This window comes from Malania oleifera, chromosome 6 (genome assembly GCF_029873635.1).
Source record: "Malania oleifera isolate guangnan ecotype guangnan chromosome 6, ASM2987363v1, whole genome shotgun sequence".
Lineage (NCBI taxonomy): Eukaryota > Viridiplantae > Streptophyta > Magnoliopsida > Santalales > Ximeniaceae > Malania > Malania oleifera.
In genome coordinates, this window is record NC_080422.1 from 64708884 (window position 1) to 65285599 (window position 576716).

The 576716-nt window shown below is 34.9% G+C and overlaps 2 non-coding genes across 2 annotated transcripts; both read left to right on the forward strand.

Annotated features, from left to right (window-relative positions):
• Positions 1–13424: 13424 nt before the first annotated feature.
• Positions 13425–13531, forward strand: LOC131158969 (small nucleolar RNA R71). Its single transcript, XR_009137585.1, has one exon. It is a non-coding gene; the product is annotated as a small nucleolar RNA R71 (small nucleolar RNA).
• A 35628-nt stretch (positions 13532–49159) lies between these two features.
• Positions 49160–49265, forward strand: LOC131158986 (small nucleolar RNA R71). The gene has a single exon (XR_009137601.1). It is a non-coding gene; the product is annotated as a small nucleolar RNA R71 (small nucleolar RNA).
• The last annotated feature ends 527451 nt before the right edge of the window (positions 49266–576716 follow it).

Consider the following 576716-nt stretch of genomic DNA (forward strand, 5'->3'; position numbering starts at 1 on the left):
GCTTTCCTAAGTTTCTATTTTCAAAATCATTCACATGCAACCCAAGTTTACTAGAGAAGTTTCCTAGAATAGAGAAAATTACCCGCCTATACAAGTAGCTTCCTTCTGCTCTAATATGTTATGTTGCTAGGTATGGCTACATCAGATACCTATCAGGGCACTAACTTTACTCAGTAAGCTCTAAAGCAAAGAGTTTTACATTGTTTCAATTATTTGTGTTATTAACTCACACATATCCATTTTTCAACTTCACTATCAAGCACATGAGTATCCTTGGTATTCAGTACCAACATCGCATCTGTAACTCATGGCTACCATGAGGATCTCTTTTCTACATCATGCTTCCCCCCATGAATAGTGTTGTGCGGCCCGAAGGCTGAATCTAACTGCAGTTAGCCTACCCGGTTAGATCGAAATGGAAATCCATCCATCTGTCTGTAGTGTGATTAGTAGGCCTATAGCTCTGATCCGGACTTAGGGGGAATAACAACTCTACTAAACGACTCAGTCGACTACCCACATCACACTTTCCACGAGACCATGTGGTTGCACTTGATAACTTTAGAGGTAAAAGTATAATTGGATTCTTCATTATCCATATCAGCTGATGTCCTAGCCCCAACTAATAAAACTTTCTTTACTACATAGGACCCTTGTAGTTTAGAGCAAATTAGCCTCTGGGATCATTTCTATTACTTTGAATCTTCTTCGATATCAAATCACCCTCCATGAAGTTTTGAGGTTAGACTTTCTCATTGTAAGCTTTGGTAATCCTCAATGGCTTTCAACCTTTCGTCATTAATAATATTTATCTAATTTAGTATGTTTTACACCAATTCAACTTCTAACAATTTAGATTCCATAATAACTCTAGGATATGGTACTATCAACAGGTCCTAAACGAGATTTTGAGACTGAGATATGGCGAACCTAAAAAATGAAAAATAATAATGGAGAATATTGAGGAAATGTTAAATCAATGCATTAGGGTAAAAGTGTATGGGATTATGGTGACGACAAGAAAATGGGGTTACTAGAGTTTAGGCATTGCCACTAACCATTTATTTAACTAAGAGTGGTTAGATACGCTATATACTATTGATTAGTTAGTCTCTATGTCAATCCTATGCCAAAAAAAAAAAAATAGTGGCAAATCGGTTTAGATGGAATATGCTTATAGTTAGAGAAGGGAGGTGATATGGTATGGGTGAGAGTATGTGCATTTGGGTGTGATCCTAAAGGAAACTTGGGGTGTGTGCATATGCATTTTAGTGCATGTATGCGTGATTAATTAGTGAAAAGGGAATATTAAGAAAGTGTGATTAATCAGTGATATGATTTTTGTTTCATATGGGTCAGATCGCCTTACAAATTCTTGGTTCCTAGATTCGGTGTAATCTTATTACATAATACCAAATAAAGAATGGTTCAGTACCTACGGTTCAGTTAATTTTGGTTTTTTTATAATGGGAAATGTTGTTTCGCACGAAATAGTTGGAACAGGAAATGTCAAAATTAAAATGCATGATGGTGTTTTAGGAACATTATGTAATGTAAGGCACATACCAGATCTATAGAAGAATTTAATTTCATTAGACACTTTGGATTCTAACAGGTTTAGTTACAAGTCTGAAAGGGGGGTTGTGAAGGTGTGTAAAGGTGTTCTAATGGTGATGAAGGGGTACAAGTTAGCACAAAATATCTATGAACTACTAGGTATTGCACTAATAGGTGGAGCTGCAACCGTATATTATGAGTTAGATAATACTATTTTGTGGCATACGCAGTTACGACATATGGGTGAGCATGGGATGAAGGAACTTTATAAGAGAAATCTTTTGAATGGTATTAAAACATGCAAGCTAAAATTCTATAAATATTTTGTTTTTGGGAAATAGAACAAGGTGCAGTTTAAAACAGTCACTCACAAGACGGAGGGTATTCTTGACTATATTGATTCAGATGTTTGGGGGTTGGAGAGAGTAGTGTTAATTTAGATGTAATCCCAAGAGGGGGGTGAATTGGGTATTTTTAAAATCTTTCAGATTATTTACTACTTAATCCCTATTTCTATATTTAACAAATCAATTGCACAGGTTTGAAGCTGATCCAAATAATTATCTCAATCAATTCTATTTTACGCAAATAATTATCAGGTGTGTGTGGGGTTATTCAAGCATACACACATGCAATATAAGTAATGAAATACGATGTTGAAAATAAAAAGAGTAAAGGAAGAGGGAAGGCAAAAAAATTTTTTATGAGGTTCAGCCGACCGGGCCTATGTCCTCGCCTTGAGCAACCCACTTAAGGACTCAACTAAATCCCTGCTCCTTTAACCGGGACGGAGCTTCCCTTACATCTGCTACTTACAAAAGACACAAATTCTTCCTCACCTAGTTCACAACCTGAATTGTGATTTACAATGTAGAATTTTAAGTATGCAAAACAACTCAAGATTTGTTTTTAAGAAAGTTAGTGAGTACAATTGAAACCTAACACATATCCATATGATGAAACTTGATGCTCAGTATGTATGTAACGATATAATCATTATATGAATGATATGCTTCAGCACACCATTTCCATTTTTATCAAATCTCCCAAAATAATGATATAAGTAAAACTTTGGAGAAATTATAATTGTAGTTCAACTTATTTGATACACGAATACCAAATGTGATCTTATCAAAGGATTTTTCTTTAATATTATAACGATCAAAATCAATAAGTTTTCTTTCAAATATTCTACCACAATATAATCTTTGTAATATGGAAATCTATATATATATATATATATGATATGTGCTCCAAAGATCAAAAACCTAATATAATAGTTTTCAGAAAATATCCTTCAAGTATATATATAGTTACGCACTCTATGGATATTTAATCAAGTGGTTTTGTAATATTGAAAATATTAAGTCTTTAACTGAATACACACTTGAATCAAAACCATTTAACCAATGGCGAAAACTTTTCTTAAGTAGTGATCTTGTCAAAAACAATCTATATATGTACATAAACACTCAAGATCAATCTCTCAAATAATATTCAATAATATATGTAGAGATGAAAAACTCTTTCAGGATAAGTAATAACAAACAAACCAATTTACCAAACCTTAATACCAAGATGAGTGCACAACAATCGCTAGAACGACTTTTGAAGATCAAGATAGCCTTAGTTCAAAGTTGACGTATAAACTTTGAAATCCCAAGCAAAAGTTTCAGCAGTGTGTTTCCCAAAGTTATGCTAATCTTGCAATATGCTTAATCGCATGCCAAAGGTTTGTTCTCTTTTCACTTATTGGGAGCACAAGGGTTTATATGTTGTTTATATAGCTAACCTTGCCATTAGAATGATTTATAACCGTTGGATCAACTTGATGAACAAATAACTTGTGTGTTCTCTCATTAAAAAATCAAATATTTAATCTTCTCATAAGTTCAGACGACTGAGGGTTAGAGCTCTAACGGCTGAAGTTCCTTAGAACTTCGAAAAATAGAACTGGACACTGAGGTTGGGGTTCAATCTTCTGAAGTTGCGGGTTCAGATGACTGAAGTTAGGATTCAGTCTTCTGATGCCCTTCTGCCTGTTTCTGTGTTTCTCTAATAATTTTTCAGGCAACTAAGCTTAATCTTTGGTCTTCTGAATAAATTCTTCGAACAACTGAGCTTAACTTCGGTCTTCTAAAGTTGACACTTCATACGATTGAACATGGAGTTCGGTCTTCTTAAAAGCGCATTTTCTTGATTTTCTGTTTTATTTTCAAAAATATGTTTTTGCTCCTTTTCTTTGCTCTTTTATAAAATATTTTCCTTGGTTCAAAAAATAATCTCTATGTCCATAAATATGCCCTAAAGATGTTCATGAGATGCAGGAGTCCTAAGGTCAGTCTAGGGTATATTTTGAGCCTCAAATTAAATCATATGAACTATGTGAATATATTCAGTTCTAAATACCCATTCCCATGACGATCTTGAACTTGCCGCTTGCATCTTCATTCTTCAACTCTTTTAGTTCCATGGATTTTTCCAAGTCGTATATACTTTAGTCTTCATGACTTTCATGACTTTTTATTCTTCCGTGCATGCTACATATTATTCTCATTCACAATCTCAATGCACAGATCAAATACCAAGTGATTTGTCATTATCAAAACTGGATTGGACTCATAGAGTTAATAATCTCCCCCTTTTTGATGATGACGAATACACAAGCAAAAATATAGAATGAGTTATTCCTAACAAGGTCCCCCCTCAAATAATGCACAAATATAGCAAATGAAATATGCTCATATACACATTTAGTTTGCCAACCATTTTTGCCCATTTTTGTTTGCATGATTCTTCTCCTACACATTTAGTTTTGCCAACATTTTTTTTCCCATTTTTGCTAGCCTAATTCTTCTCCTACACATTTAGTTTTGCCAACAATTTTCGCCAAATTTTGCTAGCTTGATTCTTCTCCCCATTTTGACATCAACAAAACGGTGTAGAATAATACATGAGTGGACATAACCTTAGAGTCTTTTCGCCTTTTAAATCTTAAAGTTTTAAACTCATTCAACCATCAGATTTTAAAGATTGTATTGTGAAATGTGTCTCTCTATGTTAAATCAATTTACTCCTCCCCCTTGCTAATGCAAAACATTGTGTTGTTGAATGTAAATTGCAATGCGAACATACACAGTGTGACAAATTTCATAGGCATGGATAAGTAAACACAATTACTAATGTTCAATGATTATATGAGGATTACCATGTGTAAGTTAATATGCTCTTATCATGATACCAAATGTTAAATGTGAACAAAAGTTATACCAAATGAGAACAAATGAGCTGAATATGAAATTTTTAGCCAATTGTGAATATTAAGTGACGTTGTTCCCCCTAATTTATGTCATCTAATATAATTTTAGGCAACCTCTCAACTATGCATCAGACTTAATTCAAGCCTAATTTGGATAAACCTATCCTCCACAAGTGGTTTCATGAATTCGTCTACCCATTGTTCATCAGTGCATACAAACTCAAGTGTCACATATCCTTGTTGCACTTGATCATGAAGAAAATGATGTCTTATTTCTACATGTTTAGTTCGTGAAGGTAATATGTGATTCTTTGAGATGTTTATTGCACTCGTATTGTCGCATCTTATAGGAATTGTGTCATAGCTTAATCCAAAATCCGTCAGTTGTTGCTTCATGTAAAGTATTTGAGCACAACAACTTCCTACAACTATGTATTCAGCCTCAGCTGTGGAAAAAGCTACTGAATTCTCTTTCTTGGAAAACCAAGAGACTAACGAATGTCCTAAGAAATGACATGTACCACTCGTGCTCTTCCTATCCACTTTGTTACTAGCAAAATCAACATCTGAATAGCTGATAATCTCAAAATATGTATACTTAGGATACCATAACCGAAGTTCCATGGTACCTATCACGTATCTAAGTATTCGTTTGATAGCTAACAAATGTGACTCTTTTGGTGCAGCTTGAAATCTTGCTCACAAACATACGCTAAACATTATGTCAGGTCTGCTAGCAGTCAGATAAAGTAAGTTACTAATCATTCCATGATAGAGATTGACATCTACTAGTATACCTTGTTCACATTTGTCTAATTTCAAAGAAGAGCTCATAGGTGTCCCTAGTATTTTTCCATCTTTCATATTAAACTTTTTGAGCAGATCTCTAATGTACTTCGATTGATTTATAAAAATTCCATTTTTTTCTTATTTGATCTGAAGTCCTAGGAAGAAATTTAGTTCACCCATCATGCTCATCTCAAATTCAATTTGCATAGTGCTAGCAAACTCATTGCACAAGTATTTATTTCTAGCTCCAAATATGATATCATCTACATATACTTGAACTAGAAGCATGTCATCTTTCTTAGACTTTATGAAAATTGTTGTGTCTATCCTCCCTCTGATAAATCCATTGTCTCATAGAAAGCCACTGAGTCTCTTATACCAAGCTGTAGGAGCTTGCTTCAAGTCGTACGAAGATTTGGTTAGTCTATGAACGTGATTTGGATTCTTATGGTTTTCAAAGCCTTGGGGTTGTTCTACATATACCTCTTCGCTTATGAAGTCATTTAAAAATTCGCTTTTGACATCCATTTGATATAGCTTGACGTCCTTAAAAGTAATATAGGCTAAAAGCATTCGAATGGCTTCAATTCTAGCTATAGGTTCAAAGGTTTCTTCAAAATCTATTCCTTCTTCCTGATTATATCCTTGTGCTACTAGTCTTGCCTTATTTCTAACAACTATCCCATGTTCATCTTTCTTGTTCTTATATATCCATTTTGTTCCAATAATTTTCTTATCCTTAGGTCTAGGAACAAATGTCCATAGTTTCTTTCTCTCAAACTGGTTCAACTCTTCTTGCATAAACATCACCCATGATTCATCCTCAATTGCTTCACTCACATTCTTAGAATCTTCTTGAGATAGAAAGGAAAAATGACTAATCATATTCCTAAGTGAGGATCGAGTGGCTACTCCACGTAATGGTTCACCTATTATTTGATCAATGGGATGATTCTTTAAGTACTTCCATTCTCTAGGTAGTTCATTAACCTCATTTTCATTTTGCTTAGTTTCAGCGGATGGTTCCTTAATTTCATTTTTTGTTTGAGAATCATCTTTAATGGATAGTTTTTCAAAATGCTTATTTATCTCAATTTCATCTTCATCAGTCCTTTTAGAGAAGGGATTTGACTCATCAAATACTACATGAATAGATTCTATAACGGTTAATGTTCGTTTATTGTATATTTTATAGGCTTTACTATCTAAGGCATACCCTAGGAAGATACCTTCATCTGATTTCACATCAAACTTTCCTAAATGTTCATTATTTCTAAGCACAAAACATTTACAACCAAAGACATGAAAATATGATATGTTTGGTATATGGCCATTCCATAATTCGTACGGAGTCTTACTATAAGAGATGGTCTAATCAAAACTCTATTTAGAATATAGTAGACAATATTTACTACTTCAGGCTAGAAGTACTTAGGTAGCTTATGTTCGTTTAGCATAATTCAGGTCATTTCTTGTATAGACTTATTCTTCCTTTCAGCTACACCATTCTGCTGTGGTGTTCTAGGAGCCAAAAAATTATAAGCTATTCCTAATGAATTGTAGTAGTCTTCTATGCTTTGATTTTTAAATTCTCTACCCCTATCACTTCGGATTTTAGTGACAGTATAAACCTTTTCATTTTGAATTTTCTTACACAGATTTATGAATTGTTCACATGCTTCATCTTTATGACCTAAAAATAGAACCTATGTATATCTTGAACAATCATCAACTATAATGAATGCGTATGATTTTCCTCCTAAACTTTGAATTGGGTTTGGACCAAATAAATCTAAGTGTAGCATCTGAAGTGGCCTAATAGTAGAGATTACTTCCTTCTTCTTAAAGCTCGTTTTTGCTTGTTTTCCTAGTTGGCATGCATCACAAATTTTATCTTTCACGAATTTAGTCTTAGGCAGTCCCTTAACTAATTCTTTCTTAACAAGTTTAGATATTAAATTCATGTTCGTGTGTCCTAGTCTCCTATGCCAAATCCAACTAATCTAATTTATAGCAGAAAAACAAGTAACATGTTGAGAATCAATGTTATCAAAGCTAGTGGTGTACACATTTTCATGACGATTAGTAGTAAACAATATTTTGTTTTTAGATTTGTTCTTTACAATGCATTTGTCACCTTCAAATGAGACTTTATAACATTTATCACATAGTTGAATTATACTCAATATATTATGTTTTAATCCATCAACTAACAACACATTATCAATGACAATGAAGGTTCTTTACCACAACTCCAATGATTTTACCTTTAGACCGGTGCAAACTGCAAGTGCACAGTATCGTAGTTTTATAATATAATGATGTGTAGAGTATCGTCCTCAGGGATTGATGTCTTAATTTTACCAAGTACCAAAATTTTACTAACCTTGATTTTATTTAGAAAAATTAATAATTTTAGACTGCAAAATTTAAACAAAGCTACTTTAAATAAACTATTCAGGAGAATTTAAAACTGGATACCATGTGTCAAATTGATGATGGTGAAAACTTCTAGGAAATCGATTTCACCTAATTTCTCACTATACTTTACTCATTTAGCTAATTCAACTTCGTTTTCTTTGTTTGTTAGCAAATCACCAATTTTTCCAAAAGCCTCTTTCGATAGTCAATTAGAACCTATTCTCATTTATTATTTAACATAAGAGTATGCAAATTATAACGCAAGAACGCAGTAAGACCCTCGATTTTTAATGCTACGTAGGTTCATACAAGTCTTTCGATCTCTATATTTACCTACGCTGAATTATCCAAGATCTATCATATAATCCCCCCTTTCGGTAGCAAATCACAAGAATAAAATTATTTAATTAATGGCCAGTTAATTAAAAGCATTAGGCACAGAATAACTCAAACAAACATTAATGAAAACTACTTCAGATTAGCATCAAAGAGCAAGCATAGTTTGAAACTGGCTACATCATTTTCCTAGAATTCAAAATTTTAGTTCATTCCGAAAATTAAATCAAACATAACAGATTTCACCATATTTTCTTCAATTTGGAGCGTACGGGAAAGATCAACACTCGCCGCACCGCCGTCGCGCGTCATGAACACCCTGAACACCGCCGTTGTTCATCGCCTTTCAATTATGAAAAGATATTATTTTTGCGTACTTCCAACTCTCCTTTGTTGGCTGTGTGTGTATCTTCGCAGCACCCTCAAAAGATAACCACAAGAAAGCTCCCAAAAAATAATTTTTCCAAGAAATTTTTTATGGTTTTGCCTCCCTTGTGTGTCTCACCAAGAAAAATCTTTTTTTTTTCCCCTACGGTGCCGCCTCTCCCTCCAACACAGCACATGCTGCCCCCTTTTCTTCTCTTCTTACGTACCTTACTCTCCCAAGGAAACCCTCCTCTTTCCTTTTCCATTCCTTCCTTTCCTTTTGTCTTTTCTTTCTTTGCTTTTCTTTCCTTTCTTTTTTCTTTCCATTCTTTTGTCTTTCCTTTCTATGTACCCAGCACCTCACCCATCTGAGATGACCCGGCTGCATGGCCAGCTCACATCTCATTTTTTATTTTTTTTATTTTTTTATTTTATTTTTTCTTTTTTTCAAAGATACACGAACTGCCCTCCTCATTCAAGCCCACTTTCGACCCTTGTACAGCTTTTAAATCTCAAAGCTTAAAACATAAAAGATGTAGAGCTCTTTTTCATATTTTCCCAGAATTTTGAATCATCTCGATCGGAGCTTGGATGAGGAAGTTACGCCAAGATTACAAGGAATTGTCGAAATAATCCATAAAACGGCGTATGCTAACTTCACGTCTGATTTCGATCTTGATGCGTCCATTATTTCACAAAATGCAAAACATAAAAATTGTAGAAAATTTTCTTATCTTTATATGCAATCCTGAATCATCTGAATTGAAGGTTGGATGAGAGAGTTACGCATAGATTAAAAAGTGTTGTCGGTTATTGGCTTCCGATAGTTGCCCTATAATAAAAAAAAATACCAAAATTTCATAAATTATTTAATAAAACTCAAATATTATAAATAGAACACAATGTTAAAATATTAAGAGTAATTAGGCATTTAAACAAAAAATATTATTCGCAATGCATGAATTAAAGCACCTAATTACGCAATTTAAGCGCGTAATCACACCCCCCCAACTAAAGTTTTGCTAGTCCCTAGCAAATAACATGAATGCAATTCAAGGTGGTGTTATACCAATTTTAATGAATGAATACATAGGCAACATAACCATACCCTTTCACATACAAGAATATCACCAAATTACACACAAACTCATTCATACCCAATTCATGCAACTACGAAGTAAGTCATTCATGCAAATCTCATCATTATATAGCCATTAAGAACAGTAAACTCACGTAAAATTAACCATCGTGCACAATTCAGAGTTAATGTAGCCATATAAATTCAAGTATAAATAGGCGAAATCTTGAAGCATGTGTAATGTGTGTGACTCGTTACACCCAGGATATCCGTGGACACCTAAAAAACTGTCGCTTTGACTCGGCCTAACTACTATACCCTCAAAAACACTAAAAAAGGATGGATTCACTCATCGTATGTGAGGAGGAATGTCATGATCAAACATCCCACATACTGTAAGGAACAAACTCTAAATGTATGGAGTGGACTAGTCTGAAAAGGATCAAGCCTATTTAGGAGGTGTCGGGTCGTTCACCCTAACATCTTCTCACCTACTCGCCATGTCCAACCGAGACCACCCTAGATCAACTTATTCACAAACTAGGCGTGAATACATCTGAGGCATTAGGCGGGTGAAGAGTCTTCATATGTGGATAACATGTGTCTTGTCCCTGACTTTTGTTGTAGTTGTGTGGAGCAGGTATTAATCTTTCACCTCTTATAGGGTATTTCTATTTCTCTTTTTCTTTCTTCTCCTCATTTTTCAATTTCTTTCTTTTCATCGTCAATTAGGATAATCATAACACTTCTTTTATTGTTTTCATACCACCCATGTGCATTAAGCTCGAACAAGAGTCCATGAAATAAGTCTATTTCTAGGGGTGGTTCAGCCTTCACATCTTGAGTAGGCTACAAGACCTAAGTTTTTATCTCCCCACTAGATGTCACCTCTAGGCTAGAAATTCAAAAACCAAGACTAGTGTACAAAGAGTATCCAGAAAAAATAGGAAAAGTTGAGTTTCATGAACTCTGAGTTGATGTCAAAACTCAAAAGAGCGATAAATGGCTCAACAGTACCTCACAAGGTGTCAAAGTCTCCACGGGCTCTCTCTTAGTGTTCACAAGGAACCCTAAGTGTTACAAGTCACGTGAACGTGTATTTTTTAGCCTCAAGAGATACCATGTATATACAAGAGTTAATATGGCCATATTAACACAATTGCACTACCAATCAACTTTCAATGAGTCCTAGTTTAGCCATATAAATAGAAACCACACATAAATGACCCAAGTATGTACTCCTAGGTTATATGCAAGTATATGAAGGGCATGAGTAGTGTCACGCATGGCCTAATCATCCATATTCACACATTTTTTTTTTCAATGTTATTCAAAAATGAGAAGGATTGAAGAAAAGAAAGAAACTTCCCTAACTTATTGGTGAATCCATCGAGGAGTTTAATTTTTAGCTCTGTACTCATGCCAAATAAACCTGCATCGAAAATCTAAATTATTCAAAAGTGCATAGATAAATAAATAAATGATAAAGATAAAGGAAATAAACAAAAGAAAAACTCTTTGGGTTGCCTCCCATAAGCGCTTGTTTTAACATCTCCAGCCAGACGTTTCAATCTTCATCAACCAGGATCACCAAGACGAATAAATGCGCAGTTCCTTTCCATTTGTTCTCCATAATAGTGCTTCAATCTCTGACCATTAACTCTGAATATATTCCCTAGGAAGAGTTTTAATCGTGGGTTGAAGAGTAGAACCTGTTGTCCTGGAGCAAAGTCACGCCTAAGAATATGTTTTTCAAGCCACTTCTTCGTCTGCTCTTTGTAGATTTTTGCATTTTCATACGCATCACCCGAGAATGCATAGTGAAGATGCTCAGGGAATTGTTTCAACTCTGGAGATATAAGTTGCTGCATCTTTTCTTTACAGATTACAGAATCCGTCTTTGATACCATAGGTTCTAGCCTCCTCACACGTTGCTGTGTTGTAATTTGCTGCAAGGATCGTTCTAGGTGATCAGCTTGTACGTCTTTTTGAAAGACTTTTTCTACACCTTGCTGAATGACATCTACTCGAAAACAAGTGCTTGGATCTTCTGAGAATCTCATGTCTTGGTAGATGCTGAACATAACCTCTTCCTTATCCACTCTCAATGTTAACTCACCCTTTTGAACATCAATTAAAGCCCTTCCAGTGGCCAAGAATGGTCGACCAAGAATTAGCGGGACTTCTTGGTCTTCCTCCATATCTAACACCACAAAATCAGCAGGAAAAATAAATTTATCCACTTTTACCAATACATCTTCTATGATTCCACGTGGATACTTGATGGATCGGTCTGCTAGTTGCAACGAAATGGTTGTTTGTTTCATCTCTCCAAGTCCCAATTTCCTGGAAACAGAAAGTGGCATAAGATTAATACTAGCACCAAGATCGCATAAAACTTTGTCAAAAAATAAATTTCCAATAGTGCAAGGCAAAGTAAAACTCCCTGGATCTTTTAATTTTTGAGGCAATTTCTTTTGAAGAATAGCACTACACTCCTCGGTAAGTTTCACTATTTCGAACTCCTCCAACCTTCTTTTCTTTGAAATGATCTCCTTCAGGAATTTGACATAGTTTGGCGTTTGTTCCAAGGCATCTGCAAAAGGAATATTTATGTGAATTTTCTTAAAAATATCCAAAAATTTAGAAAATTTCTTATCTAATTTTTGCTTTTGAAAGCGTTGAGGATAAGGAAGTGGAGTAGAGAGAATAGGAGGATTGTCAAGAAATGAAATTGCTGGAAGCATGTCCATCTCTCTTGGTGTGTCATCCACAATCTCCTCTTCTTCCCCTTTATTCTTGCTTCGGCCATTCTTTTCAGGTGTAGGTGTGGACATGGTTTCCTTTGCTGGTGATTTCTCAATTTCTCTTCCACTCCTAAGTGTGATGACATTGCATTGTTCCTTAGGATTCACTTCTATGTTGCTAGGAAAAGTTCCTCTCTATTGGGTATTTATAGTCGTGGCCAGTTGCCCAATTTGCATTTCAAGGTTCTTCATAGTGGCTCCCATATTGTTGCAATGAGTCTCAATGTTGTCTAGTCGTGCATCTGTATTTTTAAACCTTGCTTTTGTCTCCTCAACAAAAGATATCATGGCATCCTCAAGTGACATCTTCTTCTCACCTTGATGACTCTTAAATCCTGCAGGAGGTTGCAGCACATTCCTTGTATTTTCATAAGACAAATTCTCATGATTTCGAAGCCCTGAATGGTAATATTGTGGCAAAGGATCACCACGATAATTGTAGTTCTGATTATTGATGTATTGAACCTATTCTTGACTCTCTCCAATGATCGGATCTGTCCTACTTGTAGCTGCCACATAGTCTGCACCTTGTGGTATCCTCTAGGTTGTTAAAGCTGAAATTTAATGGGATAGAGAAGTGACTTGAGCTGAAAGTGCAGCAAACGGCTCCAAATCATGAATTCCAGCAACTTTCTTAGCCATAGTTCTTTCAGTTGGCCATTGATAGTTATTTGAGGCCATTTCTTCCAAAAGAGCAGTAGCAGCCTCAGGTGTCTTTGACATCAAAGTTCCTCCAGATGCAACATCAACTAAAGTCCGAGTTTGCCCATTTAATCCATTATAGAACATTTGAATTTGCAACCAATCAGGCAATCCATGTTGTGGGCAGCGTCGAATCAAATCTTTATACCTTTCCCATGCTTCATAAAGTGATTCAAAATCATGTTGCTTGAATTGACCAATCTCACTCTTGAGTTGAGCTGTTTTTGCAGGTGGAAAGAATTTAGTTAGAAATTTTTCTGCCATGTCCTGCCAACTAGTAATACTCCTAGGTTGTAGCGACTGTAGCCAACCTCTTGCTTTGTCCCTCAAAGAGAAAGGGAATAATCTCAGTCTAATGGTGTCTTCAGTAACACCATTGATCTTCACAGTGTCACAAATCTCCAAAAACATCGCCAGATGGATATTGGGATCATCAAGTGGCGATCCACTGAATTGGGCCTGTTGCACCATGCTGATTAATGCAGGCTTGAGCTTAAAATTGTTGGCATTAATGAGCTGGCGTTTGATACCCGAATAATTGTCATTCACAACTGGTCGCACATAATCCTTCAAGGCGTGTGGCTGCACATTATCTTGTCCATTCTCCATGGCTAATACCCTCTTTTTCCTTAGTGCTCTGAGTGTTCTTTCAATCTCCATATCAAAAGGAATAATGTCACGTGTTCTAGCCCTGCGCATCCAACATAAAAGAAAACACACCAGAAATACAAAAAAAATAATAATAAAATAAAATAAAGAAAATAAATAAATAAAAATATAAAAAGATAATTCTAAATTAAAACCAAGATTACTTTGTATCGATATTGGCAAAAATAAGATAAACTCAATCCCCAGCAACGGCGCCAAAAACTTGACCGGTACAAACTGCAAGTGCACAGTATTGTAGTTTTATAATATAATGATGTGTAGAGTATCGTCCTCAGCGATTGATGTCTTAATTTTACCAAGTACTGAAATTTTACTAACCTTGATTTTATTTAGAAAATTTAATAATTTTAGACTGCAAAATTTAAACAAAGCTACTTTAAATAAACTATTCAGAAGAATTTAAAACTGGATACCGTGTGTCAAATTGATGATGGTGAAAACTTCTAGGAAACCAATTTCACCTAGTTTCTCACTATACTTTACTCATTTAGCTAATTCAACTTCGTTTTCTCTGTTTATTAGCAAATCACCAATTTTTCCAAAAGCCTCTTTCGATAGTCAATCAGAACCTATTCTTGTTTATTATTTAACATAAGAGTATGCAAATTAATAACTCAAGAACGCAATAAGACCCTCGATTACCCTCAAAAGATAACCACAAGAAAGCTCCCAGAAAATAAATTTTCCAAGAAATTTTTTATGGTTTTGCCTCCCTTGTGTCTCACCAAGAAAAATATTTTTTTTTTCTCCTACGGTGCCGCCTCTTCCTCCAGCACAGTGCACACTGCCCCCCTTTCTTCTCTTCTTACATACCCTACTCTCCCAAGGAAACCCTCCTCTTTCCTTTTTCATTCCTTCCTTTCCTTTTGTCTTTTCTTTCTTTGCTTTTCTTTCCTTTCTTTTTTCTTTCCATTCTTTTGTCTTTCCTTTCTATGTACCCAGCACCTCACCCATCTGAGATGACCTGGCTGCATGGCTAGCTCACATCTCATTTTTTATATTTTTTATTTTTTTATTTTCTTTTTTTCAAAGATACACGAACTGCCCTCCTCATTCAAGCCCACTTTTGACCCTTGTAAAGCTCATAAATCTCAAATCTTAAAACACGAAAGATGTAGAGCTCTTTTTCATATTTTTCCCAAATTTTGAATCGTCGCGATCGGAGCTCGGATGAGAAAGTTACGCCAAGATTACAAAGAATTGTTGAAATAATCCAGAAAAAGGCGTATGCTAACTTCATGTCTAATTTCGATCTTGATGCGTCCATTATTTCGCAAAATGTAAAACATGAAAATTATAGAACATTTTCTTATCTTTCTATGCTATCCTAAATCATCTAAATCGGAGGTTAGATGAGAGAGTTACACATAGATTAAAAAGTGTTGTCGGTTATTGGCTTCCGATAGTTGCCATACAATAAAAAAAAATACCAAAATTTCATAAATTACTTAATAAAACTAAAATATTATAAATAGAACACAATGTTAAAATATTGAGAGTAATTAGGCATTTAGATACAAAATATTATTCGCAATGCATGAATTAAAGCACCTAATTACGCAATTTAAGCGCGTAATCAGTTATCCCCAAATTTAACGAATCCTTCATCTTTTGATATGATAGATGCGAATTTTGATTTATCTCCTGTCATGTGTTATGAGCATCCACTATCCATATACCACTTGTCCTTTGAGGAGGACGATCTCAAGCACATCTGCAGGATATGATCAGATAACTACTTTTGGTACCCAAATTTTCTTGGGTCCAAGGGGGTTAGTACTAGATTCTCCTTTGACTTTCAAGACTTTCTTAAGTTTGACATCTTTATTTTTTAAAGGACAATCAAATTTTATGTGACCCAACCTCTTACATTGAAAACATGTAATATTGCTCCGATAGTCTTTAGTTGGAACATATGATTTTGACTCTCTTACAAAATATTCCTGTTTTAGATTCTCCTTCCCATTAAAACCAAGAATTTCATTCTCTAGGGAATTTCTTTGTACTCTTAGGAGTTTTTCAAAGTTATTTTTACCTTCAGTAAACTTACATATAATCTTAATTTTACCTTTCAAATTCTTTTCTAGCTTTTCAATTTTCAAATCCTCGTCTTTCATAAGAGATGCATGAGATTCATTTTGATGTTCAACTATCTTTGAAAATTCTTTCAATTTTAATTTCAAACCAATTCATTTTCTTAAGCATTTTAAGGGTGTACAAATATTGCTGATGCAATTCATTATACGAAAGCATGCTATTTTCATTTTCAGAATCACTAGAATAGTAAGATGAAGCAGAACAAAATGATTGTATCTTGTGGTCATTGTAAGCCATCAGATATAGATTCGCCATCTCGTCGTCACTGGATTCAGATTCCAAACTACTGGTATTTTGTGTGTCCCAGCCCACTTTTAGAGCCTTCTTCTTCTTTTTCTTAGATACTTTCTTCAGCTGGGGACAATCCGGCTTGACAAGTCCAAATTCCCTACAATTACAACACATTGGAGGATCATCTTTTTGCTTCCTTCTGCTTTTGAGCCTTTGAATTTTTTGGTGTATTTCTTGTTCTTTCATATAAACTCTCCAAATCTTTTGGTGATGAGTGCCATGTTGTCATTTGATTTCGAATCACTTCCTTCATTGGAGCAGTGAGATAATGCCTTAAGTGTTGTGGCTTTCTTTGCTTTACTTTGCTCATTCTTCCTCTCGTTTATTGCAAGCTCATGGGTGACGAGCAATCCAATTAGTTCGTCAACCGACATCTCCTTGAGATTTCTTCCTTCTGTTATTGTCGTAGCTTTCATTTCCCAAACTAGAAGTAGTCCCCTGAGTATTTTCCTGATCAACTTATAAGTAGGGCAAGAGTTACCAAGAGCATTTAAAGAATTTGTGATGTGTGTGAATCTAGTGTACATGGATTGAATAGATTCATCAGAAGTCATTTTAAATACTTCATACTCACTAGTGAGCATGTCCATCCTATTATCTTTTACTTCTTTAGTACTTGCATATGTAACTTCTAATTTTTCCTAAATCTCTTTAGTAGAGTCGCATGCTATTCCTCTATTAAACTCATTTACTTCTAGTGCACAGAATAATAGATTCATTGCAGTAGCATTTATTTGCATTGATTTTCCGTCCTCTTCAGTGTACTGATCTTTAGTTTTGGGTTCATTACCCTTATCAACTACTTTCGTAGGGACATGGTTTCCTTTGGAAGCCATTTTCCACACTTTCCAATCTACATTTAACAAATATATACTTATCATTCTTTCCCTGTAGGTGTAATTTACACCACAGAAAATAGGTGGTCTAGTGGACGAGTGTCCCTTACCAAATGGAGTTACACCAATGTGTGTCATGTAATATTTTTACAAATGAACAATTAAGTCTATGTAAACCTCGCTCTAATGCCAAATGTTAATTTTTGTGTAATCCCAAGAGGGGGGGTGAATTGGGTATTTTAAAAATCTTTCAGATTATTTACCACTTAATCCCTATTTCTATATTTAACAAATAAATTGCACAAGATTGAAGCTGATCCAAATAATTATCTCAATGAATTCTATTTTGCCCAAATAATTATCAAGTGTGTGTGGGGTTATTCAAACATACACATATGCAATATAGGTAATGAAATGCGGTGCAGAAAATAAAAATAGTAGAGGAAGATAGAAGGCAAACACAGATTTTACGAGGTTCAGCCAACTCGGCCTACGTCCTCGCCTCGAGCAACCCACCCAAGGATTCCACTAAATCCCTGCTCCTTTAACCAGGACAGAGTTTCCCTTACATCCACTGCTTATAAGAGGCACAACTTCCTCCTCACCCGGTTCACAACTCAAATCGTGATTTACAATATAGAAATTCAATTATGCAAAACAACTCAAGATTTGCTTCTAACAAAGCTAGTAAGTACAATTGAAACCTAACACATATCCATATAATGAAACTTGAAGCTTAGTATGTATGTAACAATATAATCATTATATGAATGATATGCTTTAACACACAATTTCCCTTTTTATCAAGTCTCCCAAAATAATGATATAAGTAAAACTTTGGAGAAATTATGATTCCAGTTCAACTTATTTGATACACAAATACCAAATGTGATCTCATCAAAATATTTGTCTTGAATATTATAACAATCAAAATCAATAAGTTTTCTTCAAAATATTCTACCACAATATGATCTTTGTAATATGCAAATCTATATATATATATATGATATGTGTTCCAAAGATCAAAAACCTAATATAATAGTTTTCAAAAAATATCCTTCTAATATATATATAGTTATGCACTTTGTGGATATTTAATCAAGTGGTTTTGTAATATCCAAAATATCGAGTCTTTAAATAAATACACACTTGAATCAAAACCGGTTAACCAATGGTGAAAACTTTTCTCAAGTAGTGATATCTTGTCAAAAACAATCTATACATGTATATGAACACTTAAGATCAATCTCTCTAATACTATTCAATAATAGATTTAGAGATGAAAAACTCTTTAAGAATAAGTATTAACAAACAAACCGATTTACCAAACCTCAATACCGAGATGAATGCACCACAATCGCTTGAATGACTTTTGAAGATGAAGATAGCCTTAGTTCAAATTTGACGTATAAATTTTGAAATCCCAAGAAAAAGTTTCAGCAGTGTGTTTCCCAAAGTTGTGCTAATCTTGCAATATGCTCAATCATATGCCAAAGTTCGTTCTCTTTTCACTTCTTGGTGGCACAAGGGTTTATATGTTGATTGTAGAGCTTAGATGAATGAAGTTCCTTAGAGCTTCAAAAAATAGAACTTGGACACAGGGTCAGACGACTGAAGTTGGGGTTTAGTCTTATAAAGTCGCGAGTTCAGACAACTAAAGTTAGGGTTCAATGTTCTAATATGCTTCCGCCTGTTTCTGTGTTTCTTCAATAATTCTTCAGGCGACTGAACTTAATCTTCGGTCTTCTGAAGAAATTCTTCAGATGACTGAGCTTAACTTCGGTCTTCTGAAGTTGACACTTCAGACCACTGAACATGGAGTTCGGTCTTCTGAATAGTGCATTTTTTGGATTTTCCTTTTTATTTTCATAAACATGTTTTTTCTCCTTTTATTTGATCTTTTATAAAATATTTTCCTAGGTTCAAAAAACAGTTTCTAAGTCCATAAATATCCCCTAAAGAGGTTCATGAGATGCATGAGTCTTAAGGTCAGTCTAGGGTATATTTTGAGCCTCAAATTAAATCATATGAACTATGTATATACATTTAGTTTTAAATACCCATTCCTATGATGATCTTGAACTTGCCTCTTGCATCTTCATTCTTCAACTCTTTTAGTTCCATTGATTTTGCCAAGATGTTTATACTTTAGTCTTTATGGCTTCCATGACTTTGTATCCTTCTGTGCATACTACATATTATTCATGTTCACAATCTCAGTGCACAGATCAAATACCAAGTGATTTGTCATTGTCAAAATAGGATTGGACTCATATAGTCAACAAGTAGCATCACGGGGTGGACATATGTACTTCGTGCATTTTTTTTTATGATTACTCATGGAAGGTCTAGGTGTACTCTATACGGCCTAAGTTAGGGATGTTTTCCAAGTTTAAATTGTCGAATGTTTAGTTGAAAAACTAGACAAGGAGGAGAATTAAATGCCTCAGGATAGATAATGGAATCGAGTACATTGATTTGAGGTCCATGGAGTTTTGTGAGTTGCATGACATAAGGATAATTTCATAGTTCACTAGATACCACAACAAAATGGTGTCGAAGAAAGGATGAACCAAACTAGGGCCGAGAGACCTTGGTGCCTCAGGTTGAATGCAGGGCCAGTAAAGAATTAATTCTAGGCCAAGACAGTGAGTATGACTTGTTTCTTGGTTAACCGTTCATGAAAGGCATCACTCGAGGGTAAAGTTGCAGAGGAAGTGTGGACAGGTAATGTGGTAGATTACTCCAAATTGAGAGTATTAGGTTATCTAGCCTAATTCCAAATTTCTAGTACGGAGAAATCAAAACTTGATGTAAAGTCTAGACGTTGCACATTTTTCTGGGGTATCAAAAAGGTGTAAAAAGGTTCAAGCTATGGGATCTAATGGTTGACAAGGTGGTGATTAGTGGAGACATGGTTTTTGATAAGAAAGCCATGGTAAAGCGTGCTTAATATGAAGATGAAGAGAAACAAGTGCCAAAAAACAACAACAAAGATGAGCATGTGGTGTAGGTGGAGTTAGAAACTCAAGGCAGTGAGGATAGTGTTTATAATGCAAGGAGTTATAGCTCGGGAAATCAGAAGGATCACATTATTTCTATACACAGACCTAGACACACTCTCAGGCTATCGCCTAAGTATGGATGTGATGATCTGGTGTCGTATGCTCTCATTAGTAGTTGCGAGGATCTAATCACTTTTCAATAGGTGGTGCACATCCATGAGAAAAGTAGGTGGATAGGTGCCGTGGTGGAAGAAATTAAGTCATTGCATAAGAACCATACGTGGGATTTGGTGGATCTTTTAGAAGGGAAGAGGGCGATAGGTTGTAAGTGGGTGTATAGGAAGAAGGAAGCGATATCAAAAAAGGAATGAAATAAGTTCAATACTCAGTTAGTAGCAAAGGGATGCTCACAAAATAAAGGAGTTGATTATGATGAAATATTCTCCCCTATAGTTAGGCACACTTCCATCAGGGTAGTGTTGGGATTGGTGGTGCATTATGATATGCAATTAGAGCAAATGGAAGTAAAAGGAGTGTTTCTCCATGGTTATTCTAATGAGCATATTTACATGGTACAACCATAAGGGTTTAGTTAACCTAGACATGAGCATTTACTTTGTAAATTGAATAAGTCACTTTATGGGCAGAAATAGACTCTGAGGCAATGGTACAAATGTTTTGATTACTATATGATCTGAATAGGCTACAAGAGTTATGGGTATGATTGTTGCATGTGTGTGAAGAGTCTTAAGGATGGTTCTCTCATTTTTATATTGTTTTATATTGATGACATTCTAATTGCTGCGAAGGATATAAGTGAGGTAAATCAACTACATACTGTTGAATAAAGAGTTTGGCATGAAAGATTTAGGTGCAACTAAGAAGATTCATAGGATGAATATTCACAGGGAAAAAACTGCAAGGAGATTGGTGCTATCTCAAGGGGGCTATGTGGAGAAGGTGTTGGAGAGGTTTAGCATGACTAATGCAAAATTGGTACGTACACCGTTAGCCAATCATTTTAAAATGCCTAGCGCTCAGTGCCGACGAACGAATGATGATATCTATGACGTGTCAAAGGTCCCTTATGCTAGTGCAGTGGTGTGTTAATTTATACTAGGTATGTACAAGACTGGACCCGGCAAAAGATGTCAATGTGGTGAGTGAGTTTCTTTCAAATCTAGGTAGACAACATTGGGATGCTGACAAGTGGATTTTCGTATACTTACGGGGCACTTCTCACTATGGCATCATGTTTGACAAGCAACAGAGTGATTTTTCATTTGTGGGATATGATGATGCAGATTATGTAGGGGATATGGATGACAAGAGGTCTACAACAGGATATGTGTTCATCCTTGTGGGAGGGCCTATTTGTTGGAGGTCTATGATACGTACAATCTTTAGTTGCATTATCAGCATTGAGTCGGAGTAAATGGCAGTCACCGAAATCGCCAATGAAGCGTTGTGGCTTATAAGTTTAGTCAAGGAGTTTGGTATACACCAAGGTGAGTTTAGCCGTGTTGTGACAGTTAGAGCGACATCTATTTGGCAAAGAACCAAGTGTATCATACAAGAACGAAACATATAGATGTGAGGTTCCACAAGATTCAGAAGTTGGTTTCTTCAGGTGAACTTGTGCTTGAGATTGTTCACACTTTTGATAACACATTAGATATCTTGACAAAGCTTGTTACCACAGATAAGTTCAAGCCTTGCTTAGACTTGCCGAATGTCTCTAGTTGCTAGGTAGGAAGCAGTCCCAACCTATTTCCTTAGGTAGAGCGGCAAGTTTATGTTTTCGGTTTTCTCTTAAGGGGCATATATTCGCCAAGGTAGAGATTGTTGTAATGTGTGACTCATATGTTGAGTGGAATACATGCACAAAGAGAAAACATTTTAGAAGATAAGAATGCTAACATGCAGAAGGAAACAGTCAATGGTTTTGACAGATGCAGAGAAACAGTCGACTGTTTGGTTTCGACTTCAAATCGTTGACGGTATATCTTAAACCATTGATAGTTTGGCTCCATTACTCAGTGTTGGTTTTCAATTTTTAATTGGAAAGTTGGATAGGTTGGGTTTTGGAAGGAAAAGCACCAAGAAAGTTATATATACAGGTAGTATGATGTAACTCAGACTCTTTGGATACCAAATAGTAAAAAATTACTATTGTTTGTTCCCGTGGATGTAGGCTGTCAAACCACGTAACTCATTGTGTCATTGTTTTATTGCTTTCATCAAAATTTGTGTGACTGTATTTTCTATACATTTCATTGTTAAGTGCTGCATTTTGAGAATGTTTGTTTCCATTGTGCATTGATTTGCACAACACTAGTATAGTGTCAAATTAAGTTTGAAATGAAAATTCGGTTATGAAAAGGAAGGTGTACTCCCAAGAGGGGACGAATTGGGATTATAAAAATTCTTTATATCCTCATTTATTAATTATTTCTTAATTTTTTTTTTATTTCAGCAATACTTTCAAGATTCAACTTTTGAATATGAGAACCCACTCAACCATATAAGATGAATTTTAATATGAAAAGAAATAAAGATTTGAATCAAACATCCAAAACTCAGAAATTAAATAAACGACTTTCAAGATTAATGAGTCTTGGATGTTAATCATTCAATGCATTCCTTTACGGTTTCCGCAATATGTATTGATCAACCAACGTACTCCCTATTGGTTTCTACAATTCCTAAAAACAAATTGATTTTTAGCAATTTGATATCCAATCAACGCAGTTGATATATGTGCAGAAAATTCAATAGAATAAGGAAGAGAGTGACACAAAGAGTTTACGAGATTCGTCTATCCCCACCTACATCCTCGCCTTAGGCGACATACCTAAGGATTCCACTATACCACTCCTTTATGGGTGGAACAAACCTTTACAACACTCCTTCAATAGGAGATACCCCACGCTCAGTACAATGATTCAGCAATCTTTTGAATCGTCAACAAAAACACAAGAGAATTTGGTGTACAAAGATACTCTCAAGAAGAGCTAATTAGTACAGGTTTAAAACACAGCTATATACTTCAAATCAAAATATCAAATATATGGAATTTGAAGCTCTAGATATTTATCATTGTGATCTTCTTTCTTTGGTTGAAAGATTCAGAATTTGTGTTCAAAGATGAGTGAGAAAATCTCACCAAGACTTAGTAGAAACTTGAGCAAGTATGTGAGCAAGAGAGCCTTTGATGATTGTAAGCAATAAGGCTTGATGGCTGATTATAATTCTTGGTGTATGAAATCCTTTGTTTTGGTGGGTATTTATAGAGTTTAGAAAGTATATTTTGTGTTCCCCAAGGGACTTGGAGTGTTTCCAAAGTTTTCATAACGTTTAGAATTCAAAAACTCAATCTTGGAAACTTTCCGTTATTTTAAAAATTTAAATTTCGAAGGGTCAGTCGACTGGAATCAAGAGGTCAGTCCCCTGAACCTTTAAAAAAGCAGTGAAATTTCAAAGCCAGTGTAGGTTCAATCGACTGGGCTCGCTAGGGTTAGTCGACTGGGCCTTTACTGTCTGCCTAATTTTGTTTTGTATAAAGTTTAGTCGACTGGGCCAACGAGGGTCAATTGCCTGGTCAATTCAAAAATATGTTTCTCATTTTGTTTCCAAAATCTTTTGTGTTCTTTTATACTTTTCAAAATACTTTGGGACACTTGAAAATATTTTTTGGGGTTTTTCAAAATATGGTCTCTAAGTCAATGATTTATCCTAATAAGCTTTAAACAGTCCATACTGACTTTTGAATAAAGTACTTACACAAGACTTTCTTAAGACTTAAAAAACGTTCTGAGCTCAGAGTATTTATGTTTTCATTTGTTGATTCCATCTTCACATTGAGCTTAAATTCTCTTTTAAGCTTTCATCAAGTCATCTTTGAATCCATGCTTTCATACTCTTTAAGCTTTCATCTTTCAACTTGTCCTTGGAATGTAATCTTTCAATAAGACTTGTGATCACTTAATTTTGGACTCATATATTTGATTCCTGAAACATCATCACTCTAACCAAAACATGTTAAATACCCTTGATTTGTTATCATCAAAATGAGATTCGTAAGCCATGTTAAGCCAACAATCTCCTTCTTTTTTTATGATGACAAATAAGGAGCAAAAAATTAAGTGAACCTTAATAAGGCTCCTCCCTTATAATAAGAATACTTTTAACAATATTTGGAAAGTAAGATAATCATGCTTATGATGGTATATCAGGCAATATCAAATTCAGTTTCAGACTTTATGTAAGTCCATGTTTCAAGGTCAAAAAACAATATGTGTCTTAGTTGTGCCATATAGGTTTGTCTCAGTTTTGTTCAATAATTCTCCCCCTTTTGACTTCAATAAAAAAGAGATAAAACAACATGCATATGCATACTAAGACAAATATGAGAATTAAGCACGAAAAAACAAATAACACCACGTGCCATGTCAGAATTTATAAGACCTAAACATAGTAACATGATATATCAAGAACATGTTTTCAAAGAGATAAGCAATACGAGCGATAAGCAACAAAATAAGACACAAAGTTGTTTTTAATACAAATTCAGAATAATCAAATAAAGCTAAGTGTTCTGAGCATCATCATCGGACTCGTCAGCTTCTCCTTCTTCTTCATCTCCTTCTTCCCTTTCATCAAAAGTAGCTTTTATTGGAGCCTTTCCACATGAAGTGGAAGTGCCGGTCATATGCTGCTCAATCTAGCCAAGTCTCTGGTCTAGATAAGCATAGTTTTCCTGAAAAGTGCTATAGTTAGCATGCATTTCTATACTAAAGTCTGTGAACTACTGATGATAAGACATAAACCATGAAGCTTCATCAAGCAAAGGAGCTGGTTATTGAACAGGAGGTGAAGTTGGTTCAACAACTTGTCTCGGTGGTCTGCTTCCTCTTAGAAACCAACATTGCTTGTGCTTCTTATATCCCATTTGTTTTAGAGTTGTGGAGCCAAAAATATCATATCTAGCCCATTTGATAAATAACTCAGTGGGAGTGGTGACCTCAAAATAAGCAAAGAGCTAGGTAAGAATACCACTATATGGAAGAGTAACTTGTCGAGAGTCCAATCTCATCCACATCCATTTCAGAATCAAAATAGTCAAGTCGAGTTTCTTTTCTTTCAGTAAGCACCACATAACGAAGTAGATGACATAAGACATATAATAATGTGATCTAGCTTGGGGTAAAATGTTGCATGTAATAATTTTATGAAGAATTTGCACTTGGAGGGTCAACCAGAATACCAAGGAGGAGTCCTTAATTGTTCTAGCTCTTCAACCATAATTAATGGCACGAATTCTTTGGGGGTAAAACCTTGTTCCATGATCTAATTTTGTGCAAACGTAAAACACTCGAAGTCACCTTAACCATACGGAGAATGAGGGCAAATTTTGTGGACTTAAGATTGTAGAGACCCAAAGAATTATAGTAATTAAATAATAAATGAAAATAGAGAAAAAGGAAGCTTAAAAAAGGGACTCATAGGGTCTCATCGACGAAAACAGGGCACTCATTGACGAGCATACTTCTTGGGCTCGTCGACGTGGACATGTGTCTTGTCAATGAGGGCTTACCGAGAGGTGGTTTAGCAGAGCCTGAAGTTGATTGATCAAGGATTCAAGTTCTTCGACGAACTCCCTTTATGGACTCATTGACGAGGTGATGTGTCTCATCGACGAATCCGCATTTTATAAATAGGCCTAACTTGGTTTTACAACAAAAATTTCATACAAATTTCCACTCTAACTCTCCAGAATTCATCTTCTCCTCCTTCTCGCTATGATTGTGGCTTCTTTCTTCGCTAGTTCGATGATTGGAAGCCGCCATGCTACTCCTGGGAAGATTCTTTTCAAGTCTGCTAGAGTAGATTGTTGGTTAGGCCAACTTGGGTACCATCCCAAAACCAGGGTAAGTTGATTATTTGGGCATTTCCAGTATTACCAAGTTTATCTGAGTTTAGATTCTGTGTTGTATAGGAATATACTAGTATTTGGTGGAGTAAAATAGGGGTATTTTATTTTCAGGATTAGTGTGTTTTTGGGACCCTACAGATATGGATTGAGGACCCTAGTAGGTATATTTGCAGGAACTCGGGTAAATTATAGTTTAGAAATATTGAATATGTGGAGTTGGGGAAAATATGAATGTAATAATTATTATGGTAAATTCAGTTGTGTGACAGAGAATTATATGGGTGTTATTTCAGGGAATTGAAAATTATGAATGTCGCATGCGTAAGATGGTTAAATAGTAGCTAGAGCTAGATATCCAGGTAAAGGGATTACATGTTATGCCAGCCTTATTAGACATTTTATCAATATAATAAGGTATTTGATCAGAGCATAGAAATTATACAGTTTTATAGAACATGTTTATAGAGTTTTATTGAGATGTGTGCCATGAGAAATATTGGAATATTATAGAATATGTTATACAATTTTACAAAAAACATGATTATATAGCTTACAGAGTTATGAAACATAGCCTATACAATTTTATATACAGAGCTAAAGTTATACACAATTATACAAAAATATAGTTTATATGATACGTAGTATCTTACAGGAATCATGCTTATACAGTATTTTACAAAATTATGATTACATAGTATATTTCAAAACAAGATTGTACAGTATTTTACAGACTTGATGATACAGTGTTTTATTACCATGATATATAGAATATAAAAGCATGATTATACAGAATTTTATAGAATCATGATTTACAAAATATAGAATCATGATATATAGAAATACAGATTATACAGAATATAGAGCCATGCTATACATAATACAGAATCACAATTACAGCATTATAGAATATACAGAATATACAGGATATACAGATATACAATTATTAGTGTCATGGATATACAGTTGATATGGAATCATGGTAAAATAGCTAGATTTATATAGAAATATTACTATACATTATCAAATCCCAATGGAATACAGCAATTTATAGAGCGAGGTACCATTGTGATACAGTATAGACAGTGAAACCATACGTCTAAAATAGAGTATGGTACAGCCGATTGTACCCTCAGTAGAGTTGTAACCTCCTTATGGTCTAGACCAGGTGGAGCGAGCCTTTCATACCATAAGCATCTAGATATCCAAACAGTTAGGCTAGCATTGGAGGGCCAACTAGTGTTTAGCCCTACCAATGGGCCGCAAAACCCAGCCATAAGGGGGTAAGTCAAGACATATAGCCATCTAGGGGAAAGTTTACAGATATATAGTTATGTATAGTACACATAGAAAGCAGAGATTACTTATTATAGATATAAGTACTTTTGAATAGATAATTCAGAAATTTTCATAATCTATATTATAGAAGCATGTGTTATTATACAAATGTTTTCTTGATATATATCGTATACAATATTAATTAAATGATATGTTTCCAACTAACTCATATGCCACACACTAGTGATAACATGTTTCTCCTTGTTGAGAGGTGTCTCACCCCAAAATTATTAAATATTTCAGGTAATCTAGATAGACGAGCAGGGTTGGTTCAGAGGTAGAGTTGGTGTAGAGTCGGCGTAGTTTTAAGGTGAATTTTGGGCTAGTCTATGGAGCCCACAATTTTTTGGGACATTTTAGGAAATGTTATGTATATGTGTGTATGTGTACAACTAGGTATATGGTACTCTGGTATTGTATTTTTGTATATGTTGGATATGTATGTACTTTTGCTGCTTAGGTGTTATATGAAATGCAAAGGATACCATGGTCCCACTTCGGGCTGTGATGACGTTAGTTATGCTAATGCAAGGTTTCAGAGCTCATTTATTAATATAGAAAAGGAAAAAAAATGGATGGAAATTTAAATTTCAAGTCATTACAAAGACAATTTTCTTTCCACTAACTTCGATAGTGAGTATTGATTGTCCTTGAACCATGTTCGCATAAAAAATCTTAACAAGATTGGGATATAGTCATTTCAATTGATATACCACAAAATTCTTCCAACCTATCTCCCTAAACATAGGTAGGATAATTGGCAAATCCAAATGAAAAAATTTGTATCAATGACTTTACCAAGTATTGGTTCGATGGCGCAAAGATGATTTCGATATCGTTGTTTGGCTTGAGGAGCAACGAACCATTGATCAATATTCTCATCTTTTGTTCTTAAAGTAGCACCACAGTTCGTAGTATTCTTTGTTTGTGGCATTTTGATGGATGAATGATGGAGAAAACCCTAGAAATCTATAGGTAGGAGACGTGGGAAGATGATTTCCATACTTTGATTGGAGGTTTCTTGGTTTTGAATCAAGAGAGATCAAAGATAAAAGAGTTGGAGTGAGTTGATGGGGTAGGGTCAATTGACTAGAATGTAGAAATTTAGGGTTTTGCTCTAGGAATATTTAAAGTCTCATAAGTCCAGTCGACTGAGGTCCCTAAGTTCAGTCGCTTGACCTTTAGAGAAAAATAATTTCTATAAGTCAATGGCTTGTCAGTCGACTAGGGTCCTGAACTTAGTTTCCTGACCTCACCTAAATTTTTAATTTTCCTATTTCACTCATCTTGTATCCTTCCTAAACCACTTCCTACTTTGTAATAGGCCAAGTTCTCTTCTTAATGATATAAACCTATCTTGTGGAAGAGGTTTGGTAAAAATATCTGCCCATTTGTTACTTGTATTCACGAACTCAAGTAAGATATCTTCTTTCTACACGTGATCTCTTAGAAAATGATGTCTTATGTCTATATGCTTGGTTCTTGGGTGTGATATCAGATTTTTGGAAATGTTTATAGCACTAAAATTATCACACTTTATAGGTATAGCAGAGTATTCTAAATTAAAGTCTTTTAATTGTTGCTTCATATAGAGTGTTTGTGCACAACAACTACCTACTACCACATACTTAGCTTCAGCAGTAGATAAAGCTACAGAGTTTTGTTTTATAGAGAACCAACATACAAGAGATCATCCTAGAAAATGACATGTACCACTTGTACTTTTCCTATCAATCTTACATCCAGCATAATCAGCATCTAAATAACTAGTCATCTCAAACCTGGTGTCCTTAGGATGCCAAAGCCCTAAGTCAATAGTACCTATTAAGTATCTTAATATCCTTTTTATGGCTATTTGATAAGACCCCTTAGGAGCTGACTCAAATCATGAGCACATGCATGCTAAACATTATATCTAGTCTGCTATCTGTCAAGTATAACAAACATCCTATCATAGCTCGGTAATATTTCATATCAACTCGTTTTCCTTTTTCATCATTATCAAGACTTATGGAAGTACTCATTGGAGTTACTATAGGCTTGCTACTTTCCATGTCAAATTTTTTAAGCATGTCCTTTATATAGTTTGATTGATTTATGAAGGTTCCATTCATGGCTTGCCTAATTTGTAGTCATAGGAAGTAGGTCAATTATCCCATCATGCTCGTTTCAAATTCCACTTACATACATTTTGAAAATTCCTTACATAAATCGTCACTTGTAGCACCAAATATGATATCATCTACATAGATTTGGATAATGAGCATATCTTTCTTATTAGCTTTTTTGAATAAATTGTTGTCAACCTTTCCTCCAAAAAATCTTTTTTCTTGTAGGAATCCACTCAACCTCTCATACCAAGCTCTAAGAGCTTGTTTCAACCCATATAGAGCTTTTGTTAACCTAAACACATAATCAGGGTTATGAATATCGTCAAAACTTGGAGGTTCTTCCAGATAGACTTCTTCATTTATAAAACCATTAAGGAATGCACTCTTCATATATATATATTTAATAAAGTTTGAATTCCTTGTGAGATGCATAGACTAATAGCATTCTTATGGCTTCCATTCTAACTATAAGAGCAAATGTTTCATCGTAGTCTATTCCTTCTTCTTAGTTATATCCTTGAGTCGCAAGTCTAACTTTATTTCTTACCACAATACCATTTTCATCCTTTTTATTCCTAAATACCCACTTTGTTCCATTATTGAATGGTCATCCGGTCTAGGAACTAATTTCCATACTTTATTTCTCTCAAATTGATTTAACTTTTCTTGCATAGCAACTATCCATGAATCATCACTTAATGATTCCTCAATGATCCTAGGTTCATCTTGAGATAAGAATGCATAATGATTACATAGATTCTTCAAGGAAGATCTAGTAGATACACCTTATGAGGATTCTCCTATGATTTGATCTTTTGAATAGTCTCTTACAAATTTCAAATCTTTAGGTAATTTATAATTTTCTGTAGGATCGTAATTTGAAGTTAATTCAGTTTTCTCTTCCTTTACTTCTATGATCTATAAGTTTTCTGGTTTTTTGTATAGCATCAGCTTTAACTTCAACATTTATTGTTTTAATGAATGGATTTTCCTCATCAAAGGCTACATGTATATATTCTACAATTGTAAGCGTTCTTTTATTATATATTCTAAATGCTTTACTCTTTAATGCATATCCTTAGAATATTCCTTCATCAGATTTAGCATCAAATTTTCCCAAATCATCTTTGTCATTTAGTACAAAACTGTTGGAATTGGTGTATTCCCAATAGGAGGTGAATTGGGAATTTAAAAATTTTCTCCTAAGTCAACTCAAGTTCCACAAACAATATTACGCAAACCTAGGGTCTATCTATGTAATCATAAACATAATCAAATAATCAAACAATTAAACACATGTACACCATATAATGAATCAAACATAAGACATACATGTTCTGAAATTTAAAGTTTGGAAATAAAATAAAGGGCCAACACAAAATATGTTATCAAGGTTCGGCCAATATTGCCTATGTCCCCGCCTCAACCTCACAAGCAAGAGGATTCCATTAAGGCTCACTTAACAAGTGGAGTGGCACCCAATACAACACCTTACTAGGATGGTGCACCTAGTTTTCCTAACTTTGTCTAAAACTGTCTGGTTCTCTCCTAACCGGGTCTGAGCAAGTTCGAAATTATTCAAAGGGCTAGTCTCTCTCTTACAACCATTCATCAGGAATAGAACAGATATTCAAATATTTTTTTTGTTCAAGGAAATGCTTATACTACAAGCAAATGTGTACAATAATAAGCGCAAATACACTCACGTATGATATGCAAATAAGCTCAATGTGAGAATATGATTTTCACAAAAGTAATCATTGAATAAATTTGTGTATAATGAGTGCTCAAATATTATATGCCCAAACAAGAAATTTCTCCAAAAATATTTCTCTAAATAAAGTGTTGGAGAATCTAGGGTTTATGGCTCAAAAAATATTTTCGGAAACACAAGCCAATGAGCCTTTGAATCATGCAATGGATGTGCAAGATTCACAAGAAAAAAATATTAACTCTCAAGAATATTTAACAAATGAAATGTGTGGGAGATACTAAAATAATACTCTCAAAATAAAATATAAAAAATATATGCAAGATGAGAGTAAGAACAGTGTGATTTAAAAGCAAATGCCGAATATATATAAAAACATTCTATTTAGAAATTGATTTTTAAAAGTGATAGTAAATAGGGGATGAAAAATAGGCTTAAGAAGATGAAAATATAATATGGAAATTTGAGAGGATTTTCTAACTAATCATCTTGCAAATTTTGAGTTATGAGAGGTTATATATAGACTTGGGTGAAAATATGAATGTTGGGAATACAAGGGTAATTTTTGAAAAAGTTCAACTGTGTTTAATAAAAATTAATCATGTTTAACTGTAGTAAAAATTTTACCTACCTGAGAGGTTCAGTCGACCATATTCAAGATTCGGTCGACCATATTGCTAAGTTCGGTCGACCATGGCAATTTTGAACTGAGGATTTGGTTGACCGTCTCAAAGCAATTATGAACCCTTCATGAGTTCGGTCGACCAAGACAAGGTTGGTTGACCATTTCTATATATTCGATTGACCAAGGCAAGGTTCGGTCAGCTACTCAAAAAGTGTCAGTTAACCGTGGCCAAAATGAACTATATATGTGGTCGACCGAGTAGCGAGGGTGTCACACACGTGTTGATTCAGTCGACTGTAGACGACACATTCATTTCAAAATGGTCGACCGTGCGAAGTCAAAATGTCGATGCCCAAACTGTCTGGTCGACCATGGCAATTATAACACCATATGTTCAGCCGACTGAAGCTTTGATGTTTGGTCAACTTCTCATTTCGGTCGACCAAGGTCAAATGATCTTGCGATTGTTAGTTGACTGAGGCAAGTGAAATTCTTATTTTGCCCTTGATTTTGACCTTAGCAAAATTTTCCCTTAAATGTATGAGTATGGTTTTTAAGTGAGCAATTTTTCTATGAAATATTTGTGTACAAAGGCTAGTCTATGGCATAGGTTTTTTAATAATCCCAAAAAATCCGACGTCGGTGAACCGAAGTTTTTTTAAACTTCATTTTAGCCATAATCTTTAACCCTAACTACTTAGTTTTTTAAGAAATGAGTTTCTATGTAAAGTGTTGGTCCCTAGGATTAGTCTATGATATTTATGAGCTTATTATCCACATCATGCATGCCATACATTATATTACAGACCAAATTAAAAACTAAAATGCATTCACAATCAGAATAAATATCTTTTTCTTTGCTCTTCTGTCCTTCGTGGAAAATGTCAGTTGATGTTAGCTTTAAGGTCTTCTAGCTTTCACTATCTTTTCCCTTATGTGTGTGCTAACATATTAAGCATACTAAAACACTGGATACACACATAAGAAACTTGCGGTTTGTTATTATCAAAACCAGAGATCGGACTCAAAAAGTTAATAGAAACACTTGCATCCAAATACATGAAAGTAAGATATAGTAGGGCATCTACCTTTCCATAATTAATAGGGAGTTTTGTTTAGGTTAGATCTTATGGATACTATATTTATTACATAGCATGCGGTATTTACCGCTTCAGGCCAAAAATACTTAGGTAGCTTATGCTTATTCAACATTGTACTAGCCATCTCTTGAAGGGGCCTGTTCTTTCCTTCAACAAGTCCATTTTGTTATGGAGTTCTAGGTGCTAAAAAATTATGATTGATTCCATCTTCATTAAAAAACTCTTCAACTTCTTTGTTATTGAATTCTCTTCCTCGATCAATCCTAACGTTTGAAATACCATATCCTTTTTCATTTTGAAGTATTTTGCACAAGTTTATTAGCATCTTGCATGCTTCACCTTTGAAGGTATCTAGTTGATTCTTTAGCTTTTCAATTTGTTATTTTAAGGCTATGTTTCTTTTTGTTACTTTTATGAACCTATTGTGTAAGGTAAATAATTCAGCTTGGATTTCTTTGTATGAAGGCATACTATCACATGAATTACTACATGACTCATCAATTGATTGTTCAGATGAACTAGAGTTCGCATTTACCTCAGTATTGTGAGCCATGAAGCATATGTTTTCCCACTTCTTGTTCACTTGATTCATTCTTCGATTCACTTGAGCTTGTATCATCACATTTAGCTTTCATTTCCTTCTTTTTCTTCTTCTTCTATTTCTTCTACTATAGATAATTAGGTTTAATATATCTAACCTTTTTGTAGTTATAACATGTAGGAGGTTCATTCTTAGTTTCCTTTTTACTTGTTTCTCCTTTATTAGTTTTTGATCCTTTAAACTTCTGAGGGAACTTCTTATTCTTTTGCAAAAATTTTCCAAGTCTTCAAGTAATGAAGGCTAGTTCATCATCATCTAATTAATTATCTTCATCTTCGCCACTAGAGTTTTATTTGGCAGACTTAAGGGTAATTGTTTTCTTATTCTTGTTATCTATAGAATTTCTTTCATTTATTGTCATCTCATATGTGAGAAGGGATCAAATCAATTCATCAAGAGAAGTATTTTTCAAGTTTCTTCCTTTTGTGATTGTTGTGGCCTTAGGTTCGCATATTAGAGGAAGTCCTCCAAGGATTTTCCGAATCATTTCATAAGTTGAGTAATTTTTCCCCAAAGCATTTAAGAAGTTTATTATATGAGTAAACCTAGTATACATGCTAGTGATATTTTCATCTGAGTTCATCCTAAATGCCACATACTTGCTTGTGAGCATGTCGATTCTACTCTCTCTGACCTAAATGGGTCCTTCATAGGTTACCTCTAGTTTGTCCAATATTTATTTGGATGATTTACATGACATGACCCTATTAAACTCACTTATGTCAAAAACACAATATACTGCATTCATTGCATTTGAGTTTACTTATAGCATTTTATGGTCATTGTCGATCATTTCTTTTTCCTCTTTGGGTATTTCTTTATTATCTATGATTTTAGTGGGAATACGGTCACCTTGTGTGACAACTTTCCATGCTTTCCAATCCATAGTTTGTAAATAGATTCTAATTCTTTGTTTTCAAAAGGTGTAGTTTATACCGCAGAAAATAAAAGGTCTAGTTGAGGATTCACCCTCAGCAAAAGGAGATGCACCTAGGTGTACCATTGAGCTTTTTATAAATATTCTAATTTATGATTTGCTACTACATACCTCTGATACCAATTGAAAAGGAAGGTGTACTCCCAATAGTGGGGGTGAATTGGGATTATAAAAATTTCTTTATATCGTCTTTTATTAATTCTTTCTCATTTTTTTTTATTTATTTCCGCAATACTTTTGAAAGTGAAATAGTGATCCCAAGAGGGGGGTGAATTGGGTTATTAAAAATTTTAAGTTCCTTTTTCTATTTTTACTTACTTGTTTAATATACTTAGCAAAGCTTAAACCAACCAATCAATTCACAACTAAAAAAAACCGCAAATTAACTAAAAATTTAAACAACCAACCAATTTAAGAATAACCAACCACAAACACCAAACCAATCACAATTTGAAGACCTTTATGGAATTTCACCTTTTGCTTTTATAAGCAGTCATGTAAGCAATTTGTAAGCCTTGTTTTTGGATTAATATTATTGCACTCCGTTAATTAAGATCTCTGTAAATTAACTAACATACTCCCTTGTGGGTTTCCGCAAATGGTTAATTAAAACATAATTTCGTTAAATCAAGAGTCTTCTTTTTAATTCAGCGTTTTAGCCTTGCAACCTGCACTTAGCACATACACACACAATATATGAAGTATTGAAATTTAAAAGAGTAGGGGAAGAAGAACACAACATTTTTACGAGGTTCAGGTTATCCCCAGCCTACGTCCTCGCCTTTGGCCAATACCGCCAAAGGATTCCACTATGAACGCTCCTTTCTGGATGGACAAATCTTTTCCACAAAACCCTCTTTTTAAGGAAGAGAAAACTCTCCAAGCGATTAGCCCACGCTTGGATGAACGACCCAAATTAGCTTTGAATCGTCAAAGTATAACAAGAAAGATTCAAGAATTTGTGCGCAAGATAACTCTCAAAACATAGCAAATTTGAACAAGTTAGAGCACTTAAATGTACTTCAATCAAATATACAAATAGAAAGTGTAAAGTTCAAGTTTATAGATCACCAAACGTTCTTTAATGATTGAGAATACTCAGTTTTATAACCGTAGGTTTACAAATCAGCAACAATTTAGATGAGTTCTCCCAGATGAAGTGTGAGTAAGAAAAAACTTTGTGAGAGATTGATAGTTGAATGCTTGAATGCAATGTGATTGCTTGCATATTTGATTTCTTGGGTTTAAAGGAGTATTTATAGAATTTTTAGGATGAGTTTCCTTGTTTCTCAAGTTATTTGGAGTGTCCACCAAGTTTTTGTAACGTTCATATTTGAAAAACTAATTTTTAGAATTTTCCCATTAAAGTTCAAAATCTAAAAATCTCGCAGAGTTAGTTGGCTGGACAGGCGACTGGGTACGTAATTTTATAGGGTCAGTCAGTTGGACCGGCAGCTGAGACCCTTCTATCTACCTGAAATAATTTCCAGGAAATTGTCAGTCAGCTAACTGAACACAATTAAAAAAGAGTCAGTCAGCTGGGCTTGTTCGTCAGTTGACTGATCTCCATTTAAAATGGTAAGTCAGCTAGGCAGTTTTTTAATAGTAATGTTTGTGAGTCCGCTGGGGAAAATCAGTGTATTCTGGTAAGTCAGCTGACTAGTTTAATGTTTTGAAAAAATTTCATTTTTTATTTTTAAACCCTTGTAATTTAAAAAACTCAAATGTAATTTTTCAAAATCATTCTCCAGGTTTTTAAAAAACAAGTCTCTAAGTCTATAATGCATCCTAATGAGCTTCATAATTCTAAATTATATTTGAACTGAAATACTTACAAATGACTTTCTAAACATAAATTCTTTAAGCACTAACTCTTTAATCTTTTTGTCCATCTCTTGAGGTTCAGCTTGATGTCAAGTCTCAATTGCCTTTAAGCTTTAAGTTTGACATGCATTGTTTCTATACTGTGATAAGCTTTCATATGATTGGCTCTAATCGCTAAGCTTCCTTCCATGATAACTTTGTTCGATCGTTAAACATTATCACTTAACATTACATGTTAATATATCCTTCATTTGTTTTCATAAAAACAAGATTGAAAAGCCTAGTTAGACAAAAAATTTCCTTCTTTTTTGATGATGACAAATGAGGAGCAAAAATGAGGGTTCCTTTGAAAAGGCTTCCCCTTACTATAAGCATTCTTTCAATATTTTAAGTATGTGAAATCAAATGTATATATCAAGCATACGAACACATATGAACACAAAGCATATGAACACATATGAACACAAATAATTCATTGCAATTCACCATTCTCCATTATAGTTCAATATAGCACGTGGATACTGAAACCTAAGGTGTAGTCCCAAGAGGAGGGTTGAATTGGGTTATTTAAATTTCTTTGATTCTATTTCAGAACTCTTGTCCCTTTTCACAATCTCTTAAGGATTACTTGTATTTTTGTTAATGAGGCAATCCACACAAATTCCTATTTTCTAATTAATCCAAAATCAACTAATACAATCAATTAACTTACTATTCAAACACAACGACCACCCAACAAAAATCAATTTGAATCTTTAGAGTCCTTGTATATGAATATACAACTTCTGTTGTTGTCTTTTGAATTTGAATATTAAAACGACATTCAAACACTTTTTCAATATCATAACTTAATTAAACCTTCGGCTAATAAGTTTTTGGATGTTAACCAATCAACGTACTTCCTTTCGGTTTCCACAAAAGATCGATTAACCAACGTACTCCCTTTTGGTTTCCGCAAGCCCAAGAACAAATTAGTTTTGGGGTTTACTTAATTTCTAATATGTGTTTGCTTTATAATTAAAAGTATTAAACATCCACACGAGGTATATCGTTGCTGAAATTAAAAGAGAGTAAGGATAAGAGAGTGACACGACCACTTTTATGAGGTTCGGCTTATACCCAGCCTACGTCCTTGCCTTAGGTCAACCACCCAAGGAATTTACTATATCTTGTTCGTTCCAGGTGGAACAAAAACCTTGCACAATTTACCCTCTTTTTCAGTAAGAGAAACCTCTCCAAGCACCGACCTGTGCTTGGTCCAACGATCCAACAAACCTTTGAGTCGTTCAAAGTACAAGAATATAGAAGTAGATATGTGTACAAAAAATATCCTCAAAATTCAGAGTAGGTTGTACAAATTGAGTTCTCAATTATAATTCAAAACACCAAAGCTAAATAGAACATGAGAAGCTTTAAAGTTTTAGAAGTCACCGATGGTTCTTTAAAAAGAATTAAGTGCAACTCAGAACCAAGTTTTTGATTTTTCAATCCACCAAAAATGTAGAGTTTTTCCCTAGAAAAATGACGTGAGCAAAGGAACTTAAGGAGAATTTCAATGCAGGAAGTATTTCAGCGTATTGACTGCTTGATCTCTTAGGCTTATCTTGCTTGTCTTTTTTTTTTTTTTCATTTGCCCAAAGGAGGTATTTATAGATTTTTCCAAAGAACAATTTCCTCATTTAATTAGGTAGCATTAAATTATTGAATTAATTTTGAAATTCAAAATTTTTCAAAAAATAATTTTTTCATTTAACTAGGTAGCATTAAATTATTGAATTAATTTTGAAATTCAAAATTTTTCCAAAGAACAATTTGAAAACCTTGAAGGTTGGCAGTCCCTGCCTAAACTTGGCAGTCGTCTAATTTGACCACCCAGGCCCCTGTCGGTGCTCAGGTAGTCGCCTAGAACCCTACTGCTTCCTAAATTATTTCTTTTAAGTTGTGACAGTCGCTTGCCTATATAGGGCAGTCGCCTGGCTCTCAGTATTTTCCCTTTTTTACTTTGAAAACTCTCTTCCTTTGAGACCTTTTAATCAAAGACATATTTTAAGGTCTTTTAAAAAAGTGTTTCTCAGTTTGTTTTGATTTATAAGAGCTTCACATGTATCTAGATAGTATGTGGCTTTGAAGTACTTACAACAATCCTTCTAATCATGATTTTCCTAAAACACTAAGTTCTTCAACCTCCTTCAACCTCTCAAGATTCACTTTTGACTTTAAGAATTGTTTGGTCTTTAACCTCTTCATTTGTTCTTCAATGACCTTAATTTTCTGAGGAGCTTCCACTAGATTGATATTGAACTTCAGCTTATCAACCGTGAGTGCCTTTTTACCTAAATCAAATCACTCAACACAACATGTTAAAACATCCTTAATTTCGTTATTATCAAAACAATATTGAAAAGTCCAGTTAGGCCAACAATCTCCCCCTTTTTTATGATGACAAATGAGGAGCAAATAATATGAATAAGCGTAAAAAAAATATCCCCCTTACAACTAGCATTATTCTACTCCCCCTTACAATAAGCATTATTTTAATAATTTGTAGATTCAAGACCAATCATGCTCATTGCTAGATTTTTCATTCTTATCATGCTCAACATGCTCAAATATGATTTTTCACTATTATGCTGTCATGTTTAACATGCTAAAATATTATCATGTTCAACATGCTCAGCATTCAATATCATGCTCTCAATCAAGCCAAAATTTTTGCTTCAAATACTACTCCCCCTTTTGACTTCAATCAAAAAGGGTAAACATTTAAATGAACATATGATACACACTTCTTAATCATGCCAAAATTCAATATCATATTTCATATTGGGCATTCTTATTTCATGTGTTGTGACATCATGGAATTTTTAGTCATGCATATGGTGCTCAACATTCATATTTGTAAAAAAACTTAAAAAAAAAACATATGTCATGCATAATGCATCATTCAAATACCAAGATCATGACAATATTACCAACGCTCATAATTATGTTGTATTGTTTAAAAATCAAGTGATATATTCATGGATACCAATATACATCTTAGATATTCATGTTGAATTTTTATCATGCACTTCTCATAGATGCTGATTTTTCATTTATTCATGTGATCATAAGCCTACATGGTCAAGATTTTAAAAAAAAGCATGTTTCAACTTAATAACTTAGATTTTCAAAATATCAATTTCATAATGCCAATTTTTCAAACATCCACATGTAGCATGCTGCAAATCACATATCATGAGCCTTTTTTTCTTTTTTTAGGTAGGCAAGGAAAGCAATCTAAGCTAAGTGTTGTATTATACAGCACATCAAAGTACATGCCCAAAACAAACTTAGATCAAGCCTTGTCCTTTTAGTTTACTTCTCTATAATGTAGTAGACCAAGCTCTTGTCTAATGGTTATAAATCTATTTTCTGAGAGTGGCTTAGTAAAGATATCAGCCCATTGGTCATTTGTATTGATGAATTCCAGAATGATGTCTTCTTTTTTAACATGATCTCTTAGGAAGTGGTGTCTTATGTCAATGTGTTTTGTTCTTGAGTGTGAAAGAAGATTTTTAGATATGTTAATCGCACTCGTAGTATCACACTTAATTGGTATAGTTGTGTATTTTAAATAGAAATCTCTTAATTGTTGTTTCATGTAAAGAGTTTGTGCACAACAACTGCCAGCTGCCACATATTCGGCCTCAGTAGTTGACAAAGCCGAGAAATTTGGTTTCCTAGAAAACCAAGAAACTAAAGATCTTCCTAATAAGTGACATGTGCCACTTGTGCTTTTTCTATCTATCTTACAACTGCCATAGTCCGCATCTGAATAGTTGATCATTGCAAAACCGGTGTCTTTAGGGTACCACAGTCCTAAGTCCATTGTATATATTAAGTATCTTAGGATTCTTTTAATAGCTAGTGGGTGTAATTCCTTAGGTGCTGATTGAAAACGTGCACACATACATACACTAAACATTATATCGGCTCTACTGGTTGTTAGATATAGTAAACTTCCAATCATGCCTTTATAGTGCTTTGTGTCTATGGATTTTCCCTTTTCATCTCTGTCTGGGCTGACGGTGGTACTCATAGGTGTGCCTATGGGTTTACTATTTTCCATACCATTTTTTAGTATCATATCTTTTATGTATTTGAATTGACTTATAAAAGTGTCATTCTTTGCTTGTTTAATTTGCAGTCCAAGGAAATAGTTTAAGTCTTCCATCATGCTCATTTCAAATTCTTATTGCATACATTTTGCAAACTCTTTATATAGATGTTCATTTGTAGTGCCAAATATTATATCATCTACATAGATTTGAACTAAAAATATGTCATCTTCCTTATTTTTAATAAACAAGGTATTATCAATTTTTCCTCTTAAAAATCCTTTCTCAAATAGAAATCCACTAAGCCTTTCATACCAAACCCTAGGGACCTGTTTTAGTCCATATAAAGCCTTAGTTAGTCTAAATACATGGTTAGGATTTTCAATATCCTTAAAACTAGGGGTTTGTTCAACATATACCTCTTCATTAATATACCTATTCAAGAATGCACTTTTGACATCCATTTGGTAGAACAAAAATTCTTTGTACGAAGTATGAGCTAACAACATTCAAATAGCTTCCATTCTAGCTATTGGGGCAAAGGTTTCATCATAGTCTATTCCTTCTTCTAGATTGTACTCATTTTCTACAAGTCTAGCTTTGTTTCAAGTGATTGTACCATTTTCATCATTTTTATTTCTAAATACCCATTTAGTTCCTATGATCGAATGATTTTCCGGTTTGGGTACTAATTTCCATACTTGGCCTCTTTCACATTGGTTTAATTCTTCTTGCATTGTAACTATCCAAGACTCATCCTTAAAGTCTTCTTCAACATCTTTAGGTTCATTTTGGGATAGGAATGCATAATGATTACAAAGGTTCTTTAGTGAAGATCTAGTAGTCACACCTCTAGATGGTTCACCTATAATTTGTTCTTGAGGGTGATCCTTCTTATACTTCCATTCTCTTGGTAATTCCATATTTTCTATTCATCCTTTTATTTTTCTTCGATTATTTCATTTTCTTCCTTGATTCTATCTCATCCTCCTTTTTGAGTATATCATCTTTTTCTTCATTTTTGACTTCTGTTGAAAAAGGATTAGATTCATCAAAGTCTACGTGAATTGATTCAACTATGGTGAGTGTTCTTTTGTTGTAGACTCTATCGGCTTTACTATTTGTAGAGTATCATAGGAAAATGCCTTCATCCAATTTAACATCAAATTTTCCTAAGTTGTCTTCGTTATTTAGAATGAAACACTTACATCCAACGACATGAAAGTAATTTATGTTAGGCCTTCTTCCTTTCAACAATTCATAGGGTGTCTTGTTTAGGTTTGATCTAATGGAAATCCTATTAATTATATAACTAGCTGTATTTATAGCTTCGGCCCAAAAATATTTGGGTAGGTCAATTTCTTTAAGCATAGTCCTTGCCATTTCTTGGAGGGTTCTATTTTTCCTTTCCACAACTCCATTTTGTTTGGGGGTTCTAGGTACTGAAAAATTGTGATTTATACCATGTTCATTAAAAAAAATTTCAACACTTTGATTCTTAAATTCTCTTCCTTGGTCACTTCTAATATTTGAGGCATTATACCCTTTCTCATTTTTAAGCTTCTTACATAAAGTGATTAATGAGTTGCAAGCTTCTTCTTTGTTAGTTAGGAACAACACCCATGTGTATCTTGAATAATCATCAATGATTATGAAGGCGTATTGTTTTCCTCCTAAACTTTGGGTTATAGTAGGACCAAACAAGTCTAACTGTATGAGTTCTAGGGGTCTACTAGTTGATATATGATTCTTCTTAATGAAGCTTTTCTTGATTTGTTTTCCTAATTGACAAGCATCACATACTTTATCTTTAACAAATTTGGTGTTAGGCAAGCCTTTAAACAAATTCTTTTTAGAGAGTTTGGATATGTCTTGAGAGATTAAGCTATCAAGGTTTATGCAATATACATTGTTCATTGTAAGTGTAGTGAATAGTGTCTTTTGATCCTTAGAATCTTGAATTACACATTTTCCTTTCTTATATATTATTTCAAATCCTTTGTCGCTAAGTTGACTAATGCTTAGTAAATTATGCTTTAGACCATCTACCAACAAGACATCATCTATAGTAAGTGAAGAGTCTTTACTGATTTTACCTATTCCGATGATCTTGCCTTTTGCATTGTCACCGAAGGTAATAAATCCTCCATCCTTTTGTGTAAGAGAGGTGAACTTAGATTTATCTCCTATCATATGCCTTGAACATTTATCTCCCATCATAGGTCCTAAAGCAAACCTATAAGAAATGATTTAAGTTGTTACTTTTGGAGCCCAAACCTTCTTAGATTTCTTTAAATCTTGTCTAGTTTAGGCATTTATCTTCCACTTATCTTTTACTCTAATGTACTTTTTCCTGAGTGGACAATTAAACATTATGTGTCCTTTATTTTGCACATGTAGCAAGTGGTGTGCTCATGAATATTTGTTGATGAAGTGCTTGCATAATGTCTAGATTGATTTACAAAATATCCCATAAACAAGTTTTTCTTTCTTTTGTTTGGTGCTCCATTATAACCAATTCCTTCTTTGTTGTTTGCCATTCTTTGTTGTCCTACAATCTTTTCGAAGTTATCCTAACCTTTGGTAAAGTTGTAGATGATTTTTTCTTTTTCTTGAATTTGATTTATAAGATCATTTATTTCTTGCACTTTCTTACGATTTTCATTTACTTGAGACTTAGCTAATTCTTGAGATAAGTTTTCTACTTTCTTCTCAAGTTCTTCAATCTTTAAGTCTTTTTCTTCTTCAACGAGTTTTGAAGATTCAGTTGATATCTAAGTGATTCGTTTTGTTGTTTCAACTTTGTGTTCCTTTTTGAGATTTTAATAAACTTGTTATATAAAAAGACTAATTCAACTTGAAGTTCTTTGTAAGAAGGCATACTTTCACACGAATTACTACAAGATTCATTACATGAATCTTCAGAGAGAGAGTAATAAGAGTTTACCTCTTCGTTATGTGCCATGAAGCACATGTTTGCTACTTCTCGATCACTTGGCTCACTTTCCGATTCACTCGAACTAGCGCCATCCCAAGTTGCCTTCATTGTAGACTTCTTTTTCTTCTTTCCCTTCTTGAGTTGTGGGCATTCCGGTTTGATGTGCTTGACCTTTTTACAATGATAGCAAGTGGGAGGATCATTTTTGTTTTTGTGTTCTTTTTTATTGCTTTCTCCTTTTTCATCTTTTAATCCATTAAATTTTCTAGCGAATGTTTTGTTTCTTCTTAAGAATTTTCCAAGTCTTTTAGTTATGAGAGCTAAGTCCTCATATTCTTATTCACTAGATTCATTATCTTCCTCACTTAAATATTCTTTCAAAACTTTTAGAGCTATGGACTTCTTTTTTTTTTTCAATGCTTCTTTCTTTTAACATCATTTCATAGGTTAGAAGAGATCCTATGAGTTCATCTAAGGAAGTTGTTTTAAGATTTCTTCCTTCTATAATGGTTGTGGCTTTTGGTTCCCAAATAGATTGAAGTGCTCTTAGAATTTTATGGATCAACTCATGGGTGGAATAAGTTTTTCCTAAGGCACTTAGGGAGTTTATGATAAGGGTGAACCTAGTGTACATGCTTGTTATACTTTCTTCGGGGTTCATCCTAAAAGCTTCATATTCACTGGTTAACATATTGATTTTACTTTCCCTAACATCTACCATGCCTTCATAGGTTACTTCCAATTTTTCCCAATTCTCTTTGGTTGTTTTACACGCCATTACTCCATTAAATTCATTTGCATCAAATGCACAGTATAAGGCATTTATTGCACTTGAGTTAATTTGCAACATTTTTTAATCTGAGTCATTTAGTTCTTTATCTTCTTCAGGTACTTTTTTTCCATCAACAAGCTTAGTGGGGATTAAATTTTCATTTTTGACAACATTCCATGCCTTCTAGTCCATTGTTTGAAGGTAGATTCTCATTCGTTGTTTCCAAAAGGTGTAATTTAATCCACAAAATATGGGTGGCCTAGTTGAGGATTGACCCTCACCAAAGGGAGCTACTCCTATTTGTAAATTTTGATCTTTGTATAGCTACTTGTTAGGTTTTTCTATAACTGGGCTTTGATACCAACTGAAACCTAAGGTGTAGTCCCAAGAGGGGGGGGGGGGTGTGATTTGGGTTATTTAAAATTTCTCTGATTCTTTTTGAGAACTCTTGTCCCTTTTCACAATCTCTTAAGGATTACTTGTATTTTTGTTAATGGGGCAATCCACACAAATTCCTATTTTCTAATTAATCCACAATCAACTAATATAAACAATTAACTTACTATTCAAACACAACAACCACCCAACAAAAATCAATTTGAATCTTTAGAGTCCTTGTATATGAATATACGACTCGTGTTGTTGTCTTTTGAATTTGAATATTACAACAACATTCAAATTTTTTTCAATATTAGAACTTAATTAAACCTTCAGCTAATAAGTTTTTGGATGTTAACCAATCAACATACTTCCTTTCGGTTTCCGCAAAAGATCGATTAACCAATGTACTCCCTTTTGGTTTCCGCAAGCCCAAGAATAAATTAGTTTTTGGGTTTACTTAATTTCTAATATTTGGTTGCTTTATAATTAAAAGTATTAAACATCCACGTAAGGTATATCGTTGCTAAAATTAAAATAGAGTAAGGATAAGAGAGTGACACCATCAGTTTTACGAGGTTCGGCTTATACCCAGTCTACGTCCTCGCCTTAGGTCAACCACCCAATGAATTTACTATATCTTATTCCTTCCAGGTGGAACAAAAACCTTATACAATTTGCCCTCTTTTTTAGGAAGAGAACGACTTGCGCTTGGTCCAACGATCCAACAAACCTTTGAATCGTTCAAAGTACAAGAAGATAGAAGTAGATTTGCATACAAAAAATACTCCAAAAATTCAGAGCGGGTTGTATAAATTGAGTTCTCAATTATACTTCAAAACAAGAAAGCTGCATAGAACATGAGAAGCTCTAAAGTTTTAGAAGTCACCGATGGTTCTTTAAAAGGAATTGAGTGCAACTCGGAATCAAGCTTTTGATTTTTCAATCCACAAAAAAAAAAAAAAAAAAAAAAACAAACGTAGAGTTTTTCTTTAGCAAAATGATGTGAGCAAAGGAACTTAAGGAGAATTTCAGTGCAGGAAAAATTTCAGTGTATTAATTGTTTGATCACTTAGGCTTATCTTGCTTGTTTATTTTTTATTTTTCATTGCCCAAAGGATGTATTTATAGATTTTTCCAAAAAACAATTTCCTCATTTAATTTGGTAGCATTAAATTATTGAATTAATTTTAAAAATCAAAATTTTTCAAAAAAATAATTTTCTCATTTAATTAGGTATCATTAAATTGTTGAATTAATTTTTAAATTCAAATTTTTTCCAAAGAACAATTTCCTCATTTAATTAGATAGCGTTTAATTATTGAATTAATTTTAAAATTCAAAATTTTTCCAAGGAACAATTTCCTCATTCAATTAGGTAGCATTAAATCATTGAATTAATTTTGAAACTCAAAATTTTTCTAAACAATAATTTTGAAAACCCAGAAGGTTGGCAGTCATCCGACTTGACCACCCAAGTGCTTGTCAGTGCTCAGGCAGTCGCTTGGAACCCTACTGGCTCCTAAATTATTTCTTTTAAATTGTGGCAATCGCCTGCCTCTATAGGGCAGTCGATTGGCTATGAGTATTTTCCTTTTTTTACTTTGAAAACTCTCTTCTTTTGAGACATTTTAATCAAACACATATTCTAAGGTTTTTCAAAAAAGTGTTTCTTAGTTTGTTTTGATTTATAAGCGCTTCACATGTATGTTGATAGTATGTGGCTTTGAAGTACTTGCAACAATCCTTCTATTCATGGTTTTCCCAAAAACACTAAGTTCTTCAGCCTCCTTTAGCCTCTCGAGATTAACTTTTGACTTTAAGTATTGTTTGGCCTTTAACCTCTTCATTTCTTTTTCATTTACCTCAATATTTTGAGGAGCTTCCACTAGATCGACATTGAACTTTAGCTTATCAACCGTGAGTGCTCTTTTACGTAAATCAAATCACTCGACACAACATGTTAAAGCATCTTTCATTTTGTTATAATCAAAACAAGATTGAAAAGCCTAGTCAGGTCAATAGTCATTGAGGGTCATAGTTTGGGTTCGACTTCCTTACTATCTCTTCTCTGATTCTAACTGGGCCACTCAACAACTCACTATTTTTGAAACGAGTGGCGTGTCTTTGGATCTTGATGATGAAGGACCATCTAGTTGAAGGGGAGCACATCGTCATGTGGTGACATGGAATGACTGAGTTTTCTTGGAAACATCCCTAGATATTGGTTGACGAGGCATTTTTAAAACACCACAAAATGAATGGATGAAAGTATAATTCACTAGAAAACCCTAGAGGCAATGCGGAGCGCAAGGCCACATACAAGGATACCACACCCAGGAAGAGAATCCCTAAAGAAGTTTCCAACGTTTCATCAAGGTCATGTGGGGTGGATAGAGCATGAGTGACGTGGGTCGAGTGATTGCGACGTGGAATAACTGTGAGAAGGAGAGGCTTAGAAATAAAGGATCGCAAGAGAAAAAAGGTTTTTTTAACTATCTCTTTCTTCAGCAAGGTTGCCCTAGTGCCAATGTTGGTCGGTGTTAAGGTTTGTCCTCTTAGTATTTTGAAAACTCAAGGGTTTTTATTTTATTTTATTTTATTATTTTACTACAATGTACACCATTAATGTGTATTGTGAAAATAACAAACCCATAGGTTGCCTCCTGTTAGCGCTAAGTTTTCCATCATCAACAAGATGCATCAAAAGCATAAACTGCCATTATCCTAGTTCAATGACAACATGTCGTCCCCCATTTCTTCTTTGAATATAATTTACCCAAATGTTTCCTTCGAATCTTGAGACTGTGTCATGAATTAATAAAATCATGAACATCTTCAGATGGATGCTGAGATGCATGGAATACATTCAGCTAGAGTTTCATGTTACCAAAGGACACATCCATAATCCCTATCCTACATCGAATACATGCATTTGCGGTGGACAAAAAGGGTTGCCCTAACAGGACAAGGATCTGGTCTTTAGTTGGGTCAGAAGGTTCCATATCCAAGACTATAAAGTCAATAAGGTAGTAAATCTTGTCCACTCTAAGTAAAACGTATTCTAATACACCCCTAGGTTTTTTCACTAAACGATAAGCAAAGCTTAGTGTTACTAGGGTGCGCTTCAGCTCTCCTAGAGTAAATTTCTTGAAAACTGAGTATGGTAGAAGGTTCACGGTTGCTCCTAAGTCCAAGAGGGCCCTATCAATTGTGTAATTATCGATTACAATGAAATGGTCGGAGCAACGGGGTCTTTTAACTTAGGAGGCAGGTGATCTAAAAGGATTGAGCTTGCATGCTCAGTCAACTTGACTTGCTTGTTCATATGCACCCTTGATTTGCGCTTTTCCGTACATAGGTCCTTGAGGAATTTTGCGTATGAAGGTATTTTCTTGATGGCATGTAAGAGAGGGATGTTGACCTTAACTTGCTTAAATTTGGTCTCTTTCTTAGTTTTAAAGGGTGCATGGAGAGCTACAGGGTAAGGGGCTACGAGAATATGAAAGAGAAGTGTTTCATGTTGTGGCATAGTATATGTTTCAGTCTCTATCTCTGACTCATGAGAAAGAGGGGCCCCTACTTCTATAGGTTTAGCCCTCTTCTTTTCTTTACCCTTTTCTTGACTTATTGTCTTTTCGACCCCATTGTTGATCTCCCTACCACTCTTAAGTGTTGTTATCGCTCGGGCATGTACTTTACATGATAAAGGTTCTACTATGGTCTCATAGTCTACTCCATACTGACTTTTAGGTATTGTTTGAGGCCAGCTTGGCAACGCACCTTCATTTCTCTTGACCTGGTGAGTTGTCCCATAGTGGCCTCCAATTTAGCTATGGATTGCAAGTGAGAATGGAGTAATTTTTGCTTCACTTGGAGATATGCTTCAATGTTTTGTAAGGTTTTAAACCCCGTCTCATGAAAGGAATCATGGTTAGTTTGTTGAAGTGATGGTGGTCGAAACAATGATTACCTCTGCACCACAATATGAGGACCTTAGAAATTTGGATATGGTTGAGGGAGTGAAACACCAGGGTTTAGTTGAGGTCTTCGGGTTTGAAAGCCTGGAGCTTGTGGCCTCTAGGAGAAGTTGGGATATTGTTTCCACCCGAGACTAAAGATATTTGAGTCAGAGTCGTTTGATGGTCGATCATAGCAATGGTGGGTGGCCTTCACTTCTTCCTCCATAAGCTCAAGTTGGGAAGGCGCGTGAAGGAAATTGTAGTTTGTATGCACAGGGTCGGAACAAATCGCACAAAATTCTACACACACCATCAATTGCAGTTGTTGTCGTAGGGACAATAACTGATCAAGTTTCTAGGATACGGTGTGTAGAGTAGGGCATAGGCCATGGTTTGCAGCCAACTCGTAAACTCCCTTAGGTTTAGATGTGTATGGGTTGAGTGGTCTACGAGTAGCAACCATGTACTGCTGAGAATTTTTAGCCAAGTTTTCAAAGAGAACCCAAGCCTCATTCTCATGCTTTTTGAGGAAAGTACCTCCACATGATGCATCTACCATGGACCTATCTCTCTCATCTAACCCTTGATAAAAAGTTTGAGCAAATTGCCACTTGGGAATCTGATGATGTGGCCATTTATGAAGCAGGTCCCTAAAACACTCACAGGTCTCAAAGAAAAGTTCCCCATCCATCTATGTGAAACTTGTGATTTCCCTCTGTAGCTGCTTAGTCTTCCCTATCCGGAAGTACTTTTTTAGATATTCATGCTACATGGTGCCTCAGTTGGTCACCGAGCTCGGCTCTAAGGATGTCAACCAATATTTAGCCTTATCGTTCAGAGAGAATGGAAAGAGCCTAAGACAAAGAGCATCATCACTAAAATTAGTCATGCGGATGGTGGAGCAAATCTCCAAGAATTCATCTAGATGTTGGTAAGGATTTTCATTGGAATTCCCATAAAAGTTGGGAAACATTGAGATAATTGAAGTCTTAATCTCAAATTGTGCTACCTGAACATTTGGGAACCGGATGCAGGATTGCCACTTGTATGCATTAGGTACAAAGTAGTCCCTAAGAGGCCGAAGGGGTTGTTCTCCTACCACATGTAGACAGGGAGCTTGGGGTTTTGGGATTTGTTATGCGGGAATCGGTGGGTTATTTTCGACCATGGCTTTCAGTTTAGACGACTCAGCCTTCTCTAGATTATAGATAGGTTTCCTAAGGGACATATGGGATTTTTTTTTCAATCTTAGAACCTATGGGAATTATCTCAAGTTCCAAAGAACGCAAACCAAACATACACACATTTAAGCAAATAGAATCATACTTCAAAAATAACAAACAAGAAAAATAAAAATAACAAAGAAAGTGAGAATAAAAGGAGAGCAAATTAAAAGAACAAGGCAGCAATACCCTAATTTAGAAGTTGGTTCATAACCATAGCCAAGTCCCCAACAACGGAGCCAAAATTTGGTAGGCTCGCCAAGGCAGGGGTACTCAACTACCAAAAATAAAATTTATACTACCTAACTATCCCAAGTTCTACAAAAAATGTGTAAGTCGGGTGTCGATCCATGGTGACTTAAAGCGCAGTTATGAGACTTCTTCCAAATTAGTTTACTAAAGTCTTGTTATGAAAAGAAATAAAAAGATGATATTTTTGGGGTTGTTTTCTTTCCCACTACTAGAAAGCATTTAAATGAAAGCATATAAATCTATATTAATCCTACTCCTACAAAGCAATGTTTAGACATGAGTATAATTTAGGATGTTGTTCTTCTTAGTCTACATTTAGTGAGTTTACCATTTCAGACCAACCGGAACCTAAAGAAACAATCCAAGGAGCCATTCGATGGCATAAAGTAGCAAGGGTGCACAAGTCATCCAGAGCACAGTTGGAAATCGGAGTATACTTGGTCACAAACGAGCACAAGAACCTCTATGGGAGAATGTAGCTTAATACGTGTACCTGCCTGAAGTAATAGAGGTGCTAATATTGGAACTAAACATCCTCACAATCTAAACCATAAATGAAAGCAATAAATGAAAGTTGTAAAGAAAAGCAAGGAAAGAGAGAGCATGTAAAAGATCATCCATTTGTATTCATCACATCTTTCACTAACGCCAAGAAGAAAAAATGAACGATCATGTAATATACATTGGAGAACACACGAATGCCGTTGGTTGTCATAGGCCGTTGGACACTTCATGCTCAAACTAGAAATTTGCACTACTCCTATTCTAACATGGCTTTAAATGAAATCCTAGGTATCTCACTAACCTAAGAGTGGCTAGTGAGGAACCCAAAGCTTGTGTTCATAGCGAATACTTATAGGCTCTATGGTTTATAGGGTTTTTTTAACAAGTCAGGAAAGTTTGCAGCAAATCTCGCACAGAAGATCGTCGCTGTCGACCAAGTCACCCCTTTGTCATTCTTGTGCATGCCCTACTCGAGACTCACAGGAAATTAGGCATTTGAATCTTTTATATCTTCGACTACGTCATTCCTAAAAGTCTTATTGGTCAAGTTGATAGTCGAGACTTGTAGGATCTCGATCTTTAAGAAATCTCAAGAACTTGACATGGTCGCCCTTTAACGTCTCTTGGTTGAACACTTTGTCGAGACTCTTGGTAATTCTGCTCTCAGTTTCGTCTCAGTATCTCGCAGTGGTCACCTTGAAGAGTCGCTTGGTCGATGACTTGGTCGAACCTTGTAGCATTATGATCGCAGTCTAAACCTTGGAGCCTGCGAAAGAAGTCTAAGTCGCCTTTGTGTGTTGCTGGTCGCACCACATTGTTGAGCATCATCTTCTTGTCCTCTGATGATTTGAAGCTTCTAGAGCTTGGCTGAGCATCTGATTTTGAACTTTGATTCTTCCAAATCCCCCTTGGATTCTCATAATGCCTAACTCCATGGTTTTAACTTGTTTTTTCCTAAAATTACAAACAAACCTTGCATAGCTCTTAACAATGATAACTCTGAAAAATACATAGAAAAATGAGGATAAACAAAGATAAATGAAAGTATAAAATCATGTATTTTAGGGACTCATCACCTTAGACACATGTATTTACCTATATATTATGAATCTTTCAGCTCTTTTATCAGCATCAACCTCATCATCACAGACAAGGTCAGGAAGCGGTGTTGTGAAGAACACCACACTCCTTAGGCACCTATAGATGATGCAGTAGCGTATTCAAATAGAAGTTCCTGCAAGCTACACGACAGTGATGGATGATTAATTCCAGTCGTGGGTGTGGGAGGTCAAAATTATATGCTGAAAATTTGCTTCAATCACCTGTCTTGACCTTATAGGTCATACTCGGTTTTGATTATGACAAATACTCTTGTATTTAATGCCTATCATGTTAGTGTGCAGGTTCATATTTGCAAGATCACTTGATGGCATGTGAAGGCTTAAAGACTAAAGACCTAAAAGATTCATTTTTATTGTAATTTATATTATGCTTTATTCAAATCTGTAATAGTAATTTAGGAAAAGGTCTGTAATAATCACTACATATCATGCATGTAGATGCAATAGGCTCAAAATACCTTAAAAAGACCTAAGGTCCTTGCACATAGACATAACATGTCCCCAAAAAACACATATATTATCAAGGGAATTAATTGAAGTAAAACTAGACTCATAGGGTAAAATTAGTGAGGTTTTGGGCGACTGAACTGTTGTGTTCAAAGCACTTCGGGTGATCGAACCATTGACCAGTCAGAGTGTTGACTTGGTTTCAAGTGACCGAACCAAAAGGATTGTAGCATCCTCGGTCAACCGAACCACAATTATGACTTTTCCCACTAACTCGGTGACCTGAACTTCACGTTCAAAAGTGCGTCGGGCTACTGAACACATGAGTTCGATAACTGAACTCTGAACTAAGCAATCGAACCTCGGTTAAAATAGAAATCACCTTTGGTTAGAAAATCGAATCATGATTCAGGCACCCGAACTTCAAAAATCAACTTTTTTTATTGTGTCTATTTGGGCGACCAAACCATTGGTTAGGCGCTCAAAACTCTCGGGTTGTTTTAATTTTAGCGAGGTTAATTGGGGTTAAAACAAACTTTATTTTCTTAAACTCTTTCGAAACAATTTTAATAATTCCCCTAGTGTCCCCAACGGTCATAATTCTTCCCATGTCTATGTATATGAGTTCATTTGCTCAATTAAGATAAGATTAGGGATTTAATAAGGAAAAAAATTATGTGATATTTCCTAAGCCCTATTTCTTCATACAAACCCTACACACTCATATACTACCATTCTTTTGAGAAATCAAGCTTTGTGAGTGTTTATACATTGTTCTATTTTGCTAGGATACTCTCATTTCATTCATTGTTGTTGATTTTCATATTGAGTGTAAAGCAAAGGTTTTTTCCCGGATTTTATTTAATAAATCTTTGTGTGGGAAAAGCTTTATAGCTAAGTGAGTCTTTACATTGTTATTGCAAGACTCTTTGTGCTTTGATATTAAGAAAATATTTTTGAGATATTCCAATCACTATTGGTACAAATCTTTGAAACCCTAAACTTGATTGAGATTTTTATCTATACATAGTTTCAAAGATTAGCCTGTTAATATGCTCTTGTGCTTAAATTGAGACAGTCATTACTTTGAGTGTTGATTGCTCACATACACCATTGAGCTTATAGTTTTTACATTATTGGTGTGCATTGATTATTACACTATGTTGTATTGGTACAAATCTGCTTGTGTTTAGAAGCATTAAAATTGTACACAAATTTAAATTCTCTGTTGTATTCTGAGGGGGTTTGATCTAGCCTTTAAGGATCAAGTTAAGGTTAGTCCTATGATTTTGATGTAGGGCCTTCTCCGCCCCGCAAGGAGAGTTGGTAAAGGTTGAGGTCAACCTTGGTGTAATTTGACCTGGTTGTAACCAGTGCTGCTTCACCCATTAAGTGAGCATTAGTGGAATCCCCAGGTTTGCAAGCTGAGGCGGGGACGTAGGTAGTATTAGTCAAACCTCGATAATATATCATGTGTCTACTTTAATTTCCAGCACTTTACATTCCTGCAAATATATGTTATATTTAATATATTGTGAATGTTGCACATGACTAAATTTCCGCACTTTATATTTATTACGCATTTGGGATTGCATAAAAACACCCTAGGTTGTGAAAGACTGCTAACATCTGGTTTAACCTAGGAATAAGTTTAAAATTCCAATTCACCTCTCCCCCTTATTGGGAATACACCAATTCGAACAACCTGCTATAGTTGGCAACAAGTGACCGAGGAGCAGTGCTTGCTTCTCTATGAGTACATATTGGTAAGTTTTCTAACAAGTTCTATTACCTTTAATATATTTTATTATTTACTTTCTAACATTCTATATGTATTGCTTATACAAGCAGAGTTTCATATTGACATCTTCATCGACCCTTATATAAAAAAGGCATTGAACAAGAACTTGTGTGCTCAGTTTAAGACTTATTGCCACAACATGGACAAACATTTTAAGGCAATGGGAGATGAAGCAGAACGACACTCATACGATAAAATATCCTATGAAGATTGGGAACTAACATGTTGACATTTCTGTAACCCTCATTACCTGGTGATGTGTTAAGATTAGAACTATTTTTTGGTATTATGTGGATTATTATCTCATTAAATCTTTTATGTACGAAATGTGCTGAATAAATGTCGAGAACCAAAGCATATTAGATACGATGCAGTGTGGTGGTTTGAGGTTATTTGTGCATCATCGAGAGGTAATTTCTAAAAAAAATTAGCTTACTATTACATTACCAGTGTTATATATTTTTTAACATACAATATTGTTAATATAAGGTTTGATATGATAATGTAGCGTGCTCCCATCATTAGATAACCATAGAGCAAGTCTTTCCTTTTTCAGAGAACACATCAAAGGAAATCGGTGGAGTGGTGCCATAGTGCTAAAAGAAAACATGTTCATATGTTATAGTATTTAGTTAATTATTTAATTCAACAAGCCATAATTGCATCATTATTTAACCAGTTTCTAAATTTTTATGACTAAAATAGGAGAGGATTTTCCAGATGAGGGACATAGACATTCTTAAGGGTAATTAGCCACCCATGGATGATGAGATCTACGATCAGGTTTTTAGGCATCGATCAGGGGGTTACATGAAAGGCCTTAGGGGTTGATAGATAGCCCCAGCAGCAACATCGAGTCATAATGCTCCATCTCGTGCTGAGATTAAGCAAGCGCATCGAGGTGCGGAGCTTCGGGTGTCCTCTATGTTTGAAGAGCTACATACACATAATAAAGGGAATGAGTTAGTAGCTTGAAGAAATGATGCACTAGAATGTGCAGATGGAAGAAATGCTCTGCCAACTATAAGGAGATGTTGCGGGTGGCTCCTCCCCTCATTAGTATTCATCTAAGTGTGTGCGTGTGTATGAATATATGTAACTGTGTAAGTGAGTGTGTTGTTTGTCTATTAATGGGCATGCATGCCTTGCTAGCATGCGCGGGGACTTATACATGGTTAGCATGCATGCATGTGTGAGAAAGCATGTGCATGAATGTGTATTCATGCATGTGTGAATATATATATATATATATATATTTGTGAGTGAGTATGCATGTATATGCATATTGTGATTTTTGGTATACACCAAAGAGGGGGTGGATTGGATATTTTAAAGTTCCTAGGTCAAATTAAAATCGTAACAAGTATTACACAACCTAGGGTCTATCTAATCAAACACAAATCAAGCAGATATATGAACTTTCAAATAATTTAAACAAGTATGACAGTTCCAATATTTCCAATCAACCAAAAATTAGTATTTAAATGTAACTATAATAATCTCAACATATAAAGATAAATAAGTAAATACACAAATGTAAAGAGTATAGGGAAAGAGTGACACTCGATTTTTATAAGGTTTGGCAAACCGAGCCTACGTCCTCACCTTAAGACAGCCCACTTGAGGATTCACTATATGCTTACTTAACCGAGCAGCACGTCACCATTTACAATTTCTCCTTACAGGGTGGAGTCCCCCTAGCTCACTTACTAGGTGGAGCCAAACCGTTACACCTTATAGGATGGTGCCCTCCTAGCACACTTAATTGGGCAGGGCGAAATCAATACACACCTTAGGAAATGGTGCCTTCCTCTTCTAGTGATACCCTATGTCGGGAATACAATGATATTAAAATAAAATATTTGTGTACAAATGAAGTGCTTCTTCAATACGAAAATGTGTACAATAATAAAATCAATGCACTCTTATATGATGGATGTTTATGCTTAGCAGAGTATATGTAGTTTATTTCTTAAAAATATATTTATGAAATAGTGTGAGAGATGATAATGAAAATGATCTTTGATTCAAATATGAAATATTCACTAAGTGTATATCAAAGATCTAAAGATAAATAAAATGAGTTAGGGTCCATCATGCTATCCAATTTCCATGAATTTAATGACCGCATCAATGATATGGACAATAATAATGATAATAAAGATGGAGAGGATCAAATGGACATATATGGAGGGAGGCCAGATCACTTGGAGTAGCAGGTGATGGAGATGTGTAGGTGACACTTCTTTGGGAGGGGGGGGGGGCAACATCCAAAAAGGAGCAGGACATTAAAATTTCTAGCCCACATACATTTTTATTCTTTCTCTGGTTTGTAATCATATACATCATACTCTTTACTTATATTTTGACTGCATTGCACTACACTACACTGCATGACACCCACTATCCATTTATGCTTGTTACTTTTATCTAGTGGATGGTTTAAATTATGGACTGTATGCTTGATTGGAATGCCACCTGCATGGTTGATGTAGTGATGTGTACTACATGCTGGTAGATACTTTTAGGGTATTGCATGTTTAATTTAAATGGCATCTATATGATGCAAAAATCTTGAGAATTGCATGTTGTAGTATCAACTAGATAATCTGGTTCATGCTTTTGTGACTTGCAGAATTGGGAAAACGTTTCATTTACATATGGCATATTGCAATATTTTATTAAATTTCCCATATATGATTCAAAGATATAATAAATCATTTTTAAAGGATAAGGGAACTAAAAATGAATTTTTTTTTTAAACATCATCCTTAAATTTATTTTTGCATATGTTTTGTAGAGACTCTCTTAATCATGGCCTCACTTGAATTATGTGATTATTGTTTTTTTCTTTTTCTTTTTTCTGAGTCTTAAGCTTACCTTGTGCTCCATGAACTTCATATCTTGTTTGAAGGGATCTATATTTTGATATTGAATGGTTGTGGGATGTATAAACACACTGCATGATTAATTGTTTATTATCTGAAGCTTGTGTGTTCTATAGAAATCATTGTTGGTTGAAAATGCTTGATTTAATGGCATCTGCATGATGCTGATTATTATGAACTTTCTATTGTTAAAAAATAGGTTTTGAAGCATGTCCTTATGGACATGTCCTATTTACAGGGGAAATGCTACCCAAATTTTTCTTAAAAAAAAAAAAAAAAACATCTAGACTATGCACATTCTATGTTTTTAGAAAAATTAAGACCTATAGACTTGCATGCACATCATTGTTTTTCTTTTCGAGTCCTAAAGGTGTGTTGAGCACCTTGAACATCATATCTTATCATCCTGGAATTTGATGTGGATTGTTCTTAGGGAAGATCAACACCATGCATGACCTAACATTAGACTTTTAACGCATGAATGTTCTATGAGAATAATTGCATTGGCTGGATAATCGAAATTGCTTAATCTAAATCCAGCATAATTGCCTTCATTGATCTAAGTTGATTGCTTACATTCTGGTATATTTAATTAAATTAATTTTTTTAATGAGTGTAAGCGTCCAATTGCATCTAAGAACGTTTTCAAATTGATAGGGGGCACTTCAAAATTTTCTTCTTGCTCACCCACCTCAAATTAGTTCATTTAATCACTATGTCTTGTTGTATTTAAAGCATTTTTTTTTTTTTTGTAACCTACGTGGCTATATGCTCTTGCATTAATTTTTTTTTTTTAAATTTTAAAGATCATGATTGTTGTCATTTTTTATTATATATCTTTATATCATGTGCTTAAATTGTTAACCAAAGAAATGTTTGCTTGCTTAAATTGTTCTTCTAAAGTTTTCTTTTCAGCAAAGTCCTAGCATCAATCACTGATACTTCATGATATCATTAAAGATGGGACATTTTTTCTTTAAATTCATGACTTATGCTATTATCTATTTTTTTTGCCATGAAACTGAAACCATTACGGGCTTTGATTATTTTGAATGATCCTTTTATTTAAAAGGAGATTCTTGTTGCCCTTTTGTTGATGACAAAAGGGGGAGATGTTTTTGAGAAAAATTATTTTCCTTCTCATCTCGCATCCTCCCTGGCTTTTTGTTTGTTAGAAAATGGAAATGGAAAATGATACATGTGCTTTAGCTAAATATCTTTTTAAAGCTTCAGTACATACTGCACATTGAACCAAATTGCACTTCAATGAACAAGTTGAAATTTCATAAGTCTTCCTATATAAATATGTATTGCCTTATATTGAATATGTTTTTGAAATTATACATATTGTGAGGGGAAGCATTTTCAGGCCAACCCAAATTTTGCTCAGATGTTTATCATCATCAAAAAGGGGGAGATTGTTGACTTTTTGAGTCCTATCCCTATTTTTATTATGAGAAACAACAACATTTCATATTTGTGCTTAGGGTTGAACAGGTTAAATCCTCGAAAAGAACAGATGCTGCTAAAATATGGAAGCCTTAAAAAGCTCCTACATGATTGTATTCCAAGGCATATTCCACATACACCAGAGAGCATAAACTGAAAACTTATGTAATTTTGTGTTGTAATAGTAATTAGGGTTTGAATGTGCATGCATTTCTCTCTGATTTATACTGAAGCTCATCAAGACCTAAATTGACCAAAGGAACCTCAAAACCTAACAAAAACTTTTCACACTCAAAGATAAATATTTTCACAAAAGGTTTAAAGTATCTTTGAACATAAGACAAGGGCGAAAACTCATTTTTATGAAGGCCCGATCGACTAGTCTCCTAGAGTATAAATTGGCCTAGTCAACCGACATGTGTCAAATTGCTGATATTGTGAAGGTCCGGCAGGCCAACAGTCAAACAAAGACTTTTGCCTAGCAAAGCGGAGGGCAAAATGGTCACTCGATCATATCCAGTTGACCAGCCATACTTATGCTGAAGTTGCCAAGTTGATCGATCTTAAATATAGGAATTTTATAAACTACGCACTCGGTCGGCCTCTTAAAGTCTTTAAAGGAATGGTTAACCAACACTGTTCATACGGCAGATCATTCTTAAACCAGACAGGCCGTTTTTCTGTGATTTGGAAATTTGCGTTAGGGATAGTCGACCGGACCTCTCGAGAATTTAAAATTCAGGGCATAAAATGGTCAAAAATTTCAAATTATAATATTAAAATAATGTCCAAAGGTCGCCTAACGGCCATATTTGAAAAATGTCTACAAATACAAGCCCATAACACTTTGCAAATATTAGAGACCAATATTAAAAATTCACTTGATTATTTTTCTATTATCTCTACTATTTTATACTCCACTTTCAAAGATCAAACTCATTTTCCTATACTTCTTCTTTGAAAATTTCTTTTGGGAAAACTTTGGGGTTCAAACAAGAAGGTTTTGAGCATTTATTCAAACTATATATCTTGTTTGGTAGGCCTCTTGTTCCCAAAATTTCAAAGATCAAATAATTTCTCCAAACTCTCTTTATTTTGAAAAATACTTTCTTGGTGAAAGTCTTTAAGGGTACTTAATGAATGCTTGAGTTTGTGTCTAAAGCTCATATACTTAGCTTGAAAGCCTTTTTAGTGCATTTTGTGTTAGTCTCAAAGATAAAATTCTCCTATATGATTCATCAATTGAAAATTGTTCGTGGAGAATCTTTTTGAGTACGTCAAGAGTGCTTTGAGCAATATATTAATTTACATAATCTTTGCTTGAAAAGCCTTTTGTAAGTTGATTTTACATAAGGTAAATCTTGAAGGAAAAATATTTTCCAAACTCTCAGTTTTATATGAAAATATTTTTGAGAGGAAAACTTTTACTCTACCAAGCTTCAATTTGCAAATCATTTAGAGTGAATTTAAAATTCAACTTGTACATCTCTACTTATCCAAGAAGCATTTTATTTATACAAAAATAAGTTGTCATCTTTTTATTCCAGATGCGGTCGGAAGAGGAATACACCATCCTTGAAGGTGTACCGGTTTTGCTCTAGCTTGGTTAGGTGAGCTGAGGAGACTCCCCCTTGTAAGGAGAATTGGTTGTGGCTCTACCCTGTAATTGAGCTGAGGAGACTCCACTTGGTAAGGAGTATTGTAAATGGCATCGCTCTACTGGATTAAATGTGTATTTAGTGAAATCCTCAAGTGGGTTGGCTTGAGGCGGGGATGTAGGCAGTATTGGCCAAAGCTCGATAAAAGCACTGTGGCACTCTCTCCCTATGTTCTTTACATTCCGGTATCTGCATGCTTATACTCATTTGTTGATATAACTACTTGAGTAATTAAATAATTAAATATTACATTGAGAATGATTGGAAAATACTAGAACAGTGATACTTGCATAATTTGGTTAGATATTCATATATCAGGTGGATTAATTTTTGGATTAGAATGATTCTAGGTTAGGGAATATTGATCTTAATGTTAGTTTGACCTAAAATTTTTAAAATCTCCAATTCACCCCCCCCCCCTCTCGGGATTAAACCTAAAATCAAAAAACTCTTACTCGGTTGAAAATTATGCACTTAGAGGTGAACTTGGTAAAGTTACTTAATTTTAAGCACTTTGGTGCCCAAGTCAGGCATACGAGGTGCAAAGTAAGTGTGGTTAGTCCTGACATGTCTTTGACATTGAGCTCGTTGACTTATTGAGTCAAATTATCATTTTCATAATAACAAAGCACAAGTATCTAATGTCTGTGCCTAGTACTTGAATAGGTTCGTATATTAGATTGCAAGTGTGGAAAAGGAAAAATGGAAGCCATGAGAGTCTCGAAGTGTGTATACACTTGGCTTATTCTATGAAGAAGTGAAGAGCAAAAGAAAAAAAAGACATATGTTTTAATTGTAATGCATTTAGTTTAGGCTTAATTGTAATACGTATGTCCTGCATAATGGGATTGAGTGCTTAACACAGGACCATAGATTGACCGTAGGGAACCAAAATTTTATGGGAAAACCTTTCATAAAATGTCACACTCATACCCAATCAACCAAGCTTCTTGGGATTTTGAAAAGGCACCTAAAGCTAGTTGACCGGCGCCTTAACGAGTCGACCAAACCTCTCCAATTGGGCAAATTTTCAATGCAAAAACGTAATTAATTTTTAATTAAACAATTCTAATAATGCCCACCGTGTCCCTTAAGGGTTAAATTTTTAAGAAGTCTATATATTGCCCACTCAAAACTCGATTAATAACTTTTGATTCTATTGAAATTCCTGTCAAATATTTTGTGCTTTATTTCTATATACAAGCTAGGATTACTCTATATTATTCTTTTGAAAAATCATTGTGAAAGAGAGCTTTTATTAACTTTCTTCATTTGAAAATATTATTGCCCTTGAAGATTGTTGAAGATTCATTTTGTGGGCATTTATCATATCATCATAAAGCATTTACTCTCACTCAATCTTTATTTTTGAAAATCATTTTTGAGAGTAAACTTAAAGTTTCTCCCATATTATTTTGTTGATAAATATTTTTGGGGAAACTTTTGTTCTTGTGAATCTTTAAGCATCTCATTGCAAGATTCAAAAGCTCATCTTGTTTTTATTGAAAAAATCTATTTGTGAGCTAAACTCCATCATCTCCTATACTTTATTTTGAAAAACATTCTTGGAGATTTCATTTAGGGATTTTAAGATCTTTGAAAGTTTTTATTGGATATATCACCTTAAACATCAAAGATCATTTTCATCATCTTCTCTCATATTATTTCATACACATACCTTTGAGAGAGAAATACTATAAACTCTACTCAGCATAAATTCCCATCATATAAGAGTACATTGGTTTTATATTTGTTAGACCAAGTGGTTAAGGGTCATTCATTCAAGCTATATTTTGATGACAACAACCCATTAGCAGTTCTTTAACGCTACTAACCTTTCTTTCTAGTTCAGCCTAGTTGCACGGAATGGGTCCAAAGCAAGCAAGTTTCAAACCAGCCAAAAGCAACACATGACATGACCAGAGCTTAGCCACTCAAACCAAAGCACTCATGAACTCTACATAGCATGCACATGTTCTAAAGTTGAGTGTGAGAGTTAGAGATATTGTTTCTGTAATCCTTTGTATATGGAGTGACTTAACCGAACAAGCATGAAATGGGCATATCACATACACATCACTAGAACACAAACACAGTCCCACACACATAAAACAAGACAAGTAAAATTGCATAAGATGTCTAAAAACCATCAAACATGTTTTATTAAATCTAAGACATCTTAAAATAGATCAGGGATCACTTCTCAAAAAGGATAAGGACCTTTTTCACTTTGAACTTAAAGCAATTTTTTTTTTTTTAAGTAGTGAAAGGTGCCTCATTGACGAACACAGGGCTTCGTCGACAAGAACAACACAGACCCTCGTCGACAAACACAGGGTACTCATCGATGAGAATATACTGAGAGTACCTAAAAGTTCATAGCACCCTCATCGACGAATACAGGTGATTCGATGATGAGGTCTGTGCACATTTCGTTGACGAACATAGAGTACTTGTTGATGAAAAGAAACCGAGACCTGTTTGAATTCAGAACCAGCAACTCGTCGACGAACACAAGGCTTCGTCGACGAAATTACTAAAGAGCTCTTCAACGAAGGCGAGACCTCGTCGACAAATGTTAGGCTGCAAACCTCATTTAATGCGCCAGAATGGCTAGTTCTCACCTTATCTCATATCAATAAATGCCCAACGGCTCTCCAGCACCCAACTCGCCTCTTTAGTGTTTAAAATAGGTCGTTTGCATTTACTTCAAAGTAGTGAAGCTCATTAGTTGTTGAAATCATTCATTGTGCATTTACTCTAGGGTTTCATTGTGCAACCACTTGCCCTTTTGCTCTTGATCTTGTTTACTGACTCACTCGAAAAATGAACAGCTCAGAAGCTATCCCAAGTATAGGAGTTACGTCATGTAATATTAAGCCTAAGGGCTAGATTGTCTCCTCAGGGAATGCATTTTAATCTCAATTTCACGTCCTCCAAATCGAAAATGAAAATATACTGAACTCAGTTCGGATTCGGGATTTTTTAGAATTTTGGAGACTTAAACAAAAACTTAAATTAAAGTCCTAAAACTAGCATGCTTCAATTTAAAGAGTACGAATGGAAACTCTAATCTATCTAAGGAGACATCAAAACACGCGCTAATTAAAAATGGTAACATTGATCATGGAATTAAAGCACGTAGTGGAAACACAAACAAAATTCAAACATAGATTAAAAGACTAAAGCTTTAATACAAACCAAGAACTTGAACCAAAGTTTAACTATCAATTGACTTAAATGAGAATAAAACACAATAGAAACATAAATAAAAGGAACTAAGGGAGTGATAAATAAATAAAAGGAGTTAAATTAAATCCGTCCAATCCAATAATAACATTAATTAAAAGAAACATAAATAAATAAATATTAAACTTCACTAAAACAAATTAAAATAACTTAACACCCATTCAAACAATCTTCAAAATTCTAATAAACAACTAAAGAAGAGAAAAGAAATATTTTGTTGCAATTGAAAACAAAAGAAAGAAAATAAAAGAATACGGAAGAGAGAGAGAGAAACAGAGAGTGGCTCGGTTGTTTTTGAAAAGCCTGGGAAGATGATGGCCTCTACTGCTGTGTGTAGCTTAGGAGGCAGGTATGAAGCTGTGGAGACTGGAGCAGGATGCAGGAAGCAGGGCTGGTGCTCAGCAAGCTGTTGTTGGTGAAGCTGCTGCAAACAGGAACTGCTAGAGTTGGCTGGCCGAGAGTGTTGCAGAGCTGGAGTGGCTTCGGTTGCAGAGAGCTGTAGCTGGTATAACTGCCGGAGCAGGAGAGGCTTTTTGGCTCGGGCCTGTGCTGGTAATGCTCTGCTTCGGAGAAGGCTTTAGTATTGGGAAGATGAAAGGCAGAGAGACAACAGAGAGTAGGAAAGAAGAAAAACAAACAGAAACAGAGAGAGAGAGAGAGGATGGGAATAAACCAAGGTAAGGAGACGGAGAAGAAGAGAGCCAAGAGAAAACAGGAAAAGAAAATAGAAAAGAGAAAAGAAAAGGGAAGAAGGAAGGAAGGAGGCTCCCCGGGTGTCCTCTGCGCATGGGATTTTATAAGGAAGAAATGGGGAAGCCCTAGGATCCACGACCTGGATGGCTCAACTTGGCCCAATGGGAGCTGACCCGGCAACTTGACCCAACCCGAATTGTTATATTTTTTTTCATTCTCTATTCATCGCAAATCTGACTCTTCTGGAGCCCATTTCTCACAAAACTCAAAACACAAAAGTTGTAGATAATCCTTTTCTCTTTCTCTAAAAATTTGAATCGTCTTAATCGAAGCTCAAACGGAAAAGTTATTCATGAAATACAAACAGGTATCGGTTTTGATTCTCAAAAATTTTCGTGCGATAAAAAATTATCAAAAATTCATAAATTGTGCAATAAAACTCAAGAATGATAATTTTTGGCACTTTGTTAAAATATTGAACAAATTCAGACACTTAATTAAAAATATAAGCCGTAAAGACCAGATTAAAGTGCCCAATTACGCATGTTTGACGTGTAATCATTTACACTCCATTGAAAAAGTGGAAACATTGTAAGGATTATATTGTGATATACAGCTCAAGAGAAGCATTTAAGTTTGTATCTACCTCTCTTCATCTACTTGTATTGAAAGGTTCTTTGTGAGCCATTGTAAGGAATCTCTAGGTGAGTACCATTGTAAGATTTCTTTGTGAGCAGCTGTTTGTATAGGCTTCTCCGCTGGAAGGAGGATCATATAGTGGATTTGTGGAATCCTTGAGTTGGTCTCAAGGCATGGACATAAGTAGGGTGCCGAACCATGTTAATATCATTGTGTTAAGCTTCTCCTCTCTCTTCTCTCTTGTGTTGCTAATTCATTGCCATTTGATTTACTTTTATATTGTGATATAATATACTTGTTCTTGGCAATATTTTTGTGTTTGTATAAAATTTTTATATCCACGAAAAACGTCTATTCACCCCCCCTCTAGACACTTATTCGGGAAAACAAGTGGTATCAGAGTGCCAGTCATTGACATTTAGAGTAACTCCCAGGTGCAAAGATCAATATGGCGGACATGTTTGCCCAAGGCCAATCCGTAGACCGTCCACCCAAATTTTGTGGAACTAACTATCCAACATGGAAAGATCTGATGTCAATCTTCATCCAAGCCTATGACTACCGAATGTGGATCGTCATCACCAAAGGAGACTACACTTTCAAAATAAGGAAGGCGATGACATACCAATTGGAAAACTTCTTGAGGCTGATGCAAAGTTAGCAAAACTAAACTTCAAGACCAAGAACTTCCTTTATTGTGCTGTGAATGATGAAGAGTACAACGAAATCTGTGGATGAAACATGGCTAAGGAGATGTGGGAAAAGCTTTAGGTAACAAATGAAGGAACAACCCAGGTAAAGAAATTGAAAATTTATATGTTGGTTAAAGAATATGAAATGTTTAAAATGGAAGAAGGTGAAACAATTACTGCTATGTTTACTCATTTTACACATATCACAAATGGACTAAAAGCTCTTGGTAGAGAATACTCTCAGGAAGATAATATGTAGAAAGTCCTTCACTCTCTACCGGCATCCTGGCATGCCAAGTCCACAACAATTGAAGAAGCAAAGGACCTATCAAAGGTCACTCTTAATGAGCTGATTGGGTCTCTCATGACCTATGAAATCAAGAAGAAAAATGCTACTATAGAAGCTGAAGCACCCAAGAAGGATACCTGAATTGCCCTTAAAGCTGGAAAGCCAAAAGAACTTGTAGAAGAGGAAGAAAATGACGACGATGATGAAGTCGCTCTCCTTACAAAAAGATTTAGAAACTTTCTGATGAAAAAATGAGGTGACAAACAAAAGGAGAAAGGAGAATCAAGCATAAGGTGCTATAATTGCAAAAACATCGGGCACTGCATGGCCGACTGTCCTCTACTCAAAAACAAAGGCAACAATCAACAAGGAGATAAAAAGAAGTTCAAAGCCATGAACGCAACCAAATGGGATGAACTAGATAGATCCCAACCGATGAAGAAATCGAAGAAGAAGTTGCCAACTTCTGCCTTATGGCGGATGAACAGAGTGAGGTAAATTCTGATGATGAATTTCTTCCATCTTATGAAGAATTAGAAGAAAATTGTAGGAAACTCTACATTGAATTGATAGCTGCTAAAAAGAAAAACAAACTTTTAGAAGAAACTCATGCAAGATGCAAGTAAAAACAAATATGCTCATGTGATACTTTGAAAGAAGAAAATGCATCCCTTAATTTAGAAATTGAAAAGCTTACTAGGGAATGTAAACATCACAAGGAGTATTTTCTAAATGAAGTTGGAAGCTTAAAAAAGCAAATTATCGAAATTCTTCAAGAAAATTCAAAATTGAGAAAGAAAGTGGAAGATCAAAATAATACAATTTACAAATTTACAAATGGTAAAGAAAACTTTGATAAGCTAGTTGGAATCCAAAGATTTGGAATTTTCAAAGAATGATTGGGATACGACTTATCATCATCCGACTCAATAGCTTTTACAAATCTATGTGCTAAAAGAAGCTTTGCGTCAAAGAAAACTCCTGCACCTAAGCCAAATCCCTCACATGCTAATAAGATTTTCTTATATTGTGAAAGAAAAGGTCATGTACGCTTTACTTGCCCCTTCAAGGGAAATAGAAGAATGAACATGAAATACAAATGGGTGATCAAGAACGCTAACCCCATAGGACCCAAGACAATGTGGGTACCAAAACAAATCACTTGATGTTGTGTGTAGGTATGCTTAAAGACCAACTCCATAGAAAATAAATGGTTTCTTAATAGTGGATTCTCAAGACACATGACGGGAGATGCAAGCAAATTCCTCTATTTCACCTACAAAAAGGAATGCTTGGTCACTTTTGGAAACAATGCCAAAGGAAGAATCATCAATAAAGGTAAAATAGGCAACTCATCCTTGGCTATTGAAAATGTTGCTCTTGTAGATACTCTCAAACATAACCTGTTAAGTGTTAGTCAGTTATGTGATAAAGGGTTAAACATTACATTTCAATCCACCCAATGTTTAATAAATGATTTAAATGGAAAAACCATACTTGTAGGAAAACATGAATCCAACATTTACACAATTGAATTTGATAACATTAAAACTTGTGACGTTAGATGTTTAGCAGCTACTAATGAAAATTTCTAGTTATGGCATAGAAGACTAGGTCATGTTAGCATGGATTTACTACATAGGCTATCATCTAAAGAACTAGTAAATGGCCTACCGAAAGATAATTATGTAAAAGACAAAGTTTGTGATGCATGTCAATATGGAAAACAAGTTAAATCCTCCTTCAAAACCAAGAAAATGATATCCACCTCAAGACCTTTAGAATTAATCAATCTTGATTTATTTGGTCCTAATGATATCGCTAGTATTAGTGGAAAACTGTATGCATTTGTTATAGTTAATGACTTCTCTAGATTTTCATGGGTAATTTTTCTTGGAAACAAAAGTGACACTTGTAATGCATTCATCATTTTTGTGGAAAAAATCAAAATGAAAAGGGAATGTCAATTTTCCACATTGGGAGTGATAGAGGGAGAGAATTTTAAAACAAACAACTAGAAGACTTTTGTAACGAAAATGGCTATTTACACAACTTCTCTACACCAAAAACTCCACAATAAAATGGAGTAGTTCAAAGAAAAAATCGAACACTCCAAGAAATGGCTACAACAATGGTCGACAAACATAATTTACCAAAATATTTTTGGGCAGAAGCCGTTAGCACAACTTGCTATGTTAGTAATTGTGTCATCATTAGATCCAAGTTAGGAAACACCCCATACGAGATATGGAAGGGTAGGAAACCTAACATTTCACATTTTAAGGTTTTTGGATGCAAATGTTTCATATTAAATGATAAACATCATTTGGCAAAATTTGATTCAAAATCCAATGAGGGAATATTTATAGGATATGCCATGAATAGCAAAGCGTATAGGGTGTTCAACAAAAGAACTCAAACTGTTCAAGCATCAACCCACGTTGTGTTTGATGAAATAGACCCTCACACATCCAAAACAACAGTTGAAATGGAAGAAGATAATCAAGTCACTACCTTTAGAATTGAAAAAGAACTTGTTCAACTTAAGATAAGTAATGATCAAGATAGAAACTGTTAAGACACAAAAATTGATTTTAAGAATCATCACCTCAAAAGTCTAGTGAACTAGAAGAAGAAAATTATGAACTACCTAGGGCTTGGAAATTTGTAAAGAATCAGCCAACTAACCTTATCATAGGTAGTCCATCCCAAGGAGTTAGCACTAGATCTCACCTAAGAAGTTGATGTAATCATATAGCTTTTGTATCCCATATAGAACCATAGAACTTTGAGGAAGTTGAAAATGATGAAAACTGGATAAATGCCATGCATGAAGAACTAGACCAATTTAAAAGAAACAAAGTTTGAGACTTAGTTCCTAAACCCGAAAATACCACAATTATAGGCACAAAATGGGTGTTTAGGCATAAGAAATATGAAGATGGGAATTTTTGTAGAAACAAAGCTAATTAGTGGCTCAAGGGTATAACCAACAAGAGGGTATTGACTATGATGAAACTTATGCCCGCGGCAAGACTTCAAGCCATTAGGATGCTACTTGCCTTTGCTTGCTACAAAAACTTCAAACCTTTTCAAATGGATATATAAATGAAGAAGTCTATGTCAAGCAACCTCCAGGATTTGAGAGCCACACGCATCCCAAATATGTATACGAGCTCTCAAAAGCCCTTTACGGACTTAAGCAAGCACCAAGAGCATCGTATGAACGATTAAGCAAATTTCTCCAAGATGATGGGTTTACAAGAGGTAAGTTTGACACTACATTATTCTTAAAACAAAAAGAAAAAGATATGCTAGTTATACAAATTTATGTAGATGATATCATCTTTGGTGCTACAAATGAGTCTTTGTGTCAAGAATTTGCCCAAACCACGCAAAAAACTTTTGAAATGAATATGATGGGTGAATAAAACTTCTTCCTAGGGTTACAAATAAAACAAATGAAACACATAATCTTTATAAATTAGGCCAAATACGTTAGAGACATGCTTAAGAAGTTCAAACTAGAAATGGGAAAATCTAAAGTAACCCCTATGAGCATCACAACAAAACTTGATGCTGATGAAAAAGGAAAGAATGTAAACCAAAACTTTACTGTGGAATGATTGGTAGCTTGTTGTATCCCACTTCTAGTAGGCCCAATATAATGTTTAGTGTTTGTCTATGCACTAGATTCCAATCATGTCCCAAAGAATCTCATCTTCATGCAGTCAAAAGAAAATTTAGGCACTTAGCAGGCACACATGACTTAGGACTCTTTTACCCTAAGAATGCTACCTTTAATCTCACCTACTACTCGGACGCTGACTATGGAGGTTGCAAACTGATAGAAAAAGTACTAATGGTACATGCCACTCCCTAGGACACTCACTTGTGTCCTGATTTTGCAAAAAGCAAACCTCCATAGCTCTCTCAACCAGCGAGGTTGAATACATTGCAGTCAATAGTTGTTGTGCTCATGCATTACACATGAAGCAACAACTTAAGAATTTTTGCATCTTAGTTAAGGGTACTCCAATTCATTGTGACAACACTAGTACCATCAACATTTCAAAAACTCTATGCCTACACTCTCGAACTAAACATATCGAGATTAGGCATGATTTTATCAGAGACCATGTCCAAAAGGGAGATGTTGAGTTGGATTACTTTCCTATTGAAAATCAACTAGCCAACTCCTGACTAAGCCTCTCAATGAAGAAAAATTCAATAAAATCCGGCATGTCCTAGGCATGTGTACACCCTCAAATCTATCTTAGGATCTTCTTGTTGTCTCCTCCTTCATTTTAAAGCTTAACCCAAATGCAACCTAGTTTAACTTCCCACCCTCATCGACGAACACAGGGGTCTCATCGCTAAGGCAACCATCATATTCATCGATGACCACAAGGGTCTCATCGCAGAATATGCCTCAATTTCGTTGATGAAAATAGGGGTCTCGTCGCCGAATTATCCTCAATTTTGTTGAAAAACATAGGGTTTCATCGACAAAATATGTCAGGACACCTTATATTCCCGCTCGTATATCTCACTCATTTTCAAACCCTAACCCTCACACCTCGACCCTTCTCCTTCCTCTCGACCCTCTGACATTCTCACACCTCCTTCCCTCAACCTACATTATCTTGTGCATCCCAACACCCTTCCCTCCTCTAAGTTTCCTTCCCCGTCTCATCCTTCTCTCCCTTACAACCACACGCCCTCTCTGAAGTCCCATCTCCTTGCCACTCCTCTGGTGGCTACGACTGCAACCGCCAACAACTTCATCTCCTTCCCAGTCACATGCTTGCCTCCCACCGTCCATGGCCCCTCGACCTTAGTGGCGGATCCTTCAAACTGAGGCCGGAGAGGGATCGTCTCATCATCCTCCTATCGCTCCACATTAGCCGACCCCCACCAACTCTGACCCCCACTTCGTCTCCACAGAAGTCGTCTATTATTATCAAAACGATATTGTAAAATGGCACATCGTTCACAGGAAGATTGTGCCATCCGACTTTCTCTAGCTCCATTTTCCCACTTTGCTCTCTAAGTTCAAGGTCGTCGGGTGGGATGCTCTCTTCGACCTAGGAGAGCTTGTCTATAAGGTCCTCGTTTGCAAATTCTACGCCAACTTTGTCCCATCGCATCGCAACATTGCGCTTACTCCACAGTCTGCGGCACCCTCATTTGGCTCTCCGAAGACACATTCTCTATCGTTCTCGGATGTAGCCTCTATTCGATCTAAGGCCTCTCCAAGGCCTCCTGGCCCACGTGCTTTCAGCGGTTCAACTCTCTCACAACGCTCAAGCTCATTGTTGACTTTTTGAGTCTGATCCCTGTTTTGATAATTACAAACCATAGTATTCCACTTGTGTAACTGAGTGTGAACAGGTTTATATTTCTGTAAGCACAAGTGATGAATACAAAATGGAAGTCGTAAAGAGCACTGAGAAGAACACCAATCGGTGTATTCCATGGAGCATTGAGGAGCAGACGGCACGAAAACTTTATCTATTTTCTGGGTTGTAATAGTAATTAAGGTTGAATGTGCATGCATCTTACATGATTTAAAATTGAAGCTCTACTGGACCTTAGATTGACCACAAGACATCCAAATAACATGAAAAACTCTTTTCATAAAATGTATAATTTATACAATGGTTTTTAAATGGTTTTAAAGTTAAAAGAAGGCAAAAACTAAATTTTTCAAAGGGGTCGGTGAACCGGCCAGTCAACTGAATGTTAGAAATGAGAAATTTTCTCACTCCATTAGATCTCATCTCAAACTATGTTCAACATGAAAAGTGTGGAATTTTCCCATAGCTTTCTTTTGATACCAAGAACGTCCAAAATGGAGTTACACAAAAAGAATTGTGGCTAAAACACTGAAACATGTCCGTAATAGAAAAACTCCCTTCATGTTTCTTCTGTATCATTGATGGGCATTTTGCTTAAATCAAAACTCATTTGCCTAAAATGTGTTCAACATGATTTTTTTTTATTTTTTATTACCTTTCTATTGATGTCAAGAACATCCAATTTGGAGTTATATAGAAAAAATTATGGTCAAAACATTAAATAGTGTCCACGTAGAAAAGTCGAGGCCAGTCGACCGAACCTTCAATAGGGTCGACCGAAACTCACGGATTTCAAGCCTCGGTCGACCATAGCTTGAGCTTGGTCGACCGACCTTCTCAGGAAAGCGTCCCAACAACCAAAAACTAGCTAGTTTTCAAAATAAAAATATATTTAAGTTCCCAACAGCTATATAACGGTCACAAGGGGTTTTTGCCTATAAATACAACCCCAAAACACTTGAAAATGGTTGGAGAATCCCTTTGTTAATTTAGTTTATCATTCTTTGATTCTCCCACACTTCTATACCCCACTTGTTCTTTAAATTCTCATTTTTCTCCTACTCTTCTTTTATTTGAAAATCATTTTGGGAGAAAATATTCCTGGGGGTTTTATGTGAAGAGGCTTGAGCATATATGATATACATATATATTGCTTGTTGGCCTTCTTCTTTCATTTGTAATATATTTTCAAACATTAAAATGTCTCCTATTTTCTTCTTTTGAAAACCATTTTTGGGGAAAATATTTTTGGGGTTATATTTGTAGAGGCTTTAGCATATAACATTCTCTATATGTATATTGCTTGAAGGCCTTTCTATTTTTCATGTTTTCATAGATTAATTTCTCCCATATTCTTTTATTTGGAAAAATATTTTTTGCAGAAATTTCTTATGATTAATTTCTTGAAGGCTTGGGCTAATATTCTTGCTCATATATTTTGCTTGAATGCCTTCTTGGGATTAATTTTATTAAGGTCAATCATTTTGAAGAAAACTCTAATATTCTCCTACTCTTATCTTGAAATACATTTATTGGAGAATTTCATTGGGTTATACAAGAGGGAGCCTTGAGCATATATCAATTTAATATATACTTTCTTGAGAGGCTTCTCCTTTTATTTTATAAAGGTCAATCATTTTGATAGCAAAATCCTAGTTTCTCCTACTTATCTTGAAGTATATTTTTGGAGAAACTCTTTCGGTTATTTAAGAGCTTTGAGCATATATTCATTAATATATATTGGCTTGAAAAGCTTCTTGAAAAAAAGGCTAAAGCATATATTCATTTTTTCTTGTAACCTTTATGATTTGAATTTGAAAAGGTCAATCATTTTAGAAAAGAAAATCATTTTCCAAACTCTCAAGTTTTACTTGAAAAATATTTTGAGACAAAACCCATACTCTACATGAGCTTCATTTCAAAATCATATAAGAGTGCATATTAGATTTTAATGTTGTACATCCCTGCTTAGTTTAGAAGCATTTGTTTGTACACAAATTCTATTAAATATATTTGTATTCCAGGTGTGGCTTGAAGAGGGAGACTCGCCCTGTGAAGAGTCCCGGATAGACTTAGACCCGGTTAAGAAAGTCCTAGACTGGCTTAGACCCGATTAGGAAAGCTAGGTGCGCCATCTAGTAAGGCGTGATGGTTGGGTTCAGCCCGGAATTGAACTGGGGAGTCTCAGCCCCGTAAGTGAGACCGGTTCGGTTTAGGCTGTAAATTGAACTGGGGTTTTGCTTGCCCCATAAGGAGAGGATGCAAAAGGCTTCCACTTCGCCCGGTTAAGTGAGCAGGTATAGTGGAATCCTTAGGGGGTATGCCCAAGGAGAGGACGTAGGCTAGTTTGGCCGAACCTTGATAACAAATATGGTGCCGCTCTCTCTATCTTATTTAGATTCCTGCACTTTAATTTCAATATGTGTATCAATGTTTATTTAATGTCAAAATTATTTGCATACACACATTTTGTTTAAGTAAGATACTGCACACGTGTATCTTTGTTTTCACTGTTAAATTTATTTTACATACACGCGTATACATTGAATAGGATATGATATGTGGTGAATTGGTGTAATTTTTTAAATTAGCAAAAAATATTTTAAAACCCAATTCACCCCCCTTCTTGGGATCACACCGATTCCAACAATTGGTATCAGAGGCTCGTTGCAAAAGGTTTAACAACTTATGCTAAAGATTACAACCACTCAACTTTTTAGTGTATCCCATTTTTAAGGGTCTGCACTTTGCAAATCCTCCATTATTTTCACTGTGTAGATTTTACTATGTATTTATTTAAAATATCATTGTAAAATTGATTGATTGGAGGTTTTGGAATGTGCTTCGTACAGGATATCATATCCCAAAGAAAATTGTTTTTAAAATTGCATGTTTCCTAAAATCTAAAAATGATTTGAAAATGCATGACTTTAACTTAATGCATATCAATTGAGTGTCATGCATACTTTTACTTTGCCTTAGCTACTAATGTTATTGAAAAGTTATTGTCTTGTTGTAGTGCTAAGGTTTTTGGGAATATCTGAAAAATGTAGAAAAATCAAAAAATAGGTGAAAGCCACTATAAGTTTCGTCGATTAAGAAGGAGTAAACTGGAAAGGTATATCTTCCTCCTTCTACATTATTTGTTGCTTGATTCACATGCTATATGTTTTATGTTTATTCTTACAATGTGAATCTTGTGATGATTGCATACCATCTTATGAGGTGTTTTTTAAAAGGATTTCTTTTCTTATAATATATAAAGGGAATATAATGCTTTAAATGTCTAAATAGTATTTTTGTGCTTAAAATTTCAAATTTTAGAATACACTATTGCTTTATTAAGATCCGTTGAATAGCATGCCTATATGAAAACTAAAGTAATATGTCTAATCTATGCTTAATATATCATCATCATTGGTCAATTTTATAAAATGCATGCTTGAGTAAATATCCTTTAAATGGACAAAATAGTTTTAATTGCTATAAGATTCATGATGCTATATATGCTTAAAGTTTAAAACTCTTGAATATAGCATGACTTGTCCACAACATAGGTTTTAAGTTTAGGGAATTAATATTATATATATCATATAACCCTAAATTAACAATGGAACTTAAAGCTCATCCCATATTTGAAAATTTTGTTTTGCCAAATACTGTTATTGAATATGAATTTCTTTGATTGCCTAACTGAGGGGGAGCAAAGAATTTTTGTTAAAATCTGCTATTTAAGCTAAATGCCACTATCCTGTGCTTGTTAAATTCTTGCATTATTTAATGGATAGTTTATATTTTATTTGATATATTGATTGAATTACCTGATTGCATGCTTAGTTTAGAATGCCTCCTGCATGGCTGATGCAGTTGATGAGAATTGCATGCTAGTAGTGGACAAAGGTTCTCGCGTGCCTTTAACTAAATGGTATTTGCATGATGCAGATTATTTTATATTGCTTGCTTGAATCTATCAGGTTTTAGGTACATGGAAAAATGGGAGAAAGTCTAATTTACAGATGAAATGCTGCCGAAATTTCGGTAGAATTTTTCCCAAAAATAAAACCATGTATAAAGATAATTAGTTATTGCATGCCCAAATGTTTTTGAAAGGATAAGTGAATGACAAAAGAATATTTATTTTCATTCCTAGTTAAAATCGCGTGCACAATAACATATAGGGAAGACTATACTGAATATGTGATAAAATGACTTAACAGATAACCAGAATAGTTGCATTAAAAGGACTGCTTATACTGTCTGGTATACTTAGTGAAATCAATTTTTGATTAGTATAAGCAACACATTTCCCTTCGTAGGATGCACAGTAATTGCATAGGTTAGTACATGTAAAATCCAAACCACTATATATTTTGATGACATGTACACATGTAGTTTGTGTCTTAGGATGAACTTAGTTCATGGATATCATTTGCTCAAATTCTTTGGATTATGTACTTCCACTCCGGACCAAAATGGTAGAGCAACATCCCTTTTAAATTGAACGTCCTATATTTTGATGATGGTCCATTGACTAAGGAATTTGCATGACTTAGGGGGAGTTTTTCATTTTGCTCACGCTCAGTGTGTTTTGAGTTGTGCCATCCTTTTTGAACTCCTATTGCATAATTTTTTAGCATAGCCTTGATTGGTTATCGTGCATTGAATAGAATTGCAATATGTTATGCTTGTGTGTTGAACGCCTAATATTTGCTACATGCTGAAATCCTTTGGAGGATGAATATATGATGATTGCACTTTAAATGAACATCATCCTTGTTTGAAAATGAACTCATGTATGCATGCAAATATACATGGGGAGCTTAAGCCCCGTCCTCAAGAAAAAGATTAAAATCACCTACCTCATTGACTCATATGCCTCATTGTTTTTGTTTTTGAGTTCTGAAGTTTTTCTTGGTACCTTGAGCATCATATCTAGTCCTTCATTGAATTATACTTCGATATGGATTATTCTTGGCATGTACAAACACTTTTCACGACTTTATTTCAATCTTTTGGTGCATGTGTATCCTATAGGATTGATTATACTGGTTGCTTGTTGAAAATTGCCTAATTACCATCTAGTATATTTGCTTAAATTGTTGCTTATACTGTTTAATGAATTTTCACAATCAGTATCAGTATAAGTAGTTAACAACATCTAAGCTCATATTCAAATTGATAGGGGGACCTTTTGAACTTAAATTTTCATCTTGTTGTGCTCACCCATTCTTTTGCTTAAATCAATATTAAATTTTCGGTGGCATGTAGATTAAAGTATGATGATTGTATTGAAAATCTTAAATGAAAATATGCTATTTAGCCACAAGTCAATTTAAATTTTTTCCATATGATCTTGCAATTAAATTGTATGATATTTTTTAATCAATAGGTTGCATTTATTTCTTGTTAATTTATGAAATATTCCATGCTTGAATGTATACCAAAAAAACATTGCTTGCTTCAGTTCTTATGTTAAGTTTCTTTTTCAGCAAGCATTGTCCCCAAAACTTATTAGTAATATCCAAAAGGAATTTTTTTTTGGCAAGAATGATCTTATAATTTCTAAATCTTATTTCTTTTTTATGATCTTAAAAGCAATCATGACAGGTACTACTTAGTTTCAAAAATTCAATTGTGTCATGATTTTTTTAAAAGTTTTTAAGGGCTTTGGACTTTAAATAATATTCTTTTCAAAGAAATTTTGTTTTAGCCCTTTTGCTGATGACAAAAGGGGGAGATGTTTCTTGAGCAAAATTGCAAACCCCTTTTATCTCTCCACCTTTTGTTATTCAGAATGGAAAATGACAAATGCACAAACTTGAATATTTTTTTAAAATAGCTTCAAACATAAACTGCACATTGAACCATTGAGCTTACCTGTCAACTTGAAAATTTGTGAAGTCTTCATGTTTATGATTGAGCATTTTTGAATATCATTTTGAATTTAAGCATATTGTAAGGGGGAGCCTTATTAGGCAATCCCAATTTTTCTCATGTGTTTGTCATCATCAAAAAAGGGGAGATTGTTGACTTTTTGAGTCTGATCCCTATTTTGATAATGACAAACCACAATATCCCACTTGTGTAACTGAGTTTGAACGGGCTTATATTTCCGTAAGCACAAGTGATGAATGCAAAATAGAAGCCGTAAAGAGCACTGAGAAGAACACCTATCGACATATTCCATGGAGCATTGAGGAGCAGAAGACATGAAGACTTTATCTATTTTCTAGGTCGTAATAGTAATTAGGGTTGAATGTGCATGCATCTTACATGATTTTAAATTGAAACTCTACCTGACCTTAGATTGACAATAAGACGTCTAAATAACATGAAAAACTCTTTTCATAAAATGTGTAACTTATACAAAGATTTTTAAATGGTTTTAAAGTTAAAAGAAGGCAAAAACTAAAATTTTCAAACGGGTCGGTCAACCAGCCAGTCAACTGAATGTTAGAAATGAGAATTTTTCTCACTCAATTTCGATCTCATCTCAAACTATGTTCAACATGAAAATTGTGGCATTTTCCCATAGCTTTCGTTTGATACCAAGAACGTCCAAAATGGAGTTACATAGAAAGAGTTATAGCTAAAACACTGAAACATGTCCGTAACAGAAAAACTCCCTTTATGTTTTTTTTGTCTCATTGATGGGAATTTTTATCAATCCAAAACTCATTAGCAAAAATGTGTTCAACATGTAAATTGTGTAATTTTCTCTTACTTTTCGATTGATATCAATAACATCCAATTTGGAGTTATATAGAAAAAGTTATGGTCAAAACACTGAATAGTGTCTGCGCAGAAAAGTCGAGGCCAGTCGACCAAACCTTCATTATAGTCCACCAAAACTCACGGATTTCAAGACTCGATCGACCGTAGCTTGAGCTTGGTCAACCGACCTTCTTGGGAAAGCGTTCCAACGGCCGAAAAATGGCCAGTTTTCAAAATAAAAATATATTTAAGGTCCCAACGGCTATATAACGATCACAAGGGGTTTTTGCCTATAAATACAACCCGAAAACACTTGAAGATGGTTGGAGAATCCCTTTGTTAATTTAGTTTATCATTCATTGATTCACTCACACTTCTATACCTCATTTGTTCTTTAAATTCTCATTTTTCTCCTACTCTTCTTTTATTTGAAAATCATTTTGGGAGAAAATATTCTTGGGGGATTTATGTGAAGAGGCTTGAGCATATATCATATACATATATATTGCTTGATGGCCTTCTTCTTTCATTTGTGATATATTTTCATAGATTTAAATGTCTCCTATTTTGTTCTTTTGAAAACCATTTTTGGGGAAAATATTTTTGGGGTTATATTTTAAGAGGCTTTAGCATATAACATTCTCCATATGCATATTGCTTGTAGGCCTTTCTATTTTTCATGTTTTCAAAGATTAATTTCTTCCATATTCTTTTATTTGGAAAAATATTTTTTGCAGAAATTTCTTTTGAATAATGTCTTGAAGACTTGGGCTAATATTCTTGCTCATATATTTTGCTTGATTGCCTTATTGGGATTAATTTTACTAAGGTCAATCATTTTGAAGAAAACTCTAATATTCTCCTACTCTTATCTTGAAATACATTTGTTGGAGAATTTCATTGGGTTATACAAAAGGGAGCCTTGAGCATGTATCAATTTAATATATACTTGCTTGAAAGGCTTCTCCTTTTATTTTATAAAGGTCAATCATTTTGATAGCGAAATCCTAGTTTCTCCTACTTATCTTGAAGTATATTTTTGGAGAAACTCTTTCGGTTATTTAAGAACTTTGAGTATATATTCATTAATATATATTGGCTTGAAAAGCTTCTTGAAAAAAAAGGCTAAAGCATATATTCATTTTTGCTTGGTAACCTTTAAGATTTGAATTTGAAAAGGTCAATCATTTTAGAAATGAAAATCATTTTCCAAACTCTCAAGTTTTTACTTGAAAAATATTTTGAGACAAAACCCATACTCTACATGAGCTTCAATTCAAAATCATATGAGAGTGCATATTAGATTTTAATGTTGTACATCCCTGCTTAGTTTTGAAGCATTTTTTTGTACGCAAATTCTATTAAATATATTTGTATTCCATGCGTGGCCTGAAAAGGGAGACTCGCCTTGTGAAGAGTCCCGGATAGACTTAGACCCGGTTAAGAAAGTCCCGGACTGGCTTAGACCCAGTTAGCAAAGCTAGGTGCGCCATTTTAGTAAGGCGTGATGGTTGGGTTCCGCCCAAAATTGAACTGGGGAGTCTCAGCCCCCTAAGTGAGACTGGTTCGGTTCAGCCCGAAAATTGAACTGGGGTTGTCCTTGCCCCGTAAGGAGAGGATGTAGAAGGCTTGTCCTCCGCCCGGTTAAGTGAGTGGGTATAGTGGAATCCTTGGGGGGTATGCCCAAGGCGGGGACGTAGGCTAGTTTGTCGAACCTTTATAACAAATCTGGTGTCGCTCTCTCTATCTTATTTAAATTCCTGCACTTTAATTTCAGCATGTGTATGAATGTTTATTTAATGTCAAAATTTTTTGCATACACACATTTGATTTAAATAAGATACTACACACGTGTATGTTTGTTTTCACTGGTAAATTTATTTTACATACATGCGTATACATTGAATGAGATATGATATGTGGTGAATCGGCATAATTGTTTAAATTAAAAAAAAAATGTTTTAAAACCCAATTCAACCCCCTTCTTGGGATCGCACCAATTCCAAAAATCATTATTGGTAATCCTCGTATTCCTTCCATCGTCCGCCATAAATCCAAGGACCTGACGGTTGAATTTAGGGTCCTCAACCATATGATTCGTATAATATCTTCCCTCGGACTGGTTGATGGGATTAGGTGACTTTGGGCAACATTTTTAGTATGTACTGCCTCTGGGTTGGCCGCAGTATCTACTTGCCCTTTATGATAGTTCAGAACATGGAAGAAAGCCTCAAACAACAGCAGGGTTTCCTTCCCTATGGTCATCTCCTTACGACCTTCTTTGATCATTTCAAGCTTATCCGCACAGGGATACCCTACATTCATCTTGCACCCGAGGATACATACACCGAGGCGACCCTTCGACGCATGCATTTTGAAAAGGACAATGCTACCAACACGTGGGTCAAAGCCCACAAGTAGGGTCAGGACCAAGTTGATGAAGTTGAGGCCGCCATGGAGGAAGATGAAGAGGATGAGGATGCCTCCTCTGACCATATCTTGGGGCACCTGGACGGCATCCAGCATGCTATGACGCAGTTAGATATGCATAATCGTGCTCGCTCTGTCTCCATTGATGCGGCACTTGCACTACAGGACAATAATAATCATGCTCGCTTCGATTCTCTTGACGCTTCCTTAGCTACTCTTTTCAACAGACTTGATCGCCCACGGGAGTGACCCCTAGTAGCTCTTTTCCCCCAATTTTGATAATGCAAAGGGGGAAAGATAGATGATATATATATATATATATATATATATATATATATAGGCCTTTCCCTTCGGATGTAATCTGTTTGGATATTTTTTTTGGATGTAGTAGTTTATCGATAAGATAGTAGTAATCCTAGTGATAACTCTGCATGTACTTGCGATTAATGTACTTGGCATGTATTAAGATTGATGAACATGACTGAGAAATATGAATGAACTAATATAGAAAGCAAAGCACTGATATGCTTTAATAATGAAATGTTGAAGTTTCATGCAGGATTAAAAAAACATGGAAAATGCCTTACTTATAGAATGGGATGCTGCCAAAAATCTAAATAAAATCTCCATTCAAATAATGCATACATTAAGGGGGAGGAATTGTTAAAATTCTATACATTTACATTTAGTAAGGGAGAGCATATTTTTCAAAAAGAACACTAATGGATTGCCATCGTCAAAAAGGGGGAGAATGTTAGACCAAGTGGTTAAGGGTCCTTCATTCCAACTATATTTCAATGACAACAACCCATTAGCAGTTCTTTAACGCTACTAACCTTTCTCTCAAGTTTAGCTTTATTGCATAGAACGACTCCAAATCAAGCAAGTTTCAAACAAGCCAAAAGCAACACGTGACATGACCAGAGCTCAGCCACTCAAACCAAAGCACTTATGGACTCTACATAGCATGCATATGTTCTAAAGTTGAGTGTGAGAGTTAGAGAAATTGTTTCTGTAATCCTTTATATATGGAATGAATCAAAAGAACAAGCAAGAAATGGGCATATCACATACACATCACTAGAACACAAGCACAGTCCCACACACATACAACAAGACAAGTAAAACTGCATAAGATGTCTAAAAACCCTCAAACATGTTTTATTAAACCTAATACATCTTAAAGTATATCAGGGATCACTTCTCAAAAAGGATAAGGACCTTTTTCACTTTGAACTTAAAGCATTTTTTTAAGTAGTGAAAGGCACCTCATCGACGAACACAAGGCTTCGTCGACGAGAACAAAACAGACCCTCATCGAAGAACATAGGGTACTCATTGACAAGAATATACCAAGAGTGCCTAAAAGTTTAGAGTACCCTCATCAACGAATACAGGGGATTCAGTGACGTGGTCTATGCACATTTCTTCGGCAAACACAGGGTACTCATCGATGAAAAGAAACTAAGACCTATCTGAATTCAGAACCAGCAACTCATCAACGAACACGGGGCTTCGTCAACGAAATTACTAAAGAGCTCGTCAATGAAGTTAAGATCTTGTCGACGAATTTCGAGCTACATACCTTATTTAATGGGCTAAGGGCTAATTATCACCTTGTCTCATATCAATAAATGCCCAACAGCTCTCCAGTGCCTAGCTCGCCCCTTTAGTGTTTAAAATAGGTTATTTGCATTTACTTCAAAGTAGTGAAGATCATTAGTTGTTGAAATAATTCATTGTGCATTTACTCTATGGTTTCATTGTGCAACCACTTGCCTTCTTTCTCTTGATCTTGTTTACACTCCATTGAAAAAGAGGGAACCTTGTGAGGATTATACCGTGATATTCAGCTCAAAAGGAGCATTTAAGTTTGTATCTACCTCTCTTGAGCTACTTGTATTGAAATGTTCTTTCTCCGCTGGAAGGATCGTATAGTGTGTTGGCCTTATAAGGCTTAATATCTCATTTTTATGCTAACAAACAAGTGAATATTAACATGCTATGTTAAGTGATGTATTTTCAGGACTAAATGAAGAATGCAAGGTTAAAAAGTTCATGAGAGCTTGTACCTCAGATAAGGATGATTATATCAAGCTTAAAGCATGGATTTAAAGTTTAAAGCTTGGAGATCATTAGAGCATTGATATTAAAAAAAAAAGCTTCAAGAATGAAATCCAAAGTGATCAACATGGAAAGCTCAAAGAAAGATGAAACAAGTATAAAGGCCTTAAGGAATTCAAGAATTGAAAAACTCTACAAAATTTCATGCAAGTACTTCAAAGAATTTCAATATGGATGCATGAAGCTCTTAGGTAAATTTATTGGACCTAGATACCTTTGAACATACTTGGAAAATATTTTTATGAGGTCGAAAATTGTTTCAAAAAGGATAAAATCAGTTTTGGAATGAAAAACACCAAAAAGAGGATTTCTCAAATGCTGTCAAATTTTCTACATCTGCATTGATGCACATTTGTATCCATCCAAAATATTTATTTTAAAATGTGTCCATCATGAAAGTTGTATGATTTTTTCTTAGCTTTCATTTGACACCAATATCATCAAATTTGGAGTTATACAAAAAACTTTATGACCAAAAGACCAAATAGTGCTCGAAGCTGACAACTTGATAGACGAATGTCAATAACTCGACAATCGACTGCTACTGCACTTTGAGACATCCGTGTTGGTTTGGATAGATGACTGCCACCTTTCTAACCCTTCATTTTAACTAGACAGATGACAGCCCAAATTGGACAATCATCAGTCATATGGTTGTTATGAATTTTTTCATAACGGTCAAATTTTTAAATGAAGTTGCATGGGGCTCAAATTTTATGGAAACATGGGATATACTTCAAACCACTTGGGGATCAAGCTATACACTTTTTCAAGTCTATAAATAAGCCTCAAATATCATTGAATCAAGGCACCGAGAATTCAAATTCTAAAAAAATTAAAAGTCTCTCAAATTGCTCTCGAATTCTCAAAGCTCTCTCTTGCTCTCAACTTGCACGAATTCAACTAAGATTCTGTTGATCTTCTTCCACTAGAATTGTGCTACAAATTCTAAATCTTTCAATCATTGAAATAATTAATTGATGATATACTTCCTTGAGGTTCAAGTTAATTTCCATATTGTGATTCACTAATTGTGCTGTAATTGTTGTACTAACTAGCTCTTTAAGGAGCAAATTCTTTGTACGCATCTATTTGATCTTTATCTTGTATATTGATGATTCCAAGGGTTTTTTGGACAAGGTTTAGTGAATCCTTTGGTGGTTTACCAAAGGGAAGGACGTAGGCTGGGTATAAGTCGAACCTCGTAAAAGTCTCTGTCTCACTCTCTCTTTCTCTACTCTTTATTTTCAGTACATATTTAAATTGCGTGGATAGTTTAAATTGAAAATCATATATACTACGTATATTTTGGAATCAAGTAAACTTAAAGTTTTATTTTGATTTGGGTTGCAGAAACCGAAAGGGAGTACGTTGGTTAAACCATATTTTGCGGAAATCATATGGGAGTACGTTACTTGGTTAAACATCCCAAAGAGAAATTAACTAAGAGTTTATCTGAATTCTAAATATGGATTTCATATTGCACATCATATTGAAGAAGCAAATTCATTTATACAAGGCTTGGTTCAAATTTGGCTAATATAAACAAATAACCATCTTGAGTTTTTATATTACATAAGTGTTGTGTATTGGCTTGGTTGTTTGCTTTCTAAGTATAGTTTATTGGTTTGGTTGAATGATTGGATGTTTATATGGTTAAGGATTAAATACAGAAACTAAGTTCTTGAGTGCTTAAAAAATTAAACAAACAAGTCACAAATTGGTTAAAAGAAATAAAATAAGTTTAAGAATTCTAAAAAGGAGTTAAAAGAAATGTTTTAAAAGTCCAATTCACCTCCCCTCTTGGGAAGTTATTCCTAATTTCAATTGGTATCAGAGTGGGGTTATAGCAACTCTTAACTAGAAGTTATAAAAAGATCTAAATGGCTAACTTAGGCGTAGCTCCCTTTGGAGAGGGACAATCTTCAATTAGGCCACCAATCTTTTGTGGACACAACTATACATTTTGGAAAAAGAGAATGCAAATATACCTTCAAACCATGGATTGGAAAGCTTGGGAGGTTGTCACGGATGGTGATCTAATTCTTACCACATTAGTATATTGAAAACAAATACCTAAGGAAAAGAAAGACATGACTGAAAGAGATTATAAAATGTTGCAAATAAACTTTAGTACTATGAATGCTCTATATTGTGCTTTAGATGCCAATGAATTTAATAGAGTAATGGCTTGCAAATCAGCTAAGGAAATATGGGAGAAGTTCGAAGTCACCTATGAAGGCACTATAGATGTTAGGGATAATAGGATCGATATGCTTACAAGTGAATATGAAGCTTTTAAGATGAACCCAGATGAATCCATAACTAATATGTTTACTAGGTTTGCTCACATAATAAATTCCCTAAATGCACTAGGAAAAACCTACATTACTTGTGAAATGATAAGGAAAATTCTTAGAGGGCTACCAATCGTATGGGAACCAAAAGCCACTACCATAAGCGAAGGAAGAAATTTGAAAAACACATCCTTAGATGAACTTATGGGTTCTCTCCTTACATATGAAATGGCAATGAATGAAAAGAATGGAAAAATCAAAGCCTAAGAATCAATAGCCTTTAAAGCCTTAAAAGAAAACTCAAGTAGTAAAATGGATGAAGATGAAGAAGCCTTCATATCTAAAAAGCTAGCGAGGATACTAAGAAGGAGAAACAAATTCAAGAGAAGAAATAAAAAATCTGAATAAGATGAATCAAAAGAAGAAGTTAGCAAGAAATCAAAGAATAAAACCCCTACGTGTTACAATTGCAACAAAGCTGGACATATAAAACTGGAATGTCCACTACTAAAGAAAGAGTCTAAGAAGAAAAAAGAAAAAGGACATGAAAGCCACTACTTGGGATATGATGAGTACAAGTAGTTCTAAAATTGAATCAAGTGACCAAGAGGTTGCTTATACGTGTTTTATGGCTTAGGACGATGAGGAAAGCTCTTCAACCAAATCCTTAGATAATTCTTATAGTCATTCTTCAAATGAATCCAATGATGAGGGTATGTCATCTTATAAAGAACTACAAAATGATCTATTCAAATTACATAAGATGCTGATCAAAGTAAATAAACAAAATGCTTCATTAAAGAATAAGAATGAAGGTATAATGAAAGAATTAGAATCCCTTAAAAATGTTGAAAGGGAAAAGGATTCAAGGATCAAGAAAATTGGAAATAAGTATGATGCTGCAGTGAAAGAATTAGAAGCTAAAACTCTTGCTGAAAAAGAAAACGACTTGAAAATTAAAGAATTAGAATGCAAGAATGAAAAAATGATAGAAGACCTTAGATCCCTATCCTCTACGGTATATGAGATAGACATATATATTTCTGAATTAAATGATAAAATAAGAAAATTATCTCTAGAGTTAGAGAAATCTCAAAAGAAGGTTGATAACAAAAAAGAGATAGAGTTAAATGATCTCAAAAATCAGATTAAAGATAAAGAAAAAATCATTTATAACTTTACAAAAGGAAAAACAAACTTTGACAAAATTCTAGGCTCCCAAAGAATGTCTCTAAACAAAGAAGGCATTCGATTTAATGGAATTGAAAATAAAAAGAAAAAGAATCTTTACTTGGGTTATTTCTCAAAAGCCTCCAATGATAATGCTACCACATCTAGTAATGCCTACACTAATACAATATGCTATTAATGTAAGAAAAAAGGGCATATAAAGTTTGAATGTCCATTTAAGAGAAAAGGAGTGAAAACTAAACAAATATGGAGAGTTAAAGAAACTTCCTTTATTAAACCAACCGGACGAAAGAAAGTATGGGTACCAAGATGAAAGACTAGTTCATAAATTAAAAACTTCATGGATTAAGTCATTCCCCTTTAAAAATTGAGAAAGTAACTTAATTCATGATCAACAAATGAACTAGTAGAAAAACTAAAAGATAAGTTTAGAAGCTTATTATAACAAATTCAAAATGACATAGTTGGCAAAATCATAGGTTGATTTTTTACAACGCTTAACTTAAGAAAATATTAAGAAAATATCAAACTGAGCTTATTACATAAGTATTTCAAGTTGATTTAAGTATGATTTTTCATTTTGAAGCTCACTAGGCAAAGAGACTTAGAGACCTTAGTATAAAACTTGGAACAAGTTTTTCAAAGTTAAACAAGTTCATATTCCAAGATTAATTGAGTAAAGAAGAGAGAACTCAAAAATATGTTGAAATGAGGAAAATTTGCTGACAGACGACTATTTGTTCAGAGACAAACGATTGGCATGTTTTTGAAGTCTTTTTAACACAAGTCAAAAGACTGACAAGTAATGGACGGACGACTGCTAGTGATCAGTGAGCCCTCTGTGAGTGTTTTGCCAGACGACTGTCAACCTTTTGTGTATATTGAAAAATTGATGTGTTCATGGACAGATGACTGTCATCATATGGATAGACGACTATCACCCTTCTGTTCATTTTTAAAAACATGGTTATTTAGTGACAGATGACTGCCCCCTATTGACAGGCGACTGCATAAATTTTTTTTAAAGATATTTGAAAATAAAATGCTATATGCTACATGTTTACATGCCTATATGATATGCTATATGCTTCATATGTATGACTTAACTTGACTTGACTTATATTGATATTTTGTGGCTCACTATGTTGAAAATTGGAGCATTAGATTTTTGCAACAACATGAATTTTGATATGAGATTAATTCTTGATCATGCATGCTATGATGAATTACATGGATAGACTTACTATTTTTTATATTGATATCCATGAGCTGTGAGAGATATAATGGTTATATTGGTATCCATGAGCTGTGTATAATGTGATAATGACTTCAGAATTTATAATGTATTTTGGTATCCATGAATATTTTTGGTATCACATTTTAAAAATTTTAATTGGTATCACAATTTAAAAGCTTACTTGATATCTCAATCGAAAATTAAATTTTTTTTTTAAGCATGACAAGTATGATTATATCTATTAGCATGATATGACATTAATGATTTTAGCATAATATTGACATTTGATGTTTTCAAACATAGGATGATGAAAGCATAATTAATAACAAAACTGAATGTATTAAATTCAGGGGGAGTATGACTTATTGCTTATATTATGATAGTTTCCCTATTAATCAATTCAGAGAATTTTCAATTGGTATCATGAATTAAATTTTCAATTGGTATCAATTCTCAATTGGTGTCATGAATTTTAAATAGATATCATGAATTCAATTTAAAATCGGTATCATAATATCAACAATTGAAATCTTGAGTAATGTCAAAGAAGGAAAAAGTTGTTAGTAAAGATATGATTGTTAAAACACACTTCACATGTTATATTGAAAAATTATAAATTGAGTGTGTTTATATGTTTGACACGCATGTTTGATGATATGCTCAACATGTGATTTTACTTGAACTTAATTATTTTTTTTTACCTTTTTGATGGATGTCAAAAAGGGGAGAAGTGTTAAGCAAAAATTGAGCATGATATTATAAAAATTGAGCATGAACATAATATATCAAAAGGAGGAGAAGTACTTGATGTTGATTGATAAACTTGAACTTGAATGAAGTGATGAGCATGATTGTAAAAGAGGTTTTGAAATTGATATTGATCTTGCAAATGTTGTTAAGATGATGCTTATTGAAAGGGGCAGTCTTTTTAAGGCTCACTCCAATTTTTGCTTCTTGTTTGTCATCACCAAAAAGGGGGAGATTGTTGGCCTTATAAGGCTTAATATCTTATTTTGATGCTAACAAACGAGTGTATCTTAACATGCTATGTTAAGTGATGTATTTTCAGGAATAAATGAAGAATGCAAGGTTAAAGAGTTCATGAGAGCTTTTACCTTAGATAAGGATGATTATATCAAGCTTGAAGCGTGGATTTAAAGTTTAAAGCCTGAAGATCATTAGAGCATTGATATTAAAGAAAAATCTTCAAGAATGAAAGCCAAAGTGATCAACATGGAAAGCTCAAAGAAAGATGAAACAAGTTTAAAGGCCTTAAGGAATTCAAGAATTGAAAAACTCTACAAAATTTCATGCAAGTACTTCAAAGAATTTCAATATGGATGCATGAAGCTCTTAGGTAAATTTATTGGACCTAGATACCTTTGAACATACTTGGAAAAATATTTTTATAAGGTGAAAAATTGTTTCAAAAAGGATAGAATCAGTTTTAGAATGAAAAGCACCAAAAAGAGGATTTCTCAAATGCTGACAAATTTTCTATATTTGCATTGATGCATATTTGTCTCCTTTAACAAATCTTTATTTTAAAATGTGTTCAACATGCAAGTTGTAGTATTTGTTCTTATAATTCATTTGACACCAATATCATCAAATTTGGAGTTATACATAAAATGTTATAACCAAAACACTGAAGAGTGTTTGAAGTTAACAGCTTGACAGACGACTGTCAAGAACTGCATAGTCGACTACTAGTGCACTTTGAGGCATCTGTGTGGGTTTGGACAGAAAAATGCCACCTTTCTAACCCTTTTCTTTAATTGGACAGATGACTGCCCAAAATGGACAGTCATCTGCCACGCGGCTGTTATGAATTTTTCCATAACGGTTGAATTTTTAAATGAAGTTGCTTGGGGCTCAAATTTTATGGAAACTTGGGGAATACTTCAAAACACTTGGGGATCAAGTTATATACTACTTAAAATCTATAAATAAGCCTCAAAGATCATTGAATCAAGGCACTAAGAATTCAAATTTTGAAAAAATTCAAAGTCTCTCTCAAATTGCTCTCGAATTCTCAAGGCTCTCTCTTGCTCTCAACTTGCACGAATTCAAATGAGATTTTGTTGATCTTCTTCTACCAAAATTGTGCTACAAATTCTAAATCTTTCAATTGTTGAAAGAATTAATTGGTGATATACTTCCTTGAGTTTCAAGTTAATTTCCATATTGTGATTCACTTTGAAGTATATTAGTTGTGTTGTAATTGTTGTACTAACATGCTATTTGAGGTGCAAGTTCTTTGTATGCATCTATTTGATCATTATCTTGTAGATTGACGATTCCAAGGGTTGTTTGGATCGTTGGCTAAGTAAGGGGATATTTCTTGGAGAGGCAGGCTCCAGCCTAGTTAAGGAGTGACCTAACGAGGGGATATCGTTTGGAGAAGGCAGGCTCTATCCTTAACCAAGGAGTGTTGTAAAGGTTTGTCCTGCCCATTAAAGGAACAGGTTTAGTGAATCCTTTGGTGGTTTACCAAAGGTAAGGACGTATGCTGGGTATAAGCCGAACCTCGTAAAAATCTCTGTCTCGCTCTCTCTTTCTCTACTGTTTATTTTTATTACATATTTAAATTGCGTGGACGGTTTAAATTGAAAATCATATATACTACATATACTTTGGAATCAAGTATACTTAAAGTTTTATTTTGATTTGGGTTGTAGAAACCGAAAGAGAGTATGTTGGTTAGACCATATTTTGCGAAAACCATTGATTTGGGTTGTAGAAATCGAAAAGGAGTATGTTGGTTAAACCATATTTTGGGGAAACCATACGGGAGTACGTTAGTTAAACATTCCAAAGAGAAATTAACTAAGAGTTTATTTGAATTCTAAATATTTGGAAAAAGTGATTGAATTTCATATTACACATCATATTGAAGAAGCAAATTCATTTAGACAAGGCTTGGTTCAAATTTGGCTAATATAAACAAACAACCATCTTGAGTATTTATATTACATAAGTGCTGTGTACTGGCTTGGTTGTTTGCTTTCTAATTATAGTTGATTGGTTTGGTTGAATGATTGAATGTTTGTATGGTTAAGGATTAAATAAATAAACTAAGTTCTTGAGTGCTTAACAAATTAAACAAACAAGTCACAAATTGGTTTAAAGAAATAAAATAAGTTTAAGAATTCTAAAAAGGAATTAAAAGAATTTTTTTGGAAGTCCAATTCACCCCCCCCCCCTCTTGGGAAGCTATTCCTATTTTCATAGTGGATTTTGGGAATCCTTGAGTTGGTCTCAAGGTGTGGACCTAGGCGGAGTGCCAAACCACATTAATATCACTGTGTTAAGCTTCTCTTCTCTTTTCTCTCTTGTGTTGCTCACTTATTGCCATTTGCTTTACTTTTAAATTGTGATATAATATACTTTTTCTTGGCAAGATTTTTGTGTTTGTAGAAAATTTGCATATCCGTGAAAAACGTCTATTCACCCCCCTCTAGACGCTTATCTGGGCAAATGATATTTCACACATTAGCTTATTTTGAGAAGCATCTTGTTGTACACAAAAAATATTTTAATATCCTATATCCTTGCGGTTCGTGCAATCAACCGTGCTCCAGGTGTGGGGTATCACCTAAGAAGAAGGACACCATCTTATAAGGTGTGCAATGGTTTGGCTTCACCTGGTCGAGGAAGCTAGGAGGTCACTATCATGTAAGATGTGTGATGGTTTGGCTTCACCCGGTTAAGTAGCTAGGAGGGTACCATCCTGTAAGGTGTGTAACGGTTTGGCTTCACCCAATTAAGGGAGCTTGAAGGGCACCATCCTATAAGATTTATAACGGTTTGGCTTTGCTCGATTAAGTGAGCTAGGAGGGCACCATCCTGCAAGGTCTGTAATGGTTTTGCTATACCTGGTTGAGGGAGATAGGGGGACTCCACCTTGTAAGGAGCTGTAAAGGGTTTCTATTCCACCTGGTTAAGTGAACAGGGTAGTGAAACCCTCTAGTGGGTTGCCTTGAGGTGAGGACGTAGGCAGACTTTGCCAAACCTCGTAAAAATATTGTGTCTATGCTTTCTCTTCCCTACTCTATTTAATTTCTGCATTTTAATTTCTATGCATGTATGTTTGATTATTTATTTTCTTGATTATTTTACATACATGCTATATTTGTGGTATTGTTGATAACTTAGAAAGACTTTAGGTTGCATAATACTGGTTGTGCATGAAATTAAAGATTAAGAGACCAAGACTTTTTAAATAATCATTTCACATGCCGTCTTAGGATTGCACCATAACTATCAATGGTATCTGAGCCTCGTTGCATAAAGCTTATCACATGTGTTAAAGATCGCAATGCCTTATTTTAGTGCATCCCCACTATGTGAGGGACAAACATGTATTGGGCCTCTAGTATTTTGTGGTGTTGATTACACCTTGTGGAAACAAACAATGAGTGCAATTAAAAAATCAATGGACTGGAGGGCCTAGCAAGTGATTGTTAATGGATTTCGTATTCCGTTGAATGAAAATGATATTCATTTAATGCATGCAAATTCAAATGTCATGTATGTTGGCCTAGCTAGGCTTACAACTCTTAATTTTAATGATAACAAAGTAAGGTTATCTAATATTGTTTCCATGTGATACTATTTCAGGCGAAGATAATTTCAGAAATAAAAAGGAAAATTCCAAAAGCTCAAACTTCACATAAATGGAAGTGATCCATAATGAAAGCTCAAAGAAGACTTAAAGATCAAAGATCTGCAATAAAAAAAAAATTCAAAGCAAAGAAAGTGTCAAATTTATTTTTAGAACAAGCTTTGTAAGTACTTCAAGTTGATTCATGTATGAATATTCATTTTGAAGCTCATTCGGCAAAGAGACTTAGAGACCTTATTTTTTAAGACTTGGAACTTATTTTTCAAAGAAAAACAAATTGAGATTCTATGTCTAAATAAACGAAAGAGAGAGAAATCAAAAATATCTTGAAATGAAAAAATCTAGTTGACAGACAATTGTCTATCTATGGACAGATGACTAACATTTTAAAGGATATTAAACAAAGAGATGGAAGCATAACAAACGACTGTCAGGCACTTGATAGACGACTATCAGTGCAAAATGAGACATCTGCATGGGTTTTGTCAGTCGACTGCCAGTCTTTTGTATGTTTCAAAAAATTCAATTGTTCAGAGACAGATGACTGCCACCCTGAGGAAAGCGATTGCCACCTTTCTATTTATGAAAATTGTATTTGAAATACATGGAGAGATGACTGCCAAAGAGCACACAGTCATTTGGCTCGCGGAAAAATGCAAAATACTCAACTGGCATATCTTTAAAATTTCAATTACTTGGGGCCCAAATTAATCTAAAACTTGGACCCTACTCCAAGTAAACATGGGGAACAAGTTAGAACTTTTCTACACCTATAAATACCCCCAACTCACATTGATTTGAACCTCAAGATTTTGAATCAGCAATCAAAGTCCTGCTGGTTTTCTCACTGATATTGAGCTACAATTGTTAATTCTTTCATCTATTGAAAGATTCCTAGGGTGATAAATCTCTAAAGCTTCAATCTGAATTTCGTATTGTGAATTTTACTAAAGTATATAGTTTTTAATCTGTACTAATCAGCTTTTTGAGGAGCAATTCTTGTACATCTTGCTTTAAATCTTTATAGCCGATTGATAGACGGTTCGGGTGTTGAATCATTGGACCAAACAAGGGAATATTGTTTGGAGAAGGTGGCTCTAGCCTTAACCAAGGAGTGTTGTAATCGGTATTGTTGTGCCTGGTAAAGGAACGGTGATAGTGAATCCTTTGGTGGTTTTTCCAAGTGTGAGGACATAGGCTGTGTTGAAGGCAAACCTCGTAAAACCATATGTTCTTCTCTCTTCCCTACTCTTTACTTTTCAACAAAATTTATAAATTGTATGGATGCTTTATCAAACTCTGAATTCTAAGTGTTTGGTTGCTGAATACACAGGAAGGTAATTTTTTTTGGTTTGATTAGCATTGTTTGCGGAAACCTAAAGGGACCACATTGGTTGATCATCCTTAACTTATTAAACTGAAAGTTTATTTAAAAGTTAAACATTGGGAAGAAGTGTGTTTGTGAATATTGACACTGGGCTTATACACATTCAACAAGTTTTACATATTGATATAGGGTTATTATTACAAGAATTAAGTGGTTTATTATTTTGTTTTAGTTGTGATTGCTCTGAAATAATTTTGTGATTGTGTTTGAGTACCATTTATTGTTATACCACAAAAGAATTAAAGAAAAAAGTGAATAAAATTTTTAAATCCCAATTCACCTCTCTCTTGGGAAAGCTATTCCAATTTCAATTGGTATCAGAGCCTAGATATAGTAATTCCTAACAAGAAACTATAAAAAGATCAAATGACAAATATAGGAGTAGCTCCCTTCGGTGAGGGCTAATCCTCAACCTGTCCACCAATCTTTTGTGGAGATAACTATACATTTTGGAAAAAGAGAATGAAAATATATCTCCAACACATGGATTGGAAAACTTGGGAAATAGTTATGGATGGAAACCTTATTCCCACTAAGATAGTAGATGGAAAATAAATTCCTAAGGAGAAAAAGGGTACGACCGATATAGACTATAATATGCTCCAAATAAATTCAAGTGTTATAAATGCCTTATATTGTGCTTTAGATGCAAATAAATTCAATAGGGTCATCGCTTGCAAAACAGGTAAAGAAATATGGGACAAATTAGAAGTAACATATGAAGGAACAATAGATGTTAGAGACAATAGGATAGATATGTTAACAAGTGAGTATGAAGCATTCAAAATGAATTCAGATGAAACAATCTCGAGTATGTATACCAGATTCACTCACATAATCAAATCTTTAAGTGCCTTAGGAAAAACTTACACTACATATGAAATGATAAGGAAAATTCTAAGAGGCCTTCCCTCCATATGGGAACCAAAGGCTACGGCTATCACAAAAGGTAGAAATCTTAAGAACACCTCACTAGATGAACTTATAGGTTCACTACTTACCTATGAAATGACTTTAAAAGAAAGAAATCCTGAACCCAAGCATAAAAGGTCCATTGCATTAAAAGCTTCTAGCAACAGCTCAAGTGAAGAGGAAAGTGAATAAAGCGACTTAGATCAAGATGAATCAACATTCATCACTAAAAGACTAGCCATATTCTATAGAAGGAACAAAAGGTTTCCTAAAAAGTTTAATAAAAAGAAGTTTGAAAATGGAGAGACAAGTAGAAAAGAAAATAAAAGTAAAAATGAAACTCCTATATATTATCATTGCAAGAAACCAGGGCACATCAAACCAGACTGCTCGTTACTCAAGAAATACCAGTAGAAAAAAGAAGGAAGCCATAAAGGCCACTTGAGATGATTCAAGCTCCAGCAAGATGGAAAACGAGTCAAGTGGACAAGAGATGGCGAATATATGCTTCATGGTGAAAAATGAAGAGGTAAATTCCTATTATTCTTCAACAAAATCTAACAATGAGTCTTTTGACAAATCATGCTATAGTATGCCTTCCTATAAAGAACTACAAGATGACCTATCTTCTTTACACAAAAGATTCATAAAAGTATCCAAGAGAAACATAACTTTGAAAGATCAAAATAAAGAATCAATGAAGCAACTTGAAACATCTAAAATCAATGAAAAGGAGAAAGATTCTTGTACTGAAAAGTTAAAAGAAGAAATAAAAGAAACTACTCAAGAGATAGAAAAAATTAAAGAAGACGATTTAAATAGAAAGGAGTTAGAGATAATCAAACATAAAAAATCAATAGAGGATAAAGAGAAAATTATATATAACTTTACCAAAGGAAAAGAAAATTTTAAAAAAAAATGATTGGACAACAAAAATTACATGGAAACAAAGAAGGGATAGGTTATAATGGAAAAATAAACAAAAGGATTAAAAAATTATACATGTGATATTTCGTCAAAGAAGCCAAGCACTATGCTAGTACTTCTTCAAACAACAAACATGAACACACTACTTGCTACATGTGCAAGACTAAAGGTCATGTAATGTTCAATTGCAAACTAAAAAGAAAATATGTTAAAGTTCAAGGTAAATGGAAAGTAAATAATGGAACTAAAAACAATTCAAAGAAAGTTAAGAGAATTTGGGTTCCAAAGACTAACACAATGAATCCCTCATTATAGGTGTGCTTTAGGACAACACCATCAACAGATAAATGGTACTTGGACAGTGGGTCTTCAAGGCACATGACCGGTGATAGGACCAAGTTCACCACATTAAAACAAAAGGATGGTGGATATGTCACCTTCGGCGACAATGCCAAAGGTCAAAGTGTTGGCGTTGGAAAAATAGGTAAAGAACCTTATCTTACTATTAATAATGTGCTATTCGTAGAAGGATTAAACCACAATCTTTTAAGCATTAGCCAACTAAGTGACAACGGGTTTGAAATAACTTTTAAGAAAGAAAAATGTATTATCCAAAATCCTAAGAACAATAAAACCTTGTTTATGGCTCATAGGAAAAATAATGTATATTGTATAAACCTTGAGAACTTAGTAAATCAAAATGTAACTTGTTTAGTTGCAATGAATTAAATGAGTTGGCTTTGGCATAGGAAACTAGGACATGCTAGTATGGATCTATTATCCAAACTATCTAAGAAAAATATTGTAAAAGGATTACCAAAAACAAAATTTATAAAAGAAAAAATTTGTGATGCATGCCAAAAAGGAAAACAAGTCAAAACAAGCTTCAAAATGAAGAAGTATATATCAACTAGTAGACCCCTAGAACTCTTTCACCTAGACTTATTTGGTCCAACTCGAACACTAAGCCTAGGAGGCAATTAGTATGCTTTTGTAATTGTAGATGACTATTCAAGATTTACTTAGGTATTATTCTTAGCAAATAAAGATGAAGTTTGTAACATGCTAATCACCTTATGCAAGAAATTACAAAATGAAAAAGGCTGTAATGTAACTAATTTTAGAAGTGATCGAGGTAAGGAGTTTAAAAAAAAAATGTTGATAAATTTTGTAATAAACATGGAATAAACCATAATTTTCAGCACTTAGGACTCCACAACAAAATGGAGTTGTAGAAAGAAAAAAGAGAACCCTCCAAGAAACGGCAAGAGCCATGATAAACGAAAATAATCTACCTAAATACTTTTGGGCAGAAACTGTGAATACAACTTGTTATATTATAAATAGGGTATCTATTAGATTAGGTATAGACAAAACACCGTATGAACTATGGAAAGGTAGAAAACCCAACATTTCCTACTTTCATATATTTTGGGGCAAATGCTTTATTCTTAATACTAAAGATGATTTAGGAAAGTTCGATGCAAAATCTGATGAAGGTATCTTCTTAGGTTATTCTACAAATAGCAAATCTTATAGGGTTTATAATAAAAGGACTCTTACTGTTATTGAATCAATACACTTAACGTTTGATGAATCAAATAATTATGACAATAAAGTTAAGAATGATGAAAAATAAGATATCTCACAAAAAGAAGATCTTGAAATAAAAGAAGAAAATAATAATGAAGTTTCAAATGAAAACATCATAGAAAATGTAGAACAACCTAAAGAATGGAGATATGCTAAAAGTTATCCAAAAGATCAAATTCTTGGTGAACCGTCAAAAGGAATAACCACTAGAGCCTCATTAAAAATTATTTGTAACCATTATGCTTTTTTGTCTCAAGATGAACCCAAGAATATTGAAGAAGCATTAAAAGACTGATCTTGGATTATAGCTACGTAGGAGGAACTAAATCAATTTGAAAGGAGTCAAGTATGGGAACTTATACCTAAACCCAAAGATAAATCTATCATAAGAACCAAATGGGTGTTTAGAAATAGAAAGGATGAAAATGGGGTAGTTGTAAGAAATAAAACTAAGCTCATAGCACAAGGCTATAATCAAGAAGAAGGTATCGATTACGAAGAAACCTTTGCTCCCGTAGCAAGAATTGAAGCTATAAGGATGCTTCTTGCCTATGTAGCACATAAAGATTTTAAATTAATATCAAATGGACATAAAAAGTGCATTTTTAAATGGTTATATAAATGAAGAAGTTTATGTTAAACAATCTATAGGATTTGAAGACTCTAAAAACCCAAATCATGTATTCAAGTTAACAAAAAGGTTATATGGATTGAAACAAGCTCCTAGAGTTTGGTATGAAAGACTAAGCAAGTTCCTTCTCCAAAACAGTTTTTCAAGAGGAAAGATCGATAGCACTTTATTTATAAAAATAAAAAATAATGATATGCTTATAGTAAAAATTTATGTTGGTGATATTATATTTGGAGCAATGCATGAAGATTTGAGTAACGAATTTGCTACATCTATACAAAAAGAATTTGAAATGAGCATGATAGGAGAGTTAAATTACTTCCTAGGGTTACAAATTAAACAAGATAAAAATGGAATATTCATAAATCAAACTAAATATATCGAGGACATGTTAAAAAAGTTTGATATGGAAGAAAGCAATCCCATAGGAACTCCCATGAGCACCTCAATGAGTCTTGACAAGGATGAAGAAGGTAAACAAGTAGATATCAAACATTAACGAGGAATGATAGGAAGCTTACTATATCTAATAGCAAGTAGACCGGATATCATGTTTAGTGTATGTATGTGTGCTAGGTTCCAATCTGCTCCTAAGGAATCACATCAAATCGTAGTTAAACGAATCCTTAGATATTTACTATGCACACTTGATTTAGGTTTATGGTATCCAAAGGGAACTCATTTCGAAATGATGAGTTATTCAGATGCAGATTATATAGGATGCAAAATAGATAGAAAGAGCACTAGTGGGACTTGTCACTTTCTAAGACACTCACTAGTTTCTTGGTTTTCAAAGAATCAAAATTTCGTAGCATTATCTACAGTCGAAGGAGAATACATAGCAGCTAAGAGCTGTTGTGCTCAAACGTTATATATGAAACAACAATTAAGGGACTTTAAAATTCAATATGAAACAATTTCTATAAAGTGTGACAATACAAGTGCTATAAATATTTCAAAAAATCTAGTATCACACTCAAGGGCCAAACATATTGATATACGTCATCACTTATTAAAAGATAATTTAGATAAGAAAGAAATAGTTCTTGCATTTGTTAACACACACTATCAATTAGTTGATATATTTACAAAACCAAGAGCAGAAGATCAATTTATACAATTGGGAATGTTACATATACAAGAAGCAAACTAAGAGAGAAAAGAATTTTCCTATAGGGCAGACAAATGCTAGATATCAGGCAAGCGCCTGACAGGCTACTGTCTATCTGGAAAGACAGTTGATAGACGACTGTCACCTTAATGACAGACGCCTGTCTCATGGCGGCTCAAGTTTACTTCACATGAAAAACACTCTTTTTAAAGCCTCATATGCCTGTCCATCCATCTACCCTTCACTAAACAAGCTCCTCTTTATTTCCCCTCTAAGGTTCTCCTCTCCAAACCTACCCAACTCAATTTCATCAAACCGTAAATCCTTCACACCGAGGTTTCTCAAATTTCTGCTACATCAATATGCCTAGAACCAAAATAGTTGGAAAAAAGGACAAGGAATCTTCTTCTTCAAGGCCTGCTAGCAACAATGAAATAGAAAAATGGTTGGTCTCATCTCACGCAAAAACCTTGTACCAAAGTCACATCTCCACTATCGATCCAATATTTGGTAAGGTACTCGATGTTTCTTTCTTTGAAGAAAATTTCCCTGAGATCCTTGAGTTATTCAAAAATATAGGTTGGGATAAGTTTGTTCTTTGCCAAGTTTAAGGATATTACCCTAATCAGATCAAACTTTTTTATTCAAACTTGGTAAAGAAAGATGTTGGATTTTGAGTGCAATCCAATAGAAAAAAAATGGATAATGGACCAAGGTTTTTCCCCACAAGAATTTTTGCCTCTTGTGATGGACGATCAACCTATCTATTTTGGAAATCCTCCACATTACAAATAGCTCAATTTGCAAGCACAAATTCTTCGCAAAATCATTGCTGATAATATAATTCCTAAATCATGATCATTTGATCATATCTCCTTCTTTGATTGCTTCGTCATGTGGTGCATACTAAAAGGAAATAAATTAGATTTAGCTAGCCTCATACTCAAATGGATGGTCATGAAGCTCGAATCTCCTAGAATTGGACTTCCATAGAGTGGCATTCTTTCCTTAGTTTTTGCTCACTTCCAAGTCTTCACTCCATCTCCCAAAATAGTGAAGCAAACCCATTATAACATATTCTCCTCCACTACTCTAAAAAGGATGGGTTACAAGAAATATACAGAGGGATGGATGTTTAAGGGAAATAGGCCTATTCGACCATAACAAGAAGAATGCATTCCAGCTCCTGATGAAGTTGATATGCCTACATAGTTTCTTCCTTTTTATCAGCATTATTCCAGCTTTAGTTCTTATATGAGGGATGGTTTTGCTTCTCTTCAAGACAAGATTGCAAATATTGATGATAAATACACTTTACTAGATAAACGTCTTGACAAAATAGAGCAATGTGTCACACAAAATGACACTGATTCAGATAAAGAAAGTAATGAAAATGATGATGAAGACTCTAAGGAAAAATTAGATGAAGACATTGCTGAAGAAGAAGAAGAAGAAGAAGAAGCAGAAGAAGGAGAAGAAGAAGAAGAAGGAGAATCACAACAATCTAAAGGAAAAGGAATTGCTGCAAGTAGTGACACAACTTCTAATACTTGACTAAAGACTTTTGATGATGTATGCTACACATGCTCAGTTTATGGATGTATTATGCCCTTTTATTGATTTCAAAAGGGAGAGTATGTGTGTGCGCAAAGTTTATGAGTCTATGTTTCTAGATTGATATGAATTATGAGTTCTATGTATTTGTTTCTATGTATATGCTTCAATATTAAATCTGAAATTATGTCTTAAGGACTATGCTTATTGACAGGGGGAGTTTTACTTTTTTTATATCTTTCCTATTTCATTGTCATCATCAAAAAGGGGGAGATTGTTGGCCCAGCTAGGCTTACAACTCTTGATTTTGATGATAACAAAGTAAGGTTATCTAATATTGTTTCCAAGTGATACTATTTCAAGCAAAGACGATTTCATAAATAAAAAGGAAAATTCAAAAAGCTTAAACTTCTAGTGACATATCTTAAAAGCTCATAGAGATCAAGGAACAAGGAAAGCCTCCCATAAATGCAAGTGATCCATAATGAAAGCTCAGAGAAAACTGAAAGATCAAATATCAGCAACAAAAAAAACTCAAAGCAAAGAAAGTGTCAAATTTATTTTTAGAACAAGTTTTGTAAGTACTTCAAGTTGATTCATGTATGAATTTTCATTTTGAAGCTCATTAGGCAAAGAGACTTAGAGACATTAGTTTTTAAGACTTAGAACTTATTTTTCAAAGAAAACCAAATTGAGATTCTAAGTCTAAAAGAGAGAGAAATCAAAAATATATTGAAATGAGAAAATTTGGTTGACAGACGGTTGTCTGTCTATGGACAAACGACTGAAATTTTAAAGGATATTAAACAAAAAGATAGAAGCATGACATACGAGTGTCAGGCACTTGACATATGGCTGTCGGTGCAAAATGAGACGTCTGCGTGAGTTTTGTCAGCCGACTGCCACTCTTCTGTGTGTTTCAAAAAATTGAGTTGTTCAGTGACAGACAACTATCACCCTAAGGAAAGGTGACTGCCAGCTTTCAATTTTTGAAAAATTTATTTGAAATACATGGACATATGAATGCCAGAGAGAACACAGTCGTCTGGCTCGCAGCAAAATTCAAAATACTCAACGGCCATATTTTTAAAATTTCAATTACTTAAAGCCCAAATTAATCTAAAACTTGGACCCTACTCCAAGTAAATTTGGGGTACAAGTAAGAAACCTTTCTAAATCTATAAGTACCCTCAAGTTACATTGATTTGAACAACAAGATTTCAAATCAGCAATCAAACTCTTTCTCAAGCAATATGAAATTCTGAAAGTTCTTTGTTGCTCACAATATCCACGAAGTTCTCTAAAGTCCTGTTGGTTTTCTTACTGATATTGAGCTACAATTGTTAATTCTTTCATTTATTGAAAGATTTATGTGGTGATAAATGTCTAGAGCTTCAATATGAATTTCATATTGTGAATTTTACTAAAGTACATAATTTTTAATATGTAGTAATTCAGCTCTTTGAGGAGCAATTCTTGTTCATCTTATTTTAAATCTTTGTAGCAGATTGATAGACGGTTCGAGTGTTGAATCGTTGGACCAAACAAGGGAATATTGTTTGGAGAAGGCGGGCTCTAACCTTAACCAAGAAGTGTTGTAATCGGTATTGTTCCACTTGGTAAAGGAACGGTGATAGTGAATACTTTGGTGGTTTGGCTAAGGGCGAGGATGTGGGCTATATTGAAGCCAAACCTCGTAAAATCTTGTGTTTTTCTCTCTTCCCTACTCTTTACTTTTCAGAAAAATTTATAAATTGTGTGGAAGCTTTATCAAACTTTGAATTCAAAGTGTTTGGTTGTTAAATATACCAGAAGGTAATTTGTTTTGGTTGGATCAGCATTGTTTGCGGAAATGGAAAGGGACTACATTGGTTGATCATCCTTAACTTATTAAACTGCAAGTTTATTTAAAAGTTGAACATTTAGAAGAAGTGTGTTTATGAATATTGACACAGGGCTTATACACATTCAACAAGTTTTACATATTGATACATGGCTATTATTACAAGAATTAAGTGGTTGATTATTTTGTTTTGGTTGTGATTGCTCTAAATTACTTTTTTGATTGTGTTTGAGTATTGATTATTGTTATCACACAAAAGAATTTAAAAAAAAAAAGGGAATAAAATTTTTAAATCCCAATCACCCCCCCCCCACTTTTGGGAAAGCTATTCCAATTTCAATGTATATTTTATATTGCACTTTAGACTCTTATATTTTTCATGAAATCGTGGCATGTAAATGTGAGAGAAAATTTTGGGAAGTGCTAGAAAAAAGGTATGGAGATATCGAAAAGAAGGAGACCACCCCTTGGGAAGCTTCATGCTCAAATGATAAAGAGGTGGAAAATTGTTAACCTACTGCACTAGTCAATGATGAGGTACTTGTATCTCAATTTTCTAAATTAAGTGATGCATGTGACGAGTCCTGTTCTAAATCTTATGTTATATTATGTAATGAATCATCTAAATTCTATTGTGATGCTAATGCATACAATGATTCCGATGATATATATTGTGATAGATCCTGTACTGAATTATATGCATCTAATATTGAAAGCATGACATCTTATGAGAAATCGCAGAAGAAATTCATTAATGCTTATATGTTTCTAGTTAAGATGTCTAAGAAGAAAACATTCTTGAAGAATGAAAATAAAAGGTTGTCAAATCAATTAGAAAGTCTAAAAGAATATCATGCCACCTTAGAAAAGAAAAAGATTAAGAAGATATTGAAACTTACCCGCTCAAAGGGAAAAATGGAAGATCGTTCTAGAATTATATCTAATAGTAAAATTGAAAAGGATAATTCATATAAACCCTTGGAAGTTAAAAGAAATAAGTTTTTCAAAAAAGGTTCATGTTTAGCATATCAATCCCATTGTCATTTTTATCCGTTATCAAGGAAACATGGGATTAATAAGCAAAATCTTTAACATGTACTTAATGTTTGCCTATATTGTGAAAGAAAAGGGCACGTTTTCTTTACTTGTCTATTTAGAAGTACCATAGGCATGGATAAGAAGATGATATGGGTAACGAGGAAGGCAAACCCCTTAGGACCAAAGGAAGAACGAGTTTCAATAAGAATTACATAATTGCATAGAACAGTTCTTCCTTAGATTTTAGGATGCATTATAAAAGGGGGTGTATGTGATGACTAAGAGGCTTAGGAAGTGGTTTGTGCCTAATATGTTAAAACATAATGTATGCATTCATTATACATTATTTTGTATACTAAGAACATCATAAAATTAAGCTAATGTGAAAAAATCGAGTATTTTATCCAATTTGAACCTAATGCATATACATCATAATGATTGGTTAAAATATGAAAATATTGGCCATAACATGCTAACTTTGAACTGAAAATGAATAAGCTTATCTCTTCTTGAATGGGACGTAGGTCGCCACATTTTTTGTATCATTCATTCGAAATGTTAAAAGTAAAGGTTGAGGGAATAATTAGTTATAATATCAAGAACCTTATATTTATAAGATAAATAACACAAATCATAATTTCTTCTATGATCTCTTAGAAGCATGCTCATGTAACATCCACTTCCAAATGGACAAAGACATTCATTTATAATGCTTAATTCATGCCTAAATATGAATATCTTAAGTTAAGCATCATTTGTTCATTGCACAGAATTAAGCTTTATGGATCAGTCTTTTACTTTATATCATTTTACGCTAAACTCATTTTTTAGCATAAAAGCCTTGATCAAATTCTAGTAACCACTCTAGTCATAAGCACTGGTTATCATAAAATTCCTATTCTACAAGTACTTATTAAAAAGACAATTTTCCATAATCAAAATTAGAGGCATCCACTAAGGGATTCAAGTTTTATTGTTGAATCAAAATATTCCCTTTCTATTTAAAATGCAAAAAGTTCTCTAACTTTGATTCATGCATAAGCTATCTCCTTTATAGGAAATCTTTACCAAACATTGATCAAATTAGGTAAAGGTTCATCCGTTCACAAGCTCGTATCCTTGCTAAAAATGATAATCGTATTTAAAGGATACCTTCTAGTAGTAGCAAACTAGAAATGACCAAAGAACAATATTCAAGAAAGTTCATATTCTCCTAATTGCTCTTTGTATAATCTGCTAGGACATATTCACTACCATGAAAATATTTTGAATATTGTCCCGCTTCTCCTAAATACTCTTCTGGACTCAATTGTGATTTAACTTTTAAGAGTATTAATCCATAAGCCCTCAAATTTAAATCAAATTAGTTAGAGCTTCATATCCTTTGAAAGGTGTTGAATGGCTAAGATTGTTGCTATAGGTTTTAATCTAGAGGGTGGTACAAAGTTCAAAGAAACCTATGCACATGCAGTTAAAATTCAAAACCATTCGAACTTGAGCCTCTCACATGTTCCGATTCATAAGAAAAGAGGAAAAACAAGCTTAGTACATCTAAAGAGGTATTCAGTGTGACTTTTTGGTCCTCTAAGCCTATGAATTCAAAGCCATGTTTAAATCATTGAAAATCTTAGGGCGCTTTGTTAAGAACTTGAAGAATAAAAAGAAGATAAAGGCATAAGGTTGTAATATATAGAGTGCATAACTGAGGGGGAGCATTTCTCTTTCATGGCTATATAAATTAAATACTCTCATGTTCTCACAATGCTTATATCCATATGCCTATATGAGAACAGCACTGCAGCTTATCCATAATGTATTAAATGATTAAATCTCTCTTATGGATTACAATTATCTCTTGATCATGAGTTGCCTTGGGGCCATACAGAGCTGTCGATTCCATTTTCTTTCATGATCAAGCACTTATTGGATGACACTCATGGTGAACATTGCAAGAAATTTTTTTTGAGAAGTAGCAGCACTAGGAAGAACCGGCCTGTAAAGATGAATGTCCTGCGTCCGGAAGATAGTTGGTTGGAGTTTTCCTGAGACCTAAACTTGCACGTGGATGATTTCTTGGTGTTTAGGAATGAAGGGAACTTGGTATTTCATATTATGGTCTTTGACCAAATTTCTTGTAAGAGGAAACACCCACAGCCTGCTCATCATCATGTGAAATTAGGAGATGATGATCAAAGCCCAATATAAGGATCAAAGTTCTAAACGAAGCCTTTAGTACATGCTTTGTGAGAACTGCATATCACTATCCATTTCTTGCTAAATGTTTAAATATAGTCTATGGATAATTAATATTGTTATCAACATGAACTATCATTGCGCTATACTGAATATCCTGAATTGATTGAATGTAAGGGTATGCATGTTTGAAATGGAATGCCAACTACATGGCTAATGTCGTAACTTGTGTATTGCATGCTAGTAGTGGATCTAGATGTTGCATGTTGACTAAACTGATTGCCACCTGCCTGAGTTATGCAATGATTTGTGAGTTGCATGCTGTAAAAACTATTATGCTATCAAGTGTATTCCTTTTATCTGCAGGAAGGAAAAATGTTCTATTTACAAATGACACGCTGCTGAAATTTTGTTAGAATTTATTCTTCCTAAAATGATCAAAATTCATAAATATTGCGCTAAAATGATTATGATTTGATGCATGCTTAAGTGAATTGCATAATTATTGCATGATCATTTGAGTATAGCCTTGTTGGCTATCGAGTGTTCAATATAATGTAATATGTACATATCTTGTGCTAGATATTTATAACATACTGCATGCTAAATTTCGCTGAAGAATGACTAAATAATAAAAGTTTAAAACAAATTATCTTCATCCTTAGGTGAAAATGCTTTTTAATGTGCCTTTAAGGGAGCTGAGCTCCATCCTCAGAAAAAGCATTAGTTTAAAGGACTCATATGCATCTTACATGTTCACCTTTTTGAATATTGAGACTTTTTTGAAAACCCCTGAACATCATATCCAGCTTTTATGGCTTTTTGAGTATATATGGATTGTTCTCGGTTATGTGCACTATATCATGTCTTAATATCTATTTTGTGATGCATTTGTGGCTTATAGGGATGATTATACTAGTTATATGTTTGAAACGAATTAGTCAATGTTCAGTATAGTTATTATAAATATTCTAAAATGATTGCCTATATTAATTTGCATGCTGAAGGAAATTAATCTTGGTTAGTATAAGCAGTTTATTTCATCTAGATTCGTATTCAAATATAAAGGGGAAGGTTTTATAAAATCCTATTTCTTATGCTCGCCCTACTTTTAGCTTAGTCTTACAGCTTACTATGGCATATGTCTTTCTAAGCATGATATCTTATTTCTTTCTCACAATAAATTGTAAATGAAAATTGGTTGCTCATGGCCATATGATCCATGTTTTAAATTTTTTTTATATCTTTGGAATCTATGTGGTTGACTTTTCTAATCATTATAATTTGAAACATTCTTAAATGCTTAACCAGAAAAATAAAGCCTTCTAGACTATTTGAGTTAAAGTTCCTTTTTTCAGCAAGCATAGTCCCCAGTACAAAGGGGGAAATATTTTTTTTTTGTAAATGTTTTATGGCAAGAAATTTTTGCCTTTATGATTAAATGTTTTCATGATACGTGCCATTTTCTAAAATTTTGCGTCATGAAGTTTAAAAGTATTAAAATTCGTAAAAAGGCCATTGCTTGGTTGAAGTACATGCTAACTAGTTAGACTAAAATCATGCTCAAATCTACACTTTGCTATCGTAAGTCATATGCTTTGAACTCCAATTTTTTATGGGTCATACGCAAGATTTAAACTTTAATGGTTTGTGGATATTTCTAGTCTGACCATGTCTATCATGTCCTTTTAATCTCCAATGGCTAGTTATACTATCTTTGTGCGTTAATTTCTTTGCCCAAGTTTTTTTTTTTTTCAAAAAAATATGGGGAGTTCTCTTTTTAGGCTAAGTTCTTTTTAATACTTAAATTATTTTACACTTAACCTTACTGATATTGAAATAGGGAGAGGATTGTTAAGCGAAATGTCAAATATTTTTATACTCCTTACGTTTTTAATTTTTAAATGGGATGTGTGTCTGTGCTTCATTACCAAAACTAAATGCATGATTTAAATGTATTCTTTCTTGATATGCTTGGGCAATATTGTTTAATTTTTAAGTTTTGCATACTATAAGGGGGAGCCTTTTCAAGCTGAACACATTTTGTTCGTGTGTGTTCGTCATCATCAAAAAGGGGGAGATTGTCACAAAAATTTTATCACACTTAGAAAAAATGACAAAAACATTTTCAAGGTCCAAGAAATCATTTTACCCCAAATGGGCCGAAAACCTCCCAAGGTTTCAAAAATGTCAATTTTCCTTAAAAAAAATCCTATAAATTTCAAAATAGTTGGGAGTTATTTTTTTGTAAAAACCCATTTTCTTGATTTTCCGATCCCGATGATTGCAAGGAAGGGCGTTGAGTTTTCGAAACATAATATGCCCTAGTTCTGAGGGGATACCTATATGTTATTTTTCTTCGGGTATTTGTTTTACAATTTTAAAAAGGGAGTAATTTTAAACGCTTGTTAAATTAATTTTGGGATAATTTTTTAATAATTTGGTACCATTCGTAAGAACGGGCGTGTAGGGGGTGCGAATACCTTCCCATCACGTAACCGTACTCCCGAGCCCATCTCTGATAACGCAGACCGATTCTACCCTTTATTGGGTATTAATAAAGTGTTCTAACCACACTAAAATATTAGTGGCTACTCCATTACTAAATTTTCCATGAAAATTAAACATAGGAGTTTTATTCGCCTCGTTCCTCTTGGGAACGTCGCGACAGCTTGGGAACATCGCGACAGCTTGGCAACTCTGTTGGCGACGATTGAGAGTCGAGCCAGTGATTAATCGTTAATTATCCCAATTTCAAATATAATGAACCATTTGAATACCCCCCTTTTCTTTTTGTGCAAATTGATAAAACTGATGGTGCATAGGTGAGTAATTATGCATATTAATAACCATAAGTTTTTGACCTACCTTTATGTTTGAATAAGAGGTAATTGATACTTGTGAATATTTGCCATGTTGAGCATATGATTGGTTGGTAAGCATGTCATTAGTTGAACAAATTTCTAACATGTGATGTGTTTCATGTATTCAATTGCGAATAACGAATGGATGAATGTGGGGTAGAGGGTGTAGGATAAAATGGACGAACTCACACACCTTCACAGCTCTGTACCTGAGATTTCCATTTTAGGATTAGGTAGGGGTGTAATAGAGTTTGTCCCTTCATAGCTTAAGATTGATGGGACTCATTAACCACTTTGCTCAGTGCAAGCTTTGTTCGAATCTCTGCGAGGGAGGAAGGAGTTTCAATCTGGGAACCTTTTGTCTATAGGGATAGAGTCTCGGAGAGCCTTGTATATATCCACCCTGGGTTTGGGATAGGAACCCCATCCTTCTCCAGGAGATCTTATGGCTATACATATTGCATGGTATTATTACTAACATATTGCATTCATATAGGCATCCCACCCGCTTTACCAAAGTTCCAAGAAAAATTAGGGCCATTCTAGAAGGTGCAATAATTTACCAAGAAATCGAGTATGTCATACAATTATATCGATGAGACAGCCTGAACAAAGAATTAGTGGTAAAGCTACTAGCCAAAGTTTGCATATATACCTGGTCAAAACCACTGGATGAACTAAAAACCATTTGGAAAGGGTGGACACTGCAACGCCGTTTGGAGTTCTCGTAGTTATACGGCCACATCGGTTTTCTGTTGCACATATCGGTGAACCTTCTAATGGTGAAGGCATTAGTCAATTTTTGGAATCCCCTGTACACATGCTTCATATTGAATGGGATAGACATGGTTCCTACAATCGAAGAGTACACATCACTCCTACATTTGATGAAGTAGCGGTCACCTTATCAGATTTATACGTCTAATTCTTAAGCTTCCCTCGCAAGACAAATTGCATAATGTTGCTGGAATCAAGATTCAGCGAGCCACGGGGGAAGACGAGAAAATCACTTGGAAGTGCCTGAAGACATTGTTGGAAGAAGAATAAGGTAAGGAGACTCAAATGCATCTGCTAGCCCTGGCCATATATGGTCTGTTTATATTTCGCAAAGAACTAGGGACCATTGATGGAGCCACTATTTCTTTTGTGGCACAAGTGAAGAATGGGGCTAATCTGGTTCCCGGTATTTTGGCAAAAGCTTTTCGATCTCTCAATAAATGCATAAGTAAGGGCTAGGAATGATTGAAGTGTTGTGTACCATTACTTTATGTTTGGTTTTCTAGTAACCTACCAGTAAACCAATGGGGGTACCATAACACCTTTTCAACTCTTCGAATCCCCTTAGTCGAGTTTGAAGAGGCTCAACAAAGTGTTCAAGGCAGACTGGAATGAAAAATCGCACAAATTGGGTGAGGTGGGATTAGTCTGGCGAGCACTATGGATGAACCATTCCAACATGATGCACCGGTGCGGAAACCTCCCATGGGTCACATTACTAGGTCCATGGGGAGGAGTGGCATATGCTCCTCTGATAGCCAGGAGGCAAATAGGGGCATCTTAATTTGTGTCAGTAGCCCACGGGTTGGCAAAATCAGACTTTGCTTATACAGCAACGAAAAACCAGAATCAGGTCAGGAAGTTCAGAGTGGCTTGGAACCACGTGCACTTGCTAGACCCATGTGAGGAAGAAATTGCAATTCAGCAGAGCCACGAGATATGGCGGGTCAACCAGGTGAATCCCCAATTCGAAGGAACGTTCGAAGCCTTGCTACTTATGGCCAGTCATCAAAGGATCCACAGTTACAGATGGAGTCATGCTCAAAGAAGGAAACGGTATCAGAAAGTTAACGAACGGAGTAAGGGAAAGAAGAGCTAGTGGCCTTTTACCGTAAGAAAGTCAAATGACAAAAAACTCAGCTCGCTCTGTCGAAAAAAGAAGTAGTGGCCTTGAGAAAAGAGATACAGACGCTTCGAGTTGTGCTCAATCAAAAATGCAAGACGTTGAAAGGCGCAGAGGCTGAAATTGAAAAAGGAACCCTCCGCATTCAAGAATTAGATGACCAATGGGATAAGTAGAGGAGAACCTTTAGCCAGGCACTAGATAAGGCTGAACCATTCATAGAACAAGACAGGTACTGGGAGGAAAAATACCAAGCACTAAACCGGAGAGTGAATAGATTGGCACCCAGAGGGTCAGAGCCAGCCCAAGAAGGATCGCACTATGTCAACAAAAGCAAATGGCACAATCAAAATCCTTCGTCCATGTAGTAAATTCAAAAGATCCATATATTTCATGAAAAGTTGTAATGAAATGATGATGATTTTTTCTAGCACCTTAGTCGAAGCACATAGGCTGCATAATTATATTTGCCCATTCATGCACCTAATACATATTTGCATAAACATTCACGACATATCATACATTTGTTCTGAAAATGTGGGTTTCATGTTCAGGGGGAAAAGAGGCATGACTGAGAATTGACAAATTGAGGCACCTACACACCTTTACAACACTCGTAGAAAAGCAAAAGCTATGGCAGAACAGTTGAAAAGTCGTGTCTTAGGCATCGAGCAAGGATAAGAGGAACTGAGCAACCAAATGAAAATAATACTAGACTTGCTACTGAGCAAGGGAAAGACGGTTGAAGAGTAGGACCATGAAGTAAACACGGATCCTATCAACCCTCTAGGCTTCACACAAATCCATGGGCAGTCATCTAGATCACCACCGTTTATCTTAGAGGGACCGCCACCGAGTGCAGCTACCTTCGTCATGGCAGCACCAATTCTGAGAATTGGGATGCCCCCGACAATGATGGCAGCTATAGGAACAGGCAAAACCACAACTGAATACAGCTGTGATGAGCTTAAAGAGTGATTAGGAGCCATCAAAGGGACTTGTGCGTCTAATTTTGTCAATCTTACGAATCTATGCTTGGTGCCCAAGGTGGTGCTCCCACCAAAGTTTAAGGTGCTTGAATTCGAGAAATTTGACGAAACTCAATGCCTTAAAACCCACCTACGGTTGTACTGCCAAGTGATGGCCGCAAACTCCAATAATGAAAAGTTGATGATACATTGTTTCCGGAGCAGTTTGACGGGGACATTGGCCAGGTGGTATATCCACTAAGACAAAACACGATTTCAAACGTGGGGAGAACTAGCTGTTGCCTTTGTAGCTTAGTGTCAACATGTGATGGAAATGGCCCCGAACTAGATGGCCTTGATTGAAATGGAGAAGAAACATGCTGAGACGTTCCAAGAATACATGACAGATGGCAAGACCTAGCTGTCCAAGTTGACCCCCTGGTGGGTGACCGAGAAGTAATTTCTTTTTTTGTCAACACCTTGAAGGAACCCTACGAAACACATTTGAGGGGGGCAACTCCCCACGACTTTATGGACATAGTGGCCATAGGGAGGAGGATCGAGGCCAACATTAAAGCAGGCCATGTAAAATAAAGTAGTGTAGAAAGTGGTCCAAGTAGGAAGTGGACCAGAAAAAAGAAGGATGAAGAGACTCGAGTGGTTCAAGGACCGTCTAATAGAAAAAATACAAAGGGTCATAGTCTATGGTCCAACTGAAACTTTGCAATCAAACCCGCAGTAAGGCAAACAACATATGTAGGCACTAGGCCCCAGTTTGTGGCCCCCATGTTTGTGCAAGCCTAGTAGAACATAGCAGCCCACCTGAGCTAGTAGACACACATGAGAAATACACCCAAAAATTTTCGGAGAGTAGACCCGATTCCTATGTTCTACGCAGATTTATTCCCTCAACTACTAGAACAAAGCATGATATCTACCATTCCCGGGATTCCTCTCACCAATCCTCCCTCGCACTGGTATAATCCCGAGGTCCGATGTGTGTACCATGCCAATTCTATAGGGCACACTATTGACCAGTGTTGGGCCTTCATACACAAGTTGCAAGATCCAAGGGACATTGGTTGGTTGTCATTTGACGGGAAGCTAGTTGGTATAGCAGAAAATCTCTATCGACCATGGAGGGACAATGTCGAGATGATCGAAGAAGAAACCGAGGAAAAATCAAAAAGCAAATGGGAACACATAACGCTAGACTAGGTGTATGGTGAACTAACAATGGTAGGCCTAGCAGGGCTAAAGGCTGTTTGGCCTGAAGGTACCCCATGTGCATGCCAAAATACTGTAAACGAATTAGTATAACAATGTGGGAATTTTTGGGTTTTTTTAAGTAGTTTGATTGATAGCAAATGAGTGGAAGTCAACCGCATTCAGAAAATGAATGAAGTTTTAGTTATAGGGGAATCTGACCATCCCCAATTCACCAACATGCCATTTATCCCCATAATGGGAAAAATCCCAAAAATTTTAGAGGCCCAAGTTTGGGTAGTGATCTCAGCCCCTCACCCTTCTGCATATCGCAGTGATGGGGTAGTATCGTGGAGGTACAATTGTGAAGTACGCCTTGAATGAGAAACTAGTCATGCTGCTGAAGCCAGAGGGATAACCAGAAGTGGAGGGGTTTATACGCCGGAGGTCTTAGAGAAAGTGTAGTCTGGCCAAGAACATAACAGGAACCTAAAGAACTTGGTTCAGCCTCAGGAAGTTGAGGAATTCTTGAAAATAATTAAACACAGTGAATACATCATCATTGACCAGCTAAAGAAGATGTCAGCCCATATCTCTATCTTGTCGCTGTTGTTGAGCTTGGAAGCCCACTGGGAAGCTCTATTAAAGGCCCTTAATCAGGCCTATATTCCCTAAGACATCAACATCAATAATTTTAACCACATGATTGGTGGTTTTATGACTACCAACTACATTATGTTCGCTGATGTGGAGATCCCAGTGGAAGGACAAGGGCATAATCAGGCGTTGCATGTTTCCGCTAAATGCCGGGATCACATGATTGCATGAGTGTTGATTGATAATAGGTCATCTTTGAATGTCATGCCCATGATGACCCCACAGAAGATGCCTGTCGACCCATCTTATATAAGGCAAAATAATCTAACTATGCGGGCTTTCGACGACACCCGCAGGGAATCGATGTGATCTATTGAAATTCCCATGCAAATTCGACCGGTCACCATCGAAATTACATTCCAAGCCATGGTTATAACCCCATCTTATAGCTGCTTATTGGGGAGGCTGTGGATACATAACACCGGGGCTGTTCCATCCTCTTTGTACCAAAGGGTCAAATTTGTAGTGGACGGGAAATTGGTTTGCATATACAGAGAAACAGAGTTGATGATAACCAAACGTACCTCCACCCCTTATGTGGAAGCTGCTGAAAGAAGCCTTGGGGAATTCATTTTGAGCCTTTGAAATAATCAATGTAGCAACTATGGTCGAAGGGTTCCCAATCCCATAACCACGAGTTTCCTCAACATCTCGCATAATTGCTAGAGAACTTATCAAACATGGGTATCATCCGGTTCAAGGGCTGGGAAGATGTTTATAGTGGATTTTGAGGCCATTGGTGATTCCTGAAATGAAATATAGATAGGGTCTGGGATATAGGCCTACATTTGCAGTCAAGAAAAAGAAGAAAACGGAAAAAGAAGCTCAGAGAAGGGAAAGACTTACTGATGATACCAGTGCTCGGTGGGGGTCAGGTGTCCCTCATATCAATCAAACATTCATAAAGAGTAGTCAGGATGATCTTGAATCTAAAATGAGACAGCTAAGCATATCTGTTTTGGATTAAGAGGCTTCATTAGCCACCTCGAACAAATGGGTCTGCCATCTTCAGCCAGGAGAGGAACTACACAATTGGAGTTCTTTTGATTGTCCCATTTTCTTCATGTAATGATTTCTTTTATTTCTGATTTTTCATTTTAAATTTTTTTTGTAAGCCCAAGGCACTATAGTCATGGACAGTTTCATTTCAATTAATGAAAAAAAAAATATGCACTTATTGACATTTGTTTGCATCCCTAGTTCAACTGTCCAAATTTGTTTGCTACAACTTCATGTAGAAATAGAATAGATAATGACATTAATACCCTTGATAAAGAAATTGATGTTAATTTTGAAAATATAATTCATGAAACCGAAATTGAAAAGCGTGAGGTGAATTTATCCCCTGAAATGGAGAGAATGTTGAAGTCAGATGAAAAGCCAACATTGACTAGCAGCGACCCCACCACTATAATCAACCTGGGAACTAAAGAGGAGCCTAAACAAGTAAAGATTGGAGCACTACTGAGGGGTGAGAAAAGGAGCAAAATAATTGAACTATAAAAAGAATATCGAGATGTATTTGCTTGGTCATATGAGGACATGCCGGGTCTAGACACTGATTTGGTAACCCACAAGATTCCCCTCTACCCAGGTTCGAAGCCAGTCAAGCAAAAGTTAAGGAGACTGCAGCCGGAGGTGTTGCTTAAGATTAAAAAAGAGGTGCAAAAGCAATTTGAGGCCGAGTTTGTAGAGGTAGCCCAATATCCTGAATGGATGGCCAATGTCATTCCAATAATGAAAAAGAATTGCAAAGTGCGAGTTTTTGTGAACTACCGGGACCTAAATAGAGCTAGCCCCAAATATAATTTCCTACTCCCGCACATTGATGTATTGGTGGACAACACTGCAGGGAACACTTTATTTTCATTCATGGATAGTTTTTTGGTGCATAATCAAATCAAGATGGCCCCAGATGATAAGGAAAAAACCACTTTTATCACATTATGGGTGACCTTTCGCTATAAGGTCATGCCACTTGGTCTAAAGAATGCTGGGGCTACCTACCAAAGAGTTGTGGTGGCTCTATTCCATGACTTAATGCACAAATAAATTGAGTTGTATATGGAAGATATTATCGTCAAGTCACGAAATGAAGGTGACCACGAGATGAACCTGGAGAAGTTATTCAAAAGGCTCCAGAAATGCCAATTAAAACTAAACCCGGAAAAGTGCACCTTTTGCGTTACTTCAGGAAAATTATTGGGGTTTATTGTAAAAGAGAAAGGAATCAAAGTGGACCTTGATAAAATCAGAGCCATTCATGAAATTCCTAGTCCCAAGACTAAAAAGAAGGTACAGAGTTTCTTGGGTAAGCTCAATTATATAGCTTGATTCATATCCCAACTAACTGCTACTTGTGAATCCATCTTTAAGTTGTTAATAACTCAAAGAGGTGGAATGAGGAATGCCAAGAAGCTTTTAAGAAAATAAAGGAATACCTCTTGAACCCCCCCCCCATGCTAGCACCCCTGATGCCCAGAAGGCCTTTGATTTTGTACTTGGCAGTATTGGAAAATTCCATGGGTTGTGTATTGGACCAGCACGATGAGCTGAGAAGAAAAGAAAGGGCCATTTATTACCTTAGCAAAGAGTTCATAGAATATGAATCTAAGTACTTGGACTTGCAGAAAACATGTTGCGCTCTGGTTTGGGTAGTCAATAGGTTGAGACAAAACACACTGTATTACTCGACCTCGCTGATTTCCAAAATGGACCCGATCAAGTATGTCTTCGAAAAGCCCGTAGGAACAGGATGGGTTGCATGGTGGCAGATGTTGTTGATTGAATATCATATCACCTATGTGACCCGAAAATCTATTAAGGGAAGTGTTATTGTGGAGTATCTGGCAGATAGAGCCGTGGAAGATTAACAGCCTATGGAGTTTGACTTCCCCAATAAGGATATTGTTTCTATAAACCAAGAAGATGAAGATTACGAAGGATGGACGATGTTATTTGATAGGGCTGTCAATGTGTGGGGACATGGAATAGGAGCCATACTCATATAACTAGAAAGGAGACATTATCCAGTCATAGCCAAGCTGACTTTTCCATGCACCAATAACATAGCATAATACGAAGCACGTATATTGGGTTTACATACTGCCATGGACCGAGATATCAAAGAATTAGTCATGAAGGGAGACTCAGCCTTGGTCGTTCATCAAGTGACAGGAGAATGGGAAACCCGGGATTCCAAATTGGTGCCGTATTAAGAGATGATCAAAGGATTTGATAGCATCAGTTTTTCACACTTGCCAAGGGAAAACAATTTAATTCTTGATGCCCTAACAACCCTAGCGGCTTTGATCAAAGTAGTACCTGGAGCAGAGATTGATCTGATTCAAATTAGAATATAGTCAGAGCCCACTCACTGTGTATTGGTTAAAGAAGCTGATAGAAAGCCTTAGTTCCATGACATTCGGACATACATCCAAAAAAATTAGTACCTTGAAGGAGCAACCAGCAATGAACAAAAGACGATCAGGAGGTTGCCCATGGGGTTCTTCTTGGACAATGAGGTGTTGTACAAAAGGAACAACAATAGGACCCTTCTATGTTGTGTAGAAGGCCAAGAAGTGCGACATATCATGCATGAGGTCCATGAGGGAGTTTGTGGTACTCATGTCGGGTCTCACTCATTGGAACGAAAAATCCTCAGGAGTGGATATTACTGGATAACAATGGAAAGCAATTGCATTGAATATGCCCAGAAGTGCCATAAATGCCAAATTTATGGAGACCAGATTCAAGTTCCACCAGCCCCACTCCACGCCCTATCTGCACCTTGGCCCTTCTCAACCTGAGGCATGGACGTGATTAGGCCAATTACTCTGAAAGCTAGTAGCGGGCTCTGTTTCATCTTTATGGCTATTAATTATTTCATAAAATGGGTAGAGGAGGCATCATACTCCAGTGTCATGCAGAATGTGGTCAATCGCTTCATAAAGAGGGAGTTAATTTTCCGGTATGGAGTTCCCGAAAGGATAATCTTGGATAACGCAAAGGAACTGAATAACGAAGTAATAACAAAGTTGTGTAAATAGTTCAAGGTTAGACACCATAATTCGGCTCCTTACAGACCACAGATGAACGGGGCAGTAGAAGCAACCAACAGGAACATCCAAAGTATCTGGAAAAGATGATAGAAACCTACAAAGATTGGCATCACAAGCTCCCTTTTGCCCTAGTGCCATACAGAACCATAGTCCGAACCTCCACACGTGCCACTTCTTTCTCACTAGTGTACGGGACAGAGGTTGTGGTCTCGATAGAGGTTGAAATCCCATCCCTACGGGTCCTAAAGGAAGTAAAGTTGACTGAAGCAGAATGGATACAATCTCGGTATGATCAGTTGAACTTGATTGAGGACAAAAGGATGGCTGCAATAGCTCATAGGCAGTTGTACTAGAAAAGGATGATGTGGGCATTCAATAAGAAGATGCGACCTCAGCAATTCCAGGAAGGGGATTTAGTATTGAGAAAGATTTTTCCAATCCATACAGATCCTTGTGATAAATGGATGCCTAACTACGAAGGTCCTTACATGGTAAAGAAGACATTCTCAGGAGGCACCTTGTTGCTGGCAAACATGGATGGAGCCGACCTCCTGCACCCTGTTATTTCTGATGCTGTAAAGAAATATTATTCTTAGAGGCCTTGTACACTCTAAAAAGAAAGCAATAAATTGATCATGTTGTTATTCCTTAAGGCCTCTATTTGTTCATGCTTTGATTAGATGATAGATCGCCATTTTTGGCCAATCAGTTCCCCCTTAAAAAACCCAAAAATTCGTCTATCACTTGGAAAACCCTTTCGAACTTAAAAAATTTAAGCCATTTTTTTTTTCAAAAGTCATTTCCCAAATTTAAAATGGGTTGGGATTTTCAAAAGTCAGGCAAATCATGCGAGGTAATAACACAGTGCCAAAATGACGGCAGGCCATTTTTCCACTACCCAAAAGTTAAAGAAAGAAAATACCCCTTGATACCCCCTATTGCACTTGAAAATGTCTAATCTTTTGTTTAAATCAACAAAATAATCACACTCCACATTGAGGCAGTCTTGGAAAGACTGGCCCTGAATGAAGCTTAAATGAATAAATGGAGGCATGATTCCCCGCAAAAAAGAGAAAATGCGGCAAAAGAACAAAGGGGAAAATCAAAGCAAATGAGAGACAAGGGACATGCATCATTTGTGATCTTTGGCTAATTCACCCTTTGGTAAAATTCATAAGTTTGAGCCTCATGCACCATTTCTTCTTTAACCAATACCCATAACCTACATTACAACCCAAATGAAAAGACCTGACCAGATTGGCATATGTTGTTGTCTCAAATGATTTGTCATACTCAATATTGAGTTTGAACTACGTAATGACCTGATCTTATAAAGGTAAGTGGGCAGCTTGTTAAAATTGGCAAGCTTGATCAATGCTTTGCAAAAACCCCAAAATGGGGGGGAACACGTTCATATGGGGGTAGGACTTTGAGCTTTAGTTTTACCATTCTTTTGAAAGCCCTCATCCTTAAAGCCAATGTTTTGTCCCAAGTCTTAAAGACCATCTAGAGATCGAAACATAAACAATGCCCAATCGGGTCATGGACAAACAAATAAATGAAGAGTATCATTCGGTCTTATTGTGTTTAAAGGAGGAATGAGTTCTTTTGGGTCAAAAAGGGCAGTTCTTGAAAAGGGAAGAGTTGTTTCGGCTTTATAAATTGACGTCGTCACCTTGACAAGAGGCACTAGTCTCAAGTTTACCCTCTTCCCAAAATAATTTTTGAACATAGAAAAATAATTATTTTGCATAGTATGATACACTAAGTTAGAAAATTAATGTCATAAATGCATAATCCAAAATCCTTTCGTTTTTCAAAACCCTAAAAAATGGACAGCCAAAAAAAACTAGGAGTTCTTGATACTGAGGCAGCTTTTGGGCGCCTGTCTAATTTGAAAGGGGGGTAGGACTAGCAACGATGGTAATTGGGGCAGATTTTGGGTTGATTTTTCTCTAAACTGATTCCAATGCCTTCATATCAAAACACAAGATGAAGACATAGCCAAGATCAGTGGTAGGTAAACACACGGGTAGATTTTGAGCACTTTTGGAATTTGAAAACATAGCCAAGAGTAGGCACAAACCAAGGTGTTGGCCTTACAAGGCTTAACATCTTGTTTTGATGCTAACAAACAAGTAGAACTTAACATGTTTTGTTTAAGTGATGTATTTTTTGGACTCAATGATGAATGCAAGGTTAAAGAATTCATGAAAGCTTATATTTCAAAGAATGATGATTTATATCAAGCTTGAAGCATGGATTCAAAAATGGATTTAAAGATAAAGCTTGAAGATAATAAGAGCATGAGGATTAAATAGAACTTGATTAAAGCTCAAAGAAAGATGAAGCAAGCATAAAGATTTCAAGGAATTCAAGAATTGGAAATTTGAAGGAGTTTACAAGAAATTTCATGTAAGTACTTCAATAATTTCAATATGGATACATGAAACTCTTAGGTTAATTTATTGGACCTAGATACCTTTCAACATACTTGGAAAATATTTTTATAAGGTCAAAAATTATTTCAAAAATGTTAGAATTATTTTTGGAATGAAAAGCACCAAAAAGAGGTTTTTCCAAATGTTGTTAATTTTTCTATATCTGCATTGAGGTGTATTTGTTTCTATCAAAAGCTCTTTATTTTAAAAAGTGTTCAACATGAAAATTGTAAGATATTCTATTAGATTTCATTTGACATCAATATCAACAAATTTAGAATTATAGAGAAAAATTTGTGACCTAAAAACAAAAGGATACTCGAAGCAAACAGCAACCAGTAGACTGCTTGAACCAGGACAGGCGCCTGGGTGGGAAGCCAAGCCAGGCAACTGGCTTTGTCCTGGCAAGTGACTGCCACCCTACTGCCCCAACTACTCCTTTAAAAATAACATGGTAGGCGACTAGTGAATTGGGGTAGGTGATTGCCACGAACAGATTTTTTAAAAAACCTCAATGGAAACATTTTTTAAATGGTTTGCTTGGGGCTCAAACTTTGTGAAAACTTAGGGGATACTCCAAGTCACTTGGGGTCCAAGTTACATACCTTTTAAAGTATATAAATAAGTCTCAAATATCATTGAATCAATACACCAAGAATTCAAATTCAGCAAAATTCAAAATCTCTCTCAATTGCTCTCAACACTCAAAGGCACTTTCACTCTCATCTTGTCTACGAAATTTGCTGAAGTCTTGCTGATTCTTCCACAAGAATTGTGCTACAAATTCTAAATCTTTCAATAATTGAAAGAATTAAATGGCAATATACTCCATTGAGCTTCAATTTAATTTTCATATCGTTATTTACTTTGAAGTATATTAGTTTCTTAATTTTCATATCGTTATTTACTCCATTGAGCTCTTTATGTGAGCAAGTTTTTGTACACATCTATTTGATGTTTATCTTGTAGATTGATGATTCTAAGGATTGTTTGGATCATTGGCTAAGCAAGGGGATATTGCTTAGAGAGGTGAGCTCTAGCCTATTTAAGGAGTGACCAAACGAGGGGACATCGTTTGGAGAGGCGAACTCTAGCCTAGTGAAGGAGTGTTTGAGCGTGGGGTATCGCTTGTAAAGGTTTTTTTCCACCCGTCAATGGAACAGGTTTAGTGAATCCTTTGGTGGTTTGCCAAAGGCGAGGACGTGGGCTAGGTATAAGCCGAACCTCGTAAAAATCTCCGTCTCACTCTCTCTTTCTCTATTCTTTATTTTCAGTACATATTTAAATTGCATGCATGGTTTAAAATTAAAATCATATAAACTACGTAAATTTGGAAATCAAGTAAACCTTAAAGTTTGATTTTTGATTTGGGTTGCGGAAACCGAAAGAGAGTATGTTGGTTGAACCATTCTTTATGGAAACCATACGGGAGTACGTTACTTGACTAAACATCCCAAAGATAAACAAACTTAAGAGTTTATTTGAATTATGGAGTTTGGAAAGAGTAATTGGATTTTATATTGAAGAAGAAATTTCATATATACAGGATTTTGTTCAAAACTCACATCACAACAAGGCTGAAAACATCAAAAGCTGAAAGTTACGTATATTATATTGATTATGATTGGATGGTATAAAGATTTGTTTTATATTCCAAAAGTCTTAAATCTTGAATGATTTCATCAATCTAATAGTGCTGCATTTGGTAAATAAATTGTGGTTGTGTTGGTTTGGAAATTGTGATTAATTGTTTGATTGTTTATAATTTCAAAGTGTGGTTGAAGATTGAATGTTTAATTGTGTTTAATTATGTTGTTGATTGGTTGTTCAAAAGAAATCAAGTTCTTGTTTGATTGACAAAATAAATAAACAAGTCAAAGAATTGGTTAAATATTAAAAGAAGTTAAGGACTTTAAAAGAACTAAAGAGAAAGTTTAAAAAAAATCCAATTCACGCCCCCTCTTAAGAAGCTATTCCTAATTTCACAAGGTAATTTGGGCAAATGACGAGATGAATTTTTAATTAATCAATTCAAGGACCCTCATATATGATTGGAATTTGAAAATGGCTAAGGATAAAGATAGGGTTGTCGATTACAGTCACCTTGGAGGAAGGAAGTTCATGCATCAACATGCATTCCATGCATCGCATAAGAAAGAAAATACAAAGGACATCTCATACAATATGCATACATCTTTGCATTCATACACATAGTAACATATCACTGCATTCAAGCATCTCAAATAGCAACATGCATACATATAGCAATAGAACACCATTCATTCATACTTGTCTGGTTGAATAAACTTTTGAATTATCCTTTTGCATCATTGAATGAGCCATTCTTGTCTTAACATATTTGAAAACTAGGGTAGATGACCCCATGCACAAATTGACATACTTTGAAATTGTGGCAGTTGACCCCAGGAATCAATTCATGCATTGGTTGTTGAGTCTCAAAGCAAGTAATCTAAAGATAGCCAAAGAACCTCAGGATTTTGTTCTTGATCGATAATCCCTGGTGGAGTAACTCTAATCACTACACCTGAGGACATTTTCCAGAACAATCTCGAGGTCTTCCACCCAATTGATCACCCTCAGTAATGTAACCATTTTCCAAAATACTAACCTTCCAAAAGATCTCAGGACTTGGCACTCGATTGATCATCCCCAGTAGAGCAATTTTTCAGGAATTAGAACCCTGCACATAAGCTTATTCTTCAAAATAAATAAATAATTTTTTGGGATTTGTTTCCTGATTGATAATCCTCAGCAGGACAAACTATTCTACAAACCTAAAGATTGCTTTTCCAAAAAAAATCTCAAAGTAGTGATTTTTCCAAAACACAATTTCTTACCAAAAAATTTTGGCTCGGGTCATCAAACCCGCCTTGGCTCGAATTATGACATCCATAGCAAGCCATTCAAGGAAAACCAAGGTTTGGGTCATCATACCCCCACGGCTCGGACTCCAATGTCCACGACAAATCGACACAAAGGTTTGGGTCATCGTACCCCCACGGCTCGGATTCCCACGTCTATAGCAAACTGACATAAAGGTTTGGGTAATCGTACCCCCACGGCTCAGATTCCTACATCCACAGCAAACTAACAAAAAGATTTGGGTCATCGTACCCTGACAGCTTGGATTCCTACATCCACAGCAAACCAACACAGAGGTTTGGGTCATCGTACCCCCATGCCTCAAATTCCTACATCCACAGCAAACCAACACAAAGGTTTGGGTCATCGTACCCGCACGGCTCAGATTCTTACATCCGCAGCAAACCGACACAGAGGTTTGGGTCATCGTACCCCCACGGCTCGGACTCCCATGTCCACAGCAAACTGACACTAAGGTTTGGGTCATCGTACCCCCACAGCTCGGATTCCTACATCTACAGTAAACCAACGCAATGTTTTGAGCCATCGTACCCCCAAGACATAGACTCCCACATCCATAGAAAACTGACACAAAGGTTTGGGTAATTGTAACCCCATGGCACAAATTTCTACATCCACAGCAAGTGATTCGAAGGAAATTATAGTCAATGTACCAGCAATACTCTTGTCCTCATTCAAAAGAAAACCACACAAATTTTATTAATCACCGTCACTTATGGTGGAGGAATACCATGGTTATATTCACGGTTTTGGGAGCTTACAATAACCAAACCAAAACACTCCCAAAACAAAACCAAAGCCTTTAAAAAAAATAAAAAAATAAAAAAGAAGAAGGGGGGTGTACATTTACACGCCTCGTATGGCAATATAAATACATAACATCATGGCTCTTCATGCCTCTCCACTTCCCTTTTTAGGTTAAGAAACGAGAAGTCTATCCTTTTCCATGCACTATGGTTTTGAGCCGTTTATGCTTCCGCTAGAAGTCCTCCTGACTTTCTCCAACCCGGCTACTCTAGACCCAAGGTCATTGGAGTAAGCTACCATCATTCTTCTCAAATCCTCGACCTCCCATTTCAGCATCTTATTTTGTTGCTTTATGTCCCTCATTTTCTAGTTGTTCTTCTCAGTATTTCTACCATAAGAGGTAAACTTCTTTTCCGAGGAGGGTCACGGTTTGGTTCTAGTTCTACAAGCGATTGACCAAGTGAAATGTCGAGGCCATTGCTTGGGCACTATGATAGAGTGCTTGGGTAGCTACACCGACATTGAACATCGTGGCCAATACTGTCTCATTCCTCAGCATTTTATTTTGGAACTGAAGAGAGAGTTGGAAGGAACCAAGGACACTAAGACAGGATCGCACCTTTGGTACCAAATTCAAATTAGGAAACTGTTTGGAAGATGAAGCCCCTGCCATGAGAAATGATTGAGAGTTTTAAGAAATTTGAAATGGTTAAGGCACGGTTGCAATAATAGAAGGTGGTCAACGATGAGTTGCGGTTACACGTGGAGCTTGCCTGTAGTGTTTAGGTGTGAGAGGAAGTGTGTTAAATAGAACGATATTAAAACTGCTTAGTGACTCACTCGAAAAATGAGCAGCTCGAAAGCTATCCCAAGTATAGGAGTTCTGTCGTGTAATATTAAGCCCAAGGGCTAGATCGTCTCCTCAGGGAATGCGTTTTAATCTCAATTTCACGTTCGTCCAATCAAAAACAAAAATGCACTGAACTCAGTTCAGATTCGGGTTTTCAAGATTGTGGAAACTTAAATGAAAACACAAATTAAAGTCCTAAAACTAGCACGCACAGAATTAAATAACCATAATAAAAACCCTAATCTACTTAAGGAAACGCTAGAGCATACTAACTAAAAATGGAAACCTTAAACATGGAATTAAAAATATGCAACCACTATCACAATTTAAACACGAAACAAACAAAACTCTAAACCTAGCATGCAATGAAATTGAGAGCAAAAACGGAAACTCTAATCTACTCAAGGAAACATTGGGACACACGTTAATTAAAAATGGCAACCTAGAACATGGAATTAAAAACACACAATGGAAACTAAATTAGACACACACTAAAAAAAAACCAAACCTGCTAAAAATCGAACCTTTAGCACAATTAAGAGATCAAATCAAGACTCACAATTTAAATGTAAACATGAACTCAACGGAAATTTAAAAGACATAAACAATAACGGAACACAATAAAAACACAACCTTTACTAATCATAGACCCTAATTAAATCGAATTTCGACAAAAAAAATATCTGAATTTAATTAAGAATGCTAAATTAAAATAACTATCAATTAGATAAACAAAGAGATTAATTTAACAATAATGAAATACTCAACATTACTCAACTTAAACAAAAAGAAAGAAAACTCCAATAACATTAAAAAAAACTAAAATTTCTTCAATATTCCAAGATTCAAAGAAAAGTAAATAAAAGAAATAAAGAAAGGAAAAGAGAGAGAGAGAAACAAATCCACGGAGCCGTGAAGTTGCTGTTGTGCTGGAGAAGTTGCTGCTGCGCTTTGGTGGTCCTGCTATGGAGTCGGCTAGTGTTCTGCTATGCTTGGGGACTGCTGAAGATGGTGGAGGAGGCTGGCCGTACTGCAAGAGGGCAGAGGAGGCCAAGAGAAACAGAGGAAAGGGGGAGAGTGAGGGAGGAAAGACAAAGGGAAGGAAGAGAGACAAGGGGAGAGAAGCAGAATTGAAAAGAACAAAAAAAAAACAAACTAAAGAAGAAGAAGAAGAAGAAGAAGAAGGAGAAGAGGATAATGAAGAGCCATGGGGGCTGCCTACGCAGGAAGAGAAAGAGAAGGGTTAAATAGGATAGGGGGGGAAAGCCCTAGACCCGAATAGGAAACCCGAATTGCTATATTTTTTCATTTTTTTCATTCTCTATTCATCGCAAATATGACTCTTTTGGAGCCTGTGTCTCATAAAACTCAAAACACAAAAGTTGTATAGAATCCTTTTCCCTTTCTCCAAAAATTTGAATCGTCTCGATCGGAGCTCGGACGGAAAAGTTATACATAAAATACCAACAAGTGTCGGTTTTGATTCCTAGGAATTTTCCTGCGACAAAAATTACCAAAACTTCATAAATAGTGCAATAAAGTTCAAGAATGATGATTTTGGCATTTTATTAAAATATTGGACAATTTTATATATTTAATTAAAAATATAAACCGTAAAGCTCGGGTTAAACGTCCAATTACGCAGTTTCGGTGCGTAATCACACCCCCCAACTAACGTTTTGCTAGTCTCTAGCAAATGACGTGAATGAATCTCAGGGTGGTGTCTACAACTACATACTCCGGTGATCATGAAATCAATGCACATGCGATATAACTATACCACTTCACATACAAGAACATAACTGAATTTCACACAAGCTCGTTCATATTCAATGCACACGACTCCAAAGCACGTCACTCATGCAAGTTTCATTGTTTATATGTGATTTGAGAGTAGGATACTCACATGAAGTTAATCAGTGGCACATTTAGAGTTAATGCAATCATATAAGTTCGAGTATAAACAGGTAAACTCTCGAGGTGTGTGTGATGTGTGTGACTCAGTACACTTAGGACGCTAGTGGACACCTACAGAACGGTCGCTTTGACTCGGCCTTACTTGTATACCCTCAAAAACACTCAAAGAAAATGGGTTCACTCGTCATATGTGAGGAGGAGTGTCGCGATCAAACATCCCACATATTAAAAGGAACAACGCTAAGTATATGGAGTGACTAGTCTGGAAAGGATCTAGCCTATCTATGAGGTGTCGGGTCCTTCACCCTAGCATCTTCTCACTAACTCGCCATATCCAACTGGGACCACCCTAGATCAACTTACTCACAAACTTGTTGTGAATACATCTGAGGCATTAACCGGTTGAAGCATCTTCATATATGGAAAATATGTGTCGTCCTTGACTTTTTGTGATATGTAATTGGGTCGGCATTGACATTTCATTTCATGCGCATGTGTATTGCTTATTCTTTTTTCTGCTCATTCTTTATTTTCTGTCTTTTCTTGAGCAATAAGGACAATATTACACTTCTTTTGTAATCTTCGTACCATCAATGGGAATTGAGCTCGAATAGAAGTTCATGAATTAAGTCTATCTCTATGGGTGGCTCAACCTTCACATTTTGAGTAGGCTACAAGACCTAGGTTTCTATCTCCCCACTAGGTGTCACCTCTAGGCTAGCAAATAAAAAAAAAATAGACTAGTGTACAAGGAATCATCCAGAAAAAGAGAATTGAGTTCCATGAACTCTGATTTGATATTAATGCTCAAAAGGACGATAAATTGCTCAAGGATATCTCACAAGGTGTCATAGTCTCCACGGGTGCTCTCTCAGTGCTCACAGGAAACCCTAAGTGCAATGAATCACGTGAGTGTGTATTCAACCTCATGAGATGCCGTGTAAATACAGGAAATTATATAGTCAAATTAACACGAATGTACTACCAATCGATTCTTTATGGAGTCATAAAGTCATATAAAGAGAAAACTTCACATGATTGACTCAAGTGTGTCATTCTTAAGTTATATGCAAGTATGTGAAAGGTATACAAAGTGTTAAACATGGCATAGTGCAGTGTAATTCCTCAGTGCTCCTCCTTTCTTTCTCTCTTTCTTTTTGATTTTTTGATTTTTTTGATTTTTTTTTATTTTTGTTTTTCTTTAAACCTAGTACGTGTACGTGCACAGTGTTACATCCGAATGCTCATCCCCCCCAACTAAAGTGGATCATTCTCCTCAATGTGAAAGCATAGGGGAAATAGAAAATACTGTGCATGGAAAAAGTAAGGCCTACCTGAGTGGCGAAATAATGGAAAACAAATATCGAACTACGAGAAAATAGACCTGAAAACTAACTAAAAATAAAATAAGATAAAATAAAAGGAAAATAAGGGAAAGAAAAACATCACAATTGTCTTGGCGGAGGCTCTGGAGGAATTTCGTCTGGTGGCCGCAGGTTTATAAATTGCATCGGCGGTTCTCCAAATTTAAGCCGCCATAGTGGATCAGTCTTCATACCTACACGAAAATCAACCTCAAATGAATTAATGCGTGTCAAAGTACCAAAAAATTTGTGTGCAGGTCGACCCTCATGTGTGGATAAGAAAGGGTCTTTATTCAACATTGTGTCCAGGAAATGTGCTTCTTTACGAACTAACGGTTGAGAGAAAGTGATCGGAATAATTACCTGCAGTTCTTCAGAAGCATTACTATTAAAGGTTTTACCTGGTTCTTTGAAAATTATATGCTCACTAGACTGGTCACCCTCTTTATCGGGTGTACATATCATCATACCACTGCAAGAGTCTACTTCTACATTAGGCTCCTTAACATTTGATTCAAGCAGGAGTGACGATTTCACGATTTCTGAGCTTGGAGTAGGAGGTACCACAGGTTGGTACTCCGTATGAGTATCAGTCTCATCATCAACTAAATGCTCCACTTGTGGCCCCGTTTCCTCTAATTTTTCTTTGAATTCATCTATTTCAGCCGTAACTTCCGGTGCTGGGACAACTATTTGTCCGACGATGAGCATTTCAGATTGGGGGTCGTCTTTCTCGCTACTGAAGGTGATGGTGGCCTCTGCTATCTCAAGAGAAACATCATGTATTTGTTGTTGCGGTTGCTGGTACTCTTGAGAACTAGGCTGAGGTTCTGCGAGTGTTTCCTCGTTTTCTAAGATGTCCAACTGTGTGCTTATCGCATTAATGGTGTCCCGCAATTCATTATTATGATCGACTTGAGTTTGCATGAACTGCTGGAGCATGCTCGCCATCTAAGTTATGCTATCCTCCAGAAATTCTGACGGCGTACAACTCAGAGAGATCTGTGGTGGCTGGTATTGAGGAGGAGGAATATCCGGGCAGTTTGGTGGTTCATATGCATCACCACCACTAATTGTGCTGATAGGATGTGCAGTCATGGGTGCCTGAGTGTATCGTGTGTTGCACTGTAGGACATTGTCAGCTAAGTAATCAAAGAATGATAATACCTGATCTGGATCCTCGCTGACGGGCTCTCCATTAGACATAGTCTGAACAAAACACTTGCAATCAGGGGTAAGAGCAGTATAAAAATAATCAGCTAACCTCCATGAGTCAAACCATTGATGTGGGCAAGTACTTAGCAGATCCTTGAATCGTTTCCAGCAAGCCCCAAATGTCTTATCATCCTGCTGCACAAAATTAAGAATCTGTTCCTGCAAAAATTGAGTTCTCTGTGAGGGACAAAACGCATGCAGGAATTCAAGCTCCATATTAGACCAATTAGTGATAGAATGACGTCTCATAGAATGAAACCAAATCAGTGCCCTATCCTGTAAAGTAGCAAGAAATAAATTTAGTCTAGTAGATTCGTCAGTTTTAGCATGAGAGAAAAACATGTTGCAGGTTAACTCAAACTCTGTTAGGTGCTGATAAGGGCACTCTGATTCCGTCCCGTAAAACTCGGGTAGCAATGATGTCCTCCCCCGCTGCATCATGAAATTAAGCTCGTCATAAGGCAAAACAGTGGAAGAGGATGCAGTGGCATATTCAAGCTGCAAAAAGTCCATTATCGTGCGCGGTGCATGTGCAGCCATTTTTCAAAACTCGATTTTTTTTTCTTTTTTTGTTTTCTGCTTTTTTTTCCTTTTTCTTAAAACTAATAAAAATGACGAGAAAAATGCGAAATTGAGACTAAGAACGACATTTCCCGGCAATGGCGCCAAAAACTTGACTCACTCGAAAAATGAGCAACTCGAAAGCTATCCCAAGTATAGGAGTTCCGTCGTGTAATATTAAGCCCAAGGGCTAGATCGTCTCCTCAGGGAATGCGTTTTAATCTCAATTTCACGTTCGTCCAATCGAAAACAAAAATGCACTAAACTCGGTTCAGATTCAAGTTTTCAAGATTGTGGAAACTTAAATGAAAACACAAATTAAAGTCCTAAAACTAGCACGCACGGAATTAAATAACCATAATAAAAACCCTAATCTACTTAAGGAAACGCTAGAGCATACTAACTAAAAATGGAAACCTTAAACATGGAATTAAAAATACGCAACCACAATCACAATTTAAACACGAAACAAACAAAACTCAAAACCTAACATGCAATGAAATTGAGAGCAAAAACGGAAACTCTAATCTACTCAAGGAAACATTGGGACACTTGTTAATTAAAAATGGCAACCTAGAACATGGAATTAAAAACACACAATGGAAACTAAATTAGACACACACTAAAAAAAACCAAACCTACTAAAAATCGAACCTTTAGCACAATTAAGAGATCAAATCAAGACTCACAATTTAAATTTAAACATGAACTCAACGGAAATTTAAAAGACATAAACAATAACGGAACACAATAAAAACACAACCTTTACTAATCATAGACCCTAACTAAATCGAATTTCGACAAAAAAAATATCTGAATTTAATTAAGAATGCTAAATTAAAATAACTATCAATTAGATAAACAAAGAGATTAATTTAACAATAATGAAATACTCAACATTACTCAACTTAAACAAAAAGAAAGAAAACTCCAATAACATTAAAAAAAAAACTAAAATTTCTTCAATATTCCAAGATTCAAAGAAAAGTAAATAAAAGAAAGAAAGAAAGGAAAAGAGAGAGAGAGAAACAAATCCACGGAGCCGTGAAGTTGCTGTTGTGCTGGAGAAGTTGCTGCTGCGCTTTGGTGGTCCTACTATGGAGTCGGCTAGTGTTCTGCTATGCTTGGGGACTACTGAAGATGGTGGAGGAGGCTGGCCGTACTGCAAGAGGGCAGAGGAGGCCAAGAGAAACAAAGGAAAGAGGGAGAGTGAGGGAGGAAAGACAAAGGGAAGGAAGAGAGACAAGGGGAGAGAAGCAGAATTGAAAAGAACAAAAAAAAAAACAAACTAAAGAAGAAGAAGATGAAGAAGAAGAGGAAGGAGAAGAGGATAATGGGGAGCCATGGGGGCTGCCTACGCAGGAAGAGAAAGAGAAGGGTTAAATAGGATAGGGGGGGAAAGCCCTAGACCCGAATAGGAAACCCGAATTGCTATATTTTTTCATTTTTTTCATTCTCTATTTATCACAAATCTGACTCTTTTGGAGCCCGTATCTCAAAAAACTCAAAACATAAACATTGTAGATAATCCTTTTTACTTTCTCTAGAAATTTGAATCGTCTCGATCGGAGCTCAAACGGAAAAGTTATACACAAAATACGAACAAGTGTCGGTTTTGATTCTCGGGAATTTTCCTGGGACAAAAAATTACCAAAACTTCATAAATAGTGCAATAAAGTTCAAGAATGATGATTTTGGCATTTTATTAAAATATTGGATAATTTTAGATATTTAATTAAAAATATAAACCGTAAAGCTCGGGTTAAACGTCCAATTACGCAGGTTTGGTGCGTAATCACCTAGATGTATATGTCTTAAAGTATGTGAATGATAGAAGGAAAAGAGAGTTTATGTGTGTTGAGAAGCCCCCAAGGACTGTGAGTAAGGATAAGTTGTGAGAGTCATGAAGTCCCCCATTTGTTAGTGGAGGATTATGTTCACAAGGCGGCGAAAAAATATGGGGGCAGATTTTGAAAGACAAGGAGCCATTGTAATATTTAAACCCAAGAAACCAAAAAAAAAATGCATTTATTCTCGGTGCCCGCTTTAAAAGAACTCAAAGCTGATTTTTTTGCACAAAGCCCAACAATCGTTTTTTCTAAAACCCAAGCCTGTTCATTTTTAAAACCAAGCCCCAAACTTATTTTTTAAAGGAACTTAGGCCAAAACCCTTAACCAAGTCCAACCATTTAAATAAACGCAGGCCATGTTTTTTTTTTAAAAGAAAAGGGAAAGTGGGCCGAGCCATTTTAAAACTCAATCCAAACCCATTTTTTGAAATCAAACTTTGGCTCAATTCCTTAAAGCCCATTCTTATAAGCCAAAAAGTCCATATGTGACTTAGATACGTGATAGAGCCCATATGGCTCGCTTGGGGTCCCCCCAATTCACTCAACTCACTCGAGTTGAAGACGAGTTGACTCTTCTTCAACCTCACCAACCAACCTAAGAACCTAATCCCTAAACGAGAGCCTAACATCAACACCCTTCAAATCATCACAAATATCACTCACAGCCCCATTCGAAGCACACACATACCAGATCTAAAAAAATTGACAAGAAAGAAAACAAAAAAAAAATTTATCAAATAAAGGAAGAACAAGGGGTACTTAGCTTTTTAGACTGTTTGGATCTTCTCGGGTGACTCCTTTAAATGCCTTTGGCCAACCGATTGTTCGTCATCATCCAAGCAAACCTTGTGCAGTTTTGAACACACTTATGTGTTCGGTAGCTCGTTGACAACCGAGGAATGAGAATGATGGGAGCTTTACTAATATGAGAAGGAAAAATAGGTGGTCTGAGAGTCGGGCTTTGAAGGGGATCCATTTGAGAGAGAAGATGGGGACAGAGAGACTAAAAGAGAAGAACATAAGAGACTAGGAGAAGAACAGAGAGGGTGAGAGAATAGAAACTGAGAAAGAAGAACAGAGAAGACCAGGAGAAGAATAGAAAGGGTGAGAGAAAAGAGAAAAGAGAGAGAAGGCATTCGAGAGAATGATACACGGAAAAAATGAACAAAACAAAAAAATTGGATTTAAGTATCTAAAGCCTCAAAGCCATGAGATTTGACCACGTGGCATTCCATCATCCATTTGATCGAAGAAGGCATGTGGCTCCCTTGCATTCATCCTTTTTTATTCCCCATCAATGGCCTAGATCTCACCATGTTAGTACTCTGGATAACCGTCTTATCCTCGCAGATCCGTAATGGTCAAGATCGCCTCTTTCAAGAAGAAGTGATCATTAGTGTCTGCACGCCAGATGACACATAGCAAGTGTGTGGCCCTCATCGTTAATGCACATAGAAGCCCGCGAGCCCTCTCAATAAGCCGTTGGATCGTCCCTCCATTAGACGGATCTGATCATGTCACAATAGGAGATCTGTGCGGGTCAAATCCCTACGGATCCCTACAGTGCACGAACGGTCTGGATCACTCCACATCAACACGTCAGCATCAGGAGTCTGCACCCCTTCCTTAACTGCACGATCTGTGTTTTCTTAAGACAACTTGGATTGTTCCACATTGGCAATTTGAGTACCACTTGCTGCTCACCGTCCGATGTGTGTTTTATTGGGACAGTGAGGATCTCTCCATGTTAGCAATTAGAGCATGCCTCACCTCCACCGTTGAATCTTGCTTTTCCAAGGATGGCTTGGATTGAGCCACATCATTGCTCCACTCGCATACACCCACCAATCAAGCCACTGAAACGTGGCTTGTTTTTCCTAACACATGAAAAGTCCTCCATGGCCCCCCTGACGACCGTTGGATCTGTGTTCTCCGGGGACGGTCAGGATTGTGCCACACCTAGGTCCGAGTCACATTTGACTAGCCACTCAACTACTGGCACGTGGCATGCCCTCATACACACTATCATATGCTACGTAGTCTCTTGTGATTTGTTTGTTCTATGTTTCTCCACGACAGACAAGATCAAGCCACGTCTTCGATCCGGGGCACCCTCTATCTCCCTTTTTGATGGTCAACACATAACCTTACTTAGAAGACAACACGTGGTCAGTTGTATGGCTTGGCTCAAATTGGTGTTTTTTATCTTTGTAGGCCTGTTGCTATAGATAACATAGGAGAGTTCATACTGTTACCCCAAAGCAACAAAGCCTATAAAGAGGGGCAGTTGTAGACACCCTAATTTTAACCAAGTCTTTACGAGGACACCTCATGTCAAACCCTCCCATGCTACTTGTGGACCCCACACATCTTTGTAGGTCCCACGATATGGCATGCTTGTGCATGCTAGCTCGGGTTGCTATAACCCTCATGCGGCTTGTTGGCCCCACATGGCTTTTGGGCCCTACATCTTTGGTACTCTAACTCGGATTCCAACATCCGGTGCACGTTATCTTCTTTAGTATGCTAGCTCGAATCCCTATATCTGGTGCATGCTAGTTCGGGTTCCTATTAACCTCACATGGCTTGTGGGCCCTATAGATCTTCATTGTGCCCCACATGGCGCGTGGACCACATATATCTCCGTTGGGTTCTGCACGGCTTCTAGGACCCCCGTATCATTATTTTATATTTATTATTATTATTATTATTATTGAAACCTAAGGTGTAGTTCCAAGAGGGGGGGTGAATTGGGTTTATTAAAAATTTCTTTGATCCTCTTTATGAGCACTTGTCTCTTTTTACAAGCTCTTAAGGTTTTCTCGTATTTTCATTAATTAGGCAATACACACTAACTCCTATTTCCTTGTAATCAATTCACAATCAATTAATTTACCATTCACACACAACAACCACAAGACAAGAAATCAATTCGGAATATTTAAAGGTCCTACAAATGAATGTTCAATTCTTGTTGTTGATTTATGAATTTGAATATTGCAATGACAACCAAACACCTTTTCAATACCAGAATTTAATTAAACCTTCGTTTAACAAGTTTTGGGTGTTAACCAATCAACGTACTTCCTTTCGGTTTCCGCAAGAAATCGATTAATCAACGTACTCTCTTTCGGTTTCCGCAAGCCCAATAACAAATTAGGCCTTTTTGGGTTTACTTAAATTCTAATAAGTATTAATTTATGATTTCAAGTATTAAAACATTCACGCAAGTTGTATTGTTGTTAAAATTAAAAGGAGAGTAAGGAGAAGAGAATAACACCACCACTTTTTACGAGGTTTGGCTTACCCCAGCCTACGTCCTCACCTTAGATCAACCACCTAGGGAGTTAACTAAATCTTGTTCCTTCTGGGTAGAACAAAAAACCTTACACAATTTACCCTCTTTTTCAGGAAGAGAAAAACCTCTCTAAGCACCAACCTATGCTTGGTCCAACGATCTAATCAATCCTTTGAACCGTTCAAAGTACAAGAAGATGGAAAATAAATCTACATACAAAAAATACTCTCAAAATTTAGAGTAGGTTGTACAAATTGAGATCTAAGTTGTACATCTAAAAACCAAAGCAAAATAGAATATAAGAAGCTCTAAAGTTTTAGAACTCGCCGATGGTTCTTTAAAAAAAAAATTGAATTGCAACCCGGAACCGAGCTTTGATATTTTCAATCTACCAAAATGGTAGAATTCCCCTCTTAAAACAGATGTGAGTAAATTGAACTCAAGGAGAATTTCTTTCTCTCCAACAAAATGATGTGGGCAGATGGAGCTCAAGGAGAATTTCAGTACAAGAAGAGTTTCAGCAAAAGACTTATTAATCTCTCTTCTTTTGTCTTCTATCTTATGTATGCTTTTCATTACCTAAGGTGGTATTTATAGGATTTTTCAAAGATCAATGTTCCCATAAAGTTAGGTAATATTTGAAAAAAAAAAATGTTGACTTAATTTTGAATTTCAAAATTTTTCATTACCCAATGAGGTATTTATATGCTTTTTCAAATATCAATGTCCTCATCCAGTTAGATAATATTTGAAAAAAAATTGTTGACTTAATTTTAAAATAGAACTTCATGTTTGAGATCTGAAATCTACTCCGCATGGCAGTCGTCTACCATGGTTAAATCTGAAACTCAAAATGCTGGCAGTCGTCTTCCAAAATATAGGCAGTCATCTGTCATGGTTAAATTTTAAACCTAGAACATTGTCTTTAGTTTAAAACACTCAAATTTTACCAATCATCTATCCATAAATAGACAATCATCTGTCAAGTGTCTGACTTCTTTTTATTTTTGAAAACTTTCCTTCCTTTAAGACCTTTGTTCATTTGATTTTAAAAATATATTTTAAGCTCTTTTAACAAGGTGTTTCTTAGTTTCTTTTGATTTATGAGAGCTTCACATATCTAAATGACATTTGGTTTAGAAGTATTTACAACAGTCCTTCTAATTATGATCTCCATTAATCAGTAGGTCCTTCAGCCTTCTTCAGCCTTTTGAGGTTCACTTTTGACTTTGGGTTTGCTTGCCCTTAACTTCTTCATTTGTCGTCCATTGCCTTTGATATTCTAAGGAGCTTCCACTAGATTAGCATTGAGCTTTTAGTTTATCAACCTTGAGAGTCCTTTTACCTAAAAACACATTACTCAACACCACATGTTAAAGCATCCTTCATTTTGTTATCATCAAAACAAGATTGAAAAGTCTAGTTAGGCCAACAATCTCCCCCTTTTCGATGATGACAAATGAGAAGCAAAAAAAAATATGAATACGCGTTAAAAAAAATTTCCCCTTACAACTAGCATCATTCTACTCCTCCTTACAATAAGCATTACTTTAACAATTGGTAGATCCAAGACCGATCATGCTTATTGCTCAATGATGCTCAACATGCTTAATAAGCATTACTTTAACAATTTGTAGATTCAAGACCGATCATGCTTATTGCTCAATGATGCTCAACATGCTCAAATAGTATTTTTTTTTTCTCAAATACAACTCCCCCTTTTGGCATCAATCAAAAAAGGTAAACATTAAAATATACATATGACCACATACTCCTCACTCATGCCAAGATTCAACATCATATCTCAAACATCCACATGTAGCATGCTGCATCTCATTTATCATGAGCCTATGTTTCAAGAAACAAGGAAAACAATTCAAGTTAAGTGTTGCATTACACAACACATCAAAGTACATGCCAAAAAGAATTTTGATCGCGCAAAAGAAACAAATCCTAGGTGACCCTAGAGACAATTTATTGACTGTGGATTTTTTTTTAAGCCTTGTTCTTTTAGTTTACTTCTCTACTTGTAGTAGACCAAGTTCTCTTCTTATGGTTATCAATTTATCTTTTGAGAGTGGTTTAGTAAAGATGTCAGCACATCTGTCATTTGTATTGATGAATTCTAGATTTATGTCTTCTTTTTGAACATGATCTCTTAGGAAGTGGTGTCTTATGTCAATGTGCTTTTTTCTTCAGTGTGAAATATGATTTTTAGATATGTAAATCGCACTCGTGTTATCACACTTAATTGGTACGGTTGTGTAGTTTAAATTGAAATCTCTTAATTGTTGTTTCATGTAAAGAGTTTGTACACAATAACTACCAGCTGCTATATATTCGGCCTCAATAGTGGACAAAGCCACAAAATTTTGTTTCTTAAAAGACCGAGAAACTAAAGATCTTCCTAAGAAGTGGCATGTAGCACTTGTGCTTTTTCTATCTATCTTACAACCGGCATAGTCCGCATTTGAATAACTGATCATTTCAAAACCGGTGTCTTTAGGATACCATAGTACTAAGTCCATTGTGCCTATTAAGTATCTTAGGATTCTTTTAACAGCAATTTGTTGTGATTCCTTAGGTGTTGATTGAAAATGTGCACACATATACAAACTAAACATTATATCGGGTCTACTGGCCGTTAGATATTACAGACTTCCAATAATGCCTCTATAGTGCTTTGTGTCTATAGATTTTCCCTTTCCATCTTTGTCTAAGCTGGTGGAGGTACTCATAGGTGTGCCTATGGGTTTACTATTTTTCATACAAAATTTTTGTATCATATCTTTCATGTATTTTGTTTGATTTATAAAAGTCTCATTTTTTGCTTGTTTAATTTGTAGTCCAAGAAAATAGTTTAATTCCCCCATCATGCTCATTTCAAATTCTTCTTGCATACATTTTGTAAATTCTTTACATAGATGTTCATTTGTAGCACCAAATATTATATCATCTACATATATTTGAACTAAAAGTATATTATTTTCCTTATTTTTAATGAACAATGTGCTATCAAATTTTCCTCTTAAAAATCCTTTCTCAATTAAAAATCTACTAACTCTTTCATACCAAGCCCTAGGGGCCTGTTTTAGTCCATACAAAGCCTTAATAAGTCTAAATACATGGTTAGGATTTTCAATATCTTAAAAACTACGGGGTTGTTCAACATATACCTATTCAAGAATGCACTTTTGACATCCATTTGATATAACTTAAATTCTTTGTAGGAAGCATAAGCTAACAACATTCTAATAGCTTCCATTCTAGCTACAGGAGCAAAGGTTTCATTATAATCTATTCCTTCTTCTTGATTGTACCCCTTTGCTACAAGTCTAGCTTTGTGTCTAGTGATTATACCATTTTCATCTTTTTTATTCCTAAATACCCATTTAGTTCCTATGATCAAATGATTTTCCAATTTGGGTACTAATTTCCATACTTGACTTCTTTCAAATTGGTTTAATTCTTCTTACATTGCAACTATCCAAGATTCATCCTTAAGGACTTCTTCAATATCTTGAGGTTCATTTTGGGATAGGAATGCATAATGATTGCAAAGATTCTTTAGTGAAGATCTAGTGGTCACACCTTTAGATGGTTCACCTATAATTTGTTCTTGAGGATGATCTTTCTTATATTTCCATTCTTTTGGTAATTCTATATTTTCTATGAGTTCATCTTTTGACTTTTCTTCGTTATTTCATTTTCCTCCTTGATTTCTATCCCATCCTCCTTTTTGAACATATCATTTTTTTCTTCATTTTTAACTTCTCTTGAAAAAGTTCTAGATTCATCAAATTCTACGTGAATTGATTTAACTATGGTGAGAGTTCTTTTGTTGTAGACTCTATACGCTTTACTATTTGTGGAGTATCCTAGGAAAATGCCTTCATCCGATTTGGCATCAATTTTTTTTAAGTTGTCTTTGTTATTTAGAACGAAACACTTACACCCTGAGACATGAAAGTAATTTATATTAGGCCTTCTTCCTTTCAACAATTCATAGGGTGTCTTGTTTAGGTTTGATCCAATGGAGACCCTATTAACTATATAGCTAGTTGTATTTACAGCTTTAGCCTAAAAATATTTGGGTAGGTTATTTTCATTAAGCATGGTTCTTGCCATTTCTTGGAGGGTTCAAGTTTTCCATTCCACAACTCCATTCTGTTGTGGGGTTCTAGGTGCTGAAAAGTTGTGATTTATGTCATGTTCATTACAAAAGTAATCAATGAGTTTTCAACATTTTGATTTTTAAATTCTCTTCCTTGGTCACTTCTAATATTTGAGACATTATACCCTTTCTCATTTTGAAGCTTCTTACATAAAGTGATCAATGAGTTGCAAGCTTCTTATTTGTTAGCTAGGAACAACACCCACGTGTATCTTGAGTAATCATCAATAATTACAAAGGGGTATTGTTTTCCTCCTAAACTTTGGGTTCTAGTAGGACCAAACAAGTCTAAGGGTATAAGTTCTATGGGTCTATTAGTTGATATATGTTTTTTTTTTTTTTTGAAACTTTTCTTAGTTTGTTTTCCTAATTGACAAGCATCACACACTTTATCTTTGACAAAGCCAACTATTTTCACTCATTGCTGCTAGGCAAGTTATGTATTGAGGGATTAAATTATTAAGATTTATGCAATAAACATTGTTCATTCTAAGTGCAGTGAATAATGTATTTTAATTCTTAGAATCTTGTATTATGCATTTGTCTCTCTTAAACATTATTTCACATCCTTTATCGCTAAGTTGACTAATACTTAATACATTATGCTTTAGACCATCTACTAACAAGACATCATCTATAGAAAGTAAGGAGTCTTTACCTATTTTACCTATTCCGATCATCTTTCCTTTTGCATTGTAACCGAAGGTTACAAATCCTCCATCCTTTGGAGTGAGAGAGATGAATTTAGATTTATCTGCCGTCATATGCCTTGAACATCCGCTATCCAAGTACCATTTATCCTTAGATGGAGTGGTCCTAAAGCAAACCTCTTCGTTATGCACCATGAAGCACATGTTCGCTACTTCTCGATCACTTGGCTCACTTTCCGATTAACTCGAATTAGTGTCATCCCAAGTTGCCTTCATTGCAGGCTTCTTTTTCTTCTTTTCCTTCTTGAGTTGTGGGCATTTCGATTTGATGTGCCTGACCTTTTTATAGTGATAGCAAGTGGGAGGATCATTTTTATTTTTGTATTCCTTTTTATTGCTTTCTCCTTTTTCAGCTTTTGATCCATTAAATTTTCTAGTGAATTTTTTGTTTCTTCTTAAGAACTTTCCAAGCCTTTTAGTTATTAGAGCTAGGTCCTCATCTTTTGATTCACTAGATTCATTATCTTCCTCACTTGAATATTCTTTGAAAGCTTTTAGAGCTATAGACTTCTTCTTCTTTTTTCTATGCTTCTTTCTTTCAACATCATTTCATAGGTTAGAAGAGATCCTATGAGTTCATCTAAAGAAGTTGTTTTAAGATTTCTTCATTCCGTAATGGCTGGGCTTTTAGTTCCCAAATAGATGGGAGTGCTCTTAGAATTTAACGGATCATCTTATAGGTGGAATAAGTTTTTCCTAAGGCACTAAGTGAATTTATGATATGGGTGAACCTAGTGTGCATGCTTGTTATACTTTCATCGGAGTTCATCCTAAAGGCTTCATATTCACTGGTTAACATATCGATTATACTTTCCCTAACATCTATTGTGCCTTAATAGGTTACTTCTAATATATCCCAAATCTCTTTGGATGTTTTACATGCCATTACTCTATTGAACTCATTTGCATCAAGTGCACAGTATAAAGCGTTTATTGCACTTGAGTTAATTTGCAACATTTTATAATATGAGCCATTTAGTTCTTTATCTTCTTTAGGTACTTCTTTTCCATCAACTACCTTAGTGGGGATTAAATTTCCATTTGTTATAATGTTCCATGCCTTCAAGTCCATAGTTTTAAGGTAGATTCTCATTCGTTGCTTCCGGAAGGTAGAATTTAATCCACAAAAAGTAGGTGGCCTAGTTGAGGATTAACCCTCACCAAAGGGAGCTACTCCTATTTGTGCCATTTAGATCTATATATAGCTACTTATTAGGTTTTTCTATAACCTTACTTCGATGCCAATTGAAACCTAAGGTGTAGTTCCAAGAGGGGGGGGGGGTGAATTGGGTTTATTAAAAATTTCTTTTATCCTCTTTATGACCTGTTGTCTCTTTTTACAATCTCTTAAGGTTTTCTCATATTTTCGTTAATTATGAAATACACACTAACTCCTATTTCCTTTTAATCAATTCACAATCAATAAACACAATCAATTAATTTACCATTCACACACAACAACCACAAGACAAGAAATCAATTCGGAATATTTAAAGGTCCTGGAAATGAATGTTCAATTCTTGTTGTTGATTTATGAATTTGAATATTGCAATGAAAACCAAACACCTATTCAATATCATAACTTAATTAAACATTCAACTAACAAGTTTTGGGTGTTAATCAATCAACGTACTTCCTTTTGGTTTCTACAAGAGATCAATTAACCAACGTACTCCCTTTCGGTTTTCACAAGCCCAAGAACAAATTAGGCCTTTTTGGATTTACTTAAATTCTAATAAGTATTACTTTATGATTTCAAGTATTAAAACATTCACGCAAGTTATATTGTTGTTGAAATTAAAAGGAGAGTAAGGAGAAGAAAATTACACCACCACTTTTTACGAGGTTCAGCTTACCCCAGCCTACGTCCTCGCCTTATGTCAACCTCCTAAGGAGTTAACTAAATCTTATTCATTCCGAGTGGAACAAAAACCTTACACAATTTACGCTCTTTTTCAGGAAGAGAAAAACCTCTCGAAGCACTAGCTTGTGCTTGGTCCAACGATCCAATCAATCCTTTGAATCGTTCAAAGTACAAGAAGATGGAAAATAAATCTGCATACAAAAAATACTCTCAAAATTTAGAGTAGGTTGTACAAATTGAGATCTAAATTGTACTTCTAAAAACCAAAGCAAAATATAATATATGAAGCTCTAAAATTTTAGAAGTCATTGATGGTTCTTAAAAGAAAAAAAAATTGAATTCCAACCAGAAACCGAGCTTTGATATTTTCAATCTATCAAAATGGTAGAATTCCTCTCCAGCAAAAGATGCGAGCAAATTGAACTCAAGGAGAATTTCTTTCCCTCCAACAAAATGATGTGGACAGATGGAGCTCAAGGAGAATTTTAGCACAAGAAGAGTTTCAGCAAAAGACTTATTAATCTCTCTTCTTTTGTCTTCTATCTTATGTATGTTTTTCATTACCTAAGGTGGTATTTATAGGCATTTTCAAAGATCAATGTCCACATAAAGTTAGGTAATATTTGAAAAAAAAAATGTTGACTTAATTTTGAATTTCAAAATTTTTCATTACCTAAGGAGGTATTTATATGCTTTTTCAAAAATCAATGTCCCCATCAAGTTAGGTAATATTTGAAAAAAATTGTTGACTTAATTTTAAAATTCAAAATTTTTCATTTCCCAATGAGGTATTTATATGTTTTTTCAAAGATCAATACCCTTATCAAGTTAGGTAATATTTGAAAAGGAATTGTTGACTTAATTTTAAAATTCACAATTTTAAAAGAGAACTACCCGTTTGAGATCTAAAATCTACTCTACATGGCGGCCATCTACCACGACATGGTAGCCATCTTCCATGGTTAAATCTGAAACTTAGAATGCAGGCAGTCGTTTGCCAAAATATAGGCAGTCGTCTATCATGGTTAAATTTTAAACCCAAAACATTGGCAGGGTTAAATTTTAAACCCAGAACACTGTCTTGATTTTAAAACACTTAAATTTTTTCAGTCGTCTGTCAATCGTGTGTCAAGTGCCTGGCTTCTTTTTATTTTTGAAAACTTTCCTTCCTTTAAGACCTTTGTTGCTTTGATTTTAAAAATATATTTTAAGCTCTTTTAACAAGATGTTTCTTAGTTTCTTTTTATTTATGAGAGCTTCACATATCTAAATGGCATTTGGTTTAGAAGTACTTACAACAGTCCTTCTAATTATGATCTCCATAAATCAGTAGGTCCTTCAGCCTTCTTCAGCCCCTTGAGGTTCACTTTTGACTTTGGGTTTGCTTGCCCTTAACTTCTTCATTTGTCATCCATTTCCTTTGATATTCTGAGGAGCTTCCACTAGATTAGCATTGAGTTTTTAGTTTATCAACCTTGAGAGTCCTTTTACCTAAAAACACATTACTTAACACCACATGTTAAAGCATACTTCATTTTGTTATCATGAAAACAAGACTGAAAAGCCTAGTTAGGCCAACAATCTCCCCTTTTTTGATGATGACAAATGAGGAGCAAAAAAACAAATAATATGAATATGCTTTAAAAAAAATTTCTCCTTACAACTAGCATCATTCTACTCCCCCTTACAATAAGCATTACTTTAACAATTCGTAGATTCAAGACCGATCATGCTTATTGCTCAATGACGCTCAACCTGCGCAATAAGCATTACTTTAACAATTTGTAGATTCAAGACTGATCATGCTTATTGCTCAATGATGCTCAACATGCTTAAATAGTATTTTTGCTCAAATACTACTCCCGCTTTTGGCATCAATCAAAAAGGGTAAACATTAATTCAATTCATAGAAAATTATAAAATGCCAAAAAAAAAAAACCTATAGAAAATCATAAATATGCCAAAAAAATCAAAAAAAATTTTTAGGAAAATTTCCAAAAATATTTTCAAACTTTGACTTCTATGAGTTTTGTTTTAATTTTATTTGTACTATTTTGAAGTTCACGGAAAATATTAAAAATCGTAAAAGTCACAAAAATGTTTTCGCACTTAGAAAAAATCACAAAAACATTTTCAAGGTCTAAGAAATCACTTTTACCCCGAATGAAACCAAAACCTCCCAAGGTTTCAAAAATGTCAATTTTCCTTCCTTAAAAGAAATCCTATAAATTTCAAAGTACCTGGGAGTTATTTTTTGTAAAATCCTATTTTCTCGATTTTCCTATCCTGATAATTGCAAAGAAGGGCATTGAGCTTTTCGAAGCATGATATGCCCTGGTTTTGAGGGAATACCTATATGTTATTTTTCTTCGTATTTGTTTTACAGTTTAAAAAAAAAAAAGGTAATTTTAAAAGCTTATTAAATTAATTTTGGGATAATTTTCAAATAATTTGGCACTGTTCGTAAAAACGGGCGCAGAGCGGGTATAAATATCTTCTCCTCACGTAACCGTACTCCCGAGCTCGTCTTTGATAACGCAAATCAATTCGACCCTTAATTGGGTAGTAATCTAGTGTTCTAACCACATTAAAAGGTTAGTGGTGACTCCATTATACCATTTTCTACGAAAGTTAAAGGAAATTAAGAATGAACCTCCTACATGTTATAATTGCACAAAAGGTTAGGCATACTAAACCTGATTATCCGTAGCTCAAGAAAGACAAGAAGAAGAAAAAGAAGGCAATGAAAGCCACTACGTGGGATGACACAAACTCAAGTGAATCGGAGGATGAATCAAGTGATCAAGAAGTAGCCAACATCTGCCTCATGTCTAAAGATGCTGAGGCAAATTACAATTCTAATTCATCTGAAGAATTTAGGGTTGAATTTTGTAGGGACTCGTGTAATAGCATGCCTTCATATAGAGAAATTCAGGTTGAAATATTTTCTCTGCATAAAGGGTTCATAAAAGTAACCAAAAGAAACTTAGCCTTGAAAGAACAAAATTAAATACTCAAAAATCAGTTAGAGACTTCAAAATCAATAAAAAATGTAAAGGACTCACACATTGATGATCTTACAAAAAAGAATAAGTAAGATGTTTCAAGATTTGGTAAAGCTACAAGTAAATGGTTAAAGCAAGAAATAGTTAGAAATAAGTAACCTTAAAAGTAAAAATGAGGATAAAGAAAAAATCATCCGCAATTTTACAAAAGGAAAAGGAAAACTTTAAAATGCTAATTGGAACTCAAAGAATGTCATTAAATAAAGAAGAAATTGGATACAATGGAATAGAAAACAAGAAAAAAAAAAAAAAAAAAAGGAATCCCCATATGGGATACTTTGTAATGGAATCCAAACATTATGCCAGTACAACTTCCACAAATGCCTATGAACATACTAGTTGCTTCTTGTGTAAGAAAAAGGGATATATAAAGTTTGAATGTCCATTTAAAAGAAGAAATGTAACGTCACTAAAGTATGGAAAGTCAAAATTGAAAATAAACCTGAAATAAAAAGACCTAAGAATGTTTGGGTAACAAAAGTAACACCTTGAACCCTTCTTGTAGGTATGCTTTAAGACTATCCCCATCAAAAAACACGTGGTACTTGGATAGCGGGTGTTCAAGACATATGACCAATGACAAATCAAAATTCACCACACTAATGCAAAAAGATGGTGGATATGTCACCTTTAGCAACAGTGCTAAAGGTAAAACTGTTGGGATTGGAAAAATAAGTAAAGAACCTTCCTTAACTATTGATGATGTCTTGTTAGTAGAAGGGTTAAAACATAACCTACTAAGTATAAGTCAATTAAGTGATAAAGAGTTTGATACAATCTTCAAACAAGATAAATGCATAGTGGAAAATAGAGAAAAACATGATGTTTTATTCACTGCTAATAGGGTTGACAATGTGTATTGTATAAACTATGAAAATCTAAAATCTCAAGAAATCACATGCGTAATGACCACAAATGAAGCTAGTTTGCTATGACATAGAAGACTAGGACATGCTAGTGAAAAGTTATGTGTACTACCAAGAGGGGGGGTGAATTGGGTTTTTTAAATTTTCTTTGAAATCCCTTTGTTTTACAAGTTTCTTTAGTTAAGAGTTGACCACTTTTTCAATTTGAGTTAGTTTTCAATCAACCTCTTCACACACAACAACTTCACAAGTACAATTGATATTCAATTCAATCAATAAAGTTAGCTCGATATAACAAAAGTAGAAAATTCAACAAAGCTTCCAAAATTCAAATATCGATATCAAATTATTAACTATCTTGATTTTAAGTATATAACCAACCAATATATTAATGAGCTTTGGTATTAATTAGTCAACCTACTCCTTTATGGTTTCCGCAATAATAATGATTAATCAACATACTCCCTTACGGTTTCTGCAATTCCCAAAAGCAAATTAATACCCTTTAATTCAAATAAGCACGCACGCAATTTATATGTGCTGTAATTTAAAGAGAATAGGGAAGAGAGTGACACCAATATTTTTACAAGGTTTGGCTATACCCGCCCACATCCTCACCATAGGAGCATCACCCAAGGATTCAATATACCGCTCCCTTAATCGGGGGGAGCAATCCTTTTGCACACTCCTTCAAATATGATAGAGCCCTCCTCTCCATGTGACACCCCACACTTGGTAAACCAATGATTAAATAACCTAAACTGAAAAAACAATAAGAAACAAGAACAAATATTTGCGCACAAAAGCACTCTCACAATAGAGCTGATTAGTACAAGTTAGAGCACTAATATACTTCAAATTAAGTATCAATAAAGAATGAATTTGAAGTTCAAGAAATTAATCACCGGGTTCTTCTTTTGATTGAATGAAACTTAGTAAGAGCGCAAGAACCGAGTGGTTGTATCAACAGGAATTTAGTAGAACTTCAGCAAAGATGTGTGAGCAAGAGAGGTTTGATAATTAGAGACTTTGATTGCTAGATTGTAAGTAGTTGTGTGTAAAAATCCTTTCGTTTTCCATGCATTTATAGAGTTCTAAAAGTAATTTCTTGTCGCCCAAGTTTACTTAGAGTATTGCCCAAGTTTACATAGAGTATTTCCCAAGTTCATACAAATTTTGCAGCCCAAGCAAACAATTTTGAAAATTTCCCACGCTACTTTATCTTAATTTTGGAAAGTCACTCACCTTTCAAAAAGAGGTGTTGTCAGCTTCGACCACCTTTTACTATTTTGGGTATAACTTTCACTATACAACTCTTATTTGAACATTTTTGCTATCAACAGAAAGCTAAGAGAAAATACCACAATTTTAATGTTCGAGACATTTTAGGATAAGGAGCTTTTGAAAGAGAAAATTGCTCATCAATGCAGATGTAAAAAAAAAATAACTGAATTTGGAAAAACCTGTTTTGGTGCTTTACATTTCAAAAATAGTTTCAACCTTTTTGAAATAACTTTTGACCTTATAAAAATATTTTCAAGTATTTTAAAAGGTATCTAGGTCCAAGTAATTAACCTAAGAGCTTCAAAGCGTCCGTATTGATTTTTAATTGAAGTACTTACATTAAACTTTTCTTAAGACTTAAACATTCGAAGTGTGAAGTCTTCATGTATGACTTCTTTTGAGTCAATCCTCACTTTGAGCTTCAACATTGTTTAAGCTTTCAAAAGATTTGTCAGACTTTAATATGTTGAGCTTTCTTTCGATCACTTGTTTAAAATGTACGATATCAATGCACTCTTAATTTTGAACTTTAATGCTTAATTCCTAAAACATCATCACTTTAACAAAAACATGTTAAAATCTCTTGATTTGTTATCATCAAAATAATATTCACAAGTCTTGTTAGCCCAACAACATCCCCCTTTTTGATGATGAAAAATAAGGAGCAAAAAAGAATTCACCTTGATAAGGCTTTCCTTACAATAGGCACACTTTTAACAATGTTTTGAAAAACAAATCATTCATATGATCAAATAACTCCAGGTTCAATTTTTTTTTATTCCATGTAAGTTAATTTTTATAACAATCAAGTATTCATAGTTAATATCATCATATCATCATACCATTAGTGCATCATAGTTCATATCTTCATACCATTATTAGCAATGTCTCATATTTTACATTGCTTAAGCTTTCTTATCTTTGCATTTTATCTCCTCAATTTTGTTCTCATTACTTTAGCTCTCATTTTTACTCAAACTTTCTCACCCCTTTGACATTAATCAAAAAGAGAAAAGTAACAGAACAAAAGCAAATGTACCACGCAAAATATTTCCTATTTTCTTCTTTAAACTACTTCTCTGATATGTAAAAATCCTAGTTCACATCTAATAGAGATAAATCGATCCTCTGAAACTAGTTTTGTTAAGATGTCAGTTGGAATTGGTGTATTCCCAAGAGGAGGGTGAATTGGGTATTAAAAATTTATCTCTTAGGTTTAACTAAATTAGGAGTATAACACAACCTAGTGTCTGTCTATGCAATCCCAAATGCGTATATAAATATAATATGTGGGAATTAAATCATGTGCAACATTCACAGTCTATTGAAAATAATCATACATGTGCAGTAAATAAATTGCGAAAATATAAAGTGCACACATGATATGTTATCAGGGTTTGGCTAATACTGCCTACGTCCCTACCTCATATCGCAAGCCCGAGGATTACCACTGTTGCTTACTTAACGGGTGGAGGGAAACCATTTAAAACACTGGGACTGGCCTCAATCTTTACAACCTAATCCTTATAGGGTAGATCAACACCCCTTCAAGCCATGCCTGGAATACAACAGATGATAAGAATTTTTGCGTACAATTCAAATGCTTCTGCACGAGCAGATAGGTTCTACAATTCAGCATAGTAAACAATGCACTCACTTATGATAGAGAATTAATGCTAAAGTGAGATTTGCTATAAACAATGTATCTACTCACAACAAGTTATGTATCAATGTATACTTGTAAGTGAGTAAGGTCTTTGATTCTAAAATATTTTTTCACAATGTAAGCAATCACAGAATATAAACAACCCTAAGCTAATACCTCAATAATATTTTTCAACAATAAAATTAGGAGGTAGTCAAGATTAGCTTCTCAAAATTATTTTGCAATAAGCACAAAAGCTAGCCTTTGAATCTTGTAACATATATGCAAAGATACTCACGTTGAAAAGAGTTATCCCAAGATAATATTTATCAATAAAATATTATAGGATCAACTCAAACTAACTCTCTAAAAATAATTTCAACAATAATGAATGAGAGAGTATACTAGTTTTAAGATAATGTATGAAGTACACAAATATATTCACTCTTCAAGTTGCAACAATAATGCAAATGAAGAGAATGCAATAAACACTCTCTTATCAAAGATGATTTTTGCAAAAAGAGTTTAAGAGAGTATGAACAATATTTGCTTGAAAATATGAAGTATATACAATGGGAGTTCAAAAAAAATTAGAGAGAATTTTTTTCTAATATATTTTCTAATCCATCTATAATCTTCCCAAATGAGGTAGTATATTTATACATTAATAAATATATAACCGTTGGGGGACATAGGTGAAATTTTAGAAAAGATTATTGAAGGTTAATTAAAATTAACCTAGTTTAAACGCGGTAAAAATCAAGCAACCCGAGAGGTTCGGTCGCCGGGTCCATAGGGCTAGTTGCCCGAACAGACACAATCTTGTTCCAGTCTTTAGGTGGCTAAGGTGAGTTCAATTGGCTCAATGTCATGGTGATTTACCAACCTTCATGGTTTTGGGCGCCTGGTCCATGGTTCGAGTTGACGAACATCACAATTCGGTCGCCCGGGCCTATTTTGAACTACAAGTTTGTTCACTCAGGGATAGTAAGAAAAGTAAACTTTCAAGTTTGGTCGACCGTGGACAAAATACAAAAAATTAGTTCGGTCACCCGAGCTATAGTCATCAGTTTGACTTTAGGCTGGTTCGATTGACCGAGACATTTGTAACGCCAAGGTTCTGTCACCCGAAGCCCTTTGAAAAATATTTCCTCTTCTTTTGACCTTATATGATTTTATCCATATTTGTATATGTTTGCAATTCGCTTCAAGGGACTTAGTCATGATGTGTCCTATGGTCAATCATGACCATGAGAGTTAACCCCAAAAATACGACGTATCCCTAAGGTCAATCTATGGTCTTGATCATATAATCCTATCGTGCATTATGCATTTGTTACAGACCATAATAAATTATTACTATTACAATATAACTTGAAAAAAAAAATTCATGCTTTGCTCCTTTGCAATATCATGGATTGCACCAAATGATGTGCTCGTTTAAGTGCTTCTCGGCTTCCATTTCTCATCTATCATCTATGATTAGAAAAGTCAACATGTTCATACACTTAGCATACAGATAAGATACTGTGGTTTGCCATAATCAAAATAGGGATCGGACTCAAAAAGTTAATAATGTCTCCCCATTGATTATTTGTATTCACAAATTCAAGAATTATATCCTTTTTTTGAACATGATCTCTTAAGAGAAAAACCGTAGGGAGGAGAGAGAGAGAGAGAGAGAGAGAGAGAGAGAGAGATTTCCTGCCAATTTTTTATGTAAAATTTGAGGTATGGACTATTTGTAATATGGGCTTCGTCGACGAGCCACGTCATCTCATCAACGAGATCAAAGGCAATTCGTCGATGAACTTTCACCTTCGTCGACAAAATTCAAAATCACCCAAAACATCTCGGTATTTTCTTTTTGACGAAATGCACCTTCGTTGACGAGCTCATAGTGCCACGTCGTCGACAAATGTTTGCTGCCTCTTTCTGTTTCTATTTCCCATTTCCCTTTCTCTTTATAATTTAAATACCATTATTCTTCGGATCATTACATTCTCCGTTCCATATAAAATTTTGTCCTTGAAATTTATTATTCATATACTCATCCCTAAAGGAAAATGGTCTACTTATTTTATTACTTACCCTCACTTATGGCGGAGGAATACCGTGGTTACATTCCAAGTCCTAGGAGATTACATAAGTAAAATAAAAATTCCCCAAAAACTAAAATACGACTTACTAACTAAAGTATTACATGTACCTGCAAAAGAAACATTATACAATTACTTACATTTCCTAATTACATATGAACTTTTTGGAATAATTACGGGTACTTTTGTCTAATATATTCCTCGAGCTCCTAAGAAGCCTCTTCCACTGCATGATTCCTCCATAGAACCTTAACCAGAGGAATCTTCTTATTACATAGTTCTTGTTCTCTTCTATCCAGAATCTGTACTGGTACCTTCTCAAAGACTAGTGAATCACTAAGCTCTAATTCACCATGACTGATAATGTGAGAGAGGTTTGGGACATATTTCCTCATTATGGAAACATGGAATACGTCGTGCATCCTGAATAACGTAGGTGGTAAAGCTAACCTGTAGGCAACCGGTCCCACATTATCTAAAATATCAAATGGTCCGATAAACCTAGGGCTAAGTTTACCCTTCTTTCCAAATCGCATAACCCCTTTCAATAGAGCTATTTTTGAAATACATGATCACCAATGTCAAACTCCGATTTCCTGTGGCGGGTATCACAGTAACTTTTCTGTTGGCTTTGAGCTGCATTGATTCTATCCCTGATGAGCCAAACCTTATCGTATGCCTGTTGCACAAGCTCTGGTCCCACAACTTGTCGCTCACCCATCTCATCCCAGTATAATGGAGAACGACATCTCTTACTGTATAGAGCCTCAAATGGTGTCATGCCAATGCTGGCCTGATAACTGTTATTATACGCGAACTCTATCAGTGGCATGAACTGAGTCCAACTACCCCCAAATCTAATACATTGGCCCGAAGCATATCTTCCAATATCTATCTCGTCCTCTCAGTCTGCCCATCTAACTGAGGATGGAATGTCATGCTAAATGATAACTGAGACCCTAAAGCTTCCTGCAAACTTCTCCAGAACCGTGACATGAAACGGTATAGACACGGACAGTCTGCCCATCAAACGCAGGTATCGATCTAACAGTATAGACACCGACACTCTATGAGAATGGACTATCTCCTAAATGTAAGTCTCCACCAGATGGTTAAGGGAATAGCTGACCTTGATATGGAGGAAATAGGCGGTTTTAGTCAACTGATCTACTATCACTCAAATAACATTCTTGCCATGTGATGCCAAAGGCAGCCCTGAGACAAAGTCCATAGATATATGATCTCACTTCCACTCTAATATAAATAGTGGTTGCAATTAACACACCAGCCTCTGGTGCTCAACTTTTACCTGCTGACACGTTAGACATTACGCTACATACTCCGCAGTTTCCTTCTTCATACCAGTCCACCAACAGTACTCTCGCAGATCCCTGTACATTTTCGTATTGCCGGGATGAACCATATACAAAGATCTGTGAGCCTCCTCCAAAATAGTCTTCCTGATGTCAGCATCAGCAGGAACACATAATCTAGAACGGAACCATAAAGCTCCGTCATCTGAAATACAGAATTCCTCTCCTTGACGAGTCTGCACTCTATCTATCACCCCTGCTAATTCTGGATCTTTTGTTTTGAGCAACTTTAATTATTTCCTACAAAGTAGGCTACACAACTAAAGTGGTGATACATACTGGAGGATCACTTTCTACCAACTCTATGCCGAGTCTCTCCAGATCTATCATAATCGGATACTAGATCTCCATAGCCGCTAACACTAGTTTCGACGACTTCCTACTCAACGCATCAGCTACCACATTTGCTTTTCCCGAGTGATAACTGATAGTACAATCAAAATCTTTAATTAACTATAATCACATTCTTTGCCTCACATTCAGTTCCTTATGAGTGAATAAACACTTTAAACTCTTGTGGTCAGAGAAAATCTCACACCGCTCGCCGTAAAGATAATGCCTCCAAGTCTTCAATGCGTGTACCACTACAGCTAATTCAAGATCATGGGCAGGGTAGTTCTTCTCCTATTATTTCAAATGTCTGGATGTATATGCCTCCACCGAACCATGCTGCATGAATACACAGCCAAGTCTCTTCAAGGATGCATCACTCTAAATGACGTAACCTTCATCCCCAGACTAGATGATCAGTACTGGCGCTGTGACTAGCCTTTGCTTCAATTCCTGAAAACTCTGCTCACAGCTGTTGTCCCATTCAAATATGGCATTCTTCCGAGTCAATCATGTTAGAGGCCCTAATAAAGCTGAGAATCCCTAGACAAAATGACGGTAATAACCTGCTAACCCCAAGAAACTCTTGATCTCCTAGACGTTCCCCAGTTTAGCCCAATTCACTACCACATCGATCTTACTGGGATCCATAGAAATTCAATCTCCAGAGATAACATGCCCCGAAAACACAACTTTCTCGAGCCAAAAATCAAATTTATTGAACTTTGGCATGCAACTTTTTCTCCCTGAGTGTCTGCAAAGCTTGTCTCAGATGCACCTCATGCTCCGCATAGCTCTTAGAATAGACCAGTACATCATCAATAAAAAACAACAACAAATTGGTCTAAATAGGGATGATATATCCTGTTAATAAAATCCATAAATACCGCAAGAGCATTCATCGGACCAAATGGTATAACAAGAAACTCGTAATGCCCATATCTGGTGTTGAAGGCCGTCTTAGATGCATCTTCTGCCCTTACCTTTACTTGATGGTAGCCTGAACTGAGGTCGATCTTATAATAAACCCATGTACGTTGGAGCTGCTCAAACAAATCATCAACACGGGGCTTTAGGACACTCGTTCTTAATTATCACTTTATATTAATTTCCCTATAATCTATGCACATCCTCATAGACCCATCCTTCTTCTTCACAAATAGTGCTAGAGCTCCCCACGGAGATACACTAGGTCATATAAAGCCCTTATCAAGTAAATCCTATAACTGATCTTTTAATTCTACAAACTTTACCGGCTCCATTCGATACGGGGCTTTAAAGATCAGGGCTGTACCTAGAAGTAGATCGATAGGAAAATCCACCTCACGATCAGGTGGCAAACTCGGCAATTCATCTGGAAACACATCTGTAAATTATTTCACTACTGGCGTGTTAATAAGCTTCAATTCATTTTTTGTCATTTCCTTCACAAAAGCCATGAATCCCTGACAACCACTTAGGAGCAGTCTCCTTGCCTGAACAGCTGAGACCATTTGAGATAGATATTGCACTCGTGACCCTGTAAATCTAAATTTAGGTATTCCTGGTGGTCTAAAAATCACTTCTCTTGAACGACAATCAATACAAGTAAAGTTGGGTGCTAGCCAATCCATGCCGAAGATGATATCAAACCTATGCATGTCTACCACTACCAAATTAACAAATAAAATCCTCCCCTAAATATCAACTAGACAGCCACGAAGTACCTTACTACACCTAACCGCTGACCCAGTCGGTGTAGCCACTAACAATTCAACATCTAGTGATTGTGTTTCAGCCCCACACAATTTAACACATTCCATAGATGCAAATGAGTGTGTGGCTTCTGAGTCAAAAAGTGCAATAACTTTAAATAAAAACATATTAACCGTACATATCACCACGTCACCGGCCGCCTCAGCATCACTCAGCGTCAGCGCAAAAACCCTACTTGGAGCCATATTCCTCCGCTGGCCACCACGCGATGCCTGGTAGCCTCCTCGAGCAAGTCTAGGAGTAGGAGCAGCACCAATATGAGTCTGTTCCTCATCATACGCTCTGACTCCCCACACCGATAGCATACACCTCACCCAGTATAACACTCCCCAAGTGTCTCTTCCCACAAGTCGGACAAGCTGGAGATGGTTGCACACCCTGAAAATTGAGATTCCCGGTCTCCTACCTTTGATCTTTGTAGTAGTCACCTCTCTTCCACGAACCACGGCAAACTCCCTGCTGTGAACCGGAAGGTGTAAATCTTCTTCTGCCTCTGCTCCTTAGCCTCCAACCGCACCCCAACTTCTGCTATAGTGGCCCAATCCACCAATTCAGTAAAATCTTGTAACTTCAATATCGACACCCACTTGTGTATTTCTCTCCTCAAACCTTTTTCAAACTGTCGTACCTTTTTCACCTCATCTAGTATGATGTACGGGGCAAAGCGAGATAGTTCAATGAACCTTGCCACGTACCGCTGCATGGTCTATTGTCCTTGTTTCAGATTCAGGAACCCCTCCATCTTAACTTCTATGGACAAGGCTGGGAAATACCCGTCGAAGAATGTCTATTTAAATCGCTTCCATGTCATCTCCACAAGTACTGTCCTCTGCTGCTCCAAGAGTTTCACCACCGACCACCATCTCTCGGCCTCTCCATTTAGTTTATATGTAGCAAATAGTACCCTCTGCTCCACTGAACACTACAGCACTGCAAATACATTCTCGATCTCCTACACCCAGTTTTCAGCGACTGTAGGGTCAGTTCTTCATGAGAAAGTTGGAGGATTCATCTTAATGAATTTATAGATCGATCTACTGTGAACTGCCGATGGACCACCCTGTTCCTTCGAGCTCCTAGCAATTTCAGTCATGACCTGTTGTGCCACACTGCATAAGACTGTATCGGAATCACCGGCCGTAGCGCCTGAGGGTCCAACATCCTCATTCCCACTAGAATAGGCACTACTGCCACCAGGTTCCATCATGAAAAACAAATAACTTAACTTAGAATCCCTTCAACAAACATATCGTCCAACTAATACAATATTCCCTTAATTAATTCAACACTCCTTATCATAATTCTAAGTTTAATCTTGCAACCTAGATACCCAACCCGACGATAGTTTACCATGACTTTCCTGAAATCGTTACTCTAGGAAAATCACACAAACCACCATGGAAGTCTTGCATTTAGACTACAAAACCAGACCTCAAATCCCCTTATCCTATACTCTGGTATTATTACTGTTGAATTCTAAAGTCTACAGATGCCAGTATCCTAGGCTCTATTACCAAACTGTAATGACCTTCTTATCTTATTCATATATCAAAACATGATAAATAACAATGTCAGCCCGAACCCGTGGGTAATGGGGACACACTTGACATTCACAACGGAAACCTAAGCAACAATAAATATAAATCACATTCTCAAACCATAAAATACATAATACCATAGTTAACTATATTCCAAAACACTATAATTATATACAATCTCCCAAAAATACAAAAAACTCTCTCTAGGATCCCATATCAAAATCTCCTGAACCTAGTTCAGACTTACCCCCTTAACAGTGTAGTACCACACTATATCAACAGCGGCCTCGATCAGCCATTATTTATGGGTTTCCTAAAATTATTTAAGTTCAGGGGGTGAGACACTTCTTAGTAGGGGAAAATAAACTAAATACAGCTGTGCGGCAACATTAATATTTGATGCAATTATATATATACATATATATATATACAGTACATTTCATACACCTGAAAACATTCATCATAACATATTGAATAACCATATACTTTCGTATTTTCTAATAAATCATACAGTTAATAAAATGTCTAATATAGCTGATAATACTGAAAATTTACCTAGGATGTATAGCTAGCTGATGTCATGTATTACCCCTCATGACAGGTTGTGCAGCCCGAAGGCAGGACCCAACAATGGCTGACCGACCACTGCCGAGTCAAAAATTTTTTGTAAGTACGATGGGCCTGCCACACCCTAGTTCGGACTTCCAGGTGGACGTCTACAACTCTACACTAAAAGCCACATCGACTATCCATCGCCCACCCCCTCGTGGGGTGGTTAGCACAAATCTGAACATAGTAATCTGATATGTATCGCTAGGGTACCGTGCTCCTATAATTGAGCTGAACTATCATCTGGGTTCGGATAATACATAATATGTGATAATATATAGTTTAACATAAATTGATTGATAGCATTTTCTGTAATAATATAAATGCATACGGCCTTGCGCCGTTTACTTTCATATCTATGGCCTCACGCCAAAATCATATATATATATATGTATATATATGGCCTCGCATCGGCTATCAATCACGGCCTTGCGCCGAACATTCCATACATATCATTCTGAATAAATAATCCATTTATCATGTATTTTGAAGCTATAATGTACTGCAATATTTCATAACTTCTAAAAATCATACTTCATTCGTCAAATTACCATAACATAATATTTATCATGTTAAATAATATTCATACAACATAAGGCTGAATAAAATCATACATTTCAATCTAAAATCGTATTTCCTGTATAACAGCAGTATTTTTCCAAACATGCATTTTCTCAATAATATAAAAGTATAATACATGTTTTCCATAAAATTAATTTGCTGATAAATAATGATAATTTGCATGGAAAATAGCTGCTTTAGTTTATTCCCTTACCTGACATTGAAAAGAAACCCGCCTAAAATGCGCTCGTCTTGCACCCGCAGGGTTCCTCACTCAACACCCTAAATTCAATAATTCTCAGAACTAAACTTCAGTGTTTTCCCCTGAATAACATTTCCTATAACTACGGTAAGGCCAAATTTCTCTTAAAAAACCTTACCTAAAACCAGGGATGAATTTCAATTCTGCCCCACCAACGATCTGCTCTGGTAGATTTGGAGAGAACTTTCAAAGAAGCGTCGTGGTGGCCTCAGATCATCGATCCGACAAATGACAGAGCCAAAATAAAAGAGAGGAGAGAGAGAAACCATAGGGAGGGGGGAGAGAGAGAGAGAGAGAGAGAGAGAGATTTTCTTCCAATTTTCTGCGTAAAATTCGATGTTTGGACTATTTATAATATGGGCTTCATTGACGAGTCACATCATCTCGTCGACGAGGTCAAGAGGCAATTCACCGGCAAACTTTCACCTTCGTCATTGAAATTCAGAATCGCCCAAAACATCTTGACTCACTCGAAAAATGAGTAGCTCGAAAGCTATCCCAAGTATAGGAGTTCTGTCGTGTAATATTAAGCCCAAGAGCTAGATCGTCTCCTCAGGGAATGCATTTTAATCTCAATTTCACATTCTCCTAATCGAAAATAAAAATGTACTGAATTCAGTTTAGATTCAGGGAATTCAAGATTGCTGAGATTTATTCTGACCAATTGAAATAATAGACAATTTAAAAACTTAAAACTAACAAGTACTAAATTAACGAACTAAGATGGAAACCCTAATCTACTCAAGAAACATTGGGACATGCGCTAATTAAAGATGGCAACTTTGAACACATAATTAAACATGCAGGAATGGAAACTCAATCAACACATAAGTGCGCAATAAAAATCGGATCTTTAACATGAATCAAGAATGCGAATTAAAATTAAGCTACCAATCGACGTAACCGATAACAAAACACAATAAAGACTCAAACTTCAATCAAATAAACCCTAACTAAAAAAAACACACCTTTTTTTCTTCTTTTTTTTATATTTTCCCTTTTTTATTTATTATATATATATTTTTTTACTTTAAAAAAAAAATAGAATTTAATTTAAGAGAATGATAAATAAAAAACAATCAATTTAAATTCTTCAAAGCTAATGAGAACGTTAATTAAAAGCAAGATAAGTAAATAATGATTAAACTTCAATTTCAGTAAAAAAAAATATTAAAATCACATAAGTCAATATTCAAATCCTAAACTACACAATGAACCTTAATAAAAAAATAATAAAACATTCAATTGCAATTTAAAAAGAAGAGGAAAGAAAAGAAAAGAAAAGAAAAAGGAAGAGAGAGAGAGAGAGAGAGAGAGAGAGAGAAAAAAAAAACAGAGCAGGAGGCTGGCTGTGGTGTTGCTGATGGTGGCTCGGGTGTGGCTCTATTCTGGAAGAGCTCTCGGCCTGCTGCTGGAAGGGTGGTTGTTGTTGTGGAGTCGCAGCTAGTTCTGCAACGCGGCGCTGCTACTTCGAATACAGCATAAAGGCTGGAAGTCACTCACTGGCTCGTGGTCCCAGGGCTTCAGCTGGCTGCTGGGAATGGTGGCACTCGGGTCTGCTGTGGAGTCGGCTAGCCATGGGAGAGCTTCAGCAGGCTCGGCAGAAAAAGAACCGCAGGTCTGCTGGTGTTGTTGCAGCTGCCGGAGTAGAAAGATGGCCGGGAGCAGAGGGTCTGATAGAGGACTAGAACAAAGGGCCAGGAAGAGGATAGGGAAAGGCAGAGCTAAGGAAGAACAGGGGAAGAAGGAAAGAGAAACAGAGAAGGAGCAAGGCAGAATTGAAAAGAACAAAAAAAACAAACTAAAGAAGAAGAAGAAGAAGAAGGAAAAGAGGAGAATGGAGAGAGAAGGGCGCCGGAGGCACGGTTATAAAGAGGGAAGAAAGATTGCCCTACCCAGATTAGCCAACCCGACCCGGCCATGCATAGCTGGGTCACATCAAATATCCATTCAAATATATATATATATATATATATTTTATTTTCTCACTTTATTTGTTCTATATTCATCACATATTTGACTCTTCTGGAGCCCGTATCTCACAAAACTCAAAACACGAAAGTTGTAGTTGATCCTTTCCTCTTTCTTTAAAAATTTGAATCGTCTCGATCAAAGCTCGGATAGAAAAGTTTTTGCATGAAATACGAATAGGTGTTTGTTTTGGTTCCCGGGAATTATCCTGCGATAAAAAATTACCAAAACTTCATAAATAGTGCAATAAAGTTCAAGAATGATGATTTTGGCACTTTATTAAAATATTAGACAATTTTGGATATTTAATTAAAAATATAAACTGTAAAACCCAGGTTAAGATGCCCAATTATGCAGTTTTGACGCGTAATCACATCTCTTCATATTTTTTTGCCGACAAAATGCACCTTCGTCGACGAGCTCATAGTGCCACGTCTTCGACGAACGCTTGCTGCCTCCTTCTGTTTCTATTTCCCATTTCCCTTTCTATTTATTATTTAAATACCATTATGCTTTGGGTTATTACATAACAGCTTCAAAGCATCCATATTGATTTTAAATTGAAGTACTTACATTATACTTTTATTAAGACTTAAACATTCAAAGTGTGAAGTCTTTATGTTTGTCTTCCTTTGAGTCTATCTTGACTTTGAGCTTCAACATTCTTTAAGATTTCATATGATTTGTCAAACTTTAGTCTATTGAGCTTTCTCTTGATCACTTGTCTGGAATATAGGCTATCAATGCACTCTTGATCTTGAACTCTAATGCTTAATTCCTGAAACATTATCACTTTAACCAAAACAAGTTAAATTCCCTTATTTTGTTATCATCAAAATAAGATTCGTAAGCCTTGTTAGGCCAATAGCTAGCATGGATTTGTTATCTAAATTAGCTAAATAGATCTTTGTTAAAGGATTACCCAGCACTAAGTTTGTAAAGGATAAAATATGTGATGCTTGTCAGCTAGGAAAGCAAACTAAAACTAGTTTCAAAAAGAAGAAACATATTTCCTCTAGTAGGCCCTTAGAGCTTATCCACTTAGATTTATTTCGTCCTACTAAAACACAAAGCTTAACAGGAAAGCAATATGCTTTCTTCATTGTTGATGACTACTCTAGGTTTACCTGGGTACTATTCTTAGCCTCCAAAAATTAAGCTTGCAAAATGTTAATAAACTTGTGCAAGAGACTCCAAAATGAAAAAAGGTATGGGGTTTTAAATATTATGAGTGACAAAGGAAGAGAATTAAAAAATAAAGAAGTTGATAAATTCTATTATGAACATGGAATAAAACATAATTTTTTAGCACCTTGAACTCCACAACAAAATGGAGTTGTTGAAAGGAAGAATAGATCTCTTCAAGAAATGGCTAGGACCATGCTTAATGAGCTAAAGTTACCTACAAATTTTTGGGTTGAAGCAGTAAATACCGCATGTTATGTGATGAATAGAGTTTGCATAAGCTCAAGCTTAGATAAGACCCCTTATGAACTATGAAAAGGAAGATGGCCTAACATATCTTATTTTCATGTATTTGGATGCAAGTGCTTTGTATTAAATGATAAAAAAAGACTTAAGAAAATTTGATGCAAAATCAGACGAACGAATTTTCCTAGGGTATTCATTAAATAGTAAAACATTCATAATTTACAATAAAAGAACTCTCAAAATCATACAATCCATGCATGTTTCCTTTGATGAAGTAAATACTTTCACTAAAACAATTGATAGTGAGGAAGTTGAAACGTTACAAAAACTAGAAAACTTAGAAATTAATGAAGTCAAAGATGAGAGTAATAAATCAATCTCAAATGATGAACCTATAGAACTACCTAAAGAATGGAAGTTTGTAAGAAATCACCTAAAATATCAAATCATAAGAGAACCTTCACATGGTGTATCTACTAGATCTTCATTGAAAACTTTATGTAATCATTATGCATTCCAATCTCAAGAAGAACCCAAGAATATTGAAGAAGCCTTAAGTGATGACTCTTGGATAGTAGCTATGCAAAAAGAATTAAATCAGCTTGAATGAAATAAAGAATGGAAATTAGTTCATAGACCCAATGATCATTCAATAATTGGAACCAAATAGGCATTTAAGAATAAAAAGGATGAAAATGGTATAGTAGCTCAAGGATATAATCAAGAAGAAGGAATAGACTATGATGAGACCTTTGCTCTCGTGGCTCGAATGGAAGCTATAAGAATGTTATTAACCTATGCATCTCACAAAGAATTTAAACTCTATCAAATGGATGTAAAGAGTTTATTGTTAAATATATTTATAAATGAAGAAGTCTATCTACCACAACATCTTGGTTTTGAGAATATTCATTACTCTGGTCATGTTTTTAGATTAACAAAAGCATTATATGGTCTAAAGCGAGCCCCTAGAACTTGGTATGAGAGATTAAGTGGATTTCTTTTGGAAAATGGATTTTCAAGAGAAAAGGTGGACATCACATTGTTCATTAAATCTAAAAATAAAGATATGCTTATCATTCAAATATATATAGATGACATCATATTTGGTACTACCAATGAAGATCTATGTAAGGACTTTGCAAAATGTATGCAAGAGGAATTTGAAATGAGTATGATGGGAGACTTGAACTACTTTTTCGGACTTCAAATTAAGCAAGCTTAAAATGGAACCTTCATAAATCAATCAAAATGTATAAAGGATATGCTTAAAAAGTTTGATATAGAAGGTAGCAAACCTATAGGAACCCCGATGAGCACATCCATAAGTCTTAATAAAGATGAGAAAGGAAAATTAGTTGATATGAAATATTACTGAGGCATGATAGGAAGTCTATTATATTTGACAGCAAGTAGACCAGATATTATATTTAGTGTATGCATGTGTACTTGGTTTCAGGCAGCCCCTAAAGAATCTTACCAAATAGTCATAAAAAGAATCTTAAGATACTTGATAGGTACTATTGACTTAGGTCTATGGTATCCTAAGGACACTGGCTTTGAGATGATCAGCTATTTAAACACTGAGTATGCTGGATGTAAAATAGATAGAAAAAGTACAAGTGGCACTTGTCATTTTCTAGGACGATCTCTTGTGTCTTGGTTCTCTAAAAAAAAAAAATTCCATAGCACTATCTACTGCTGAAGTCGAATAAGGGGCAGCAGGTAGCTGTTGTGCACAAACACTTTATATGAAGCAACAATTAAAAGACTTTAGTTTAGAGTATTCAATAATACCTATAAAGTGTGATAATACCGGCACTATAAATATCTCCAAAAATCCTATATCACACTCAAGAACTAAGCATATAGACATAAGACATCACTTCTTAAGAGATCATGTACAAAAAGAAGATATCTTACTTGAATTTGTGAATACAAGTGACCAATAGGTAGATATTTTTACCAAACCTCTTTCACATGATAGGTTTATATCTATAAGAAGAGAACTAGGATAGTTTAATAGCAGATAAGTTGTTTAGAAAGGCAATTGGATGAGTTGCTGAGCAAATATTCAAAGGTAAGTGAGGTCAGGCAACTAAATTATAAGTCTCAGTCAACTGAACCCTTTTTTGACTTTCTTAATTTCTTAGGGTAAGAAAAGTCAGGCAACTGACCTTTGAGCATCGGTCAACTAATATGCTATTGTCCGGGAAAAATTTTTCAATATGCTAAAAGGTCAAGTGAGTGATCTCGATTTCAGTCGACTGACTGACGGCAATTTAAATACTTCAAGTGTGCGAAACCTTAATTTTTCAAAACCCTAGGCACCTGACTCTCGTTTCTCTCATCTCTTCACTTATTTTCCTTTGAACCCAAGTGTTTCTGCATTTAAAATAATCCAATTACAACTTAAAGAAAATCATCCTACATCTCACCCTCACGATTTCTAAGGTTTTACAAGTTGTGTGTTTTTTTTTCTCTTGAACTCAAAATGGCAAGAACAAAAATGGTTGGACGTAAGGCATCATCCTCAAGGAAAAATGATAACTCTTCCATCGAGCAATGGCTTGTAACTTCTCATGCAAAGTGATTGTACAGAGTATATCTTTGTTCAACTGATCCTATTCTTGGTAAGGTTTTGGACATAACGTCCTTTCAAGAAGTATTTTCGGACATCCTACCTATGTTTAGGAACCTAGGCTGGAAAAATTTCATCACTTACCAAGACAAAGGACTCTATCCAAATCTGGTAAAAATTTTCTATGTGAATATAGCCAAGGGAGAGTTGGTAACACTACCGAAGTTATGGGAAAATCCTTTCCCCTAACTCCTCAGACTTGGCCACTATTTTCAATATCTGCCAAGGAGAATTTGAATGTCTTCCCTTTGGGAAATCATGGATCAAGGAACAAGGGTTCACTCCTAAAGAATTTTTACCTTTGATCATGGTTGAAGAGCATGTTTACTTTGGAAATCCCTTTTATAAACCATTGAACTTTTAGGCACAAATCCTACAAAAAATCATCACATACAACATTCTGCCTTAAGTTGGTTCTCATGACTACATATCATATTTGCACTGTTTCCTTATGTGGTGTTTGCTAAAAGAGAAGAAGCTTGATTTACTGAGCTTAATTCTAAAATGGATGTGTTGGAATTGGTGTATTCCCAAGATGGGGGTGAATTGGGTATTAAAAAATTTCCTCCTAGGTTTAACGTCCAGCAATAGTATAACACAACTTAGGGTCTATCTATGCAATTATAAACTTAATCATTCACAATAATAAATCACAAACATTCAAGTGCTAAAATATAAATTGCAAAAATTAGAAGCAATCACAAGAAATGTTATCGGGATTAGGCCAATACTACCAACGTCCCCGCCTTGGCTTGCAAGCCCGAGGATTATCACTATTGAACACTTAACGGGTGGAGTGGCACTGATTATAACCAAGTCAAATTACCAGGGCTTACCTCAACCTCTACACACTCTACTTACGGGGTGGATAAGGCCCTAACAACTTATCCTTACGGGCTAGATCAAACCCCCTCAGGCCATGCCTTGAATATAACAATGAAATGCAAATTTGTGTACAATTCAAAGTGCTTCTATCACAAGAAGATTATGTACCAATACACACATGCAATAATTAGTGCACTTCCAAATGATATATCTATAAGATTAGTGAAGATATATAAACCTACTCTCAAGATAATGTCAATATGCAATGAAAGTATGAGAGTGTGCTGCAACAATATCTTTGAAACAATGTATATCAATGTATCAATCATAAATAAATTTTCAAAGATTTTCAAGAGAAAGATCAAATATCTCAAAATGACTTTCAAAAACTTTAAGCACAAGAGATATTTTATATACCAAGCTTGTCAAAAAATATTTTCTTCACAGCACAAGACAAGATTGAGAATCTTATAATCAAAATGCAAAGACTCACAAGCTAGCAAGATTTTCTCCACACAATAAATTTATGAACTAGATCTATGGAGAAAATTTTTGGCTTAACTCTCTTTTAGAAAATCAACAATCAACACAATAATGATAGTTTAAGCAGTGTAGGATGATTTAAAATACTCTCACTCAAATAGGTTTTGCAAAAGAATGGTCAAAGGATGAGTATTTGGTTTTGAGTATGAAGAAGGAGCTTTCAAAAATTTAGAAGATATTTTCTTTATCAAAGTCCCTAGTCTTAGCTTAATCTTGCAAATGAAGCCATATATTGAGAAATGCCAAATATTTTGACCATTGCAAACATCAAGGGAATTTTTAAAATTGTTTTAAACATGTTTGCTCAAAATAACCCTATTTTACCCTTAATTACCCGCGGTAAAATTTTGCAAATCCAAGAGGTTCGGTCGACCAAATTTGAGGTTCAGTCGACCATATCACTAAGTTTGGTTGACCATGGCATTTTTAAACTAAGGTTTGTCCAAACAGATTAAGGCGATTTTGAACACTTTAAGGTTCAGTCGACCAGAGCATGTTCGGTTGACCAAATTCTGAGGTTCAGTTGACCAGGTCAAATTTGAACTAAGATTTCGGTTGACCAAGGCATTGGGAATTACCCATGTGTCAATTCGGTTGACTGTAGGTGCCTAGTTCATTTGAAAATGGTTGACTGACCAAAGTCAAAATGTTGACTTCAGTTTGGTCAACCAAAGCTTCAATGTAGGTTCGGGTTTGGTCGACCGAACATACTTAAAGTGTGCATTTAAGTCCTGATTTGAGTTTAGAGTAACGTGTAGGGACCTAGGGTCTATCTAAGGTCAAGGTTGTTGGCCTAACAAGGCTTTGAAATCTTGTTTTGATGATAACAAATGAAGGATGGATTAAGATATGTTGGTAAAGTGGTGATTTTGTAGGAATATTTAAGCACAAGGTTCGAAAGAAAGTATAAATGCAAGCTCAAGATCACTAAAGATCTAAAAAAATCTTATTTAGATTTAAAGTGATCCAACAAAAGCTTGAGTAATGCCAATATGATGAAAGCATGAAGATATCTAAAGCCAACTCAAGCTCAAGTCAAAAGGAACTCAAAGTCAAATATCTTAAAAGACTTCAAAGATTAGAGTACTAAGGCTTTAGGATATGTGATGTAAGTACTTCATTTCAAAATGTCATATGAAAATATTTTTAAAGCTCTTTAAGGGTTACGGACTTAGAGACTCAATCTTAAAAAACCATGGGAAAAAGTTTTCGGAATCAACCAAAGCAAGAGAGCAAAGAGGTTTTTGAAAACAAGTCTGAAAATTTGGTTTTCGTCCTCTCAAACGGTTGAAGATAAAACCTCAGACGTCAAAATAATTTGCTCAAATGACTGACGAATTAGTTCATTCTTCTGATGATTTTTCTGTTAAAATCCTGAAGGGGCAATAAAGGCCTAGACGACTGAAGTGTGAACCTCAGACGTCTTACCCTGTATCGAGTTAATTTTTTTAGAGTTTTAAAGTACCTTAGATGACTGAGCTTGACTCCTCAGACATCTGAACACTATTAAAGGCTAGAAATTTAAAAAAACATTAAATTCAAAATTAAGTTTGTTGCGCCCCAAATTATCTTAAACCTTGGGGGACACTCCAAGTAACCTTGAGCAACACGAAATTACTTTTCTAAGCCTATAAATACATGGTTTGTGAAATCAAACATTACCAAGCAATTGAAAATCTATTCTCAAGCTAAACCTCTCACATAGTCTCAAAACTCTCTCTTGCTCAACCTTGCAAAAAAGAATCACTGTGATAATTCTGAAGCAATTGGTGATTCTTTTTTGAATTCTGAACCACAGAATCTCATCTAAGAGAAGAAACTTGGTGATATCAAATCTTAAGCATGAATCTTATTTTCTTATTGATACTTTTGATTGAAGTATATAGTTTGAAATTGTATTAATTCGCGCTTTCTGAGGGTATTTCTTTGTACACAAAATCTTGATCTTGTTTTTGTAGATTGTGTTGACCTTATAGGTTACACCCGGTTTTGATAATGACAAATACTAAGGTATTGAATGTCTATCAAGCTTGTGTCCAGGTCCATATTAGTAGATCACTTGATGGCAGATGAAGAATCAAAGTCTAAAGAACGAGAAGATTTTTTTTTTATTTTAATTTATATTATTGCTCTATTTGGGTCTGTAATAGTAACATAGGAAAAGGCCTGTAATAATCACTGCATATCTGCATGTAGATGCAATAAGCTCAAAAGGCCTTAGACTGACCTTATGACCTTCATTTTTGTATAAAAATATGTCATATTGACTTAAAGTCAATCATCATTTGAATAGGGACGTTGCATAAGAGGTAAAGGACCGAAATGCCTAAAATTGGCATGTTCGGTCGACCAAACCCTAGCACTTAGGGACCTTCGACCGACTGAAGCTCCTTGGGGTCAATAGTTTGACCCTTCAGTTGACCAACCATAAATGTAATGCAAAGCCCTGGTCGATCGAACGAACGTGTGGGAAGTCCCAACGCCTTGGTTGACCGAACCACCAAGTTCAAAAGAACTTGGTCATCCGAAGATCATAAAGTTCAGTCAACCGAACTTAGTTTGGTCAACCAAACCTCGGAGGGTTCAGAATTGCCTTTGGACAGTCTACCGAACCTGTAGTCCAAAAATCCCCTGGTTGACCAAACTTGGTTACCCGATTGACCGAACCATGAAACTGGTCGACCGACCCTCTCAGGTTGCTCAGGTTTTACCAAGGTTAAAACACTGTTACTTTTCATTAACTTCATTTAAAATTTTCCATAAATGACTAATAGGTCCCAAACGGTAAAAAATTTAGGGGTGTCTATATATACCCCCTCATTTGCAAAGATTAGCATGTGATTAGAAAAAGTGATTAAGCCAACAATCTCTAAATTTTTCCAAGCCTATATTGTTCATACTACTTCCAAATACTATTCTACTCCACATTCCTTGATTATTCAAGCCTAGTAAGAGTATTTAAATTGTTTGTGGTTCATTATAAAAACCCCACAATGCTATTTTGAAGTTTGTGTTTCTTGATGTTTATCTTGAGAGTTAGGCTAGAGTTTTTCCCACTGATTTGAATAAATAAATCTTGTGTGGGAAAACTAATTGGCTTTGGGGTCTTTGCATTGATATTGCAAGATTCCTTAAGCATTCCTTGATTTTTTCATCTTTGAAACACTAATCTAACTTTGAGATTTGGTATACATGGTTTTCAAAGAAAAGTTTGTTTGAACACTATTGTGCATATTTGAGATTATACATTTTACTGAGTGTTGCTTGCATACATACACTATTGAGCTTATTGTTTCATACATTATTGGTGTGTTTTGATTATTACTGGTACAAATTTGCTTGTTATGAAGCATTATATTTGTACGCATCTTGTATTGAGATACTGTTGTATTCTAGGCATGGCCTAAGGGGGCGGTAATCCATTCCAAAAGGATTTTTTGTAAATATTGAGGTCAACCCTATGCTAATTGACATGATTCTATTAGGTGTTGTTCCACCCATTAAGTGAGCGCATAGTGTAATCCTTGTGCTTGTGATCCAAGGCGGGGACATAGGCAATTTTCTGAACCTGAATAACATTTCTGGTGTCGTCTTCATTTACTACTTTATTGTGCATGCTTGGTTAAATTACTTGTGCAGTTTAATTTCCACTATATATATATATATATATATATATATACACACACACATATATATAGTTTAATTTTATATGAACTAGATTGACCTTAGGTTTGTGTAATACTCTTGATTTACCTAGGGGATTAAATTTTAAGATACCAATTCACTCCCCTCTTGGGATTACAGTAAAGCTAACAATTGGTATCAAGGACTAATTGCTTAGACTTAATAGTTATTGTAAAAGATCTAGATGGCTCATAACACTGTATCCCCTTTCCTTGAGGAACCCTCTTCCACATGACCTCCTCTTTTAAATGATGTTAATTACACCATCCAGAAATAGAGGGTGCACGTATATCTTCAAAATATTCATTGGAAGGTGTGGAAAATTGTCTCTAAAGGAAACTATATTCCTATGAAAACTGAAGGTACAACTAGAGTTCCTAAAACTAAAGAGGAATGTAATGATGATGATATGAAAGTTGTTAGTTTAAATGTTACTGCCATGAATAATCTATATTATGGTCCTAATGTGAATGAATTTAATAGAGTTATGACATGTTCATTTGCTAAGGAGATATAAGATAAGTTAGAGGTCACATATGAGGGTACTGGAGATGTAAAAGATAGTAGGATCGATTGTTGACCAGTGAGTATGAAGTATTTAGGATGAACACTAGTGAGTCCATTCAAAGCATGTACACTAGATTCACACACATCATTAATCACTGCATGCATTAGGTAAGACCTATTCTACGTATGAGATGATTAGTAAAGTCCTTAGAGGTTTGCCTCCAGGTTGGGAAGCAAAGGCAACGGCCATATCTAAGGGTAGAGACCTTAAGGCTATGTCATTAGATGAATGGAAAGGTTCACTTAATGAGTACAATAGGATGAGAAAAGTAACTACATTAAAAACATCGACTAGTACATCTAGCGAGTGCAGTGAACCCGAATCTAAAAATGACATGGTTATGCCTACTAGAAAATTTAGCAGATTCTTTAGGAAGAATAGTAAGCCATTGAGAAAGTATAGAGAGTCTGCATCTGAGAAGGGAGAGTCTAGTAAAAGAAAGCAAAAATCGAACGCTCCCACGTGCTATAATTGCAACAAGGTCGGGCATTTCAAACCTAAGTACCCGTTGCTGAAAAAGGAGTCCACGAAACAAATGAAAGCCATGAAAGCAGGCACCTCATGGGATAAACTAATAGTAGTGATTCAGGTTCAGACCGCAGTGACTCAGAGGTTGCTAACCTGTGCTTGATGGCACATGATGATGAGGTATTGTCTTCCTACTCTTTATCTTCTTATTATTCTAATGATGATGATTTTGATTTTGATAGCTTGCCTACTTTTAGAGAATTGCAATTCAAATATATTCGCATTTCTAAATTGTTGAATAAAAAAGGAGAATGATACTTTGAAAAAGAAATGTGAAAATTGGTCAAAACTACTTGAAATTACAAAGAATTCTCATGCTTCGTTTCTTAAAGAAAATGATTTGAAAATTGCTAAGATTGAGAAGAAATTGGGGGATTGCTCCAATTTTTTTTTTTTAAATATACTGAGGGCCAATGAAATTTTGAAAAACTCCTTGGGGCCCAAAAAAACTTGCTTAGCAAAGAGGGGCTTGGTTTTAATGGTGTTGAAAATGTGAAATGACCTGATCTTTACTTGGGATATTTTACATGAGAATCAAAATCCCAAATCCCACCTAAAGATCCACGGTGTCGAATGAAACGTTTTAAATGTAAACGAAATTGGCATATTTAGTTTGATTGTACACCTAGAAATAAGCATATAAAAATCAGAAAGGTGTGGAGAGTCAAAGGTGATCCAGACACAAACCCTTGTGGACCAGCTTCAGTAAAATAAATGTTTTTGCAGGTGTGTTTGAGATCGTTGTCATCCAAGGACAAATGGTACTTGGATAGTGGGTGCTCACAGCATATGACAAGCGACAAAGCTAAGTTGACATCCATCACTCCCAAAGATGGAGGATACGTGACATTTGACGATAATGCAAAGAGGCGAATCATCGATGTCATTAAGTGTTGACTCTATGAGTCCAATCCAGTTTTGATAATGAAAAATCACTTGGAATTTGATCCGTGTATGGAGATTGTGAACAGGAACAATATTTAGCAAGAACGGAAAGATAACAAGTCATGGAAGCCATGAAGATTAAAGCATACACATTTTGGAAAAATTCATGTAACTAAAAGAGTTGAAGAATGAAGATGCAAGTGGCAAGTTCAAGAACATCATGGGAATGAGTATTTAGAACTGAATGTATTTACATATTTCATATGATTTAATTTGAGGCTCAACATATACCCTAGAATGACTTTAGTACTCATGCATCTCATGAACATCATTAGGGGATATCTATGGACTTATATATATTTTCAAAATCCTGGAAAATATTTTTATAAAAAAGGCAAAAGAAAGAAAGCAAAACAAATTTTTGAAATTAAAAAGAAAAATTCAGGAAAGGTTCAGTTCAGAAGATCGAACTTCAAGTTCAGTCCTCTAGAGATTGAACTTTAGAAGAACGAAGTTAAGCTCAGTCGTCTGAATAATTTCTTCAAAAGACCGAAGATTATGTTTAGTTATCTAAAGAATTAATGGTGAAACACAGAACCTGGCAGTAGCTCATCAGAAGACTGAACTCAGACTTCAATCGTCTGAACCCGACACTTTAGAAGATTGAACCCCAACTTTAGTATTCTGACCTTGTGTCAACGTTAATTTTTTCAAAACTCTAAAGAACTACAGTCATTTGGGCCCTAATGCTCAGTCGTCTAAACCTACGGGAAAGTTTAAAATTTTGATTTTTAATGAGAGAACACGTGATCTATGTTTTTATCCAACGGTTAAGATTGATTCTAAGGGTAAGGTACCTATATATTCAACATCTAAATCCTAGTGCCCCATCCTTTTGGAATAAAATTGAGAGACTTGAACATATTGCTATGCGATTGCCTGCACTCCAACTTATACTCATCAAGCTTGGGCAAATCAACTCAGAAAAACGAAGGGATTTCATATACACATCTTGATTTCTATTTGGTATTAAGGTTTGGTAAATCCATTTGTTATTTTCAAGAGTTTCTTATCTCATAATTCATTATTGAATATTATTAGAGAGATTGATCTTGAGTGTTCATATACATATAGAGATTGTTTTGACAAGATCATTACTTGAGAAAGGTTTTTCCATTATTTAAATAGTTCTTATTCAAGTGTGTATTTAGTTAAAGACTTGATATTTTTGAAGCTTCAAAACCATTTGATTAAATATCCTTATAAGTTCATAACTATATATATTTTTTAGGGATATTTTCTAAAAAATCTTATATTAGGGTTTGATCTTTGGTAATCACGTCATATATATATATTAATTTGCATATTACAAAGATCATATTGTGGTTGAAAATTTGGGAGAAAGCTTATTGATTTAGATCTTTATAATATTCAAGACAAACATTTTTACAATATCATATTTGATATTTGTGCATCTTGTCTTTAGAGCTATTACTCATACAAATATTTTGGGAGATTTGATAAAAGAGAAATTTGGTGAAACATATTCATTCATTAACGATTGTATCGTTACATACATATTGAGCTTCAAGTTTCATCGTATGGATATGTGTAAGGAATTTCGATTGTACTCACTACCTATGTTAAAAGCGAATCTTGAGTTGTTTTGTAGATTTGAAATTGTAATTGTAATCACGGTTCGGATTGTCAACCTGGTGAGAAGGAAGTTGTGCCTTTAGTAAGCAGTAGATGTAAGGGAAGCTTCATCCCAATTTAAGGAGCAAGGATTTTAGTGGAATCCTAGAGTGGGTTGCTCAAGGCGAGGACGTTGGTCGGGTAGGTTGAACTCGTAAATCATGTTTGCCTTCTCTCTTCCCTTATCTTCTTAAGTTGATTTATATTATATGCACTTCATAAGTAATTGGGTAAAATATACTTTATTGAGATAATAATTTGAATCAATTTCAAGTCCCTGCAATTAATTTTTTAAATATTGAAATAAGGATTAAGAGGTAAAATAAACTTAAAAGTTTTTAAAATACCCAATTCATCCCCCCTATTAGGATTACACCTGAATTAGCATTTGGTATCAGAGAGGGTTTACATAGACTTAATAGTTCATTTGTAAAAAGATCACATGGCACACATCGGTGTAACTACATTCGGTGAGGGACACTCATCCATTAGACCACCAGTTTTCTGTAGTATAAATTACACCTATTGGAAACGTAGGATGAGCATATACCTGTTAAATATAGATTGGAAGGTATGGAAAATAGTTACTAAGAGAAATCATGTTCATATGAAAGTAATTGATAAGGTAAATGCACTTAAAACTGAAGATGAGTATGCTGAAGTGGACTAGAAATCAGTGCAAATAAATGCTACTACGACGAACTTGCTTTTCTATGCATTAGATGTAAATGAATTTAATAGGGTAATGGCATGTAACTCTGCAAAAGAAATGTGGGAAAAGTTAGAAATTACATATCGAGGGACTAAGGAAGTAAAAGATAGTAGGATAGACATGCTCACCAGTGAATATAAAGCATTTAACATGACTGTTGATGAATCTATTCACTCCATGTATGCTAGATTCACACACATCAGAAATTCTTTAAATGCACTTGAAAAATATTACCCTACTTATGAGTTGATCAAGAAAATACTCAAGGGACTACCTTCAGTTTGAGAAGCTAAAGCTACCGCAATAGCAGAAGGGAGAAATCTCAAGAAGATATTTATTGAAGAACTCATTGGATCACTCATCTCCTATGAGCTTGGAATAAATAAGAGGAAGAATGAGCAAAGCAAAGTAAAGAAAGCCACAGTTCTTAAGGCATCGTCAAACAACTTTAGTGAAGAAAGTGATTCAGATACAGAAGACAACATGGCCTTGCTAACAACGAAGTTCGGGAAGTTCTTGAAGAAGAATAAGAAGTTCAATAGAAAATTTCGAAACATAAAATCAGAAAGAGGAGAGTCAAGCATGAAGAAAAAGAAGGAAGATCCACCAACATGCTACAACTGCAGAGAGGTTGGACACATCAAACCTGAGTGTCCCAAACTAATGAAAGCCACCAAGAAAAAGAAGAAGGCGCTAAAATTCGGTTGAGATATGCACAACACAAGTTGTTCAAAATCTGAATCCAATGATGACAAGAATGCAAATTTGTGTCTAATGGCACATGATGACCTTGAGGTATAGTCATCAGTCTAATCTTCTTCTCATTATTCCAATGATTCTGAAAATGAGAATGGCATGCTTTCATGTGATAAACTGAAAAAAAGAATATTTGTAAACTATTAAAATGCTTGAGAAGAAAACTAAGAAAATTTATGATTTGAAAAATAAATTCAAAGAACTTTCAAGTTTAGTTGAACGTCAGAGTGAAAGTCATGCATCTTTCATGAAAGACAAGGATTTGAAAATTGAGGAGTTAGAAAAGAATTTGAAAGACAAATCTAAGATGATTGGTAAGTTTACAGAAGGACAAACTAATTTTGAAAAAATCCTTGGAATTCAAAGAAACTCCCTAGAAAAGGAAGGTCTTGGTTATAATGGAAAGGATAACATAGAACGGAGACACTTTACATGGGATATTTTGTAAGAAAGTCAAAATCATATATTCCATCTAAAGACTATCATAAAAATATTACATGTTTTAAATGTAAAGAAATCACTTTTACCCCGAATGAAACCAAAAACTCCCAAGGTTTCAAAAATGTCAATTTTCCTTCCTTAAAAGAAATCCTATAAATTTCAAAATACCTCAGAGTTATTTTTTGTAAAAACCTATTTTCTCGATTTTCCTATCTCGATGATTGCAAAAAAGGGCGTTGAGCTTTTCCAAGCATGATATGCCCCGGTTTTGAGGGAATACCTATATGTCATTTTTCTTCGAGTATTTGTTATGCAATTTCAAAAAAAGGTAATTTTAAAGGCTTATTAAATTAATTTTGGGGTGATTTTCTAATAATTTGGCACCATTCGTAAAAACGGGCGCATAGGGGGTACGAATACCTTCCCCTTGCGTAACCATACTCCCGAACCCATCTCTGATAACACAAACTAATTCAACCCTTAATTAGGTAGTAATCAAGTGTTCTAACCACACTAAAAGGTTAGTGGTGACTCCATTATACCATTTTCAACGAAAATTAAACATAAAATTTTTATTCGCTTTGTTCCGCTTGGGAACGTCGCGACGAAGCTGATAAAGGAGAAACAAGCAAAAAGGACATTAAGAATGAACCTCCTACATGTTATAATTGCAAAAAGGTTGGGCATATTAAACCAGATTATCCACAGCTCAAGAAAGACAAGAAGAAGAAAAAGAAGGCAATGAAAGCCACTACGTGGGATGACACAAACTCAAGTGAATCAGAGGATGAATCAAGTGATCAAGAAGTAGCCAACATTTGCCTTATGTCTAAAGATGCTGAGGAAAATTACAATTCTAATTCATCTGAAGAATTTAGGGTTGAATTTTGTAGGGAATCGTGTAATAGCATGCCTTCATATAGAGAAATTCAGGCTAAAATATTTTCTTTGCATAAAGGGTTCATAAGAGTAACCAAAAGAAACTTAGCCTTGAAAGAACAAAATTAAATACTCAAAAATCAGTTAGAGACTTGAAAATCAATAAAAAATGTAAAAGACTCACACATTGATGATCTTACAAAAAAAAAAAAAAAAGTAAGATATCTCAAGATTTGGTAAAGCTGCAAGTAAATGGTTAAAATAAGAAATAGTTAGAAATAAGTAACCTTAAAAGTAAAATTGAGGATAAAGAAAAAATCATCCGCAATTTTACAAAAGGAAAAGGAAAACTTTAAAATGTTGATTGGAACTCAAAGAATGTCATTAAATAAAGAAGCAATTGGATACAATGGAATTGAAAACAAGAAAAAAAAAAAAAAAAGAATCCCCATATGGGATACTTTGTAAAGGAATCCAAACATTATGCCATACAACTTCCACAAATGCCTATGAACATACTACTTGCTTCTTGTGTAAGAAAAAGGGACATATAAAGTTTGAATGTCCATTTAAAAGAAGAAATGTAAACATCAATAAAGTATGGAAAGTCAAAATTGAAAATAAACCTGAAATAAAAAGACCTATGAATGTTTGGGTAACAAAAGTAACACCTTGAACCCTTCTTGTAGGTATGCTTTAGGACTACCCCCATCAAAAGACAAAGGGTACCTGGACACCGGGTGTTCAAGACATATGACCATGGAGAAATCAAAATTCACCACACTAATGCAAAAAGATGGTGGATATGTCACCTTCGGCGACAGTGCTAAAGGTAAAACTATTGGGATTGGAAAAATAAGTAAAGAACCTTCCTTAACTATTGATGATGTCTTGTTAGTAGACGAGTTAAAACATAATCTACTAAGAATAAGTCAATTAAGTGATAAAGAGTTTGATACAATCTTCAAACAAGATAAATGCATAGTTGAAAATAGAGAAAAATATGATGTTTTATTCACTGCTAAGAGGGTTGACAATGTGTATTGTATAAACTTTGAAAATCTAAAATTTCAAGAAATCACATACTTAATGACCACAAATGAAGCTAGTTGTCTATGACATAGAAGACTAGGACACACTAGTGAAAAGTTATGTGTACTCCCAAGAGGGAGGGGGGGGGGTGAATTGGGTTTTTAAAATTTTCTTTGAAATCCCTTTTTTTTTACAAATTTCTTTAGTTAAGAGTTGACCATTTTTTCAATTTGAGTTTATTTGCAATCAAACTCTTCAAACACAACAACTTCACACGTACAATTGATATTCAATTCAATCAATAAAGTTAGCTCGATATAAAAAAAGTAGAAAATTCAACAAAGCTTCCAAAATTCAAATATCGATATCAAATTATTAAGTATCTTGATTTTAAGTGTATAACCAACCAATATATTAATGAGCTTTGGAATTAATTAGTCAACGTATACCTTTATGGTTTCTGTTATAATAATTATTAATCAACATACTCCCTTACAGTTTCCACAATTCCCAAAAGCAAATTAATACCCTTTAATTCAAATAAGCATGCACACAGTTTATATGTGCTGTAATTTAAAGAGAATAGGGAAGAGAGTGACACCAAGATTTTTACAAGGTTTGGCTATACCCGCCCACATCCTCACCATAGGATCATCACCCAAGGATTCAATATACCGCTCCCTTAACCGGGCGGAGCAATCCTTTTACACACTCCTTCAAATATGATAGAGCCCTCTTCTCCATGTGATATCCCACACTTGGTAAACCAATGATTCAATAACCTAAACAGAAAAAACAATAAGAAACAAGAACAAATTTTTGCGTACAAAAACACTCTCACAATAGAGCTGATTAGTACAAGTTAGAGCACTAATATACTTCAAATTAAGTATCAATAAAGAATGAATTTGAAGTTCAAGAAATTAATCACCGGGTTCTTCTTTTGATTGAATGAAACTTAGTAAGAGCACAAGAACCGAGTGGTTGTATCAACAGGAATTTAGTAGAACTTCAGCAAAGATGTGTGAGCAAGAGAGGTTTGATAATTAGAGACTTTGATTGCTAGATTGTAAGTAGTTGTGCGTAAAAATCCTTTCGTTTTCCATGCATTTATAGAGTTCTAAAAGTAATTTCTTGTTGCCCAAGTTTACTTAGAGTATTTCCCAAGTTTACTTGGAGTATTTTCCAAGTTCATACAAATTTTGCAGCCCAAGCAAACAATTTTGAAAATTTCCCACGCTACTTTATCTTAATTTTGGAAACTCACTCGCCTTTCAAAAAGAGGTGTTGTCAACTTCGACCACCTTTTACTATTTTGGGTATAACTTTCACTATACAACTCTTATTTGAACGTTTTTGGTATCAATAGAAAGCTAAGAGACAATACCACAATTTTAATGTTCGACACATTTTAGGATAAGGAGCGTTTGAAAGAGAAAATTGCTCATCAATGCAGATGTAAAAAAAAAATTAACTGAATTTGGAAAAACTTGTTTCGGTGCTTTACATTTCAAAAATAGTTTCAACCTTTTTGAAATAACTTTTGACCTTATAAAAATATTTTTCAGGTATTTTAAAAGGTATCTAGGTCCAAGTAATTAACCTAAGAGCTTCAAAGTGTCCATATTGATTTTAAATTGAAGTACTTACATTAGACTTTTCTTAAGACTTAAACATTCGAAGTGTGAAGTCTTCATGTATGTCTTCTTTTGAGTCAATCTTCACTTTGAGCTTTAGCATTGTTTAAGCTTTCATAAGATTTGTCGGACTTTAATATGTTGAGCTCTCTTTCGATCTCTTGTTTAGAATGTGGGATATCAAGGCACTTTTAATTTTGAACTTTAATGCTTAATTCCTGAAACATCATCACTTTAACAAAAACATGCTAAATTCTCTTGATTTGTTATCATCAAAATAAGATTCACATATCTTGTTAGTCCAACAACCTCCTCCTTTTTGATGATGAAAAATAAGGAGCAAAAAATAGTTAATCTTGATAAGGCTTTCCTTACAATAAGCACACTTTTAACAATGTTTTGAAAAACAAATCATTCATATGATCAAATAACTCCAGGTTCAATTTTTTTTTATATTCCATGTAAGTTAATTTATATAACAATAAAGTATTCATAGTTAATATCATCATATCATCATACAATTAGTGCATCATAGTTCATATCATCATACCATTATTAGCAATATCTCATATTTTACATTGCTTAAGCTTTCTTATCTTTGCATTTTATCTCCTTCATTTTGTTCTCATTACTTTAGCTCTCCTTTTTACTCAAACTTTCTCACCCTTTTGACATCAATCAAAAAGAGAAAAATAACACAGCAAAAGCAAATGTACACACAAAATATTTCCTATTTTCTTCTTTAAACTACTTCTCTGATATGTAAAAATCCTAGTTCACGTCTAATAGAGATAAATCGATCCTCTGAAAGTGGTTTTGTTAAGATGTCAGTTGGAATTGGTGTATTCCCTAGGGGGGGGGGGGGTGAATTGGGTTTTAAAAATTTATCTCTTAGGTTTAACTAAATCAGTAGTGTAACACAACCTAAGGTCTGTCTATGCAATCCCAAATGCGTATATATATATATATATATATATATATATATATATAATATGTGGGAATTAAATCATGTGCAACATTCACAGCCTATTGAAAATAATCATACATATGCAGTAAATAAATTGCGAAAATATAAAGTGCACACATGATATGTTATCAGGGTTTGGCCAATACTGCCTACGTCCCTACCTCATATCGCAAGCCCGAGGATTACCACTATTGCTTACTTAACGAGTGGAGGGACACCATTTAAAACACCAGGACTGGCCTCAATCTTTACAACCTAATCCTTATAGGGTAGATCAACACCCCTTCAAGCCATGCCTGGAATACAACAGATGATAAGAATTTTTGGGTACAATTCAAATGCTTTTGCACGAGCAGATAGGTTCTACAATTCAGCATAGTAAACAATACACTCACTTATGATAGAGAATTAATGCTAAAGTGAGATTTGTTATAAACAATGTATCTACTCACAACAAGTTATGTATCAATGTATACTTGTAAGTGAGTAAGGTCTTTGATTCTAAAATTTGTTTACACAATGTAAGCAATCACAGAATCTAAACAACCTTAAGCTAATACCTAAATAATATTTTTCAACAATAAAATTAGGAGGTAGTCAAGATTAGCTTCTCAAAATTATTTTGCAATAAGCACAAAAGCTAGCCTTTGAATCTTGCAACATATATGCAAAGATACTCACGTTGAAAGGAGTTATCCCAAGATAACATTTATCAATAAAATATTATAGGATCAACTCAAGCTAAATCTCTAAAAATAATTTCAACAATAATGAATGAGAGAGTATACTAGTTTTAAGATAATGTATGAAGTACACATATATATTCACTCTTCAAGTTGCAACAATAATGCAAATGAAAAGAATGCAATAAACACTCTCTTATCAAAGATGATTTTTGAAAAAAGAGTTTAAGAGAGTATGAACAATATTTGCTTGAAAATATGAAGTAAATGCAATGGGAGTTCAAAAAAAAATTAGAGAGAATTTTTTTCTAATATATATTCTAATCCTTCTATAATCTTCCCAAATGAGGTAGTATATTTATACATTAATAAATATATAACCGTTGGGGGACATAGGTGAAATTTTAGAAAAGATTAATGAAGGTTAATTAAAATTAACCTAGTTTAAATGCGGTAAAAATCAAGCAACTCGAGAGGTTCGGTCGCCGGGTCCATAGGGCCAGTTGCCCGAACAGACACAATCTTGTTCCAGTCTTTGGGTGGCTAAGGTGAGTTCAGTTGGCTCAATGTCATGGTGATTTACCAACCTTCGTGGTTTTTGGCGCCTGGTCCATGGTTTGAGTTGACGAACATCACAATTCGGTCACCTGGGCCTATTTTGAACTACAAGTTTGTTCAGTCAGGGATAGTAAGAAAAGTAAACTTTCAAGTTCGGTCGACCGTGGACAATATGCAAAACATTAGTTCGGTCGCCCGAGCTATAGTAATCAGTTTGACTTTAGGCTGGTTCAATTGACCGAGACATTTATAACGCCAAGGTTTTGTCACCCGAAGCCCTTTGAAAAATATTTCCTTTTCTTTTGACCTTATATGATTTTATCCATATTTGTATATGTTTGCAATTGGGTTCAAGGGACTCGGTCATGATGTGTCCTATGGTCAATCATGACCATGAGAGTTAACCCCAAAAATACGACGTATCTCTAAGGTCAATCTATGGTCTTGATCATATAATCCTATCGTGCATTATGCGTTTGTTATAGACCATAATAAATTATTACTATTAGAATATAACTTGAAAAAAAAATTCATGCTTTGCTCCTTTGCAATATCATGGATTGCACCGAATGATGTGCTCGTTTAAGTGCTTCTCGGCTTCCATTTCTCATCTATCATCTATGATTAGAAAAGTCAACATGTTCATACACCTAGCATACAGATGAGATACTGTGGTTTGTCATAATCAAAATAGGGATCGGAGTCAAAAAGTTAATAATGTCTCCCCATTGATTATTTGTACTCACAAATTCAAGAATTATATCCTCTTTTTGAACATGTTCTCTTAAGAAATGGTGTCTAATATCTATATGTTTTGTTCTTGAATGTGATATTGGATTTTTGGAAATATTTATAGCACTTGTATTATCACATTTTATAGGTATAGCTGAATAGATAAGGCTACAAAATTTTGTTTCTTGGAGAACCAAGACACAAGAGATTGTCCAAGAAAATTACAAGTTTCACTTGTGCTTTTTTTATCAATTTCACATCTTGCATAATTTGCATCTGAATAACTAATCATATCAAATCTAGTGTCCTTAGGATACCATAGTCCTAAGTCAATAGTGTCTATCAAATATCTTAAGATTTTTTTTAACTATTATCTAGTGAGATTCCTTAGGGGCTGACTGAAACTGAGCACACAAGCATACATTAAACATTATATCTAGTATACTAGCTGTCAAGTATAGCAGACTACCTATCATACCTCAATAACATTTCATATCAACTGGTTTTCCTTTTTCATCCTTGTCAGGACTTATGAAAGTACTTATTGGTGTTCCTATAGGTTTGCTACCTTCCATGTCAAACTTTTTAACCACGTCCCTTATATATTATGATTGATTTATAAATGTACCATATTTTGCTTGCTTGATTTGTAATCCTAGGAAGTAATTTAACTCTCCCATCATATATTATGATTGATTTATAAATGTACCATATATAGCTTGCTTGATTCGTAATCCTAGGAAGTAATTTAACTCTCCCATCATACTCATTTCAAATTCGTTTTGCATACATTTTCAAATTCCCTACATAAATCATCGTTTCTAGCACCAAATTATCATCAACATAAATTTGTATAAGAAACATATTTTTATTCTTAGATTTTATGAATAAGGTGTTGACTGCCTTTCCTCCTGAAAAACCATTTTCTGGTAGGAATCCACTTAACATATCATACCAAGCTCTAGGAGCTTGTTTTAACTCATATAATGCTTTTGTTAATCTAAATATATAATCAAGGTTATTTATATCCTCAAAACCAAGAGGTTAAGCCACATAGACTTCTTCATTTATAAAACCATTTGAAAATGCACTCTTCATAAATATTTGATAAAGTTTAAATTCTTTGTGAGATGTATAGGCTAATAACATTCTTATGGCTTCCATTCTTGCTACGGGAGCAAAAGTCTCATCGTAGTCTATTCCTTCTTCTTGATTATAACCTTGAGCTACTAGTCTTGCCTTATTTTTTACTACAATACCAATTTCATCCTTTTTATTCCTAAATACCCATCTAGTTCAAATTATTGAATGATCATTGGGTCTAGGAACTAATTTCCATGCTCTATTTCTTTCAAACTGATTTAATTCTTCTTGCATTGCTATTATCCATGAATCATCACTTAATGCTTCTTCAATGTTCTTAGGTTCTTCTTGGGATAGAAATGCATAATGATTACATAGGTTTTTCAATGAAGATCTAGTTGATACTCCTCGTGATGGCTCTCCTATGATTTGATCGTTCGGATGATTTTTTACAAATTTCCATTCTTTAGGTAATTCAAAAGTTCAGTAGGATCATTATTTGGATTTACTTCATTTTTTAACACAAAACTGATAATAAGATATTATTCACTGCTAAGTGTCATGAAAACGTATATACCACCAGTTTTGATAACTTAACGTTATATAGTGTGACATGCTTCTCTATTATGAATGAAATTAGTTGGATTTAGCATAGGAGACTAGGACACGCAAACATGGACTTAATATCTAAACTAGTTAATGGAGACTTAGTTAAGGGATTGCCTAAGAGAAAATTCGCCAAAGATAAAATATGTGAGGCTTGTTAACACGGAAAACAAGCAAGAAGAAGCTTTAAAAAGAAGAAAGAAATTACCACTACTAGGCCACTTCATATGCTACACTTATATTTATTTGGTCCAAACCCAATTCAGAGTTTAGGAGTAAATCATACACATTCGTCACAGTTGATGACTTTTCAAGATATACATTGGTACTATTCTTAGGTCACGAAGCATGTGAATAATTCATAAACCTGTGCAAGAATATCCCAAATGAAAAGGAGTATACTGTCACTAAAATTCGAAGTGATAGGGGTGGAGAATTAAAAATAAAGGCATGGAAGACTACTGCAATTCATTAGGAATAGCTCATAATTTTTTTGCTTCTATAACACCGCATTAAAATGGTGTAGTTGAAAGGGAAAATAGGTCTATGCACGAAATGGCCAAAACTATGCTTAATGAACATAAACTACCTAAGTACTTCTAGGCTGAGGCAGTAAATACCGCCTACTATGTTCAAAATAGAGTTTTGATTAGACCATCTCTAAATAAGACTCCGTATGAATTATGAAATGGCCATAGACCAAACATATCATATTTTCATGTCTTTTGCTGTAAATGTTTTGTGCTTAGAAACAAGGAACATTTAGGAAAGTTTGATGTGAAATTAGATGAAAGTATCTTCCTAGGGTATGCCTTAGATAGTAAAGCCTATAGAGTATATAACATACGAACATTAACAGTTATAGAATCTATTCATGTAGTGTTTGATGAGTCAAATCCCTTCTACAAAAGAACTGATGAAGATGAAAATGAGATAAACAAGGAATTTCAGAAACTGTCTATTGAAAATGATTCTGAAAAGAGAAATGGACTTAAGGAACCATCTGTTGAATCTAATCACATTGAAAATGAGGATAATGCACTACCTATAGAATGGAAGTACATAAAGAATCATCCCATTGATCAAAGAATAGGTGAACCATCAAGTGGAGTAGCCACACAATGCTCACTTAGGAATATGATTAGTCATTTTTCCTTTCTATCTCAAGAAGAACCTAGGAATGTGAGTGAAGCAATTGAGGTAGAATCGTGGGTGTTTTCTAGGCAAGAAGAGTTAAACCAATTTGAGAGAAAAAAAGTATGGCCACTAGTTCCTATACCTAAGGATAAGATAGTTATTGGAACAAAATGGATATATAAGAACAAGAAAGATGAACATGGGATAGTTGTTAGAAATAAGGCTAGACTAGTAGCTCACGGGTATAAACAGGAAGAAAAAATAGATTTTAAAGAAACCTTTGCACCTGTAGCTAGAATGGAAGCCATTCGAATACTTTTAGCCTATGCAGCTTTTAAGGATTACAAGTTATATCAAATAGATGCCAAAAGCACATTTTTTAATGGCTACATAAGTGAAGAAGTATATGTAAAACAACCCCTAGGCTTTGAAAACCATAAGCATCCAGATCACGTGTATACAGTGAGAAAGCCCTATAAGGTTTAAAGTAAGCTCCTAGAGCTTGGTATGAAAGGCTAAGCAATTTTCTACTATAAAATGAATTATCAGAGGAAGGATAGACAACTCTTTTCATAAAGTCTAAGAAAGATGACATGCTCCTAGTTCAAGTATATGTAGATGATATCATATTTGGAACCATAGATAAAGACTTAGGCAATGAGTTTGCTAGTACAATGTAAAATGAATTTGAGAAGAGCATAATGAGTGAACTAAATTTCTTCCTAGGACTTCAGATCAAACAAGCAAAACGTGGAATATTTATAAATCAATCGAAGTATATTAGAGATCTACTCAAAAACTTTAATATGGAAGATGGAAAAATACTAGGAACACCTATGAGCTCTTCATTGAAATTAGACAAAGATGAACAAGGTATACCAGTAGATGCCAAGCTTTATCGTGGAATGATTGGTAGCTTACTATATCTGACTGCCAGTAGACCTGACATAATGTTTAGTGTATGTTTGTGTGCAAGATTTCAGGTGGCACCAAAAGAGTCACATTCGTTAGTTGTCAAATGAATACTTAGATACCTGATAGGAATTGTGGAACTCGGGTTATGGTATCCTAAGTATACATCTTTTGAGATTATTAGATATTCAGATGCTGATTTTTTTGGTAGCAAAGTGGATAGGAAGAGTACGAGTGGTACTTGTCATTTCTTAGGACATTCATTAGTCTCTTGGTTTTCCAAGAAGCAAAACTTAGTTGCTCTTTCCACACCTGGGGCAGAATACATAGTGGCAGGTAGTTATTCTGCTCAAACGCTATATATGAAGCAACAATTGATAGATTTTGGATTAAACTATGAAACAATCCCTATAAGATGTGACAATACGAGTGCAATAAACATCTAAAAGAATCCCATATTAAATTCATGAAATAAGCATATATAAATACGACATCACTTTCTTCATGATCATGTGCAAAAAGGGGATGTGACACTTGAGTTTTTATGCACGGATGAACAATGGGCAGAAATATTCATGAAAACACTTGCAGAGGATAGGTTTATCTAAATTAGGCATGAATTAGGCCTGATGCATAGTCGAGAGGTTGCCTAGAATTACATTAGATGACATAATTTAGAGGGAGCAATGTCACCTAATATTCAAAATTGATTAAAACTTTAAATTTTGGATCATTTGTTCTCATTTGGTGTCACATTAGTTAACATTTGGTATTACACTCCTATAATGATGAGAGCATATTAACTTCCACATGTTAATCCTCACATAATCATTGAAGTTTAATGACTATGTTTGCTTATACATTTATATGACATTTATCATACTGTGTATGTTCACATTGAATTTTAAATTCAGCAACACAGCCGTCTGCTCTAGTTAGGGGGAGAAGTAAATTAAAGTAACACAGGGAGACATGTTTCACAGTACAATCCTTTCACAGATGCTAGTTGAATAAGTTCAAAACTTTAAGAGTTAAATAGGGAGAAGAATATAAGACAATGTCCACTCATGTATTATGTTGGCCTTACAAGGTTTAAAATCTTATTATCTTGTTTTGATACTAACAAACAAGTGGAATTTAACGTATTTGTGTGAATAATGTTATTTCAGGGCTCATATATGAGAAAACAAGGTCGAAGTGCTCAAAAGGATCAAATGAAGCTTAAAAGAGTCAAAGCATGGATTTAAAGATGATATATTAAATCTTGAAGAATATGAGGACATGAATGAGTTGTTGAAAGCCAAGGAATATTAAAGTCAAAAGAGCCAAAGAAAGGCAAAGTGAGAAAGCTCAAAGAATATGAAAGCTTGAAGAAAAGATGGACTCAATCCAAGGACAAAATATGAAGACTCAAGAACCTAGAAGGAGAAAAGTCTTAGAAGTCTTTATGTATGTACTTTAATGTTTAAATATCATTTAAAATATTATGAAGCTCTTAGGTTAACTTCTTGGACCTAGATACCATTTAAAATACTTGGAAAATATTTTTATAAGGTCAAAAATTATTTTATAAAGGTTAGAATTATTTTTGGAATGAAAAGCACCAAAAAGAGTTTTTCCAAATGCTGTCAGTTTTTATACACCCACGTTGAGGTGCATTTTTTCACTATCCATCCCTATGGTCATTCTATGGTCTTTTTTAGAGCTTACAAATACCTACATGCATGGCATGTAAAGATTGTTACAGACCGATATCCTAATTACTATTACAGACCCAAAGAATATAAACATAATGAATTACAACACAAGACAAATCTTCTGAGTCTTCAGGCTTTACTTCATGTGCCGTCAATTCATCTACTAATATAACCATGCACACAAACTAGATAGCCATCAAATACTTGAGTATTTGTCATTATCAAAACTGAGTGTGACCCATTGGGTCAACATCTTAGGTTAACTTCTTGGACCTAGATACCTTTTAAAATATTTGGAAAATATTTTTATAAGGTCAACAATTATTTTACCAAGGTTAGAACATTTTTGGAATGAAAAGTACCAAAAAGAGTTTTTCCAAATGCTGTTAGTTTTTATACATCCTCATTGAGGTGCATTGTTCACCAAACCTCCTTATTTTTAAACGTGCTCAACATGAAAGTTGTAGTATTTTCTCTTAATGTTCGTTTGACACCAATAACACCTAAGTTGGAGTTATAAAAAAAAGTTATGAGCAAAATACTAAAGCGAGGTAATAGCTGTCAACCAACTGAACACTTTTCACGGGAGGAACTTTAGCTGACTGAACAACAGACAGAGCCACTTCAGATGACCGAAGTGTAACTTCAGATGTCTAAAGAATAATTTCAGATGATTGAAGATTAAGTTTAGTCATCTAAAGATTTTTTGCTGAAATTTCTAAAGAGGCAGAACCTCCTCAGATGACTGAACTCGAAAGTTCAATCATCTGAACACTGTTAACAGGCATATTTTTCAAAAGTTTTTAAATTCAAACTTATATTGCTTGGGCTCCAAACTTTTTAAAAACTGGGGAAATTATCTAAGGAAACTTTAGCAACAAGGAAACAAGTTTGAAAGCCTATAAATACATGGTTTTGCAAATCAAAATAAACAATGAATTGAAAAATCTGTTTTAGAAGGATATTGTGAAGTGCTAATCCTTCCTTCTCTGAATTCCTACTGCTAATCCTCATCTAAGAAGGATATTGGTGAATTCTACACTTAAGCTTTATTGTATTTCATATTGATAGTTTACATTGAAGTATATAGTGCTGAACTTGTACTAACTTGCTCTTTGTGAGAGTATATTTGTACGCATACTATATCTTGTTTCTTGTAGTTCTTTGACGTTCCAAAGATTGCTTGGATCGTTGACTAAGTAAGGGGATTGTTTAGAGAAGCGGGCTCTAGCCTAAAGGAGTGACCGCATGAGGGGACATCGTTTGGAGAGGTAGGCTCTAGCCTAAGTGAAGGAGTGTTTGAGCATGGGGTATCACTTGTAAAGGTTTTGTTCTACCCATCAACAGAACAGGTTTAGTGAATCTTTTGGTGGTTTGCCCAAGGTGAGGACATAGGTTGGGTATAAGTCGAACCTCGTAAAAATCTCCGTCTCACTCTCTCTTTCCCTATTCTTTATTTTTAGTACATATTTAAATTGTGTGGATAGTTTAAATTTGAAAATTATATAAACTACGTATATTTGGAAATCAAGTAAACCTTAAATTTTGATTTTGATTTCGGTTGCGGAAACCGAAAGGGAGTACGTTGGTTGAACCATTTTTTGTGGAAACCATACGGGAGTACGTTACTTGGCTAAACATCCTAAATATAAATTAACTTAAGAGTTTATTTGAATTTTGAAGTTTGGAAAGAGTAATTGGATTTTATATCAAACATCATATTGAAGAAGAAATTTCAAATATACAAGGCTTTGTTCAAACTCATATTTACCACAGGGCTGAACACAACATAAAAGCTGAAAGTTAGATATACTAATCCTGAATGCTTCCATCAATCTAATAGTGTTGAAGTGAAGTTATATTTTGCAATCAAATTGGTTGCTAGTTTGAGCATTGTGGTTGATGGGCTTGACTAGTTTAATTATTTGTGTGGTTGAAGATTGAATGTTTTATTAGTTGTCTTGTTGATTGTTTAAAAGAAACCAAGTTCTTGTTTGATTGACAAAATAGATAAACAAGTTAAAGATTTGGTTAAATATTAAAAGAAGTTAACGACTTTAAAAAGAAATTTTTAAAAGCCAATTCACCCCCCCCCCCCTCTCTTGGGAAGCTGTTCCTAATTTCATATTATTACACACCTTTTTGTTGATGTAAAAAAGGGGGAGAAAAATCAGATGTAAAAATTATTGGCAAAACTAATTGTACAAAGGGGGAGAAGAATAATAGCAAAAATTGTTGGCAACACTAGTTGTGTAACGGGGGAGGAAAATCCTGCTATGGGAGAAGAATCAAGCTATAGCAAGCAAAAATGAGCAAAAATGGTTTGGCAAAACTATTTGTGCAAAGGGGGAGAAGAATAATAGCAAAAATTATTGGCAACACTAGTTTTGTAACAGGGGAGAAAAATCCGGCTATAGGAGAAGAATTAGGCTATAGCAAGAAAAAATGGGCGAAAATGGTTTGGAAAAACTAACTGTGTATGAGCATGAGTATATCTTATTTGACATGAGCATATTTCACTTGCTGAATATTTAATGCATTATTTGAGGGGGAGCCTTGTTAGGTGTAACCCATTTTATATTTTTGCTAATGTATTTGTCATCATCAAAAAGGGGGAGATGTTGGCTCTATAAGTCAAATCTGGTTTTGATAATGAGAAATCACTTGGTATTTGTTCTGTGCATTGAGATTGTGAATAGGAACAATATTTAGCATGCATGAAAAGATAACAAGTCATGGAGTTCGTGAAGATTAAAGCATACACATCTTGGCAAAATCCATGGAACTAAAAGAGTTGAAGGATGAAGATGCAAGCGGCAAGTTCAAGAACGTCATGGGAATGTGTATTTAGAACTGAATGCATTTACATATTTCACATCATTTAATTTGAGGCTCAACATGTACCCTAAAATGACCTTAGGACTCATGCATCTCATGAACATCGTTAGGGGATATCTATGGACTTAGATATATTTTCAAAAGCCATGAAAATATTTTTATAAAAGGGCAAAGAAAGAAAGCAAAACATATTTTTGAAATTAAAAAGAAAAATTTAGGAAAGGTTCAGTTCAGAAGACCAAACTTAATGTTCAGTCGTCTGAAGATTGAACTTCAGAAAACCGAAGTTAAGCTCAATCATTTGAAGAATTTCTTTAGAAGTCCGAAGATTGAGTTCAGTCATCTGAAAAATTAATAGTGAAACACAAAACCTGGCAAGAGCACATCAGAAGACTGAATTCAGACTTCAGTCATCTGAACCCGACATTTCAGAAGACTAAACTCCACCTTTAGTAATTTGACCCTGTGTTCAGGTTAATTTTTTCGAAGCTTTAAGGAACTTCAGTTGTCTGGGCCCTAACCCTCAGTCGTCTAAACCTACGGGAAAGTTTAAAATTTTGATTTTTAATGAGAGAACACGCGAACTATTTTTTGATCTAATGGTTAAAATTGATTCTAAGGGTAAGGTACCTACACATTCAACATCTAAACCCTAGTACCCCATCCTTTTGTAATAGAATTGAGAGACTTGAACATATTGCGATACAATTTCCTGCACTCTAACTTATACTCATCAAGCTTGGGCAAATCAACTCAGAAAAACGAAGGGATTTCATATTCACATCTTGATTTCTATTTGGTATTAAGGTTTGGTAAATCCATTTGTTATTTTCAGGAGTTTCTTATCTCATAATTTATTATTGAATATTATTAGAGAGATTGATCTTGATTGTTCATATATATATAGAGATTGTTTTGACAAGGTCATTACTTGAGAAAGTTTTTGCCATTATTTAAATAGTTTTGATTCAAGTGTGTATTTAGTTAAAGACTTGATATTTTTTATACTTCAAAACCATTTGATTAAATATCCTTAAAAGTTCATAACAATATATATTTTTTAGGGATATTTTCTGAAAAATCTTATATTAGGTTTTGATCTTTGGTAATCACATCATATATATATATATCTATATATTAATTTGCATATTACAAATATCATATTGTGGTTGAAAATTTAGGAGAAAGCTCATTGATTTAGACCTTATAATATTCAAGACAAACTTTTTTAAAAGATCATATTTGATATTAGTGCATATTGTCTGCAAAGCTATTACTCATACAAATATTTTAGGAAATTTGACAAAAGAGAAATTTGGTGAAGCATATTCACTCATTAATGATTGTATCGTTACATGCATATTGAGTTTCAAGTTTCATCATATGGTTATGTGTTAGGAATTTTGATTATACTCACTAGCTTTGTTAGAAAAGAATCTTGAGTTGTTTTACAAATTTGAAATTGTAATTGTAATCACGGTTCGGATTGTGAATCGGGTGAGGAGGAAGATGTGCCTCCTGTAAACAATGGATGTGAGGGAAGCTCCGTCCCAATTTAAGGAGTAGGGATTTTAGTGAAATCCTTTAGTGGGTTGCTCAAGGCGAGGACGTAAGCCGGGGTGGCTGAACCTCGTAAAATCGTGTTTGCCTTATCTCTTCTCTTATCTTTTTAATTTCCGCTTGCATTTCATTATCGCATGGTTGTATGTTGATTTATATTATATACACTTGATAATTAATTGGGTAAAATAGAATTTATTGTGATAATAATTTGAATTAATTTGAAGTCCATGCAATTAATTTGTTAAATATTGAAATTGGGATTAAGATGTAAAATAAACTTCAAGATTTTTAAAATACCCAATTCAGCCCTCCTCTTGGGATTACATCTGAATTAACAGTAACGTTTGTAAGAAACCTTCCTTAATTATTAATAATATTTTACTGGTTGATGGCTTGAAGCATAATTTGTTGAACATTAGTCAATTATGTGATAAAGGCTATAGGGTATCATTTGAAAATGATAAATGCATAGTTGAAAGTAAATCAAATAATAAAATGTTTTTCATTGCAGATCGCCATGAAAATGTATATAGTACTACTTTTGATAATCTTGCTTTGCAACAAGTAACTTGTTTTTCTACAATAAATGAAGTTAGTTGGTTATGGCCTAGGCGCTTGGGACATGCTAGCATGGATTTGTTGTCACAACTAGCAAGAAAGGACCTAGTGAAAGGCTTGCCTAAAATACAATTAGTGAAAGATAAAATCTGTGATGCATGTCGAATGGGTAGGCAAGCAAAATCAAGCTTTAAAAAAAGGAAATTCATAACTACCACTAGACCACTTGAAATGCTTCACTTAGATTTATTTGGTCCTAATTCGGTGCAAAGTCTAGGTAGAAAATCATATGCCTTTTTTATTGTTGATGATTATTCTAGGTTCACATGGGTACTATTTATCTCACATAAAAATGAATCATGTGAACAGTTTACTGAGCTATGCAAGAGAATTCAAAATGAAAAAGGCTATAAGATAACTCACATAAGAAGTGATAAAGGCACTAAATTCAAAAACGATGGCATAGAAAATTATTGTGACCTAGAGGGCATATCACACAACTTTTCTACACCTAGAACCCCTCAACAAAATGATGTGGTAGAAAGAAAGAATATGTCATTACAAGAAATGGGTAGGACAATGCTAAATGAACATAAGCTACTTAAATATTTATGGGCTGAGGCTGTAAATACTGCATGTTACATCATGAATAGAGTGTTAATCAGGCCTTCACTTAATATGACTCCATATGAAATCTAGAACGACCATAGAACTTGTTGACCTTATAGGTCACCTGGTTTTGATAATGACAAATACTCTTGTATTTAATAAATATCTAGTTCATGTGCAGGTTCATATTAGTATATCATCAATGGCACGTGAAAGCTCAAAAGCTTGAAGACAAACTCTTGATCTTAATTGTAATAATCTTAGTGAAATGGGTCTGTAATAGTAATTAGGGTATTTGGTTTGTAATAAGCTCACACACATCACATGTATGATTTATTACGTAAGCTCAAACCAAAAGTGAGAAAGAACCATAGAAAGACCTTAGGGTGCACCTTCGGTCGACTGACACCGGACTTTTTTGGTGTCTTCAAAATTGGACCCCAAATGCCTCGAGGACACTCACACTTTCACATATATGTGGTAGGCACTTACATAGGGCTTTATTGTATCAATACGGGACCGAAATGCACACTTGGTGCACTTTCGGTCAACCGGCCAAAGCAGTTCACTTTGGCCTGGTCGACCGAACCGGCCCTGGGTCAACAGTTTGACCAAGGCCCGGTCGACCGAGACCTTATAGTTCATTTGACCCCAATCGACCGAACCACCAAGGAGTCAACATTTTGACCTTCTGGTCGATCGACCAACTTTGTACTCCAACAACCTGGTCGACCGAAGGCTCTTGAGAAAATTCCCAGCGGTTTGATCGACCGAACCACACAGTTCAAAAAGGCCCAGTCGACCGAACCTCAAAAATTTGCAAAATCACCTTGCCTCGGTCGACCGACCACTCAGTTCAAAATACCCCTGGTCGACCAAGCTACTTGAGTCCTGGTCGACCGAACCATTTCTGGTCGACCGGACCTCTCGGGTTGCTCCTATTTTTTTACCGCGGTTAAATAATTTTAAACAGGGTTAAATTGATTTAAACATCATTAATCTTTTCTAACAATACCTGATAGGTCCCCAACGGTCAAAATTTTCAATATGTCTATATATACTCTTTCATTTGGTGGATTAAGCACTGATTAGAAAAAAGGATTAGGAAAATCTCTCTCAAGCAAAAATACCTTCTTTTGATTCCTATTTGCACATATCTTTCCAAAAAGCACTCTAGCTCACTTCTTCAAGTTTAAAATCATTTGTAAGTGCTTTGAGTGTATATTCAAATAGGTTTTGCTCTCATTGTTCAGAGTGTTTGAATCGATTTTTCTCTCGAGAGCATAACCTAAGTTTTCTTAGGAGGCTTCGCTAATAAGCCTACTCTAAGAAGACTTGTGGTAAACTTCTGAGTGTTGCATTATCATTGCAATATCTTTGGAAGTTTGTATTTGTTTTGATTTGCAAAAACATATTTCAAGCTTACTCAAATATCTTGTGGAATTTATTGAACAATTTGTGAAAAGATATTTGTGCTTGTTACACTAATCTTTGTGGTATTATGTATACAAGTATATATATCATTTGCCGAAAACAAAGATTATCTATTTTGCAATCCAAGCATATACACATTCGTATGATTGACACATTCTATTGATTGATAATGTTAAGGCTTGTTTGATACTCTGTGTGAACACACTTGATTGAATATTTTGAAGTACGCAGATTATTATTATTGACACTCTTACGTACTTGCTACACTAATAGAAAACATTGTTGAGAGTTGACATATTTAGACCACACAGAGATTACATTATTAAATCATCTGTGGTGTTTTGTGTTTGTGCGCATATGTGGTACAAATCTGCTTTACGTGAAAGCACTCTTGTATTGTACCTTTGATTGTATATCTGAGAGATTCTAGGCGTGGCCTGAGGGGGCGGTAATCCAGCCCGGTAAGGATTGGTGTAAAGGTTGAGGTCAGCCCTGTGGTAATTTGACCTGGCTTGTATAGGTGCCGCTCCACCCGTTTAAGTGAGCAAGTTATTGTGATAATCCTTGTGCTGGTTAGCCAAGGCGGGGACGTAGGCAGTTGGCCGAACCTCGATAACATATCTGCGTGTCATCCTCTCTTTACTGCTTTCTGGTGCTTGTGTGATTGTTTAAACAACTTTATTCAATTTCTGGTACATTTACATTATTTGCACTAGATTGACCATAGGGTTGTGAACATATTGCTGTTAGGAGGAACACCTACGAAATAAATTTTAAAAATACCAATTCACCCCCCCTCTTGGGATCACGGTAAAGCTAACAGACCTGATATTTCTTATTTTCATGCGTTTGGATGTAAATGCTTTGTGCTTAGGGATAATGAGCATCTATGGAAATTTGATTCTAAATCTGATGAAAGCATTTTCCTAGGTTATTCTCTTAATACTAAAGTATATAAAGTTTTTAACAACAGAACTTTAACTATCATTGAATCTATTTATGTTTGTATTTGATGAATCTAATCCATTTTTTAAGAAAGATGACGAAGATGATATTGATATTAGAAAAAGTTTAGACAGGCTATCTATTGAAAACAATGTAAATAAAAATTCAGAAATAAATGATAAATCATCTGAAGATAATAAAAATGAGAGTGAGGTTCAAGAGCTGCCTAGGGATTTGAAATTCATTAGGAACCATCAAATAGATCAAATCATAGGTGAACTTTCTTGTGGTGTAGCTACAAGATCTTCCTTCAGGAACCTAGGGAGTCACTCTGCTTTCTTGAGAGAAGCAAAGTATGAACCCTAGTTCCTAGGCCTGATAATCATGCCATAATTTGAACTAAATGGGTGTATAGAAATAATAAGGATGAAAACGGGGTCGTAACTAGGAATAAGGCTAGACTAGTTGCCCAAGGTCATAATCAGGAAAAGGGAATAGATTTTGATGAAACCTATGCACTTGTTGCTAGAATGGAAGTCATTCGTATGTTGCTTGCTTATGCTACTTTTAAGAAAAATAAATTGTATCAAATGGATGTTAAAATTGCATTTCTAAATGGCTATATTAATGAAGAGGTGTATGTAGAACAACCAACCGGTTTTGAAAATTTTAAATATCCTCATCATATTTAACAGTTGTCCAAAGCCTTGTATGGATTGAAACAAGCTCCTAAAGCTTGGTGTGAGAGGCTTAGTGGGTTTATATTAGAAAATGGATTTACCTATGGCAAAATTGATACTACACTTTTCATTAAAGCTAAAAATGATCATATGCTCCTTGTTCAAAGATATGATGATGATATCATCTTCGGAGCAACTAATGATGAATTTTGTAATGAGTTTGCCAAATGCATGCAAAGCGAATTTGAAATAAGTATGATGGGTGAACTAAGTTTCTTTCTAGGGCTTCAAATTAAACAAGCTAAGAACGAGACATTCATATGCCAATCTAAATACGTTAGGGACTTGCTTAAAAAATTCAGTATGGAAGATGGTAAAATTCTTAGCACTCCTATGACAAATTAGATAAAGACGATGGGAGGGATCCCTATTGATGTGAAATTATATCGTGGTATGATTGGGAGTCTTTTATATCTTACAGCTAGCATGCCTGATATTATGTTTAGTGTGTGCATGTGTGCTAAGTTTCAGGCTGCTCCTAAGGAATCCTATAAATTAGCGGTCAAAAGAATTCTTAGGTATCTAGTTGGAACCATAGAGTTAGGTTTATGGTATCCTAAGCATACGACCTTTGCGATTTTTAGTTATACAGATGCTGACTTTGCCGATAAAAAGGTTGATAGGAAGAGTACTAGTGGCACTTGTCACTATTTAGGACAATCTCTGGTTTCTTGGTTCTTTAAGAAACAGAACTCAGTTGCCTTATTTACAGTCGAAGCAGAATATATTGCGGTTAGGAGTTGTTGTGCTCAAACACTTTATATGAAGCAACAACTCATGGATTTTGGATTGCACTACGATACGATTTTAATAAAATGTGATAATACTATTGCAATTAATATCTCTAAAAATCCCATCTCACACTCACGAACAAAACATATTGAGATTAAACATCACTTCATTCATGATCATGTGCAGAAAGAGGATGTGGCCCTTGAGTTTCTGTGCTCAAATGAGCAGTGGGCTTATATTTTGACCAAAACTCTTCAAGAAGATAGGTTCATACAGACTAGACGAGAATTAGGTCTAATGCATAGTAGAGATGCCTCTTAGCTTTTGGATAGAGTGCACAAACTTAGGGGGAGCTTCTTAACATAGAAAAAAATACAGATGTGAACTTTAAATCTTTCATTGCGTTATATTTTATGAGTTTGTTTGTGTCTTGGAAATGTATGACTATTATATCTCTTGCATGTTTAATAGTTATGTTTTCCATCTTGATCATACTAAACAGTTTGAGGTTGTAGTTTTTGATAAATTGTTTTAAAAACTCAATCAGGTCATTTCTGTATAGGTATTTTTGGGAAAATGTCCTATTTTCAAACGACATACTGCCAAAAATTTTTTAAAAAATTTTTCTTAACCACGTCTTGTATTTAAATGACACATACTCAATGTCTTGGTTACATGTTTTAAATCATAACCCTTTCTCTGGTTGCCAAAGGGGGAGAAGAGGTCAAAATTGGGTACTTTGAAAAATGCTTTGTGAACTTTAATCCCTAAACTTCTCATTATGCATATTGTCAGGGGGAGCCTTTCAAGGTTGTACCCACTTTTGCATTATGTATTTGTCATCATCAAAAAGGGGGAGAATGTTGACATTATAGATCACACCCAGTTTTGATAATGACAAATACTCAGGTATTTAATGTCTATCAAGCTTGTGTGCAGGTCCATATTAGCAGATCACTTGATGGCAGATGAAGACTCAAAGTATAAAGACCTAGAAGATTTCCTTTTATTGTAATTTATATTGTTGCTCTATTCGGGTCTGTAATAGTAACATAGGAAAAGGTTTGTAATAATCACTGCATATCATGCATGTAGATGCAATAAGCTCAAAAGTCCTTAGACTGACCTTAAGACCTTCATTTCTAAATGAAAAATGTGCCCTATTGACTTAGAGTTAATCATCGTGTGAATAGGGACATTGCATAAGAGGAAAAGGATCAAAATGCCCAAAATTGGCGTATTCGATCGACCGAACCCTAGTACTCAGGGCCCTTTAGTCGACCAAATCTCCCTGGGATCAACAGTTTGACCCTTCGATCAACCAACTAGAAATGTAAAGCAAAGCCCTGGTCGACCGAATGGACACATGGGAAGTCCCAACGCCCTTGTCAACCGAACCACCATGTTCAAAATAACTTGATCGACCGAAGATCATAAAGTTTGATCAACTAAACTTAGTCTAGACAACCAAACCTTAGAGGGTTCAAAATTGGCTTTGGACGGTCGACCGAACATTTAGTTCAAAAATCCCCTGGTCCACCGAGCTTGGAAACCAAGTCGACTGAACCATGAAATTGTTCGACTGAACCTCTCGGGTTGCTCGGGTTTTACCGAGGTTAAAATATTGTTATTTTTTATTAACCTCATTTCAACTTTTTGAGAAATGACTAATAGGTCCGTAATGGTAAAAAATTCAGGGGTGTCTATATATACCCCCTTATTTGCAAAAATTAGCATATAATTAGCAAAAGTTATTAAGCTAAAACTCTCTGAATTTTTCCAAGCCTATATTGTTCATACTACTTCCAAATACTCTCCTACTCCACTTTCCTTGATTATTCAAGCCCAGTAAGAGTATTTAAATTTTTCTGCGCTCCTTTCCAAAAAGCCCACAATGTACTTTTGAAGTTTGTATTGCTTGATTTTTATCTTGAGAATTTGGCTAGAGTTTTTCCCACTGATTTGAATAAATAAATCTTGTGTGGGAAAACTCATTGTATTTGGGGTCTTCGCATTGATATTGTAAGATTCCTTAAGCACTATTTTTGGTGTGCAAGATATTTTACAAACTTGATTTCAAACAACTCTTGTGCTTGCTACATTTGAGAAAATCCTTTTGAGTTTGTTTGAATATAATTGTTAGAATCTTTGAAACACTAATCTGACATTGAGATTTGGTATACATGGTTTTCAAAGAATAGCTTGTATGAACACTATTGTGCATATTTGAGATTATTCATTTTACTGAGTGTTGCTTGCACACATACACCATTGAGCTTATTGTTTTATACATTATTGGTGTGTTCTGATTATTAATGGTACAAATCTGCTTGTTTAAGAAGCATTATATTTGTAAGCATCTTGTATTGAGATACTGTTGTATTCAAGGTGTGGCCTAAGGGTGTGGTAATCCAACCAGGAAGGATTGTTTGTAAAGGTTTAGGTCAACCCTGTGCTAATTGACCTGATTGTATTTGGTGCCGCTCCACCCGTTAAGTGAGCCCATAGTGTAATCCTTGTACTTGTGAGCCAAGATGGGGACGTAGGCAATTTTCCGAACCTGGATAACATTTCTGATGTTATCTCCATTTACTGCTTTATTGTGCATACTTGGTTAAATTACTTGTGCAGTTTAATTTTTGCTAAATATATATATTGTTTAATTTAATACGTATTAGATTGACCTTAGGTTTGTGTAATACTGCTCTTCGTTGATTGACCTAGGGGATTAAATTTTAAAATACCAATTCACCCCCCTTCTTGGGATTATACTAAAGTTAATAGATCGTGACAATTCCAGGTTGTTGGATCATTGACCAAGTGTGGGGTATTTCTTAGAGAGGTGATTACTCTAGCCTATTGAATAAGTGCCCAAGCGTGGGGTATCGCTTGGAGAGGCGTTGCTCTAGCCTAGTGAAGAAGTGTTTGAGTGTGGGGTATCGCTTTTAATGGTTTTGTTCCACCAAGAAAGGAACAGGTATAGTGGAATCCTTAGGTGGTTTTCTCAAAGCAAGGATGTAGGTTGGGGATAAGCTGAACCTCATAAAAACCTTGGTCTCGTTCTCTTTCCCTTACTCTTTTTACGTTTCCAGCATACTTATAAACTGTGTGGATGTTTTCAAATTCAGAATCATAAATACTATGTAGTTTGGCAATTAAATAAACTGAGGTTTAATTTGGTTTTGGGATTGTGGAAACCAAAAGGGAGTACGTTGATTGATCAATAATTATCGGAAACAACAAGGGAGTACATTGATTGGTTAACACCCAAAGACTCTTTAACTTAAAGTTTATTTAAAGTATAAGATTTTGGAAATAGTGTTTTATATTGCACATCATACTGAGAAAGCAAAATAATTAATACAGGATTTTATATCAACAAGCATACATTCTCAATCTTTACTTTAAGTGTTGAAACTTGCAAGCATTATAATCTTCCTTTGAATTAATCCTAATAGTACTGCAGTGCATACATTGACTGGTGCTTGGTAAATCAATTTATTCGTTGTTTAATTTTTATTTAAGTTATGCGGTTGTGGATTGAATAAGAAGACTTAAGTTTTTGTGTGATTGCTAAATCAACAAGAAGTTAAGAATTCATTAAAAGAAATAAAAGAGTTTAAAAATTCATAAAAAAATTTAAAAGAAATTTTTTAAACCCAATTCACCCCACTCTTGGGACTACACCTATGTTTTCAATTGGTATCAGAGCATGGTTATAACAAATCCTGACAAGTAGTTATATAAAGATCTAGATGGCTCACTTAGGAGTAGCTCCCTTTGGAGAAGGTCAATCCTCAACTAGGCCACCCATCTTTTGTGCTTTAAATTACACATTTTGGAAACAACATGTGAGAATCTATCTTCAAATAAAGCATTGGAAGGCTTGGAAGGTTGTCACACATGGTGATTTAATCCCTACCAAACTAGTGGATGGAAAAGAGGAACCTAAGGAAGAAAAAGAGATGACCGAAATACATCACAAAATGCTGCAAGTTAACTCTAGTGCAATAAATGCGCTATATTGTGCACTTGATATTAATAAATTCAATAGAATCATGGAATGTAAAATAACAAAGGAAATTTGGGATAAATTAGAAGTAACCTATGAAGGTACTATTGATGTAAGGGATAATAGGATTGATATGTTGACTAGTGAGTATGATGCATTTAGGATGAACCTGGATGAATCTATCATGTACACTAGGTTCACACTATAATAAACTCCCTCAATGCCTTAGGAAATAATTACTCAACTTATGAAACAATTCGAAAAATTCTTAGAGGACTTCATCCGATTTGGGACCCTAAGGCCACTGTAATAACTAAAGGAAGAAATATGAAAAACATCTCCCTAGATGAACTCATAGGATCCCTTCTTACATATGAAATGTCCATGAATGAAAGAAATGGAAAATCTAAAGCTTAATAATCAATTTATTTTAAAACTTCAAATGAAAACTCTAGTGATGAAAATGAAGATGAAATGGATGAAGATGAACTAGCCTTCACATCCAAGAAACTTGCAAGAATACTAAGAAGGAAAAATTAATTCAAAAGAAAAATCCAAAACTCAAGTTCAGATGAGGAAGAAACTAAGAAGAAAGATACAAAGAAATAACTACTTGCATTCTATAATTGCAAGAAAGTTGGACACCTAAAACCGGATTGTCCAAAACATAAGAAAGAATCTAAAAAGAAAAAGAAGAAGGCAATGAAGGCCACTACATAGGATAATCTAAGTTCTAGCAGTTTGAAAGTGAATCAAGTGACTAAGAGGTTGCCTATACATGCTATATGGCATGGGATGATGATGATGAAGAACAAAGCTCTTCATCCTAATCGATTAATGAATATAGTAGTGATTCATCTAATGAATCCAATGATGAGAGCATGCCATCTTATGAAGAGTTAGAAAATGAACTATTCAAAGTTCATAAGATCCTAGTCAAAGTAACTGAACAATATACTTCATTGAAGAAATAAGAATGAAGGTACAATAAAGGAGTTGGAATCCCTTAAACTTGCTAAAAGTGAGATGTCGCGATGTCCCGGGCCTGGTTTAGAGAACCATCTCCCTGCCGAAAATGGGTGCGGCTGCGAACTGGAAAAAATGGATGTGTGATTTTGAAAAAGATTTTTGTGAAAAAACAATGTGTGATGGAGTCGCCACTAACCTTTTGAAATGCAGTTAGAACACTTGATTGCTACCCCGTTAGGGGTAGAATTGGTCTGCTTCGCCAGAGTAGGGTTCGGGAGTACGGTTACGTGAGGGGAAGGTATTAGTGCCCCCTACGCGTCTGTTCTTACCAACGGTACTAGATTAATCAAAAATTATCCCAAAATAAATGTAATAAGTCTTTCAGAATTACTCCCTTCCAAAAATCGAAAGAACGAAAATACTGTATAAGTATTCCCTCAAAACCGAGGCAATCCCATACTACGAAGAGTTCATGCCCTTTGTTGTAATCATCGGGAAGGAAAATCAAGAAAAAAAGGTACAAAATACGTTCCTGGGGTTTTGAAATCTATAGGTTTTTCTAAGTAGGAAAATACTATCCCATGAGGTTTTTGAGATTTGCTTGGGAAGAAAATGATTTTTGTGTTTAAAAATGTTTTTGTGATTTTTCTAAGTGTGAAAACAATTTTTTTTATTTTTTTGTGAATTTTCCCAAACTTCAAAATAGCACAAATAAAAACCATGGAAATCAAAGTATGAAAATATTTTTTGGATTTTTGAGAATTTTTTGATTTTTTGTGAATTTTTGGATATCTAGATAGTAATATACAAGTGAAATGGAGAAAACCAGCAGGAACCGGTTCCAAGGAGGAGCCTGTCAAGCAATAATCGATCCGGGGGAAAAACCAGTTTAAGGTTTTGGTCGAGACCAAGAGGATGGCTGTGTGGGATGGAGACCGAGAGGGCGGAAGGTGGTGACAGTGATGACGACGGTAGTGAGAGTGGGAGGGACTGTGAGAACGAGGGATGGTCTGGCTAGGTTGCCGGTGGAGAGGTGCTCGGGTGGTAGAGCTTTCGCTTGACAGCAGGTTGCTGCTGTGGGAGTCTATTGTGGATGTGGAGGGGCGGCGATGAAGAGTGCTCGAGCAGCGGCTATTCTGCTAGGTATGATTGTGCATTAGAGTGAAAGATGAGGGAATGAGGGAATTGAGGTGAAGGATAGTACAGGGGATTAGCTGGTGTTCGCTGCTGGAAGGTGAGGGAGGTCTGGAGCAGAGGAAGACCCCGACTGGTTTTGCTGGCTGTGAGTGGTGCTCGTTTGGTAGGAGAGGTTGAGGGGGTAAGGATTGTGGAAAGATGAGAGAGCCGAGGAGAGGTGAGAAGTTCTGGAGAGGTCTGCGAGCTGGGAGAGAAATAGGAAGAAAGAAATAAAATGGGAATGCCCCCCTGCCTTCTATGCCTGTGCGAGACTCACTTTATTGAGAGTCCAGTCACGCTTTCACACCAAAAGTGGTTACACGAGAATAATTTCCCCCGTGTGGTTCTTTTATTGGGATTTGGAAGGGAATATTTTCCCAACCGCGTGCATGCCTTTCCTCGTCCTTTCTTCTTTTTTTGAATTTTCTTTTAGGTACACACACACACATATATATACATACTGGTATTCATTTTTTGAATTTTTTTTATTTTTTTATTTTATAATAGTAATAATAATAATTATTATTATCTCTCTTTTGTGACTTTGTTGTCCAATTTTGTCCTCCCGAAAGGAAAGTCCCGGGTTTTAAAAATTAAAACTCGATTATTGGCAACACTACACCCGGACTCGAAAATGAAAATGATCCAACTAAAAATACTCAGAGTAAAAGACCCAGTTCAAATTTAAAAGACTCCACTCGGGAACTCACATACTCAATTTAAATAACTCCCTTCAAAATTTGAAATAGTCAATTTAAAAATTCATACTCAATTAAAAATTGTAGGACTCAATTTAAAATTAAGAGATTCAATTTAAACTACCAGGACTCGATTTAAAACACCGGACTTAAATAGACATACCAGGACTCAAATAGATGTACTGGGACTTGATTTAACACACTCGGACTCAAATTAAAACTACCGGGATTTGAATTAAAAATACTAGGTTTTCCAAGCAGGGTCCTCTAATTTTCGGAATTCGAGATTAACTTTTATTACACTGGATTTTCTAAAAAATGGCCTGGTTAAAATTGGGGTGTCGATAGCTACCTCTCTTCGTAGGCTTTGTTGGTATGAAGTAACAGTAGGAACTCTCCTACGTTATTTGTGTAACAAGACTGCAAAGATAAAAGACACCTATTTTAACCAGGTTGCAGCTTTGATCAATCAAGCAGGGTTTTTGCCAATCCGTGGGTAGGAGAAGAGCAACCAAGGCAAAATGGGAATGTTGCACAATCCTTTGAGGAGTTGTTTATTGGTTTGTGGTTGGATAATCAGTGAAGGGAAATGGAAGTGTGGCACAACTCTCTCGAAAGTTTGTAGTTAGCAGTTTTTGGTTAGAAGTTAGCAGAGGTGAGTAGTAAGTGATTAATGGATATAAAAGGAATTGGAGATGACTTGCATTGGGGATGACTTGGATAAGGTATGGGGATGACTAATCGAGTGCAAGTCCCGAGATCCTTTGGAAAATGTCCTCAGGTGCAGGTTCCTAAGTCCTTGAAAAATTGCTCTACTTGGGATGATCAATCGAGTGTAAGATACTAAGATCTTTTGGGGAAACGAGCATTCAGGTGTAGAATCCTGAGTTCTTGAAAAAGGGTTGCTCAACTAGGAATGATCAATTAGTTGTAAGATCCTGAGATCTTTTGAGGAAACAAGCATTCAGGTGTACAATCCTGAGTTCTTGAAAAATGGTTGCTCCACTGGGGATGATCAATCGGGTGTAAAATCCCGAGATCTTTTGGAAGTTGAATGCTCCGGTGTAAGATCATGAGGGTTTTTTAGAAGATGACTATTTGGCTAAGGATGGTTAGTTAAGACACTGTTTTAAAGATGAATGCTCAGGTGTAGGATCATGAAAGTCGGAAGATAATTTGGGTGTATGACTCCAAAGACTACTCAAGTGTAGAATCGTGAGAGTTCGAAGAAAATTCGCATCTATGATATCGAAGTCTACTCAGGTGTAGAATCATTAGAGTCGAAAGAAGATTTGGTTGTATGATCCTGAAGACCACTCAAGTGTAGAATATTGAGAGTCAGAAGAAGATTCAGGTGTATGATCCCAAAGAGCACTCAAGTGTAGAATCTTGAGAGTTGGAAGAAGATTCGGTGTATGATCCCGAAGACTACTCAAGTGTAGAATCTTGAGAGTCGGAAGAAGATTCAGGTGTATGATCCTGAAGACTACTCAAGTATAGAATCTTGAGAGTCCGAAGAAGATTCGGGTATATAATCCCGAAGACTACTCAAGTATGGAATCTTAAGAGTCGGATGAAAATTTGGGTGTATGATCCTGAAGACTACTCAAGTGTAAAATCATGAGTTTGATGAAAATGCGGGTGTTAATCCCGAAGACCACTCAAGTGTAGAATCGTGAGAGTCGGAAGAAGATTTAGGTGTATGATTCTAAAGACTACTCAAGTATGGAATCTTGAGAGTTCGATGAAAATTCGGGTGTATGATCCCAAAAACTACTCAAGTGTAAAATCTTGAGAGTTTGATGAAAATTCGGGTGTATGATCCCAAAGACTACTCAAGTATGGAATCTTGAGAGTCGGATGAAAATTCGGGTGTATGATCCCAAAGACTACTCCAGTGTAAAATCTTGAGAGTTTGATGAAAATTTGGGTGTATGATCCCAAAGACCACTCAAGTGTAGAATCATGAGAGTCGAAAGAAGATTCAGGTGTATGATCCCGAAGATTACTCAAATATGGAATCTTGAGAGTCAGATGAAAATTCGGGTGTATGATCCCAAAGATTACTCAAGTGTAAAATCTTGAGAGTTTGATGAAAATTTGGGTGTATGATCCCGAAGACCATTCAAGTATAGAATGCTGAGAATTTACTAGCTGCTTGAGTATAGGATCTCGAGGATTTCTCAAATGTAGGGTTCTGAGAGTTTGTTGCTTGCTCGAGTGTAGGATCTTGAGGACTTCTTAGATGTAAGATTCAAAAGGTATGTTGACTGCACAAGTATAGGATCTCGAGGACTTCTTAGATGTAGGATTCTAAGAGTCTGCTGATTGCTCGAGTGTAAGATCTTAAGAACTCCCCAGATGTAGGATTCTGAGAGTATGCTGACTGCTCGAGTGTAAGATCTCGAGGACTTCTCAGATATAGGATTCTAAGAGTATGCTAATTGCTCGAGTATAGGATCTTGAGAACTTCTTAGATGTAGGATTCCGAGAGTCTGCTGGATGCTCGAATGTAGGATCTCGAGGACTTCTCAGATGTAGGATTTTGAGAGTATGCTGGATGCTCAAGTATAGGATCTCGAGGACTTCTCAGATGTAGGATTTCGAGAGTCTACTGATTGCTCGAGTGTATGATCTTGAGAACTTCTCAGATGTAGGATTCCGAGAGTCTGCTGGATGCTCGAGTGTAGGATCTTGAGTAGTTCTCAGATGTAGGATTCTGAGAGTCTGCTGATTACTTGAGTGTAGGATCTCAAGAACTTCTCAGATGTAGGATTCCGAGAATCTGCTGAATGCTCGAGCGTAGGATATCGAGGACTTCTCAGATGTAGGATTTTGAGAGTTTGCTGGATGCTTGAGTGTAGGATCTCGAGGACTTCTCAAATGTAGGATTCCGACAATCTACTGGATGCTCAAGTGTAGGATCTCGAGGACTTCTCAGATGTAGGATTCCAAGAGTTTGTTGGCTGCTTGAGTGTCTGATCTCAAGTACTTCTCATATGCAGTATTCTGAGAGTCTTCTGATTGCTCAAGTGTAGGATCTCAAGAACTTCTTAGATGTAGCATTTCGAGAGTCTACTAGACGCTCGAGTTTAGGATCTCGTGAATCTCAAGTGTTCAATCTTGAGAGTCAAAATGAACATTCAAGTGTATGATCTCGAAAATCTCAAGGATTACTCAGGTGTTAAAACAAATGAGTTAATCTTCTCCTAGGTCAATTGCCCCAGTTTCAAAGCAGATGTCTCAGTTTGTTCCTGGGGTCACCTCCCCTAGTTTTAGAGTATATCAATTTGTGCCTGGGGTCTGCTGCTTTAGTTTCAAGATTTACTTATTCAAGGATGCAATAAGGATGTTTAGGAGCTTATAAGACAAGTATGAATGAATGATGCTCTGTTGCTATATATATATGCATGCAGCTACTTGTGATTCTAGAATGCTAGGTTATATTGCTATATGCATGCACATCGCTACCTGTGACGCAAAATCATGCATGCATTGTTTTTTTCTGTGTAATGAAATGCATGATGATGTATGAAATCTCTTTTTCCAATGCGCCCGTAATCAGTGACCAAATTTCGAATTTTGGTCATGTTTTCAAAATCCAACCTAATGTGAATGCCTCTGAATCTGGCTCAAATGAGACTCAATCTGAGATCTACCCCAGTTACATGTCACTGGTCTTGGTCTAGCTTCAAATTTTATTTTGATATGAAAAAGCATAGGAATTGACTGTACAACAGCTCAACATGAAATCTGCCCCAGTTATATTTGTTCGTAACTAGTCTTTGCCACTACTTTCAATAGGAATTCAACATGGAGTTTGCACCAGTTATATTCGTCTGTGGCTGATTTTGTCCACTTGGCATTCTTTCAATAGGGTCTTTCTTGGTGATTCCTCATAGGATACCTTCTTTGACTATCCTTTCCACATTTTGGAACTTTTTAAGAGTGAGAAAGGGAGTCTCTTTTTTTCAAAGGATGAAGGTTCATGCATTTAGGACATCAATTTGCTTAAATCAAAAAATCAGATGCACAAAATAGATGTTTTATCATGTTCATGCTTTTGAAAGGAAAAATTTTCATGGCAGTATTCGAAAGTCATGTGACACCGATCATAGTCTATCAGGATGAATAAATAACTCTCTCCCTTCGTCGATTACCCCTGTTTTATTGAGGGAAACTTCTCCTCTTCTATCTCATTTTGCTGCTGAAAATATTTGGTTTGACTGTTGCTCGCAGTTTAGCTAGTCCGACCAATGTTTTGATCTCAAGATGGTCTTTAAGACTTGGGACGAAACGTAGGCTTAGGGATTTAGGATCTTAGAAGAAAATGGAAACTAAGGTACAAAAATTTCATTGCCTAAATGATATCTTCTGCCCAGTTTGTCGCAAGACATTCTTTTGCGAGAATTTGACTGAACTTGTCCTTTGAACAAGCTGCCTACGTACCTTTTTCAGGATTAGGTCATTACGTAGTTCAGAATCAGCATTGAGTTTGACAAATCATTTTGAGACAACAACGTGTGTACCAATCTAGTCAGGTCTTCCCTTTGGACCGTAATGTAGGCTTAGGGTATTGGTTAGTGAAGAAAAAGGGTACAATACGACTCAAACTTTGTTGGATTTAAAAGGGGTAATCCTTGGTCAAAAATCACATCTTAAGCATGTCCCTTTTAATTTCCTTTCTTTTTATGCTTTTTCTACATTTTCTTCTTTTTTTCTTTCCCTTTTACGGAGTATTTTTTAACATCATGTTCATTGGAAGCTCAATTGGGACTGATCTTTTTCAAATTGCCCCAGTGTGGGGTGGGATCTTTTGACTAGTTGATCAAGAATTGAATTCTTGTAGGCTCAAGAGGACTTGCAAGGGATTTTTCCTTTTTCTTTTCTCGGTAGATGAAAAATGGCCTGCCATCACTTTGGGTAACCCATTGTTGTCTTATGTGATCTGCCAGACCTTTGAAACCCCAAACCTAGTTAAGTTTTTGGAAAGTGACTTTTGAAGAAAATGGGTTAACATTTGAGCTCAAATGGATTAGCAAATGGTAAATCCACATTTCAATTCCTTTTGACAGGACTGGTCGGCCAAAGATGGCCGTCTGTCATTTGATCAAAATGAGAGTAATGAACTGACATGAATTTGTTGGGAACAACATAGTCATTTTGTCGAGTTCCTTCGAGAGTAAAATACTCTTTCATGACATTTGAATTCAATGGGGTAAGGACAATTATTCCATCCTCTTCTTCCGCCATTGGGTTAGGTTTTCAAATTCAAAATCTCTTCTTGGCTCGTTAATACTGGCAATGTTACACTCCCTATTCCAGCATAAAAACATGAGCAAAAAAAATTTTGCATTTTGAGTCATGATGTGAATGATATACGTAAATGCATAGCTTCATTTCATTAATGGAGATGAAATTCTCTGAGACAGAATTGTCATAGAATTACAAAGAGAAAATGGAAATAAAAAAATAAAGAAGACAAAAGCACTATATGATATGGATTGGATAGTCAACAGTCTGTCAATTATGTGTTTCCACCCCTGTTGTGAAATGGTAAACCCCTCCGTTCAAGCTATTCCAGGATCTAAAAATGATACTTTGGCTTCGGCTACTTATAACATATTAATCATTTCCTCCCCAAAATATTTATCATCGAAAGTCAAAGAACCGGCGTCCCTCAGTGATTGTACCTTATGCTTAAATGTCCAATATTGATCAATGGTGTGGCCTGGTGAATTGGAGTGATGTGCTCAGCAAGCGTCTGGATCATACCACCAAGGTAGGGGATGTCGTACATCTATTCTAGGGATGATCAAGATGAGATTCCTTTCGAGCAATTGGAGAAATAGTTCCAAATAGGACATAGGAATTGGTTAGATCCGATTAAGACCGCTTCCCTGGGTCTGAACATTTTGCGGAGCGAGTGTAGGTCCAGTGCCTGCATGCACTACTTGATTAATGATGGGTTTGGCAACAAAATATATTATCAACCCCCTATTCCAGTTTCCTTGGTGATAACGCCCCTGAATTATGTGGACTTCTTGATCTTTTTTCTTGTTAGTCCACTTCTTGCCCCAATCAGTCTCATTTTCACTGTCTTTAACCAGGCCTGCCCTAATGTCGGCTTCAATCCTACTTCCCGCGGCCACAATGTCAATGAAGTCATGGGGAGTTGCTCCCCAAAAATGCCCGTGGTATGGGTCTTTCAATGTATTTATGAATAACATGATAGCCTCCTGGTCGCCTACTAGGGGGTCCACTTGGATTGCCGCATCCCTCCACCTATAAGCGTACTCCCTAAAGGTCTCTATGAGTTTCTTCTCCATTTCAAAGAGAGTTATTCTATCAGGAGCATTTTCCAAAACATGGCAGTATTGTGCCTCAAAAGCATCTACCAAATCCCCCCACGTGTGGATTCGAGCCCTGTCTTGTTAGACATACCATCAAGCCGTTGCTTCCGTAAGACTGCTCCGAAAGCAATGCATTATCAATTTCTCATTGTCAGCATAAGCAACCATTGACTGGAAAAATAGGTGCATGTGAGTCCGGGGGCATGTTGTCCCATCAAACTTCTCAAAGTCTGACATTTTAAACTTCAGAGGGAGCACTAGGTTTGGTACTAGACAATAATATGAGGGTCTGGTGACGTTGGAGGTCCGGGTCCTTGCTATAGCTCTTAACCACTCTTCAAGATCATCGCAATGGTATTCTATCGTAGTCTTGCTTAATCCCACAACTGCTGATGAAGGCATTCCCATTCTTGGAGTTGTCACTACTGGAACAAAAGGGGGCACACTAGGGGGTGGTCTCTCCGAGGTAAGTGGTGGCGGTCCTGATGACTGCCCATGAATCGGCGTGAAGCCTGGCAGATTGATAGGATTTTTTTCTTCTTCATGATCCTGATCCTAGATTTTCTTTCCTTTGTCTAATAGTAGGTCTAATATTCTTTTTCATTTGATTGCATAGTTCATCTTATCCTTGCTCTATGCCTAGGACCCGGTTTTCTATGTGTTCCACCACGATTTTTGCTTTGCTTTTGATATTGTAAGGGTGGGTAGAAGTAGGCTCAATCTTGGAGTTCCGATCTTTGATTCGGCCTGATTTTATAGAAAATCGGAATGTGATTACTGGTTTATCAGAGGAGAACATGCATGCATGTATGCATGTAATGCAACCTAAACAATCATTTGACCAAGGTTTCGGGAAAAACCACACTTATTAATGATCTCAGGAATAATCTGTTCTCCCCTTGATAGGGTACTTTGGGAAATTTGACTTTCCAAAAATGAATTGAGTTTTTTTCCAAAAGATTGGCCGAGTGATATGGATGCCTAACCTAGATGCAGGATGTACATAACACAATTAAAAACATATGTACAAAAAATATGGATTACAGCATCTGGAGAACGATGTGGCTCCTATCCCAACCCCGGAGTAAGTATGTACATTGGGTTCTCTGAGGCTCTACCCTAGGCAATTGATTATGGACAATCATGTGTAGTTAAGCTCTAATCCCAATTTAAAAGGGTCCCCAGATTGAAACTTCATCCTCCCTCACAGAGATCCGGACAAGGCTCGCATTGAGCAGAGTGGTTCGCGAGTCCTCATAGGCCATACCACATGGGAACTGGCACTATTACACTCCTTTCTAATCCTAGCAAGGGAAAGCCTAGGTATATAGCTATGAGAGTGTGTGAGTTCATCATTTTCAGCCTACACCCTCTACCCCACTTCCATCCATTATTCAAAATAAAATACATGCTTAACCAGACAACAGAGGAAACAAAGCATCATGCTTATTCAAGATATTCACAACTAATCACATGCTAAACAAAAACAATCAAAACTAATCACATGCTTATTTATACACCAAAGCAAACAAGGCATTCACAATTAATCTTATACACACAACTATTAACATATGTGCAATCAAGTTATCAATTTGTACAAAAATGAAAGGGAGTAATCAAGAAGGCTTATTTAGATTTGAGATTAGGATAATTCTCAATTAATTACTGGCTCGACTCTCAAGCATTCCCAGTGGAGTCGCCAAGCTGTCGCGACATCCTGGGCCCGACCCAGAAAACCATCTCCCTAGCAAAAATGGGTGTGGCTGTGAACTAGGAAAATTGGATGTGTGATTATGAAAAAGATTTTCATGGAAAAACAATGTGTGATGAAGTCTCCACTAACCTTTTGAAGTGCGGTTAAAGAACTTGATTGCTACCCCATTAGGGGTAGAATTGATTTACGTCACCAGAGTCTGGCTCAAGAGTACAATTACGTGAGGGGAAGGTATTAGCACCCCCTATACGCCCGTTCTTACGAACAGTACCATATTAATAAAAAATTATCCCAAAATAAATGTAATAAGATTTTAAGAATTACTCTCTTCCAAAAATCAAAAGAATAAAAATACTGTATAAGTATTCCATCATAACCGGGGCAATCCCATACTACGAAGAGTCCATGCCCTTTGTTGCAATCATCGGGAAGGAAAATAAAAAAAATAAGGTACAAAATACGCTCCCAGGGGTTTTTTATTTTTATTTTTTTTGTGATTTTTACTGAACTTCAAAATAGCACAAATAAAAACCATTGAAATCGAAGTATGAAAATATTTTTTGGATTTTTGAGAATTTTTTTATTTTTGTGAATTTTTGGATATCTAGACAATAATATACAAGTGAAATGGAGAAAACCGGTAGGAACCGGTTCTGGGGAGGAGCCAATCAAGAAATGACCAATCTGGGGGAAAGACCAGTTTAAGGTCTTGGTCGAGACCAAGAGACGGTTGTGTGGGATGGAAACCGAGAGGGCGGAAGGTGGTGATGGTGATGACGGCGGTGGTGAGAGTGAGAGGGACTGTGAGAACGAGGGATGGTCTGGCTAGGCAACCGGCGGAGAGGTGATCGGGTGGCGGAGCTCTCGGCTGACAGTAGGTTGCTACTGTGGGAGTTTTTTGTGGAGGTGGAGGGGAGGATATGAAGAGTGCTCGGGAAGTAGCTGTTCTTCTGGGTCCGACTATGCGTGACAGTAATAGATGAGGGAATGAGGGAATGAGGGAGGTGAGGTGAAGGATAGTATGAGGGGTTAGCTGGTGTTCGTTGCTGGGAGGTGAGGGAGGTCTGGAGCAGAAGAAGACCTCTGGCCATGAGGGGTGCTCGTTTGGTAGGAGAGGTCGAGGGGATAAGGGTTGTGGAAAGATGGGAGAGCAGGGGAGAGGTGAGATGTTCTAGAGAGGTCTGTGAGCTGGGAGAGAAGCAAGAAGAAAGAAAGAAAATGAGAATGCCCCCCCTGCCTTCTATGCCTATGCAAGAGTCTTTTTATAAAGAGTCCAGTCACGCTTTCATGCCAAAAGTGGTTACATGAGAATAATTTCCCCCGTGTGGTTCTGTTATTGGTATTTGGAAAGGAATATTTTCCTAACTGCGTGCATGCCTTTCCTTGTCCTTTCTTCTTCTTTTTTTGAATTTTCTTTTAGGTATACACACACATATATATACTCGTATTCATTTTTTGAAATTTTTTTTTATTAATTTTATTATTATTATTATTATTATTATCTCTTTTTTGTGCCTTTGTTGTCCAATTTTGTCCTCCCACAAGGAAAGTCTCGGGTTTTAAAAATTAAAACTCGATTCCTGGCAATGCCAGACCCGGACTCGAAAATGAAAATGATGCAAATAAAAATACTCAGCTTGAAAGACCCAATTCAAATTTAAACGACTCAACTCGGGATCTCACAGACTCAATTTAAAAAAAATCCCTTCAAAATTTGAAATAATCAATTTAAAAATTCATACGCAATTAAAAATTGCAAGACTCAATTTAAATTTAAAATATTCAATTTAAACTACCGAGACTTGATTTAAAACACCGAAACTTAAATAGACATACCAGGACTCAAATAGAAGTACCGGGACTCGATTTAACACACTGAGACTCAAATTAAACTACCGGGACTTGATTTAAAAATACCAGATTTTTCAAGTAGGGTCCTCTAATTTTTGAAATTCGAGGTCAACTTTTATTACACTGGGTATTCTCGAAAATGGTCTGATGAAAATTAGGGTGTCGACAAGAGAATGTATTGAAAATCAAGAGATTAGAAAGCAAGAATGAAAAGATGATGAAAGAAATAGAAGATCTCAGATTCCAAACATCTATGGAAATTGAGAAAGACATTTATATTTCTAAATTAGAAAGTAAAATCAATAACTTGTCTTATGAAATAGTGAAATCACAAGTGAATGTTGATGGCAAGAAAGATATAGAGATAAATGATCTCAAAAGTCAAATTGAAGATAAAGAAAAGATCATTTACAATTTTACTAAAGGAAAAGAAAATTTTGACAAAATGATTGGATTACAAAGAATGCTTTTAAATAAAGAATGGATAGGGTTCAATGGAGTGGAGAATACAAGGAGAAAAAACCTTAATATAGGGTACTTCACAAAAGCATCCAAAGAGTATGCCAGCACCTCCTCTAATGTCTATACTCATACTATATGATATCTGTCTGCCTTACAAGGCTTAAAATCTTGTTTTGATGCTAACAAACAAATGAAACTTAACTTTTTTGGTTGAGTGATGTTATTTAAGGGCTCACATATGTGAAAGCAAGGTCAAAGTGCTCACAATGATCAAATGAAGCTTAAAAGAGTCAAAGCATGGATTTAAGATGATTTAAATAAAGCTTGAAGAATATGAGAGCATTCATATTAAAGTGAACTTGCTAAAAACCTAAAGTACATTGCAAGCTTGAGGAAAAAATGGACTCAAAGCAAGGACATACATGAAGACTTTATGAGTTGAAGGAATTTTAAGGAAGTTTTATGCAAGTACTTCAAATAATTTCAATATGAATACATGAAGCTCTTAGGTTAACTTTTTGGACCTATATACCTTTTAAAATACTTGGAAAATATTTTTATAAGGTCAAAAGGTATTTCAAAAAGGTTAAAATTATTTTTGGAATGAAAAGCATCAAAAAGAGGTTTTTCCAAATGCTGTCATTTTTTCTACATCCACATTGAGGTGCATTTTTCTCTATCAAACATTCCTTATTTTAAAATGTATTCAATATGACAGTTGTAGGATTGTCTCGTACCTTTCTTTTGACACCAAGAATACATAATTTGGACTTGCACAAAAAATGGTATGACCAAAAGACTGAAGCGGGGTCAAAGATGTCAGCAAACTGAACACTGTTCACGGCGGAACTTCAGATGACATAATAGTAGACAAAGCCACTTCAGACGACTGAAGTGTAACTTCAAATGTTTGAAGAATATCTTCAACAACTAAAGATTAAGTTCAGTCTTCTGAAGATTTTGTTGAAGGTTTTCTAAAGAGGTAGAACCATCTCAGATGACTGAGCCTAAAAGTTCAGACGTCTGAACCCTGTTAGTGGACATTTCCAGGCACAGGCCTAAAGAGGGAGACTAGCCCTGGAATAGTCCCGAATTGGCTTAGACTCGGTTAGGAAAGCTAGGTGCGTCGTCCTGTTAAGGCGTGTAGGTTGAGGTCAGCCCCGCTAATTAACCTGGTTAAGGTTGAGGTCAGCCCTGTGTTAATTTGACCTGGTTGTAAACGGTGCCATTCCACCCTTAAGTGAGCTATTAGTGGAATCCTCTAGTTTGCGAGTTAGAGGCGAGGACGTAGGCACTGTTGGCTGAACCTCGATAACATATCGTGCTGTTCATTTACATTTCCGCAATTTACTTACTACACGTGTATGTTATATTGTGAATGATTAGGTTTACATTTGAATAAACAAACCCTAGGTTAAGTAATACTGTTTATCTGGTTTAACCTAGGCGATAAATTTTAAATATCCAATTCACCCCCCCCCCCTCTTGGGATTGCACCAAAGCTAACACATGCCATAACTCTATTGATATCATTAATATCAAGTGCACAATATAGGCCATTTATTGCACTAGAGTTAACTTGTAGCATTTTGTGATCTATTTTGGTCATTGCTTTTTCTTCCTTAGGACCTCATTTCCATCTACTAATTTGGTAAGGATTAAGTCACCATATGTGACAACCTTCCAAGCCTTCCAATCCATGGTTTGAATACAAATTCTTGTCTTTTCTTTCAAAAATGTATAATTTAAGCCACAAAAGATGGGAGGTCTAGTTGAGGATTGACCCTCTCCAAACGGAGCTACTCCTATGTGTGTCATCTAGATCTTTATATAACTACTTGTTAGGATTTTTTGTAACCCCTCTCTGATACAAATTGAAAACTAATGTGTAGTCCCAAGAGGGAGAGTTAATTTGTTTTTAAAATTTTCTTTTAATTCTTTGCAAGAATTTTTAACCCCTTGTTGATTTAACAATTACATGACAAAGTTTTATTTACTTATTCAATCCACAAACCAATACTTAACATAAGTAAACCGAAGTTCAAACAAAGATACCAACCCAAGATATAATATGCAACTTTATGGCAATTCTCAGCTTTAACAAGAATTCAAAGTATTTGTTTGTTTGCAGCTCTGTGTATATGAATTTGATTCAATCCTTGCATTAATGGATTTGATTCAAGCCCTGTAGCTAATGAAAATATTTTTTCAATATGATGCACAATCTAAACTTCAACACGTTTTCCATAAGCTTTGACTTTAAATAAACTTTTAGTTAAAAAGTCTTTGGGTGTTAACTAATCAACGTACTCCCTTTCGGTTTTCGCAATCCCAAAAACAAATTAAACTTCAGTTCATTTAATTTCCAAACTACATAGTATTTATGATCATAAAATTTAAAACATCCATGCAGTTTATAAGTATGCATAAAAATAAAGAGTGTAAGGGAAAGAGAAGAAGACCAAGTTTTTTATAAGGTTCGGCTTATCCCAAGCCTACGTCCATGCCTTAGGCAAACCACCTAAGGATTCCATTACACATGTTCCTTTCCGAGTGGAAAAAAATCGTTACAAGCGATACCCCATGCTCAAACACTCCTTCACTAGGCTAGAGCAATGCCTCACCAAGCGATACCCCACACTTGGGCACTCCTTTAATAGGCTAGAGTAATCACCACTCCAAGCAATACCCCATGCTTGGTCAATGATCCAACAACCTGGAATCCTCACGATCTACAAAAACAAGATCAGACCTTGTGCACAAAGAAATACCCTCAGATAGGGAGGATTAGTACAATTTCAAACTATATACTACTATCAAAAATATCAATAAGAAAGTAAGATTGAAGCTCAAGTATGATATCACCAAGTTTCTTCTCTTAAATGAGTTCAGTGGTTCAAAATTTAGAGAATAATCACCAATTGTTTCAAAATTATCACAACAACTTGATTTAGCAAGGTTGAGCAAGAGAGAGCTTTGAAAGTATGTGAGAGTTTCAGCTTGAGAATAGATTATCAATTGCTTGGCTATGCTTGATTTCATAAACCATGTACTTATAGGCTTCAAAAAGTAATTTTGTGCTGCCCAAGGTTGCTTGGAATATCCCCCAAGATTTTAGAAAATTTGGGGTGCAAGAAATTTAATTTAAAAATTTAAAACTTTTAAAATTTCTAGCCGTTAACAGTGTTCAGACGTCTGAGGAGTCGAGATCAGTCATCTGAGGTATTTTAAAACTCTGAAAAACTCATCTAGACATGGGGTCAGATGTCTGAGGTTCTAACTTCAGTCGTCTAGACCTCTACTGCCTCTTCAGGATTTTTACAAAAAAAAACAAAAATCTTCAGAAGACTAAACTAAATCTTCAGTCATCTGAGGAAATTCTTCAGACGTATGAGGGTTTATCTTTAGTTTTCTGGGCAGACAAATTTTAGTTTTTTAGTTTTTTTTTTTTTTTTTTTAAAAACCTCTTTGCTCTCTTACTTTGCTCATTCATAAAACGTTTTTCTGGGGTTTTCAAAATGAAGTCTCTAAGTCCATAACACCTAAAGAGCTTCAAAAATATTTTTATATGATATTTTGAAATAAAGTACGTACATCACATATCCTAAAGCCTTAGTACTCTAAGATTTGAAGTCTTCCAAGATATTTGAATTTGAGTTACTTTTAACTTGAGCTTGAGTCAGCTTTAGATATCTTCATGCTTTCATCATATTGGTCTTACTTGAGCTTTTGCTGGATCACTTTAAATCTGAATATGACTTGTTTAGACTTTTAGTGATCTTGAGCTTGCATTTATACTTTCTTTCGAACCTTGTGTTTAAATATTCCTACAACATCACCACTTTGCCAACATATGTTAATCCGTCCTTCATTTGTTATCATCAAAACAAGATTTGAAAGCCTTGTTAGGCCAACAGATATTTTGTCAAACTCTTTTTTTCATTTTTTAAAATCATGCCTATTGAGTTTGTGACTTAGCAAAATCCTATATACTTTTGCATTCTAGTATGCACATGCAATTTTGCTCAAATCTTGCTCATAAATCATGCTTGAAACAAAACGGCAAGAGTTACAAAATGTTACTACCTTACACAATCCCCATTACATATAATTCAACATAATCTTCCTTGGATGTGCTTTAGTTATTTCGAGTTAGAGTCCTTTTGGTCTTTGCTTTTTCAAATATCTAGTCGGTCCGATATTTGCCTTTGATCCAACTTCATGTATTTGTCACTTGTACCTGTACTTAACATGATTTGCAAAGATAGGAATACACACAGAACAACAAATAGGTTAATATTATCAAAACACATTAAATATGATAATGTGCCTACCAAGGCTTCAATCTCCCCCTTTTTGATGATGTCTAACCTATTAAGATTTTACTTAATCTTTGCATTTTATTTTGTACTTATCAATGCTTGATATGTAAAGATTAGTTTACCTAGAACCATTAATGGGTTTTATCATCAAAACGTGAAAATGAAGTTTATGTAGCTTCCAAGGCTAACAATGTTCGCTATCCCCATCTCATATACCTTTTGTGCACTTAGAAGTAAAGTTAGAATACAAACAAACTTGGCAAACTTAGTGGATTTAAACACTCAGGTGTCCAATTTAGGCATACGAGGTCCAAACCGAGTGGGGTTAGTCTCGACACATCCTTCACATTGACTATAACATGTCGAAGCCGACAGTACCTAAAAAGTCTTCTACGAGACCTTTTTGCACACTTAGAAACAAAGTTAGAATACAACCAAACGTAGAAAAGTTAGTGGATTTTAGCATTCAGGTGTCCAATTCAGGTATATGGGATCTAAACGAAGTGGGATTAGTCCCAAAACATCGTTCATATTAAGCTGGACGTGCTACAGTTGATAGTGCCCATAAACTCCTCCTTGTGAGCTTTTTGTGCACTTGGAAGAAAAGTTAGAATATGAACAAACTTAGCAAACTTTGTGGATTTAAGCATTCGAGTGTCCAAGTCGGGCATACAAGGTCTAAACTGAGTGGCGTCGGTCCCAACACATCCATTACATTGAGTTAGACATGTCGAAGTTGATAGTACCCAAAAAGACTTTCCTGTTAGCTTTTTGCGCATTTAGAAGCAAAGTTATAATACAAACAAACTTATAAAACTTAGTGGATTTTAGCACTCAAGTGTCCAAGTTAGGCATATTGGGTCCAAACTGAGTGGGGTCAGTCCCGAAACGTCCGTCACATTGAGCTGGACATGCCATAGCTAAAAGTTTCCCAAAACTCCTCCTTGGGAGCTTTTTATACACTTAGAAGCAAAGTTAGAATACAAACAAACTTAGCAAACTTAGTGGATTTAAGCACTCAGGTGTCCAAGTCGGACATACGAGATCCAAATCAAGTGGGGTCAGTCCTGACACTTCTGTGACATTGAGCTTGACTTTTTGAAGCTGATGGTACCCAAAAACTCCTCTCATGAGTGAAAATTATATTCTTAGAAGAAAACTTAACAAACTTAGTTGATTTAAGCACTTAGGTGTCCAAGTTGGGCATACGAGGCAGCCACCGAGTGGGGTCAATTCTTACTAATCAAAGTTAGCTATTTAAAATTGTATCATTTTTTGATTAACTATGTCCAATCATTCTTGCTGTCAAATCATTTTTACTTATAGTACGTACATATATATTCAAAAAATGTATACTAATTTTTGTATAATTATTACTTTGCAGGGTCTACAGGCTGTCACGAGAAGATGAGGACGATGTTGAGCACTACAGTTGGATCGAGCTTTTTTTTGTTGAACAATTCGTATATGAAGTTTTTTAGACAATTTATGAATTTTTCGTTAATTCTAGTTCAATTTTTATGTGTGTAGAAATTTAATTACAAGTTTTTACGGGGATTAATGGGTGCTTTAAAAAATTAATTATTTTAAACTTTTATTGACAGTTCTACAACTATCACTAAAAGTTGATATAGTGACGGTTCTACAACTCTCACTAAAAGTTGATATACTGAATATTAGTAAGGGTTTGAAAATCGTCACTAAAAGTTAGACTATTAGTGATGAATTTACAAAATGTCAGTAATAGTGGCATTTTAGTGATGGTTTTTAAACTGTCACTAATAGGTATGACTTTTAGTGATGGTTTTAAAACCATCACTAATAGTGTGACTTTTAGTGACAGTTTGGAAATTCGTTACAAATAGTATTTCTTTAATGACGATTTTCATATAAGAAAAGTTTGCAAGTTATAGTGACGGTCTTAAACTTTTAGTGATGGAATGAAACTGTCACTAACACTCCATTATTAGTGATGGTTTTGAAACCGTTACTAATAATTAGTTGTCAATGCCATTTTAGTGAGGAATATGAAATTACCACTAAGCCGTCACTAATAAGTATTAGTGATGGTTTGCTATTATTAGTGATGGTTTGAAACCGTCACTAAATGCCTTTTCTTTTTTTTGTAGTGGATATAAGAACTATCATAAGCGTTGAGAGTTTTGTGCAAGATTGTATACATGAACTTCATTCAAATGTTTGGGAGAACCATGCAAGGGATTTTATATGAAAAACCTCTTGAAGAACAACAGTCTTATGTATGGGGGTGGATATGATAATCCTATAAAAGGCCAAGTACGTTGCATAAGGGGAGTAGATATGAAAACACTTCCAAGTGTTGAGATCTTTGCATAAAGGAGTATATATGAAAAATTCTTCCAAATGCTAAAAGCCTTACATAAGGGAGAAGATGTAGAAATCCTCCTTAGAACTAAGAGAGTGACATTGTAAAGAAATATGTGTAGATTCCTTAACAACCCTGCGTAACAAGTACAATTCTGATGGAAACCTACAAAGCTTACATAAGGACTTTTTATCATGGGAATAACACATCTTTGATTAGAACTTTAATAAAAAAAGATAAAAGTAGAATAAGAGATGGCTTGAAGGCTAAAATAGAGGGTTGCACTAAAGATATTTTGAAGATTGAAATAGAAGATCACCATAATGGAAATTGTTTAAAGGCCAAAGCAAAGGGCCACCACCCTACAAAATTTTTTAAAGGCCAAAAAAAAAAAAAATGGCAGCAATCATGAAAAACCTATTTAAGGGCTATAATGAGGGGTCCTTACCTTGTTATGAAAAATAGTCAACGCAAGGGAACTACGTTACTCTTACTAGGCTAGTGCTTCCTCCTTCTCGTCCTCTATGTGCTTGACCTCTTTCTTATTGGTGTTTGTTGTTTATCCCTTTCCTTCTCTGCTATCTCTGTAACTGATAGAGGCTCCACTTCTTTCGGTAGCATAATGGTCATAGATTATAAACCCCTCAAATAGCTTAAAGTCAAATTCCTAGAGGTTTGGGCATCAAAAACCAACTTCTTATACAACTAGAACCAATTTATCCAAACACCACAACTATGTTCTACTAATACCACTAGGAAAGCTTGGAATTTATTGTCCCACTCTACCACCTCCTTTCATACTTTGCTATATTTTGTTATGCCTTAACAAAGGCCACTTGAATATAAGAAAGTTTGCCCTTACGAAAAAATGACATTGCTTCCTTGTTTTGAAGCTTATAGCTATAAAACTTTTTTTTTCTTTTGTGGTTGTAATGGGATTGTGCTACTCACAGGTATGATGATTTTCATCGCATATGGTCAACACAACCCCATCCAAATTTTCTAGCCCCTAACCACACTCAAGAAGGTCTATTATCACAAAAAGGAGCTTGGATAACTAAAAAAAAAAAAGGAAAAAAATGGGGAAGGAAAGAAGAAGGAAGATAATTATGAATAAGACATGAAACTAGTTTATCTTATGAAAAGGAATGAGTAGCACTTAAGAACATAGCTTCATGACTTATTCAAATGGCTACTTATATGAGTAGAGTTTGAGATCATCTCGAGTAAGTGTGAGTTACCTAGACATGGGGGTTCCAATGAGGGTACACTTGATAGGGATTCATGCATCAACCGTGGCCATCAACCCAATTGAGGTTGAAGCAGTTTCCATAGCTAGGGGATTTTTTTAGGAGTCATTGGCAACTCACAAGGGAAACCTCAATTGTTGGGATGGTCACCGAAGCCATCTAGGCCACCATCTTAGTACTTCTTACCAGTTTTGTTGTCAAAAGCCATTCCCTCAATCCTTCTAAGGATAAAGTGTTGGATGAGGGCTCTTTTGACAAAATTATCACAATTAACAACTAGAGGAAGACAAAAAGAGCTTCTTGGTGGACCCAAAGCTTGCTAAAAGCTGCAAAGTTAGCTACACCAGCTAATAGGAAAAGGAAAAGACACCCCGAAGAGCCCTAATAGAAAAAGTAATTAGCCCTATGAGGACATAGGATGTTGTGGTTGAGCCTTAACAAACAAGCTCGAGTTTGTTTGACGAGAAGAATTTTGTGAAAAAAAAGGCGATTCTAAAGGTGAGTGTCTTAATCTAGTTCTTTTTCAAGCTATATTTAGCTTATATTATAATAGATATCTTTGATCAAGTTTTTCCACTTGCCACACAAACCAAATTCTAGTGGAGGATTAAAAACAAAAAGTTGATTTTTTCTTCTTTTCATAAATGGATGCTTGGACCTAGGGACGAAGTTCTTGTACAGTTTTGCATGAAAATAATATTAGCACTTAAGAGATGGTGAAAAAGCTTAAGGGTAGGTGCAAGCCACTTTAACCATAAAGCTATAAAGGATTTTCTAGGAGTTAACAAGTTGACAAGAAGAAACAAAAAAAAGAAAAGTTTATAACCCTAGTGGAAGAAGGGTAAATGTAAATCAAGATCATTTCATAGAGCGTTCACATATATACAATTTTCCCTCAAATTTATTTGACAAGCTCATATGCTAAGGGAAGGAAAGTGGAGTACAACTAACCAAGGGATGTGGGACTCCTCTCTTGTATAAGGATAGTGATGTAAGGATGGAGAGAGGGGATCATCAAGACCCCTAAGGAGAAGTCCCCATTGCCTGTAGAATCATTCCTACGAATGCTACTACATACCCCCATAACCCCTTAAGAAAAAAAATTATAATTTTTCTTTAGTGAATGATAAGGCACCCTTGCAAAGGCTAAGGGTGAAGGAAAAGCTTAAAAAAAATGAATAGGAAAATGAGGAACAATACAGTATAGTAGGCATAAGGAGTCAAAGTTGTGGTAGAGATAAAAGAAGGAGAAAAATTATAGTGGAATATTGGAGGCTAAAACTGAAAAATAAAAAAGGTGGAGCAAATAAATCTTAACAAACTAGAAACCCTAAAGTGCAAGGTGATCCCTGACACCTTAGTCATGTGCTGGGGCCGCGGTAGTATAGGATCCCACACTATGCAAGTCAAACTACCTAACATGCATGACGAGGCGAATATTAACATAGTACAACTATTCCTTCTATTATGATGTCATAATACTTTACTAGAATCCAATGGAATTTCTAAGTGACGATATTTTTATTTAACTATTGAAATTGAATTTTAGTAGCACTTTGCATTGCAAATCGATCCTAAAAAAATCGATACTATTCAATTACTTAATTCAATTAGTAGTACTTCTAAAGTCCTCTTCTCTCCCATACTACTAGTGAAAGGGAAAATGTAAAGACTATCATTAAAGCAGCCTAAGCGAGACTAACTTAACACTCAAATTGTGTGATATGAAATAAGTCAATGAAGCATAAATCAAATTTCCAAAATAATATAGTAAAACAAGCGATACATGCATAATATGTGACTTGCTTAAGGCAATGTCTTATTATATGTAGCATCTCGTTGGACAATCTCTCTCTCTATGTTGTTTTCTATGGAAAGTGTGTATACACATAGTAACAGAACCACTTTTTGTTTAAGAAGAGGGAAACAAGAAATATAATAAAAATAAAAATAAAAGGTGAAAGTTGAGGTGCAGTCCCAAGAGGGGGGTGAATTGGGTTATTAAAATTTTCTTTTAATACCTTTTATAAATTCTTAAACCACTTGCTAATTTAACAATTACACAACAAAGTTTTTTAATCACTTAATCAATCCACAAACCAATACTTAACATACCATAAGTAAACACAACTTAAACATTCAACCAACCAATTTTCAATTAAAGTAATCAACCATAAAATACCCAATTAAGATATAGTAAACAGCTTTTTGATAAGTTTCAGCTTTTTATAAGAGTTCAAGATATTCGCTTGTTTGTAGCCCTGTAAATATATCTATGCCCTATATTGATGGATTTGATTTCTCAATATGATGCACAATATGAAATCTAACACTCCTTCCAAGAACTTGGACTTTAAATAAACTTTCAGTTAATGAGTCTTGGGTGTTAACCAATCAACGTACTCCCTTACGGTTTCCGCAATTTGTATTGATCAACCAACGTACTTCATTTCAGTTTCCGCAAATCCCAAAATAAAATTAATCTTTAGTAAATTTAATATCCAATCCACGTAGTGTATATGATCAAAAATTAAATTCAACCACAAAGTTAATATATGCTGAAAAAAAAAAAAGAGTAAGGAAAGAGAGTGACACCACGTTTTTTACGAGGTTAAGCTTATGCCAAGCCTACGTCCTTGCCTTAGGCCAACACCACCTAAAGATTCCACTATACAGTTCCTTTTCGATCAGAATAAACCATTACAAGTGATACCCAATGCTTAGACACTCCTTTAATAGGCTAGAGCAATGCCTCTCCAAGTGATACCCCACGCTCAGTCACTCCTTCAATAGGTTAGAGCAATGCCTCTCCAAGCGATACCCCTCACTTGGTAAGATGATCCAACAACCCAGAATCATCAAAAAACTACAAGAGACAAGAAACAAGGTTGTGTACAAAGACACTCTCACACAGAGCTAATTAGTATAATTCAAATGTTCTATACTTCAATATTTAAATATCAAATTGAAATAATATTGAAGCTCAAGTAAGATTTCACCAATATCCTTCTCTAGATGATGATCAATAGTAGAAATCAGAGTAGGATGAATCAGCACTTTAGTATTCTCAGCAAATCAAATTTAGCAATGAGTGAGCAAGAGATAGCTTTGAAAGAGCAAGTGTGCTTTTAGTCTTGAAACAAAATTTTCAATTCTTGGTTTAATTTGATTTGAAAAACCATGTATTTATAGGCTTAGAAAAGTAATTTCATGTTGCCCAAGATTACTTGGAGTATCTCCCAAGTTTTCATAAATTTTGAGGCATAAGAAACCTTTATCTGAAATTTAAAACATTTAAAATTTATAATCGTTAACAGTGTTCAATAGACTAAAGTGTCGGGTCCAATCTTCTAAAGTTCCTTAAAACACTAAAAATTTTAGTTTGGACACGGGGTAAGACAATTGAACTGAGGGTTCAGCCTTATGAGGGTATTCTGCCTATTTTATGTTCCTTTAGGAAATTGTTCAGCAGACTGAACTAATTCTTCAGTCGACTAAACAAAATCTTCAGTCTTCTGAAGTGACTCTTTAGTCGTCTAGCAGTGTACCTCAGTCGTCTGGACAGACCATTTTCTACTTTTGCATTTCAGTTTTCAAAAATTCTTTTTGCTCTCTTGCTTTTTTTACTTATAAAACATTTTTCGGGGTTTTAAATATGGTCTCTAAGTCAATGAATAACCCTAGAAGAGCTTTCAACATATTTCCATAAGATATTTTAAACATGAAGTACTTATATCATATCTCTTAGAGCTTACAACTCTAAGCTTTGAAGGCTTCCATGATATTTTTGCTTTGACTCCATCTTGTCTTCAAGTTTCAATATATTTTAGCAAGTTCTAATTCATGCTCTCGTGATCTTAAAGCTTTACTAGATCATCTTTGAATCCATGCCTTTTAAGCTTCAATTGATCATCTTTCTTAGGAGTATAAGTTTTCAATGATCCTTGTGAGCACTTGACCTTGTATTCACATACTTGAGTTTTGAAATATCATCACTTAACTAAATATGTTAAGTTCTTCTAATTTGTTATCATCAAAAAAATATTTTAAGCCATGTAGGGCCAACAAAAGACTCTCCTCCTAAAATACTGTATGCAAACTTTTGCATGTGTTGCTTATCTAGCAATAATAGAAGACATAAGCTTTCGAAGAAGCATCTTGTTCCATAGACACTAGCAACTCGCATAGTCTGAAAGGACTAGCGTAATAAGACAACTTCATAGTTTGGGGCCTCTTTGACTAGTGAGCTAGGCGATGATTGGTGAGGGCAAAAGGACCAGAGAGTGCGTGTAAAGAAATATAAGCTCATGTCAGTTGCAATCCATGGCCAATAGATGCTCTGTTTCCCTAACTTATTAATGAATTAAATGTTTCTATATTAGCAATAGTCCAAACAGATAAGCCAACTTTGAATGGGAACACGAACCGCAGGTTCCCCATTTGGGGAAGAAGTAGGATCCTTTCATATATATGATGAGGAAGGGAACAAAGGCAAGTTATTCATGAAAAATCAAGCTTTATGATCTTTATTAATTTATGCATCATTTTTTTTTTTCAAAGTTTATTGTTAATCTTCTTATGCTTACTTCATGCATGTATCAGGTCATGTATACAATAGCAAAACTGTTGTATAAATCATATTTGTATAGCAGAATATCAATGTAGCAATCAATGAAAACCAAATACAGAACACAACCTAGCAGTTTAAATGAAAGCAAATAAACAACACAATGAATTATGTGGTTCGGAAATGCCTACATCCATGGGTGCAATTGGCAAAGTACTTTTACTATCTTGGTGTCAAAAAACACATACAATGATCTTCTTACAATACGAATACACCTAGAATAGTGTATATATAAAGTTCTTGGAGGGTTTCTCTCCAAACCCTAGTCAAATTAACATTCACATTCAAAATTTGAAATCAATGTCAGTGCCCTAAGCCTATCGATCAATGGTTTCATCAAATCATCGATGTTTAGAGCCAAATCGTCGGCAGTTTGCAACCATACCATCGATGGAAAGACACTGAGAGCAACTCCTATGAATCTTTAGATAAATCGTTGACTATTCCTTCGATGAACAAATACTGAGAGCAAATATTCTAAAATTCAGCCAAACTGTCAATGGTAAAAACAAACAGTTAATGTCTTCCCCCGAGTATACTGATTTAACCATGATATTGTCCTTGAGTATGTAACCCAATCAATGATATGAGCCACAAATCACAACAATCTCTACCATGGAGAATATAAGCTCCCTAGGATAAAGCAAAAAAACATAGCCCGCTACTCCACCTTGACCTTGGAACGTTAGGTTGGGTCCGTCTCCCTTCTAGCACTTAGAAATATGAAGTAAGTCCATGCAATGCTTGAACTCTTCAGTAGCAACTAGCTTTTTCAATATATCCACTGCGTTCTCATATGTGTGAGCTTTTTCAAGTACAAGTTTTCCTGAAGAAATCAATTCCCGAATCCTGTGGAATCTTACATCAATATGCTTGGTTCTAGTATGATACGCTTGATTCTTCGCCAAGTAGATGGCACCACTCTGATTATTATAACGTAGTAAAACTCCACCTTGCTGTATACCCAACTCCTTCTGTAAACTAGTAAGTCATAAAGCTTCCTTTGCAGCTTTGGAAACTGTTATATATTCAGACTAAGTTATAGACAATGTCACGACAGATTGTATCATGGATCTCCAACATATAGGTCTTACCACAAGGGTGAAAACATAACTCGTTATAGATCTTATGTCATCCATATCCCCTGCATAATCAACATCAACAAACCCACAACTGACGGACTATCTTTTTCGTTACTGAACATGACAACATAGTTAGAAGTACCTTTTAAGTATCTAAAAATCCATTTAATAGCTTCCCAATGCTATCTACCCAAAGTAGAGAGAAACTTACTCACCACACTTACTATATGTGCCAAGTCTGGTCTTGTACACACCATATCATATACTAAACTCCCTACAACACTTGCATAGGGGACCTTTGACATATCTCGGATTTCATCATCTGTTCTTGGGCATTCGATGGTAGACAATTTAAAGTGATTCTCTAGAGGTGTACATACCGGTTTCGCATAAGCCATGTTGAACCTTTCCAACACCTTCTCCACGTAACCACCCTAAGATAACCACAATCTCCCTACAGTTATGTCCCGACGAATCTCCATCCCAAGTATCATCTTGGAAGTGCCAAAGTCCTTCATGTCAAAGTCCTTGTGCAATAGAGTATTCAACTGATTAACCTCAGTTATGTCCTTGCAGCGATTAGCATGTCACTGACACACAGCAAAAAGAAAATGAGAAAACTATCATCAAGTTTCTTCACATACACGCAACAATCATACTGACACCTCCTATAGCCTATCTAGATCATATAGGAATCAAATTGTTTGTACCATTGCCTACGAGACTGTTTCAGCTCATCCATAGACTTCTTCAGCTTGCAGACTAAGCACTTTTTCCCGGGTGTACTGAATCCCTCTGACTATACCATATAGTGAAATTATGATGTATTCCTAAGAGGGGGGTGAATTAGGTTCTTTAAAAATTATTTGCAGAATTTATTATTTACTTTAACTCTTTCTAACACAAATCAAATTTCTATAAGCTATTGTACTATACCAATAGGAAGTATTGAATGTGAATGTAAGATCTATACAAGATCTGATTTTATAATATTAAGACATTCATTTAACCACTTATTCAAAATATTACTTTCAGTTTGAATCGATAAAATTTGCAACAATATAATCAAGAAAAATGAATTCAGTGATTCAATATATATATCCTAATGAAATTATCAAAATTAAGTTCACCTTCTCAGCAAGGATAATATTTCCTTTCAAAAAAATTTTCTAAAAAAAGAAAACTTTTGATTAACTTCCGCACTTAAGCTTTACTTTTAAAATTAATTAACAACTAAGTAATCTCAAATAAGTTACTAATGAAATCAAGGTTGTAATCTTTTTCGAGTTTTCAAATCAGCTCCTTGATTAAATAATTTGACATATATTTTATCACATAAGTATGTTTAACAAGTTCACAACTTTCAGCACTATTTTCCTTTTCAACATATTCTTAAACACAATATCAAATATCCAACGACGTTTAGTATTCAGCAAGTTCTTATGAAAATAACCATCAAGCATGGAAGTCATATCTTGTACAAAATAAAAGTGTAGGGAAGAAGAAGCTGAACATCGTTGTTTTTACAAGGTTAGGCCGCAACCTAAGTCCTTGCTTCCAGCAACCCACTGAGAGGATTTCTCTACCAAATTCATTACCAGGTGAAGTTACAACCTCTCTCCCTCAAAGGTGGAGTTCGCATCTCTAATGAGAATCCCTCTCGCTAGGCAATGATCCAACAATCTTGAATCGTCAAACAATACAACAACAGTAAAAACTTTGCTTGTACAATGAAAAGCTCCTCAAATAAGTAGATTAGTGCACGTTAGATTCAAAAATAATACTTCAAAATAACAATATGAAAGTTGAAGCTTGAAGTATATCACCAAAATTGATTAAGAGAATGAGTTATGAAGGATCAAATAAGTTTTTCTCTGAGTTGTAAACAAGAACGCAGTAGTCACCTTGTGCAGACAAGAGTATATAGAAATTGTGTGTGTCGTTCACTTTTCAAAATGTGTTTTTGCCCTAATGTGCGAGAATAATACGTTTAAGTAGTGCAACTTCAAAAACATTCCTTTTAATTTTATCTCAATTTGGAAACCATTCATGCAAAATTTGGAAATAAGATTAGTGATGTGAAATGATTAAACGCACGCATCAGTCACCTATCCTTTAAAATCAACGTATTTTGAATGTCATAAAGGGGTCAATCGACTGTGCCTACAACGTTTGAATATTTTCAAACAAAGAAGCACCACAGTTGCCTAATGACTTAACATCAGTCGCCAACCTTCCAGAAAAACTTGTTTTTCAATATTTTTGGTTCCAAACTTGATTCATATATTTGAAAACTCAATTTGGACTTTTAATAAAAAAATTTCCATGATTAAAATTAGGTATCTAAGTCCAATGACATATCCTAGGAGATTCAATCAATCAATATTGAGTTTTGAAATACTTACATGAAACTTTCATATAATTTTCCTGTGAATTTATGTGTTATCCCAAGAGGAGGAGTGACTTGGGTATTTTAAAATCTAGGTCTCTCAAGTCCTAATTTTGAAAACTTACAATCACACAACCACAAGCTACTTGACAATCAGTTCGGTATTTCTCAACTTATCAATTTACTGTGCAACTTTATCAAGGAAAAAATATTACCCAATTACTTAACATACACAACAAAAAAATAATTAAGTGGATGGACAACAGTGGCTTTACTTAAGGTATTATATTTAAGCATGGGTTAAGCATTTGAAATTGATTACCTGGCAAAGATGTCGTGTCCAAATGGAAGTGGATATAGATACCACGTTTATATATATCTTAACCCCGAACCACTCCCTAAGCCTACAGTCATCACAACCCCTAAACCTAGAAACTAAGGATTAATTTAAAATGAATATTTAATTCTTACTCGATACCATTCTTCCTCAAGTCCTATGAGCTTTTCTTTCATAACTACCCACACCGTCTCCTTATTTAGGCTTCTAGCACTTCTAGATGGATAAGAAAACTAAATATGCCATAACATTTCACAAAAAAAAAAATAGGTTTTATGAAAGCATGAAGGATTATGTTTACAAATCTTATTTTTGCTCAATGAGGCATAAAAATTTGTATGGGATTTATTAGGTGATTTTAAACCTTTTTTGAAAATATTTTTCTTTTCAAGACCTAAGGGTTTATCATCTCCCATTTCTTCCTCCCAGCAGATTATTTTCAATATTTTCTTCATGCTTTTCTTCTCTAAGGTGGTATGATAAGCTTTCAATTCTTTTAATTGTTTTACCATCTTTTTATTTTCATTTCTCAGGAAGATTTTATGTTTAGGTATCCTACCTAGAAGCTTATGTAGTTTGGATGAAGCCTTTTTCTAGTTTTCTATATATGGGCATGCTTTAATCATAAAATTCAGCACATGATTCATTATAGGAATTATTATAATCATTAACAAATGAAACATTGCATGCAACAACATCAACAAAAACAATGGTTGATTTATTATAAGTTATATCTCAGTAAACATCGCATGAACCATTTACAATATTATCACAAGGTTTAACAGATGATTCAACATACAATATATTGCAAATATTTTCCATGAGAATCATCACATGCTTCATTAATAGAAGTATCATGAAATTCAACAGATGATTTAGCATTTGACAAATCATAGCATTCAACAATAGAATCATCAATTGAGCGAGAGACATAATCATATACCTCTTGTTCTGTTAATGCACTAACCCGTGATTTATCACTTCCAAATCATTTGAGTTTGGTGCTTCCAAAGTGGTGGTCTCCTTTTCCTAGGTCTCTCCATACTTCTTTTCAAGATCAACCCAGATCTCCTGTGCACTACTACATGTCATAATCCAATGAAGAATATCAATGTCTAAAGCACAATATAGTAAATCCATGGCATGTGCATTTGCATGCATATCAGTATCATTTTCATTAACTGACATACAAATTCCCTTATCAATCACTTGTCTGGCCCTCTAATTTATAGATTTTATGAAAATGCTCATTTTGATTTTCTAGTGGTTGTAATTTACATCACAAAACAATGGAGGACTTGAAGGTGATCGTCCCTTGCCGAATAGGGATACACCAATAAGAGTCATTGTGATCTTTTACAAAAGCTATTGAGCCAAGTGCAATGAGGCTCTAATACCAATTGTTGAATTTGGTATATTCCCAAGAGAGGGGTGAATTGGGTATTTAAAATTTTGTTTTAGGTTCAACTAACCCAATAACCAGTATTACACAAACCTAGGGTCTATCTATGTAGTTCCAAATGCAAATATGAATATAATGTAGGGAAACTAAAATCATGCGCAGCATTCAAAATATTACATACACGTCGAGAAATATAAATACGGAGATATAAATAGTGCACACACGATATGTTATCGGGGTTCGGCTAATACTGCCTACATCCCCGCCTCTAGCTTGCAAGTCTGAGGATTCCACTAATGCTCAATTAATGGGTGGAGTGGTACCATTTATAGCCAGGTCAATTAACAGGGAATGCCTCAACCTACAAACACACCTTACCATGATGGTGCACCTAGCTTTCCTAATTGGGTCTAAGCCAATCTGGGACTATTCACCAGAGCTAGTCTCCCTCTTCAAGCCCACGCCTAGAATACAATAGATATAAAAATTTACTTACAAGAAAATACTTCTTACAAAAGCATATATGTACCACTACGTACAAGATAATCAATGCACACTAATACAATATTGAAACTATAAGCTCCGTGCAATGTGTTCAACTACACTTTTACAAATGTCAATGTGCAATAACCTCAAATAGTGTGCAAACAATTTATCATTGAAACTAATAGTTAATGTTCATTAATCACATAAAGTGTTTCAAAGAGTTGTAACAAGGGTGTACAAAAATATCTTAAATGATTTTCCCAAAATGTAGCTCAAGAGATGTTTGAAAAGAATGCTTGTGAAAATATTCGCACAAATAAAAAAAAAAAAAAAACACAAGCCAAGTGAGTCTTGCAATGGGGATGCAAAAACCCACTAGCTACAAGTTTTCCCACACAAAGAATATTAGTTAAACTGGGGGAAAAATTTAGCTAAAACTCTCCAATAAAATCAAACAATCAATATATATCAAAGAGAGTTTTGAGCAAGAGTAGCTAATCTAGATCACACACTAACACTCTTTTGGAAACTAGGTTTCTCAAGGAAATCACAAAAAAAGAGTGTATTTGGCTTGGTATATGAAATATGAGCACTCAAATTTCAGAGATTTTTTTAAGATAATCTAGGTGCTAATCTTGTTTTAATTGTGCAAATGAACTAGTCTATATAGGCATTGGCAAAAATATAACCATTAGGGACATCTAGGGGATTATTAGAAATGTTTTAAGTGAGGATTAAAAACTTAATCCTGGTTTACCCATTTTAACCCATAGTAAAAATATACCAACCCGAGACTTTCGGTCGATTGAGCTCAAGGTTTGGTCACTCGAATAGACACAATGGAAAAAGCGAGTTTTCCATGTTTGGGTGCCCAAATTTATATTCGGGTGGCTAAAACAATCGATATTTCAAATGCTCGGGGTTTGGTCGCCTATTCTTAAGTTGAGTAACCCGAATTTTCCATTTCGGTTGCCTGAGGGTATTTTTAACTTAAGAGTTCGGGCGCCCGAGTTGTTGAACCAAGTATTAGTATATATTTGGTCGACCAAGGCAAGATACACTTCCATGTTTAGTCGCCCAAAGTTACATGATTTTTCATTTTTAAGTTCAATTTAAAACATATGATTCCCCATATAATATATGTGATAGTGGGGACTTTCCTAGGTGCAAGTTTTGGGGCCTAGGGTCTTTCTAAGGTCGTTTTACTTGCCGAAAAAATTTGGGGTCGGTCGACCGACTAAGGTCTTTCTAAGGTTTTGAGCATATAGTCCTACATGCATGATATGCATATTATTACAGACCTTTTTGAATATAAATTACAGACCCGAATATGAAAATACAACAAGTAAATATGTTGAGGTCTTCATTCTTCTTCAAGTTGCCGCATGCCATCGATATGATCTTGCTAGTATTATCATGCACACAAACTTGAAAAACGTTAAACGCCAAAGTATTTGTCATAGTCAAAATTGGATATGACCCATAAGGTCAACAAACATAATATCAGGTCTACTAGCCGTCAAATAGAGCAGTCTTCCTATCATGCATCGGTAGTATTTCACATCTACCAACTTTCCTTTCTCATCTCTATCATGACTCATAGAAGTGCTCATTGGAGCTCCCGATGGCTTTTCACCTTCTATGTCGAATTTCTTAAGCAAGTCTCTTGTATAATTTGATTAATTAATGAATGTGTCAGTCTTAGCTTGCTTGATCTAAGGACCAAGGAAATATATCAACTCACCCATCATGCTCATCTCAAACTTGTCTTGCATGAATTTGGCGAATTCTTTGCATAAATCCTCATTAGTAGCACCAAATATAATGTAATCAACATAAATTTTTATAATAAGCATATCATTATCTTTAGACTTAATAAATAGGGTGATATCCATTTTCCTTCTAGAAAAATCATTTTCTAACAGGAAGCCACTTAATCGTTCGTTCCAAGCTCTAGGAGCTTGTTTCAATCCATATAGGGCTTTTGTTAGTCTAAATACATCATTGAGTAAATGAAAGTCTTCAAACCCTAGAGGTTGTGCAACATACACTTCTTCATTTATAAATCTATTTAGAAATGCACTCTTTGCATCCATCTGATAATGTTTGAAATTCTTATGGGATGCATAGGTTAGTAGCATTCTTATAGCTTCAATTCTAGCTACTGGAGTAAATGTCTCATCATAATCAATTCCTTCTTCCTAATTGTAACCTTGAGCTACTAGTCTAGCCTTATTACGGACTACAATTCCGCTCTCATCCTTCTTATTCCTAAATACCCATTTAGTGCCAATTATAGAGTGATCTGCGAGTCTAGGAACTAACTTCCAAACTTTACTCCTTTCAAATTGATTCCATTCCTCTTGCATGGCAGCTATCTAGGATTCATCACTAATTGCCTCATTTATGCTCTTGGGTTCCTCTTGATATAGGAACGCACAATGATATTTTAATGATGATCTAGTGGATACTCCTCGTAAAGGTTCACCAATAATTTTATCTTTGGGGTGATTCCTTACGAACTTCGACTCTTTAGGTAATTCAGATTGACTCTGAGAGTTATCATTTGAATGTGTGCTTATTTCATTACTCTCATCTTTTATTTCATGAGTACTCAAGTCTTCTAAACCTTTTCTTACTTCAACTTCATCAACATCAATAGGTTTAGGAGAAAGTGGATTTGCCTCATCAAATGTAAGATGAATGGATTCTACAATTGAAAGAGTCCTTTTATTCTAGACTCTAAAGGTTTTGCTATTTTCAGCATATCCGAGGAAGATTCCTTCATTTAATTTAGTATCAAACTTTCCTAGATCATCTTTGTTTTTTAGAATAAAGCACTTGCATCCAAACACATGGAAGTAGGATATATTTGGTTTTCTTCCTTTCCAGAGTTCATATGTAGTCTTTTCTAGGCTAGTCCTAAGTGAGACTCTATTCATTACATAGCAAACAGAGTTCACCGCTTCAGCACAAAAATATTTAGGCAAGTTATGCTCGTTCAACATGGTTCTAGCTATAATGACCTGCTTAATTTACTACATAATTAACCACATTATTTACCCTGATACCATTAACTAATAACATAACAAAGTCAACCCGAACCTCTGGGTAATGGGGACACACCTGTCATACACAGCGGACACCTGAGCAGCAGTAAATATAAATTTCATCCACCCAACCATAAAATACAATACCGGAGTTACTTACATTCCACCATATTACTGTATATATATAATCCTCAAAACACCAAAAATATAAAACTAGGATCTTACATCAAAAACCTACTGACCCTAGTTCAAAAACTCACCCTCCTATCAAGGTAGTAAAAATGCCTCTAATAGCGCGGAGCTCAATTCACTTGTCTATCTGGGTTTTTTGAAATAATTTGAAGCTGGGGTGAGACACCTCTTAGTAAGGGAAATAAACTAAATACAGTTGTATGGAAATATGAATATTTACTTGTTATAATAAATATACAATACATGTTACATGCTTGAAAACACTGATAATATCATAACTGAATAATCATACATTTCATAGTTATACTGAATCATACTGTATCTCAATGTTCATAAAATCATTTGCTATAAATAGTAGTACTAAAATTAACCCACGATGAATAGCAAGCTAATGTCATGTATTATCCTCCACGACAGGTTGTACAGCCTGAAGGTAGGACCCGACAATGGCTAGCCGACCACTACTGAGTAAAAAATGTATGTAAGTACGATAGGCCCACCACACCTTGGTCTGGACTGCTAGGCGAACGTCTACAACTCTATATTGAAAGCCATGTTGACTATTCATCTCCCACCCCCTCTATTGGAAGAGGTCGTTAGCACAAGTATGAACTGAACTGAACTGTATAACTACGGTACCATGCTCCTAAAAACTGATCTGAACTATCATCTGGGTTCTGATAACATATAGCACATAATCATATACTATTTTAACATAAATAAATTGATAGCATTTTTTGAATTCTATCATAACATAAATAATCACGACCTTGTGCCGGATAACATACATAACTGTGGCCTTGCGTCGAATAACATATATAACTATAGCCTTGTGCCAACTATCAATCACGACCTTATGCCAAACATATCATAAATACGGAACTGAGCATATGTACTATTTATTATATATTCTGAAACCACAATTTATTGTTTTATCATGTTATTCCTGAAAATAACTATAAACATGCTTTTTCTATAAATCTAACTTAACATAATACAATATACGTGAAATAATTTTCATGCCACACAAACTGAATAAAAACATGAAATCTACTCTAGAATTACATTTTTTGACATGTTTACACTAAAAACATATTCTTGTGTAACAGTAGTATTTTTCTAAATATATATATTCCCAAATATACTTATACATAATACATGCTTTCTGAAAATTAATCTACTATTAAATAATAATTTTCATGGAAAATTACTACTTTAGTTAACTCTCTTGCCTAATTACTAGAAAGCCTCTAAAACAACTAGTCCTGCACCCACAAGGTTCCCCGTTCAACACCCTGAAAACAATATTGCCCCGAACAAAACTTCAGTATTTCTTTAAATGTTACCTTTTCTATGGGAAAGCCAAATACTCAACATAAAGCCTTACCCTAAACTTGGGATGGAGTCCAAGTTAGCCCCACCAATGATCTACTCCAACAGACTTGAAGGGAACTTCCCCAAGAGTAGCATGGCAGCTTCAGATCATCGATCCAGTGAAGAACGGACCCAAAATCTTAAAGAGAAGGTAGTGGGGACGAATAGGAGAGAGAAAATATGATTTTCTTGAAAAATCTACCCTAAAATCCGAGTTTAGGACTTTTATACACCTACCCTCGTCGATGAGACACGTTACCTCGTTGACGAGGCCATGAAGGGATTTCATCAACGAACACTTACTCCTCGTCAACGAAATTCATATCTGAAAGCAGCCCTCTCAGTAACTTCTCGTTGACGAGACGTATGTCCACGTTGATGAGCCGAATAAGTCTGTTTGTCAATGAATGCAACGCGTTCATCAACGAGACCCTGCTGCATTTTTTCCTTACAATTTTCCTTTTTCTCTCCTTTCCCTTATTATTCAATTACAATAATTCTTCCGGTCTCTACACTAGCCATCTCCTAAAGTGACCTATTTTTCTCTCAACAACTCCATTTTGTTGAGATGTACGGGGAGCTAAGAAGTTCTGTGATATTTCATGTTTAGTACAATAATCCTTAAGATATTTATTTTTGAATTCTCTTCCTCGATAACTCATAATATTCTGAATGTCATGTCCCTTTTCATTTTAAAGCTTCTTGCATAGGCTGATCAACATCTTACCAGCTTCATCTTTGGAGGATAAGAAGATTACCTAGGTAAATCTGAAGTAGTCATCAACTATGACGAATGCATATTGCTTACCTCCTAGGCTTTGAAATCTGGTGGGACCAAATAGATCTAGATGAATAAGCTCTAGTGGTCTACTAGTAGAGATATACTTTTTCTTCTTAAAGCTTGTCTTGGTTTACTTCCCAAGTTGACAAGCATCACGCACTTTGTCCTTAACAAACTTTGTACTAGGTAAGCCCCTGACTAAGCTTTCTGTTGCTAATTTGGATAATAAATCCATACTAGCATGTCCTAATCTCCTATGCCACAACCAATTAATGCCTTTTTCTTGTTTGAATGTTACTTGAAAGCCTTTATCACTTAATTGACTAATGCTAAGTAGATTATGTTTTAACCTTTCAACTAATAGCACATCATCAATCTCCAAGGAGGATTTCTTACCGACTTTACCGATGCCTATAATCTTACCTTTAGCATTCTCTCCAAAGTAACATATCCACCACCATCCTTTAATGCTAATGAGGTGAACTTGGACTTATCTCCGGTCATATGCCACGAACACCCACTATCTAAGAACCATTTATCTTTTGTCGGTGTAGACCTAAAACATACCTGCAAGAAGGGATTCAATGTGTTACTTTTGGTACCCATACCTTCTTAAGTATTTTTGAAGTTGATTTATTTTCGGTTTTCGCTCTCCATACTTTCTTAATTTTACCATTCTTTCTTTTGTATGGAGATTCAAATTTTATGTGACCCTCTTCCTTGCATAAGAAACACGTAGTGTGTTCATATGTATTGACTGAAGATGTATCAACATAATTGTTTGAGGCTTTTACAAATTACCCCATGTAGAGGTTCTTTCTCTTAGTGTTCATAATTCCATTAAAACCTATTCCTTCCTTGCCCAAGGATATTCGTTGAACTCCAACAAATTTGTCAAAGTTCTCTTTCCCTCTAGTAAAGTTATATATATATATATATATATATATATATATATATATATATATATGATTTTAGCCTGATCTTCAACTTTACTTTTAATACTACAAATTCCTAAGTCTTTTGCACTCTTACCATTTACTTGTAGCTTAACTAGTTCTTGGGACATCTTATTGACTTCAGCCATGAGTTCATCAATGGTTGAGTTCTTTTCTTTTTCTGTTGATCTTGATGACTCTAGTTGGTTCATAAGTGTTTCATTTTGTTCTCTTAGAGCTATATTCCTCTTGGACACTTTTATGAATTTATTATGTAATGAAAACAATTCAGATTGGATTTCTTTATAAGAAGGTATACTGTCAGATGATTCATTATAAGATTCATCACCATTTTCATAAGATAAGGTTGAAAATGAACTTACCTCGTTGTCTCTTGCTGTGAAGCATAGATTAGCCATCTCATAATCGCTTGATTCACTTTTTGAGTCACTTGAACTTGAGTCATCCCAACTTGCTTTCATTGCTCTCTTTTTCTTCTTCTTGACATCTTTCTTGAGCTGTGGACAATTAGGTTTAATATGTACTACTTTCTTACAATTATAGTAGGTAGGGGGTTCACTCGTTGTTTCTCTTTTATTAGTCTCACCTTTATCTGTTTTTGAGCCTTTGAATTTTCTAGCGAATCTCTTGTTCTTATAACATAATTTTCCTTAGCGTCTAGTGAAAAAGGCTAGATCATCATCATCTCCCTCATCATCCTCTTCCTCACTGGAACTATCCTTTGAAACTTTTAGGGCTATTGTTTTCTTTTGTTTATTACTCTCAGTAGCTCTGCCATTCATCGCCATCTCATACGTGAGAAGCGAACCTATTAATTCATCTAAGGAAGTAGTTTTCATATTTCTACCTTCAGTTATGGCAGTAGCCTTAACTTTCCAAATAGGAGGAAGTCCTCTCAAAATTTTTCTAATCATTTCATAGGTAGAATAGCTTTTAGCTAGTGCATCAAGGGAGTTAATTATATGGTGAACCTAGTGTACGTACTAGTTATGGATTCTTCTAGGTTCATCCTAAAGGCCTCACACTCACTGGTGAACATGTAAATTCTACTATCCCTAACATCTACGGTTCCCCTCATAGGTAACCTCGAACTTGTCCTAAAATTCCTTAGCTGATTTACAACTCATAACTCTATTGAATTCATTTGCATCTAATGCACAATATAGCACATTCATTGCACTAGAGTTAATTTGTATTTGTTTCATGTCTACATGAGTTAATTCCTTTCCTTCTTTAGGGACTTATTTGTTGTTTATAGTTTTAGTGGGAATCAAGACACCACATGTGACTACTTTCCATACTTTATAATCAATGGCTAGAAAAAATATTCTCATTTGTTGTTTCTAGAAGGTGTAGTTTTTTCCGCAGAAGATGGGAAGTCTAGATGAAGATTTGCCTTCACCAAAAGGGGATACTCCTAACTTTACCACAAGGATCTTTATGTAGCTACTTATTATGATACACTACAACTTGTCTCTAATACCAATTGAAATTAGGATGCATTCCCAAGAGAGGGGTGAATTGGGTTATTTAAAAAGTATTTGCGAAATTTATTATTTACTTTAACCCTTTCCGAAACAAATCCAATTTCTATTAGCTATTGTACTATGTCAATAGGAAGTATTAAATATGAATGTAAGATCTATACAAGATATGAATTTACAATACTAACACATTCAGTTAACCACTTATTCAAAATATAACTTGAAGTTTGAATCAATAAAATTTACAACAATATATTCAAGAAGAATGAATTCAGTGATTCAATATATATCTCAATGAAATTATCAATATTAAGTTCAAATTCTCAACGAGTATAATATTTCTTTTCAAAAACAATTTCTAAAAAAAAAAACTCTTGATTAACTTCAACACTTAAGCTTTAATTTGAAAATTAATTAACAACTAATTAATCTTAGATAATTTACTAATGAAATCAAGGTTGTAATCTTTTCTGAGTTTTCAAATCAGCTTCTTGATCAAATAATCTAATATATATTTTATCACAAAAGTATGTTCAGCAAGTTCACAACTTTCAGCACTATTTTCCTTTTCAACAAATTCTTAAACACAATCTCAAATATCCAATAAAGTTTAATATTCAGCAAGACATGATGTTTAGCACATTCTTATGAAAATAAACATCAAGCACATAGGTTATATCTTGCAGAAAATAAAAGTGTAGGGAAGAAGAATCTGAACACCATTGTTTTTACAAGGTTTGGTCGTAGCCTACGTCCTTGCCTCGAGCAACCTGCTGAAAGGATGTCCTTTACCAACTTTGTTACCAGGTGAAGTTATAACCTCTCTCCCTCAAAGGTGGAGTTCACCCCTTTAACAAGAATCCCTTCTTGCTAGGCAACGATCCAACAATTCTAAATTGTCAAACAATACAACAACAACAAAAACTTTGCTTGTACAATGAAAAGCTCCTCAAATGAGCATATTAGTACATGCTAGATTCAAAATTAATATTTCAAAATAACAATATGAATGTTGAAGCTTGAAGTATATCACTAAAACTGATTAAGAGATTGAGTTACGAAGGATCAAATAAGTTTTTCTCTAAGTTGTAAACAAGAACACATTAGTTGCCTTGTGCAGACAAGAGTATACAAAAATTGTGCGTGTCGTGCACTTTTCAAAATGTGTTCTTGCCCTAATGTGCGAGAATAAGATGTTTAAATAGTACACTAGGGTTTCAAAAACTTTCCTTTTAATTCTATCTCAATTTGGAAACCATTCACGCCAGATTCGGAAACATGATTAGCATTGTTAAATGTTTAAACACATGCATCAGTCGTCTGTCCTCGAAGGTTCAGTTGCCTATGCTCTTTTAAAATTAGTGTATTCTGAAAGTTAGAATGGGGTCAGTTGACTATTTCCGATAGGTTAGTCACCTGCGTCTATTCTATTTGAATATTTTCAAACACATAAGCACCATAGTCGCCTCATGACTTAACATCAATTACCTGCCTTTGAGAAAAACTTGTTTTTCAATATTTTTGGTTCCAAACTTGATTCATATATTTGGGAACTCAATTTAGACTTTTAAGAAAACATTTTTTCATGATTAAAATCAGGTATCTAAGTCCAATGACATATCCTAAGAGCTTCAATTAATCAATATTGAGTTTTGAAGTACTTACATAAGACTTTCATATGATTTTCCTATCTTAGAGTCTAAGTCTTCATGTTGTGAAGCTTCCACTATGTCTTCTAAGCTTTAAGCACTGCTTCAATGAGCTTCATGTCTCACATGACTTGAACTTTCATGTTTCTCATGTCTCATAGCCTTAAGTGTAATTTTCCATTCAAACTCTTTAAGTATATCCATTTGAAACCATAAGATCACTTAAGTTCTGAAACTCAAACTTGCATAGACATGTTAAGTAGCCTTGATTTGTTATCATTAAAATGATATTACGCCTTGTTAGGCCAACATATAGATCCGCTCCTTGAAGTCACGAAGGAGAAATGATGTTTTGATATCCATTTGTTCCAAATGTTGGTCATAATGAGCCACTAATCCCAACACTACCTTGATGGAAGTGTGTCAGAACACAAGTATGAAGATTTCATCATTATCTACTCCCTTGTTCTTTGAGTACCCCTTTGCCACTAACCATGCCTTGAATTTCTCTTATTCCTTGTTGGAATTGGTGTATTCTCAAGAGGGGGGAGGGGTGAATTGGGTATTTAAAATTTTCTTCCTAGGTTAAGTCAAATCCACAATCAATATTTCGCAACCTAGGGTTTGTCTAAGCAAATGCCAATCACCCAAAAAAAAAAACTAAGCAGATAAATAAAATAGATAAATAACTCAGTGCTTCCCAATCATTCACAATAATAAAGATATAAACATTCAAGTGCGGAAATCAAAAAGCATGGGGAAGAATGTTACACATGATATGTTATCGAGGTTCGGCCAATATAGTCTAGATCCCCGCCTCAAGCTAACAAGTAAGTGGATTCTACTATAATTGCTCACTTAGGGGTGGAGCATCACCGTTTACAATACCCTCTCATTACTGGGCAAGGGAATACCCCAAGTCAGATTACAAGGCTGACCTTAAGCTTTACAACTACACCTTAGAAAGGTGCAATTGGTTTTCTTAGCTGCATCTAAACCATCCAGTGCTTTCTTAACTGGGTCTAAGCAATCCGGTGCACATTACATGCCAATGCATTCCTCTTCCGACCACATGCCAGGAATACAACAGTAATCAATTTTGTGTACAAATAAGGTGCTTCTACACTAAGCAAATTATGTACAACAATAAGCACAATATACACTCACGTATGATATGAAGTAAAGCTAAAGTGAGTATGTGGATTTTTCTCAAAATAACTTTTCAGAATCTTTGAGTAAAATGTGTATAGTGAATAATTCAAAGATTCAACCCCAAAATATTTTCAAAAACTTGTTCAAAGGAGGTTAGGGTTTTTGTTTTCTAATGATCTCAAAAAATAATATACATCTATGTGAGCACAAATGCAAGAAGACTTTCCCAACACAAAATATATTATTGTATATATATGCTCAAATCTTTTGAAGATTAAGCAATACAAGTTTTCCCAAAAATATTTGTCAAAAAAAATAAGTGGGAGAAACTTGAAGTCAACTCTCAAAATGATTTTCAAAATAAAAGATTAGGAGAGAGAAAAATGTTGTACAAAGAATGAATGCCCAAGAAGGAAACTCTTTCAACAATCCCTTAAAAATAATTCGTTTGCAAGCAAGGGAGTGAGAGAAAAAATCAAGACTCTCTTGAAAATAATTTTGAAATAAATGAGAGTAAGAGAGTATGAAAAATGAGCTTTGAAGATGAAAATATAGTAAAAATATTTTAGAGAGTTTTTCAGCTAATCATCTTGCTAATCTGGATAAATGAGGGGGTATTTATAGAATTCCCCAAAAATATAACCATTGGGGACATATTAGGAATTTTTGAAAAGTTTAATAAAATTTTAACTCCTGTATAGTGCGGTTATTTATTTTTGCAAACCTGAGAGGTTCGGTTGCCAAGAGCTATGGGTCGGTTGCCCAAACAAACACTATATTTGAAAAAAATTGAGGGTTCGGTTGACCGAACACAGTGTCAGTTGGCTGAGGTGAGGATGATTTGAACCCTTCATAGGTTCGATCGGCTGAGGTCTGGTTCGATTAACCAAGATGTCAAGCTCGGTCACCCAGTCTCATTTTAAACATTCAGGGTCGATCTGTCGAGGGCGCTGAGTCAATTAGGGTTCTGGTTTGGGCTGTCGAGGAAGATGTGTGCAAAGTGGGTCAGTCACCCAAGCCGTCTTCGATCGGCTGAGACAATTTGAATTGTAATGGGACAGTTGACCAAGGCTTTCTAATTAAGCCAAAAAAATATAGCATCGATCGACAGTCCCAATTTTGTCCCTAAAGATATTTCAAAAATTCTTATTTGATTTTAGCTTTAATGAAAAGGATTTTTGGTGCAAGTTTAGGGTCTCCTAAGGTCAATCTATGGTCAGTGAGCATTTAATCCTATCATGCATGCAATGCATTACTACTGACCATAATGTAAAAACCCAAAAAATAAAATGCAATTATAATAGAAATATGTGACTTCTTCTTCTTCTTCTTTTGCTCTTAACTCTTCATGGAATATGCCATATGATGTGAGCTTTAAGTCTCGTATGGCCTCCATTTCTCATCTCCTTATTTGTGTGTTGAAGTGTACACCTGTTCAAGCACTTAATACACACAAAAAATACTTATATTTTGTCAGCACCAAAATAAGGATAGGACTCCAAAAGTCAACATTCTTTTTCTGAAATTACCTCCTTGTTCCTATATACCCATTTGTAGTCTATCGCCCTCTTCCCATATGGAAGCTCCACCAAATCCCAAGTCTGATTCTTATGCAGTGACTCCATTTCCTCAATCATTGTACCCGTCCACCTACTTTACTCCTGGACGTGCCCTACCTCTTGAAAAGTAGTCAGATCATTGCAACTAGTAATGAAAGCATAAGATACCAGATCATCAAATCCATACCTAGGTGGTGGTTTGACAGTGCATCTAGATCTCCATATGGGAACACTATCAAATTGCTTGTTTTTCGAGCTAGAACACCTTGTAATCGGGGGACCAAGATATTTGCCTTTGCCCTGAGTTTCTAACTCCACATGCACAACATGCTCATATCTGCTTCAGTTTTCTGGCTCCTGTTTCTCTACATCATCAACTTGAGTATGCTTCACCATAGCTTTCTCATTGAAAACTACATCTCTACTAATCACCACCTTGTTTTCCATTGGATCCCTCAACTTGAACTCCTTCACACCTTTCTGATACCCCATAAAAATGCAGCATCTAGACTTGGCGTCAAGCTTCGATCACTCCTCACTAGACACGTGAACATAGGTTGGACAATGGAATACCTTCAATTCATAGTAGTCTACTGCATTTGCCATCCATACCTCCTCTGCCACTTTCCCCTCTAGTAATGCCTTTGGCGATCATTTTAGTAAGAAACAAGCCAAGCTAACTACCTCGGCCTAGAAGTTCTTCACTAGCCCTGCATTAGGTTTAAGACACCGAGCTCTTTTAACTAGAGTCTGGTTCGTCCTTTCAACCACACCATTTTGTTGAGGTTTCTGATGAGCAATGAAATGTCTCAAAATGCCCTGCTGTGCACAAAATTTCATGAGCTTTGAATCAGTGTACTCAATCCCATTGTATGATATGAGGCATTTAATTTTGCTTCCGGTCTAGTTTCCACTTCAGCTTTCCACAACTTAAACCTGACAAATGTATCTGACTTGTTCCACATGAAGTATACCCAGACCTTTTGTGAGTAGTCGTCAATAAAGCTCACAAAATACAGATGTCCTCCCCGTGATGCTACTTTCACCAACCCACAAACATCAGAATGCATGTAATCAAGAATACCTTCCTTCTTGTGTATAGTTATTTTAAATTGCACCCTACTTTGCTTCCCAAGAACACAAAATGTGCAAAAGTTCAGGTTGCATGTTTTCATACACTTCAAGAGCTTCCTTTTGTGAAGTTCTTTCATACCATGCTCACACATATGCCTAAGCTACAGATGCCACAAGATAGTTTCATCAAATTCAGAATCTACGGGTGCAGCTCTACCTACAATTGTAGTGTCCAGCAGTGTATAAATTTTTCCATGTAACTTTTGCCCTTCCATCACCATTAGATTGCCTTTGTACACCTTCAGAATTCCACTTTCAGACTTGTAACTAAATCCATTACAGTCCAAAGTGCCTAATAAAATTGGAATCTTCCATAGTTTCGGAATATGTCTTACATCACATAGAATTCTTACAGCACCATCAAACATTTTAATTCGTACATTTCCTATGCCAATGGTTTTACATGATACTTCATTGCTCATAAGTACTGAACCTAACTTAACCAACTTGTAAGTGCTGAACCACTCCTTATTTGGATTCATGTCATAAGAACACACCGAGTCTAGAATCCAAGAGTCCATGAGGTGATGCAACCCTGAGGAAACTGAAAGTATGTCACCATTGTTGCATTTTGAAGTTCCTTCTTTGATTACATTCACTAATTTTGAAGTGCCTTCTTGCTTTTCAACATTCCATTTCTTTAAATCCAGACACTTTAATTTTATGTGCCCCTTTTTACCGCACTTAAAACACTTGATTTTATATTTCTTCTTGGACTAAGATCAAGATTTATTTTACCTTGATCCATTTCTGAATTTTCCTTTCCCACGTTCATGGTTACCCTTCACCACAAGGCCTTTAACATGTGAAATTTCATCGTAGACTTTCATTATTTGATAAAACCCCAACAACGGGCTTGTCACCTCTTTTGAACTCAAGGTCTCTTTACCTTAAGTAAGAGTCGAAACCAAGTTCTCATATGTGTGAGACATTAGCAGGGAATTTAGTACCATCAGCTTCTTCTCATCTTCCTTGAATTTCACATCAACCCATATTAAATCACTTATGATTTGATTAAATGCAGTGATATGTTGGCTCAAATTCAAACCCTCCACCATCTTAAGTCAATAAAGCCTTTTCTTAAGAAAGAGTTTATTCATAGGAGATTTAGACATGTACGGGCTTTCAAACTTTTGCCATACAGCTGCAAGAGAATCCTCTTCTATGATATGATACAGCACGCCATTGACCAGATACAATATGATAGTAGACACCATCTTTGCCCCTAATTCCTTCCAATTTGCTTCATTCATGGCTTCTAGTTAAGCACCATACAAGGACTTTGCCATCCTTTGCTGCACAAGCAAATCTTTCTCCCTTCTCTGCCATAAATCAAAGTTCTTGGTTCCATCAAACTTGACAAAGTTAAATTTTGCAAATGAAGTACGCAAAGCCATTACAACAATTGTTTTGATACCAATTTGTTGTATAAATCATATTTGCATAGCGAAATATCAATGCAACAATCAATGAAAACCAAATACAGAACACACCCACGCAATCTATATGAAAGCAAATAAACAACACAAGGGTTACGTGGTTCACGAATGCCTCCATCCACATGAGCAATCAGCAAAGTACTTTTACTATCTTGGTGTCAAAAGACACTTACAATGATCTTTTTAAAATGCAAATACACCCATAACAATGTATATATAAAGTTCTTAGAGGGTTTCTGTAATGCCCCGAACCCTAAAACCCGGGTCTGGTGCGTTATACCTAATATAATCTTGATAAGTCATAATTCATAACATATGCAGTGGAAAACATAATCATAATCTTCATAAACATAGTTTTATAATACCAACATTGCATAATACAGTAATACCAGAGTTTGCTATATCCTATTTATAAATCTATTAAAACCATCCAACACCTACATTTCCATATATACATATCTCCCAAAACATTTCAGTATGTCCACAAACATTCCATTCCCTATTCAATAACCTTTAAACATAAAAACGTAAAACATAGAATATTTACATCACCAAAGTTTATCATAGTATACACTTTCTCTATTACAATCCTAAAAAATGCTAAAACCCTCAAACTCTCTAGGCCCAACCTCGAGGATGTCCTGAAAGAGAAACATTCATATTCGGGCGAGACACATTTCAGTAAGGGAAGAAGTATACATATTAAAATAACGTGTGGCGAACATGAGGTATATAGATATCATTTTAAAATACATTTGCAAATCATTACATAGTATTGAAATTGTTTTCTGAACTTACACAATCACATGCAAATATTTAACCCACGAAGTTACCCAAGGATAGGGGTGATTACCCGCTTATGCAAGTAGCACCCCTCTGCTCTGATACTCAGGTAACCCTAAGGTCACAACTAAAGCATACCAGGGTACTCACCTTACTCAGTAAGCCCTCAAGTGTTAACTTAATCTCGTACTCACGCATTTAACAATAGTTTACCTGCAAAGGCCCTAAAGATAGGGAAATCTACCTGCCCATACAAGTAGATTCCCTCTGCCCTAGTACGTTATGCAGCTACTACCACATCTGAAGCTACTAGTGCACTCACCTTTCTCAGCAAGCCCTCAGGCGAAGAGTTCGCCTTGCCCAATCGTAACATGTTCTACGTACATACATACTTCTAATATCATAATACATCATTCCTTTCTATCATTATACATTCATACACATTCATTCATGTTCATAACTTAACTTTGCATTTCGTTTCATTTTAATTGACTCTTTCCCATTTACATCGTTTGCATTTGTCATTTCATTTCATTGTCATCTCATTGTCATTTCATTGCATAACATTTTCATTTCATTCCTTCGTAATACAACTGGTCTTTAGCCATCATTTGTTCGTTTCCACATAGAAATGCGCTAGAATTTGCTACAATTAGTTTCCATAAAGAAATGCCCTAGAATCTGCGAACATGGTTGTCTTTCAGCTATCTTACATTTACATGGTTGCATTTAACATACACAAGCAACATTGTCCATATCATATTTTATTCATAAAGCTTTACTTACTTAACCTACATCTTGTATATCTAACATATATTTGCACAGAATCTCATGCCGCACAATTTTAATTGTAAAATTCATATACATTCTTTGCAAAATAAGTCAACCCATAATTAACATTGATATACTGAAAATACATTTCATTTCTTACTTAATTTCTCAGAAAATCTCTTTCACTTTCATTCGTTTACTTTCACATATACATAACTATATAAACATTCCTATGCTCAGAAAACATAAATTTCATGGCTAGCATTTTAATCCCACATATAAACATATATACATAAATGCCACATAATCCATTTTAATTCATGAAAAACCTGATTTAATATATAAATTTCCCCCTTACTTGACTTTCGAACTACGCTGGCAGGATCCTCGAACCGATACCCGAAGCGTTCACTTGGACCCTAAATCCAAAAATCATAACTTAATTAAAATAAATTTCAATTAACTCAAATCTTAAGAAAAACACTTATTTACTATTTCCTAGACTCCAAATAACAACATTCCTTAAGAAAATCCCAAACTAACTAATTTATCCTGATTTTGGGATATTTCACAAACCTCACAACCCAACGATCAGCTCCTACAACCTTGAAGAGAATGATCCCATGAACCTCGTGGCCATTCTGGATCATCAAACCGGGTAAAAATCGGCCTGAAATCGAAGAGAAAAGGATGGGGGATCATTTTTAAAGAGAGAGAGAGAGGAGAGAGAGTTTGAGAATTTCACGTTGAAAAAGATGAAAACACTTTTTATAGGCAGGGCTTCGTCGACGAGAAGATACCTTCGTCGACGAAATTCAGGGTTTCCAAAATTCTCTCTCGGGATTTCTTCGTTGACGAGAAGCAAACTTTGTGGTCGAGATTAGAAGGACACTCGTTGGCGAATACAGGACATTCGTCGACCAAGCCTGTTATTTCCTTAAAAATTCTTCCTTTCTTCCCCGTATTTTCCTTTAATCCACAATATTCATTATATTTTCTAATTATTTAAATTCCGAGTCATTACAGTTTCCCTCCAAATCCCAACCAAACTAACATTCGCATTCAAAATTTGAAATCAACGCTTGTGCCCTGAGTGTATCCGTCGACGGTTTCATCAAGCCTTCGATAGAAAGATACCGAGAGCAACTTCTCTGAATATTCAGACAATCCGTCGACTGTCCCTTCGACGAATAAATATCGAGAGCAAACATTCTAAAAATTCAACCAAACCATCGACGGTTTGCAATCATACTGTCGATAGAAAGATACCGAGAGCAACTCCTCTGAATGTTCAGAAAAATTGTCGACTATTCCTTCAACGAATAAATATTGAAAGCAAACATTCTAGAAATTCAGCCAAATCATCAACAATTTCCTCCTAGCATGCTGATTTTTTTTTTCTCCTTTAGTATGTCACCCACTCAATGATATGAACCACAAATTACAACAAAAACTAATCCTTGAAGGTCACATCCCTTCATATCAATCGACCGTTGGTGTGCCTAGAACCAATTTTTACACCAAGGTCAAGTGTTATATTATGAGCATATGAAGAATAAATTAACATTAATTTTAGAAATTGTATGTTTAAATGACTGAATATTTTTTTTTAGAAAGTATAAAATAAGATTCAGTAGCTTAATTCTTAATTATAAAAAAAGTAAAATAAAAAATTATGCGGCAAAAAGTTGATTTATATATATGTAGATGATATAATTTCATTAAAATCTATTTTTACCATAATTCATGACTTGTAACTGTGCTATTCTATACATCAAATATACCATATATTAAGGGGGCCACTTCTAGGCCATCAATGATTGTGTATCGAGTTAAAATCAACAATTGTACCAACCATCAAAATGTAATGCCTCACCAATTGACTTTGTAAAATATGTGCATTACATAAACTTTTTTTTTTAATGTTATGTTTCTTGTTTGATAATGTGGTCAGTGTTTTGAAGGGACCAAAAATCGTTATATGGGAAGGAATTAAAAATGTAATCTTGAAATTATTAAAATTATAAATTTAAAAAAATAGAGTTGCAAATTAAAAAAAAAAAATTAGAACAACAAACGCTGACATCCTCAAAGGTTTGGCAAAATGATACCAATTTACCTTATGATTTCAAAAATTCCACAAATTTTTTCAAAAATTTTAAAATTTCCACAATCTTCCTTTAAAATTTAATTTTTACAATACTTACAACGTCAACGGTCTAATATATTTTTTATTTTTTATTTTGTTATACAATATAGAATGTGAGGTTTCTATCTTTTTGACAAATTTTAGAAAAAATCTATAAAATTCTTGATATTTTAGGAAAATCCATGAATTTTTTAGAACTTCAATAAGATCAGTATCTTTTTATCTCAAACTCAATTCTTTGTTCAAAAACTTATGAGGTGAAAATAATATCATGACAATGCTAACAATTTGAAATGACATTACAATAGTTTCAATAGTTTGGGACCACATCACATCACATACAATGGTTTATTCTGTCATGCTTCTTCATCTCAGAACCCGAAATTAATTTGACCGTGGTATCATGTTGCAACAATTTCACTAATTTAAGGATGTTGATAAGGAAAAAAAACATGTGGCTAATATTATGAAATTTGCTCAAACGTTTGTAGGCTAGCAGTGTAATTAAAAAAAAAAAGTTATTTGGGTGGTGAGATAATGGAATAGAAATCCAATGTGCAGATGTTGAAGAATATGAATTGAAGAATAAGATGCCCCAGCCAGCTACCCCAATACAGGACCACCGCTCCTCCGTTTTACCAAAACTAACCGTACCAACTTCAGCTTTTCACAGATTAGACAGTGATAGTTTATATGATGGAAGATCGGTAGATCTTCGGGCGTCCTTTTCCACCTTGTAGAATCCTTTTCACTCTTCATCCTTTTTCTTTTTGATTGAAAAGTTGACTGATTTGATTGATTGATCTAATCATCCCCATTTTTTTTCTTTTACCCACGACTCTTTTTAATCTCATTCGATCTCCTCTCAATCTTAAATGCGTGGGGCCTCCTATTGGCCTATATAAACATCCTGCAATTATTCTTCCATGAATCATATCCTCATCTCTCTCTCTCTCTCTCTCTCAAAATGAGAACGAGGTCTTCAGCTTCTCCCCATTGTAGACGAGTAGTGTTGCACATGAGAGGAAGGAATAGAAGGATGAGGCCATGGCTGTGTAGGAAGACGAAGGCCCGGAGAAGTCCGCTGCAGGAAAAGCTGAAGCAGCTCCAGAGTCTGGTCCCCGGGAGCCACGACATGGACATCCACACCTTGTTTCAGAGCACTGCAAGCTACATCTTCTTCCTGCAGTTCAAAGTGAATGCTCTGAGGAATCTATCCTCCCTCTACGGAGTTTAATCAGAAATTGAGAAGTCTTCCTGAGTCCCCGATTTCACAAATTTAAGTACTTAATTTTACTCGTGTTTAATTATGGTCAATGTTGAAAGAAGAAATAAGCTGGTTAGCTGCTTAATTGGTTAGTTTCCAGGGAAACAGTGGAAGCATTAGGTTTACTAGTTTTAGCGTAAATCGTGCATTTGTCTTTTGTTCGCTAGTTAATTATGAATAAAGTGCAAATAAAATGCAGCTATCCTGGTTGTGTTAGAATATTCGGAGAGATGTTAATCTGTGAACTCATTCGATTATGCTCGATCATGAGGGGTTGAAAATTGGGGCAGCTCCTTTTTAAGATTTACCCTTTTTGGCTCTCCTAGCTCCAGCCCCCATCCTGCAGGCAGCTAAAACGAGCATTAAGTAAATTCAAGTGCATTAAAGCTTATAGGGGAAGTTGTTTATAGGACTGCAGGTGCATTTTACTGATGGAGTAAACGGAGGAGCGTAATGCAAACGCGTTGGGCAAATGATCAGTCATAAGAATAATAATAATGGAACTGGTTACTGTGTGCGATTTAGATGGGCTTGACTTTGGTGGAGAAGCCATGTCGATCTCACCATCAAACACAATTCATGCATGGAGTGAATGCCATGTTTTGACATGAACCAAAAATCACACACGCACGTGTGCAGGTTTGGCATGAATAGATCACAGCCACACGTGCACAACACAAATGGCCAAAATAATGGTCTATTCAAATGAGGCCCTGGTTATAAATATTTGAAAAGCAAATAAAATGTTCCATCATGGCTTGAGTTTTTTCAACAATGACATTACACTTATCAACAATCAAAATTCATTTATGTCATGAAATAAGAAAGGAATAGTCATTGTCCTAATAATTGTCAGGGACCTAATGAGACTTTGATATACTCATAAGGACACTTATAATGAAGGAGTAAGGTCTTCATAAAGGAGTAAGGTCTTCGTAAGTCATAATGATAAAATAACTTTGTTACAATATATTGTGGATGTGTAACCACCCACTAGGTCATTGTGGTACATTGTATAAGTATCTGAATAATGTCAAGAGTAATTATGTTACCAACTCTAATATCAAACTCCTCCGGAAGAAGCCAATAAAAGCAAAGATATGGAAAATAAAAGGTAATTAATTTCTACTTGAGCAACAAAAGATATTAATCATATCAAACTTACTTGTTTTTCTGCACTGGCATGAGAACTGGAGAAGGTGACTAGAGGTTGCCAACGGTCTACCAAGTTGTTCTCTTATTCCATAGTTGTAAGGGCCTAAATTGAATGTTTGTTGTGCAAGTATTAGAGTCAAACCTAGGCTATTTTTTGCGTTAATAAGTTCGCAGTAGAGATGCAAAGGAACCAAGTGAGCAATTTGAATGTTTGGCTCAGTAAGAACTCATTTAGTATCCTTTGATAGATTCCCAAGCTTGCGACTCATTTAAGAAACAAGCTGAGCTTGAACATAAATGAGCTCAACTTCTTTTAGCTCGTAGGCGGCTCGATTATAGGCTTGGTTTGATCTTGCTTAATAAGCTTGAATTAGAATCATTTATGAGATAGATCAATAAGGTCGAATTAGGCATGATTGATTGTAGTGAGTCAATAAGTAGAGATTGTTTGTGGACAATATTATTTAGTTCAAACTCCAAAATTTGAACTTAGTGATAAAACTAATGCTCAAGGCCAATAGGCTAGCTTGGTGGGGTAAAAAAACTCTAAGACGGTATTAGTAACGACCACTTTTCACTTTTTTTCCAAACAAAATCTTTCGCCTCTCAAAATGAGAGGTTCCAAAAGAACCTAAACATTAGTAGATATCTCGGTTGCTCAACTCAATAAGGGTTCATGACTCTTTCATTTGCATAACAAAAGAAAATGAAAACTGTTGGTCTTACAAGAATTAAAATCTTATTTTGATAATGACAAATCAAAGGAACTTAAACATATTTGGGTAAGTGATGATATTTCAAGACTCAAGTATGTGAATACTAGGTCAAGTGCTCACAAGGACTATTGAAAGCTTATACTCCAAAGAAAGATGATCAAATGAAGCTTAAAGAATATTAAGGCATGAATTCAAAGATGATCAAATAAATCTTAAAGATCATGAGAGCATGAATATTAAAAAGAACTTGTTTAAAACTTAAAGTATATTGAAGTTTGAAGACAGGATGAAGTACTTACAATGTCAAAGTCTTAAGAAGTTTCTATGTAAGTACTTCAAACAATTTCACTATGGATGCATGAAACTTTTAGATTAATTTCTTGAACCTAGATACCTTTTAAAATACTTGAAAAATATTTTTATAAAGTTAAAAATTATTCAAAATGGTTAAAATTATTTTTGGAATGAAAAGAACCAAAAATAAGATTTTCCAAATGGTGTTATTTTTCTCATATTCGCATTCATGTGCATTTTTCTCTTTCTCACACTCCTTATTTTAAAACATATTCGCATGAAAGTTGTAAGATTTTCTCTTAGCTTTCTCTTGGTGCTGAGAACATATAATTTGGAGTAATATAGAAAAAGTTATGACCAAAATCTTGAAGGGGGTCGAAGCTGTTAGGAAACCAAAGTTTTTGTCTGCCCAGAAGACTGAAGTTTAACTTTGGTCGACTGAAGAATTTCTTCAGAAGACTGAAGAATAAGTTCAGTCTATTGAAGAATTCTAGGGAGAAATCCTGAAGAGGAAGTACACCCTCAGAAGACTGAACCCTTGGTTCAGTCGTCTGACCCTATATCTAGACTAAATTTTTCAGTGTTTTAAGGTACTTTGGAATACTGAACTCGAAACTTTAGTCTACTGAACACCGTTAATGGCTATATTTTTGAAAAAAATTTTAAATTCAACTTCATATTTCTTGTGCTCCAAACTTTCTATAAACTTGGGAAACACTCCAAGTCACTTGGGGAACATGAAATAGACTTGATTCCTGATCTATAAATAACCCCCTAAGGCTAAGGATTAATTACACCAAGAAAATACAACAATCAAGCTTTCTTTCTCTCAAATCTCCCAATTCTCTCAAAGCTCTCTTGTGCAATCAATTTCTAAATTCCACTATGAGATTTTGCTGATTTAAAGGCTACGGTTCTTGTGTTCTTAACTGAATTTCACAACTAAGAAAGAACCCTGATAATATCTTCTTGAGCTTCATTTTTCCATATTGTGATTTTGATTGAAGTATATAGATTTAAATTGTACTAATCAGCTCTGTTGTGAGAGTGCATTTGTACAACATATTGTTTCTTGTTTCCTTGTAGTTCTTTAATGATTTTAGGTTATTGGCTCGTTGGACTGAGCGTGGGGTATCGCTTGGAGAGACGTTGCTCTAACCTATTGAAGGAGTGACCGAGTGTGGGGTATCACTTGGAGGGGTGTTGCTCTAGCCTACTAAAGGAGCATTTGAGTGTGGGGTATCGCTTGTAACAATTTGTTCTGCCAGGAAAGGAATGATATAGTGGAATCCTTAGGTGGTATTGGCTTAAGGCAAGGACGTAAGCTAGGGATAAGCCGAACCTCATAAAAAACATGGTGTCACTCTTTTTCCTTACTATATTTACTTTTCAGCATATATTAACTATGTGGTTGTGTTTTAATTTTTGATCATATACACTATATGGATTGGATATTAAATAAACTAAAGATTACTTTGGTTTTGGGATTTACAAAAATCGAAAGGAAGTACGTTGGTTGATTAATACAAATTGCGAGAACTGTAAGGGAGTACGTTGATTGGTTAACACCCAAGACTTATTAACTGAAAGTTTATTTAAAGTCCAAGTTCTTGGAAAGAGTGTTGCATTTCATATTGAGCATCACATTGTGAAATTAAATGCATCAATACAGGGCTTAAATTAATTGTATACACAGGGCTACAAACAAAAGCTGAGAATTACCAAGAAGCTACTTATTATATCTTGATTTGGTATTTTCTGGTTGAATACTTTGGTTGTTGATTGGTTGGATGATTGTTTTGTTTACTTGTTGTGTTGAAGTGTTGGATTGTGGATTGATTAAGTAATTAAGATCTTGCTGTGTATTTGAGAAATTAATAAGAGGTCAGAGAATTCATAAAAAGATTTACATAAAATTTTAATAACCCAATTCACCCCCCTTTTAGGACAACTCCTCAACTTTCAATTGGTATCAGAGCGGGGTTGTAGCAAATCCTAACTAGTAGCTACATAAAGATCTATATGCCATACCTAGGAGTAGCTCCCTTTGGTAAGAGCCAATTGTCCACTAGACCGCCTATCTTTTATGGTTTAAATTATACATTTTGGAAACAAATAACGAGGATATATATATTCAAATCATGGATTGGAAAGCATAGAAGATTGTCACTCATGGTGACTACATTCCTACTAAAACCGTAGATGGCAAAGAAGTTCCTAGAGAAGAAAAAGACTTGACCGACATTGATTACAAAATGATGCAAGTAAACTCTAGTGCCATGAATGCACAATACTGTGCTTTAGATGTTAATGAGTTTAATAGGGTCATGGCATGTAAGTCAGCCAAAGAAATTTGGGACAAGTTAGAAGTAACCTATGAAGGAACTATAGATGTTAGAGATAGTATAATTGACATACTCATAAGTGAGTATGAGGCTTTCAAGATGAATTCAAATGAAACCATAACAAATATGTATACAAGGTCTACACATATCATAAACTACTTCAATGCCTTAGGGAAAAATTACTCAACTTATCAAATGATTTGGAAAATCCTTAGAGGAAGAATAAATTTACAAGAAAAATCCAGAAATCAAAATCAGATGAAGAAGAAGAAAAGGAAATGAGTAAAAGGAAAACAAAAGCTGAAACTCCAACATGCTATAATTGTAAGAAAGTTGGACATATAAAATCAGATTGTCCATAACTTATGAAAGATTCCAAACAGAAAAGGAAAAAAATCATGAAAGCAACTACTTGGGATAATATGAGTACAAGTAGTTCAGATAATGAATCAAGTGACCAAGAGGTCACTTGCTTTTTGGCATGGGATGATGAGGAAACCTCCTCATCCAAATATTTTAATAATTCTTGTGATGAATCAGCAGAAGAATCCAATGATGAAAGTCTGCCTTCTTACGAAGAATGACAAAATGAACTTTCAAGGTGCATAAGATCTTAGTCAATGTCACTAAATGATACACATCATTGAAAAACAAGAATGAAGGTGTAATGAAAGAGATAGAATCTCTAAAACTTGCTGAAAGAGAAAAAAGATTTAAAAATCAATAAACTAGAAAGCAAGAATGAGAAGGTGATAAAGGAACTAGAAAATTTAAAGCCTAAAAATTCTATGGATGATTAAAAAGAGTTGTATATTTCTGAACTAAAAAATAGAATCAACAAAATGTCTCAAAATGAAGAAAAGGGTAAAAATATACAAAATTCAAAAATCTATGATCTTAGGAGAAAATTTGGGGATAAAAACAAAATCATCTACATCCTCACTAAAGGAAAAGAAAATTTTGATAGAATGATTAGTGCACAAATAATGTCTTTGAATAAAGAAGGTATAGGGTTTAATGGAGTTGAAAATACCAAAAAAAAAAAAAAAACCTCTATATAGGGTATTTTACGAAAGCCTCCAAAAACTATGCTAGCACCTCCTTTAATGCTTATACTCACACTACATGTTTTCTATGTAAGAAGAAGGGACATATAAAGTTTGAATGTCCATTAAATAGAAAAGATGTGAAAATTAAACAAGTTTGGAAAGTAAAAGAAACATCTCTTGTTAAACCTTCTGGACCCAAAAAAGTATGGGAACCAAGATAAAAGCCTAGCTCACAAACAAAGGAATCCAAAGATGGTAGGATTAGTCATTTCCCATTTAGAAATCAAGAAAGTCACTTAATTCAATTCAATACAAGGATAATGAACTAGTTGAAATAAATAAAAGCTTATGAGAAAATTGACAAATCACAAAATGTCATTGGCAGCCTTTAATTAAGAGAAATTGAACATGGTCTATCTTCATAGAATAAGGAAGCTATATGTCTCAAAAGGCAATGCTAAAAGATGATTGAACCCTAATAATTTGATAAAGCATAGTAGGGAAGTAATTTAGGAAGGTTTCAGGATAAGAATATAAAGATTTTTGAAAATTTATATGCTTTAGACGACTGAGCTTGTGACCTCAGACGTCTGAACACTCTAGCACTGAAGGCATAGACAAGTGAGCCTGGACCATAGACAACTGAGGTGCTACTGCTTGTTTGAGTTTCCTAATTCTGAAAATCTTCAAGAAGACTGAACTAAATCTTCAGTCTTTTGAGGTTGTGGGAACTATATATTTAATACTTTAAAACCCTAACTTCAGAAATGGAAAATCTCAAAAGAAGAGTTTAAGAGCTTATTGACGACTATAACATTGGAACAAATACAAATAAAAATGGCATTGTTGGCCACAATCATAGGATGATTTGTACAAGGCTTAATTTAGAAAATATTAAGATTTGGAAAGCAATATGAATTTTGGGTATTCATATGAAATCAAAAGAAAGAAAATCTGAAGCAAATTCCATGAGTACTTTGATTAAGAAGAGATATTTAAGAAAAATAAGAGATATTTGAGAATGAGAAATACTTGAGCAACATGAGAACATTTTGAGAAAAGTTGTAGCACAATGCACAAATGATAATAATATGCTCCAAGCTTATATGATATTCTTATGTGCATATGTAGTGCGATACTAATGATATGATAATATGAACTAAATACTGAGCTATGACTATGCTAAAATGCTGACATGTATGATATCTTGATATTGCCAAAATCTTGATAATGACTTGACTTATATTGATGATTTATGGATCACTGTACATAGCAAATTTGAGCATGAAATTATTGAGCATGATTATGAAGCATGAATCTTGATATGATATATGAGTATGAGATTAATTCTTCATCATATTAGTTCACATGGTAAATGATGGATCACATTATATATCTCCTGCATGATTGACTAATAAATAAACATATTATTATTGAAATATATGCTGGTTTATAGACCTTTGTATTGCAATCTAAATGTGAATTTGTTTTGGTCCTTAGTACCTCTACATAATATTTATTTATTTCAGTTTATCTTCTTGTTGATATAAAGAGGGAGAGAGATTGGAGTTGCAAACTTGATATCCATGAGCAATGCATGATATGATATTAGTATTATTCTGGATATTTGTATCCATGAGCACTTACATGAAATTAATTGATATTTGAGCATGACTTGATAAATTTAAAAGCACTATTGGTATCTTCATGAATACATAGTTTACAATTCACAAATGAATGTCTGAATTCATTTCATTCAGGGGGAGTTAGACTTGTTAAAAATTGATATCATGATTTATGGAAATCATTGAAAATTATGATATACAATCTTTTATGCTACTTTGAGACTTTTTGTTAATCTTATTATGCATGATACATGCAAAGTTTTTTTTTTTCTTATGGTTGCTCATTGCCTTAGTATTTAAACGTTTTTTATGATATCTTACTATTTTTTATTGATGTCAAAAGGGGGAGAAGTTTTGGGTAAAAATTGAGCATGATACTGCATACTTAAGTTGATATATTGGTATTTGATCTTGAATGATGTGATCTTGATTTTGAATGATGTGGTTTTGATATATGGGCATGATATTGAAATTAATATTGAACTTGATCTTGATATTGCAAATATTATTAAGTTGATGCTTATTGTAAGGGGGAGTCTTTTTTAGGTTTACTCAATTTTTTGCTCATTGTTTGTAATCATAAAAAAGTGGGAGATTATTGGCCTTACAAGACTTAATATCTTATTTTGGTGATAAAAAATTAGAGGAACTTAACATATTTGGTTAAGTGATGATATTTCAAAACTTGAGTATGTGAATACAAGGTCAAGTGCTCACAAGGATCATTGAAAGCTTATACTCCAAAGAAAGATGATAAAATGAAGCTTAAAGAATATTAAGGCATGGATTCAAAGATGATCAAATAAAGCTTGAAGATCATAAGAGCATGAATATTAAATAGAACTCGCTAAAAGCTTAAAGTATATTGAACTTTGAAGACAAGATGGAGCAAAAGAAAGACAAGCATGAAGACTTAAGTGCTTAGAATGTCAAAGTCTTAAGAAGTCATTATGTAAGTACTTCAAAAAATTTCAATATGGATGCATGAAACTCTTAGGTTAATTTCTTGGACCTAGATACCTTTTAAAATACTTGGAAAATATTTTTAAAAGGTCAAAAATTATTTCAAAAAGATTAAAATTATTTTTGGAATGAAAAGCACCAAAGTTTTAGTCAGCCCAGAAGACTGAAGTTTAACTTAAATTGATTGAAAAATTTCTTTAAAAGACTGAAGAATAAGTTCAGTCTACTAAATAATTTTCTAAAAAAACCCTCGAGAGGCTATAAACCCTCAGAAGAGTTTAGTTCAATCGTCTGACCCTGTATCAACTTCATATTTCTTGTGCTCCAAACTTTCTATAAACTTGGTAAACACTTTAAGTCACTTGGGGAACACGAAATAGACTTGATTTCTCATCTATAAATAACACCCCCAAGGCTAACGATTAATTATACTAAGAAAATATAGCAATCAAGCTTTCTTGCTCTCAAATCTCCCAATTCTTTTAAAGCTCACATGTGCAATCAATTTCTAAATTCCACTACTGAGATTTTTCACGATTCTTGTGTTTTTAATAGAGTTTTACAACTAAGAAAGACCCCTAGTAATATCTTATTGAGCTTCATCTTTCCATATTGTGATTTTGATTGAAGTATATAGATTTAAATTGTACTAGTCAGCCTTGTTGTGATAGTGTATTTGTACACCATATTTTTTCCTTGTAGTTCTTTAACGATTCTAGGTTGTTGGATCATTGGACCGAGCGTGGGGTTTCGCTTAGAGAGGCGTTGCTTTAGCCTATTGAAGGAGTGACTGAGTGTGGGGTATCACTTGGAGGGGCATTACTCTAGCCTGCTAAAGGAGTGTTTGAGCATGGGGTATTTCTTATAACGGTTTGTTCTGCTCGGAAAAGAATGATATAGTGGAATCCTTAGGTGGTATTGGCCTAAGGATATGACGAAGGCTAGGGATAAGACGAACTTCATAAAAAATGTGGTGTCACTCTCTTTCCTTACTCTCATTACTTTTCAGCATATATTAACTGCATGGTTGTGTTTTAATTTTTGATCATATACACTACGTAGATTAGATATTAAATAAATTAAAGATTAATTTGATTTTGGGATTTACGATAATCGAAAGGAAGTACGTTGGTTGGTCAATACAAATTGCAGAAATCGTAAGAGAGTATGTTGATTGGTTAACACCCAAGACTTATTAACTGAAAGTTTATTTAAAGTCTAAGTTATTGGAAAGAGTTTTGGATTTCATGTTGAGCATCACATTGAGAAATCAAATCCATCAATATCGGGCTTGAATCAATTATATACACAGGGCTACAAACAAAAATTGAGAATTACCAAGAAGCTACATATTATATCTTGATTTGGTATCTTGTGGTTGAATACTCTGGTTTTTGATTGGTTGGTTGATTGTTTTGTTTACTTGTTGTGTTGATGTATCAGATTGTAGATTGATTAAGTAATTAAGATCTTGTTTTGTATTTGAGAAACTAACAAGAGGTCAAAAAATTCATAAAAAGATTTGATAGAAATTTTAATAACCCAATTCACCCCCCCCCCCCCTCTTGGGACAACTCCTCAACTTTCAAAAACTCTAGTTTAGTCCCAAGAGTGGGGGAGGGGGGTGAATTGGGTTTTTAAAAGTTTCTTTTAAATGTTTTTACTGATTCACAACCTTTTGTAAATTTAGCAAACACACAAGAATAATTTTTTAATGCTTAATTATACCAACTACAATCCTCATTCAATATTAACACAAGCCAATGATGATTAATGAGATGCTTTCAACAATGTTTATCAATCAACCAATCAATCACAAGATACTTAACCAATTATATGAGCTGCAACACTTCCCTGATTCCACGTTTGCAAAACTCATCTTAGAGTTTAAATAAATCCCTGTATATATGAATATTGGTGCACTTCATTTTAACCAAGATTTTCGCAAACGATTAATCAATGTACTCCCTTTATGGTTTCCGCAAAAGATTAATCAATGTACTCTCTTAAATTAAAAGTTTTCTCAATCTCGAACTTTCAGCTTCCTGCACTTAGATACACAACCACATAATTTATATATACAGAAAAATTAAAGAGTAAGGGTAGAGAGTGAGACCGAGTTTTTACGGGGTAAAAAGAGATGCCTGTGTACAAAAGATGCTCTCAGATAGAGCTAGTTAGTACAAATATAGCACAACTAATACTTCAAAGTAAATATCAATAAGAATTGAATTGAAGCTCAAGGAAGTATGGCATCCGGATTCTTCTTTTGATTTGTATCAAGCTTTAGAAGATTAGCTTTCCGATCAGTGATCAGAGACTCAGTTTATCTCAGAAAATTCTTAGCAAGAGTATCTATGCAAGAGGGCTTTGAGAGAGAGTGAGCAATATAGGTTGAAAACTGATTTTCAATTCTTGGTATAGGTTTGATTTGAGAAACCACTACAAGAAAACTGGATTTTAGTGATAGAGGTATTAGTGAAGGATAGAAATTCATCACTAGAAGTGCAGTATTAATGACGAAATTTGATCCTTAAGTAATACTGCACTTTTAGTGACGAAATTCCATCCTTCACTAGTACCTTGATCACTAAGAACCAACTTCCCCTGCTCAAACAAGCATGGGAAATCACTTTTTGCATGAAAACTATCCCAGGAAAATAATAGCGACGATTCTTGAGGTATTAGTGACGATTTCAATGCGTCACTAAAAGGGATTTACTAGTGACAGTTAACAGACCGTCACTACTATTATTGTATTAATAAATTTATTAAAAAATTTATAGTATTAGTGACGGATTTATAGTTTCGTCACTATTAGTCACTTATTAATTAGTGATAGTTTAGGGATTCGTCACTAATAGTTCTTTTATTTAGAAGAAATTAAAGAAAATTATTTCACAGCATTAGTGATGATTTTGCACATTCATCACTATTAATCCTCTTTAGTGACGGTTTAGAGAACCGTGACTACTAGTTATTTTATCTAAAAAAATTAAAAAAATTTATTTCACAGCATTAGTGACGGTTTTGCACATTCGTCACTATTAGTCCCTTATTAGTAACGGTTTGTAGAGCCGTCACTACTAGTTCTTTTTAAAAAAAATATATATAAAAAATATATTTCACAGCATTAGTGACGGTTTTGCACATTCTTCACTATTAGTCCCTTATTTGTGACATTTTAGATAACAATCACTACTAGTTCTTTTATTTTAAAAAAATAAAAATAAAATATTATTTCACAATATTAGTGACGGTTTTCAACACTCATCACTATTAGTCCCTTATTAGTGACGGTTTAGAGAACTATCACTACTAGTTCTTTTATTTTAAGAAAAGAAATTTATTTCATGGTAGTAGTAACGGTTTTGAATTTTTGTCACTATTAGTCCCTTATTAGTGATGGTTTAGTGAACCATCACTACTAGTTCTTTTATTTTAAAAAACTAATTTAGGGTTTCCCCCAACCCTAGCCTCGTTTCCCTCATTTCCCTTCTCCCCTCCTGATGCTCCTATCTCCATCGTAGCCCCAGCCCCTCGCCCTTTGAAATGCAGTTCCGGCGCCTTCGATGCCACCTACGACAACCTCAACCAATGGAGCCTCCATCTCCACTGAAACCTCTCTCTCCAGCCTCCGCAGCTCCTTGCCCCTCGCCCTTCAAAATGCAACTCTGACACCTTGAACACCACCTATGACAACCTTAACCACCGTAGCTTCCATCTCCACCGGAATTTCTCTCTCCAACCTCCGCAGCTCCTCAACCAGCACCTTCGAGATTTGCTCTGCCACCAACTTCTCAGGTAAGTTTGTTTTGATTTTGAAATAGTGTGAATCTCAAGCAACACATTATTTATGTTTATGCTCAACAAGTATCAATTTTTTGTCTAATGTGAATCCCAAGCACCTACTTACCCCTATTATCAATAAGTTTGTGAAACATGAGGACCATCCATGCCATGCGAACCCAGTAAGCAATAAAAAAAACGTTGTTATATTCTCTAAAAAATTTAGTGGATTACTTTTTTCAAAAATTTGAAATTATTTGGTAAAATAAAACATTACTTATTGAAGAACTGCATATGTTCAAGATCAAATTTCTTCATCTCATTTGCTTCTTTGGTTACAATTTTGACCATTGATAACCTTAAACACAGAGGGAGGAGGAGAGCGCACGACACCTTTTGCACTGTGACTTCACAGTTGGCATTTGGTATTTTTTCCTATCTGTGTCACAAATTCAGTGGGTTAGGCAAAGCTAGTGAGGGCCCATTGGGTCTAATGGGTTGTTGGAATTTAAAGGTTTAAGCAAGAGATATGTCTTCATTCTCAGCCTCATACTTCAAAAGTTTGGAAGGGCCTCCAGGTTTACAGTCCAAAATAAAGTCATCTATAAAATATCACAACCCCAAATTTATTTTGTTTAAAATGTGCAGCTAGCAAATAAATAAATAAATAAGTACAACAAAGGGCCTAGCAAGTAAATAATTTAACAAAAAAAATGCATTATGGTTCTCAACCACAAGAATCAATGTTAAATCCCCATTCTGATTTGTCAGTATCTCAAACTCACAAAGTGTGAAAAGTTCAACCATTTTGTAGAGATTGTAAAGAGCTAGTGATCATTTCTTGAAAATATATATGGAAGTCATGAAAGGATCCCTTCAACCAAGGAATCACTTTCCTCTATGACCATCAATAACTTTCTTGTCTACCTCTCAACTTCCACTTATAGTTCAATTAATATTAGAAGGTGTGCGTCATTTTCTTGTGCATAGAAATAGGGACTATACACTACTTTTTCTATCTACGAATCTTGGACTAAACATGTTGAGTTTGAAATAAGTAAGTAGGTACTATGGAAACGTAGTATAAAAATTCACTATGTATTTTCAAAATTATAAATTGTTTCTTTGTAATTCAGATTCAAATAATCAATGAAGAATTAAATTAGGGAAGCCCAAATGTTTCTTTTATGCAAATAAGGGACTAAATTTTAAAAATTCTAGAAATAATGGGGAAATGTGATAATGAGTTGGCGGAGTCCCATAAAGGAGGAATGGTGTTAACCCATTTTTGGTGAGAGGGTCATTCAGAGGTAGTTGGAAGTCTAGTTAAATGACAGAACTGTTTTGCCATTGGAAAACTATAGTTGTTAAATTATCAAATTTGAAGCAACATGGAATCCAAGCATTAAAATACTTATAGTGGAGATTGTGGCCTCGCAGGTAAATAATTTGTTCTATTAACGTAGATAAAGGTGAATATACATGGATTGTTGGATCAGATTTTGAAGACAAACGTCAATATATTTAGTTGGTTGGCAAGTGGATACTTGACGATTTATAACTGAGATATCTTTTTTTTTTATGGGTCGGGAGTCAATTTATAGAAACTCCCAAACAACCACACTAGGATTAGGGTCTTAAATTTTGATTTCAATTGAAATTTTAAGGCTACAAAAGTACGAAAATTTTGATGGAAATTTCGATACCGATGTAAAATTTTATTTTGGTTTTAAAAATAATGGAAATTAATAATAATGGATGGAATTCTTTTATGAATTTTTAAATATCATTTATTATAGTAATACCAATAATTCAGGTATGAATGACCAAATAAATTATTCTAGGTAATATCTAACTTTAATTTTCTATGCAATTTCAAAAGTATAAAGCTATTGTAATAATATAATGTAAGGTTAGAAGACTTTATGAGGCAATTGCAATTGTAACAATATAATGTAAAATGTTTAGACAAAAGAAAAAAAAAATATAGCTTTGTGTTTTTTTACTTGATTAGCAAACATTGAAAATAGAAACACATATTTTATGCCTTTTATTTTTGTTTATTAAGAGAGAGATTGGGTGTTTTATAAATAATTCAAAGCCTTTTTGCTACATTTAAAAAGCATTTTCTGGGGTTTTCAAAGTAAGGTCTCTAATGAGCTTCAAATCATTCAAAATGATATTTATAATGAAGTACTTACATAAGACTTCCTAAGACTTAAAAACTCTTTAAGTTTGAAATCTTCATGTATTTCTTTGCTTTGAGTTATCTTTGCCTTGAGCTTGAGTATTCTTTAAGCTTCCACATGTTTTGAACATCTTGGTCCTTTTGAGTTTTTCATTTGATCACCTTGTTGATGATGTATAGCTTTATTTTACTTGTGATCTTGGACTTTCATTTCCTTGACCCTTTTGACTTTATCATACTAGGTTTCTTGAAATATCATCACTTAAGCAATAACTTCTTAAATTAACCTTTATTTGTTATCTTCAAAACAAGATTCGAAAGTCATGTTAAACCAACAATCTCCCCCTTTTTTATGATAACAAATAAGGAGTAAAGATGAGAGAACCTTTCAAACCTAAGTTGCAGTCCTAAGAGGTGGGGGGGGGGGGGAATTGGGTTATTTAAAATTTAACTTTTAAGTCCCTTTTTGAAATCTTAGTCTTTTACAATTCTTTTTAAGTACTCCTTATTTTCTTGCTGCTTAGGCAATCCACAAGAAAAACTTACGTACTCTATTCAATCCACAACCACAACATAAACAACCAAATAATCAACTATTCAACCCAATCAAACACAATACAAGTAACCAATTAATGTAAGCTTTGCAGTATTCATCTTAATTATTAGCAACCCTGTATATGAATGTGCAAGCCCTATAGTTGCCCTTTGAACTGAAAATTAAAATAACATCCAATCACTCTTTTCAATAACTTAGATTTTAAATAAACCCTTAGTTAAAAAAATTTAGGAGTTGATTAACCAACGTACTCCTTTTTGGTTTCCAAAATGAATGATTATCAATACAATCAATTTTAATCTTAGGTTTATTTAAAATCCAAGGTTGTTTGTAAGATGAACACATCCATGCAGTTTATATTGTATCTGGAATTTAAAGAGAATAAGAGACGAGAGTGACACGGTGTTTTTATGAGGTTCGGCTTACCCTAGCCTACGTCCTGCCTTAGGTAAAGCACCTAAGGATTCCACTATACCTTGTTCCTTCGGGGTGGAACAAAAAATCTTTACAATAACCAACCTCTTTTTCAAGAAGAGAAATCTCTCCAAGCAACAACCTATGCTTGATGGAACGATCCAACTATACCTTGAACCGTCAAAGATCTAGTAGAAAGGAACGAATATCTGCGAACAAAAACACTCTCAAACACAAAGCAAGTTGTACAATTTAAATCACTAATCGCACTTCAAAACCAAAACTAAATAGAAAATATGAAGCTCAAGGTTTAGAAGTCACCAATGGTTCCTTCTTATTGATAGAGAAATTTTAATTGCAAATCAAAACAAAAGCTTTTTAATCAGTCAGCAATTTCGTAGAGTTTTCCTCCAATAAGAGTGTGAGCAAGTATGAGCTTTAGGACAGTTTTACCATAGAAATCGTGTATTGCTTGAGCGTATATTTTCATTGAGCAAGAGAGGTATTTATAGACTTCTTAAACAAAAGTTTCCTCATTTAACAAGTTGACATGGAGTATTTAGTTAACTTTTCAAAAGAAATTAAATCATAGAATTAATTTTGAAAAACTTCCTGTATAGTTTGAAATTCAAAATCTTCGTAGAGTCATTCGGCAGACTCACTCAACTGGGTCATTTTTGTACTAGATAGTCGGCTAGACAGGCAACTGATATCATTTTGTATCTCAAAAAATAAATTTTAATAAATTGTTAGTCGGCTGACTCAATTATGTTCAAAATAGTCAGTCAGCTGGATTGACCAAAGAGTCATTCGGCTGATTGATCTCAATTCAAAAATTGCCAGTCTGCTGACTAGTCCTCTTTTTCATTTTTGATTTTTAAACTCTAGTTCATTTTGAAAAGCTCAAGTACCACTCTTTCAAAATCAATTTTAAGGGTTTTAGAAGAAATGGTTTCTAAGTCTTCTTATCCTAAAGGGTTTCACATATCTAAGTAGTAATGAATTTGAAGTATTTACAAACATTCTTCTAAGCATGATCTCCTTAATTTCTAGGTCTTGCAGCCTCTTGAGGTTCAATCTTTACTTCATGTCCTACCAAGCCTTTAAGCTCTTCATGTGTTTTTTATTTCTTTAATATTCTGAGAAGCTTTCATTTGATTATCTTTGATTTACAGCTTGCTTCCCTGATTAACCATGAGTGTACTTTAGCCTGGTCCTAAAATAAAACCACTCAACAACACAGGTTAAAACATCCTTCATTTTGTTATCATCAAAACAAGATTGAAAAGCCCAATTAGGCCAACAATCTCCCCCTTTTTGATGATGACAAACGAGGAGCAAAGATGAGAATTCCTATAGAAAGGCTTCCCCTTACTATAAGCATTCTTTCAATTAATTACTCAACATGACTATTTCTACTCATTATAAATTCAAACATAGCATTCATCATAAGTTCAAGGTACATATCATCTACATATCATTCATCATAAGTTCAAACATACATCATATAAGAGCATATTACATATCATCTTTGCTACATATCATAATCTCTCCCCCTTTGGACATCATTCAAAACAAGGGGAAAGAGTTAGGCCATAAGTACAAGCAAAGTAATCAAATGGAGTTCAAGATATACAAAATACTTAGTACATGGAAAAAAAATAAAAATTACAAGTTCTAGATACAAAAAAGTAGCAAAAAGATCCCTTGCTGCGTTTTCACTCCTTTCCATCAGCCTCTTCTTCTTCTTCGTCTTCTTCTGCATTTTCACTCTTCTCTGTGGAGTCTTCATCATAACTCCCATCAGCACCTGTAGGAGCTGAATTGATATCCATAGGATTAGTGGTACAAGAGGAGCTGGCTATGTGTTTCTCAATGCAGCTCAGACATTCATCAAGTGAAGAGTAGTTGGTTTGAAGAGAGGAGAAATTGGTTTGAAGGGATTGCATCCCAACTTGCATATTTTGATTGAAGGTTGTGAATTCCTAGTAAAATGGATTAAACCATGCAGGAGTAGTGGTAATAGGGGGTCGACGTTCTTGTCCTCCACTTCCTTTTAGAATCCAGTCATCCCCATACCTCTCAAAACCCATTAATTTCGTAAGTGTGGAATTAAAGATGTCATAATGGGTGCATTTTACAAAAAAATCAGAAGGTGTGGATATTTGGAATTTTTCAAAATGCTGGTTTAGAACACCTCCATAGGGAAGAGTTAATTATCTTGCTTCTACCCTAGATAGCATCCGTCTAAGCATAAAACTAGGGAGGTCTATTTTCTTGCCCTTGAGCAAGCACTAGAAAACAAAGTAGTCAGCAAAGGAGATGTATGCATGTGATCTAGCCCGAGGGAGTATATTATAAGTGATGTTTTTTCGCAAAATTTGAGTTTGAAGGTTCAAGTTTTTGTATAATGGAGGATTGTCAAAAGAAATAGGCTCATTTTTCAATATCAAAGGAAGGAATTCTTTTGGAGTAAAATCCTCTTATGGAATCCAAGAAGTACCAAAAAGAGGAAATTCAAAATCTCCCTTGGTAATTTTAAAAATCTTTCCTCGGGATTCAGAGGTAAAGGAGATGGATTTTCCCATTACTTGAGATGATAGGCCAATCTCTTCCTTGACAAGGTTTGCATTGAAAATTTTTATGAAATTGGGAAAATGTCCTTTGACTTGATATAAAATGAAAAATTTTCATCCTAGAGTGTCAAATAGGGAAATGATATGTGGGAAATCAGATTGGAAAAATGAAACATCGATGATTTTACCTAGAATAGGATCCACCGCAGTTACATAATTTTGATAAAATGTCTTAGCGCTTGGGGCTACAAGCCATTGCTTGATCGAAGTGTCTTCAATGGTTTGAGTTGAGGTGGACGGTTTCTTGCTTCCAACTGACTTTTTTCCCAACATTTTGGAGATTTTCTATTGATAACCGTAGGTGCATAGGCTAAGATTTGGTGAGATTTGGAAGATGGAAGATGAGATTCTTGGTGTTTTTGGGTGGAAGGAAGCTAAGGAAAGGGAGAGAGTGAGAGCACATGAAGAGACAAACCTTAGGTTAGTTGACTGACCACTTGAATGGCTCGGGTTTTTATAAATGAGCCTAGGGTTTTTCCATCAGTCAGTCGGCTGACCTCAAGGTCAGTTGGCTTACTGCTTTCTATTTCAGGAAGAATAATTCAGTTAGTCGACTGATTTTAAGTATTTCTTTAAATTTTGTCCTTTCACTCAGTTTCTCTATTATGTAATAGACCAAGCTCTCTTCTAATGGTTATGAATCTATCTTCTGAGTGATATTTAGTAATGATATCAGCCCTTTAATCATTAGTATTGATAAACTCAAGAATAATATCTTCTTTTTGAACATGATCTCTTAGAAAGTGATGTCTTATGTCAATGTGCTTGGTTCTTGAGTGTGAAATGGGATTTTTAGATATATTTATCACACTTGTGTTGTCACACTTAATTGGTATAGTTGTGTAATTCAAGTTGAAATCTCTTAATTGTTGTTTCATGTATAGTATTTGTGCACAACAACTCCCAGATGCTACATATTCAGCCTTAGCAGTTCACAAAGCCACGAAGTTTTGTTTCTTAGGGAACCAAGAACCTAAAGATCTTCCTAAAAAGTGGCATGTGCCACTTGTACTTTTTCTATCTATTTTACACCCTGCATAGTCCGCATTTGAATAACTAATCTTTTCAAATCCGGTGTCCCTAGGATACCATAGTCCTAAGTCCATGGTGCCTATTAAGTATCTTAGGATTCTCTTAATAGCTATTAGGTGTGATTCCTTAGGTGTTGATTGAAAACGTGCACACGTACACACACTAAACATTATATTGAGTCTACTGGCTATTAGATATGGTAGACTTCCAATCATACCTCTATAATACTTTTTGTCTACAAGTTTTCCCTTTTCATCTTTGTCTAGGCTGATAGAGGTACTCATAGGTGTTCCTATGCATTTACTATTTTTCATATCGAAATTTTTGTATCATTTCTCTTATGTATTTTGATTGACTTAAGAAAGCCCCATGCTTTGCTTGTTTAATTTGTAATCCAAGAAAATAGTTTAACTCCCCCATCATGCTCATTTCAAATTCTTCTTGCATACATTTTGCAAATTCTTTACATAGATATTCATTAGTAGCACCTAATATTATATCATCTACATTGATTTGAATTAGGAGTACATATATCATTTTTCTTGGTTTTGATGAACTTGGTACTATCAATTTTTCCTCTTGAAAACCCCTTCTCAATTAGAAATCCACTAAGTCTTTCATACCAAGCCCTAGGGGCTTGTTTTAATCAATATAAAGCCTTAGTTAGTCTAAATACATGATTAGGATTTTCTATATTTTCAAAACCAAGGGAATGTTCAACATATACCTCTTCATCAATATACCCATTTAGGAATGCACTTTTGACATCCATTTGGTATAACTTAAATTCTTTGTAGGAAGCATAAGCTAAGAGCATTCTTATAGCTTTCATTCTAGCTACAGGGGCAAAGTTTTCATCATAGTCTATCCTTTTTTCTTGGTTATACCCTTTAGCTACAAGTCTAGCTTTGTTTTAAATGACTATACCATTCTCATCCTTTTTATTTCTAAATACCCATTTAGTTCCTATGATCGAATGATTTTCAGGTTTGGGTACTAATTGCCATACTTTACTTTTTTCAAATTGGTTTAATTCTTCTTGCATAGTAATTAACCATGAGTCATCCTTAAGGTCTCTTCAACATTTTTAGGTTCATCTTGAGATAGGAATGCATAGTGATTACACAGATTCTTTAAAGAATATCTAGTAGTTACACCTCTAGATGGTTCTCCTATAATTTGATCGTAAGGGTGATCTTTTATATACTTCCATTCTCTTGGTTATTCAGGATTTTCTATAGTTTCATCTTTTGGGGTTTCTTCATTTACTTCCTTTTCTTCCTTGATTTCTACTTCATCATCCTTTTTTAAAATATCATCATTTTCTTCATTTTTAACTTTTCTTGAAAAAAGGTTTGATTCATCAAAGTTTACGTGAATTGATTCAATGATTGTTAGCATTCTTTTGTTATAGATCCTATAGACCTTACTATTTGTAGAGTATTATAGGAAAATTCCTTCAACCGATTTAACATCAAATTTTCCTAAGTTATCTTTGCTATTGAGTACAAAACACTTACACCCAAAAACCTGAAAGTATGTTATGTTAGGCCTTCTTCCTTTCCATGATTCATAAGGTGTCTTGTTTAGACTTAATCTAATATAAACCACATACTATCTAGATACATGTGAAGCTTTTATAAATCAAAACAAACTTACTTCAAAACCACATACTATCAATATACATGTGAAGCTCTTATAAATCAAAACAAACTAAGAAACACTTTTTTTAAAGACCTTAAAATATGTCTTTGATTAAAAGGTCTCAAAGGAATAAAGTTTTCAAAGAAAATAAGGAAAATACTGAGAGCCAGGCGACTGCCCTATAAAGCTAGGCGACTGCCACAATTTTTAAAAAATAATTTAGGAGGCAATAGGGTTCCAGGCGACTGCCTGAGCATTGATAGGCACCTGGGTGGTCAAGTCAGATGACTGCCAAGCCTTCGTAGGCGACTACCAACCTTCTGGGTTTTCAAATTTATTTTTTGGAAAAAATTAGAATTTGAAAATTAATTCAATAATTTAATTAAATGAGGAAATTGTTCCTTGGAAAAATTTTGAATTTCAAAATTAATTCAATAATTTAACGCTACCTAATTAAATGAGGAAATTGTTCTTTGGAAAAATTTTGAATTTCAAAATTAATTCAATAATTTAATGCTACCAAATTAAATGAGAAAATTGTTTTTTGAAAAATTTTGAATTTGAAAATAATTCAATAATTTAATGCTACGTAATTAAATGAGGAAATTGTTCTTTGGAAAAATCTATAAATACCTCCTTTGGGCAATGAAAAAGAAAAATATATAGACAAGCAAGATAAGCCTAAGAGATCAAACAATCAATACGCTGAAATTCTTCTTACGCTGAAATTCTCCTTAAGTTCCTTTACTCACATCATTTTGTTCGAGAAAAACTCTATACTTTTTTTTTTTTTTGATGGATTGAAAAATTAAAAGCTTGGTTCTGAGTTGCACTCAATTCTTTTTAAAGAACCATCGGTGACTTCTAAAACTTTAGAGCTTCTCATGTTCTATTTAGATTTGGTGTTTCGAAGTACAATTTAGAACTCAATTTGTACAATCTGCTTTAAATTTTGAGAGTATTTTTTGTACGCACATCTACTTCTATCTTCTTGTACTTTGAATGATTCAAAAGTTTGTTGGATCGTTGGACCAAACATAGTTCGGTGCTTGGAGAGGTTTCTCTTCTTGAAAAAGAGGGTAAATTGTGAAAAGTTTTTGTTCCACCCGGAAGGAACAAGATATAGTTCTTTGGGTGGTTGACCTAAGGCGAGGACGTAGGCTGGGTATAAGTCGAACCTCGTAAAAGTAGTGGTGTCACTCTCTTATCCTTACTCGCTTTTAATTTCAGCAACGATATACCTTGCATGGATGTTTAATACTTTTAATTATAAAGCAAACACATATTAGAAATTAACTAAACCCAAAAACTAATTAGTTCTTAGGCTTGTGGAAACCGAAAGGGAGTACGTTGGTTAATCGATCTTTTGCGGAAATCGAAAGGAAGTACATTGATTGGTTAACATCTAAAAACTTATTAGCTGAAGATTTACTTAAGTTCTAATATTAAAAAAGTGTTTGAATGTCGTTGTAATATTCAAATTCAAAAGACAACAACAGGAGTTGTATATTCAATACAGGGACTCTAAAGATTCAAATTGATTTTTGTTGGGTGGTTGTTGTGTTTGAATAGTAAGTTAATTGATTGTATTAGTTAATTGTGGATTAATTAGAAAATAGAAATTTGTGTGGATTACCTCATTAACAAAAATACAAGTAATCCTTAAGAGATTATGAAAAGGGACGAGAGTTCTAAAATAGAATCAAAGAAATTTTAAATAACCCAATTCACCCCCCTTCTTGGGACTACACCTTAGGTTTCAGTTGGTATCAGAGCCCGGTTATAGCAAAACCTAACAAGTAGCTATACAAAGATCAAAATGGCACAAATAGGAGTAGCTCTCATTGGTGAGGGTCAATCCTCAACTAAGCGACCCATCTTTTGTGGATTAAATTACACCTTTTGGAAGCAACGAATGAGAATCTACCTTCAAACAATGGATTGGAAGACATGGAATGTTGTCACAAATGGAAATTTAATCCCCACTAAACTTGTTGATGGAAAAGAAGTACCTAAAGAAGATAAAGAACTAAATGACTCAGATTACAAAATGTTGCAAATTAACTCAAGTGCAATAAACGCCTTATACTGTGCACTTGCTGCAAATGAATTTAATAGAGTAATGGCGTGTAAAATAGCCAAAGAGATTTGGGATAAATTTGAAGTAACCTTTAGAGGCATGGTAGATGTTAGGGAAAGTAGAATCGATATGTTAACCAGTGAATATGAAGCTTTTAGGATGAACTCCGAAGAAAGTATAACAAGCATGTACATTGGGTTCACCCATATCATAAACTCCTTAAGTGCCTTAGGAAAAACTTATTCCACTCATGAGATGATCCGTAAAATTCTAAGAGCACTTCAACCTATTTGGGAACCAAAGCCACAACCATTACGGAAGGAAGAAATCTTAAAACAACTTCCTTAGATGAACTCATAGGATCTCTTCTAACCTATGAAATGATGTTAAAAGAAAGAAGCATTAAAAACAAAAATAAGAAGTCCATAGCTCTAAAAGCTTTGAAAGAATATTCAAGTGAGGAAGATAATGAATCTAGTGAATTAGAAGATGAGGACTTAGCTCTCGTAACTAAGAGACTTGGAAAATTCTTAAGAAGAAACAAAAAATTTGCTAGAAAATTTAATGGATGAAAAGCTGAAAAAGGAGAAAGCAATAAAAAATAATACAAAAACAAAAATGATCCTCCCACTTGCTATCATTGTAAAGGTTGAGCACATCAAACCGGAATGCCTACAACTCTAGAAGGAAAGGAAGAAAAAAAAAAAAGCTTGCAATGAAGGCAACTTGGGATGACACTAGTTCGAGTGAATTGGAAAGTGAGCTAAGTGATCGAGAAGTAGCAAACATGTGCTTCATGGTGCATAACGAAGAGGTAAACTCTTATTATTCTCTCTCTGAAGATTCGTATAATGAATCTTGTTGTAATTCGTGTGAAAGTATGCCTTCTTACAAAGAACTTCAAGCTGAATTACTCTTTCTACATAACAAGTTTATTAAAATATCAAGGAGGAACACAAGCTTGAAACAACAAAATGAAGCACTTAGAAATCAACTTGAATCTTCAAAACTTGTTAAAGAAGAAAAAGACTTAAAGATTGAAGAACTTGAGAAGAAAGTAGATAACTTATCTCAAGAATTAGCTAAGTCTCAAGTAAATGAAGATTGTAAGAAAGTGCAAGAAATAAATGATCTTAAAAATCAAATTCAAGAGAAAGAAAAGATAATCTACAACTTACCAAAGGTAAGGATAACTTCAAAAAGATGGTAGGACAACAAAGAATGGCAAACAACAAAGAAGGAATTGGTTATAATGGAGCACCAAACAAAAGAAAGAAAAAACTTGTTTATGGGATATTTTGTAAATCAATCTAGACATTATGCAAGCACTTCATCAACAAATATTCATGAGCACACTGCTTGCTACATGTGTAAAAATAAAGGACACATAATGTTTAATTGTTCACTTAGGAAAAAGTACATTAGAGTAAAAGATGAGTGGAAGATAAATGCCAAAACTAGACAATATTTAAAGAAAGCTAATAAGGTTTGGGTTCCAAAAGTAACAACTTAAATCCTTTCTTATAGGTTTGCTTTAGGACCACACCGTCTAAGGATAAATGGTACCTGGATAGCGGATGTTCAAGGCATATGACGGGAGATAAATCTAAGTTCACCTCTCTTACACAAAAGGATGGAGGATTTGTTACTTTAGGAGACAATGCAAAAGGCAAGATCATCGGAATAGGTAAAATTGGTAAAGACTCTTCACTTACTATAGATGATGTCTTGTTGGTAGATGGTCTAAAGCATAATTTACTAAGCATTAGTCAACTTAGTGACAAAGGATTTGAAATAATATTCAAGAAAGACAAATGTGTAATTCAAGATTCCAAGGATCAAATGGTAGATGAACAATGTATATTGCATAAACCTTGATAGCTTAATCTCTCAAAACATAACTTGCTTAGCAGCCATGAGCCAGAATAGTTGGCTTTGGCGTAGGAGGTTAGGACATGAAAGCACGGATCTTATATCCAAGATCTCTAAAAGGAATTTAGTTAAAGGCTTGCCTAACACCAAATTTATTAAAGATAAAGTGTGTGATTCTTGTCAAATAGGAAAACAAATCAAGAAAAACTTCAAAAAGAAGAATCATATATCAACTAGTAGACCTCTAGAACTCATACACTTAGACTTGTTTGGTCCTACTAGAACTCAAAGTTTAACAGGAAAACAATACGCTATTGTAATCGTTGATGATTACTCAAGATACACATGGGTGTTATTCTTAGCTAACAAAGAAGAGGTTTGCAACTCATTAATCACTTTATGTAAGAAGCTTCAAAATGAGAAAGGGTATAATGTCTCAAATATAGAAGTGACCAAGGAAGAGAATTTAAGAATCAAAGTGTTGAAAAATTTTGTAATGAACATGGTATAAATCACCATTTTTTAGCACCTAGTACCCCACAACAAAATGGAGTTGTGGAAAGGAAAAATAGAACCCTCCAAGAAATGGCAAGGACTATGCTTAATGAAAATGACCTACCCAAATATTTTTGGGCCGAAGTTGTAAATACTGCTAGCTATATAATTAATAGGGTTTCCATTAGATCAAACCTAAACAAGACACCCTATGAATTATGGAAAGGAAGAAGGCCTAACATAAATTACTTTCATGTCTTTGGATGTGAGTGTTTCGTTCTAAATAACAAAGACAACTTAGGAAAATTTGCTGCTAAATCAGATGAAGACATTTTCCTAGGATACTCCACAAGTAGTAAAGCCTATAGAGTATACAACAAAAGAACACTCATCATAGTTGAATCAATTCACGCAGACTTTGATGAATTTAACCCTTTTTCAAGAGAAGTCAAAAATGAAGAAAAAGATGATATGTTCAAAAAGGAGGATGAGATAGAAATCAAGGAAGAAAAGGAAATAAATGAAGAAAAATCAAAAGATGAACTTATAGAAAATATAAAGTTACCAATAGAATGGAAGTATAAGAAAGATCACCCTCAAGAACAAATTATAGGTGAACCATCTAGAGGTGTGATTATTAGATCTTCACTAAAGAACCTTTGCAATCATTATGCATTCCTATCCCAAAATGAAACTAAAGATGTTGAAAAAACCTTTAAAGATGAATGTTGGATAGTTGCAATGTAAAAAGAATTAAACCAATTTGAAAGAAGCCAAGTATGGAAATTAGTACCCAAACCAAAAAATCATTCGATCATAGGAACTAAATGGGTATATTTAGAAATAAAAAGGATGAAAATGGTATAATCACTAGAAACAAAGCTAGACTTGTCGCAAAGGGGTACAATCAAGAAGAAGGAATATACTATGATGAAACCTTTACCCCAATAGCTAGAATGGAAGCTATTAGAATGTTGTTAGCCTATGCTTCCTACAAAGAATTTAAGTTCTACCAAATGGATGTCAAAAGTGCATTTTTGAATGGGAATAATGTTGAAGAGGTATATGTTGAACAACCCCCTAGTTTTAAGGATATTGAAAATCCTAACCATGTATTTAGACTAACTAAGGCTTTATATAGACTAAAATAGGCCCCTAGGGCTTGGTATGAAAGACTTAGTGGATTTCTATTTGAGAAAGGATTTTCAAGAGGAAAAATTGATAGTACCTTGTTCATTAAAAATAAGGAAGATGACATATTTTTAGTTCAAATCTACGTAGATGATATAATATTTGGGGCTACAAATGAACATCTATGTAAAGAGTTTGCAAAATATATGCAAGAAGAATTTGAAATGAGCATGATGGGAGAGTTAAACTATTTCCTTGGACTGCAAATTAAACAAGAAAAGAATGGGACTTTTATAAGTCAATCCAAATGCATAAAAGATATGATACAAAAAATTGGGATGGAAAATAGTTAACCCACAGGCACACCTATGAGTACCCCTATCAGCCCAGACAGAGATGAAAAGGGAAAATCCATAGACACAAAGCACTATAGGGGCATGATTGGAAGTTTACTATATCTAACAGCCAGAAGACCCGATATAATGTTTAGTGTATGTATGTGTGCATGTTTTCAATCAGCACCTAAGGAATCACACCAACTAGCTGTTAAAAGATTCATAAGATACTTAATAGGTGCAATGGACTTAGGACTATGGTACCCTAAAGACACCGGCTTTGAAATGATCAGCTATTCAGATGTGGACTATGCCAGTTGTTAGACAGATAGAAAAAGCACAAGTGGCATATGCCACTTCTTAGGAAGATCTTTAGTTTCTTAGTATTCTAAGAAACAAAATTTCGTGGCTTTGTCAACTGCTGAGGCCGAATATGTGGCAACTGGTAGTTGTTGTGCACAAACTCTTTACATGAAACGACAATTAAGAGATTTCAATTTAAAATACACAACCATACCAATTAAGTGTGATAATATGAGTGTGATTAACATATCTAAAAAATCCTATTTCACACTCAAGAACAAACTAAAAGGACAAGGCTTAAAGGAAAATCTATAGTCAGCCAACTGACTCTAAGGTCAGCCAACTAATTGAAGTGTTTTTATTTTGGAATAGAGGCCAGTCAGCCAACTGACCCTGAGGTCATCCAACTAACTGAGGTAAATTACCTTGAACCCGAGAGTAGTTAGCCAACTGACACTGAGGTCAGCCGACTGACTAATAGAGCAACCTTAGACTTGTTTGTGAAACTTAAAAGTGTCAGTTAACTGACCTAGGGTTTGTCTCTTTGTGTGATCTAAGTTTGTTTTGGTGTGTTCTTTGATGTGTTGTATAATACAACACTGAGCTTGGATTGCTTTCCTTGTTGCTTGCAAAATAGGCTCATGATGAATAGTGATATGCAGCATGCTATATGTAGATGTTTGAAAAATTGGTATCTTGAAATTGGTATTTTGAAAATCTAAGCATAAAGTTATTAAGTATGAAACATGATTTTTGAAATGTATTGACCATGTATGCTTATGATCACATGACTAAATGAAAAATTGGCATCTATGAGAAGTGCATGATAAAATTTCAACATGAATATCTAAGATGCATATTGGTATCCATGAATATATCACTTGATTTTTGAGGAATATAACATAATTATGAACATTGGTAATATTTTCATGATCTTGGTATTTGAATGATGCATCATGCATGACAAATTTTTTTTTTTTTTTCACAAATATGAATGTTAGGCACCATATGCATGATTGAAAATTCAAAGATGTCACAACATATATGAAATAAGAATGCCCAATTTGAAATATGATATTGAATTTTGGCATGATTGAGAAGTGTGTGATTATATGTTCATTTGAATGTTTATCCTTTTTGATTGATGTCAAAAGGGGGAGTAGTATTTGGAGCAAAAATTTTGACTTGATTAAGAGCATGATATTAATGTTGAGCATGTTGAACATGATAGTATTTGAACATGTTGAGCATGATCGCATGATAGTGAAAAATCATATTTGAGCATGTTGAGCATGATAAAATGAAAAATCAAGCAATGAGCTTGACTGGTCTTGGATCTACAAATTGTTAAAATAACACTTATTGTAAGGGGGAGTAGAATAATGCTAGTTGTAAGGGGGAGATTTTTTTTACGCTCATTCATATTTTTTGCTCCTCAGTTGTCATTATCAAAAAGGGAGAGATTGTTGGCCTAACTGGGCTTTTCAGTCTTGTTTTGATGATAACAAAATGAAGGATGCTTTAACATATTGTGTTGAGTGATTTGATTTAGGTAAAAGGGCACTCACGGTTGATAAGCGGAAGTTCAATATCAATATAGTGGAAGCTCCTTAGAATATTGAGGTAAATGAAGAACAAATAAAGAGGTTAAAGGCCAAACAATTCTTAAAGTCAAAAGTGAATCTCGAGAGGCTGAAAGAGGCTGAAGAACTTAGTGTTTTAGGAAAACCATGATTAGAAGGATTGTTATAAGTACTTCAAAGCCACATAGTATCTAAATACATGTGAAGCTCTTATAAATCAAAACAAACTAAGAAACACTTTTTTGAAAGACCTTAAAATATGTCTTTGATTAAAAGGTCTCAAAGGAAGAAAGTTTTCAAAGTAAAAAAGGAAAATACTGAGAGCCAGGCAACTGCCACAATTTAAAATAAATAATTTAGGAGGCAGTAGGGTTCTAGGCGACTGCTCGAGCACTGACAGGCGCCTGGTTGGTCAAATGAGACGACTGCCAAGTCTTGGCAGGCGACTACCAACCTTCTGTGTTTTCAAAATTGTTCTTTGGAAAAAATTTGAATTTCAACATTAATTCAGTAATTTAATAAAATAAGGAAACTGTTCCTTGGAAAAATGTTGAATTTCAAAATTAATTCAATAATTTAATTACATGAGGAAATTGCTCTTTGGAAAAATTTTGAATTTAAAAATTAATTCAATAATTTAATTAAATGAGGAAATTGTTCCTTGGAAAAATTTTGAATTTCAAAATTAATTCAATAATTTAATGATACCTAATTAAATGAGGAAATTATTTTTTGAAAAAAATTTGAATTTCAAAATTAATTCAATAATTTAATGCTACCTAATTAAATGAGAAAATTATTTTTTGAAAAAAATTTGAATTTCAAAATTAATTCAATAATTTAATGTTACCTAATTAAATGAGGAAATTGTTCTTTGGAAAAATCTATAAATACCTCCTTTGGGCAATGAAAAAGAAAAATATATAGACAAGCAAGATAAGCCTAAGAGATCAAACAGTCAATACGCTGAAATTCTTCCTGCACTGAAATTCTCTTTAAGTTCCTTTGCTCACATCATTTTGCTGGAGAAAAGCGCTACGTTTTTTTTTTTTTGGTGGATTGAAAAATCAAAAGTTTGGTTTTGAGTTGCACTCAATTCGTTTTAAAGAACCATCGGTGACTTCTAAAACTTTAGAGCTTCTCATGTTCTATTTAGCTTTAGTGTTTTGAAGTACAATTTAGAACTCAATTTGTACAACCTGCTTTAAATTTTGAGAGTATTTTTTGTACACAGATCTACTTCTATCTTCTTGTACTTTGAATGATTCAAAGGTTTTTTAGATCATTGGACTAAGCATAGGTTAGTGCTTGGAGAGGTTTCTCTTCCTGAAAAAGAGGGTAAATTTTGTAAGGTTATTGTTCCACCCAGAAGGAACAAGATATAGTAAATTCCTTGGGTGGTTCACCTAAGGCGAGGACGTAGGCTAGGTATAAGCCGTACCTCGTACAAGTGGTGGTGTTACTCTCTTATCCTTACTCTCTTTTAATTTTAGCAATGATATACCATGCGTGGATGTTTAATACTTTTAATTAAAAAGCAAACACATATTAAAAATTAAGTAAACCCAAAAACTAATTTGTTCTTGGGCTTGTGGAAACCGAAAGGGAGTACGTTGGTTAATCGATCTTTTGCGGGAACCAAAAGGAAGTACGTTGATTGGTTAACATCCAAAAAATTATTAGCTAAAGGTTCAATTAAGTTTTGATATTAAAAAAGTGTTTGAATGCTGTTGTAATATTCAAATTCAAAAGACAACAACAGGAGTTGTATATTCATATACAGGGACACTAAAGATTCAAATTAATTTTTGTTGGGTGGTTGTTGTGTTTGAATAGTAAGTTAATTGATTGTATTAGTTGATTGTGGATTAATTAGAAAATAGGAATTTGTGTGGATTGCCTCATTAATAAAAGTTCAAGTAATCCTTAAGAGATTGTGAAAAGGGACAAGGGTTCTAAAAAAGAATCAAAGAAATTTTAAATAACCCAATTCACCCCCCTCTTGGGACTACACCTTAGGTTTCCAATACCCATGTGTATCTAGAGTAATTGTTAACAATTACGAAGGCGTATTGTTTTTCTCTTAAGATTTGAGTTCGAGTAGGACCAAACAAGTCTAAGTGTATGAGTTCTAGGGGTCTACTAGTTGATATATGTTTCTTCCTTTTGAAGCAAGTCTTGATTTGTTTTCCTAGTTAACAGGCATCACAAATTTTATCTTTAATAAACTTGGTGTTGACTCTACGAGTCTAATTCTGTTTTGATAATGACATATCATTTGGTATTTGATTTGTGAATTGAGTTTGTGAACATGAATTATGTTAAGCATGCACAGAAGGATAACAAGTAATGGAAGCCATGAAGATTAAAACTTACATATCTTGGCATATGTCATGGAACTCAAAGAATACGAGAATCAAGATGCAAGTGGCAAAGTTCAAGAAAATCATGGGAATGGGTACTTAGAACTCATGTATTTACATTTTTGTATGATTTAATTTGAGGCTCAAATTATACCTTAAGATGACTTTAGGACTCATGCATCTTATGAACATCATTAGGGGACATTCATGGACTTAGAAAGATTTTTAAAACTCTGGAAAATATTTTTATAAAGGAGCCAAACAAGAGAGCAAAGCAAAATTTTAAATTAAATAAAGAAAAATTCAAGAAATAGGGACTTTAGTAGCCTGAAGTCAACCTCATTCTCCTGAAGAATTTCTTCAAGAGCCTAAAGATTAAGTTCAGTCGCCTGAAGAATTAATGGAGAAACACAGAATGTGGCCGAAGCACTTTAGTCCCCTGAATGTGACACTTCAGTCGCCTGAACCTACCACTTCAGTAGCTTGAACCTTACTTCAATTGCCTGAACCTATATCCAAGTTGATTTTTGGAAGCTTTAAGGAACTTCAGTCGCCTGGGCCTTCGACCTCGGTCGCCTGAACTTGCAGGAAAAATTAAAAAATTTAATTTTTATTAAGAGAACTCACGAGATATATTTTGATCCAACGGTTTAGATCTATTCTAAAGGTAAGATCACTATATACAAAGAATGTCTAAACCCTAGTATGTTAGCCATGACAAGTTAAGACAAACGAGAAGAGAAGAGAACATATTATTGAAAGAAAATTGAGAAACTTAAGCTGATTGCTATACGATTGCCTGCACTCAAATCTATATTTATCTTCCTTGGGCAAATCAACACAGAAAACTAAAAGGGATCTCGCTTATACATCTTGATCTCATCTTGTGATTGAGGTTTGGTGTTTCGGGTTATTATTTTCAAGAGCTTCTCATATCATCACTTGTTATTGAATATCATTAGAAAGATTGATATTGTGTTTTCATATTCATGTAAAGATTGTTTTTGACAAGATCATTACTTGAGAAAGTTTTTAACTATTGGTTGAATAGTTTTTGATTCAAGAGTATATATATATTTTTCATAGAGCCTATCATTGCAAAATCTACTTTTGAATATTTATTAAGAAGTTGATCTTGAGTGTGCATATAGTAAATCATTTTTGAGAAGATTACCACTTGAGAAGAGCTTTAGTTATTAATTAAATACCTTTGGTTCAAGTGAGTTTTCATTCAAAAACTGGATATTTTTAATATTACAAATCTACTTATATGAGTATTCTTAGTGTTCATAATGATATATTATTGAGGGATATTTTCTGAAATATATGACATTGGGTTTGTGATCTTCGAAATACATATCGTATATATATTTGCATATTACAAAGATCAAGTTGTGATTAATATTTCAAAGAAAGTTTTTTGATATAGATTGATAAAATATTCAACATAAAGCTTTTGCATAAGTTCACATAAGATATATTTGTGTATTTTCGTAAAGTGAAGTAGAACCCTAATATTATCCAAAGGGTTTAAATTTATCATTACTTGGGAGGTTTTGATGAAAAAAGAAATTGTGTGCTGAAGCATATCATTCATAAACGATTGTATCGTTTCATACATTCTGAGCATCAAGTTTCATCATATGATTATGTACTAGGAATTTGAATTGTACTCACTACTTTTGTTAGAAGCAACATTGAGTGTTTTGCAGATTAATTTGTATTCATGGTTCGGTTTGTGAACCGGGTTGAGGAGAGAGTTGTATCCCTTGTAAGCAGCAAATTAGAAGGAAGTTATACCTCTTGTAAGCAGAGGAGTAGAAGGGAGTTGTACCTCTTGCAAGTAGTGGATTATAAGGGAAGCTTCGTCCAAATTTAAGGAGTAGGGATTATAGTGGAATCCTTGAGTGGGTTGCTCAAGGTGAGGACGTAGGCTGTGTTGGCTGAACCTCGTAAAAATTGCATTTGCATTCTCTCTTTCCTTATCTCTTTATTTTCCACATTGCATTTCAATATCCAGCTTGCATGTATGTTTTTTGAATGATTTCACACAAGCTTGACAAGTAATTTGTTAAATATAGGAAGAGGGATTAATTGGTAAATAATTTCAATTTTTTTTTAAAATACCTAATTCACCGCCCCTCTTGGGACTACACCTCAATCAACATTTGGTATCAGAGAGGGTATACATAGACTTAATTGCTAATTTTTAAAAAGATCCTGATGGATTATTGTGGTGTATCCCCATTTGGTGTGGAACAAATCTCTGTAAGACCTCTATTGTTTTATGGTGAAAATTTCACCGAGTGGACAATGAGAATGACTATTTTTATTGAATCTATGGATATGAGAACTTGGAGAGTAATTGCTCAAGGAAACCCAGATGAAAATTTTTGATAATGTTGAAATTCCTAAATCTAAATATGAGCTGAATGATAATGACATGAAATTAATGCAAATAAATTTCGGTGCTGTGAATACTCTATTGCTTGGTTTAGATACTAATGTTTTTCATGAAATCAAGTCATGCCAAAGTGCTAAGGAGATATGGGAATAACTCGATAGGAGATTTGGAGAGACCAAAGGAAAGAAGTTCTCTACTTAGGAAGATCCATACTCAAATGATCAAGTAGTAGAAAACTGTGGCCTAGTTGCCTTAGATGATGAAGAGGCACACTCTACTCATTTTACTTCTTATTCAAATTCTCAAAATGATTCATGCAATGACAGTGATACATCTTGTGATCCTTCTGGTAGTGAAGATTATGATGAATATGATAATGATAACATGCCATCTTATGAGGAATTACAAAAAGAATTTGTTAAGGCTTATAAAATGTTAACAAAGATGACCAAACAGAAAATTATGTTGGAAAGTGAAAATAAAGACTTAGCAAAACAGTTAGAAGAGTTTTGAGAGTCACATACTTCTTGGGGAAAAAAAAAATATTGAAAAGGAATTAGAGAATAAGAGATTAGTAACCAAGAATGAGGCATCACTGAAAGATTTGGAATCAAAAATTAGTGTTGAAAAAGAAAATGATTTGAAAATCATGAAATTAGAAGACAAGAATGATATGATGGCAAAAGAGCTGAAAGAGTTAAGATCCAAGATTTCGAGTGATAATGCAAAAGATTTTAAAATTTCTGAACTCAAATGATAAGCAAACAAAATGAACGACGAATTGGTAAAGTTACAAGCTGTTTGCACAGGTTTAAAGAATTCAAAAATTCAAAACCGAGAAAGAAAGATAGAGGATCAAGCTAAGATCATTCACACATTTACTAAAGGAAAAGAAAATTTTGACAAGCTCTTAGGTTCCCAAAAGATGATCTTAGACAATGAAGGTATATGTTACAATGGAATTGAAAATAGAAGAAGAAAGAACCTATACATGGGGTATTTTGTTAAAGCGTTAAAATTCTATGCTAGTACCTCCTCCAGTTTGTATGCTCGAACCACCTGTATTATGTAAAAATAAAGGACACATTAAATTTGATTATCCATTTAAAAGGAAAGGTGTGAAGCTTAAACAGGTTTGGCGAGTCAAAGAAAAAATGAGTACCAAACACACCCCAAAAACTCCTTTTTAGAATTTAAGATTGAGAAATTAGTGAAATCGGCCACATAAACAAAAGAGAGTCGGTGGCTAATAGGCTTGGGAATAGTATATGCTTAATATGTAAATCTTAGTATGTGTATCTACTGCACTATTATTATACTAAGAATCCTTCAAGAAAGTTAAGTTAATATGATTCCTTTAAGCAAAATATCAAATCTAACTATCTAATTATTTTATATCGTAATGATTGGGTAAAATGTTGAAATATTGAATAGCATGCAAATCTTGATGTATTCAAAGGGAAGGTTGAGAGACTAACTATTAAAATATCAGGAACCTAATATCCTTGCAATGATAACAAAAATCATAATATTGAAGAATAAATCCACTTCCAAATGGACTAAAGCATTGCTGTTTAACGAATAATTCTTAGTGCTTAACACATGCTTAAATATTAAAATCCTAAGTTAAGCAGATCATGTCCATTGCATAAGACTGAGTCTTAGGAATAAATCATATATTAAAAATCATCTAATCCTAAACTCACTCTTGGACCCTCAAATGATTAAAATCAGTCATCATTCTAGCCACAAGTACTAATAATCATAATTTCCATATATATCAAGTGCTTATTAAAAGACATCCAGTTATAATCAAATCAGGGGCATTCTCTAAGGGAATGAAATTGTTTACCAAGACATTTTTAATAAATATTCCCATTGTGCTTAAAACGTAAAAATTCCTAAGTTTGATATGTGATTCAGCGATATCCTCCATAAGAAATCTTTACCATACCATTCTCAGATCCGGTAAAGATCTAACTATTATAGGCTGGTACCCTTGCTAAAAATTGAAGACATACTTATAAGATACCGTCGAATAATTGGATAATCAGAAATACTCAAAGAGCAGTATTCAAACATTAATATTCTCCAAAATTGCACTTTATCTAAGTAGTTGGATATGTTCACTTCCACGAAAATATTTTGAATATTGTCCACACACAATGAATATCCTTCTGAACTTAATGACAATTAAATTGTTAAGAGTATTTGCAAAATCTCCCCTCACAAGCTCTCAAACTTCAAGTCAAATATATTAGAAGAGTTTGAATGTGTCAAATGGCTAAGCTATATGCTATAGGTTTCAATCTATATGATAATTCAAATGACTCGGAGACCTATGCATTGACATCCATAAGAAAATAAGCAATACCGGCTTGTGACCCTGAAGTAAAATTATTTATGACCTTTTGGTTCTCTAAGCTACAGCAGGAAAAGTCAAGTAAAAATCATTCAAGATCTTAGAACACTTGGCTAAACTGGTGAAGAATGATTACAAGGAAAAGACATAAGAATATAATAAGTGCATAACTAAAGGGGAGCAAACTTACTTGAAAATACTATGGCTCCGAAACATAAGCATAATTACATTTAGTATCATATTTTTTATGTACATTTGGCATCAAATCATGAATGGTATGTTTCTTGTGTGTACATTTGATAAAACATGTTAACCAGATGAGTGTTGCTTTAAAACTATACTAAACTAATCTTGTTGCATGCTTGAAAATATTTAGAGGAGTTGAGCTCCATTCCTAAAGAAAGAGCATAGAGAACTCATGTGCACCATAGTATCGTTACGATTGGTCTAAAATAGTTTATAGTGATTTCTTACATGACTTTGAACTAGTAGTGAAACTAATCCCTGTTAAGTATAGCATTTCATCTCATCTATGCAAGTATTAAAATTCATAAGGGGAACATCTTGAAATGATTTCCTATCTTATTATGCTTACTCATATTTATTGTGCTTAGATGTGCAGTGAACTTTCTGTAGCATGCACTCAATCATGATGATTCTATTGGATATTCTAAATGAAAAATATAGATTGCTTTGCCAAAACTCCCTTGAGTTAACCATATGATCTTGTTTTGAAATGCATTGATATAATGAGGATCTGTATGGTTAGTCTCTCTGGTTACAATTCTTTTTGGAATGTACTTAAAGCAAATATCTATACCAAAACTTGTTTTGAAGATCTGAAAAGGTGAGAGATATATACTAGAGTAAATTTTTGGATGAGAACTAAAGCGGGAGAGATTTTTTCTAATTGCATAATCTACAATGTGTTTGAGCTTAACTAAATAATACATGAGAGACACTTTTCTGAGCAAAAATAAATATAGTTGCCTAGAATTATATTAGATAATATAATTTAGGGGGAGCAACATCACTTAAGATGTAATCACTTGGTATCAAATCAATCAAATGTTGGTATCGTATTAATTAACATTTGGTATCTAATCAATCAACATTTTTTCACATTTGATATAACATTTGTCCACAATTGGTATCCCATCAATAAACGGTTGATATCCTCATATGATTTTTGAAATTTATGCATTAGCAAGGCGCATAGTTGAGGTCAAAAGGGGGGAGAAGAAAATTTTTTGTAAATTTGATGGTTGAACAAATTCAAACTTTAAGATTTCTAACGGGAGAAGAAAATAAGGCTATGTCCACTAATGTCTTATTATTATACACCTATTTTTTTTTTTTCAAAAGGGGGAGAAAATTAAGGAGCAAAAATTGTAATGATTAAAAATTAGTCGACAAAACTAATTGTGTAAAGGAGAAGATTGAGCAAAATTTGTTATATATTGATGTTATGCAAATGGGGAGAAGGATAATAGAAGAAATTTTGGCAAAAATAATCGTGTAAAGGGAAGAAAATTCAGGCTATAGGAGAAGAATCAGGATAAACAACTTGTGTATGAACATGAGTATACTTCATTTGCAATCAGGCTAAACACTTTGTGTATGAACATGAGCATATGTCATTTATTGAATATTTGATGCATTAAATGAGGGGGAGCCTTGTTAGGCGAAACCTATTAAATATTTTTGCTCGTGCATTTGTCATCATAAAAAAGGGGGAGGTTGTTGACTCTGCAAGTCCAATCATGTTTTGATAACGACAAATCACTTGGTATTTGATCTGTGCATTGAGTTTGTGAACATGAATTATATTAAGCATGCATGGAAGGATAACAAGTAATGGAAGCCATGAAGATTAAAGCTTACATATCTTGGCACATTCCAAGGAACTCAAAGAATACGAGAATCACGATGCAAGCGGCAAAGTTCAAGAACGTCACGGGAATGGGTACATAGAACTCATGTATTTACATTTTCGTATGATTTAATTTGAGACTCAAATTATACCTTAATATGACTTTAGGACTCATGCATCTCATGAACATCATTAGGGGACATTCATGGACTTAGAAAGATTTTTAAAACTCTGGAAAATATTTTTATAAAAGAGCCAAGTAAGAGAGCAAAGCAAAATTTTAAATTAGAAAAGAATAATTCATGAAGTAGGGAGTTTAGTAGCCTGAAGTCAACCTTAATCGCCTGAAGAATTTCTTCAGGAGCCTAAAGATTAAGTTTAGTCACTTGAAGAATTAATGGAGAAACACAGAATGTGGCCGAAGCACTTCAGTCGCATGAACGTGACACTTCAGTCGCCTGAACCTGCCACTTTAGTATCTTGAACCCTACTTCAGTTGCCTGAACCTATAACCAAGTTGATTTTTCAAAGCTTTAAGGAACTTCAGTCGCCCGGGACTTCGACCTCAATTGCCTAAACTTGTGGGAAAACTTAAAAATTGAATTTTTATTAAGAGAACTCGGGAGATATTTTTTGATCCAACGGTTGAGATATATTCTAAAGGAAAGATCACTATATATACTGAATATCTAAACCCTAGTACGTTAGCCAAGACAAGCTAAGAAAAGCGAGAAGAGAAGAGAATATATTACTGAAAGAGAATTAAGAAACTTGACCTGATTGCTATATGATTGCCTACACTCTAATCTATATTCATTTTCCTTGGGCAAATCAACATAGAAAACTAAAAGGGATCTCGCTTATACATCTTGATCATCTTGGTATTGAGGTTTGGTATTTCGAGTTATTATTGTAATAACCAGGAATGTTTTCAGCATCTCGTCGATGAACACAGAGGATTCGTCAACGAAGATATAAGAGGAGCTTGTCGATGAGGACAAGTTTCGTTGATGTGAAACTACCAAAAGAGGTTTTTGGGGCAGTTTAAAATTCGTCAACAAGGGAGGAAGTTCATCGACAAATTCCTTAAGGACTCGTCGACAAGATGACGTGTCTCGTCGATGAATCCAGGGCTATAAATAGTGGAAACTCATATTTTTTAGCAAAAAACTGGTGCAAAAACTTACTCTCCCTCTCTCTAAAACGTCTCCCACTCATTCTCTATTTGATTTTGGGTCCGTTACTCACTGGATCGAAGATCTGAGGCCACCATGACGCTCCTAACGAAGTTCTTTACAAGTCTGCTAGAGCTGATCATTGGTAGAGTTAGTTTGGAATTCATCCCAAACTCAGGGTAAGGTGTTTTATTTAGAATATGTTTTCCCTGCAGTTATGGGAAACATTGTATGTAGGAAAATACTGATGTTTTGTTATGGGGGATGTCATTTTCAGGGTGTTGAGTGGGGAACCCTGTGGGTGTAGGGCCAAAGTTCAATGAAGGCTTCTCAAAAAATAGGTAAGGGAAATATGCTATGTTAGGAAATTTGAATATATTAATAGAAATTTTACAAACATGCATGTATACCAATATTTATGTAGTTTTACAGAATATGTGATTTTAAAGTATGTGTGGCCTGAGTAGATATTATTTGATATGAAGTTTTATACAGTTTTTCAGTATGTCAAGTTGTACAGATATTGTTAGATATTTGTAGATTTTATACAAACAGAATGTGTATACATATACAGTTTTTATTCAAATGATTACATAGACAGATATATATATATATAACAGTATATAGATATTTATTCAGATCAGTATATATATAGTATTTACAGAATGTTATGTTTTTCCCAAATGCTATAACACTCTGATTATACAGACAGATTATATAGTTATAGCATCAAGATGCTAAAGATGTTACAGCATTTACAGTACATAATTAGAGTGTTATGGTTATTTTGGAAACATGATGAAAATAGTAAAAGAGTATGTATGTATATATATAGTATCGGATCCTTGTGAAAAGATTACAGACAGATATAGATACAGATACAGAATACAGAGCATGGTATCGTTGCTAATACAGATAGAGTGCAACCATATATCTAAAATAGTGTGTGGGTACCGTCAACTATGCTCGGAGGTATGCAGCTCCCCAGTTTGCTGGTTTGAGGGTGCTAATTTAACGAGGTAGCAGCCAGTCCCGCGCCTAGAAGAGTATGCAGTTTGGTCAGGCTGAGGTAGAGTAGAGTATAATGACTTTCTTGGAGGGCCGACCAGGTTAAGTCCCACCTACGGGCCGTACAACCCTATCACGAGGGGTCAAATGATGACATACAAAGTTCCAGGGATAAAAGCACAGTTATGTATATACATACAATTTTTACAGTATTTGATACATATAGTATGATACTAGAAGTATGAAAAGTAGAAACATTCAGATGATGCAGTTATGTTTTAAACTGCGAAAAATGTAAGATATGCTTTACAGACTTATCATGTTATTACAGATAAGATGTTATTTAAAGTATATATGTAACTTAGTCACCACACACTAGTAATAGCATATTTCCACTTACTAAGCGTCGACTAATCCTATTATTCCAGCATATTTTCGGTGAGCCAGTTAGGCGAGTAGATTAGGCTCGCGGATAGAGAATTCTTGATTACCCTGATTGTAGGGTGAGTTTGTGATAGAGTTTTGTATTTTTAGGGTAGATGATACTGAAAGGAAATGTTTTATGGCTATAGTCTGTATGAACTAAATTCTGGTATTGTACAATAAATATGAATGTATGACTTATGTTTCCGCTGCATAGGTATGATTATATATATATGAAAAAAAAAAATGATATGAATTTTGAGGTCGTTATAATTATTTTCAAGAGCTTCTCATATCATCACTTGTTATTGAATATCATTAGAAAGATTGATATTGAGTTTTCATATTCATGTAAAGATTGTTTTTGACAAGATCATTACTTGAGAAAGTTTTTAGCTATTGATTGAATAGTTTTTTGATTCAAGAGTATATATATATATTTCATAGAGCTTATCATTGAAAAATCTACTTTTGAATATTTATTAAGAAGTTAATCTTGAGTGTGCATATAGTAAATCATTTTTGAGGAGATTACCACTTGAAAAGAGCTTTAGTTATTGATTAAATACCTTTGGTTCAAGTGAGTTTTCATTCAAAAACTTGATATTTCTAATAATACAAATCTACTTATTTGGGCATTCTTAGTGTTCATAACAATATATTATTGAGGGATATTTTCTGAAATATATGACATTGGGTTTTTGACATATATTACAAAGATCGGGTTGTGATTAAATATTTGAAAGAAAGCTTTTTGATATAGATTGATAAAATATTCAAGATAAAGCTTTTGAATAAGTTCACATAAGATATATTTGTGTATTTTGGCAAAGTAAACTAGAACCCTAATATTCTCGAAAGCGTTTAAATTTATCATTACTTGGGAGGTTTTGATGAAAAGAGAAAGTGTGTGTTGAAGCATATCTTTCATAAACGATTGTATCGTTTCGTTTATTCTGAGCTTCAAGTTTCATCATATGATTATGTACTAGGAATTTGAATTGTACTCACTAGCTTTGTTAGAAACAACATTCAGTGTTTTGTAGATTAATTTGTATTCACGGTTCGGTTTGTGAACCCGGTTAAGGAGAGAGCTACATCTCTAGTAAGTAGTAGATAAGGAGGAAGTTGTACCTCTTTTAAGCAGTAGGGTAGAAGGGAGCTATACCTCTTGTAAGCAGCAAATTGTAAGGGATGCTCCGTCCCAATTTAAGGAGCAAGGATTATAATGGAATCCTTGAGTGGGTTGCTCAAGGCAAGGACGTAGGCCGGGTTGGCTGAGGCTCATAAAAACTACATTTGCATTCTCTCTTCCCTTATCTTTTTATTTTCCTCATTGCATTTCAATGTCTAGCTTGCATGTATGTTTGTTGAATGATTTCATATGAACTTGGTAAGTAATTTGTTAAATATAGGAAGAGGGAATAATTGGTAAATGATTTAAAAGAATTTTTTAAAATACCCAATTCACCCCCTTTTTGGGACTACACCTCAATCAAAACTTGGTATCCTTTAGCTAAATTCTTTTTGGAGAGTTTATATATGAGATCCATGCTAGCATGTCCTAATCTTCTATGCCAAAGCCAAGTTTTTTCACTCATGGCAGCTAAGCAAGTTATATCTTAAGAGATTAGACTATCAAGGTTTAAGTAATACATATTATTCATTCTATGTGCAGTGAATAGTGTCTTATGATAATTAGAATTTTGTATTATGCATTTGTCTTTCTTAAACATTATTTCAAATCCTTTGTTGCTAAGTTGACAAATGCTTAATAGATTATGCTTTAGACCATCTACTAACAAGACATCATCAATAGTGAGTGAAGAGTCTTTACCTATTTTACCATTTCCGATGATCTTTCCTTTTGCATTGTCACCGAAGGTTACATATCCTCCATTCTTTTGAGTGAGAGAAGCGAACTTTGATTTATCTCCTGTCATATGTCTTAAACATCTGCTATCCATGTACCTAAAACAAACCTACAAGAGAGGATTCATGTGGTTACTTTTGGAACCCAAACTTTGTTAACTCTCTTTAAGTCTTATCTAGTTTTTGTGTTTATCTTCCATTCTTTTTTCACTTTGACATACTTTTTCTTGAGTTGACAATTAAACATTATATGTCTTTTATTTTTACACATGTAGCAAGTAATATGCTCATAAATGTTTGTGGATGAAGTACTTGCATAGTGTTTAGAATGCTTTACAAAATACCCCATAAACAATTATTTCTTTCTTTTGGTTGGTATTCCATTGTAACCAATTCCTTCTCTATCATTAGCCATCCTTTGTTGTCCTATCATTTTTTCAAAGTTTACTTTACCTCTAGTGAAGTTATAAATAATATTTTCCTTATCTTGAATTTAGTTTTTATGATCAATTATTTCTAGCTCTTTCTTTCCATCTTCATTCACTTGAGACCTAGCTAATTTCTGAGACATGTCATTTACTTTCTTCCCAAGCTCATCAATTTTTATGTCTTTTTCTTCTTCAACAATTTTCGAAGATTCAAGTTGATTTCTAAGTGTTTTATTTTGTTGTTTCAAGCTTATGTTCCTTTTGGAGACCTTGATGAATTTACTATGAAGAGAGAATAATTCAGCTTGAAGTTCTTTATAAGAAGGCATACTTTCACATGAATCATTACATGATTCATTACATGAATCTACTGAAAAATAGTAGTAAGAGTTTACCTCTTCGTTGTGTGCCATGAAGCACATGTTTGCTACTTCTTATTCGCTGGATTCACTCTTTGATTCACTCAAACTTGTGTCATCCCAAGTTGCTTTCACTGTAGGCTTCTTTTTCCTATTTTCCTTCTTGAGTTGTGGACAGTTTGGCTTGATGTGTCTGGTCTTTTTACAGTGATAACAGGTGGATGGTTCATTTTTTCTTTTGTATTCCTTTTTGCTATTTTGACCCTTTTTAGTTTTTGATCCTTTAAATTTTCTAGTGAATTTCTTGTTTCTTTTGAAGAATTTTCCAAGTCTTTTAGTTATGAAAGCTAATTCTTCATCTTCTAAATCACTAAATTCATTATCTTCTTCACTTGAATGTTCTTTCGAGGCTTTTAGAGCTATAGACTTCTTATTTTTATTTTCAGTCCTTCTTTCTTTCAAAGCCATTTCATAGGTAAGAAGTGATCCTATGAGTTCATCTAATGAAGTTGTTTTGAGGTTTCTACCTGCTGCTATGGCTGTCGCTTTTGGTTCCCAAATAGGTGGAAGTGCTTTTAGAATTTTGTGAATCATCTCATGGGTAGAATATGTTTTTCCTAAGGCACTTAGTGAGTTTATGATATGCGTGAACCTAGTATACATGCTTGTGATGGTTTCATCGGTATTCATCCTAAAAGTTTCGTACTCACTAGTCAACATATCAATTCTACTGTCTTTAACATCTAATGTGCCTTTGTAGGTTATTTCTAATTTTTCTCAAATTTCCTTTGCCATTTTACATGCCATTACTCTATTGAATTCATTCGTATCAAGTGCACAATATAGGGCGTTTATTACACTTGAGTTAATTTGCCACATTTTGTAATCTGATTCGATCAGTTCTTTTTCTTCTTTAGGTATTTCTTTTCCATCCACTAGTTTAGTAGGGATTAGATTACCATTTGTGACTACATTCCATGGCTTCCAATCCATTGTTTGAAGGTAGATTCTCATTCGTTGTTTCCAAAAGGTGAAATTGAGTCCACAAAAAATGGGTGGTCTAGTTGAGGATTGACCCTCACCAAAGGGAGCTACTCCTATTTGTGCCATCTAGATCTTTACATAGCTACTTGTTAGGATTTTCTATAACCAGGCTCTGATACCAATTGAAACCTAAGGTGTAGACCCAAGAAGGGGGGGGGGGTGAATTGGGTTATTTAAAAATTTTCTTTTAAGTCCCTGTTTGAAATCTTAACCTGCTACAATTCTTCTTAAAGACTTCTTATTTTCTTGTTGATTAGGCAATGCACATAAAAAACTTACGTATTCTATTCAATCCACATCCACAACATAAACAACCAAATAATCAATTATTCAAATCGACCAAACACAATACAAGTAATCAATTAATGTATGCTTTGCTGTATTCAACTTAATTATTAGCAGCCTTGCATATGAATGTGCAAGTCCTATAGTTGGCCTTTGAACTAAAAATTAAAATAACATCCAATCACTCCTTTCAATACTCATATTTTAAATAAACCCTTAGTTAAAAGAATTTAGAAGTTCATTAACCAATGTACTCCCTTTTAGTTTTTGCAATCAATGATGATCAACCCAATCAATTTTAATCCTAGGTTTATTTAATATCGAAGGTTGTTTGTAAGATTAACACATCCACGTAGTTTATATTGTTGCTGGAATTTAAAGAGAATAAGAGAAGAGAGTGACATGGTTTTTTTACGAGGTTCGGCTTACCCCATTCTACATCCTCACCTTAGGTTAACCACCTAAGGATTCCACTATACCTTGGTCCTTCCAAGTGGACCAAAAAACCTTTACAATAACCAACCACTTTTTCAGCACGAGAAACTTCTCCAAGCAATAACCTATGTTTAGTGCAACGATCCAACTATACCTTGAATCATCAAAGATGTAGTAGAAAGGAACAGATATCTGCGTACAAAAACACTCTCAAACATAGAGCAAGTTGTACAAGTTAAATCACTAATCATACTTCAAAACAAAAACTAAATAGAAAATATGAAGCTCAAGGTTTAGAAGTCACCAATGGTTCTTTCTTATTGATATAAAAATTTTAGTTGCAAATCAAAACCAAAGCTTTTTAATCAACCAACAATTTCGTAGAGTTTTCCCCCAGCAAAAGTGTGAGCAAGTATGAGCTTTAGGAGAGTTTTAGCGTAGAAATCGTGCATTGCTTGAACGTATATTTTCATTGAGCAAGAGAGGTATTTATAGACTTTTTAAAGAAAAGTTTCCTCATTTAACAAGTTGACATGGAGTATTTAGGTAACTTTTCAAAAGATATTAAATCATAAAATTAATTTTGAAAAACTTCGCGTATAGTTCAAAATTGAAAATCTCTGTAGAGTCAGTCGGCTGACTCACTCAACTGGGTCATTTTTGTACTAGTTAGTTGGCTGGACAGGTGGTTGACACCATTTTGTCTCTCAAAAAATTAATTATGATAAATTGCTAGTCGACTGACTCAACTATGCTCAAAATAGTCAGTTGGCTGGACAAATGAGGGAGTCTATCGGCTGACTAATCCCAATTCAAAAATGGTCAGTTGGCTGACTAATCTTCTTTTTCATTTTTGATTTTTGAACTTTAGTTCAATTTGAAAAACTCAAGTACCACTCTTTCAAAATCATTTTCAAGGGTTTTAGAAGAAATGGCTTCTAAGTCTTCTTATCCTAAAGAGCTCCACATATCTAACTAGTAATGAATTTGAAGCACTTACAAACATTCTTCTAAGCATGATCTCCTTAATCACTAGGTCTTGCAGCCTCTTGGGGTTCAGTCTTTACTTCAAGTCCTATCAAGCCTTTAAGCTCTTCATGTGTCTTTTATTTCTTCAATATTCTAAGAAGCTTTCATTTGATTGTCTTTGATTTACAACTTGATTCCTTGATTAACCATGAGTGTCCTTTGGCTTGGTTCTGAAATAAAACCACTAAACAACACATGTTAAAACATCATTCGTTTTGTTGTTATCAAAACAAAATTGAAAAGTCCAGTTAGGCCAACAACCTTGATAAGACTCCCCCTTACAATAACCATACCTTTTAATAATATGTAAATTTATGAGTTCAAATATAAGTTCAAAGCTCAATAAGTCATAATCAAGTCTTATAGTATTATATCTCATTTAAACATACTTAGTATTAAGATTGTGTGACAAGTCTTTATTTAAATTATTATCTCATATGTTTGGTATTATAGTTCATCACATCATGTGGTTGCTTTTGCTCATGTGGTTGTTTATATACTTATTTGTGCATTCTCCCCCATGCTATGTAATATTTTCAAAATATTTCATATGTGTTCTCATTTTTGCCATGCTTTGCCATGCTCTCATATTTTGCTCTCTAAGACATCTCTCCCACTTTGACATCAATAAAAAAGAGATAAGTAGCATAATCACAAGGAGGCTTAGGATAGAACATACCAATAAGCATAGTCATATAGGCATCAAAGATTACAAAGAAAATCATAATCATAGGGAGTTACAAACCAAACTAAAAAAAAAAAAAAAAAAAGCAACACAAGGGCAAAGCAAATACATAGATAGTACTGCAATATAATACACCAAGAAAAAAAATAGATCAATCATCATTAGCATCATCATCATTATCATCATTAGCTTTGACTTCTTCTTCATCACCCTCTTCACTTCCTTCTTCATATTCTTCATCAAATGAAGCATCACTACGAGGGGCAGAGCTAGTATCCATGGGATCAACACTCCGAGATGAGCTAGCCCTGTACTGCTCTATGCTAGTAAGGCATTGGTCAAGTGAGAGGCAAGTAGTGTGGAGTGAGGATACGTTCTCTTGAAGTGATTGGTGGCCTGAACACATGCTTCTGCTGAATGTAGTGAACTCATGGTTGAAAGGTACAAACCAAAAAGGAGTGTTAATTGAAGGTCCTTGTTGCTGATTTGGAGGTGGAGGAGGTACAACTATTGGCCTTTGTGGTCATCCTCCTTTAAAAAACCAAATCTGCTCATGCTTTTCGTATCCCATTTGTTTTAGGGTTGTGGAATTGAATAGGTCGTACCGTGTACACTTTATGAACAGTTCAGTAGGGGTAGTAACATTGATGTGAGCAAAGAAAAGGTTTAGAACATCACCATACGGAAGAGTAACTCGACTTGCTTCTAATTTTGGCCACATCCACTTCAAAAATAAGCTAGATAGATCGAGTTTCTTCCCTTTCAATAGACACCATAACACAAAACAATCTACGTAGGAGAGGTGATCATATGAACCAGATTTTGGTAGGATGTTGTTTGTGAGAATTTTCTGAATTATTTGAGGCTGAAGATTTAGCTGTTTGTACAATGGAGGATGACCAAAGTAAATAGGTTCCTCCACCATAATTAGTGGCAAGAATTCCTTGAGAGTGAAACCTTGCTCTAGAATCCATGTTTAAGCAAATGCTGGACATTCAAATTCTCCTAGCTAATATGCAAAATAAAAGCTAAAGTCTATGGATGTCACGCCCCGAACGGGTTCTTACAATGGAGATAAAACTATCTTCTTTCCCCTAACCTCAGTGGTATTAGTACATTTTCTCCATGTATCATATTTGCATAGATGATTTTTTTCTAGATTTGGATATAGGCCTTTGGATTGATAAGCTACAAAATTCTTCTAACCAATATTCCGAAACATTGGCAGGACTTCCAGAAATTTTTGAATCAAAGAAGGAGGTATCTATGACCTTACCAAAAATTGGTTCCATAGAACGAAGATTAGATCGGTATTGATGCTTCAATTGAGGAGTTACGAGCCATTGTTCAATGTTATTATCATCTCTCCCTAGAGAAGGACCGCGGTTTACCATAGTTTTAGTTCAAGGCATCTTTGATTTTGGAGGATCAAACGAACCAACCAAGTGAAACCCTAGAAACCATGGGAAAAGGTGTAGGAGAGTGATTGGGAGGCTTTGATTTTAGGGACTTGGAGCTAAGAATTAAGGGAGATCAAAAGAAGGAGGCTCGGGTGAGTGATGGAACAGACGTCAATAGTCTGGAGTATGAAAAGTAAGGGTTTTTTTGCGCTTAAAATATATAAGGCCCGTCAGGTCAGGCGCTTAAAGTTTTAGGCTTAGTCGCCTAACAATTTAGAAAATTAATTTTTCAGCAGCCAGTAGCACATCATTCACCTAAGGTCTAAAGGCTCAAACGCTTGATCCCCCAATTTTCACTGCCTGGTTGACTGAGCTTCCAAGCTCAGTCGCCTGACCCTCTTATCCTTCTAAATATTTTCTTTTCACTCAACATGAACACTTCCTTCTTTTGATTTATCATATTATCAGGCTTCAAATATCTTTTCAAATTTGCTTTTGAGGCATATGGCTTCCTTGATCCATGAAGATAAGCTTCGAACACTCCAAGGGCTTTTTTTTTTTGGCTAACAATGATATTTTGTATTTATTTATTTTTAATATTATAGTTGTTCATCATCTCATAAGCTCTTCTTTAAGATTTCTATTGGTTTAATATCCATGTGGTGGATTTATTTGTTTTCTTATTTTCTAAAAAGGGGATGACTAATCCTAATATCTTTGGAATCCTTAATTTTTTTAACTAGGCTTTCATCTAGGTACCCACACTTTCTTGGGTCCGGTTGATTTATCAAGACGTATTTATTTTACTTTCCAAACTTGTTTAATTTTCACACCCTTTCACTTTAATGGACATTCAAAATTTATGTGTCCTTTCTTCTTACATAGGAAGCATATGGTGTGAGTGTAAGCATTTGAGGAGGTGCTAGTATAATCTTGGGATGTTTTTGCAAAGTACCCCATATAGAGGTTCTTTTTCCTTGTATCCTCAACTGCATTGAATCATATGCCTTCTTTATTCAAAAACATTCTTTGTACGCCAATCATTTTATCAAGATTTTATTTTCCTTAGTGAAGTTGTAGATTGTTTTGGTTTGATCCTCAATTTTTCTCTTAAGATCATAGATTTCTGAGTTTTGTATATTTTTACCCTTTTCTTACAGCTTTACTTGATCTTTAGACATCTTGCTAATTTTGTTTTCTAGTTCAGAAACATATAGATTTTTCTCATTATCAACGGAAGTTTGGGATCTTAGATATTATAATTCTTTTATCACCTTTTCATTCTTGCTTTCTAATCTCTTAATTTTCAAATCTTTTTCTCTTTCGGCGAATTTTTGAGATTTCAATTCTTTCATTGCACTTTCATTCTTATTTTTCAATGATGTGTATCATTTAGTCATATTAACTAGAATCTTATAAACCTTGAATAGTTCCTTTTGTAGGTCTTCATAAGATGACATACTCACATAATTGGATTCATTAGAAGGATCATCACTATGATCATTATATGATTTTGATGAGGAGTTTTGTTCTTCATCATCGTCCCATGCCATAAAACAAATAACCTCTTGGTCACTTGATTCACTATCTGAACTACTTGTACTAATATTGTCCTATGTAGTAGCTTTCATTACCATTTTCTTTTTATTTTTGGAACCTTTCTTAAGTTGTGGACAATCCAATTTTATGTGGCCAAATTTTTTACAATTATAACATATTGGAAGTTCAACCTTTGTTTTCTTCTTACTTATTTCCTTTTCTTCATCTTCATTTGATTTTGAGTTCTAAATTTTTCTTATAAATTTATTCCTATTTATAAGGATTTTTTCAAGTTTCTTGTTTATGAGAGCTATTTTATTTACATCCATCACTTCTTCATCTTCATTACTGGAGCTTTTGTTTGAGGCTTTAAAAACAATGGATTCCCGGGCTTTAAATTCTCCACTTCCTTCGTTTATTGCCATCTCATAGGTAAAAAGAGAGCCAATTAGTTCATCTAGTGAGGTATTCTTAAGGTTTCTTCCTTCCGTTATGGCTATGGCTTTGGGTTCCCAAATGGGTGGAAAACCTATAAGGATTTTTTGGATCATCTCATAAGTAGAGTAGGCTTTCCCTAAGGCATTAAGATAGTTTATGATATGAGTGAACCTAGTGTACATATTTGTAATAGATTCATCCAGATTCGTTCTAAAAACTTCATATTCGCTAGTAAGCATGTCAATTCTATTATCTCCCACATCAATGGTACCTTCATTGGTTACCTCAAGTTTGTCCCATATTTCTTTTACTATTTTGCATGCCATGACCCTATTGAATTCATTTATGTCAAGAGCACAATATAAAGCATTTATAGCACTTGAGTTGCAACATCTTATGGTCAATTTCAGTCATGTCTTTTTCTTCTTTAGGAACTTATTTTCCATCTACAAGTTTGGTAGGAATAAGATCACCATGTGTGACAACCCTCCATGCTTTCTAGTCCATGGTTTGAAGGTAGATTCTCATTCTTTGTTTCCAAAAAGTACAGTTAAGACCACAAAAGATCGGAGGTCTAGTTGAGGATTGACCCTCTCCAAAGGGAGATATGCCTATGTGTACCATTTATATCTTTATATACCTTCTAATTAAGATTTTCTATAACCCCGTTCTGATACCAATTGAAAACTAAAGTGTAGTCCCTAGAGGGCTAGGGGTGAATTGGGTTTTTAAAAGTTTCTTTTAAATCCTTTTACTGATTCACAACCTTTTGTAAGTTTAGCAAAAACACAAGAATAATTTTTTAATGCTTGATTATACCAACTACAATCCTCACTCAATATTACCACAAGCCAATGATTCTTAATGAGATGCTTTCAACAATATTTATCAATCAACCAATCAACCAATCAATCACAAGATACCTAACCAATTATATGAGCTGCAGCACTTCCCTAATTCCACGTTTGCAAAACTCATCTTAGAGTTTAAATAAAGCCCTGTATATATGAATATTGGTGCACTTCTTTTTAACCAAGATTTTCCCAAACGATTAATCAACGTACTCCCTTTAAGGTTTCCGCAAAAGATTAATAAACGTACTCTCTTAAATTAAAAGTTTTCTCAATCTCGAACTTTCAGCTTCCTGCACTTAGATACACAACTACACAATTTATATATGTAGAAAAATTAAAGAGTTAGGGTAGAGAGTGAGACTGAGTTTTACGAGGTTCGGCTTTTACCTAGCCTACGCCCTTGCCTTAGACAAAACCACCTAAGGATTCCACTATAACGTTCCTTTACGGGGGGAACAAACCATTACAATCCCTCCTTCAATTAGGGTGGAGCCTCCTCTCCAAGTGATACCCCATGCTCGGTACAACGATCCAATAACCTTGAACAGTCAAAGAAAACATGGAAATAAGAAAAAATTCTTTTGTACAAGAGATGCTCTCTGATTGAGCTAGTTAGTACAAATATAACACAACTAATACTTCAAAGTAAATATCAAAGTGAATTGAATTGAAGCTCAGAGAAGTATGTCACCGGGATTCTTCTTTTGATTTGTATCAAACCTCAGAAAATTAGCTTTTTGATCAGTGATCAGAGACTCAGTTTAGCTCAGAAAATTCTTAGCAAGAGTATGTATGCAAGAGGGCTTTGAGAGAAAGTGAGCAATATAGCTTGAAAATTGATTTTCAATTCTTGGTATAGGTTTGATTTGAGAAACCATGTATTTATAGGCTCAAAAAGCATTAAATTCGTGTTGCCCAAGTTACTTGGGGTGCTTCCCAAGTTTATACGAAGTTTAGCTTTAAAAAGCTGTTTTAAAAACTAGCCATTAGAGGGTTATTTGCCTGAGCCATTAGAGGCGAATCACCTAAGCCCTTAGGGGTCATCTGCATAAATCTTCACTCTTTGTTCAAAATTAGTTCATGAAAATCTTCAGTCGCCTGAGGTCTAAAGCTTAGTTTCCTGAATAGTTATAAAAATTGTTTTTGAGGGTTGTTTCCAAAATCCTTAACCATCTTGCTTTGATACATTTAAAAAGCATTTTCCGGGATTTTCAAAGTAAGGCTTATAAGTCCATATGAACCCCTAATGAGCTTAAAGCATTCAAAATGATATTTATAATTAAGTACTTACATAAGACTTCCTAAATACTTAAAAACTCTCTAAGTTTGAAGTCTTCATGTATTTATTTGCTTTAAGTTATCTTTGCCTTGAGCTTCAATATTCTTTAAGCTTCCACATGTTTTGAACAGCTTGGTCCTCTTGAGCTTTTCTTTTGATCACCTTGTTGATGAAGTATAGCTTTATATTACTTGTGATCTTGGACTTTCATTTTTTTGACCCTTTTGAACTTTGTCATACTAGGTTTCCTGAAATATCTTCACTTAAACAATAACTAGTTAAATTAACCTGTATTTGTTATCATCAAAATAAGATTCAAAAGTCATGTTAGGCTAAAAGAGAAATACTTGAGCAAGTATATTAAAGTTTTCTTTGAACTTGACTTGAGCTTGAGCTTAGTTAAAAATTTAATGAACAAGTTTGAGTTTGGCAAAGCTCAACTCTACTCATTTGCAGCCCTATTTTTCTCCATGCACTACAAAAAATCAGGGTATTAGTAACAGAACAAATCCTTCACTAATAGTCATAAATTCGTCACTAATAGTAATAGTGACGAATTTATGAGTATTAGTGACGGTTTTAAAATAGTTGTTATATGTGCTGTTACTACTAACTTTTAGTGATGAATTAAACTTTTGTCACTAATAATGGAGTATTAGTGATGGATATAATCCGTCACTAAAACCCTAACACCGTCACTATATAGTGTAGAACAGCTGAACTCAAATTCATCACTAATAGTAGAGGTATTAGTGACGAAAGAGAAATTCATCACTAATAGTAGAGGTAGTGACGAATTAGAAATTCGTCACTAATAGTACAGGTATTAGTGACGAATTAGAAATTCGTCACTAGTAGCATGGTATTATTGACGAATTTATAATTCATCACTAATAGAAGCGGTATTAGTTACAAATTAGAAATTCGTCACTAATAGTATGGTATTATTGACGAATTAGAAATTCGTCAGTACTAGTGGGGTATTAGTGACGAATTAAAAATTCGTCACTAATAGAAGCGGTATTAGTGAAGAATTTGAATCATTCACTAATATTTAGAAAAATAAAAAAACCTTTTAATACTATTTTTTTTAATCATTAATTCTTATATAAAAATCTATAATTACATTTTCGAATGCATAAACTGAAACCATAATTACTACAAAAATCGTAAATCATTCAAAATTTTGAATTTAAATACAAATTCAATTAAAATGAAGAAATAACATATGTTCAAATAACAAAAATTATTTAAAAATATTCAAAATTCAAATACAAATACTAGTACAAATTCAAATTAAAATACAAAAACTTCATTTTTTTCAAATAACAATAAAAATTGTAAAGAAATAGTCAAAAGTTGCATCTAAGGACTGTAGTGCATGCATGCATGGCATCGTGTTGATGTTATGACAACCGTGAATCCTCCAAATTAAGAGTCATTAAAAAAGATTTAGTATACCAAATCGGGGAGAACTGGCGCTAAGTATAATCAGAAAAAATAATTATATGATATAACAAATTTGCAAATATTTCATAATCATGCATATTACATAATTTGTACGGTAGTAATATTAATAATAAAAAATGTAACATTGCATTCGAGAGCATAGATTTTGAACATTTTGAATGGATTTGGACAAATTTTAATACAATTTGATATTACATTTTATTTAAATTCAATGTAAATTCAAGTCCAAAGTGTCTCCAAACATGAGGAGCATAAAATTATATTGAAATTTATTAAAGTCTATTTAAATCTAAATTTAAGATGTAAAATGTATGCTCTGGAATGCAACATGAGATTAGTTTATGGGGGATTTGTACAATAACTCCATAAGGTATTTGCATTGCGTGGGGAAGGGGATGCAGAGAATAAATCCAGTCGGGGACACGTGTCCAATTAGCATGCTTTATTGTTTCGTAGATTCACTTTCCAAAAATATAACAACATCTGCTTTGATCAACAACCAAATAATTAGGATTAAAATTAATGTCTCTTTAAGCAAGACTCTTTGTCAGGGGGGTGATATGGCAATGATTAGATCCATATGCCTCCACGTGCAAGATCTTTTTGCTGTAGTATAATAGCAAAGCTATATGATTCATATGCTCTTTGTGAGGTCTCCTTTCTAAATGTGTGATATGGAACTTGATCATAGATGCTAGTCCTTCATAAGTAAGGAATGCTTTTTAGAAACCGTCACTAATAATAGCAAATCGTCACTAATACTTATTAGTGGCGACTTAGTGATGCCTACGGACTGGTGACTAAAATGGCGGTCTCAACTAACTATTAGTAATGGTATAATTTTGGAAACCATTAGTACTAATAATGGAATATTAGTGACGATTACATTTCGTCACTAAAGTTCAAAGATCGTCACTAAAACTAGTACATTTTCTTGTATGAAAATCGTCACTAAAGACATATTATTAGTGACAATTTCAAAATCGTCACTAAAAGTCATACTATTAGTGACAGTTTTAAAAGTAGTAATATTGGTGAAGATTTCAAAATTGTCACTAAAAAGCCACTATCAGTTATTTTTCGGGAATCTGTCACTAATAGTATAACTTTTAGTGACAATTTTGGAACCGTCACTAATAGTCACTATCTCAACATTTTGTGATGGTTATAGAACCGTCACTAGAAGATTAAAATAATTAAATTTTTTAAAATCACCAATTAATCCCTATAAAAACTTGTAATTAAATTTCAACACAAATAATATTGAACCATAATTAATGATAAACTCATAAATTGGGCAGAAATAATGAAAATATATACATAAAAAATATACAACTTTTTTAGTGCTTGTCATCGTCCTCATCTTCTTAAGACAAACCACGGACCCTACAAGTAATAATTATACAAAAAAATATACAATTTTTGAATAAGTACATACAATAAGTACAAATAATTTGATAGCAAGAATAATCAAACATAGTTAAATGAAAAATGATAAAATTTTAAATAACGAAGTTTGATCAGTTAGAATTGACCCCACTCGGTTTAGACCTCATATGCTTGACTTGGACAGCCGAGTCTTTAAATCAACTAAGTTTGCTAGGTTAGCTTCTATGAGCATAATTTTAAATTAAGGATGAGTTTTTGGATACCGTTGACTTTGGCACATCCAACTCAATGTCACGAATTTTTTGGGACTGACCCCACTCGATTTGGACCTCGTGTGCTTGACTTGGACATCTAAGTGCTTAACATAAACTAAGTTTACTAAGATTGCTTTTAAGCACATAATTTTCCACCAAGGAGGAGTTTTTAGGTACTGTAAGCTCCAGCACATCCATCTCAATGTCACGAACATGTTGGGATTAACGTCACTCATTTTGGACCTCATATGCCTGACTTGGACATCTGAGTGCTTAGATTCGCTAAGTTTGCTAAGTTTGTTTGTATTCCAACATTAACTCTAAATGCGTAAAAAAATTTTGAGGAGTAGTTTTATGGCATCATAAGCTCTGGCATGTTCACCTCAATGTCACGGACATGTTGGGATTGACCCCACTCGGTTTGGATCTTGTGTGCTTGACTTGGATACCCGAGTGCTTAAATTAAGCAAGTTTACTAAGTTCACCTTTAAGCGTATAAGTTTCAACTGGGGAGGAGCTCTTGGGCACAATCAAATCTGACATGTCTAGCTCAACATTACTAATGTGTTAGGACTAACCCCACTCGGTTTGGACCTCGAATTCCCAACTTGGATACTTGCTTAAAATCAACTAAGTTTACTATGTTCATTGCTAAATGCATAATTTTCAATTGGGGAGGAATTTTAGGGCACCGTTAGTTTCAGTACGTCCAACGCAATGTCAAGGATGTGTCAGGACTGACCCCACTTGGTTTGGATCTTGTATCCCTAACTTGGATACTTGAGTGCATAAAATTAACTAAGTTTACTATGTTTATTTCTACACGCATAATTTTCAACTCGGGAGGAGTTTTTGTTTATCGTAAGTTTTGGCATGTCTAGCTCAATGTAATGGACATGTCGGGATAGACCCCACTCAGTTTGAACCTCATATGCCTGACTTCGATACCTGAATGCTTAAATCAACTAAGTTTGCTAAATTTGTTTATATTCTAAATTTGCTTCTAAGTGCGTAAAAAGATCTAAGGGAGGAGTTTTTGGGCACCATAAGCTCCAACAAGTCGAAATCAATGTCAAAGATATGTTGGGACTGACCGCACATAGTTTGAACCTTGCATGCTTGACTTGGACACTTGAGTACTTAAAATTAAGTAAGTTAACTAAGTTCGCCTCTAAGCACATAATTTTATACTCGGGATGACTTTTGGGGTATGGTCACCTCCGGCACGTCCAAATCAATGTCACAGATGTGTCAGGACTAACTCCACTCGGTTTGGACCTCGTATGCCTGAGTTGGATACCTGAATTTTTAAATTCGACTAAGTTTACTAAGGTCACATCTAAACACATAATTTTCAACTTGAGAAGACTTTTGAAGTACATTTTGCTCTAGCACATCCAACTCAATGTCGTGGACATGTCAAGACCGACCCCAATCGATTTGGACCTCATATGTCCAACTTGGACACTTGAGTTTTTAAATCAACTAAGTTTGCTAAGTTTGTTTATATTATAGCTTTGCTTCTACGTGCATAAAAAGCTCGTAGGGAGAAGTTTTTCGGCAACATTAGCTCCAGCACATCTAGTTCAATGTCATACACATGGCGAGATTGACCCCACTCTATTTGGACCTCGTATTCCTGACTTGGACAACTGAGTGCTTAAAATCAAGTAAGTTTACTAAGTTCACCTATAAGCACATTGTTTTGAACCGAGGAGGCATTTTTGGGCATCGTCAGCTCTAGCACATCCAGATCAATGTACGGACATGACGGGATTGATCCCACTCAGTTTGGACTTCGTATGCCCGACTTGGACACCTGAGTGCTTAAAGTCAACTATGTTTACTAAGTTCACTTCTAAACACATAATTTTAAATTAGGGAGGAATTTTGGGGTACCGCCAGCTCTTGCATGTCCACCTCAATATCATGGATGTGTTAGGACTAAGCCCACTTGGTTTGGACCTCTTATGCCCAATTTGGACACTTGAGTGCCTAAAATCAACCAAGTTTAACGCATAATTTTCAACCAGAGAGGGGTTTTTAAGTACCATCACATCTAGAACGTCCAACTCAGTGTCACAGACGTGTCGAGACTGACCCCATTAGATTTAGAGCTCATATGCTGGACTTTGATAGTTGATTGCTTAAATCAACTGAGTTTTCTAAGTTATTTTGTATTCTAACTTTGCCTTTAAGTGCGTAAAAAGCTCTTGGGGAGGAGTTTCTGGGCACTGTCAGCTCAGACAAGTTTAGCTCTTATACTTATGGTCTAATCCCAAGAGGGGGAGGGTTAATTGGGTCTTTAAAAAATCTAGGTCTCTTAATCTCTAATTTCATGCACAACCAGTATTACACAACCTAGAGTCTTTCTAAGCTATGAAAAATACAACAAATATATAAACATGCATGTAAAACAATCAAGACAATAAATAATCAAACATATATGTATAGAAATTAAAATGTAGAAATTAAATAGAGTAAGGAAGAGAAAGCGTAGATACAATATTTTTACGAGGTTCAACAAACCCTGCCTATATCCTCCCCTAAAGCCAACCCTTGAGGATTCAACTACCCTACTCACTTAACCGGGTGGAGTAGAAACCCTTTACAACTTCTTATAGGGTGGAGTCCCCCTAGCTCCCTTAATTGGGTAGAGCAAAACCATTACACACCTTACAGGATGGTCCCTTCCTAGCTCCCTGAACCAGGCAAAGCCAAATTGTTACATATCTTATAGGATGGTGCCTCCTAACTCCCTTAACCAGGTGAAGCCAAACTATTACACACCTTACAGGATGGTGCCCTCCTCCTCAAGTGCTACCCCACACATAGAACACAGTTCACTACTCAAACCATAGGGATACAAGATATTGAAATAATTTTTATGCAAACAAGTTGCTTCTAAAAATAAGCTAATGTATACAATATAAAACCAATGTACTTTTATATGATGGGAATTGATGTTCACTAGAGCTTATAGTATTTCTCTCTCAAAGGTATGCATATGAAATAATATGAGAGAAGATTGAAAAGTAAGGTGTGCTCCCAAGAGGGGGGGGGGGATGGATGAATTGGGTTTTTTAAATTTTCTTTAAAAACTCTTTGTTTTACAAGTTCTTTAGCTAAGTATTAACCACAACCAACATTCTTTTCAACAGTCACACAAGCCACAATGATTAATAATCCTTTGAACTTTAACCAACAATTTTTCATGTTCAATTCTTTATACTGACAACCAACATATTTAAATTTTCAGAATCAATGAATTTAAGACTTTTCTCAAGTTTAATCTTAGCTTGTGTATTCAACAATTCAGATTTCAAAGCTTTATAAGAATAAACTCAATCAACCAATCGATATAATTCTTTTAATCAGTGTTCCAACAATTCTTAATGAACGATCAGTTCTCACCAATTAATTAAACATACACACAATTTGCAATTAATTAAAGAGAGTAGAGAGAAGAGTTGTAGACCATATTTTTACAAGGTTTGGCGAATGGCCTACGTCCTTACCTCAAGCAACCGCTATGAGAATTTCAACTTTCTTTATTAGGCCAAAGTTACAACCTTTCTCCTTCTCAGGTGGTGTTCCATCTCTAACAAGAATCCCCTCTCACTAGGTAATGATCCAATGACCTGAATAGTCAATGCAACACAAAAAAATAAGAACAACTTTGGTTCGTACAAGAACACTCTTAGTTAGAGCAGATTTGTACAAATAAAATCACAATATACTTCAATCAAAATCAATATAGAAAGATGAAGATCAAGTATTTATCACCGGGGTTCTTTGTTAGATTGAAATATTTAGTGGAAGAGCTAAGAACCATGAACTCTCATCAACAAAATCACAGTAGGCACTTCAGCAAAAGTATTTGCAAGAGAGCTTTGGTGAGTAGAAAGAATTTTTCTTGATTGCAGCTTGTAGGTGTGTTTAATCTTAAGGTTTCACATGTATTTATAGATAGAAAAACATAGTTTTCATATTCCCCAAGTTACTTGCCGTATTTCCCAAGTTTTTATAAAGTTTGGGGTCCAAGAAATCAATTTTGGATACTTTCCCTCATTGTTTTAAATTTAAATAACCAATTGTTAGTCGACTAAACTATCGGGGTCAGTCGCCTGTGCCTTTATAATTCAGTGAAATTTCAAATGCAGAATGGGGTCAGTCGCCTGATCCTGAGAGGTCAATCGCATAATGCTATTTTGTATGCTTAATTTATTCATCATAAAAATGTTAGTCAACTGATCCAATATGGTCAGTCGCGTGAGCATGCATTTTTCCAAAAATTTTGATTTTCAATACTTTGATCCTTATATAAATCTTCAATTTTAAAAAATATTTTCTAGGGTTTTCAAAAACTGGTCTCTAAGTCAATAAAGATTCCTAAGAGCTTAAACCATTCATATCGACTTTTATGAAGTACTTACATGAGACTTCTTAAAATGTTATAACTCTTGTAATCACTAAGTCTTCATGTATAGCTTCTATTGTTCATGTTCAGCTTGACTTTAAGCTTTAATAGTTTTTAGCTTTATATCGATCTTGCAACATTTAATTCGAGCTTTTAACAAACTTTGTCAAGCACTTTGATATTGATCACTTCAGTTGCTTGATCTTGATACTTGAGTTACTTGAAACATCATTACTCAACCAAATATGTTAAGTTCCCTTGATTTTTTATCATCAAAATAATATTATTAAGTCTTGTTAGGTCAACAATCTCTCTCTTTTTGATGATGACAAATAAGGAGCAAAAGTGAGTGAACCTTAATAAAGCTCCCTCTTACAATAAGCATACTCTTAATGACATTTGAAAAATAAGAAAACATCTGATTTTATCAAAGTTAGTTCCAGATTTAGTTTAAGTTCATTTTATAGGATCAATATATTAACCATGAATATCAACAATGTATATATGCCAATTTTAGATGTAATCAGTTGTGTTGATCTCAGTCGTGCAAAAAAAATTCAAATCTCAGTTGTGCTAAAAAATTCAAAAAATTCTCATATCAACATATGTATGTATTTAAGCTTTGCTAAAAAACTTCTCCCCCTTTTGACATCGATCAAAAAGAAAAGAGTGATGATTAAAAATAGTCAAACTAAGATAAGATGTTGTATTAAGCACAAAATAGAGAATAATATTCATCAAGATGTATACAAAGTGTCCAAAAACATTATGAGATACGTTCAAAACTACAAACATAGATCCGAGTTTAAAAGTGCAAATAACAACAAAAAGAAACTAATCATCTACAATAGCATCATCATCATCTTCTCCTTCTTCTTCATCTCCTTCTTCATCATCATCTTCTTTGTCTACCTCATCTTCATCACCAGCATCAATAGAGCTAATATCCATTGGAGCTTTGCCATGTGAAAAGGATGAGCCGGCCATATGCCATTCAATTCGGCCAATTCTCGGATCCAGAGAAGTGTAGTTAACTTGAAGAGATGCGAAATTATTTTGAAGTCAGCTAAGTGCAGACCTCATTTATCCACTAAATATGGTGAATTGGTGATGAAAAGGAAGAAGCCAGAAGGGTGCAGCGTCAGCCTAAGAAGTAGGTTGCTGAACTTGAGGTTGTGGCTCAAGAACTTGTCTTCGACACCTTCCTCCTTTATGAAACCAACCTTGCTCATGCTTTTCATACCCCATTTTTTTGAGTGTGGTAGAGAAGAAAAGATCATAGTGGATACATTTAATAAATAAATCATTCAGAGAAGTAACATAAAGATGAGCAAAGAGAAGGTTCAAAATGCCACCATAAGGTAGAGTTACTCGGTGGGCTTTAGTTCGAGAGATCATCTTGTTGACTTTTTGGTCGGATCTCTATTTTGATTATGACAAATCACAGTATCTCATAATTGCGCTTTAAGTATTTAAGTAGGTTTATGGATTAGTTAGCTCAGATGATGATGCAATTTGGAAGTCGAGAAGCACTTAAACGAGCATATCATTCGGTGCATTCCATGGAAATGTAGAGGAGCAGAGCATGAAGTCCTTATTTATTTTGACTTGTGTTATATTGTTTCATATTTATCATTTAGTTATGTAATAATAATCCAAGCTTTGTAATAATTAATGCATGGCTTGCATAATAGGACTATAAGCTTAGTAATGACCATAGACAGACCTTAGGGTTGACTTCGGTCGACCGTTTTTTAGGCTAAGTTAAAGAGTCTTCACCTTAAATAGACCCTAGGTCCTTGCATGTAACTTTAAACTCAAATCAGGACTTAAATGCACACTCTAAGTGTGTTCGGTTGATCGAACCCGAACCTATATAGAAGCTTCGATCAACCGAACTGAAGTGAAAATTTTGACTTTGGTTGATCGACCATTTTCAAATGAATTGGGCATATACGGTTGACCGAATTGACACGTGGGGAATTCCTAATGCCCTCGTCGACTGAAATCTTAGTTCAAATTTGACCTGGTCGATTGAACCTTTGAATTTGGTCAATCGAACATGCTCTGGTCGACCGACCCTCGGAGGGTTCAAAATTGCCTTAATTTGGTTGACCAAAACCTTAGTTCAAAAATGCCACGGTCGACTGAACTTAGTGATATGGTCGACCAAACCTCTCGGGTTGGAAAAATTTTATCGTGGGTAATGAGGGGTAAATCAGGGTTATTTTGATTCAACATGTATAAAATAATTTTAATAATTCCATGGATGTCCCTAATGGTTAAAATATTTGGCATGTCTATATATATGGCTTCATTTTCAAGATTAAGCTAAGATTAGGGAGTTTGATTAAGAAAAAATCGTTTGAATTTTTGAGAGCTCCTTCTTCATACTCAAAGACAAATACTCATCCTCTCATCATTCTTTTGCAAAACCTATTTGAGTGAGAGTATTTTAAATCATCCTACACTGCTTTAACTCTCATTGTTGTGCTAATTGTTGATTTTCTAAAAGAGTGTTAAGCAAAAAATTTTCCCCATATATTTACTTCATAAATTTATTATGAGGGAAAATCTTGCTAGCTTGCGAGTCTTTGCATTTTGATTGGAAGATTCTTAAGCTTGTCTTGTGTTGTGAAGCAAATATTTTTTGACAAGCCTAGTTTATAAAATATTTCTTGTGCTTAAAGCTTTTGAAAATCATTTTGAGATATTTGACCTTTTTCTTGAAAATCTTTGAAACTTTATTTGTGATTGATATATTGATACATATTGGTTCAAAGATATTGTTGTAGCACACTCTAATACTTTGATTGCATATTGACAATATTTTGAGAGTAGGTTTACATATCTTCACTGAGCTTATAGATATATCATTTGGAAGTGCACGAGTTATTGCATGTGCGTATTGATATATAATCTGCTTGTGATAGAAGCACTTTGAATTGTACACAAATTTATATTTCATTTTTGTATTCCAGGCGTAACCTGAGGGGGTTTGATCTAGCCCGTAAGGATCAGTTATTAGGGTCTTCTCCACCCTATAAGGAGACTGCGTTAAGGTTGATGTCAGCCCTGGTAATTTGACTTGGTTGTAATCGGTGCCGCTTCACCCATTAAGTGAGCAATAGTGATAATCCTAGGGCTTGTGAGCTGAGATGGGGACATAGGCAGCATTGGCCGAACCCCGATAACATTTATTGTGTCTTCTTTTAATTTTCGCAATTTAAATTTCAACACTTAAATGTTTATGATTTATTATTGTGAATGGTTGGGTTTATAATTGCATAGACAGATCCTAGGTTTTGTTATACTGTTGCTGGACGTTAAACGTAGGAGGAAATTTTTTAATACCCAATTCACCTCCCTCTTGGGAATACACCAATTTCAACAATTGGTATCATAGTCTCGTGGCATTGACTTGAACTTTTTTGCTAAAGATCGAGATGGCTCACATTAGTGTATCTCCATTCGGAGATGGACAGTCAACTTCTAGGCCTCCTGTATTTTGTGGTGTCGATTACCATCACCTGGAAAATTAGAATGAGCATATTTATAAAATCAATCGATTGGATGGCTTGGCGGGTGATTGTTAGTGGAATTCGTATGCCTCTGGATGAAAATGATTTTAGGTTAATGCATGCAAATTTATATGCCATGGATTTATTATACTATGCTTTAGAGACTAATATTTTTCATGATATTATAGCATGTAAAAGTCCAAAGGATATCTAGGATAAGCTAGAAAAGAGATATGGAGAGACCCAGGAAAAGGAGATTGCCACTCCAAACGCTCTAAGCCTAAATGAGCAGGTAGTGGCTAATCATGAGCATATTGCATCAGTAGATGATGTGGTATATGAATCTTACCCTACCTTATTTACTAATTCGTGTAATGAAGCATGTGATGATTCTTACGCTGAATCCTGTGATATATCATATGTTGAATCACCAATTGCCTCTAATGACTACTTTGACAATAATGCAAATATTAATTCAAGTGATGTTTATTGTGATGATTCTTATGCCAAAACATGTGATAAACTATATGATGAATCATCTATTGTTTTTTATAATAATACCGTTTATGATGCATCCATTGATTTATTTGAGTGTTATTATGATATATATGATGCTGAATCATGTAATAAATCTAATGATAATGGCATGCCCTCTAACAAGGAACTAGAATGCACGTTATTGAAAATCAATAAGCTTCTAGTTAGGGTGTCTAAGTAGAAAATATTTTTGGAAAATGAAAATATAAGGTTGGCAAAATAATTAAAAGATCTAAGAAAATATCATGCCGCCTTAGAGAAGAAGAAGATTGTGAAAGTGTTGAAAATCATCTACTTAGAAATAAAAATTGAAAATTATTCTAAAATGATTTTCAAATTAAAAAATAAGAAGTATAGCTTAAATAAACCCTTTGGAGCTAAACTAAATAAATATTTTCAAAAGGGTTTATTTTACAAATCTTATTGCCATGCCTCATTGAGCAAAAAGATAATAAATAAGCATAATCTTTTATGCATATTCAATACCTGCTTATTTTGCAAAAACTATGTGGCACGTATGGTTTAATTGTTTGCTCAAAAGTGCCAGTGGATTAGAAAAAGAAATTAAATGGATAATTAGCAAAGAAAACCCCGTACGACCTAAGGAAAAATGGATTTAAATTAAATTTATCAAACTAGTTAATTTTCCCTTAGACCCTAGGATTAGATTTAGGGGTTAGTAATGTCAATAGGCTTGGGAGGTGGCTTTGGTTCAAAATATTGAAGCTTAGTATACATATCCGCTTCCAAATGGACAGGGCAATGGTGTCTGGTATATATTTCCTATTGCTTAACTCATGTTTTAAATATAAACATCTTAAGTTAAGCATACTTTGTCCGTTTCATAGAATTGAGCATTAGGGAATTCGTCTTGCCATATATCATTTAATCCTAAACTCTTTAATCAAAATTGAGTCTTCACCTTCGCCTAAAGTACTATTGATCATAAATGATTAATATATATTTAAGTGTACTTTTCATAAGACATTTTTCTATAATCAAGATTAGAGGCAACCACTAAGGGATTCAAATTGATTAAATCAAAATAATCCCTTTGCACTTAAAATATAAAAATCCTCTATTTTGGTTCACCATCCCATCCATAGGACTCCTTACCAAACCACGATCATATTTGGTAAGGTTTCTCCCATTCCTTGGTTCATATCCTTGCTCTAAATTGTGATCATATCTAAAGGATATTTTCCATCCTCCAAAGAGCACTGTTCCATAAATAATAATATACTCATAGTTGCTCTTAGTCTAACTGTTAAGACATATTAGCTAGCATGATTACATTTTGAACAATGTCCTACCTCTTATAAATACTCTTCTAAACTTAATAGAAATATAAATGTTAAGAGTATTTATTCTTTACTTCTCTCACAAGTTCTCAAATTGTAAAGTCATATCCTTTAGGGCTTCATATCCTTAGAGATGAGTTGAATGGCAAAGTTGGTTGCCCTAGTTCTTAATCTAGATGAATGCATAAAATTCAAGTAGACCTACGCATGTGCATTTTTATATTGGAAACCATTTGAACTTATGCTCTCATATGTATTAAATTCATAAGAAAAAAGGAAAACATAGGCTTATTACCTAAATGAATACTCATTGTGACTTTTTGGTCTGCTAAGCCTAATGCATCCATCGCCAAGTTTAAACCATTGAAAATCTTAAGCACCTTGGCTAAAATATTTAGAAATGAAAAAGGCATAAAACTAGTTGAGTGCATAACTCAGGGGGAGCATTCTTCTTTCATGGTTATAAATTGAAATTCTCTCTTGATATCATATCTTTTATGTTCATATGTCGTTATAAAAAACATTACAAACTGATTTCCATATTGCATTAAATCATTGAATCTTTTTTATGGATGATTTATATGTTTTGTGAATTGTTAATTGTGCTACTTGATTGCATGCGTTGTCTACAATGCCTCCTACATGACGAATGCAGTGGATGTGAACTGCATGCTGGTAGTTGAATTTAGGTTGTTGCATGCTATATATGATCTATCTTTTGAGAACAACCATCTATTAGGTACAAGTTTTATGGGAAAATGTCTTATTTCGCTAGGATTTTCCCAAAAATAAAACCTTGTACAATGATGATTATGATAGAATAAATGTTAAAATATTTTTGAAAGGATGAATAAAAAATAATTGAATATTAAATTTCATCCTAGCGTAATCATCAAGAACATTTAGAGGAGTTAAGTTCCATCCCTATAAAAAAAGCATAAATGATCGTCATGCATCACGTTTGCCTATTGAAATATTGAGGCTCTCTTGATATCCTTGAATATTATATCTTGAATTTGATATGAAATGTTCATGGATCATGAACTACATAGCATGCCTTAATATTCTCTGATGCATTTATGGCCTATAGGGACGATTATACTGATCAGAGATGAATATGGTTAATAAATATCCAATATAGTTGTTGAAGAATTGTTTGAGTGCTCCCTTATACTTTGGCATATCTAATAAATCAATTTCGTGTAAATTATAAGAAATTTAATTTCATCTAAGCTATAATTCAAATTGATAGGGGGATCATCCAGAATAAAATTCCATCTTGATATGCTCACAAACTTTTGAAGCTTAGATCTTTGTTGTAACTCTATGTGGTATGTGCTAAAAGGTATTGGGTTGATTAAAAATTTTAAGTTGAAATATGTTGTTTTTCCACAACCATTTGATTTTTCATATGATCTTGCATGTTATTGTTAAATCTTTAGGATCATTATGGTTGTCGTTTTTGGGTTATATTTTAGCACGTGCTCAATTGACAAACTAGAAAGTTTGTGCTTGCTTGATCTTTAAAGTTTCTTTTTCAACAAGCACACCCCCTATATCTCTTGAAAACATCCTAAGGGGGATATATATATATATATATATATATATATATATATATATATATATATATTTATTTATTTATTTACATATATTTTTATTATTTGGCAATAATTCTTTCAAATCTAAAATCCTTTATGTCTTGCCTTATTATTAGTCATATATATGCTTTTAAATTGCACAATTGGCTCAATAACTATATATAAAAATGCATGCGAACTAATTAGATCATGCTTATACTCAAACCTATTTTTTTATATATGCCATATGTCTTCAAATTCTAATTTTTTGCGAGTCTTATAGAATGCCTTAATTGCAATGGGTTGAGGATATTTATGGTTTGACTATGCTTTTCATGTCATTTAAATCTTTTAATGACCAATTATACTGTTTTGTGTACTCAATCGTCAAATTTTTCAAAAATAGTTATATTTTTTACATTCCCTTTTGCTGATGACAAAAGGGAGAGATGTTTTACAAGAGCCAAATTAGTCCTTCTTTGTGAATTTTTTGTAAATGATAACTGAACTTTAATGCATCACTTGAAAAATTCTGAATTCTTCATGCTTGTATGTGAACCTTACTGAATATCATTTTTTTTGTGCATATTGTTAGGGGGAGCCTTATCAGGCGAAGTCACATTTTGTTCCTGTGTTTGTCATCATCAAAAAGGGAGAGATTTAACTTTTTGGTTAGATCTCTGTTTTGATTATGACAAACCACAGTATCTATTCAATGCGCTTTGAGTATTTGAGTAGGTTTATGTTTTAGTTAGCTCAGATGATGATGCAATTTGGAAGCTGAGAAGCACTTAAATGAGCACGTCATTCAGTGCATTCCATGGAAATGTAGAGGAACAGAGCATGAAGTCCTTGTTTATTTTAAGTTGTATTATATTTGTTTCATATTTATCATTCAGGCCTGTAATTATAATCCAAGGTCTGTAATAATTAATGCATGACATGCATAATAGGACTATAAGCTCAGTAATGACCGTAGGTAGACTTTATGGCTGACTTCAGTCGACCATTTTTTATGCTAAATTAAAATGCCTTTGAAAACCAAGGTGTAGTCCCAAGAGGGGGGGTGAATTGGTTTTAAAAATTTTCTTTTAAATCTTTTTTATGATTTGTTAAATTCTATTAATTCTTTTAATGAACTCTTGACTTCTTGTTGATTTAGCAATCACATAAAAACTTAAGTCTTTTTATTCAATCCACAACCACACAACTTAAACAAAACTTAAACAACCAATCAATTGATTTACCAAGCATAAGTCAATGTATGCACTGCAGCACTATCAACATTAATTCAAAAGTATATTTTAATGCTTGCAAGTTTTAGTACTTAAAGTAAAGATTGAGAATGTATGCTTGCTGATTTGAAGCCCTGTATTAATGATTTTGTTTTCTCAATATGATGTGCAATATAAAATCCAACACTTTTTCCAAAAGTTTAGACTTTAAATAAACTTTCAGTTAAAGAGTCTTTGAGTGTTGACCAATCAACATACTCCCTTCTGGTTTCTGCAAATTATTGATCAATCAACGTACTCCCTTTAAGTTTCTACAATCCCAAAAAAAAAATTAAACTTTAGTTTATTTAATTTTTAAAATATGTAGTATTTATGATTATGAAATTTAAAACATCCTCGCAGTTTATAAGTATGCTAGAAAAGTAAAGAGAGTCAAGGAAAGAGAAGGAGACCAAGGTTTTTACGACGTTCAACTTATCCCTAGCCTACGTCCTCGCCTTACGCAAACCACTTAAGGATTCTACTATACCTGCTCCTTTCTGAGCAGAACAAAACTGTTAGAAGTGATACCCCATACTCAAACACTCCTTGACTAGGCTAAAGCAATACCCTATGCCTGGGCACTCTTATAATAGGCTAGATTAATCACCTCTCCAAGAAATACCCCACACTTGGTCAATGATCCAACAACCTAGAATCGTCATGATCTACAAAAACAAGATCAAGATTTTGTGTATAAAGAAATACCCTTAGATAGGGTGGATTAGTACAATTTCAAACTATATACTTCAATAAAAAATATGAACATGAAAATAAGATTCAAGCTCAAGATATGATATCACCAAGTTTCTTCTCGTAGATGAGATTCAGTGGTTTAGAATTCAAAGAAGAATCATCAGTTGCTTTAGAATTTTCACAACAATTCGATTTAACAAAGTTGAGCAAGAGAGAGCTTTGAGAGTATGTAAGAGTTTCAGCTTGAGAAAAGATTTTGAATTACTTGGTAATGTTTGATTTCACAAACCATGTATTTATAGGCTTAGAAAAGTAAATTCGTGCTGCTCAAGGTTACTTGGAGTGTCCCTCAAGGTCATAGATAATTTGGGGTGCAAGAAACTTATATTTGAATTTAAAAACTTTTAAAATTTCTAGTTGTTAGCACTGTTCAAACGTCTAAGGAGTTGAGCTCAATCGTTTGAGGTACTTTAAAATTCTGAAAAACCTAACTGGATACAGGGTAAGACATCAAAGGTTTACACTTCAGTCGTGTGGGCCTCTATTGCCTCTTTAGGATTTTAATAGAAAAATATTTAGAAGGCTGAACTAATTCTTCAGTCGTCTGAACAAATTCTTCAGACGTCTGACGTTTTATCTTCAGTTGTTTGGGCAAACAAAAACCATTTTTTCATATTTGTTTTCAAAACCTCTTTGCTCTCTTTCTTTGGTTGATTCATAAAAATCTTTCCGAAGGTTTTTTAAGATAGAGTCTCTAAGTCCATAATCCTTAAAGGGCTTCAAAAATATTTTCATATGACATTTTGAAATGAAGTACTTACATCAAATATCCTAAAGCCCTAGTACTCTAAGCCTTGAAGTCTTCCAAGATATTTGACTTTGAGTTCCTTTTGACTTGAGCTTGAGTCAGCTTTAGATATCTTCATGCTTTCATCATATTGGTGTTACTTGAGCTTTTGTTAGATCACTTTAAATTTGAATGTGACTTGTTTAGACCTTTAGTGATCTTGAGCTTGCATTTATACTTTCTTTTGAACCTAGTGTTTAAATATTCCAGTAACATCATCACTTTACCAACATATGTTAATCTATCCTTCGTTTGTTATCATAAAAATATGATTTGAAAGCCTTCTTAGGTCAACAATCTCCCTGTTTGAAAAGGCTCCCCCCATACAATAAGCATGCATTTTAACAAAATTTGAAAAATGATGATATGTATAAGTTAAAAAAGAATTACAATTAAGCATCTATAGCATATATAAAGCATATGTTTCAACATATCTTGCTCACATTTTATCCTCACACTTCTTTTTTGCTTAACTTTCATTTTTTCTCACATTCGCTTAATATTCTCTCTCCCTTTTGACATCAATCAAAAAGAGTAGGATATCAAGAAAAACATATAAATAATAAGGCTTTGAGCAGCCATAAGCAAAAGTATAGATCTTAGTGAAGGTTCATATTAACTCAAAATTCATCATGCATATTAATTTATCTTTGCTTTCAACAATCTCTCCTTCTTCGACATTAATTCATGATACCAATTGTTTATTTCATGACACCAATTGAAAATAAAAAATAAAAAACATAATACAAGCGATAAGTCGTAACACTCCCCCTAAATTTAATACATTCAATTTTTTTATTTTTTATTTTGTGAAATGAACTATGTATTCATGAAAATACTAATTGTGTTTTTTTAAAATTATCATCCCATGCTTCATATACTAATTTATATCATGTATGTGCTCATGGATACTAATATCAAGAATAATACCAATATCATGTCATTATCATAACATGCTCATGAATATAATTATGTTGTTATGCTCAAATACCAGTTGATATATTCATGGATACCAATATACTTCATAGATACCAATGCTAATGTCATATCATGCACTGCTCATGGATACAAAACTATTTAGATGCCACTTTTTCAATTCAACTTTCTCTTCTTTTTGACATTAGTAACATAAAGAAGATTATCAATAAACACATGTAGTCTACTACAAGGAGCAGCACAAGACAAATAAGTTTATCCATGTGATCCATCATTAGCATGTATGGTCAAGAATTAATTTCATATTCATATATCAATAGCATATCAAAATTCATGTTTTGAAATCTTGCTCAATAACTTCATGCTCAAATTTTCAATATATATTGAGCAATAAATCATCAATATATGTCAAATCACTTTCATGTCTTTCGCTCTATCAAGATATCAGCAAATCAGCATTTTAGCATGTAAGCATGTAGCATATTATAATCCTTTGTGTATTGTGCTACAATTTTGCTCAACTTGTTCTTATGTTTCAAGTTTTTCTCAATCAACTTAACTACTTCTCATTTTGTTCAAATATTTTTCATATTGCTTCAGATTTTCTTTCTTTTGATTTCATACGAATTTCAAAATTTGCTTTTCAAATCTTAATGTTTTCCAACTTATGCCTTCTATAATTCATTCATTGATGGAAGCCAACAATTTTCATTAGTTTTAATATTAAAAAAAAAAAAAAAAAAACTCATTTTTTCATTTCAACTAGTTCATTGAAAATTGATCTAAGTGACTTTCTTAATTTCTAAAGGGAATGACTAATCCAAATATCTTTGAATCCTTAGTTTATGAACTTGGTTTTTCATCTAGGTACCCATACTTTCTTGCATCCGGATGGTTTAACAAGAGATGTTTCTTTAATTCTCCAAACTTGTTTAGTTTTCACACCTTTCCTCTTTAATGGACATTCATACTTAATATGCCCCTTTTTCTTACACAGATAGTGAAAACTAAGGTGTAGTCCCAAGAGCGGGGGTGAATTGGGTTTTAAAAGTTTTCTTTTAAATCTTTTTAGAAATTCTTAAATTTATTGTTGATTCTTAGAACTTTCAACAAAAACCTATTTCTTTGTTTAATCCACAACCACACAAACATTTAATCATTCAAGTAATCTATCAACCAAACCAATCAATCACAATTTGAAAGAAAACAACCAAACTGAAATTAAAATATGTAGCACTTTGGGTAATGTAAGAACTTAAACCATCAATATCTATAAGATGCAAATCAAATAGATGTGTACAACGAATGCTAACATGAAGAGCTGATTAGTACAATTTTAAAAATAATATATATTTCAAACAAATTCACAATATGGAAATATGAAGCCCAAGAAGATATCATCGTAAGCCTTCTTTCTAGGTTGAAAGAACTAAGAGTAGGCTCAGAATTTTCTAGATAAATTCACAACAAATCTCAGTTGTAAACCTTAGAAATTGATTGCACAAGAGAGCTTTGAGAGAATTGGGAGATTTGAGGGCAAAAAAGTTTGTTTGTTGTATTTTCTTGGTGTCATTAATCCTTAGCCTTTGGGGTTATTTATAGATAAAAAATCAAGTCTATTTCGTGTTCCCTAAGTGACTTGGAGTGTTTCCCAAGTTTATAGAAAGTTTGGAGCACAAGAAATATAAGTTTGAATTTGAAAACTCTTAAAAAATATACAATAGATTTGAAATACAATTAAATGGTACAGTGATTGTGCTTTCGTGTAAAGCAGATATGTACCCTATTACGCACAGTATAATCAATACACTACCAAAAGATAGGATTTGATAAGCTTGATGCAGTCTAAGTGTTTACTCTCAAATATTTATGCAAATATAACAATCAGTGCATGAGAGTGTAAATGATAGGATCTTTGTGTCAAAATAATATTTTAATCACAATGCACCAACAAAGATCACAAGCACACTTCAAATATCTCAACAAATAATATTTCTCAATATAAACCACAAGAGATATTTAAAAATGATTTGCAAAAATTTATTTGATCTTTGTATCAAGATAAAAAGATATGGCAACAAAGATCCTCAATATGCTAACAAATATCTCAAAATATTTTTCTCAAGATAAATCATAAGAGATATTTGAAATTTATTCGTAAAATATTTGATCTTTGTGTCAAGATAATATTATCAATCAAAAGGTGCAATAACAAAGATCTTCACAAGCAAAATATCCCAAAAGTATTTTTCTCAAAAATAAGCACACAGGATATTTGAGAATGGTTTGTAAAAATTTATTTCACAAACAAGAAGCAATACGAACTCTTGAGTATTGCAATGATTATGCAAAACTCACAAGCTCTACGAAGTTTTCCTACGGAAGACTTATTAATGAAGTCTCCTAGAAAAACTTCAAGCTTACTCTCGGATAAAAATATATATATCAATGAATCTAAAACTAGCGAATGTGTCAGCTTTACTAGATACTCACAATAGCACTCTTACTTAGCAAGATTTGCAATGAGGATGAGTAAGAATGAAGAAATAAGGCTTGGATGTCAGAAATAGAGCTTTTAAGAATCAGAGCATTTTTTCTAATTATTTTTCTAATCTGCTTACTAATTTTTGCAAATGAAGCCCTATATATAGAGATAAGAAAAATTATAGTCATTAGGACATGTAGAATATTATTAATATTGTTTTAAACCAATTTAACCCTAATTAACCCCATTTTAAAAAGTTAACTGTGGTAAAAAATATAGGGCAACCCGAGAAGTCCGATCGACTAGAAAGGTTTCGGTCGACCAGGTCTCATATGATTCGGTCGACCAGGGGGATTTTGAACTGAAAGCTCGGTTGACCATATATATGTGTCAAGGGCAATTTTTCTAGGTTCGGTCGTCCAAAAGGAAAATGAACTAAATGGTTGGTCGATCGGGATAGGCGATTTTTCAAATTAGCGCGGTTTGGTCGACTAAGAGATTTTGAACTAAATGGTTCGGTCAACCAGACCATTGGGGCATCTCCTGAGGACCCTCGGTCGACCAGGTAGTTGGAGTACAAAATTGGCTCGGTCGACCAGATGGTCAAATTGTTTGACCAAGGGAGGTTTCGGTCGACCGGGGATTTTGAACTACAACGGTTCGGTCGACCGGACTGTGGTCAAACGGTTGACCTGGTCCAGGTTCAGTCGACCGGGCGTATATGTACTGTGAAGTATGGTCGACCGAAAGTACCCATTTAGAGCATTTTTATCCCATTTAAGCATGCAAACACTCTATTTAAATGAACATTCATATATATGCATGAGTGAGTGTCCTAGGGTCATTTATAGGCCTTTTTCAAGACACCGAAAAAATCCGGTGTCGGTCGACCGAAGAGTGTTCCCTAAAGTCCATCTATGGTCTTGAGCTTATCGATCCTACCATGCAGGTAAAGCATTAATTATTACAGACCATGTTCTCTTAATTACTATTACAAACCCAAATAAATGATTAAATTACAATACAACATAAATAGGGTCTTCGGGTCTTCACTTCATGTGTCGTGTGCATGCAGCATAGGATACGTTTGATCGGTCCTGTATACAAACTCATCAAACCATTAAATACTAGAGTATTTGTCATAATCAAAATAGGGTATGACCCATAGGGTCAACAGCATGTAAAACAGTAAAGGAAATTTGGGAGAAACTAGAAATAACCTACGAAGGCACCATGGATGTTAGAGACAATAGGATTGATATGTTGACTAGTGAATACAAAGCCTTTAGGATAAATTTTGATGAAACCAACACAAGCATGTACACTAGGTTCACACACATCATAAACTCACTAAATGCCTTAGGGAAAACATATTCCACCTATGATATGACTCAAAAAATCCTTAGAGGGCTTCCACTGATTTGGGAACCTAAGGCCATTATAACAACTGTAGGAAGAAATTTGAAAAACACCTCCTTAGATGAACTCATAGGTTCTATCCTCACATATGAGATGGCAATAGACGAAAGAAGTGGAAAATCTAAAGCCCAAAAATCAGTTGCATTTAAAGCCCCAAATAAAAGCTATAGTGATGAAGATGAAGAAGAGATAGACGTAAATGAAATAGCCTACATATCTAAGAATCTTGCAAAAATCCTTAGAAGAAAGAATAAATTTAAATGAAAAATTTCAGAACTCAAAAATAGAATCAGATAAAGAAGAAACCAACGAAAAGAAATCAAAGAATAAAATCCCCACTTGTTATAATTGCAAGAAAGATGGACACATAAAATTGGATTCTCCACTGCTTATGAAGGATTCTAAAAAGAAAAAGAAAAATACAATGAAGGCCACTACATGGGACAATCTAAGTACTAGTAATTCAAAGAATGAATCAAGTGACCAAGAGGTTGCTTATACTTGCTATGTGTCATGGGATGATGATGATGATGAAGAACAAAGCTCTTCATCCAAATTGGTTAATGAATATAGTAGTGATTCATCTATTGAATCCAATGATGGGGGCATGCCATCTTATGAAGAGTTACAAAATCAATTATTCAAAGATCATAAGATCCTAGTCAAAGTAACTAAATAACATAACTCAGTGAAAAATAAGAAAGAAGGTACAATAAAGGAGTTGGAATCCCTTAAACATGTTGAAAGAGAGAAAGATTTGAAAATCATGATATTAGAAAGCAAGAATGAAAGTATGATGAAAGAAATAGAGGATCTAAGATTCAAAACTTCTATGGAAAATGAGAAAGGCACATATATTTCTAAATTAGAAAGTAAAATCAATGACTTGTCTCAAGAAATAGTGAAATCACAAGTGAATGTTGATGGCAAGAAAGATATAGAGATAAATGATCTGAAAAGTCAAATTCAAGATATAGAAAAGATCATTTACAATTTTACTGGAGGAAAAGAAAATTTTGACAAAATGATTGGACCACAAAGAAAGTCTTTAAATAAAGAAGGTGTAGGGTTTAATGGAGTGGAGAATACAAGGAGAAAGAACCTCTATATGAGGTACTTCACAAAAGCATCCAAAGACTATGCCAGCACCTCCTCTAATGCCTATACTCACACTATATGCTATCTATGTAAGAAAAAGGGGCATATTAAGTTCGAATGTCCATTAAAGATGAAAGGTATGAAAACTAAACAAGTTTGGAGAGCAAAAGAAACATCCTTTGTTAAACCATGCGGACCCAAGAAAGTATGGGTACCAAGATGAAAGACATGTTCATAAACTAAGGATTCTAAAGATATTAGGATTAGTCATTCTCTATTAGAAATTACGAAAGCTCCTAATCCTATGATACAAGCATTTGAGCTAGTTGAAATGGAAACTCTCAAAGAAGAATTTAAGAGCTTATTGACAACTATAACATCAAAAGTGACATTGTTGGCCAAAATCATAGGATGATTCTTGCAAGGCTTAAAAAGAGTTAAGATTTGGAAAGAAATATGGATTTTAGGTGTTCATATGATATCAAAAGAAAATAAAATATGAAGCATATTGAGCTTATTACATATTTTGATTAAGAAAAAATAATTGATAATGAGAACAACTTGAGAAAAATTGTAGTACAATGCACAAATAAGTAAATAATATGCTCCATGTTTATATGATATATGCTACATACTAAATGCTAATATTTTGATTTGTATATGTGGTGAGATACTAATGACATGTCAATCTAAACTAAATGCTGAGCTATGCTATGCTAAAATGATGACATATATGATATTGACTTGACTTTTATGGCTCACTATACATTGAAAATTTGAGCTATAAATTATTGAGCATGATTAAGAAGCTTGATATTTGTATTAGTATCTATGAAATACATTGGTATCCATGAGCATGTGAATTGATACTTGAGAATGACAACATGTTGGTATCCCTGAATATGTCGATTGATACTTGAGCATGACAACATATTTGTATCCATGAGCATATGATGATATTGATTTGATATTGGTATATGAGTATGAAATTAATTCTTGATCATATCAGTTTACATGCTAAATGATGAATCACTTCATATATCTCTTGCATGATTGATTAATAAACATATGGACGTTATGACATAGATGATATTTAAATAATATTGGTACTATTCTTAATATTGGTAATCAATGGGTGCCTGCATGAAGTAAATTAATATTTGAAGAATGGCGTGATAATTTTGAAAGCATAATTTGTTTTTTCATGAATACATAGTTTTCAATTGGTAATCTTGATATTTTATAAATACATAGTTTACAATTCACAATTGGTAAGATACATTTAATTCAGGAGGAGTTAGACTTGATAAATAAGAATGATCTATGAGTATTGGAAATCACTGAAAATTATGATATAATCATCAGTTGTACTTTCTCATGCTACTTTGGATATTGTTGTCTATCCTTTCATGCGTGATGAATGCAAAATTTTGATTATGGCTCAATGCCCCTTGATTCTTTTTGATTGATGTCAAAGGGGGAGAGAATATTAAGCAAATGTGAGCAAAAATGAATGTTAACCAAAAAGAAGTGTGAGGATAAAATGTGAGCAAGATATGTTGAAACATATGCTTTATATATGCTATAGATGCTTAATTGTAATTCTTTACATATGCTTTATATATGCTAAAGATGCTTAATTGTAATTCTTTTTGAACTTATAAATATCATCATTTTTCAAAATTTGTTAAAATGCATGCTAATGTAAGGGGGAGCCTTTTCAAAGGATCTCTCACATTTGCTCCTTGTTTTTCATCATCAAAAAGGGGGGGATTGTTGGCCTAACAAGGCTTTCAAATCTTGTTTTGATGATAACAAATGAAGGATAGATTAACATATGTTGGCAAAGTGGTGACGTTGCAGGAATATTTAAACACAAGGTTCAAAAGAAAGTATAAATGCAAGCTCAAGATCACTAAAGGTCTAAAAAATTCATAGTCTTATTTAAAGTGATCCAACAAAAGCTCAAGTAACACCAATATGATGAAAGCATGAAGATATCTGAAGCAGACTCAAGCTCAAGTAAAAAGGAACTCAAAGTCAAATATCTTAGAAGACTTCAAAGCTTAGAGTACTAATGCTTTAGGATATGTGATGTAATTACTTCATTTCAAAATGTCATATGAAAATATTTTTTAAGCTTCTTAGGGATTATAGACTTAGAGACTTTATTTTGAAAATCCTAGGAAAAATTTTTATGAATGAGCAAAGCAAGAAAGCAAAGAGGTTTTTTTGAAAACAAAATTGAAAAATTGAAATTTTCCTACCCAGACAACTGAAGATAAAACCTTAAACGTCTGAAGAATTTCGTCAAATGACTGAAGATTTAGTTCAGTCTTTTGAAGATTTTTTCTGTCAAAATCATGAAGAGGAAGTAGAGGCCCAGATGTCTGAAGTGAGAAACTCAGACGTCTGACCCTATTTCTTTAAGAGCTTTTTAGAGTTTTAAAGTACCTCAGACGACTGAGTTCGACTCCATATACGTCTGAACACTGTTAATGAATAGAAAATATAAATGTTTTAAATTTTAAAATTAAGTTTCTTACGCCCCAAATTTTATAAAATATTGGGGGATGCTCCAAGAAACCTTGGGCTACACGAAATTACTTTTCTAAGCATATGAATACATGGTTTGTGAAATCAAGCATAGCCAAGCAATTGAAAATCTATTCTCAAGCTAAAACTCTTGCATACTTTCAAAGCTCTCTCTTGCTCAACCTTGCTAAATCGAATTGCTGTGATAATTCTGAAGCAGCTGGTGATTCTTCTCTGAATTCCAAACCACTGAATCTCATCTAAGAGAATAAATTTGGTGATTTCATGTCTTGAGCTTCAATCTTATTTTCTTGTTGATATTTTTTATTGAAGTATATAGTTTGAAATTGTACTAATCCGCCCTGTCTGAGGGTATTTATTTGTACACAAATTCTTGATCTTATTTTTGCAGATCATGACAATTCTAGGTTATTGGATCATTGACCAATCGTGGGGTATTGCTTGTAGATATGATTACTCTAGCCTATTGAAGGAGTGCCCAAGCATGGGGTATCGCTTGGAGAGGCATTGCTCTAGCCTAGTGAAGAAGTGTTTGAGCATGGGGTATCGCTTGTAATGGTTTTGTTCCACCCAGAAAGGAACACGTATAATGGAATCCTTAGGTGGTTTGCCAAAGATGTGGATGTAGGCTGGGGATAAGCTGAACCTCATAAAAACATTGGTCTCCTTCTCTTTCTTTTACTCTCTTTATTTTTCAGCATACTTATAAACTGTGTGGATGTGTTAAATTGGTTAACACCCAAAGACTTTTTAACTTAAAGTTTTTTTAAAGTCTAAGCTTTTGGAAAAAAGTGTTGAATTTTAAATTTTGTATCATATTGAGAAAGCAATTTCATTATCCATTGGGCTTGAATCAAATCCATTAATACAAGGAGCAAATCAAAGTTATACACACAAGGCTGCAAACAAACAAATACTTTGAATTCTTTTAAAAGCTAAGAATTGCTATAGAGTTGCATATATATCTTGAGTTGGTATCTTTGTTTGAGCTTTGGTTTACTCATGTTAAGTATTTGTTTGTGGATTGAATAAGTAAATAAAACTTTGCTGTGTAGTTGTTAAATCAACAAGGGGTTAAGAATTCTTGCAAAGAATTAAAATAAAATTTTAAAACCCAATTCACCCCCCTCTTAGGACTACACCTTAGTTTTCAATATCCTATACTCAAATATGTTTTCAAATGGGACAAGTGTTAACTTGTATTTGTATAATCTTTTATATACTTGGTCCAAAACAAGTTTTATGTCCTAAAGACTCAAGAAAGTCAAGTATATTTTTATATATGACATACTAGCATATAAGATATCAAAATAAGCTTTCAAATGTGTTTTCATACTCAAGATATCTTATATTCAAATGAAACTTCTTAAGGACAAGTATTAATCATCATTAGCTTTAATATCTTTCATATACTTTTGTCCAAGAATGGATTAATTCATTCAAAGGCTTTTTAGTATGAAAAATAGGGGAAATAGTTGATTAATTGGGTGTATTTGTCGACCAATTAATCTAGTACCCAAAATAAGTTTCTGCCTAGTAAACTTGTCGATGAATTGGGGTAAGTCGTTGACGAATTGGGGAAACTCGTTGACCAATTGGAGCATATCATTGATGAATTAATTGAGTAGCTAAATGTTTTTTCTGCCCAGGTGACTTGTCGACAATTTGGGTATAACAGTTGACGATTCGCATCGAGACCTGAATCCAATGGGTAAAAAAATTGTTAGTTCTTGAGCCAGTTAAATGGAATTCACTCCTAAAGGTCACATAACAGCTAGCCAAAATTTTTCCTATAAATACAAGTCCATAGATTTGTTTAGCAATGGTTTTGATGGTTCTTACATGATTTTAGTGATTAACTTCTTTTGAACACAAAACGTAAGCACTTTGCATTTTAATTCTTCATAACAAGTGCTCAATTTCTCTCTTGCTCTCTAATCTTTTTTGATCCCTTACTTAAGAGATTAGTGTGAGGTTGTATTGTATTTGATATCGACTCAAATTAAAGGGGCACTATTTTATAATCCATCTTCTTGTTGCAAAGGGTTCTTTCTGAACCAAATTGTGAGAGTTCTTTGTGAACCAAATTGCAAGGCATTTTGGTGAACCTTGCGGGTCTTGGTGAGTGTTGAGGGATTTATTCCTATGTGATGGCTCTTTATGAGTGTTAAGGGATTTGTTCCCTTGTTGTAAGGCTTCTCTGTTGGTGAAGGAGTTTTATTGTGGATTGTGGAATCCTTGAGTTGGTCTCTAGGCGTGGACATAGGCTTGGTGACGAACCCTGTTAAAATACCGGTCTTGAGCTTTCTTGTCTCTATACTCTTAAATTTATGTCTTATACATAATTTAAATTTTATATATTATGATATAATTATTTTCTTCTTGCCGAGATTTATATTTTGTAGAGAAAAAAGTAAATACGTGAAAGAGTCCATTCACCCCCCTCTTAATTCTACTCCTGGGCCAACAAGTTGTATCAGAGCGAGGCGCTAAATTTTTTGAAGTAAAGTCTAGAGCGTAAAAATCAAATGGCATATTTAATGGACACCTCTTCCTAAGGATAATTCATGAGTAAACCACCTATGTTCAATGGCTTGACCTACTCAGCATGGAAAATTGAATGACCATCCTCATCCAATCACGCGATCTTAAAATGTGGCAAGTCATCACAAAGGGAGATTATGAATTCAAAAATGACAAAGGTCAACAAAAACAATTTTAGGAGATGTTGGACACTGAAATAAAGTTAGTAGAACTTAATTTCAAAACCAATAATTTTCTTTATTGTGCTTTGAGTGACAATGAATACAATCGTATTTGCGGATGTGAAACTAGAAAAGAAATATGGGATAAGCTTGAAGTCGCATACGAAGGTACATCCCAAGTTAAGAGGTAAAAAATATACATGCTAGTTAATGAGTATGAAATGTTTAAAATGGATGGGGGAGAATCAGTCACATCCACGATCACTCAGTTCACACACATCACAAATGGATTAAAAGCACTTGGTAGAACTTATTAAATGGAGGATAATGTATAAAAAGTTCTCCGATGTTTACCCGAATCATGGCATGCTAAATCAACTGCTATTGAAGAAACAATGCAGCTAACCAGAGTCACAGTCGATGAGTTAATTGGGTCACTTATGACTTATGAAATTAAGAAAATCCCGAATTTGGATCCTAAAAAGCCTAAGAAGGATATAGGTATTGCATTAAAATCATCTAGCTCAAAATACAATGAAATGCTAGAAGATGATAAGGACAGTGAGAATGATATACAATCACTCACAAAAGATTTTAGGAAATTCCTAGTAAAAAGACAACAATTTAGTAAGCAAACTAGAAAAGAGGAAACAAACAAAAAAGATAGCATTAGGTGTTACAATTGCAAGAAGGTTGGGCATATTATAACAAATTGTCCCTCGATCAAACACAAAGGGAAATTTCGTAAAGAAGATTATAATGCCCTAAATGCTACTATTTGGAATGAAATTGATGGACCTTCCACCGATGATGAAGTGGAGGAAGAAGCACAATTGTGCTTCATGGCTAACAAACAAGAGGAAGTAAGTTTAGAAGAGGATGATTATGAACCCTCTTATGATGAAGTAGTGAATAATTGTACTAAAATATATAATGAACTACTTGTGGTTAAAAGAAAGAACAAAAATATGGAGGAAATATTGTTAAAAAGCAAAGCAAAGGAACCTTATCTTTCTTTCACCTTAAAAGAGGAAAATATTTCCCTTAAAAAGGAAAATGAGGAGCTTATCGAGAAAGCTCAAAAAGACCATGAATCTTTTCAAGTAGAAATAGGAAATTTGAAGACTCAAATTGAAAATATTCAAAAAGAAAATACTCTCTTGAAAAAGAAATGGAAAGATCATGGTAAATTCATAAGAGGAAAAGAAAACTCCAATAAATTCATGGGTGTTAAAAGAAATAGCTTTTCCAAAAAAGAAATTTAAATCCTCTTCTAAATAACGTGGTTCAACCTTATCAAGCAAAAAAATAGTGCTAATAAGTTGAAACCCTTACACACAATTGGTAGGCTCGCCAAGGCTTGGATCCTTAACTACCAAAAATAATATTTATTCTACCTAACAATCTCAAGTTTAGAAGAAAATTGGGAAGTCAGGTGTTGATCCTCATCGACTTAAAGAGCAGTTATCAAACCACTTCCAAATTAATTTATTGTAGCCTTGAGTAAAAGAATAGAAAAAATATGGTATTTTTCAAGGTGTGTTCTATCAGCTACTTGAAAGCATGTAAATGAAAGCAAGTAAATCTAACTTAACCCTACAAAGCAGTGCCTAATGTTATAGCAGTTTTTAGGAACCCTAAAATTAGTACATGAACTATGGTTTTAAAATTATGTTAAATAGTGCAAGAATTTATGTTTGTTACGTTATAAATTATGCTGGCGTAAATATCGTGATTTTTGTGTTATGAATTATGCCAGCGTAAATGTCGTGATTTTTACATTATAAATCATGCCGGCGTTGATTCCGTGATTATGTATGATATGTAAGAAGTCACGAAATATGTTTGTGTCAAATATTTCTCTAAATTATGAAACAACAATGCTTTTAATATGAAATGTATTAAATGTTATCAAAACTCGGATAACTTAGTTCAGTTTTATGAAGCACAGTACTATAGCTATATGTTCACAATTATGAATATATTAGTGCTACCACACTTTTTACATAGAGTGTCAGAGATGGCAGTAAATGTGGCTCTATGGGAGTGTCGTAGTTCCTATGGTAGTCCAACACAGGTGGAACAGGCCCACCATACTTACACACATATGTTTCACTTAGCATGGTTGGCCAACCATTGCTAGGTCTCGCCTTCGGGCCACACAACCCTGTCATGTTGGGGGTAAGACATGACAATAGCTAACTAACTATCTATCATGGGTAATAATTCAAGTATGATATAGTTATATAAGATGATTTCGCAGTACATAAATTAGTATGTTAAGCTATGTTATGAAAAATTATGTTTTACTTAGATATGATACAACTGCTTATACTAGTTATGAATTATGTACTGTTTATGTGTACAACACAGAAAATACTCATGTTGCCACACACTGATATTAGTTTATCTTCTTTACTGAGAAGTGTCCCATCCCAACTATACAAACATTTCAGGAAATCTAGGTAGAAGGGCAAATAGAGCTCCACATCGGTAGGAGTTGGCCGAACTACCCTATTAGAAAGATAAGTAGGTGAGATAGGGTCAGATGGGTTTTTATGAATATGACCCTAGGATACTTTTTGGGGTTTTGTGGATGACTGTATGTATAGTATATAATAGAGTTTTTATAACTATGGTATTATTTCTGGTATTTATGGCATGTATATGATTTTATGTTTTTTACTGCTTGGGTATCAGAGTTATATGACAGATATATCCCTAGTACCCTCGGGTCTAGGTTGATCACGACTATGATAGTTTAGTAGGATTATTATGTTTGTTATTACGTGGGAAATATATATATATATATATATATATGGAAAAATAGGCAGGTCATTACAGTTCGGTATCTGAGCCTTAGTTGCTAGGTTTTGTAGACTTTTGAGTGCAGTGGAAACAATACCATAGTATTGGAAAAGGATTTGAGGTTTTGTCATGCAGTTGGAGGCAGAACTTCTATGGTAGTTTTTGTGTCTTTCCTAGGGTGATGATTTTAGGAAAGTCATAGTAAACTATTGTCAAGTTGTATTTTTGAAGTGTAGGACTGAATTTTGAATTAAGATAGGGATAATAGGGTAGAGGGATAATATGTGTTTTGGTTAAATATGTAAATTATAAGGATGGGGTCCCTAAGCTATGTTTATTATCTTCTTAGGATGGACCCGGGTAGTGGCAGTGCTCATGCCAGTGGTAGTGAGGGCACAAGGACCTCAAGGGCAGGCAGAGTTGATTCAGATGCAATTTTATGTAGTGTGTCTCAGTAGGTCATGGCTGAGATCACACGGAACTCCATAGAGCAGGGAGGCCCATCTGCAGGCAACATGTGCATGATAGAGAAATTTACCAAGATGAATCCTCTGACAATTTCAGGAGGAGCTGATCCTGTAGTTGCCGAGAATTGGATGCAGGCAATAGAGAAAGTTTTGGTAGTGCTGCAGTGCACGGAGGAGCAGAGGGTCTTATTTACCGCCTATAAACTGACAAGAGAGGCTGAAAGATGGCGGACAATGGTAATTCCTTTTGAGAATTCTTAAACTTCTTTTATTTCTTTTAAAGAATTCTTGATTTGTTTGTTTAACTCTTTAATCACAAAAGAACTTAGATTATATTATCCAATCAACAATACTATTTCTTAGCCAAACAAGTAATCAATCATTCAACCAAATAGCCAAGCCAATCAATCAATCACAAATTAAAAGTAAACAACCAAACCAAAATTAACACATACACCACTATGGCAATGTAAGCACTTAAAATAGTCTGTTTGTTTATATAAGCCCTGTATATATGGTTTTACTTCTTCAATACGATGTGCAATATAACATCCAATCAACACAATATCTACACTCTTCTCAATACTCAGAACTCAGCTAAACTCTCAGTTAATTTATCCTTGGGCTGTTAACTAAGTAATGTACCCCTATATGGTTTCCGCAAGGTATGGTATAACCAACGTACTCCCTTTCAGTTTTCGCAACCCAAATCAAAATTAGACTTCAAGTTTAATTGATTTCTATATTACGTAGTATATATGATTACCAATTAAACTCCACACAATTTAAATATGCTGAAAATAAAGAGTAAGGGAAAGAGAGAGTGAGACGGAGATTTTTACGAGGTTCAGCTTATACCCAGCCTATGTCCTCACCTTTGGCAAACCACCAAAGGATTCACTAAACCTATTCCTTTAATGGGCGGAATAAACCTTTACAACAATCCTTGGTTAAGGCTAGAGCCCGCCTTCTCCAAATGATGTCCCCTCGTTTGGTCACTTCTTAACTAGGCTAGAGCCTGCCTCTCTAAGCAAGATCCCCTTGGTTAGCCAATGATCCAAATGACCCTTGGAATTGTCAATCTACAAGATACAAATCAAATATTTGTGTACAAAAAATTTGCTCCTAAAAGAGGTGATTAGTACAACAATTCAAAACTATATTATACTTCAAAGTAAATAACAATATGGAAATCAACTTGAAGCACAATAAAGTATATCATCGATTAACTCTTTCAATGATTGAAAGATTTAGAATTTGTAGCACAGTTCCGGTGGAATAAAATTAGCAAAAACTTAGTTGAATTCGTGCAAGTTGAGAGCAAGAGAGAGCCTTGAGAATTTGAGAGCAATTGAGAGGATTTTGAATTTTTGCTGAATTTGAATTATTGGTGCATTGATTCAATGATCTTTGAGGCTTATTTATATACTTTAAAAAGTATGTAACTTGATCCTTAAGTGACTTGGAGTATCCCCCAAGTTTTCACAAAGTTTGAGCCCCAAGCAAACCATTTAAAAAATGTTTCCGTTGAGGTTTTTTTTTTTTTAAAATCTAATCGTGGCATTTGCTTGCTACAATCTGGTAGTCACCTACCATGTTATTTTTAAAGGGGAAGCAGGGGCAGTAGGGTGGTAGTTGCTTGCCAGGACACAGTCAGTCGCCTGGCTTGACCACCCAAGCTATTGTCAGGTTGCTGTCAGGCTACTGTCAGTTTCGAGTACCCTTCAGTGTTTCAGTGATAGTATTTTCTGTGTAACTCCAAATTTGATGATCTTGGTGTCAAATGAAAGCTAAGAAATAATCTTACAATGTTCATGTTGAAGACTATTTAAAATAAAGAGTTTGAGTAGATAAAAATGTACCTCAATGCAGATGTATAAAAATTGACAGTATTTTTGAAAAACCTCTTTTTGGTGCTTTTCATTCCAAAAAAGATTCTAACCTTTTTCAAACAATTTGTAACCTTATAAAAATATTTTCCAAGTATGTTCAAAGGTATCTAGGTCCAATAAATTTGCCTAAGAGCTTCATGCATGCATATTGAAATTCTTTGAAGTACTTACATGAAATTTCCCGTAAACTCTTTCAAATTTTCAATTCTTGAATTCCTTAAGGTCTTTATGCTTGTGTCATATTTCTTTGAGCTTTCATCAAGTTATCTTCAATCCTCATGCTCTTATGATCTTCAAGTTTTATCTTTAAATCCATTTTTGAATCCATGCTTTAAGCTTCATATTGATCATCCTTCTTTGAAATATAAGCTTTCATGAATTCTTTAACCTAGCATTCATCATTGAGTCCAAAAATTTTTTGCCAACAAGTTCACTTCAATTATATAACTGTACATTTTTTGCAAACTGAACCAAGAACCCTAGATTATTCCAAAACGTTTTGAATTTATCTTTACTTGAAAGTTTTGGTTAAAAAGGGATTTGTGTGTTGAGGCATATCATACATAAAATGATTTTATCGTTTTCATTCATTCATGAGCTTCAAGTTATATCATATGTCAATGTTTTAGGAATTTGAATTGTACTCACCAGCTTTTGTTAGAAGCATTGTTTTTGAGTTTATTTTCTAGATTCTATTGTATACACGGTTCGGTGTGTGAACCGGTGTGAGAGGAGAGAGCTATATCGCTTATAAGCAGCAGAGTAGGAGGAAGCTGTGCCTCTTGTAAGTAGCAGATTGTAAGGGAAGCTCCATCCCACTTTAAGGAGCAAGGTTAGTGAATCCTTGAGTGGTTACTCAAGTCGAGAACGTAGGCCAAGTAGGCCGAACCTCGTAAAATCGTGGTTGCATTCTCTCTTCCCTTATCTTTTTTATTTTCCGCATCGTATTTCAATTTTCAGCTTGCTTGTGTATGTTGAATAATTTCACACTAACTTGATAAGTGACTAGTTAAACTTAGATATAGGGATTGATTGGTAAATAGGTTTCAAAGAATTTTTTAAAATACCCAATTCTCCCCCCCTCTTGGGATTACACCTTAATCAACATTTGGTATCAGAGCGGGTTTATTAAGACTTGATAGTTAATTTATAAAACAATCACATGGCACACATTGGTGTAACTCCATTTGGTGAGGGACACTCATCCACAAGACCACCCATTTTCTAGTGGTGTAAATTACACCTATTGGAAACGTAGGATGAGCATATATCTACTGAACGTAGATTGGAAGGTCTGGAAATTTGTGACTAAAGGAAATCACATTCCCATGAAAGTCATTGATAAGATTAATGTATCTAAAATTGAAGATGAATATACTGAAGAGGATTGGAAGTTAGTTCAAAGTAATGCCACGGACATGAATATACTTTTCTATGCACTAGATGTCAATGAATTTAATAGGGTAATGGCATGTAACTCAGCTAAAGAAATTTGGGAAAAATTAGAAGTTACATATAAAGGCACTAAGGAAGTAAAGGATAGCAGGGTAGACATGCTTACTAGTGAATATGAAGCTTTTAAAATGGCGGTTGATGAATCCATACAATCCATGTACACTAGATTCACACACATCATTAACTCTTTAAATGCTCTTGGAAAAACTTACCCTTCTTATGAGTTGATCAAAAAATACTCAGGGGATTACCTCCAGTGTGGGAAGCTAAAGCTACTGCAATAGCTGAAGGGAGAAATCTCAAGGAGATGTCGATGGACAAACTCATTGGATCACTCATCACCTATGAGCTAGCGATAAACGAGAGGAAAAATGAGCAAAGCAAAGCTAAGAAGGTCACTGCACTTAAGGCATCATCAAGCTATTTAAGTGAAGGAAGCGATTCCGAAATGGATGATGACGTGGCCTTGCTCACAAAGAAGTTTGGGAAGTTATTGAAGAAGAACAAAAGTTTCAATAGAAAAATCCGGAACTCTAAATCATAAAGAGGAGAACAAAGCATGAAGAAAAAGAAGAAGGATCCACCAACTTGTTACAATTGCCGAGAAGTTGGACACATCAAGCCTGAGTGCCCCAAACTCATAAAAGCTTCAAAGAAAGAGAAGAAAGCACTGAAAGTCAGCTAGGATAGACACAGCACTTGCAGTTCAGAATACGAATCCAGTGATGATGAGGTTGCCAATTTGTGTCTAGTGGCACATGATGACTTGGAGGTACAATCAATTCTTTCATCATCTTCGTACTATTCTAGTGAATCTGAAAATGAAAATGAACTGATGTTATATGATGAACTGAAACAAGAATACCTATACACTATTAAAATGCTTGAGAATAAAATAAAGAAAATTTCTAAGTTGAGAAGTAAAATCAAAGAACTTTCAAATCTAGTTGAACACCAAAATGAATCCTATGCATATTTCATAGAAGATAAAGACTTGAAAATTAAAGAGCTAGAAAAGGACTTTAAAGATAAATATGAAATTATCTATAAATTTACTAAAGGACAAAACAATTTTGAAAAGCTATTAGGATCCCAAAGAAATTCTCTAGAAAAAAAGGGCTCGATTTTAATGGTAAAGAAAATATTAAGAATAGACATCTTTACATGGGGTATTTTACAAAGGAATCAAAGTCATATGTTCCAACTAAGAATTTTTATAGAAACACTACATGTTTTAAATGTAGAAGGTTGGGTCACATGCAATTTGACTGCCCTTTGAAAAATAAAGATGTAAAAATTAAGAGAGTATGGAAGGTGAAAGGTCAAACTAGCACTAACCCCCCTAGACCCAAGAAAATCTGGGTACCAAAGTTAGTTGTTTAATTGTGCCTTGCAGATTTGCTTAAGATCAACATCCTCAAAAGACAAATGGTATATGGATAGTGGATGCTCACACCACATGAACGGAGATAAAGCAAAATTCACTTTCATCATACTCAAGGATGAAGGGTTTGTTACTTTTGGTGATAATGCTAAGGGAAGGATCACAGGAGTCGGTAAAGTTGGTAATGATTCCTCACTCATTATTGATGATGTATTATTAGTTGAAGGTTTAAAGCACAATTTATTAAGCGTAAGCCAACTATGTGATAAAGATTACAAAGTATCATTTGAACATGACAAGTGCATAGTTGAACACAAAACTGATAATAAGACATTGTTCATTGCTAAGCGTCATGAAACGTATATACCACAAGCTTTGATAACTTAACTTCACAAAGTGTAACATGCTTATCTGCTATGAATGAATTAAGTTCGATTTGACATAGGAGACTAGGACACGCAAACATGGATTTAATCTCAAAACTCGTTAAGAAATAATTAGTTAAGGGATTGCCTAAGACAAAATTTGTGAAAGATAAAATTTGTGATGCATGCCAAATAGGAAAACAAGCAAGAACAAGCTTTAAGAAGAAGAAAGAGATCTCCACTACTAAGCCACTTCAAATGCTACACTTGGACTTATTTGGACCAAACCAAATTCAGAGTTTAGGAGGAAAATCATACGCAATTGTCATAGTTGATGATTTTTCACGATACACATAGATACTATTCTTAGGTCATAAAGATGAAGCATGTGAAAAATTTATAAATCTATATAAGAAAGTACAAAATGAAAAAGGATACACAATTACTAAAATTCGAAGTGATAGGGGTAGAGAATTTAAAAATCAAGGCATGGAAGACTCTTGTAACTTATTAGGAATTGCCTATAATTTTTCAGCTCCTAGAACGCCACAACAGAATGGCGTAGTTGAAAGAAAGAATAGATCTATACAAGAAATGGCCAGAACTATGCTTAACGAACATAAATTACCTAAATACTTCTAGGCCGAGGCAGTAAATACCGCCTGCTATGTGCCAAATAAAGTTCTAATTAGACCTTCACTTAATAAGACTCCTTACGAATTATGGAATGGCCATAGACCAAACATATCATATTTTCATGTTTTTGGCTATAAGTGTTTTGTGCTTAGAGCCAATGAGCATTTAGGAAAATTCGATGTAAAATCTGATGAAGGTATCTTTCTAGGATATGCTCTAGATAGTAAAGCCTATATAGTATATAATAAACGAACATTGACGGTCGTAGAGTCTATTCATGTAGTTTTCGATGAGAAAAATCCCTTCTCCAAAAGAATTGATGAAGATGAACCTGAATTAAACAAGCAACTAAAAGAACTATCAATTGAGAATGATTTAGAAAAGAAAAATAAACTTAAAGAACCATCCTTTGAAATTGATGAAACTACAACTGAGGTAAATGCACCACCTAGAGAATGGAAATACATAAAGAATCATCCCATAGATCAATTAATAGGAGAACCATTACGTGGAGTAGCCACTCGCTCCTCTCTTAGGAACATGGTTAGTCATTTTGCGTTTCTATCTCAAGAAGAACCTAAGAATGTGAGTGAAGCTATAGAGGATGAATCTTGGGTGCTATCCATGCACGAAGAATTAAATCAATTTGAAAGAAACAAAGTGTGGACTTTAGTTCCTAGACTAAAGGATAAGTCAATCATAGGGACCAAATGGATATATAAGAATAAGAAAGATGAACATGGAGTAGTTGTGAGAAATAAGGCTAAATTAGTAGCTCAGGGATATAATCAAGAAGAAGGTATAGATTTTGAAGAAACATTTGCCCCTGTAGCTAGGATGGAAGCCATACGAATGTTATTAGCATATGCAGCTTTTAAAGATTTCAAGCTATATCAAATGGACGTCAAAAGCGCATTTTAAATGGCTGCCTAAATGAAGAAGTGTATGTAGAACAACCCCCAGGATTTGAAAATCATAAGAATCCAGATCATGTGTATAGACTAACGAAAGCCTTATACGGTTTAAAGCAACCTCCTAGAGCTTGGTATGAAAGGCAAAACGGTTTTCTTTTAGAAAATGGATTTATAAGAGGAAAAATAGATACAACCTTGTTCATAAAGTCTAAGAAAGATGATATTCTCCTAGTGCAAGTATATGTAGATGACATCATATTTGGCGCTACAGGTAAAGAATTGTGTAATGAATTTGCCAATTCCATGCAAAATGAATTTGAGATGAGCATGATGGGTGAACTAAACTTCTTCCTAGGACTTCAGATCAAACAAGCAAATCATGGAATATTCTTAAATCAATCAAAGTATATTAGAGATTTACTTAAAAAATTTAATATGGAAGATGGAAAAATACTAGGTACACCTATGAGCACTTCGTTGAAATTAGATAAAGATGAACAAGGTATACCAATAGATGTCAAGCTATATCGTGGAATGATAGGTAGCTTGTTATACCTGACTGCCAGTAGACCAGATATAATGTTTAGCATATGTTTGTGAGCAAGATTTCAGTCTGCTCCAAAAGAGTCTCATTTGCTAGCTATTAAACAGATACTTAGATATTTGCTAGGAACTGTGGACATTGGGTTATGGTATCCTAAGTACACATCCTTCAAAATTCTTAGTTATTTAGATGCTGATTTTGCAGGTAGCAAAGTGGATAGAAAGAGCACTAGTGGTACTTGTCATTTGTTAGGACATTTATACAGGTAGCACACAATCAAGACTTTAGAGTATGAAACAAAAAATCAAAAACAAAAGAAAAGAAATAAAAACAAAGAAGTAGTGCTCTAAACTAGAAATTGGCTTATAACTGTAACTGAGTCTCCAACAACGACACCAAAATTTGGTATGCTCACCAAGGCTTGGGTCCTTAACTGTCAAAGATAAAATTTATAAACCTAACTAACCCAAGTTTAGTATAATAGTGAGTAAGTCGGGTGTCAATCCATAGGGACTACAGTGTAGTTATTTACCACTTCTAGCCTAGTTTACTACACATTGTGTAAAAAGGAAAAAGGAGAGATTTTGAAAAGGTTTTTCTTACAACTATGAAAGCATGTAAAAATATAGTAACACTACTCTTAGAAAGCAGGTCTCATATTATAAATCAAAGTTAAGTTGTCGTGTGCGCTAGCTATGTCCGGTCAGCTATCCGTATTAGGCTAAACAGTCAAGTGAACCATTTGAGTGACATAGAGTAGTGAAGGTGCACCAATCATCTGGAGTATAATTAGGAACGAATGTATACTCTATCTAGCGATCATGAGAACAACCCCTACATGGACTGTAGCCAAATCTGTATAAGTGACCGAATCCCTAGCTAGGCTATCCTTTACCCTAGGGTCTCATCACAATCAAAGATGTAATCTTGCATGGAAAGTAAAGTGTAGGTATTTAAATGAAAGCAGAGTAAAGAAAGCATTAGTAAAAATGGCTTCAATTGAAACTCAACGGCCTATCACTAGCGATCAAAAATACAATTGGAAAACTAACTATCTATGTGGCAGCACAAGGAACTTGAAGGTTGAGACAAGCCTTCGATGAATCCAAGCATGAACTAGTACAGGATTTGAAATCAAAGTAGTGAATCCTACTCTAAGTTGCACTCAAAGACTCTTTAAGTCTGTCACTAACCAAAGAGTGATCAAAGGGGAACCTATTGGCCTAACTAGGCTTTTCAATCTTGTTTTGATGATAGCAAGTGAAGATGTTTTAACATATGTTGTTAAGTGACTTTATTTCAGGGTTTAGGAAAGAGAATGTGTTAAAAGCTTATATTTCAAAGAAGGATGATCGTATGAAGCTTAAATGACATGAATTCAAAGACTAAAGCTTTAAGATCATGAGAGCATGGACATTAAAGAGAACTTGATGAAAAGCATAAAATATTTTAAAGCTTGAAAGCAAGTAGCATATCAAAGTATGAAGACTTAAGTGTTTAGGAATGACAAATGGCTTATAAATCTTTATGTAACTACTTTAATATTTAAATATCTTTTGAAATATTGTTGAAGCTCTTTAGGAGATACATGGACTTAGAGACCTATTTTAAAACCCCAAAACTATTTTCATGAAAGATCAAAGCAAAAGAGCAAAACTAAATTTGAAAACTAAAAACAAAAAACTAGAAAGAGGACTGGTTTGCCGATTGACCAGTAAAACATTGGGTTTACTCAACCGACTGACAAAAAATCAACAACTAAGATAACTGCCCAGCCGACTGACAGTGTCCAGCCGACTGACCCATTTTTAACTGTGTTGAGCCAGCCAACTGACAATTATTTAGGATTAATTTATGGTAGATAGAAGGGTGTCATCTTCTTGTCTAGCCGACTTACTATGTGGAAATATACTACCCAGTCGCTTATCCAGCCGACTGACTCCACGGGATTTCAAATTTTTCAACTTAATAGGAAATTTCTAAGAATTGGTTTTTGAAATGTAAACGTTATAAAAACTTGGAGGACACTCCAAGTAACTTGGGGAATAAGGAAACCAATTCTAAAAAAGCCAATAAATACTTCCTTAATTTCAAGAAATTATTTCCAAGGCAATTACATAGCACACTTGCATTCAATCTCTCAATCTCTCTCAAAGTTCCATATTGCCCATACTTTTGCTGGAGGGAAATCATTTGAATTGTTGCTAAAACATCATCTAAGGTTCTTATACAGAGTTTTTTCATTCACAAGGAACCCTTGGTGAATTCTATACATGAGCTTCAATTCTATTACTTTTTGGTATTTAAATTGTTCAAGTACGTAGAGCTGAATTTGCACTAATCTACTCTATTTTGAGAGTACTTTTGTACGCAGTGATTACTTCATATCTTTTTTAGTTCTCGAATGATTCGAGGTGTTTGGATTTTTGGCTAAGCGAGGGGATAACGATTAGAGAGGCGGGCTCTAGCCTAATTGAAGGAGTGACCGAACGAGGGTATATCGTTTGGAGAGGCGGGCTCTAGCCTAATCAAATGAGTGTTGTGTAAATGGTGTTGTTCTGCCCGAAAAATGAATGGGTTTAAGTAAATCCTTTGGTGGTTTTCCAAATGTGAGGACGTAGGCTGGGTATAAGCCGAACCTCATTAAAACCTTGGTGTCACTATCTCTTTCCCTTACTCTCTTTACTTACAACATATACGAACTGCGTGGATGTTTTAAATTCCTTAGTCATAAACACTACGTGGATTTGATATTAAGTAAGCTTAAGCTTAATTTGTTTTTGGGATTTCAGAAACCAAAAAGGAGTACATTGGTTGATCCATTCTTTACAGAAATCGTAAGGGAGTACGTTGATTAATGAAACACTCAAAGACTTTTTTAACTGAAAGTTTATTCAATGTCTAAGCTTTTGGAAAGAGTATTGGATTTTATATTGCATATCATTTTAAGAAAGCAAATTCATTAACTACTAGGTTGCAAACAAACACAAGCTGAATCTTCTATCTTAGTTTGAATAATGTGGATGATTGGAAAATTGATTGGTTGATTGATTGGTTAAGTACTTTGTTGGTTGTGGATTGAATTTATTTTTTAAATATTTATTATTTGAATAAATCAACAAGAAGTAAATATTTCATTAAAAGAAGAAAAAGAAGTTATGGATTCTTGAAAAGAAATAAAAGAAAATTTTTAAATCCAACACACCCCCCCTCTTAGGACTACACCTATGTTTTCAATTGGTATTAGAGTGGGGTTATAATAAATCCTAATAAGAAGTTATAGAAATATCTAATGGCACACATAGGAGTAGCTCCCTTCGAAAAGGGTTAATCCTCAACCCGGCTATTGACTCGATTGGTCACGCCCAATTTTGATTTTGATAAATATTCTTGGCACTAATGATTGTACTAAGACTTGCATGCAAGTTCACTATGCACATGTATTTGGACTAAAAGACATACTATGATGGCGTGTGGTGTTCATGCCGATGAATGAAGAATTTTATGATGTATTTGTATTTATTATTCAGTTTCTTCATTCTAGGATGTAATTTTATTATAGACAATACTCCCATATGGCTTGTAATAATTTGCATTATGCATGATAGGTAGGTATGCTCAAATCGACCTTAGTTGGACTTTAGGTACCTATACAGACCATAGAAAGACCTTTGGGAACACCCTTCGGTTGACCGACACCGAATTTTTTCGGTGCACTAAAAAAGGCTTAGATATGACCCTAGGACACTCACTGTTGCACATGTATGGGTTAGACACTTGAATAGGGTGAATATTAAATGAAACAGGACCGAAATGCACATTTTGTGCACCTTCGGTCGACCAACCTAGGGAGTTCATTTTGACCCCAGTCGATCGAATCAGTCTGGGTCAACAAGTTGACCACAATCCAATCGACCGAGCTCTTAAGGCTTATTTGATCACGGTCGACCGAACCACTCTTAAGTCAACAGTTTGACTTCTTGAAAAATCGCCCTTTTCGGTCGAGCGACCCTGAAGTTCAAAATTAGCTTGGTCGACCGAGGCATAAGAACTTCGGTCAACCGAAAGTCTCATGGTCAACCAATGCTCTCGGGTTGCCTCGAATTTTTTATCGTAGTTAACTTTTTTAAATGGGGTTAATTTTTGTTAACCTGTTTAAAACTTTTTAATTATTCCCATTAGGCCAACGGTAAAAAATTCCTCATTGCCTATATATACTCATTCATTTATCATATTTAGCAAGGATTAGTAAACTTGGTTAGGCCAATATTCTCTCAACATCCAAAATCCTTTATTAGTCAAATAATACTTCCAAACACTCACATACTTCTCATTCTTGATTTTTCCAAGCATTATGAGTATTTTCTAAGCCTATTGTGCTTGATATATGTAGCTAGAACTCTCATTTACAATGTTGTTTTATTGCTTTTGTGTGAGAGTTTAGCATTAATGTTCTTCCACCGATTTCACTTGAAAAATCTAGTGTCGAAAGATTTTGAGGGTTATGGTTCTTGCACTGTCATTGCAAGATATGTAAACCTAGTTTTTGGTGTGTAAAAATCCTATTCAAAAAGCTTGTTTTCAAACAACTCCATTGTGCTTTGTATATTGAAATATCCTACTGAGTTTGTTTGATTTAACTTGCTTAGCATATTTGAAACCCTGATCTAATTTTGAGTTATTCACATAAGTGTGTTTCAAATCTTGCTTGGATATACACTCTAGATCTGGATGGAAAATCTATACATGGTTAAGTGTTTAGCATAAATTAGAGCACTGAGCATATTTACATATCATTCGTGCTTGCAATATTGATTGAGCTATAGTGGTGCATACATCTACTTGTCTAGAAGTGTATTTTCGTGTACAAATTTCATGCACATTAGTTGTATTCTAAGCGCAGGCCTAAAAAGGGAGACTAGCCCTGTGGAATAGTCCCAGATTGGCTTAGACCCGGTTAGCAAAGCTAGGTGCACCATCATGTTAAGGCGTGTTGGTTGAGGTCAACCTCTTGAATTGACCTAGTTTGTATAGGTGTTGCTCTACCCATTTAAGTGAGTATTTTAGTGGTAATCCTTGTGCTGGTGTGGCCAAGGTGGGGATGTAAGCAATTTGGCCAAACCTCGATAATATATTGCATGTACTGTTTACTTTTCTGCACTTTACATTTACTGCACACATATGTTTATTTGTTGATTGCGTAGACTGACCCTGGGCCGTATTACACTGTTGGTAAAACCAATTGACCTAGGCAATAATTTTTAAAAACCCAATTCACCCCTCCCCCTTTTGGGATTGCACCAAAGCTAACACGGGCCATCCATATTTTGTGGTTTAAACTATACTTTTTGGAAACAGCGTATAAGAATATATCTTCAAACTATGATTTGGGAAGCTTGGGAGATTGTCATAGATAGTGACCTAATTCCCCTTAAACTAGTAGATGGAAAATAAGTTCCTAAGGAGAAAAAGGATGTGATTGACTTAGATCAAAAAATGTTGCAAGTTAATTCTAGTGCTATGAATGCTTTATATTGGGCCCTTGATATGAATGAATTTAATAGGGTCATGGCTTGCAAATTAGCCAAGGAGATCTGGGATAAATTAGAAGTTACTTATTAAGGAACCATTTATGTTAAAGACAATAGAATTGACATGCTCACAAGTGAGTATGAAGCTTTCAAAATGAACCCGGATGAATCAATTACAAGTATGTACGCAAGGTTCACACACATAATTAACTCACTCAATGCCTTAAGGAAAAACATACACTACTTATGAAATGATCAGAAAAATACTTATAGGTCTTCCACCTACATGAGAATCTAAAACCACTACAATAACCAAGGGAAGAAATTTGAAAAATACCTCCTTAGATGAACTTATAGGCTCTCTACTCACATATGAAATGTCAATGAATGAAAGGAATGGTAAAACCAAAGCTCAAGAATCTATAGTGTTAGTTTTGGTGCAACCCCAACCCCAAGAGGGGGGGTGAATTGGGTATTTAAAATTTATCACCTATGTTTACTGGTTTTATCAACAATGTAGTACATCCTAGGTTCAATCTATGTAATCAAAAAATAAACATACATGTGCAGTGAAAGTAAAGTGAGAAAAGTAAACACTACACGCAATATGTTATTGAGGTTCAGTCAAATTACCTACATCCCCGCCTTTACTACACCAGCACAAGGATTCCACTACTGCTCACTTAACGGGTGGAGCAGCATCGATTACAACCAGCTCTATTCAAGGGGCTGACCTCAACCAACACGCTTTACGAGGAATGCGCACCTAACTTTCCTAACTGGGTCTAGCACGCCATGAAAGCCACTACTTGGGATAGTACAAGTAGTTCGAAATGTGAATCAAGTGATCAAGAGGTTGCTTACACTTACTTTATGGCATGGGACGATGAGGGAAGCTCCTCATCCAAATCGGTTAATGATTATAGTAGTGATAAATCAAACGATGAGAGCATGCCATCTTAGGAAGAACTTCAAAATGATTTATTCAAAATACATAAGATGCTAATCAAAGTAACTAAACAAAATACATCATTGAAAAACAAGAATGATGGAATGATGAAAGAGCTAGAATCAATTAAGATTGCTAAAAATGATAAAGATTCAAAACTCAAGAAAATAGAAAATAAGTATGAAGCTACAATAAAAGAATTAGAAGCTAAAAATCTTGCTTAAAAAGAAAAAGACTTGAAAATCAAGAAATTAGAAAGAAAGGATGAAAAGATGATAGAAGAACTTCGATCTCTATCCTCCATGGAATATGAGAAAGACATATATATTTCTGAATTAGAGGATAAAATTAAAAAATTATCTCAAGAATTAGATAAATCACAAAAGAAGGTTGATGACAAGAAAGATATTGAGATAAATGATTTCAAAAACAAATTAAATATAGAGAAAAGAAATCATTTACAACTTCACAAAAGGAAAGGAAAACATTGACAAAATGATAGGCTCACAAACAATGATCTTAACAAAGAAGGAATTGGATTTATTGGGGTTGAAAATAAAATGAAAAAGAATGTTTACATGGGTTATTTTTCGAAAGCATCCAAAGATTATGCTAGCACATCTTCTAATGCCTACACTAACACCATATGCTATCAATGTAAGAAAAATGGACATATAAAGTTTGAATGTTCATTTAAGAGGAAAGGTGTGAAAACAAAACAAGTTTGGAGAATTAAAGAAACATTTCTTGTTAAATCATCTGAAACCAAGAAAATATGGGTACCAAAATTGAAATACTAAACTCTTCAACTTCAATTGATATTAAATTAATGGAACATCATATTGAATAAACTTAAAAAGAGAATAAGGATAATATTATTCAAGATTATCTTATTGAAACTCGTGAAAATTATTGGTCTCAAATCAATGAATGAATCATACAAGGCATAAAATAGAAAGTATTAGGATACATGAAGTTTGGATGTTTAAATGAAGTCAAAAGAAAAGAAAATATGAAGCAAATAGAGCTTATTGAAAAAGAAGAGAGCTTGGCCTATTTCACAGTAGAGAAATTGAGTAAAAAATCAATATCTAAGAAAAATTGAACAGTTAGCTGACTGACTAAACAAGTAAATAAGAAGAAACAATTCAATCAGCTGCCTGACTTAAGACTCAGTCGACTGACTGAGTTGTGGTTTTTGAAATAGAGAGCAGTCAGCCAACTGAACCTGCAGTCAGCCGACTGACTGAAAAAAAAAGCCCTAGCTTCATTTATAAAAACACGAGTCATTCAAGTTGTTAGCCAACTAACCGAGGGTTTCTACTCTCCCTTGCTCTCGTCCTCTTTCTTTCCTCAGCTCCTTCTCCTCCAAAAATCACGAAATCCTATCTTCCATTTCCAAAATCCATCACTACCACCTTCATTTTTCCATAAAAAAGCTCCACAATGTCGAGGATGTAAGAAACCTTCCACCTCTTCTCAACCCACTGAAGATTCATCCATTGAGCAATGGCTTGTAGCCCCACATGCCAAAATTTTTTATCGCAATCATCTAAGTATGATGAAACCAATCCTAGGTAAAGTCATTGATACTTCCTTTTTCACACTTGATTTCCCGCAAATTATTTCTTTATTCAAAGTGCTAGGATGGAAAAATTTTGTTCTCTATCAAGCCAAGGGACACTTCCTGAACCTTGTCAAAATTTTCTACACCAATCTTATTAGAGAAGAACACGGGCTTTTGACCAAAATGATGGGAAAAACTATCTCTCTCACTCCTAAATCCCTTGCCAAAACTTTTAAAATTATTAATGGAGATTTTGAATGTCTTATTTTTGGTACGTTTTGGATTCTCAAACAGGACTTCACTCTGGAAGAACTTCTTCCTTTGATATTAGACCACGAGCCCATTTCTTTTGATAATCCGCCACTATATAAACATTTGAATCTTCAAGCTCAAATTTAGCAAAAAATAATTACATATTTATATACTCCCACAAGCTGGATCCCATGCATATATCTCTAATGTTGATTGCTTTGTCCTCTGGTACTTGCTCAAGGGCAAGAAACTAGACTTACCAAGCCTTATGCTTAAATGGATGCTATCACGTGTAGAGGCACAGTGAGCTACCTTTACTTATGGAGGCATCCTTAATATGCTTTTTGAAAAACTTCAAATATCCTCCTGTTTCGTTTTCTTTGTAAAATGCACCCATTATGACATTTTCAATTCTACAACTCTTAAATTAATGGGGTATCAAAAGCATGATGATGGATGGATTCTCAAGGGAAGCATAGGTCAAGTATGTCAACCTCCTATTATCGTTCCTCATGCATGTTTAATCCATTTTACTAGAAATTCACCAACTTCGGCCAAAACATGCAAACGGGGCTCCAATCCCTTCAAACCAACTTCTCATCTTTTCAAGCTAATTATTCTTACCTTGATGACCATTTGAGTCGCATCGAGAAACACTTAGCCAGTTTCTCTCGTCCCACTAATCCAGTGGATATTAGTTCCGCTCTTGCTAGTGACGATGGAAGTGATGATGAGGACTCGGAAAATGGCAATGATGATGATAAGGAAGACACAGAAGAAGAGCATGGTTGTGAAAAAGGCGAAGATGATGAATCGGGAGAAGAAGAAGGGAATGCAGCTGAAGAAGAACATCGTTCTGATGATGAAAACTGACATGTTTCTTAAAAATCTTACATTTGTAACTTATTGATTGTATTTTGGCACATTGTATGATAAAACACTTAGCTTGGTAGCTATGCTTGTTTCTTTCCTCTTGTTTTTGAATGATGTCCAAAAGGGGAGAGGTTGAAAAGCAAAGGTGGAAGTGTGAAATTTATGATGATGTGTATGTAATATTTATGATGATGTGTATGTGTATGAAACATTTACGATGATGTGTGTACGGAACATGGAATATTTATGACTTTTAACATATTGATATCTTTGAATTTGAGCATATTGAACATTTCCACATGCTATACATCTTGATGTCATACGTTAAAGAATGCTTATAGTAAGGGGGAGTTTGTTTTATTCTCATCTTTGCTCCTCATTTGTCATCATAAAAAGGGGGGAGATAGAGATTGTTGGCCTAACTAGGCTTTTCAATCTTATTTTGATGATAACAAATGAAGATATTTTAACATGTGTTGTTGAGTGACTTTATTTCAGGGTTTAAAAAAGAGAATGTGTTAAAGGCTTATATTTCAAAAAAGGACGATCATATGAAGCTTAAATGGAATGAATTCAAAGACTAAAGCTTGAAGATCATGAGAGCATGGATATTAAATAGAACTCGATGAAAAGCTCAAAATATCTTAAAGCTTGAAGACAAGTAGATGATCAAAGCATGAAGACTTAAGTGTTTAACAGACAAGTGGCTTAAAAGTCTTTATGTAAGTGTTTTAATATTTAAATATCTTTTGAAATATTATTAAAGCTTTTCAGTACATGGACTTAGAGACCTATTTTAAAACTCTGAAAAATATTTTTATGAAAGATCAAAGCAAAAGAGAAAAACTAAATCTGAAAACTAAAAATGAAAAATCAGAAAGAGGACTGGTTAGCCGACCAACCAGTAAAACTCTGGGTTTACTCAGCCGATTGATAGAAAATCAACAACTAAGATAACTGCCCAGCCGACTAACAAAATGAACCGAAATCACTCAGCCGACTAATAGTGCCCAGACAACTAACCCATTTTGATCTGTGTCGAGCTAGTCGACTAACAATTATTCAAGATTAATTTATGGCAGACAGAAGGGTGTTAGCCACTTGTCCAGCCAACTGACCCTACGGAAATATACTATCCAGTCACCTGTCCAGCCGACTAACTCCACGGGATTTAAAATTTTTGAACTTAACAGGAAATTCCTAAAATTTGTTTTTAAAATATGAACGTTATAAAAACTTGGACGACACTCCAAGTAACTTGGGGAACAAGGAAACCAATTCTAAAAAAGCCTATAAATACTTCATTATTCTTAAGAAATTATATCCAAGGCAATTACATAGCGCACTTGCATTCAATCTCTCGATCTCTCTTAAAGTTCAATATTGCTCATACTTTTGCTAGAGGGAAATCTTCTGAATTGCTGCTAAAACATCAACTAAGGTTCTTATACTAAGTTTTCTCAATCATAATGAACCTGTTGACTCCATGAGTCCAATCCTGTTTTGATAATGACAAATCACTTGGTATTTGATTTGTGCATTGAGATTGTGAACATGAACAATATTCAGCATGCACGGAAGGCTAGAAAGTCAGGGAAGCCATGAAGATTAAAGTATATACATCTTGGCACAATCCATGGAACTAAAATAGTAGAAGAATGAAGATGCAAGCAGCAAGTTCAAGATCATCATGGGAATGGGCATTTAGAACTGAACGTATTTACATATTTCATATGATTTAATTCAAAGCTCAAAATATACCCTTGACTGACCTTAGGACTCATGCATCTCATGAACATCTTTAGGGGATATATATGGACTTAGAGATGTTTTAAAACCCCGAAAAATATTTTATAAAATGGCAAAGAAAGAGTACAAAAACATATTTTTGAAACTAAAAATAAAAATCCAGAAAGTTGTTCAGAAGACAAAACTCCCTGCCCAGAAGTCTAAAGTGTCAACTTCAGAAGACTGAAGCATACGCTCAATCGTCTAAAGACGCAACTTCAAAAGACCAAAGTTTAAACTCAGTCGTCTGAAGAATTTATTCAGAAGGTCAAAGATTAAGTTCAGTCGTCTAAAGAATTATTGGAGAAGCACAGAAACAAGGAGAAGCACACCAGAAGACTAAACCTTGACTTCAGTCGTCTAAACACGCAACTTCAGAAGTCTAAACCAAAACTTCAGACATTTGACCCTGTGTCCAGGTTAATTTTATGAAGCTCTAAGGAACTTCAGTCGTCTGAGCCCTACTCCTCAGTCGTCTGATCGTGTGGGAAGATTAGAAATTTAATATTTAATGAGAGAACGCGCGAGTTATTTTTTAATCAAGTTGATCCAACGGTTAGGACTCATCTTAAGGGCAAGGTTACGTATATAATCAACATCTAAACCCTAGTGCCCCAACCTTTGGCATACGATTGAGTGTATTGAAAATTTAGTACAACTTGGGAGAACATTGAACACACTGCTGAAATTTTTTCTTGGGATTTCAAAGCTTATACATCAAATCTGAGCTAAGGCTACATTGATCTTCAAAAGGCATTCTAACAATTGTTGTGCATTCAACTTGGTACTGAGGTTTGGTAAATCGATTTTTTTGTTAATACTTATTCTCAAAGAGTTTTGCATCTCAAAATGTATTATTGAATATTATTTGAGAGATTGATCTTGAGTGTATTTGTATACATATAGAGTGTTTTGACAAGATCACTACTTGAGAAAAGTTTTGCCATTGGATAAATATTTTTGATTCAAGTGTGTATTCATTTAAAGACTTGATATTTTCGATATTGCAAAACCACTTGATTAAATATCCTAGAGTCCATATGTAACGACACTGACCCGTCACGTGGGCCTGGAGTGCTACTTTAGTGATGTCAGTGTACCCAAATATAAAACACATATACGCAAAGAAAATAAAATATAAAATTCTTAAATTACATTACCAAAGTTCTAACTATCTTTATACACAAATATATCCATTTTCACATAATTACATCTTGTAAAACTAAATAAAAATAAAATCTCTATCTACACACTACCTACATGAATTTACACCTCTAGCCTGGCTCCTCTAGCCCGCTAGACCTTATCTCAAGGATTTCTTGAAAAGATAGTTTGTAAAGTAGGGGTGAGGCACAGCTCAGTAAAGGAAAGGCTAAGTTAATGTCAGTGTGTGGCCAACATGCATTTAGTGTACAGAAAATAACCAGTTCACTAAATAGATAAACACATTTATGAAAATATTCTTAATTTACACTCACACACACAATTAACCAAGGATAAGGAAGAATACCTGCCCATACAAGTAGCTTCCCTCTGCTCTAGTACCATTATTGCTACTAGGGCACTCACCTTTCTCAGTAAGCCCTCGAAGTTATGTTATTAATTAACCGTATTCACATAAATTAACAAATATGCATATAAGACACTCCTTGTGACAAACATGCCATTTACTTCCCCATGGCATGGATTGTGCAGCCCAAAGGCTAGACTAATGTCCTTGGGGATCCACCTAGACAATAGTCATCTATACTCTCCGCTAACATACTCCGCGGGTACATGTAGCTCCAACTGCTGGTTCGATTACCTTCACCCAAGGGTGCATTCTCCTCACGTAGGAAAATCGGACAAGGCCACCCTACACCTCTCAGCACAGGTGTGGGCGCACATAGCCACCTAAAAAATCTCTAGCAATGGTACTGTGCTCACAATACACTGGTCCCCATGGTTCCTAAAGCATATCACGCAATTTAGATAATAAAAATCACCATTTAAAACGTTAACTCACATATATTTCCTATTATTCCAAAAACCTGGCCCTCGGCCACAAAACACAATCCGGCATATAGCTATCAATTAAAACTCAGCCCTCGGCCATCAAATAATAATCCTGGCCCGTGGCCAACCAAACAATACCCGGCCACTGGCCGTTAGTTCAAACCCCTGCATTTCATAAATAGTTTCAGTATTTTCATAAGCATTTCCAGTATTTTTCGTAACAATTCCAGTATTTCTCAAATAATTCAGTATTTCAAAATCCCAAATCCTGATATACAATAATCCATAAAAATTAAATCATCTGCCACACAATTTTCCTCATTTTAACATATCCATATAAATAAACAAACTTTCCATCATTCATTTTATTCAAAAATACCTTACCATATATCTTAGGTTTATAAAATCCATTTCGAATGATTGGTTTTCAAAATAACCTTCAAATTCTTAAATAAATAAATAAATTAATTAATTAAATCAGTTCAAATTAAATAAAATTCCTGACTTAACTTAATCTCCTTTACCTAATACCTGAAAAAGTTTGATAACACCCCGTCCTATCCCTCAGGCATTCAAAAACCCCTAAAATCCTTAAATTCAAACTTCACCATATTATTTGTCACATTCCCCAGAGTAACTTTTCCTAAAATTCTGTTAGGTTTTGAATCCCCTAAATAGCCTAATAAAAGCCTAAATTATAAAACTTACCCCCGATTTAGGATTGGTACCCCGAAGCTCCAATTCGAAAATCTGCTTCGGCTAGATTGTAGAGAATCTCCCCATGAGTCTCCTAAAAATTTCTGTTCGTTAATGGGGCTTATAGTTTAAGAGAAATTGAGTTAAGTTTGAGATTTGGTCTTATCCCAAGAGATATGCCAACGCCGCTCCCATGATAGATCCGCTCCAGTAGAAATGTCAATGGGGTCGAGTAGAGCCCAACGGTATTTTCTGAATAACGGAGACGAATAATGGCCGAATAATTTTAATTTTAATTTTTTTAAATAATATATATATATATATATATATATATATATATATATATATATATATATAGAATACTACACCATAACTATATATATTATTGAGGGATATTTTCTAAAAAATATTATATTAGGGTTTTGATCTTTGGAACTCATATCATATATATACATACATATTTATATACAAAGATCATATTGTGTTTTGGATATTTGGAAGAAAACTTATTGATCTAGATCTTTACAATATTCGAGACAAATTTCTTAATAAAATCACATATGGTATTCGTGCATCTAGAAAGTTGAACTAGAACCCTAAGTTCTCTAAAACATTTACTTATATAATTATTTTGAGTGATTTGACAAAATGGAAATTTGGTGAAGCATATTATTCATATAATGATTATATCGTTACATACATACTAAGCTTTAAATTTTATCATACGGATATTTGTTAGGTTTTCCATTGTACTCACTGGCTTTGTTAGAAGCAATATTGAGTTGTTTTGTAAATTTGAAATTCTATATTGTAATCACGGTTCGGGTTGTGAACCGGGTGAGGAGGAAGTTGTGCCTCTTATAAGCAGCGGATGTAAGGGAAGCTCCGTCCCATTTAAAGGAGTAGGGATTTAGCGGAATCCTTCAGTGGGTTTCTCGAGGCGAGGATGTTGGCCGGGTTGGCTGAACCTTGTAAAAACTGTGTTTGTGTTCTCTCTTCATTTACTCCTTTTAATTTTCGCAACACATTTCATTACTTATCTTGCATGTATGTATGTTGAATAACCCCACACACACTTGATACTTAATTGGGTAAAATAGAATTCATTGAGATAATAATTTGAATCAGTTTCAAACCCCTGCAATTAATTTGTTAAATATATAAATGAGAATTAAGTGGTAAATAATATTAAAGGTTTTTAAAAATACCCAATTCACCCCCTCTTTTGGGATTACACCTAAATTTACATTTGGTATTCGAGCCAGGTTTACATAGACTTAATTGTTCATTTTGTAAAAAGATCACATGGCACACATTGGTGTAACTCCATTCGGTGAGGGACACTCATCCACTAGACCACTTATTTTCTGCGGTGTAAATTACACCTATTGGAAAAGAAGGATGAGCATATATCTTTTAAATGTGGATTGGAAATAGTGGAAAATTGTTTCCAAGGGAAAACATGTCCCTATGAAAGTACTTGATAAGGTTAATGTACCCAAAACTGAAGATGAGTATACTGAAGAGGACTGGAAATCTGTGCAAATAAATGCTACTGTAATGAATCTGCTATTGTGTGCACTAGATGTAAATGGGTTTAATAGGGTGATGGCCTGTAACACTGCTAAAGAGATTTGGAAAAAATTAGAAGTTACATGTAAAGATACTAAGTAAGTAAAAGAGAGTAGGATAGACATGCTTACTAGTGAGTATGAAACATTTAAAATGACTGCTGATGATTAAATCCAATCTATGTAAACTAGATTCACACGCATCACAGATTCTTTAAATGCTTTTGGAAAATCTTACCCTAGTTATGAGTTGACCAGAAAAATACTCAAGGGACTACCACCAGTTTGGGAAGCGAAAGCTACGACAATAGAAGAAGGGAGAAATCTCAAGGAGATATCTGTTGATGAACTAATTGGAACGCTCATCACCTATGAGCTTGCAATAAATGAGAGGAAAAATAAGCAAATTAAAGCAAAGAAAGCCATAGCACTTAAGGCATTATCTCACTGCTTTGGTGAGGGAAGTGATTCAAAATCGGATGATAATATGGCACTCATCACTAAGAAATTTGGAGAGTTTATGAGAAAGAACAATAAATACACCAGAAAATTCAAAGGCTCAAAAAATAGAAAAGGGAGAGTCAAGTAGAAAGAAGCAAAAAGATGATCCTCTCATGTGTTATAACTGTAAAGAATTTGGACACATCAAGCTGAATTGTCCCCAGCTAAAGAAAGTGTCTAAGAAAAAGAAAAAAAAAAAGCTCTAAAGGTGGGCTGGGACACACACAGTACCAGTAGTTTGGAATTTGAATCTAGTGACGATGTGATTGCGAATCAATGTTTGATGGCTCACGATGACCACGAGGTAAAATCTTTTTGTTCCACTTCATCTTACTATTCATGTGATTTAGAAAATGAAAATAGTATGCTTTTTTATGATGAATTGCATCAGGAATATATGTATACCCTTAAAATGCTTGAGAGAATGAATAAGAAAATTCTGGTTTGAAATTAAAATTGAAAGAATTTTCAAAGTTAGTTGAATATCAAAATGAATCTCATTCATCTCTCATGAAAGACATGGATTTGAAAATTGAGAAGCAAGAAAATAATTTGAAACACAAATATAATATTATCTATAAATTTACTAAAGGTCAAACTAATTTTGAAAAACTTCTAGGAGCTCAAATAAATTCCCTAGAGAATGAAGGTCATGGTTTTAATGGGAAGAGAATCTAAAACAGAAACATCTCTACATGGGATATTTTTTAAGAGAATCAAAATCGTATGTTCCAACTAAAGACTATCATAGAAATACTACATGTTTTAAATGTAAGAGGTTGGGTAACATAAAATTTGACTGCCCTTTCAAAAATAAAGATGTCAAACTTAAGAAAGTCTAGAAAGTCAAAGGAGAATCAAGTACTAAACCCCATGGACCCAAGAAAATGTAGGTACCAAAAGTAGTTATCTAATTATGTTCTACAGATGTGCTTGAGATTGTCTTCCTCAAAGGGCAAGTGGTATATGGATAGCAGATGCTCGCGACATATGACAAGAGATAAAGTTAAATTCACATCTATCATATCCAAAGATGAAGGATTTGTTACATTTGGGGATAACTCTAAAGGTAAAATCATTGGAGTTTGTAAAGTTGGTAAGGAACCTTCACTTGTCATTGATAATATGTTGTTAGTTGACGGATTGAAGCATAACTTATTGAGCATAAGTCAACTATGTGATAAATGTTATAAAGTCTCATTTAAACATGACAAATGCACAGTAGATGAAAAGTAAGGTGTAGTCCCAAGAGGGGGGGGTTTGAATTGGATTTTAAAAATTTCTTTTAATTCTTTTTGAGAATTCTTAAACTTCTTTTATTTCTTTTAAACAATTCTTGATTTGTTTGTTTAACTCTTTAATCAAAAAAGAACTTAGATTCTTTTATCCAATTAACAATACTATTGCTTATCCAAACAAGTAATAAATCATTCAACCAAATAGTCAAGTCAATCAATCAATCACAAATTAAAAGTAAACAACCAAATCAAAATTAACACATACACCACTTTGGCAATGTAAGCACTTAAAATAGTTTGTTTGTTTATATAAGCCCTGTATATATGGTTTTACTTCTTCAATATGATGTGCAATATAATATCCAATCAACCCAATATCTACACTCTTCTCAATATTCAGAACTCAACTAAACTCTTAACTAATTTATCCTTAGGCTGTTAACCAAGTAACGTACTCCCATATGGTTTCCACAAGATATAGTATAACCAACGTACTCCCTTGCGGTTTTCGCAACCCAAATCAAAATTAGACTTCAAGTTTACTTGATTTCTATATTACGTAGTATATATAATTATCAAATAAACCATCCACGCAATTTAAATATGATGAAAATAAAGAGTGAGGGAAAGAGAGAGTGAGATGGAGATTTTTACGAGTTTTGGCTTATACCCAGTCTACGTCCTTGCCTTTGGCAAACCACCAAAGGATTCACTAAACCTACTCCTTTAATGGGTGGAATAAACCTTTACAACACTCTTTACTTAAGGCTAGAGCTCGCCTTCTCCAAATGATATCCCCTCGTTCGGTCACGCCTTAACTAGGCTAGAGCTCGCCTCTCTAAGTAATATCCCCTTTCTTAGGCAAAGATCCAAACAACCCTTGGAATCATCAATCTATAAGATAAAGATCAAATAGATGTGTACAAATAATTTGCTCCTCAAAGAGCTGATTAGTACAACAATTCAGAACTATAATATACTTCAAAGTAAATAACAATTTGGAAATTAACTTGAAGCTCAATGAAGTATATCACCGATTCATTCTTTCAATGATTGAAACATTTAGAATTTGAAGCACAGTTCAGTGGAAGAAGATCAGTAAAAACTTAGTTGAATTCGTGCAAGTTGAAAGCAAGAGAGAGCCTTGAGAATTTAAGAGCAATTGAGAGAGATTTTGAATTTTTGCTGAATTTGAATTCTTTGTGTATTGATTCAATGATCTTTGGGGTCTATTTATAGACTTTAAAAGGTATATAACTTGATCCCCAAGTGACTTGGAGTATCCCCCAAATTTTCACAAAGTTTGAACCCTAAGAAAACCATTTTAAAAATATTTTCGTTGAGGTTTTTTTAAAAATTTTGTTCGTGGCAGTCACCTGCCACAATCTGGCAGTCGCCTATCATATTATTTTTAAAGGGGCAATAGGGGCAGTAGGGTGCAGTCACCTGCCAGGACACAGCTAGTCGCATGGCTTGACTACCTAGGCGCCTGTCTTGGTTCAGGCAATCACCTAGTTGCAGTCAGCTTCGAGTACCCTTCAGTCTTTTGGTCATAACGTTTTCTATATAACCCAAAATTTGACGAACATGGTGTCAAACATAAGCTAAGAGAAATTTATACAACGTTCATGTTGAACACTTTTTAAAATAAGAAGTTTTTGATAGAGACAAATGCACCTTAATGCGGATGTAGAAAAAGTAACAATGTTTGGAAAATCCTCCTTTTGGTGCTTTTCATTCCAAAAATGATTCTTACCTTTTTGAAATAATTTTTGACCTTCTAAAAATATTTTCCAAGTATGTTAAAAGGTATTTAGGTCCAATAAATTAACCTAAGAGCTTCATGTATCCATATTGAAATTATTTGAAGTACTTACATGAAATTTCCTATAAACTCTTTCAAATTTTCAATCTTGAATTCCTTGACGTCTTTATGCTTGCTTCATCTTTCTTTAGGCTTTCATCAAATTCTATTTAATCCCCATGCTCTCATGATCTTCAGGCTTTATCTTTAAATCCATTTTTGAACCCATGCTTTAAGCTTCATATTGATCATCCTTCTTTGAAATAAAAGCTTTCATGAATTCTTTAACCTTGCATTCATCATTGAGCCCTGAAAATACATCACTTAAACAAAGAATGTTAAATTCTAATTGTTTGTTAGCATCAAAACAATATGTTAAGCCTTGTAAGGCCAACAGTAAAGAACAAATCTAAAAACAAAATATTGTTTAATACTGATCTTCATGAAAATGTCTACACCACTAGCCTGGATAACCTTGCTTCTCAACATGTTACTTGTTTTCCCGCTATAAATGAGATTAGTTGGATTTGGCATAGGAGACTAGGACACACAAACCTGGACTTAATATCTAAACTTGTTAAGGAAGAATTAGTTAAGGGATTGCCTAAGACTAAATTCGTGAAGGATAAAATTTGTGATGCATGCCAACTAAGAAAACAAGCAAGAACGAGCTTAAAGAAGAAGAAAGTAATCTCTACTACTAGACCACTTCAAATGCTACACTTAGATTTATTTGGTCCAAACCCAACTCAAAGTTTAGGAGGAAAATCATATGCATTCATCATAGTTGATAATTATTCAAGGTATACATGGGTACTATTTTTAAGTCACAAAGATGAAGTGTGTGAACAATTCATAAATCTGGGTAAGAAAATTAAAAATGAAAAGGGTTATACTATCACTAAAATTCGAAGTGATAGGGGTAGAGAATTTAAAAATCAAAGCACGAAAGATTACTGCAATTCATTAGGAATAACTCATAATTTTTTGGCTCCTAAACCACCACAACAGAATGGTGTAGTTGAAAGGAAGAATAGGTCAATACAAGAAATGACCAGAACTATGCTTAACGAACATCAACTACCTAAGTACTTCTGGGCTGAGGTAGTAAATAAGGTCTACTATGTTCTAAATAAAGTTTTCATTAGACCATCTTTAAATAAGATTCCTTACGAATTATGGAATGACCATAGACCAAACATATCTTATCTTCATGTCTTTGGCTATAAATGTTATGTGCTTAGAGACAATTAACATTTAGGAAAGTTTGATGTGAAATCAGATGAAGGTATCTTTCTAGGATATGCCTTAGTAAAACCTACAGAACATATAATAAACGAACATTAACCGTTATAGAATCCATTCATGTAGTGTTCGATGAGTCAAATCCTTTCTCTAAAAGGACTGATGAAGATGAAATTGAGATAAATAAGGAATTTGAAAAATTTTACATTAAAAATGATTCTAGAAAATAGAAATGAAATTAAGAAACCATTCGTTGAAACTAATCAAATTGAAAATGAGGTTAATGAACTACCTAAAGAATGGAAGTACATAAAGAATCATCTCATTGATCAAATAATAGGTGAACCATTATGTGGAGTAGCCACACGATCCTCACCTAGGAATATGATTAGTCATTTTGTCTTTCTATCTCAAGAAGAACCTAGGAATGTTAGTGAAACAATTGAGGATGAATCATGGGTGATGTCCATGCAAGAAGAGTTAAACCAATTTGAGAGAAATAAAGTATGGACATTAGTTCCTAGACTGGAGGATAAGACAATTATTTGAACAAAATGGATATATAAGAATAAGAAGATGGACATGGGATAGTTGTTAGAAACAAGGCAAGACTAGTAGCTCAGGGATATAACCAAGAAGAAGGAATAGATTTTGAAGAAACCTTTGCACCTGTAGCTAGAATGGAAGTCATTCGAATGCTTTTAGCCTATGCTGCTTTTAAGGATTTCAAGCTATATCAAATGGATGTCAAAAGTGCATTTTTAAATGGCTACATAAGTGAAGAGGTATATGTAAAACAACCCCAGGTTTTGAAAACCATAAGAATGCAGATCACTTTATAGACTAAAAAAATTCTTGTATGGTTTAAAGCAAGCTCCTAGAGCTTGGTATAAGAGACTAAGCGGATTTCTACTAGACAATGGATTTATCAGAAGGAGGATAAACACAACACTTTTCATAAAGTCTAAGAAAGATGACATGCTCCTAGTTCAAGTATACGTAGATGATATCATATTTGGAGCTACAAATAAAGACTTATGCAATGAGTTTGCTAGTACCATACAAAATGAATTTGAGATGAGCATGATGGCTGAACTAAATTTCTTCCTAGGACTTCAGATCAAACAAGTGAAACATTGAATCTTTATAAATCAATCGAAGTACATTAGAGATCTGCTCAAAAAGTTTAATATGAACGATGGAAAATACTAGGAACACCTATGAGCTCTTCTTTGAAATTAGATAAAGATGAACAAGGCATACCAGTAGATATCAAGCTCTATCATGGAATAATCGGTAGCTTACTTTATCTGACTGCCAACAAATCTGGCATAATGTTTAGCGTATGTTTGTGCGCAAGATTTTAGGCTGCACCAAAAGAGTCACATTTGTTAGCTATCAAACGAATACTTAGATACCGAATAGGAATCGTGGAACTTGGGTTATGGTATCCTAAGTAAACATCTTTTGAGATTATCAGCTATTCAGATGCTGATTTTTCTGATAGCAAAGTGGATAGGAAGAGCATGAGTGGTACATGTCATTTCTTATGACATTTGTTAGTCTCTTGGTTTTCCAAGAAGCAAAATTCAGTAGCTCTTTCCACAGCTGAGGCAGAATACGTAGCGGCAGTAAGTTGTTGTGCTCAAACACTATACATGAAGCAACAACCAATGAATTTTGGATTAAGCTATGACACAATACCTATAAGATGCGACAATACGAGTGCAATGAAAATCTCAAAGAAACCTATATTACATTCACGAACTAGACATATAGAAATAAGACATCATTTTCTTCGTGATCATGTGCAAAAAGAAGATGTGACACTTGAGTTTGTATGCATAGATGAACAATGGGCAGACATATTCATGAAACCACTTGCGGAGGATTGGTTTATCCAAATTAGACATGAATTAGGCCTGATGCATAGTCAAGAGGTTGCTTATAATTATATTAGATGACATAATTCAGGGGGAGCAACGTCACTTAATATTCATAATTGGTTAAAAATTTCAATTTCGGCTCATTTGTTCACATTTGACATTAAACTTATATCATGATAAGAGCATATTGACTTACACATGTTAATCATCACATAATTTTTTCTTATCCATGTCTATGAAATTTGCCACAATGTGTATGTTCACATTACAATCTACATTTAACAGCACAACTTTCTGCATTAGCAAAGGGGAGAAGTAAATTGAATTAACACAGGAAGACACATTTCACAGTACAATTTTTAAAATCTGATGGTTGAATAAGTTTAAAACTTTAAGATTTAAAATGGGAGAAGAATATAAGGTTATGTCCACTCGTGTCTTGTTATACACATTTTTATTGATATCAAAAAGGGGAGAAAAATATCAGTTTATAGCAAAAATGTATGGCAAAACTAATTGTGTATGAGCATATTTCATATTGCTGCACATTTGATTGTGCATTACTTAAGCGGGAGCCTTGTTTGGTGTCACCCATTCTATATTATTTCTCATGTATTTGTCATCATCAAAAAGGGGGAGATTGTTGACTTTATGAATCCAATCCTATTTTGATAATGACAAATCACTTGGTATTTGATCTATGCATTGAGATTGTGAACAGAAACAATATTTAGCATGCACAAGAGGCCAGAAAGTCATGGAAGCCATAAAGATTAAAGTATATACATCTTGGAACAATCCATGAAACAAAAAGTGTAGAAGAATGAAGATGCAAGCAACAAGTTCAAGATCGTCATAGCAATGGGTATTTAGAGATGTTTTAAAACCCTGGAAAATATTTCATAAAAGAGCAAATAAAGAGAGCAAAAATAGATTTTTCAAACTAAAAAAGAAAAATCCCAAAAATTTCCTATGCAGAAGACCAAACTCCCTTCCCATAAGTCTGAAGCCTTAACTTCAAAAGACCGAAGTTTAAGCTCAGTCGTCTGAGGAATTTCTTCAAAAGACCAAAGAATAAGTTCAGTCGTCTGAAGAACTATTGGAGAAACATAGATATAGGTAGAAGCACACCAAAATACTGAACCTTGACTTCACTCATCTGAACCCGCAATTTCAGAAGTCTGAACCCAAATTTTAGACGTCTGGCCCTATGTCTAGTTTAATTTTCTGAAGCTCTAAGGAACTTCAGTCTTGTGAGTCCTACTCCTCAGTCATTTGAACTTGAAGGAAAATTAAAAATTTAATCTTTAATTAGAGAACACGCGAGTTAGTTTTTAATCAAGTTGATCCAATGGTTAGGACTCATCCTAAGGGCAAGGTTACCTATATAATCAACATTTAAACCCTAGTGCCCCAACCTTTGGCATACAATTGAGTGTATTGAACGTTTAGCACAACTTGGGAGAACATTGAACACACTGCTGAAATTTTTGCTTGGGATTTCAAAGCTTATACGTAAAATTTGAGCTAAGGCTACATTGATCTTCAAAAGGCATTCTAGCAATTGTTGTGCATTCAACTTGGTATTGATCTTCAGAATGTATTATTGAATATTATTTGAGAGATTGATCTTGAGTGTATTTATATACATATAAAGTGTTTTGACAAGATCACTACTTGAGAAACATTTTGCCATTGGATAAATATTTTTTATTCAAGTGTGTACTCATTTAAAGACTTGTATTTTTGATATTACAAAACCACTTGATTAAATCTCCTAGATTCCATAACTATATATATTATTGTGGGATATTTTCTAGAAAAATAATATATTAGGGTTTTGATCTTTGGAACTCGTATCATATATATATATATATATATATATATATATATATACAAAGATCATATTGTGTTTTGGATATTTGAAAGAAAACTTATTGATCTAGATCTTTACAATATTCAAGGGAAATTTCTTAATAAGATCACATTTGGTATTCGTGCATCTAGAAAGTTGAACTAGAACCCTAAGTTCTCCAAAGCATTTGCTTATATATTTATTTTGGGAGATTTGGTAAAAGGTAAATTTGGTGAAGCATATCATTCATATAACGATTATATCGTTACATACGTACTAAGCTTCAAGTTTTATCATATGGATATGTGTTCAGTTTTCCATTGTACTCACTAGCTTTGTTAGAAACAATATTGAGTTGTTTTGTAGATTTGAAATTCTATATTGTAATCACGGTTCGGGTTGTGAACCGGGTGAGGAGGAAGTTGTGCCTCTTGTAAGCAGCGAATGTAAGGGAAGCTCCGTCTCGGTTAAAGGAACAGGGATTTAGTGGAATCCTTGAGTGGGTTGCTCAAGGTGAGGACGTAGGCTGGGTTGGCTGAACCTTGTAAAATATGTGTTTTCCTTCTCTTTTCCTTTGCTCCTTTTAATTTCCGCAACACATTTCATTACTTATCTTGCATGTGTGTGTGTTGAATAACCCCACACGCACTTGATAATTAATTGGGTAAAATAGAATTCATTGAGATAATAATTTGAATCAATTTCAAACCCCTACAATTAATTTGTTTAATATAGAAATAGGGATTAAGTGGTAAATAATATTAAAAGGTTTTGAAAAATACCCAATTCACCCCCCCTCTTGGGATTGCACCTAAATTAATAGAACCCTTAGTGATTTCTACTGTTGAGCTTCAATTCTACTTTTTTTGTATTTAAATTGTTAAAGTACCTAGAGCTGAATTTTTACTAATCTACTCTATTTTAAAAGTGCTTTTGTATGCAGTGATTACTTCATATCTTTTGTAGTTCTCAGACGATTTGAGGTGTTCATATTGTTGGCTAAGTGAGGGGATATCGCTTAGAGAGGCGGGCTCTGGCCTACTTGAAGGAGTAACTGAACGAGGGTATACCATTTGGAGAAGCAGGCTCTAGCCTAATCAAAGGAGTGATGTGTAAATGGTGTTGTTCCTCCTAGCAAAGGAATGGGTTTTAGTGAATCTTTTGGTAGTTTGCTAAAGGTGAGGATGTAGGCTGGGGATAAGCCGAAGCTCGTAAAAACCATGGACTCACTCTCTCTTTCCCTTACCTTCTTTACGTACAGCATATACAAACTAAATGGATGTTTTAAATTCCTTAATCATAAACACTGCTTGGATTTCTTATTAAGTAAACTTAAGCTTAATTTGTTTTTGGGATTGCAGAAATCGAAAGGGAGTATGTTGGTTGATCCATTCGTTGCGGAAACCATAAGGGAGCACGTTGATTGGTGAAACACTCAAAGACTCTTTAAACTGAGGTTTCTTTAACGTCTAAGCTTTTGGAAAGAGTATTGGATTTTATATTGTATCTCATTTTAAGAAAGCAAATTCATTAACTATAGGGCTATAAAAAAACACAAGCTGAATCTTCTATCTTAGTTTGAATATTGTGGATGATTGGAAAATTGATTAGTTAAGTACTTTGTTGGTTGTGGATTGAATTTTTTTTTTAAGTATTTATTATTTGAATAAATCAACAAGAAGTAACGAATTCTAAAAGAAGGAAAAGAAGTTAAGGATTCTTGAAAATAATTAAAAGAAAATTTTTAAATCCAATTCACCCCCCCTCTTGGGAGTACACCTTAGTTTTCAGAACCCTAGACACATAGATGAAGTTAACTTTTACACCCAAAAGGGTTTACAAGGCTTAAAATTCAAAATAGGAAACTTTCGCAGAAAATCTCCCAAAGAAGATTGTTGGTGCTTGTGCCAGTCGACCAGGTTGCACACATGTCCTCCCCTTGTCGCGCCTTGGTTGAGGCTTATGGGAATTCAGGGATTCAAACTTCAGGCATTCTTGACCTAGTCGTGCCTATAAGTCTTCTTGGTCACGTGATGGTCGAGACTTATAGGATCTCAGCTTCAGTAATTCTTTAAGATCTTGACTAGGTTGCCCCTCAAGAACTAAAAAAAAAAAAAAAAGATTATTAGTGAGAGATTTCTATTAGTCGCTATACCAGTCATTACTAATACTTATTAGTGACGAATATTTCAAACTATCACTAATAATAAAGTATTAATGATGGATTAAAACCGTCACTAAAAACCTAAGCTCGTCACTATAGATTCTACCCCGGATGGACAAAAAATTGTCACTAAAGCCATATTATTAGTGACGGTTTTAAAATCGTCACTATTGCTCCATTATTAATGACGGTTTTACAACCATCACTAATGCTCTATTATTAGTGACAATTTTAAAGCCATGACTATTGCTCTATTATTTGTGACGGTTGTAAAATCATCACTAATGCTCTGTTAATAGTGACGGTTTTAGAATCGTCACTATTGCTTTGCAGAGCTATTAGTGACGGTTAGAATTCCTTCGCTAAAAATTTTTAAAAGCGTACTAGTGACGATTTTGAAACCGTCACTAATACTTAAATTGGATAATTAATAGTGAAATTAATTTTTTTTCCAATTATTAATTCTTGTAAAAATCTGTAATTAAATTACATTTTCTTATACATAACATTAAACCATAATTGCAATAAAATTCATAAATTATTCAAAATTCTAATTCAAATGAAAATACAAATATGTTATACAAATTCAAATTAAAATACGAATATATTATACAAATACATTATATAAATTCAAATTCAAATACATTTCATTTGTTCAGATAACAAAGAAAGTGAAAAGTTGCATCCGTAGTGCATGACATCATCTTGACATTGTCACAGTTGCAAACTCTACAAATTAATTAAGAAAGTCAAAAAAATTAGTATGTATATGCTTTTTGAAAAATTTTGGCAGCATTTCTCCTGTAAATATGACATTTTCCATAAAGATACTCCAAACCTAGGTGTTTACGATAAACAGTTCACAATAATCCAACTAGTAATTAATTTTGCGAGTGCACAGGAGCTTCATATAATAAGCATTAAATAATGTAACGTGTTCATGCATCCCATAAAACACATACATCAGAATATAGTGGATTATCCCCATAAACAACATATTTCATAGTGTAGACACAGTTGGTATGAGATTCACTATAAAATGAAAATCCCAAGAAAGAGAGCTCCAACGAAGAGTGGAAATCTTAAGAAGATGAAGTATCATTTACTCCAACGACTGTAACCAGGCCAAGCATCCTCCCAAAATCAAACCATATTGCCATTAGCTACTCAAAAATGAGTGGGAGGAAGGAACAAACAAGCAAAATGGGAAACAAATTTCTACAAACTTGCATGGGAAACAATGCCACTTCCTCTAGTGTTCCATCCATTCTGATGGACCCTATATTAATTTTAATCTCCTTTTTTAGCAATTAATTTTTGGTTGCACATAAATTAAACTTAAACCTTGAAACATAAATAACAGACTCCAACCAAAATTGGCATAACCATCAAGCAAGCAAGAAATCAAAGAAAAATTATATCACATAGTCCAAAATTGGTCTCATGAATTTTTCTTTCCTTTCCCTAAAATTTTCAACAAATTTTCGGCAGCATGCCGTCTATAAATAGAACATTTCTTAAACCTGCAAGTCACAAAAGCATGCAATTCACAATATTTTTGCATCATACAGAAGTCATTTAGATTAAGACATGCAACAACCTAAAAGTATCTAGCAGCAGGCAATACACATCATTGCATCAGCCATGCAGGTGGCGTTCCGATCAAGCATGCAGTCCTCATGTCCACTAGCAGCATGCAGTTCACAAGATATGTCAATCCAAGCATGCAGTCCAGAAGTTAAATCATGTATTAAACTGAAGTTAGATATATACCCATATCTAGCTGCAATGAGGTTATGGATGACAGAGAAGGACGACGAGGCCGTGGATGGTGGTGGTTGAATCAATGATTCTTTATCTAGTTTACCCAAAGTTTTTTTTCACAATTGATTTGAAATGCAATAAGCCTGCCTATGTAGACAAAATGAATTTTAGCCTTTCATCTGATAGGTTGTCTCTTAGAGTTAAGGTATGATTTATATATTAATTTTATTTCTCTTGAATCTTGATGCCCTTCTTGTGGATGCAATGACCGCAAGAAGGGCATCAAGATTCCAGAGAAATAAAATTAATATTAAAATCATACCTTAACTATAAGAGACAACCTATCAGATGAAAGGCTAAAATTCATTTTGTCTACATAGGCAGGCTTATCGCATTTCAAATCAATTTTGAAAAGAAATTCTGGGTAAACTAGATAAAGCCCCTCCATTCATTATATACACACTGCAAATGATATGCCCACTATCAAAAATAGAAGTTATCAAAAGTAGACCTAAAATTATATAATCCGTTCTCAATGACAACAAAATCTAAGGGAAAAACTACATAATTATAAATCCAATGTAAAAAATAAATATACTTTTTCAACTATTTTTTAGTCATTCAAAATACTAACTTAAATTCATTAAGTAAATAAAGCTAAGATAAAGTTCGTAGAAAACGTTGATGAGACATAAAGCATAACTTGCGGCCATGCTTCAAGGATAAGGACCCAACATCCTTATTACATACTAGGCATGCTAAGTAACCTTTTGTGCTCCAACCTGATAGGTTGCCATATGCGGGGAAATCATTAATTGTCCACAAGACTGCAACATGCATTCGAAATGTTGTCCTGATTTCTACATCGAATGTCTCCACTCCCTTTTCCCATAATTCTTTCAACTCATCAATTAACGGACGTAGGTAAACATCAATATCATTACCAGGTGCTCTCAGTCCTGGAATTAGAAGAGACATATAAATGAAAGATTCTTTCATACATCGCCATGGCAACATATTGTATGACATCATCATAACTGGCCACATGCTATATGGGTTGGTCATGTTACCGAGAGGATTGAACCCATCTGAAGCAAGGCCGAGTCTGATGTTACGAGGATCACTAGAAAATGACGGATGCATTTTATCAAATTCAGCCCAAGCTTCGGAGTCCGCTGGATGGCTAAAGGTGTTTCCATCTTGAAGGCATTTCTCTTGATGCCATCTCATATCTGTAGCAGTCTTTTTGCACATATATAATTGTTGCAGCCACGGGATTAATGGAAAATATCGCAAAACTTTTTTGGGAATCTTTCTACCCTTCTTCTGATGAGCTCTATACCTCGGTTCACCACATTTTGGGCACTCGTTCGCATTTTCATGTTCACCATAAAAGAGTGCACAATCATACCTACACACATGTATTAGAGTGTAACCAAGACCGAATTCACGCATGTATGTCTTCACCTTATAAAAAGACTTGGGAAGTGTTTCACCCTCCGGTAGTGCTACCTTAATAAGGCTTAAATGCATGTTGAATGCGCTCAGAGATAACCCATGCATTGTCCTTGCATGAAGCAACTTTATTAGAAACTCTAATTTTGAGAACTTTTTATAGTTTGGATATAGGGGCAACCGTGCATCCCTCACGAGATTAGAAAATGGTTTACCGAGTCAATTCAACATACTAGGATGGCAAGGTATGGTACCCGTTGAAGTAGTTTCATCACCAGTATGCGACACATTGACATCACCCGTGTCCACTGCAATCCCCCTTTGCAATTCACCTAAGATTTCGATTAACCCTTCCGAACGTGTATCACCACCTACTATATTTTCCCCCTCATCTTCATCGTCATTTAAATTATCACTCTGAACTGCGTAATCTTCACCGTGAAACACCCATCTTGTGTACCTTTTCTCCATTCCAAAGTATAAAAAATGTGAATGGACCAGATCAATGTGTTTGAATGTTATGTTTTGGCATTTCTTGCAAGGACACCTTACTTTACTGGCTCTGCCTGCTCGAGGACGTGCAAACTCTATGAAATAATGTACCCCTTTCACGTATTCTGGCAAAAACCTACCCCGAGCGTTCATCCAACTTTTATCCATGTTCATTAATTACCCTATAATATGTTCAAGTAAATGGTATTCATTATATTCTGATAATGTTTATCATGCATGCATTTTGAATCCTATAATCAACCATCATACTCTAAAGGGTACGGATCCTATCTCATTCAGGAATGTTGCATTTACAATGCGATCAATCACTCAAATTCCTTCGTCGTAGTCGTCATAAATTTCAGCAGCATCTCCCCATGGCTCTCCAAGTACACGATATGGGGGAAGTGAAAATTTGGCTAGTTTTCCATCACTAACAAATTGTCATGACACCCTACTATGCACGTAGAGAACACAAGTAGAGACGTGCTCGAAATATATAATGACAATTGACAAAGCATGAAGGATGACAACAATGTAAATACAACTTCCTGAACTGTCCACATTGGACAATCCAAGAATGGTTGAAATACAAACCTTACTAATCGTAAGTGAAACAAATAATTAACATGTTCAAGTGATTATTAGTCAACATAGTATGACTAATAATCAATTGAAATATAACAATTATTTTGTCTCACATGTACGATTAGGAATGAATGTATAGTAACCGTTCTTGGTCGGGTCTAAGCTTCAATGAATACATGAAATGACAGTAATTAAATGGCAATTCCAGTATCTCCCAAAATATAGGTAGAAATCAAATGCTCCATGTATTTTCATTAATTTTAGAGGCAATTCAATATAGATAGACACATCAAAGCACGCGTACAACCATTCAAAAGCATGATAAAACAGAATGCAATAAAAAACAAATAACAAAAAAAGAAATAAAATAAAAGCATAAGGATGCATGAGCGTAGTACATAAGCAAAAGAGAAAGTGCATAAAAATATCCCAAGCATCTAGTCTATCCTAATCAGAGTCCAGATCATAATCGGAACTGCTCAAGACTCCCTTCATGGAGGCATTAGCCAGTAAAGATGAAATCCTATAATTTAAGTTCAAAACAAAAAAATTTTCAGAGGGGCATACTTAACAATAAAATTAGGAGAAAATATTCACACCTTCTTATTAAGAAAGTTCAACATAAATTTAATTTTAAAACTCATTTACTAAACCAAGTAAAATTATTAGTTACTTGTTCATGTGAGCGCTTCATTCTAGTTATTATATATTTTTAAACATCTTACAACTATTTTCATCATATATTCAAATCTAACTTTTTCTTTCTAACAGCTCCTTTTTCATAAGGAGACCAATAGAGAAGAAATAAGTTGAACTCTAGTCATACTCCTCAAACTTTAAATTTCAATAAGTTAATTAGTTTGCCTGTGTGGTTGGTGAAATTATCTTATGTTTTTGGCATATTGTACTGTTCATTCTTTAGTTTGTAATCTAACTATTTAATTATTTTTTATATTCTATTTTTAACAAATTTAATTATTCATCGGTGTTACTATTAGTGAATCCAAATGGTGTTTAAGTATCGAATTTGACAAAATCAGGTGTCTACAAAATATATTAAACACAACAATCATAAAATTTTATTAAGTACAATAAATCACATTATGTTAATACTAAATAGTTCCTTAAGAACATAAGCAGTACAAGAAAATGATAGTATAGTAGCAAAAATATAAAATGCAATGAATGACAGAAGGACATGTACAACAATTTAATTTTTTAATTAGAATTGAAAGCATATTTGAATAAAGAGCATGCCTCGTATCATTTAGAATCTTCCTAGGCCAAATTATAGCACCAAACCAGTCATCAATCTTTATAATATATTTATATCCCTTTATTGTCAATAAGTGCAAACTTGTATCAACACCAAACCACCATCCTAACTATTAACTTTGCTTTGTTCTTTGTGTAATACATTTATTTTGTACTAATTTATTAAAAAAATTATTTTTTTCTTTTAAATAATATTAAAGTTCAAGAAAATATAATATGATAGAGACACTAAGAAATCACAAGATGAATACAAGATAAAATTGTGCTCACCATATTAGAGAAAATAAAATTCAAACAATTCCAAAGAAGTGAGAAATCAGGAAAACATTGAAACATATAAATCAATTCAGGAGCCAAGTCATACTCAAATGGCGGCGCGGCTGGGGCTGCAGTTCCAAGTGTAGCCTACGGCGGGATACCCGACGGCGGTGACCTAGCCCGGTAGCAGCGGCGCGGCTGGGGCTGCGGCTCCAAGTGCAGCTTGAGGCGGGGTACCTGATGGTGACGAACTCGCCGAGTAGCAGCGGTGCAGCTGGGGCTACGGCTTTGAGTGCAACTAGAGGTCGGGGACTTGACGGCGAGTGGAGGGTAGTGGCGTGCTGTGAGCTGAGACAGGAAGGTCAGGAAGACCAAGCAAATGACTAAAGAGGAGGAGTGGCTCAGGCGGGAGGCTAGTTGCAGATGACCAGAGGGGAAAAGGGACTTGGGCGGCGGCTGCGGTACCTGCCGAAGGCATCCGAAGGAGGAAGGAAAGGTGGGGAAAGAAGGGAGGAGGGAAAGCCAAGGGAAATAAGGAAGAGAGAAAGGAGATCGTAGCGGTGCGCAGACGAGCATAAAAGGAAAGGGAAAGGAGGGAAGAAGAAGGAAGATTAGGGCAAACTTTATTAAAAGACTAGTAGTGATGAATCCAAAACTGTCACTACTTGTAGGGCAATAATGATGAATTAATAAATTCGTCACTAATGCTTTGCAAAAAAAAAAAACTCTTTCTTTTTAAATACTTGAAGTTATAGTGATGGTTCTCAAATTCATCACTAATACAAGGGAAATAGTGACGAATTTGGAAATTCGTCACTAATACTCTGAAAAATAAAATTTAAATTATTTTAGAATACGGGAAACATTAGTGATGGTTTTAAAATCCGTCACTAATACCGGGCAATAGTGACGAATTAATATATTCGTCACTAATACTTTAAACAAAAATATTGAGATCATTTATAAATACGGGAAGTATTAGTGATGGTTCCCCAATCTGTCACTAATACTGGTGCAATAGTGACGAAAAAACAAATTCGTCACTAATACTCTGAAACAAAAAAATCTTATTTATTTTTCAATACGTGAAGTATTAGTGATGGTTCCCACATCCGTCACTAATAATAGGCAAATAGTGATGAATAAAGAAATTCGTCACTAATACTCTGAAAAAAAAATTTTAATTTACTTTTAAATACGAAAATTATTAGTGACTGTCTCAAATGTGTCACTAATATTGGGTTAATAGTGACGAATATAGCAATTCGTCACAAATACTCGAAACAAAAAATTTAATTTTTTTTTAAATTAATAGTAGTGACTGTTATTTTTTCGTCACTAATAAGAATCTTTTAGTGACAGATATTAGTCATCACTAATACTGTACAAATCATCGAAAATATTTTCCCGAGGTAATTTATGCGTGATAAACTATTTCCCGTGATTTTTTTCGGTTTTTAATGATGAACTTATTGGTGACGAATTGAATTTCGTCACTAAAAGTCTGTATTAGTGACGGTTCTCAAATTCGTCACTACTACCCCCTATTTAGTGACGAAATTGAATCCCTCACTAATAAATTCATCACTAAAAGCCAGTTTTTTTGTAGTGAAGGTCTCCTAGTCGAGCAGTTGGTCAAGACTCTCAATATCTCTAGCTTAGTCAGTCTCAGGTTCTCTACTTGGTCACCCCTTTGCATCCCTTGGTCAAGCACTTGGTCAAACTTTGTAGCATTTCTCTCTCAGGTTGAACCTTGGAGTCTTCTTTTGTGACCTAGTTGCCCCACTATGGTAGCTGGTCACACCACATGGTCAAACAAGGCTTTAGTTGCTTTGATTAATTGAGACTTTAGGGGCTTGGTTGAGCATCTAATTTGAGATTTGTGCTTCCCAATTATTCCCTAGGCTTCTCATATTGCTCAACTCCTTGGTTTTAACATGATTTTCCTAAAACATGAACAAACCTTGCATAACTCGGAACTATGGTAAGAAATGGTATTTACAGGATAACTGAGAGAAAAACAAATGTAAATAGGGGCCTAAAATAGTGCGTTTTAGGAACACATCACAACCCCCAACTTACAATTTGCTAGTCCTCGAGGAAAGCAAAAACTAAGAAAACTATAAAAACTCACCAAAAATCCTATCTACCACCTCTTTCGTGGGAAACATAGTTGAATTTACCATATGCAACAAGGCATTAAACCCCTAGGCAACCCTAGTGGACAAGTTATAGTCTCATGAGGGCTTCTAGGGCGGTACCCACAAACACCAATCTCAGTGAACATTAAATATGATCACATATAACACCATTATGCCATTTCACATACAGGAATATAACCTAGTTACAAGCAAGCTCTTCCATATATAACTTTATTATACAAACAACTTCGAAGCAAATCACTCGTACAAGTTTCAGAAATCTATAGCCATCAAGAAAGGCATAACTCATAGAGAATCAACCAGCAATTACAATTCAAAATTAACATCATCATATAAATTCAAGTATAAACAGGAAAAATCACAAGGCATGTGTAAAGTGAATGATTTATCACACTCGAGTCACCCTTGGAAACCTACATATCAGTCATCTTGACTTAACCTCACTAGTGTACTCTAAAAAACACTCCAGAAGATCGGATCACTCTCATATGTGATGAAAAACATGCATGATCAAACATATCACATACTTCAAAGAAATAATACTAAAAATGGCATGAACTAGTCTCCAAGAACAGGATCTAGCCTAGTAATGAGGTGTCGGGTCCTTCACCTTAGTGCCTTCTCACCTACTCGCCATATCCAACAAAGACAACACTAGATTGAATTATTCATAAATTAGGCATGAATATGTCATATGCACCGGACAACCAAAGAAGCTTCATACATGCAGGAATATGTGTGTTGTGACCTTAGCTTGGCCCTTTTGTATTTGGAGTAGGTTTTCTATGTATTTTTTTTTCATTTCTTTTTCTTCTGCTCATTATTTTCTTTATACATATTTCTTCTATAGTCAGCTACGACAATCAACACAACTCTCATCATCTTCATTCTGCCAATAAGAAACTAAGCTTGAAAAGGAGTTTATGAATTACGTCTATCTCCAGGGGGGGGCGTAATTCTCATGTCATGAGTAGGCTACAAGACCTAGGTTTATATCTTCCCACTAGTCATCACCTCTAGGCTAGCAAGTGAAAATATAGAGACTATAAAGCAAATAATCCGTAAACTTAGAGTTCATGCAAATGATTCTCACAAAAAATGAACAGCTCAACAAAACCTCACAAAGTGTCAAAGTCACCACGGTTGTTATCTCAGTGCTCTCAATGAACCCTAAGTGCTACAAATTATGTGAAACTGCGTCCTAGCCTTGTGAAACACCATATGAATACAAGATTTTATACAACAGTATTAAAACAAATGAACTACTAGTCAACCCTCACAAAGTGAGAAAACAAGTAAATTGGCTATATTGTGTGAAACTATGCACAAACAACTCACTACATTGCTAGTGAGCATAATAAAGTTATCTAATTGATACATCCTGAACACGAAACATATAGGGTATATAGAAGTATGTAAGGGGCATCAAATGTGTTATCATGGCATAAAACAAGCAATGTTCGCTGAAAATATATAAAAGTTAGGTTATTTTTGTGCTCAACATGTGTCATGTAGTGCTTTCCTAAACCCACTACCCCCAACTTAAAACTTTAGTGTCCCTACTGAAGTATGGAAAGAAATAACTTGCAAAGCATGGGAAGGAAACACTGCACAGTGCTCAATGATCAAACAAGGGTACCTGTGTTAGTAACATCCACATAAAATCCATAAACATAAAGAAAAGAGCAATGTTACACTATAGCATAAAATACAAGTAGAAACCAAAAGCACCATGTATATCACATTACAACTGAAGACAAATGCATTAAACGGAAAAGTACAGCCACTCAAGCATGGTGATTTAAAAGGAAATGAAAATACTGATAAAAGAAGAAAATAAAAGAAAGAAAAGAAAAGGAAAAAAAACAAACAATGTGCCAGAGCATAGTACATATGTAGGGAACACAAATAATGCATCCCAAAAGCTAGCCTTAATCCTAATCCTCCTCGGTAGATCCGCTGACATCATAAATAGAGCCTCTAAATTGCTGGATGCTATAGATGAAATGCCCTCCTCACACTGGCGAGTTGCGCTAGAGTGATTGCTTGAAGCAGCTTCCTCTTCCTAAAAAAAGTTGCCAGACACAGCTGGAAAATCAAGTGAAGTTAGAGCAAGAGGAGGCACACGAGCAGCAGGGGCTTGTGTCGGTGTAGGTGCAGGCAGTGGTGGAGCATCCACGTGCGTTGGATCAGGATGTGGTGCAGATGAGGTAGATGGCCTGCTAACATCCCTAAGGTGAGTGTATTCCTCCACTATGTAGCCTAGGAAAGGAATAACATGAGTGGGTGGTGTAACTATATAAAGAGGTGCTAAGGCTCACAGGACATCCATCGGTAGAATGAGGTCTATTGTCATGGAAGGAACCAGCTGGGCAGGTGCCGGAGTGTCAAACGTCTCAGCTTCTAGCTCTGTGGTAGTGGGCACCTCAATAGAATGTGCAGGGAACTGATACTCGCCCATTGCAGTAGTTTCTAATGGTGGGATCTCCTTAGTAGAGGCCTCCGCCGCACTCTCATTGGAGGGCTTAACCTTTATCATGATAACCGTACTTGCCAATGATGTGGCCTTAGCAGGGTGAGGTGAATAGGACGATAACGGTGAAGATTGGGCTGATGATGATAAAGCCACCTGTGTGGTTGTGGGAGATGGAGAGGTAGGAGGAATTGAAAGACCAGGGGTCAAGATTGGCACTAAGGATATTTGAAAGTAGAAAGTCGTTAGCTCATCCGTGAAACAGTCTCGAAGTGCCTTAACAAGTGCCCCGAGTCTCTGAGAAATCATCACCCTTATCTTCGCCAACTCATGGTGCACCTCGACTCTAAATGTCTCAAACTCTTGGCATTGGCAATTCAAGTCATCCCGTGCCTTAGGCACAATAGGGTATGCCAGTGGTTGAGGTGCCGCCCTAGGAGGTGCTACCTCAGAGGGTGCTGCTGACGAAGTAGAGGGCTTAGCAGTTGTTCTACTCTTCTTCTTTAGAGCAAGATGAGGTGGGGGCACCAATAGGCATGCAGTCTCATCCTCAGGGTCGTGGCTGAATAAAGGAGCCTCAAACTCCGACCCCATAACTCCCTTAAATGGGGCCCACCTATTGACCTTCAGCTGGGTCATGGCCACTAATTACAAGCTCTGGTGTCACGTTTGCTCCATGGTGACCTCTCCAATCGGTATGTGCACATATAAATTGCCCATATTCACCTTCATGCACATCAAAATAGACACAACAACATGGGTGTTGGCCCAACAAGGCTTAAAATATTGTTATCTTTTTTTTATGCTAACAAACAAGTAGAACTTAACATATTTGTATGAGTAATGTTATCTCAAGGCTCGTATATAAGAAAGTAAGGTCAAAGTGCTCAGAAGGATCAAATGAAGCTTAAATGAGTCAAATAATGGATTTAAAGATGATATTTTAAAGCTTGAAGAAAATGAGGACATGGGTGATAAGCCAAAGAAAAGTTAGAAGCCAAAAGAGTAAAAGAAAAGCAAAGAGAAAGAGCTTAAAGAAAGACAAAGCATGAAGACTCAAGAAGTGAAAAGTCTTAGAAGTCCTTATGTAAGTACTTCAATGTTTAAATATCATTTGAAATATTATGAAGCTTTTAAGTTAACCTCTGGGACCTAAATATCTTTTAAAATAATTGGAAAATATTTTTATAAGGTCAAAATATATTTCAAAAAGGATTAAAATTATTTTAGAATGAAAAGCACCAAAAAGAGGATTTCTGAATTGCTGTCTTTTTTCATACATCTGCATTGAGGTGCATTTTTCTCTATCAAACACTCCTTATTTTAAAACGTGTTCAATATGAACATTGTAGGATTTTATCGTAGATTTGTTTTGACACCAAGAACACCTAATTTGGAGTTGTATAGAAAACGTTATGACTAAAATACCGGAGCGGGGTCATAGTTGTTAGCCAATTGAACACTATTCACGGAGGGAACTTCAGATGACTGAATAGTAGACCGAATATCTTTGGATGACAAAATATTAAGTTCAATCATTTGAAGATTTTTGCTGAAGGAGGAAAAACCACCTCAGACGACTGACCCCGAGTCTTCAGTCATCTGAACACTGTTAATGGGCATATTTTTCAAAACAAAATATTTTTTAAATATCCGTTGCTTGGGCTCCAAACTTTTTAAAATCTTGGAGAATACTCCAAGGAAACTTTAGCAACAAAGAAACAATTCTGATTGCCTATACATACATGGTTTTGCAAATCAAAACATACCATAATTGAAAAATCTGTTTGAGAAGTTGAAAGCACTCTTGTTCTTCGAAAGTTCTCTTGCTCACTCATTGCAAAACTCTTTCACTGAGATATTCGGAAGTGCTGATCCTTCCTTCTCTGAATTCCTACTGCTAATCCTCATCTAGGAAGGATATTGGTGAATTCTACACTTGAGCTTCATTCTATTTCATATTGATATTTTACATTGAAGTTTATAGTGCTGAAATTGTACTAACTTGCTCTTTGTGAGAGTATATTTGTATGCAGATTATATATTGTTTCTTGTAGTTCTTTGACGTTCCAAGGATTGTTAGGATCGTTGGCTAAGGAAGGGGATATTACTTGGAGAGGCAGACTCTAGCCTATTTGAAGGAGTGACCGAACGAGGGTACATCATTTGGAGAGGTAGGCTCTAGCCTATTGAAAGAGTGTGTAGAGGTATTGTTCTGCCCATTAAAATAACATGTTTAGTGAATCCTTTGGTGGTTTACCATAGGAGAGGATGTAGGCTGGGTATAAGCCGAACCTCGTAAAAATCCCGATCTCACTCTTTTTTTCCCTTACTCTTTATTTTCAGTACATATTTAAATTGCGTGAATGGTTTAATTGGTAATCATACAAACTACATAATTTAGAAGTTAAATAAACTTAAGGTTTAATTTTAATTTTGGGATTGCAGAAGCCGAAAGGGAGTATGTTGGTTAAACCTTACTTTACGGAAACCATATAGGAGTACATTATTTGGTTAAACACCCAAAGATAAATTTAGCAAGAGTTTATTTGAATTCTAAATATTTGGAAAGAGTGATTGGATTCATTTACATAGGGCTTTACACCAGCAAGCGTAAATTATCGTTTACTATAGGGCTAGGTTCAAATTTGGCTAATATCAACAAACAACCTTTTTGAGTTTTTATATTGCCTAAGTGTTGTGTATTGGCTTGGTTGTTTGCTTTCTAATTATAGTTGAATGGTTTGGTTGAATGATTGGATGTTTGTATGGTTAAGGATTAAATAAAGAAACTAAGTTATTGAGTGCTTAATAAATTAAATAAACAAATCAAGAATTAGTTAAAAGAAATAAAAGAAGTTTAAGGATTCTTAAAAAGGAATTAAAAGAAATTTTTAAAAGTCCTATTCACCCCCCTCTTGGGAATCTATCCTAATTTCAATTGGTATTAGAGCGGGGTTATAGCAAATTTTAATTAGTATTTATAAAAAGATCTAAATGGCTAACTTAGGCGTAGCTCCCTTTGGAGAGGGACAATCTTCAACTAGGCCATCAATATTTTGTGGTTTGAATTATACCTTCTGGAAAAAGAGAAAGCAAATATATCTTCAAACTCTAAACTGGAAAACTTGGGAGGTTTTCATGGAAGGTGACAAAATTCCCACTAAGATAGTTGATGGTACACTAGCCCCTAAAGAGAAAATTGATATGAAAGACTTAGACTATAAGAAGCTACAAGTAAAATCTAGTGCTATGAATGCTCTATATTGTGCTTTAGATGGCAATGAATTTAATAGAGTAATGGCTTGAAAATTAGCTAAGGAAATATGGGACAAGCTTGAAGTCACTTATGAAGGCACTATAGATGTTAGTGATAATAGGATCGATATGCTTACAAGTGAATATGAAGCGTTTAAAATGAACCCGGATGAATCCATAACTAATATGTTTACCAGATTCACTCACATAATCAATTCCCTGAATGCACTACTAAAAACCTACACTACTTATGAGATGCTAAGGAAAATTCTTAAAGGGCTGCCACCTAAATGGGAACCAAAAGCCACTGCCATAACAAAAGGAAGAAATCTGAAACCCATTTCCTTAGATGAGCTTATAGGTTCTTTACTCACATACGAAATGGCAATGAATGAAAAGAGTGGTAAAACCAAAGTACAAGACACAATAGTCATCAAAGCCACAAAAGAGAATTCAAGTAGTGAAGAAGAAATGGATGAAGATAAAGTAGCCTTCATATCTAAGAAGCTAGCAAAAGTTCTAAGAAGGAAAAATGAATTCAAAAGAAATTCCAAATCTAAATCAAATGAAGAAGAAGAAGAAGTTAGCAAGAAATCAAAGAATAAAACTCCTACGTGTTACAATTGCAACAAAGATGGACATATTAAACCAGAATGTCCACTTCTAAAGAAAGAGTCTAAGAATAAAAAGAAAAAGGCTATAAAAGCCACTACATGGGACAACATGAGTACAAGTAGATCAAAAAACTAGTCAAGTGACCCAGAGGTTGCTTATACATGCTTTATGGCTTGGGATAATGAGGAAAGCTCCTCATCCAAATCAGATAATTCTTGTAGCGATGAATCCGATAATGAAAGTGTGTCATCTTATGAAGAACTTCAAAATGACTTATTCAAAGTGCATAAGGTGTTAATTAAAGTAACTAAAAAAAATACTTCATTGAAAAATAAGAATGAAGGTATCATGAAAGAATTAGAATCTTGTAAAACTGCTGAAAGAGAAATATATTCAAGAATTAAGACAATAGAAAGTAAGAATGAAGCTATAACAAAGGAGTTAGAATGTAAAAATCTTGCTGAAAAAGACTTGAAAATTAAAGAATTAGAATGTAAGCATGAAAAAATGATAGAAGACCTTCGATCCCTATCCTATATTGAATATAAGAAAGATATATATATTTCTGAATTAGAGGATAAAATAAGAAAATTATCTCTATAATTAGAGATATCACTATCGAAAGTTGTTGAAAAGAAAGACATAGAGAGAAATGATCTCAAAAGTAAATTTGAAGATAATGAAAAGATTATCTATAACTTTATAAAAGGAAGAGCAAACTTTGACAAGATGATAGGCTCGTAAAGGATGACTCTAAATAAAGAAGGCATTGGTTTCAATGGAATTGAAAATACAAAGAAAAAGAATATTTACATGGGATATTTTTTGAAAGCCTCCAAAAACTATGCTACCACATCTAGTAATGGCTACACTAATACAATATGCTATAAATGTAAGCAAAAAGGACATATAAAGTTTGAATGTCCATTTAAGAGAAAGGGTGTGAAAACTAAACAAGTATGGAGAATTGAGGAAACATCCTTTATAAAACCAATCGGACCCAAGAAAGTATGGGTACCAAGATGAAAGACTAGTTCATAAACGAAAAACTCCACGGATTAAATCATTCCCCTTTAAAAATTGAGAAAGCAACTTAATTCATGATCAACAAATGAACTAGTTGAAATAGAAAAACTTAAAGATGAGTTTAAGAGCTTATTATAACAAAATCAAAATGGCATTGTTGGCCAAAATCATAGGATGATTTTTTACAAGACTTAACTTAAGAAAAATATTAAGAAATATCAAATTGAGCGTATTACATAAGTGCCTTGATTAAGAAAAAGATATGTGAGAATGAAAGCCTATATGCTATATGCTACATGTGTATGACTTGACTTGACTTGACTTATATTGAAATTTTATGGCTCACTATGTTGAAAATTTAAGCATGAGATTATTGAGCAAAAGCATGAATTTTGATATAAGATTAATCATTGACTATGCATGCTATTGATGAATCACATGGATATATTTACTCCTCTTTAAATTGGTATCCATGAGCTATGAAAGATATTTTTGATATTCATGAACTATGCATGATGTGATATTAGCTTTGGTATCTATAAAGTACTTTTGGTATCACATTTTTAAAATTTTACTTGGTATTTGATGAGTGTGTTCATGAGAACATACAAGATATGAATCAATATATGAAGCATGGATAATAAACTTTAAAGCATAATTGGTATCAAATATGAATGTATTAAATTCAAGGGGAGTATTATGACTTATTGCTTGTATTTTGTTTCTTCCCTAATTATTAAATTGGAATCATGGAATAAATAATTGGTATCATGAATTATTATGCATGCTGAAATTTTAAAGAGATATATTTTTTTATTGTTGCTTATAGCCTTAGTATTTAAAGTCTTACTCTTTTTTATCGATGTCAAAAGGGGGAGAAGGTTTAGGCAGCAAAAATTGAGCATGATATTAAAAATTGGAAGCTTATTGAAATGATATATCTAAAGGAGGAGAAGTACTTGATGTTGATTAATATTAATATTGAATAATGTGATTTTGATATATGAACACGATAGTAAAAGAGTTTTTGAAATTGATCATGATATTGTTAAGTTTGTCAATATGATGTTTATTGAAAGGGGGAGCCTTTTTAAGGCTTACTCAAATTTTTGCTCCTTGTTTGTTATCATCAAAAAGGGGGAGATTGTTAGCCTTATAAGGCTTAAAATCTTGTTATCTCATTTTGAAGCTAACAAACAAGTGGAACATAACATATTTGTGTGAGTAATGTTATCTCAAGGCTCGTATATGAGAAAGTAAGGTCAAAGTGCTCACAAGAATCAAATGAAGCTAAAAAGAGTCAAAGCATGGATTTAAAGATACTATTTTAAAGCTTGAAGAAAATGTCAACATGGATGATAAGCGAAAGAAAATTTAGAAGTCAAAAGAGTAAAATAAAAGCAAAGAGAAAGAGCTTAAAGAAAGACAAAGCATGAAGACTCATGTCGTAGAAGTCTTTATGTAAGTACTTTAATGTTTAAATATCGTTTGAAATATTATGAAGCTTTTAAGTTAACCTCTTGAACCTATATATCTTTTAAAATAATTGAAAAATATTTTTATAAGGTCAAAATAATTGGAAAATATTTTTATAAGGTCAAAATATATTTCAAAAAGGATTAAAATTCTTTTAGAATGAAAAGCACCAAAAAGAGGATATCTGAATTTGTTGTCATTTTTCATATATCCGCATTGAGGTGCATTTTTATCTCTGAAACACTACTTATTTTAAATAGTTTTCGACATGAACATTGTAGGATTTTCTCTTGGCTTTCTTTTGACACCAAGAACACATAATTTGGAGTTGTATAGAAAAAGTTATGACTAAAATACTGGAGCGGGGTCACAGCTGTCATCCAACTGAAAACTGTTCACGAGGGGAACTTCAGATGACTGAACAGCAGACAAAATATCTTTAGATGACTGAAGATTAAGTTCAGTCATCTAAAGAACTTGTCTAAAGGTATTCTAAAGAGGCAGAACCACCTCAGACCACTGAACCCGAGTCTTCGGTCATCAGAACACTGTTAACGGAAATATTTTTCAAAAAAATTATTTTTTAAATATCCGTTGCTTGGGCTCCAAACTTTTTAAAATCTTGGGAAACACTCTAAGGAAACTTTAGCAACAAGGAAACAAGTCTGATTGCCTATAAATACATGGTTTTGTAAATCAAAACATACCATGAATTGAAAAATCTATTTGAGAAGCTGAAAGCACTCTTGTTCTTCCAAAGTTCTCTTGCTCACTCATTACAAAACTCTTTTGCTGAGATATTATGAAGTGCTGATCCTTTCTTCTCTGAATTCCTACTACTAATCCTCATCTAAGAAGGATATTGGTGAATTCTACACTTGAACTTCATTCTATTTCATATTGATATTTTACATTGAAGTATATAATGCTCAAATTGTTCTAACTTGCTCTTTGTGAGAGTATATTTGTATGCAGATTATATCTTGTTTCTTGTAGTTCTTTGACGTTCCAAGGATTGTTTGGATCGTTGGCTAAGCAAGGGAATATTGCTTAGAGATGCGGGCTCTAGCCTATTTGAAGGAGTGACCGAACGAGGGTACATCATTTTGAGAGGCGTGCTCTTGCTTATTGAAGGAGTGTGTAAAGGTATTGTTCCACCTGTTAAAGGAACAGGTTTAGTGAATCCTTTGGTGGTTTACCAAAGGTGAAGACGTAGGCTGGGTATAAGCCGAACCTCGTAAAAATCCCAGTCTCACTCTCTTTTTCCCTTACTCTTTGTTTTCAGTACATATTTAAATTATGTGAATGGTTTAATGGGTAATTGTACAAACTACGTGATTTAGAAGTAAAATAAACTTAAGGTTTAATTTTGATTTGAGATTGCAAAAACCAAAAGGGAGTACGTTGGTTAAACCTTACTTTGCGGAAACCATATAGGAGTACATTATTTGGTTAAACACCCAAAGATAAATTTAGCAAGAGTTTATTTGAATTCTAAATATTTGGAAAGAGTGATTGGATTCATTTACATAGAGCTTTACACCAGCAAGCATAAATTATCATTCACTATAGGGCTAGGTTCAAATTTGGCTAATATCAACAAACAATCTTTTTGAGTTTTTATATTGCCTAAGAGTTGTGTATTGGCTTGGTTGTTTGCTTTCTAATAATGGTTCTTTGGTTTGGTTGACTGATTGGATGTTTGTATCATTAAGGATTAAATAAAGAAACTAAGTTATTAAGTGCTTAATAAATTAAACAAACAAATCAAGAATTAATTAAAAGAAATAAAAGAAGTTTAAGGATTCTTAAAAAGGAATTAAAAGAAATTTTTAAAAGTCCAATTCGCCCCCGTTCTCTTGGGAAGCTATCCTAATTTCAATGGGTGTATGGGATAAGGGGCCTCCTCGGCTCCTTAACAATCTGACCGTGCCCAGGCTTTGGTGTCAGCCTCCTCAGCTATGGGTGCCTCATATTCCTCATGAAGAACATGATCATCTCGTACATAATTAGCTGAGAGATGTACACCTTCATTTTTTATGCATGGTGTACAGGACCAGCAAATGAATGTCATGCCGCTCTGAATGATGGTTGGATATGCAGATGTTGTACTGGAGGATGAGATCTAATGGGAGCACGTGATCAAGAACCTCGCTTCATGTCATGCACGTGTCACGCTGCATATTTTCCCCATCTTACTAGAGGCCATGGAACATCCTAGTGATGATATGAAAGACATCAAATGAGTCTAGTGGCTCTCACGATGTGTCGCCAGCCTCCTCATGTGACAACGCCCTATTAATTAGTGCCGGCATCAAATGGAACCTATTGCCCTGAACTCTCGTGGACCAAACACCTATCTATGGGTCATGATGAAAGTGCTGGTAGAACTCTTACACCAATGCTGGATGATAAGAGGTAGTGGGTGGGATCATGTAGTGGTCAATCTTCTGCTGCTTTAGGACCTCTATACAACATCTCTTCCACGTGTGGGCACAAGTCTCATCTATCTGGAATTGATACGTGGGCAGGAAGTCATAGTATTTAAGGGTCATTCTTGATGCCATGAGCCCCTAGGAAGACTCAGACTGTGCCCTCTCAGTCGCCCGACCCCTCGATGTCCCTAGTGTTTGTGGCGAGTGCTTGGACCCAAACGATGGCTTGTCCCTCTATTGTCTCTGTACTTTTTTCCACTTGGTGGCAGATTGAGAAGATATGGGTTGCTTGGAAGTATAGAGTCTAAACGAAGAAGCATCTTTGATGACAATGGATGGAGGTGGTCGGGTATATAAAGATATGGAAAATGAAATATGGAGAATGGGGAAGAGGCATGGGTGCTAGAAGGAGAAATGAAGATCCACCACCGCAGGGGAAGGGATAGGGGCAAAACCCTAGGCGCAAGGAATGAGGGGTCATAAGAGGAAAACGTCGCCCCAGCTAAGGGAGGTGGCCAGAGAGGTCGCTGGAGCTCTAGGATGATGGATGATGCTTAAGCGACTAGGTCGGAGGGAGGTACGACGAGGGAAGACCAAAAAATCGGGAGAAATAGTGGTTCGAGCTTCATGGAAGAAATGGATTTAAACACAATTTAAATTAGTCTCGACCAGGTCGCACTAGCTTTCTGCTGGTCTCGCCCTGGTCACCCCTTAATTGAAACAGGAACACCAATTGTCAACCAAGTCCTGCCAGAATGGAGTGTTGGTTGTGCCCTAGTCGAACCTCTTGGTAATTTGAAAGTTCAGAGGCTCAACTAGGTTGCACCAAGGAAATGCTAATTACGCCCCTAATCGAGCTTCTCTGTATTTTGGAAGTTCATAAGACCTTCAGGGCTTTGACCAAGTCGAACCTATACGTGCTGGTTGCATCATAGTCACACCCCCAACTAACCTATGACCTATTCTAATGACTCTAAACCCTATCTACACTACAATATACAATCTAATGACTCGATGAAGAAATAAAAAAAGAAATAAAATTGTGTTGCCTCCCAAAAGCGCCAAGTTTACTGTAGATTTCCCTTCACCACTTGACGTATAGGTTGTAGGTGCTAGATGGTAGCCCCAGTTTGAGGTTTACCGCCACTAGACATACTTAGATCTTCAGAGGATGCAGTTCCCCAACTAGAGCTGAAACCACTCCCCACAAATTTAAAGTATGCTTTTCGTTGTCCTAAAGAGGTACCTTCCCTATTGTGATCTCTTCACAACTTAACTAGAAAGAGGAAGCCCAGTTATTAGAAGTCGTAAGAATGCATCGAGGCGCAATTGGGTGGATGATAGCCGACCTCAAAGGTATTGATGTTGCCAATTGCACACACAAGATCCACCTTGAGGATAATGCCATACCAATTTGAGATACTCAACATAGGCTCAACCTTACTATGAAGGAGGTTGCCAAAAAGGAAGTACTAAAGTTGTTTGCAGTAGGTATCATCTGCCCCATCTCAGATAGTAAGTGCGTAAGTCCAGCTCAAGTAGTATAAAAGAAATTTTGATTGACTATTGTTAAAAATGAAGAAGATGAATTGATTCCCACTAGGATGGTAACTGGCTGGAGGATGTGCACTGACTACAGAAAACTCAATTCAGCCAATAGGAAAGACCATTTTCCTTTGCCATTTTTAGATCAGATTTTAGAATGTGTAGCTGCTAATGCACTTTATTGTTTCTTGGATGGTTTTTCTGGGTACTACCAAATTGCTGTAGAACCTGAGGACTAGGAGAAGACTTCTTTCACCTATCCTTTTGGTACCTTTGCTTTTACCAGAATGCCCTTTGGGTTGTGTAATGCCCTAGCTACGTTTCAGAGATGCATGATGAGTATTTTTTCTGATATGATTGAGGATATTTGTGAAATATTCATGGATGATTTCTCTTTTTTGGGAAAAACTTTTGAAAATTGTTTGCATAATCTGACACGTGTTTTGAAAAAATGTGAAGAAAAGAATCGTGTGAGGCCCCTTTAGGCCGCATAGTTTCTTATGAACGTATAAATGTTGACAAGGCAAAAATTGATTAATATCTAAACTCCCTATCCCTAGGAAAGTTAAAGATATTCGTTCTTTTCTTGGTCATGCTGGCTTTTATAGGCAATTTATTAAAGGGTTTAGTTCTATTGCAAAACCTTTAAGCACTCTTTTGCAAAATTATGTTGAATTTGTTTAGGCTAGTGAGTGCCAAAGAGCTTTTGATACGCTTAAGGAATCGCTTACCACCGCTCTTAATTTTCAACCCCCACGATGGGACCTTCCATTTGAAATTATGAGTGATGCCAGCAATCATGCCTTGGGGGCTTTTTTCGATCAATGTGTGGATAACATGCTTTCTGTGATTTATTATGCCAGCAGGACCTTAAATGATGCCCAAAAAAATTACACCACTACTGAGAAAGTATTTCTTACTGTTGTTTTTGCACTTAATAAAGTTAGGGCTTATATTATTGGTTCTACTGTTGTTATTTTCATTGACCACTCTATGTTGAAGTATTTGTTGGCTAAGAAAGATGCAAAACCACACTTAATCCGATGCATCTTGCTACTTCAAGATTTTAATATCACCATTAAGGACAAAAAAGAGTTGAACATGTTGTTGTTGGCCATCTTTCCAGACTGCCACTGCCTTCTTCTACATACGTTAGTCCTCCCTATAATGATAGTTTCCTGGATGACTAGCTATTTGTGGTTCAGAAAGCTCCATGGTTTGTTGACATAGTTAACTACTTGGTGACTAAACAAATGCCTTCTGAATGGTCTACACATGATGGGTGCCAATTTCTCTTTGAGGCATGACTTTTTTATTTTGATGATCCATACTTTCTTAAATATTGTTTAGATCAATTAATTCGATGATACATTCTTGATGGTGAGTTTTCTTATGTTTTGAGCTTTTGTTATATGGGTGCATGTGGGGGTCATTTTTCAGCCAAAATGATAGTGGCCAAAATTTTGCAAACTGGGTTGTATTGGCTGTTGGCCTAACATGGCTTTCAAATATTGTTTTGATGATAACAAATAAAGGTTGTATTGACGGTCAAATTTTATGTGACCTAAACTCTTACTTTTAAAACATGTAATATATCTATAAGAGTCTTTAGTTGGAACATAAAATTTTGACTCTCTTACAAAGTGACCTATGTAAAGGTGTTTCTGTTTAAGGTTTTCTTTTCCATTAAAACCAAGACCTTCCTTATCAAGGGAATTTCTTTGAGATCCAAGAAGTCTTTCAAAACTATTTTGACCCTCTGTGAATTTATAAATAATTTTAGATTTATCTTCCAAATTTCTTTCTAACTCCTCAATTTTCAAATCCTTTTCTTTTATTCATGAGGTGTGAGGCTCATTTTGTTTTTCCAACATCTTTGAAAATTCCTTTAATTTTAATTTCAAATTAGAATTTTTCTTTGTCATTTTATCAAGCATTTTAAGAGTATACAGATATTCCTATTACAATTCATTATACGAAATCATGCTATCATCATTATCAGAACCACTAGAATAATATGATGAAGCTAGGAAAAAAAATTGTACCTTGTGGTCTTCATGAGCCATTAGGCACAAATTTGAAATCTGGTCGTCGCTAGATTCAGAGTTTGAGCTACTGGTACTGTGAGTGTCCCAATCGACCATTAGTGCATTCTTCTTCTTTTTGAACACTTTATTTAGCTGTGGACATTGTAGCTTGATGTGTCCAACTTTTCTGCAGTTGTAGCACGTAGGAGGATCATCCTTTTGCTTCCTTCCACTTGACTCTCTCTTTTCATGTTTTTGAGTCTCAGAGTTTTCTGGTACACTTCTTGTTCTCTTTTAGGAACTTTCCAAACTTCTTAGTTAGGAGAGCCCTATTATCTTTTTATTTTGAACAACTCTCTTGACTGGAATTACTAGAAGATGCTTTGAGTGTTGTTACTTTCTTAGTTTTATTCTGCTCACTAAGTCTTTCATTTATTGTCAGCTCATATGTGATGAGCGACCCGATCAACTCATCTAGTGTCATTGCTATCAGTTTTCGTCCTTCTGCTATGGTTGTAGCCTTTGCCTCCTAGACTGGTGGTAATCTCCTAAGAATTTTCTTAATCATTTCACAAGTGGGGTAAGTCTTACCAAGAACATCTAATTAATTTGTGATGTAGGTGAACCTGGTGTACATGGATTGGATTGATTCACTACAAGACATTTTTATAGATTCGTATTCACTTGTTACCATGTCTATTCTACTGTCTTTTAAATCTTTAGTGCCTTCATATGTGACTTCTAATTTATCCCATATTTCTTTAGCAGTTGTACACACCATGACCCTATTAATATCATTTACGTCTAAAACACAGTATAACAAATTCATTGCAATAGCATTTATTTAAAGAGCTTTCATATCCTCATCTATATATTCATCTTCGGTCTTAGGTATATTTTCTTTCTCTACGATTTTTATTGATCTTTCAAAAATATTTGAATGACAAGGTTGCTTCAAAAATCTAATCAAATATCTGATTTTTATAAAAATATTTGAACAACCTAGCCCTCTTGGTTGTGCCCTATCAAAAATTTACCACAAATAAGCCCAGCCCTAATAATCAAACTTTTGTGGCCCACCATTTCATTTGTTAAACCCCCTCTTATCGGGCGATAGTGGTAGTTGTAAAGGAGTGCCTATGAAACGGAAAGCGCAAAGGTATTCATTTTACAAATCTTACTAGAACAGCTAGAACTACTATTACTGCGGAATCCGCGATCACACATGAGTACCTTGCCTTCTAAAAAAGGTGAGGATATTCTCCATAAACACTTTGAGAATAAAGATTGAACATAGAAATACTATACATTGTTTATCGAACCTCAAAGACACTATTTTTCTTGCAAAAATATGAATGACTGCCCTTTGATCGTGAGAATAGTGAATGCCCTTCGATCATGAGACTAGCGAATGCCCTTTAATTGTGAGAGTAGTGAATGCCCAAAAATATGAATGCAATTAGCATGTAGGAAATAGGTTTGATATTGTGCTTCACTTCATTTTACGGTTTTTAGGTTTGATATTTATAAGCATGGTCCGCAGATGGGTGCATCTTGACCGCTGGATCAATTAAGATATATTTTAGTTAAGAAAATTCTGCCCGATAGACTCATCCACGAACGTGTGAGATTTTTGAGCTTTTGAGGGGACTGTTTGAGATTTTTGAGGTCTCAGTATTTTCTCTTCGACAAGAGCAAAGCATTCATTGCCGATTGGCCTTCAGTCATTCATCGGCAATACTAGGGGAATCATCGACGAGCTGCCTGTTGTTCAGCCCGATCCAACCTAGGTTAATGCATATGAATATTTCATGAAAAATATGCATCCTAAGGTCAATCTATATGTCACTTTGAGCTTCCCACTATATCATATGAGATATGTAAATACAAGCAATACTAAATACCCATTACAATTGAAAACTTGAAGCTCTCCATCCTTTTGCTCTTCTAATTCCATGGAGTGTGCCAGGTTGTGTAGGCTTTAATTTCCTTATGTCTTCCATGACATCCTTACCTTCCATGCATGCTAAGTAATGATCATGTTCACAATCTCAATGCATAGGTAAGATACCAAGTGATTTGTAATTACCAAACAGGATTAGACTCAGAGAGTCAACATACCTAAATGCCTTATTATTTCCTATATTTTAACATTGAGCCTAATTGGTGATCTTGAGATAATTTTCTTATCTTTGCCCATAAATTTATGACATTCATGTTTAATTATTGTAAGGTAATGCTCAGGAATTAAAGATGAAATTAAAAGTGCACGTGAAGGCCACGAACGTACCATTGAGAGAGACGTGCACGTAAAGAAGGAACATAAGTAAGAGCTCAACGTTGTTAAAGCAATTAAGAGAACAAATGCAATACAATTTCGTGTCTTATGCATGGCCATGATCTTAAAAAAAGAAAGGAAAACCATGCAAAATTCCAATGAGGCCAGCAGCTTAAAGAGTCGTGCATAGAGGGCCTAATTTCGTACAAGGAAGGAGGCCTATGTGCTACTATAAAGGTGTGTCTGCCATAGGGGTTTAGGGAGAAAAGTTGGTAGTTGCTTTATAAAATGCTGTTGTGCATTGAAATTCAGAGAGGGAAGATGGTTGGATATTTCTAGAAAGCAGGGAAGGAGACAGATAATAGCTTTATTGAGCTACTGTTTTGTGTGTAGAGGAGATAAACCAAGAGGAACAAGCAGCCAAGAGCAAGGAGACAAAATAGCTTAAAAGTTGTTGTGTGTGCAAGGTAATAGGGAGTTATGGTCGTGCACAAGAAGGACCCAAACAGAAGCTTAAAAACTGCAGTGTGCACAAAAATCTAGCTGATTTTCAGAAACACTCTCACTCACTCACTCATTCTCTCTCTCTCTCTCTCTCTCTCTCTCTCTCTCTCTCTCTCTCTCTCTCTCTCTCTCTCTCTCTCTCTCTCTCTCTCTCTCTCTCCTTTTCTCCCTCCTTCCCTCTCCTTTGTTTATTTTTATTTTGAATATCTTGTTTGAATTTATTATTGGATTGAGTTTATTTTTATTAAGTTATTATTGGGTTGAGTTTATTTTATTTTTGATTGGTTTTTATTAGATTAATGAAGTTCTTACTTTTGGTTCATTATTTGAATGTTGAAATATTGAGTTGTTTGGTTTGTTTAATTTCCTTATAACTGTTTTATTATTTTAATGAGATATTGGATGAGTAATATTAGTTGTGTTGGTTTGTGTAATTGTTTAGGTTTTATTTGCATTCATAAGATGTTTTAAAGCACAAGGAGACTCAGATTTGGTTAAGTAACAAGGTGGCACATAAGGTGTTTGATAGAATTTCCATTAGAGTATGAACACATATTTGGCCATTCATTGTTAGAAATAATGGATTAGATGATGTTGTTGGATGTGATTTAGCTCCCCGAAGCAAGGATAATCACTATTCATTCAACACACATCCTCAATTTCTTATAATTTGGGGATAAAAATAGTGTTGGTGACACGAACATTGGCGCGTGAATTTTTGAACTTATTACGTAACTAGGTTTTATGTCTTACTTGGGTTATTTAAGCATGTTGTGTGTTTAAGTTCAATTAGCGCAGTGGTTAGATTACTTACCATCTCACACAAAAGCAAGAAAATAATCATCTTCGAATCATGTCCGGAAACCCCATTCCATTGCGCATAACTTGTTAGCTAGTTTTATATTTTAATTTCCATTATTTTTGGTAGTAGTAAGATTTGGGATTCACTCATACCGTTCCCTATGGAGATGACTTAGGGACTTCCTTAATTACTACTTGTTGACACTCTTATACTTGGGAGTTAATCTCTAAGGTGTTTCTAGAGTCAAGTCACGCCCCTCTGTGGTAGCTGGTCACACCACATGGTCGAACAAGGCTTTAGTTGCTTTGATGAATTTAGGCTTTGGGGGCTTGGTTGAGCATTTGATTTGAGCTTTGTGCTTCTCAATTACTCCCTTGTCTTCTTACATTGCTTAACTCTTTGGTTTTAACCTGATTTTCCTAAAACATGAAAAAACATTGCATAACTCTGAACAACCTATATTGCATGTGACCAGTTATGATGATCCCATACAATTTGCAACCATGGCGATGCATGAAAGAACTATTCATTTACATGCGCCTTTGCTTATTCATAGACCAAGGCCACTTGGTAAAAATATTGATATTTACCTAAGGTCGTTAATTGATGAGTTGAAATAGCTATAGGTAAAAGGTGTGGAGACATTTGATGTGGAAACTCGAAAAACATTTCGGTTGTATGCTGCACTATTGTGGACAATTAATGATTTCCCCGGCTACAACAATCTATGACGTTGGAGCGCAAAAGGATACTTAGCATGCCTAGCATGTGATGGAGATGTTGGGTGCTTATCCTTGAAGCATGGACAAAAGTTATGCTTTATGTGTCATTGTCATTTTCTATCACCTGGACATCCTTGGAAGACTCGTTCTAATAGAAGCTTTAATGGAAAACTTGATCAAAGGTTGCAGTCAAATCGGCTAAGTGGGGAAGAGATATTAAACCAATTGAAGTTTATAAGAAATGTGAAATTTTGGAAAGCACAAAGTATTAGAAAAAGAAAACATGATAAGATTGAGTTAAATTGGTCTAAGAGAAACATCTTTTTCGAGTTTCCATATTGGAAAGATCTTCCCCTACACCACAACTTGGATGTTATGAACATTGAGAAGAACATTTTGGAGAATGTGATTGATACATTGTTGGATATAAATGGGAAGACAAAGTACAATGCGAATGCTCATCAGGATATGGAAGAGATGAGAGTATGACCTGAGTTGCACCTAGATCATGATGTGGACAAGCTTCTTCTGCCATCAGCATGTTACACATTTTTGAAGGATGAAAAAATTATTTTCTCTGAATTGTTGAAATCAGCTAAGTTCCTTGATGGATATGCATCTAACATATCTCTATGAATAAGTACGAAGGAAGGTAAGATGTTAGGAATGAAAAGTCATGACTAAATGGGTTCTACCAGTTTTCCTTCATGGGTACTTGATTGATGATGTTTGCTCAGTGCTAATTGAGTTAAGAATTTTTTTTCCAATAGTTGTGCTCAAAGAAATTAAGCTTAAATGTACTTGAACAGTTTGAGGAGGACATTGTAACCAACTAATCAAGCTTAGGAAAATATTTCCACCAGCATTTCTTTGATGCTACGGTCCACTTAGCCATTCATTTATCAAGCAAGGCCATCATTGCAGGGCCAGTGCAATATCGTTGCAAGTATCCAATTGAGAGGTAACTTTTATAGTGCAATAATGTTCACATGATTTCCTCACTTTAATATTAAATGTCACTACTATTATGTAAAGTGCACATGTTCTTGTCAGTGAATGTACTATATGTGCAATAAGGCATGACCAGAAGGTTCAATCATTGAGGCATACATTGACAGTGAATGTCTTGAATTTTTCTCAATGTATCTTCATGATATTGACACGAGCTTCACTCATAATGAGCGAAATGTAGATATTCATGGTAATTACGAAGATGCAGAACCCATCAGCTCTGTATTTTGAGCAAATGTTCGACCATTGGGTGGATGGGTATATGATTTGATTTATATGGAGGACCTAGCAAAGACACATTTTTACGTCCTCAATAATTGTGATGAAGTTGTTCCATATATCGAGTACATGGTTTCTTAGTCCATACTTATATATATATATATATATATTGACATTAATATGTACTATTGTTACATATAGTGAACATAAAGTTGAACTTTTGAAGCAAAATGAAAGGAATGTTGATGAAAGACATAAAAAAGAATTTATCAATTAGTTTTGGGAGCTGTGTAAGTAACAAATTTTATGTGAGTATATATATATATATATATATTGACATTAATATGTACTATTGTTACATATAGTGAACATAAAGTTGAACTTTTGAAGCAAAATGAAAGGAATGTTGATGAAAGACATAAAAAGGAATTTATCAATTAGTTTTGGGAGCTGTGTAAGTAACAAATTTTTTGTAAGTATATATATTGACATTAATATGTACTATTGTTACATATAGTGAACATAAAGTATAACTTTTGAAGCAAAATGAAAGGAATGTTGATGAAAGACACGAAAAGGAATTTATTAATTAGTTTGGGAGCTATGTAAGTAACAAATTTTCTGTGGCTTTGAAGCGATGTAAAGTGTCAATATTGAAAATTAACTCATCGAAACCAAATTTTCCTAGATCAAAGTCATGTATTATAATAAAGAACCAATGACAAGTAAAGATTTGTATGCATTGGCATGTGACCCTGATCAACGAGTTAACCACTACAGTGGTTGCATTGTCAATGAGTTAAAATTTCATACATAGTCTCTTGAACTGCAAAAAAGAACCTACAAATGTGGAGTTGCCATGCTAGGCGCATAAGGATATGAGGATATTGACTGCTTTGGTATCTTAAATGACATTATTGAGCTAAACTATGGATCCTATAGACACGTCTACTTATTCAAGTGTGACTGGTGCGATATTAGCAATAAAAAGAATGGCATAAACATGGATGCCTACTTTACGAGTGTCAATTTTAGTAGGACATGCTATCAAAATGACCCTTTTGTTATAGCAATGCAGGAAAAACAAGTATTATACCCCAAGAACATAAAAATTAAAGGGTGAATGGCATGTGGCACAAAAAATTCAGCCTAAAAATTTATACAATATTACAAAAGTCCCATATAGGGAGATGAATATCATCGAGGATGCTTTCAAGCAAGCTGAGTCATCTTTTAGCCCTGCAACTCAATATGATGGCAATGTGACATCGCACGGTGACAATTATGTTGTTAAGGAAGGAGCTAATCATATACCATTCAATAAGGTTGGTGCCACAGCAAAACATATTGTGACTGTTGACATAGGGATTGATGATATGCTTGTTGACTTCATCAACAATGATGAAACTGATATCGAAGACAAAATAATGGTGGATTACCATACTAATGCGGAAGAGATACTACAAAGTGATGATGATATCGATGTTGGGGATTTGTAATCATGTTGGCATTTCACAATGCGTAAGTATGTTATGTTGTCATATTACATTCCGTGTATCCGATTGTGTATAAATAACTGAAAATATATTTTTTATAATTCCATTTAATATGCAATTATCTTATTCAATGTTGCATATAATATTGTAGACATGGCACCAAGAGGTCTTCAAGGATTGAGGTGTAGGCTAGCTGATATGGCAAGCTAGGAGTATGCCACGGACCTGATACAGTCGAGTGAGCCATTGGGAACAAAACTCGATCTGTAGCCATAAGCTATGAAGACCCAGGGTGAGTTACTAACCCACATAAGCAGCACTGGTAAGATTATGATTCTTTAATTTTTTAAATAAATTAATTGTCTTATATAGGTGTATATACGTATATATTATGAATCCTTGACACATTTTTCAGCATCGACCTTATCTGTGGCATCGACCTCATCATCACAAATGAGGTCAGAGCATGGTATAGCAAAGAACACCATGTTGTGGAGGCACTTACGGATGACGCAGCAGCATATTAGGATAGAAATTCCTCTAGGTTGCATGGCACCGATGTATGATTGGTGCTAGAGTTGGGTATAGGATGTCGGCATTATATGCCGACAATTTGCTTCAGTCGCATGCTACAACTTGCTACAGGTGACATAGGAGCAACGCTTGGTTCTCTATGAGTGCGTATTGGTAAGTTTTCCAACATGTTCTATTACTTTTAATATACTTTATTATTTACTATCTTACATTCTGTATATATTTCATATGCAGGCAGAGCTTGATATTGACATTTTCACCGACCCTCATATCAAAAAGGCAGTAAATAGGAACTTGTGCACTCAATTTAAGATTTATTGCCACAACATGCACTAACATTTTAAGAAGATGGGAGATGGAGTTGAATGACACCCGCACGATATGATCTCCCATTAAGATTGGGAGATGATATGTTGACATTTTTGTGACTCTCACTACTAGGTGATGTGTTTAGATTATAACTACCTTTGGGTATCAATATGGATTATTATCTCATTAAATGTTTTCTGTATAAAATATGCCAAATAAATGCTGAGAACTGAAGTAGATTAGATACGATGCACTGTGGTGGGTCGAGGTTATTTGTGCATCATTGAGGGGTAATTTCTATAAAACTACCTTAATATTACATGAAAAGTGTTATATATGTTTACATATACAAAGTTGTTAATATAAAATTTGATATGATAATGTAGCATGATCCCGTCACTGAACAACCAATGAGCAAGTCTTCCCTTTTGTGGAGAAAACATCAAAGGAAGTCGGGGGAGTGGTGCCAGTATGCTAAAAGCAAACATGTTAGTATGTTATAGTATTTAATTAATTATTGAATTCAACAAGCCATAATTGCATTATTATTTAATCATTTTCTAAACTTTTATGCTTGAAAATAGGAGAGGATATTCCATATGATGGATGTAGATGTCCTTGAGGGTAGTTAGCCACCCACAGATGATGAGATCAACGATCAGTTGCTTGGGCATTGACTGGGGAGTTACATGAAAGGTCTTGGGGGTGGATACATAGCCCCAACAGTTGCATCGAGTCATAATGCTCCATATCATGCTGAGATAGAGCAAGGCGTCAAGAAACTGAACTTCAAATGTCCTCTATGGCATAGAAAATAAGGTGGTTGTTCAGAGGAACGAGGTAGTGGAACAGCAGCTTGAAGAAATGATGCACTAGAAAGCGTAGATGGAAGAAATGCTCTGCCAACGTCATGGAGACATTGCGGGTGGCTCCTCGTCATTTTAGTATGCATGTAAGTGTTTGTATGTATATGAAAAAAAAAAAATATATATATATATATATATATATATATATATATATATAACTGTGGTTAGGTGCTTAATAAAGTTTGCATGTGTATGCTTGCAGGTGCTAAAATGTGCATAGATGCATACAGGTGTTAATGAGTGTGTTGTTTGTCTGTTAATGGATATGCATGCCTTGTTAGCATGCATAGGGACTTATAAATGGTTAGAATGCATGCATGTGTGAGAATGCTTGTGCATGAATGTGTATTCATGCAAGTGTGAATATACATATGTGTGTGCGTGTGTGTGTATGTGTAGAGACTCAGATAATTATATAAATTAAATAATAAAAGAAAGGAGAGAAAATGATTTTTCAAAAAGGGGTTTCAATAGAGTCTTGTCGACGAGGGTGGAGTGCTCATCGATGAGCAGGCTTCTTGGACTCGTCAATGGGGACACATTTCTCGTCGACGAGACATTACCGAGAGGACTAATTTCAGGGCCTAAAATTCATTGATGAGGAATAAGTGTTCATCGACGAATTACCTCACAGACTCGTCGACGAGGTGACGTTTCTCGACTATGAATCTGCCTTTTATAAATAAACCAACTTCGGGATTTCAGCGAAATTTTCATGCAAAAAATCTCTCTCTCTCTCTCTCTCCCTCTCTCTCTCTCTCTCTAAAATTGTCTTCTTCTCCTCTTTTTATAATTTCTAACTTCAATTCTTGCTGGTTCGATGATCGGAAGTTGCCATGCTAGTCCTAGGAAGATTCTCTTCAAATCTACTGGAGTAGTTCATTGGTTAGGCCAATGTGGGCACCATCCCAAAATCTGGGAAAGTTTGTTATTTTAGGCTTTGTAAGTTATTTTGTGTTTATGGAATAAGGGAAATGCTTTAGGTAGAATAATACTGAAGTTTTGTTGAGGAAAATGTTATTTTAGGGTGTTGAGTTGGGAAACAAACGGGTGTAAGTTTAGAGTATTTTGTGGGCTTCTCAGTAAGTCAGGTAAGGGGAAAAATTAATTCGATATTTTTCATGAAATTATTTTGAATTAAACAACATTAATTTTTAGAGAAATATATATGATATAGAATTATGTTTGGGAATACTGCTGTTGAACATGGAAATGATTTTAACACATTTTATATGGAAATATAATTTAAAAATTAATTATGAGTTTATAAGACTAAGTACGTTCATGTGGCATGAGTACAATATTTCTATGAAAATTATGCAATACTAAAATATTATGAGTTTTCCAAGAGGAGCATGTTACAACAGTTTTCAGGAAAGCCCTTAGTACATGAACTATGGTTTTAAAATTATGTTAAATAGTGTAAGAATTTATGTTTACTATGTTATGAAATATACCGTCGCAAATGTCATGATTCTTATGTTATGAAAAATGTCGGCGTAAATGTCGTGATTCTTATTTTATGAAATATGCTGTTGTAAATGCCGTGATTATGACGTTATGAATTATGCCGGCGTTGATGCCTTGATTATGTATGATATGTAAGAAATCATGAAATATGTTTATGTCAAATATTATTCTGAAATATGAAGCAGCTATGTTTTATTATGGAATGTATTATATGTTATAAGAACCCAGATAACCTAGTTCAGTCTTATGAAGCATGGTACCGTAGCAATATGTTCACGATTACGAATATATTAGTGCTACCACACATCTTATGTAAAGTGTGTGAGATGGCAGTTGATGTGGCTTTATGGGAGTGTCGTAGTTCCCCTGGTAGTCCGACACAGTTGGAATAGGCCCATCGTACTTGCAGACTTATGTTTGACTTAGCATAGTCGGCTAGCCATTGCTAGGTCCTACCTTCGGGCCGCACAACCCTGTCATATGAGGGGGTAAGACATGATGACAACTAACTAACTATCTATCCTGGGTAATAATTCAAATATCATGTGGTTATATAAGATAATTTTGCAGTATATAAATTTGGTATGTAAAGCCATGATATGATAAATTATGTTTATTCAAATATGATACAACTGTTGTTACCAGTTATGAAATATATACTATTCATATGTATATCATGAAAAATACTCATGTTGCCACACATTGATATTAGTTTATCTCCCTTATTGAGAGATTTCTCAACCTAGCATTACAAACATTTCAGGATATCCAAGTAGGAGGCCAGATAAAGCCCCATAGTAGTAGAAGTGGACTGAGCTACCCTGTCTATAGGGTAAGTGGATGAGCTAGGGTCAGAATGATTTTTTTGGGTTATGACCCTAAGATTCTTTTTGGTCTTATTGGCATGTATGTATTTGTATATGATAGATTGAGCAGAACTCTAGCATGGTTTCTGATGTTTTATGATATGTATGTAATTTTTATGCTTTCCACTACTTAGGTATTAGAGTTATATGCAGATATATCCCTGGTACCCATAGGTCTAGGTTGATCATGATTGTGGCTTCTTAGGAGGATTATTGTGTATGTTAATATGTGGAAAAAGAAAAAAAAATTATATGGAAAAATAAGCAGGTCATTACAGTTTGGTATCAGAGCCTAGGTTGTTAGGTTCCGTAGTCTCTAGAGTGCGGAGAAAACAATACCAGAGTATAGGAAAAGGATTTGATGTTTTGTTCCGCTATTGGAGGTAGGACTTTCGTGGTGGTTTCGGTGTCTTTCCTAGGGTGACAATTTCAAGAAAGTCATAATAAACTATTGTCGGGTTATGTTTCAAATGTGTGGGACTGAATCTTAATTTAAATTATGGGGATAGATTCCTTAAGTCATGTTTGTTATTTTTTTAGGATGGACCCTAGTGGTGGTAGTGCTCATGCTAGTGGTAGTGAGGGTGGAAGGCCCTCAGGGGCAGGAAGAGCTGACTTAGATGCAATATTACACAGTATGGCTCAGAAGGTTATGACTAAGATCGCATGGAGCTTCTGAGAGTAAGGAGGCCCACCTGCAAGCCACAGGTGCATGATAGAGAAATTTACCAAGATAAATCCTACAACATTTTCAGGAGGAGCAGATCATGCAGTTACCAAAAATTGGATGCAAGAAATAAAGAAAGTTTTGGTAGTGCTATAGTGCACGGAGGAGTAGAGGGTTTTATTTGCCACCTATAAACTGACAGAAGAGGCTGAAAGATGGTCGACTGTGGTGAAATTATTGGAGGAAAAGAGGGTAGTGCCTATAGCTATGACTTGGTATCGGTTTAAAGATTTGTTCTTTGAAAAATATTTTTCGGCCACTATCAGGGAGACCAAAGTGAAGGAGTTCCTGAATCTGAAGCAGGGAAAGCAGTCAATCCAACAGTATGTGGCGAGGTTTATAGAATTGTCCTACTTCGCCCCATACATCATACTTGATGAGGCAAAAGAAGGCAAGGTAGTGTTGACCTTATAGGTCGCACCCGGTTTTGATAATGACAAATACTGATATTTGATGATTGTCAAGTGTTTGTGCAGGCTCAAATAAATATCCCAAGGAATGACACTTGAAGAGGCAAGAAGACCCTGAAGACTTGTAATTTGTAATTGTGAATGTAATGTCTGTAATATGGGTCTGTAATAGTAACCTAGGTTGTGGTTTGTATGTATCTTACATGCACATCATGCATATAGGATATATCGTAGGCTCAATTAGGCCATAGCAAGACCGTAGGTTCCATCACTCACACACATAGCATATAATATATAAGTGTGTTGAAACTGTACTTAAATTAAACAATTCTAAGCAACTTGAGATAGCTCAGACAACCGAACCCTTGGAGTACAAAACTCCTAGGGCGCCCGAATGTTGACAAGTCAAAATGTTGACCAGGCTCTTGGGTGACTGACCCTTAAATGCACAAACCATCCCTAGGCGCCCGAACCCCTCGAAAGGGACAGCACACTAAACTCGGGCAACCGATCATTTTAGTTCAAAAAGGACCCCGGGCTACCAAACATATGAGTTCAGGCCACCAAACATTGGATCGGGCATCCAAAGTCACAAAAAAATGCTACCGAATTTGATTTGGGCTGCCGAAGCTCTATCCGGGCAATCAAATTGAATTGAACACCTTTTTAGCATGTGTCTAGTTGGGCGACCAAACTTATATTCAGCCACCCGAACCCCAGCCGGTTAAAATTATTTTAACCGCAGTAAAATAGGGTTAATTCAGGCTAATTGCATTTTAATCATCTAGGAACTTTTTAATTATTCCTATCATATCCCAAACGGTTATATTTTTACCCCCGGCTATAGATATCAGTTAATTTGCAAGATTAATGGGATATTAGCAAAGTGATTAACCAAAAATTCCTCTCTTGAAAATCCACCCTTTGCTAAAATACTCTCAAACTTGCATCCTCTTGATAAAATATGAGATTATGAGAGTTCTTGTTGTGTAAGTGTGATTGCTATTCGGTGCTAATACTCTCACTTGTTTGTGTGTTTGAGATAATTTATTTGGGAGCTTAGCTTAGGTTTATCCCACAGATTTTTCTATTATAAATCTTGTGTGGGATTAAACCAAGGAAGCTTAGGATATTTGCATCTTGTTGCAAGTGTCCAATAGCTTTGTTTTGGGCTCCAAAGATTTTTCAAACCAGCAAACATTTTCAACCTGGCATTGTGCACATTACATTGAAGAAAACTTTCTTAAGATAGTTTGATTATCTGATTTGTATACTTGGAATATTGATTTGTTATTAAAATACCTTGATTAGATTCCAAGATATTGCTTGTATTGAATACTCTTGAGCATCATACTAATTATACTATGTTGAGTATTGATTGAACAAAATTTGCATCACTGAGTTTACAATGTATCTATACTACTGATGTGTATGTGAATGTGCGCATTTGGTACATTTCTGCTTTAGGTGAAAGCACCATTTTTGTACCATCTATTTGAGAAAATATTGTTGTTTTTCCAGGCGTGGCCTGAAGGGGTTGTAATCCAACCCAATAAGGATTTTCTGTAAAGGTTGAGGTCAGCCCTGTGCTAATTTACCTAGTTTGTTTAGGTGCCGCTCCACCCGTTTAAGTGAGCAATTATAGTGGTAATCCTTGTGCTTGTTAGCCAATGCGAGGATGTAGGCAATTTGCCGAACCTCGATGACATTTCTGTGTGTTACTCATACTTTATTGCTTTCTGGTGTATATGTTGTTAATTAAATTGCTTTAATTAATCTCTGGTATATTTACATTATTTGCACCAGATTGACCTTAGGATTGTGAATATACTGGTGTTAGAATATTTACCTAAGGATTAAATTTTGAAATACCAATTCACCCCTCCTTTTGAGATCACGATAAAACTAACAATTGGTATCGGCGCCTAGGCTACATAGACTAGCTGTTATTTTGCAAAAAGATCGCATATGGCTCATAGTTCCATAACCCCTTTCCTTAAGGGACCATCTTCCATATGACCTCCTATTTTCAGTGGTGTTAATTACACTTTCTGGAAATAGAGGATGCGCATCTACCTTCAAAATACTGATTGGAAGGTGCGGAGGATTTTCTCTAAGGGAAATTATGTCCCTTTGAAAAATGAGGGTACAACTAGGGTTCCTAAGACTGAGGATGAATATAATGATGATAATATGAAAGTTGTTAGTCTTAACGCCACTGCCATGAATATTTTATACTGTAGTCTTAATGTGAATGAATTTAATAGAATGATGGCATGTTCTACTGCAAAAGAAATATGGGATAAGTTAGAGGTCACATATAAGGGTACTAGAGATGTGAAGGACAGTAGGATAGATATGTTGACTAGTGAGTGTGAGGCCTTTAGAATGAATGTTGGTGATTCCATTCAGAGCATGTACACTAGATTCACACACATCATAAATTCACTACATGCATTAGGAATGACCTATCCCACATATGAGATGATTAGGAAGATCCTTAAAGGCTTACCTCCTATTTGGGAAGCCAAGGCTACGACTATTGTTGAGGGTAGAGACCTTAAGGCCATGACTCTAGATGAATTAATAAGGTCCCTGATCACTTATGAATTAGCCACAAATGAGAGACTTAATGAGCATAATAGGGCTAAGAAAGTGACTGCATTAAAAACCTCCACGAACACATATAGTGAATGCAGTGAATCTGACACTGATGAGGATATGGCCATGCTAACCAGAAAATTTAGAAAATTTTTCGAGAAGAACAGGAAGCCATATAAAAGATACAGGGAGTCTACAACTGAAAAGGTAGAGTCAAGTAAAATAAAATAGAAATTAAATGTTCCCATGTGTTACAACTCCAACAAGGTCGGGCATATTAAACCAGATTGCCAATTACTGAAAAAGGAGGCTAAGAAAAAGAAGAAAGCCATAAAGGTTGGGACATCATAGGATAAGCTTAGCAGCAGTGACTCAGGAATCAGACCGTAGCGACTCAAAGGTCATCAATCTATGCTTGATGGCACACGATGATGATGTATCATATTCTAGCTCATTGTCTTCACATTATTTATATGATGATTGTGATTCTGATTGCATGCCTACATTTAGAGAGTTGCAACTTGAATATATTCGTGTATTTAAATTGTTAGGCAAAATGACCAAAGAAAATAATGTTTTGAAAAAGAAATGTGAAAATTGGTTAAAATTTTTAATATTGCAAAAACCTCTCATGCTTCAATTTTAAAAGAAAAAGATGATACCATTGTTGAGCTTGAGAAGAAATTGGAGGATACCTCCAAAATTATTTTTAAATTCACCGAGGGCAAACGCAATTTTAAAAAACTACTTGGTGCCTAAAGAAACTCCTTAAGTAAAGAGGGTCTTTGTTTTAATGGTATTGAAAATGTTAGACGACCTGATCTTTACTTAGGACATTTTACACGTAAGTCAAAGTCCCATATTCCTCCTAAAGATCCTAATTGTAGAATAAGATGCTTTAAATGTAAAAAAATTGGCCACATTCAATTTGAATGTTCACTTAGGAATAAGCATGCTAGAATTAGGAAAGTATGGGTAGTTAAGCGAGATCCTGCTACTAACCCCCATGGACCCAACAAATTTTGGGGACCTAGCATTAGTTACTTAGCTTATTTTGCAGGTATGCCTAAGATCGTCCTCCTCCAAGGACCAATGGTACTTGGACAGTGGATGCTCACAACACATGACCAGCAACAAGGGAAAATTCACTTCAATTATTCCCAATGATGGAGGATATGTGACATTTGGCGACAATGCAAAATGACGCATCATCGGAGTAGGTAAGGTTGGTAAGAATTCCTCTATTACCATTGATAATGTTTTATTAGTTGATGGGCTGAAACATAATTTACTTAGCATAAGTCAGTTGTGTGACATGATATAAAGTATCTTTTGAAAATGACAAATGCATAGTAGAGAATAAATCAGATCACAAAGTACTTTTTACTGCCGATCGCCACAAAAATGTGTATACTACTTCTCTTAATAACTTAGCCTCACAACAAGTCACTTGTTTTTATGCTATAAATGAAGCTAGTTGGTTATGGCATAGGCATTTAGGACATGCTAGCATGGACTTGTTGTCTAAACATGTTAGAAAATAACTAATAAAAGGCTTACCTAAAATGTTATTTGTAAAAGATGAAATTTGTGATGCATGTCAAATGGGTAAGCGAACAAAATTTAGTTTCAAGGAAAATAAATTCATATCTACCACTAGACCACTTGAAATGCTTCATTTAGATTTGTTTGGTCCTAATTTTGTACAAAGTCTTGGTGGTAAATCATATGCCTTTGTAATTGTGGATGACTTTTCTAGATTCACATGGGTATTGTTTTTTGCACACAAAAATGAATCATGTGAACAGTTCACCAAACTTTGTAGGAGAATTCAAAATGAAAAAGGATATAAGATAACTCATATAAGAAGTGATAGTGGCACGGAATTCAAAAATGAGAACTTATAAAAATATTGTGACTTAAAGGGCATATCACACAACTTCTCTACACCTAGAACACCTCAACAAAACGGTGTGGTAGAAAGAAAGAATAGGTCACTGCAAGAGATGGGCAGAACTATGTTAAATGAACATAATTTACCTACATATTTTTTAGCTGAGGCCATAAATACTGCATGCCATGTTATGAATAGGGTGTTGTTTAGACCGTCAATAAATAAAACCCCTTATGAATTGTGGAATAACCGTAAACCTAACATTTCCTATTTTCATGTGTTTGGTTGTAAATGCTTTATGCTTAGGAATAATGAACACTTAGGAAGATTTGACTCTAAATCTAATGAAGGTATTTTCCTAAGTTATGCACTAAATAGTAAAGCACATAGGGTTTTCAACAAAAGAACATTGAATGCCATTGAATCTATTCATGTTGTGTTTGATAAAATTAATCCATTTTCTAAGAAAGATGATGAAGATGATATTGAAATTAGAAAATGTTTAGATAAATTATCTATTGAAAAAAATGCAAGTGAAAACCCTAAAGCAGATGAAAAATCATCTGAAGATAATGAAAATGAAAATAAGGAGTTGCCTAGAGATTGGAAATTTATTAGAAATCATCATATAGATCAAATCATAGGTGAACCATCCCATGGTGTAGCCATAAGATCCTCCTTGAGAAAACTAGTGAATCATTATGCTTTCTTATCCCAAGAAAAACCTAAAAATATTAAAGAAGTCATAGAGGATGAGTCTTGGGTGATGTCCATGCAAGGAGAACTTAACCAATTTGAAAGAAGTAAAGTGTGGACTCTAGTTCCTAGGCCTAATGATCACACAATTATTGGAACTAAATGGGTTTATAGAAATAAGAAAGATGAGAATGGGGTAGTAACTAGAAATAAAGTTAGACTAGTTGCCCAATGGTATAACTAGTAGGAAGGAATTGACTTTGATGAAACATATGCTCTTGTTGCTAGTATAGAAGCCATTTGTATGCTACTTGCTTTTTCTGCTTTTAAAAATTTTAAATTATTTCAAATGGATGTTAAAAGTACTTTTCTAAATGGCTTTATTAATGAAGAAGTATATGTAGAACAACCACTCGGTTTTGAAAATCATAAATACTCAGATCATGTTTACCTTTTGTCTAAGGCCTTGTATGGATTGAAACAAGCTCCTAAAGTTTGGTATCAGAGGCTTAGTGGTTTTGTACTATAAAATGAGTTTACCCATGGCAAGATTGACACTACACTTTTCATCAAATCCAAAAATGATGATATGCTCCTTGTTTAAATTTATGTGGATGATATCATTTTTGGGACAACTAATGATAAGTTGTGTAATGAGTTTTCCATATGCATGCAAAGCGAATTTGAAATAAGCATGATGGGTGAACTTAGTTTCTTCTTAGGGCTACAAATTAAACAAGCTAAACATAGAACTCTCGTATGCCAATCTAAATATATTAGGGACTTGCTAAAGAAATTTAATATGGAAGATTGTAAAATTCTTGGTACACCTATGAACTCTTGCATTAAGCTTGATAAAGATGAGCAAGGGATCCGTGTTGACGTAAAATTGTATCGTGGCATGATTGGGAGTCTCCTATATCTCACTGCTAGTAGGCCTGGCATTATGTTTAGTGTGTGTATGTGTGCTAGGTTTCAGCCTGTCCCTAAAGAATCTCATCTAAAAGTTGTTAAACGAATACTTAGGTATCTAGTTGGGACTATAGAGTTAGTCTTGTGGTACCCTAAGTACACTACCTTTGAGATTGTTAGTTATACTGATGCTGACTTTGCCGGTAGTAAGGTTGATAGAAAATGTACCAGCGGCACTTGTCATTATCTTGCACAATCATTTTTTTCTTGGTTCTCCAGAAAACAAAACTCAGTTGCCTTATCCACAACCGAAGCTTAATATATTGCAGCTGGAAGTTGTTGTGCCCAAACTCTTTATATAAAACAACAACTTATGGATTTTGGATTGCACTATGATACAATACCAATTAAATGTGATAATACTAGTGCAATCAACATCTCTAAAAATCTTATCTCACATTCATGAACTAAACACATTGAGATTAGACACCACTTTCTTCGTGATCATGTGCAAAAAGGAGATGTGGCTCTTGAGTTTGTATGCACTAACGATTAGTGGGTGGATATAACCACTTCCCAAGGATAGGTTTATACAAATTAAACGTGAGTTAGGCCTAATGCACAGTAGAGAGGCTTCTTAGATGTTTCACATTTTGCATAAATTTAAGGGGAGCTCTCAAGTAAAATTTACAAGTCTTATCAACAACTATTATTGTTGATATGTTTTTTGGCCTAAGACTTTGCGCATATTGATTATTGCTTGTATGCACATGTCTTATATCTATAGCATGATCATATTAGACTTTATGCATATCGATTCTCACTTGTGATGCACTACACTTTTTTGTCCACTTCATGATGATATTGAAATTTATATTTGATTGATTGGACCATACTGGATTGTTTGAGTAGTTGTGGATAAACTGTTAGGATATATAAACTAAACAGGTTACGATTTATATAAGATTTATTTTGGAAAGTCCGATTTACAAACGGAACTCTGCCAAACTTTTTCAAAATCTTTCCAAGACTTATAATGTATAAATCTAACACTTACCCATTGCCTATAGTTTTTACGCTTATGACCCTTTTTTCTATTGCCAGAAGGCAGAGATGAAAGGGAAAAAAATTGGGTTAAATACATGATGCACATTGTTAGAGGGGAGCCTTTTAAGGATATACCCATTTTTTTTTTGGCATGGTGTATTTCTCATCATCAAAAAGGGGGAGAATGTTGACCTTATAGGTCCACCCGGTTTTGAAAATGAAAAATACTGATATTTGATGACTGTCAAGTGTTTGTGCAGGCTTAAATAAATATCCCAATGAAGGACACTTGAAGAAACAAGAAAACCTTGACGACTTGTAATTTATAATTCTAAATGTAATGTCTGTAATATGGGTCTGTAATAGTAACTTAGGTTGTGGTTTGTATGTATCTTACCTGCACATAATGCAAATAGGATATATCATATGCTCAATTAGCCATAGCAAGACCCTAGGTTCCATCACTCACACACATAGCATATAATATATAGGTGTGTTGAAACTATGCTTAAATTGAACAATTCTAAACAACTAAAGAGAGCTCGGGTGACCGAACCCTTGGAGTACATAAATCCTCGGGTGCCCGAATGTTGACAAGTCAACATGTTGACCAAGCTCTTGGGTGACTGGCCCTTAAATGTACACACCATCAACGGGCGCCCGAACCCCTCGAAAGGGATAGCTCACTAACTTGGGCGACTAATCATTTTAGTTCAAAAAGGACCCCGGGCGACCGAACACATGAGTTCAGGCCACTAAACATTGGACCGAGCACCCAAAGTCACAAACAAATGCTACTGACTTTGATTCGGGTTGAGAAAGCTCTATCCGAGCGACCGAACTACATTGAACACCTTTTTAGCATATTTCTGGTTGGGCGGCCAAACTTAGGTTTAGCCACGCGAACCCCAGCCAGTTAAAATTATTTTAACAGCGGTAAAACGTGGTTAATTCAGGCTAATTGCATTTTAATCATTTGGGACTTTTTTAATTATTTCCATCATATCCCAAGCAGTTATATTTTTACCCCTGGCTATAAATATCAGTTCATTTGCAAGATTAAGGGGATATTAGCAAAGTGATTAACCAAAAATTCCTCTCTCTTAAAAATTCACCCTTTGCGCAAATACTCTCAAACTTGCATCCTATTGATAAAATCTGAGATCGGGAGAGTTCTTGTTGTGTAAGTGTGATTGCTATTCGGTGCTAATACTCCCACTTGTTTATGTGTTTGAGATAATTTCTTTCGAAGCTTAGCTTAGGTGTATCCCACAGATTTTTCTATTATAAATCTTGTGTGGGCAAATACTCTTTCTTTGCATCTTGTTGCAAGTGTCCAATAGCTTTGTTTTGGTGTGCAAGGATTTTTTAAACAAGCGAACATTTTCAAACGGGCATTGTGCACATTACATTGAAGAAAATTTTCTTAAGCTAGTTTGATTATCTGATTTGTATACATGGAATGTTGATTTGTTATTGAAATATCTTGATTAGATTCCAAGATATTGCTTGTGTTGAATACTCTTGAGCATCATACTGATTATACTGTGTTGAGTATTGAATGAACAAAACTTGCATCACTGAGCTTGCAATATATCCATGCTATTGATGTGTATGTGAATGTATGTATTTGGGTACATTTTAGCTTTAGGTGAAAACACCATTTTTGTACCATCTTTTTGAGAAAATATTATTGTATTTCCAGACGTGGCCTGAAGGGGCAATAATCCAGCCTATTAAGGATTATCTGTAAAGGTCGAGGTTAGCCCTATGCAAATTGACCTAGTTTGTTTAGGTGCTGCTCCACCCGTTTAAGTAAGCAATTATAGTGGTAATCCTTGTACTTGTTAGCCAAGGCGGGGACGTAGGCAATTGGCCGAACCTTGATAACATTTCTGTGTGTTACTCTTTCTTTACTGCTTTATGATGCATGTTCTATTAATTAAATTTCTTTATTTGATTTCTGGTATATTTACATTACTTGCACTAGATTGACCTTAGTATTGTGAACATACGGGTGTTAGAATATTTACCTAAGGATTAAATTTTAAAAATACCAAATCACCCCCCTTTTGGGATCACGGTAAAGCTAACAGGCAGTTTGAAAGAGGTCTGAGGCAAGAAATTTGTAAGCAGATAGCAGTGTTGAAAGTGTAGGACTTTGCTGAGTTGGTAAACAGAGCAGCTATGGCTGATGCCGGTGTGCGGATGGGTGCAAAGGAGCAGAGACAGAAGAAAAGGTCCATGCCTTCTTGCTTTTAGCAGGGATCTAGCCGAGGTTGGTGAAGGAGAGGTAACTATGGCAATGGATAGAGGCAGGAGCCGAGAGGTCATGAGACTCAGCGTATGCAGATCTACCCAACTTGTCAGACATGTGGAAAGAGGAACCTAGGAGAGTGTCGAGGAGGGAGAGACATCAATTATCGTTGTGGTGTACGAGGACATTTAGTACAAGATTGCCTTACACCACGTAGTACCGTACTTGCTCCCAGACCCCACCGAGGAGGTTATCAGGTGTCACATGGAGGCCAGCAGAGGAATGTAGCCCCAACTAGGGTTTATGCTTTGATGCCAGGAGATGCAGAGGCCAAAGACGATGTAGTGATAGGTACCTTTACTGCTTCATCATATTAAGCTATTATTTTATTTAATACATATGTCACCCACTCTTTTGTGTTTGTGGGGTATGTTAAATTGTCGGGTGTTGAGACACAATTATTAGATATTGAATTGTCAATAGTAACACCGACAAAATCAATGGTGAGGTGTCATAGGGTGCTCAGGTGTTACCCAATAGAAATTCAGGGGAGACTATTACCAGCTAATTTAATTGTGCTAGATTTTAATGGATTTGATATAATACTGGGTATGGACTGACTGACTACTAATCCTGCTAGTATCAACTGTCATTTGAAATAGGTGATTTTCATACCACCACGAAAGCAAGAATTCAAATTTGTGGGATCACAGATGCAATCTCCACCTCAGATAGTGTTAGCCATGCAGACGAGAAGACTACTTTTGGATGGATGTCAGGGGTTTATGACTGATGTAAAGGAGATGATAGAAAATGAAATTAAACTTGACAATACATCAGTAGTTAAGGAGTTTCTAGACATTTTTCCAAAAGAATTACCTGGGTGGCCTCCCAACCGTGAGATAGATTTTACTATCGACTTACTTCCAGGGATGGTGCCGATCTCTAAAACTGCTTACCAAATGGCTATAGAAAAATTGGGAGAATTAAAGGATCATTTGCACAATTTATTGAATAAAGGGTTTATCAGATTTAGTGTATCGCCCTAAGAAGCTCCAGTGTTATTTGTGAAGGGGAAGGACAGGTTTGTGAGGATGTGCATAGATTACAAGGAAATAAACAAAGTAGCAATTAGGAACAGGTATTGTAAGGACTTGCTTAACTTATCATATATTAAAATATATTGAATAATAAATTCAACCCGAACCCATGGGTAACGAGAACACATATGTAAATTCACAGCGAAAACCCAAGTAGCAGTAAATAAAAATCACATTCCCTAAATCATAAAATACATAATATCAGAGTCAACTACATCTCAAAATATTGTTTTTATATACAATCTCCCAAAAAAAATACAAAAATTATATACATGTCTAGGAACCCATAACGTAAATCTCCTGTTCCTAGATAAAAAACATACCCTCCTAGCAGGGTAGTAACAATCTATCTCAACGGCGGCCTCGATCCGCTGGTCTTTTTGGGTTTCCTGAAAATTATTTAATGTTAGGGGTGGGACACCTCTTAGTAAGGGAAAAATAAACTAAATACAGTTGTGTGGCAACATGAATATTTGATGCTATAATACATATACAGTACATTTCATACTCTAGAAAACATTCATGATAACATATCTGAATAATCATAAACTTCCATAATTTCTAATAATTCATATTGCTCATAAAATATCTTATATATCTGATAATACTGAAATTTACCTAGGATGTATAGCTAGCAGATGTCATGTATTATCCCCATGACAGGTTGTGCAGCCCAAAGGCGAGACCCGACAATGGCTAGTCGACCACTACCGAGTAAAAAATGTCTCTAAGTATGATGGGCCTTCCACACCTTGGTCCAGACTACCAGGTGGACGTTTAAAACTCTACACTGAAAGCTACATCAACTATCCTTCTCCCACCCCCTGCACTGGCAGGGGCAGTTAGCACAAGTCTGAACATAACAATCTGATCTGTATAGATACAGTACTGTGCTCGTGTAACTGAACTGAACTATCATCTGGGTTCTGATAACATATAATACATGATAATATTCTTGTCTACATAAAATATTGATAGCATTTTCTGAAATAACATACATACATATGGCCTTACACCAGTTTCTTTCATATCTGCGGCTTTGCACCGAACATTCATAAATACAACCTTGTGCCGAAAATATACATATTACACGGCCTTGCACCGGCTATCAATCACGACCTTGCGCCGAATATTTCATACTTATCATTCTGAATAAATAATTCATTTATCATGTATTTCAAAAACCATAATGTAGTGCATTATTTCATAATCTCTAAAATCATGCTTTATTCGTAAAATTGCCATAACACAACACTTTTCACGTAAAATAATATTCATGCCACACGATGCTAAATAAACCATACGTTCCATTCTAAAATCATATTTTCTGGCATTTCATTCTTATATATATACATTTCAACATAATAACAGTATTCTCCCAAATATGCATTTTTACCAATCTTCCCATATATATATATATATATATATATATTATACGTGCTTCCTAAAAATAAATTTGTTGATAAATAATAATATAATTTCAATAGAAAATAATCGCTTTAATATCCTAAAAACGACAACCCCATAACTAAACTTCAATATTTTTCCGTGAATAACATTTCCTATAACTATAGGAAGACCAAATTTTGCATGAAAAGTCTTACCTTAACACAGGGATGAATTCCAACTCTGCCCCACCAACGATCCGCTTCGGCAGACTTGGAGCATCGTGGTGGCCTCAAATTATTGATTCAGCGAGAAACAAGGCTTGAATTGAAGAAAGAAGAGAGAGAAACCGTGGAGGGGAGAGAGAGAGAGAGAGAGAATTTTTGCTGATTTTTTGCATAAAAATATGAGTTTTAGGCTATTTATACTATGGGCTTCATCGACGAGCCACGTCACCTCGCCGATGAGGTCAAGAAGGCTTCTTGTCAACGAACTCTCCCCCTCATCGATGAAATTCAGATTTTCCAAAAACATCCTCTTTGTATTTTCTTGTCGATGAGCCTAAAACACCACGTCATCGACGAACGCTTTGCGTTCGTCGACAAAGTCTGCTACTGCCTTTTTATATTCTCATTTACCCCTTTCTCTATTATTTAAATATCATTATTCTTCGAGTCATTACAGGTATCCTCTACCTCATATAGATGATTTATTTGATCAACTTCAGGGTACATGGGTCTATTCCAAGATCGACCTCCGATCAGGTTATCACCAGGTGAAAGCTAAAGTAGAAGACATATCAAAGACAGCTTTTAGGACTAGGTGTGGGCATTATGAATTTCTAGTTATGACATTTGGTCTGACAAATTCTCCTACTATATTCATGGATTTGATAAATAGAATCTTTCACCAATATTTAGACTAGATCGTTGTGGTTTTCATTGATGAGATACTAGTCTACTCGAGGAGTTTTGAGGAGCATGAGATGCAGTTAAGGCTCGTTCTTGACATGCTCAGGGAAAATAAATTATATGCCATTTTTGGGGCATGTTATATCAGGGGATGGAATTCCTGTAGATCCTAGCAAGATAGAGGTAGTTGTGAATTGGGTCAAGCTGAGAAACGTAGAGGAAGTCAGGAGTTTCTTAGGACTAGCAAGTTATTGCCAACGATTTGTAAAATAATTTTCCACATTACTAGGGCCTCTGACACAACTGATCCAAAAGATTGCCAGGTTTGAATGGGATGAAAGTTGTGAGCAGAACTTCTAGAAATTGAAGTAGAGACTCGTCACAACACTAGTATTGACCATTCCATCAGAAGCTGATGGTTACGTGATCTACTGTGATGCGTCTTTGAGGGGGCTCCGATGTGTATTGATGCAGTAGGGTAGAGTAAATCACATGCCTCTAAACAATTGAAAGAATAATAAAAGAATTATCTCACTCATGATCTAGAATTGGCTCCACTTGTTAACGCACTAAAGATTTGGAGGCATTATCTATACGGAGAGAGATGTGAAAATATTTTCAGATCATAAAAGTTTAAAGTACTTCTTCATGCAAAAGGAATTGAACATGTGGTAGAGAAGATGGTTAAATCTCATCAAGGATTATGATTGTACTATCAGGTACCATCCAGGTCAAGCTAATGCGAGGGTCGATGCTTTGAGTCAAAAATCAGGGGAAACAGCACAGTGAGAAGCAGTAGTTCAACATCCAATCCAGATGGACTTGGAAAGGCTTGGTGTGGATTTAGTAGAGAGTGATCACCATGCATTTATTGCCAACTTGTTGGTGCAACCTACACTACATGAAAAGATTAAAGCATCCCAAAAGAATGACGTAGAGTTGACGGAGTTGATAGAGATGGTGCAGGATGGACAAGGAGAGGAGTTCATTATTTCTGATGACAAAGTTCTGAGGTTCTATACTAGACTGTGTGTGCCTAGAGATATGGATATCATAAGGACGATCCTTGAGGAGGCTCGCAAATCCTTATACACGGTTCATCCAAGCAGTAGTAAAATGTACAGGGATCTGCGAAAGTAATTCTATTGGAGCAGTATGAAGAGAGAGATTGTTGAGATTGTGCAGTAGTGATTGACGTGCCAGTAGGTTAAAGTTAAGCACCAAAGGCTGGTGGGATAGCTATAGCCACTTTAGATCCTAGAGTGGAAATGGGATCACATTTCTATGAACTTTGTGACGAGTTTACAGCCAGTACGACAGGGGCAGAATGCTATTTGGGTGGTCGTAGATTGATTGGCGAAGATCAATCACTTCATCCCTATCAAGATCAACTACTCCATGGATATACTGGAAAAAGTATATATTAAAAAAATAGTATGATCATATGGTGTGTCGGTGTCTATAGTATAAAAACGGGACCCACGTTTCATGTTATAGTTTTAGAGGAGCTGGCAGGTGGCTCTGGGGTCTCAATTGTCATTCAACATGACATTTCATCCTCAAACAAATGGGCAGTCAGATAGGATGATTCAGATATTAGAAGATATGATATGGACATGTGTGGTGGATTTTGGGGGTAGTTGGACCTAGTATTAGCCGCTGATAGAGTTTGCATACAATAAAAACTATCAGACCAGCATCGGCATGGCACTTTATGAGGCATTATATGGTAGGAGATGTTGTTATCCTCTATACTAAGATAAGGTTGGTGAGAGGAAGTTTTGGGACTAGAAATAGTACAGCAGGTATACAATAAAGTCCGGCTTATTAAAGAAAGAATCAGTGTAGCTCAAAGAAGGCAAAAAAGCTATGCACATAATCTCTGCCGAATATTGGAATTCGAAGTAGGAGACCATGTATTTTTTAAAATAAATCCATTGAAAAAGTACTGTAAGGTTTGGGAGGAAGGGTAAGCTGAGCCCTATATTTATTGACCCTTTCAAGATACTTGAGAGAGTGGGGTCAGTTTCATACCGACTAGCCTTACCACCAATTTTATCCACAACACATGATGTGTTTCATGTTTCTATACTGAATAAATATGTCCCAAATCCCTCCCACATTGTCAGTTATGTAGGGATAGAACTCAAAGAATCACTGGTTAATGAGAAGACACCGGTGCAGATCTTGGACAGGAAGGAACAAGAATTTTGTAATAATAGAATTTCATTAGTAAAAGTATTGTGGAGGAATCATGTAGTGGAAGAAGCTTTATGGGATCTTAAGGAAGAAATATGACAGAAATCCCCGCACTTATTTAGTTAGAACCGCTGGTAATCAGGGAAGATGCAGGTATGTATGTTAAGTTTTTTTTTTATGCAGGTTAGTTAGTATATGTAATAATTTTCTATTAGTAGGAAGTATTTTGGTTTGGGGGAAATTTTCTTTTCTTTTATGTATTTGTAATCTCCTAAAATCCTGAATGTAACCACGGTATTCCTCCACCACAAATGAGGGTAAGTAACAAAATAAGTAGCCCATTTTCCTCAAAGGATGGTATTCAATATAGATAGTAAATTTTTAGGACGAAAATTTATAAGGAGGGGAGAATGTAGAAACCTAAAGAAATATATAAATTAAATATTAAAAGAAAGAAGAGAAAAGGATTTTTCAAAAAAGGGTTTTAGTAAGGTGTCGTCGACGAGGCCAGAGTGCTCGTCGACGAGCAAGCTTTTTGGACTCACCAATGGGGACGCGTGTCTCGTCGGTGAGACATTACCAAGAGGGCTAATTTCGGAGCCTGAAACTCATCGACGAGGAATAAGTGTTGGCAAATAACCTTCACAGACTTGTCGATGAGGTGATGCGCCACGTCGACTAATCTGCCTTTTATAAATAAGCCAACCTCAGGATTTCAGCGATATTTTCGTGCAGAAAATCTCTCTCATTCTCTCTCTAAAATCATCTTCCCCTCCTTATTTCTTCATTTTCGGCTTCAATTCTCACCGGTTCGATGATCGGAAGCTACCATGCTACTCTTGGGAATATTCTCTTCAAATTTGTTGGTTAGTCCAACTTGGGCACCATCCCAAAATCTAGTTAAGTTCGTTATTTTAGGCTTTATAAGTTATTTGGTGATTGTGGAATAAGGGAAATGTTTTAGGTAGAATAATACTAAAGTTTTATTAGAAAAAATGTTATTTTAGGGTGTTGAACTGGGAAACACATGGGTGTAAGTTTGAAGCATTTTGTGCGCTTCTCAGTAAGTTAGGTAAGGGGATAAATTAAGTCGGTATTTTTCATTAAATTATTATGAATTAAACAGCATTTATTTTCAGAGAAATATATATTATATAGAATTATGTTTGCAAGTACTGCTGTGGAACAGGGAAATGATTTTTTTAACACATTTTATATGGAAATATAATTTTAGAATTAATTATGACTTTATACGACTAACTACGTTTGTGTGGCATGAGTACAAAGTTTCTATGAAAATTATACTGTATTGAAATATTATGAGTTTTCCAAGATAAGCATGTTACAGCAGTTTTAAAGAAAACCCTAAAAACAATATAGGAACTATGGTTTTAATATTATGTTAAATAGTGTAAGAATTTATGTTTACTATGTTATGAAACATGCCGGCGCAAATGTCGTGATTCTTATGTTATGAAATATGTCGGCGTAAATGTTGTGATTCTTATGTTATGAAATATGCCGACGTAAATATCGTAAAAATTACGTTATGAGTTATGCCGGCATTGATGTCGTGATTGTGTATGATATGTAAGAAATCATGAAATGTGTTTATGTCAAATATTATTCTAAAATACGAAATAGCTATGTTTTATTATGGAATGTATTATATGTTATCAGAACCTGGATAGCCTAGTTCAGTTTTATGAAGCAAGGTACCGTGGCTATATGTTCTCGATTATGAATATGTTAGTGCTACCACACATCTTATGTAGAATGTGGGAGATGGCAATCGATGTGGCTTTCTGGGAGTGTCATAGTTCCCTTGGTAGTTCGGCACAAGTGGAACAGGCCCATCATACTTGCAAACTTACTTTTGAGTTAGCATGGTCGGCCAACCATTGCTAAGTCCCGCCTTTGGGCAACACAACCCTTTCATGTGGAGGGTAAAACATGACGACAACTAACTAACAATCTATTCTAAGTAATAATTCAAGTATGATATGGTTATATAGGATGATTTTTCAGTATAGAAATTTGGTGTGTTAAGCTATGATATGATAAATTATGTTTATTCAGATATGATACGACTGTTTTTACCAGTTATGAAATATATACTATTCATATGTATATCACAAAAAGTACTCATGTTGCCACACACTAATATCAGTCTATCTCCCTTACTGAGAGGTGTCTCACCCCAGCATTACAAACATTTGAGGATATCTAGGTAGGAGGGTGACTCACTCGAAAAATGAGCAGCTCGAAAGCTATCCCAAGTATAGGAGTTCTATCGTGTAATATTAAGCCCAAGGGCTAGATCGTCTCCTCAGGGAATGCGTTTTAATTTCAAATTTTACGTTCGTCCAATTGAAAACAAAAATGCACTAAACTCAGTTCAGATTCGGGTTTTCATGATTATGGAAACTTAAATGAAAACACAAATTAAAGTCCTAAAACTAGCACGCACGAAATTAAATAACCATAATAAAAACCCTAATCTACTTAAGGAAACACTAGAGCATACTAACTAAAAATGGAAACCTTAAACATGGAATTAAAAATACGCAACCACAATCACAATTTAAACATGAAACAAACAAAACTCTAAACCTAGCATGCAATGAAATTGAGAGCAAAAACGGAAACTCTAATCTACTCAAGGAAACATTGGGACACGCATTAATTAAAAATGGCAACCTAGAACATGGAATTAAAAACACACAATGGAAACTAACTAGACACATACTAAAAAAAAACCGAACCTACTAAAAATTGAACCTTTAGCACAATTAAGAGATCAAATCAAGACTCACAATTTAAATGCAAACATGAATTCAACGGAGATTTAAAAAACGTAAACAATAACGGAACACAATAAAAACACAACCTTTACTAATCATAGACCCTAACTAAATCGAATTTCGACAAAAAAAATATCTGAATTTAATTAAAAATGCTAAATTAAAATAACTATCAATTAGATAAACAAAGAGATTAATTTAACAATAATGAGATACTCAACATTACTCAACTTAAACAAAAAGAAAGAAAGCTCCAATAACATAAAAAAAAAACTAAAATTTCTTCAATATTCCAAGATTCAAAGAAAAGTAAATAAAAGAAAGAAAGAAAGGAAAAGAGAGAGAAAGAGAGAGAGAGAAACAAATCCACAGAGCCGTGAAGTTGCTTCTGTGCTGGAGAAGTTGCTGCTGTGCTTAGGGACTGCTGAAGATGGTGGAGGAGGCTGGCTGTACTACAAGAGGGCAGAGGAGGCCAAGAGAAACAGAGGAAAGGGGGAGAGTGAGGGAGGAAAGACAAAGGGAAGGAAGAGAGACAAGGGGAGAGAAGTAGAATTGAAAAGAACAAAAAAAACAAACTAAAGAAGAAGAAGAAGAAGAAGAAGAAGAAGAAGGAGAATAGGAGAATGGGAAGCCATGGGGGCTGCCTACGCAGGAAGAGAAAGAGAAGGGTTAAATAAGATAGGGGGGGAAAGCCCTAGACCCGAATAGGAAACCCGAATTGCTATATTTTTTCATTTTTTTCATTCTCTGTTCATCACAAATTTGACTCTTTTGGAGCCCGTATCTCACAAAACTCAAAACACAAAAGTTGTAGATAATCCTTTCCTCTTTCTTAAAAAATTTGAATCGTCTCGATCGAAACTTGGATGGAAAAGTTATGTACAAAATAAGAATAGGTGTTGGTTTTGATTCCCGGGAATTTTCCTGCGACAAAAAATTACCAAAACTTCATAAATAGTGCAATAAAGTTCAAGAATGATGATTTTGGCACTTTATTAAAATATTGGATAATTTTAGATATTTAATTAAAAATATAAACCATAAAACTCGGGTTAAACGTCCAATTACGCAGTTTCGGCGCGTAATCAGAGGGCAGATAGAGCCCGCAATAGTAGAAGTGAACTAAGCTACCTTATCTGTAGGGTAAGCAGATGAGCTAGGGTGAGATGGATTTTTGTGGGTTATGACCCTCAGGTTCATTTTTTGTCTTATTGGGATGTACGTATATGTATATGACAGATTTTGGAGAACTCTCGCATGGTTTCTGATGTTTTATGGCAAGTACGTAATTTTATGCTTTCGGATGCTTAGGTATTAGAGTTATATGATAGATATATCCCTAGTATCCATGGGTTCAGGATGATCATGATCATTTTTAGCTTTACCATGATCTCAAGAGGGGGGTGAATTGGTATTTTAAAACATAATGCCCTAGGTCGGTATCCTAATAGCAGTATATTCACAACCCTAAAGTCAATCTAGTGCAAATAAAATAAATCAATTGTAATATGTAACAGAAATTAAATAATGCAATTTAACCAACTAAGTACGCACCAGAAAGCAGTAAAGAGAATTGACAAGCATAAGTGTTATCGAGATTCAGCAAATTGTCTACATCCCTGCCTTGGCTAATGAGCACAAGGATTACCACTATAATGATCACTTAAAAGGGTGGAATGACACCTAAATAACCAGGTCAATTAGCATAGGACTAACCTCAACCATTACACACAATCCCTACCGAGCTGGATTACCACTCCCTCAGACCACACCTGGAATACAACAGTATTTTCTCAATCAACTGGTATAGTGATTATACTTTCATGTAAAGCAGATATGTACCCAATACGCGTAGTCATATACACATAAATGATATGGATATAGTGTAAGCTCAATGATGCAAATAGTTGTGCTATCAACACTCAATATGGTATAATCATTGAAATACTCAAAAGTGTTCAATACAAGCGATAGCTTGGAATTTAAGCAAAGCACAGTTCAGTAGCAAATCAATATTCTAAAGATATCAATAAGATATTCAAACTAGTTCAAGAAGATTTTCTTCAATGAAATAAGCATACTACTAGTTTGAAAATTTTTTGTTTATTGAAAATATCTTTGCACAATAAAAATCAAACCTATTGGACACTTGCAATAAAAATGCAAATATCCTAAGCCTACTAGTTTACCCCAACACAAGATTTATAATACGAAAATCTGTGAGATAAACCAAAGCTAAACTCCCAAAAAAATAATATCACAATCAAACACACAAATGGGAGTGTCTAGCTAAGTCTAGCAATCACAAGCACTCTAAATATGCTCTCATAATCTCATAATGTATCAAGGGAATGGAAATTTGAGAGTATTTGGATAAAGAGAGTATTTTCAAAAGAAAGAATTTGGCTAATAAAAATTGCTAATTATTTGCTAATCTTTGCAAATGAGCCTATATTTATAGGCAAGGGTAAAATTATAATCATTTGGGACTTATTGGGAATTATTAGAAAAGTTTCAAATAGTTAAAACACAATTAACCCAACTTAACCCGATTTTACCATAGTTAAAATAATTTTAACTCGACGAGGTTCGGGTGGCTAACCTGTGGTTCGGTCGCCTGAATAGACACAATAAATAAAGGTCTTTAAATAGGTTCGGTAGCCCAAGTTTCAGTTTGGTGAACTGAAACAAAGTCAAAAATATTTCTTCCTAAATTCGGGTGCCCAGTCATAGGTTCGGTAGCCCGAACCCATGTGTTTAGTTGCCCGGGGCTCAGTTTGAACTAAATAGCTCAGTAGCCCGAGTTGGTGGAATGTCCCTTTCAGGTGGTTCGAGCGCCTATGGACGGTATGCACAAAATAGTTCGGTCGCCCAAGAGCCTAAGTCAACTGCTAACTTCTCAACAGTTCGAGTGCCCGAGGAGTTTTGAACTCCAGGGGTTCGGTCACTCGAGCTCTCTCAATTTCCCTAATAATATTCAATTTAAGTATATTTTTAACACTCCTCTATTTTGTATGATATATGTGAGAATGTTGGGACCTAGAGTCATGCTATGGTCTTACTGAGCTTTCCATATATCCTATATGCATGATATGCATGTAATTAATACAGACCATATTCCTAGTTACTATTACAGACCCATATTACATAAATTGAATTGGCAATACAAACTAAAATTTTCAAGGTCTTCATGTCTTGTTTCAAGTATCATTCCTTGAGATGCTCATCTAAGCCTGCACAAACACTTGAAAACCATCAAATAACTAAGTATTTGTCATTATCAAAACTGGGTGTGACCTATATGGTAAACATTCTCCCCATTTTTATGATGAAAAATACATCATGCAAAAAATGGGTATAGCCTTAGAAGGCTCACCTTAACAATGTGCGTTATGTAAAGATTTAAGTTCAATTTAACCCAATTTTTTGCCCTCTTATCCATCTCCCCCTTTTGGCAACAGCAAAAAGGATCATGAAACTAATTGCCTTAGGCATTGGGTAATAATCATTTGTATACACAAAATGTTTGGGAATTTTAAAAAATTTTGACAGCATGCCATTTGAAAATAAGACATTTCCCAAAAATTCCTATATAAAAATGATCTATTTTGAGTTTATAAGACCTAACCGTTTATCCACAACTAGGCAACTCAAATAATTCCAGTATGATCAAGATGCAGTAAATATGAGAATTATGCATTGCAAAACATAATCAATTTCACAAAGTCTAAGCCAATAAAAGATATCAACAGTTATATCAGTTGGTAGAATTTTAAAATTATTTGAAAGCTCCCCCTGAATTTATGCAAACTATGAAGTATCTAGGAGGCATCTCTGCTATGCATGAGACCTAATTCACGTCTAATTTTTATGAACCTATCTTCTAGAAGTGGTTTAGTGAAAATGTTTGCCCACTGCTCATTAGTGCATACAAACTCAAGAGCCACAACCCCTTTCTGCACATGATCACGAAGAAAGTGATGTCTAATTTCAATGTTATTAGTTCGTGAATATGAGATAGAATTTTTAGAGATGTTGATTGCGCTAGTATTATCACATTTAAATGGTACTGTATCATAGTGCAATCCAAAATCCATAAGTTGTTGTTTTATATAAAGAGTTTGAGCACAACAACTTCTAGCCACAATATATTTTGCTTCAGCTGTGGATAAGACAACTAAGTTTTGTTTCTTGGAGAACCAAGAAACGAGAGATTGTCCTAAATAATGACAAGTGTCACTGGTACTCTTTCTATTAACCTTACTACTGAAAAAGTCAGCATCAGTATAACTCACAATCTCAAAGGTATTATACTTTGGGTACCATAGTCCTATAGATACCTAAGGATTCGTTTAAGTACTATTAGATGCGATTCGTTAGGAGCAGCCTGAAACCTAACACACATGCACACACTAAACATAATATCAGGCCTACTGGCAGTGAGATATAGAAGACTCCCAATCATGCAACGATATAATTTCACGTCAACAGAGATCCCTTGCTCATTTTATCAAGTTTAATGGAAGAACTCATAGGGGTACCAAGAATTTTACAATCTTTCATATTAAATTTCTTTAGCAAGTCCCTGACATATTTAGATTGACAAATGAAAGTTCCATTTTTAGCTCATTTAATTTGTAGCCCTAAAAAGAAACTAAGCTCACCCATCATGCTCATTTCAAATTCACTTTGCATGCATTTGGCAAACTCATTACACAATTCATCATTGGTTTCTCCAAAAATGATATCCTCAACATAAATTTGAACTAGGAGCATATCATCATTTTTGGACTTGATGAAGAGTGTAGTGTCAATCTTGCCACAAGTAAACCCATTTTCTACTAGAAAACCACTAAGCCTCTCATACCAAGCTCTAGGATCTTGTTTCAATCCATACAAGGCCTTAGATAACCGGTAAACATGATCTGGATATTTATGATTTTCAAAATCGAGTGATTGTTCTACATATACTTCTTCATTAATATAGCCATTTAGAAAAGTGCCTTTAACATCCATTTGAAACAATTTAAAATTTTTAAAAGCGACATAAGCAAGTAGCATACGAATGGCTTCCAACTTAGCAACAAGAGCATATGTTTCATGAAAGTCTATCCCCTCTTCCTGATTATAACCTTGGGCAACTAGTCTAGCCTTATTCCTAGTTACTACTCCATTCTCATCTTTCTTATTTCTATATATCCATTTAGTTCCAATCATTGCATGATCATTAGGCCTAGGAACTAGGGTCCACACTCTACTTCTTTCAAATTGATTAAGTTCTTCTTGCGTGGACATCACCTAAGACTCATCCTCTATGGCTTCTTTAACATTTTTAGGTTCTTGTTGGGACAAGAAAGCAAAATGGCTCACTAGGTTCTTCAAGGAAGATCTTGTGGCTACACCACGGGACGGTTCACCTATGATTTGATCTACAAGATGGTTCCTAATGAAATTCCAACCTCTAGGCAACTTCTGAATTTCATTTTCATTGTCATTATCTTTAGATGATTTATCATTCACTTTTGAATTTTCACTTGCATTGATTTCAATAGATAACTTGTCTAAGCATTTTCTAATGTCAATATCATCTTCATCATCTTTCTTTGAAAATGGATTAGATTCATCAAACACAACATGGATAGATTCAATGGTAGTCCATGCTCTTTTATTGAAAACCCTATATGCTTTACTATTAAGAGCATAGCCTAGGAAAATGCTTTCATCGGATTTAGAATCAAATTTCCCTAGATGTTCATTATCCCTAAGCACAAAGCATTTACAACCAAAAACATGAAAATAGGAAATATTAGGTTTATGGTTGTTCCACAATTCATAAGGGTTTTTGTCCAGTGATGGTCTAAGTAACACCCTATTCATGATATAACAAGCAGGTATTTATGGCATCGGCCCAAAAATATTTAGGTAAGTTATGTTCATTCAATATAGTTCAACCCATTTCTTGTAATGACCTATTCTTTCTTTCTACCACACCATTTTGTTGAGGGGTCCTAGGTGCAAAAATGTTATGTGATATGCCCTCTAAGTCACAATAACTTTCTATGCCTTCATTCTTAAATTGAGTACCTTTATCACTTCTTATATGGGTTATATTTTAATCCCCTTTTCATTTTGAATTCTCGTACAAAGCTTGGTAAAATGTTCACATGATTCTTTTTTATGTAAGAAAAATAACACCCATGTGAACCTAGAAAAGTCATCAACAATTACAAAAGTATATGATTTACCACCAAGACTTTGCATGGAGTTAGGACTAAACAAATCAAAGTGAAACATTTCAAGTGGTCTAGTTGTAGATATAAATTTCTTCTTCTTAAAGTTAGATTTTTTTTGCTTACCCATTTGACATGCATCACAAATTTTATCTTTTACAAATGATGATTTAGGCGAGCCTTTTACTAAGTCTTTTTTTACTAGTTTTGACAATAAGTCCATGCTAGCGTGTCCTAAGTGTCTATGCCATAACCAACTAACTTCATTTATCATAGAAAAACAAGTTACTTGTCGTGAAGCTAAGTTATCAAAAGTGGTAGTGTATACATTTTCATGGTGATCTGCAGTAAAAAGCACTTTATGATCTAATTTACTTTCAACTATGCATTTATCATTTTCAAATGATACCTTATATCCTTTATCACACAACTGACTTATGATCAATAATTTATGCTTCATCCCATCAACTAATATAACATTATCAATAACAAGGGAAGGATCCTTGCCAACCTTACCTATGCCGATGATGCATCCCTTTACGTTGTCACCGAACGTCACATATCCTCCATCTTTATTGCCGGTCATGTGCCATGAGAACCCGCTATCCAGATACCACCTGTCCTTGGAGAAGGACGATCTCAAACATACCTACAAAATAGACTAAGTAACTGATGCTGGTCCCCAAATTTTGTTGGGTCCACTGGGGTTAGTAGCTGGATCACCCTTAACTATCCAAACTTTTCTAACTTTCGCATGCTTATTCCTAAGTGGACAATAAAATTGAATATGGCCAATTTGTTTGCATTTCAAACATTTCATTCTACACTTAAGATCTTTGGGAGGGACTTGAGATTTTGATTCACACGTGAAATGTCCTAAGTAAAGATTAGGTCATCTAACATTTTCAGTACCATTAAAACCTAGACCCTCTTTACTTAGAGAATCTCTTTGGGCACCAAGTAGTTTTTCAAAATCGTGTTTTCCCTCGGTGAATTTAAAAACAACTTTGGAGCTATCCTCCGATTTTCTCTCAAGTTCAAGAATGGTCACATTTTTTCTTTAAAAATTGAAGCATGAGAGGTTGTTGCAATTTCAAACAATTTTGACCAATTTTCACATTTCTTTTTAAAATCATCATCTTCTTTGGTTATTTTATTCAAAAGTTTAGATACATGAATATATTCAAATTGTAATTCTCTAAACGTATGCATGCAATCAGAATCAAAATCATTAGACGAATAATATGAAGATAAAGAGCAAGAGGGCGATACCTCACCACCATGTGCCATCAAGCATAGATTTGCAACCTATGAGTCACTGCGATCTGAGTCTGAGTCACTGCTCCTTAATTTATTCCATAAAGTGTCTGCCTTCATGACTTTCTTTTTTTTCTAGCCTCCTTTTTCAATAGTGGGCAGTCTGGTTTGGTGGGCCCAACTTTGTTGCAATTGTAACACGTGGGAGCATTTGATTTTTCTTTTCTTTTACTAGACTCTCCCTTCTCAGATGCAGACTCCCTAAATCTTTTGTATGACTTTCTATTCTTCCTAATGAATCTTCTAAATTTTCTTGTTAGCATGGTCATATCATCCTCAGAGTCAGATTCTCTGCATTCACTAGATGTATTAGTAAAGGTTTTCAATGCAGTCACATTTTTTGCCTTATTATGTTCATTAAGTCTCTCATTTATGGCTAATTCATAGGTAATCAGGGAACCCATCAATTCATCTAGAGTCATAGCCTTAAGGTCTCTACCGTCAACAATGGGCGTAGCCTTAACTTCCCAAATAGGAGGCAAGCCTCTAAGGATCTTCCTAATCATCTCATATGTGGGATAGGTCTTACCTAATGCATGCAATGAGTTTCTAGTTTGTGTGAATCTAGTGTACATGCTCTAAATGGACTCACCTATATTCATTCTAGAGGCCTCATATTCACTAGTCAATATGTCTATCCTACTATCTTTCACATCCCTAGTACCCTCATATGTGACTTATAACTTATCCCAAATTTCTTTTGCAGTAGAACATGTCATTACTCTATTAAATTCATTTACATCAATACCACAATATAGAATATTCATAGCAGTAGCTTTCAAACTAATAGCTTTCATATCATCATCATTATATTCTTCCTCAGTTTTAGGAACTCTAGTTGTTCCCTCTGTTTTCATAGGAACGTAATTTTCCTTAGAGACGATCCTCCACACCTTCCAAATCGTATTTTGAAGGTAGATGTGCATCCTCTATTTCTAGAAGGTGTAGACACTACTAAAAATCAGAGGTTGTGTGGAAGATGGTCCCTCAGGGAATGGGGTCATGGAGCTATGAGCCATCAAAGATCTTTTGCAAAATAACTATGATTCTATGCTACATGGCTCTAATACCGATTGTTAGCTTTACCATGATCCTAAGGGGGGGGTGAATTGGTATTTTTAAAATTGATGCCCTAGCTCAGTATCCTAACAGCAGTATATTCATAACCCTATGGTCAATCTAGTGTAATTAAAGTTAATTAATTATAATATGTACTAGAAATTAAATTACACAATTTAATTTACTACGAATGCACCAGAAAGCAGCAAAGAGAAGTGACACGCAGAAATGTTATCGAGGTTTGCCAAATTGCCTACGTCCTCGCCTTGGCTAACAAGCACAAGGATTACCGCTATAATGCTCACTTAAACGGGTGGAGCGGCACCTAAACAATCAATTCAATTAGCACAGGACCAACCTCAACCTTTACACACAATCCTTACCGGGCTGGATTACCGCCCCTTCAAGCCACGCCTGGAATGCAGCAGCATTTTTTCAATCAACTGGTACAGTGATTATGCTTTTATGTAAAGCAGATATGTACCCAATACGCGCAGTCACATACACATCAATGATATGGATATAGTGTAAGCTCAGTGATGCAAATAGTTGTGCTATCAACACTCAATATGGTATAATTAGTGAAATGCTCAAGATTGTTCAATACAAGCAATATCTTGGAATTTAAGCAAAGCACAGTTCAAAAGCAAATCAATATTCCAAAGAGATCAATCAAATATTCAAACTAGTTCAAGAAGTTTTTCTTCAATGAAATAAGCACACAACTAGTTTGAAAATATTTTGCTTGTTGAAAATATATTTGCACAACAAAAATCAAAGATATTGAACACTTGCAATAACTATGCAAATATCCTAAGCTTACTAGTTTATCCCAACACAAGATTTATAATATGAAAATCTATGGGATAAACCTAAGCTAAACTCCCCAAAAAAATAATATCACAATAAAACACACAAATGGTAGTTTCTTGCTAAGTCTAGCAATCACAAGCACTCTAAACATGCTCTCACAATCTTAGAATGTATCAAGGAAATGAAAATTTGAGAGTATTTGAACAAAGAGAATTTTTTCAAAAGAGAGAATTTTGGCTAATAAAAATTGCTAATTAATTGCTAATCTTTGCAAATGAGCCTATATTTATAGGCAAGGGTAAAATTATAACCATTTGGAACTTGTTGGGAATTATTAGAAAAGTTTCCAATTGTTAAAACACAATTAACCCAACTTATCCCAATTTTACCACAGTTAAAATAATTTCAACTTGGTGAGGTTCGAGTGGCTAAACCGTGGTTCGATCGTCTGAATAGATACAATAAATAAAGGCCTTTAAATAGGTTCGGTAACCCAAGTTTTAGTTTGGTGGCTTGAAACAAAGTCAGAAACATTTTTTCATAAATTCAGGTGCTTGGTCATAGATTTGGTAGCCCGAACTCGTGTGTTCGGTCACTTGGGGCTCAGTTTGAACAAAATAGCTTGGTTGCCCGATTTGGTGGAATGTCCCTTTCAGGTGGTTCGAGCGCCCATGGACGATATGCATAAAATAGTTCGGTCGCCCGAGAGCCTAATTCAACGTTTGACTTCTCAATAGTTTGGGTGCCTCAGGAGTTTTGAACTCCTGGGGTTCAGTCGCCTGAGCTCTCTCAATTTCCCTAATAAAATTTAAGTTAAGTATACTTTTAACACTCTTGTATTTTGTATGATAAATGTGAGAGTGTTGGGACCTAGAGTCATAATATGGCCTTGCTGAGCTTACCATATATCCTATATGCATGATATGCAGGTAAATAATACAGACCATATTCCTAGTTACTATTACAGACCCATATTACATAAATTGAATTGGCAATACAAATTAAAATCTTTAGGGTCTTCATGTCTTGTTTCAAGTGTGATTCCTTGAGATGCTCATCTAAGCCTACACAAATAATTGCAAACCATCAAATACCTAAGTATTTGTCTTATCAAAACCGGGTGTGACCTATAAGGTCAACAATCATAATAGCTTAGCAGGATTATTATGTATGTTAATATGTGGAAAAAGAAAAAAAAAATATATGGAAAAATAGGCAAGTCATTACATTGTGTGTGTGTGTGAGAGAGAGAGAGAGAGAGAGAGAGAGAGAGAGAGTATGCATGTATATGCATATATTTATATGTGTATGAAGGTGTATATGTATGTTAATGTATGACTGTAGAAATTTGTGTTAAAATATGTATGCATGTACTTGGGTTGGTATCAATATGAATACTCATTTATATGTGTGTGTGTGTGTGTGTGGGTGTGTGTGTGTGTGTGTGTGTGTTTGTGTCTTTCATAGAAGTAACTAGTCCTACTTCAAATGAGCCAACTGTTCCCAGCTTTGAACTGTATAGCCTGAAAACTAGACAAAAATGGGGTTTCAATGGCCCATAACGTGAAATATGTATGTTTTTGTCATAATCCAACTACCGCCGCAATAATTGTAAGTAAAATGACTCGTAGGAACTAAACTTGTATCAAATGAGTCAATGGTTCCAAAGTTTGAACTGTATGATCCAGAAAGCAACTCAAAAATAGGGTTTCGAGGGCCTAAAATATGAAATATGCATGTTTTTCTCATAATCCAACTACCACTACCATAATTGTAAGTAAAATGACCTACAAAACTCAACAAACATCAAATGAGCCAATGGTTCCCATGTTTGTACTATATGATCTTGAAAACAAGTCAAAATGGGGTTTAAGGTGCCCAAAACGTGGAATATGATTTAAGTCAACAAGCCAGTAGTCTTATTGCGAACAAGCCAGTGACTCCCAAGTTTGAACCGTAGGACCTACAAAACAAGTCAAAAATCGGGTTCCAACTACCGAAAACTTGAAATATATATATATATATATATATATATATATATTTGTGACAAATCTACTACCACCACCATACTCTCAAGTAGAATGACTCATAAAAAATAAACCTATATGAAATGAAATCAAGCCCAAGTGGGGCCAATCCCGACCCGTCCATGACATTGAGCTGGACGTGCCGACGTTGACGATACACAAAAACTCCTCCCCGGGAGGTTTTACGCACTTAGAAGTAAAGTTAGACTACAAACAAACTTTTCTAAATTAGTTGATTGAAGTACATAAGTGTCCAAGTCAAGCATATGAGGTCCAAACCAAGCATAGTTAGTCCTGACACGTCTGTGACATTGAGCTGGACATGCTGGAGATGACAGTACTCAAAACTCATCCTTGGTTGAAAATTGTGCGCTTAGAAACAACTTAGTAAACTTATTTTATTTTAAGCACTCAGGTATTCAAGTAAGGCATATGATATCCAAATCGAGCGTGGTCAATCCCAACGCATCTGTGACATTGATCTATATGTGCATAGCTAACGGTATCCAAAAACTCCTCCCGAGAAGCTTTTTATGCACTTAGAAGCAAAGTTATAATACAAACAAACTTAGCAAACTTAGTTGGTTTAAGCACTCATATGTCCAAGTCGAGTATACGAGGTCCAAATGAAGTGGAGTCAGTCCCAACATGTCTGTGACATTGAGCTGGACATGCTAGAGATGATGGTACCCAAAACTCATCCCCGGTTTAAAATTATGGGTTTAGAAGCAAACTTAGTAAACTTAGTTGATTTTAAGCGCTTAGGTGTCCAAGTTGGGAATACGAGATCCAAACTAACTGGGGTCAATTTGAACACGACCTTGACGTTGATTTGGATATGCTAGAGTAGACGGTACCCAAAAGCTCCTCCCCGAGAGCCTTTTACGCACATAGAAGCAAAATTTGAATACAAACAAACTTAGCAAACTTAGCTGATTTAAGCACTCAGGTGTCCAAGTTGAGCATATGAGGTCCAAACCAAGTGGAGTTAGTTCCGACACATCCTTTACATTAAGCTAGACATGTTGGAGCTGACGGTATCCAAAATCTCCTCCCCGGTTGAAAATTATGCGCTTAAAAGAGAACTTAGTAAACTTAGTTTATTTTAAGTGCTCTAGTTTCCAAGTCAAGCATACAAGATCCAAACTGAGTAAGGTTAGTCCCAACATGTCCGCGACATTGAACTAGATGCCCTAGAGCTGACAGTGCCCAAAAAAGCATCCCCGAGAGATTTTTATGCACTTAGACGCAAAGTTAGAATATAATCAAACTTAGCAAACTTAGTTTATTTAAGCACTCGGGTGTCAAAGACAGGCATACAAGGTCCAAACCAGGTGAGCTCAGTCATGACACATCCATGACATTGATGTAAACATTTCGAAGCTGACAGTACCCAAAAACTTCTCCCAGATTGAAAATTTATACGCTTAGAAATGAACTTAGTTAATTTTAAGCACTCAAGTGTCCAAGTATGGCATACAAGATCCAAACCAAGTGAGGCCAGTCCCAACATGTCTGTAACATTAAGCTACACATGCCAAAGCTAACAGTACCCAAAACTCCTCCGTGGGATCATTTTACACACTTAAAAGTAAAGTTATAATACAAACAAACTTAGCAAACTTAGTTGATTTAAGCACTCAGGTGTCCTAGTCACACATACGAGGTCAAAACCGAGTGGGCTCAATCCCGACACGTTCATGACATTAAGCTGGATGTGCCATAGCTAACGGTATGCTCAAAAGCGAAGTTAGTAAACTTATTTGATTTTAAGCACTTAGGTATCCAAGTTAGGCATACGAGGTCCAACTAGCCATCTCTCGATATTGTTATCATCTCTGCGAGTAGAAGGCCCTTAGTTTTCTATCGTTTTAGCATATTGAAGATCAGAGAGCAAATGACTACTTGCTATGAAACCCTATAATCCATAAGTAAGGATGTGTAATTGTGTTGGGAGGCTTGTATTCAAGATATTTTTAGTGAGGATCGAAGGAGACAGAGTGTGGGTGCTTCAGATGAGTGATGAAATAGGGTTCAAAAGTCTGAAGTTAGGGTTTTTGGGTGTTAAATATATATATAGATCCCACGACTTCAGTAGACTGGAGAAAAAACTCAGTCGTCTAAAGATTTATTGAATAGGAATCTAAACAGGTAGTAGCACCTTAGTCGACTGAGGTGTGATGGCTTAGTCATCTAAGCCTTCAAGTTACAGTGTTCAATCATCTAAGCATCCAAGCTCAATCGCCTGAAGTCCCTAACCTTTTAAATATTTTCTTTTTTCTTAACATAAACTCTTCCTTCTTTTGATTTATCATATAATCAGGTTTCAATTGTCTTTTCAAATTGGCTTTTGAGGCATATGACTTCCTTGATCTTTTGAAGATAAGCTTTGAATACTCCAAATCTTATTGATGTTTGGCCAACAATGACATTTTGTATTTATTTGGTATATCTCATAAGCTCTTCTTTTAGTTTTCCACATTTCAACTAGTACAATGTTCTTTAAATTGGATTAAGTGGTTTCCTTATTAGAACATCCTAATATCTTTGTAGTCCATTTTATCTAGGTACCCATACTTTCTTGGTTCCGAATTGTTTAGCAAGCGATGTTTCTTTTATTCTCCAAAATTGTCTAGTTTTCACACCATTTCTCTTTAACAGACATTTAAACTTAGTGTGTCCTTTCTTTTTACAAAGAAAGCATGTGGTGTGAGTGTAAGCATTTGAGGAGATGCTAGAATAATCTTTAGAGGCTTTTATAAAGTATTTCATGTAAAGAATTTTTTTCCTTGTATTTTCAACTCCATTGAATCCTATGCCTTCTTTATTCAAGGACATTCTTTGTGTGCCAATCATTTTATCAAAGTTCTCATTTCCTCAAGTAAAATTGTAGATTATTTTAGTTTGATCCTCAATTTTTATTTTAAGATCACCAATTTCTAAGTCTAGTATATTTTTGCCCTTTTCTTGTAGCTTTACTTGGTTTTGAGACATCAGGCTGACTTTATTCTCTCGTTCATAAATATATTGATCTTTCTTATTATCAATGGAAGTTTGAGATCTTAGGGTTGATTAAGGTGTAATCCCAAGAGGGGAGGTGAATTGGGTATTTTAAAATTCTTTGAACCTATTTACCACTTAATCCCTATTTGTATATTTACCAAATCAATTGGTGGGATTTATAACTAACTTAAATTTGATTTTATCAATACGTTCTTTTTACCCAATTAAATGTTTGTAGAGTTATTCAACATACACATGAAAAATGAATAATAAAGTGTAATGCTTCTGTAAAGAGTTAAGGGAAGAGAGAAAACAAACACAATTTTTACGAGGTTCGGCCAACTTGGCCTATGTCCTCGCCTTCAGCAACGCACTCAAGGATTTCACTAAAATCCCTGCTCCTTAAATTGGGATGGAGCTTCCCTTACAATCCACTGCTTACAAGAGGTATAACTCCCTCCTACTCCGCTGCTTACAAGAGATACAACTCTCTTCTCAAACCCGTTCATACACCAAACCGTGAATACAATAAAATCTGTAAAACACTCAAAATTACTTCCAAGAAAAGCTAGTGAGTACAATTCAAATTCCTAATACATTAACACATGATTAAACTTGAAGCTCAAAATGTATGAAACAATACAATCGTTTATGTATGATATGCTTCAACACACAATTCTCTTTTCATCAAATCTCCCAAAATGTTTGTATGAATCAATACTTTGGAGAACTTAGGTTGAATCTTTGAATACAAAAACAACTTTGAAGATTACAAAGATTTGACACACACTTTGTCAAAAACAATATTTCTCTTAAGATTTCAATCTCAATGTGATCTTGGTAGTATTTGCCCTAATGCTTATATATATGTATCTATTTGATGAGAATACCAAGGATCAAAAACTTAATATATGATTTTCAGTAAATATCCTTCAATATGTATAGATATAGTTATGCACTTCTTAGGATATCTAATCAACAAGTTTAGAAGTAACCAAAATATCACGTCTTTAACTTTGAACAAACTTGAATGATTACTCTTTAAACAATGGCCAAATAAAAACTTTCTCGAGTATTCAACTTGTCACAAACAATCCTTATATGAATATGAAAAACTCAATATCAAACTTCTATAAAGATATTCAATAACAGATGTTGATATGAGAATCTCTTGGAAAAGCTAAATAAATCAACCAAAGCTCAATACCAAGAAGAACGAAAGATGTATGAGTGAGATCCCTTTTGGTTTTCTGAGTTGATTAGCACAAAGAAGATGAATATCGGTTGGAGTGCAAGCAATCGTATCGCAATTAGCTCAAGTTTCTCAATAAGATGTGTTCTTTTCTTCTTGTGTGTCTTAGCTTTCACATTTTTCTTTTCTCTTGCATACTAGGGTTTAGATATGCAATATAAATAGGTGTTTAACCCCTAGAACCAATCTTAACCATTGGATTATAAGATAGCTCGCGTGTTTGCTCAATAAAAATTAGATTTCTAATCTATCCTGCAAGTTCGGACAACTGAGGTCAAGTGCCCAGATGACTGAAGTTCTTTTATCCTTTTAAAAAATAACTTGGACACAGGGTCAGACGACCGAGGTCAAGGGTCAGACGACCGAAGCATCGAGTTTAGACGACCGAAGTCAAAGTTCTATCATCTGAGGTGCTTCTACCAGTATTTTTTTTTCACCAATAAATCATCAGACGACTGAGCTTATTCTTCAGATGTCAGAAGTAATTATTCAGTCAACCAAACTTAAAGTCCAGTCATATGAAGTTCCCAATTTCTGAATATTTTCTTTCCAATTCAAAAATTTGTTTTGCTTTTTTTCTTGGCTTTTTTATAAAAACATTTTCCAGGGTTTTGACATTATTTCTAAGTCCATGAATGTCCCCTAATAATGTTCATGATATGCATGAGTCCTAAAGTCATTCTAAGGTAAATATTGAGCCTCAAATTAAATCATACGAAAATATAAATACTTAAGTTCTACGTACCCATTCCCATGACGTTCTTGAACTTTGCTGCTTGCATCTTGCGTCTCATACTCTTTGAGTTACATGGATTTTCCAAGATATGTCAGCTTTACTTTATGGCTTCCATGGCTCGTTATCCTTCCATGCATGCTTAATATAGTTCCTATTCACAAACTCAATGCACATATCAAATGCCAAGTGATTTGTCATTATCAAAACCGGATTTGACTCTTAGATTCAACAATCTCCCCCTTTTTGATGGTGACAAATACATGAGAAAAAAATATATAATGGGTTATGCCTAACAAGGCTCCCCCTCAATTAATGCATCAATTATTCAAAAAAATAAAATTATGCTCATGTTCAAACACAAAGTGTTTAGCCTGAATCCAATTGAAATATGTAATATGCTTATGATGTTTCAATAATTTTTATTTTTTCTTATTATCCTTCTCCCCTTGCATATCTCTCCCTTTTTCATAACATCAATAACAAGTTTTGCTCATTTTTCTCCCCCTTTTGACATCAACAAAAAGGTGTAGAATAGTAAGACATGAGTGGACATACCCTTATGTTTTTCTCCCTCTAGAAATCTTAAAGTTTGAAGCTTGGTTAACTAGCAGAAACAAAATTTTCTTCTTCCCCTTATCGACATCAACTATTCCCCTTGCTAATGCATAAATTTCAAAGACTGTGTGAGGATATCAAATGTTGACTAATGTTATATTGATTGTGAACAAATGTTGATTGATTTGATACCAAATGTGAATTAATGTGATACTAAAAGATGATTGATTTGACACCAAAGTGACATTGCTCCCGCTGAATTATGTTTTCTAATATAATTCTAGGCAACCTCTCGACTATGCATCGGACCTAATTCACACCTAATTTGGATAAATCTATCTTCCACAAGTGGTTTCATGAATATATCTGCCCATTGTTCATCCATGCATACAAATTCACGTGTCACGTCCCCTTTTTGCACATGATCACGAAGAAAGTGATGTCGTATCTCTATATGCTTAGTTCTTGAATGTAATTCCTCCAATTGTTGTTTCATGTATAGCGTTTGAGTACAACAACTACCTGCTGCTATGTATTCAGCCTTAGCTGTGGAAAGAGCTACTGAATTTTGTTTCTTGGAAAACTAAGAGACTAAGGAATGTCCTAAGAAATGACAAGTACCACTAGTGCTCTTCCTATCCACTTTGCTACCCAAAAAATCAACATCTAAATAGCTGATAATCTCAAAATATATGTACTTAGGATACCATAATCCAATTTTCACGGTTCCTATTAGGTATCTAAATATTCGTTTAACGGCTAACAAATGTAACTCTTTTGGTGCAGACTGAAATCTTATGCACAAACATATGCTAAACATTATATCAGGTCTACTGGCAGTCAAATATAATAAGCTACCTATCATTCCACGATATAGCTTGACACCTACCAGTATACCTTGTTCATCTTTGTCTAATTTCAATGAAGCGCTCATAGGTGTACCTAGTATTTTTCCATCTTCCATATTAAACTTTTTGAGTAGGTCTCTAATATACTTCGATTGATTTATGAATATTCCATGTTTTTCTTATTTGATCTGAAGTTCTAGGAAGAAATTTAGTTCACCCATCATGCTCATCTCAAATTAATTTTGCATGGTATTAGCAAAATCATTACAAAATTCTTTTTAGTAGTGCCAAATATGATGTCATCTACATATACTTGAACTAGGAGAATATCTTCTTTCTTAGTCTTTATGAGCAAAGTTGTATCTATCTTTCCTCTCATGAATCCATTTTCTAATAGAAAACCACTTAGTCTTTCATACCAAGCTCTAGGAGTTTGCTCTAAACCGTACAAGGCTTTTTTCAGTCTATACATGTGATCTAGATTCTTATGGTTTTCAAAGGCTCGGGGTTGTTCTACATACACTTCTCCATTTATGTAGCCATTTAAAAATGCACTTTTGAAGTCCATTTGATATAACCTGAAATCCTTAAAAGCTGCATATGCTAAAAGCATTCGAATGGCTTCCATTCTAGCTACAGGTGCAAATGTTTCTTCAAAATCTATAACTTCTTGTTGATTATAACCCTGAGCTACTAATGTAGCCTTATTTCTCACAACGACTCCATGTTCATCTTTCTTATTCTCATATATCCATTTGGTTCCTATGATTGACTTATCCTCAGGTCTAGGAACTAATGTCCATACTTTGTTTCTGTCAAATTGATTTAATTCTTCTTGCATTGACAACACCCATGATTCATCCTCTATAGCTTCACTCACATCCCTAGGTTCTTTTTGAGATAGATATAGCTTCACTCACATTCCTAGGTTCTTCTTGAGATAGAAATGGAAAATGACTAATCATATTCCTAAGAAGGGATTGAGTGGCTACTCCACATAATGGTTCACCTATTATTTGATCAATGGGATGATTATTTATATATTTCCATTCTCTAGGTGGTTCATTAACCTCATTTTCAGTTTGATCAATTTCAATGGATGGTTCCTTAACTTCATTCGTCTTTTCCGAGTCGTTCTTAATGGATAGTTCTTCAAATTCCTTGTTTAATTCAATTTCATCTTTATCAGTTCTTTTGGTGAACGGATTTGACTCATCGAACACTACATGAACAGATTCTATGACCATCAATGTTCGTTTGTTATATACTCTATAGGCTTTACTATCTAATGCATACCCTAGGAAGATACCTTCATCAAATTTCACATCAAACTTTTTTAGGTGTTCATTGTCTCTAAGCACAAAACATTTATAGCCAAAGACATGAAAATATGATATGTTTGGTCTATGGCCATTCCATAATTCGTAAGGAGTCTTATTAAGTAATGGTCTAATTAGAACTCTATTTAGAACATAGCAGGCGGTATTCACTACCTCAGCCCATAACTACTTAGGTAGTTTATGTTCGTTAAGCGTAGTTATGGCCATTTCTTGTATGGACCTATTCTTCCGTTCAACTAAACCATTCTTTTGTGGTGTTCTAGGGGCTGAAAAGTTATGGGCAATTCCTAATGAATTTCAATAGTCTTCCATGCATTGATTTTTGAATTCTCTACCCCTATCACTCTGAATTTTAGTGATTATATATCCCTTTTCATTTTGATTTTTCTTGCACATGTTTATAAACTGTTCACATGCTTCATCTTTGTGACCTAAGAGTAATACCCATGTGAATCTTAAAAAATCATCAACTATGACAAATGCATATAATTTTCCTCCTAAACTCTAGATTGGGTTTGGACCAAATAAGTTTAAGTGCAGCATTTGGAGTGGTCTAGTAGTAAAGATCTCTTTCTGCTTCTTAAAGCTTGTTCTTGCTTGTTTTCCTAGTTGGCATGCATCATAGGTTTTATCTTTCATGAATTTAGTCTTAGGCAGTCCCTTAACTAATTATTTCTTAACAAGTTTTGAGATTAAATCCATGTTTGCGTGTCCTAGTTTCCTATGCCAAATCCAACTAATTTCATTTATAGCAGACAATCATGTCACACTCTGGGAAGTTATGTTATTAAAGCTTGTCGAATATACATTTTCATGATGCTTAGCAATGAACAAAATCGTATTACTAGTTGTGTTCAACTATGCACTTGTCATGTTCAAAAGACACTTTGTAACCTTTATCACACAGTTAGCTTACACTCAATAGGTTGTTCTTTAAACCTTCAACCAATAAAACATCATCTATAATTAATGACGAGTTATTACCAACTTTACCTATACCTGTGATCCTTCCCTTAGCATTGTTTCCAAAAGTGACGAATCCTTTATCCTTGGATGTAATGGATGTGAACTTCGCTTTATCCCCGGTCATATGATGTGAACATCTACTATCCATATACCATTTATCTTATGAGGATGCTGATCTTAAACATATCTACAAAACACAATCAAACAACTAACTGTGGTACCCAGATTTTCTTGGGTCCAGGGGGGTTAGTGCTAGATTCTCCTTTTACCTTCCATACTTTCTTAATTTTAACATCTTTATTTTTGAAAGGATAGTCGAATTGTTTGTGGCCCAAGCTTTTACATTTAAAACATGTAGTACTTCTATGATAATTCTTAGTTGGAACAAATGACTTTGACTCTCTTATAAAATAACCCATGCAAATATTTCTCTTCTTTAGATTTTCCTTCCAATTAAAACCAAGCCCTTCCTTTTGTAGGCAATTTCTTTGAGATCCTAGGTGCTTTTCAAAATTATTTTTTCCCTCAGTAAATTTACAAATAATTTCATATTTATCGTTCAAATCCTTTTCTAACTCCTCAATTTTCAAATCTTTATTTCTTATAAAAGATGCATGAGATTCATTAACATTCAAGTAAGCTTGCAAGTTCTTTGACTTTACTTTTCAACTTAGAAATTTTCTTTGTTTTCTTCTTGAGCATTTTAATAGAGTACAGGTATTCTTGTTTCAGTTCATCATATGAAATCATATCATTTTCATTTTTAGAATCACTAGAGTAATACAAAGATAATGAAAATGATGATTATACCTCAAGGTTATCATATGCCATTAGACACAGATTGGAAACCTCATCGTCGCTGGTTTCAAATTATGAACAACTAGTGTTGTGTGTATCTCAACTGACTTTCATTGCCTTCTTCTTTTTCTTTAAGGCTCTCACCAGTTTAGGACACTTAGGCTTGATGTGTCCAATCTCTTGGAAGTTGTAGCATGTTGGTGGATTCTCCTTCTTTTTCTTCATGCTAGACTCTCCTCTTTCCGATTTAGAGTTTTGAAATTTTTTGTTGAACTTCTTTTTCTTTTTCAAGGACTTTACGAACTTCTTTGTAAGCAAGGCCATCTCATCATCCATTTCAGAATCACTTCCTTCACTTGAGTAGCTGGATGATGCCTTAAGTGTAATGATCTTATTTGCTTTGCTTTGCTCATTCGTTCTTTCATTTATTGCCAGCTCATAGGTGATGAGCGATCCAATGAGTTCGTCCACGGACATCTCCTTGAGATTTCTCCCTTCTTCTATTGTCATAGCTTTCACTTCCCACACCGGAGGTAATCCCCTGAGTATTTTCCTGATCAACTCATAAGTAGGGTAAGTTTTTCAAAAGCATTTAAAAAGTTAATGATGTGTGTGAATCTAGTGTACATGAATTGAATATATTCATCTATAGCCATCTTAAATGCTTCATATTCACTGATGAGCATATCTATCCTACTATCCTTGACTTCCTTAGTACCTTCATATGTAAGCTCTAACTTTTCCCAAATTTCTTTAGCCGAGTTACATGACATTACCCTATTGAATTCATTGACATCTAATGCATAGAAAAGCAAGTTCATGGCAGTAGTATTGATTTGTATTGATTTCTAATCTTCCTCTATATACTCATCGTTAGTTTTAGGTACATTAATCTTATCAATCACTTTCATGGGAATATGATTACCCTTAGTCACTATTTTCCATACCTTCCAATCTACGTTCAATAGATATATGCTCATCCTATGTTTCTAGTAGGTGTAATTTACACCATAGAAAATGGGTGGTCTAGTGGATAAGTGTCCCTCACCAAATAAAGTTACACCGATATGTGTCATATGATCGTTTGTAGCCCTATTTGTTTCAAGCCTTGTAATGAATGAAATTTTCTTGCCCTCTCTCAACTAATATTTTCACAAACGATTAAACAACGTACTCCCTTTTGGTTTTCCACAAAAGTTTAATCAAATATACTTTCTTAAGTTAAGAGTCTTCTTAATCTCGGTTTTTAATTTTCAGCAACCTGCACTTTGCATTCACACAACTCAATGTATATATATGCTCAAAGTAAAGAGAAGGGTAACAGTATGATTGAGATTTTTACAAGGTTTGGCTTATCCCCAGCCTACATCCTCGCCTTAGGCTAATACCACGTAAGGATTCCACTATAGCACTCCTTTTCGTGTAGAGCAAACCTTTACAAATCCTTCCTTAAGGGTAAAGCCCCCTCTCCAAGTGATACCCCATGCTTGGTCCAACGATCCAAATAATCCTCGAATCATCATCAACTACATGAAAGATAATAGACAATCTGGTGTACAATGACACTCTTAAAAGAGCAGATTAGTACAATTGAAAGCACTATATACTTCAATATAAAATATCAAAGGAAATAGAATTGAAGCTCAAGAGTGATTTCACCAAATTTCTTCTCTAGATGAGAATCGACGATTCATAAGTTTAGAACTCAGAGAAGGATGATTCAATACTTCAGAATTCTTCAGCAATTCAAAGTTGCAAAAGTGAGCAAAAGAGATCTTTAAGAGAGTAAGAGGGCTTTCAACGATAAAATAGATTTTCAATTTCATGGTCTAGTTTGATTTGCTAAAACATGTATTTATAGGCTTTTAAAGGTATTTTTGTGTTTCCCAATATTACTTGGAGTATTTCCCAAGTTTTTATGAAATTTGGGGCACAAGAAACTTAAGTTTGAATTTTCAAACATTTAAAAATTATAGTTGTTAACGGTGTTTAGTAGACTGAAATATCTAGTTCAGTATTCTGAAGTTCTTTAAAACATTGAAAAACTAACTAAAAAGAGGGTTAGTCAATTGGGCTGACATGGTTCAGTTTTTTGAGTCTATACTGCCTCTTTGGGATTTCAATAGGAAATTCTTCAGCAGACTAGACTTGATCTTTAGTCATCTAAGGAAATTTTTCAGTAGACTGAACTTAATCTTCAATCGTCTGAGGAAATTCTTCAGTCTTTTGAAATTATGCTCAGTCGTCTGGGCAATTAAAAAAAAAAATTGGCTTTTCAATTTGGTTTTTCAAAAACTCTTTGCTCTCTTCCTTTGATTTCTTATAAAAACATTTTCCAGGGTTTTTAAAATAAAGTCTCTAAGTCACAATAACCTCTAAAGAGCTTCAACATATTTCCATGTGATATTTCAATACGAAGTACTTACATCATTTGTCTTGAAGCCTAAAACACTCTAAGCTTGAAGTCTTCCATGGTACTTTTGCTTTGGATCCCCTTTGACTTGAGCTTGAGTCAGCTTTAGATTTCCCCATACATTCATCATCTTAGTGTTTCTTGAGCGACCTTTGAATCACTTTAAATATGAATATGGCATTTAGTGATCTTTGAACTCTCATTACTATTCTTTCTTTTGAACGTTGTCTTTAAGCATTCCTGAAACATCATCGCTTTAACAACATATGTTAAATCAACGTCTATTTGTTATCCTCAAAACAAGATTTTAAAGCCATGTTAGGCCAACAGTAAATCCTCCCAAAATATTTTATGCTTGATTTTACTCTCTCTCTCTCTCTCTCTCTCTCTCTCTCTCTCTCTCTCATTCCTTTGAAAAACATTCTTAAAGAGAGCATTTATCTTGTTTAGCCATTTTGTTTATCATCAAAAGAACTTACTCTCTCTTAAGCTTTTAGTTTGTAAATCATATTTGAGATTAGATTTAAAGTTTCTCCCATGTATTTTCTTCATAAATATTTTTTGGGAATCTTTTTATTGCATGTAGATCTTTTGCACATTTATTACAAGATTCCAAAAGCACACTTGTGTTTTATTGCAAAAATATTTTTGAACAAATATCCTAGCTTTCTTGAACAAATATTCTTGATTATTATTTTTAGAAGAAAGCACTTGGGATTTCAAGATATTTGAAAATGTATATATTTTCATATTTCATATTTAATCAAAGATCATATACCATTAGTTGGGCAAATTCTCTTTGAAAGCAAACCCTAGGTTCTCCTGCACCTTTATTAAAAAATAGTTTTGGAGAAATATTTGTGTGGGTTCAAATCTTTAAAGAGCTTATTATATATATTTTATTCAAAGATTACAGAAATTATTTTAAGAAAAATACACATTCTCCACTGAGCTTATTTCATATCATATGAGAGTGCATTTAGTGTTAAATTTGTGTACATCCTTCCTTATTTGAGAAGCAGTTATTTGTATGAAAAAATTTATATCCTTGCACGGTTCAGCTCAACTCAGTAAATTGAGTTAGGGAGACTCCGCCCTATAAAGAGGAACCAGTTTGGCTCAACCTGGTAATTGAGCTGAGGTGACTGTCCCTCGTAAGGAGTACTGGTTGTGGCTCAGTCTCGTAATTGAGCTAAGGAGACCCTACCCTGTAAGGAGAGTCGTAAGTGGCATCGCTCCGCCCAATTAAATGAGCATTTAGTGGAATCCTCTTGCGGTTAGCTTGAGGCAGGGACATAGGCAAGATTGGCTGAAACTCGAAAACAAATATAGTGTTGCGCTTTCTCCTCCTTACTCTATTTAATTTCCACACTTTAAATTTTCATACATGCATGTTTGAATATTTACTGCCTTAATTGTTTTACATACGTGTTTTTAATGTTGTTGGGTTTTGGGATTGCACAGAAAGGCCCTAGGTTGTGTATTACTGATTGTGGATTTTAAAACAACGTATACCTAATTTTGGAATATTTTAAATTCCTAATTCACCGCCCCTCCCTCTTGGAAATACACCATTCCTAACAAGTGATATTAGAGTCAGGTTGCAAAAAACTTATGTGCTTGTGTTAAATATCACAATGGCTCTTGTTGGTGTATCCCCATTTGGTGAGGGACAATTATTCATTAGGCCCCCATTATTTTGTGGTGTTAATTACACTGTTTGAAAATTAAGAATGAGCATATTTATAAAAATCAATGGATTGGAAGGCCTAGTAGATGATTCTTGAAGGTAATTGCATGCACATGAATGAAAATGTTTTTAGGTTAACAAATTGAAATGCCATGGATGTATTACTATGCATTAGATTCTAATATCTTTCATGAAATCATGGCATGAAAATATGTGAGAAATTTGGGAAGAGTTGGATAGGAGGTATGGAGTACCTAAGAAAGAAAAAACCACCACTCTTGAGGCTCCGTGATTGAATGATTAAAAAGGAGAAAGATGCAGTCTTATAGTATTAGCAGACGAAGAGGTATATGATCCTAACTCTAACTCTACTGATGATTATTTCTTGAAATGCTACTATACATCATGCATTGAATCATCTGTTGTCTCTTGTGATAATTTTGTTGATGATGCATGCATTGATTCATGTGTTGATTATTGTGAAAAAATTTGTGATGAATCATGCAATAAATTTCATGATGAAAGTATGCCCTCTGACGAAGAACTAGAAAAGGCTTTATTTAAAATGCATAAACTTCTAGTTAGGGTGTCTAAGCAGAAAATGATCCTAAAAAGTGAAAATAAAAGGTTGACAGTACAATTACGCAATCTAAAAGAATGCCATTCCACCTTGGAAAAGAACAAGATTGTGAAGGTTTTGAAATTCACTTACTTAGAAAGAAAAATTAATTCTGAAATGATTCTCAAATCCATAAGTGAAAAGGATAATAAACCCTTATGAGTTAAAGGAAATAATCTTATAAAAAAGGTTTCACAATCATCCTTTAAATACCATTGTCATCTATTTGCAACATCTAGTACAAATAGGGTATATAAGCTTAATCCTACACGCCCATACATGACTTGCTTGTACTGCAAAAGGAATAGGCACATTAAATTTAATTTTTTATTTAGAAGTGCCAGAGGCTTGGATAAAAGGATGATATGAGTGATCATGAAAGCAAACCTTTGTGAACCAAATGAAGAATAGATCCCCATTGGAATTACATAATTGATTAAATCTTCCTTTATTCTTACGTTTAGGGTAGTAATGACTAAAAGGCTTGGAAAGTGGTGTGTGCTTAAAATGAAAAATCTTAGTGTTGACTTTTTTTAGTCCAATCTCGTTTTGATAATGACAAAACACAATTATCTCATCTGTGCATTGATCCTTTTAGCAAGATTATTATTTAGCACTAACGGATAATATGAATGCAATAGTAGCCATGAGGAATTTTAAGCGCATACAACCTGACATACTCCATGATATTAAAAGGGCAAAAGGATGAAGACACCTCAGATTTTCAGTTGTAATGTGTGTTTAGTCTTACTTATATTTACATATTTCGTAAGATATAGTTGGAAGCCCAAAATGACATATAGATTGACCTTAGGATGCATGTTGTTATTGAAATATTCATATCCATTAACCTAGGTTAAATCGGGTAGGATAACAGGTAGCTCATCGACGAACCTATTTGCCTCCACTACAAAAAAACTGGTTTTTAGTGACGAAAGTATTAGTGACGAATTCAATTTCGTCACTAAAAGTTGGTATTAGTGACAATTTTTAAGAACCGTCACTAATAGTGTAAGCATTAGTGACAGTTTTAGTAGCCATCACTAATACTTTCGTCACTAAAAACAACGCGTTAAACAATTTTCGCGAGAAAATTTTTCCAGGAAAATACTAGCCATGATTCTAGGGTATTAGTGACAGATTAAATTCGTCACTAAAAGTCACTTATTAGTGACGATTAACTAACCATCACTACTAATATTTATGAATAAATAAATAAATAAAAATTAGTTAAGGGTATTAGTGACGGTTTTGAAACCGTCACTACTAGTGTTTCTATTTAAAAAATATATATAAAAAAATTAGTTAGGGGTATTAGTGACAGTTTGGGAGAACCGTCACTAATAATCGGGTATTAGTGATGGTTTTGAAATCGTTACTACTAGTGTTTTTATTTAAAAAATATTAAAAAAAAATTAGTTAGGGGTATTAGTGACGGTTTGGGAGAACCGTCACTAATAATAGGGTATTAGTGATGGTTTTGAAATTGTCACTACTAGTGTTTTTATTTATTAGTTATGGGTATTAGTGATGGTTTGGGAAAATCGTCACTAATAATAGGTTATTAGTGATGGATTTGAAACCGTCACTACTAGTGTTTTTATTTTAAAAATATAGAAAAAAAATTAGTTAAGGGTATTAGTGATGGTTTGGGAGAACCGTCACTAATAATAGAGTATTAGTGAAGGTTTGGGAGAACCGTCACTAATAATAGGGTATTAGTGACGGTTTTGAAACCGTCACTACTAGTGTTTTTATTTAAAAAACTATAAAAAAAAAAATTAGTTAAGGGTATTAGTGATAGTTTGGGAGAACCGTCACTAATAATAGGTTATTAGTGACAGTTTTGAAACCGTCACTGATACTTAAAATCTAAAATCCATTAAACTGTGCCACAACCTACTTAAATTTGCTTCCCCGCTCTCTCTCGCTATCCATCTCCGTCACTCTCTATCTCCTCTCCCTTTCTCTCTTTCTCTCCTAATCTGCGAAACTTCTGTTCGATCTTAGACAACACAAAGCTTGCCTCACCATCAATTTGATCATTGGGCCGCCGTCTGTCACCGTTGTCAACTCTTTCCGCGCAAGTATGTCCCTCTTTTCCTCTCATTTGCTGTCTCTTTGCTCCTTGCCCAGAAGCAATTCTTTTGAAAAATAAAAATGGAAGAGCAGAAAACCATGGATGAACCTCTGCCCTCAGATACACACTTCTTCACTTCCAATTTTAATTTTCATACACGTGCATATGATTTTCAATTATGTGACCTTTTTCTCCTTTCTTATGGCCTTCTTTCAATGATGATCATTTGAATTTGAATGTAGGAAAATGAAATTAAGGAGGAGAGGGGGAGCTGGAGTTTGTATCAGCACGTGGGAAGAGCAGGGTCCGTCATTCCGACGGCTTCTTTGGCTGGAACTAAGGTCAGCATAGAGGAGATTGGATCGGTGGCGGTCCCTTCCGAATACTACCCTCCCTCCATCCATGCCGCCTTGATCAATTCACTGGAGCCCAACCCTAATGGTACGCGAGACCCATGCTTCCAATTTGATATTTCCATAATTGGGGTTTTTAAGCTGGGTTTTTTGTGGGCATTACTTACTTTTGAATTGTTGCTAACTTTTTCTGCGAAAATTTCATTTTTGGACTTTTAGTTGCTATTTCACAATTTGACTTTTGTTTAATTGTTAATCTGTTTAGCATTGTTGGTGACTTTTTTCTATGCAAATCAGATATGTTGAACTATTTTTCTTGTAAAATAACATGTAATTCAAAATTTAAGAACTGAGTAAATTTTGTTCCCCTTAGCCTAAAGAATAGAAACTTCAAAAAAAGGTTAATTTGGATTCTTCTAATTATGTGCAAAACAAGGACCAATGTAGGCAGTAGTTTTAAATGATATTGTCCAAGTTGATGATCTATATGGCAAGGAGAAAGCATGAGGCCATGAAGATTTTAATCATGGTTGTAAGAAAGGACAAGAGGCTTACACAATATACAACCCTCAACTGAGTGGAATTTTAAAGCTACAGTGTTTAGGCAAGTTCTAAGAGAGGCTCCTCCTCAGCTAACGCATCCATAGCACATGGTTCATGTAAAATATCTTTTTCCTAGAACGTACCAAAAACCTTCATGTTCCAAATTCTAATTTCATCTTTCAAAAACTTGAGCTGGTTTTATAAAACAAAAAATAAATGCATCTTTTTAAGATTCTTGAATTTCATAAACATACATTTGCAATATTTATTTAAAATATAAATCAAGTTTCCAAACACAATATTCTAGAAAAAAAAATCTATTGTGAATTGATGCAGTGTTTTCTTCTGCAAACCTAACTTAGTATTTAGAAGAGCCTTTTGAGTACACAAACCCAACTTATTGTTGTTGTAGACTTTGTTTGTGGTACACATGCTTAACAAATCTAGCAATGTTAAATTGAATTAGGACAAAATATAATATAAAATTATATTAATTTTTATCTAAATTCAGACAAATTTAAATCCAAAACATGAAATCTTCGAACAAAAATAGCAATGCATGTAGTTTAATCTTTTATATAATTAGATGAACTGATAATCACATCCTCATCAGTTGCCTGTAATATTAGATCGAGCTTGTCTTGTATAGGCAAATTATAATATGTCATAAAGTTCGAACTTCAGTTTAATAGATGGTTTAAGTTCTGGACTGCATGTTTGGATTGATATATCTTGTGAACTACATGCTAGTAGTGGACATTAGGACTGCATGCTTGATTGGAACGCCACCTACATGGCTGATGCAGTGATGTGTATTGCCTGCTAGTAGATACTTTTAGGTTGTAGCATGTCATAATCTAAATGGCATCTGTATGACGCAAAAATATTGTGAATTGCATGCTTTTGTGACTTGCAGGTTTAGGAAATGTTCTATTTATAGAGGGCATGCTGCCAAAAATTTGTTGACTTTTTCCCAAAATAATCATAGCCATATACTATATGCTCATATGGTTATACTATGCTGAATGTTAAAACATTTTTGAAATAATGAGTGAAAATTCTATCAATCATGGACTCATTTGCATTATTTGATTATTATAGTTGTTTTAGAGTCCTATAGAAGCCATGTAAACCATAAACATCACATTTTATTTTTTCATAGAACTATATTCTGATATATATATATATATATATATATATATATATATTGTTTATGGGATGCATGAAAAAGTTACATTATTTAATGCTTATTATATGAAGCTCTTGTGGACTTGTAAAATTTATTACTAGTTGAATTATTGTGAACTGTTTATTGTAAACACCTAGGTTTGGAGCATATCTCTATGGAAAATGTCATATTTACAGGAGAAATGCTACCAAAATTTTTCAAAAAGCATATACTAATTTTTTTAACTTTCTTAATTTGTAGGGTTTGCAACTGTGACAACATCAACACGATGTCATGCACTACGGATGCAACTTTTGACTTTTTTTGTTATCTGAACAGATGAAATGTATTTGAATTTGAATTTGTATAATGTATTTGTATTAAAATTTGAATTTGCATAATATATTTGTATTTGAATTTGAATTTATATAATATATTTGTATGTGTATTTAAATTTGAATTGGTATTAGAATTTTGAATAATTTATGAATTTTTTAGCAATTATGGTTTAATGTTATGTATAAGAAAATGTAATTTAATTACAGATTTAATAATTGGGGAAAAAAATAATTTAACATTATTAGTGACGATTTTAAAACCGTCACTACTAACTGTCCAATTTAAGTATTACTGAATGTTTTAAAACCGTCACTAATAGTATGGTAGTGACGCTTTTATTCGTCACTAAAGCCTTAATATTAGTGACGGTTTCAAAACCGTCACTAATAATTGCTTTTTTAAAAAGTTTTAGTGACAGTTCTGGAGAGCAATAGTAACGGTTTTAAAACTGTCACTAATAATAGAGCATTAGTGACGGTTCTGGACAAAAATAGTGATGATTTTAAAATCATCACTAATAATAAAGCATTAGTGACGGTTCTAGAGAGCAATAGTGACGGTTTTAAAACCGTCATTAATAATAGAGCATTAGTGCGGTTCTGGAGAGCAATAGTGACGGTTTTAGAACCGTCACTAATAATAGAGCATTAGTGACAAATTTAAAACTATCACTAATACTATGCCTTTAGTGTCGATTTTTGATCGAGCGGGTGTAGAATCTATAGTAATGGGCTTAGGTTTTTAGTGACGGTTTTAATCCGTCATTAATACTCTATTATTAGTGATGGTTTGAAAAATTCGTCACTAATAAGTATTAGTAACGGGAGATATAGCGACTAATTGAAAACTGTCACTAATAACCTTATTTTTTGTAGTGCTCGTCGATGAATTCATATGCCCACTCAATGACGAACACTCTGTTCTCGTCAATGAGAAAATATCGAGAGCTCAAAATTTTCAAACTTATCTCTTGTTGATGATTTCATGGTCCCATCGATGAACGAGTGTTGAGCACTCTTCGACGAACGTGTGCTCTCATCGACAAGTTCCTGCTGCAGAATGGTGGTTCAGCGTGGACATAGAAGTAAATACATTATTTTAAATGATCCAACGACCATGAATGGATCCAATGCCGAGAATACATGTTTAAACACTCCCAAAACCCTGGGAGAACATAACAAGACAAGAAAATATCACTTTTAGCATACTTTCAAAAACTTTTGCTTCCTTGGCAACACTGTATCACGTTCATACATCTTTTGGGCATTCTCCCAGCTTCACAAATGGGATTCACGCACACATCTTGCTAGCACATTTGATATTGAGGTTTGGTATATAAGATTTTATATTTGGGCATTTAATCTTCATCGTAAAAGTTTTTCTTCTCTCATTTTTTATTTAATATTTTATTAAGAGAGCAAGAACCCTAAGTTTCATATTTTTGTTTGAAAAATCTTTTGTGAGAAGTTCATTATAGGACTTGAAATCTTTGAAGCATTCTTGATATTATTTCTATTCAAAGATTTAATATTCTTTTATTCGTGCCAAAAGTTATTTGAGAAAACCTTAGATCTCCAACACATATAATTTGAAATTTTTTGGAGATATGTTGCATTGGGTGTAGATCTTTGAGAAAACTCATCATACATATTTTTATATACAAAGATCATATATTTGATAAATATTGAAATCATCACATACATTCATCAAGCTTCAAGTTATATCCTATGAATGCGTTTTAGGAATTTTATTGTACTCATTAGCTTGTGAGAAGTATCTGAGTGTTCAAAAGTTTCATTCAACTATTGTATTAACGGTTCAGGCTGTGAACCAGGAAGGAGGAAGCTACGCCTCTTGTAAACAACGGAGTAGGAGGAAGTTGTGCCTCTTGTAAGCAGCGAGTTTGTAATGAGAAGCTCTGTCTTACTTAAAGGAGCGAGGTTAGTGGAATCCTTGGGTGTTTTTCCCAAGCCGAGGACTATGGCCGGGTTTGGCTGAACCTCGTTAAAATTTGATGTCTGCACTCTCTCACTCTATTCCCTTTTTTGTTTTGGCACTTACATTCATATTATATCTTATGTGCATGTGTTAAATATTGATTTATATATATATATATATATATATGAACATCTAAAATATGTGAGAATAATTGGGTAATACTGAATTAATTGAGATATCCACTAATTAAATCAATTTAGTTGTATAATACTGAAATCGGTGTATATCCAAATTTGTGGATATTTGGTTGGGTTTTCAATTGATGATTGAAATACCAAAATACTTTTAAATACCCATATCACCCCCTCTTGGGATTACACCTAAATTAACATTTGGTATCGGAACCTCATTACATAGACTTAAGCATTTTTTTTGTAAAAAGATCACAATGACTTATTTTGGTGTATCCCCATTCAATGTTTTATGGTGAAAATTTCACCGAGTGGAAAATAAGAATGGCTATTTTTATCAAATCAATTGATTGGAGGACCTGGAGAGTAATTGCTCAAGGAAACTTAGTACCTATGAAAATTGGTGATAACGTTGAAGTTCCTAAATCTGAATATGAGCTAAATGAGAATGACATGAAATTAATGCAAATAAATTTCAGTGCCATGAATATTCTATTGCTTGCTTTAGATACTAATGTCTTTCATGAAATTAAGTCATGTCAAAGTTCTATGGAGATATGGGAAGAACTCGATAACAAATTTGGAGAGACAAAAGAAGTCCACCACTTAGGAAGATTCATGCTCAAATGATCAGGTAGTGGAAAATCGTAGTTTAGTTGCATTACTCAATGAAGAGGTACTTTCTATGCCTTCTACTTCTCAAAATGATTCTCAAAATGATTCATGCAATGACTGTGATAAATCTTGTGATATATATTGTGATAATTCTGGTAGTAAATCCTATGATGAATCTGATAATGATAACATGACGTCTTATGAGGAATTACCAAAGGGATTTGTTAAGGCTCATAAAATTTTAACAAATATGTCTAAAAAGAAAACAATGTTGAAAAATGAAAATAAAGACTTCGCAAAATAGTTAGAAGATTTTAGAGAGTCTCATACTTCTTGGGAAAAAAAAAAAGCTTGAAAAGGAATTAGAAATTATGAGATTAGTAGATAAAAATGAGGCATCACAAAAAGAATTAAAGTAAAAAATTAGTGTTGAAAAAGAAAAGGATTTGAAAATCAAGAAATTAGAAAATAGGAATGACATGATGGCTAAAGAACTAAAATAGTTAAGATCTAAGATTTCGAGTGATAATAAAAAGAATCTTCTTATTTCAGAACTTGAGTGTAAAGCAAACACAATGTCCAAAGAATTTTAAAAAACTACAAGGTGTTTGCAAGGACTTGAAAGATTCAAAAACTCAAGGCTTAGAAAGAAAAATTGAGGACCAAGCTAAGATCATCCATTCACTTACCAGTGACAAAGAAAACTTAGACAAGCTTCTAGGTTCTCAAAAGATGACCTTAGATAAGGAAGGTATAGGTTATAGTGGAATTGAAAATAGGAGAAGAAAGAACCTATACATGAGGTACTTTGTTGAAGACATACTTATAAGGTACCATCCAATGGTGGGATAATTAGAAATACTGAAAGAGCAGTATTCAAAAATTTATATTCTCCCAAATTTATTTTTGTCTTAGTAGTTTGATATATTCACTTCCACGAAGTATTTTGAATATTATCCACTCATAATGAATATTCTTCTAAACTTAATGATAATTTATTTGTTAAGAATATTTGTCAAATCTCACTTCACAAGCTCTCAAACTTCAAGTCAAATTTATTATAAGCTTTTGAATATGTCAAAGGGCTAAGTTATTTGCAATAGGTTCAATCTATATGAAAATGCAAATGACTAGGAAACCTATGCGTTGAGATCCATAAGAAAAGAAGCAATATAGGCTTATGACACTAAAGTAGAATTGTGTATGACTTTTTAGTCCTCTAAGCTAAAGCAGGTAAAGCCAAGTATAAATCATTGAAAATCTTAGAACACTCTGCTAAACTGGTGAAGAATGATTAAAAGAAAAAGACATAAGACGATGATAAGTGCATAACTGAGGGGGAGCAAATTAACTCAAAAATACTATGTCTTTGAAAAATAAGCATAATAACATTTGGTATCATATTTTGTATTTACATTTGATATCAAATAATGAATGGTATGTGTAAATTCTTTTTTGCATATTAGATGCAACTTGTTAACCACGTGCATTTTTTTTTTAACTATACTAAACTAAATTTGTTGCATGCTTGAAAATATTTAGGGGAGCTGAGCTCTATTCCTAGAGAAAGAGCATAAAGAACTCATGTGCATCATAGTATCGCTATAGTTGGTCTAAAATATTTTACAATGATTGCTTATACGGCTTTGAAATAGTAATGAAATTAATCCTTGATAAGTATAAGCATTTCATTCCATCTACGCAAGTATTCAAATTCATAGGGGGAGCATCTGGAAATTATTTCCTACCTTATTATGCTTACCAATATTTCTTTTTCTTAGATGTGCTCTAAACTTTATGTGGCATGCACTCAATTATGATGATCTTATTGAATACTCTAAATGAAAAATATATTACTTTGCCACAAGTTCTGTGAGTTAATCATATGATATTTTTTTAAAATGCAATGATATAATTAGGATCTGTATGGTTAATCTTTTTGATTATAATTCCTTTTCGGAATGTACTTAAAGCAAAAATAAAAAAATAAAAATTTTAGAGTACAATTTTTTTTCCCAAGAGGTGAGAGATATGTACGTAGTAGAGCAAATTTTTTTTTTTAGATCTAAAGGGGGAGAGATATTTTTTTCAAATCAAAAGGGGGAGAGATATTTTTTAAAATTGCATAGTCTACAATGTGTATGAGCTTAAATGAAAAAAAAAATAGGCAAAAAGTTCTTTTTTTTTTCAAAAAGAGGGAGAGTTTTTTTGAGCTTAAATAAAATTTGTTTCAAAAAGGGGGAGTCATCTTTTTTTTTTAAAGCTAAGTGAAAACTTTATTACGCAAGTGAAACATTCAACCTTAAAATCTTCAATCGACCACTAACGCAACCAAAATTAAATTTTAATATGATCAAAAAATTAATAAAATGTAAATTAAAAATTGAACTTTAATAATAACTAGAAAAAAAATTAAAAATTGCAAGACTTAAGTTAAAACACAACTTAAATGAGCTCGATGAACTTAAACAATTATTTAAAGCAAAATAGAGAATGAAAGTGAGAGAAAAGAAGAGAGATGAAGTAAAAATTTATCTAATAATAATATTCTTAAATTAAAGAACTAACTTAAACAAAAATTTAATCCCAACTTAAAATTGAAATAAACTAAATTCTTAAAAAAAATTAATTCTACACTATTGAATTCAAAGAAAAAGAGAGAGAGAGAGAGAGGATAGCGCTTCCTTAGCTTGGTGCGGTGTTGCCTCCTCCAGAAGACCTCTAAAGCAGCCCTCCCCCAAAAACTAAAAGCAAAAACCTCTTTAGTCTACCCCTCCCCTAAAAACTAAAAGCAAAAACCTCTTTAGTCTACCCCTCTTCTCCTTTAACTTTTCAACCTCATTCTTTCTTTCCTTTCTTTTCTCTTGTCTTTCTTTCCTTTATTTTTCCTTTTCTTTCTTTCCTTTCTTTGCTCACCCAACATATCACCCATGCCCACTAAGAGGACCCAGCTGCATGGCCAGATCACATCACCTTTTATATTTATTTTTTTTTTCTTTTCTTTTTTCAAAAGTACCTGGTCTACCCTCCACTTTCAAGTCCAATTTAGACCATACTGAAGCTCCTATCTCTGAAAGAACGAAACACAAAAGTTGTAGAGCTCTTCCTGAGATTTCCCATGAAATTTGAATCACCTTAATCGGAACTTGGATGAGAAAGTTATGCTCAGATTACAGAGTAATGCCGAAATGGTCCACAAAAACAGCATATGGTAACATCACGTCTAATTTCGACCTTGATGCAGAAAATATTTCTAAAAACGCGAAACATGAAAATTGTAGATCATTTTTTTAGCTTTATAAGCATCTTGAATCATCTAAATCAGAGGTTAGATGAAAGAGTTACGCATAGATTACAAAGTACGGTAGATTTTTAGTTTCCAATAGTTGTCCTACAATAAAAAATACCAAAAATTAATAAATTACTCAATAAAACCCAAATATCATAAATAAGACACAATGTTAATTTATTGAGCGTAATTAGGCATTTAATTAAAAATATAATTTGTAATGCATGAATTAAAACACCTAATTATGCAATTTAAGCGCGTAATCATTCCCCCCAACTAAAGTTTTGCTAGTCCCTAGCAAAAAAAAAAAAAAAAAACTTAGAAAGCTACCAAATCCTATCTACCTCCTCTTTCATGGGAAACATGGTTGCATTTACCAAATGCAACAAGCCTTTAAACCCCTAAGTTGATCCTAGTGGACCAGTTGTAGTCTCGTGAAGGTTTCTAGGGCAACACCCCCAAACACCAATTTCAATGAATATTAAATGAATGTGCATGCAACACAAATATACCATTTCACAGATAGGAATATCACCAGATTACACACAAATTCATTCATACACAATTTACGCAACTCCAAAGTAAGTCACTTATGCAAGTTTCATCATTTGATAACCAATAAGAACAATGTACTCACATAGAGTTAACCAGCAATTACAATTCAAAGTTATTGTAGTCATATAAATTCAAGTATAAACAGGTGAAATATTGAGGTATATGTAATGTGTATAACTCGTTACATCTAGGATATTGGTGGACACCAACAGAACGGTCGTTTTGACTTAGTCTAACTGGTTTACCCTCAAAAACACTCAAAAATGATGGGTTCACTTGTCATATGTAAGGAGGAGTGTCGCGATCAAACATCCAACATATTGCAAGGAACAAACGCTAAATGTATGGAGTGGACGAGTCTGAAAAGGATCTAACCTATCTGTGAGGTGTTGAGTCCTTCACCCTAACACCTTTTCACCTACTCGTCACCTCCAACAAAGACCATCCTAGATCAACTTATTCACAAACCTAGCATGGATACATCTGAAGCATTGACTAGTTGAAGATTCTTCATATATGGAGAACATGTGTCGTGTCCCTGACTCTTTGTGCTATTTGTGTGGAGCAAGTATTAACACTTCATGTGCATATTCGTCACGGGCGCTCTCTCGGTGCTCACAAGGAACCGTAAGTGTTACAAGTCACGTTAACATTTATTTTTAGCCTAATGAGATACCATGTTAATACAAGAGTTTATGTTAATAGATTAACACGAATGAACTACTAGTCAACCTATATAGAGTTACAATTCCTACATTAACCATATAAATAGAAACCACACATAAATAACCCACTATACAACTTAAGTGTATAACTCTTAGGTTATATGCAAGTATGTAAAGGGTATAAGTCAGTGTTAATCATGGCCTAATCATCCATATTCAAAAATATTTTTTCAAAGTAATTTATCATCCCCCTAATTAAAGTGGGACATTGTCCTCAATGTGAAAGTATAGGGGAAATAGAAAAGATGTGCACGGGGGAAGTGGAGGGTACCTTGCGTGGGGAAGTAAGGGGAAAGAAAAATTGAAACTAAGGAAAAATGTATCTGACAATTAACTAAAAATAAAATAAGGTAAAAAAAAATGAAAATAAAGGAAATAAAAACATCACAGTCTGTCTGGTGGAGGCTCTAGAAGAATTTCATCTGGTGGTTGTAGGTCTATAAATTGAACTAATGAGTCTCCAAATTTGAGTCGCCACAATGAACCAATCTTGTTACCTACACAAAAGTTAGCCTCAAATAAATCAATACGTTCTAAGGTACTAGACAAAACATGTGCAGACTGTCTTCGTTGTTTTAACGAGAAAGGATCTTTATTTAGTGTATTTTCCTGGAAAGTCACTTCTTTAAGAACTGGTCTTTGAGGCAAAGTTGTCAAAGTAGTTACCTTTCATTTTTCATAAGCATCAACATTAAAAATTTTACCTGGTTCTCTGAAAATTAAACTCCCACCAGTCTGCTCACCCTTTTTATTAGGTGTACTCATCACCTTACCACTGCGGGGATTTCCTTCAGCATTGTGCTCCTTGACATTTAGTTCAGTAGGGAATGATGGTTCTGCAACTGTCAATCTATGAGGGTAAGGTACCACAGGTTGGTACTCCTTATTGGTCTCACTCTCCATGTTAACTGACTTCTTCAATTCTGAGCTTGCTTCCTCTAATTTTTCTTTGAACTCATCTATCTCAGTTGTAACTTTAGGTATCGGGACAACTATTGGTCTGTCAAAGAGTATCTTTGGTTGGGGAACTTCTTTTCCACTTCTCGAAGTGATAACAACCTCCGCTGTCTCAAGAGTAACATTATGTATTTATTGCTGTTAGTGCTGGTATTCTTGAGGATTAGGCTGAGATTCTACTAGAAATTCCCCTTTTTCTAAGATATTCAACTACATGCTCACCTCATTAATTGTAAAGAATGAAGAAAATGTATCTTCTCATGTATGTTCATCTCATCGATTACAAGTCATTTATATACTATAAAAACAGAAATATTAACTGAAAGAATAACAAGATTACAACAGAAATTGATTTTAACAAACACAACAGAATTTGGTTTTAATAGAGAAAGCTGTTGGAGTGCACTGGTCTTGACTTCTGTAGGTAACTGATAAATCTATTACTGTGTCTCAGCTTCTGCAGAAATTTGGTGAAGAAGCTGAGGTGAAGAAGTATCTGATACGCCCCCTCAAGATGGCAGTGAGGAATAAATATTCAACACGCCCAGCTTGCGTAAAAAATAATGAATAAAACCAGAGCCCAAAGCTTTTGTAAAAATATCAGCTGTTTGATGATGCATGGAGACATGAAGGAGATGTAAAAAACCAACTTGAACATTGTCACCGACCAAGTGACAATCAATGTCAATATACTTAGTTCGTTCGTGAAAAATAGGATTGGAAGCAATGTGTATAGCAGCTTGATTATCACAAAATAAGGTAATGGGTAATGGAATTGAAACACTAAGATCATGAAGCAGAGTAACAAGCCAAGTAAGCTCACAAGAGGTAGTCACCATGGCACTATATTCAGCTTCGGCAGAAGAATGCGAAATTGTAGTTTGTTTCTTAGATCTCCACGAAAGAAGAGAATTACCAAGAAATATACAAAAACTAGTAACAAAGCGATGAGAATCATGACAACTTGCCCAATCAGAGTCACTGAAACCAGTAAGCTTGAGATTGGAATGAATAGGGAAAAATATACCCTGGCTAAGAGAGGATTTCAAATATCTTAGCACTAGATGAGCTGCATAAAGATGAGGCAATCGTGGTGCATCCATAAATTGAGAAAGATATTGAACAGAAAAAGCAATATCAGGTCTAGTGATCGTTGGATATAGTAATCTACCAACAAGACAATGATATTGCAGAGGATCAGTAAGCAGGACACCATCAGACCTAGAAAGCTTGAGAAATTAAGTCATTGGGAATGAGACTGGCTTAGAACCAAGAAAACCAGTATCCTGTAAAATATCCAAAGCATATTTATGTTGGCAAAGAAAGAATCCTTTAGAAGATCGAGCAATTTCAAGTCCTAAAACATGTCATAAGCAGCCAAGATCCTTAATTTTGAAATTGGAATGTAGAAATTGCTTAATGTCATTAATGGATGACATACTGGAACTTGCAAGGATGGTATCATCACTATAGACTAGGAGAGTAGTAAAATGTGTGGAAGACTGCTAAATAAAAAGACAAGAATCAGATTTAGACTGAATAAATCTGTAATCAATAAGAGTTGTGGCAAGCTTCGAAAACCACTGACGTGATGCTTGCTTTAAGCCGTAAAGGCTTTTATGAAGACGACACACCAAATCATTCTGTCCTTGAATTCTATAACCAGGAGGTAACTTCATATAAACCTCTTCTGACAAATCACCATGAAGGAATGCATTGTTTACGTCAAGTTGATGAACAAACCAGTGTTTTGTGGCAACAATAGCTAATAAACAGCGAATTGAAACCATTTCAGCAACTGGAGAGAATGTTTCAAAATAGTCAGTACCTTCCTGTTGAGTATATCATTGCGCTACTAAACGAGCTTTAAATCTCTCAATGGAACCATTTGAATTATATTTTATTCGATACATCCATTTGTAGCTAATAGGTTTGTGACCATGAGGTAATGATGTAAGTGACCAAGTTTTGTTCTCCTCAAGTGCTTGTAGCTCAGCATTCATAGCATTACGCCATTCAAGAATTTTACAGCTTGGTGATAATATTGAGGTTTAGAGTGCATAGAAACATTTAACACAAAAGAACAATAAACTGGAGAAAGATGAGGATATGAAAAAACAGAGGATAAAGAATACGTTTTACCTTAAATATTCTGAGCTGAGCTATAAAGAGGAGAAGGAACTGAGGTAAAATTTTTGGCCAAAGAACAATGATAGTCACGAAGATAAGAAGGTGGATGTCTAGATTTTGTTGAATGTCGAAGAGGAATATCATGTGAATTAGATGGAATGGAAGGTGAAGATAAAGGAATGACTGAAGATGGAAAATTAGAAGAAAAATTGATTTCAGTAGGAACAATATCTGATGACTGAATAGGTAGAGCTATATTAGAAGTTCATTGTTTTGTAAGATAATTAGATAGTAAAGTAGCAAAAGGAAAAACATTCTCATGAAAAATAACATCTCAGGAAACAAAAATTTGATGAGTTTGTAGATCAAATAATTTATATCCTTTGATACCAAAAGGATAACGAAGAAAAATACAACGATGAGAACGAGCATCAAATTTATGACGATTGAAAGGAAGAGTACATGCAAAACATAATGCACCAATAACTCACATGTGAGAGTATGAAGGAGACTTACCAAATAAAACTTCATAGGGGGTTTTATTTGATAAAAGAAGAGTAGGTTTCCTATTTATGATATAAGCAATAGCCAAAACACAGTCAGACCAAAAAACTAGTGGTAAATGGGCTTGAAAACAAAGTGATCTAGCAAGATTAAGCAAATGCTAATGTTTTCTTTCCACACCTGAGTTTTGTTATGGAGTAGCAACACATGATCTTCGATGCATAATACCATTTGAATTATAAAATTTTGACATATCAAATTCAGAACTATTATCAGTTCGTATAATTTTAACTGTGGTCAAAAAATGATTCTGAATGAATGCAATGAAAGAGTGAAGAAGCATACGAGTTTCAAATTTAGATTTCATGAGATATATCCACATGCATCTGGAAAAATCATCAACAATGGACAAAAAATAACGAAAACCTTGTAATGAAGGAGTTGCAAATGGACCCCAAATATCAGCATGAATCAATTGAAAATTAAAAGTTGATACAGATTTACTTAATGGAAATGGTAATCTGTGTTGTTTAGCAAGTGGACAAATATTACAAGATTCATGATTAGTTTATGGTGAAAAAGAAATACAATGGCGTAACATATGTAATCGTTGAAAAGAAATATGTCCTAATCGTTGATCCCAAAGATTAAACGATTGGTGTACATTATTTGAAGAAAAAAGAATTAATAGTTGATGAAGCAGAATGATTTTCATTTGAGAAGGGAAGCAAGTAATAGAGACCATTTAATAGCTGGCCCAGTTTAATCGTCCTCCACACCTTCAGGTCCTGAATATAACAAAAAGAGGAAGAAAAAATGAGACAACATGATAAAGATGATGATAATTTGCTAGCAGAAATAAGATTGAAATTGAAGGAGGGAATACTGTTGGCCTAAGGCTTACAATTCTTATTTTGATGATAACAAATAAATGATATGCTTAATATATTTTAAATAAAAGTTTTTCAGGAAAGTAACAAAACTCAAGTGCATAAGGAAGTTTATGGATTACAAAGAATCCTTGAAGAACACAAAGGAAAGCTTATGGATTATAAAAGAGCTTGAAGGACAAAGTTATACTGAGAAAAACTCAAAGGAAAGATTGAAATCACAAAGATGATGGAAGAATAAGATTGAAGACTAAAAGAAATATATTTTTTTTGGATATTCTAAATGTAAGTACTTCAAAGTTAATCTCAAATATAAAGTGGTTTGAAACTCATAAAAATTCAAAAATATGTTTTTATATATATACTTTAAAGAATATTTCTCAAATCAATAAAAAGAAAGGTTTTAAGAAAAGAAAACTTTTTGAAATAATGAAGGGCCAGGCGACTGCCACATTAAGAAAATGGTTTTTCAAATAGTGAGTAGCTAGACAAGTGATTGCCTAAACTGCCAGGTGCCTGCGTGAACAAGTCAAGCGACTGCCTTGGTTCTGGTAGGTGACTGCCAGCATTCTATGTTGAGAGAGTGCTCTGTGATAGGCAACTGCCACTCGAACGTTGGCATTAATTCTCTCAACGAGAAGATTTTTTAAACCACGTTTTTGAATATATTTATTTCAAAATATTTGGAAATGAGTTTTAGGAATCTTTGGGAGTAATGGATGTCTTCTAAAAACATCTATAAATAGTCAAAAGTTTCAAAGGTTTGATATATGATTATTGAGGCAATATTGAAAGGTTTTTGAAATTAAGAAATTCTCAAAGTTTTCAGATCCAGCAATCTTCAAAGTTTTTAGATCGAGCAACTTTTCAAAGGTTTTTAGATCAAGCGATCTTCAAGTATTCAAATTTCTCAAAGGATCTAAAACTCTCTTGTGCTTAAAATTATGATCTACTTTTAATTTATACTTTGAAGCAAAGTTTTTTAAAAAATCAGAATCTTTTATTTTCTTTGAAAAATTATTTCGTAATTCATACTACGTATTGAGTTTCAAATTTCTCATATTTGAATTACCTTAGATTATAAGTGAGCTGATCATTGTACTAATTTACTTTATTGTGAGAGTTTTCTTTTGTACACAAAATTTCTTTATCATCATTCTTAGACGATTCAGAGCTGTTGAATCGTTGGACCATACAAGGGATTGTTGTTTGGAGAGGCGGGCTCCAGCCTAATAGAAGGAGTGGTTGTAAGTAGGTATTGTTCCACCAGATAACGGAACTAATATAGTGGAATCCTTTGGTGTTTTGCCAAAGGCGAGGACGTAGGCTGTGTTGAAGCCGAACCTCGTAAAAATCTTGTGTCTTTCTCTCTGCTTCACTTACGATTGTTGTATGATTTAAAAGTGCAGGTTGCAAGTTCTTAAGTGAGAAAGAAATAAAGGTACTTGATATTTAGAAAGTACGTTTTGATTAATCATTTGCGGAAACCCAAAAAGGGAGTACGTTGGTTAATCTGCAGAAATCTTGATCAAGTAAAGTGCATACTAAGAGTTTATAGGGAAATCAACAAAAGCTCTAATATTCTTGGTTGAGTGATTGAATTATCTTGATTTCATTAATTGACTTGTGAATTTACATTTCAGTATTTTTAAGTGTGGTTATTGTGTATACATTTTGTTTTATGGGTAATTAAAATCAAAGGCTTAAAAATCATTAAAATTTAAAAGAATCCAATTCACCCCCCGCCCCCTCTTGGAAAGCTATTCCTCATTTCTATTGGTATCAGAGCCTAGTTATAGAAATTCCTAACAAAAAACTATAAAAAGATCTAATGGAAAATATTGGAGTAGCACCCTTTGGTGAAGGACAATCCTCAACCCGTCCACCAATCTTTTGTGGACACAATTACACTTTTTGGAAAAAGAGAATGGAAATATATCTCCAACACATGGATTGGTAAGCTTGGGAAGTTGTTATGGATGGAAATCTTATCCCCACTAAGTTAGTTAATGGAAAACATATTCCAAAAGAAAAGAAAGACATGACCGACTTAGATTATAAAATGCTTCAAATAAATGCAAGTGCTATAAATGCGTTATATTGTGCATTAGATGCTAATGAGTTTAATCGAGTCATGGCCTGCAAAACAGCTAAGGAGATTTGGGATAAACTAGAAGTAACTTATGAAGGAACCGTTGATGTTAGAGACAATAGGATAGACATGCTAACAAGTGAATACAAAGCATTCAAAATGAATTCTGATGAAACAATATCAAGCATGTACACCAGATTTACCCACATAATAAACTCCTTAAGTGCCTTAGGAAAAACCTATACTACATATGAAATGATCGGAAAGATTCTAAGAGGTCTGCCCTCTATTTGGGAACCAAAGGCCATAGCTATAATGGAAGGTAGAAACCTTAAGACTACTTCTTTGGATGAACTTATAGGTTCACTTCTTACATATGAAATGGCATTGAAAGAAAGGAATCCTGAACCAAAGCATAAAAGATCCATAACTCTAAAAGCATCTAGCCATAGCACTAGTGAAGAGGAAAGCGAAATAAGTGACTTAGATCAAGATCAATTGGCATTCATTACTAAGAGACTAGGAAAATTCTATAGAAGAAATAAAAGGTTTCCTAGAAAATTCTATAAAAGGAAAACTGAAAAAGGAGATACAAGTAGGAAAGAAAATAAAGGTATGAATGAACCAATCTGTTATCATTGCAAAAAGCCAGGGCATATTAAACCGGAGTGTCCATTATTCAAGAAAGACAAGAAGAAAAAGAAGGAAGCAATGAAAGCTACTTGGGACGACTCAAGCTCCAGTGAAACTGAAACCGAATCAAGTGAACAAAAGATGGCAAATATATGATTCATGGAAAACGATGAAGAGGTAAATTCTTATTACTCTTCAACAGAATCTCAAAATGTGTCTTGTGATGATTCATGTGATAGTTTGTCTTCTTATAAGGAATTACAAACTAAATTATTTTCATTACATTAAAGATTTATAAAAGTGTCTAAAAGAAATATAACTTTGAAAGATCAAAATCAAGAACTAGTAAAGCAGCTTGAAACATTCAAAGCTATTGAAGAAGAAAGAAACACTTATATGAAGAAGTTGGAAGAAGAAATAAACATAGCAAAACAAGAGTTAGATAAAACTCATAAAAATGATTTGAATAAGAAAGATTTAGAAATAAATGAACTCAAAAAAGTAATTGAGGATAAAGAAAAGATTGTCTATAATTTTACTAAAGGTAAAGAAAACTTTGAAAAGATAATTGGACAGCAAAGGTTTCATGGAAACAAAGAAGGAATAGGCTACAACTGTAAAACAAATAAAAGGAATAAAAAGCTATACATGGGATATTTTGTTAAGGAAGCTAAGTTTTATGCTAGTACTTCATCAAATTACAAACATGAACACACAACTTGCTATATGTGCAAGACTAAAGGTCATATAATGTTCAATTGCCCATTAAAGAAAAAATATGTTAAAATTCAAGGAGAATGGAAAACAAATAGTGGAACCAACAATAAAACAATGAAAATCAAAAGAATCTAGGTTCCAAAAACTAACACATAGTGTCCCTCATTATAGGTTTGCCTTAGGACAACAACGACAACGGACAAATGGTACTTGGACAGCGGGTGCTCAAGGCATATAACCGGTGACAAGACCAAGTTCACTACCTTAAAACAAAAAGATGGGGGATATGTCACTTTTGGCGACAATGCCAAAGGTAAAATTGTTGGTATCGGAAAAATTGGTAAAGAATCTTCACTCACTATAGATAATGTGTTATTAGTAGAAGGACTAAAACATAATCTTTTAAGTATTATTCAATTAAGTGATAAAGGGTTCGAAGTAATGTTCATGAAAGAAAAATGTGTTATCCAGAATCCAAAAAATAAAGAAACCTTGTTTATGGCTCATAGAATAAATAATGTTTATTGTATAAATCTTGAGAAAATAACAAATCAAAACATAACTTGTTTAACAGCTATGAATGAAGTAAGTTGGTTATGGCATAGGAAATTAGGACATGCCAGTATGGACCTACTATCTAAATTATCTAAGAAGGATTTTGTAAAAGGATTACCAAACATTAAGTATGTAAAAGAAAAGATGTGTGATGCTTGTCAAAAGGGAAAACAAGTAAAAACAAGTTTCAAAAAGAAAAAATTCATATCCACCAAAAGACCCCTAGAATTCCTACACTTAGACTTATTTGGTCCAACTAGAACCTTAAGCTTAGGTGGAAAACAATATGCTTTTGTAATAGTAGATGATTTTTCAAGATTTACTTGGGTAACCTTTTTAGCAAACAAAGATGAAGCTTGCAATCAATTAATAACCTTATGCAAGAAACTATAAAATGAGAAAAGCTATAATGTAACGAGCTTTAGAAGTGACCAAGGAAGAGAGTTTAAAAATAAGGAAGTGGATAAATTTTGTAATGAACATGGAATAACTCACAATTTTTCAGCACCTAGAACTCCACAACAAAATGGAGTTGTTGAAAGGAAAAATTGAACTTTACAAGAAATGGCAAGAACAATGCTCAATGAAAATTGTATACCTAAATATTTTTGGGCAGAAGCAGTAAATACAACATGTTATATTGTAAATAGGGTATCAATAAGATCAAAAATAGATAAAACACCATATGAACTTTGGAAAGATAGAAAACCAAACATATTCTACTTTTATGTATTCGGTTGTAAATGCTTTATATTAAATACTAAAGATGACCTAAGAAAATTTGATGCAAAATCAGATGAAGGTATTTTCTTAGGATATTCTACAAATAATAAAGCTTATAGGATTTATAATAAAGGAACTTCTACAATTATGGAATCAATTCATATAACTTTTGATGAATCAAATCATTATAACATTAAAGATATGAATGATGAAAAAGAAGTCACTTCACAAAAGGAAGAAGTTCTTGAAATAAAAGAAGAAAAGAACAATGATGCATTAAATGAAAACCTTTCAGAGAAATTGAAACTCCCTAAAGAGTGGAAATATGACAAAAATCAACCAAAAGAACAATTTCTTGGTGAAACATCAAAAGGAATAACCACTAGAGCCTCACTAAAAAATATTTGTAACCATTATACTTTTTTATCCCAAGATGAACCAAAAAATATTGAAGATGCTTTAAAAGATGATTCTTAGATTATAACTATGCAAGAGGAATTAAATCAATTCAAAAGAAGTCAAGTATGGGAACTAATACCAAAACCCAAAGATAAATCAATCATAGGAACTAAATGGGTGTTTAGAAATAAGAAGGATGAAAATGGAGTTGTTGTAAGAAACAAAGCTAGGCTAGTGGCACAAGGGAACAATCAAGAAGAAGGAATTGATTGTGATGAAACTTTTGCACCTGTGGCAAGAATGGAAGTTATTAGGATGCTTTTAGCCCATGCAGCCCATAAGGATTTTAAGTTATATCAAATGGATGTGAAGAGTGCATTTTTAAATAGATATATAAATGAAGAAGTCTATGTAAAACAACCTCCAGGGTTTGAAAATTCTAAAAATCCAAACCATAGTTTAAAACAAGCTCCAAGAGCTTGGTATAAGAGGTTGAGTAAATTCTTACTTAAAAATGAATTTACAAGAGGAAAGGTTGATAGTACCTTATTCATTAAAACTAAAAACAAAGATACGCTATTAGTTCAAATATATGTGGATAATATTATATTTGGAGCTACAAATAAAGATCTATGTAAAGAATTTGCCAGATGTATGTAAAAAGAGTTTGAGATGAGCATGATGGGAGAATTAAATTATTTTTTTGGATTACAAATCAAACAAGCGAAAAATGGAACTTTTATAAATCAAACTAAATACATTAAAGACATGTTAAAAAAGTTTGATATGGAAGAAAGTAAACCTATAGGAACTCCTATGAGTACTTCAACTAATCTTAACAAAGATGAAAAAGGGAAACAAGTTGATACTAAGTACTATCGAGGAATGATAGGAAGCTTACTCTATTTAACAACAAGTAGGCCAGATATTATGTTTAGTGTTTGTATGTGTGCAAGGCTTCAGTCAGCTCCTAAGGAATCACACCAAACAATAGTCAAAAGAATCCTTAGGTATCTATTAGGCACACTTGAACTAGATTTATGGTATCCAAAGGAATCTGGATTTGAAATGATTAGTTATTTAGATGCAGACTTTGCTGGATGTAAAATAGATAGATAAAGCACAAGTGGAATGTGTCATTTTCTAGGACATTCTTTAGTCTCTTGGTCTTCAAAGAAACAAAACTCTGTAGTATTATCCATAGCAGAAGCATAATACATTGCTGCAGGAAGTTGTTGTGTACAAACATTGTATATGAAACAGCAATTAAAAGATTTTCAAATACAATATCAAACTATTCCTATCAAATGTGACAACACAAGTGCTATTAATATTTCAAAAAATCCAGTGTCTCACTCAAGAACAAAACACATTGACATAAGACACCATTTTTTAAGAGATCATGTGCAAAACAAAGATATAATGCTAGAATTTGTAAATACATATGATCAATTAGCAGATATTTTCATAAAACCTTTGTCAGAAGAAAGATTCATATTTATAAGAAGAGAATTGGGTATGCTTCATAGTCGAGAAGTACTCTAAACACTGTTCTGGTTGGCAGTCGACTGCCAAGCTACTGTCTTTTAAAATTCCACATAGACAGGCGCCTGCCACATTCAGGCAGGCGACTGCCTCACGGCGGGTAGGGTTTAAAACCCTATTTTAAGTCATTTTTTAAAATCCACCAGGCGCCTGATTATTCATTTTTTCTCTAAAATCTTTCGTCTCTATCACTTTCCATACACAAATCTTGCTTAAATCATCCTGAAACCAAGTATCTAAACCTTCCTACTCACCAAATTCCAAACTTACCTTAGGGTTTCCTTGTTTCCCTTCTCTATACAAATATACCTCGATCCAAATCCGTTGGTGTCAAGGGATCCTCATCTTCAACAAGGATCAATAGAGATGAGGTGGAGAAATGGTTGGTAACTCCACATGCTAAGCACCTTTATCGAAATCAGATTGCTTCAGCTGAACCGATCTTAGGTAAAGTTCTTGACGTCACATTCTTTAATTTTGATTTTCCCAAAATCATGGAACTCTTTAAGAACATTGGGTGGGATAAGTTTATTACCTACCAAGCTAAAGGCTATTATCCAAATGTTGTATGAATTTTTTATGCAAACATGGAACGATGCGATGATGGAATCAAAACAAGTTTTCTTGGGCAAAATATCCATCTAAATCCCATATCCTTGGGAAAGATTCTTCTAACTAAGCCAGGGAATTTTGAGGTTCATAATATTGGGAAGCAATGGATTATGACTCAAGGTTTTACTCCTCAAGAGTTTTTACCTCTGGTCATGATTGAAACTCCTGTTAACTTTGGGCATCCTCCACTTTATAAGCACCTTAACCTGAAAGCTCTAATTCTACATAAGCTCATTACAAACAACATCTTACCACGATCTGATTCTTATGACCATATCTCGTTTCTGGATTGTTTTGTAATGTGGTGCATTCTCAAAGGAAAGAAGATGGATCTTCCAAGTTTGATCATCCAATGGATTATCATGAAAGTCGATGCTCCTCGTATTGTTCTACCCTATTCTGGAATGTTGAATATGGTTTTTGCTCATTTTAATGTTTTAACACCATAATTCAACTTCACTAGAAAGACTTACTATGATATCTTTTCTGATACCGTTCTCAAACGGATGGGCTATAAGAATTCTCCACAAGGATGGTTTCATAAAGGACATAGGAATGTCTCATCTGTTCCACCACCTCCTTCATCTTCCTTCCAAACACCTTCAATCCAGCTTGCTCCAGACACTCTTTAATGGTTTGTTCCATTTTTTAACCATTATATGAAGTTCAGTGATGGTATGAATTCTAGACTTGATACTCTGCAAGAAAAGGTTACATCTATAGAAACTCATTGTTCACATATTGATAAGAGAGTTGAAAAGATTAAGCAATAGTTGGCCAATTCTTCTAAAGGAAAATCTCCTATGAGTATAAGTTCTACTACATCAAGTGAGAATGAATCGGGTGACCAAGAGAAAGGAGATGATGAAAGTGAACAAGAGGAAGGAAATAATGAATCTGGAGAACAAGAGGAAGGAAATGATGAGAGTGACGACCAAGAGGAAGGAGATGATGAGAGTGAATCCATGGAAGCCTCTGACTGATATGTTTTCATCTATAAACTATTTCTCACTTTTATGTGCTATTCTGTATTTTAAGCTTTATCGGATAGTCTGTACCTAATATTCTAAAACTAGTACTTTGACTTGCAGCATTTCTTTATTTTTGTATCTCTTTCTCCTTTTTGATTGATGTCGAAAGGGGGAGAAATGTTTCATAGAAGTTGTAAGTGCAAAAATATGATATACTATGGTTTGTGAAATTTTATCATGGTTTGTGAATTATCTTTGTCCTTGTATGTATATTCATGGATTATCTTTCGGACTTATATGCATGAATCATAAATATATCATGCTTATTGATAGGGGGAGCCATGAGTATTAGAATATTATTTTTGCTCTCGATTTGTCACCATCAAAAAGGAGGAGATTGTTGGCATAAGGCTTACAATTCTTATTTTTATGATAACAAATAAATGATACGCTTAACAAAACTCAAGTGCATAAGGCAGTTTATGGATTACAAGGAAACCTTGAAGAACACAAAAGAAAGCTTATGGATTATAAAAGAGCTTGAAGGACAAAGTTCTACTGAGAAAAGCTCAAAGGAAATATTGAAATCACAAAGATGATGGAAGAACAAGATTGAAGACTAAAAGAATTATATTTTTTTTGGATATTCTAAATGTAAGTACTTCAAAGTTAATCTCAAATATAAAGTGGTTTGAAGCTCACAAAAATTCGAAAATATGTTTATATATATATATATATATATAAATATATATATATATATATATATACTCTAAAGAATATTTCTCAAATCAATATAAAAAGAAAGGGTTTAAGAAAAGAAAACTTTTTGAAATAATGAAGGGCCAGGCGACTGCCATGATGAGGCAGGTGATGGTTTTTCAAATAGTGAGTAGCTAGACAGGTGATTGCCTAAACTGCCAGGCGTTTGCATGAACAAGTCAGGTGACTGCCTTGGTTCTGGCAGAGGACTGCCAGCATTCTGTGTTGAGAGAGTACTCTATGACAGGCGACTGCCACTCAAACGTTGGTATTAATGCTTTCAACGGGAAGATTTTTTAAACCACGTTTTTGAATATATTTATTTCAAAATATTTGGAAATGAGTTTTAGGAATCTTTGGGAGTGATGGATGGCTTCTAAAAACATCTATAAATAGTCAAAAGCTTCAAAGGTTTGATATATGATTATTAAGCCAATATTGAAAGGTTTTTGAAATTAAGAAATTCTCAAAGTTTTCAGATCCAGCAATCTACAAAGTTTTTAGATCAAACAACTTTTCAAAGGTTTTAAGATCAAGCGATCTTCAAGTATTCAAATTTCTCAAAAGATCTAAAACTCTCTTGTGCTTAAAATTCTGATCTACTATTGATTTATACTTTGAAGCAAATTTTTTTAAAAAAATCAGAATCTTTCATTTTCTTTGAAAAATTATTTCGTAATTTATACTACGTATTAAGCTTCAAATTTCTTATATTTGAATTACCTTAGAGTATAAGTGAACTAATCATTGTACTAATTTACTCTGTTGTGAGAGTTTTCTTTTGTACACAAAATTTCTTTATCATCATTCTTAGACGATTCAGAGCTGTTGAATCGTTGGACCATACAAGGGATTGTTGTTTGGAGAGGCGGGCTCTAGCCTAATAGAAGGAGTGGTTGTAAGTAGGTATTGTTCCACCAGGTAACGGAACTAATATAGTGGAATCCTTTGGTGTTTTTCCAAAGGTGAGGACGTAGGCTGTGTTGAAGCCGAACCTCGTAAAAATCTTGTGTCTTTCTCTCTGCTTCACTTACTATTGTTGTATGATTTAAAAGTGCAGGTTGTAGGTTCTTAAGTGAGAAAGAAACAAAGGTATTTGATATTTAGAAAGTACGTTTTGATTAATCGTTTGCGGAAACCCAAAAAGGGAGTACGTTGGTTAATCTGCGGAAATCTTGATCAAGTAAAGTGCATACTAAAAGTTTATAGGGAAATCAAAAAAAGCTCTAATATTCTTGGTTAAGTGATTGAATTATCTTGATTTCATTAATTGACTTGTGAATTTAAATTTTAGTATTTTTAAGTGTGGTTATTCTGTATACATTTTGTTTTCTGGGTAATTAAAATCAAAGGCTTAAAAATCATTAAAATTTAAAAGAATCCAATTCACCCCCCCCCCTCTTGGAAAGTTATTCCTCATTTCAAATACAAAGAACATCATGTAGATTTAGAGATAATGACAATGAGAAAGTTCCTATATGAATTACAGAAACACGAGTACCATTTGGTAGATTAACAAAAGACTAGACTGAAGAACTTATGGTACTTAACAAAGAAATATCACCAACCATATGATTAGTTGCACCCGTGTCTATAATCCAGGAAATGGAAGAAGATAAAAAAGAAGAACAATTTGAAGATATACCTGTCATAGACATCGAAGTTAAAGAAGGACTAGTAGTGGAAATTGCTGATGCGACCAAAGCTGAAGATGATGGAGGTGAAGGATGAAGTAGAGCCAACAATTGATTGCATTGTTCTTAAGTGAAAAGTAAAGTATGAACATTTGAAGTGACTTGATTTGCAAAAGAAACAATTCTTTTGGATTTTGTGAATTTAAAACCTGGTGGAAAACCATGAAGTCTGTAACACTTATTAACTGTATGGCCTGAAATTCCACAATGAGAACACACAGGTTTGTCTTTCTTAAAAGATTTGGCGATGTTTGATGATGGTGAAGAAGCTATAATCATAGCAGAAGAATCAAAAATTGAAGTTGAAACAGATGTAAGCTGTCGTTGGCCTTCATCTTGAAGAAGAAGAGAAAATGCCTTATTAATGGTGGGAAGAGGATCCATCATTAACAATTGTCCCCGTATGGCTAAAAGAGAATCGTTTAATCCCTTGAGAAATTGGATAGTGTATTCAAATTGCTCACGATAAAAAATTTTCTTAAGTGCTCCACAGGTACAGGACGGAGAACAAGAACAACATGGAACTGGATGATAACTTTGAAGCTCATCCCAGAGAGTTTTCAATTGATTGTAATATTGATTGATGGATAATTGTCCTTGAGAAAGATCAAATATTGATTTCTTCAATTGATAAACCTGTGGAAGAGATCCATCAATGAATGAAAGCTTGTTTTTGGCATAGAGAGAAGTAATCATGGAACGACTCCATGTATGATAATTTGCTTCTGTAAGAGGTGAAGTTACAAGAGCAATTCCAGGATAATCTATATGATGCAGATAATATGGATTAGTGAAATTATTCACTGTAGGCGACTTAGTAAATGTGGAAGAATTTGTGGATGCCATGAAAACAGAGACTTCAAAAGAATTCGAAAAAAAAAGCTCTGATACCATGTAAAGAATGAAGAAAATGTATCTTTTCATGTATGTTCATCTCATCGATTACAAACCATTTATATAATATAAAAACATAAATAATAACTGAAAGAATAACAAGATTACAACAGAATTTGATTTTAACAAATACAACATAATTTTGTTTTAACAGAGAAAGCTGCTAGAGTGCGCTGGTCTTGACTTGTGCAAGTAACTGATAAATCTGTAAGTGTTTTTCGACTTCTGCAAAAATCTGATGAAGAAGCTGAGGTGAAGAAGTATATGACATTAATAGTGTCCTGCAATTCATTTATAGCCTTAGTGTACTGATTGTTAGTTGTCACTTAAATTTGCATGAACTGTTGAAAGGCATCCTCAAGAGACTTCTCCGGTGGAGCAAGTGCTGCATTAGATTGAAATCCTAAAGGTGCATAATTTGGAGAGATTTTTTTGTGGCTGATACTGATGCTAAAGAGCATCTTGACGATATGACGGCTGATAAGGGGGTGCATAAGACTGGGAAAGTTGATTCCAAAGTTGCTCTGTACTATTTTCCTTTTCCATCTCCATAGCCTCCACTCTTCTGGTGAGTTCAGCCAGACGCGCTTCAATACAAAAATCATCTTTTAGTTCATTCCACTCTCCACCATGTATTGCTCTCAATGGTTGAGCTACAATTGGTCTTCTATCAATCATAGTCTTCTGTTAATCCTCGTTAGGCTCATTGTCAAAGAAATATCCTGAACACATAGTATGAACGAACTGCTTCGATTCAAGAGTCAATGCAGTGTAGAAATAGTTAACAGTCGCCATGTTTCAAATCCATTGTGAGGACACATGTTAACCAGACCTCTAAATCTCTCTCAGCTTTCATGAAATGTCTTATCAACTCTTTGCATGAATCGACTGATCTGTTCCTGCAGAAATTGAGTTCTCTATAAGGGAAAAATTTTATGTAGAAATTCATTTTGCATATCAGCTCAACTAGAGATAGAATTAGGCCTAAGAGAATTAAACCACGTTTTAGCTTTGTCTTTCAATGAAAAAGGAAATAGACGCAATCTAATTGTCTGATTAGTAGCAGTCTAATCTATGAATGTAACACATGCAAGCTCAAAATCAGTTAAATGCTGATACGGATTTTCACACTCCATCCCATAAAATTGAGGTATCACAGATATCATTTCAGGCTTAATGTTAAAGTTCTGTGCATTCTTAGGCAATATGATGCAAGATGGTTGTATGATTCATGCGGGCTGCAAAAAATTCATAAGCGTGCGTGGTATAGGTGCAGCCATATCTTCTTAAAACTCAATTTTTTTTTTCATGAAAAAAGTTAAAATAATCGGAAAAACACTAGTTTGAAATTAAAACAGACATTCCCCGGCAATGGCGCCAAAAACTTGACTCGTTCGAAAAATAAGCAACTTGGAAGTTATCCCAAGTATAGGAGTTTTGTCGTATAATATTTAGCCTAAGGGCTAGATCATCTCTTCGGGGAATGCATTTTAATTCTAAACTCGAGTAATTCCAAAAGAAATTAAGAACAGAAAAATTTATTGAACAGAGTTCGAATTCAGTTTCCTGAGATTTTTGAGATTTTGTGACGAAATTTAAACAACATTAAATTTAATTTATGAACCTAACAAGCACTAAATTAATGACAAGAAACAGAAAACAAGCACAATAAAATAGGTGATAACAAAATTAATTGCGGAAAAATAATCCTACATCTAACCATTCTGACAGGGAATAAAACCTACATTTGAAATTTCAGACAAAAGTCTAAAAACGAAAACTTTATTAAGCAAGTGAAACATTCAACCTTAAAATCTTCAATCAACCACTAACGCAACCAAAATTAAATTTTAACACAATCAAAAACTTAACAAAACATAAATTAAAAACTAAACTTTAATAATAACATGACAAAAATTAAAAATTGCAAGACTTAAATTAAAACACAACTTAAATAAGTAAGAAAAACTTAAACAATTATTTAAAGGAAAAGGGAGAAGGAAAGAGAGAGAAAATAAGAGAGATGAGGCAAAAATTTATCCAATAATAATATTCTTAAATTAAAGAACTAACTTAAACAGAAATTTAATCCCAACTTAGAATTGAAATAAACTAAATTCTTCACAAAAATTAATTCTACACTATTGAATTCAAAGAAAGAGAGAGAGAGAGGAGTGCTTCCTTAGCTTGGTGCAGTGCTGCCTCCTCCAGAAGGCCTCTGCGGTAGCCCTCCACCAAAAACTAAAAGCAAAAACCTCTTTAGTCTACCCCTCTTCTCCCTTGACTTTTCAATCTCATTATTTCTTTCCTTTCTTTTCTCTTTTCTTTCTTTCCTTTCTTTTCTTTTTTCTTTCTTTCCTTTCTTTGCTCACCCAACATATCACCCATGCCCACTAAGAGGACCTAACTGCATGGTCGGGTCACATCACCTTTTATATATTTTCTTTTCTTTTCTTTTATATTTTCAAAAGCATCTGATCTACCCTCCACTTTCAAGTCCAATTTTGACAATACTGAACTCTGTATCTGTTAGCTTCGGTGCAATCCCAAGAGGGGGGGTGAATTGGATATTTAGAATTTATTGCCTAGGTTAAACCAAATAGACAATATTACTTAACCTAGGGTTAGTTTATGCAAATGTAAACCTAATCATTCACAATATAACATACACGTGCAGTAAGTAAATTGCGGAAATGTAAATGAACACGCACGATATGTTATCGAGGTTCGGCCAACAGTTCCTACGTCCCCGCCTCAAACTCGCAAGCCATAGGATTCCACTAATAGCTCACCTAAGGGCGGAGCGGCACCATTTACAACTAGGTCAAATTAACACAGGGCTGACCTCAACCTTAACCAGGTCAATTAGCGGGGCTGACCTCAACCTACACGCCTTAACACGACGACGCACCTAACTTTCCTAACCAGGTCTAAGCCAATCCGAGACTATTCCAGGGCTAGTCTCTCTCTTCAGGCCCGTGCTTGGAAATACAATAGATTTGAAATACAATCAAATGGTAGAGTGATTGTGCTTTCGTGTAAAGCAGATATGTACCCAGTTATGCACAATATAATCAATACACTACCAAAAGATAGGATTTGATGAGCTCGATGTAGTCTAAGTGTTTACTCTCAAATATTTATGCAAATATAACAATCAGTGCGTGAGAGTGTAAATGGTATGGTCTTTGTGTCAAAATAATATTTCAGTCACAATGCACAAACAAAGATCACAAGCACACTTTAAATATCTCAACAAATAATATTTCTCAATATAAACCACAAGAAATATTCAAATATGGTTTGCAAAAATATTTATTTGATCTTTGTATTAAGAAGATATTCTCAATAAAAAGGTATAGTAACAAAGATCTTCAGCACACAAGCAAATATCTCAAAATATTTTTCTCAAGATAAATGACAAGAGATATTTGAAAAACGATTTATAAAATATTTTTCGCAACCAAAACTCAATATGAATTCTTGAGTATCACAATGAAAATGCAAAACTCAGAAGCCCAAGGAAGTTTTCCTATGGAAGGCTTATTTATGAAGCCCCCTAGGAGAACTTGCAGCTTACTCTCTATGAAATATAGATCACATATAAAACAACCAAAAGAGAGTTTAAGCTAGGTGAGATAAGCATAAGAATACTCTTACAAGGAGGTATTTGCAATATAAATGAGTAAGAGTAGGAGTTTAAAGCTTGAATATGAAATATGGGTTTTTTGAGATTGAGAGGATTTTGGCTAATTATATCTGCTAATCTCTTCCTCATTATTCCAAATGAGGGGGTATATATAGACTACCCTTAAAATATAACCATTAAGGACACATATGGGATTATTAGGAAAGTTTTATTATATTTTAACTAAGTTAACCTCGTTTAAAAATATTAACCACGGTAAAAATTAAGGGGCAACCCGAGAGGTCCAGTCGACCAAAAGTGTTTCGGTCGACCAGGACTCAAATGGTTCGGTCGACCAGGGGACTTTTGAACTGAAAGGCTCGGTCGACCGGAGAGGGAGATTTCCTAAACTTCCGAGGTTCGGTCGACCGGGCCTTTTTGAACTATATGGTTTGGTCGACCAAACCGCTGGGAATTCTCCCGAGGACCCTCGGTCAACGAGGTAGTTGGAGTATAAAATCTCTCGGTCGACCAAGAGGTCAAAATGTTGACCTCGGGAAGGTTTCGATCGACCGGGGCTTTTTGAACTACCAGTTTCGGTCAACTAGTTGGTCAAACTTTTGACCCCAGGGAGTTTCGGTTGACTAGGGCCTTTTGAACTACCTTTGCTGGTCGACCGGATGGTCAAACTTTGACCCAAGGTGTCTCAGTCGACCAGGCCAAAATGAACTGGCTTGGCTGGTCAACCGGAAGTGCATCGTGTGTGCATTTTGGTCCCTTTTCGAAACATATAAGCTCTATTGAAGTGCCTAACAAATATATGTGAAAGTGTGTGTGTCCTAGGGGCACTTGAAGTCCAATTTAAAGTCACCGAAAAAGTCCGGTGTCGGTCGACCGAAGGTCGATCGAAGGGTGTTCCCTAAGGTCCATCTATGGTCTTGAGCTTATCGATCCTACCATGCAGGTCAAACATTAATTATTACAGACCATGTTCTCCTAATTACTATTACAGACCCAAATAAATGATTAAATTACAATACAACATAAATAGGGTCTTCAGGTCTTCACTTCATGTGTCGTGTGCGTGCACCATAGGATACGTTCGATCGGTCCTGCACACAAACTCATCAAACCATTAAATACTAGAGTATTTGTCATAATCAAAACAGGGTATGATCCATAGGGTCAACAGTATCTCTCAAAGTGTAAAACAAGAAAGTTGTAGAGCTCTTCCTCAGCTTTCCTCAAAATTTTGAATCGTCTCAATTGAAGCTTGGATGAGAAAGTTACACCTAGATTACAAAGTAATTCCAAAATAGTCCATAAAAACAGCATATGGTAACTTGACATTTAATTTCGACCTTGATGCAACCAGTATTTCTCAAAACACAAAACATGAAAATTGTAGAGAGTTTTCTTAGCTTTCTACAGCATCTTGAATCATTTGAATCGGAGGTCGGATGAAAGCGTTACGCATAGATTATAAAGTGTCATTGGTTTCTAACTTCCAATAGTTGTCCTACAATAAAAAATATCAAAAATTCATAAATTACTCAATAAAACCTGAATATCATAAATGGAACACAATGTTAATTTATTGAGAGTATTTAGGTATTTACTTAAAAATATAATTCGTAATGCATGAATTAAAATACCTAATTACGCAATTTAAGCACGTAATCACTTAATTCCTATGTCAGTGTCTTTCAGAAGCCCACTATTTATAGGCTTGGGGAATCAATTTAACCAGTTCTAATTTGATCAATCAGCACCTAATTTGATCGATAAAATTTATTTAAAATTGACTCATGTTTCAATTCGCAATTCCCATATGTCTAGTTGTTGGTTTTCCTTTTTTGCTTGCAGGTTTAAAGTTGAATATGTTGACCCACCATTTTTATTTTATTTTTCCTTCTTCTACCTTTTTCTTTTTTTTTTTCAATGCACAATTCAATTTTCCATGTATTTTTATTTTTCTTGTATTTCCCCACTTTATTTCATTAATAAATTTTGCCCATTTATGTTATATAACCCCCCAAAAAAATGTGGTGCCTATAGATAATACTGCCCCAGTGTTAATCTAAGGCCTTCCCAACAACATATGGAATGAAAGTGCAAGATGTAAAGGTGACGTTTAATTAAGTTCATACAGTGAAAGAAGGTAATAAAATGTGAGTTTTAAAGGTGTTGGTTGTTGCATGTTGTGTATGAAATTCTTTATTAATGAGCATGAAATGTTAAAATTGAGTAAAATTCATTTGATTTGAATTGGAAAATTGGTTTGGTTTTATTAAATGATATGCATGCTTGTTCAAATCATTTAATGTTACTTCAATAACATGTGTTATTTTATATACTTATGGTGTAATTGGATTTTGGCATGATGAGCTTCGAGTCTGTATTTTAGTTGAGAATGGGGTAAAATGAATCAAAAATTGAAAGAACCTTAATTAATGAATCCAATGATGGATACCATAGGGGGGCATAATAGTATTCCCTACTGATATTATTGAAGCTAGGGAAGCCTTGCATTCTAAATCAGAACACCATAAGAATACAAGGTGAAAAAATATTAAATGAAAAAGTAACGTTAATCAAAATAAAGGATAATGAATGTGGATTGGTGATTATACATAACTTAGTAGGTATCGTTCATAGAATTGGTATATAGGTGGTTCTAGTACTTTCCATTCACATAAATGTACTCTTGAATTTAGACTTTAATACGTAGACTTTTTGATTATCAGTTGCCTGGACCCTAAGAGTAGTCAGTGGACATTAAAATTGATAGTAATTAAATAGGTATTATAACCTCACTAAGGTTAAAGTAGGTTAGTAACGACTGCATTGGCATGTTTTTAATCCACATTCATTTTCCCAATTATAATTTCTTATTCTGAATTCGTCATCTGAGTCAAGACAATTCGAAGATTCACCCTAATAGAAGTAAACTTTTGGAACGTGTTAACATTAAGTAGTTTGAAGTATCCAAAACAGTTGTATTGGGTCATCCTTATGTTGATATTGGTTTTCAAATACTCATATTCTCTAAGGATGTTATCTTTGATGGACTTTTTATTCTACGTACTTCACTTTGTTCTTTGTGATTCATTATAGGATTCAAATTTCCAGTCTTCTACGCTAATAAATAAATAATAAACCTTGCACATGCTAATTAGTTTGAAGTATCCAAATTAGTTGAATAGGACCATGCATGCACCTTTATGACGGTATTACTTTTGAAATTTCTTTTTCGTAAGAATGTATCTTTGATGACTTTTACTTATGCTTCATTTTGTTCTCCATTGATCAATCCCCTAATCACCTATTCCCACAAATATATATATACATATATATATATATATATAATTTATAAAATAAAAAACAAGCATGCACATGCATGCATGCTAATTTGAAGAGAAGTTTTAATTGTCTCGTGATTCGCTTCTCTTTACCTAACCATATTCCTCGCACAATCTCCACAAATTTGTTCTCTCTTTCATTGATCCTCTCTCATGGATCATTACATATAATTTAACTTGACGGCAGCCAACCTGGTGTGCGATTTGATGAAGAAAAATCAAAGACTAAAGCCTAGTGAAGGAGTTGTTTATTAAAGTTCATTAAGGGGGGCGAGAGGGCCCGCTCTTATTTATTTCTTTAGAATTTGAAATTTTTAGTTGATTGTTTTATAAGGAGGGCGCGTTTGTCTGGGATTGCAATTCCTTGTTTTAAGGGTGGAATCTGGGCGCAGCTAGAAATGGAAGATGAGTTTAATTATCACGTGGGCGGCGACGTGTAAAGCTGCACGGAATTCGGACTCTCAAGAATTTGAAGTCTTATTCTTGTAAGAGGCACATGGCTATCCGCTAGGACTGCACACCCTACCCCGGGAAGCGCTGCGGCGCCCCTGCCGTCTATCTCCGTAATTGCCATGAAAGTATACGAGGCTACATATTTAAGAGTTTTTTACAAAATTATAAAAAAAAAAAAAAAAAAACACACAAATATATATACCACGAGGCAAATAATATAGAATTGTACCTAATCGTTTTTTTCAAAGTCAATTTGATTTTCTAAAAAAATAAAAATCTGCATGTCAGCGAAGCTATGAGATGACAAGATGGCTTACTACGAAAGCACCAATTAGTGCACGAAAATCAAAGCACAAAAAAAAAAAGATAAAATGAAGCAAAATCGGCTTTTCAAAAGTTAGTTTGTTCATGTAGCCAAACCCCAGGCATGCACGGAAATCGGAGCTCAAAAAACAATAAAAATAAAATTAAAAAAAAGCAAAACCGACTTTCCAAGTCGATTTGACCACGTCGCCAAACCCAGCCACACATTCTTCACCCGTACTCCTTGGCAGCAGTAGCGCCCCCTTCCCCCCCCCCCCCCCTCGGGTGCAGATGCAGCATGCTCCCCACCCCATTGCATTCTCCCCTCCAACCCCCTATATATAGTGCAATTAGTTTCTAAAGCTTCCTATCTACTCATCTACTCATCATTTATAAATTTTAGTTTTGGCTTTCATTATAGATATCCATTATATTTAATATTTAAACATGGAGTTTGGTCCACTGATTCTTCCATATTGACATTGAGGACCATGCATCTATCCAATAGGGCATAGGAGGAGGTTCATTCTGACGCCTTTATAGGGCATCATTGTGTGCACACATTACAAACACAGTGGTATGCTCATCCTAGAAGCATATTGTGGATTCAACAAACGAGGGTCTATCCACTACACCAGACACGATACATTCGCCTTAACCCCAAATTAATTAGTGCATTGCTCAAGCGTTGGACGCATGAAATGCACACATTTCATTTTCCCTGCGGTGAGGCGACGATCACGCTGTAGGATGACATCATTTCATTATAGGATAACTTGTTGATGGCAAAGCTATTACATGCATGACATATCAGGACTGGGTGTTGGCTTTTTGTGTCTGATCTCTATTTTGATGCCGACAAACCACCAGTATTTTATGTGTGTGTTTTAGTATTGAATAGGTATAATTCAGGTCACACATAAGATCAATAAAACATGGAAGCCAAGGGAGATCTTAAAGCTTAAATTTTGCGCGTATTCTATGGAATCAAAGAGTAAAGAAGGAAGAAGAAGACATATTTCAGCTGTATATGCATGTATTTTTCTATATGGTTTCTAACATATTGCATATGCATGCATGATATGCTTCGATGCTCAGTAACGCCGTACGCAGACCTTAGGGCTTTCGGTCAGCCGACGTTAGGTTTTTTAGGATAAATTAAAATGCCTAGATCATAATCTGACCCTAGGACCCTTAGCCCTTTGCACAAAATGTCATAACTTATTCACACATGGTTGAATAGGTTCAAAAGATCAAATAAGACATATTTGAGAGGTTTCGGGCGATCGAACCCAGGCAAACCAAATTGCCTTGGTCGTCCAAACAACTGACCAGTCAAAAGTTTAACTTGGTTTGGGCAATCGAATCAAATTAAACTGAGCGTCCCCGGGCGACCGAACCTTACAGTGGTCACTTTTCACCTTTCCCGAGCGTCCGAACTTCACGTTCAAAATGACCTCAGGCAACCGAACATGTGTGTTTGGTAAACCAAACTTTAGACTAGGCAACTGAACGCGTGAGTTTGGTAAACCAAACTTTAGACCGTGCGACCAAATCACGATCTTTTGGAAAATTGCCTTGGTTCAGCCAATCGACCTTGTCTTGTCCATGGGCATCCAAATTTGAAAAAATGCATTTTCTCTTTGTGAGTGTTCGGGCGACTAAACCTATGGCTCGGGGGACCGAAACTCTTGGGTTGTAATTTTTTAACTGGGGTAATTAGGGTTATAAATTAATTAAACATTTTTAATAATACCCCTTCATAAGTCAAGATTAGTAACTTTGATTAACCTTTAAAAATCTCTCAAATTATTTTTTAATCAATGTTCCCCCAACTATTTTTTTTTTTTCATTGCAAAACTCTTTCCTTTGGGGCAAAAATTTTTGTACTCTCCCAACTCTCTCTTCTTTCATTCATTGAATATTTTCTACAAGAGAGCATTTTGTTTAGGTAATTTATTTTTGATTGTAATGATTACAAAAGAATTTTGTAAGCATAAATCCTAATTTCTCCAACACTTTTTATTGCTAGTCTTTGTTGGAGAAATATTTAATTTATTTTTATCTTTGAAGTTTTCATTGCATATTTATTTCACATCAAAGAGCATATATACATTGTTTTTGTAAAAATATTATTAAGACCAAAAATGCTAGGCTATCTCAAATTATTATTGAAGTATATTTTTTGGAGAAAATATCTTATTAGGGTTTAAATATATTTAAGCATCCTTACTCTGCTAAGCATAAATCATATCATATTGGAGTGCATATATTTGAGCTTTATTGTGTATATTTCTACTTGTATGTTTTAGAAGTATTTTCATGTACAAAAATGTGTTCCATGTACTGATTGGGTTTAGCCAATTAATTGAACTGGGGAGTCTCAACCCTATAAGTGAGACTGGTTCGATTCAGCCCGAAAATTGACTTGGGGAGTCTTAGCCCTGTAAGTGAGACTAGTTTGGCTTAGTCTAGTAATTGAGCTGGGGTTTTCCTCGCCCCATAAGGAAAGGATGTAAAAGGTTTCTGCTCCGCCCATTTAAGTTAGTAGGGTTAGTGGAATCCTTGGGGGGGTATACCTAAGGCGGAGATGCAGGCTATTTTGGCCGAACCTTGATAACAAATATCGTCTCTCTCTCTCTCTCTCTTTGCACTTTAATTTCATATGTATATGTATTTTCATTTACAGCTATAATCATTTGCATGCACATTTATTTTAAATGAGATATGAGTGTATGTCTGCATTGATAACTTAATTGTTTTACATACACGCTTTTAATATTGAATGAGATATGAACTGTGGTGAATCAGAGAAATGTTTTAAATTAGCCAAAAAGTTTTAATGTCAAATTCACTCCCCCTCCCCCCCCCCCCCCCTCTTCTTGGGATCACACCAAAGTCAACACTGGGCCATGCTGTGTATTAAACTACTTGGATGCAACCCCCCTAACCAGTCAGAGCAGATGATTAGCTCGCCCCTATCTATGTCATGGATGGATGGCATTGTTAGCCCTAGTGGCTAAGGTTTCTCATTCCAGCTAGTTTTGATTATTTCAACCCATTAGTGTCCCTCACGATATCTAGTATATATTCTCGAGTTAAGCTTAGGTATACAGGTAAAACCAAAGCAAAGCATTATGATCAAACAAGTCTTGATAAGGCAATGAGCAAACGAATGATTAAAGAAAGCAATAACCAAATGTCGTGACCAAAGAACATATATGAAACACCCGAAGCACAACCAAGTAGAACATATATAAAGACGTTTGTTTGTTCTTGTTGGGTTGTGTGAGAGGTAGGAACTACTTTGTAACTCTTGTGCGTATGATGTGTATCAGAATAATTTGTAAAGAGCTGAGCAAGAGTATGTGCATCTAGTTCATATTAGGTTAGAACATTTAAACCAAGTCAATACATGCATCCCGAGTCACACCATTGAATAAGATGTCAAAACGAGTTTTCAAACATGTTTTATTAACCAAGACATCTTATACTTAGTCAAAACCACATTGGGACAAGGTTGGATGTTAATTAGAAAAAACCCACTTCATTTGAACTCATCCTAGTACATTTAGAGACTTATTTGTGTAGTAAAACAAGTGATGTCGATGAGAATAGGTGTTGACTTTTTTAGTCTGATCCCTGTTTTGATACTGACAAAGCACAAGTATCTTATATGTATACTTAACTTTTGAATAGGTATATAATTCAACACACACATAAGGGGGACTAAAGATGGAAGCCATAAAGGACATAAAAATCACAATCAGGCGCATTCCATGGAGTCAAAGGAGCAAAGAAGAAGACATTTACTATTTCATTTCTAATGCATTTTAGTTTTTATTATTTGGTCTATAATAATGCATATCTCTGCATTATATTACCGATTGCTCATAATGAACCATAGACTAACCTTATGGGACCAAACTTTTCAAAGAAAAACCTTTTTCTTAAATTCCAAAATCATTCAAAAGGTTTTAAAATGTTTTAAGGTCAAAATAGGGCAAATTTTTTGGTTTTTAACTAACTTCGATCAACCGACCCATTGCAAATACCGCCCGACCAACCTATTTTATAACTAAAATCCCTAGCCAATTGGCCTTTTAAATTCACCACATTTTAAAGCCCCCGCCAATCGGCCGTTGCGCCTTACCAAAGCCCAGTCGAACTGTAACGTCCTGCTTAATTTGTCATATAATAATATGAATTTAATAAATAAGTCAACCCGAACCCCTGGGTAACGGGGACACCTGTCATTCACAATAGAACCTAGGCAGCAGTAAATGTAAAACATCATTATCATAACCATAAAAGATATAATATCAGAGTTAACTATAATCCATAAATATGGTGTTTATATACATTCCTGAAAACATGCTTATTCGTAAAATTTCCATAATATAATACATATCATGTAAAAATAATATTCATGCCACACAATGTTGTGTAAAATCATACTTTTCATTCTAAAATTACATTTCCTGTATAACAGCAGTATTTTCCCAAATATGCATTTTCTCAATAATATTCAAATATAAAACATGCTTTCCTGAATATTAATTTGCTGATAAATAATACTAATTTGCATGGAAAAATAACTTCTTTAGTTTATTCCCTTACCTGGTACTGAAAAGAAACCCCCTAATTTCACTCGTCCTGCACCCGTAGGGTTCCCCGTTCAACACTCTGAATTCAACAACTCCCATAACTAAATTTCAGTATTTTCACATGAATATCATTTCTTATAACTATGAAAAGACCAAATTCTGAATATTTAACCTTACCTCGAAATAGGGATGAATTTTGAACTAGCCCCACCGACGATCTACTCCGGTAGATATGTAGAGAACTTCGCTGAGAGTGTCTTGATGGCTTCTGATTGTCAAACCGGCGTAAATCCGGCCTTGAAACTTAGAGAGAAGGAGGAGAAACCAAAGGGAGGAGAGAGAGAGAGAGAGAGCGAATTTCCTGATTTTTCTACATTTAAAATCGAGTTTCAAACTATTTATACTAGGGGCTTCGTCGACGAGCCACGTCACCTCGTCAACGAGGTCAATAGGCAATTCGTCGACGAACTCTCCCCTTCGTCGATGAAATCTAGAGTCGCCCTAAAAATCCTCTCAGTATCTTCTTGTCGATGAAATTCTCCTTCGTTGACGAGCTCATAATGCAACATTGTAGACAAACGCGAAGCGTTCATCAACGAAGCCTGTTGTGCCCCCTTTTCCCTGTTTCCATTTTTCCACTCTCTTAATTATTATTTAAATACCATTATTCTTCGAGTCATTACATTCTCCCCACCTTATGAAATTTCATCCTCAAAATTTACCATTTATATAATTCATCATCCCTTAAGGCAAAATGGTCTACTTATTTTATTACTTACCCTCACTTATGGTGGAGGAATATTGTGGTTACATTGCAAGTCCTGGGAGATTGCATATATCAAAAGAAAATTCCCCTAAAAACTAAAATACCACTTACTAACTAAAGCGTTACATGTACCTACAAAAGAAATACTACATATTTACTTACATTTCCTAATTACATATGAACTTCTTGGAACAATTGCGGGTACTTCTGTCTGATCTGCTCCTCGAGCTCCCAAGAAGCCTCTTCTATTGCATGATTCCTCCGTAGAACTTTTACAAGAGGAATCTTCTTATTACATAGTTCCTGTTCTCTTCTATCCAGAATTTGCACCGGTACCTCCTCATAAATTAGTGAATCATTGAGCTTTAACTCACCATAACTAATAATATAAGAAGGATTTGGGACATATTTCCTCAGCATAGAAACATGGAATATGTCGTGCATCCTAGATAACACAGGTGGTAAAGCTAACATGTAAGCAACCGGCCCCACTTTCTCTAAAATCTCAAACAGACCGATAAACCTAGGGCTAAGTTTACCCTTTCTTCCAAACCTCATAACTCCTTTTAATGGAGCTATCTTCATAAATATATGATCCCCAACATCAAATTCTAAAGTCCTACGGCAATTATCGGCATAGCTCTTCTGTCGGCTCTGAACTGCACTGATTTTATCCCTAATGAGCCAAAATTTATCGTACGCCTGCTGTACAACCTCTAGTCCCACAACTCACTGCTCACCCATATTGTCCCAATACAAAGGAGATCGACATCTTCTACCACATATACCCTCAAACGGTGCCATGCCAATGCTGGCCTAATAACTATTATTATAGGCGAACTCTGCCAATGGCATGAATTGAGTCTAACTACCCCCAAAATCTAATACGCACACTCAGAGCATATCCTCTAGTATTTGTATCATCCTCTCAATCTACCCATTTGATTGAGGATGGAACATCATGCTAAATGATAGCTGAGATCCTAAAGCTTCCTGCAAGCTTCTTCAGAAACGTGACGTGAAACGCAGGTCTCGATCTGACACTATAGACACAGGCACTCCATGAGAACAGACTATCTCCTGAATGTATATCTCCGCCAAACAGTTGAAGGAATAACTAATCTTGATAGGGAGGAAATGGGCGGTCTTAGTCAATCGATCTACTATCACCCAAATTGCATTATGACCATGCGATGTTGACGGCAGTTTTGAGACAAAATCCATAGATATATAATCCTATTTCCACTCTGGGATAAATAGCAGCTGCAACTAACCCACCAGCCTCTGGTGTTCAGCTTTTACCTACTGGTACGTCAGATACTAGGCTACATACTTGGCGATCTCTCTCTTCATACCACTCCACTAGTAAAACTCTCACAGATCCCTATACATTTTCATATTGCCGGGATGAATTGTATACAATGATCTATGAGCCTCCTCCAAAATAGTCTTCCTGATCCCAGCATCAGCAGGAACACATAGTCTGGAACGGAACTATAAAGCCCCATAATCTGAAATGCATAATTCCTCTCCCTGGACAATCTGCACTCTATCTATCACCTCTGCTAATTCTGGGTCTTCCTTCTGAACGACTTTAATTCTTTCCTGCGGAGTAGGTTGTACTACTAGGCTAGCGATACATACTGAAAGATTACTTTCGATCAATTCAATGACGAGTTTCTCTAGATCCATCATGATCAAACACTGGATGTCCATAGTTGCCAACGTTGATTCCCCAGACTTCTTGCTTAGTGCGTCAACTACCACGTTTGCTTTCCCTGGGTGGTAACTGATAGTACAATCAAAATATTTAATCAACTCTAACCACCTTCTCTATCTTATATTTAGTTCCTTTTGAGTGAAGAAATACTTCAAACTCTTGTGGTCAGAGAAAATCTCACACTGTTCACCGCACAGGTAATGCCTCCAAATTTGCAATGCGTGTACCACTGCAACCAATTCAAGATCGTGGGTAAGGTAGTTCTTTTCATATTCTTTCAACTTTCTAGACACATATGCCACTGCCCTGCCATCCTACATCAATACACAGCCAAGTCCTTTTAATGACGCATCATTGTAGATGACATAACCCTCACCCCCTAATGGGATGATCAACACTGGTGCTGTGACTAGCCTTTGCTTCAACTCTTGAAAACTCTGCTCGTAGAAAACTCAACTCTGATAAAATTGGGAATCCCTCAACAAAATGACGGTAATATCCAGCTAACCCCAAGAAACTCTTGATCTCTTGGACGTTCCTCGATCTATCCCAATTCACTACTGCCTCAATCTTACTAGGATCCACTGAAATTCTTCTTCTAAGATCATATGCCCCAAAAACACCACTTCCTCAAGCTAGAAGTCGCATTTACTGAACTTGGCATACAACTTCTTCTGCTTGAGCATCTGTAAAACCTGACTCAAATGTATTTCCTACTCCTCATAGCTCCTCGAATAGACCAATACATCATCAATAAAAACAATAGCAAACTGATCTAAATATGGATGAAAAATCCTATTCATCAAATCCATAAATATCGCAGGAGCATTCGTCAGATCAAATGGCATAACATGAAATTTGTAATGCCAATACCTAGTCCTGAAATCCATCTTCGATACATCTTCTGCTTTCACCTCTACTTGATGGTGGCCCGACTTGATTTCGATCTTAGAATACACTCGTGTACCCTGAAGCTAGTCAAAAAAATCATCTATAAGGGGTAGAGGATACTTATTCTTGATGGTCACTTTATTAATCTCCCTGTAGTCCATGCACATCCTTGTAGACCCATCCTTCTTCTTCACAAATAGTTCTGGAGCTCCCTACGGAGATACACTAGGTCATATGAAACCCTTATCAAGAAAATCCTGCAACTAATTGTTTAATTCTGCCAACTCTGCCGGTGCCATTTGATACAGTGCTTTAGAGATCGGCGCTGTACCTGGAAGTAGGTCAATAAGGAAATCTACCTCATGATCAAGTGGCAGATCTGGAAATTCATCTGGAAACACATCTGTAAATTCTTTCACTACAGGCGTGTTAACAAGCTTTAATGCATTCTCTGACATTTCTTTTACAAAGGCTACAAATCCCTGACAACCACTCAGAAGCAGTCTCCTCGCCTGGATAGCTAAGACCATCTGAGGTAGAGATTGCACTCGTGACCCTATAAATCTAAATTCTAGTCTTCCTAGAGGTCTGAATATCACTTCTTTCACATGGCAGTCTATACTGGCAAAATTAGCTGCTAACCAATCCATACCAAAAATAATATCAAACCCATGCATGTCTAGCACGATCAAATCAACAGATAGAATCCTCCCCTAAACATCAACTCGACAACTATGAAGCACCCTACTACATCTCACTGCTAACCCGATCGGTGTAGCTACTATGAATTCAACATCTAATGTATGTGTTTCAGCCCCAAATAATTTAACATACCCCAAAGACACAAACGAGTGTGTGGCCCCTAAGTAAAAAAGTACAATAACTTCAAATGAAAACATATTAACCATACCTGTCACCACGATGCCAGTTGTCTCAGCATCACCTGGAGTCAGAGCAAAAACCCTGGCTGGGGCAATATTCTGCTGTTGGCCTCCATGTGGTGCATGGTAGCCTCCTCGAGCAGGTCTAGGAGTAGGAGCAACACCAATCTACGCCTGACAGTTCCTCATCATATGCCCTAACTCCCCACACCGATAGTAGACACCTCGCCCGGCATGACACTCCCCCAGGTGTCTCTTCCGGCAAGACGGGCAAGCTGGAGATGGCTGCACACCCTGAAAACCGTGATTCTTGGTCTCCTGTCTCCGGTCTCTATAGTCACCACCTCTCTTCCACGAGCCATGGCCAACTCCATGCTGGGAACCAGAAGGTGCAAATCTCTTCTTCTGGCTCTGCTCCTCAGCCTCCAACTACTTTCCAATCCTTACTATAGTGGCCTTATCCACCAATTCAGTAAAATCCTATAACTTCAATATCGATACCAACTTATGTATTTCTCTCCTCAAGCCTCTCTCTCAAACTAACATACCTTCTTTGCTTCATCTGGTACGATGTATGGGGCAAAACAAGACAATTCGATGAACCTCGCCGCGTACTACTATACGGTCTGCTGTCCCTGCTTCAGATTCAGGAACTCCTCTATCTTAACTTCCTTAGATGAAGCCTAAAAATACCTATTAAAGAATATCTCCTTAAACCGCTCCCATGTCATCTCCATAGGTATTGTCTTCTACTGCTCTAAGAGTTTCACTGCCGACCACCATCTCTTGGCCTCTCCAGTTAGTCTATATGTAGCAAATAGCACCCTTTGCTCCTCTAAACACTGCAGCACTGCAAATATTTTCTCTATCTCCTACACCAAGTTTTTAGCTACTGTAGGATCTATTCCCCCTGAGAAAGCCGGAGGATTCAACTTTATGAATTTCTTGATCGGGCTACCGTGACCCGCCAACAGACCACCCTGTTCCCTTGAACTCTTAGCAATTTTTACCATAACTTGTTGTGCCACGCTGCGTAAGACAGCATCTGAATCACCACCCACAGTGTTTGAGGGTCCAACACCTTAATTCGCACTGGCATGGGCACTCCTGCCACTAGGGTCCAACTTGAAAAACAAATAACTTAACTCAAAACCCCTTCACTATACATATCACCTAACCAATATAATATATACCCCTAATTAATTCTTCTCTCTTAATCTTAATTCAAGGTTCAATCCTGCAACCTAGATACCCAACCCGATGATAGTTTACCTTGACTTTCCTGAAATCGTCACCCTAGGAAAATCACACAAACCACCATGGAAGTCCTGCATCTAAACTACAAAACCAGACCTCAAATTTCCTTATCCTATACTATGGTATTATTACTGCTACATTCTAAAGTTTACAGAACCTAGCATCTTAGGCTCTGATACCAAACTGTAACGTTCTGCTTAATTTATCATATAATAATACGAATTTAATAAATAAGTCAACGTGAACCCGTGGGTAACGAGACACCTGTCATTCACAGCGGAACCTAGGTAGCGGTAAAAGTAAAACATCATCATCATAACCACAAAAGATTAATACCAGAGTTAATTATAATCCATAAGTATGGAGTTTATATACATCTCCCAAAATACAAAACATATATGCATATCTAGGAACCCACAAGTCAAATCTACTATTCCTAAATAAAACATAGCCTCCTGATAGGGTAGTAACACACTAACTAAATGGCGGCCTCAATCAGCTAGTCTTTCTGGGTTTCTTGAAATTCATTTAATGTTCGGGGGTAAGAATCTTCTCAGTAAAGGAAAATAAATTAAATACAGTTGTGTGGCAATATGAACATTTAATGCAATTATACATATACAGTACATTTCATATACATGAAACATTCATCATAACATACTGAATAATCATATACTTTCGTATTTTCTAATAAATCATATAGTTCATAAAATGTGTGGTATAGTTGATAATATTAATAACATACCCAAGATGAATAGCTAGCTGGTGTCATGTATTACCACCCATGACGGGTTGTATAGCCCAAAGGAGGGACTTAAGAATGGCTGGTCGATCATTGTCGAGTTAAAAATGTTTGTAAGTACGATGGGTCCACCACACCCTAGTTCGGATTGCCAGGTGGACGTCTACAACTCTACACTGAAAGCCACATCGACTATCCATCTCCCACCCCCTCGTGGGGCGGTTAGCACAAATAAGAACATAGATATCTGATCTATATAGCTATGGTACCGTGTTTCGAAACTAAACTAAACTAACATCTGGGTTCTGATAACATATAGTACATGATAATATAGCATTTAACATAAATGGATTGATAACATTTCTATACTTTCACAAATACGACCTTGTGCCAAACATTTCGTAAATACGACCTCGGGTCGAATATTTCATAAACATGGCCTTGCGCCAGCTATCAATCATGGCCTTGTGCCAAAAATACCATACATATCATTCTGAGTAAATAAGTCTTTTATCATGTACTTCAAAATCATCACATACTACATTATTTCATAATTCCTAAAAATATGCTTATTTCGTAAAATTTCCATAATATAATGCGTATCATGTAAAAATAATATTCATGCCACACAATGTTGTGTAAAATCATACTTTTCATTCTAAAATTACATTTCCTGTATAACAGCAGTATTTCCCAAATATGCATTTGCTCAATAATATTCAAATATAAAACATGCTTTCCTGAAAATTAATTTTCTGATAAATAATATTAATTTGCATGGAAAAATAATTGCTTTAATTTATTCCCTTACCTAGTACTGAAAAGAAACCTCCTAATTTCACTCGTCCTGCACCCGCAGGATTCCCCGTTTAACACCCTGAATTCAATCACTCCCACAACAAAATTTCAGTATTTTCATGTAAATATCATTTCCTATAACTATGAAAATACCAAATTCTAAATATTTAACCTTACTTCGAAAGAGGGATGAATCTTGAACTAGCCCCACCGATGATCTACTCTAGCAGATATGCAGAGAACTTCCTGAGGAGTGTTGTGGTGGCTTCTGATCATCAAGCCGACATAAATTTGGCCCAAAAACTTAGAGAGAAGGAAGAGAAACCGAAGGGAGGATAAAGCGAATGTATTTCCTGATTTTTCTGTGTTTAAAACCGAGTTTCACACTATTTATTCTAGCGGCTTCGTCGATGAGCCATGTCACCTCATCGACGAGGTCAATAGGCAATTCATCGACGAACTCTCCCCTTCGTCGACGAAATTCATAGTCACCCCAAAAATCCTCTCGGTATCTTCTCATCGACGAAATTATCCTTTATCGATGAGCTCATAATGCAATGTTGTCGACAAACGCAAAGCGTTCATCAACGAAGCCTGTTGTGCCCCCTTTTCCCTGTTTCCATTTTTCTACTCTCTTAATTATTATTTAAATACCATTATTCTTCGGGTCATTACATGACCGACCATACAATTTGGTCAGTTTTCTATACCTCAGCTGACCGTCCACTTTAAATAAAAAATGCCTTAGCCGACCGATTATGAAGAACCAGTAGACCGGCCTAGGTCTCAGCTGATCAAACCTATGAAGGTTTGAAAAATCGCCCAGGCCAGCCGACGGACATTGTCCACAGCTGACCGAGCCCCATTGTAAATTCAAATTTGCAATGTGAGGTCAGCCGATCGGCGCTAGCACCAATCAACCGAACCTCTCAAGTTCTGATTATTTTCCTACACTAATCAAGTTTAATTTTAATTAAACAATTTAGAAAATACCGAGCATGACCCCAAACGGTCATATTTTTAGAAACTCTATTAATACTCGTTTCATTAGCACAATTAGTAACTTTGATTAGCCAAAAACATCTCTCAAATCTTTTAGGCTATTTTTTAATCAAAGTCCCCCCACACAACATTTTATTTCAAAATTTTCTTTTGGAGCAAAATTATTACACTCTCTCCAACTCTATTTCATCCATTCTTTGAAAATTTATTTTACAAGAGAGCATTTTATTTGGGCATTCATTTTTATTGATAAGCACATACTTTCACTTTTTATTTTGTTCTTGAAAATTATTTTTTGAGAGTTAGCTTAATGTTCTCCTTAAGGAAGTATGTCACTGAGATTCTTCTTTTGATTTGTATCAAACCTCAAAAGATTTGCTTTTAGATCAGTGATCAATGAATTGGTTTATCATAGGAAATTCTCAGCAAGAGTAAGTGTGTAGGAGGGTTTTGAAAGAGAGTCAGCAATATAGCTTTAAGAATTGATTTTCAATTATTGGTAATGGTTTGATTTGAGAAACCATGTATTTGTAGGCTCAAAAAGTGTTCAATTCATGTTGCGCAAGTTACTTGGAGTGTTTTCCAAGTTTATACGAAGTTTGGACCACAAGCAACTTGAATTTTAATTTTAAAAAGTTGTTTAAAAACTAGTCATTCAAGGGTCAGTCTCCTGAGCCGTTAGGGGTTAATCGCTTGATCCTTTTAAATGCAGTGAAATTTCCAGTTCAAAATAGGGCCAGGCGCTTGAGGATTCAGCGACCAAGGGCCTAAGGATTCAGTAGTCAGTTGCCTAAACCTTCACTGCCTATTCAAAATTAGTTTAGGAAAATCTTCAGTCGCCTAAGGTTTAAAGCCCAATCGCCTAAACTGTTATAAAAACTATTTTTAACGTTTGCTTTCAAAATCCTTAGCCATCTTGCTTTGATACATTTAAAAGGCATTTTCTGGGGTTTTCAAAGTAAGGTCTCTAAGTCCATATTAACCCCTAATGAGCTTCAAAGCATTCAAAATGATATTTAAAGTGAAGTACTTACATAAGACTTCCTAAAGACTTTTAAAACTCTCTAATCTTGAAGTCTTCATTTATTTCTTTGCTTTGAGTCATCTTTGCCCTGAGATTGAGTATTCTTTAAGCTTCCACATGTTTTTAACATCATTGTCCTCTTGAGCTTTTCTTTTGATCACCGTGTTGATGAATTATAGCTTTATGGTACTTGTGATCTTAGATTTTCATCTCTTTGAACCTTTTGAACTTTTTTATACTAGGTTTTCTGAAATATCATCACTTAAACAATAACTTCTTAAATTAATATTTATTTTTTATCATAAAAAAAAAGATTCGAAGGCCATGTTAGGCAAAAAATCTCCCCTTTTTTGATGATGACAAATAAGGAGCAAAGATGAGAGAACCCTGGTATGGCTCTCCCTTACAATAAGCATAACTTTTAACAATATGCAAAATGATGAATTCAAATTTAAGTTCAAAGCTCAATAAGTCATAATCAAGTATTATAGTATTATAGCTCATTTCAGAATACTTAGCATTAAGATCATATGTCAAGTCATTATTTAAAGTATTGTCTTAAATATTTATAGCTTATGCTTGTGTGAAGTCATTATTTAAAGTATTATCTCAAATATTTATAGCTTATGCTTATGTTGCTTATATTCTTATTTCAAGATTATGTGTTTTATATGTTTTTCATGCTCTCATGTTTGTTTTCTAAGATACTCTCTATGATACTCATGTTCTTATGTTCGCTCTCTAAAATATCTATCCCCCTTTCCCATCAAGCAAAAAGAAATAAGGAGCATAGGCACAAAGGGTCGTAGGATAGAACATAAAAAGCATAGTCATATAGTCAATGAAAACATCCTAATCAAGAGAGTTACAAGAAAAAATTAAAGATAAACAAAGCAACAAAAATAGATCCATAGATATAACAACAATACAACACAACAAGTAAAAAGATCAATCATCATCAGTGTTAGCTTTACCATGATCCCAAGAGTGGGGGTGAATTGGTATTTTTAAAAATTTAAACACTAGGTCAATCTTCTAACACTAGTATATTCACAACCCTATGGTCAATCTAGTGCAATTAAAGTAAATGTATACCAGAAAGTAAATAAGGCAATTTAATCAATTACACAAGCACTAGAAAGCGGTAAAGGAAGGGTGACATGCAGAAATGTTATCGAGGTTCGGCCAATTGCCTACGTCGCTGCCTTGGCTAACAAGCACAAGGATTACCACTAACTTGCTCACTTAAAAGGGTGAAGTGGTACCTATACAAATTAGGTCAATTAGCATAGGGCTGACCTCAACCTTTGCAACAATCCTTACTGGGTTGGATTACCGCCCCCTCAGGCCATGCCTGGAATCACTCAAATTTTACAATCAATTGGTACAATGAAATAGTGCTTTCATGTAGAGCAGATTTGTACCCAAACAATACGCTCAATCACATACGCATCAAAAGCAAGGATATAGTGTAAGCTCAGTGATGCAAGATTTGTTCTATCAATACACAACATAGTATAGTCAATATGAAGCTCAAGAGTATTCAACATAATACGATCAGTATGATGCTCAAGAATAATCAACACAAGCAATGACTTGGAATCTAAACAAAATATTTCAATCAACACATAAATGTTCCAAGTATACTAGATAGATAATAAAACTAGTTTCAAAATGGTTTTCTTCAATGGAATAAGCACAAAGCTAGTTTGAAAAGATTGCTTGCTTTTTTGAAAGATTCTTTGCACACTAAAAACAAAGCTCTTAGACACTTGCAACGAAATGCAAATATCCTAAGCTTTCTTGGTTTAATCCCACACTAGATTTATATTGAGCAAATTTGCGGGACAAACCTAAGCTATGCTCCCAAAAATTAAATATCAGGTAAACACAACAATAGGAGGATTAACTATAAGCAAAAATTAAACGAACACGAATGAAACTCTTACAAACTTAGATTTTATCAAGAGGATGCAAGTTTGAGAGTATTAGGGAAAAAAATGGATTTTCAGGAGAGAGACAATTTTTGCTAATCACTTTGCTAATTGTTTTCTAATCATGCAAATGAAGGCCTATTTATAGGCAGGTAGAAAATTATAACCGTTCGAGACACAATGGGAATAATCAAGAAAGTCCCAAATGATTAAATTTCACTTAGCCCGTATTAACCCAGTTTTACCGCGATTAAATTAATTTTAACCGGCCGAGGTTCAGGTGGCTGAACCTTGGTTCGATTGCCCGAACAAACACAGTCATAAAAGATTTCAAATGAGATTCGGTCACCCGTATATAGATTCGGCAACCTGAATCAAAGTTAGTAGCAAACCTACATAAGTTCAGTCGCCCGACCCCTCTTAACTTGCTTAGATATGTTCAGTTTTCAGCGTAATTATTTCACACTCATATATTTTATGCTATGTGTGCGTGAGTGTTGGAACCTAGGGTCTTGCTATAGTCTAGTTGATCTTTACACTATATTTTGTATGCATGATGTGCAGGTGATGAACATACATCTACCGCCTAAGTAACTATTATAGACTCATCTGAATTATTACAGACCAATATGAAGTACAATTACAATTACAAGTTACAAATCTTCGCGGTCTTCTTGTTTCCATAGGTGTCCTTCCTTAGGATATTAATTCGAACCTGCACAAGCACTTGTCAGACATCAAATATCAGTATTTTTCATTATCAAAACCAGACGCGACCTATAAGGTCAACATTCTCCCTCTTTTTGATGACGACAAATACATTTTGAAAAAATTAGGTATAGCTTAAATAAGGTCCCCCTAACAGTATGCATCATGTATTACAACTTTACCCTTAACAGTATGCATCATGTATTACAACTTTACCCAATTATTTTTGCCTCTCCATCTCCCCCTTTTGGAAATAGCAAAAAGGGCTATAAGAGTGAAAATTCTAGGTAATGGGTAAATGTTACATTTATACATGAGAAATTTTGGAAAAAATTAGAAAAATTTCGGCAAAGTGCCGTTTGTAAACCAGACTTTCCAAAACAAATCTTGTATAAGTGTAACATGTTTGAGTTTTATATATCCTAGCAATTTATCCACAACTACTCAAACAGTTTAGTATGGTCCAACAATCAAGTATAAAATGTAATATCATCATGAAATAGACAAGAAAGTTGTACATGGCAAATGATAATCAGTATACATTACATCAATATTATCATGCTATAGAAATAATACATGTGCACACTACCAATAATCAACTTTCACAAAGTCTAAAGCAAGAAGATAAGTCAACAGTAGTATTAGTTGCTAAGACTTGGAAAGTTCCCATGAGAGAGCTCCCCCTAAATTTATGCAAGTTATGAAACATTTAAGTTTAGGAAGCTTCTCTACTATGCATTAAGCCTAACTCACGTCTAATTTGTATGAACCTATCCTTGGGAAGTGGTTTAGTCAATATATCCACCCATTGTTCATTTGTGCATACAAACTCAAGAGCCACGTCTCCTTTTTGCACATGATCATGAAGGAAATGATGTCTAATCTCAATGTGTTTAGTTTGTGAATGTGAAATAGGATTTTTAGAGATGTTGATTGCACTAGCATTATCACATTTAATTGGTATTGTTTCATAGTGCAATCCAAAATCCACAAGTTGTTGTTTCATATAAAGAGTTTGGACATAACAGCTTCCAGCCACAATATATTCAGCTTCGGCTGTGGATAAGGCAACTGAGTTTTGTTTCTTGGAGAACCAAGAAACAAGAGATTGTCCTAAGTAATGACAAGTGCTGCTAATGCTTTCTCTATCAACCTTACTACCAACAAAGTTAGCATCAGTGTAACTAACAATCTCAAAGGTAGTATGCTTAGGGTACCACAAGCCTAATTCTATAGTCCCAACTAGGTACCTAAGGATTCGTTTGACAGCTTTTAAGTGAGATTCCTTTGGGGCGGCCTAAACCTAGCACACATACACACACTAAACATAATATCAGACCTACTAGTAGTAAGATATAGGAGACTCCCAATCATGCCATGATACAATTTTACATCAACAGAGATTCCTTACTTATCTTCATCAAGCTTAATGGAAGAGTTCATAGGTGTACCAAGAATTTTGCAATCTTCCATATGAAATTTTCTTAGCAAGTCCCTAATATAATTAGATTGGCATATGAAAGTTCCATGATTAGCTTGTTCGATTTGCAGCCCTAAGAAGAAACTAAGCTCACCCATCATGCTCATTTAAAATTCACTTTACATGCATTTAGCAAACTCATTACACAACTCATCATTAGTTGCTCCAAAAATGATATCGTCCACATAAATTTGAACAAGCAACATATCATCATTTTTGGACTTGATGAAAAGTGTAGTGTCAATCTTGCCACGGGTAAACCCATTTTCTAGTAGAAAACCACTAAGCCTCTCATATCAAGCTCTAGGAGCTTGTTTCAATCCATACAAGGCTTTATACAACCGGTAAACATAATCGGTATATTTATGATTTTCAAAATCGGGTGGTTGTTCTACATATACCTCTTCACTAATGTAACCATTTAGAAAAGCACTTTTAACATCCATTTGAAATAATTTAAAATTTTTAAAAGCGGCAAAGGCAAGTAGCATGCAAATGGCTTCTAACCTAGCAACAGGAGCATATGTTTCATCAAAGTCAATACCTTCCTGTTTGTTATACCCTTGGTCAACTAGTCTAACTTTATTCCTAGTTACTACCCCATTCTCATCTTTCTTATTTCTATATACCCATTTAGTTCCAATAATGGTGTGCTCATTAAGCCTACGAACTAAGGTCCACACTTTGCTTCTTTCGAATTGGTTAAGTTCTTCTTGCATGGACATCACCCAAGACTCATCCTCTATGGCTTCGTTAATGTTTTTAGGTTCTTCTTGGGATAAGAAAGCAGAATGATTCACTAGATTTCTAAGGGAGGATCTTGTGGCTACACCATGGGACGGTTCACCTATAATTTGATCTATAGGGTGATTTCTAATGAATTTCCAATCTCTAGGCAACTTCTGATTTTCATCTTCATTATCTTCATGTGATTTTTCATTTGTTTAATGATTTTCACTTGCATTGTTTTCAATAGAGAGTTTGTCTAAGCATTTTCTAATATCAATATCATTTTCGTCATCTTTCTTAGAAAATGGATTAGCTTCATCAAACACAATATGAATAGATTCAATTACATTCAATGTACTCTTGTTGAAAACCTTATATGCTTTGCTATTTAATGCATATCCTAGGAAAATACCTTCATCATATTTAGAGTCAAATTTTCCTAGATGTTCATTGTCTCTAAGCACAAAGCATTTACAACCAAACACATGAAAATAGGAAATATTAGGCTTATGGTTGTTCCACTATTCATAAGGGGTTTTATTAATCGAAGGTCTAATCAACACCCTATTCATAACATAGCATGTAGTATTGATGACCTTAGCCCAAAAATATTTAGGTAAGTTATGCTCATTCAACATAATTCTACCCATTTGTTGCAGTGACCTATTCTTTCTTTCTACTACACCGTTTTGTTGAGGTGTCCTAGGTGCAGAGAAGTTATGTGATATGCCCTCTAGGTCACAATATTTTTCTATACTTTCATTTTTGAATTTCGTGCCTCTATCGCTTCTTATGTGAGTTATTTTATATCCCTTTTCATTCTAGATTCTCCTACAAAGTTTGGTGAACTGTTCACATGATTCATTTTTATGTACAAGAAACAATACTCATGTGAATCTAGAAAAGTCATCCACAATTATAAAGGCATAAGATTTACCACCAAGACTTTGCACAAAATTAGGTCCAAATAAATCTAGGTGAAGCATCTCTAACGGTCTAGTAGTAGATATGAATTTTTTTTTCTTAAAACTAGATTTTGTTTGCTTACCCATTTGACATGCATCACATATTTTACCCTTTACAAAAGACATCTTAGGCAAGCCTTTAACTAATTCTTTTCTAACAAATTTAGACAATAAATCCATGCTAGTGTGTCCCAGGCATCTATGCCATAACAAACTAGCTTCAATTATAGCAGAAAAAGACGTTACTTGTTGTTAAGCTAGATTATCAAGAGAGGTAGTATAAACATTTTCATGTCTATCAGTAGTAAAAAGCACTTTGTGATCTGTTTTTATTTTCTACTATGCATTTGTCATTTTCAAAAGATACTTTATACCCTATGTCACACAACTAACTTATGTTAAGTAGATTATGCTTCGTTCCATCAACCAACAAAACATTATCAATAGTAAGAGAGCAATCCTCCCCAACCTTACCTACCCCGATGATTTTTCCTTTGGCATTGTCGCCAAATGTCACATAACCTCCATCCTTGGGAACAATTGAAGTGAATTTTCCCTTGTCGTTGGTCATGTGCCATGAGCATCCACTATCTAAGTACCACCGGTCCTTGGAGGAGGATGATCTTAGGCATACCTGTAGAATAAGCTAAGTAACTGATGCAGGTCCCCAAATTTTGTTGGGTCCACGGGGGTTAGTGGCAGGATCTCCCTTAACTACCCATACCTTCCTAATTCTAGCATGCTTATTCGTAAGTGGACAATCAAATTGAATGTGACTAATCGATTTACACTTAAAACATATTAATCTATACTTAGGCTTTTTAGGAGGATTATGAGATTTTGACTCATGTGTAAAGTGTCCTAAGTAAAGATTAGGTCGTATAACATTTTCAATACCATTAAAACCAAGACCCTCTTTACTTAAGGAATTTCTTTGGGCATCAAGTAATTTTTCAAAATTTTTTTTGCCCTTAGTGAATTTAAAAATGATTTTGGAGCTATCCTCCAATTTCCTATCAAGCTCAACATTAGTAGCATTTTTTCTTTTAAATTAGAGGCATGAGAGGTTTTTGCCCACATTTCTTTTTCAAATCATTATTTTCTATGGTCATTTTACCTAACAATTTTGAAATACAAATATATTCAAACTGTAACTCTCTAAATGTAGGCATGCAGTCAAAATCACAATCAGATGAATAATAAGAAGACAATGAAGTAGAAGACAATATGCCATCCTCGTGTGCCATCAAGCATAGATTAGAGACCTCCGTGTCTTTATGATCTGAATCTGAGTCGCTGTTGCTGAATTTATCCCATGAAGTCCCAGCCTTCATGGCTTTCTTCTTTTTCTTAGCCTCCTTTTTCAGCAGTGGGTAGTCAGGCACCTTGTTGCAGTTATAGCACGTAGGAGCATTTGATTTTTCTTTTCTTTTACTGGACTCTCCCTTCTCATTAGTAGAGTCTCTATATTTTTTAAATGGATTCTTGTTCTTCCTGAAAAATCTGCTAAACTTTCTAGATAGCATGACCATTTCATCATCCATGTCAGACTCACGGCACTCACTAGATGTATTATTAGATGCTTTCAGTGTAGTCACTTTCTCAGCCCTATTATGCTTATTAAGTCTTTTATTTATAGAAAATTCATAAGTAATCAAGGAGCCTATCAATTCATCTAAGGTCATGGCCTTAAGGTCTCTACCCTCAGCAATGACCGTAGCCTTGGCTTCCCAAACAGGAGGTAAGCCTCTAAGGATCTTCCTAATCATGTCATATCTGGGATAGGTAGGTCTTTCTTAATGCATGTAGTGAGTTTATGATGTGTGAATCTAGTGTACATGCTCTGAATTGACACACCTACATTCATCCTAAAGGCCTCACAATCACTGGTCAACATGTCTATCCTACTGTCTTTCACAACTCTAGTGCCCTCATATGTGACCTCTAACTTATCCCATATTTCTTTTGCAGTAGAACATGTCATAATCATGTTAAATTCATTTACATCAAGACTACAGTATAAAATATTCATGGCAGTGGCATTAATACTAACAACTTTCATATCATCATCATCATATTCATCCTCAGTCTTAGGAACCCTAGTTGTACCCTCATTTTTCATAGGGACATAGTTTCCCTTAGAGACAATCCTCCACACCTTCCAATCAGTATTCTGAAGGTAGATACGCATTATCTGTTTCCAGAAGGTGTAATTAACACCACTGAAAATAGGAGGTCATGTGGAAGATGGTCCCTCAAGGAAAGGGGTCACGGAGCTATGAGCCATAAGTGATCTTTTAGAAAAATAACAACAACTCTATGCTATGTAGCTCTGATACCAATTGTTAGCTTTGCTGTGATCCCAAGAGGGGGGGTGAATTGGTATTTTTAAAAATTTAAGCACTAGGTCAATCTCCTAACACCAATATATTCACAACCCTATGGTCAATCTAGTGCAAGTAAGTAAATGTATACCAGAAAGTAAATAAGGCAATTTAATCAATTACACGAGTACTAGAAAGCAGTAAAGGAAGGGTGACACGTAGAAATGTTATCGAGGTTCGGCTAATTGCCTACATCCCTACCTTGCCTACAAGCATAAGGATTACCACTATAACTTGCTCACTTAAACGGGTGGAGCGGCACCTATAGAAACCAGGTCAACTAGCACAGCGCTGACCTCAACCTTTACAATATTCCTTACCGGGCTGGATTACCGTCCCCTCAGGCCACACCTGGAATCACTCGGAATTTACAATCAATTGGTACAATGAAATAGGGCTTTCATGTAGAGATGATTTGTACCCAAACAATACGCTTAATCACATACGCATCAAAAGCAAGGATATAGTGTAAGATCAATGATGTAAGATTTTTTTTATCAACACACAACACAGTATAGTCAATATGAAGCTCAAGAGTATTCAACACAATACGATCAGTATGATGCTCAAGAATAATCAACACAAGCAATGACTTGGAATCTAAACAAAATATTTCAACCAATACATAAATGTTCCAAGTATACTAGATAGAAAATCAAACTAGTTTCAAAATGGTTTTCTTCAATGGAATAAGAACAAAGCTAGTTTGAAAAGATTGCTTGTTTGTTTGAAATATTCTTTGCACACCAAAAACAAAGCTCTTGGACACTTGCAACGAAATGCAAATATCCTAAGCTTTCTTGATTTAATCCCACACAAGATTTATATTGAGCAAATCTGCGGGACAAACCTAAGTTATGCTCCCAAAAATTAAATATTAGGTAAAAACAACAAGGGGAGGATTAGCTCTAAACAAAAATCAAACAAACATGAATGAAACTCTTACAGTCTCGGATTTTATCAAGAGGATGCAAGTTTGAGAGTATTAAGGTAAAAAATGGATTTTCAGGAGAGAGAGAATTTTTTATAATCACTTTGCTAATTATTTTCTAATCATGCAAATGAAGGCCAATTTATAGGTAGGTAGAAAATTATAACCATTCAGGACACAATGGGAATAATCAAGAAAGTCCCAAATGATTATAATTCACTTAGCCCACATTAACCCAGTTTTATCGCGGTTAAATTAATTTTAACCGTCTGAGGTTTGGGTGGCTGAACCTAGGTTTCGGTCGCCTGAACAAACACAGTCATAAAAGATTTCAAATGAGATTCAGTCACCCATATATAGATTTTTCAACCCGAATCAAAGTCAGTAGCAAAGTTACGTAACTTTGGGTGCCCGGTCCTAGGTTCAAGTGCCCGAACTCGTGCTTTCGGTCACCCGAGGCTAATTTAAACTTAAATTCTCGGTCATCCGAGTTGGTGAGCAGTCTCTTTAGAGGTGTTCGTGCGCCTGAGGGAGATAAGCATGTTTATGGTTCGGTCACTTGAGGTCTGGTCAACTTTTTGACCTTCACAGTTCGGGCGCCCAAGGAGATTTGTACTCCAAAAGTTCAGTCGCCCGAACCCTCTTAGCTTGCTTAGATATGTTCAATTTTTAGTGCAATTATTTCACACTCATATATTTTATGCTATGTGTGCATGAGTGTTGGAACCTAAGGTTTTTCTATGGTCTAGTTGAGCTTTACACTATATTCTGTATGCATAATGTGCAGGTGATGAACATAAATCTACTGCCTAAGTTACTATTACAGACCCATCTAAATTATTACAGACCAATATGAAGTACAGTTACAATTACAAGGTACAAATCTTTGCGGTCTTCTTGTTTCCACAGGTGTCCTTCCTTGGGATATTAATTCGAACCTACACAAGCACTTGTCAAACATCAAATATCAGTATTTGTCATTATCAAAACCGACGACCTATAAGGTCAACAATCAGCATCATTATCATCATCAGCTTCAGCTTCTACTTCATCACCTTTCTCACTTCCTTCTTCATATTCTTCATCAAATGAATCGACACTAGGAGGGGAAGAGCTGGTATCCATGGGGTCAACACTCCAAGATGATCCAGCCCCATACTACTCTATGCAAGTAAGGCACTCGTTGAGTGAAGAGCACGTAGCGTGGAGTGAGGATACATTCTTCTGAAGTGACTCAAGACCTAAATGCATATCTTTGCTAAATGTAGTGAACTCATGATTGAAGGTTACAAACCAAGAAGGAGTGTTAGCTAGAGGTCCCTATTGGTTATTTGGAGGTCGAGGAGGTACAGCTGCTAGCCTTTGTGGTCGTCCTCCTTTCAAAAACACACCCTGCTCATGCTTTTCATATCCCATTTTTTTCAAGGTTGTGGAATTGAAAAGGTTGTATCGTGTACACTTTATGAATAGTTCAGTAGGGGTAGTAAAATTAGGGTAAGCAAAGAGAAGGTTTAGAACAGGAAGAGTGACTCGACTAGCTTCTAATTTTTCCCACATCCACTTCAGAATTACGCTAGATAGATCGAATTTCTTCCTTTTCAAAAGACACAATAACACAAAAAAATCTACATAGGAGAGGTGATCATATGAACCAACTTTTCATAGGATGTTTTTTGTGATAATTTTCTGAAGTATTTGAGCTTAAAGATTTAGCTGTTTGTACATTTGAGGATGACCAAAGTAAATAGGCTCCTCTACCATAATTAGTGGCAAGAATTCCCTAGGAGTGAAGCCTTGGTTTAGAATCCATGTCTAAGCAAATTCTGGACACTCAAATTCTCCTAGGCTAATATGCAAAATAGGAGCTAAAGTTTGTGGAGATAAAACTATCTTATTTCCCTTGACCTTAGTGGTTAGTACATTTTATCCATGTATCATATTTGCATAGAAGATCTTTACTAGGTTTTGATACATGCCTTTGGATTGATAAGCTACAAAATTCTTCCAACCAATATTCCAAAACATTGGTAGGATTTCAGAAAATTATGAATCAAAGAGGGAGCTTCGAGTGAGAGATGGAATATAGATCTACAGCCTAGAGTCTGAAAAGTTAGGGTTTTTCACACTTAAAATATATAGGACCCGTCAGGTTAGGTGCTTGAAGTTTTAGGCTCAGTCGCCTAAAAATTTAGAAAATTAATTCTTTAGCTAGAAGTTGCATATTCGTCGCCTGAGGTCTAAAGGCTCAGGCGCCTAGCCCCCCATTTTTATTAGTTCGGTTGACTGAGGTTTTAGGCTCAATCGCCTGACCCTCTCAACTTTCTAAAAATTCCCTTTTCACTCAACTTGAAATCCTCCTAAATCACTTTCCTACAATGTAACAACCTAAGTTCTCTTCTAATTGATATAAATCTTTCTTTGGGAAGAGGTTTTGTGAAGATATCCGCCCATTGGTCATTTGTATTTACAAATTCAAGTAGTATATCTTCTTTTTTGTATGTGATCTCTTAGGAAATGATGTCTCATATCAATATGTTTAGTTCTTGAGTGTGATATTGGATTTTTGGAAATGTTTATTGCATTTGTATTATCACACTTAATTGGTATGGTTGAGTACTCTAAGTTTTAATTTTTGTTTCATGTAGAGTGTTTGTGCACAGCAATTACTTGCTGCCATATACTCAGCTTCAATGGTTGATAAAGCTACGAAATTTTGTTTCTTGGAAAACCAAGACACAAGAGACTGTCCTAGAATATGGCAAGACTCATTTGTATTTTTCCTATCAATCTTACTACCTGCACTGTCTGCATCCGAATAACTAATCATTTCAAAACCAGAGTCCTTAGGATACCATAGTCCTAAATCAATTGTTCCTATTAAGTATGTTAGGAAGGATTCTCTTAATGACAATCTGATGGGATTCCTTAGGAGCTGATCCACTCAATCTCTCATACCAAGCTTTAGGAGAGTGTTTTAACCCATATAGTTCTTTTGTTAATCTAAATACATAATCGAGGTTTTTTATTTCCTCAAAACCAGGAGGTTGTTCTACATAAACTTCTTCTTTTATGAAACCATTTAAAAAAGAACTTTTTACATCCATTTGGTATAGTTTGAATTCTTTATAGGATGCATATGCTAACAACATTCTAACGGCTTCCATTCTTGCTACGGGGGAAAATGTCTCATCGTAGTCTATTCCTTCTTCCTAATTGTATCCTTTAGCTACAAGTCTTGCCTTGTTTCTTACTACTATACCGTTTTTATCCTTTGTATTCTGGAATGCCCATTTAGTTCCAATTAATGAGTGGTTATCGTAGTCTATTCCTTCTTCTTAAATGTATCCTTTAGCTACAAGTCTTGCCTTGTTTCTTACTACTATATTGTTTTCATCCCTTTTATTCTGGAATGCCCATTTAATTCCAATTAATGAGTGGCTATCATGAATAGGAACTAATTTCCATACTTTATTTGTTTAAAAAATATTCAATTCTTCTTGCATAGCTATTATCTAAGAATCATCGCTTAAGGCTTCTTCTATGTTTATAGGTTCTTCTTGTGATAGAAATGCATGGTGATTACAAAATTTCTTCAATGATGATTTAGTTGTTACTCCTATAGTTGGTTCTCCTATGATTTGATCTTTAGGGTGATTTCTTACATATTTCCATTCCTTTGGCAACTCAAGATTTTTTATAGGATCATCATTTGAAATTTCTTCATTTTTCTCTTCTTTTTCTTCTTTGATTTCAGGATCTTCTAGTTTTTGTGAAGTATCATCTTTTTCTTCATTCTCAATTTCTTTTGTAAAATAATTAGATTCACCAAAGGTTACGTGGATTGATTCAATAATTGTAAGTGTTATCTTATTATAGATTCTAAAAGCTTTACTATTTGCTGCATATCCTAGAAAAATACCCTCATATGACTTAGCATCAAATTTCCCTAAGTCATCTTTATCATTAAGTAAAAAACACTTACATCCAAAAACATGAAAGTAAGCTATGTTAGGCCTTCTTCCTTTTCATAATTTATAGGGAGTTTATTTAGGCTCGATCTAATGAACACTCAATTCATTACATAACACGCGGTGTTAACCACTTTAGTCCAAAAGTACTTATGTAGTTTATTTTCAATTAACACTGTTCTAGCCATTTTTTGAAAGGTTCTATTCTTTCTTTCAACAACTCCATCTTGTTGTGGAGTTCTAAGTGCAGAAAAGTTATGTTTAATTCCATATTAATTGCAAAATTTTTCAAGTTCTTTATTATAAAATTCTCTTCCTTGATCACTTCTAATGTTTGAGACACCATAGCCATTTTCATTTTGAATTATTTTACATAAATTTATCAAGGTATTACATGCTTCATCTTTTGAGGCCAGGAAAGGGACCAAGATAAACTTAGAGTAGTCATCTACAATGATGAAAGCATATTGCTTTCCTCTTATACTTTGAGTTCTAGTGGGACCAAATAAATCTAAGTGTGTAAGCTCTAAGGGCTTGCTAGTGGAGAGTGTTTCTTCTTCTTAAAGTTGGTCTTAGTTTGTTTTCCTAATTGATAAGCACCACAAATTTGATCTTTAAAAAACTTTGTTCTAGGTAGCCCTCTAACTAGGTTCTTCTTAACTAGTTTTGATAATAAATCAATACTATCATGACCTAACCTTCTATGCCATAACCAACTTGCCTCATTGAAAGTTGCTAAGAATGTAATGTTTTGAGATTTGAACTTTTCAAAATTTATGCAACATACATTGTTAGTTCTACTAGCGATGAATAGAATATTTTATATTTCTTTATCTTCAACATTACATTTGTCTTGTTTGAAAATTATATCAAATCCTATGTGACTTAATTGGCTTATACTTGATAGGTTATGTTTTAAACCATCTACCAATAACACATCACCAATGGTAAGGGAAGGTTCTTTACCTATTTTACCGATTCCAATAATTTTTCCTTTTGCATTGTCTCTGAATGTAACGTATCCATAATCTTTTAGTCTTAATAAGGCGAACTTGGATTTATTTCTTGTCATGTGCCTAGAACACACGCTCTCCATGTACCATTTGTCCTTAGATGTTGCTGTCCTAAGGCAAACCTACAAGAAGGGTTCAATATGTTTTTCTTAGGTAGCCAAACCTTCTTAGGTTTCTTATTTTCATATTTGTTTTCTTTAATTCCCCAAACTTTCTTGAGTCTCACATTCTTTCTTTTAAATGGAAAATCGAATTTTATGTGTCCCTTTTTCTTGCATAAGAAGCACATAGTGTATTGATGTGTCCCTTTTTCTTGCATAAGAAGCACATAGTGTATTGATAAATATTAGTTGAAGATGTGCTTGCATAATGCTTTGATTCTTTAACAAAATATCCCATATAAATATTTTTTTTCATTTTGTTCTCAATTCCATTAAATCCTATTCCTTCGTTGTCTAATGACATTTTTTGTTTTCAGAGCAATTTTTCAAAAGTTTCCTTTCCTTTAGTAAAATTGTAAATGATTTTTTCCTCTTCTTCAATTTTACTTTTAAGGTCTTTTATTTCTAAGTCTTTCTTGCTTTCACCATTTACTTGTAAGTCTCGATCCCAATATGAACGAAGATAATTTATAACAAAGTGTTTGTGTTGTTGATTCCTACGTGTAGTTTACTTGTAATTTAACTAAATTTTGAGATATGTCATTTATTTTCTTCATAAGTTCATCAATATGTGAGTCTTTTTATTTTTTCAACTGATTTTGATGTATCTAGTTGATTTTCAGGTGATTCATTTTGTTCCTTTAAAGAAATGTTCCTTTTAGTTACTTTTATGAACCTATTGTGTAAGGCAAATAATTCAACTTGAAGTTCTTTGTATGATGGCATACTTTCACATGAATCACTACATGATTCATTACTTGATTCATCGAAAGAACTATAATAGGAATTTGCCCCATCCTAATGAGCCACGAAGCATACATTCACCATCTCTTGTTCACTTGATTCGTTCTTCGATTGGTTTGAGCTTGTATCATCTTACGTAGCTTTCATTGCCTTATTTTTCTTCTTCTTGTCTTTCTTCAATTGTGGACAATTAGGTTTAATATGTCCAACCATTTTGCAATTATAACACGTAGGGGGTTCATTCTTATTCTTATTTTCCTTTTTACTTGTTTCTCCCTTTTCATATTTTGCATCTCTAAACTTTCTATCAAACTTCTTGTTTCTTTTAAAGAATTTACCAAGTCTTTTAGTAATGAAGGCTAGTTCTTCATCATCTAATTCACTTGCATCTTCCTTCTCTTCACTAGAGCTTTCTTTTGCAACCTTAAGGGCTATAGATTTCTTATTTTTGTTTTCAGCATTCCTTTCATTCATAGTCATCACATAGGTGAGAAGGGATCCAATAAGTTCATCTAGTAAGGTATTCTTAAGGTTTCTACCTTTCGTTATAGTTGTGATTTTGGGTTCCCAAATGGATGGAAGACCTTTAAGGATTTTTCATATCATCTCATAAGTAGAGTAAGTATTCCATAAAGCATTAAGGGAGTTTATGATATAAGTGAACCTAGTGTACATATTTGTAATAGATTCATCTGCATTCATCCTAAAAGCTTCATATTCGCTAGTAAGCATGTCAATTCTATTATCTCTCACATCAATTGTAGAGACCCGGAAAATAATAGCAATTAAAATAATAGAGAGAAAGAAGGATAAATGGAAGAAAGAAGAAAATTCAAAAAGGAACCAAAGTCAGGGTTTGTTAACAAACTACCTGGTTTCGTCGACGAACGCCTTTAGATGGTTCATGGACAAGCTTCAGTGTCTTAACGACAAAAGGATATCGAGAGTGAAAATTCAGACCCTTTGGTTCGTGAATGAACTCATCATCTTCATCGACAAATTCCCTTCATAAGTTCGTTGACGAGTCCATGTGTCTCGTCGACGAAGCCATGTGTCCAGCAACCTATGAATACGCAAAAGATGAATTTTGGCAAGAAAATCTCTCTCTCTCTCTCTCTCTCTCTCTCTTAACTTTCTCTCTTTAAAATTTCGGCCAACCCTCCTTCTTTCTTCATTTCTCGCTCCAATTCACCCCATTTCGACGATTAGAAGTTACCACCATGATCTTGGGGTGATTCTCTACAAGATTATCGTAGAAGAATGTTGATTTGAAGTATTTGAGCACCAACCCAAAATCAGGGTAAGTAGGTTATTTTAGGATTTATGTAGTTAGTAGGCTTTTCTGAACCCAAATTTTGTGTTAGATGAAAATATATTGAAGTTTGAGTTGATTAAGCTAGGGTGTTGTGATTTTAGGGTTTGGGTTTCCAAACACAACGGGTATGGGTTGAGGATCCCAGTGGGTGTTTTCTCATGAACTCAGGTAACATTGACAAATAATTAGTAGTTAGAACTTTACGGATAAAAGAGATATATGGGTCTAGGGAAAATGAAAGTAGAGTTGTGTTAACCTTATAGGTCACGCCCGGTTTTGATTATGACAAATACTCATTGCAACTAATGGGTGTTTGAGGTTTTGTGCAAAAACTAAAATTTTCAAGATCAAGATGGGCACAAAGCAAGTGAAGACAAAATCCCATTTGTGTTGTAATATGTATTTCATTTACATAATTGGCCTGTAAGAGTAATTTGGTTTGTAATAAGCACACACAACACATGCATGGTTTATTATGTAAGCTCAAACTAAATACGAACTAAAAGTGACTGTAGAAAATCCTTAGGTTTTACCAAAGGTCGACTGACACCGGATTCTTTAGGTGTCTTGATTTTGGACATAAATGACCCTAGGACACTCACCTTTGCACTTGCATGTATTAGGCACTTGAATAGGGTGAATGTGTATTGAAACGGGACCGAAATGCACACATTGTGCACTTTCGGTCTACCGTCCAAGACAATTCATTTTTGCCTGGTTGACCGAAACAAGCGTGGGTCAACAGTTAACCAAGGCCCTGGTCGATTAAACGAGTGTAGTTCAAACCTCCTGGTCGACTGAAACCCCCTAAGGTCAACATATTGACCATTTGATCGACCGAGCAAAAAATGTACACCAACTACCTGGATGATCGACGGTCCTCGGGAAAAATCCCAACGGTCTGGTCGATCGAACCAACTAGTTCAAAATGGCCCAGCCGACCGAACCTCGAAGAAATGGGAATCGCCCACTTTCGATCGACCGAGCCTTTAGTTCAAAAACATCCTGGTCGACCAAACCATATGAGAACTGGTCGACCGAAAGCTTTCTAGTCGACCGGACCTCTCGGGTTGCCCTAATTTTTACCATGGTTAAACATCTTTTAAACATGGTTAAAATATTTGAAATGTCATTAAACTTTCCTAATAATACCCAATAGGTCCCTAACGGTCATATCTCTTCCCATGTCTATATATATATAAGATCATTTGTGCAAATTAAGTAGAGGATTAGCCACTTTGATTAGGATAAATTCCTTGAAATTTCCAAATCCTATAATACTCATATCTAAACCCCAACCACTCATACTTACCTTCTCTTATTGCTCAAACTCTCTATAAGTTGATTGAGTGCTTGATTAGAAAGGTTTGCTCTCCCATCCTGATTAGATTGATTTGATTTTTACAAGAGCTAAACCTAAGTGTTGTTAGGGGAATTTGTTAATAAGTCTCTCCTAAGAAGACTTATATAAAACTTCTGAGTATTGCATAGTCATTGCACTATCTTAAGAAGTTTGTATTTGTTTTTGGATTGCAAAACCTTTTCAAACATTTTCAAATATCTATTGTGCTTTTATCTTGGAAAATATTTGAAGAGATATTTGTTTGTGTGGTAGTGATCTTTGTTGCAATATTCACTCACTCATATATTATTTGCTGAATACAAAGATTACACATATTTTTCAAACCAAGCATATACGTCATTTGATACTTACATGCTTGAGACATCCTACTGAATGAAATACTTGAGACTCGACATCTTTGTGTGAACTTATTTTTTGAATGCCTTGTGATAAAAATATTGCTTGATTGATACTCTCACCCACTTATTACACTAATTGTAAACATATATATCTGAGAGTTGAGATACTAGACCACATTGAGCTTACATATTAAATCATATTGTGGTGTATGTAATTGCGCGTATTTGGGTACATATCTACTTTACACGAAAGCACAATCACTGTACCATTTGATTGTAATACACATCTGTTGTATTTCTAGGCACGGGCCTAAAGAGGGAGAGTAGCCCTGGAATAGTCCCAGATTGGCTTAGACCCGGTTAGGAAAGCTAGATGCACCATCTTGTTAAGGTGTGTAGGTTGAGGTCAGCCCTGCTAATTGACCTAGTTAAGGATTAGGTTAGCCCTGTGCTAATTGACCTGGTTGTAATCGGTGCCACTCCACCCGTAAGTGAACTATTAGCGGAATCCTCGAGCTTGCGAGGTAGAGGCAGGGACGTAGGCACAGTTGGCCGAACCCCGATAACATTTCGTGTGCCTTATTTATATTTCTGCTCTTTATATTTATCGTACATGTATGTTATAACTAGTAAATGTTACGCACAATTTTAATTTCCACACGTTGTTTCTATCTGTGCATTTGGAACTGTATAGACAGACCCTAGGTTGTGAATGTACTACTGCTAGATTAGTTTAACCGAGGCGATAAAGTTTTAAAATTCCAATTCACCCCCCCCTCTTGGGAATACGCCAAAGCTAACAAGTTGTTATTCTGAGTTGGGTTGATTGAATTAGGAAATGTACATTATTTTAGGGTTTTGAAGTTTAGTATGCTGCGAGCATAAGAATAAAGTTGGGGTCGAGCCTCCCAATTAGTGAGGTAAGAGAAATATGCTATGCTAGTAATTTTAGGAATTTGTACTTGTAAAATATATATATTTTGGGATATGAATTCTAGATGTTTTAAGGTATGAAATTATGTGTTTTCAAGGAAATTCTACAGATTATAAATTATCTTTATTATCATAAAACACATGCTATAGTACATGGGTTTTATTTATTTAATTGTGTGGCATGAGTAAATATCAGTTCAGTACAGAATTTACACAACTTTCAAAATATCATGATTTACAGTATATGTTAGACTAAGTAGTTAAGGGTCTTTCATTCCTACTATGTTATGATGACAACAACCCATTAGCAGTTCTTTAAGGCTACTAACATTTTTCTCTAAGTCATGTTCAGCTGTACAGAATGGCACCAGAATCAACAAGTTTCAAATCAGTCGAAACATCTCGTGCCATGACCAAAAGCACAGCCTCTCAAAGCATTCATGGACTCTACACAATATACAAAGTGATCTAAGGGATGAGTGAGAAAATGAGAGAGAGACTTTTGTAAATCCCTTGTACATAGAGTAACTCAAAATTAAGAGCAAGAAATGGGCATATCACACACACACAACAAAAACAAGTAAAGTTATTAAAAATATCTAAAGAAACCCCCAAAGGGACAAGGACCTTCTTTGAACTTAAAAGAAAATTTTCTAAAGAAAAAGGGACTCGTCGAAGAACACAAGGCTTCATCGATGAGTGTAACAAAGACCTTCATTGACGAACACAGGGTTTTCATCGACAAAAAGAAACTGAGAGGTACTTGAATTCAGAACCAAAACTCATCCACGAACACAGGGCGTCATCGACGAATGTTATGAAGAAATCGTCGACGAACACAGGGTTCTCGTCGATGAATAGAAACCAAAAGGCACCTGAATTCAGAACCAGAAACTCATCGACAAACACAAGGCTTCGTCGATGAATTTACTGAAGAGCTCGTCGATGAGTTTTAGATTTCGTCAACGAACGTCGAGCAGCAGCATTCATTAAATACTGCAGAACGGCTAGTTTGACCCTTGTCTTACATTAAGAAATGCCCAACGGTTCTTCAGCATTCCTCTCTCCCATTTGGTGTTTAAATAGGATTTATTGCATTTACTTCTTACCAAGAAAGTTTACATTGTATCAAGATCATTTATTGGTGATTTCATTCAAGGGTTTGCTCATACACTCACTTGCCCTCTTCTTGCTGCTCTTACTTTTGTTTCTGCTCCATTGATAAGAAGACATTGAGTGAGGATATTGTTGTGATACTCAACTCAAAGGGCGTATTTAAATTCGTATTTATTTCTCATCAACTTCTTGTAAAGAAAGACCCTTTGTGAGCCATTCTAGGGTGTCTCTAAGTGAGCACCTTGTTGAAGCTCTTTGTGAGCAGTTGTGTGCATTGGCTTCTCCACCTGAAGGAGGATCATAGTGGATTTTGGGAATCCTTGAGTTGGTCTCGAGGCGTGGACGTAGGTGGGGTGCCAAACCACATAAATATCTTCGTGTTAAGTTTCTCTTCTCTCATATCTCTTTTATACTCTTATTGCTATTTGCTGAATTTTTACACTGTGATTTTATGCACTTGTTCTTGATAATATTTTTGTGTTTGTAGAAAGTTTGCACATCCGCAAAAAATGTCTATTCATCCCTTCTCTAGATGCTCAACTAGGCCAAAAAGTGGTATCAGAGCACCAGTCACTGAAATTTGGAGTAACCCCCAGGCGAAAAGATCAATATGGCGGATATGGTTGCCCAAGGTCAATCTGTGGACCATCCCCCCAAAATTTGTGGAACTAACTACCCAACATGGAAAGATCGAATGTCGATCTTCATCCAGGCCTATGACTACCGTATGTGGAACGTCATCACTGATGGAGACTAAACCTTCAAAAATGAAGATGGCGATGACATACCCATTGGAAAACTTCCTGAGGTGGATGCAAGATTAGCACAGCTGAACTTCAAGACCAAGAACTTCCTATATTGTGCTGTAAGTGATGAAGAGTACAACCAAATATGCTGATGCAACACGGATAAGGAAATGTGCGAAAAAATTTAGGTAACGTAAAAAGGTACAACCCAGGTAAAAAGATCAAAAATTTATATGCTAGTAAAAGAATATGAAATGTTCAAAATGGAAAAAGGTGGGACAATTACAGCCATGTTCACTCGGTTCACACACATCACTAATGGACTAAAAGCTCTCGGTAGAGAGTACTCTATGGAAGTGTGTAGAAAGTCCTTCGTTCATTACCGACATCTTGGCATGCCAAGTCCACAACCATTGAAGAAGCAAAGGACCTCTGAAAGGTCACACTTGACGAACTAATTGGGTCTCTTAGACCTATGAGATCAAGAAGAAAAATGCTGCTGTACAAGCTAAAGTTCCCAAGAAGGCTAGCGAAATTGCTCTAAAAGCCGGAAAGCAAAAAGAACTCATAGAAGAGGATGAAAATGATGATGATGAAGAAGTCGCCCTCCCTACAAGAAGATTCAGAAATTTTCTAATGAACAAACGAAATGGCAAACAAAAGGAGAAAGGAGAATCGAGCATTAGATGCTACAACTGCAAAAAGATCAGGCACCGCATGGCCGATTGTCCACTCTTCAAAAACAAAGGCAACAATCAACAGGGAGACAAAAAGAAGTTCAAAGCAATGAACGCAACCAAATGGGATGAACTGGACGGAACCTCAACCGACGAAGAAATCGAGGAAGAAGCTGCTCATTCTGCCTTATTGCGGACAAACAAAGTGAGGTAAATTCTGATGATGAATATCTCCCTTCTTATGAAGAATTAGAAGAAAATTGTAGAAAACTCTATAATGAACTAAGAGCGTCTAAAAAGAAACTCAAACTCTTAGAAGAAAATCATTCAAGATGCAAACAAAAACAAATTTGCTCATGTGACACCTTGACAGCAGAAAATGTATCTTTTCGGCTTGAAAATGAAAAACTTTCTAAGGAATACACAAACTACAAAGAGTACTCTCAAAAGGAAGTTGGAAGCTTGAAAAGTCAATTAATCGAATTTCTTCAAGAAAACTCTTCATTGAAAAAGAAGGTGGAAGATCAAAACAATACTATATACAAATTTACAAATGGTAAAGAAAATTTTGATAAGTTACTTGGAGCTCAAAGGTTTGGAATTTTCAAAGAAGGATTAGGATATGACCTATCATCTTCAGAATCGATAGGATTTGCAAATCTTTATGCTAAAAGGAGCTCCACATCAAAGAAAAACCATGCACCTAAACTAAACCCCTCACATACTAATAAAGTTTGCCTATACTGTGAGAAAAAAGGTCATGTACAATTTACTTGCCCCTTCAAGGGAAATAGAGGAAAGAATATGAACTACAAATGGGTGATTAAGAACACTAACCGAATAGGACCCAAGAAAATGTGGGTACGAAAGCAAGTCACTTAATGTTGTGTGCAAGTATGTTTGAAGACCGATTCCATAAGAAATAAATGGTTTCTTTATAGTGGATGTTCAAGACACATGACGGGAGACGCAAGCAAATTCCTCTCTCTTACCTACAAGAAGGAAGGACTAGTCACGTTTGGAGACAATGCCAAGGGAAGAATCATTGATAAAGGTAAAATAGGTAATTCATCCTTGGCTATTGAAAATGTTGCTCTTGTAGATACTCTCAAACACAACTTGTTAAGTGTTAGTCAATTGTGTGATAAAGGATTAAACATTACTTTTCAATCCACAAAATGCTTAGTAAATGATTGAAATGGAAATACCATCCTTGTAGGAAAACGTGAATCCAACATATACACAATTGAGTTTGATGATATCACAAATTGTAACATTAAATGTTTAACTGTAACAAATGAAAATTGTTGGTTATGGCATAGGAGACTAGGTCATGCAAGCATGGATTTACTTCATAAACTTTCATCCAAAGAACTAGTAAACGGCCTACCAAAAGAAAATTACGCTAAAGACAAAATATGTGATGCATGTCAATATGGAAAACAAGTTAAGACCTCTTTCAAAACTAAGAAAGTAATTTCTACCTCAAGACCCTTAGAGTTAATCCATCTCAATTTATTTGGCCTAAATGACATAGCTAGCATTAGTGGAAAGTTGTATGCATTTATTATAGTTGATGACTTCTCTAGATTTTCATGGGTAATTTTTCTTGCTAACAAAAGTGACACCTGCAATGTATTCATCCATTTTTGTGGAAAAATCCAAAATGAAAAAGGAATTTCAATTGTACACATTAGGAGTGATAGAGGAAGAGAATTTAGAAACAAAGAACTTGAAGACTTTTGCAACGAAAATGGCTTTTTACACAACTTCTTTGCACCAAAAACTCTACAACAAAACAGAGTAGTTGAAAGAAAAAATCGAACACTCCAAGAAATGGCTAGGACAATGCTCAATGAACATAACTTGCCAAAATACTTCAGGGCAAAAGCCGTTAGCATAGCTTGCTATGTTAGTAACCGATTCATCATTAGATCCAAGTTAGGAAAAACCCCATATGAGATATGGAAGGGTAGAAAACCTAACATTTCACACTTTAAGGTTTTTGGATGTAAGTGTTTCATATTAAACGATAGGGATCATTTAGAGAAATTTGATTCAAAGTCCGATGAGGGAATCTTCATAGGATATGCCATGAATAGCAAAGCATATAGGGTATTCAACAAAAGAATTCAAACTGTTCAAGAATCAACCCATGTTGTATTTGATGAAACAAATCATCACGCATCCAAAACATTGGTTAAGATAGATGAAGAGAACCAAGTCACCACCTTTAGAATTGAAAGAGAATTAGAACAACTCCAGTTAAATAATGATCGAGATACAAATAGTCAAGATACAAACATTGATCATCTAGGATCATCTCCTCAAAAGTCTAACCAACCATAAGAAAAAGAGAATCATGAACTACCTAAAGCTTGGAAGTTTGTAAAAAATAATCCAACTGATCTTATCATAGGTAGTCCATCCCAAGGAGTTAGCACCAGATCTCACCTAAGAAGCAGATGTAATCATATCGCTTTTGTATCTCATCTAGTACCTAAAAACTTTGAAGAAGCTGAAAATGATGAAAATTGGATAAATGTCATGCAAGAAGAACTAGATCAATTTGAAAGAAACAAAGTGTAGCATTTAGTTCCTAAACCCAAAAATACTACCATAATTGGCACAAAATGGGTGTTTAGGAATAAGAAAGATGAAGATGGGAACATTGTTAGAAACAAAGCTAGATTGGTAGCCCAAGGGTATAACCAACAAGAGGGTATTGACTACGATGAAACTTATGCCTCGGTAGCAAGACTAGAAGCCATTAGGATGCTCCTTGCCTTTGCTTGCTACAAAAACTTTAAGTTATTTTAAATGGATGTTAAAAGTGCATTTTTAAATGGATACATAAATGAAGAAGTATATGTCAAGCAACCTCCAGGATCTGAGAGCCACACTCATTCCGATTACGTATACAAACTCTCAAAAGCCCTTTACGGACTCAAGCAAGCACCAAGAGCATGGTATGAGCGCTTAAGTAAATTTCTCCTTGAAAATGGGTTCACAAGAGGAAAATTCGATACTACGCTTTTCTTAAAACATAAGGAAAATGATATTCTTGTCATACAAATTTATGTGGATGATATCATTTTTGGTGCCACAAATGAAACCTTGTGTCAAGATTTTGCTCATACTATGCAGGAAACATTTGAGATGAGTATGATGGGTGAGTTAACCTTCTTCCTAGGATTACAAATTAAACAAATGAAACATGGAATCTTCATAAATCAAGCCAAATACATTAAGGACATGTTAAAGAAATTCAACCTTGAAATGGGTAAGTCTAAAGTAACCCCTATGAGCATCACAACAAAGCTTGACGCTGATGAAAAAGGGAAAAATGTTGACCAAAAACTCTACCGTGGAATGATCGATAGTTTATTGTATCTCACTTATAGCAGGCCTGATATAATGTTCAGTGTTTGTCTTTGCGCTAGATTTCAAGCTTGTCCCAAAGAATCTCATCTTCATGCAGTCAAAAGAATCCTTAGATACTTAGCAGGCACCCATGACTTAGGACTCTTCTATCCTAAAAATGCACCCTTTGACATCACATGCTACTTTGATGCTGACTACGATAATTGTAAAACAGATAGAAAAAGCACTAGCTGAACATGTCATTTCCTCGGACACTCTCTCGTGTCCTAGTTTTGCAAAAAACAAACCTCCGTAGCTCTCTCCACCACTGAGGCTGAGTATATTGCAGCTGATAGCTGTTGTGCTCAAGCCTTATACATGAAACAACAGCTTGAGGACTTTCAAATCTTAGTTAAGGGTACTCCAATCCATTGTGACAATACTAGTACCATCAATATCTCAAAGAATCCGTGCCTCCATTCTAGAACTAAGCATATTGAAATTAGGCACCTCTTCATTTGAGATCATGTTCAAAAGGGAGACGTTGAGTTGGTTTATGTTCCCACTAAAAAACAACTCTCCGACATTCTAACTAAGCCACTCAATGAAGAAAGATTCCACAAAATTCGACATGCCCTAGGGATGTGTACTCCTTCAGACATATTATAGGATTCTTATGTCATCTCTTACCCCTTCATCTTCGTCACCATACATTTAAACTAAGTTTTTCCCCTTCTTCCTGCTCTCGTCGATGAACACAGGGTATTCATCGCTGAGAAGTCTGAAGAATTCATTGACGAACACAGGGGTCTGATCATCGAATTTGCTTTAATTTCACCGACGAACACAGGGCCTCGTCGACGAAATCTGTCGGGATACTTATTCTTCCCGTTCGAATAGACACTTCTCTCTACAAACCCTAGCCATTTCCCCTTCAATCCTCTCCTTCCTCTCAGCACTTTGTCCCTCTTTCAACCCACCTTGCGCTACCTCTCTTTCTCTCTCGCCACCACACACGCTCTCACCTTTGAAATTCTCTGTCATTCCCTCGGTGCTCCCATCCTCTTAGTTCTCCCATCCTCTTCCAGCTCTCTCCATCCCTTCATCCCTCAATTGCTCCCCGTTCGAAACGCCGCAACCTTCAAACCGAAGACGACAAAGGTTCCTCTGATCGCCCTACCTCTGGTCCTCCTACGCCTACCCTTCAAATCTCGACCCCTGTTTCATCTTTCCCGAAGCTGCCTACTACTATCAAAATGAAATTCTCAAGTGGCACATAGTCTATGGCAAAGTCGTGCCCTTCGATTTCCTCCAGCTCCATTTCCTCACTCTTCTCTCCAAGATTAAAGCTCTCGAATAGGATGCCCTTTTTGACCTTGATAAGCTTGTCGATGAGGATTTAGTTCATGAGTTCTATGCAAATTTTTTTCTCTTACATCGCGGCATTGCCGCCTACTCCACAGTTCACGAGACCGTTATTCGGCTCTCCGAGGACACATTTTTTGCCGTGCTCGGTTTCACCCCTTATCCCCTTCGAGGTCTCCCCAAGTCATCTTGGCCCACACGATTCGAATGGTTCAACTCGCACTCAAGCTAATTACTGGTAATCCTCGCATTCCCGCGATTGCTTGCCCAAAATCCAAGGACCTCACAGTTGAATTTTGGGTCCTTCACCATATGATCACGTACAATTTGTGCCCTCGCACTGGTGGTAGGGATTGGGTCACCCTAGGCGATATATTTAGCATGTACTGCCTCTGGGTTGGCTGTGGCATATACCTTCCATCCATTATTGTTCAGAATATGGAGGAAGGCCTCAAATGGCAGTGAGGTTGTCTTCCTTACGGTTGTCTCCTCACAACCTTCTTTGATCACTTCGATCTCATTCGCGCCGGCTTGCCTTGCATTCGTCCTGCACTAGAAGATATATACACTGAGGCAACCCTTCGACACATGCACTTTGAAAAATACGAAGAAACCAACACGTGGGTCAAAGCCCATGAGCCAGGTCATATTCCGGTCGATGAAATTAAGGCTGCCATGAAAGCCGAAGAAGAGGAAAGCGAGTATGAGGACATTGTATATGGCCACATCTTGGAGCGCCTAGACGGGCTTCAGCACGCCATGACACAATCCAAAATTCGTCACTGCAATCGTTTTGATTCCTTAGATGCGTCCCTTGCCCAATAAGAAAATGCTAACCGCGCTCGCTTTGACACCCTTGACACTTCTTTTGCAGTACTCTTTGACCATCTGGGTCGCCCACACAAGTAGCACTTTGTCTCTACTTTCCCCAATTTTGATTATGGCAAAGGGGGAGAAATAGATTTAGGTCTCTATTCAGATGTATTCAGATGTATTTTCAGTTGATATAAGAGCCTTGTAAATCACTGCACGCACTATAGAAATTATCAAACTTAGCAAGCATTGAAACTTTTGAACATAAATGCTCTATCTGTGTACAAGCATGCTTGAATAATTGATATACTGGACTGTTATGTTTTTTGCCAGATTACTTGGGAAATGTCTTACTTATAAACGACATGCTGCCAAAAAGTTAAATAAAATCTTCTTTCATACAATGCAAACATTAAGGGGGAGAATATTTATTTAAACTCTAAACCTAGTCATTTAGTAAGGGGGAGCATATATCTTTCAAAGAGAACACTAATGGATTGCCATCATCAAAAAGAGGGAGAATGTTAGACCAAGTAGTTAAGGGTCTTTTATTCCTACTATGTTTTGATGACAACAACCCATTAGCAGTTCTTCAAGGCTACTAACATTTTTCTCTAAGTCATGTTCAGCTATACAGAATGGCACCAGAACCAACAAGTTTCAAATCAGTCGAAGCATCTCATGCCATGACCAAAAGCACAGCCTCTCAAAGCATTCATGGACTCTACACAATATACAAAGTGATCTAAAGGATGAGTGCAAAAATGAGAGAGAGACTTTTGTAAATCCCTTGTACATAGAGTAACTCAAAATTAAGAGCAAGAAATGGGCATAGCACACACACACAACAAAAACAAGTAAAGTTAATAAATGTTTCTAAAGAAACCCCCAAACGGACAAGGACCTTCTTTGAACTTAAAAGAAAAATTTTCTAAAGAAGAAGGGACTCGTCGATGAACACAGGGCTTCTTCGACGAGTGTAACACAAACCTTCATTAACAAACACAGGGTTCTTGTCGATGAAAAGAAACCAAGAGGTACTTGAATTTAGAACCAGAACTCATTGACGAACACAGGGCATCGTCGATGAATGTTATAAAGAAATCGTCAATGAACATAGGGTTCTAGTCGACGAATAGAAATCGAGAGACACCTGAATTCAGAACCATTAACTCATCAACGAACACAGGGCTTTGTCGACAAATTTACTGAAGAGCTCGTCGACGAGTTTCAAATTTTGTCGATGAACATCGGGCAGCAACATTCATTAAATGCTGCAGAATGGCTAGTTTGACCCTTGTCTTACATTAATAAATGCCCAACGGCTCTCCAGCATTCCTCTTGCCCATTTGGTGTTTAAATAGAAGTTATTGCATTTACTTCTTACCAAGAAAGTTTACATCATATCAAGATCATTTATTGGTGATTTCATTCTAGGGTTTGCTCATACACTCACTTGCCCTCTTCTTGCTGCTCTTACTTTTGTTTCTACTCCATTGATAAGAGGACATTGAGTGAGGATATTGTTGTGATACTCAACTCAAAGGGAGCATTTGAATTCGTATTTATTCTCATCAACTTCTTGTAAAGAAAGGCCCTGTGAGTCATTGTAGGGTGTCTCTAAGTGAGCACCTTGTTGAAGCTCTTTGTGAGCATTTGTGTGTATTGGCTTCTTCGCCTGAAGGAGGATAATAGTGGATTTTGGGAATCCTTGAGTTGGTCTCAAGGCGTGGACATAGGCGGGGTTCCAAACCATGTAAATATCTTTGTGTTAAGTTTCTCTTCTCTCATATCTCTTTTATACTGTTATTGCGATTTGCTGAATTTTTACACTGTGATTTTATACACTTGTTCTTGGTAAGATTTTTGTGTTTGTAGAAAGTTTGCACATCCACGAAAAACGTCTATTCACCCCCCTCTAGACGCTAAACTAGGCCAACAATATACAAATAGAAAAATGGTTAACAGCATTTACAAAATACCATGATATATAGATTACAAAACCATGACACTTAGATATTACAGTTTATTCAGATATTACAATTTACTCAGATATTACAGTTTATTCAAATCAATTATTATAGTGTTATGGTTAAACTCAGTTGAAACAGAATCGTGGCAAAACAGTAAGATATATATCTCTATATATATATAATAGTACCATATAGTATCAGAACCTGATGGACCAGATCAGATCTCAGAGCACGGTACCGTAGCTATTTTAGTTTAGAGTGAAACCACATATCTTAGATAGTGTGTGTATTTTGTGAGTAGTAAATTGTGCCTTGGGAGAGATTACAAGCTTCTTAGTACTCCAGGTTAAGGAGGCCGATCTGAAGACAGAGGTTTCAATTGAATTATCCCGGTAGGCCAACTAGTATTAAGTCCAGCCCGCCTACGGGCCGCACAACCTTGTCTTGAGGGGTTAAATGATGACTTACAGTTATCCATCCAGGGAAGTTTTCACAGTTATGTATATATATAGATTTATAGAAAATAACAGATATACGTATAGATACCAAAAGTATGATTAAATAGAAAGCTCAGAAATAGTTGCATTTTAAGCCAAGTAGGTGTGAGTTATATTGTATTTAATTTTACATGTTATCTCAGTTTCAGTTGATTAAAATTATATTGTTCATGTAAACTTAGTTGCTACACACTAGTAATAGCATATTTCATCTTATTGAGAGTTGTCTGACCTTAGTAAATTAACACATTTCAGGTGATCCAGTTAGACAAGCAGATCATGCTCAGAGATAGAAGGGACATTTGTACTGCCCTGTCTGAAGAGTAAGTGTTTTTTAGGGATGTATTTATTAGTAGTTTCTAGGAGATCTGTGGAGGTTTTTGCGAAGATGTGCATGTATATATGTTTTGGGAGAATATTGAATTCTGGTATTCTAATTATGGTTAAATGATTTTATGTTTTGCGCTGCATAGATGTGTTGTTTTATGAATAGGGATTTCTTGGTGCCCACTTTTGGACCGAGATGCTATAATAGATACTAGAAGGGTATCATAGTAATATAGTAGTATGATTTTACAATATTTTTTAAAAAAATGGTATGAATTTTTGGGTTGTTACAAGGTACCACCATAAATTTCCTCTAGTTTGTCCCATATTTTTCTTGCAGATTTACATGCCATAACCCTATTGAATTCATCTATGTCAAGGGCACACTATAAAACATTTATAGCACTTGAGTTTACTTGCAACATCTTATGATCAGTTTTGGTCATGTCTTTTTCTTCTCTTGGTATTTCTTTTCCATCTATAAGTTTGGTAGGGATAAGATCACTATGTGTGACAACCCTCCATGCTTTTCAATCCACGGTTTCAAGGTAGATTCTCATTCTTTGTTTCCAAAATGTATAGTTAAGTCCACAAAATATAGGAGGCCTAGTGGACGATTGACCCTCGACAAAGGGAGCTACGCCTAGGTGTGCCATTTAGATCTTTATATAGCTTCTAATTAAGATTTGCTACAACCCCGCTCTAATACCAATTGAAAACTAAGGTGTAGTCCAAAGAAGGGGGGTAAATTGGGTTTTTAAAATTTTCTTTTAAATCTCTTTACTGATTGAGAACCTTTTGTAAACATAGCAAGCACAAAAGAATGATTTTTTAATGTTTAATTATACCAACTGCAATCCTCACTCAATATTAACACAAAAAAAATACTTTCAACAATGTTTATCAATCAACCAATTATATGAGTTGCAGCACTTCCTTGATTCAAAGTTTGCAAAACTTAGCTTAGAGTTTGATTATAGCACTGTATTTAGGAATATTGGTGCACTTCCTTTTAACCCAGATTCCAAAAAATGATTAATCAACGTACTCCTTTTAAGGTTTTCGCAAAATATTAATCAATGTACTTTTCTAAATTAAAAGTTTTCTCAATCTTGAACTTTCAGCTTCGTGCACTTAGTTGCACAACCACACAATTTATATATGTAGAAAAATTAAAGAGTAAGGTTAGAGAGGGAGACCAAGTTTTTACAAGGTTCGGCTTATACCTAGCCTATGTCCTTGCCTTAGGCAAGATCACCAAAGGATTCCACTATAGCGTTCCTTTATAAGCGAAACAATCCATTACAATCCCTCCTTCAACTAGGGTGGAGCCCCCTCTCCAAGCGATACCCCATGCTCGATACAACGATCCAATAATCCCTGAACCATCAAAGAAAACAAGGAAACAAGAAAAGATTCTTGTGTACAAGAGATGCTCTCAGATAAAGTTGGTTAGTACAAATATAGCACAACTAATACTTCAAAGTAAATATCAAAGAGAATTGAATTGAAGCTCAAGGAAGTATGTCATTGGGATTCTTCTCTTGATTTGTATCAAACCTCAGAAGATTTTCTTTTAGATTAGTGATCAATGATTGGGTTTATCTCCATAAATTCTCAGTAAGAGTATGTGTGCAAGAGAGCTTTGAAAGAGACTGAGCAATATAGTTTTAAAAACTGATTTTCAATTCTAGGTAATGTTTTGATTTGAGAAACCATGTATTTATAGGCTTGAAAAGTGTTAAATTTGTGTTGCCCAAGTTACTTGGAGTGTTTCCCAAGTTTATATGAAGTTTGGGTCACAAGCAACTCAAATTTGAATTTTAAAAAGCTATTTAAAATCTAGTCGTTCGAGGGTCAGTTGTCTGGGCCCTTAGGAGTCAATCACCTTATCCTTTTGAACATAGTGAAGTTTTTAGTTTAAAACAAGGTCAGGCACCTGAGGATTTAGAGGTCAGTCGCCTGAACCTTCACTGCTTGTTCAAAATTAATTCTGGAAAATCTTGAGTCGCCTGAGGTTTAAAGCTCAATCGCCTAAACAGTTATAAAAGTTGTTTTTGAGGTTTGTTTCCAAAAGCCTTAGCCATCTTGCTTTGATCAATTTAAAAAGCATTTTTTCGGGTTTTCAAAGTTTGATCTCTAAGTCCATATTAACCCATAATGGGCATCAAAACATTCAAAATGATATTTAAAGCGAAGTACTTACATAAGACTTCCTAAAGACTTTAAAAACTCGATAATCTTGAAGGCTTCATGTATTTCTCTGCTTTGTGTCATCTATGCCTTGATCTTGAGTATTCTTTAAGCTTCCACATGTTTTGGACTTCTTGGTCCTCTTGATCTTTTCTTTTGATCACCTTGTTGATGAAGTATAGCTCTATGGTACTTGTGATATTGGTCCTTCATTTCTTTGAACCTTTTGAACTTTGCCATACTAGTTTTTTTGAAATATCATCAGTTAAACAATAACTTGTTAAATTAACCTTTATTTTTTACCATCAAAACATGATTCGAAATCCAACTTAGGCCAAAAATATCCCCCTTTTTTAGGATGACAAATAAGGAGTAAAGATAGGAGAACCTTGGTAAGGCTACCCCTTAAAATAAGCATACCTTTTAACAATATGTAAAATGATGAATTCAAATTTAAGTTCAAAGCTCAATAAGTCATAATCAAGTATTATAGTATTATAGCTCATTACAACATTCTTAGCATTTAGATCATATGTCAAGTCATTATTTAAAGTATTGTCTCAAATATTTATAGCTTATGCTTGTGTCAAGTCATTATTTAAAGTATTATCTCAAATATTTATAGCTTATGCTTTTGTCAAGTCATTATTTAAAGTATTATCTCAAATATTTATAGCATATGCTTATGTTGTTTATACTCTCATTTCAAGATTATGTGTTTCACATGTTTGTCATGCTCTCATGTTCTCATGTTTTCTTTCTAAGATACTCTCTATGATACTCATGTTCTAATGTTTGCTCTCTAAAATATCTCTCCCCCTTCGTCATGAAGCAAAAAGAAATAAGGAGCATAGACACAAGGATTTGTAGGATAAAACATAAAAAGCACAGTCATATAGTCATTGAAAAAGTCATAATCAAGAGAGTTACATGCCAAACTAAAGATAAACAAAGCAGCAAAAATAGATCCATAGATATAATGACAATACAACACAACAAGTAAAAAGATCAATCATCATCAGCATCATTATCATCATCAGATTTAACTTATTTTTCATCACGCTCCTCACTTCCTTCTTTAGATTCTTCAATAGATGAAGCATCACTATGATGGGCAGAGTTGGTATCCATGAGATCAATACTTCGAGATGAGCTAGTGCTATACTACTCTGTGCAAGTAAGGCGTTGCTCAAGTGAAGAACAAGTAGCGTGGAGTGAAGACACATTCTCCTGAAGTGACTAGAGACCTGAATGCATATCTCTACTCAATGTAGTGAACTCAAGGTGGAAGGGTACAACCCTACTCATGCTTTTCATATCCCACTTGTTTCAGGGTTGTGGAATCGCAAAGGTTGTATTGTGTACACTTTATGAACATTTCAGTAAGGGTAGTAACATTAAGGTGAGCAAAGAGAAAGTTTAGAACAGGAAGAGTGACTCGACTTGCTTCTAATTTTGCCCACATCCACTTCAGAATTAAGCTAGATAGATCAAGTTTCTTCCCTTTCAGAATACATAATAACACAAAACAATCTACGTAGGAGAGGTGATAATATGAACCAACTTTTGGTTGGATGTTGTTTGTGATAATTTTCTAAAGTTTTTTAGCTTGAAGATTCAGATGTTTGTACATTGAAGGATGACCAAAGTAAACAGGTTCCTCTACCATAATTAGAGGCAAAGCTTTGCTCTAGAATCCATATTTGAGCAAATGTTTGACACTCAAATTCTCTTAAGCGAATATGCAAAATAGGAGTTAAAGTTTGTGGAGACAAACCTATCTTTTTTCCCTTAACCTCAGTGGTTAGTACATTTTCTCCATGTATCATATTTGCATAGAAGGTCTTTACTAGGCTTGGATACAAGCCTTTGGATTGATAAGCAACAAAATTCTTCCAATCAATATTCCAAAACAATGGAAAGATTTCCAGAAATTATGAATCAAAGAAGGAGGTATGGGTGAGTGAAGGAACAGAGATCAGCAGGCTAGAGTCTGAAAAGTTAGGGCTTTTCACACTTAAAATATATAGAACCTGTCAGGTCAAGCTCCTGAAGTTTTGGGTTTAGTCACCTAAGAATTTTGTAAATTAATTTTTCAACAAACAGTAGCATATTCGTTGCCTAAGGTCTTAAGGCTCTGGCACCTAAAACCTCATTTTTCTTTATTCAGTTGACTGAGGTTTTAGGTTCAATCGCTTGACCTTATCAACTTTCTAAAAATTCCCTTTTCACTCAACGTGAAATCCTCCTAAATCACTTCCCTACTATGTAACAACCCAAGTTCTCTTCTAATTGATATAAATCTTTCTTTGGGAAGAAGTTTTGTGAAGATATCCGCCCATTGATCATTTGTATTTACAAATTCAAGTAGTATATCTTCAGTTTGTATGTGATCTCCTTGGACATGATGTCTTATATCAATATGTTTAGTTCTTAAGTGTGATATTGGATTTTTGAAAATGTTTATTGCACTTGTATTATCACACTTAATTGGTATGGCTGAGTACTCTAAGTTTTAATTGTTGTTTTTTGTAGAGTGTTTGTGCATAGCAACTACCGGCGTCGACATACTCAACTTCAGCGGTTGATAAAGCTATGAAATTTTGTTTCTTGGAAAACCAAGAGACAAGAGACCATCCTAGAATGTGGCAAGTCCCATTTGTACTTTTCCTATCAATCTTACAACCTACATAGTCTGCATCCGAATAACTAATCATTTCAATACCAGAGTCCTTAGGATATTATAGTCCTAAGTCAATTGCTCCTATTAAGTATCTTAGGATTCTTTTAATGGAAATCTGATGGGATTCCTTAGGAGCTTCTTGAAACCTTGCGCACATACAAACGCTAAACATTATGTCCGGTCTACAAGCTTTCAAATATAACAAACTGTTAACTTTACCGTGATCCGAAGAGGGGGGGTGAATTGGTATTTTAAAAATCTTTCCCCTAGGTATTCCTCCTAACAGAAGTATGTTCACAATCCTATGGTCAATCTAGTGCGAGTAATATCAGAAATTAAATAAAGCAATTTAATCAATTACACAAGCACCAGAAAGCAGTAAAGAGAAGGGTGACACACAGATATGTTATCAAGGTTCGACCAACTGCCTACGTGCCCGCCTTGGCTAACCAGCACAAGGATTATCGCAACAACTTGCTCACTTAAACGAGTGGAGTGGCACCTATACAAACCAGGTCAAATTAACACAGGGCTGACCTCAACCTTTACACCAATCCTTACTGGGCTGGATTACCGCCCCCTCAGGCCACGCCTTGAATCTCTCAGATATACAATCAAAACGTACAGTATAAGGGTGCTTTCACATAAACAGATTTGTACCCCAAATGCACACAATCACAAACACCACAGATGATTTAAAATGTAAGTTTAGTGTGGTCTAAATAGTTCAACTCTCAAATGTATTTTCTATTATTGTAATATGTATATCAAGATATTCAATCAAACATGCTCACACAGAATATCAAGCAAGCCTCAAGAGTATCGATCAGTAGAATATCTCAATCATATAAATATGTATATTCTTGGACTGCAAAATATATATAATCTTTGTTTTCAGAAAATAATAAGTGAGTGATTAAATATTGCAACAAAGATGTTTCACCTCAAAAAAAAATATCTCCTCAAGTGATTTTCAAGATAAAGAACACTACATATTTGTAAATGATTTTGAAAAGATTTTGCAACCAAAAGTAGATATGAACTTCTCAAGATGTTGCAACAAATATGCAATCTCAGAAGATCTAATAAAGTCTTCTTAGGATGAACTTATAAGCAAAGTCTCCTAAGAATCCTTTTGGGTTCGGCTCTCAACAAAATGAATCAATTTCACGGCAAAGAGAGAGCAAACCATTCAAACTAAACACTCAAGAACACTTACAAATGATTTTACAACTATTGAGGGTAAGCTAGAGTGTATTAGGAAGAATATGAGCAATGAGAAATATTTTGCTTGAGAGAGAATTTGATTTCTTGTTTTTGCTAATCGATACTTAATTCTCCCAAATGAAAGAGTATATATAGACATACCAGAATTTTTGATCGTTGGGGACCTATTAGGAATTATTGGAAAAGTTTAATGACATTTAAAACATTTTAACCCTATTTTAAAAATATTTAACCGCGGTAAAAATCAGGGCAACCCGAGAGGTCCTATCAACCAGAAGTGTTTCGGTCGACTAGGTTTCATATTGTTCGGTCGACCAGGGGAATTTTGAACTAAAGGCTCGGTCAACCAGGAGAAGGAGATTTTTCAAATCTCCAAGGTTCGGTCGACCGGGCCATTTTGAATTGGCTAGTTCAGTTGACCAGACCAGTGGGAATTTTTCAGAGGACCCTCGGTCAACCAGGTAGTTGGAGAACAAAACTGGCTCGGTCAACCAGATGGTCAATATGTTGACCAAAGAGGGTTTCAGTCAATCGGGGGGTTTTGAACTGAGTTGGTTCGGTCGACCAGGACCTTGGTCAACAGTTGACCCAGGTCTGATTCGGCCGACCAGGCCAAAATGAACCGAGTTGGCCGGTCGACCGAAAGTGCACCAAGTGTGCATTTCGGTCCCGTTTCAAAACATACAAACCCTATTCAAGTGCCTAAAAGACATATATGCAAATGTATGTGTCCTAGGGCCATTTATGTCCAAAATTGAGACACCGAAAAAGTCTGGTGTCGGTTGACCTAAACCCTAAGGTCTTTCTACGGTCACTTTTTAGTTCGTATCTGGTTTGAGCTTACAAAATAAACCATGCAAGTTTTGTGTGTGCTTATTACAAACCAAATATCCTAATTACTATTACAAACCAATTTCACCACTGAATATTACAATTGAGAGCATAAATTTGTCTTCAAGCTTTAAGCTTTTACGTGCCATCAATGTGTCTGCTAATATAGACCTGCACATGAACTAGATATTGATTAAATATAGGAGCATTTTTCATTATCAAACCCGAGCCTGACCTATAAGGTCAACACAAACTTCCTATCATTCCTCTATAATACCTTATATCTACTGATTTTCCTTTTTCATCGTTATCTAGGCTTATAGAGGTACTCGTGGGAGTTCCTATGGGCTTACTTCTTTCCATGTCAAACTTTTTAAGCATGTCTCTTATGCATTTTGATTGATTTATAAACGTTCCATTTTTAGCTTTCTTGATTTGTAAACCTAGGAAGTAACTTAATTCTCCCATCATACTCATATCAAACTCATCTTGCATAACCTTTGCAAATTTCTTACATAATTCATTATTTGTTGCACCAAATATAATATCATCAACATAGATTTGTATGATTAGCATGTCTTTATTTTTGGTTTTAATGAATAATATGCTATCTAGCTTTCCTCTTAAAAATTCATTTTCTAATAAAAATCCACTCAATCTCTCATATCGACTCTAAGAGCTTGTTTTAACCCATGTAGTGCTTTGTTAATCTAAATACATGATTGGGGTTGTTTATTTCCTTAAAACCAGGAAGTTGTTTTACATAAACTTATTCATTTATTTTAGCTTTGGTGTATTCCCAAGAGGGGAGGGGGTGAATTAGAATTTAAAACTTTTTCCTAGGTTAGACCTAAATAGCAGCAGTCTATTCATAACCGAGGGTCTGTCTATGTAGTTCCAAATGCGCAGATAAATATAACGTTCAGAAATTAAATCATGCGCAACATTCAAAATATAACATACACGTGCGATAAATAAATTACAGAAAAATAAAATGCACACACGATATGTTATTGGGGTTCGGCCAACTGTTCCCACGTCCCTACCTCTAGCTCGCAAGCCCGAGGTTTCCACTAATGGCTCACTTCACAAGTGGAGTGGCACCAAATACAACCAGGTCAATTAACACAGGGCTGACCTCAACCTTTACAATTTCTCCTTGTGGGGCGGAGAAGGCTTTGGTCAAATTCACAGAGCTGACCCCAACCTGATCCTTTTGGGCTCGATCAAGCCCCCTCAGGCTACACCTGGAAATACAACAGATGTGTAATACAATTTTTGCGTACACGAAAATATGCTTCTCACACTAAGCAGATATGTACTATTATATGTGCAAGTAATAATCAATCCACACCAAACATGTAAGAATTGTAAGCTCGGTGGTGTATATGTGCAATCTACACTAAATATAATGATTATACTCAGTTAAGCACAAGAGTGTTCAAGAAAGCTAATCTTTGAAAGCAAAGTATATGTAATCTCAATATCATATTATTGTTTCAAAGATGCTAGCAATATTATTCAAATGAACTCAAAAATATTTTCTCAAATTGTATCAAATGCAAGAGTTCTTTGAAAACAAGTTTTGAAAAATATTTTGCACACAAAAATAATTACTTAAGGAATCTTGCAAGGACAATGCAAAGATCCTCAAGCTAAAGAGTTTTCCCAGCACAAGATTTATTAACTTAAATCTGTGGGAATAACCCTAGCCAAACTGTCAATGAAAATCAAACAATACAAGTATCAATAAAAGTATAGGGCTATTAGGATAAATCACTCATAATCTAAACACTCTCTCTAGGCTTGGATGTTCAAAGAAAATGAAGTAGAAGAGTATTTTGGATAGTATTTGGCAAAATATTTTCTAACGATTTTTCTTTATCATAAATCCTAATCTCCCACTAATCTTTGCAAATGATAGGCTATTTATAGAAGTTGAAAAAATTATAGCCGTTAAGACATGTAGGGTATTATTAATATTATTTTAAATCATTTTAACCCTAATTAACCTCGTTTAAATATTTTAACCACTGTAAAAATAATGGGGTAACCCGAGAGCACCGGTCAACCGAAGGAAGTTCGGTTGACCGAGTTGTGCATAGTTTGGTCAACCGGGAACAAATTGAACTACACGTTCGATCGATCGGACATGGAGGTCCAAGGGGCGATTTTTTCATTTAGCATGGTTCGGTCAACTAAAAACCATTTGAACTAGATAGTTCGGTCAATCAAGCCATTGAGTTCCACACAGATGGTCAAAGTATTGACTCCTATGGAGTTTGATCAACCGGGTATAAATGAACTGGTTAAGTTCGGTCAACCGGGCAGTGGTCAAATTGTTGATCCAGTCCCGGTTCGGTCGACCAAGGGAATTTTTACTTTAGCAGTACGTTCAACCGATCATGCAACTTAAGTGCATTTCGGTTCTTTTCACTTATGTAATCACTCATTCCATTTAGCCATATATATATATGTTCGTGTATGAGTGTCCTAGGGTCATTCTACGTCTTCTTTAGGACACCAAAAAAATTTAGCGTCGGTCAACCTCGGTGTTCCCAGGTCCATCTATGGTCATTTGCTTTTCAAGTGATGTGTAGGGACCTAGAGTCGTTCTATGGCCTTTGAGCTTTATAGTTCTACATGCATGATATGCACCAATTATTACAGACCATTCCAACTTAAATATTACAGACCCGAATAAAGATTAATATAGATTACAACAATGAATATTCAACTAGGGTCTTCATTTTCCTCTAGGTCTCCGAGCACCATCATATGATATTGCCAAGATAAACCTGCACATCAACTTGGCAGAAATTAAATACTTGAGTATTTGTCATAATCAAAATAGGGTATGACCCATAGGGTCAAAAATTTATGAAACCATTTAGAAAAGAACTTTTTACATCCATTTGGTTTAGTTTGAATTCTTTATGTGATGCATATTCCTTTTTATTAAGTGTATCATTTGGCTACAAGTCTTGTCTTGTTTCTTACTACTATACTGTTTTCATCCTTTTTATTCTTGAATACCCATTCAGTTCAAATTATTGAGTGGTTATCGAGTCTAGGAACTAATTTCCATACTTTATTTCTTTCAGGTTGATTCAATTCTTCTTGCATAGCTATTATCAACAATCATCGCTTAAGGCTTCTTCTATGTTTTCAGGTTCTTCTTGTGATAGAAATGCATGGTGATTACATAAGTTCTTCAATGATGATCTAGTAGTTACTCCTCTAGCAAGTTACCCTATGATTTGACCTTTAGGGTGATTTCTTAAATATTTCTATTCCTTTGGCAACTCAAGATTTTCTATAGGATCATCATTTGGAATTTCTTCATTTTTCTCTTCTTTTTCTTCTTTGATTTCAGGATGTTCTAGTTTTTGTTAAGTATCATCTTTTTCTTCATTCTCAATTTCTTTTGTAAAATGATTAGATTCATCAAAGGTTACATGGATTGATTCAATAATTGTTAGTGTTCTCTTATTATAGATTTTAAAAGATTTACTAGTTGCTACATATCCTAGAAAAATACCCTCACCTGACTTAGCATCAAATTTCCCTAAGTCATCTTTGTCATTAAGTACAAAAACCTTACATCCAAAAACATAAAAGTAAGCTATGTTAGACCTTCTTCCTTTCCATAATTCATAGGGAGTTTTATTTAGGCTTGATCTAATCGATACTCTATTTATTACATAACATGCGGTGTTAACTGCTCTGGCCCAAAAGTACTTAGGTAGTTTATTTTCAGTTAACATTATTCTAGCCATTTCTTGAAGGGTTCTATTCTTTCTTTCAACAACTCCATTCTTTTGTGGAGTTCTAAGTGCATAAAAGTTATGTCTAATTCAATATTCATTGCAAAATTTTTTCAACTTCTTTATTATTAAATTCTCTTCCTTGATCACTTCTAATGTTTGAGACACCATAGCCTTTCTCATTTTGAAGTCTTTTATTTAAATTTATCAAGGTATTACATGCTTCATCTTTTGACGCTAGGAAGAGGACCCACGTAAACCTAGAGTAGTCATCTACAATGACGAAAGCATATCGCTGTCCTCCTATACTTTGAGTCATAGTGGGACCAAATCCAAATGTATAAGCTCTAAAGGCTTGCTAGTGGAGATGTGTCTCTTCTTCCTAAAACTAGTCTTAGTTTGTTTTCCAAATTGACAAGCATAAAAATTTTTATCTTTAACAAACTTTGTACTAGGTAGTCCTCTAACTAGGTTCCTCTTAACTAGTTTTGATAATAAATCCATACTAGCATGACCTAGCCTTCTATGCCATAAACAACTTGCGTCATTGAAAGTTGCTAAGCATATAATGTTTTGAGATTTTAAATTTTCAAAATTTATGCAATATACATTGTTGGTTCTACTAGCGCTGAATAGAATATTTTATTTTTTTCTATCTTCAACAATACATTTGTCGTGTTTGAAAATTATATCAAATCCTTTGTCACTCAATTGGCTTATGCTTAATCGGTTATGTTTTAAACCATCTACCAATAACACATCATCAATGGTAAAGGAAGGTTCTTTACCTATTTTACTGATTCCAATGATTTTTCCTTTTGCATTGTCTTCGAATGTAACATGTCCACCATCTTTTAGTCTTAATGAGGTGAACTTGGATTTATTTCGGGTCATGTGCCTAGAACACCCGCTATCCAAGTACCATTTGTCTTTGGATCTAACTGTCCTAAGGCAAACCTACAAGAAGGGTTCAATGTGTTATTTTTAGGTAGCTAAACCTTCTTAGGTTTCTTATTTTCATATTTGTTTTCTTTAATTCTCCAAACTTTCTTGAGTATCACACTCTTTCTTTTAAATGGACAATCAAATTTTATGTGTCCCTTTTTCTTGCATAAGAAGCACGTAGTGTATTGATAAATATTAGTTGAAAAAGTTCTTGCATAATGCTTAGATTTTTTAACAAAATATCCCATATAAATATTTTTCTTCTTTTTGTTCTCAATTCCATTAAATACTATTCCCTCTTTATCTAATGACATTTTTGGTTTTTCGAGCAATTTTTCAAAGTTTTCCTTTCCATTAGTAAAATTGTAAATGATTTATTTCTTGTCTTCAACTTTACTTTTAAGGCCTTCCATTTCTAAGTGCTTCTTGCTTTCACCATTTACTTGTAATTTAACTAAATCTTGAGATATGTCATTTATTTTCTTCATAAGTCCATCAATATATGAGTATTTTTCTTTTTCAACTAATTTTGATGTATCTAGTTGATTTTTAAGTGATTCATTTTGTTCCTTAAAAGCAATGTTCCTTTTAGTTACTTTTATGAACCTATTGTGTAAGGAAAATAATTCAGCTTGAAGTTCTTTGTATGACGGCATACTATCACATGAATCACAACATGATTCATCACTTAATTCATCAGAAGAACTATAATAGGAATTTACCTCATCCTTATGAGCCATGAAGTATATGTTGGCCATCTCTTGATCACTTGATTCGTTCTTCAATTTGCTTGAGCTTGTATCATCCTACATAGCTTTCATTGCCTTCTTTTTCTTCTTCTTGTCTTTCTTCAGCTGTGGAAAATTAGGTTTAATATGTTCAATCTTTTTGCAATTATAACACGTAGGGGGTTCATTCTTTTTCTTATTTTCCTTTTTACTTGTTTCTCCTTTTTCAGATTTTGCATCTCTAAAATTTCTAGCAAACTTCTTGTTTCTTTTAAAGAATTTACCAAGTCTTTTAGTAATGAAGGCTAGTTCTTCATCATCTAATTCACTTGCATCTTCCTCTTCTTCACTAAAGCTTTCTTTGGCAACCTTAAGGGCTATCGATTTCTTATTTTTGTTTTCAACATTCCTTTCATTCATAGCCATCTCATAGGTGGGAAGGGATCCAATCAATTCATCAAGTGAGGTATTCTTAAGGTTTCTACCTTCCGTTATAGCTATGGCTTTAGGTTCCCAAACAGGTGGAAGACCTCTAAGGATTTTTCGGATCATCTCATAAGTAGAGTAAGTTTTCCCTAAAGCATTAAGAGAGTTTATGATATGAGTGAACCTAGTGTACATATTTGTAATAGATTCATCAAGATTCGCCCTAAAAGCTTCATATTCATCAGTAAGCATGTCAACTCTATTATCTCTCACATCAACAGTACATTCATAGGTTACCTCTAGTTTGTCCCTTTTTTTTTTTTTTTTTTTGCCAATTTTCTTGCCATAACCCTATCGAATTCATTTATGTCAAGAGCACAGTATAAAGCATTTTTAGCACTTGAGTTTACTCGCAACATCTTATGATCATTTTCGATCATGTTTTTTTCTTCTTTGGGTATTTATTTTCCATTTACAAGTTTGGTAGGGATAAGATCACCATGTGTGACAATCCTCCATGCTTTTCAGTCCATGGTTTGAAGGTAGATTCTCATTCTTTGTTTCCAAAAAGTATAGTTAATTCCGCAAAAGATAGGAGGCTTAGTTGAGGATTGACCCTCGGCAAAGGGAGCTACGCCTAGGTGTGCCATTTAGATCTTTATATAGCTTCTAATTAGGATTTGCTATAGCTCTGCTCTGATACCCATTGAAAACTAAGGTGTAATCCCAGGACGGGGGGTAAATTGGGTTTCTAAAAATTTCTTTTCAATTTTTTTTACTCATTCCCAACCTTTTGTAAATTTAGCAAAAACACAGGAATGAATTTTTAATGCGTAATTATACCAACTACAATCCTCACTCAATATTAACACAAACCAAAGACTTTCAACAATGTTTATCAATCAACTAATCAACAAATCATTCAATCAATCACAAGATACTTAACCAATTATATGACTTGCAACACTTTCTTGATTCAACGTTTGCAAAACCCAACTTAGAGTTTGATTATAGCCCTGTACTTATGAATATTGGTGCACTTCCTTTTAACTAATATTTCTGCAAACGATTAATCAACGTACTCCCTTTAAGGTTTCTGCAAAAGATTAATCAACGTACTCTCTTAAATCAAAAGTTTTCACAATCTTAAACTTTCAACTTCCTACACTTAGATACACAACCACACAATTTATATATGCAGAAAAATTAAAGAGTAAGGGTAGAGAGTGAGACCGAGTTTTTATGAAGTTTGGCTTATACCCAACCTATGTCCTCGCCTTAGGCAAGACCACCTAAGGATTCCTCTATAGCATTCTTTTACCTACAGAACAAATCGTTACAATCCCTCCTTTAATTAGGGTGGAGCTCCCTCTCCAAGCGATACCCCACGCTTGGTACAATGATCCAATAATCCTTGAACCGTCAAATAAAATAAGGAAACAAGAAAAGATTCTTGTGTCCAAGAGATGCTCTCAAATATAGCTAGTTAGTACCAATATAGCACAACTAATACTTCAAAGTAAATATAAAAGAGAGTTGAATTGAAGCTCAATGAAGTATGTCACCGGGATTCTTCTTTTGTATTGTGTCAAACCTCATAAGATTTTCTTCTAGATCAGTGATCAATGACTCATATTATCTTAGGAAATTCTCAACAAGAGTACGTGTGCAAGAGGGCTTTGAAAGAGAGTGAGCAATTTAGCTTTGAAAACTGATTTTCAATTTTTGGTAATGGTTTTATTTGTGAAACCATGTATTTTTAGGCTCAAAAAGTGTTGAATTCATGTTACCCAAGTTTATACAAAGTTTGGGGTACAAGCAACTCAAATTTGAATTTTTAAAAGTTGTGTAAAAACTAACCGTTCGAGGGTCAGTCACCTGAGCCCTTAAGGGTCAGTCACCTAATCTTTTTGAACACAGTGAAATTTTCTATTTAAAATAGGGTGAGATGCTTGAGGATTCAGGGCTCAGGTGCCTAAGGATTCAGGGGTCAGCCGCCTAAACTTTCACTGCCTATTCACATAACTCAATCTCATTGAGACAAGCTGACATACCAGTAGTGAGAGAGTTTCTAGATGTATTTCCAGAAGAATTACCTGGTTTGCTGCCTGATCATGAGATTGAGTTCACTATAGACTTGTTTCCAGGATCTGCACCAGTATCTAAAGCATTGTACCATATGGCTCCAGTCGAGTTGAAAGAACTGAAAGATCAGCTACAGGAATTACTAGATAAGGGTTTTATTAGGCCTAGTGTGTCGCCTTGGGGAGTGCCAGTTCTGTTCGTGAAAAAGAAAGATGGAACCATGAGGTTGTGCATCGATTATAGGGAGATAAATAAATTGATAGTCAAGAATAAATATCCTCTCCCTAGGATCGATGATTTATTTGATCAGCTCCAGGGGACCCTAGTTTACTCTAAAATTGACCTGCAATATGGTTACCATCAGGTGAAAGTTAGAGTAGAGGACATTTAGAAGACCGCTTTCCATACCAGATATGGGCATTACAAGTTCTTAGCGATGCCATTTGGGTTGACTAATGCACCAGCATTATTTATGGATCTAGTGAATCGGGTGTTTCATCATTATTTGGACCAGTTTGTGGTTGTCTTCATTGATGATATACTGGTCTACTTAAGGGGTTTTGAGGAGCATGAGCATCATTTGAGGTTGGTGTTGTAGATACTAAAAGAAAGGAAATTATATGCAAAATTTAAGAAGTGTGAGTTTTGGTTAAAACAGGTCACATTACTCTGCCATGTGATCTCAGAAGCAGGTGTATCAGTTGATCCAAGTAAAATAGAGGCAGTGGTGAGTTGGGAAAGGCCGGGAAATATTCAGGAAGTAAAGAGTTTTCTGGGATTAGCAGGTTATTACCGGCATTTTGTGGATGGTTTCTCCAGGCTATTAGGTCCATTAACACGACTTACAAGGAAAAATTTAAAATTTGAATGGACTGATGACTGTGAGAAGAGTTTTCAAGAGTTAAAGCAACGGTTAGTTTCAGCTCCAGTACTGGCTATTCCTTCAGGGGAGGATGGGTTCGTAATATACATTGATGCCTATTCGAAAGGTCTTGGATGTGCGTTGATGTAGTACGGTAGGGTCATTGCATATGCGTCTAGACATCTTAAAGAATATGAGAAGAATTATCCTGTCCATGATTTAGAGCTTGCTACAGTGGTGTATGCTCTCAAGATCTAGAGGCATTATTTATATGGTGGAAAGTGCAAGATTTTCATGGATCATAGAGTTTGAAATATTTCTTTACCCAAAAAGTGTTGAATATGAGGCAAAGAAGGTGGCTAGAGCTTATTAAAGACTATGATTGCATGATTAGTTACCACCCAGGAAAAGCAAATGTAGTGGTAGATGCTCTGAGTAGGAAATCAGGGGGACCCGTACTGGCAATTATGGAGATTCAGCACTCAATTCTGATGGATTTGGAGAGGCTCAGTATAGAATTTGTAGAGAAAAGTCCTTAGGAAGTTATTGTTAGTCTAGTTGTTCAGCCTACACTATATGAGAGGATTAAAGTAGCTCAGGGAGATGATGCAGAGTATGCAGTGGTGATGGCTGGAGTACGTGATGGTCGAGATGAGGAGTTCAGCATATCATATCATGGAGCTCTACAATTTCGTACTAGGCTATGTGTTCCTACAGATACTGAGATCAAGAGAACTATACTGGAGAAGGCCCACAGATCCCTATACACAGTCCATTCGGGTAGTACTAAAATGTATAGGGACCTGTGAGAGTATTTATGGTGGAGTGGAATGAAGAGTGAGATAGCCGAATTTGTTCAGCAATGCTTGACGTGTCAGCAGGTTAAAGCTGAGCACCAGAGACCAGCAGGATAGTTGCAGCCACTGTTCATTCCAGAATTGAAATGGGACAACGTTTCGATGGACTTCGTTACGAGGTTACCACTAGGGCGACAAGGACTGAATGCGATTTTGGTGGTTGTTGATCGTCTGATGAAAATGGCTCACTTCGTCCCTATTAAAATCAGCTATTCCATGGATAGATTGGCAGAGATATATGTTCAGGAGATAGTTCGCGTCCATGGTGTGCGGGTATCCATAGTTTCCGACTGAGATCCTCGGTTTACTTCACGATTTTGGAAAAGTTTTCAGGAGGCTATGAGTACACAGTTAGCTCTTAGCACTGCTTTACATCCCTAGACAGATGGAAAGACTGGGAGAACAATTCAGACACTAGAGGATATGCTTTGTGCTTGTGTGCTTGATTTTGGAGGCAGTTGGATTCAATTTATGTCGTTAGTTGAGTTTGCTTACAATAATAACTATCAAGCTAGCATCGGCATGATACCTTACGAGGCATTATATGGCAGGAGATGTCATTCTCCTCTTTTTTGGAATGAAGTAGGTGAAAGGCGAGTTTTGGGTCCCAATATAATACAACAGGTGTCCGACAAAGTCCGATTAATTAGAGAAAGAATCAATACCGCACAGAATCGACAGAAAAACTACGCAGAAACTTGCCTCCGAGAGTTGGAATTTGATCTGGGGGATCAAGTATTTTTTAAGATAGCACCTGTGAAAGAAGTTATGAGGTTTGAAAAGAAGGGCAAATTGAGCCCTAGGTATATTGGTCTTTTTGAGATACTTGAGGGAATAAGGTCAGTTGCCTATAGGCTACCTTTGCCGCTAGCTTTGGCTCGAATTCATGACGTGTTTCATGTTGCCATGTTAAGGAAATACGTCCCAGACCCATCCCACATCATTAGCTATGCAGAGATAGAGCTTAAGGATTCAGTAGCATATGAAGAAGTACAATATAGATTTTGGACAAAAAGGTTCAGACTTTAAGCACTAAAGAAATACAATTAGTTAAAGTTTTGTGGAGGAATCATGCCACAAAGGAAGCTTCTTGGGAGCTAGAGGAGCAGATTAGACAGAAATACCTGTAATTTTTCCAAGAGGTATAGAGATACTCAGGTAAAGTATAATAGTTAGATAAGTTTCTTTTGCAGGTACATGTATTGATTTTAGTTAGTAGATAGTTTTTAGTTTTATATGTGTAATTTCCCAGAACATGAATATAACCACGGTATTCCTCCGCCACAAGTGAGGGCGAGAAATAAAATAAGTAAACCATTTTCCTTACTAGATGATGGAGTGTATAGATAGAGAAATAGATAGTAAATTTTGAGGACGAAATTTTATAAGGAGGGGAGAATGTAACAACCTGGGATTCTTACACAAGGCCTCGTCGATGAACACATGGAATTCATTAACGAACGCATATGGGACCTCATCGACGAAGCCACGCCTCATCGACGAGAAGATACCGAGAAGGGTTTTTAGGATAGTCTGAAATTCGTCGACGAGGGAGGAAGTTCGTCGATGAAATTACTGAAGGATTCTTCGATGGGGTGACGTGTCTTGTCGACGAATCCAGCCCTATAAATAGCTGAAACTCGGATTTTTACCAAAATTTCAGCGCCGAACTCGTCTTTCTCTCTCCTAGGACTCCCTCCCCTTCTCTCTTCGATCTTGGCCCCATTTCTCGCCGAATTGAAGATTCGAGGCCACCACGACACTCCTGGCAAAGTTCTCTACAAGTCTGCTGAAGCAAATCATGGGGAAAATTGATTTGAAATTCATCTACAATCCAGGGTAAGGCATTTTGTTCAGATTATGCCTTCCTTGTAGTTATGAGAAATGTTGTAGGTAAGAAAATACTAATATTTTGTTCTCAGAGATATTGTTTCCTAGATGTTGAGCTAGGAACCCTGCGGGTATAGAGTCAGAATTTTATAGAGGCTTTTTAGAGTTAAGGTAAGGGAAATATGCTATGCTAGGAGATTTACTTATGTTATCAGAAATTTTATATATGTATGCATGTATACCAGATATTATACAAGATATGAATTTTTAAAGCATGTGTGGCCTGAATATATGATATTGATATGGAGTTTATGTAGTTTTTCAGTATTTCAAGTTATACAGATATAGTGAGATAATTGAAGATTTATACAGACACAATTTTCATATATATAGAGTTTATTTCAGATGATTATATAGACAGTTATATACATATCAGTATACAAATATTTATTCAAAACAGTATATACAGTGTATATAGAAAGTCATGTTTTCCTAAATGCCATAACACATAGATTATATAGAAAGGAAGTACAGAAAGATTACATAGAAAGGAAGTATAGATAGATTACACAATTATAACATCAAGATGCTACAGATATTACAGTATTTTCAGTACAGCAATATAGTGTTGTGGTTATTTTGAAAATATAATGAAAAGAGCATAAAGAGTATGGTATGTATATATATATAGTATCAGATCCCTGTGGAAAAATTACACACAGATACAGTACATATATAGAATACAGAGCACGGTACCGTTGCTAGATATAGGTAGAGTGCAACCACATATCTCAGATAGTGTGTGGGTACCTTCAGCCGTGCTCAAAAAGTATGCAGCTCCCCAGTTCGCTGGGTTGAGGGGGCCAGTTTGACGAGGTAGCAGCCAGTCCCGAGCCTATGAGTGGATGTAGTTTGGCTGGGCTGAGGTAGTGTATAGTATATTGACTTATCTGGAGGGCTGACCAGATTAAATCCCGCCTATGGGTCGCACAACCCTATCATGAGGGATCAAATCATGATATACAAAGTCCCAGGGAAAGAACACAGTCATGTATATGTATACAGTTTCACAGCTTTTATTGTATATAGTATGATGTAGCACTATGAACGATAGAAAGTTTAGATAATACAAAATTTTTTAAGATATTATACATGTGTTGTACAGAATTTTGAGATTATGTAGTTTTTAAATACTATTATTATAATTTTATGACTCGGTCGCCACACATTAGTAATAGCATATTTCCACTTACTAAGCATCGCCTCATCTCATTACTTTAACATTTTTCAGGTGAGCCAGCTAGGCGAGCAGATCAGGCTCGCGGATAGAGATCACTTGGTCACCCTAGTTATAGGGTAAGTTTTGCGTAGGATCTTGTATTTTTGGGTAGTTGATATTGGAGAGAGAGATGTATTTTGTAGCTATGGTTGAAAATACTGAATTCTGGTATTGTTTATTCATGTATATGCGTTTATGTGATTTATTTTTTTCCGCTGCATAGGGGTGCCCATTACATGCAGGTATTGGAGAAAATTATTTTCATAAAAAAAAAAAATGGTAAGAATTTTAAGGATGTTACAGTTCAAAATTATTTCCGGAAAATCTTCAATCACCTAAGGTTTAAAGCTTAGTCACCTGTACAGTTATAAAAGGTATTTTTGAGGTTTGTTTCAAAAATCCTTAGTCATCCTGCTTTGATGCATTTAAAAAGCATTTTCCGGGGTATTCAAAGTAAGGTCTCTAAGTCCATATTAACACACAATGAGCTTCAAAGCATTCAAAATGATATTTAAAGTGAAGTACTTACATAAGACTTCCTAAAGATTTAAAAAAAAACTCTCTAATCTTGAAGTCTTCATGTATTTCTTTGCTTTGAGTCATCTTTGCCTTGAGCTTAAGTATTCGTTAAGCTTCCATATGTTTTGAACATCTTGGTCCTCTTGAGCTTTTCTTTTGATCACCTTGTTGTTGAAGTATAACTTTATGATGCTTGTGATCTTGGACTTTCATTTCTTTGAACCTTTTAAACATTATCATATTAGGTTTTTTGAAATATCATCACTTCAACAATAACTTGTTAAATTAACCTTTATTTGTTATCATCAAAACAAGATTCGAAAGTCATGCTAGGCCAACAATATTTATATACATATATACATACATAAGAAATTTTTTTCCAAAACATCATATATACATGATCAGTTCAGATAACAAAAAAAAAAAAACTACATCCGAGCATAGTGCTCAGCATCGTCCTTATCTTCTCCTGATAGCCCAAAGACCCTATAAAGTAATAATTATACAAAAAATTAGTATACAATTTTTGAATATTTATGTACTTTAAGTAAAAATGATTTGATAGCAAGAATGATCAGACATAGGTAAACAAAAAATGATACAATTTTAAATAACTAAGTTTGATCAGTAGGAATTGGCCACACTCGACGGCTACCTCATATGCCTGACTTGGACACCTGAATGCTCAAATTAACTAAGTTTGATAGGTTAGCTACTAAGAACATAATTTTCAATTGGGAAGGATTTTTTGGGTATCATCAACTCTAGAACATCGAGCTCAATGTCATGAACGTTTTGGAATTGACCCCACTCAGTTTAAACATCGTATGCCTAACTTGGACACCTGAGTGGTTAAATCCACTAACTTTGCTAAGTTTCTTTGTATTCTTACTTTGCTTATAAGAGTGTAAAAAAGCTCCGAGGGAGGAGGTTTTAGGTTCCATCAACTCCGGCATGTCAAGCACAATGTCACGTGCCAAGACTAACCCCACTCGGTTTGGACTCCGTATGCCCAACTTAGACACTTAAGTGGTCAAATCCACTAAGTTTGCTAAGTTTTTTTTATATTCTAATTTTTCTTCTAAGTGCATAAAAAGCTCTTGGGGAGGAGTTTTTGGGCACCGCCAGGTTTGGCACATCGAGCTCAATGTCATAGACGTGTCAGGACTAATTCCACTCGGTTTGGGCATCATATGCCTGACGTAGAGACTTGCGTGATTAAACCCACTAAGTGTGCTAAGTTAACTTCTAAATGCATACTTTTCTCCCAATAAGGAGTTTTGGGGCACCGTCAGCTCCAACACGTCGAACTCAATGTCATGGATGTGTCGAGACTAACCCCACTCAGTTTGGACGTCATATGCTCGACTTGGACACCTAAATGCTTAAAATTAGCTAAGCTTACTAAGTTCACTTCTAAATGCATAATTTTCAACTGGGGAGGATTTTTTGGGTACTGTTAACTCTAGCACGTCAGGCTCAATGTCATAGACATGTCGAGACTAACCCTACTCGGTTTGGACGTCGTATGCCTAACTTGAACACTTGAGTGGTTAAATTCATTAAGTTTTCTAAGTTTGCTTCTAAATGCATAATTTTCTCTTAGGAAGGAATTTTTAGGCACCATTAGCTCTAGCACATCAAGCTCAATGTCACAGATGTGTTGGGACTAACCCCACTCAGTTTGGATGTCGTATGCCTGACTTGGACACCTAAGTGGTTAATTTCCCTAAGTTTGCTAAGTTTGTTTATATTCTAATTTTTCTCCTAAGTGCGTAAAATGCTCCCGGGGAGAAGTTTATGGGCACCATCATCTTCAACACATCTTGATCAATGTCATGAATCTATCATAACTAACCCCACCCGGTTTGGACCTCGTATGCCTGATTTGACCACCTTAGTGCTTAAAATTAATGAAGTTTACTAAGTTCTCTTCTAAATGCATAATTTTCAACCTAGCAAGATTTTTTGGGTATGTTCAACTCTGACACATCCAGCTTAATGTCATGGACATGTTAGGACTAACCCCACTTGGTTTGGGCCTTCTATACTCGACTTGGACAACTAAGTGCTTAAAACCACTAAGTTTACTAAGTTTGTTTGTATTCTAACTTTGCATCTAAGTGCATTAAAAGCTCTCGGAGAGGAGTTTTTGGGTACCGTCAGCTTCGGCATGTTCAACTCAATGTTAGTATGTGTCAACACTGACCCCACTTAGTTTGGATGTCATATGGGCGACTTGGACACCTGGGTGGTTAAATCTACTAAGTTTGTTAAGTTTGTTTGTATTCTAATGTTGCTTCTAAGTGTGTAAAAAGCACCCAAGGAGGACTTTTTGGGCACCTTCAGCTCTGACACATCGAGCTCAATGTTATGGACGTGTCAGGACTGATTCAACTCAATTTCGATGTTGTATGCCAACTTGGAGACCTGAATGGTTAAATCCACCATGTTTGCTAAGTTTTTTCGTATTCTAACTTTTCTTCTAAGCGCATAAAAAGCTCCTGGGGAGAAGTTTTTGGGCACCGTCAGCTTTAGCACATCCAGCTCAATCTCATGAGCACCTGAGTACTTAAAATCAATTAAGCTTACTAAGTTCGCTTCTAAACGCATAATTTTCAATAGGGGACGATTTTTTTAGTACCATTGTAGCGACACGGAATTATAATAAAAGAAAATAAGTAAAAATGGATTTTTCACTAGGGCAGGAGAAAACCAGTGACGGTTTTTTGAAGGGGGAAGAAAATCGGCGCCGGTTTTGGCAAATTACCACTGGCAGGTAATAGGTAAATGGTAACTTATGGGCAGGTTAAATAGAAAACCAGTGATAGTTTTTTGTGAGATAGAGAAAATCGGCGACGGTTTTCTCTATCAGTACTGAATGTATAAGATCCCACGAGCCATTTGTAAAATTAAAATCAAAACACTCTCCTCTCTCAAACCCATGAACCCCTCCCCTTCTCTCTACAATTATTGCTTTGTTAAATTCTATTTCAACGATCAGGAACCACCATAAGGTTCCTGGCAAGATTCTTTGCAACCTATGCAGAGCCGAATTTCAGTTTGGGGTTCCGGGGCACCAACCCAAAACTGAGGTAAGGGTATTATTTGGGTGTTTCTAGAAAATTTATTTATTTTATTAAAGGTATAGGTTTAAGATTGTGTATGAGAACATGATTATGGGGATTGAACTGAGGAATTAGGAATTTGTGAAATGCATGGTTTGGTGTGTATATCGCAGATAGGCTAAGGACCCTAGTCAGAATTTTATTAGGAACCCAGGTAAAATGATATATATTTTATAGTTTAGAAAATGTGAGTATGATAGTTATTCTAAATATTCAGTTAATTGATTAGGAGATATATGTGCATAATTTTAGGGTTTGGAATTATCAATGCTATGGGAATTACTTATGGATCGATAGGCGAGTTCAGTTAGCCAAGTAAGGGAAATATGTTATGCTAGTAAATTCAGAAATTTTATCAGTAAATTATAGTATTTGATTATGACATATAGAGTATAAATTATACAGTTATACAAATTTCAATATATAAGTTCTATTTATTAATTAAGTGGCTTCAGTCAATATTTGTTCAGGATAGTATTTATACTGTTATTAGAGTATTATGATCTACAATATTTATGTATAGAAATATGTTGTACTGGATTTAAAGAATTATGATTTATAATATATATATATATATATATATATGTAGACATATATTTTACAGTATTCACAGAATACCATGATTCCCATAATTACAAAACCATAACACTCAGATATTATAGTTTATTCAATTCAAATATTACAGATCATACAGATCAGATATTACAGATATTTTACCTCGGATAATACAGTATATTCAGATCAGTTCTACAGTGTTATGGTTATTTTGGACTCATAATGAAACAGTAAGATATATATAGAGAATAGTATTATACAGTATCAGACCCTGATGAATCATATTAGTATCAGAGCACAGTACCGTAGCTATTTCAAATTAGAGTGTAACCATACGTCTCAAATAGAGTATAGATCAGCCGATTGTGCCGCAGGTAGGGTAGTGTGCTCCCTCATTTTCGGACTAGGTGGATCAGGCCTTTCATGCTATAGGCATGTTTATGCGTATTGTTAGACGAGAACTGGTAGGCCAACCAGTTTATAGTCCCGCCTACGGGCCACACAACCAGTCGTGTGGGGTAAATCATGACATACAGTTTTCTAAGGAAGTTTTCACAGTTATTTATATGTATATAGATTTATAGAACAACAATAGATATACTGTAATATTAGAAGTATGAATAAATAGAAAGCTCAAATTTTACAATTGTATTTTAAGCCACATAGGTGTGAGTTATACTGCATATCATTTTACAAACTATCTCAGTTTCAGTTATTTATTAGTATATTATTTATGTATGCTCAACTACCACACATTAGTAATAGCATATTTCGTCTTACTAAGAGTTGTCTCATCCTAGTAATGTAACATATTTCAGGTGATCCAACTAGACAAGCAGATTAGGTTTGGAGGTAGAAGGGATAGTTATACTGCCCTGTCAAATGGATAAGTGGTTTTGAGGAGATGTATTTAACAGTAAATTATAGGGGATCTGGTGGAGGATTTTTAGGTAGATATGTATGTATTAATGTTTGAGAAATTATTGAATTCTGGTAGTGTAAATATGGGTGTATAACTTTATGTTTTTCGCCGCATAGGAATGCTATTTTGTGAACAGGAATTTCCTCAGTGTCCATCTAGGACCTGAGATGTTATAATAGATAATACAAGGGTATCAAAGTAATTTTAATTAATTAAAAAAAATGGTATGAGTTTTTAGGTCTTTACAATTTGGTATCAGAGCCTAGGTTGCTAGGTTCTATAGACTATAGTGAACAGAAAAAAACAATACCAGAGTATAGCAATAGATGAGGAATTTGGTGAGTCAATGTTGGGGAATTAAGATAAGTAGTTAGGATTTTGTTCTGTGATTGGGAAGTAGGATTTCCATAGTGATTTCTATGTCTTTCCTAGGGTGATGATTTCTGGAAAGTCATAGTAAACTGTTGTCTAGTTGTGTTTCTCAATTACTCGACCGAATCTTAAATTGAGAATAAAGACGATAGATTAATTGATGGTATAAGATTTAAATTAGATGAATATGTTAGATATGTCATACAGATAGGGTCCTCAGACGATGCTTATGTCCTTTCCAGGATGGACCTTGGGGGTAGTAGTGCTCACGCTAGTGGCAATGATGGAGGAGGGCCTTCTAGCATGGGCGGCGAGGATTCAGATGCTGTATTACACCGCGTAGCTTAGCAGGTTATGGTTGAGATTGTATGGAACTCCAAGGAGCAAGGAGGCCCATGGCTTACTCTAAAAATGAGTAGCTCAGAAGCTATCCCAAGTATAGGAGTTTAGTCGTGTAATATTTAGCCCAAGGGCCAGATCGTCTCCTCAGGGAATGCAGTTTAATCTTAAATTTTTTGTAGTTCCAATCGGAAAGTGAGAAACAAAATGGCACTAAACACAGTTCAGATTCAGTTTTTTCAGGATGTTTGAGATTTCTTTTGATAAATTAAACGTACATGCAATTTAAATTCTAATTCCTAACACACACTAAATTTAACAATGAGAAATGGAAATGCTACGTTAATAACCGAACAAGAATTGAACACGTGTTGAACTTCTAAATAAAAACTAAAGACGATAACTTTCCTACATAGCTTAAGCATGCAATGGAAAAAAATTCAATCAAACACAAACTTGAACAAAAACTAAATTTTAACGTAACCTTGAATGAAAATCCAATTTAACTTTTTAACGACTAATCAATAAGCGGAAACACAATAATCATTCAGAGTATACTTAAACTGAAATTGAAATAATTAAAACCCACAAAAATTTAATTTTTAAAGAATGTTTTTTTCTTTTTCTTTTTTTTTTTAAGAAAACAAACCAAACTTTAATAAAAAAATAAACCAAACAACAATTAGCTCTAACAATAATATTAGATAAAAAAATAAACCTTAATAATGACAACCCAACAAGATGCAAAAGTTTAAAACTCTACTTAAAAGTCCGTATTTAAAAGAAAGCACAAAAAAAAAAAAAAAAAAAACTCAAGGAAATAGAAAAGAAAAAAAACTAAATAAAGAGAGATAAAGAGAGAGCAGCTGATGGCTACCCATATGGATGAAGCTGCAGCAGCAGCCGAAAGATGGAGAGCAGCAACTTTGGGTTGGACCAAGTTAAAGAAGGAGCAGCAAGGAAGATAGTAGCAGTGGAGAGAATTTCAGTAGCAACACGCAATGGTAGCAGCGGCCTGGAGTAGTAGAGCAGCACTTGTTGAGGGTGTCAGTTGGGCGTCATGGCTCAATAGCAGCAGCTGGAAGGGGGCTTGACTGTGTGCTCACAGCTACAGCAGAAGGCAGAGGTTGAAGCAGCAGAGTAGGGGCAGCAGTGCAGGCAGCAAGGGAACCGAGAGGAAGAAGAAGAAAGGGGGGAGGAGAGGAGGAAGAAGAAGAGAGGAACTGAGAGAGGATGTCGGAGCTGCTGTAGGACAACGCCGAAAAAATAGGGAAAAAAAAAAGAAGAAAAGAAAGGGAAGGGAAGAGAGAGGGCGTGAGGACAAGAGAGCAGAGGGAGTTAGAGAAAAAGGAAAGAGAGCTGGGGCCGAGAGAGGGAGCTGAAGTGTTTTTGGGAAAAGAAAGGGAAAGGAAGATGGAGAGAAGAGAAGGAGAGTAGGAGAGGAAAGTTTAAGAGAGTGAGAGAGGAGACGAGTCTGCCCACCATAAAAGAGGAGCAAAATACATACATATATATGTGCTTAATAAAAAAAAATCCTATACACAAAGAAAGGGAGAGGACCCGGCTGCATGGCCGGGTCAAATCAACCCAAAAGAATATATATATATATATATATATATATATATATATATATTCTTATTTTCTTGTTTCTTGGCAATCAAGCCAACTTTTGATCATTTGGAGCCTGTATCGCTCAAACCTTAAAACACAAAAGTTGTATTTAATCTTCTCATCTTTCTTCAGAATTTCGAATCGTCTCGATCAGAGCTCGGACGAAAAAATTATGTGCGAATTACAAAGCGGTGCTGGTTTTAGCTCCCAATAATTGCCCTACGATAAAAAAAAAATTACCAAAAATTCATAAATTACTCAATCAAACCCAAATATTATAAATAGAACACCGTGCTAAAATATTAAGCGTAATTAGGCATTTAATTAAAAATATAAGTCTCAATGCATGAATTAAAGCACCTAATTACGTAGTTTTAGTGGGTAATCACATCCCCCAACTAATGTTTTTCTAGCCTCTAGAAAATAATGTGAATGAATTCCAAGACAGTATCCACAAATACTACTCCAACAAAAATGAAATCAATGCACATGCGACACAACCATACCGTTTCACATATAGGAATATAACCAACTTTCACACCAACTCATTCATATTTAATGCGCACAACTCCAAAGCACGTCACTCATGCAAGTTTCATCATTATATAGTAATTAAGAATAGTATACTCTCACGAAGTTAACCAGCGATACAATTCAGAGTTAATGCGGTCATATAAATTCGAGTATAATCAGGTGAAATCTCGAGGAATGTGTGATGTGTGTGACTCATTACACCTAGGATACGAGTGGACACCTACAGAACGGTCATTTTTCTTGAGCCTAACTTGTATACCCTCAAAAACACTCAAAAAGGATAGGCTCACTCATCATATGTGCGGAGGAGTGTCGCGATCAAACATCCCACATATTGGAAGGAACAAATGCTAAATGTATGGAATGGACTAGTCTGAAAAGGATCTAGCCTATTTGTGAGGTGTCGGGTCCTTCACCTTAGCATCTTTTTACCTACTCGTCATGTCCAACCAAGACCACCCTAGATCAACTTATTCACAAACCTTGCATGAATGCATCTGAGGCATTAAGCAGCTAAAGAATCTTCATACGTGGAGAACATGTGTCACGTCCTTGACTTTTTGTGGTATTTGTGCGAAGCAGGAATTAGCATTTCATTTCATGTGCATTCCTAATTTTCTTATCCTTTCTTCTGCTCATGCTACAATTTATGTCTTTTCATTGTCAATTAGGACAATCATTACACTTATTTTGTTGTATTCATACAACTCATTAGAATTAAGCTCAAACAATAGTCCATGAACTAAGTCTATTTCTAGGGGTGGTTTAGCCTTTACATCTTGAGTAGGCTACAAGGCCTAGGTTTCTATCTCCCCACTAGATGTCACCTCTAGGTTAGCAAGTCAAAAACCGAGACTAGTGTACATAGAGTATCCAGAAAAATAAAAAAATAAAAAAAGGAAACTTGAGTTTCATGAACTCTGAGCTAACGTCAAAACTCAAAAGAACGACAAATGGCTCAACAATACCTCACACGATGTCATAGTCGCCACGGGCGCTCTCTTATTGCTCACAATGAACCCTAAGTGCTGCAAGTCACGTGAACGTGTATTTTCAGTCTCATGAGATACCATGTAAATACAAGAGTTTATATAGTCAGATTAACACAAATGAACTACCAATCAACCTTCATGGAGTTACAAAGTAATATAAATAGAAACTACCCATAAATGACTCGAATGTGTAATTCTTAGGTTATATGCAAGTATATGAAGGGTGTAAGTCAATGTTAATCATGGCATAAGTCAGTGTAATTCCTCAATACTCTTTATTTTTTTATTTCTTATTTATTTTTTTATTTTATTTTTTTTTAATTAATACAAAAACCAGCAAGTAGACGTGAATTGTGTCACATGCAATTTCTCACCCCCCCCCCCCCCCAACTAAAGTGGAACATTGTCCTCAATGTGAAAGCATAGGGAAAATAGAAAAATTGTGCACGGGTGAACAACTAATAGAAGAAAAAGAAATACAAAAAATCACTACCAACTAATGCGACAGAAAAATAAAAGAGAAATGCAAATAAAAACAAATAAAATGAAAAGAAAAAATGAAAAAGAAAAATAGTAAAATAGAAAGGTCAGAGGACTCCCCTAGGTTCTTGCAGAAGTAAGACGTCTTTATTTGGATCGAAGGAGATTGCGAGAGGCTTGAGCTACAGTTCATTGACCATGAAACTGTTATCATTCATTGGATCCACAAGTTCTACTGCGTCGTGGGAATGAATGTGTTCAACAATGTTCGAGCCACCCCATCGGGACCTCAATTTCCATGGAAACATATGTAATCTAGAGTTGTAGAGAAGATCATGATGATTCAGGAAAAGTTTTTATCTTTTATTGTATGTAGCAGCTTCATCTGCTTCTTTACTAAGTGAGCCATGTCATAAACTTTCCTCTTAGATTCTCCAAGCTCAAGCACCTACAACTTTTTCAAGCCTATAGCATCATCAAGTGAAAAGTTAATATGTTTTATAAGCCATAATGCATAATGTTGAATCTTAACTGGTACATAACATGCCTTACCGTAAATCAACTTGTAGGGAGTCATCCCTGAATTTTTCTTGAATGTTATTTGGTAGGCCTAGAGCGCATCGACCAATTTCTTGAATCAAACTTTTCGATTAGGACAACCCGTTTTCTCAAGTATGATCTTGATTTCTGTAGAGAACTGATGCTTATCATGTATTATCTCATGTTCTGGTATTCGATCGATGGTAAGGTAGTTCACTATATCATCAAAATAAGGGCCACATGACATGTCGGTAGTAGGATAGATGATGTCTAACATCTTTAGCACTTCTTTCTCTGTTATGGTTGGGTTCGGTCTCCATTGCGCATCACGGACGGGTATTGCATCTATCTCTGTGGACTACCACTCTGATTCTAGTAACGCTCTAATCAAGGGAAATTTTTCATCAAATACCTTAGGTAGCGCGGGAGATTCATTCTCAAATGCACCATCAGAACCAAATGCTGAAAAAGCCTCCAACATATCCAAGTCATCTATAACATCTAATGCGCGTACCTTTAAATCATCACACCCAGTCGGCATCTTATTAAACATGTTCATCTCTAGTGACATATTTTCGAACGTGAGCTTAAATACTCTGCTTGGACAATTAATCAAGGCATTAGAAGTAGCAAGGAATGGTCGCCTAAGAATTATAGGTGTTTGGTAGATATTGGAGATAGGCTACTGAATATCCAAAACCACAAAATCCACTGGATAATAAAATTTTTCAACCTGTACTAACACATCTTCAATAACACCTCAAGGAGCTTTTAGTGATCTATCAGCCAACTGTAGCATTATAGGTGTTTTCTTCAGCTCACCTAAACCCAACTGCTCGTATATTGAAAATGAGAGCAAGTTCACACTACTCACCAAATCAAGTAAGGCTCTCCCAATACGAGATTTACCAATCATGATAGAAATAGTGGGGCAACCAGGATCTCTGAGTATCTACGTAGTCTGACTCAATTTCAACACACTAACTTGCTCAGTAAAGAAAGCATTTTTCTTCACGTTCAGTTTCCTTTTTACTGTGCATAGGTCTTTCAGAAATTTTGCATATACAGGGAGTTGCAGTATGGCATCCAAAAGTGGAATGTTGATCTTCACCTATTTGAATATTTCTTGAATCTCGATGTATACTTATTTTTCTGACTAGATGTCAATCGTTGAGGATAGGGTACCACAAGTTGATACTCATTAACACTCTCATCCTCCTTATTATTTGACTTATTTGAACTTGAGCTTGCTTCATCTAATTTTTATTTTCCTTTATCTATCTCAATTGTCACTTCAGGAGTTGGAGTAACTACTTGTTGATCAGTGGCCATTTTAGGACGGGAAACTTCTTTTCCGCTCCCCAAGGTAATAACTGTCTTCACCGTTTCAATAGAATCCCCTGAAACAGTCTGCACTGGTTACTGTTGCTGTCGATATACCTGGCGATCAGGCTGAGGTTGTGCTGGAAATTTCCCTTTTTCTAAGGTATTCAGTTGTGCACTTATCTTATTCATGGTATTTTTAAATTCACTGAAGGCTTGATTACTCTGATTGTTGGTCGTGATGTGAATCTGCATGAATTGCTGAAACATGTTCGCCATTTGTGTCATGCTATCATCAAAAAATTTTTTTGCAAGAATAGGAGCTAAATTTGGTTGAAATCCTGGAGGTGAGTAGCTTTGAGAAATCTGTTGCGATTGATACTGCAGTTGAGAAGCTACAATTGGATGATGTAGCGGCTGCGGAGGTGGTGCATAAGATTGAGGAACTTGCTAATATTGTGAGGATGATGGACCAAACTGATCATTCCTCCATGAGAGGCTTGGGTGATTCCTCCATCCAAGATTATAAGTGTTCGAGAATGGCTGATTTTGCGATTTGTTGACCTCATTCGCTAATTGTACCTGATCAAATCTACTCTCCCACCAAATTGGTAGTAAACAACAATCCTAAATTTTGTGGTCTGAGGTTTCACAGATAGAGCAATCCTCAGCTATCACTTTCTCTGATTCCATAACCTTTAATTTCTTAGACAACGTAGCAACAAGAGCCTGTAGGCTAGTTTCCTCTTTGACCTTATATCTACCGCCACCACTGATCGCTCTGAGAGGTTGTGCTACTATTGGAGCCTGTTCATGTCATGTGTTCCATTGTTGGGAACTCTCAGCTAAGTAATCAAAGAATAATAAAGCCTCATCCGGTTCTTTACTAAAGAACTCCCCATTGCACATGGTCTAGACAAACTGTTTACATACAGGGGTTAAAGCAATATAAAAATAATTCACTAACCTCCATGATTCGAATCTGTGGTGTGGACATATATTCATTAGGTCCTTGAATCTCTCCCAGCAAGCTTGGAACGCCTCGTCACCTCTCTACATGAATTGACTAATTTGCTCCTGCAGGTACTGAGTTCTCTAAAAAGGAAAGAACTTAATTAGGAACTCATGCTGCATTTCAGCCTAGTTGGTACTAGAGTTAGGTTGTAGAGAATTAAACCAGACTTTTGCTTTATCTTTCAAATAAAAGTGAAACAAGCGAAGTTTGGTATACTCATCAGTTCTAGCCCTATTAATGAAAGTGGTGCAGACCAACTCAAAATTTGTCAAGTGTTGGTATGGACTCTAGGAATCCTTTGTGAAACAGGGGTATCACAGATAACATACCATGCTTAATGGTGAAGTTCGGTGCATCTTGTGGTAACACAATACAAGAAGGTGTGGATGTGCATGTAGGCTGTAGAAAATTCTAAAGTGTACGAGGTGTAGGTGCAACCATAACTTCCTCAAAAAATTGTTCAAACAAATTGCTCAAATCAAATTCAGAATCACTCGTAAAAGTAACAGGGGAACAGTTAGATTCTATGATCTATGTATCACTACTGGTGCTAAGTGAAATTTTAGACAGTCTATTCGAATTATCTCAGACCCAGGGCACCAAACATTAATGCAACAGCAAAAATTCACCAACATAGAAGCAAACAAACATGATCAATTTTTTTTTCAATTTTTTTATTTTTTTATTTGTTATTTTTATTTTTTTTTATTTAATGAAAAATCAAAAATAATTGGAAAAACACAAAATTTGAAATGAAAACTAGCACTCCCCTGCAATGGTGCTAAAAACTTGACTCACTCTAAAAATGAGCAACTCAAAAGATATCCCAAGTATAGGAGTTTAGTTGTATAATATTTAGCCCAAGGTCTAGGTCATCTCCTCATAGAATGCAGTTTAATCTCAAATTTTATGTAGTTCTAATCGGAAAGTGAGAAACAAAATGGCACTGAACACAGTTCAGATTTGTAGATATTTGAGATTTCTTTTGATAAATTAAACGAACATGCAATTTAAATTCTAATTCCTAACACGCACTAAATTTAACAACGAAAAACAAAAATCCTACGTTAATGACCAAACAAGAATTGAACACAAGTTTGAACTTCGGAATAAAAACTAAAGACGATAACTTTCCTATATAGCTTAAGCATGCAATGAAAAAAAATTCAATCAAATACAGACTCGAACAAAGTCTAAATTTTAACGTAACCTAGAATGAAAATCAAATTTAACTTTTTCACGACTAATCAATAGGCAGAAACACGATAAACATTCAGACTATACTTAAATTGAAATTGAAATAATTAAAACCCAACAAAATTTAATTTTTAAAGAAGAAATTTTTTTCTTTTTATTTTTTAAAAAAACAATCCGAACATTAATAAATAAATAAAAACCAAACAACAATTAGCTCTAACAATAATATTAGATAAAAAAATTAAATAAACCTTAATAATGACAACCCCACAAGATGCAAAAATTTAAAACTCTACTTAAAAGTCCACTAAAAAAATAACAAGTATTCAATATTTAAAAGCAAGCACACAAAAAAAAAAAAAAAAAAAACACTCAAGGAAACAGAAAAGAAAAAAAATTAAATAAAGAGAGATAAAAAGAGAGCAGCTGATGGCTGGCCATATGGATGAAGTCATAGCAACAGCCGAAAGATGAAGAGTAGCAACTTCGAGTTGGACCAAGTTGAAGGAGGAGCAGCAAGGAGGATAGTAGTAGTGGGGAGAATTTTAGTAGCAACACGTAGTGGTAGTAGCAGCTTGGAGTAGCAGAGCAGCACCTGTTGAGGGTGTCGGTTGGGTGTTCATGGCACAGCAGCAGCTACTGGCAAGGGGGCTTGACTGTGTGCTCACAACTGCAGTAGAAGGCAGAGGTTGAAGCAGTAGAGTAGGGGTAGGAGTGCAGACAGCAAAGGAACCGAGAGGAAGAAGAAGCAAGGGGAAAGGAGAGGAGGAAAAAGAAGAGAGGAATTGAGAGAGGATGTTGGAGCTGCTGTAGGACAACGCCAGTAAAACGAAAAAAAAAAAATGAAGAAAAGAAAGGGAATGGAAGATAGAGGGCATGAGGATGAGAGAGCAGAGGGAGTTAGAGAGAGAGGAAAAAGTGTTGGGGCCGAGAGAGGGAGCTGGAGTGTTTTTGGGAAAAAGAAAGGGTAAGGAAGAGGGAGAGGGAGAGAAAAGAAGGAGAGTAGGAAGGAAAGTTTAAAAGAGTGAGAGAAGGGGCGAGTCTACCCACCAAAAAAGTGAAGCAATTATATATATGTCCCCAATCAGAAGAAACCCTATACACAAAGAAAGGGAGAGGCCCCGGCTGCATAGTCGGGTCAAATCAACCCCAAAAAAAATATATTTTTTTTTCCTTTTTTTTTCTTTTTTCTTGTTTCTCAGTGATCAAGCCCACTTTTGATCATCCTAGAGTCCGTATCACTCAAAGATTAAAAAAAAAAAAAAGTTGTAGATAATCTTCTAATCTTTCTCCAAAATTTTTAATCGTCTCAATCGAAGCTTGGACGAAAAAATTATGTGCAAATTACGAAGCAGTGCCAGTTTTAGCTCCCAATAATTGCCCTATAATAAAAAAAAATACCAAAAATTCATAAATTACTCAATGAAACAAAAATATTATAAATAGGACATTGAGCTAAAATATTGAGAGTAATTAGGTATTTAATTAAAAATATAAGCCTCAATGCATGAATTAAAGCACATAATTATGCAGTTTAACCACGTAATTAGCCCGTCTGCAGTTCAAGGGTGTACGATAGAAAAATTCACTAAGATGAATCCTCCAGCATTTTTTGAAGGAGTTGACCCAGCAGTTACAAAGAATTGGATACAAGAGATTGAAAAAATACTGACGGTGCTCCACTGCACCGATAAGCAAAGGGTCCTCTATGCCACGTATAAGTTGACACGCAAGAACGAGAGATGGTGGACGACTACGAGATTATTGGAGGAGCAGAGGCCAATACCAGTGGCTATGCCTTAGAGCCAATTCAGGGAGGTATTCTTTGACAGATATTTTCCTACCATTCTCAGAAAGGCTAAGGTAGTGGAGTTTATGAATTTGTCCCAAGGAAGCGGCGAAGTTTATCGAGCTATCACACTTCGCCCCCTATTTCATTCCAGATGAAGTTAAGAAGGTCAAGATGTTTGAGAGGGGTTTTAGGTGTGAAATATATAAACAAGTGGCAATTCTAAAATGCAGGATTTCTCTAAGCTAGTTAGTAGAGCCAGTGGGACTCAGGGTGAGCGGACTTATCCTATCTGCCTTATATATGGCCGAAGACATCTGGGAGAATGTAGAGTGGGAGAGAATGTCTTCTATTGGTATGGAAGATTCATCCATATGGCATGATCATGTCGAGGACCGCCGACCCACGCATTAGCTCAGAGACCATTCCGGGGTGGTTATCAGGTGCCCCATGGAGGCCAACAGAGGAACACAGCTCCGACGAGGGTTTATGTACTAATGTCAGGAGACGCTGAGGTTGCTGAAGACGTTGTTACAGGTATACTTACTGCTTTATCATATAATGTTGTTGTTTTGTTTGACACATATGCCACCCATTATTTCATGTCATCGGGATATGCTAAATTAGCTAGGGTTAAGGCACAGTTATTAGATGTGGAATTGTCAGTAGCCACGCTGACTAGATTAATAGTAAGGTGTAGGAGGGTACTTAAAAATCTTCCAGTGGACATTCAGGAGAAAATATTACTAACTGATCTCGTGGTACTAGATATGTAGGGGTTTGATATGATATTGGGTATGGACCGGCTGGCAGCTAACTATGCTAGCATTGACTGCCACAAAAAGAAGTGATCTTCAGTCATCCGCGAGAGCAAGAATTCAAACTTGTGGGATCACGTGTGTGCACCTTACCACAATTAGTATCGTCTATTCGGGCGAGGAGGTTGCTTCAGGGTGGTTGTCAGGGGTATGTTGCATATATAAAGGAGATGCCAAAAGAAGAATTAAAACAGACTGATATTCTAGTAGTCAAGGAATTTCTATATGTTTTTCCAGAGGAGTTACCTAGTTTACCGCCAGACCAAGAGATTGAATTTGCTGTGGATTTACTACTAAGGTTAGTACCAATATCTAAAGCACCTTACAGAATGGCTCCAGCTAAACTGAAATAATTGGAAGATCAATTGCAAGAATTGTTGGATAAATGATTAATCAGACCTAGTGTGTTGCCTTAGGGAGCACCAATCTTGTTCGTGAAGAAGAAATGCGGGACTTTGAGGATGTGTATCGATTATGGAGAGATAAATAAAGTGACAATCAAGAATAAATATCCTCTTCCTAAATTTGATGATTTATTTTATTAGCTCTAGGGGACTCGGGTCTATTCCAAAATTGACCTTCAGTCAGGATATCACCTAGTGAAATTTAAAGCGGAGTACGTATTGAAGACGGCATTCCAAACTAGGTATGGTCACTACGATTTCTTGGTAGTGTCATTCAGATTGACTAATGCACTTGTAGTGTTTATGGATTTAATGAATCAGGTGTTCCATCAGTACTTAGACCAGTTTGTTGTGGTATTTATTGATGATATACTAGTCTACTCAAAGAGTTTTAAGGAGCACGAATAACATTTGAGGTTGGTATTGCAGGTATTGAGGGAAAAGAAATTGTTCGCTAAATTCAAGAAATGTGAATTCTGGCTAAGGCAGGTTACTTTCCTCAGGCATGTGATCTCTGGGGACAGCATATTGGTTGATTCGAGTAAGATAGAGGCATTAGTGGGTTGGGTGAGACCAGTGAATGTTCAAGAGGTTAGAAGCTTCCTAGGTCTGGCGGGATACTGCCTGTGTTTTGTGGATGGCTTCTCTATATTATCAGGTCCACTGACACAATTCATGAGGAAAAATTTGAGATTTGAATGGACTGACGACTATGAGCAAAGCTTCCAGTAGTTGAAGTAGTAGTTGGTCAATGCACCCGTGTTTTCTATTTCATCAGGAGATGATGGTTTTGTTATATACAGTGACGCATCTCTAAAGGGACTCAGATGCGTGTTGATGCAGCATGGGAGAGTTATTTCCTACGCATCTTAAGAGCTTAAAGCCTATGAAAAGAACTACCGTCTACATGATTTAGAATTAACTGCAGTGGTGTATGCTCTAAAGATCTAGAGGCACTACCTTTATGGTGGGAGATGTGAAATCTTCACTGACCATAAAAACTTGAAATATTTCTTTATCTAGAAAGAATAGAATTGAGGCAAAAGAGATGGCTAAAGCTCATTAAAGATTATGATTGTACCAATAGTTACCATCCAAGGAAAGTAAACGTGGGGGCTGATGCGCCGAGCCGAAACTCAGTGGGTGCAACATTGTCAACAGTGGAGATTCAACATCTGATTCAGATGGACCTGGAGAGGCTGTGTAAAGCTAGTAGAGGATGGTCATCAGACATTTATTGCCACCCTAGTGGTATAGCCTACCTTCTAAGAGAGAATTAAAGCTACCCAGAAGAATGATGTAGAATTGCTAGAGTTGATAGATAAAGTGCAAAATGGTTAAGGAGAGGAGTTCAGTATTTCTGAGGATGGAGCTCTGAGGTTTCATGCTAGACTATGCGTCCCTGCAGATGCTGAGATTAGGAGGGCTATCTTTGAAAAGACACACGGATCTCTTTATGTAGTGCATCCTGATAGTACTAAGATGTATCGGGACCTCCGAGAATCATTTTGGTGGAGCGACATGAAGAGGGAGATAGCTGAATTTGTGGAATAGTATTTGACATGCCAATAGGTAAAGGCTGAGCACCAGAGGCAGGCAGGACGGTTGCATCCACTCCACATTTCTGAGTGGAAGTGGGGCAATATATCTATGTATTTTGTCATGAGATTACCGGCAGCTCTACATGGGCAAAATGCCATTTGGGTGTTTATAGAAAAATTGACAAAGACTACCCACTTCCTACCAATTAAAGTTAGCTACCCTATGAACAGACTGGCAAAAATATATATTCATGAGAAAATTCGACCCCCTGTAGTGCCAATATCCATAGTTTCAGACCGTGACACACAATTCACATCACGGTTTCAGAGGAGCTTATAGGAAGCTTTGGGGTCACAGGTTTCATTTAGCACAACCTTTCATCCTTAGACTGATGAGCAGACAGAACGAACAATCCAGATACTTGAGGATATGTTGCAAGCATGTTTGCTGGATTTCGGGGGGTAGTTGGACCTAGTATATGCCGCTGGTTGAGTTCGCGTATAATAACAACTACCAAGCCAGCATAGGAATGGCACCATACGAGGCATTATATGGCAAAAGCTGTCATTCTCCATTATACTGGGATGAAATAGGTGAAAGGCAAATTTTTGGACCATATTTAGTGCAGTAGTTGTATGATAAAGTCTGACTTATTAAAGACTAAATCAGTACAACTCAGAGTCAATAGAAAAGTTACGCAGATACTCGCCGCCGCAAGTTGAAGTTTGATATGGGAGATCAAGCGTTTTTTGAAAATAGAAACTGAGAGGAACTATGAGGTTTGGAAGGAAAGGTAAGCTGAGCCTTTGGTTTATTTTCCCATTCGAGATGCTTGAGAGAGTTGGTCTAATCGCCCATAGGCTAGCTTTACCATTAGTTCTATTCAGGATACATGACGTATTTTATATTTCCATGCTAAGAAAATACGTCCCAGAACCTTCCCACGTAATCAGATACAAGGAGATAGAGCTCAGAGATACATTAGCATATGAGGAAACTCTAGTGTAGATCTTAGATAGAAAAGAACAAGAGTTGCGCACTAAGAAAATTTCACCAGTAAAAGTTCTGTGGAGGAATCATGTAGTGGAAGAGGCCTCGTGGGAGCTATAGGAAGAGATACGATAAAAATACCCACATTTGTTCAGTGAGGACCAGCATTGATGAGAAAAGAATAGTGATAATTCAGGTAAAGTAAATATAGTTGAATTTTATTTTGTGCAGAGCATAATAATGTATAAATAGTTATATTTTGGTTTATAGGATATGGTGGGTTTTGGGAGAATTTTTGGTTGGTTATTGCAATCTCCCAGAACCATATATGTAACCATGGCATTCCTCTATCATAAGTGAGGGTAATTAATAAAATAAGTAGAAAATTTTCCTCAAAGGATGGTGAATAGTACCGATAGCAAATTTCAAGGATGAAATTTTATAAGGAGGGGACAATGTAGTGACCCGGAAATATAGTAAAAGAAAATAAGTAAAAATGAATTTTTTGCTGGGGCAGGAGAAAACCAATGACGATTTTTTGAAGGGGGGAGAAAATTGATGCCGATTTTGGCAAATTACTGTGGCCAGGTAACAGGTAAACGGTAACTTTTGTGCAAGTTAAATGGAAAACCAGTGATGGTTTTCTATGAGATAGAGAAAACTGGCGACAATTTTCTCTGGCAGTACTGAATGTCTAAGATCCCGCGAGCCATTTGTAAAATAAAAATCAAAACAGTCTTTCTCTCCTCTCTCAAACCCACGAACCCTTTCCTTTCTCTCTACAATTCTCGCTTCGTTAAACTCCATTTCGACGATCAAGAATCACCACGAGATTCCTGGCAAAATTCTCTACAACCTAGGCGGAGCAGAATTTTAGTTTGGGGTTCCGAGGCACCAACCCAAAACTAGGGTAAGGGTATTATTTGGGTGTTTGTGCCTAATTTATTTAATTTATTAAAGGTATAGGTTTAATATTGTGTATGAGAACATGATTTTGGGGATTAAACTGAGGAACTAGGAATTTGTGAAATGCAGGGTTTGGTGTGTATACCGTAGGCAGGCTAAGGACCTTAGTGGGTATTTTATTACGAACCCAAGTAAAACGATAATAGTTTCTAGTTTAGAAAATGCGAGTATTATAATTATTTTGGATATTCATTTGATTTATTGGGAGACATATGTGCATAATTTCAGGGTTTGGAATTATGAACGTTGTAGGCGTGAGTTAAGGATAAATAGATGAGTTCAGTTAGCCAGGTAAGGGAAATATGCTATGCTAGTAAATTCAGAAATTTTATCAGTAAATTATAGTATTTGATTATGAGATACACAATATAAATTATACAGTTATACAAATTTCAGTATATTAGTTATATTTATTAATTTTGTGGCTTAATTTTGTATTTGTTTAGTACAATATTTATACAGTTATCAGAATATCATGATCTACCGTATTTATGTACAAAAATATGTTGTACTGGATTTACAAAATTATGATTTACAATATATATACAGACCAATATTTTACAATATTCATAGAATACCATGATTCCCAGAATTACAAAACCATAACACTCAGATATTATAGTTTATTTAGTTCAGATATCATACAGATAAGATATTACAAATATTTTAGCTTAGATAATACGGTATATCCAAATCAGTTTTACAGTGTTATGGTTATTTTGGAATCATGACGAAATAGTAAGATATAAATAGAGAATAGTATTATATAGTATCAGATCCTAATGAATTAGATCAGTATCAGAGCACGGTACCCTAGCTATTTCAGTTCAGAGTGCAACCATATGTCAGAAATAGGTATGGATCAGCAGATTGTGCCACAGGTAGGGTAGTGCACTCCCTGGCGTCTGGACCAGGTGGAGTGGGACTTTCGTGCTACATGCATGTTTATGCATACAGTTAGACTAGCACTAGTAGGCCAACCAGTGTATAGTCCCACCAACGGGCTGCACAACTAGTCATGTGGGGTAAATCATGACATATAGTTTTCTAGGGAAGTTTTCACAGTTATTTATATGTATAAAAATTTACAGAACAATGGTAAACATACTATAATATTAGAAGTATGAATAAATAGAAAGCTTAAATTTTACAGTTGTATTTAAGCCACATAGGTGTGAGTTATACTGTATATCATTTTACGAACTATCTCAGTTTCAGTTATTTATCGGTATATTATTTATGTATGCTCAGCTGCCACACACTGATAATAGAATATTTTATCTTACTGAGAGTTGTCTCATCCCAATAATTTAACATATTTCAGGTGATCCAGCTAGACGAGCAGATCATGCTCGTAGGTAGAGGGGATAGTTATACTGCCTTGTCAGAAGGGTAAGTGGTTTTGAGGAGATGTATTTATTAGTTGTTTATAGGGGATCTGGTGGAGGATTTTTAGGTAGATATGTATGTATTAATGTTTGTAAAATTACTTAATTCTAGAATTGTAAATGTGGGTGTATAACTTTAGGTTTTCCGCTACATAAGAATGCTATCTTGTCAACAGGAATTTCCTCAAAGCCCACTTAGGGCCTAATATGTTATAATAGATAGTACAATGCATCAAAGTAATTTTAATTAATTAAAAAAATGGTATGAATTTCTAGGTCATTACAACTGTCAGCTCCAACATGTTAAGCTCAATGTCACGGATGTATCGAGATTGACCCCACTCAGTTTGAACGTCGTATGCCTGATTTGGACACCTTAGTGGTTAAATCCACTAAGTTTGCTATGTTTTTTTGTATTCTAACTTTGCTTCTAAGTGCGTAAAAATCATCCGAGGAGGATTTTTTTTTTTTGCACCGTCAACTCTAGCATGTCTAGCTCAATCTCATGGAGATATCGAGACTGACCCCACTTGGTTTGGACATCGTATGCCCAACTTGGACACTTGAGTGCTTACAACCACTAAGTTTGCTAAGTTTGTTTGTATTCTAACTTTGCTTCTAAGTGCGTAAAAAGCTTTTAGGGAAGAGTTTTTGGGCACCATCAACTCCGACATGTCCAGCTCAATATCATAGATATGTTAAGACTGACCCCACTCGATTTGGACCTTGTATGCCCGATTTGGACACTTGAGCACTTAAAATCAACTAAGTTTACTCATTTGAAGCAAGACTAGTTCCCCCTCCCAAACACACACACACACACACACACACACACACACACACATATATAGAAATGAGTATTCATATTTATACCAACCCAAGTAAATGCATACATAAATGTTCCCACGCATGCTAGCAACATGCATACCCATTAAGAAGCATGCTTTCAGAAATGAAGAAGAGGAGTGCTTGTGCATTATTATGCTTTCATGGTTACAAGGTCCAAAAGTTGGGACTTTGACAACTACTAGTATTGCAAACATTTGCACACTCCAATTTTTTACACAAACTCATCCAACATGTGAACTCTTTTCTAAATATAACAATGGAGAAGATTAAAACCACCCTACTTACTTCTGGTTCAAGTTGAATTCCCAAATCTTCTATATCCTGGCAAGCATTTGCATTGTCTTTTGTCTTCCCATTTATATCTAACAATGTAACAATCACATTCTCCTAAAGTTTGTTCTCAATGTGCATAACATTCAAGTTATGGCATAGTAGAAGATCTTTCCAACATGGCAACTAGAAAAAATGCTTCTCTTTGTCCAATTTAACTTATTCTCGACATGTTTCCTTTGTCTACTTCTTGGAGCTTTTCCAAATTTCACATTTCTTATCAACTTGAACTGATTTAATATCTCTTACCCACTTAGTCGATTTGGTTGCAACCTTCGTTTAGGTTTTCCATTAACGTTTCTAGCACCATGAGTCCTTCAAAGATGTCCAGGTAGTAGAAAATAATGATGACACATAAAGCATAACTTTCGTCCATGCTTCGAGGATAAGGACTGAGCATCCTTATTACACAATCGGCATGCTAAGAATCCTTTTGTACTCCACCCCGATAGATTACCATAAGCGGAAAAATCATTAATTGACCACAATAATGCAACATGCAACTGAAATGTTTTCCTAGTTCCACATCAAATATATCCACTCCTTTTTCCTATAGTTCTTTCAACTCATCAATTAAGGCATGCGGTAAACATCAATATCATTACCAGGTGCCCTCGGTCCAAGAATAAGTAAAGACATGTAAATGAATGATTCTTTCATACATTGCCATGGCAGCAAAGTGTACGGCATCATCATGACTGGCCACATGCTATGCAGGTTGTTTATGTTATTAAAAGGATTGAAATAATCTAAAGCTAGGCTAAGTTTGATGTTGTGAGGATCACTACCAAACCATATATGCATTTTATTAAACTCAGCCCAAGCTTCCGAGTCCGATAAAAATGGCTAAGGGTGTTTACCTCTTCAAGACATTTCTCTTTATGCCATCTCATATCTACAACAGTCTTTCAAGACTTGCATTATATTTTGAAGCCTCGGTATTAATGGACAATATCACAAATTTTTTTTAGGGATCTTTTTACGCTTCTTCTGATTAGTTTTATATTTCAATTCATCACATTCTATACACTCATTTGAATTTTTAAATTCACCATTAAAAAAAAATGTGCGCAATCATACCTACACGCATGTATTGGAGTGTAATCTGTTAACTTTGGTGTATTCCCAAAAGGGAGGTGAATTGGGTATTTAAAATTTTGTCCTACCTAAGTTTATCCAAATCAGTAGTATTATGTAACCTAGGGTATGTCTGTGCAATTATAAACCCAATCAACACATGTACTACACATAACGAATCAAGCATACAACATACATGTTCCGAAGATAAAAGTGTAGAAAATAAATTTGCGAAAATATAAGAACACGCACGATATGTTATCAGGGTTCGGCCAACTGTGCCAACATCCCCGCCTCTAACTCGCAAATCCTAAGATTCCACTAATGCTCACTTAATGGGTGGAGTGGTACCGGTTACAATCAGGTCAATTGGCGGGGCTTACCTCAACCTACACCTAAACAGGATGGTGCACCTAGCTTTCTTAACCAGGTCAAAACCGATCCGGGACTATTTACTAGGGCTAGTCTCCCTCCTCAAGTCCATGCCTAGAATACAACAAATTTAATATAAATTGCGTACAAGTAAAGTTCTTCTTACTCTAAGCAGATTATGTACCACTAAGCATAGTATAATCAGACAATCAATGCACATCAATAATATAGGAACTATAAGCTCAGTGTAGATAATACTACAACTCTCAAAATAATGTCACTAGGCAATTCAAGTGTGAGAGTGTGTTTACAATCAATATTTGAAACAATATATAAATATATATCAACCACAAATAGGGTTTCAAAGATTTTCAGAGAATGTAATCACAATATCGACTATCCATCTCCCACCCCCCTTGTGGGGTTGTTAGCACAAGTTTGAAGATAATATCTTATCTATATAGCAATAGTATCGTGTTCCTGTAACTGAACTAAACTAACATCTGAGCTCTGATAACATATAATACATGATAATATACTTGTCTAACATAAATAGATTGATAGAATTTTCTGAAATAACATACATACATAGAGTCTTGCACCCGTTTCTTTCATATCTATGGCCTTGCACCAAAATCATACATACAACCTTGCGCTGAAATCATATATCATACACGACCTTGCGTCGGCTATCAATCACAGGCTTGCGCCAAACATTTCATAAATATCATTTTGAATAAATAATTTATTTATCATGTATTTGAAACCATAATGTAATGCCTTATCTCATAATATGTAAAACATGCTTTATTCGTAAAATTTCCATAACATAATACTTTTCAGGTAAAATAATATTCATGTCACACAATGCTAAATAAACTGTACATTCCATTCTAAAAATCATATTTCCTGGCGTATCATACTAATATATATTTCAACATAATAGCAGTATTTTCCCCAAACATGCATTATTACCAATCTCTTCATATATATTATACATGCTTCCTAAAAATAAATTTGCTAATAAATAATAATATAGTTTACATGGAAAATAACTGCTTTAATTTATTCCCTTATCTGACATTGAGAAGAAACCCCCTAAAATATCGGTCCTGCACTCACAGGGTTCCCCGAGTAACACCATGAAACCAATAATTCCTAGAACTAAATTTTGGTATTTTTCCATATATAACATTTCCTATAACTATGGAAAACCCAAATTCTGAATAAAATGGCTTACCTTAAACCAGGGATGAACTTCAACTCAAACCCACCAAAGATCCGCTCCAGTAAATATGCAGAGAACTTCTTCAAGAGCGTCATGGTGGCTTCAGATCATCGAAGCAACATAAATTCAGCCCAATATTGTAAAAAGAAGGTAGGAGGGACATAGAGGAGAGAGAGAGAGAGAGAGAGAGAGAGAGAGAGAGAGAGAGAGAGAGGAGTTTTTGGGCAAGAATTCAGCCAAAAATGAAGTTTTACCCATTTCTACACTGGCCTTCGTCAATAAGCCAGATCACCTCGTCGACGAGGCCAAGGAACTTCATCGACTAGTGCACCCCTTCGTCAATGAAATTCAGAGCTGTATAAAATGGCCTCTCGGTATTTTCTCGTCGATGAGATGCACCCTCGTCGATGAAGCCTGCTGTTCCCCTTTTTAAATTTTTCACTTTTCTCTCTCTTAATATTTAAATACCATTATTTTTCGAGTCATTACATTGATCTTAAGTGTGCATATCGTTTTGATAAGATCACTACTTAAGCAAAGTTTTTGCCATTGATTAAATATTTTTTATACAGGTAAGTTTTCTTTTAAAGACTTGATATTTTCAATATTACAAAACTACTTGATTGAATATCCTTAGTGTTCATAACTATATATATTATTGAAGGATATTTTTTGAAAAATATTATATTAGGTTTTTTATCTTTGGAAATCATATCATATATATATTTGCATATTACAAAGATCATATTGTGGTTAAATATTTGGAAGAAAGCTTATTGATTTTGATTGTTATAATATTCAAGACAAATCTTTTGATAAGTTCACATTTGATACTCGTGCATTTAGCAAGTTGCACTAAAATCCTAATTTCTTCAAAGCTTTTACTTATATCATTACTTGGAAGATTTGATAAAAGGGAAATTGGTTGAATCATATCATTCATCTAACGATTATATCGTTACATACATATTGAGCTTCAAGTTTCATCATATAGATATGTGTTAAGTTTCAATTGTACTCACTAGCTTTGTTAGAAGCGAATCTTGAGTTTTTTTGCAGATTTGACATTATATATTGTGATCACAGTTCGGGTTGTGAACAGGGTGAGGAGGAAGATGTACCTCTTGTAAGCAGCAGATGTAAGGGAAGTTCCGTCTCAGTTAAAGGAGAAGGGATATAGTGGAATCCTTGAGTGGGTTGCTCAAGACGAGGACGTAGGCCGGGTTGGCTGAACCTCGTAAAAATTGTGTTTGCCTTCGCTCTTCATTTACTCTTTTTATTTTCCACAACGCATTTCAATATCTATCTTGCATGTGTATGTTGAATAACCCTACACACACTTGATAATTAATTGGGTGAAAAGAATTCATTGGTATAATAATTTAAATCAATCTTAAACCAATGTAATCAATTTATTAAATTTAGAAATAGGGATTAAGTGGTAAATAATCTGAAAGAATTTGAAAATACCCAATTCACCCCCCCCCCCCTTTTGGGATTACACCTAAATTAACATTTGGTATCAGAGTGGTTTACATAGACTTAATAGTTCATTTGTAAAAAGATCACATGACCCACATCAGTGTAACTCCATTTGGTGAGGGACACTCATCCACTAGACCAACAATTTTCTGCGGTGTAAATTACACCTATTAGAAACATAGGATGAACATATACCTGTTAAATGTAGATTGGAAGGTATGGAAAATAGTTACTAAGGGAAATCATGTTCCCATGAAAGTAATTGATAAGGTAAATGTACCTAAAACTAAAGATAAGTATACAGAGGAAGATTGGAAATCGGTACAAATAAATGCTACTGCGATGAACTTGCTTTTCTGTGCACTAGATGTAAATGAATTTATTAGGGTAATGGCATGTAACTTTGCTAAAGAGATTTGGAAAAAATTAGAAGTTACATATGAAGGTACTAAGGAAGTAAAAGATAGTAGGATAAACATGCTCACCAGTGAGTATGAAGCATTTAAAATAACTGTTGATGAATTTATTCAATCCATGTACACTAGATTCACATACATCACAAATTCTTTAAATGCACTTGGAAAATCTTACCGTACTTATGAGTTGATCAATAAAATACTCAGGGGACTACCACCAGTTTAGGAAGCGAAAGCTATGGCAATAGCAGAAGGAATAAATCTCAAGGAGATGTCAGTTGACGAACTAATTAGATCGCTTATCACCTATAAGATTGCAATAAATGAGAGGAAGAATAAGCAAAGTAAAGCAAAGAAAACCACAGCACTTAAGGCATTGTCTCACTACTCAAGTGAGGGAAGTGATTTAGAATCGGATGACAACATGGCACTCATCACCAAGAGATTTGGAGAGTTCATGAGAAAGAACAAGAAATACACCAGAAAATTCAAGGGCTCAAAAGCAGAAAAGGGAGATTCAAGCAGAAGGAAGCAAAAAGATGATCCTCCCATGTGTTATAACTATAGTGAATTTGGACACATCATGCCAGATTGTCCCCAGCTGAAGAAAGGGTCTAAAGAAAAAGAAGAAGAAGGCTCTAAAAGTGGGCTAGGATACACACAGTACCAGTAGCTCGGAATCGGAATAAAGTGATGACAAGATGGCAAATCTATGTCTGATGGCACACGATGACCATGAGGTACAATCATTTTGTTCTGCTTCATTTTACTATTCAAGTCATTTAGAAAATGAAGATAGCATGCTTTCGAATTATGAATTGCATCATGAATATTTGTATACCCTTAAAATGCTTAAGAAAATGAATAAAAAAAATTCAGATTTGAAATTAAAATTGAAAGAATTTTCAAAGTTAGTTGAACATAAAAATGAATCTCATGCATCTCTCATGAAAGATAAGGATTTGAAAATTGAAGAGTTAGAAAAGAATTTGAAAGATAAAACTAAGAATATTTGTAAATTTACTGAAGGTCAAAATAACTTTAAAAAACTCCTAGGAGCTCAAAGAAATTCCCTAGAGAAGGAAGGTCTTGGTTTTAATGGAAAGGAGAATCTAAAACAGAAACATCTCTACATGGGATATTTTGTAAGAGAGTCAAAATCGTATGTTCCAACTAAAGACTATGATAGAAATATTACATGTTTTAAATGTAAGAGGTTGGGTCACATAAAAATTGATTGTCCTTTCAAAAATAAAGATGTCAAACTTAAGAAAGTTTGGAAAGTCAAAGGAGAATCTAGTACTAACCCCCAAGGACCCAAGAAAATCTGGGTACCAAAAGTAGTTATCTGATTATGTCCCGCAGATGTGCTTGAGATTGTCCTTTTGGAAAGACAAGTTGTATATGGATAGCGGATGCTCACGACACATGATAGGAGATAAATCTAAATTCGCATCTATCATATCCAATGATAAAGGATTCGTTACATTTGGGGATAACTCTAAAGGTAAAATCATTGGAGTTGGTAAATTTGGTAAGGAACCTTCACTTGTTATTGATAATGTGTTGTTAGTTGATGGATTGAAACATAACTTATTGAGTATAAGTCAACTATGTGATAAGTCTCATTCGAACATGACAAATGCACTGTAGAGAACAAATCTGAAAACAAAATATCGTTTACTGCTGATTTTCATGAAAATGTATACATCACTAGCCTTGATAACCTTACTTCTCAACATGTTACGTGTTTCTCTACTATAAATGAAATTAGTTGGATTTGGCATAGGAGACTAGGACACGTAAACATGGATTTAATATCTAAACTTGTTAAAAAGAATTAGTTAAGGGATTGCCTACTAATTTCATGAAAGATAAAATCTGTGATGCATGCCAACTAGGAAAACAAGCAAAAACGAGCTTTAAGAAGAAGAAAGAAATCTCTACTACTAGGCCACTTCAAATGCTACACTTAGATTTATTTGGTCCAAACCCAATTCAGAGTTTAGGAGGAAAATCATACACATTCGTCATAGTTGATGAATATTCAAGATATACATGGGTCCTATTTTTAGGTCACAAAGATGAAGCGTGTGAACAATTCATAAATCTGTGTAAGAAAATTCACAATGAAAAAGGTTATACTGTCACTAAAATCCGAAGTGATAGGGGTAGAGAATTTAAAAATCAAAGGATGGAAGACTACTATAATTCATTAGGAATTGCTCATAATTTTTCAGCTCCTAGAACACCATAGCAAAATGGTGTAGTTGAAAGGAAGAATAGATCTATACAAGAAATGGCCAGAACTATGCTTAACAAACATAAACTACCTAAGTACTTCTGGGCAGAGGCAATAAATACCACCTGCTATGTTCTAAAAAGATTTTTGATTAGATCATCTCTAAATAAAACTCCGTACGAATTATGGAATGGTCATGGACCAATATCATATTTTCATGTCTTTGGCTGTAAATGTTTTGTACTTAAAGACAATGAACATTTAGGAAAGTTTGATGTGAAATCAGATGAAGGCATCTTCCTAGGGTATGCTTTAGATAGCAAAGCCTACAGAGTATACAATAAACAAACATTAACCATTATAGAATCCATTCATGTAGTGTTCGATGAGTCAAATCCCTTCTCTAAAAGGACTAATGAAGATGAAATTGAGATAAATAAGGAATTTGAAAAACTATCCATTAAAGATGATTCAGGAAAGAAAAATGAAATTAAGGAACCATCTGCTAAAACTAATCAAATGGAAAATGAGGTTAATGAACCACCTAGAGAATGGAAGTACATAAAGAATCATCTCATTGATAAAATAATAGGTGAACCATTATGTGGAGTAGCCACACGATCCTCACTTAGGAATATGATTAGTCATTTTGCCTTTCTATCATAAGAAGAGCCTAGGAATGTGAGTGAAGCAATTGAGGATGAATCGTGAGTGTTGTCCATGCAAGAAGAGTTAAACCAATTTGAGAGAAACAAAGTATGGACATTAGTCCCTAGAAGTGAGGATAAGACAATTATTGGAAGAAAATGGATACATAAGAACAAGAAAGATGAACATGGAATAGTTGTTAGAAATAAAGCAAGACTAATAGCTCAGGGATATAACCAAGAAGAATGAATAGATTTTAAAGAAACCTTTGCACGTGTAGCTAGAATGGAAGTCATTCGAATGCTTTTATTTTTATTTTAAGGATTTCAAGCTATATCAAATGGATGTCAAAAGCGCGTTTTTAAATAGCTACATAAGTAAAGAGGTATATGTAGAACAACGCCAAAGCTTTGAAAACCATAAGAATCCAGATCACATTTATAGACTAATAGAAGTCTTATACGGTTTAAAGCAAGCTCCTAGAGTTTGGTATAAGAGACTAAGTGGATTTCTACTGGACAATGGATTTATCAGAGGAAGGACAGACACAACACTCTTTATAAAATCTAAGAAAGATGACATGCTCCTAGTTCAAGTATACGTAGATGATATCATATTTGGAGCTACAAATAAAGACTTGTGTAATGAGTTTGCTAGTACTATGCAAAATGAATTTGAGATTAGCATGATGGGTGAACTAAATTTCTTCCTAGGACTTCAGATCAAACAAGCGAAACATGGAATCTTTAAAAGTCAATCAAAGTACATTAGAGATTTGCTCAAAAAGTTTAATATGGAAGATGGAAAAATACTAGGAACACCTATGAGCGCTTCTTTGAAATTAGACAACGATGAACAAGGTATACCAATAGATGTCAAGCTCTATCGTGGAATGATCGATAGCTTACTTTATATGCTAGCAGACTTGACATAATGTTTGGCATATGTTTGTGCGCAAGATTTCAGGCTGCACCAAAAGAGTCACATTTGTTAACTGTCAAACAAATACTTACATACTTGATAGGAACCATGGAACTTAGGTTGTGGTATCCTAAGTATACATCTTTTGAGATTATCAGCTATTCAGGTGCTGATTTTGCTGGTAGAAAAGTGGATAAGAAGAGCACGAGTGGTACATGTCATTTCTTAGGACATTCGTTAGTCTCTTGGTTTTCCAAGAAACAGAATTCAATAGCTCTTTCCACAGCTAAGGTTAAATATGTCGCAGTTGGAAGTTGTTGTGCTCAAACACTATACATGAAGCAACAACTGACGGATTTTGGATTAACTATGACACAATTCCTATAAGATGCGACAATATGAGTGCAATAAACATCTCAAAGAATCTCATATTACATTCACAAACTAAACATATAGAAATAAGGCATCACTTTCTTCATAATCGTGTGCAAAAAGGAGATGTGACACTTGAGTTTGTATGCATGGATGAACAATGGGCAGACATATTCACGAAACAACTTGCGGAGGATAGGTTTATCCAAATTAGGTGAGAATTAGGTCTGATGCATAGTCGAGAGGTTGCCAAGAATTATATTAGATGACATAATTCAAGGGGAGCAATGTCACTTAATGTTCACAATTTGTTAAAAAAAATTTCAACTTCGGCTCATTTGTTCTCATTTCGTATCACATTTGTTAATATTTGGTATTAAACTCACATCATAATAAGAGTTTATTAACTTACACATGTTCTTCATCACATAATTTTTGAAATTTGGCACACCGTGTATGTTCACGATGCAATTTACATTCAGCAACACAGCTTTCTGCATTAGCAAGGGGGAGAAGTAAATTGAAGTAACACATGGAGAAACATTTCATAGTACAATTTTTAAAATTTGATGGTTGAATATGTTTCAAACTTTAAGATTTAAAAGGGGAGAAGAACATACGGTTATGTCCACTCATGTATTATTGTACACCTTTTTGTTGATGTCAAAAGGGGGAGAAGAATCAGGCTAGCAAAAATGGGCAAAAATGGTTGGCAAAACTAAATATGTATGAGCATGAGCATATTTCATTTGCTATATTTGTGCATTATTTGAGGGAGAGCCTTGTTAGGTGTAACCCACTCTATATTTTTTTCTCGTGTATTTTTCATCATCAAAAAGGGGGAGATTATTGACTCCATGAGTCCCTCCTGTTTTGATAATGACAAATCACTTGGTATTTGATATGCGCATTGAGATTGTGAACAGGAACAATATTTAGCATGCATGGAAGGCTAGCAAGTCATGGAAGCCATGAAGATTAAAGAATATACATCTTGGCACAATCCATGGAACTGAAAGAGTTGAAGAATGAAATGCAAGCGGCAAGTTCAAGATCGTCATGGGAATGGGAATTTTAGAACTAATGTATTCATATATTTCATATGATTTAATTTGAGGCTCAAAATATACCTTAGATTAACCTTAGGACTCATGCATGTCATGAACATCATTAGCAGATATTTATGGACTTAGAAATATTTTTGAAATCTCAAAAAATATTTTAAAAAGAGCGAAGAAAAAGAGCAAAGCATATTTTTGAAACTAACAAGGAAAAATCTAGAAAATGAAAAGTTCAAAAGACCAAACTCCACGTTCAGTTGTCTAGAGATTTAACTTTAGAAGACCAAAGTTAAGCTTAGTCATCTGAAGAATTTTTTTAGAAGACCAAAGATTAAGTTCAGTCGTCTGAAGAATTAATGGTGAAACACAGAACCTGGCAGAAGCACATCAAAAGACTGAACTCAGACTTCAGTCGTCTCAACCCGACACTTCAGAAGACTGAACCCCAACTTTAGTCGTCTGACCTTGTGTCCAGGTTAATTTTTCAAAGCTTTAAGGAACTTCAGTCGTCTGAGCCTTAACCCTCAGTCGTCTGAACTTAAGAGAAGATTAAAATTTTTGATTTTTAATGAGAGAACACCCGAGTTGTTTTTTATCCAACGATTAAGATTCATTCTAAGGGTAAGGTTACCTATATAATCAACATCTAAACCATAGTGCCCTACGAGAGAAAGAAGTGAAGAGAGAACGAACCTTTGGCATACGATTGAGCATATTGTAAGATTAGCACAACTTTGAACACACTACTGAAACTTTTGCTTGGGATTTCAAAGTTTATGTGTTGAATCTGAGCTAAGGCTATCTCAATTTTCAAAAAGCAATCTAGCAATCATTGTGCTTTCATTTTGATATTGAGGTTTGGTAAATCGATCTGCTCGTTAATATTTATTCTCATAGAGTTTTTCATCTAAGCTGATTTGCTTGTTGATATTTATTTTTCAAAGAGTTTTTCATCTCAAAATCCATTATTGAATATTTGTTGAGAGGTTGATCTTGAGTGTGCACATATTAAATCGTTTTGATAAGATTACTACTTAAGAAAAGCTTTAACTATTGGTTAAATATTTTTGATTCAAGTAAGTTTTCATTTAATGACTTGATATTTTTGATATTACAAAACTACTTGATTGAATATCCTTAGTGTTCATAACTCTATATATTATTGAGGGATATTTTCTGAAAAATATTATATTAGGTTTTTGATCTTTGGAAATCATATCATATATATATATATATATATATATATATATATATTTGCATATTATAAAAATCATATTGTGGTTGAATATTTGGAAGAAAGCTTATGGATTTTGATCGTTATAATATTCAAGACAAATCTTTTGATAAGTTCACATTTGATATTCGTCCATTTAGCAAGTTGAACTAGAATCCTAATTTCTCCAAAGCTTTTACTTATATCATTACTTGGAAGATTTGATAAAAGAAAAATTGGTTGAAGCATATCATTCATCTAACGATTATATCGTTACATTTATATCGAGTTTCAAGTTTCATCATATGGATATGTGTTATGTTTCAATTGTACGCACTAGCTTTGTTAGAAGTGAATCTTGAGTTGTTTTGCAGATTTGACATTAAATATTGTGATCACAGTTTGGGTTGTGAACCGGGTGAGGAGGAAGTTGTGCCTCTTGTAAGCAGCGGATGTAAAGGAAGCTTCGTCCGAAAGGAGCAGGGATATAGTGGAATCCTTGAGTGGGTTGCTCAAGGCGATGACATAGACCGAGTTCGCTGAACCTCGTAAAAATTGTGTTTGTCTTC